The sequence below is a fragment of the Pleurodeles waltl genome, chromosome 2_1 (assembly GCF_031143425.1).
Source record: "Pleurodeles waltl isolate 20211129_DDA chromosome 2_1, aPleWal1.hap1.20221129, whole genome shotgun sequence".
In the NCBI taxonomy this organism is placed as follows: domain Eukaryota; kingdom Metazoa; phylum Chordata; class Amphibia; order Caudata; family Salamandridae; genus Pleurodeles; species Pleurodeles waltl.
In genome coordinates, this window is record NC_090438.1 from 202,344,017 (window position 1) to 202,920,732 (window position 576,716).

Consider the following 576,716-nt stretch of genomic DNA (forward strand, 5'->3'; position numbering starts at 1 on the left):
AAGATTATCACGGAGACCTACTGTAGCATTGGTCGAGATAGTCTGGGGGCAGGACCTACAAAACCACAATTCCAGGGTAAATCTAATAAAGATTCTACCAAGGAAGCTCCTGAGGGTACTAAGAAACGCTGGGATAAAAAACAACAAACACCTAAGAAAGGGAGAATCTCAACATACGGAGACCCCACAGAATAGATATAATCTCAGAAATAGAGATAATATAAAAACGCCTGACAGATATCAATATACTGATACATGCCAATCTCGTACCTTTCAGGACTCACTGGAAAAATGCAGTGAGGGAGGGGGGTGGTCAGAGCAAAGAACTGAGTACGTGAAACTGAGACTGGAATCACAATGCTCAACAGAAGTTTCTGTTAAAAAAGAAGAGAAACTTCCCCAACAAAAACCCCAATTAAAAAAAAAAAAGGTGGCAGCAGTTGCAGTCCGACATGTCACTCAAGAAGAGGGCTCTATGAAGAACAAGAAGTGGGCATTAGCGCTATTAGACTGCACGACAGAGGTCACAATAGTTTGCCGTAATCTTCTAGAGCATCTGGAGGTAAAAGCAACTGATGACCTTCTACAAGTAGAAACTGCAGACATGCGTATCTCCATGCCTGATATGGTGTATAAAGTAACATTACAGTTAGAAGGATACATTGATCGCACAATCAACGCAATCTTTTGGGACTGGGTCGTAAACATATATGATATTCTACTGGCTGAAAGGGATTAGCCACCTGAATTTGTTGGTACTTGCCCATATGGGGAAGATGTTATCAAACCTTTTTTCTCGCCCCTTGTTCGTGAGGAGCTCACATAATTCTACGCCATCGATTGGGCATTGACGCAGGGACTCACGTTATATCGCAACCACATAGGATGGGATAAAGACTCCCCCTATTATGTAATTCCTATTAAACATCAACCCCAACCACAACCCCAATATTCAATAAAACATGATGCAAAAGCACCCATGAGGGAAATCCTCACACAACTGGAGTAAAAGGGTGTATTTGAACCCTGTGTCTCACCAATGAATAATCACTTATTTCCAGTAGCTAAACCGGACCATTTGTACAGAATAGTGTTAGACTACAGACATTTGAACAGTCATACATGCACATACGCTATACCAAACTCACATAGCTCAGCTCGCATGAACAACATAGTGCGCAAAAAATACAAAACAACACTGGACATTTCCAATGGTTTCTCCTGCCAAAATATAGCGCCTGAAAGTAGAGACTTAACAAGTTTCAGCGCACTAGGCTCCCTGAAAAAAATCTGTTGTTTACCCCACGGGTACAAGAACAGTGCAGGACTATTCACGGCTCGTGTGACTTCAATATTGCACGACATCGACCCTGAAGCATTGTCCTATGTAGATAATATCTATCTCACGGATGATGAATTACTGCAACATCTAAGACTGGTATCCCGCATTGTTGTAGGATTTGCCGAATTTGGCTATAAATAAAAAAATTTTAAAACAAAAATTGGCCTTCCTTAGCGTCCTGTTTTTGGGATATGAGCTATCGAGTGAAGGAAAGAGCCTAGCGCCTCAATTCTTAGAAAAATGCGTGCAGTTACAACCTCCAAATACATTTAAAAAACTCCAATACTCATTGGGTTTCCTATATTTTGGCAGAACTTACATTCCTGATTACGCATCACGCATAAAACCTTTATATGATTTAATATGTCCTGACTTTTCAAGTAAATTTTGGACAGTCGAACACACACGCATTCTCAGAACTTTGCAAACAGACATGCTTGCAGCACAACACTTACACACAATGGACAACAAAAAACATTTGGTCATCAGAGTAATTGCTGGTGCCATTGGTTTCACCTATGTAACTTTCAATGAGGGTGAGACAGTCCCGATTGCATAGAAATCACATTTGTATTCAGCAGCAGAACAACGCTTTGCTCCCAGTGAGAAAATTCTTGCTGCTGTTCAGATGGCTGTCATTAAAGAAAGACCGCTAGCCCAGGGGAAACGTATTATTGTTGTATCTCCAATCCTAGCCCTTGAGGCTGTTACCAAAGCCAGTGTCCCAAACGCTAACGCATTACGTCCACATTGGATTCAATGGGCAACATCTTTGACAGCCACTGATGTTGACTACATTTTAGACCCAAAATTACAAACTCAAGAATTTTTGCAATGTGAACTAGAATACCCAGTTCCAGCAAATACACTGCCTATTGATCAATATTAAAGAGTCATGTACACCGATGGCTCAGCACAAACCGCGATTGGCACAAAACATCAATACTCCACTGCTTGCGCAGTCGTAAGCGACTATATGGAGGATAATACATTTTGTCCCCAACATACATTCACGCAAACCCTAGGGGATTGCAAAGCACAACTAGCAGAGCTAAAGGCTCTGGTGATGGCACTGGAACATACGGATCCTGCACAGCTAACACTGATTGTTTGTGATTCCTATTATTGTGTCCAGTCCTTCAATGAATACCTGCATCACTGGCGCCAGAATGGGTTCGGAGATTCTAAAGGCAACACCATTAAACACAGACTCCTGTGGGGAAAGTAGCAGATCTAAAGGAAACGCTACCAAATGTCCACGTTGTACATACACTTGGACACCAGCGCGTTGGAATACACGTTGCTGGAAATATACTGGCTGATGAAGCCACAAAATCAGCAGTAGCTACGGCTGCTGTTGCTGCAGTAACCCGTTCTGGAACAAAACCAAAAAATGACATATGGGCTGCCGTGAAAGCCACAACTGAAGGCACGCCCTATCCAAAAGCATTTCCTTCTAAATATTCCTGACGATTGGGAGGCTGCCTAGACGCCGAAGTAAAAATACCAGGCGTGGGGGTTCGAGTAATTCCCCACAAAGACATGAGATCAGAGTTGATTGACGCAGCACATGAGAGGGTTGCATCTGCCCATGCTGGGGTGGGAGCTACAATAGCATTAGTGCAAGCACGTTATTGGGGGCCAGGTCTATACAATCAGGCCAAGCAGTATGTTCTTTGTTGTGAATTCTGCCAAGAAATGATGGGTTCCACCGTCAAACGCCTTCCGCAGACACCCCTTCTTATTTCCAGCAAACCTTTACAATGTGTGTACTTGGACCATTGTGGTCCCCTAACACCAGACAGTGCATACAAATACATTTTAGTCGCTGTTGACTCTTGCTTCAAATTTCTATGGATGTGGCCACAATGCTCAGCTGACGCTCGGACTGTTATTAAAGATTTGCACGTCTTTATAAGCACATATGCAGTTGCAGCTTTCCACTTGGACCAGGGCCCTGCTTTCGCCTCAAGGGCATTCAGGGACACCCTGGCTATATTAGGGGTCCAACTTTATTACTCTTCTCCATTATCCCGAGGAAAACAGTGTCGTGGCGCGACGAAACCATGATTTAAAGCAGTCCTTAACAGCCAGAGTCTTAGGTACGGGTCATACTTGGCTTAATCACCTGTATGGAGTCCAGAGAGCACTTAACAATCTGCCAAGAAGGTCCCTGGGAGGTCGTTCTTCATATGAGTGCCTGTTTGGAACTCAAATGTATGTTCCTAATCTTGATGGTCCTGGTGTGGAGGAGGCAGAAACACCTTTTGACATAAATGAACGTGTCACTGTCTTGCAGGATTTACAACAGTTTGGTGATGACGACGCTTCTGCCAGTGCTGCCTCCACAGGAATTAAGGATGTACCAATAACACCTACTGGCTGAATTCCAAACGTTGGGGATCTAGTACCTGAAACGGTTGCTGTGAAGAAGAAGTTTGGTCCTTCTTATCATGCACAGATCCCAGTCTTGGGAATACACAGTACTAGAACTGCCATTCTACCGCCGTTGGCTGGTGCTAAAGAAAATCGCTTTGTATCTATAGACAATGTCAAGTTACACCATGTGGCCAATCCTGCACTGCAGACCAAGAGGAGCAGTCAGTAGTTCCCAAATTCCTCTCATTACTGGTCAAGAAGTCCCTCTACAAGTTTTGAGCAGCAAAACTGACACCTCTCCAAACTTGGGGAAGGTGGAAAATGATCTTGCATTAGATCCACTAACATCTGTTACAACAAACAATACAGAAATTACTGATCAATTTGACACAACTTCAACACAGACGGATGGCATAATTTACTATGAACCACTGTGGGAGACCCCTATCAGTTCTTCTCCCACCAATACCGCTCCATCTTTTGTACGAACTGCTTCTGGATACTTTGCCGACATCAACAACACTTTCTTGGACTCATTTGCCTCTTCTACATCATAACTGCCAAAAACACGTAAGCTGATAAACTGGCTTAAAACAAGTTACTTTATTTTCCCATGGAACTATCTGTGGCTTTCCTTGACTGTATTAGCTTTCCTCATTTGGATTGGCTTTGTAATAACATTCTTTCTATTAATACATGGTCATTTTCTTCCTGAAATATCATCATTTGAACTGGTGGATGAGATCCTAAAACCCCATTTTTCTTATCATAAGGTCTGCAGAGACTTGTCTTTTGTGGACATTTCCGCTATACCAATTCCTGATGGGATTGTTTGGGGTAAAGTCCCACTTACCACCACGCTGACGGCCGCCAACATACCGCGGCGGCGGCGGATATCTGTTCACCATATTATGACACACACACATGAATCCGACAGAATTCAGCCACACACACAAATCCCCCAGACCAAAGGTCAGTGATAAAGTGGCGGTTCCAAAACCCACACCATTACACCAACAGAATGACGCCCATCACATTATGACCCGCGAATCACCACGATGGACATTCAACGGCGGTAAACCATTGGCGGGACATACCGCTGCGCTCACAATTGACACCCACATACAAAACAACACTGCATTGGACTATTCAAACAACACACACCTGACACCCATACACACACCAAACCCACACCACTATAAAACACCCACCCACATTACCCACAACCCTTTACGACTACAAAGCATTGCCACCAGAATGACACCAAGACTACTGACACAACTAGAGCCACACACTACTCACACCTATACACCACTCACGCACTCCACATCCCACACCCCAACACATTACCCAACGCACCTCACATAACACACATGGCACCACAAAGACAACCCCGTTTCACAGCAGAGGAGGAGCTAAGAGTCATGGTGGAGGAAATTGTCAAGGTAGAACCACAGCTATTTGGAGCACAGGTGCAGCAGATTTCTATAGCTAGGAAGATTGAGCTATGGCAGTGAATCGTGGACAGGGTCAATGCCGTGGGACAGCACCCCAGAACTAGGGATGACATCAGGAAGAGGTGGAAAGACCTACGGGGGAAGGTACGTTCCATAGCAGCACAACACCAGCTCGCTATCCAGAGGACTGGTGGTGGACCCCCACCTCCTCCCCACAACTCACAGCATGGGAGGAGCAAGTCTTGGCAACACTGCATCCTGAGGGCCTGGCCGGAGTTGGAGGGGGACTGGACTCTGGTAAGTCAACTCTCTACTATTATCACCCACCTACCTGCATGCCATCACACACCCTCACCCTCCCTCCCTTCATTCCATTACATCCCACACACTCCACCATCACATCTCACTCATCCCAATGCCAAGCTCTGCATGCTGTACCAATGCATGGACTCCCCTCACAGCTCTGCATGGACACTCATCACTTAAGCATGCACACCATAGGGAACTAACAATCCCACCATTCACTAACATACACAAGTGAAAGCTGGAAGGGCAACTCCAACCATAAAGAGGAAGCCACAGATGTACAATATGTCAGACACATAAACCATAAAACATCATTTACATCCCCACAGGTACCCCAGCCAATGTCAGTGGAGAGAAGGTGCCAGCAATATCCAGTCCTCCGAAAGAAGAGGCCCACAGTGATGACAGTAACTCTGGTCCTCAGGATCTGGATGACCTACCTGGCCCATCAGGGACCACTGGACAGCCGGTTACCCAAGCCCTGTCACACACCACCACAGAGCCTCCCCCATCAGGATCCAACACCACAGCACCCACCCAGCGTACCCACACCTCTGTCCTCAGCACACGTCAATCAGCAGTGTGTCGACCTCTAAAAGGGACCCCAGGCCACAACTCACACACAAGACAATCAGGGACCTGGGGTCAGTGGCAGTGGCCACACGGTTCAAGGGACAGAGGCACAGGCCAACAGGGAAACTGGGAGGAGTGTTGTGCGCCAGGAGGAGGACAGGCCCAGGGAACCGACTCTCCTGGAGGCACTCTCTGAGATCCTGGGAGCCTACCAACATTCCCAGGACAGTATGGGCCAGATCCTGGACAACGTGACGGAGAACAGGAGGCTGCAGGAGGGACAGTACCAGGGGATCAGGGAGGACTTGCAGGCCATTAACAGCAACCTGATCTCTGTAGCAGGGGTGCTTACAGACATGGCCAACATTATGAGGTAGGCAGTCTCACAACAGCAGGCCCCTGTCACTAGCCAGACATCTGAACAGCCCTCTACTTCCGCTGCCGCTTGTGGCCAAGAGGCCTTGCCACAGGACTCACAGGCCACCAGCACCCCTCCCCCTACAGAAGGTGAACCGCCCCGCAGATGTTCCCTGTGGTCCAGACAGAAGCCTGAGACACTTGCCAAGACCCCTGCCAGGAAATGAGACTCTCCTGATTGTCCCCCTTGTGTCCCACTCAGTCACCCTGTCCACCCTGAACTGCCATTGCTCCCCTTCCTATGTCCCCTTGGACAATGCACCTGTGCTACAAACAGACTGGAACAATACCCTGGACTTTCCTCCATCATCACCCCATCCCTTTCCCCCATATGTTAGCACTTCAATAAACACCCTTTAAAAAAAAAAAATTTGGAGTATGTCATGTATATCAAATATGTATTATTTGAAAAAGGTACAAACATTACAAATTAACTGCACACAGAATGAACATAGGTTAATGACCTGTAGCTGGCTGTAGTGATCACACCAGGAGTATATGTCAAGTCACCAACATCTGCAAAATGAATTGCCAAAAGGAACAGTAAGTGGGCATAGAAGTGGGAAATACCAGCATGCCATTGCCACACAAATTCCAACCAAAGTCATTGAAATGTAAAGTTACACTGTCCTACTTGTGTGTCATTGGAAGTATTGTTGTATAACTGATGTTCCGTTGTCCTCATTCTCATCCTCTGCCTCCTCATCCTCACTGTCCACAGGGTCTACTGCTGCCACAAGGGCATCTCCAGTCTCCTCCTCCTGCAGAAAAGGGATATGACGTCTGAGGGCCAGGTTGTGCAACATGCAGCATGCCACTACTAACTGGCAGACCTTCTTGGGTGAGTAGCACAGGGATCCACCTGTTAGATCGAGGCACCGGAACCTGGCCTTCAGCAGGCCAAAGGTCCTTTCAATTATCCTTCTGGTTTGCCCACGTGCCTCATTATAACGTTCTTCTGCCCTTGTCCTGTCATTCCTCACAGGGATCAGCAGCCATGATAGGTTTGGATAACCATAGTCACCTGCAAATATTGAGGGACCACATTTAGCCACACACTATCCTATATGGCCCACCCATACACCAACATATGCTGGATGGGAACCAGGGCTCACCTGTTAGCCACACCCTGTGCCTCTGTAGGTGGCCCATCACATTTGGAATGCTGCTATTCCTCAGGACAAAGGCATCATGCACTGACCCAGGATACTCAGTATGGACATGGGAGATGTAGTGGTCCACGAAGCACACCATCTGAACATTCATGGAGTGGAAACTCTTACGATTCCTGAACACCTGTTCATTCTGCTGGGGGGGGACAAATGCAATACGTGTACCATCAATCGCCCAATTATGTTGGGGATATGTCCCAGTGTAAAATTCGGCCTTCACAGTGGCCAAATCCTCAACCTAGGGGAAAACAATGTAGCTGCACATGTTTTTTATCAGGGCAGACAACACTCTTTTCAGCACTATTGAAAACATTGGCTGTGAATTCCTTCTGCCAAGCCCATTGTCACTTGGAAAGAACCAGTTGCCAGGAAATGGAGTACAGATAGCACTTGCACAAGAGGGGGGGGTCCCAGTGGGGTGGCGGATAGCAGATATCAGGTCAGGCTCCAATTGGGCACACAGCTCTGTGATTGTAGCCCTGTCAAGTCTATAGGTGAGGATAATGTGCCTGGAGCGGGATTTGTACACGGGGGTATGTCTCTATTTCCTATTCATCCGCAGCGGTGGGTATTTAAGGGACACAATAGTGAGAAGACTGTCACAAACTGAACATTGGAGCCACAACAGGAGTTTGCAATCTGTAAACTTGTAATAGGTCAGTGTGCTTGTCCAGTATGTGCCTATTTCTCCTGTGACGCAGCATTAATCCATAGGGCTGCCCCCCCCAAAATGACGTCCGTCTGTCCTATGTGGAGGGACAGGTGGAAGTGAGGTACTTGCGCTGTCGTGCGCCGTGGTGGGAGGCAGTCGGGAACCGCCGTGAAACTCTTCATTGGTTAATATTGGGCCCTACGGGGTACAGTGGCCAATGGTGATCTACGCCAGTGGTGATGGTATGCACCGCGTCGGACGTGACCGCCATTTCCTATCATATTCCTCACTTGCTACCTGACCTTCCATAGGAGAGGACCTACACTGCATGTTCTGCTGTGACCTGTGTCTGTAACCTACCATGGCCCGTGTGACCGGGGAAAGGGCCCCAGCCTTCACTTCGGAGGAATTGGAGAGACTGCTGGATAAGGTCCTGCAGTACGGACCACTGTATGGGCCTCCAGACCAACAGGTGAGTACACTGTGGGCACGATGCATGTGGCATGAATGCATGGAGTTGTGTGTGTGAAGGCCACGTGTAAGCGGGCGTGGATGTCTTCTTTGCGGGATACACGCTGTGTGCTGGGCTATGTGTGTGCCAGTGGTGATGGAAACAGGTATGGTGGGCCATATGTGTAAAAGGCTTGACTGTTGCAGATCAGTGCCCATCAAAAGAAGAGATTATGGCGTGCCATCGCCAAGGAGGTAAAGACCCTGGGGGTCTATGGCAGGCGGAGCACCCACTGTCGCAAATGGTGGGAGGACCTGAGACGCTGGGCATGGAAGACGACAGAGGCCCAGCTGGGGATGGCCTCCCAACGAGGAAGAGGTGCCCATCGAACCCTGACCCACCTGATGGCCCGCATACTGGCGGTGGCCTATCCAGAGCTGGATGGGTGCTTGAGGGCATCACAGAAGCCACAAGTGGGTGAGTACAGTGGCTATCATTACAACTTACGGCTGATGGGGTGGTATCCGGGTGGTGGATGTGTGTCAGTGGGTGCCCCTAGGCCAGGCCTGACATAGCAGCATAGGTCCTCTGGTGGCTAGGGTTCTGAAGGGATAATCCTGCCTACCTAGCTTGTAAGCATCCACTACTGGTCAGGGCTGCATGGGTCCCAGGTGTGCTTCAGTTGGCGGTGTGTGCCGCTCCTCATGCCTTGGTGGCTAGCGATATCAGTGGTGTTGCAATGCATAGTGCGTAGGCCTGTTCCCTGTGTGTGAGGGTGCTGTGTACGCCAAAGGTGGTGTTGGTGCAGCCATTGACCCAGTGTATCCTTTGTCTCTCTCCCCCCTTTCTTGTTTTGTCATCCTGTCCTTATCTGCATTAGCATCATCTGGAGAAGGAGGAGCAGAGGCACCAGCGACGAAGGGAGCTGCATCCCACAGGACCCAGGAGGCAGAGTCCACCGATGCTGAGGGCACCAGTGGGACGGAGGACGAAGGGAGCACCACTGCAGAGACTGGAGGAGCCAATTCAAACACACCCCAGCTACAGGTACAGTTGCCACCCCCATACCAGCACCGCCCTCTCAGCAGCCCCTCATCAAGTTGCACGTGCCCGCTCACCCAGGAGGGTGGGCATCTCCTTCGCCCCAGGCACCTCAGGCCCTGCACCAGTTAGCCCTGCTGCCCTGAGTAAGGAAGCTATTGACCTCCTGAGATCCATCTCTATAGGGCAGTCAACGATTGTGAATGCCATCCAGGGGCTGAAACCCAGAGGCAACAATCTAATGTATTCTTGGAGGGCTTTTACAATGGATTGGCGGCCCAACAGAGGTTGATCCAGGCTCTAGCCTCCTCTCTGATGGCAGCCATTGTCCCTGTTTCTACCGTCCCCCCTCCAGCCTCCTCTTCCCAGTCCCATTCTCCTCTACCCCAACCCATCCCAAGCACAGAGCCAGACGATCATGTACACAGGACAACACCCAAGAGTGTCACAGGCAAACACAAGCACCACACTTTATCCCACAAGCACTCACGCAAACACCATACAGTTGCAGACACTACAAAATCCACTGTCTCCACTGTCTCCCCCTCGCCCCCCTTGTCCCCCTCACCACCTCCCTCCCAGTCACGTCCACACTCACACCTGCATGCACTACATCAGCATCCACTACCAGCATCTTCACCATACCAAGCAGAACACACACCTCACTGGCAGACACCTCCACAACATCCATGCACACGTCCCCTGTGTCCTCCCCCACTGTGTCTGTCCCCCTTCCTAAAGTACACAAGCGCAAGCACTCAGACACCCAACAGCCATCCACCTCACAACAGCATACAACCCTTGCACCTGCACCCAAATCCAACAGACAGACACCTCCAACAACCACTCCCTCATTCTCCACTCCCATTTCTTGTCCCTCTTCCCACCCCAATGTCCCTAAGAAACTTTTCCTATCCACCATTGACCTATTCCCTACCCCTTCCCCCCGTCCTGCACGTATGGCCAGGCTATCACGAACCCAGCAAAGCATCTCAGCCACACAGTCCACGGGCCCAGTTCCATCCGCACCTACTCGTGGTAGAAAGGATTCCCGGCCACATATACTGAAGGGGAAGGAGCCTGCACCAGCAAGCAAGAAGGGCAATGAGCCTGCCCCAGCAGGCTAGAAGGGGAAGGAGCCTGCACCTGCCACCCGAAAGTGTAAGAAGCCTAGACCAGCAGGCAAGAAGGACCAGGCGCCTGCACCAGCAGCTGTCACGGAGCCCCCACCATCAAGCATGGTTGTGCATCCATCCAAGGGTGCTGGGCCTGGGCAGGAGCCTCCCACCACCACCTGCACCACCACAATGCATCCATCCGAAGGTGCAGGGAATGTGCAGGAGCCTCCCACTACCAGCACCACCAGCACCACCACAGTGCAGCCGTCAACTACGGTAGACGCAATGTGATCCTGCCTCCATGGGCTGCTGTGCGGCCTGTCTACTTCTGAACCAGTGGGCAAGACACCTACTCGAGAGACTGTGGCCCACCACTCCCCAGGACAAAACACAGGGCATGTTGCCCCCTCCAGAACCAGTGGGGAAGACACCCACTCGAGAGACTGTGGCCCATTACTCCCCAGGACAAAGCACATGGAATGTTGCCCCCTCCAGAACCTGTGGGCAAGACACCCACTCAAGAGATTGTGGCCCATCACTCCCCAGGACCAAGCACAGGGCATGTTGCCCCCCCCAGAACAGTGGGCAAAACACCCACTCGAGAGAGTGTGGCCCATCACTCCCCAGGACCAAGCACAGGGCATGTTGCCCCCTCCAGAACTAGTAGTCTTGTTTCCGCATCCGACTGAGGTGCCCCACCCCTCACCCTGAGGTGCCTGCCTATTTGCCAACTGATGCCCCTGCAGTGTTCTCTCCGTATTGATGCAGGTGACAAGTAGGGCCTTGGACCTTGCCCTGTGGCCATGTGGCCCACGCAAAATGAGGTCTGAGCAGTGTCCCTTTTTCTGTACATTTGTAGATATCTGTAACATTGGCTAAGTTATTTTTATACTTTGTTGATATTATTACACTCACTTTAGTAAATTTACTTTGTCCATGCATTGTTCAGCCGATTTAGGGGGATTAACTTGCTTTCTTGTGCATCTGGTTGTGTGAATGGGGTGTGTGTATGGTGTGTGTGTGTTGGGTGTGTGTGTCACTCTCGTCCCCCCGTGTGCTAGGTGGCTGTACTCACTGTTGTCGTCTTCGCCAGTGTTGGTGTTCGTGGTGGAGCAGAATGTAGAATATCATCAGAAATAAATGCAGTTCGGGTTCCATGGCGGCGTGGTTGTTCCCTGTGTCTCCAGTGGTGAGTCCTTTCACTTCTGAGCTGTGTTTCCACCGGGCTTTTGATGTCGCTGGTACCGCCCTGGAAAAGGTGGCAGTTTGCAGGGTCTTAATATGGTGTGTGGAACTTTGACTTCCTCCTGGCTGTAGGCGGCTACCGTCGTGGTGGCTGTTGTTTCCGCCCTGGTGGTTGGTGTGGTACATTGGCTGTCTTTCGGTGATCTTTCCACCATGGTCATAATTTGGGGGTAATTACCCGCCAGCCTGTTGGCGGTATTACCGCCACTTTATCACCGACCGTCAGGGTCATATTGAGGGCCAAAGTCACATTTGATACAAACGGCCCCACGGAGGTCATTCAAATACTATGGGCCTCATTATGACCCTGGCGGGCGGCGGAGGCCGCCCGCCAGGATCCCGCCCTCCAAATTACCGCGCCGCGGTCAAAAGACCGCGGCGGGTATTACGAGTTTTCCCCTGGGCTGGCGGGCGGTTCCAGTTAAACCGCCCGCCAGCCCAGGGGAAAACGACCTTCCCACGAGGATGCCGGCTCGTAATCGAGCCGGCGGAGTGGGAAGGTGCGACGGGTGCTACTGCACCCGTCGCGTATTTCACTGTCTGCAAGGCAGACAGTGAAATACATTTTGGGGCCCTCTTACGGGGGCCCCTGCCGTGCCCATGCCATTGGCATGGGCACGGCAGGGGCCCCCAGGGGCCCCGCGACCCCCCCTACCGCCATCCTGTTCATGGCGGCTTTCCCGCCATGAACTGGATGGCGGTAGGGGGGGTCAGAATCCTCATGGCTGCGGAGCGCGCTCCGCAGCCATGGAGGATTCCAATGAGCAGCGGAAAGTCAGCGGGAGACCGCTGACTTTCCGCTTCTGACCGCGGCTGAACCGCCGCGGTCAGAATGCTCATTGGAGCACCGCCAGCCTGTCGGCGGTGCTCCCGTGGTCGGTGGCCCTGGCGGCCACCGGCCGCCAGGGTCAGAATGACCCTCTATATGTGTTTAAACTTTCAATGAACGATGTAGTAATTACTGGAGTTGTTTCTGATGACTGGGATGTGAGATGACTGAATTGCAGTATTTTACTGTATTTGAAAGTGAAGAAGTTTATCAGTCTAAAGAGAATTATGGTGATATGTTTTGCTATAATTATTATGGACACCATTTCATTCACAGAGCAAGCACCCCAAAGACTATTTTTAATTACACGCAATGGGAACATTGTCCAACTCCACCACAAGGGAGTTCTAAAACATATTCGGAAAAATGTGCATGTTTTTCTGGGCACAATGTTAAAAATGCTGAGTCATATTATTTTAAATTGCCATCAATGGAAAATGTACATATATTATTGACAGATACGAAATTCATTTATTTGGATTCCTTTGTTTCCCGGCTAGCTATGGAAGGCTATGAATATTGGCTGAAGTCGATTGACTTAAAAAGTGTGTGGGGAACAAGAAATTGGCAAATAAGGGGGAAAGAAGCTTTATTTAGAGCATGTTTGATACCTGTTGAAATGATATTTTTAAATGAAACTGTACAACAAATAATTTGTTTAGGCTTAGCGGAAACTAAGGATTTGAATGCGCCCTGTATTCCTGCCCCTGCAAAATTTTACAAATGGCAAAAGTATATAAATGTAACTGAAGATCTGCTTGATGAATGGGTCCAGAATGGCATGTTTAATGCTTCACTGTCATGTCCTGGTGGGTGGTTATTGTGGTCAATAGATTACCAATGGGTGTCATAAATGTTTTATAAATTCCACTGGGGGTTTTAGAACAAGTAGGCCGGACCCTCGCTATGTGTTATACGAACATGCAGGTATAGTAACAACATACAGTGTAGGGAAACTATGCCAGCAATGGTTGAAGAGTTCCTCACTAGATGCTGTTAGAGAACACCTCAGTCTCCGGTTTAATAACATCGATTTACAGGACTTCCTGTTAGGCCCCAGAAAACAACATAGAAAGTGCTTCTTATAAGCAGTATACAATGAAATTTGGAAGCTTTCTCAAGCTGCTGCCTGGTTAAGGCAAATAGATCAGGAAAACTTACAGAAGGCATTAGCTGTTGTAGATAATGAAATATAATACTCTGTCCGACCGGATATACACCTTAAACAACATTGTTTCCTCTGCAATAGACATAATACAAAGTGATATGTGTTCGTTACACCATGGACAGAGTCAGCTAAGATCCATTATGCAGTTGGGTTGGACACTTCAAACACTGATGGCAGGTCGTGTTCCCTGGCAACACATTAGCGCAAGGGTTGTATTTTCCACATTTAATTTAACTCAACAACAACAACTAATGGCTAAGAAAGAAGCAACTTACATCATGTTAAATATCGAAAAGTTAGAAAAATTGCCTTTTACTGTGGCCGAAATACCATCTGCTGAATGGTTTATACACGGGGTCATTAATCTGCCTATTTCAGCGCTTCAATGCACGTCCTGCTTAAAACACATTCCAGTAGGCAGATATGAAAGGCTAGGAGATAGTTACATCCATGAGGTGTGAGAGCTGGCCTTCTCGTACAAATATCTCAGTGGCATGAAAGAGGTTTTTCTTAACGGCAGTAAATGCAAGACTTCTGTCAGCCATTTGATGGTTTGTAAACAGCTATCCTTGCTCGGGAGTGTAACGCTTCGGCAGCGAACTTGGTTTGTTATCTGAAGGGACGTCCAGTCCCCTTGATTAGACATGCGTTCCAGGTGCTCTCAAATGACAGCTATGTTCTTGTTGATAGTGAAAACTGTTGTGGCATGCGAGCCGGAATAGTTTATGTTGTTTCAGTCTCTAAGATTGTTACATGCTGCGGGAACATACTTTTTCCTCCCACAAGACAGAGAGAACTAGCTGAGATTTGGCCCCATATCGCTACTTCTAATGTGAACTTTGACAAGTTGAGCAGACTCAAGGCTTTATTGTTCCAAAAACATGTGGCGCTTACATCTGCACGCAAGACCTACACTCTTCAGGTTGCAAGGTTATCAACAGAGATACATTCCCTTTTAAGTACTAACTTTCCGAGACACTTTGGTGAGCTCATGGGACGGATATTTAATGCATCCAGTACTACTGGAATTGCAACTTTCTTTAAGGCTCTTGGTTCTGGTTTTGTTCACCCCTTCTCCTCTATATTCAGTTTAATACCATCAGCCATCCACTCAATATTCTCCAGTATTTTCAGCGGATTTCCGATAACTTTGGCTATAATAGGTGGCATTTTGCTATTGCTTATTTTTCTGTGCAATTGCTGTCCCGCCACAACACGGAGGACAGAAAGCGATTTCACCAGCGCAGCAGTGGCGTGAACGAATGACGCAGTACTTTGGAGCATCACTCCTGGAGCAATTGGAGTGTGACTGGTCTTTGTCATTTAGACCAGTTTTGCATTTTGTGCAGCCCGTGATTCAGTGCCTCTTGTGCTCGTTGGAACATGCACTGAAAGTTTGTCTTTCTAAGCAGCGCTTGCTTTCATTGGACGCTGATCTGTTGATGTTCTCGCTGAGGGCTCATTACCAGACATGCGCGTTGAGGGTGCTTTTGCTACAGGAAGCTGCTTATGAGTTGCCCTTCATGGAGGATGCAGCTCTAAACTCATTGTTGGGCACATCATGGAATGCTGCTGCCTTGGCTGGAGCTCAGGCTTTGGAACACGAATGCTCTTTGGTTTTCCTTGGCGATGAACTTCCTGCTTTACCACCTGCCGAAGTGGAAGATTTCCTTTCTTCAATTAACCTGGATTCAATTGGCAACTTCCAAAATGACCCTGACTCTTGAAATTCGGCCTTTTTTATGCCACGATTACCATTTTAAATTGTCCTTTTATACATGCTCAAGTGTCTTTCAACTTGTCATTATTGAAATTTTTATACATACGCCTTAGGTTGAATTTTAGTAGCTTTTATACATAACTAGGCTTTAAACCACTTTTGAACTGGCAAAGGGAGAGTGTTGTGTAGCCATTTTAGTTATAGCTTCATATATGTTATTTTAGCAAACCAGGCCTGCTGCTGTGCACTTTTCCGTAGATATATTTTATTCAGCTTCGTCTATTATTTTAACAATAGCCACATTTGCGGTCTTGTTTTATTTCTCTCTATCTAGCTGTTCTTTTTCCAAGTCAGCACTGCGTTCTTAAACAAGACACTTCTTTCACTCTGTGCTTTTCTCAAAGCTGCAGTAAGATAGGTTGCTGGTAAACGTGGTAACGCTTTGTCTCTGGTGTTCATAGAAACATGCACATCTTCACGTAGGGACATTTTCTTAGAACTACAGATTTTTTTTGTAAAAACACTTCTCTGTCCCATACACGTTAGAGGGAGATTCCAGCCAGATGACCACAAATGTATGCTGATTGCTGAATGCTTTGCTACAGCTGCTTCTGTAGACTCTTGCTCAGTATGAGGGATGATGTCTTCCCGGGGGAACCTGAAGGGCAGAACTAGAGCTTAACATGCTGTGCTCTAATATAGCCTAGGTAGGAATTATTTTAATGACTCTAGTGACAACATGGTAGCGTTATTTTTATGCTTTACTCTCCTTGTCACAATTTTATTCCTGTCATGTTTTATTGTCCTGGTTATTGCAGTACATGCTTTATTATCTAAGATGCAGTTGCTTTATTAAAATCTTATTGAAACATATGCTGCCTCTGATTGTTCCTGTATATGTGAGACTAATGTAACTGAGAGAAACGGATGCGAACTGAGAGACCACGATTTCCCTGAGGAGCCAGTTGTGTCATGCGCTCAGCTGCCCAATTATCCCTGCTCATGGGTGAAGATGAGGCACTGCTAGTTAGCCGGAGAAAAACCCAGATTAAGCCAACAGGTGTCACCTGTAGCAGTTGAGACTCATCCCCTACGCCGCAGGTGATTCTGCCGCTCAAATCCAGTAGAGTCGTTAGAATAATGAGAGCCTACGTGACAAAATAGGATCCTCCTAGGTGAGTGAACTTTATTTGAGAGTTCACAAAAAGGAGCATTTGGGCAAGTGAACACTGGGCCTGTGGTTGGCATAACTGAAACGGGCCCTGCTGGGAGTTGCAGTCAGGTCACTCCCTCTACTTCACACACTATACAAATAGTATCCTCCCAGGTGAGTAAACTTCAATTGAGAGTTGACAAACAGGGGTATTTGGGCTAGTGCAGACTGGGGTGATGTTTGGAGTTACAGACCAAAGGCCTGCTTGGACCAGTAGTCAGGTCACTCTCTCTACTACGCACACTATACAAATGTTATCCCTCAAGGTGAGTACACTTCATTTGATGAACAGGGCTATTTGGACCAGTGCAGACTGAGCTGGTGTTTGGAGTTAGAGAAACAGGGCCTGCTAGGAGTTGCAGTCAGGTCAATCCCTCTACTACACACACTATACACATATTATCCCCCCAGTTGAGTACACTTCATGTGGGAGTTGGCAAATAGGGGTATATGGAGAAGTGTACACTGAGCTGGTGGTTGGAGTTAGAGAAACAAGTACTGTGGGCTTTGCAGTCATGTCACTCCCTCTACTTCCCAACACTTGACAAATGGGATCCTCCCAGGCGAGTGAACTTCATTTGAGAGTTACCAAATAGGAGTATTTGGGCAAGTGAACACTGGGCTTGTGGTTGGAGTAACAGAAACAGGCTGTGCTGGGATTTGCAGTCGGGTCACTCCCTCTACTTCACACACTATACAATTAGTATCCTCCCAGGTGAGTAAGCCTCATTTGGGAGTTACCATATAGATGTATTTGGGCAAGTACAGACTGGACTGGTGTTTGAAATTATAGACCCAAGGCCTGCAAGGAGTTGCAGTCAGGTCACTCTCTCTACTACACAGATAATACAAATGTAATCCCCCCAAGTGAGTACACTTCATTTGGGGGATGACTACCTGGGATATTTGGACAAGTGGACACTGTGATGGTATTTAGAGTTGTAGAAACAGTGCCCCCTTGGAGTTGCAGTCAGGCAACTCTCTCTACTACATACACTATGGCCCATATTTATACTTTTTGACGCTAAACTGCGCTAACGCAGTTTAGCGTCAAAAAGTTTTGCGCCGTCTAACGCCATTCTGAAGCGCCATGCGGGCGCCGTATTTATGGAATGGCGTTAGACGGCGCAATCAGACCGGCGCTGCCTGGTTTGCGTGGGAAAAAACCACGTAGACCAGACAGCGCCGGCGTAGGGGGAAAATGGCGCATGGGCGTCTTAAAATGGGGCAAGTCAGGTTACGTCGAAAAAATCGTCTTAACCCGACTTGCGCCATTTTTTAACGACGCCCATCCCCCATCAACATGACTCCTATCATTGTAAAGATAGGAGTCATGCCCCCTTGCCCAATGGCCATGCCCAGGGGACTTATGTCCCCTGGGCATGGTCATTGGGCATAGTGGCATGTAGGGGGGCACAAATAAGGCCCCCCTATGCCACCAAAACAAAATATAAAAAAATAAAAAATTATACTTACCTGAACTTACCTGAATGTCCCTGGGGTGGGTCCCTCCATCCTTGGGGGTCCTCCTGGGGTGGGCAAGGGTGGCAGGGGGGGTCCCTGGGGGCATGGGAGGGCACCTGTGGGCTCATTTTGAGCCCACAGGCCCCTTAACGCCTGCCCTGAGCAGGCGTTAAAAAGTGGCGCAAATGCGCCGTTTTTAGCCACGCCAACTCCCGGGCGTCTCTTTTGCCCGGGAGTATAAATACCACGTAAAGGCCTGGGAGTCATTTTTTAGACGGGAACGCCTCCCTTGCATATCATTAACGCAAGGAAGGGGTTCACGCTAAAAAATGACGCACATTCCGGGAACTTTGGCGCTATTCGCCTCTAACGCCATAGTATAAATATGGCGTTAGTTGGCGTTAGTTTTGCGTCGAAATTGCGTAAAAAAAAACGACGCAATTTCGGCGCAAACGGAGTATAAATATGGCCCTATGTGTATAAATCGGGTATTACATATCTGTATGCAGACTGCATTTAGGTTTGTTCATAAATTTACATGTTGAGACTAACTAGGACTCCTGGGATGATATTTTGAAATGGAAAGACTTAAAAGCACCATTTGGACATATGGCATGTGATGGGCCTTGGTAGCTGTGATGTTGGGTCCGACAATACACATTGACAGTGTTTAAACTCAGATACTCTGGGTATTGAATGTTGGTGGGGTACATGAACAAGACAATAGGTAAAGGTGAGCTGTGAGCATTCATGACATTCCATTTTGGTGACATTATTTGTGTAGTGACTTACCAGACTCCACTCCCCCAGGTATTCCTTTCAAGCTCTCAGGATACAGGATGGCCATGACCTTATCCTCCCAAGGAAAGAGTACTAATGGCATACTGGGAGGGTCACCACCAGTCTTCTTGGCCTGCAGCTGGTGCCTGGAGATGAATGAACAGACCTTGCCCCTGAGGTCGTTCTACCTCTTCCTAATGTCCTCCTTTGGCGCAGGGGTGGTGCCTTTACATTCACTCTGTCGACGATCCTGTCCCACATTTCCATTTTCCTACTGAGAGGAGTATGCTCGACTTGTGCTCCAAACAATTGTGGCTCTACTATATGATTTCATCCATTACTCTTAACTCATCTTTGGAAAAACTGGCATTTTTTAACGTGATGTGGTGGGACAAAACTGTGGGTGACAGGGACTTACTTAACCGGGGAAGTACAATAGGGTGAATGGACAAAAGTGTGTGCAGGGCGTTCAACTGGATGGTGAAAAAAAGGGGTGCCTAATTTATGAAGTCTATGGAAATCAGGTGTGTCTTGCAGTGGAAATGCAAAGGATTGTGGTCTATGAAGGGGTGTGTTTTATAGTGTCCTTTGCAGGTGTGTCCACTTGGCCAGTGTGTGTCAGCTGTGTTGTTTTTAAATCCATCCAATGTGCACTTGTATGTCACTTTGCTGACCGTGAACTGCCATGGTCTGGACCGCCACTGGCTGACCCCCACAGCAACTGGGTGATTGTAATGAGCTTGGTGGTTGGCCGCGGTGCTGGTGGGGCTGGAGGTCAGACTGTCCATTTCCAGGCTGCCACACTGCTGGTGGTCTTTCATTTTTGCTTGGCAGACGGTGGTCCTGCCTGTATAACTTGTAATAGGGTGGTCTGGAAGACCGCCGGCAAGATCACCAACATGACAATATTTGGTCCAACCGCCAAACTCGTAATGAGGCCAACTGTCTGTGGACTACCAACACATTCTGGAGCCTTATGGGTGCCCTGGCATCAGATTCTGTTTTTTTAGGGTCTTTCGTAGTGACCCCCTAATTACTCTGCACCTACAGTCTTATATAGGGATATGTGGTTCAGATTTGCCTACCAACAAGTATTGAGCTGTGTTTATAATCCGCTGAACTGTAGCAGAGCCCCCAGACTTTTTGAAATTTTAGAGTATTCAGAGCTCCTCATTGACTAAATATTTAGGTAACCTTGCAACACATCTAAATGCATTTTCCTTTGGAATGGGGGCATATCCACCATTTTGTGAAAAGCAGCAGAGCTGAACAGGTGCAACTATTTTTCAATCATACATTTTGTATGCTACAATGGTAAACAAACATTAATGTGAGGTTCCTGGACTTCCTTCTGCAGCTTCCATGAGGAAGGTATCTTATGCTGTGGGGATATTGGGGAGTTAAAAAACCACACCTTAAAACAATTGGTAGTTCTTCACACATGCACCCATGGAGAAGAAGCTGAAGCTGAAGCCTAGGATGGTCACTTGTAACTTTTGTGTTCAAAAACGTAGCAGGGTGTCAACAGGCCTCTACTCCTTTGGATAATCTACAATGAGCAGACATCTCAATTTGAAGCATCACAAGGAGAACAAGAAGTTTCAGCAGAAGTGGAAGAAAGAAATGGCATCAAGATGGCAAGAGCCAGAGAGAATTATGAATGTTTCACAAGCTGTGCTGCAGGAAGTGAGGCAAAACAATCCCCCCTCAAGCCTTGCACTCTACTGCATTAAGAGCAAATCCAACATCTGATGTGCGGAAAAGAATCTCATGATTGAGAATGAGAAATTGTAGGAAAATTATCTCAAATTCCACAAAAGATTTTAAAAAAAAGAGTAGTTAACATGTTTATAAGTGGCCGTTTGCCATCAAACCTGTAAAACACAAAAAACACAAATTCCACCCCCAAACCATCCAAAAAAGCCCAAAAGGCTTGTCTCATTATACAAGTATTCCCTGTAATGCCTCCTGAAGTGGGATGACTTCAGGGGCTAGGCCTCGCAGTCAACCCCCACAACACTCTGCTAAGTTCCAGACCCTCTTTCCAAACCTGCTGTTCATGGTCAAAGAGCTTAAATCAAGCCCCTGCAAGGCCACCAGGAGTGGGTTGGCTAAAGAGCCTGGGCTCGCCTCTTCATCTTTCCCCATTTCCCCCTGCTGCATGCTGAAATATAAGCTGGAGAGCATTAGAGTCATTTTGAAAGTCCAGTGGCGTACCAGGGTCTATATTGCGCTTCAATAGCTCCAGCCCTAGAAAAATGTCTAATAAGTTAAATTGGCGTGAGAAGTGCTCTAGTTAACCCAGACTTCATTAGGAGCACCTCATCCAGCAACAGAAGCTACATCTCCTAAAGCACAAGGGAAAGAGAAAAACAGGAAGAAATTCAAAGGGCCTGTTTGAACATTTTTGCCAGGACTGCTTCTAGTTCCCAGACTGGCCCTGAGTGCTATCTGTCCATCCTTGGGAACAGAGCCAAATGACATGCAAACTACCTAAAAATAGAAGCGTTCAAACAAACTTTTGACTCAGTTGTATTCTGGGATGTGTACCAGCAAGACAGGAACCAGAGAGGTCTCCTCACCTCCTTGCCATTTACTAGCTACATCTGCCCATATCATAGAGACTACAGCCTTACTGATTTAAAATCGAGTTTTTTTATATATATATATATATTTCACAAGCCACAACCCTCCAACACAAATCCTCACACCAGTCCTTAGTTCTTGCCAAGATGTGCTTATTCACAGGCTTCCCTCATAATATATATGTGAATGCAAAAACTGAGCAGAGAACAGCTCCTGTATAGAGCACACTAAAAAAATAGCGACACCTGAATCTGCTCACCTCAAATGTCTGTTTTTCTAGCAAAGTGTTTAAGCATAGGATTAGCACAGTACCATCTACAATGAGCTATAAGTGGACAAAGGGCTTGATTACGAGTTTGGCGGTCCGGGGATTGCCATGGCGGAGGCCCGACCGCCGTATTACGATACATGCGGTTACACAGGCGAAAGACCACCACAGTCGCACCCACACCGCCAGTAAATCTAGACTGGCACGTTGGCAAGATAGGCCAATACATCTATCAGAGGGCAGGTCGCCAGTTCAACCACCGCCTCAATCACAACGTTGCTTTCCGCTGACGTGGCTGTAGTGGTCCAACCACCACACTTGAGCATGCAGAAACGGAGTGATATAAGGCTGAAACTCACCTGTAGGCAGTGTCACACATCCTGTGCCACCGGGGAGCCAATCCGACATGCCCTGCTGCTACTTGTGCTACTCAATGGGTAATAAAATTGATGTTGTTGTAGATGCAACTGATGGTAAGCCAAGCACCTACCCGGTTCCTCCTACTCCTGAGCAAATTGACAGGCCATCATTGACCTGGTATGTGACCTGGTATGTGGCTCAAATATATGTCATGTTCCCCAGTCCGGAGTTGTACACAACGAATGTTCCTATCACAGCCCCAAGGCGCTCCCTTTGGCCAGGTCACTGACGCCTCACCACCACACTCTACAAAACTTGATATGTGTGCACATCTCAGTTTCAGGGATAGTGATGTGTTCATAACAGTGTGGCACACAACAGCAAATCCTCATCAATATCACACCTACAAATTGAAGTGACACCCTCAAATTGTTCACATGCCATGGCCTGTTGTGACAGAAGATATACATCTGCATGGATATGTCATTGAACCAAAACACACCTTCCATGCAAAATCCTTGTAAGAGACTCACTCATATCAACCACCTTGCAAGAGAATGTCAAGTAAAAGGGGTGCAGAATCATTTGTGTGACAAGCGTCCAAAGGACACAATGTAAACAATCCCTGCAGAATAGGTTTGGTGGCATCAGAGGTACCCCAGGAAGGCTGCCCTAGGACACATTTCACTTTTCACATGCCTCAAAAACACTATTTGCACAGGAAATGTGGCCTGATGAAAATCAGTGACAACTAATAGTATACGCAAAGTGTCATGCCCATGTGGCAAATGTATAAGTGCAAATCTAGAAAGCAAATACACTAGTAACAGCATTGGTCATATATTTAGATAAATTAGGTGTAAGGTAAACACATTAAAATGGACACATGTCCATTCAAATGTCTAGGAAGGTTGCACAATTGAACACCCTCCATGTGTGGACAAACAAACCTCTAGCTTGTAAACATTAAACAAATGCCCAATCTACATCAGGGGGAGAAATGTAACCCAATATATGTTGACATTGGCCAAGCCAATAAGAAATGCTTACCATATAAAACAACACCCAATGCAGTGGCACCCCAATTGGATTGCATCCTACACATCCTTCCATCAAACATTTCCCCTTGTCCTGGGTGACTCAGCACTGGTTTCAAAGTCAGATCTTACCAACCACATCAAATGGATCATCGGTCAGGGTGAAACAGACACAGTTGTACACATACATCACAAATTATTCATGAACATCAGAAAGGTAGAAAAGTAACGGCAGGACCAATGTGTAGCAAAGCAAACAACTGAACTTTATTTACAACACGCCAGTCCTTGGTAAAACGTGTGCTGAGCACACTGCGGTGCCCCACAACTTGCCTCACAAATCACTGCTACAGGAACCTCCACAGGAAGGAGCATCTAGTGGACAATCCAGGTACCTCAATGATCAAACTTGGGTGGCTGGGGTTGGGTTCTGGATGGGTGGATTTGGTCTTGGGAGGGGTAGGCTTCTCTTTGGGATGGGCCAGTTTCTTTTGGGTTTGGGTGGGGTATGGCTGGGTCCAGGGGTGGGCCTGTGTCACAGGGGAGGACGGGGAAGGGATAGGTTGGGGTATGGGCGAGGTCCTGCTTGCTTGAGGGTGGTCACAGGGGTAAGGGCAAGGCCAAACAAAAAAATGGGGAGGGTGTACAGGAGGGATTATGGGCTGGGAGGTTGAGGAAGTGCTTATGTCAGCCGTGGATTTGGGTGTTATTGGTGCTGTTGTGTGTGTGTCGTATGTCTGCTTTGTTGGTATCTGTTGCATGTGTGAGTGTGGGCATTTGCGTCTCTTGGTAGAGTGTGATGTGGATATGATGGGTAAGGTTTGGTGGATGTGTTTTTGTGAGTAGGGTGGTGTCTGGAGGTATGGTGTGAGTGGTAGCTGTGTCTGTGGGTGTTGGGGTGATGTCTGGGGGTATTGTGGATGTGGTGTCTGTTGTCTGTGGGTGTTGGGGTGGTATCTGGGGGTATGGTGGATGTGGTGGCTGTGTCTGTGGGTGTTGGGGTGGTATCTGGGGATATGGTCGATATGTCTGTGGGCGTTGGGGTGGTGTCTGGGGGTATGGTGGATATGGTAGCTGTGTCTGTGGGTGTTGGGATGGTGTCTGGTGTATGGTGGATGTGGTGGCAGTGTCTGTGGGTGTTATGGTGGTGTCTGGGGGTATAGTGGATGTGGCGGTGGTTGTGAGTGGCATGAGTGACTATTGAGTGCTTGCATGCTTATGTGTCTTGTCTGTGTTGACGTGTGCTGCTAGTGGCTGTTGAGGTCTGTACATGCGTACGTGTGAGTGTGCTTTGGACAGGTATGGGAATAGGGAAATTGGATGGGTAAGAGGAAGGTGGTGGGGGGAGGATTGTAGGGGTGGAAGAATGTCGTGAAGGAGGAGGCCAGAGCCCGAAAAGATCTCTGTATGATAGACATAGCATTGTGAATGCCTTCCACTTATTCAACTATCTGTTGGAGCTGGGTGCCCTGCACCTTTATGGCATTCAGAATGGCATTCTGACCCACAGAGATGGTCCTCAGGAGGTCAATAGCCTCCTCACTCAGGGGAGCAAGGGTAACAGGGGCAGAGGGTGAGGTGCCTGGCGTGAAGGAGACGGCTACCCTCTTGTGGGAAGGGGCCCGTCCTACTGGGTGGGCAGCAAAAGGGAGGGTGGAGATGGAACTGGGGGTGGTGGACAAGGATGGAGCAGATGTAGGTCCTACTTGTTCCGCCACCACTAGGGAGTGTCCACTGGAGGTCGACTCAGAAGAAGATGATGTGGAGCCGGTCTCTGTGGCACTCCCATCATGCTCTGGGCCACTGGGTCCCTCCGTGTCTGATGTTTTGTGAACGGAAGTACCATGGCCAGCTACTTCCCCTCTGATGTCACCCCGTCTCCTCCACTTGCCTGTGATGATGCTGAAATGACAAATACTAATAGGATCTGTCCATGTGCCTGAACACACTCGAACAACAGGTTTGATGACAAACATTACCACGATATACAGTAGCCCCCAGCCACAAGGTCCTCCAAAGTGCCTCCAACATTTGCAACACCACATGCATGGATGCTACATGAACTGTAAACATTTGCACGCAGGAAAACCAGAATTACAGACAACTTAAATTGTATGAGTGAAGATGTCCAATCACAATACCCATGGATCAAGTAGGAGACCTTGGCACCTTGTATGGTTTAGCTCTTGAGGCACCCCTCACTAACCTGTTGGTATCAAATCTAATGGCAATGCCAAGGACATTCTGACAGAATCCGCACAAGGTCCTGCAATAAGCAAATGTTCATATACAAAATACCACATCATGTTGAAATGATGAGCAAATAATCCAGCAATGTTGCATTAGGAAGTACAGTAGCCCGAAGAAGGCGCCATGGAAACACCCTTGTCACACTGTAAAACTGTAAAACTCACCAATGGTAACTTCACAATATTTACATTGTCTAAATAGTCCAAAACACTACCCCACTTAAGTGCCTACACCTAGTGCCTGCGTCAGGAATGGATCACCCCAGGGTCAACAGCTGCCTCATGTAAGGACCAACATTGACCGTTGTGTGATCTTTTCCTGTCGCGGGCACCAGGCCTACCCACACAAGTGAGGTACCATTTTTATCGGGAGACTTGGGGAAACGCTGGGTGGAAGGAAATTTGTGGCTCCTCTCAGATTCCAGAACTTTCTGTCACTAAAATGTGAGGAAAATGTGTTTTTTTAGCCACATTTTGAGGTTTGCAAAGGATTCTGGGTAACAGAACCTGGTCAGAGCCCCACAAGTCCCCCCATCTTGGATTCCCCTAGGTCTCTAGTTTTCAAAAATGCACAGGTTTGGTAGGTTTCCCTAGGTGCCGGCTGAGCTAGAGGCCAAAATCTACAGGTAGGCACTCTGCAAAAAACACCTCTGTTTTCTGTCAAAAAATGGGATGTGTCCACGTTGCGCTTTGGGGTGTTTCCTGTCGCGGGCGCTAGGCCTACCCACACAAGTGAGGGATCAGTTTTATCGGGAGACTTGGGGGAACGCTGGGTGGAAGGAAATTTGGGGCTCCTCTCAGATTCCAGAACTTTCTGTCACCGAAATGTGAGGAAAATGTGTTTTTTTTGCCAAATATTGAGGTTTGCAAATGATTCTGGGTAACAGAACCTGGTCAGAACACCACAAGTCACCTCATCTTGGATTCCCCTAGGTGTCTAGTTTTCAAAAATGCCAAGGTTTGCTAGGTTTCCCTAGGTGCCGGCTGAGCTAGAGGCCAAAATCTACAGCTAGGCACTTTGCAAAAAACACGTCAGATTTCAATGTAAAAATGTGATGTGTCCATGTTGCGTTTCCTGTCGCGAGCATTAGGCCTACCCACGCAAGTGAGGTACCATTTGTATCGGGAGACTTGGGGGAACACAGAATAACAAAACAAGTGTTATTGCCCCTTGTCTTTCTCTACATTTTTTCCTTCCAATTGTAAGACAGTGTGTAAAAAAGACGTCTATTTGAGAAATGGCCTATAATTCACATGCTAGTATGGGCACCCCGGAAGTCAGAGATGTGCAAATAACCACTGCTTCTCAACACCTTATCTTATGCCCATTTTGAAAATACAAAGGTTTGCTTGATACCTATTTTTCACTCTTTATATTTCAGCAAATGAATTGCTGTATACCCGGTATAGAATGAAAACCCATTGCAAGGTGCAGCTCATTTATTGGCTCTGGGTACCTAGGGATCTTAATGAACATACAAGCCCTATATATCCTCGCAACCGGAAGAGTCCAGCACACGTAACGGTATATTGCTTTAAAAAATCTGACATTGCAGGAAAAAGTTACAGAGTAAAACGTGGAGAGAAATGGCTGTTTTTTTCAGCTCACTTTCAATATTTTTTTCATTTCAGCTGTTATTTTCTGTAGGAAAACCTTGTAGGTTCTACACAAATGACCCCTTTCTGAATTCAGAATTTTGTCTACTTTTCAGAAATGTTTAGCTTTCCGGTATCCAGCATTGGTTTTACACCCATTCCTGTCACTAACTGGAAGGAGGCTGAAAGCACCAAAAATAGTAAAAATGGGGTATGTCCCAGTAAAATGCCAAAATTGTGTTGAAAAATGTGGTTTTCTGATCCAAGTCTGCCCGTTCCTGAAAGGTGGGAAGATGGTGATTTTAGCACCAGAAACCCTTTGTTGATGCCATTTTCAGGGAAAAAAACCACAAGCCTTCTTCGGTAGCCCTTTTATCCCATTTTTTTTAAAAAAACGAAATTTTCACTGTATTTTGGCTAATTTCTTGGTCTCCTCCAGGGGAAACCACAAACTCTGGGTACCATTAGAATCCCTAGGATGTTGGAAAAAAAAGGACGCAAATTTGGCGTGGATAGTTTATTTTATGTGGACCAAAAGTTATGAAGGCGTAAGCGCGAACTACCCCAAATAGCCAAAAAAGGGCTCAGCACTGGGGGGGACCCAGCAGCTAAGAGGTTAAGCATAGGATTAGCACAGTGCCATCCACACCGAGCTCTAAAAGAGCAACAGCCTTTTACCACTTCAGGCACAGTATTACAGCTTTAGATTGGTAAAATACCATCTAAACTAACCTGGAAAGTATAAAAGCAACCCCTGACATGTGTTTCACTATCATTATAGTTCTTCAGAGTGGCTTAGCTTTGTCCAGACACAAGGGAGCACCCACTATCGGTCAACACCATACTATTTCAGGTTGAGAGTGCTGCCTAAATTATGCAAAAAGAAGCAGAGAACTCTGAGTATTTGCCAATTTTAGGTGGAAAGCATCTTCTCTATAGGGCACCTTACAACATCAATGACACTCTAATTTGGGAACTACCCACAGTTCTCTGCTTCTTTTTGCATAATGTATTTACTTTTGGCAGGACATTCTGGATACCTTTTGTTTTGTGTACAAAACGGAGCAATTGAAGTATTGATCCACCTCCTACTGGGACTACTAAAATAATATTTAATAAGAGAGGAATCAATTTACTTACAGAATGTGAAGTCCTACTACAGGTGTGATACTTCACTTACTGCAAACGTGCAAAAAGTGCACAGTCCTTTAAACGTATGCAAATTGTTTATGAACATTCCCTGAATATTTCCTTTTTTGGAGAAAAAAACTTTACTAAGGTTTTACAAGTGATATGGCCCATACAGTTATATACAAAGAGAAAAAGAAAACCCTAAGAATATCCTCCTGAAGGGAACAAGAAAGGTTAACAATGACAAACTTGAGGCCCAGTGTAGACTCACATCCCCTTAAATGAGGAAAACATGGGTGGGAGAAAGATGTCGTCTGCCACCCGTGTCCTCCCCCACCCACCTGCAGGCAGGCACAGCAGCCGGGCGGAGAAGGAAAAGGAGGGTGAGCCTGATCCACCCCGGGAGGGGGGAGGATTAGGAGAGGGCCACGAGTGCGAGGGACAGGAGAGAATCATCCTCACACTTACCTGTGATCCCTTGTGCATCCGTGTTAGACAGACTGTCTTTTGCACGTGTCTTTGAGGAGGACGGGAGGAGGGAGAGGATCGAGACGGCGTAGCTGCCTGAATATTCCCAATCTATTTACATGTTAGATGCTTTGGGACTAATTCACAAAGACATTTCAGAACATATGAAGTAGTACAACGGGAGAAGTAATTCTCCTGCTCATAAATGTGTTTGTGAATTGGTCCAAGCGTGTTTGTGGAATGTATTATTTATTCAACCAGGAGCACAACATATTTGTAAAAGATTACATTAAACGAAACAGAGCATACACCTGAAGGCATACTCCTTTTAACATCAGAAATAGTACCTAAACAGTTAGTGCTTTAAAGATTAAAAAAAAAACTTATCCCAATGACTGTCAACATCTATTGAGTGTGTAAATAGGTACTTTAAAGGAGAGGAGCGGAGACAGGGGCATATTTATACTCCGTTTGCGCCGAATTTGCGTCGTTTTTTTCGACGCAAATTCGGCGCAAAACTAACGCCATATTTATACTTTGGCGTTAGACGCGTCTAGCGCCAAAGTATGAGTAAAGAGCGTCATTTTTTGGCGTGAACGCCTTCCTTGCGTTAATGAGATGCAAGGAAGGCGTTCCCGTCTAAAAAAATGACGGCGACGCAAATGCGTCGTATTTATACTCCCGGGCAAAAATCACGCCCGGGAGTGGTTGAGTCAAAAAACCCCGCATTTGCGCCACTTTTTAACGCCTGGGTCAGGGTAGGCGTTAAGGGGCCTGTGGGCTCAAAATGAGCCCACAGGTGCCCTCCCATGCCCCCAGGTACCCCCCCTGCCACCCTTGCCCACCCCAGGAGGACACCCAAGGATGGAGGGACCCACCCCAGGGACATTCAGGTAAGTTCAGGTAAGTATAAAAAAAAAATTATATATATTTTTTTTTTGGCATAGGGGGGCCTGATTTGTGCCCCCCTACATGCCACAATGCCCAATGACCATGCCCAGGGGACATAAGCCATTGGGCAAGAGGGCATGACTCCTGTCTTTACTGAGACAGGAGTCATGTAAATGGCGTCTGGGCGTCGTTTTAAATGGCGCAAATCGGGTTAAGACGATTTTTTAGCGTCAACCTGACTTGCGCCATTTTAAGACGCCCTAACGCCATTTTTCCCAACGCCGGCGCTGCCTGGTGTACGTGGTTTTTTTCCACGCACACCAGGCAGCGCCGGTCTGCTTGCGCCGGCTAACGCCATTCAATAAATACGGCGCCCGCATGGCGCTTCAGAATGGCGTTAGCCGGCGCAAAAATTTGTGACGCTAAACTGCGTTAGCGCAGTTTAGCGTCAAAAAGTATAAATACGAGGCTTTTGTTCGGTAGATATATTTCTACATTTGATAACGTATTATGCATTAAATATTTATTACATTCAGTGAGTATGTTTAGCTAAAACTTATTTTCGTGCACGATGTGAGTCTCTGACATAAATGTCAAGTGTGCCAGAGACAGATGGAAAAAAATGATTTTGTACAGAAATATTAGCAGAGGCAGGTTGAACAGTGCTAACATGAGCTAAGAACAGAGCGCCATGTTCACGTCCAGACCTCAGACTCATTTCTTGCCAGCCTGGTTTCAATTTAATTTTTGAATTGGATAATTCTTCAGCTCACCTTTATCCCCTCTTTAATTTATTTTCCAGCACTTAAGCAATCAATGAGGAATCTTGTCTCAGACTATTTTTGTGTACTTGCTGTTCCCGGTGGCGGCTGGTGACGTTTGAAAATGGAGGGGCGTAAAAGTTGGGGCTGAGTTTTACGTAGCAAACATAATTTGGATGGGATAGTACCAGCACTTCTCAGCAGTGCCCCCGTGCTTTCAATGGGAGAGTACTGGTGCTCTGGGACAAGGAGTGGTTTATTAAAATAAAGTGAAGTGTGGGAATTAGGCGCTCATACTCAGGAACAATACTTCGCAGTTCGTTAATGAACTATAAACTGTTGGGACAGTGTTAACCTGTGTGCTGAGGGATGGCCATGCTGTTGCTGAACACTTATATTTACAGTGTTTGTGCACAAAATGGTGACTGGTTTATGGATTTCTATTCCGTGGGTCCAATTTTTTTAAATTAAACTACTAGTAACATTAAAACCGAGATGCCAGAGGTGTATATGTGCTGCCCGAAAGGGAAATACTTCTGCCTCGCTAATGCAAAACCGCAGAGCTCAGTACCTACCACTGCTTTTGTAATCTGAAGTTTTCAAGCTCTTCAACTTAAATACTGAAAAATACCTGGTTTACATGTAAAGCGCTCTATTGCCCTGGGCCTATAGTTTGCACTATATAGAAATGCAAGAACAATTAAAATGTAGGACAAAGCACCCCCACCTTCTCGGATGCGCATTCGAAATAGAATTTAAAGTGAAAAACTACATATTTGGACTTCTGGACCCGCCCATCAGTGACTTGCCGATGGCCAGTTAGTGTGAGCAGCAACAACAGTGAATGACCAGTCGCTACCTGTAGGAAGTTGGCTCTGTATGTGCTATTTCAAAGTAAGGAATAGCATGCACAGAGTCCAAGGGTTCCCCTTAGAGGTAAAATAGTGGTAAAAATAGATAATACTAATGCTCTATTTTGTGGTAGTGTGGTCGAGCAGTAGGCTTATCCAAGGAGTAGTGTTAAGCATTTGTTGTACATACACATAGACAATAAATGAGGTACACACACTCAGAGACAAATCCAGCCAATAGGTTTTTATATAGAAAAATATCTTTTCTTAGTTTATTTTAAGAACCACAGGTTCAAATTCTACATGTAATAGCTCATTCGAAAGGTATTGCAGGTAAGTACTTTAGGAACTTCAAATCATCAAAATTGCATGTATACTTTTCAAGTTATTCACAAATAGCTGTTTTAAAAGTGGACACTTAGTGCAATTTTCACAGTTCCTAGGGGAGGTAAGTATTTGTTAGTTTTACCAGGTAAGTAAGACACTTACAGGGTTCAGTTCTTGGTCCAAGGTAGCCCACCGTTGGGGGTTCAGAGCAACCCCAAAGTCACCACACCAGCAGCTCAGGGCCGGTCAGGTGCAGAGTTCAAAGTGGTGCCCAAAACACATAGGCTAGAATGGAGAGAAGGGGGTGCCCCGGTTCCGGTCTGCTTGCAGGTAAGTACCCGCGTCTTCGGAGGGCAGACCAGGGGGGTTTTGTAGGGCACCGGGGGGGACACAAGTCCACACAGAAATTTCACCCTCAGCGGCGCGGGGGCGGCCGGGTGCAGTGTAGAAACAAGCGTCGGGTTCGCAATGTTAGTCTATGAGAGATCTCGGGATCTCTTCAGCGCTGCAGGCAGGCAAGGGGGGGGTTCCTCGGGGAAACCTCCACTTGGGCAAGGGAGAGGGACTCCTGGGGGTCACTTCTCCAGTGAAAGTCCGGTCCTTCAGGTCCTGGGGGCTGCGGGTGCAGGGTCTCTCCCAGGCGTCGGGACTTTAGGTTCAAAGAGTCGCGGTCAGGGGAAGCCTCGGGATTCCCTCTGCAGGCGGCGCTGTGGGGGCTCAGGGGGGACAGGTTTTGGTACTCACAGTATCAGAGTAGTCCTGGGGTCCCTCCTGAGGTGTCGGATCTCCACCAGCCGAGTCGGGGTCGCCGGGTGCAGTGTTGCAAGTCTCACGCTTCTTGCGGGGAGCTTGCAGGGTTCTTTAAAGCTGCTGGAAACAAAGTTGCAGCTTTTCTTGGAGCAGGTCCGCTGTCCTCGGGAGTTTCTTGTCTTTTCGAAGCAGGGGCAGTCCTCAGAGGATGTCGAGGTCGCTGGTCCCTTTGGAAGGCGTCGCTGGAGCAGGATCTTTGGAAGGCAGGAGACAGGCCGGTGAGTTTCTGGAGCCAAGGCAGTTGTCGTCTTCTGGTCTTCCGCTGCAGGGGTTTTCAGCTAGGCAGTCCTTCTTCTTGTAGTTGCAGGAATCTAATTTTCTAGGGTTCAGGGTAGCCCTTAAATACTAAATTTAAGGGCGTGTTTAGGTCTGGGGGGTTAGTAGCCAATGGCTACTAGCCCTGAGGGTGGGTACACCCTCTTTGTGCCTCCTCCCAAGGGGAGGGGGTCACAATCCTAACCCTATTGGGGGAATCCTCCATCTGCAAGATGGAGGATTTCTAAAAGTTAGAGTCACTTCAGCTCAGGACACCTTAGGGGCTGTCCTGACTGGCCAGTGACTCCTCCTTGTTTTTCTCATTATTTTCCCCGGCCTTGCCGCCAAAAGTGGGGCCTGGCCGGAGGGGGCGGGCAACTCCACTAGCTGGAGTGTCCTGCTGGGTTGGCACAAAGGAGGTGAGCCTTTGAGGCTCACCGCCAGGTGTGACAATTCCTGCCTGGGGGAGGTGTTAGCATCTCCACCCAGTGCAGGCTTTGTTACTGGCCTCAGAGTGACAAAGGCACTCTCCCCATGGGGCCAGCAACATGTCTCGGTTTGTGGCAGGCTGCTAAAACTAGTCAGCCTACACAGATAGTCGGTTAAGTTTCAGGGGGCACCTCTAAGGTGCCCTCTCTGTATTTTACAATAAAATGTACACTGGCATCAGTGTGCATTTATTGTGCTGAGAAGTTTGATACCAAACTTCCCAGTTTTCAGTGTAGCCATTATGGTGCTGTGGAGTTCGTGTAAAACAGACTCCCAGACCATATACTCTTATGGCTACCCTGCACTTACAATGTCTAAGGTTTTGTTTAGACACTGTAGGGGCACAGTGCTCATGCACTGGTACCCTCACCTATGGTATAGTGCACCCTGCCTTAGGGCTGTAAGGCCTGCTAGAGGGGTGTCTTACCTATACTGCATAGGCAGTGAGAGGCTGGCATGGCACCCTGAGGGGAGTGCCATGTCGACTTACTCATTTTGTTCTCACTAGCACACACAGGCTTGTAAGCAGTGTGTCTGTGCTGAGTGAGGGGTCTCTAGGGTGGCATAAGACATGCTGCAGCCCTTAGAGACCTTCCTTGGCATCAGGGCCCTTGGTACTAGAAGTACCAGTTACAAGGGACTTATCTGAATGCCAGGGTGTGCCAATTGTGGATACAATGGTACATTTTAGGTGAAGGAACACTGGTGCTGGGGCCTGGTTAGCAGGGTCCCAGCACTCTTCTCAGTCAAGTCAGCATCAGTATCAGGCAAAAAGTGGGGGGTAACTGCAACAGGGAGCCATTTCTTTACACAAGCCCCCCCCAGCCCACAGGCCAGGAGACTCAGCCCAAGCTGGGAGAGTCTTCCTAGTCTGTCAGGCGAGGAAGAGTAGGAGAAATAGGCTGGTTAGTTGCAGGGCCTACTCTGCCTTACATCCTTCTGTTCAGGTCATTCCCTTTGGGGAACTGACCTACTTCCACAGTGATAGGACCTAGTCTGAATTGCCTCTTGTCTGCCTCTTCAATGTCTCCACCCATTCTTTCTATTTTGGTCTTAGAGGTATCCACCTCTGCTAACCTTATCTTGGCCAGGGTTACCCCTAGCTTACCCAGAGAGGTTACCCAGAGCTGGAGTAACCCCACCATGACCAATAGGGTCAGGGGGCCTAACTTGCTATTTGGCATGGGGTCAGACCACCATGCTAAGGATAGTGCAGCCATAAAGGCTAACACCCAGCAGAGGCCACTGACAGCTGTCAGTGCCCAGAACCACACCTTTAGCTCTTCACCTAAAAGGGAAGGGGCTAAGTTACAGGCTTCTTTGGGTTCAGGTTGCCTGTCTGCTGTATTAGAGTGGGGGGTTACCACATCTTGTAGTAAACACCCTTCTTCCACTCTTTCTTCTGTTAGCTGAGGAGCCACCCACTCAGGTTTAACAGTTGCCTGACTAGCCAGGACTTCTTGTGGGTCAGGTTGGACTTTATCAGGGCCATTTTTGGAGTTCTCCCCTACTGGAGCAAAATCTCCTTGGCTTGCTGTAACCTTGGCTAAAGGTTGTCCACCCTTCCTACTCTGTTTTCTTTTCTTCTTCTTCTGGGGCCTGCTTGTATTTACTGCAGAGGCAGGACTTCCAGAATCCTTGGGAGAGGACTGGCACTGGACCAGTTTCTCTCTTGGGCTCTGACTAACCTCTGGGTAGTCATTTCCAAGGAGACAATCAAGGGGGAGGTCTGTACTGACTACTACCCTTCTCCAGCTAAGAGTGCCACCCACTTCTATGGGCACTAAAGCCACAGGCCTCTTAGTGACCCTGTCTAGGCTAACTCTTACCCTGGCAGTCTCACCTGGGATGTACTGGTTTGAGAGCACCAGCCTGTCATGCACAATAGTGTGACTGGCACAAGTGTCTCTCAGGGCAGTGGTTGGGATTCCATTCACCAGTAGGTGGTGGAAGTGTCTACTTCCCTCTGGAATCTCCAACTCACCTGTTGGGCCCTGTTTCCAGTTGAAGGCTAGGAAGACCTCCTCATCTGAGGAGTCATCTCCCATGGCTACACTGGTTACCCCTGGAATTTTGTTCTGGGGTTTGTTTTTGGGACAAGAAGTGTCCTTGGTGTGGTGCCCAGACTGTTTACAGTTGTGGCACCATGCCTTAGTGGCATCCCAGTTCTTACCCTGGTACCCACCTTTGTTTTGGGTTGTGTCTTGGGGCCCACCCACCTGTTCTGGTTTTTGGGGGCCTACAGAGGACTCTTTTTCTTTGTTTCTAGTGTCACCCACTTTCTCCTGGGGAGTTTTTGTAACCCCTTTCTTTTGGTCACCCCCAGTGGAAGTTTTGGTTACCCTAGTCTTGACCCAGTGGTCTGCCTTCTTTCCCAATTCTTGGGGAGAAATTGGACCTAGGTCTACCAGATACTGATGCAACTTTTCATTGAAGCAGTTACTTAAAATGTGTTCTTTCATAAACAAATTATAAAGCCCAACATAGTCACACACTTCATTTCCAGTTAACCAACCATCTAGTGTTTTTACTGAGTAGTCTACAAAATCAACCCAGGTCTGGCTCGAGGATTTTTGAGCCCCCCTGAATCTAATTCTATACTCCTCAGTGGAGAATCCAAAGCCCTCAATCAGGGTACCCTTCATGAGGTCATAAGATTCTGCATCTTTTCCAGAGAGTGTGAGGAGTCTATCCCTACACTTTCCAGTGAACATTTCCCAAAGGAGAGCACCCCAGTGAGATCTGTTTACTTTTCTGGTTACACAAGCCCTCTCAAAAGCTGTGAACCATTTGGTGATGTCATCACCATCTTCATATTTTGTTACAATCCCTTTGGGGATTTTTAGGATGTCAGGAGAATCTCTGACCCTATTTAAGTTGCTGCCACCATCGATGGGACCTAGGCCCATCTCTTTTCTTTCCCTCTCTATGGCTAGGATCTGTCTTTCCAAAGCCAATCTTTTGGCCATCCTGGCTAACTGGATGTCCTCTTCACTGGGGCTATCCTCAGTGATTTCAGAGGTGTTGGTCTCTCCTGTGAGGGAACCAGCATCTCTGACTATTATTTTTGGAGTCAGGGTTTGAGGGACCCTGTTCTCCTTAGATAGGACTGGTAGGGGGGAATTGTCCTCCAAGTCACTATCCTCTTCCTCTGAGTTGCCACCCTCAGAGGGGTTGGCCTTTTCAAACTCTGCCAAAAGCTCCTGGAGCTGTATTTTGGTAGGTTTGGGGCCCATTGTTATTTTCTTTATTTTACAGAGTGACCTTAGCTCCCTCATCTTAAGATGGAGGTAAGGTGTGGTGTCGAGTTCCACCACAGTCACATCTGTGCTAGACATTTTGCTTCTAAAAGTTGGAATACTTTTTAAGAATCTACAACTGGTTCTAGAATCTAATTCAAACTTTTACAAACTTTTAAACTCTAAAAGAAATGCTAAACAGGGACTTAACACACAAGGCCCTAGCAGGACTTTTAAGAATTTAGAAAACTTTTCAAATTGCAAAAATCAATTTCTAATGACAATTTTGGAATTTGTCGTGTGATCAGGTATTGGCTGAGTAGTCCAGCAAATGCAAAGTCTTGTACCCCACCGCTGATCCACCAATGTAGGAAGTTGGCTCTGTATGTGCTATTTCAAAGTAAGGAATAGCATGCACAGAGTCCAAGGGTTCCCCTTAGAGGTAAAATAGTGGTAAAAATAGATAATACTAATGCTCTATTTTGTGGTAGTGTGGTCGAGCAGTAGGCTTATCCAAGGAGTAGTGTTAAGCATTTGTTGTACATACACATAGACAATAAATGAGGTACACACACTCAGAGACAAATCCAGCCAATAGGTTTTTATATAGAAAAATATCTTTTCTTAGTTTATTTTAAGAACCACAGGTTCAAATTCTACATGTAATAGCTCATTCGAAAGGTATTGCAGGTAAGTACTTTAGGAACTTCAAATCATCAAAATTGCATGTATACTTTTCAAGTTATTCACAAATAGCTGTTTTAAAAGTGGACACTTAGTGCAATTTTCACAGTTCCTAGGGGAGGTAAGTATTTGTTAGTTTTACCAGGTAAGTAAGACACTTACAGGGTTCAGTTCTTGGTCCAAGGTAGCCCACCGTTGGGGGTTCAGAGCAACCCCAAAGTCACCACACCAGCAGCTCAGGGCCGGTCAGGTGCAGAGTTCAAAGTGGTGCCCAAAACACATAGGCTAGAATGGAGAGAAGGGGGTGCCCCGGTTCCGGTCTGCTTGCAGGTAAGTACCCGCGTCTTCGGAGGGCAGACCAGGGGGGTTTTGTAGGGCACCGGGGGGGACACAAGTCCACACAGAAATTTCACCCTCAGCGGCGCGGGGGCGGCCGGGTGCAGTGTAGAAACAAGCGTCGGGTTCGCAATGTTAGTCTATGAGAGATCTCGGGATCTCTTCAGCGCTGCAGGCAGGCAAGGGGGGGGTTCCTCGGGGAAACCTCCACTTGGGCAAGGGAGAGGGACTCCTGGGGGTCACTTCTCCAGTGAAAGTCCGGTCCTTCAGGTCCTGGGGGCTGCGGGTGCAGGGTCTCTCCCAGGCGTCGGGACTTTAGGTTCAAAGAGTCGCGGTCAGGGGAAGCCTCGGGATTCCCTCTGCAGGCGGCGCTGTGGGGGCTCAGGGGGGACAGGTTTTGGTACTCACAGTATCAGAGTAGTCCTGGGGTCCCTCCTGAGGTGTCGGATCTCCACCAGCCGAGTCGGGGTCGCCGGGTGCAGTGTTGCAAGTCTCACGCTTCTTGCGGGGAGCTTGCAGGGTTCTTTAAAGCTGCTGGAAACAAAGTTGCAGCTTTTCTTGGAGCAGGTCCGCTGTCCTCGGGAGTTTCTTGTCTTTTCGAAGCAGGGGCAGTCCTCAGAGGATGTCGAGGTCGCTGGTCCCTTTGGAAGGCGTCGCTGGAGCAGGATCTTTGGAAGGCAGGAGACAGGCCGGTGAGTTTCTGGAGCCAAGGCAGTTGTCGTCTTCTGGTCTTCCGCTGCAGGGGTTTTCAGCTAGGCAGTCCTTCTTCTTGTAGTTGCAGGAATCTAATTTTCTAGGGTTCAGGGTAGCCCTTAAATACTAAATTTAAGGGCGTGTTTAGGTCTGGGGGGTTAGTAGCCAATGGCTACTAGCCCTGAGGGTGGGTACACCCTCTTTGTGCCTCCTCCCAAGGGGAGGGGGTCACAATCCTAACCCTATTGGGGGAATCCTCCATCTGCAAGATGGAGGATTTCTAAAAGTTAGAGTCACTTCAGCTCAGGACACCTTAGGGGCTGTCCTGACTGGCCAGTGACTCCTCCTTGTTTTTCTCATTATTTTCCCCGGCCTTGCCGCCAAAAGTGGGGCCTGGCCGGAGGGGGCGGGCAACTCCACTAGCTGGAGTGTCCTGCTGGGTTGGCACAAAGGAGGTGAGCCTTTGAGGCTCACCGCCAGGTGTGACAATTCCTGCCTGGGGGAGGTGTTAGCATCTCCACCCAGTGCAGGCTTTGTTACTGGCCTCAGAGTGACAAAGGCACTCTCCCCATGGGGCCAGCAACATGTCTCGGTTTGTGGCAGGCTGCTAAAACTAGTCAGCCTACACAGATAGTCGGTTAAGTTTCAGGGGGCACCTCTAAGGTGCCCTCTCTGTATTTTACAATAAAATGTACACTGGCATCAGTGTGCATTTATTGTGCTGAGAAGTTTGATACCAAACTTCCCAGTTTTCAGTGTAGCCATTATGGTGCTGTGGAGTTCGTGTAAAACAGACTCCCAGACCATATACTCTTATGGCTACCCTGCACTTACAATGTCTAAGGTTTTGTTTAGACACTGTAGGGGCACAGTGCTCATGCACTGGTACCCTCACCTATGGTATAGTGCACCCTGCCTTAGGGCTGTAAGGCCTGCTAGAGGGGTGTCTTACCTATACTGCATAGGCAGTGAGAGGCTGGCATGGCACCCTGAGGGGAGTGCCATGTCGACTTACTCATTTTGTTCTCACTAGCACACACAGGCTTGTAAGCAGTGTGTCTGTGCTGAGTGAGGGGTTTCTAGGGTGGCATAAGACATGCTGCAGCCCTTAGAGACCTTCCTTGGCATCAGGGCCCTTGGTACTAGAAGTACCAGTTACAAGGGACTTATCTGAATGCCAGGGTGTGCCAATTGTGGATACAATGGTACATTTTAGGTGAAGGAACACTGGTGCTGGGGCCTGGTTAGCAGGGTCCCAGCACTCTTCTCAGTCAAGTCAGCATCAGTATCAGGCAAAAAGTGGGGGGTAACTGCAACAGGGAGCCATTTCTTTACACTACCGATGGCAACTTACTTAAGATACCTCTTGGTTCAGTAATTGCTTTGTCATCAGGGCAACGGCAGGAATGTTTCTCAGTTCACTGTTAAACATTCACTTTTTTTTGCAAAGAAATCAACAGTAAGTACCGCCCACCTGCAATGAAACAGGCCCACAAATTACTGAAAGAAAACATCCCTCAAACTGATCTGTCGAACCAGCCCATCCGGCACTGGTTGATTGCGCTGTAGGCCAGCCCAATCATACCAAATAATCTGATGCAGTAAGTTGAAATTCTTCTGTGTGTTAAAAATATGTTTTTGAATTCTGAAAACACATATTATACTCCAAAATAATGTTTGTTTCATTCTTTGCTCGACAACCATTCTCAAGACTTGGGCCGTGCACTGTCCAGTGTCGACCCTTGGCTTTCCAATGCTAGTTTGATGGCTCACCCACCTCAATACTGCACTTCTTTTCACACTCCTTTGCCATTGCCTGGGAGGGGTCATGGGAGCGGCTCAAAGCTGAAAGACTCTGTAGAGTTTGTACAGGTTGATTCTGTCTAAGCCCTTGGTATGGCAGCGTGGGAAGCTGTGAAATGATTTCTGTGCAATGGGCCACTGAAACTCGAGTGAATACACCACGCAGAGTCCAGTGCTCAGCTTCCTAGCTGCAGCCTCCAAACCCCCCCTCCCCTTGGTTGCCACAGAGTGAGGCGGGGTCCGTAATGCTCCCTGACCACACCCTGTGACGAGTTAGTGAAGGGTAGAGTGTGGCATGGCTTCACTTCTTGAGTGAGTGAAGCCCCTAGCACTGCAGGGCTTCAGCCTGATGCACCCGGGGACTAACTTTAACAAGGGGAGGAATTAAACATTTTCTAGCTGACGCGTCAAGAATGATAGATTCTATTAAGGACACAGAGGTGAGGATTATGCTTTCTCTTATCTTTACTGACAAACAGCAGCCAATCAAATACAAAAAAACTTTGAATTACTTATCCCATAACCATACTATGTCCAATCACTGTTAGCCTCCTGACTCTATATAAAGTTCCAACAGTAATGTCCGTCATCTTTCTTTGCAAAAGCAGTAATAACATAAAGTCAATGTAAAAAACTTGCAGTCAACCGATCCAGCCATCAAATCCAGAACACTGATGGACTTGCTTAGCCCAGTAACTTCTTCGAACCTCATCGACATCCAGGCTCGCTGAATTCCCACATACGATCCATCCAGATCCTTAAGAAGTAGAAGTGTTCACTCCTTATGAGAATAAGAAAACAGAGACTAATATCCAACTCCTATAGGGATGTGCAATTCAATAATACAATTGCATTGTACAACATGAATACATTTTATATGTAACATCAATATCTAGGGTGGGATAATCCTCGCCTCCATATCCTTAATAGAATCTAAAATTCTTGACGCGTCAGCTAGAACATTTGTAATTCTGTGTCAGGACCGGAGGCTTTGGATTATGCTAGTTTAAAGTTTATTCACCACCTCTGACACCACATCTACAATTGGTTTGTGATAAAACACTTTAAAACTAGAACCACTCAACCAATCAGCTGCGGTCATGATATCTTCCAATCTCACCCCAGGTGAATAGGCCTTAGAAGCCATGGCTTCTCTAACAGAATGAGCACCAAATATAGAGGTATCTATACCCGCTTCACTTAATAGGCAGCGGACCCAGCAAGCCAGTGTTGCTGCTGAAACTGGTCAAAAAAGCTTCTGTAAAGAAATAAGTAATTGACCAGAAACCTCACATCTAAATTCTCTTGCACAATCTTCATAAGCTTTTATGCATTGTACCACACACAACTTCTTGTCATGGGGTAAAGATGGGTATGTAATACATCATGGCAATGTTTTTGTACTAAATCTAACATCTTTGTTATCAGCCTAGAGACATCAAGGAGTTTATATTGACAGCCGCGCCAGGCGCGGTCTCGCTCTTTCTTGGGTCCTTGGCAATTTTTTTAAGGAATGTCACCATGCTGGGATCTAGTCCCGGGGTATCTGTCACATTACCAGTCAAGGACGGCCTGGGACATTCTGGGGGCAGAGAGCTGTGGACATCCTTCTTGAAACTTCTTTGTAACCTATCCTGAACATAATGAGCCACCTCAGCACTACGCCCACCTGGAACCAGTGTTTCTGATGAAACATTGTAGGACTTACGCATTTTCTTTTGTAGAGGGGAAGCTTTTTGTGATGCGTCCGACTCCGAGTTAGAAGACAAACATTCCTATGCCTCCTCCTGAGGCTGATTTAGCACCGGAAAGAGGGTTATGGATTCATGAGGGTTGAACCCTCCATACTGAAGCTGCCATTTGCGGCAAGATATCTGATGAAGACGCTTCACCTGAGCGTTGCAATGGCAGTCCTGATATTTCCCTGGTATCAAAAGATTGTGAGCGAGTCTGCTGACTGCCTTTGACTTAAAATTCTCTCCTGCTAAAATTTGTCAACGATTGTGTGAAAGGCATCAAGGCTTTCATTAAGGCCCAATTCATGGAGTCTTACACATGGTGACCAAGTGCCTCCACTAATCTCTCCTCCATCTGGTGTTCCATGGGCACCTCTAGCAATTCCTGAAATTGCTCCTCCTCCTCGGCGTAGTATGACATTATCACCACTAGGAGGTATGGAAGAGTTCAAAAAGGGTGGGAACACCCTGTGGCCGTTATGCAGATATATACACTAAGGCAGTAATACAACTGCCTGGCCAGCACTGAGGATTGTACAGGGGAAGGAGCACCTGCACACAAAAAAGTAATCAAGATGTTAAATGTTAAATTCCCCGAGGGCAGTGCCCTAAAATGTTTATTTGAGCCCCGTCAGGCGTTCTCTGAGGCCACACTGACTGTGCTGTGAGATGTGCGCGAAGAGCGGATTGGAACGTAGGATTGCCAAAAACGTCTCTCCGCACGTGTGCATGCAGCACAATAGAAAGAGGACTGCATCCTCTACTGAAACACTGAAATGCGGAGAGCTCCGCTGGCCTTGCTCCTGCTCCCCGCTGGCCTAGAGCTCACTACGCGCTGCCGCCACACAACATTAATTGCCAAAAACACAGGCGTGCTTTGAAAAACATAGGCAAATCACAATAACAACATGAACCACTTATCTGGCTGCTGCAGCAGCAAAGAAAGAGGACGGACATTACTGTTATAGCTCTATATAGAGTCAGGAGACGGACAGTGATTGGACAACAGATGGTTATGGGATATGTAGTTCAAAGTTTTATTGTATTTGATTGGCTGCTGTTTGTCAGTAAAGATAAGGATCCTGACATAGAATTCATTCCAGGAGGCTATTGCTTTGTCTGGCTGATGACCTCACAGATCTCAGGGATGTGAGATTGGCAGCCCATCAACTTAATTTAATTGATTGCAGCCAGGCTGTGCAAAATGCGCCTGCGTTAATCCACTGACTAACTGTAACAGGTGAGTGCTGCTGTGTGTGTGTGTTAGAATGACAGAGGTTCAGTGCCGCATTACACCCTGTGGAGGCCACTATACAGTCGAAATTTCGGGCCCCTCCTCACAAATAATCTCCTAATATAACTTTACTAACCAACAATTTTAATGAACTAATTTTATTACACAAAACTAAACATTACACAGGCGTGGTTTGCACCAAAATTCTTTTACAAGCTGACAGAAGATTTCCTTGTAAGAGACAAACTGTTATGTGAATCTGATGTCGAAGTTTATGTACATTAAATTGTTAAAGGGTACATTACATTAATACAGTATTTTCTTAATAGAGTCTTTCATGTAAAGTTTTTGTTTCTTTGAGTTGTTTCATTTTTTTCTATCTTTTGGAAACAATTTAAGAAAGCTTGATTGAAATTTTCTTTCAAGATCAAATCAATATTATTTTGATCCGTTGTCGCGGGGCCCCTAAAAGGAGTGGGGCACATAGGCTGGTGCCTACTTTGCCTATTTGGTAATCCAGCACCGCTCAGGCTACAAGTGAGTGCTACTGCAAATTTGTGTGTGTGTTATCTGTATTATGTTTTTATAATTTAAGGCAGAAAAGGATAGCAAATAAAGATGGGGATGGAGCTCCAGTGCCCACCAGTGGGAGCCACTCCTGGTTGTTCCTTCACAATCATCTTATACAGTCTCTAGGTAAAATTACTTCTCATGGCTTGCACCAAAGTATTGGATCTCTCTCAATGTTTATATGTTTGTGACCATCTTTTTCATTGTTTAAAACATGCTTGAAAAATATTATTCTTATTTGGGCTGATTTGTCAGGAGCTCAGTAGTTTTATTGCACCATATATTCTTAGTTTTTTTTAAATGTACTGTAAGATATTTTTCTGTAATGAATTATGAATCAAAGGGCTAAAATAAATCTAAATGAACTCAGTACACCTATTATTTTGTGTAAGCAATGTGCTCTGAAGTAGCTCCTATATTATATATTTAGCAATATAAAACATAAATACCAAGATCATTTATCATTAGTCCCTCTCCACCAAGGTCTAGTCCTTCATCCTGAGTTAGTGTCAACTCTTTCCCTAATGTCTGATGTATTCTGAGAAGAGACAATAAATGGGTAACACTCAACTCAGATCCTAGACAGGCAGAGCACAGCAAATTCAGCCTACGTGGCCCACATGACTGCCATTACATGTTTGAAGGATCCTTAGGCTGGTTGGATCAGTGACATGAAGTTTGGTTGGGCACTCAAAGTTGACTTTTGGTTTCAGGGATATAGCCAAATTCTCAAATCAAGGACTGTCTCTTTTCTGCAAATGCAAAATCAATTGAATTAATCAACAGGGATCTTTCCCTTCAGAGACCACATAACCAAGAAAACTAAGACAGCTTGCTACCAGCTTTAAAGTTTGGAGACAATGCAGTCATAATTTCATGAATTACCACTGTGCAAGACCCAGTCCTCCTCACCGGCATTACTGACTTTCACTGGCATCTTTTTAATCCTGTAGGAAGTGTGCTTATATCACTTTCACCTTGTAAGAAATCAGATCATTGGTTGAGGGGGGTGGAGGTCCCACTCAAGCAGCAACCACAGTCCTAATCCTTGTAAGGTGGAGTCACAAAAGTCACTAAATTAACCTGTGCTTAACCCTCTTTTGGCTTGAAACAGAGCAGACAGGATTATCTTAAAGGCAATGGGCAAAGTATTTATACAGCACACAAACAGTAATAAAATAAAAACACAACGGAAGAAAAATGTAGAAAAACAGAGAAAATTTAAATAAATAAAATTTTACCACAAAGGGCCACTTGCGGTTATCTGGTTGTGCTAGACCAGGGTAAAGTTACAAGTTCAGGCTGACCATGATGGAGCACAGACCGAATACAACGACTAGCTTAGACCTGATGAAAAAGTTACCTCCTCAAAAAAATACGAAGTCAAGAGTCCATTTTGCAGTGGAGGGGGCCACGAGGTACAGGGAGAGTGGTAGCTGTAGCGTGAAGAGAAGACCGGGTGGCATGAACTGTCATCCCTGTAGCGCTTATAGACAGTCATTGCTAGAGCTTCACATTTGCGTGGACTGTCATCCCTGTAGCGCTTATGGACGGTCATTACTGGAGCTTCACATTGGCAGTTACAGGGCTGTTGCTGTAGCACAAAGTGCAGATCTCTCATTGTTGGTGACGGCTGACAGTCACTTTAGAGCCAAAATTTGGGTTCATTGGAACTTCATGATGGAGGTCCTCTTGGGCATCAGAGTCTTGTTACCAATGGGCCGCTGTGTCCTTTCTTCACAGAGAGGTGCACTTTGATGCCAACAATAGTCCATGACCAAGGGAGGACCTTCTTGGGGATAAGGGACTCACTCTAGCAGAGCCAATAGTGCTCAGGCAGGTCAGTTGCAGGTCTAGTTGCAGCAGGTCAGCTGGGAAGTTGCTGGAACAGGGAGGCCTCAGAAGCTTGTTGCGTCCCTGTCGCTCAGAACAAGAGGTCAGCCAACTGACCCTTGAAGTCATTCAGGTTAGCCTGGGAAGACGGTAGCAGGTCGAGTCTTCCTTCACAGAGAGTAGGGCAGGCCTCAAGCAGCAAGGCAGTCATCTGGTAGCAGCAGGGCAGTCCTCTGACGAATAAGGTAGGGCACCTAGCTCTTCTGGGGAACATGGCAGTCCTTCTTCAGTAGTCCATAGGTCCAGGAGTATGCTAAAGTGGTGGTTCAGATATGTCCAATATTTATACCTAAAGTGGGGGTGACATTGAGTCAATCCTCATATCTGGTTCTGGAAAGTTTCTTCCTTCTCCTGCCAAGGCTTCAAGTAGTCTGGGGTGAAAGAAGACTGGTGTCAGTTTCCTTTGTGTCTGTGCTGGAGGCAGCCCTTTGAAATGTAAGTTGGGGCAGGGAACAGCTCCACTCACCCATCCTGGCAGGATGACCCACTCTGCCAACACCGAGTGGCATATTTATGAGAACTGAGGCAATGCTGCTTACCGCAGCATTGCATTAGAAAAGGCTGGGCTGTGTTACGATATTTTCTTGCCTTATGGATGTGTCATATTTATGGCACAGTGCACTTTGGTGCAAGGGCCCAAGATGTGTTAGAAATTAAGATGCATCAGTATCAGGAATGGCGCAAGGTGCTGCAATGCAAGTGCTCCCTATGTCACGCAATGCTGATTTGTGGGTCATAAAGCACTTTTACATGCTGCAAGGCAGTACTGAGTGACACAGGTGTGCTTTGCATCATGGAATCGCTTAAAGAAGTGACACATCCAACCAAGCAATACTTCAAAATACTGACAACCATGGAAGGAGCCTCAGGGGGGCCAGCAGGGTGACAACCCCAACCTAGAAGACTTCACACCATCCCTGGGGAAGAGGAAGAGGAAATCAAACTTCAGTGAGGAGGAGAACCAGAAATTAGTAAGTGGGGTGACTAAAAATGAAAATATCTTTTTTGTCACCTCAAAATTGCCATTAGGGAGGAAGGAGGCCATTTGGCAATCCGTAGCCGACAAAATCAAGTGTGTTGCACAAGCAACGAGGACTATTCTGGAGTGTAAGAAGAGGTCACTGGGGTAACAATAGTCCCTGCAGCCCCCACGGTTCAGGGATGCCCTAGCTCCAGGGGACCCCCTCAGCACAGCATAATGTGCTGGGGTGGCAGACCCCTGGCCTGAGAGCTCCTAACTGGTTGGAGGAAGGGCCCCTTCCATGTACTTTGCAGGGGGCCCTCTCAAGTGTGGTTACACCACTGGAAGAGGTGGCATGATTATAAATGTCAGACAAAAGTAAAACAGGCCAAGAACCTTAAGGTAGCCATGAGTAGCGGAGGAAGACCTGACATACAGGAGAAGATCCATTGGAAGTACTGGTGAGATGCCACATTGCTGTGCTGCAATGCATGGAAGGGAAAGGGCATGAATGCCGCACATGTCAAATCATCCTCCACATCACTGTCATTTTCATGGGCATTAGCTATTAGCCCAGTCCAGACCTGCCAAGTTTCACAAGTCCACGTGTGATGTGCTGTCCCAGACAAGGGATTACCTCTCAATACAGGGACTTGTACTGTCATTTAATCCTTCATAAAACAGGAGCACTAGTTACAGAATACAAAGTAGAAAACTTGGACTTCAGTAGCACGTCATGCATGGACTTGGGAAACTTGGCAGATATGCCAGTGCCAACGTAGGCCCCCTTGCATTAGCACACAATTGTGCTTGTGTTGGGCCCAGGTAGCCCACAGTGTACTGTCATGTAAAAGGAGTCATTGTGTTTATGTAGAGGGTCAATGGTCAATGTGTCACCCAAGATGCTCTCCAGGGGCTGAGGAGGTATATTCAATGCAAGTAGTATCACTCAAATAGCCATGTGTACAGTAGTTAGTATAAATCTATATTTGACGCAACAGACCTGATGTCCCAGTTGGTGCCTGCCATGTACGAAAATATCCTACCTCCTGGCATGGTCATATGGATATTGGGGGGGTGTTTGAGTGGAGGTAATGCACAGTAGAGGGTCATGATTGCTTGGTGGAAGTATAGATGGTGTCTGAACTTGGTAGGTACTTTTGTAGTGTAGTGCCTTGTAGGTGTGTGGTTGAACATCTTGAGCAGACAGTGGGGGTCATTCCGACCCTGGTGGTAAAATCCGCCAGGGCCGGGGACCGCGGATGCACCGCCAACAGGCTGGCGGTGCATCCCTGGGCATTCTGACCGCGGCGGTACAGCCGCGGTCAGAAACGGGAAACCGGCGGTGTACCACCGGTTTCCCGCTGCCCTGGGGAATCCTCCACGGCGGCGCAGCTTGCTGCGCCGCCATGGGGATTCCGACCCCGTTACCGCCATCCTGTTCCTGGCGGTTTTGGCTGCCAGGAACAGGATGGCGGTAAGGGGTGTCGTGGGGCCCCTGGGGGCCCCTGCAGTGCCCATGCCAATGGCATGGGCACTGCAGGGGCTCCAGGTAACAGGGCCCCACCAAGATTTTCAGTGTCTGCCATGCAGACACTGAAAATCGCGACAGGTGCAACTGCACCCGTCGCACCCTTTCCACTCTGCCGGCTCCATTCGGAGCCGGCATCCTCGTGGAAGGGGGTTTCCCGCTGGGCGGGCGGGCGGCCTTCTGGCGGTCGCCCGCCCGCCCAGCGGGAAACTCAGAATAACCGTGGCGGTCTTCTGACCGCGCAGCGGTATTCTGGCGGCTCCCGGCGGGAGTCAGAATGACCCCCAGTGTGTCTAAAGGGTCAGCCAATGTAAATGTCTGAGGTGACGTGTGATGTGTGTGCCGCAAGGTAGTCTGAATAATAGTCTGGCAGTGGTGTTTTGGATACTTTGCCTCATGCGTGGCATGTGTGCAGAGATGCTGAAGTAGAGGTCATTGGTGTATTTCAGTCAACATGTGTTGAAGGCCTAGTTGATGGTTGTATAGTTGAAACGAGGGAGCCATATATAGAAATGTCTGACAATGCAAATAAAGTGAAACGAGGTGGAGGTGATTGTGCCAATTTGAAGTGCCATCATGAGGTAGGTGTCCAGAATGATGGACAGGTGTCTGTGGTGGTAGGAGGTTGATGGCTTTGGGCCTAGTGATGAGGGCAACCACGGTGAGTACATGCTGCACAGTGTCAATACTGCTGTCTTGTCATGTTGAGTATGAGCAACTCATCTCACATACAGGTTGCCACGTTGATCAATGGCATATTGTAACTACTGTTGGTGGTGGTGTTGTCACATGAGTGTAGGTGTCTGATATGGGTGTCATAAGTGCAACAGTTGAGGTACAGTCCCTGGGTCTGAATAATGATTGTCAGAAGGCTCATCTACATTTCCAAGAGAGTGGGGCAGAGTGAAGCAATGTGTTGGACTCTGAAGAGGAATCCCTTTTGGTTCTGAGGGAAAAGATTGAACATGAGCTGTTGCATACTACCAAATATGAAGGAGGCTATCCACTTCAGAGATGTTCCTTAGTGTTGTGGAATCTGGAGTTGACTGTGTGTGTTGTAAAACTACAGAATTCTCCAGTCAAATTTGGAATAAGGCCTTCTACAGTACCTCCCCCTTACATGCAGTGCAGCAAGGTGGCTTGATGTGTAGTTTTGTATGGATGTATCTGAAAGAATGACCCTAGGTTCTAATACTGCATAAATTGCACGCAAGACAGAACAGCAAGATAGCTTGGTGTCAAGTGCTGTATGAATGGCAGAGAGCAGGATAGTGTGAGTTGGAAGAACAATTGACATGTGTTGGTCAGTGCTGCCTTGCAAACAGATGGCTAGAGCAAATGCAGACACACTTGCTACACTGTGGAAAGGTCCCTGCAATGGTGCCAAGAAGCCAATTTTGAAACAGTGCAGGCTGACGGTACAAACATGTAAAATGTGCTCCATACTTGCACTCACTCATTTAGGCAGGGTAGGCCAACAAGCTGGTCAGCTGTGTTGGGTTGTGTGAAAGTTACAAAAATAGACCCCCTAGTGAATACTGAGGTTCAGAGAAGAACTTACATGCCTTGGCATGTGAAAACCAGCTTTAGTACATGATAGTAATATACACTTGTAGAAACATATGTTCCACATATCCCTGTGCACTTGAAAGTGAAGACAAACACTGTCTGACTGCTATAGAAATAACTCATGTCACAATTATTCATGAAATCCTCTAACCATATGCCTTTTTTCCTCAGAAGGAGTGCCACCACCTCTTAGGAATCAGCCTGTCTGTGATGGCCAACCTGTTGAGGACACCACCATGCCTCCTATGGATGATGACACCTTCCAACAGCTCCTGGACTCTTTTTACAATTATCCTCCAGAAATGGCAATGGTAGACAACATTGTTGTGTCTCCAGATGAACCGATATACACAGAACATAGGCCATCGACTGATGACATTACTGCTGAAGACACTGAGGACCCCAAGTTGTTTTTCAATGATGAGTGGTAGAAGTCCAGCAATGCATGGCTGATGAGGTCTGGGCAGGGATGGAGACCATAGTGGGTACTCTTGAAGGGAGTCCTTAGGTGTCTTAGCCATCACAGACACTCACACTTGGCTCCATGGGACTGATGAGTCCCTAGCTGACATTGCTGGTGTTATGATGCAGAAGGAACAACCACAGAAGTCTGGTGTTGTTCCTTCTGTGGATGGGATGCTCCAATAAAGGACCAGATTTCATACCTTCTGATCTAAGTTTCATCATTAAAACAACTTCTATATCTGGTTCCAGTGAAGTTGTGGGTCAGCTGGGTGGGGCATTAATACCTCCATACAGTCCTTGAAAGCCAAATTAGGCTCCTTCATAGTAACAACAAATACCTTCAACAGCAGTGCATTGTTGGCAAACCAGCAAACCCTTGCCAGGTACTACCATGCTGCCTTACTGACACTCATAAATGTCATTGGGAACGTGGGAGTTGCACACAGTTGATGTGTGTGCCTCCCATTCACGGCCCACAACATCCAGCAGAGGTTGATCATGCATTAGAGGAGGAAGATGTTGATTTCCCCAGTTTTCAAAGAACATTCCAATAAACATTTGTGACTGCCCCCTGGCTAATTTTCAAAACTCTCCTGTGTTGGATCTCATACCACCCTTGTGTGAACACAGGGCAGTACTCTTTGTTTGTTCAGCAGTGTTTTTGTCCATTTGGGCCGTCCCTAAATTTAAAGCAACACTTACTCATGGCAATGTTCTCCTCCTCATTGAAATCATGACCTACATGTAGTGCTACAATTCCATGGGAAAAATGTATTGTAACTAGACAAACTAATTGTCTTTTTAACAATATGTATATGCTACACTATGAGGCCAAACCTACTCACATGATGTAATGTGACTTTAGGAACTTCTACAAGAAAATAAATCTGTTTGTTTATTAGAACCATATTGAGTTTTGTATGGTTGTACCCCAAAAGTCTACAAACAGATTAGAAATATAAACGTTGATGTGACGTTTGTGAATGTAAGAAGATTGAGCGAAACGTATTTAGACATGGCGCACCTTCACCAATTGCAATGTCCTGATTAGCAATGTGTACTTTAGCAATGTCATGCCAGAATGTATCAACAAGATTGAGTTTCATGATTGGCACACAGTAAGAATCTACTGACAAAGTACACACAATGAGCCAGATGTATAAAAAAAGCCTTTTACGATTCGGTAATAGCGATTTTTAAGAAATCGCTATTTCTGAGTCGCAAAATGCTATGTATCATATTTGTGATTCGGTAATAGCGATTTCTTAAAAATCGCAAATGCTATTACCAAATCGCAAATTACGATATCAGCCCCATTCGCACCTTTGGGCCTGTAGGCCCATATTTGCGAATTTTTTGCATTTCCCAAATTGTGAATTCCTAACTGGAATTCGCAAATTTGGGAAATCCAAACCCTAGGGTGCTGGGGGCCTAAGGCCCCCTCTGCTGCACCCCAAGATTTATTTTAAGGACATGTAAGGCACACACACATGCCAAAGGGGCATGTGTGCGTTACATGTAAATTTTCAAAATGCATTTTTAATGCATTTTTTAAATTTGCACATGGTTACCACCAAGTTTAACTTGGTGGTAACAACGATTCCTTAATGTCCAATTCGCATTAAGGAATTGCTTGTTACATGTGGTTTAGAAATCGCAAATAAGGATTCCTTATTTGCGATTTCTTATTTAGAGAATATGTACTATATACCTTCAGTCAATGACATCTCCTAATACAATGTGTCAGACTGACCCAAGTGAGGTAGTTGTGCAATACATCTATGTAGTCAGAGTTAGATTACATGCATATCACTCATACTAGTGATTCATCCTCATTCAAATGTGTCAATGGCAAAATCTAGACATGGTCCACATATGGTCACTTTTGGTGTTGCTCTTGCATCATTCAAGAGGGGCAAGTCTCAAAAACTACGTGAAAGTTTTAAGGTAAGCTAGTTCAGCTTCTGTAATGCATACTGAATACTGGTGTACCAAGACCAGGCAAACCTTTAGATTTATATAGTTTCTGTACACTTAATCTCTCAGTCGTGCAGTCATCAGCGCACCAGGAAAATGACAAACATATTTCAGGAGTATGTGTATGCAGGTAGGAGTACTCACCTTGTCAAGGACTATGTTGCCTACAACACAGGGCCACCTGCACCATGATTCAAGGTGGCCTGCATTGGTGCTAGTCAAGCAAAAGTACACCTCCAGTAGGAAAGCAAAGTAATGAACTGTATCCTGGCACCACTGTGCATTCCTGCATTTTAACTTTTACACAGTATAGCAATTTTGCTTCACACCTTGCATTGTATGAATGCATTACAGAAATGCCACATAGCGGATATACTGGCCACGAGGCTAGCACTGATATGCCAATCCATTTGAAAAAAAATTGTGGTTTAAATGTGCAGTTTTATGTGCCAGATGAGGGTTAATGCTGTAAATGTGTCTAATCTACGAATATGCAAAAATCCGCACAATTGCATTACTCCATTAACCCTGCCCAAATGGACACTACATTCACATGCCTCCTCAATTCCAAAGGTTTTCATGGACACAGGCTGTTGTGTTGGCATGCTGATTGGCATTAATTGCCAGGCGATAGATACCTCCTGTTATCTCCTGTTAACCTTTAGTAAAGTTGATTTTAAGATTGGGTGTTTGAAAATGCCACTTTTAGAAAGTGAATATTTTCTTGCTTATACCATTTCTGTGACTCTGCCTGTTTGTGGATTCCCTGTCTGGGTCAGTTTGACAGTTGTGCTGGTTGCACCTCACACTAGACAGTGACACAAAGAGAGCTGAGTGTAATCTGCATTTCCTGATGAGCCATCTGTGCTAGGAAGGAGGGGAGGAGTGGTCACTCACACCTGAAAGGGCTGTGCCTGCCCTCACACAATGCAGTCTCCAACCCCCTGGTGAGTGTCTGGGGCCTTGCCTGGGCAAGGCAGAATTTCACATTTAGGAGAGACTTTGCTTTGAAGTAGGCCTACTTCAAAGGAGAAATTGGGTATAAGAAGGGCACCCAAACCCACAGACTTTAGAACACTTCTGGAAACCAAGAGGAACCTCTGCCTGGAGAAGAGCTGAAGAGCCGAGGAAGAAGAGCTGCCCTGCCTGTGACTTTGCTTTGTGGAGCTGTCCTGCAGTTGCTGCTTCTGCCTGTGCTAAGAGGACAAAGACTGGACTTTGTGTTGCCTTCCTTCTTGTGAAGATCTCCAAGGGCTTGATTTAGAGCTTGCCTCCTGTTGTTTGAAGTCTCAGGGACAGCAAAGACTTCTCTCTGCCAGCACCTAGAGTCTCTGGAGAGACTCCTACTCTGCCCTGTGGTGTCCATCCAGTTCCTGAGACCCTGAAAGGAGAAGCTGGCAGCCTAAGAGGAAGAAATCCACGCACAGAATGCCATGCAGGGAAAAGATCGACGCAACTCCGATCTGAGGCTGGGAAATCGACTCGCCGCCGGCTTTGCGGCTGAAAACCGGCACTCGCCTGTAACACGACTGAAGAATCGATGCACGGAACTGGAGAAACGACGAGCAGCATCGCTGACGAAGGCTGGTGAGATCGCAACCCACGCTGCGTGGTTTTCGGGTCATCGCGCGGCTGGATTTCTGATGCAAGCACCACTGGGCGTCTAAAAACAACAGAAGGCCTGCCCGGACCAGAGAGTGCTTCCCAGATCGACACATCGGTCTCCTGTGGAGAGAAGAAACGACGTGCCCCGACGAAAGGAGAAACAACGCAAGTTCTCACTTGTGAGTGAAATCGATGCATCTCAAGCCCTTTTTGACGCACACTTGCCCGTGCAGTTTTTTTTTTGACGCACCCAAGGTACATTTTCATGCTAACAGTGTTAGTGTGTGTTTAAAATTACATGAAGACTTTTTTTGCATTTTTAGTGATAACTTGACTTGTGTATTGTGGATTTTTGTCATTTTGGTCTTGTTTTGTTTAGATAAACATTCTCTATTTTTCTAAACCTGTGTTGTGTCATTTTGTAATGTTTTCATTAAGTTACATGTGTGTGTTGTTACAAATACTTTACACCTAGCACTCTGAAGTTAAGCCTACTGCTCGTGCCAAGCTACCAAGGGAGTAAGCAGGGGTTAGCTGAGGGTGATTCTCTTTTACCCTGACTAGAGTGAGGGTCCTTGCTTGGACAGGGGGTAACCTGACTGGCAACCAAAGTCCCCATTCCTAACACCTCCCCATACACATCACACTGTTACAACCATCATGGATCACACACAGATGTAACAGAGCAACTGCCATGTTCTAATTACATGTACCTGTCACATTAGGGTCACAGAAGCTGTGTAGCTCGCCTGGGTGAAAGGCACATGTCTACCTGCAAAACATTAATTTACAAATTGCATTGTAAATGGTGCTAATAGACAAAGTTCAAAAGCAAAACTGAGCACAATGATATCCCAGTGTAATGGCACATTTCATCGGCCTTACACAGAACATGGAATCCAGCTAGATACCTTGCAGGGCAGACCTGGCTGTTGGTACGAAGTCAGAGTGATGTCACATCACATGGCAGAATCATGCTTCAGTCATGTTTTGTATAAGTACTGCTGGCCAGCATCATCAGTGGCCCCCTTGCACCATGACACAAGGTTGCAACCATTGGCACCAGGAACTGGGAAAGGACAGGAATGGATCATAAAAGTAGAATATGATGCATTCTTGCCCTTTCACTTTTGTGCAGCACAGAAAGGAGAGTGGATGTGCCATGCATTATAATGATAAACCTGGAGCTTGGCATATACATTCTATCCTTGCCACACACACCTTTTATTGTGTGCTGTGAGGATGATGATATGTAAATTGAATCTAGATATAGGGACAGTTTGCTTGACATAGTGTACAGTTACAGCGTTAGCTAAATGTGCCAAAACAGCATTACCTCGTATACCATTTCATTGACATGCCAATACATTCATCAGGGCAGGTTATTGGTCAATTTTGACCCCCAATTGGTAAAAGTGCCACTTGCCATTACTCGGCCCATGACTGGTTGTTTCATCTATTGCAAGCAAGATACTATGCCAGGTGTGCTGCTCAGGGTAACCCTTTGATACTTCTGCCATTTGATGCATCTCTCTCTAATGGCTTATGTGTCACAAGGCATCCACACATAGCAGCTACATATTGCATATACATTTTGGCATAACCAGTATAGCAACATTATTAAATGCTGATGCTACATAAACATTTACTACTGGTCCTCCAAACCTACAAGGTCCACGACATCCGCCTCACAAGCTATCACATCCACCCACTTCTGGTGCTTGATCTGACTGACTATCTGCATCTCGTAAAATACCTGCCTATATGCCACTGCACCCTCTCCCATCTGTCCTTCTGACCCTTTGGGGGGTAGTCCTGGCTCCCCCTAAGCCCAGCTGCAACCATCTGTGGGAGGTAGTGCCTGATGAGCCATATGAGTCCTCTGACCTCTCCCTCACCGAAATTCTTCCCTCTACCCTTCCCAGACATGACCCTATCCTTCCTGAATAGCCTAAAAGTATAAACCAACACCCCTTAAACTACTACCTACCCCGAATATACAAAACTCCCAAAAAGACAAACACTCGGCAATACAAAGACAAATGCTATTACAAACTTACACAATGCAGAGAAGACAGGGACACACTAGACGCCGACTAGACCACAAACTGCAAAAACCCCAGAGACTCTCCAAACACCACCAACAAGCAGCTCACTCTAGCAGACTGTAACTAACTTTTACACTTCCTAGTATACAGCGTGCCACACTAATTGCGTAATTTCCTGGTTTTAACATGCACATTTTCATTTGTGCCGATTTTTCTGATGCATTACTATGTACATGGACATTGCGTAATGGATGCACTGCATAGTTGCACTTCTGCAGCTACAGTAAGTTTTACAAAATGTCAGTGATGCCGGGGATCCAACCCGTGCAACTTCTGCAAAGTCTGGGTTCCGCCCCCACACCACAGGGGTGATGCACAGATTCTGGCCCATGAAACAGGGGCAATGCACAAAATCTACAGTAAAAGTGTGGCTTCTGCTGGAGCAAACACCTTAGGCCCCCTTCCATTCGTCCAGGACAAGGGTGGCATCACTTGACAGATCAGAGTGACAGATGGCAGTGTCCAGTTGCTGAAGCCGGGTGGTCGAAAGTCTTTCATGTCCCTGAGACTTCATTAGAGGAGGCCAGGCAGATTGCCCATGGAGTCACTCTGGGCCTAGGCCTTATCACCCACCCAGAAAAAAAGCAGGCAGCATGGCAGCACAGCAAAACAGGAATCTAGAGCTGGATGCTCACACATACATTTTCAAATACCTTTCCTTGTGATGTATCACTAAAACACACACTTAAGGAAGCACAGAGACAGGCTGGGTCTCCCATAATCCAGTGTATGTGCCACCCAGCATGTAGTTTGGTCAAACTCCAAATGGTGTGATTCCTATAATCTTCATATTTTGACTAGGTCTTACCCACAAAGTAAGCCAAGGTCCTCCATGTAATGTAGCTCAGCAGCCGCTTCTGCAGTCAGTGTGCAGTCACAGGACATTCATTAACCAATACTTTAATCCATATATATCATGCTACCACCACCATACTGACATGCAGTCCACACACTCAGTCCGCACACACTGTTTAGTTCTACAGTCCCTTTGTAATGAACAAGAGTGTTTCACATTGAACACACACACTACCAGCACACACACATTAATCATGTGCACATTGTTCCACATTTCAAACTATGTATTCTGTGTGTCTTGCACAGGGACATGCATTCTGCACATGGTTATATCATGCACACATTTCCAGATTAACCTGACGTTGGGCAGGGGTGAGTGTAACACACAGCAACAGAACTTTAGAAGAGGTGAATGAGCCATTAGGCCTCACTGCAGAGAACCAGTGTTGAATGATCAGGTTCACTACTACTGTTCACTCATAGTATGCACTCACCCCCACCTTCTCTCTGTCTTACTCCTGGCAAAGGCAGTAGCATACATCAACTATGAGGGTAGGTCTTTGTGTGGCCCTCCTATTCCAACCAGACTCAATCCATGACACAGGCCTATATCATGGCACACATGCATATTCCATGTTCCCCTTTGGGAATAGTCCATAATGAGTGAGCAACACAACTATGCAGTTGGGCACTCAGGTCAGGGGTACACTACTCTTACCATGCATGGGAAATTTCCTACCCAACACCTCCATTGCACCATGTTCAAGGACATTTGTATGTACACGCATTTTTGCTAGAAATTTGACATTGACTCTTCACACATTAATCATCTCTGTCTTCCTGATGTGATGTGATTGTTGGCAAACATCTTCCGTGTCTTACTTCTCTGATTAATGCCAGGCATTTCTACTTCAGCAGTTTATTATGTTTTGTGCCATTTGAAACACACTATGATGCTGCTGAACACAGCAAGACAGCTTGCTGTGCTGCACTGTCCTGCTTAAGTGCATGAGGACAGGAATTGCTCATATCTATCTAGATATGTGTCAATCCTGCCCTGTCCCTTTCATGCAGTGCACTGCATTACATTGGCTTGCTGCATTTGTTTTTTATTTTTTGGAGTGGTCCAGTGGCAGCAGCGATGGAAGGCCATGTCCAGTCAAAAACTGAAGTGGATTGGGGGAAAATGTAGGTTTGTATCCCATTCTCCCTCCAATCCGCCAACTCAGGTGTGGAGGGTACTGCCAAGCCAACTGTGTGCAGTCGCCACAGTTGGCTTGGCAGTAAGGCACATCCAAATCTGCACATCGGTAAAGGTTGCTGGAGTCCCGCCGTCAGCCCCTCTTTCCAATGCCGCCATCAAGAGGGCTGGAGATTTTTGGCAGAGTGGGTGGGACTCAGCACTTTTTCACCTATGGGATCTCCAGCATCTAAATCGGGCAGGTGGACTGCCAAGGCGGGTTTTCCATCAAAAAATCTAGGGTGGGACCGTTACCACCAAGATCTAAATCAGGCCCTAGTGACAGATGACCATGTCCGCTATGTATGCTGGCAAACTCACATTTCATTCACTTTTAACAGACGTGTTGGGAACTGTTGACCATTGCTTTGCACATGTATCTTCAAGTTCTAGATGTAATTGCACATACTGTCAATGTCCTGAGACATAGGACACTTCTACATGGTGACCTTCATGTTTAGACAGTAGATTACTATGAAAAGTATTTTTGAATGTTCTTAACAGCTCTATGTCGTTTGCACTCACTAGCCTAGTATGCTAAAATAACGTGTATAGAGCTATAGTTAAAATGGCTACACAACAGGGTTATGGGGTTGACTTTGTAGGAAACTGGACCAGGAAGTAACAACAGTGGAGTGGAGGTTGCTGCAAATTGACAGCGATGCAGAGGGGGACCCCATTAAACAGTGGGCATTTACTGAGGTTGTGGTATATAGCTTGTGTGGGTTCAGCACAGGGGTGGAATGTTCTCATAGTTCTGCCTCTGCCTGATGTCACATATTACATCATATAGAATGTGGAGTGTTCATCTTGGTTTGAGGAGAGCAGAGAGGAGGGCAGTTGTGTTGCGCTGCAGTGGATCGGATGCTCCAATAAAGGACCTACAATACTTACTTGGATATTCTGTGCTTCTTTTCTACACTGGCGACGAGGAGGCTTTGGAGCATCTTAACACTATTTTGGACTGCTTCTTTCAACCTTTCTTGATTCTTTAGGAGGTCGTGCTGTGCTAATCGGATCTTGTCTCGACTTATACTGCATTTTGGATCTGGTCTACTGCTCTTTGGACTTCATACTTTCTTTTAAGGTATTTTTTTTTCCTTATTTTCATCTCATTTGATAAATTTAAACATCAGGCTCTTCTGGCCAACAGTTGGTTTGGACACGTTCTTTTCGATTTCCAGGCTCGTGCTATTCTCGCGCTGCAGCCGTTTCTTCTATCGCGCTTAGGAGGGCGTGAGTACATTCACCGGTGTGCTATCGCGCTCAGGAGGGCGCGAGTACATTCACCGGTGTGATTAACCAGTGCGAGTCAGCTTACTTCTACACTCGCGCTCAGGAGGGCGCGAGTGCAGCTCACGGCTGGTGCTTTGCTCGCGCTCCAGCCGACTTTAACACTTGCACTGAAGAGGGCGCGAGTGCAGCTCACGGCTGGGCGCTTTGCTCGCGCTCCAGCCGCCTTGAACACTCGCGCTCAGGAGGGCGTGAGTGAAGCTCACTACTGGGTGCTTTGCTCGCGCTCCTGCTGACTTATACACTCACGCTCAGGAGAGCGCGAGTGCTTTAAGGCTCTCACATCTTTTATTCATACACTCGCGCAGTAGAGCGTATGTAACTTTTATTGGATATCTGTCTTAATATAAGGAAAGGCAATATATTGTACTTACTAAGACAGTCCCACGGACGCAGCCTCGATTCCTACTCACTCTGTGAACTTCAAGCCTTAAAAGAAAAAAGAAAAGGAAAAAAAGAAAGGATCAAGGCCTATTTCCTGCAGAAAAAGATCTGATGGAGACAATATTATAAACAACATTGATTGGTCTACAAGCGATCTGTGTTTTGTGAACTTACTTAACTGTGTTTTTCTTCTTCTTCTAAGTATTTTTTATTTATTTATACAGAAATACAGAACTTTAATCCAGTTTTACTCTTAATAAAGAAGCATTGTCTAACCTAACAACATGCAGAGTATTACACCACCTCCTTTCTTCTTAACAACACCTGGTGAACCACTAATAAAATGGTCCAAGTGGAAGAAAACATTTCTTCATTATTCCAGAGTTTGTGGAACAAATTTAACAAATGAAAGGAAGACAGCACTCCTTATGCACTGTCTTGGTTGTGAGGGTCAGGAAATATCCGAAAGTCTTCCTGATCTGGGTGAAGAGGCTATGGACCTCAATGAATTCGAGCTGTGTCTGAAGGAACTTGATTTGCATTATTTGCCTAAAGTCAGTACAATCTTAGAACTTTATCATTTTTGGGATGAGAGAGCAGAGAGTGGGCGAAAGCATTGAGGAGTACATCACAGCTCTTAGGAAACTCGCTTCTACATGCAAATTCGGTATCACGATTGAAGAAAGAATTTGTGATCAGTTCATGTTGAGATGTGCGAGTGACAAGATCAGGCAGGAGTTATGGAGCAAGGATGATCCTACATTGCAAGAAGTCATTGTTCTAGCCAAGAGTGTGGAACACACCATGGCTTGTGTGGAGGAACTAGAAAAGCAAAAGACAATTGAAGTGAACAAAATTACCACGAAAAGGGAATCTTGTAGTACTAAAAGCAACAACGCTGAGTGAGAAGAAGACAGGATTGACCAAAATGTAGAGAACCGTTATAAGAATGCTAGGTGTTTCCGTTGTGGGAACATAGGACATTTTGCAAGCTACAAAAAATGTCCAGCCTTGAATTCAACCTGTAAGTTATGCAACAAGAAAGGGCATTTCAGTAAATGTTGCAAGTCACAAAAGAGTCAAGCAACAGTGACATTAGTTGAGGATTGCATCCTGTCAGTTTCTTTGAGTACGGAAAAAAAGAAACATCCTAAAGATACTGTACCCATTCTTGGTGTATCGAGCGATATGTTGTTTGACTCTGGAGCATGGTTAACATTAATCTCAAACAAAGTTTTTGATGAATGTCTGAGTCATAAAGTAAAGCTGAAAGATCCTGATCTTGTTCCTGGTGGCTATGGAGGTCAAATCATTGATCTGAGAGGATATTTTGAGGCGGAGATTACTTTCAAGTCAAGCACTATTTACGGGAATGTTTATGTTCCTGTTAAAGGAGACAGTGTTCTAAGTTGGCCTCATCAGGAGGGTTTGAGGGTCATTTTGGATCCTAACTCACCTTCTCCGGTTATGATCAAAGAAGACTATGCTAAAACTTTACATCACATATGTGAGGTAGAGACGAGGGAACAAGAGTCTTTGCGTGAATTTGTTGATGAGTTTAAAGAAGTTTTCAGTGGGAAATTAGGCTGTTTGAAGAAATACACCCATCAGATAAGATTAAGAAAAGGCTCTGTACCTGTGGCAGCTAAGGTGCGTCCAGTTCCTATCTCTCTAAAAGATGATGTGGAGAGAGAGATTAGAAGATTATGCGAAGAGGGTATCATTGAGTCGGTGGAATAATCAGAATGGATTTCGCCCATCGTTGTAGCGAGGAAACAGCCTGGAGAACTGAGGCTGTGTGTAGACTTGAGGAACCTCAATAGATGTGTTGTCAGTGACCAGTTTCCTTTGCTTAACATCACAGAAATGGTTACTATGCTATCCAGTTCCAAGTGCTTTACAAAATTTGATCTGACCTCAGCGTATCATCAGATTGAACTACATCCTGATTCGCGTGATTACACCACGTTCATTACTCCGTTTGGTACTTTCAGATTCATTAGGATGCCTTTTGGGTTGGTTTCAGCAGCTGCTGTGTTTCAAAGACTTATGTACAAACTGTTTGGTTCTGAACCTGGAGTCAAGTGCTTCCAGGATGATATTTTAATACATGGAAGCACCATGGAGGAACATGATTTGAGAGTCAGAAGGGTTCTAACCATCCTCAGAGACCATGGGTTAACTCTTAAGTTGAAGAAATGTTTTTTTAGAAAAACAGAAGTGGAATATCTTGGCCATAAGGTCACAGCAGGAGGGTTACGTCCAAAGGAAGAACTGGTAGAAAACATTTTGCACCTATGTGTTCCAGAAAAAAAAGAATTGTTGTCTTTCCTTGGTATGATTGAATTCCATTCAAAATTCTTACCTGATCTAGCTTCTAAAACAGTTTGCATGCGTCAGCTTTTTAAAAAAAATGCTGAATTCATATGGGACGAGAGGTGTCTGAAAGAGTTTGAGAATACCAAAGCAGAATTATCTTCTATTGGGTCTTTGGAATCCTTTGATCCAGAGAAGAAATGCGTGATTTTGACTGATGCGAGTGAGAGAGGATTGGGATCTGTGCTACTGCAAGAAATGGACAATCATGATCATAAACCAATAGCATTTTGTTCTAGGACGTTGCGAGGACCAGAATTCAACTACTCCACGATAGAAAAGGAGGCTTTAAGTGTGTATTGGGCAATTAATAAGCTCAGAAATTTTGTGTGGGGTAGAGAGTTTGAGATTTTTATGGATCACAAACCGTTGGTGGAGGTATTTATGAAGAAGGGCCTGGACTTAATTTCTGAGAGAGTTAGTAAGTGGGTTATCAGTTTACAAGATTACAACTATACTGTACATTATGTTCCAGGTTCCTACAATAGAGTTGCGGATTGTCTATCCAGATTAAGCTCAGAAGTAGAAGAGTCTACTGATAAGAAGGGATTAAAGGACATATCCGTGTACAGTGTAACTGGCAGTGTAGTAGAACAAGAAGAGTGGGTAAAGGCTGTAGCATAAGACAAAGTCTTACAAAAGGTGTGTGAGAAAATCAGATTTGGTTGGGGTCATAATGCTAAGCAGGACAAGGATTTCTGTGGTTTCTGGAAAGTGAGAGATGAATTATCAGGGGAAGATGGTTTTCTGTTACGGGGTTTGAGACTGGTGGTTCCAGTAGAGTTGAGAGAAAAAATTGTTGGACTTGGGCATGAAGGGCATCAAGGTATGAGCAGGACTAAGGCAAGGATTTGTCTGGATTACTGGTGGCCGGGTATGGATTTGATGGTGGAGAGAGTAGTAAGGGAGTGTGCAGATTGTTGCAACAGCGACAAGGTTTACAAGACGAGGGTTCCTCCTATGTGTGTAAGAGACATGCCACAAAAACCATGGAAAGTAGTAGCAGTTGACATTGTAGGACCGGTGCATGGTAGGGGTGGCTCCAACTATCTAATAGTATTGATTGATCAGTTTTCCAGATGGGCAGAAATTGGAATTTGTGGCACCACGGAGACAAAAAGGATAATTGAATTTTTTAAGGATAGTTTTGGGCGAGAAGGTTTTCCCAACACGATAGTTATAGATAATGGTCCACAGTTTGTTTCAAGGGAGATAAAGGATTTTTGGGGAAAATTTGGTATCAAGCTCAAGAGGTGTTCACCATATCATCCTGAAGGGAATGGGACAGTGGAGAGGTTCAACAGGTGTGTGAAGGAATGTATACAGCTGGAAGTTGTGTCTAATAGGGACTGGAGAGATGGTCTGAAGAGATTTCTTTATGCTTACAGGGTAACTCCTCATTCCACTACGGGTAAGGTTCCTTTTGATCTTTTCAGAGGTCGAAAAGCCAACACTTCGCTTGCACCTGCATGGGTGAGTTGGAGGAAAAACAATATGGAAGAAGAGAGTGCTGTAAATGTGGAGAATGAGTATGAGAGAGTAAGTGTACAGAAGAGGAAGGTGTACTATGATAACAAGAAAGGCACGCATGATTGTGATGTAAAGATTGGAGATTAAATTTTAGTTAAGAAACCGACTTTATGTAAAGACAGAAGTAAATTTCTTTTACTTCATTAAGCTTTTTAGGAATGCTGTGAAGATTAAGGATGGAAGAGTGTGGAATCTTAATAGAGTTGTTAAATCTATAGGTAGATGTTAAGGATGTTACTAGTTTCCTATTATAGTGAAGTTTTTTTTTTTTTATCTCCTTTGTAGATCTTTGTATATAGTTTCCTTGGGGCTTCTTTGTAAAGAGGGAAGGTGTGTGGTAAATAGCTTGTGTGGGTTCAGCACAGGGGTGGATCTGCCTCTGCCTGATGTCACATATTACATCATATAGAATGTGGAGTGTTCATCTTGGTTTGAGGAGAGCAGAGAGGAGAGCGGTTGTGTTGCGCTGTAGTGGATGGGATGCTCCAATAAAGGACCTACAGTACTTATTTGGATATTCTGCGCTTCTTTTTTACAGAGGTTCATAAAGATCACGCAGAACTCCTAGAGAGGGTGCGGTGTCTAAACTACGCTGCTCGTTCGGCTAAAACACATGCCCCAGTTGACAGGGCAGGCTCCCTCCTAGCTTGGCTGATAAGGCAGGGCAGACCCCCACCACTCACTGGAGGCACTGAGGAACAGGCCAGGAGCACAACTATACACACAAAGGGAAATATATGAAGAATTTCACTAAAACTATACTGCATTATACAGATCTGATAGCGCAATTTCTTTAGACAAAGTTGATTCCTTCCTGTCTTCACTGCCTCTACCACACGCCATGCTGGAGCAGCGCTTGGAGCTCAATGAACCCCTTGTTGTATAGCTATTTTAGCCATGTCTTAGACATGTTATTTTAGTAAACCAGGCCTGCGGTTGTGCACTTTACCCCAGTTATATTTTATTCAGCATTGCTTTATTTTTCTAGCATTAGCCACATTAGCTGTGTTATTTTATTTTCTCTATCTAGTTGTTCTTTTGCCTAGGAAAGCATTATGTTCTTAATCCTACATTCATTTCACTTTGTGTTTTCCTCAAGGCTTCAGTCAGATAGGGATTTTGGCAAACGTGGCACGCTGTGTCTCCAGCATTCACAAAAACATACACATCCTTACATGGGAACATTTTCTTGGAATATCAATTGTTTTATTATAAAAAACACTTCTCTGTCCAATACACGTTACAGGGAGATTCCAGCCAAATGACCACAACTGCATGCTGGTTGCTGATTGTCTTCTTTTTGACAACAGGCTTTCTTGCTCAGGTATGAGGGATGATGTCTTCTCAGGGGGGAAACGTGAAGGGCGATTAGGGCTCATCATGCTATGTCATAACATAGGTTAGGTTGGAAACAAATATATTATTCCTAGTGACAGTATGGGGGACTGTTTTTGTGTTTCACTCTCCTTGTCACAATTTTGCTTCTAGTGCGTTTCATCATCCTAGTTATCGCAATACATGCCACATTATCTAAGATGCAGTTACTCCAATAAACCTTATTTAACTATACTCTGCTTCTGTTTGTCTTTGCCTGTGTGAGACTAATGTAACTGTGAGAAAGCGATCAGATCTGATCGACCCTGGTTCCCCTGAGGAGCCCTCTCTGTCATGCGCCCGGTTGCCACAATCATTCACACTCTTGGGTGGAGATGAGGCACTGCTAATTGGCCCAAAAAACCTAGATTGGGCTGAAAGGGGTCACATGGTGTGGGATTGTACTTAGTACCTCACAATTCAGGTGATTCTGCCTCCCAAATCCAGTAGTTTTATTAGGACAATGCAACACCCTCACTTTACAAGAGATTTGAAACTCCATTAAAGCCCTTGCCCCTGTAGAACTCCTGGTCCAGATGGATTACCCTCTTAATTATATAAAGCATACACCCCAGTATTGGTGCCCCACTTGCCCAACATGTATGAGGAAGAATGGGTCACTGGGAGACTTCTTGACTCACTGTGTGATGCCTTTTTAATCTCCCTACCCAAACCACACAAAGACCAGACACATTTCAACTCCTATAGGCCACTAGCACTATTGAGTTTTGATTATAAACTCCTGGCTAAGGTCCTTGCAGGTCAGTTGGCCCCATTGGTCCCTTCTCTGGAACATGAGGACCAAAATGGCTTTGTCCCGAATTGCACCACATTACATAATATCCAACGCTTCTTCCAGATTCAAAGTCACGCCCCTGCGAGATGGTCCCAAGCGGGCTCCTTAGCACTAGACTTAGCTAAGGTGTTCTACTCATTAGAATGGCCTTTCTTGCTCCACGTTCAGACAAAAATTGGACTGGGTAATAATTTTACAAATATGGTTCATTTGCTGTACACCACACTACCGGCCAGAGTGCGCATGGGATCTCTGATATCCACCCTGATAAATATTAAGAGAGGCACGAGACGGCGTTCCCCCTGTTGCCTCTTCTTTTTACCCTTGCTGTGGAGCCCCTGGCCATTGTTCCCTGACCTCAGGGTCAGGAGTGGGGTATTCCAATGAGTGACTGCACACACACACGGTTTCACTTTACGCTGGCAAACTTCTCATTTACATGCACAACATCACTTCTCTTCCCCTGTCTATTGCTGACACCCTTAATAAATGTGAAATCTTATCAGGGCTACAAGTATATTGGGCTAAATCATGCATATACCCATTCTGGATGAATATATCTGACTGTCTGACCTGGGTCCGACTTCCACTCTCAACCAAACATCTCCCGTTACCTGGGACTCCAGATCTACCATTCAGATAAGGACTTGATGGATGGGAACATAACACGAACTGTGGCCTCATTATAGTCCCAGATGACGTTTTGGAAGACATTACCGCTGCCGGTGACAGGACGCGTAGCCCTCTTAAAAGTGGTGGCTGTGCCTCGCCTACTCTATTGCTTTGCAAACGTGCCTTTATACATCCTGACTTCCTTCTTCCAATCGCTAGAAAGCCTCCTGGAGGCTTCTTGCTACACCGTTCCCTTACCTGTGCGCTGAGTTAGAAGTGGGGAAAAATGTCTACCGAACTCCCCACACATCTCACAATGCAAAATCTGCACGTTTGATACTGGCAGACACCTAGAAAGTTATTTAGCAGTATCCCTCGGGCAGCACACCACACCACCACTCACACTCCTATGTAATCGTTGGGAATCTGATAGAGGCACACTGTATACCGACAAACAATGGGCCTGCCTCCTAGAAAGTCCAGCACGGGTGCCATGGAACACTAGGTATGGTCTCATTCAATATTACATCATACAACGTGCCTACCTAATGCCTGCCAAAATAAATCAATACTTTCACCACACTGAGCAGACTGCCTCCGTTGTCAATTAATAAATACAGACCTAATACACATGATGTGGTTGTGTCCTGTGTAGGAATTTGGCTCTGTAAATACTATCTCAAAGTGAGAGATAGTGTGCACAGAGTCCAAAGGTTCCCCTTAGAGGTTGATAGTGGCAAAATTAGATAATTCTAATGCTCTATTTTGTGGTAATGTGGTTGAGCAGTAGGCTTATCAGAGGGTAGTGTTAAGCATTTGTTGTACACACATAGGCAATAAATGAGGAACACACACTCAAAGACTTAACTCCAGGACAATAGTTTAATATAGAAAAATATGTTTTCTTAATTTATTTTAGAACCACAAGATTTAAGATTTGACGTAAGTACATAAAATGCAAGGTAATTCACACAGGTAAGTATGGAACTTCAAATTAAAGCAGTAGTACACACAGTATAGGTTAAAATGGCAATAAGCTATTTTAAAAGTGGACACAGTGCAAAAATCAACAGATTCTGGGGGAGGTAAGTATGGTTAAGTTTCGCAGGTAAGTAAAGCACTTTCACAGTCAGTCTCCTGGGCATAGGCAACCCACCGTTGGGGGTTCAAGGCAACCCCAAAGTCACCGCACCAGCAACACAGGGCCGGTCAGGTGCATAGGTCAAAGGAGGGCCCAAAACACATAGGCGCCGATGGAGAACAGGGGTGCTCCGGTTCCGGTCTGCTGGCAAGTAAGTACCTGCGTCCTTGGAGAGCAGACCAAGGGGGTTTTGTAGATCACTGAGGGTGACACAAACAGGCACACAAAACACACCCTCAGTGGCACAGGGGTGGCCGGGAGCAGTGTGCAAAGTAGGCATCGGGTTTGCTATAGGAAGCAACGGAGGAGCCTGGGGGTCACTTAGGCGATGCAGGCAGGGCACAGGGGGGCTTCTTGGGCCAGCCACTGACTGGGCTAGGAAGAGGGCTGCCTGCTGGTCACTCCTGCACTGGAGGTTGGTTCCTCTCGGTCCTGGGGGCTGAGGGTGCAGTGCTTGGTCCAGGCATCGGGTTCCTTGTTACCAGGCAGTCGCGGTCAGGGGGAGCCTCTGGAACCTCTCTGCAGGCGTCTCTGTGTGGGTGCAGTGGGGTCGACTCAGGTTACTCACGTCGTCGCATTCACCTGGGAGACCTCTCTGCAGTGTTTGTTCTCTGGAGCTCGAGCCGGGGCCGTCAGGTGCAGAGAGAGAAGTCTCACACTTCCGGCGGGAAGGGCGAGTTCTTTCCAAAGTTGCAAAAACGTTGCAGGTTGTGAACAGTGCTGCTGCTCTTGGGAATTTCTTGGTCCTTCGGGTTCAGGCAGTCCTCTGAGTCCTCAGAGGTTGCTGGTCCCTGTCGGATATGTCACTGTGCAGGTTCTTTGAGTCTGGAGACAGGCCGGTATGGCTGGGGCCAAGTCAGTTGTCGCCTCTGTCGTCTCTGCGGGGCTTTCAGGTCAGCAGTCTTTCTTCTTTCTTCATGTTGCAGGAATCTGATTTCCTGGGTTCAGGGTCGCCTCTAAATACTAAATTTAGGGGTGTGTTTAGGTCTGGGGGCAGTAGCCAATGTTAGACACCCTACAGCCTGAACCGTTGAACGGAATTACACCAAATTTGGCAGGAAGCTAGAACTTGGTGTAAATCCGTTCAGTAATTTCTGCGATATTAAAGGTTAAAAAATATAGCATCCAGGGATCCGGATCCCCCATGGATCCAACTGTCCCCGTGCTGATATCTGATTGGCTGCCAACACTTCAACAAGGAATTGTTGGCTGCCATTTTGGGACTTGGCTTCAGCCGAGTCCAAGAAAAAAGCATTACAAAAAATAAAAGGGGCCGGGCTAGGGTTATCCTGAGCCCTTAGCCTTGGTCAAGGCATCTGCCAGGGCTAAAAAGCATTTTTATTTGTAAAAAGTCTCAGATAAATCTGTGGATGTATCCGTGGATTTTTCCGAAGTTTAAAAAAAAAAGTGCGGTCTCCTGCACTCTTCATTTATTTTGTCCCCAGGGTGGGCCAGGTCCCAGGGCACAGGGCCCCCCTTCTAAGACTTTTAGTAGCCTCAGGGACCACCACCTCCCAGGAGCTATGATTGCAAAATATGCAGGGCCGTGCAGCCCGCGGGCCCCGGGGACCACCACCTCCCCTGGGCAAGATATTATTATTATGGTATTGGGGATTCTGTGGACTCCCTCAGCACTGGGGACTGCCACCTCCCAGGGGCAGTGACTAATGAATGCATGGGGGTGCAAGGGACCCCCGTGCTCCTGGGACCGCCACCTCCCCGGGGCAATTAATAAATATTGCTGGGGGTGCCACACGGTCCCCCACATCCCAGAGATCAACACCTTCCTTGGGCAAAATTGTTTTAGATTCATGGGGGTTACTGTGGACCCCTTTTGGCCCTGGGGACCACCACCTCCCTGTACTAACTTCTGATTGCTTACGGGAGACTGTGTGACCCCCCATGCCCTGCGAACCACCACCTCCCTGGGACAAAAATGCTATTAGAATAAATGGGGGGTCCTGTGGTCCCCCCAGGCCCTGGGGACCGCCACCTCCCCAGGACACAAATAACTTTAAAGGTGGGGGTCTATCGCAGACCCCCAGTCCTGGGGACTAGCACCTCCCTGGGACAAAATTCAAATGAAGGAGGGAGGCCACATGGCCCCCCTCGTGGACCCACATATGGCCCTGGGGACCGCCACCCTCCAGGGCTGGCTCCTGTTACCTCCCGAGATACCCACCCTTCGGAAGTAGCTGTTTGCTTTTGCTTGGCATGTGCTGATAGCTCCCACCAAGCAAAAGCAAACATAATTCTGCTTTCAGGAGCTGTAAAACCGCTCCCGCTTGCTGAAAGCGGAGTTTTTATCTCTTTCCTTGCTCACAAACATGCATGCAGGGAAAGAGATGAAAACATTACTCCTCCTATTATTTAAAGCTGCTCCCTGCTTGCGGGAGCAATGTCGGCTCCTGTAGGAGCCGGAAGCCAGCTGGGACCCTGAGGCTCCCCCGCCGTCCTGTCACTTTCTCTCTCTCTCTCTTTCTCTCTCTCTCTCTCTATCTCTTTCTCTCTCTCTTTCTCTCTCCCTCCCATGGTATGGAGAGAGAGATAGAGAGAGATATTGTTATTGCAATGGTCTCTCCATACAATGACTTCAAAGCATCATACAAGTACAATGTTTGATTCTATTGTTATTGTTACCTTTTGATGCACAGCAGGACAGAGTCACCTCTTGCCTATTGGTAAAGCTCAGTAGGTTGAAGGTTCAAATCCTGGTATCTAATGGCAGTGTGTCTGTTTATTTACTCGTGTTTTGAATGTTAAACATTCCTAGGGATGGAACATTTACGTCTTTTGCCCATCAACATCTCTGGATTGAATATCATATAGATGTCTGAACAGTGTATAGTAAGGGATCACCTGTGGCCTAGTGGTTAAGTTCTCCGACCCTTACACAGACGGTTGAGGGTTCCAGTCCAGGTGTGTCAGTTGTCATTTCTCAACTTTAAATTGTTTTCAACTTCCAATATTTAAGGTACATACAGAAAGGTGATCTTACTATTTGTAGCTCTGAAATACATTTTTTTCAATTTGTCAGAACATTTCTCATTCTAAGTGGTGAGCAGTTGAGTGGTTATAGGGTGTTGGCTGCAGGGCATGGCCAAAAGTGAGGCTCTGCGACCAGCCCCGCCACACACAGTCAAAGGCCATGCATGGTGCAGGGTTGGGTGGTTACAGGGGTTTGGCCGCATTTCAAGTAACTGTAACTCGCGCCTTAAGATAACTATAACTCCCCCCTCACCATGCACTGCTAATTACCCCAGATATTACAGCACTCTTGACAACATTTACAACATCATTAAAAATATCAATGAAACATTAGCAGTCAAATTATTGAAGAGAAAACTGTGCATGGTGGGGGCGCGAGTTCTAGTTACCTTAGGGTGCGAGTTATAGTTACTTGAAATAACTCCTGGGGGCGCAAGTTCTAGTTACCTTAGGGTGCAAGTTATAGGTACTTGAAATAACTCCAACTATAAATGCTGAATTTCTAAGGTTTTGTGCGAATATAACAATATTAGGAAAAGTCAAACAATAATGGATATACTACTCCCACTCCACCCTATGCAACATTAAGGAAAGCACTGACTTCGAAGGAGTAAAATTTACTACTCCCACTCCAGTCTGTACAACAGTAGGGAAAGTGTTGGACTTCAAAGGGTTAAATTTACTACTCCCACTCCAGTCTGTACAACTGAAGGAAAAGAGTTGGACTTTGGAGGGGTAAAATTTACTACTCCCACTATAGTCGCTACAACAGTAGGGAAAGTGTTGGACTTTAGAGGGGTAAAATGTACTTCTCCCACCCCAGTCTGTGCAACAGTAGGGAAAGCATTGGATTTCAGAGGGGTACAATTTACTATAACCACTCCAGTCTGTGCAACAGTAGAGAAAGTGTTGGCCTTCGGATGGGTGAAATTTACTATTCCCACTCCAGTTTGTGTAACAGTAGGGAAAATGTTGGACTGCAGAGGGGTTACATTTATGATGTCCACTCCTGTTAAATGTACTATTCCTACTCCAATCTGTGTAGGGAAAGATATGTGCTTTGGAGGGATAAAATTTGCTATCCTCACTCCAGTCTGTGCAACAGTATGGAAACTGTCAGAATTTGGAGTAGTAATATTTACTATTCCTACTCCAGTCTGTACAACATTAGAGAAAGCTTTGGACTTCTGAGGGGCTAAATTTACTATTCTCATTCTAGCCTGTGCAACAGTAAGGCAATGTTGTACTTCAGAGGAGTAACATGTACTATTCCCATCCTAGTCCGGGCAATGGTGAGGAAATATTTGGACTTCAGAGGGGTTCAATTTACTATTCCACTCCAGTTTGTGCAACAGTAGGGAAAGTGTTGGACTTTGGAGGAGTAAAATTTACTATTCCCACTCCAGTCTGTGCAACAGTTGAAAAAGTGTTGGACTTCGGAGGGGTAAAATTTACTATTCCCACTCCAGTCTATGCAACATTAGGGAACACACTTTAATAACCCTATTCATTTACAACATATATAAAACTCTTAATTGGAAAATTATTAATTAACAAAAAATGAATTATATAAAAAAATAAAAAAACAATGAAACAATTTACATGAGTATGAAACAATTTAGGCCCTCATTACAACCCTGGCAGATGGTGCAATGTTGGCGGTAGGACCGCAAACAGGCTGGCGGTAATTACCGACCCATTATGACATTGGCGGTTTGGCACATGCCAAAACACCAATGTCCCACACCGTCCGCCACGGCGGAAACGACCGCGAGGCTGGAGACAACGGTCTCCAGCCTGGCGGCCGTCACTAGTCCGCCTGCGGGATCATGACCCCGCATACCGCCATGAATTTAGTGGATTTTGAACCGCCACGAAATCCATGGCAGTAGGCACTATCAGTGCCAGGGAATTCATTCCCTGGCACTGATTGGGTTCTCCCCCTCCCCCACCCCTCCCCTGAGTCCTCCCCAACACCCATGACCCCCCTACCACCCTCCAAAGGTTGTATGGTCCCCTCCCCACCCACTCCCCCGACCTCCATAGGCCACCCTAAACACACCCCCACTCACGCACGCACACACCACTCACACACATACGCGCACATACAAGCACATATGCACACATACATACACGTTACATCCCCACTACACACATCACACCCTCCCGCAAACATACCCGCACCCACACGCCCCATCTAAACACTCACACCCACATTCACGCACACACCACACAACACCCCCACCCCCCTCCCCTGTCGGACGATCACCTTACCTGCTTCAGTGGTCCTCCAGGAGGGAACGGGATCCATGAGGGCTGCTCCGCCGCCAGCACCCCATCACCAGAACCCGGCAGGACCTCAGCAGTCTTTCAAAAAGACCGCTGAGGTCGAAATGAGGGCCTTAATAATTAATTGTTAAAAAAAATGTATTATTGAGTTACCTTCCCACATTATACCTCTACAAACCTAGCAGCCCCCACTTCAAATATAATTGAAATAAGTATAACACAATTAACATAATAAACAATTAAATAATTGTTAGTAAATTAATAATTATTTATTATTACTGTAATAACTTCCCACCCTGTCGCCTTAAAAACCGAGCAGCCCATGGGATGAGGGGTCCTTCATATATATTCTCTGGGAATACCAAACACAAGAGCATACTGTGCTGGCATGCCTCAGAGGTCTCCTGAAAGAGGAACTGCCACTTTCAATGAAGAGATGTCTTTAATATATGGTAACCCGCGGACCTGGGGGGTCAGAGAGAATCTTGGCAAAGCTTGGCATGATGGTCGCAAAAAGAAACATTGCCAGACTGTGGGGGTTCACCAGGAGCACCAGACCTGAAAGACTGAAAAGAGATATGTACTTCTGCATGCTGGCAGACAAGGTCACCTATATGAGCCAGGGATTTTGGCGAAATGGGGGAAGGTGTGGGGGAAATGGAATGATTACTGAGAAGGGCAGTGTACCCTGCCCCATACACGACAATACAACATGCCCTCCTGGGATGGACCGCGTGCCCCAGAGGATAACCTCTAAAGACTGGGCTGCAGACTCCTGGGGAAAGAAAGGGTGAAGGGTGCTATAAACAGGTTCTGGTTATTTCGTTCTCTGCCGAGAACAACTTGTGATGTACAAAGTATGCTTGGCAATTTTTCAATGAAAATTAATTTGAGAAAAAACAACCAGCTCCTAATAAGTAACTTAAAATATACCATTGCTACATAACTTACATAATTAATAATCAATTACATAATACTAATACATTATTCATTAATTAATTTACACTCTATACCACTACAAACCCAGCAACCTGCACCTAATGTAGAATTGAAAAAATATAATCATTACACAGTTTACATCATTCACAATCAATTCAATAATTTAATAATTAATTAATTATTACTTAATTTTCTTCCCATCCTATAATGCTACAAACCCTGCAACCTGCACCTAATATTTACCTAAGACTATAATTATTACAAAAGATACATCATTAATAATCAATTCAATAACTAAAAGTAAATTAATAATTGTTAATTAATTACTACTCAATTAACTTCCTACCCCTACACCCCTACAAACCCAGCAACCTGCAACCTAATATATCAGTTACAAAAATAATAATCATTACACAATTGGCATCATTAATAATCAGTTGAGTAATTAATAATACATTAAAAATGAATTGTTAATTAATCATACTTAATTTCACACCTCTACTACTGTCTACCTCTACAAACCTAGCAACCCACTATGACACTATAAATTACTATTAGCAATGAAAATTATAAATCACTTAACATTGCAAACTATACTTAAACATATTATTAACAAGTATACAAAACATTAAAACATAAAATTATTATATAAACTAAAACACATAAAGATAATTACAAATGATAAATAACTATATTATCAAAAACTATATTAACAAAGATATTCTTGAAAATGATATTACTTTCTTAAAAAATCAAAATTCTTTGCAATGATATTTCTGCATCACAATATTTTTGTATCGCAATCTTTTTACAATATTTCTTCAACTCAATATTTAAAACACAATCTTTTGTCTAAATACCATGTCAAAGACCCATTTAAAAAAATCCACTGAGTCTCTGACATAAGCCGGTAGGCTATCTCTGAGGGTCACAGAAAACAAATGATGTATATCAAAATATTATCAAATAGACTTTCATTCATTGAAATATTTAGCCCGCTTGGTGTTTTCATAGGATGGCTGCGAACCTTAGGCAAGATGTGTAGGTTGGGTTTATATGGATGATCATTTTTGTGAAAAAAATATTGTTCCCTCTTCAGTAGACCTATCTCCTGCCATGATTTCACTTAATTGTAAAACTCTTCCTCAATTCTGTTATATTCTGCTTTTGAGATGTTTTTCATAACATTAATTGTTGTTCAAATGATTCATAATCTCTTCCAAGTAAAGGTGTTTGGACCATTAAAGAGTATTCCCACCTCTATCTGCTGGTTCACAATGGTGTAGCAATCTTTTTGAAGACTTTTCATATCAGAGAAATATGGCTTTCTTTTATTACAGTCAGACCTGTCTATATTTGATTCCCTATTTCAATTAAGATTTGTAAGGACCTTAATCACTAAGTTATTTAATGTGTCAATGCTATTTTGTGGCATCTGGGGTCTATAGATAGATTTGGGTTTGAAATGTCTGTTGCCTTGTTCGATGTATACAAGCGTATTCCTTTAATGAAATTTCCCTTCTAATATTTTTCTCAGTGAGTGATGTCTGTAGTGCCAGATGCTCCCCTCTCTTAGCATATTGAGATCAGAGAATGTTCCTTCTATTTTATTCATATATTGGCTGGTCACAATCATACATGCATTCTCTAGAGTTATAGGATCTGCCAATGCATCCATAGCCTCCGTTCTCAATTAATTACTGCCATCACTTACTGAGGGCCCAGGTTATGACTTTAATTTTGATATACAAATATGTTTCAAAAGTGTTGATTCCCTAATTAATTCATATACACGAGTATGTGAATTCCCAAACTTTTATTCATGACAATAAGATACACCTACATTTAAACTTTGTGTTTCAGCCACAGAGAGTTCATGACTAATCAGCTTCATCACCTAGTTTCTGTGTTTAATTTTTCTTGCAAATTTCTTCGGTTATCATTTCCTCATCTTCCCTTGCCTCCTCAATGTTCTTTCCTATTCCTTTTCTTCTTTTTGGCCATTGTTTTTGTTTTCCGAATTCTTTCCCAACCTTAACAGTTTGAATTTCTTCAAAACAGTAGTAAGCTTTTTATCTTGTCAGAGACTGAACTTCCTTCATCTGGATCTGTAGTAGTTCTAGAACGTGTCCCATAACTCAGCTCAGAATTAATAGATTCCTGTCATTGTCGATTTGTCTCCATATTGTGTTCATTTCTTCGAGGGATTAAGCATCTCGCAAAAGTATACACTTGTCCCAGCTCATAATCCATTTTATCTCTCTGGAAAGTGAAGGATGTTTTTGTTTAATAATTTCCTCTTAACCTCATGTCTTTCTCAATCATTTTTTGATCCTTGACATTTTTAAAATCTTCTCCTAAGGTGGCTATTTCCTTCAAGATCTCCTCTCTATGAATGTTAGCATATTTGTCAGTATTTGTAACATCTGTTTCAAGGCTGCAGGATTGTTGTACACCTATTCACTCAACATCATTGAATTTGGCTTCTCATTCGTGGGCACTAGTAAGATCTGCAGTCCTCTTAGTATGCACCCTATTCTTACATATTTCTGTAATGAGAAGCTTTACCACCATGAAACCATCTCTGATTTCAAAAGATGTTCTAATTTATACAGTTTAGTTTTAATATCAGTAGTTTGTTGTTTCAATTCCATGTTTTTATCTGCGCCCTATTTCCTCCCACTACAATGTCTGAGAATAATTCATTTGCCACTTTTTCATGTTCTCTTTTCACTTCCATTGCGATACACCTTTCTTCTTTTGTTTACATAAGAATCTCTAACCTATCAACTTGGCCCCCACTGTTTTCACATATATACAGACAATATTGATTTACCATTAAATGTCCCCACCTCCAGGGACCCACACGTAAATTATTAAATTTCCCATGTAATATTCACATATTTGATGTAGCTAAGGGAGCTTGTCAGCTATTCATCAGTTCCATGGCTCTTCCTTATCTTATTCAATTCATTTGTGAGTTACACCAGGGCCTTGCCAATTTAATCATACTAGTCTCTGTACTGGAAGGACTTCCTGTTAATTGAAAAATAATTTAGAACATCCATGCATACATGTAGCGATGACTAAATTTACAAATAGATATAAGGTATAATAAGCTTATTCCATATCAAAGAAATTCTCGGCCTCTCCATAGGTTAAGCATAAACAGCTGTTTGATGAGAAGCAGTCAAAGATCGTAACACAAATGGAGAGTCAGGGAGATTGGAACTAAACAATTTACGACAAATTTGAAGGAATCGGCCCATACTAACTCTCTACATATAAAGCCAAAAAACACAAAAAGGGTATGGGGTCCACTTGTAATGAGGAGCTGTACCCAAAGGAGATTATCCTGGGGCTCCTTGACCTCAATGGGTGTGTGAAAGAAGTGTAAGTGCTGTGGAGTGGTGATGGGTAGGGGGGGTGTTTCCTTTACGGACTAGGTGGTCTCACACACTATATAGTGTCATGCTTCATCATTTGACCACCTAACCCCACCCAGGTAGGACAATGCCACCTGGGCGGACTCAACCTCACTGTTAAAAGAACGGGAGGGAGTACGCACATTTTTATTATCTGGAATTAGAGAGATCCAGCTAAGCTAGGGAAAGATATGAAAACACCTAAGCAATTTGTGTTGGTTTGGGTCACTTTTGTGACGCAAACATGGCGTAAAATCTTAGTAAATATAACCCATAGTGGCAAAGTAATTTGTAATCAAACAGGTTCATTTTCACTACTATTATGCCCCAGTGGGCAAACAATATACACTTGAATCCAGTAACAAGAATAATTTCTCAAAATATACTTCAATACATTCCAATTAGTGTGTATTCTATGATTTGTTTCTAAACAGCTTCTGGCTTCAGTGGGCAAGCTTCCCTCCTGTGATATTTCACCTCGATATGTACACAATATTCACTGAAAATACAACCAATAATTATAAAAAAATGTACTTCAATGAAAACAATCTTTCCCTGTCCCTCCCTCTCACTGTCTTGAGTATACAATCTATTATACTGTATGTGAGCTTATTGGGATCTCCATTATGGACATTTTTAAAGTGGCTTGCTGTGGGATAATTTTCATCATAGTTCTTAATCGTCCTTAGGAGTTGTAAAAGGTGCTTGTGCAGTGGGAATATAGTGCTGCCAATGTACATTTTTGGACAAGGGCTAAAAAGAGGTTAAACTGCAAAGTCTGTCTTGCAGTTTAATGCACGTTTGATCTTTATCTTCTTTTTAGAGTCTGTGGTCAACTAATATCATGTTCGCAGGTTTTGCATTTACTTCAACCAGTGCTCTTTCTTTAATTGGACCCAATTGCTGACTAGTATATCTTTCATTAATGCCGCCTTTCTGAAAGGAATCTGCGTTTTTCTTCCAGCTTCCCTACCTATGATGAGATCATTGTGAAGTGAATGCCAGTGCTTTTGTAAGACTCTTCTTAGTTGATCATGTTGGTTATTATATGTGGTTATAAACTTACACACTCGTTCAGCACTTCTCTGGGAAGCTTTGCTATGGAATAATGCTTATTCCCTTGTACGTTTAGATATTTGTTTTGTGGCTAATGTTAGTGTATTTTCAGAGCACCGTATTGCTCTCAAAACACTCCTTTCCTCATTGTTTCATTTCCTCCTGAGTTTTATCAAAAACTTATTTTATACTACATATGTGCTTGGCATGCATGAGTTGTCCATATGGTATGCTTTTGTTTAAGGGCATGGTGTAGAAACTGCTAGCATGGAGTGCAGTATTCCCTGCAGTGTTCTTTCTGCATAGTGTTGTACTTAGTTTGGAATCTTTAATTTCTAATCTTACACCAAGGACGTCTGAGGTGCTATCTTTTATGTGGCTGTCAGATTTAACTCATTGACATGAATCATATTGACAAATTTGTTTGCGGAGTGCATACTGCCTTTCCATAACATGAATAAATCATCAATATACCTGACCCGCATAATTATTTGATCAGATGATCTCCCTTGAGCACCTCCTCCTAACCCGACTAGCCCATATGCAAACTCACACACCTGGGGGTGAAACAGGGGCCTATCACTGTTCCTTGCAGCTGCTGGAACAGCTTATTATTGAATAGATAAATGTTGCATGCCAGACACCAATCAATCATGTTTAACAGCATCTCATTATGTGCACAAAACTAGATAGGCCTGGCTTTCAAAAAATGCTTCACTGCGTTCATACTATTCTTATGGCCTCTGCTAGTGTATAGTGAGGTTACATCTGAACACATCATAAGCATATTGTCTTCCCACTGTACATCAAATATTGTCTTCAGAAACCTGAAGTGTCTTTTATGTATGATGGAAGGTTTCCAACCAGGTGTTGCAAAAAATGGTCAACATATTTCAAAACATTTTCATAAAGAGTGCCAATGGCTGCTATGACTGGCCTGCCTGGTTGTGAATATTTGGGATTAAATAGAGCATATGTAACTTGGAGCAGTCTATCTTCACAGAATTATACTCTTCAGTGCTTCACGCCATTCAATCAATTCCTTGAAGAATCTCTCCTTAATTCCTACATATTCTGCTTTTGTAAATCTCTTATAACATGTGGCATCATTTAACTGGAAGTAGGCTTCTTCTAAATATGTATTCATGGGCCACCACACCATGGTATCTCCTTTATCTTAGCCCTCGATCATATACTTGTTCTTCAAACTCCATTTATCCATGACACACTTAAATTTTTCTGCTTGTGGGGTTGGTCTCAATTTCTTATGGCTGGCATTCACTCTCATTCTTTTTAATCCATTTGTTATCTCTGAAAATTGGTGTATGTTGTCATGTGGAGTGGGTGGTATAAACTTATATTTAGGTTTAAAAGTGGTCTCTCGTCCTTCATCACCACTCACTCCTAACTCTCTCAACAATTCAAGATCAGTCAGACAATGCCTCTGCTTCATTCCCACCCTCCAACTGCAACAGATCTCTCCTAACATTTACATCTGAAACCTTTAGATTACTATAGGGGTGTCTGACAGTCTTGCTTCCATTTGGGCAAAAGGAAAGTCCAAGGGACAACATTTCTACATCATTCTGAGATAATTGTTCAGTAGTAAGATTGATTACTATATTATTGTCCATTTGTTTTTCGCGACACTGGGTGTTGTCTTCCCTTGAAGACTCTCTTTTTCTTCTTTTTCCCTGGCCCCCTCTCCTTTGTTTCCTGTGCCTTTTTGTTGTTGTCTTGGCTTGTGGTTTGTTCTCCTGCCCAACCGTAAAAAACAAAATTCATCTTGGATTGTTGTTGGTTCCCCTCCTGTTGCATTACCTTCTCTGTCAGATGTGGATCCTGTTTCAGAGCTCAAATCACTCAATGAAACACCCTGTTGTACTTTGTTAACTTCTCCTATGCTTTGACTGCAAATGTCAATAGTCTTGCAAATGTATATATATGGCCTCTTTCTTAATCCATTTTGTTACGTTGAAACTTTTGTTTTTCTCAGATTTAATTGTTCCTTCATATTCCTCCATTCGTGCCTTCATTTCATCTCTAAATTGTTTTTCCAACTTCTTATCATCTTATTTTTAAAGTTGTTCATTAATCTGCAATTACTGCATATTTAACAAGCAATTGCATCATGCTCATAAAGCTTGCCACTTTAATGTCTGACCACTCCTTAATTAGCTCTGGTTGAGGGTTTTCGTATGTAGGTATTATCATAATTCGGAATCCTCTATTTTTTTAAAGATTGTATCTCCCACCACTTAGACAGTTCTGATTCGGTTAGTTTATCCAGTCTATAAAATAAATTCTGAACTGTATTGGGTTCACTCCTGTTCCCCTCTCTTGCCCACCCATATTACTGTTCACAGCTGGAAACCCTGTTCCTGCAAATAGATCTTCTGGTGCCTTCAACCTCGCAGCAATCTCCTCTTCCGCCATATTACAATGATTGTTTTCACACTGCCTGTAAGGGAGACGCCATCCCGCAACTCAAACTCACACCAGCTCCCGCCCTAAACAGATGCTCCTCTGTTCCCTCTGTGGTAAACCCAGTTACAGGAGTGCCTTCTGACCCTTGCATTGCCAGTCTCACCTGGGGAATGGATCTGCTCGATGCTTTATGTGGGGGTCTGTGCCGACCTTGATATCCCTTGCTTACGCCAGCCAGCTTCCAAAACGCTAGAAGGCTCATTGTGACTCTTGTGCCCGAGCGTTAATGTATATTAGAACATTGGAATGCTGGGGGCTCCATTGAAAACAATGGAGTGCTGCGGGATTTTACTGGCTGGTAAAAGCCTGCAGCGCCAACATTCCAATGTTCGCTTTGTTCACAGCAACAGCTGTGAACAAAGCCTCACGGAGCCCGAGGGGATTTTAATCCCCTCGGGCTCCGTGAACATTTTTTTTTTAATAGAACATTCTGCCCTGAGTGGCAGAATGTTCTAATAGCCTTAGAACCCGACGTAGCGGGCTCTACCGGCTATTAAAGTCCCTCTCCCTTGTTAAATGCCCTCGCCTTCGGCTTGGGCATTTAACGCGGGGAGCGGGCCTTTAATAGCCGGTAGAGCCCGCTACGGCGGGTTCTAAGGCTATAATCAACTCCTGTTGCCTTGGTTAGAAAAGAACCAGGACTGCACTCCAAACAGTGTGAATTATTTTATTCACAATCCAATGCGCAGAAAAACAAATAAAGCATCAACACATTCCGGCTTCATTAGCCATTATCACAACACTGACTGCATTACTTTGTTCTATATTTAACACACAATGTTATGTCAAACACAGAAAGAGGACTCAAAGCAGCTAGAAAATTAAGCACCATCTTAGAGTGATATCCTACTTGCAACATTGCAATGATTTATCATTTATATTGGTAAAGTGATTTGAAACAAGACAAGTTCATTTGTACTGCTCTTCTGTGGAGAGTCCACTCCCTCCACATACTCCAGCCTCCATACATAGCAAAGGACATACTATGTACAGTTAGATTCATTAATAGTATTTTATTTTATGTTAAATAATCCTAGAGATTCACTGAAATCAGCAAAGGTTGAAATGACATAGTTAGGGGTAGTGGTAATGTGTTACTTTACATGAAAAAAACATAGAAGTTCACTGAAAAAACAAAGGTTAAAGTGACACTATAGTTAGGTCTGTTAATAATAATTTGCTGTACGTAAAAACAACTTAGTAATTCACTGAGAAAAGCAATAGTTGAATTGAGTTTATAGTTAGGTGGAAATGTCAGTTAAAATATACAATTTCAAACTAAAACAAATCTGAAATTAACAAGTTATAGTTTACTGAGCTAACCATAACTTGCACCCCCACCATGCATCTCTTATGACCTCACATATTACATCACTCATGACATGTTCAATGACATCATTGATGATATATCTGATGACTTCTCAAATGCCATTATTGACGACACCTCTGATTTTAAGGCCTTTGTTTCTAGTAATGGTAGTAAAAGTACTGCAGATTTGTGAATGTCTGTCAAAATGCAGCACACTTAGAAGAGAAAACCACAACAAGAAATAAGGATTTTTCTCCCTGTTGTGCCTCCCCTGTGAAGGAATAGCATTGACACATTTCCAAGTTTACCAGTTTTGGTAAACCTGGGAATACACCAAAATCCGTAGATGGATGCGTGGGAACACCTACGCTCCACCCATAGAACGCCCTCCCAGGACAGAGTAGTGAAAGGTAGCAACGTGAGCTGCATCGTGGTTCTCCAGATTTACCAAGCAGTGCAGGGCCACACAAGGTGGCCTTGCATTGCTTGGTAAATCTGCCTTTAATATTGTATTGCCCTAGCTACACAATGCGTGATTCAAGGACAACGCAATACATTGATAAATCTGGCCCATTGTTATCATTTTAATATGTTAGCAGTGATAAATACCAATGCACGGTTTTTAATATAGCCTTAGAACCTGCCGTAGCGGGCTCTACCGGCTATTAAAGGCCCGCTCCCCGCGTTAAATGCCCGAGCCGAAGGCGAGGGCATTTAACAAGGGAGAGGGACTTTAATAGCCGGTAGAGCCCGCTACGGCGGGTTCTAAGGCTATTAGAACATTCTGCCACTCAGGGCGGAATGTTCTATTAAAAAAAAAATGTTCACGGAGCCCGAGGGGATTAAAATCCCCTCGGGCTCCGTGAGGCTTTGTTCACAGCTCTTGCTGTGAACAAAGCGAACATTGGAATGTTGGCGCTGCGGGCTTTTACCGGCCTGTAAAAGCCCGCAGCACTCCATTGTCTTCAATGGACATGCCAACATTCGAATGTTCTAATATGGTATAAGATTAATTTCTTATATTTCCCCTATGGATAGAAACGATGTAGGACTCACTGGTTGAGGTTGCCTGAGATTTTAGGTGTCCTATTAGGACCAGACGTTTATAGGCTGACTTGGAGAGACATTAGTTTCTTGTATATGAAGTTGGGAAGAATTGACATGCTTATAAATTAGTAAAACAGGGAATAATATGGGATGTCACTGCAGGGTGGAAACGTGAAAGTAATTGTCATCTGAAAGTAACCTCCACGGAAGCTACATGCCATTGCGAGATGAGGGCTTGCAAGGAAGGTGAATTTGATGCAAATTACAGTAATCAGTTATGGGCAGGGATACCAAAGCCATATATCTAGAACATGTGGATGGGATGAAGTAAAATGTACTAGCACTAATTATTGTAGAGGACGTAGTTCATGTTTTTATCAGGAGATGGGAAGTATTACCAGGGTCAAAGAACAAGGCTTGATGATTCCACATTTCAGATTGCTAGATGATTATTAGATTACATCTAGGCGAGGGCAGTGAGAAGCAGAGCGCGAAACTGTACATTTCTGGGTTTAACAGTCTGCTGGCATAGAGGTCCCTTTGAGGTGTGTGCGGGTAGGAGCTTGCTGTTATGTGCAGAACCTGGGAAGAATTGGTTAGATAGCCACTTATATATAAAATACTTCATTTAATTAATCGAAAACAGCCTGAATCGTTTTTTGGCAGGTAATAAATTACACCCAGTCAAGTCTCCGTTGTGTCTAGAGTAAACAGATGATAGATTCATTCGGGATTAAATTAGCACAAACTACTTGAGATTCATTCTTTGCTATTTAGGGACAAAGTAGTCACTTTAAAAATCCAAAGCCCACGTGCCTTTCCTGTTATTCATAAGTCCTAAAGAAGGCGTCGGGACCATTCTTCAGAACTAGTTCAGTTTGTCCTCATGAGTTTTCTCCCCATACTTGCCTAGCGTTGTTCTAAGATGTTTAAGGCACGTTTTCGTTCTTTGGCACATCTCCATGTAAAAGTAATTGTGCATTTTGATAGCAAACTAGGTTTTACTCAGTCTGAAATGAGTGTAGTCTTTCTTATCTCACGTAATAACGCTCCCTGTCGGCTTTGTGTCATTTTACACATCCGTGTTTTAATGTAGATTAGCTGAAGTTGAAATTTACAGCTGTCACCAATGCGCATATTGTGTCTAGAAGTTGCTTTGTACCACTGTAAGCTTTTAACATATTTTGGATGATCATTACTACTTATTTTGTTGGAAAAAAGATATGTAGTTTAGAGGAAGAATGGATGCTTATTCTAATTAATTTCTGCTAACTACAATGTTACAAATACTTCATAAAGAAAGAGACATTAACAGAGTAAGTGGGAGCATAAATGATCAATTGAATTTCAAGACCATAAGAGTTTATTTTGCTGGTGTTTGTATTTCCAAGAGTTGTGTGAGGTCGGAGTTCTCATAAAGGGCAAAGTTTGAGTGATTAAAAGTTTATTAGGTGAACAAAGTCTGTCAATTTCTAGTTGTAAGAAAATTCCCTTTTTGCGTTTAGCAGGATATTATTGCTGGCTTTTAAACTGTGCATTGGGCCACGCTGCCCAGCGCTCAGTCTTTGTGCTCTGATCCCTAAAACATGTTGACATTGCCTAATCCCTGAAAGGAGTATGTAACACTCCTATAAAGTCATATTATAAGGTGTGGAGAAACCACATCCATGGCACGGAAAGCCCAAGTTTATATGTGGCCAAATGCTTTTGCAAATGCCCGAACATATACTGTTTGGACCTGTTGACAATACAGCAAACGAAAACTATTGTAAAAGTAAGGCCTGGGAACTTTTACTCCATTAGTCAGAGAGGACCTAGGAGTGTACAAAGCTGGACCCTCACCCAGCCTTCCTCAGAACACTGCGAGACATTGATACCAGAAAAACTGAACCTGCTGCACTTGGCATCTACAAACTGTGAGACAGACCTGAGAGGTAGGATCCTCTTCCACTTGATATTCAGGACAGAAAGATCTCTAAGGATCATAAGGCTGATACCCTAGTGTCTCCAGGAACATTAAAAGGCTGAAGAAGACATTCCTGTGAAGCATCTCAGGTGACCAGTGTCAAGCTGAACTGGACTTTGCTGTAGCCCTCTGCCTGACACTATGAGAGTCTCTAATTGTTCCCCTAATGTCATTGGAGCCTTGGCAGTGTACTTATGTGGTTGTTTGGGCAACAAAGGAAGTATGGGAACTTTTACAAAACTTTTGCTTCTGAGCTTCAAGAACAGAAAAAGTATCCAACTGGCAGTTTCACAGCATCAGTCCGAATTCCATGTTTGTCCTGCACATAGAAGAGGGTTTCCATAGAAAAATAACAAAGTCCCTTTTCAAATTTGGACTTGCAAACTTTTTTTAACTTCCCTACTACTAGGCCCTAGGAGGGTCAATCTCCTTAGCGTATCTGACCCCGCGCTCCATCGTGGTCAGCGTCAAACTTACGTTCCAGTGTACAACAGCCATTGACTACTATTGGCCCTTTTTGCTGCTATTTTCACGTATTTATTTTTAAAATTCATATATTCAGTTCTCCTCCTTAAATGTCTGCCACTCCTGTGTCATCATGTTTATTACATTTTAATCTGCTTCCTAAATTGGAGTGAGATTTTTATTGTGTTGTGTTTTTGACATTCTAACTGTTTTGGTACTTCTAAATACTTTACACATTTTCTCTATTTTAAGCTTGTCTGTTTTGAGCCACAACTACCAGTGTTTGAAGTCAGGTTTAAAGTACCAAAATCTTTGACTGGACCTAGCAAAATAGTGACTTTATTACTTGTAGTGGACACCAATCTACCACAACTAATAAACCACGTTCTCACACTCGTGATTTTGAGAAAGTAACTGAAGCACAAACATGTATACATTTAGCAGTCTTGTAAGGTTAGTTAGCCTGCAACATTGGGTCCATCAATCCTATTAGACATAACTTGTCCTGCCATCACAGGCCTGGTAGCAAACTGCCTGCCATACTCTGAATGCTTCGCCACTATGGCGGAGAAATGTTTATCCTTGTTTGTTTGAATGTTTCTTATTTTGCCATTTTGCCTGCTCCTGTTTATGGTCTCCTATGTTTTTACATCCAGAGAATCAGCACTGGTATTCCTGTTAATGTCTTGTCTCATAAATACTTCCTCCTGGATCAGTGTAAGCCCCGCGTCCTCACTGTGAGTAAAGCCTCACTGCACAAATTATTACCTTGCACTTCATAGCTTTTGACTTTTAGTGTATTTATCTAGATCTCACTCCAAATACTGCCTAAGAACCATTCATCCCACCAGTCTGTTAACAAATACCAGTCTAATCCGTTTATTCCTGAAGACTCATCACCACATCAGGGTCTTCTTTGTCTTCTGCTCCCCTTCTCTATTTTCTCAGATTTTTCTTGTGAGGTAGTTGAGTTCTTGATGCCCTCAGAGATTGGGGATGACTGGGATTCCAAGTGAGTCTACGACCTTGGCTGCAGCTTGACAGCCTGCCACTGAAATATCACGTTACATTTTCAGAGATGGAATGTATTCAAATTCAGGACATCTTCTCTTAAGCAATCCATTATATGTGCCACAACCACCCTCTGCAACTCCATTTTCCTTGGCCTCAGGAAAAAGCCCACCATTGTCATCTTGAGAAAACTTCTCAAGACCCACCTCTTCCACCAGTTGCTTAACTAATTCCCTTACTAATATCAATTGACACATTTCAGGACAGATTTATTTGCTGTTCTTGTTATCAACTCCTTGTTTTTTCCTGGCTATGGGTACATTTTCTGATTATTATTATTATTAAGTAAAGGTGAGATTTTTAAGTGCTGTGATAACTTAACCTGTAGGTGCCCTATGAATCAAAACTTACTTAGTCTATATGAGATTTAAACAGAACTCCTTCTACCATCTCTAGATAACCATATGAACATAAAACACTGTAACAAAATATTTCTGTGGTCAACTTTTTCATTCAAGCTGCAGAGAAAGGAAGGCAATAACGGAGTCATTTTACATTGTAATATGTCAGTGAATAGGCAAGTGAACTTGGGTGTTGCAGCCTATAAATGCTAAATTAGGCATCTGGAAAGTGAAGGTTATTATAAGTTTGAAAATCATGACTGCAACTCCCTACTGACTGATATATCTAAAACGAATAATCAGATTTTGCAAATACTGCAAAAAATTGCAGCATGAGCATTCACCAGTACCTCTACAGGAGACATATGACACCAGAGGTTCAAATATTTTGGTGGTTGGCTATACATGTTGGAATTTATTTCAAAGCTGGTTCACTCACCCTTGGAAATTGGGCAGCGAGTAGGCTGTGTACGCTAGAATCCTGTAAATTATGCCACTCTGTCCCTATGTTGACACAAGAGATTAAAACATTCCCCCATTCAGAAATTGATCAAAACATTCTTATTTTATGGTTGTACGACGGAACACCGACTTCCAAAACAACTAGTGCCTTAACAACGAGGTCGGAACACCGACCTCGTTGTTACTACTAATGATTTTACCATGAATGCCTTAACAACGATTTTCGTTGTAAAGGCATTCCTGATAAAAGCATTACTAATAGGCACCATTGACCCTACAGCCCTCACCCCACCCCCCCAACCCCACCCCAAAACCTAAAACCTCCTGACCCCCCACCCCCTCCCCAAAACCAAAAACGCCCCACCCCCCCAACCCCGCCCCAAAACCTAAAACCCCCGGACCCCCACCCCCTCCCCAAAACCAAAAACGCCCCACCCCCCAACCCCACCCCAAAACCTAAAACCCCCTGACCCCCAACCCCTCCACAAAACCAAAAACGCCCCAACCCCACCCCAAAACCTAAAACCCCCTGACCGCCCACCCCCTCCCCCTCCCCAAAAACAAAAACGCCCCACCCCCCAACCCCACCCCAAAACCTAAAACCCCCTGACCCCTCACCCCCTCCCCAAAACCTAAAACCCTCCACTTACATTAGTCGACCCCTTTTTACCTGCGTCGTCCTCCTTCGCCAACTCCTTTCTTTGTACCTTAACCACGCATGTTCGTTGTTCAGAACATACGTAGTTAAGGCACAAAATAACGGAGTCGTGGTTAAAAAAAGCGTTGTTGCGCTTTCGTTAACCACGACTTCGTTAATAAAACATCGTAATAAAGGATGTTTCCCTTATTTTATAGATCCTATCAACTTGTCTTGTTTGTCGGTGTTAAAAACCATTCCTCTCAACTTCGGGGTAGGAGTGACGCTCGCTGTCTTCAGATGCCTCAAGGCCTACTGCACAGGCAGGCATTCTTCTCCCGGGTCGCGTTGCTGTTCCCACTGACTTCAGCATATATGCCGATATTTTTATACTGGGAAGTGGGAGATTTTGAAAAAAATCAGGGAAATGTGTTTTCCCACTGGGTTTAAATTGTGGTAGAGGCAATTTTAGGCAGCAGACAAATAAAATAAAGCCATTTGTGGCCTAAAAATTTGTGAGTCTCCCATCTGAATTGTGTTTATTGGCATGTATGCTTCAGCCAGCACTGGCTTAACAGGAGTACTATACTTACACGTTCTCTCAGGTAATGGAAGCTTTTTCTCTGGGGTTGTGCTAAAAGAGGAAATTATTTACCTGTCCTTGATCTCAGTCTTGGGTGGGACTTTCCTCTCAGGATTTTGGTGTATGGGGTCTGGCAGCCTGCACAAGTGGTAACAGAAAAAAAGGAACCTAAGTAAGAAAGAGGAAAAACCTATTGTCAGTTTGCAATGCTTTAAAATTCTGATTCATCTGTATCAATGACCTAGATGTAGAACTTATACTCTTCAGTTTAGGATCTTTCACAGCAGGTACGGTCCTTAACTGATGAAAATACTTCTGTATGCCAAATTATGGTGTCCCGCAGCACTGGTAACCTTAATGGACTTGACTAGCCTCTCTAGGTGAATCAAAGTTTGGAGATCCCAAACAATTAAAGGATTTCTTCAATGCATTCACCATTCGGTTTACCTTCTGACCTCATTAATTTAAATATGATGTCAAAGGTGGGTTTTTGTTATGTCTGCTTCCTTTCCTTTGGCTCCATTACTGTTGTTTTAGAATCTGCTGTTGCCATTGAAAAGTGGGATCTTTCAATTACTCAGGCAGTTGACAGCCAGCCTGCCTGGGTGACACCAGCACTTTGGTGGTGCTCTTATGTACAGCAATAAATTACACTTCTTTGAACTCTCTGACTGAGAAGATTTTGTTGTCAGACTAATTTCAACAGTGGCGACAAATGGTCTGGGGTATATATGTATGTATATATATATATATAATACCCCAGAAGTATATATATTTACTTCTGAATTGCTGCTGAGCTGGGTCTAAGCATATCCTATGGAAATTAGTTATTTTGCAATTATTACCTTTGCTGTATGAGCGACATGGCTGCAGGAGTGTCAGGCACTCAAGATGTAATCTCAGGTCACAAATCTCACAATCAACAGGACATCAATGGCATCACATGGTGAAGACGCACCACCCGGTGAGGTACACAAAAGGCACTAGAAGAAAGTGAATTATTAGCTGGGGTGGATGGTAGCCCACTACAAGTAATAAAGTCACTAACATATTAGGTCCAGGCAAAGGTTTCCTTAACTTAAAAATGAGCTCAAGCTCTGCTACTTATGGCACTGAGCAGACAGGCTTAATGTAGAGAAAATGTGTAAAACATTTAGAAGCACCAAAAAGTCAAAGACACAACACAACAAAAATCGCACTCCAATTTATTAGGATAGAGGAAAAGTTAATAAGCAAAATGTCACCAAAACAACAAAGATACAATAAAGGGGACTAGAGATATGAATTTTTAAATATTTAAGAGAAAATGTGCCAAGAAAACATAAAACACCAATCAGTAGTCACTGTTTGTGGATGGCCAGGACCTAGGCACGATTTCAGACCAATTACAATGGAGCATGGGCTGGATATGCCAAGCAGGTTTGTCCTGGTCAAAGATTTTACTTAAGGACTTAGGGCCTATTTACGAGCATGAGTACGGTGGTCCTAAGACCGCTGGACTTGTGGTGGCGGTCCGACTGCAGCAAACTTGGCGGTCTGAGCACCAGATTACTGTGCTGACAGAATTTTTCTAAGTTCCACAGCTTCTCAGAGATTGCAGGAGAAGTCCAGTTAGACACAGCAAGGGTCCAGGATGTCACAGATAGCTCTTAGATGTCAGGACACATTCCAGCAGAGGCCCCCCAGCTGGAACCAGTCCAGATTCATTTACAACTGGTCATATGGCCACTTCAGGAAATAAGGCCTCTTACATCTTTCTGTGTCCCTATAGCCAGACAGGAGGTCAGGCAACTGACTGTTGGACCCCACTTCTTTGTCTTGAGTACAAATGAGAGAAGGCCAATACCTTCAGAGCTCATCAAAGGTCTCCAACAGTAGATGAAGTCCTTCTGTTTCTCCACAGGTCCAGAAAGTGTTCTGGGCAGAGTGCCTTTGATTGACACATTTAAGATTGGCACTGTGGATGGGAGTGACCTCTGGCTGTTGTTCTTTAATGGCACTACTTTATCACTAGAACCCAGGAAAAAAGGGGGGAAGTGCCTAAGAAACGTAGCACACACATGTGACGATGGGCAGCTCACTGACTCTTTAGTAAAGGATCAGTTTGTGATATGGACGAAAACCCAAGGCTGCAAGGCAAATTCTTGCAAAAAATCCCTCACTCTAGGATGCTATACACATTGTTGTGGGAATGGAACACCATGTAGTTTGATTGATAGAGATGAGAGGGCAATTCTTAAATAGTCCATAGAATGTTTATGAGGTTGTGCCTATGGGAACCTCACCTGAAAGTGAAGATGGTGTAGTGTCTAAGGTGAATGTAAAGACTACTAAATTGGGAGCAATTAAAGATGGAAATGAAATATGATGGAAATGTGAGAGCCGTGGACATTTGACTAATAGCATGAATTTATACAAAAGGAATGTCACAAGAGTAGATGGATACAAACTATTAAAGTAGTGACTACTGGAGTACCAAATTTGATGCTACAAGTGAGCAATGTGACCGATGGAGAGTACAATGGCAAAATGACAATGATGACTTGATTATACCAGAATGTAATATTATGATGAGAGGAAGAACTGGGAGAATACATTTTTTGGGAAAATCTCTCTGATTTTAACCCTGGCGATTATGGAGAAATGAAAATTGAGCTACGGCGATATGGTTTAAGGATAGAGAGATAGCAAAATAGCAAAATATATGTGGCCAAACGTGGTGACAGTTTACTAGGCTGGAGGCACCAAAGGGATCTGAGGATACCTTTGAATCCGAGCTCAGCTGATCAGATTATTTAATTGATAGCCCTAATTGATGATGATGACATTATTAAATAATGTAGGGAGGTTTTTTTCCGAGAATATTAGGCTTCTCGCACATTTTAAACATAAGATCATCTTAAAAGATAGGGCACTATCAGTGTTACACAAAGTAAGGAAAGTGCCTGGCTCCATTAGGAGAGGAACTGAAAAGGGCTGTTGAAATTGGGTGTCGTAGAGAAGATTGAGGCCTCTGAATGGCTTGCATCAGTTGTGTTGGTGGCAAAGGATGCTGGAAATAAAGTAGGATGTGCTTTGATCTACGTTACCTAAATAAAAAATATTTGGATCAACCATTTCAGAACCTCTCTCTTTATTAGGGGATGCCAAATTGTTGTTGAGATTTTACATGACAAAAAGTCCAGGGCATCAACTTCATTTGCACTCCTTTGGTTGCTTAGAGATTTATCTGATTATCTTTTGCACTGGCATCTGTAGCTGCCTGTTTTGTGAAAGCAATGAAGCTATTAATAAATTGTACTGTCATGTTTTCCAAGGTGACATTTTGGTTGACAAAAAGGAACAGTAACGTTTTGAAGCTTGTCCCGAACAGATTGAAAGCGAGTGACATAAACCTGAAGCAGGAGACATGCAAGGTAAGAGTGGAAGAAGTGTTTTTCCTTGGGCATGCTGTGTCTTGTGAAGGTGTAATTCCCAAGTAAATTCTGTTAAAAAAGCATGCACTCTGCATAATAAGGACCAAATGTGCTCCTTCCTGGGGGCATCAGAGTATTATTCAAAGTTCATTTGGGATTGTGCTACTGTGGCACAATCCTTGAGATTATTACTTAGGAAAGGCAGTTCTAAAGAGTGTGTTCTAAGGCGCGTAAGGAAGCATTCTAGGTACCACTCAAATCCGAAACAGGGAAATTGCCCACGTTTGGAACACTTTGATATACACAACAAAACTCTGCACAGCAGGTGCAAGTTTGAAAGAATTAGGAGTGGTACTCACCCAGAAAATTGATAGGGAGGATAAAGTAATTGCCTTTACTTCTTGCTCTTTGAAGGCAGCAGAGGAGTGTTATTCAGTGAGTAAAACAGGAGGCTTTAACATGTGTGGGCCAATCACCAAGTTGTTTTCTATGGGGCATCCTGCTCATTGTTAGATATTATCATACACCACTGGTACAGGCTCTTATGTGTTTAGAGCTACACCTATGATTAAAAGGTGTATCAAAGGCTTGATGGGGTTTAATTACGTTTTAGAGTCTCTTCCTTATGTGTTAAATACAGCAGTTGATTGCTCCTTTGGAAACCCATGGGTGGAAGACTGTGATGAGCCCATTTTGTGTGTGAGAGAGCCAGCATTAGAACTTGAAGAATGGAAGAGGGAGTCTAAGTTGGACAAAGTGTTTCAACAACTTTTCAAATCTGTGGTGGAAGCTGGACCTGGACTGATTTAACTGCAGGAACCTTTGAGGCAGTACTAGAACATGAGGAAGGAGATATATGTTTTTAAAGTAATTGTTTGATACCACTGGTGACTTTGAGAGGGAAGATTAAAAACCTTGCACATGACAAGTATCTTGGAAGGAGGTTCACAAAAGTGAGAGTATGTGTTACTGTGGCCCAAGTTGGACAAAGGTGAGGGAAGCACTGCTTTTGCGATTTTTAAGATTCCAGAGAAGCCTTGGTCCGAATTGAGCCTTGACATTGTAGGTATCCTAGAATTACAGTCTCCTTCATTTAGTCTTAGTGGATTATATCTCACCCTGGGTTACTGCAAGTTGTGTGAGTTCAATCATCTCAAAGATTGTGATAGAATTTTTAAGAGGGTGTTTCCTTAACGCTATCATTAAGACCATTATTACAGATAATGGTTTCCTATTTGTGTCACGTGAAATTCAGAATGTTTTTTAAGTTTTTATTGCACACCACAGAATAGCATTACATGCTCCACAGGTCAATAGTTTAGTGGAGACAATGAACAGAGTAATAAAACTGTGTGTGCAGAAAGATTTCAATCATAGAGTGGCTATGAGAGAGTATGAGGGATATGGGATGGGCAAACTAGCATACCTCCAACACTGTCACCAGTGTGTCACCTTTTGAGTGCTTGAAAAGATGAGCAGCGGGGTCAAAGTTGAGTCCATTATAATTGAGTGGGAGTCTGGGAAGTGGGTTGCGAGGAATTGAAGAAGAGCTATCTTAAGAAGTAGGAGAGCCACAAAAGAAGCACAAAGAGCAGTATGATAAAAAGCATAGTGTGAAAAAGAGGCTGTAGAGAGTTGGTAAAGAAATTTAAAAGGTCTTGTGTATGACACGAATAATAACGAAACCGAGAGTAGTTATACCAAAGTCTGTTAGCCTCAAATATTATTCCTTCTGTCTTAAGACCCACATGAGAATAGACAGTGGTTTGCCTCGTTCGCGATGGTGCAAGAGCTCTTCCATGTCGCCATAGAAAGTGTTATCAAGGAAGACTAACTAAGGCATGTATTTTGTATCCCCCTTTCATTGCAAGGCTCACATATTGCATCTTTTCTCTGAGCCAATGACCATTGCATGACACTACCTTGTTTCTTCCCATGTCTGTTTTGCTGATTTTGATACCTGTTGACTGTATTTTTCTTCAGAATGTTTTTTTCTGTTTATGCTTTTTCCTCTCTTCAGAGGTCATTAGTTGTTCCTCCCTGGACTTCCATTCTTCTTCTTCTTTTGGTACTTTGCTCTTCATCCTCTTGTTGTTCCCTTGTTACTTAAAGACAAATAGGTGACAGCAGGAATATACCACTCTTATCATCCTTCTATGAAGAAAGGAAACCTAAGACAAATGAGGTAGTATCTGCTGTTGGTACATAGAGACAATAATGTTAACAATGCATTTGTTTTTTTGGTATTTCTTTTTATTTTGCAACACATGTTTTTCCTCCATATTACCCCATACCCAGTCCAGCGTATATGATCAAATTGCTTATTATGCCATATTTATTACCGTGGTGCTCTCATTTATTATATGTCATTTTTATAAATTAGTAATGAATTGTTTTGAATTGGACAAATGTTGTTTTAGTTTAGTTCTGTCATCTGGAATTCATGTAGTCTTGCAAATCATCAAAGTGGGTTTGATTAGTCCTGCCTAAAAAAAAAAACCCACAAAGAAATGATGATGATGATGATAGCTAGTGTTCGTAAAAGTGAAGACAAGAACACCAAACCCCTGTAACGTATGTAATGGCACAAGTATGCAGCAGGACGACATAGAGGCAGTGTCGGTGTTTAGTTCGTGCAGGGGACACTTAGAGGCCCGCCACCAGCACTGCCAAATGCTGGTGCTGCTGAACACCACGGCTTCTCCGTCTTGATTCTACCGCACGTCTCGTTTTTTCATTACCCTGCATTTCTGATTTCTTTATCTCACGCTTACTGGTTCTTTTTATCCCACCGTTCTTCTTTTGAAGCTGTTTAACTATCTTTCTCTTCCCATTTTTTCTGTCTAGGTCGCTCTTGGTCAGAAGTGATAGCTGGTAAGACCAGTACAAGTTCAGCACCGAAGTAGCTCGACCAAAACACGTGCATAATACACCCCATCAATCAGTGTACAATTAACCATTCTACAGTGTATAGATTTGTTATGCTTGAGTTGAGCCTTACCCATTTTATATACTAATTATTGTTGGGTTTAAAATTTGATTTACATGCCATAGGAAAGAAAATGTTAAAAAAATGTATTTTGTAGCTGGCGGAGACATTTAGTTTCCGATGCTACGGTGTCAAGTGATAAAACAGTATTGTCTTGATTTTAAAATTGTGCTTCTAGACACGTCCGTTTCTCAATCCCATCTCTGTGCTCCTTTGCCGGGGCTGTCACCACGGGGGCTTCCAGCGCTGATTCTCATGCAGATTCCCCGTTCTGTATTCTTGTTTCTGCTCTTTTATACATTAATGAGCTGCCGAAGCCACAGGAGGTTTTCTTTTAACATACAATCACACTTAGACCAGCTTCTGTTCTGCAGATGTTTCTTATTTTTGTCTTTTATCGCATCTTTGTACTTTATCATTTACATGTTTATTGTTTTTTCCTGTGTCAAGTAAATCGCTAAACAAAAGCGTAAATCAGAAATAAATGGCATTACCATTATTACTGCTATCTGCTTGAGTTTTGCTCAGGAGGGACTTTTGTTAGCACCTCCCCCTTTATAAAGCCTTTATAGGCCTCTGAAATTATTTAATGGTGGAATCCCATTCATTTCAGCTACAGCGTGACACTGCAAAGACAATAACAATAAAAATAATAACAATACAATTTGCAAATTCAATTAGCGATAAAAAAATATAAATAGCGGTTTCTAGCCCACCGTGGTCGAACTGCAGCTTCTATTTAAGAGATTAAACTGCGTCTTTCTGCGAATTAGTTATTTACCTTCCATTTTTTTCCTGTAAGAAAACTGACCCTGGTGTGCTTTAGTTGCACTGTGAGCCCTTGCATTATTGGACTTGATGTGAATAAAGACGCGTTTAACTCTTTCTAGTGATTGTGTGTTATCAAAAAATGGAGGGGCGTCCCAATCCCTTGGAGGGCTGTCATCTTTTGTAAGAAATCCATAAACAGTTGAGATAAAATACTTCCGGAAATAATCCACACATAGTTAACATCTTTCATGACTTATAACACATCAGTGTAAAACCAAACTGATTGCGCCAATGCCTACAAACATGGCCTCTCCCGAATTTCTTGATGGAGATGGAGGAAAGGTTCTCAACGGCATGTGGGGCATGAAGATGATAACCGTCCCGTTTTAGGTAATTTGCTTAATCTGGGACTCGTTTTAGGCCAATGAATCTTTTGACCCTGATTGGAGACACCTTAAGACAAGATAACTAATCAGCATATCAATCAATGGATCAATAACCTCATCGATATTTACAATAGCAAATCAATCAAATTGGTTAGGTACATTAATGAAAACGAAACACCCCATGACCGTTCAGTCATGAATAACCACACAAAATTTTAGTAAGATTTATGATATTTATTCCCTATTGATTACACTCTACTAGCAAATTTATTAGTCTCAATACCAGAAAACACAATATGGCAACTCGAATAAGATTTAATCAAAGCAAAGATCATAAACATAAGATCAAAGCACAACATCAACATGGATTTAATCTTAGCAGAGTATAATTTGCGCATTATTCAACAAAGCATAGATTCAGTCATTTGTCTATTTGTGTTCGTCTTGTTGAACCCCTCATCTAACCTCGAATTAGCATTGGCATGTTGGGCTTCATGCAAAACAATTTAGCAACACAAATTTAGAAAACATCTGACTATAGTCTCTGTCAAAAGAAGCAGTTGATACTTAGAAAGGAAAGGCAAACAGACAATTACAATTTCATTATCATATAGTTACCCTCCGTTATGGGTCAGCATACAGAGTCAGTCTTCGTCCTCAGGACATCAGTTGATTTGCCATCAGCCAGGAAATGCAGCAAAGTTCCGCAAGACCGGACAATAAGGAACACTTCCCCCATAAGGAGGAAAAGTATAAAACGGGCAAGGCAAGGGTAAGGATGGTTTGAAGAGTCAAACAGCAAAGTCTTTAAGACGGAGTGACAAAGTGGCTAGGTACTAGCAAAGAATGGCTCGTAATGGCTGATTTCTCTGATTTGTGACACAGGGTTATATTACTCTTGCTGTACAGTCTTTTAATTTCCAATTGGGTAAATTTTGGTGCATCATTATCTCCAACCAATAATTGACCTCACTAGGATTTTCACTTTAGGACAGTTCTCACATAGTTCATTGGCCCCAACCAATAATTGACTTGTCACCTCACTAGGATTTTCACTTTAGGACAGTTCTCACGTAGTTCATTGGCTCCTGTAATTGACGTCCCCAACGGATAGAATGTCAGGTACAAACTTTTATTCTCGCAGGCTTAGTCAGTAGTCTCATTGTCTTTACCAGTTCAGGCGACCTTTTACATGTTGCAAGTTTATACTGTTGCATTCAGCAAGAATGTCTCCTTGAGCAAGTCGAGTCTCATGAGAAAGAATTTACTACGGTTGCACACATCTTCTAGCTTCTGGAAAAGTATGGCTACATGTCCTTTAGCAAGTCAGCACATTGCACGTTAGAAAATCACATTTAATATGAGACGGCAGCTAGGCCCCGACTCATGCTAACTAAGGCCTAGTAATTAATTTTAGCAAAATCTTAGCATATAACTCTTAATGCTAATACAAAACCACACATTAGTACATCAATAATTAATTATTAGTCAACTTCATTTATCATCGTATATATTGGTGGCCACTCTCCGTGGGCACATTTCAAGCGAATATGTCAAAAGCACATTAATAAATTTTTTATGTGACATCATTATACATTAATTTGCAAACATTTCCTGTTAATTTTTGATTATAAAACCTGCACGCCAACAATCCCTCCTCTGATGACACTTGTCATCACACAAATCCATTCTTTAACAACCCTTTCACTTTTTCATCTCCTTCATCTCAATTTCTTCTTTTTGTTTTGCCCTTTCATATTTTGCTCTGAACATTTTTTCCCTTTTCTTTTCTTCCCTCCTCGCTTTATGTTTTGCCAATTTTCCCTTAACCCTTCCGCAAATTTTGCTCAATAACCATTATCCAAATAAACAAGCCAAAACAATTACTATTCCCTGTATTAATTTTCCCAAAAACCCATGCCAAAGACTACTAAACCAACTTCCCACACGGACAAATCCCTCTCCAACCTTTTCACAGACTCCTGGTTCTTTCAGTTCCTTCAAATCTGCACTATCTCTTGTTAGGTTAGTAAGCATACTTCTAATCTCATTACTATTGTCAGGTATATAGGCACAACAGTGACGCTCATTAAGCATCTTACGGACTCCACCACTTTTCGCTAAAAGAATGTCTAAAGCAAGCCTGTTTTGAAGAGTCATAGCCCTCTCCGCAGCAAGTTCAGTATCCATCAGGAGTATAGCCCCTGTGAAGTTTGTCAGCATGTTATCCACAATAGTAGACAATTTTCGAATCTTTATGGAGTTCAAAACAACTCCCACTGAAGGAATTATTGCTCCAAATATATCTCCTACTACACCAGCACCAGTTTCTCTCTTTTGTCTAGTACAAAGTAATTCTGTCACTTTAGGAAATTTCTTTAAATCATCTAGTTGATAGATCTTTGGGAAAACTATTCCCAAATAACATGTCCCATACCATCCCTTTGGAAGACAGTAATAAGCACTAAGTCCACAAATATAATAAACCCCTGGGATCGCTTGATCCATTCCATTTATCATGAAAGTCCATTTATTCTGAAACAAAAACACATGCTTACACTCACTCGTTCCCACAAACACATTGTCATAGTATGACTTTGGTCGCATAATGCAAAGCCTAACTACATGTTTCACATCTAAAGCTAGCTTCCCTTGTTCCCTAATCCCATTATTGCTATTACTAAGAAATTATCGTTGCTGCAAGCCCTTTTCTAATTTACCTTTTAAAACCCTCCTTCTATCTTCAGTGTGATCTAGAAAGCTCTTTTCTACCGATGTAAGCAAGCATGTCAAATTAGTGCGGTGCGCATATGAAGTACTAATTGTCATTCTAGGCTCGAAGAATCCCTTAATCAGCTTTATAGCATAATACTTAGCTACACTATTCAAATCTTCTATGATAGGCACATAAGAGAACACTAAATCGTAATTTGAGTAAAAATATTGCACTTCTTCTTGATTATAGAAACGTGTTAGTAGCAAACTACAACATATCCCGTAGGTTAGTGGCAAACTGTGATATGTAATCCCCTCTTGGACTGAAAGAGGAATTTGTGTACACACATAACAAGCCTTCGCATCCGTAGTGTCAACATACTCACTCAGCAAGCGATAGAAAACGTTAGTAGACAGCTCCCCTTTTGTATTAGTTATGTCATGCAAATACTTTGTATCTTGCTCAAACCTCTCCCATGGTGATAGTGTAGCAGTGTCTGAAACTGTAGCATTGTTAGCTTCACTCTCATCCACCAAACACATTTCCACAAACAAAGCTATAATGAATGTCACACACACAACACACAAAGCAATACCCAAGTATTTACAGCGCTTATTCCCCTCAACGTCATCTCCTGACCTAGGCATGATCTGTAAAGAATCAGAAGGTAAAGTACTATAAGTGTAAACAACTAATATTAAGATGGTTAATAACTTTCTCCTTTTTTTTCTCAATAAAGCTAAGCAAAAAGTATTTCTTCAGCAAGTATTTACAGCTTTCTCATTCACTCCCAGGGTCTTTTTGTCAATCCAGTTAGCAGCTTGTCACAATCGATTTTTCAAAATTCAATTCAGGTTAACAGTGTCACATCCGGTAATTTATCAGTCTCTTTTCTCAGGTTTCCCTTTATTCAATTTCAGCTTAACACAGTCTCTTTTATTTGTAGCCAACTTTAAGTACCATGATATTGACCTGGAACTTCACGATCAAAACAGAAAGCCAAGAACTCTTGTTGCCACTCGGCTGACGTTGCATAAGCCCATTCAGGACCTGCGTATCTTCTGTTTGTTATTCTCTTTCTTTTCAACTTGCGGTCACCCTGCAATTCTCCTTCACTCAGATCTTCTTTCCTTGTGGTATCGACCTCTTCCTCTATTGTTTCATTGATGACCACTTTCCCTTTTTCAGCTTGTGACTACGGCCACTTATCTCCCCTCAGTGTCCTTTTTCCGTTCGGCTTTTCAGGTTGCTGTTCAATGCCCTCCTCTTGTGCTATGGTGTTTTCTCTTGCTGGACCTGCAAGTGGCTCAGGAGGAGTCTGAACAGTTTGACTGCCTTCTGCCTCAACTCCTTCACCTTCTGGGTCTGTAAGGGGTTCAACCTCAAACCCGTATCCGTCTGCTTCTGGGAGAACCTCTCTTTGGGTTGGTCCTCCTGGTGCCTCAGTTGAGATAGGCTCACCGTCACCCTTCTGGACCTTGTTTGCTGTTTGAGTGACCAAACCGTCCTCAACGGGCTCTCCTTCAGTCTCACTTCCCCTTTGATTACTCTCCGGCCCTGAGACTTCCTTCTCTGTAGCTGTTATTTTCGACAACTCAATTTCCTCATCAGTTGGAGATGTCACCTTCTTTGTGTGACTAGTATGGATCCAGTTTGGAATTCCCGCACATTTCACAGCCGTAGTAGTTGTCAGTATCACTTGATACGGCCCCTTCCAACGTGGCTCCAAACATGACTTCCTCACGTGTTTCTTGACAACAACCCAGTCACCAGCTTTCAGATTGTGACCTGGATCATTTATCGGTGGCAGTGTGGTTGCTTCCACCTGGTGAGAGAAAGAGCGGACCACGTCAGCGAGACCCTTGCAGTAGTCCAACATCATATCATCCATGATATTTACTAGAGCATTTGCAGACACTGCGGGCAATCTCATAGCTCAGCCCATGAGAATTTCATGAGGAGACAGTCCTGCTTTCTTGTTAGGTGTATTTCTCATTGACATTAGCACTAAGGGCAATGCATCTGGCCATTTCAAATTTGTAGCTGCGCACATTTTCGCCAATCTCGACTTCAAGGTACCATTGATCTGCTCCACTAGTCCTGAGGCTTCAGGACGGTAGCTACAATGCAGCTTCTGTTCAATGTTCAATGCTGCACACAAGAGCTTTACCACCTCATTGTTGAAGTGACTTCCTCTATCTGATTCTAAAGAGATCGGGAACCCGCAACGTGGTATTAATTCCCTAAGCAGCAACTTCGCTACTGTGAGACTGTCATTCCCATGTGTAGGGCAAGCTTCAATCCAATGACTAAAGATACTCACAATCACCAACACGTATCTCAGACCTCCACATAAAGGCATCTCAATGAAATCCAATTGCATTCTGCTAAATGGACCTCCTGCTCTCCCAATGTGGCTCAAATTCATGTGGCGCATGTCTCATTTTCAGTTTCAGGTAACAATTCCCACTGATTCTTGAACAATATACAGTTCAATGGACAAAACCTTGCGACTTAATCTGCATATCCGTTTCCCATTGACACAAAGGGGGTCATTTTGACCCTGGCGGTAAGAGACCGCCAGGGCTAAAATGACGGAAGCACTGCCAACAGGCTGGCGGTGCTTCCTGGCCTATTACGACCACGGCGGAACCGCCGCGGTCGCGCCGCTGGGGCCGGCGGTATTCCGCCACTTTAGCCACGGCGGTGATAATCCACCTGGGCAGCGCTGCTTGCATCGCTGCCCAGGGGATTACGAGTCCCCGACCGCCAGCCTTTTTCTGGCGGTTTGCACTGCCAGGAAAAGGCTGGCAGAACAGGGAGTCGTGGGGCCCCTGGGGGCCCCTGCACTGCCCATGCCATTGGCATGGGCAGTGCAGGGGCCCCCTGACAGTGCCCCTTGGAGCTTTTCACTTTCTGCATAGCAGACAGTGAAAAGCGCGACGGGTGCAACTGCACCTGTCGCACGGCCACAACACCGCCAGCTCCATTTGGAGCTGGATCCTATGTTGCGGCCGTGATCCCCGCTGGGCCGGCGGGTGGAAACCAGGTTTCCACCCGCCGGCCCAGCAGGGATCTCCAAATGGCCACGGCAGGGGTGCGGCCGCATTGGCGGGCACACGGCGGTCAGATCTTGGCGGGCGGCTGATGCCGCCCGCCAAGGTCGTAATGACCCCCAAAGTCTTGTGATCTCACATGAGCGCTGAATTTCACCACGGCAATTTCAAGAGGTATCTGAATCGCGTGCAACAACTCCTTAATTCTTTCACCATTTTTCACTGGAGAACCAGAAGAGGTCATGAAACCCCTCTGTGACCACAGCTGGCCAAAATCATGGACAATTCCAAATCCGTATCTGCTGTCTGTATAGATAGTGACTTTCAGCCACTTGAGCAGAGTACACTCTTTTGAGACAAGCTGCTTCCAGGATACCAGTTATTGTACATACAGCATATCCAGCTCTTAGCACTCCTACTGAGTCTCTCAGGCATGAACCGTCAAGAGAAATAATGTAATCATTTTCCTCCAATTGAGTATCTTTAATGTCAGGTCTCGGTTTGGTGCACAGTCCTGTTACCTCAAGACAATCATGTTCTACTTCCTCAGCATACTCAACATCAGTATTTTCATTAGGAAGCAAAGTTGCCAGGTTTAACACACTACAACGTTTTAATGACACATTAGGTGACTACAATATAATCGTTTCATATTTGGTCAGACGGGCATTTGTCATGTGCTGCGTCTTGGTTCGGGTCAGTAGTATTGCGACTGAGTGTGGGACCATTACTGTTAAAGGATGTCCCATCACTATACCTTCACATTGAGTGAGGCTTTGACCAACTGCTGCAACTGCACGCAGACAACCCAGTAAGGCTGCTGCAACTGGGTCCAAAGTAGCTGAAAAATATGCTACTGGGTGGTTTGCACCTCCATGGACCTGTGTCAGGACAGACAAAGAACAAGCATCACGTTCATGACAAAACAGGACAAAAGACTTTGTGTAGTCAGGCATACCTAAAGCTGGAGCCCTGCACATACATTCTCTCAGTTCAATGAATGCCATCATCTCTTTCTCGGACATAGTTAGGGTATCTGGGCCATCTTTAACCTCCTTAACGGTCAACCTCACCAAAGGCTTAGAGATAATTGAGAAGTTGGGAATCCACTGGCGACAGTAGCCCACCATTCCCAAAAACATCCGAACGTCTCTCTTGGATGTCAAGTGACTCATCTGTAATAGGGCTGTCACTCTTTCTTTGGATATTTTCCTTGACCCCTTCTCAATCAGGTGGTCTAAGTACTTCACCTCTTTCTGGCAGTACTGCAGCTTCTTTGGGGACACTTTATGTCCGTTCTTTCCCAAATGATTTAGTAAGGCAATAGTATCATACCTGCAGTCATCTTTTGTTTTGGCCGCAATCAACAAATCATCAATGTACTGTACTAGAGTTGAATTAAAAGGCAATTCCAATGATTCCAAATCCTTCTTCAATATCTGATTGAAGATGGAAGGCAATTCTGAAAACCCTTGAGGAATTCAACACCAACTGTAAACCTTGTCCAAGAATTTAAAACTGAAAAGAAATTGGCTATCCTCATGAAGAGGCACAGAAAAGAACGCTTGGGACAAGTCCACGACTGTGAACCACTCTGCATCACATGGACCCTGGAACATGATCACGGCTGGATTTGGCACTATTGGGCAACATTTTACCACTATCTCATTGATTTTTCTCAAATCTTGGACAATTCGAACTTTCCCACAAGGCTTTCTCAGTCCCATTATTGGTGAATTACACGGGGTGCTCATCACTTCTTTCAGGACCCCTTGCTTTACAAATTCCACAATTATCTGCGTCACCTGTATAAGGACATCTTGTGCCATGTGGTACTGCGGCACCTGGGGAAACACGGCATTTGGCTTCACGTCTACTTTGACTGGTTCTACTCCTTTTATCAGTCCCACTTCCTTTCCTGTCAAATCCCACACTTTCTCAGTGACTGTCCCCTGCAATTCGTTTGGCAAATCGGTCACTGTGAACATCGGGGAAAAAGCTCATCAAAGGGTACTCCTCATCTGTGGTCTCCGTCTCTGGTCCTGAGATCTGACCATCATCCCCTTCATCGTCACTGTTGGTCTGCACCTCAATTCCTTCACTGGAACAGGTGATTGAACACCTCATCTTACACAGCAAGTCTCTTCCCAGTAGGGACACGGGACTCGAATCACAGACTAAAAACCTGTGTAATCCCTGGAAGGTACCAATCTCGACTTTTTTGGAACCTCTGCACTTCTGACTGTAGAGCGTGTAGCTCCTGTGTCAACCAGGAATGAAACCTTGTGACCCATCACCTTTCCTTGCGCATAAGGGCCCCTTATAGGGATGCTGCAAGCCTGCACTCCTCACTATCTGAACAGTCATCCGACCATTCATCGTTTATTCCATTTTCACCACACAATGGGAACTGTTGTACTGCATTATTTTGACTCATTGTTTGATCTGTGACCTGTTGAGGAAGCATCACCTGTTGCTGTCCCATCGGAGCTAAAGGCAAATGCATTTGCTGTCTAGGTACCATGGGAATCTGCTGTTGTACTTGCTGCACCTGCACTGGTTGTACTCGTGGCATTTGCATTTGTTGCATGGGCTGGAGGCCTTGCATCTGAACCATATTATTCTGAAAATTCAGATTTGGACCCCTCATTCTTGGACCCCTCACATTTTGAAATGCACCAATATCATTGCTTTGTTGAACAACACCATCCTGCACCATCATCGGACATTCCTGCTTCCAGTGTCCCACGCCCCCGCACGCCTGGCATGATGACATCTTTTTCATCCCTTGCACATCGTTTTGAACCACAACAGTATTCAAATCTGGACCACGGTTCAAAAAACCTCCTTGCCCTCTGCCTCTCGCTTGCGTTTGAAATATTCCATTTCCTTGCGGTTGATGCACCATCTGCTGTACTCCTTTTCCCTGCATTCCTACTTGTGCTGCCTTAATTTGCATCACCATCACCTTCTCTTTCAGCTTTCTCTGCTCCAACTCAATCTCATCACTACAGTATTTTGCATACTGCAACACCTCATCAATCGGCTTTGCTTGCCAACAGATCAAATGATTCTTAATCATCTGGCTAATCTCTGGCCTCAGTCCTTCAACGAACCTGAACACAAGGTGATTCATATCTTTCGGTTCTATGACCTCTGTGCCACTGTAGTGTTTGAACGCCTTTAATAATCTCTCATAGTAAGCATATGTTGACTCATTGCCTTCTTGTGCCGTTCGATCAATCTTTTGCCAATCAGTAACTTTCGGCGACACCTTCTGCTTCAAAAACTCAATCACCTTATAGTTGTACTTCATCACGTCAGGAGACGGTGCTCCTGTAGCCCTGTCCCTTGGCGGTTCCGCTGTTGGCCAATCCACACTCCTCTTGCACTCAAGCCACAAATTGGCCGGAACTATAATATCAAACAGCGTATTCAGGTCTTCCCAAAGACATTTTGCAAGCTTCACAAACCTGTCCGTATGCTGGTACCATTCTATTGGCTTCTCCCTCAACCGGGGATAATCATTTGTGAATGACAAAATGTCACCTCTAGACCACGGTACATGAACTAGAACCCTCCAGCTGTTTCTCTCATCGGTAACATCTTTATTGTTCCTGTGTCTGGCACAGCTTTCGCCTGCTGCTGTTCCAGGCAGTCACTTTTCCTCTTATCTCTCTTCTTCGCCCATCTGCATTCCCACTTCTCTAATGCTCCCCAAACTTGAGCACTCTGTAGTATCTCTTTAAGGTGTGCCTTCATCCCAGTAGACCTCATGTGATCAAAATTTTTAGGTTCGAAGTCTAACTTATAACTCCTCTTCAGATGCTTAGTATTGTCTAAGTCTATGCCATATTTGTCTGCTAGGTTTGCCAACGTCTGGTGCACTTTACTCACTTCTTTGGTTATTTTCGGGCACAGATATCTTAATTCTGCTTCAGTGTATGATTCTAATCTGTTCACTCCCATGCTTCCTTCTACTAGCTCAGCTGCTTCCACACGCAACCTGACAAAATGTAGGTATTCCTCTCTCTCTGACCGTTCTGCTGTCGCCGAAGTAGTCTGTGAAGTCTTAAGCTTGTCTAACCATTCATTCAACTGTTGTGCAGTTAAACCTTACAACAAGATATTTCCAGCCTGCGCCATCGGCGTTTGTGACGTATTTGCACCCAGTACCTGTGGAGTCAGTAGGCCCAAGCCTGCTTGTCTCATTGTTTCTAAGGGAACCCCAATCGGGCTGAAGTCCAACAAGGATCTAGACCTCTCCACTGTCTGTTCTCCTGGTGTCATCCCTTGAGAGCTTCCTGTGAACCCTCCTCTTATCACCTCTTAAATCATTACTCCTTGGTTACACACACTAGGCTTCGCCTGCACATGCAGCGGTACTGGCGGACCAACGGTAATTGGCAAAGATATAGCAGCTGGTATCTGTCCGTTTCCCAATCCCGGTGGAGCATTGACTCCCATAGCTTGATTCATTACTGACTGCAGTCCTGTGACCGAAGTGTAATTCGGAACCACCGGTTGCTGCGGCTGGGGCAGCAAATGTGGAGTTGGCTCAATCTGCACTAACTTTGATCTTGTGTATGCTGGATCCGGTGGCACCATCAAATTTGTGGTCGTCTCTAATACCGGGACATCAGGGTAGAGCCTCTGAATTGGTGGTGGCTGCAACTGTATTTGCGTCTCGGGTGCAGTGGATACACTAGCACCATTCTGTATCGGAGCTGATGTGATAACATTATTTGTCTGTGCTGTATTTGTGGTCCCCTGATTCTGTGTCGAATTTATAGGACCTGCACTAGTACTCGGTCTATTGTCATTTATGGCATATTGTGGCGGGCGATCATGTGACAACTGATTGAGAAACTCATCATCATCTGAATCATCTGCACCTACCCAAGACTTCTGAGTCTCCTGTTGCTTACTAGAGCCCTTGTCTGTTTTACAAGTGGCCTTTCTTCCCTGTGTTTCGGCCTCCTGAGTTATTGCCGGAAACATCCTAACTCCGTCTATTATTTCCCTTCTCCACATCCTAGTCTCTCTATCTCATCTAGCCTCCGCAAGAGTCTTCTCCGCTTTCCTCATTCTCCTTTCGAAATTCTGGTGCCTCTGTCTTATGGCCATTAATTCCCAAATCGCTAACGCCTCAAACTGAGCTGGTCTCGGAGGTAACGCTTTCCGCAAATTCTCTATAACCCCTCTGTTAACGGTTCCATTCTCTGGAAATGCCAAACACCCATCTTTCTCTGTTAATTTGGGGAAACGTCCTCTACGCCGACTCTTTAATAACGAAGTCCTGGTTAACGAAAGCGGAACAACGCTTTCTTTAACCACGACTTAGTTATTTTGTGCCTAAACCACTCATGTCCTGAACAACGAACATGCTGAGTCGGCTGAGGAGGACGACCCGGATGACGAGGTGACGACTCAGGTAAGTGGGGGGGCGGGGGTTTTAGGTTTTTGGGCAGGGTGGAGGGTCGGGGGTTTTAGGTTTTGGGGTGGGGTGGGGTTGGGGGGTTTTAGGTTTTGGTGCGGGGGTGGGGGGTCGGGGGTTTTAGGTTTTGGGGTGGGGGTGGGGGTGGGGTCGGTGCGTTTTAGGTTTTGGGGCGGGGGTCGGGGGTTTTAGGTTTTGGGGCGGGGGTGGGGGGTCAGGGGGTTTTAGGTTTAGGGATGGGGTTGGGGGGGCGGGGTGTTTTAGGTTTTGGGGCGGGGTGGGGGTCAGGGGGTTTTAGGTTTTGGGGTGGGGTGGGGGGTGGGGCATTTTAGGTTTTGGGGCGGGGTGGGGGGTCGGGGTTTTAGGTTTTGGGGTGGGGTTGGGGGGCATGCGTTTTTTGGTTTTGGGGCGGGGGTTTTAGGTTTTGGGGCGGGGTGGGGGGTCGGGGTGTTTTAGGTTTTGTGGTGGGGGTCGGGGGATTTTAGGTTTTGGGGTGGGGTTGGGGGGCGGGGCGTTTTAGGTTTTGGGGCGGGGTGGGGGGTCAGGGGTTTTAGGTTTTGGGGTGGGGTTGGGGGGCGGGGCGTTTTAGGTTTTGGGGTGGGGTGGGGTTCGGGGGGTTTTAGGTTTTGGGGCATGGGTGGGGGGGTCGGGGTGACGCATGCAGGATCAATGGGTGCCTATAACTAATGCCTTTACCAGGAATGCCTTTACAACGAAATATCGTTGTTAAGGCATTCGTGGTAAAGGCATTAGTGGTAACAACGAGGTTGGTGTTCCGACCTCGTTGTTCAGGCACTCGTTGTTTCGGCAGGCGGCGTTCCGACATACAACTGTTAATTTGCACCATTGCTTTAGCCAAAGACATGGCGCGACTCCCTTCTCCTCCATTACGGCATAAGCCGGAGTATCCTCTGGCGGTGTAGGCTCCCCCACACTCGCTGTAATGTACACATCTCCCCTCAAAGCACTCTTTAAAGCCTTGAAAAACTTCATTTTTGTGTCTTTTATTTCGTTTATGATCTGATCAGGAAGTGACTTTCGTTCCCAGAACACTCTTCGCCTACCTTCTCAACCAATTGCCTCTCACTGACGGCTGCCAATCCGTGAGCGACCCTTCTTACTAACTGACCTATCCCAGCGCGGCTCCAATGATGTCACACTCACACACACACTGCGGCTGACAAAGCCCTGCGGCTTGTCTTCCTCACTCTTTATTCACACAAAACTAACGCAATATATTGCGAGCACTTCAACAACAAAAACTCAAATTTGCCGGTTTACTACAGGAAGTGTAACACAATCGCTTCAGAACTTTACAGAGATTTCACATGAAGCCTTGGCCGCTACTCTCCCTTTCTCAGATCCCGCACTTGCAAGCAAAATTTGACCCGCAAATTTCACTCTCGACTTGTCAATGATTCGTCCTAGTGCACTTTAGAACTTACCAAATCTCCATCGTAGGTTTCACTCACACAGTTTGACTCAAACTTGACTCGTCAACCACGCCCAAATGACCTATTAAACCGCGCAAATTACAACATAAACCAAGTGTCTCATACACTTATCAATATACTCCGGAGTCTTAGACTACGCCGGGTCCGTACATCACCAACAACCAAGTGGATTTTTTTTTAGCACAATTCACCACACTCACATGAAGTTCGCCAACTTCCCTACTCTCATACTGCGGAGTCCGCCCACTCCTACTAAAACATTACCTGACCAAGATACTCACAAACCTTCACAATTCACCTGCGATATGCATAAGCTGAGCAAGCGCAAATTCTATGTCACGCATACCTATCACTAAAACGCCGAGAACATACCCAACTCACTTCGGCAAGCTCAGAGATTCTGGGAAAGTCATTTGGGACTTAGGGGTACATCATCTCTCCAATTTGCATTATTTCGAAAATACTTTTAAAACAATGGTCCCTCGTCCTAGGGCCTCAAAGGGCCTAAACCGTCCTCTGCTACCAGAACTGATAACACGTCCCGTTTTAGGTAATTTGCAAAATCTGGGACCCATTTTAGGCCAATGAATCTTTTGATCCTGATTGGAGACACCTTAAGACGAGATAACTAATCAGCATATCAATCAATGGATCAATAACCTCATCGATATTTACAATAGTAAATCAATCAAATTGGTTAGGGACATTAATGAAAACGAAACACCCCATGACCTTTCAGTCATGAATAACCACACAAAATTTTAGTAAGATTTATGATATTTATTCCCTATTGATTACACTCTACTAGCAAGTTTATTAGTCTCAATACCAGAAAACACATCAACAATGTCACAATATGGCAACTCGAATAAGATTTCATCAAAGCAAAGATAATAAACATTAGAGCAAAGCACGATGTCAACATGGATATAATCTTAGCAGAGTATCATTTGCGCATTATTCAACAAAGCATAGATTCAGTCATTTGTCTATTTGCGTTCGTCTTGGTGAACCCCTCATCTAACCTCGAATTAGCATTGGCATGTTGGGCTTCATGCAAAACAATTTAGCAACACAAATTTAGAAAACATCTGACTATGGTCTCTGTCAAAAGAAGCAGTTGGTACCTAGAAAGGAAAGGCAAACAGACAATTACAATTTCATTATCATATAATTACCCTCCGTTATGGGTCAGCATACAGAGTCAGTCTTCGTGATCAGGACATCAGTTGATTCGCCATCAGCCAGGAAACTCAGCAAAGTTCCGCAAGACCGGACAATAAGGAACACTTCCCCAAGAAGGAGGAAAAGTAAGACAGAGTGACAAAGTGGCTAGGTACTAGCAAAGAATGGCACGCAATGGCTGATTTCTCCTTGTGACACGGTGTTATATTACTCTTGCTGTACAGTCTCTTAATTTCCAATTGGGTAAATTTTGGTGCATCATTATCTCCAACCAATAATTGACTTGTCACCTCACTAAGATTTTCACTTTAGGACAGTTCTCACGTAGTTCATTGGCTCCTGTAATTGACGTCCCCAACGGGTAGAATGTCAGGTACAAACTTTTATTCTTGCGGGCTCAGTCAGTAGTCCCATTGTCTTTACCAGTTCAGGCGACCTTGTACCTGTTGCAAATTTATACCGTTGCATTCAGCAAGAATGTCTCCATGAGTCTCATGAGAAAGAATTTACTATGGTTACACACATCTTCTAGCTTCTGGAAAAGTAGGGCTACATGTCCTTCAGCAAGTCAGCACATTGCAGGTTAGAAAATCACATTTAATATGAGACCGGCAGCTAGGCCCCGACTCATGCTAACTAAGGCCTAGTAATTAATTTTAGCAAAATCTTAACATATAACTCTTAATGCTAATATAAAACCACACATTAGTACATCAATAATTCATTATTAGTCAACTTCATTTATCATCGTATACATTGGTGGCCACTCCCCGTGGGTACATTTCAAGCGCATATGTCAAAAGCACATTAATAAATTTTCTATGTGACACCATTATACATTAATTTGCAAACATTTCATGTTCATTTTTGATTATAATAACTACACTCCAACAAAGATAAGCGGGTTCTTCGAAGCTAAGCTCTGTGCTCTGCCGGGTCTCTAAACATTTGAGACAACCTAGTAAGAAGCAAGACCTGGAGCACCACTTTTGGCTGCTTTCTCCTCAAATCACCTCGTTCCTCCCGTTGATGTGCAGAAACCGAGAAGAGCTGGGATTGTGGCTGTGTGATGTGTCTCTGTCTCACAGACCCACTGTGGAGTGTGGTGGTTTTTGCTGATCTCACAGAATGGAAAGGATGGAGCTGAGGTGGAGCTCAGGAGGGTGGCAGGAAGGAAGGTATATTTTAATATATTACACAGTATGGGTGAATGTAATGCGTACACTGAAGCAGAGAGTGTTTGGATGTTGAGTGTACTTTTTCCATGTAGTGATGGGCTCAGGAACTTGGGGTTTGGGAGCAAGTGGACTTATGTAGAAGGGTGCGGCCGGAGGCCAGTTATAGTGGGCACGCTGAAAGAGGTGGAAGGGGGTGTTTCGCTGTCAGGTTTACTTTTTATATGTGGAACTGGGTCCTGTGAACTCTGAATACACATAGTAGGGGGCAGCAGAATGCCGATATACCTTTATATCATTAACTTTATGGGCAGGGAAGTAAGCGTGATGAGTGAGGGGGAGAAGGTGATTGAGTTTCAAGAATTCCTTTTATATCAGGGAGTGGCAACTTTGAAGGTGGGGTAAGTGGAGGTAGATGGGAGCGTGTGGTAGCAGGCCTGGTATCTACTTTTTGTAGGTCACAGGTTTTAGTATACAGAGATATACCTAGAGGACACAGTATTTATGAATTTCCCATGGCACCTTTCTACACCTCTGATTTTGATTTTCTACGTGGACAGCATGGGCGAGGGAAGGGCGTTTCAGTGTATAAATTATACTTGACTAAGTATCAACAAAGTCATGTTGTTCAAATATAATTTGAACTTCATCTCCTGTTCTATAAGATTTGATTCAGAATCCTGTGGATGAAAACTTCGTTCTCGATGTTTATCTTTGTAAAATTCTATATATTTGTGTCAAGAACACCCTTACAAATAATGTAGGTTGATGTTCGAAAGGACTTTCCTTTTATGAAGGCAAAGACCTCCTTAGGAACTGTACCTCTTTCATAAGTGTGTGGCTTGAAATCATTACAGGTGTTTAAAAATCTCAAAAAGTTAGCCCCTCTGAGTTATTTCCTTATTCTACTCTTTAGCTTGTAACTTAGCGCTGTTCAGTACAGGGCCATTTACTGTGCCCTACCCAAGAGAGTTGTTGCCTCCAATATAAATCAGCATTTACAATTCACATTTTACCCAATCTAACTCACTTAATGTACCCTCAGTGTAACTTAATGTGAACTTGTTAATGTAGGGAGGCACCCAAGACTAAATTAACTCTTCCAAGTTCAATGTATTTTTAATTCTCCAACAACTTTTTAAACCAAACCATTTTTTTAACAAATGTGAATTATGTATCATTGGCACTGTCGATCTTGGACTAACGTTGCTGTTTTTCCTACAAAATAAACGTCTGTATGTTGTTCTCCTGTCCATCTCTTCGATGTGTCTGTCTACATCGTTGGCTCACTGCTCTGGTCCTAATTAATTAACCACTTTTCAGCAGTACTTCGCTATGGAAAGCTAGCTCCTTGTTTTTTTAGCACAGAAAGCTAAGGCCCATATTTCTACTTTTTAGCGCCGCATTTGCGCTGCTTTTTAATGCAAAAACGGCACAAACTTGCAAAATACGATTGTATTTTGTAAGTTTGCGCAGCTTTTGCGTCTAAAAATGACGCAAATGCGGCACTAAAAAAGTATAAATATGGGCCTAAGTATTTAAAGGTTGGCCTCCCTGCTCCCTTGTGTTCTTGCATTTAACCAGACTTGCATCAACATCTCTACCCCCCTAGCACTCCTGCCCTGCACACATCTAGAACCCAAATCCCTCACCATCTCACACACACCAGTATCTCACGTTGCTCCTTGTGTATTGACTTCACATTGCCCTACCTATTTCAGCTGCCACTGAGATAATCTTAATACAGCAGGACAGGAAAGATCTGGAACAACGCATCCGGAACCACAACTGCGGAACGACGCTTGCCTGAAAAACACAGCCTTTTTCTGTGCCTTAACCACGCATGTGCTGAACAATGCACTTGCGTGGTTAAGGCAGAGAAAAAGGAAGATCCATCGGGAGAGGACGCCGTCAGGTAAGTGGGGCTGGAGGTAGTTTTTAGGGGGGGAGGCGGAGGTGAAAGGGTTGGGGTGGTTAGGTTATTATATATTTTTTAAGGGATTTTAGCCCGCGGTGGGGGTTTGGGGTTATTTTGTTTTTAGGGGCATGGGTCGGGGGTGGTGGTAATTTTGTATTTAGGGGTTGGGTATTTAGGGGCACGGGTTGGGGTAATTTTGTATTTAGGGTGTGTGTGGGGGTCAAGTTTTTAGAGGCGGGGTGGGGGTCAGAGTAATTTTATATTTGGGGGTTGGGGTAATTATGTTTTTAGGGCGTGTGGAGGTGCGGGTTTTTAGTAGTAGGGTTAGGTGTAATTTTGTATTTAGGGTGGGTGGGGGGCAGGTTATTAGGGGTGGGGGTGGGGGGTTGGGGTCATTTTATATTTAGGGTGGGGGGCAGGTTTTTAGGGGTGGGGGCCGGGTTAATTTTGTATTTAGGGCGGATATTGTGACCAAAATATCAACCACCTTAATTTATCCACGTATCTTGAAGATATACTTATAGTTTTGAACTACAAATAAGTATAGTAAATTTAAACCTGTCTGTGGCAAGACATAACAAGCATTGGCAAAGCCAATAGGTGTCTCCTATGAGAGCTATTTGCAATGTTTTTTAGCCATGCGGGATTAGCCTGACAGCTGTGTAGCATGGCTAAAACTAATTTAAAAAATAGCTTTGTTACATGGCAAGTGCTAATGATTTTTTGTAAAAAGTGCATTGCTGCTGGTCGCATGATAGGACTTTTTGTTTTTGCAGCCATGTGCTCCCCCAAGGCAAGACGAGGTGAGGACAACAGGGGAGAATGAGGGTGGGGGAAGAGGACAGGTGAGAGGGGTTATGATGTTCTGTATATTATTCTATACGTTTCTTATCTTTATACTTATGGGTGATATTTCACTGAAATTAACATGTAATCATGAATACCCTCTATTAATTATGACATATATAGATCAGCAAGATAATTAACCTTAGTTAGTTTGTAAACAATAGGGCTCCCCCCCTTTTTTTTTCTTTTTTTTTTCTTTATGAAACGTATGTTTGGTGACTTGAACTACACATAGATTTCACAATGGTGTTTCAATGATTTGCGATAGGGTGATTTTGGTATTGATTATTTAAATATGGTTTTACTGATTTAGGTTTTTTGATGAGCCCTCGACTTAGTCACTTTAACAATACATGGTAGTTTGGAATTGACATTTTGTTTTCAAAATGGCTGCTGCAATGTGGACTGACGGTCTTGGCCTTCCGCGATTTCTGTGAACTAGGTTTGAAGTATAGTGTTGTTAAAATCTTGGTCTTTACACGTTTGCTAAGTGCTTATCCTTCGAATTAGGAGTAAAGGCATAGCATATTATCAGCGCTTATGAAAGAGTTTATTTTTGGAAGATGTTCCGGTCATCAAATTAGCTCTGCGGTTCAAGTCGTTGTCAGCTTTTTAGTCCGCTTTCTATGACTACGGTTTTGTTTATAAACAACACTGATATCGGTTAGTGTACTCGCGACCGATACACAGTCAGAATACACTATTTCTTCACTTGATATTATCTGGTCATCTTCATACAGGTAAGTCGTTTGGACCTAGGTCACTGCATTTGATATAATTATTTATTAGATCTGCTCTTTCAATATATTAAGGTTTACGGACATGCTGTGATTAGTCTTCAATGTTACGCTCGGAACGGCGGTACAAACAATTGAGATGCTTTTACTTCATTTCACGAGTAGATATAACTTCTTTGCTCTGAATGGTGATACTTAGGATTATGATGCTCTTATTTTAATTGTTTTGATTAGACATAATTTTAACCTTTAGAATGGCAGTACAAATGGTTAAGATGCTTTCATTTCGATTTTGTCTGGCAGTCTCACGCATCTTGGATTGAGATTTCGGTGTACTAATATTGAGCTGTTTGACAAGCAATTTCACAACGTAAGGATTGTACTGGTGATCGACGTATCTGTCATTATAATTAAGAATCTTTACGATACTTTGAGTTTCAGGTAATATTGTTAACTAACTATTGATAATTATTAATCTTTCACTGTCCTCTGGAGTAGTGCCAGAACATTGGAAACATGCGATTGCCAAACCACTCCTAAAGAAACCTAATCTTGATCCGGTACTGCTTAGCAACTATTGGCCAATTTCACTATTGCCTGTTCTGTCCAAGATGTTGAAAAACACATCAACTTACAACTGTCCAGTTTCTCGGAGGACAATAATATCCTACACAACACTCAAATGGGCTTCAGACCATTACATGGTACTGAGACTGAACTGATTGCGGTTACGGAAGAGGCCATATGGCGCCTAGACCAGGGTTTGGAGACAGCTATTATCCTCCTGGATCTGAGCGCCGCCTTTGACAAAGTGTGTCTTGACATTTTAATTGATAGGCTACAAAAAATTGGAATATCTGGGCTGTCTTTAGACTGGATCATCTCCTTTATCAAGAATAGAACATTTCAAGTTCTAGACAGATCTTATTTTTCAGAGTGCATTAATAATAGCTATGGAGTCCCACAGGGGTTCTCCCTTAGCCCCACTCTCTTTAATATTTACATGCGACCCCTGGCAGAAATAGTCAAACCTTTTGGACTGGCCTTAGTGTCGTATGCAGATGACACACAGCTCGTTGTATCTCTATCTAATGACTCTCGTAGTAAGGGAACATCACTTGTCCCCTGCCTCCATGCTGTGGCGGCATGGATGACTAGAAGTAAGCTAAAACTTAACGATGATAAGACGGAGGTGATGATACTCGAACAACACACAAAGCCCATTCCCAATAAATCAATTATGGAGGGTCTGGGAACCTTACCTTGCCCCAAAGGACTTATCAAAAGTCTGGGTGTATGGCTTGATCCTCAACTATCGATGGCTCATCAAGCCAACAAAATAGCAGCTACTTCCTTTGGCATCCACAGGCTTATAAGGAGGGTCTTCACAATCCTTCCTTTCATAGCGAAAATAATTATTTTACAAGCACTGATTAGTTCACAATTGGACTATGGAAATGCACCAGGATATTAAAAGATTGCAGATAGTTCAGAACGCTTCTGCGCGTCTGCTGCTGAACATCCCCAAACGTGAATCTACAAGAGCAGGAATCTCCTTGCTTCACTGGCTTCCTGTGGCCAAGAGCATACAATTCAAGACACTGTGCCATATACATAGAGCACTACAAAACAGAGGTATAGTAATGCTGAGGACCCTAGCCTCCTTCTATTCACCTAACAGACCTCTTAGATCCTCATCCACCTACCTGGCAGTGACCCCAAAAGTGAGGAAAGCTAGATGGGGTGGAAGATCCTTAGCATACCAGGGGGAAAGCTGTGGAATTCCTTACCTCTTGGCCTACGAGTAATCAGCCATGAACTGAATTTTCGCAAGGCTTTAAAGACTTGGCTATTTAAAACGTAACTCCCTCTTCTCTCATTCTTGCTACTGCCTTAGCTACAAGCGCTGGGCGGCCTTTGGGTGGCCATGTGCTATATAAATTCATATAACATAACATAACATAATTGATTCAGCACGTTCAACACGGCTGTGGATCAGGCTCTTTCTTCAATACTATTGTGTCCTATTTTTATTTTTCATTTTGTATTTTTTCTGTTCACGTATTTTTTCTCCATTTTTCTTCAGTTCTACTAAGGGCAACTGTGCTTCGTCTGGTGCATGACTAGATATATCACTGTGTTATTTGGCAGTTTTTTACTAACTTCAATGAGTAATTCTTTTGTGGTTGCTAAGGGTTATGACTGATCAGTACTTTGTGAGCTTTACACCTTGATTTGTTCTAATCAAAGTTGTTAGTGTTTTAATATATTCTTTTTAGTACTCCTTTCCCACTGGGCTTTGGTGGAGGTTTTACACAGATTATGTTCTAGCATTATTATGTTTACATGGTGTCATTTTGATGAAATTTCAGCCCTGAGGAAGTCGGTAGGGTCATCCCCAAGACGAAACACGTGTTGGCTGTTCGGCTGTTTTGTAAGGATATTATGAACATGTTGGCTGGCTGTGGCTGAATGATACTGTCATACATTGGAGAACGGAATGTGCAATTAATTGAAATAAATCACGAAGACTGAAGAACTATACTGGAGATCTAATACGTTTCTTCTCTTTTCTTCATGGATGGACTCTATTTGGAAATCATGATATGTGGCAAAGCCAATGATTATCTTATTTTGTCTTACATGTTCCAAAGAATTAGTTAGTTCTAAGACTCAATACTAATCAATTTACTTTAGCGAGTGCCTCATATGTCAATGTTTGTTTTGTCTGTTTTACTTGGTAATTCTGTTTAGGGATTTGGGGTGTTTTCCTATGAGTGCACCGCTTTACTAATCGGTTGGCTATTGTACATATGCCTAACGTGGTCTTTGAGCGCCATTTCTCCAATTTCAACACCCTTTCTCTTTTGTATACGAACCAGGTGAGAGGAGTGGGTTACAACACGGACAACGGAGAGTGGACAGATGGAGCTGGGGTTAAACAAACAGACAATAGAGGGTAGACTAGAGGGGCTCGGTAAAGCAAAAGGATAACGAAGCATGGGCGGCAAGTAAACAAACAATAAAAAGTGGGCAGGAGGGTCTGAGTCTGGGTCAAGCACACATCCAATGGAAAGTGGTCAGGAGGTGTGGGTGCAGCTACATAGACAATGGAGGGTGAGCGGGAGGGGCTGAGGACAAGCCGATGGACAACGGACGGTGGGCAGGAAGGGGAGGGGCTAGGATCAAGCACACAGACAATAGAGGGTGGTTGGCAGGGTCTTGGGCAACCACATGGACAATGCATAGTTGAACGAGAGGGACTGGGTGCAAGCACGTGGACAATGGAGCATTAGCTGGGGGTGGCTGTAGGAGGCATACAGAGGGGGGACAGAAATATAAGAGGGAAACAACTGAACAATGCAGAATCCCATAGAATACTTAAACAAAAAGAAAAAAGTAGCTACTGAATAAAGGAGCAGTGGAAGGACATGAGTAATGCATCCAGGCTCAAGGAGAGGGGCAAGCAGAGAGAAAGAAAGCTTACAGAAGTTGATGAATATGAAGCAAGCAAATGAGAGTGACAGTGAAGGCAACCACTGGTACGCAATGGTCTCGAAACCCCCTGTAAGAAAAACAAAAGGTCCTGCAAGGGACAGCACATGTGCTGTCTTAGGCGAGACCTAAAAAAGACTCCCTGAACCACACTCCTTGTGTAAAAAACATTTTGGGAAGTGCTGCAAAGTATGTTGTGGGACAAATTTTATTATTTGATTGGGTCATTAACACTACGTTTTTCAAGAATAATAATGCCAGTCTTTATATTAATGTTATGTTGTTATATTATGAACATTTATTGAGCGCATGTACATCAGACAGCATCTTGGCATGAAAAAGCCGTGTTTTTTAAAAGCTGTCTAAATCTGATGTAACAAGCGGTCATCCTAATTTCTAGCGGCAGAGAGTTCCATATATGGGGTGAGTATGGAGAACTTAGAGCCACCTGGTCTCTTCTTTTTAATGGAGGGAACGGCAATAAGATTCAGGTGAGAGGATCTTAACTTGCAGGAGGGTGAATATTTTTGGAAATGAGCCAAGATGAACGCAGGACTGTTGTCATGTAACGATTGAAAAATGAAGCAGCCAGTCTTGAATATCACATTCTGTTTCACCGGTAGCCAGTGCAGTTCCCTCATCAAGGGGGTGAGGTGACATTTCCTAGGTTTATGGAAATTCAACTTGGCTGCCTGATTTTGTGCCTGATGTAGCCTGCGGTTGAGATCCTCAGGGAGGACTTGGTAAAAAGAGTTTTGTTTAATCTTGCCTAGAGATCACCAGTGTGATGATTACCTGAATGAAGGCTTCAAGAGTGAGAAATATACCTATTTTTCTTATTTTATACAATTGCAGGAAGCAGGATGATATTATGGCCCCTATTTGGGGATTCATGGACAAGTTATCGTCAATTAATAACCCAAGGTTCTTCTTGGGTGGGGGAAGGGGTGCCCATTGTTGCTGGCCAGAAAGTAGGATTCCACAAGTCAGGCATGGTGCTGGTAATGAGAATTTCAGTTGTGTCGGAATAGTTTGAGCTAATTACTGTTCATCCAGTCCCAGAAGAATAGTAATGTATTTTGAAATGCAGCTTTAGATTTCGGCGAGTTGTTGATAGCAAAGAGCAATTCCATGTTGTCTGCATAGTTGATGATGATAACCTTCATCTTTACCAGAGAGTATACAAGATGGCGTATATAAAGTTTGAGGAGGTGGTGAGAGAGAGAGGACCCCTGGGACACTCTGCAGGAGAGATGGACCTTGGGGGAGCTGAAGGGCGGGAGGCGCACCAACTGATGACGGTCTTTCAGAAGAGAAACTGTTGTGTAGCCATTTTAAGTATAGCTCCATGCACGTTCGTTTAATATACTAGGCCGCTGTGCACCTTGACCTAGATATATTTTATTCAGCTTCGCACTGTTATTTTACAATAACCAGTTTTACGGTCTTGTTTTAATTTCTTCTATCAAACTGTTTAGTTTAGTTCAGCACTGTGTTCTCAAACAATGCATTCTTGATCACCCTGTGCTTCAGTCAAGGCTACAGTCTGGTACATTGCCGGTAAACGTGGTAGAAGTTTAGTCTCCAACATTCGTAGAAAATACACATCCTTACGTAGGGACATTTTCTTAGAACATCTGCTGTGTTAGTTATATAAACACATTTTTAGTCCTAGTACACGTCAAGAGGGAGATTCCAGCCAGGGAACCACAACTGTATGCTGAATGCCCAGTTGCAGATGCTGACGCAGATTACAGGCCTTTGCTCCGGTATGAGGGTTGATGTCCTCACGGGGGAACCTGAAAGGCAGGCTTAGAGCTTAACATGCTGTGCTCGAAATATAATTTAGAGAGGGAATAATCATCTGATTCTAGCGGCACTATGATAGCCTTATTCTTGTGTTTCACTCTCATCATTACTATTTTAACATTACTGTGTTGTGTAGTTCTGGTTATTGCAGCTCACGCTTTGCTATAAAAAATGCAGTTGTTTTATTAAATCAATCTTTAAAACTTATACTGCCTTTATTGTCATTTATATATGAGACCGCACTGTGTATGAGAGAACCGGTTGTGACCTGAGTGACCACGACTTCCCTGAGAAGTACCGATATGTCATGCGCTCGGCTGCCCAATTGTCTCTACCATTCGGGAGAGATGAGGGACTGCTAGTTAGCCGGAGCAAAACCCGGATTTGGAGCAACAAGCGTCATCCAAAGTGGGTCAGACTCAGTCCCCCACACTGTGGACGATCTTGCTGCTCAAAATCCAGTAGTCTCATTAGGATAATGAGAGCCTACGTAACAAAACAATCCAGTCTAGTGCTGAGCCCTGTAGGCCTACAGCTCTGGCACGGTTGATCAGAAGTTCATAGTTAACTGTGTCGAAAGCTGCTGAGAGATTGAGGAGTACCAATGTCTGAGGATTGCCCATGTCCTCGTCTTTACTCATGTCATCCACCACTGAAATGATAACTGCTCCAGTAGAGGGAGCTGGTTGGAATCGTACTTGGTGTGGGTCGAGGAAATGAGTGTCCTCTTCAAAGGAACATAGGCAACTGGCCACATGTTCCTTCAGAACCTTACCTAGGTCAGGTAGCAAGGATATTGGACCATAGTTTTTCAGCATGTGTGGGTCATCCCCAACTTTCTTTAATAGCGGGACCACTATTGCACCTTGAAGAAATTAGGGACCACCCCTTGAGAGTTATTGAGGAGGGATAAGGCTGAGTCTGGAAAGAAGGAGAACACTTCCTTCATGACCTTCGTAGGACATATATCATTAGGGAAGCCCGACTTCACTTTAGTTAGCAGGTGCAAGAAGATCCCTGTCCTGATGGCAGGCCACCCAGACAGAATGGAAGAGTTTCTGTCATTGATTGGGGTTATTGCACTAGGAGGGCGGAGAGGAATACTATATTTGATTATTTTGATCTTATCACTAAAGTAAGAGTTGAGAGCGCAGCAGAGTCTGGGTTGGCGGGGTCACTGTGGTCACTCTGTCAAGATTAGATAATTCAGCGACGATTCTGATGATTTCTTTTGATGTTAGTTGAATTTATATTTTTTTTTTAGAAAAAGACTGATTTAGCTTGGATGATGGATGTTTTATATTTTTTTAGATGAACCAGACGGGTGTCCTTTTTCTGGGTGAATAATCCCTCACCAACTGCGTTCAGCCCAACAGAGTTTAAGTTTAGCTGCTCTTAACTCTTCAGAAAACCATTTAAACGTGTTGTCTAGTTGATCTGGTCTTCCGGAAAGTGGCATGACCATTGCTAGCTTCTGTTAACAAAGCAGTCATTCCTTCCTTCTGCTGGTTAATATTGGTCTTTAGGTTGGGAGGAGACGTTTTCACGGAGTGCAGAATGATGCAGAGTTAACTCTGGCCCAATTTCTAGAGGGAATTCCAGTGTTAGTGGAGGGTTTAGGAAGGACCAGATCAGTAAGTAAAAAATTTAACTAAATAATGATAGGACTATGCACATGGTGTAACCCCAAGGTTAGGTACTCACAAGATAGTTGACCACACGTGGTCTAAGATATGGCTTTTATTGTGGGTGGGCAAAAACATATGGTGTTCAAATTCAGACTATTTTCCATGTTGGTGAAATCTGTAGAGGAGTGCCCACTTATATTCTCATTAGCCCAGTAGTTAAAATCTCTGATCTCTGAGGGGAAAGAAGTCCTGCTAAAGTATGTGGAAAATGGGGCATATGGCCCAGAGGTCTGTATATTAGAACCCAGTTGAGAGAAGAAGTTGTAGTCGAGTTTGATTATGAGACTGTTGACAGGTGGTTTGTTGAATGACTCAAGACTGGTGGATATAAGATTTTTCACAATTATTGCTGCCACATGTTCGCCTGTTTTGCCCAATGATATATTAGCCTGGAGTAAATAGTGAGTTACTGGGAGAGCAGCTAGTGTATCGGGAGAGGATTCATCTGTTGGCCAATGATTTTTGTTAGGCATGGAAAGTTTTGGTGTGAGCCGTCAAGCTGGGGCAGAAAATAAGGGGGGGAGGGGTCAAAAAAGTTGCGTTTCCCATGTTAATTCCCCGTAGACTGTTTAGACACGCCTGCAGCCCAAAGCGCTGGGCGGAATGACATCAAATATCGCAGAAAGTTAGCTTTTGGATCTCAGAAGGCTTTATTTTGCTATTTGGTTAAGTCTGTTCAGTAGTTTAAGGGAAAATAAGGGAAAACCAAAATTGTATGTCTGAGGTCACAACACATTTGCGATGATCGCATGTATTCAAGGTGCGCACCACCAGGAATGCTGTGATTGGCTAACCACAACCTGTCTAGAAAGTTGCAGCTGCCATTTTATGGTCCCCGGACATGGTCTTTTGTACAATAAGGGGTGAGGCTAGATGTGCTCTGACTCCATGGCTGGAATGTAGGGGTGCTTAAGGGACCAGTTAGATGTTTAAAACATTAAAAAAAAAAAAAAATGTATCTCCTTGAACAATATTTGCAAATATGTCGCAACTGCCAATGCGACCCCCATGTAACATCACAACGAATTTGCGAGTATCACAAAAAAAAATCACACCCAGTCAGACACTCATACACCCTCTCACAGACCCACTCATATACTCATGGAGCTACTCACAGACCCACTCAGACACTGACACACCCACTCACAGATCCACTCAGACGCTGCAGGGCAAGGGGTAAGACATTGCAAAGTTGAAAACATCTGGCCTATGCCCGTGTTTAGGGGCGGCTGCTTCTCTGTTCTCTTCAATGGAGCGCTCAACATTCCAAAGTTCTAATATGCTTTCTTTGCAATTCCTGCTGAATGTCCAAAGATCTGACACTGAATGTTACATAATGTTTAAGTTAATTTGCACTTTGCCCTCGTTCTTCAGTGCAAGGGGTAATTGGACTGCATTTTCTTCACCGCAGTTGTAACTCTGCCATAAATATCACAAATGTAATACAATAAATATTTTACAGCACACAAAATTCACTATCCAGAAGTGAACTGAGGTTTCCACTCACAGTAAAACATTGGGTTTAGCTTGCCAAGAGCTTTAGTCCAGGGCCAAGTAAATGTTCCAGTGCCAAGTTAACTGGCACTGATGGCTAAATACTGCAGGAGCATAGTACATCAAAGTGAGAAGAGCTACAGGTCTAACTAGTCTCCAAAGTCAAAACAACAAACAGCGGTGACAACTGTTGATTGAAAAGAAAGAAGGACCAACACTAGGTAACTCAGGACAAGAAATATTAGGGGCTAGTGGTGGAAGCACCCATGGTACCTGGATCATCAATTGGATCCAATGGTTTCCACCTCTAAATGCAGAACTGAAGCTGTATTACACAAAGTGCCCTGGGTACGCAACAGGCACGTGTGCCCAATTTCTGCTATGGTATTACAGAAGGGGGCGCAAACACATGTGTAGGTGCAGGTGCACTCACTTCTTGCACCTGCCTGCTAGGGGAGTTCTCTCCCCTCTGTTAAACATGGAGCTGCTTCTAAACAGCTGCTCTGTATTTCAATGAATGGGCTGTCCTCAGTGCAGTACAAGTTTGGGGCTGTGTGAGGAAGCCCCCTCCCGACCTGTCTCTGTACCTGGGACAGGGGTGCAAAGTCTATCTCTACCGAAACAACAGGAAGGACAGTGGGAGCTAGAAAGAGAAGTCAGACAGTTACAAAGAGAGCAGTTGGCGCCAACAGTAACAAAGGCCTTCTTTTCAGCAGGAAAGAAGGGACAAGAACATCATCCAGGGAGAGCCAGCCAATCAGAGAGAGAAGGAAGCCAGCTGACAGTGACATAACGGAGGAACTAGGAGAGGAACTGGAAGCTGATGCAGGGAGCGCAAAGCAGGAGAAGGCAATGGAGAAGAACGCAAACCTGGAGAGCGCAGTGCAACAGAAGGAAGAGAGGAGAAACACTGACAAGCTGAGGGAAGACGTGGAAAGTTCAGCAGACACCACAAAGCAAGAGGACGCAGCCGAGGAGTGGTTCGAGACAGAGTGGTGGACGCCGCCCGAGACACCGCTACCACCTGTCACAACTCAGGCGATCTGAGGCTAGTGCAGTGAGTGGGTGGAATGGGGATACAAAGGAAAGTGGGGGGAAGTCTCATACAAGGGAGAAGAAGTTCTCAATAAGAAGGGGCATATGTGGGCTGCATGTAAGCACAAAAAGGAATGAAAGCATATGAAATGTGAATGATGGTGAAGAAAAGCGGTCATTTCTGAGAGCACATTGGAACCCCTTCTCATTCCCATAATTGTTAGTGCTTCTAAACCTGCCTCGGAATTTTCCATTTATTTAACAATCATTATATTTTTATTTTTACTTACCTTTAGCCACATGGTATCAGCGGGGCACCTTTTCCTTGTGTTCTCAACAATCCAATGAAGGAAAAGACAACAGAGAGAATATAAAAATAAGCACTTTGGCAGCTACATCCTCTTGGAGGACCCTGTAGGGAAGAACAAAGCAAAGAAGCAATCAGTCAATGCAGGTTATGACGAGGGCAATCAACACTCATGTTGGAAAGTGGACTATTGGTAAGGGCAGGTAAGTACCTACACTTAGCAATAGGCCACCTACCTCCACTTAGGCCCAGGTAGGTCTCAATAAATTAAACCCAGCTCAACCCTTGGTAGCCTGGCAATGAGCAACGAGGCTTAACTTAGGAGACAGGTATGTAAAGCATTAAAAAAATCACAAAACAGTAAATAAGTAAAACACAAAACACAATAAAAATCCAACACCAATTTATTGAAATAGAGTATATTTTCATCTTTAAAATGACACTTAAATGACAAAAATAAATTGTAGAGAACCAGAGATGTGAATTTTTAAAGATTAAAAGTAATACTAGTGCTTCGAAGCACATATCGCTCAAAAGGTTAAAACAGGTCACACTGGACAGGAACAAAGTCTAGAGTTCAGGCCACCCATGATGTAACACTGTTACACTTACTTTCAGACGTGTTTCTTGATTCAGGAAAGTGGTCCACAGCACCAGCCAAGGGTTCAAAGGCTCTGGTTTGCCTCTAGCGTTCTCCCACAGTGCACCTCTTCAACTTATTGAGTTGTTCCAAACGTCTCCAAACTTCTGGATCTTCTTCCAGAGGTCCTTTTTGGGTCGTTGAAGAGTCCACAACTTGATCAAAGGTTCCAGAAGCTCTGAGTTGCTCCTTGGGAGTTGGGACTACAATTCCCAGAATGCACCTGGTCAGAATCCTCAAATGGCCACTGGACATTGGTCATCTGGGCTCTTCTTGCAGGACTTGATGCAGGAGATTCTGGGCAGCTCCTTTAAACCTAAAACAAACAGGGAGTCCCTTCTTGAAGCAGTAGAAAACAAAGTCCTTTAAGTGGTGAAGCGCAAGTGTGCAGCTGGTGCAGTCCTTCAGAGTGCAGTGTCCAGGTGCAGGTCAGGGGTCCAACAAGGCAGTCCTTTTTCTTTTTTGTCTTGTTCCTTGTAGGGATCTGAGGTGTGGGTGCAGCTCTGCCTTATTTATCCTTGCTCCTGGTGTGGAAAGCACAGGGGCTTGATTGTCCAATCACAGGCAGGCTCCTTCATCCTTTGATTACCACTTCCTGGGAAGTGTGGCAAAAATCAATCCCAGGGAGCAACATTCTTTAAAAATCCATCATGGCTGAAACTGATTTCTGTAGGTTAGATCTGGCTGAGCCCATCCATTGGTGTGGCTAAAAATCCTAAACACACCCCTCTCCTGCCCTCTCCTAATCTAATCAAGAGGGCACCTAGTTGTCTGGGGTTGCAGGAAATGGAAGGGGTTCTGAGTTGCTCCAAATGTCCTTCCCTGCCTTTGAAAACCAGTTTGGCTGCTCTCCCCCATCCTGTTTTACTATCTGCTAAGGCAGATCTCCCCCCCCCCCACGGCACATCCTTTATAGTCAGCCCAGGCCACTTCACACCCCATCAAGGCAGCCTAGCCAGTCTGCCAGAGGCTGGCCAATCAGAGAAGAGCACTACAGAGCCAAAGTTGACAACTTTCAGGTAGAGTTTTTAGAACTTTTTACCTGAACTAGTTATATTAAATCCAACAATGGCAAGTTGTGGGATTTATTATAACAATTAATTTGATACCAAACTCAAAGTATCTGTCTCTTATGGGGACTTTGTTAATTAAAATAAAGGCTTCTCATTTTAGCATATGGAGGCCATTCACTACAGTGAGGGAAAAATTAATTTGGCTATTTTACCTCACCAGGGCTTATAAAACAATTTGTATAAGGCCCCTGCTAGGGTCCCTAAACCTGCATGCCCTACCATATACTAGGGACTTATTGGTAGGTTGACATAGCCAATTATAATTAGCCTCATTTGCATACTCATTTTACACAGAGCACAGGCCCTGGGACAGGTTAGCAGTACCCAGGGCACCATCAGAGTCAGGCAAAAACAGTAAAAAAGTGAAAAATGGGAGCAAAAAGTTAGGGGGCCTCTGCAATCAGCCCTGTTTTCTCACAACTCACCTTTCCCACCCGGAACAGTGTTTCTTTACATGCTATATATAAATATGTATTCTTTTGTTTGAAATCTATATATATATATATATTTCCTGATCCTATCCAATAAAAGGACAAAATTCACGACCACCCAAGTCTCGAAGCCATATTTCCATCCAGGTCTCTCACAGGCTGCTCTGGACACACTCTTCCAATTTGCACCCAGTGCACCTGTTTAAAGGTGCAAACAAAGACAGTGTGCCCTATCTCTAATACTGTCCCTGGTCTTTACGTTTTATAGTCCCACTACGTCTTTGAACTGTGATATCTCTAGACCTGCACGAGGTAGAGAGATATTGCAGTTGGTTATAGAATCTAGCAACTAGCCTTGCGAAGGTAAGAGCTCCATAAAAATGATTCTGAAAATGAAAAATCTTTCTATTTTTCTTGATCGGGAAACAGAATGGGATGGCCTCACACAGACTTAAGTTTGTTACAGTGTGAGTCAAGAGAAAGCAGGCTCAGCACATTTGCATCCCTGCTATGACTCCTGCAGGTTACTAAAGCAGATGTTTTAGATTCATTTGGGAAGCACTGGGGTGAATGGTCTTCATGGCTCCTGGTTAGCTCCCTTCCTTGACCGCATCCTTGCAGGTTTCAATCCACTGCACCATTGTTATTTTCCTTCTGGTCTCAAGCTAGCTTCATTTTACACAAGCCAGGACAGCTTTCTCTTCATCCAGACCAGGCCAGGACAGGCAGCAGTAGCAATGCTCCCTTCAGAGCCCAGTATTGAGCCCAGCATTAGGAAAAACATAAACTTCACAAATCCCGTTTCTATTCAGAAGTCTGTCTTGGTTGGTGCAGTTGAGCTTTCTAAGAAGTTTGCACAAATACAAATCACTGGTATAAGTTGACCAATATTTAAATGAAAGTGGGGCAAGAGCAGGAAGATATGACCAGCAAGTTATAATATAAGTTCACAGCATTTTAATCTTAGGTCCACAATATTTTAACCACAGTCAACCAAAGTAGAGAGTGCCGTATAAGAGTTCTTTATGCTTTCAAAATGGAGGGAAACAGTAACTCCTAGCTGGTAAAGAAAATTTAAATCGTAAAAGGAATATAGCATAGAATTCCTTATTGAGCCACTATGATTCCCAAAATATCCCTACATGAGAACAAAATGGGTACACAATGGACTTTGGGCCTCACACAAATCAAACATATTAAGTACAGTTTGCTATCTCTCGAAAGATCAGAAAGCTGACTTGCCCAGGTGGTCCTACCTTTTTAGTTAAGACACCACATGAAAAACCAAACAATAGTGAAACTCTGACGAGATCTCTGCGGTACAGATTTAGTGGGTGTTCCAAAGACAGGAAAACATAGAACAAATATGCCCTCTTATGGCAGACTCCTCTCTCCTGGGAAGAGAAAAATAGGCCAGTGTCTCTAAGGAGATTTCAAATGCCAGAATCAGTTTTCCCATTCCTTGGTGACAGAGAGAGAAGTACCAGCTCTGTACAATAGAAGGGGTAGGGCGGTGGGGGCATGACCTAATTTGTGTTATATTGTGTACTGTCATTTTTGTTGTGTTATGTTATCTACCCCAAACTATCATTTGTTGTTTATACAGTCAGGTCATAATGGTGTTATGGAAATGAAGGTGTTAGACAATATGCAGGTGGCTGGTGGGAGTTAATTTTAAAGTTTAGCCATCTAGACACCCTGGCCTACCATGCAGAGCAGAAAGATCCTTTAGAAAAAAATGAAAAGAGGAGGACAACGTTCTTGTAGTAGTGAATAGACTGAATTTGCTCTAATAATAAAAACTGAGTTGTGCCATTCCTGCTTTATGAACAACAGTGAGTGCTTTGGAGTTGGACGGTTTTCTGACAGGTAGCTGATATAAGTGATCTGGAGCAGGGACATGTGAATAGTTTTCCAAAACCTGATCAGTAATCTTACCTCCACCTTTTTTGCCCCTTCACTCCCAGCAAATCAGTACTCTGTGAATCCCTAAAATGTTGTTTCCAAAATTAAGATGACAGTGTTTACCATAATGACATGGTGTGAGAAAGAAGGAAAAGTAGAATGCAGCATAGATGCCTCAAGTGAAAACAATTGTGTTTGCAAACTGATGAAGCATGGTTGTCTAAAGTGAGCCAAGAATGAATTAAAATCAATAGCTTGAAAGGCTATGGACGTTTCATATTTTTTAGCTACAACTTTAAAGACCACAAATGGGTTTAACCTCTAGCATTTCAGATTTGGACACATTCAATTTTAAAAGGTTATATGGCATCCAGTGTTTAAGAGGATTACACCATGTGATGGGACTTACCGAACTCACATCCGGTCCATTAAGGTAGTATAACCTCCTCAGGATCTTTGTATGGTTCACATGCATTAGAAATCCTATTCCACAGGATGCCAAAAGGGATGTGAAAGGTTTCATTTAGAGATTGAAAGGAAGCACAGATACATCTAAGAAATGTAGCCCTTCCCATGATGCCCCCTTTGTCCCTAATTCAAAGGGAGATGTGTTGTAGGTTTGATAATGATATGAAAGAAATGAGCACAGAGGTTAGCTCTGTGCTTCCCAATCCCACTTCAGTGAGTCTCCTGATTAAGAGTGGAGGGCTTACAGTGTTGGATGCCACTAACAGATCTACAGGGTCACGGTGCCAGCACCATCAACATCCAGCTCTTTCCTAAGGTCATTCAAGAGAGAGAACATTGCCAACTCAGTGCTGTGTCTAGGGTGAGGCGCGCTTGCATAGGATGAAGAAGGTTAGAATCAGCATTTATTTAAGTGTTGGCACATGCTCGCTCAAAAAGTGTGGCTAGAAGGGGAGCAGTTTAATGGGACAGAAGCCAACATGATGCACTGTATTGAACATAAGAAGTTTTAGCAAGTGGTAACTACTGCAAACTTTAAAGCTTCAAAGTGCTTACTCTGATAATAGTTACCAAAGATTGAAATAAAAGGTTAAATAATAGTTGATACCTGCTAGCTAATGAGCACAAAGTATCAGATACTACCAGCCCACAGAGCAAGCTTAGCTGCTTTGGCGACCACACATCTGAAATGTCTGAGAGTTGAAATAATTCCTGTGATAAAGACAGCACTAACTTTAAGTCACAGTCATAACATTAGATTGTTAGGGTTAGCCGAAGCCATGGAAGGGAGTAATCCTGTATTGCTTGTGGAAAAATAATTGCAGAATTTGATTATTGGAAATAAGCATGAGGGATTTAGAAATTGTTGTGGGCCAGACAGCCCTTAGGAAACTATTTTCACCAGGTCCTAAGACAAGAGGACAAATTGCTAAAACATGGGTACTCGCAATCATTTTCCCATGGGCCACAAAGTTTGGTCTGTGGTGTGACCAAGGGCCGCATTGATGCTACCAGGGTGGCGGTCAAAGGGAGGAAGGGGCGAGGAGGGATTGTGGCGGTATGGTGGGTTTAGAGGGCAGCAAAGCATATATATCTAGTGGCTGAATTGCACAATGTAAAACCTGAAAACATAGCATTAATCCCAGCTTCCCCACTTGACCAAATTGTGTGACCCTAGGCAATTGTTTTGTTTCACATTCCCTTCATTATTCCATGTAAGAGGACCTCACAATGCATGGCGTCAGGATGAGTGCTGTGCAAACTCTTCTCCAGTGCTCGATTTAATAAACTATGAAATTGTTCATGTACAATAGAAAATCAGGACAACCATAGAGTGCATATAACAACTGACTTACCTCTTAGTTCACTATTGGCATTGTTATCAAGATGGGAGAAGAATAAATGTTTCTGAATTTATGTTTGAAATCTATCCCTTTTAAAAAATACTTCTCCATGCACTGACATAATCTGATGTACTAAGATGAAATGGTTCTTTGTGTTAATGAAATACACTTGAATTTTTAAGAACCCTTATCATGAATGTAGACATTTGCTGCAAGATCTCTTAAATAATGAAAGTGTTCCTGCAGCTAAGCAGTGCAGGACAACTTCCTTACTTCCTTTCTTTATCTTCAATTAATGTTTAAATAAAGGATTGCCTGTTAATTTAACATCTTTTCAATATTAGTGCGGATTTGAGTAAACAGCAGCCTAGTGCTACTGCTGCCCCAGGGGGCCAAATGTAAAGGTCAAGAGGGCTGCATGCGGCGCCATACTTTGAGTATCACCATGCTAAACTGTGTGGAAGGTAGGTAAAAGAACAGATGTTAGCTATTTATAGGTACATGAACGTTAGAATTCGGGGAAATGTAAGTATATATTTATTTAGCCTTCAAGTGTGAGGAACAAAAATGTGTTTAGGTTTTTAGTTAGTGTAATAACTTGGCTTATTGGTTGAAGGGTGGTGGAAGCCAATAACTCGATCCTTGTCAGGCTGAACTAAAAATGCCACCAAATTAACCTCTGTTTAACCCTCTGGTGGCTTGACACAAAGCAGTCAGGCTCAACTTAGAGGCAATGTGTAAAGTATGTATGCAGCACACAAACATTAATAAAGTGTAAACAGAACACAAGAAAAATCTCAAAACAATTCTGAAAAATAGTGTATTTTTCATAAATGAAATAATACCAGAACAACAAAAATCCAATCAGCAGAACCAGAGATATGCACTTTCAAAGTTTTAGGTAAACATACACCCTAAAAGCACAAAGCGCCATTCATGTTCATCTGGTCATGTTGGATCGAGGGGGAAGGCACAAGTCCAGGCCGACTACAACGGAACATGGGCCAGATACAGGGTCCAGGTTAGTCCAGCTGAAAAAGTTACCTTCTCAAAGCCCAGCGCAAAGAGTTACGTTCGCAGTGAAGGAGGCCTTGAGGAGCAGCTAGAGGGTGTAGGTTGAGCAAGAACAAGTAGCATTTGTGTTGTGCTCGATACTTTTGAGAAGCAAAATATGTCTTTTGTTGTAACTGCTGAATGTTGTAATTGTTTAGGTAATTTGTTTTAAATGTTTTAGGCTTTTTAGGTACACATTGCTTTATTTTGAATGTGATTCGTTATACACTTAATTTGATTTTTGACTTGTGTATTGCTTGTTTTAGAGAAATGTTTGTTTGAAAGTTATTTTTAATGTGATATTGTCTTGGCTATTTCGTGTTTTTATGTAGTATATTCCTATACTTTTGTATGCATTTTCTGATAAATAATATATCTATTATCAAGGTTATTGTTATTTGCAGTGTTAATTTCAAAAGACATTAAGGGGGTCATTACGACCCTGGCAGTCTTGAGACGGCCAGGGTTGCAGTGGCGGTCGGACCCCTGCCAATGTGGCGGTCTGACAGTCACATTACGACTGTGGCAGTTGCTCCACGGTCAGGGACTGGCGGTGCTTACGGTCCTAATCCACCAGGGCAACGCTGCATGCAGTGCTGCCTCGGGGATTCCGAGTTCCTTCTCTGCTGGCAGTTCTACTGCCATGTAACTGCCAGCGGAGACAGGGTGTAGGGGACTCCAGGGGGGGCTCTGCACTGCCCAGGCACTTGGCATGGGCAGTGCAGGCCCCCCCCTCCCGGCCAGCCCCTTGGCAGTGAACATTGCAACAGGAGCTGGTGCACCGTACGCACTACAGCATTGCTGCCGACTCTATTATGAGCCGGCGTCCATGTTGTAGGCCATTTCCTATTGGGCCAGCTGACCCAGCGGGAAACTCTTAATGGGGCCCATGGGAAGGCGGCCGCACTGGTGGCACTGACCTTTGGGACTTCGGCAGACAGCCGTTTCTGTTCGCCGAAGTCATAATCAACCCCTCTGTTTGTTACCCATATTTTGTTATTGTATTTAACATTTGTTTTATTGATATTTATGTTGGTTACTTTGAACATTTACATTATGTGCATAGAAAGTGGATATTTTGTGCACAGTATTAAAGCTATGCTATCCTTGTGCTACGTTATTTCTGTTATTGATGTTCTGACATACAAGTGAGCAAATATGCCCAAGCTATCCACGTGCCATATGGATGGAGTGAAGGGCCAATTGAAAGAAAATTGAGGACCTTTTAAAACTATAGAGGCTGGTAGGCAAGTCTCCCAATGAAGGCAACACGTAAAATGCCTCAGCAGTCTCCTATAATTTTTGCTGTAACCACTTCCAATTCATCTCAGAAAAGATGGATGCACTCATTGTTTCCCTCATGACAGCAAGAGCCTCACTCTGAGTCTCATGGTATATTACAAAAGGCCCTCATTGAACACGTGATTGTTGTATTTGAGTGCTGAGGTGAAAAATCAAAACCATTGAGAAACATGTTTCAAAGGGAACTCAGGGCATGGTTGCATGCTCAACTGATCCATGCAGCAGAAAATATTGGTCTCAACACCCACTTATAGCAATCCCCAATTAATTTGTTAGATATAGCTGTTGTGATTTCACCAAACAGCACCATTTATATTTGCTTTGTATATTGATGCATTAGCTTCTATTTGCAGCAAAAAGGATATAGCGGTTATTGATATTGAACATTGCTACAAATTATTTTAGGGATGGCAGTTGTTTACTGTTAACCTGGTAAACCATCTATATTTTTTAAATGTCTTTGCTCAGGCCTCCACTTTAAGCATGAATAATGAGAAAACCACACATCACATTTATCTTCTGGAATTACAGGAACTCATAGGGCCCAGTACACAAAGCTGTCATCGCTGAGCAGGTGTGACTTTTGCCTGAAAATTCAAATGTAAGTCTTGAGTAAGCCACACTTACTCACAGAATATATCCATGTGAATTGGACCATTAGTACTGAAACATTAATATCTTGAATGTTAACAGCATTCTATGAGGAATTATTTATGCTAGGTCTACCAATATTTTGGAAGGTTCTCTGTAATTAAAAAGATAAATATGGGCAAAATAATTTTTTTACAAAAGTTATTCATTTTATTTCTTGTTTCAAAGTGTGTTTGTATTATGAAAACAAATTGGTTTAACAAGTTAAAGATGGAAGTTTCATTTAAGCCTTTCACAATGTTTATTTGAATTGTATGCACTAATAAATATAACTGGTAGGACTTTACCAAATTTGGAAAAGTATTGTGTTGCACTGGGTTCTGCCCCAGCAGTACACATGGTATTTTGCTTTTTTGATCACCCGTTTGTTGGACTTTTTACTGTGGGCGAGCCTCCCTACCCACGGTAATTACACGGTAAGCAGACTGTGGCATTGGCTGTTTACATGTGTGCACATGTGTGCAGGCTGTGCGTGGGAGACTTCTGTCTTCCGCAGCACAGTAACAGTGTAGAAATAGCTTGGCACAATAGGGACTCTGCAGTTCTCATGAGGGTAGTGTACACAATTAGGAAAAGCCAGTGTGCTCTCCTACTTTACCTATAGTGACACCCCGTTATAGACATAGGGAGTGGACTGAGTGTAGTTTCCCTTCTCCTTGGTCTACAGAGGATATTGATGTCTTGAATTAGAGTGTAACCTGTGTGAGAAAATCAAATATGTAACTTCCAAATTGATATCTGTACATCTTGTGGGTCATTCAGATTTTGCATGTTTTCCTGAACAGGAAAGGGGTGGGGCAGAATGACCTGTATCAATCATCCAGCTGTCACAATGCACCAGGGATGGGCCTGCCCAGGCCCCCTGATTAAAGGAAAGTGCCCAGATAACTTGAGCCAAACCACTGGGGGTGAGAGGGTGCCTTTGAAATTCTAGTATGCAAGTTTCTGGCAGTGATGTCAGTGAGGGGTGGAGCTGAGACCCCAGGAGATGATGTAACCAGTGGCTCCTTAATGATGCCATTTTGATTGTCCCAACATGCTTTGCAGGAGGGTTGGGACAGGGGTGAAGAGCTGAAGTGGCACCCCAGGATTGGTTAGGGATACCTGTCTTCTGCAACCTTACTCTCTTCTTTATAAACTCTTGCAGAATGGGAATGCCTGCGGATTTTCCAACTACGCACTGCTGGATCCTGGGACCGCCATGGAGAACTGAACGGGGGAACCCCGGAACCCCAATCAGGACTAGGACTCTGCCTAGTTGACCCCAGGACCAGTGGGTCTCCCCAATGGCTAGTGAGGCTGGCTCCTTTACTCCCACTGAGTATCAGTTGGGGGAAGCCTTGGACCTTTCCGTAGGAGAGCAGATACTATGATATTCACTGCACTCTGGAAACTTGCTTCATAATGCTTTGCGGGGCATTCCTTTTAAAAAACATTTTTGACCAGAACTCAGCCTGTGGTAGTCCTAGGACAATAGGACCACTAGCGTAACATTCAGAATGATGTGCTCTTTCTCCATGGATCATCGTCTGGTTCCTAAGTTGAGAGGAACTCTAAAATCATCACCTCCCTTGCTTTTACTTTTATTTTCAAGCTCTCCCATGGCTGGAGCTTTTGTTCTATAGCCGGGAGTAGTTTGCCCTTTAAGGGAATTGTGTATGATAAAATTTAAAAAGGCCCGGGGGACCTAAAAGTGTGTAATGCTTTGTTCATTTGGCTTGCTCTCTAGGGGCTGAATATATAGTTACATTGCAATCCTTTTTCATGTGGTTATGCCCTCTAGGAGCTGAATGTATGGTTATGCTGCAGTGCTTTTCACTATGCTGTTATCATGTGGCTGTGCCCTCTAGGGGCTGCTTGTATGGTTGCACTACAATGTTCTTTCCCCATGCCATTTTTATTGTGATGACCTCTGGGATTTGTGCTGACCATTACAGTCTAATGCCACATATCTAAAGGAATGCACAAACACAAAGTTTATTTATGATAAATATGTTATTTTATTTTCATGATGATTGCCTAGGTTTTATATGTACATTGTTGTCACCATTATGACAATCATTTAGGCCCAAGTAATATCTTGTGATTACATAATGACTGTTGAAACCCACTTGGTATGTTTGGATGACCCCTCTAGAGGGTCACCAATGATTACACAATGTCATCTATGGTATTTTCCCTCTGCCAATGTATATTTGTAAATTACTGCATAATATTTAGTAGTGTGTGCATGATAAATGTACTTCTTTTACTTAAGAAAAAATATTGACTGGACAGTCATTTATTGAGCGTTATTATTATGTGCTAGCGATTTGGTGATCACTAGCTCACACTACCTTCCTTGAGTAGGCCGTAGAATGCTCCGCCTCGCTATCCTGTGAGAGTTAAGCACTACAAAGTGATGCTTGGTTCCCACTGAGGACAGTTGGGAAACTATTAATTGTGGTGGCCACACAACTAATAGACTAATTTCCACCAGGTCGGTTATATTCTCAATATACCTCAGTATTAAACCTGGGCAAGTACCTTAACTTCCAAATGAATGATGTAGTAGTCTACTTGTATTGGATATACATCTGTAAGATATCTGTAGAAGATAAGTAGGCTTTAGCAATAGGATTAGAAACTATGGAGGTCATTTTGACTCTGGCGCTCTTTTGACTTCCAGGGTAAATGTGGCGGTCCCACCACCCCCAGGATGGTGAAGATCGCCACATTATGAGTGTGGTGGGTTGGCCTCTGTGTGAACTCGGGGTAATGTACAATTGTTCATGGTATTGGGTGAAGGCCTTGGCAATCTCAGGAAGAGAGCGCAAGTGCACACCATCATCAGTTATCTCTAGTATAATCGAGAGATCTCCTCCCAAGAGTCAGAAGTGAGATTTCTCTCCAGTTAGGGGCCCACACCTCTAGTTGGGAGATATGTTTGGATTTCTCATGCTCCTGGGCCTGGGTCCGTCACCTAGTGTATACTCGGATGGTTGCTTTACTTGCAGCCGCTTGCAGGGTTTGGACAAATAAGTTGTCTTGAAGATACCAGCCATTGAGACACCACATTGGCCGCTGGCCCGGGGAGCCCACACGAGCCAGAAGAGGGGAGTGACCTGATCCATTTTTCCACAAATTCTGCTGACTTCCCTGGATCATCACTCTCGACCCCTTCTGGAAGGCCCACCATGCTCAAGTTGTTGCGCCTGGAGGGATTCTCAGCGCCTTCAGCCCACCTATGAAGTTCAGCAGTGCGGGTGAGTAGCGAGGATTCCTGAGAATTAAGAGTTGAGACATCATCTTCCATAGTAGAAATTCAGGATTTTGTTTCAGCGATGCGTGCAGTAGTGTTTCGGAGATCTTGGTGCAACAATGCCACATCCATGCACACTTTGTTTCCACCACAGCCTGTGATGACTGAATGGCTTGGAGTATGACTGTAAGGTCACTGGACTGGGGGGGCAATGTGTCCCTTGCGGTAGGAGCAGGCAGACCGGCGGTAGAGCCGGAGGTGTATTGATCAATTCATGTTTGGGACATGGTAGAACAGGTATGGCTGTCCTTGCCTATTGCGGCGATGGTCCAGTGCTCGCAGGGCGACCCCCAGAGTGGAGAGGGACCACTGGCAAACCCCGGGATATGACCACACTGACCAGGAACCTCTCTATGGTCACCCAACCACTTCGGAGACTCGGGCACTAGGCCACACTCGGATAGCCCAAGTCCCTTGTAGCGCTCAACTCAGTGGCCGATGAGCGATGAGCCCTGTCCGCAGGGGCAGAGCATTAACTGACAGGAAGTGATTTCACTCCTCCCTCACATCACATCACAGGGAAAAAGGAAGGGGGCCTGGTTGCAGGAACTCAGAGGTCTTATCAAAAGTAATGTAGGACCCCTGTGATTCATATGTGGTGGGTACACGGGCCCCTGCGACCCTTTATCAATGCTTGTTGTCAGAACAAGGTGCAGATACACCAGTCACTCTTGATCAGGGCCCCCCATCCTCAGCTCAATAACAGCCAGAGTCAAGCACCCTCTCAGGTGATCGGGAGGTCCACCGAGAGCACTAGCACCCAGTGTAGGACCCCGCCGCCACCTCAGCACTACCAGGCACCAGAGGAAGTGGGCCCGAGAGGTCGACCCACTGCTTGGCCTCTCACGCCATAGGCCGCCACTCAAAGAGTGCACCTCAGGGCCCTTGCAGCGATTGCCGGTATGTTGAAATACGAAGATGTCTGTGGGGCCTGCGGTAGGTAGAACGGGGCAGCCCACTGCGAAGCACTCACCAAGCCTCACATTGAGGGCTGTAGGGCATGTCCCGGCCCGGGCAGAATGGCACTCATTGTCTCGGCCCAACGGGGGAGAGAAAGATCTGCATGTCTGCCTCCCCTCATGCTGCTCTAGTGCTATAGTAGTTGGATCCCGCCCATCACTCCTGGCGTGAGCCCTGGACTTCCAGCCTCCTCTGAGGCAGGCCGCAGTTTGGGAGCAAGGACGCTCCCGGTCTCTTGGATGCAACTGTGGCCTGCTGTCGCCACACGCCTCAGGCCCCCTTGATGCGGTCCTGGGCATTGCTCCTCGGTGTTCTGCACTGAAGTCTTCTTGGGGAGGTCTGAAGACTCATTCTGGGCCTCATTGTAAACTCACATCCTGGATTTATGTAGGATTACAGGGATTCCAAGTGGAGCTCTAACAGACTACATCTGCCATGTTGGCCTCGCAGGCCACACCCCCTGAATCTATTTAATACAGTCATGGGGTATGTTATAGACCTGCAAAACTGTGAACATATAGGGGGTGATTCTAACCCTGACGGGCGGCGGAGGCCGCCCGCCAGAGTTCCCCCCTCCAGAACACCGCTCCGCGGTCATAAGACCGCTGCAGTGATTCTGGCTTTTGCACTGGGCTGGCGGGCGGCCGCCAAAAGGCCGCCCGCCAGCCCAGTGCAAAAGTCCCTTCCCACGAGGACGCCGGCTCAGAATTGAGCCGGCGGAGTGGGAAGGTGCGACGGGTGCAGTGGCACCCGTCGCGTATTTCAGTGTCTGCAAAGCAGACACTGAAATACAATGTGGGGCCCTCTTACGGGGGCCCCTGCAGTGCCCATGCCATTGGCATGGGCACTGCAGGGGCCCCCAGGGGCCCCACGACAACCCATACCGCCATCCTGTTCCTGGCGGGAGAACCGCCAGGAACAGGATGGCGGTATGGGCTGTCAGAATCCCCATGGCGGCGCAGCGAGCTGCGCCGCCAAGGAGGATTCTAAAGGGCAGCGGAAAACCGGCGGGAGACCGCCGGTTTTCCGCATCTGACCGCAGCCAAACCGCCGCGGTCAGAATGCCCTGCGGGGCACCGCCAGCCTGTTGGCGGTGCTCCCGCCAACCCTGGCCCGCCGGGGTCAGAATGACCCCCATAGTCCCAATTTAGGGAATCGAAGGCCTGATGAAGGTCCAGTGATATGCAGCCGGCATCTGGGAAGTCCTAGAGGGCAGACTCCAGCACCTGATATAGGTGTCTAATGTTAAGTGATGTGCTCCGACGCGGTACAAATCCACATTCAATGACATGGATCAGACATGGGAGCAGGGGAAGCAGTCAGTGAGCTTATACCTTACTAAGAGTTTTGTATTCGGTAGTCAAGAGAGAAAGTTTGCCTATTTGACAATAGCTCCTCTGGGGAGTGGTCAGGCTAAAGCACGGACGTGACCAGGGCCTGTTTAGTGTTCGGGGGTAATGCTCCTTCTTCTAAGGATGCATTGTATAATTTCTCTAGTCTTGGGATTGAACGAGAGTCAAAGGTGGAATAATATTCAACCGGGAGACCGTCTATGCCAGGCGTTGTATTGCGTGCCATCTCCATTATGGCAGCACGTATTTCCCCTGCAGACAGGAGGTCTCCCAATGATTCACATGCAGTTAAAGTAATCTGTGGGTGTCTCAGGTTGCTCAGGAAAACATCTCTATCCCTGGCCAATGGAGCGGGTCAGGCTTTACACAGTTCAGTTTATTAACTGTGGTAAGCCTTGTTAATATCTACTTGGGTGGTGCATGGAACCCCATCGTGCGATGTAACATTCAGTATTGGTGTGAGTGATAGTGTAGAAGTATCAAATTTGCTGATAGTGTACCTGCTCTTTCACCCTCAGAGTGCATCCTCTGTAAGTATGATTTATGGTCTATGGTTGTCAACCTTTCCAGCAATTCTGGATGGTCTAGCCTGGCATTCTGAAGGTCTCCCTGTTGCCTGGAGTCCTGTACTGTTTCATGTTCTAGGCGCCCCAATTGTGCTTCTGTATTTTGTCATTCTTGGAGGACCAGGTGTCGTGCACACAATTGTAGTAGCTATGGACACTCCACTTATCACTACTTTAAAAGCTTCCCACTCAACAACTAGTGTAGAAGCTGTCCCTCATTCTCTGCAAAGTATGAATCAATGGCGTTACCTAGGATATCACGGCTGCTGCATCTTTGAGCAGAGCGGGCTGCATCCTCAATGTTGGTATAGATGTTGGAATTTTACCCCGCATCAACACTACCTCCAGTGGATTATGGTCTGAAAAGGTCTCACTAAGATATGTTGATTCTGTGAATTTCCCAATTATTGATGAAGTGCATAAGATGCGGTCTAATCGTGTATGTAGGCCGTTGGGGGTAAGGTGGGATGAATATTCTTGCATCCCTGATTTGTGTTCTTTCCAGACATCAAGTGAGGCCGAGTTGGATACCCGATCACCTAGTGCTTTGGCTTGTTTGATGGCACCTGTGCAAGCAGTGGGGGGTGTGATTGGTCAAGGTTGTAATTAAGGACGGCATTAAAATCTCTGCCTATTATCCATGGGAGATGTGTCCAATCCACCAGAATGGAAGATATGCGGTGGAGGAAAGGATCCTGCTCAGCGTTCGGTGCATATACACTACCCAGGACTAACATGTCACCATTTAAAGTACTTCTGACGAAGACGTAGCATCCATGCAAATCAGACTTCAGTTAATGTGCCTCAAATGGAGCCCCTGGTTGCAACCACACAGCTGTCCCTTGGGCGCATCTGGAATATGTAGTAGTGAATATTTGGCCCTTCCATTTGGTATGCAATTTTGTGACTTCAGGGGCAGTGCAGTGAGTTTCTTGCAAGTAAACTATATTCACTTTTCGGCGATGTAGTTGTGCTCGGATTCTATGTCGTTTATGTATTGATTCTAACCCTCATACATTCCAGGTGAGTATTTTGTAGCATTGCAGTATAGTCGACATGCGAATACAATAATACTAGTCTAGTTAGTGTAGACCCCTCCATTGAGATTACTTACGTGCGTGGTAGGCAGAGAAACTAGGACAACTCTGATAACACCCCTAATACCGGGTCCAACGGAACTTCACGTTCGACCAAGGAACAATAAAGGAAACAACTAGTCCTGTGAAAGTAAGCTATTTGGCAATTGCTTTTAAAGGGGGGAATGAACCCTTAGCTAGGAGTCTAATATGATGTCAAGCTCCCTTTCACTAATTAGTCACTAAATAAGTGACTAATTAAACTTATTAAACTAATAAAACTAATACAAAATATAAATGTTAAGATTAATTATCAAATTATATTTATTTGTTTCTAATAAATTATTACATGATACAGGTTTGGCATCAAGATTAGACTAAGGTTCATTTCAATCTATATTAATTGCAATCAAAGGAGTAGCAGGGAAATAAATAGGCTCAGTATTACAAAAGGGTTATTAGCTGGGGAAATGTGAGACCAAAAACTGCCTTAATTTAAGAACCAAACACTCCTTTGTAGCACTTCACTCTGTCAGAGTAGTGAGGTGGAGCTGTCCAAAACGTACTCACAGGAGATCAGTGATGTAATCCTCAGGCACACAATCAACAACACTTAATAAATCAATGTTCACTCAGTGTCTTTCCGTAAAAAAGGAAAAGCATTTTATTGGGCACATACTATCCGGCACTATGCATTACTTTGCAACCATAGCCAAGATGACAGGTGGAAATACTTATAGTGATACTTTCTAACAGTCTACACTTCTGCAAGCCCTGAACGTGAAAACACAATAGCCCTAAATAAGCAGAGAACACAAAATAATCTGGTACAGTCATTAAAATCAGGCCTGCTTTGGAATGGTGTCACCACAACCAATAAATGTAGCAATCTATGATAAAAAAATCGATGCAACAGAATTTAAAGAGTTCAAGATGCTGCCACCTTTCAGTGAAACTCAGTGTAATGTTCAGTGATTCACTGTTAACATGTATGTTGTCAATAACATATTCTACATTATTATACAATATTATGCAGTATGACCCATTACACTGCTGTAAAACAGGATGTATGAACTACAAGCAAAGGTCTTGTACCCCAGATCTCAGATCCAGAAGTTCTTCCTAAATAAGGAAATCCTCCTCAGGTCAATCTTCCATTCATCTGGGAGATCCCTTGTGAATTCAGTTATTCCACATCAAGCTCCTAGTGAGTTTAAAGGTGGCCCACAGCTGCTGTTTTGAGGGCAACCAACTGTAACTAACATGTACCATGATGGCTCTGCCCTTCTGTGCAATACATGCCAGAAATGTAAATTAATGCTGCTAGGCACAATGGAATGCAGCTTTACCCCGAGGCTATTTTTTGAGGTGGCATGCAACTTTGCCAATTTCTCTTACCTTTCTTCTTTGTGTAAAGCACTGTTGGGTGGATGCTGCCTTTTTATGTCCTCAGTTTGTATATTCTGGGTCCCCTGGTCCCATGCGTAAACAACAAGGTGATGGATTGAACGCTTGAATTAATCAAAGCCACTGGCAAACTCTTGGGTCGCTTCCCAAACGAACATTTTACCCTCACGTGCCACCTCACTTTGGACAGAGCCATGTGCAAATCAGTCTTGACCCTCATGGGAACAGTCCAGCCTGAACTTCCAGGCCAGGTCCTCCCTGAATGGGAACCCAAGCAATCTAGGACTGGTTTTACCCTAGTTAGGGCTCTTTAGCCAGGTATAGCTTAGTTCCAGTGACACAGTGAGCCAGAGACCCACGTCTGGGCATACCTGGCTGAATCAGGCCATCAAATGCAAAAACAACAAGGTGATGCTAAACTAATCTCAGCCCCTGGCTATCATTTGGGGCTACATTCCAATCCATCATCTTTCACCCACCATACTACCTCAGTTTGGACCCATCCACATCGGTCTTGACCTTTTTCATCATAGGAACAGTCCAGCCTGAACTGCCAAGCCAGGTCATCCCTGAACTGGAACACACGCAACCTTGGACTAGTTTCACCCTAGTTAGGGCTCTTCAGCCACGTATAGCTTGGTTCCAGTGGCATAGTGAGACCAGGACCCATGCTTGGTCATACCTCATGCACTTAGGGCATCAAATGCAAAAACAACAAGGTAATGGATGGAATGCTCGACTTAATCTCAGCCACTGGCAAATGCTCAGGCCGCATCCCAATCTACCATTTTTCACCCACCATGCCACCTCAGTTTGGACCCAGGCATATACAAATCAGTCTTGGTCCTGCTCGTCATGGAGATAGTCAAGCCCGAACTGCATGCCAGGTCCTCCCTGAACCAGAATTGAAGCAAACTAGGTCCAGTTTTACCCCAATTAGGGCTCTTCAGTCAGGTATGAATTGCTTCCATTGACACAGTGAGCCGGAGAAACGCACCTGGGCATACCCTGTGCACTTAGAGCATCAAATGCAAAAACAACAAGGTGATGGATGGAATGCTTGAATTAATCTCAGCCACTGGCAATCACTTGGGATGCATCCCATCCCATCATTTTTCGCCCACCATGCCCCCTCACTTTGGACAGAGCCATATGCAAATCAGTCTTCACCCTGCTCTCATGGTATAGCTTGGTTCCAGGTGCACAATATGCCCTAGACCCACGTTTGTGTCTACCTGGACTGATGGATAGAATTCTTGAATTAGTCTCAGCCACTGCCAATCACTTGGGGATGCATCCCAATCCATAGTTTTTCACCTACCATGCCACCTGTATTTGGACTCAGCCATGTGTAAATCAGTCTTGACCCCTTTCCTCATGGGAACAGTCCAGGTCAAAGTGCCGGGCCAGGCCCTTCCTGAACCAGAACACAAGCAGCCTAGGACTAGTTTTGCCCTAGTTATGGCTGATCAGCCAGGTATAGCTTGGTTCTGGTCGCACAGTGAGCCCAGGTCTCTCATTTGGAAATACCCAGCGCACTTAGACCGGCAAATGCAAAAACAACACAGTGATGGATGGAATGCTTGAACTAATCTCAGCCACTGGCAATCATGTGGGACCACAGCTCAATTCATCATTTTTTTGCCCACCATGCCACTTCAGTTTGTACCCAACCATATGCAAATCAGCCTTGACCTTGCTCCTCATGGGAGCAGTCCTGCTCGAACTGCCAGGCCAGGTCCTCCCTGAACTAGAACACAAGCAGCCTAGGACTGGTTTCACCCTAGTTAGGGCTCCCTTCAGCCAGGTATAGCTTGGTTCCCATGGCACAGTGAGTCTGAGACCCATGTCTGGGCACACCTGGCTAATCAGAGCATTAAATGTAGAAACAACAAGGTGATGGATGGAATGCTTGAATTAATCTCAACAAATGGCTATCACTTGTGGATCATCCCAATCCACCATTTCTCACCCACAATGCTACCTCAGTTTGGAGCTAGCCATATGCAAATCATTCTCGGACTTTTTTCTCATGGGAACAGTCCAGCCTGAACTAGCAGGCCAGGTCCTACTTGAACAAAAACACAAGCAGCATAGGACTGGTTTCACACTATTTAGGGCTCTTTAACCAAGTAAAACTTGGGTGCAGTGCCACAGCGAGCCCAAGATCCACATCTAGGAATACCCAGTGCACTTAGGGCGGCAAATGCAAAAACAGCACATTGGTGGATGGAGTGCTTCAACTAATGTCAGCCACAGGCAATCATTTGGGGCTGAATCCCAATCCATCATTTTTTGTTCACCATTCAACTTCAGTTTGTATCCAGCCGTATACAAATTACTCTTGACTGTGCTCCTCATGGGAACAGTCTAGCTTGAACTGGCAGGCCAAGTCCCCCCTGAACTGGAACACAATCAATCTAGGAGTAGTTTTGTCCTAGTTAGGGCTCTTTAGCCAGGTATAGCTTGGTTGCAGTGCCACAGTGAGCCCAAGACCACATCTGGGCATACCTGGGGCACTTAGGGTAGCAAATGCAAAAACAAAAAGGTGATTGAAAAAATGTTTAAATAATCTTAGCCAATGGTAATCGCTTGGGACCACATCCCTAACCATCAGTTTTTTGCCCATCAAGCCACCTCAGTTTGGACCAAGCCATATGCAAATCGGTCTTGACCGTGTTCCTCATGGGAACAGTCCAGCTCGAACTGCCAGTTCCAGGTCCTCCGTGAACTGGAACACAAGGAACTTAGGACCAGTTTCTCCCTAGTTAAGGCTCATCAGCCAGGTACAGCTTGGTTCCAGTGACAAAGTGAGCCAGGGACCCACATTCGGTCATACCCGGTGCACTTCAATCGATCATTTTTTTTGCCCACCTTGCTACCTCAGTTTGGTCCCAGCCATGTGCAAATCAGTCTTGACCCTGCTACTCATGGGGACAGTCCACCCCGAACTGCCAGGTCCCATGCAAAGCACACAAAACCTTCTTGGGGTTGGGGTATAAGGAAGCCCCAGCATCCCATGTGGTCTCTCTGGCTCCCTGCTCCTAGAACAGTTGATTGGAAGCTGGCATGGGAGCCGACCTCCTCGATCCTCTCTCCCATCTGCATTTGTGGTGGTGGGGATACTGGCATGGTATGCTCCCCTGCTTCCCCTAGACCTGAGCACAGGGAGCACACTGGCTACTTCTGGGGCTTTGGTCCTCCCTGAGAACCTCTGTGAAGGTGTGTGGAGACATCCAATCCAATTGGTCCCTAGGGCATGGGAGGCTAGTGGAATAAAAGACTAAAGAGATCATAACAGCGCTCATTTAATTTTTTCTTCTGTATCCATCACTGGGGCAGTGAGGATACCCAGAAACTAATAAACCAATGTTCCTCTATCCCTGGCTCTCTGGCTCTCCCTAGGTACTAATAGTAAATGGTGTTAGAGGATGGCACATGCCTTTGCTCAGATCAGTCCTCTGGGGAGACCAACAATCATGGCTTCCTTTGGCTGCTCTTTCCTTGGCTTAGCAGCTTAGGGGACCATCCGGGCAGCCCAAAATGAAGGGCTACAAAAATACATTTTTTCCAGTCTTTCAGTCCAGTTTTGATTCAAGTTGGCTTGTTTTGCATCTGATGGCAGGCTCTAGCCAGGAGTGCTTATTTCAGGCCTCCTGGTCTCTAAATTTGTTTACTCTTTTTAAATATGTTTCTTCACTGCTTTCCCTGATCAGAGAAGGCTCAGTGCCTGCCTTTCTGCTCTGTAACTCCTCACCAGAGTCCTGTCCTTTGTCTGGCTATGGTTGTCTCTTTAACATAGATTTTGTCTAGCAGCACCCTGCAGCCCTCAAGCAAAGCATCCTCCCTGCCTGCACCCTCCTTGGCCACTTCTCGGTGACCAGTGTATCAGCAGAAGTCAGAGGCTCCCCTCCGATTGGATGTCACCCACCTGCAGGACCAGGCCACAAGGGTTTTAAATTAACCCTCTCCTCTGTGACCTTCCTGCAGGTCCACCCCTGCACTGTTCCCAAAGGGTGAGTGAAGGTTAGTGCCTCTGGCCCTAGTGGGACAGTTTCATGGAATCCCAGTCAGTACAGGTCCTGCCATCAGAGGAACAGCCTTCCTTGGGATCATGCAATAACTATGCTTCTCTCTCCCTCTGTTCATCCCTTATACAGAGTTTGATAAGTAGGATGGAAAGTTCCAGAAGGTAGTTACATCTGCCCAGTACTAAGGTGACACATCATTGCTCCACTGCTCTCCCAAACCTTCTACAAACCATTTTGGTATTTCCCAATGAGGCAATATCACTTGGTCTTTTGAAAGTGCTCTAAGAGTGCCTTGAAGCACTGGCCCCAACTGGCCCTGGTGCCTTCCCTCAAAAACTACAATGGAAAGCCTGTCCTCTAATTGCCTAAAGAGGTTTGGTTACTTTTCTTTTGTTGAAGTTTAACGCTTGCTCTAGGCAAGACTGCTGGTTTAGGGATGACACCTCTTTTGTTTGTAGGCGACTAGTCCAATCCTATTACAAGTCACAACTGTCGGCCCAACCCTCCCGGCTCAAAAGCAGTACCTCACCAAAAACCCAGACAGTAAAGGGTGATTTCTGGTCAAGGAGCAGCTGCTCATGCAACAATTGTATGTAGGACGTACTGCTGAAGTCACCTGTACACAGTAGAATATTTCAAAATGATATGTGGCATCTTTATTAACAACAAACATTACTTCACCCTGTGTTAATCTTGAACTCTTGGAATAGGAAAACACCCCATTTTCAACAACAGATTAAAAAATATAAGATTAAAAAAACTGAAATCAAAGAAAGCAAGAACATACATGTACTCTCATGGAAAGCTAAAAAGAAAAGAATAAAAAGTTTCTTGATGTGAGCTGTAAAAAGATACAAGTCACTTAATCAAAAAAGATGGTAAAAAAGGTCTGCTCCAGTAAAGGTACAAACACAAGAAGAGAAAGGAAAGCCACTGAAAAAAGAAGCAGGTTACCGTGATTGACAAGAAAGCCAAAAACTGGTATGCAATGGGTTAACCTGAAGCCAACTGTAAGTATAATGTATTGTAAGCAATTGGTCTTCAATAACAGACAGTTCAACCTGTCTCTAGAGGAGACCTAAAAAGCAATGGTGATCAAAGTTCTTATACTTAGAATTGGAAAGGAGTCCCACTCTACTTGAAGGAATTATTTTTGCGAATCAAAGGGTAGTCAGTAGTACAGTTCTGATACCTTTGCACTCTGAAATGTCTGTTTCCTGTCAAAATATTTTATTGGCAACCAGAGTTTCAAAAAAGAGAACGTGAAAGACATTTCTATTACCATGCTGAGCTTAAGTCCCCTGAAGAACATACCAGTGCCCTCAATGAAGGGAGATCACATTACGTCCCATAGTTCATGATGGTCAGTGACTCACCCTCCCGGAAGACCTGGAGTGAATGAACAACTAACACAGTGGTAAATTTCAGTAATGACTGCACAATATATGTTATGATACTGAAAGTGCCACATTCCGTTTTCAAAAGAACAGACTTAGCTGGCCCACTTTAGGACCTAAAATGTTGCACCTACCCAGGCAAGATCATGAAAAGGAGATGAGGCAGTAGCTGGAGAAGTTATGAGGCAGCAACAGAAAGAAAGATAGGCTGATGGTATATCACAGCTGGACCTGTTACAGCTCAAGATCAGTACTCCACAGACTTGGAGCAAGGAGTTCCCACAGTGGTGGACTAGTAGGGGTACCCATATCAAAAGATGTGATTCTCGGACAAGTCTACATTTTCCAGCTGGAAGTAAATCAGAGGAAAACAGCTGCACTCAGTGTTTGGCAGGTGAGTTTGAGGAGACACAAGATGGGAACAGTGAGGTGGTGGAAAAATGGGGACAGCTACCGGAAAAGATTGTCGCAGTAAGTGGCTGTGGGAGGTTGTTGTAGGTTCTTCTTAGTGCCTGGGTTATACATCCTTATTTTAACATTAGGCCTGTAGCCTGTGCCATTTACATGTAGATATGTTTTTATTCAGTTCATATTTTTTAGCACAGCCAGCCTTTAGCTCGTTGTTTTCATTTTTTAGTCAGCTGCTTCATTCTGAGAAGACATAGTTGTTTGTGCTGCACAGTTTATCAGCCTTTTGTACACATTTCACTTTGTGCTCTGTTCAAGTCTGTCATGTTTGTTACATGATATTCTAACTCGGATTGCCATTCAGGATCTCAGGATTCAGTTCCAAAATCCTAGACACATTAGTGTGTCACACCTGTTCTTAGAACACAGTAGGATTTATTTTATAAGCATCACATAGGCCTAAGAGGGACAGAGTGCATTCCAGTCATCACCGTCCTCTCATGCATATCAATCCATTGACAGCTTCACTGATCTTGGTGCCGACTCTTCAGCTACCTGAGAGGATTGCCATCCAGGCAACAGGTAGACACTTGCCAACCTCTTCCGACATGGGGTCGGGATCACTCCCTTAGATTGTGACAGGCAGAAGGGTTACCACCGCTATACCCACAAATTTTAGACATAGGGTGTAGGTAGGAATCTTTAGGCTTTTAGGATCATACAAAAATGGTGGGGTTGTTTATCTTCTTCACACTAACTGTAATGATGATCACTGTTTCATCTGCCTGATTATCGCAGCCCTTGATTTTTTTTATAATAGAATGCAATTGCTTCAATAAATGCAGTGAAATCCATTTAACTTTTTTGTTCTGCTTTGGTATATGTGTCTATGAGTAACTTAGTGTTGACCACAACTGTTCACCACAACGTCCCGTAGGAATCAGAGTGTCAGGTTTAGGTTGCCACAAATCACCTTTCCTTCCTATGGGTAGGCGAGGCACTGCAGGCTAGCCAGGAGTTAGGCCATCAGCTTCCAGACGGCGTGGGACCGACTCAGTCACCCACACACTGCCAAAAACATGCAGTCTTATTACCAGAATAGGAAAGGCATGACAAAATTGGGTTGTTGGTTGAACAGGGAGTGGGCCTTGTCCAAGCAACAGCCTCAGTCATTGTCAGGGTGAACCACAAAAGTTACTAAACTAACCTGTGCTTAACCCTCTGGTAGCTTGGCACAAAACCAGTCATTCTTAACTTAAAGACAATTGTAAAGTATTTATGTAGCACACAAACAGTGATTTATTTATATATTTATAGCCTTGTAGAGGGCACAGCTACCCAAAAGGGTTTCCTGGCACTAAGTAATGAAGTGAAAGCATAACACCAGTTTAGAAAAAAAGAGTAAACTGTAAAACATTATTTGACAAAGAAGGCAACAAAAATCCAGTCAGTAGAACTGAAGTTATGAATTTTTAAAGTTTGAGGTAAAAACTAGCATCTAAAAGATCAAAGCGCACATCTAATGCGCAACTGGGTCAAAGTCAAGAAATATGACTAACTATGATGGAGCGCAGGTCAGATGCAAAAAGTGAATTGTGGCCGATTGGTGCTTACCTTTGGACTTAGAAGAAATGTTGATGAAAATGCTCTGAGAAGGTACAGTTCCATGGGCAAGACTGCAGGCAGTGTCCGAGGAGGTATCATCATCGTCAGGGAGTTGCTGGACAAAGTTGTGGTGAAGATTTCTACGCTTAGACTTAGTTTCTTTTTTGGAATCAAAAATCTCCAGCGGGTAAGGCTGTAGGCTGTAGCTGATGAGACCAGATACCCATTTGGGTGAAGGACCGCTGAACAGGATTTGCTGCCTGGGAAAGAAGGGTAGCGGGAGCTGCAGCGAAGCTAGGCTGAATGGCGATGCACCTTTGGTGGGTAAACTAGCTGGTTGGTCTTGGCCTTCTCTCAGTTCTCAGAGACGTTTTTCGCTAAAAAAGTGTCTACCTCCCAAGTTTTGGATTTTGGCTATCTAGGCACCTTTAGCACTACCACCATGGGTCCAAGTGTGGGTTCAAGATAGCTGGAACCATATCTGTCCATGAGGCTCTGAGGGAAGACCAGCCCACTAGGCTTTGGAGACAATCTGGTAGTCCTCAGTTGAAGTGATAAAAAAGGGCTGAAGCATCAGTGTAAACCCATGCTTCAAGCAGTCCTCCCAGGTCCTGCGAAGCCTTCTTGTGGACTACACAGCAGGCCACAGAAGCAGAGAGTCCATCCTCTGAGAGTATCAGCAGGTCCAGAAAGCGAACAGATGAGTGGACCTGAGGATCCTATTTTTGTACCTGTTACCTTTTTTGAAGTATACATTTCTAGAATATTCCCTTTTAAGTGCTTGAAGTTTCTTGTTCCCCTGCCCTGGTTCCTGGCTGTCTGCATGCACAATGCAGGGGAGACAAGTCCTTTGTGTGAAGGCAGAGTACAGCCCATTCAGATGCAAGTGGGGCCATGCTCAACTTGAACCCCCCAACTTGCCATTTGATGGCCCATCCAGGCACACCTAAACTCACTATTGTGTAGCTATCTGGGGTCCTTCTGCCAATTATACACAGTCATGTGACCCAGGGGCAGGCTGTAGTCACCAAGCTGTTAGGGCAGGGAAATGCCAACTTTCTAAAAGTGGCATTTTGAAAATTGTACCTGAAAATTCAACTTTACCATTACATTTTTAATTACAATTTATCAGACACCAAACATGAAATGTTCACCTGTTTCCAATCAAAGGTTAGCACTTATGTGTATTTGGGCAACCCAATTGTATCCTATGGGAGAGTTAGGCCTCACAGTAGTGAAAAATCAATTTAGGGGGTTTTCTCTATCAGGACATGTAAAACTTAAATGTACAGGTCCAACCTTTTAATTACAATGCACACTGATCCATGGGCTACCTAGGATCTACAATAGGGGTGACTCATACACAATGAAAGGGGAGGTTAAGACTTGGCAAGGGGGTAAATTGCCAAGTTGAAAAAAAGAATTGATGAATTGACCAAAATGGGTAAACAATATGATACATAGAACAAAGAGCAACAGAGCATACCACAGGGCATCTATGCAGCAAAACAATAAAACTATTATGAACTCAGGGGCAGAGGAAAGGATCTACTGTGATGGGATTATGAGTGAGATCACAGCAGAGCTAGCATATGCTTCTATTTCGGCAAATATCAAAGTATATGTGGAAAGTAGCACAAACTTGTTTATCTCAAAAGAAGAAGCATGGTAGTGGTTGGAATAAGAAGAATGGACAGGCATTGGCATGATAGAACAGATGGTATCCTGCAACAATAAAGAAAAGAGACATTGGGACAATGGTAACAAAGGAAATTGGAACAAAACAAAGGAGCCATGTAGAGTGGAAAGATAGGAGACATAAAAAGGAGTTGCAGTGATAGCAAGGAGTGTACAGAAGACAACAACCTGGTGCATGCTCCATAAGATCTTCAAATGGCTTCCCGTCAACACCAGACAAACCATCACTCATGCCATAGCCGCCAGCCGGCTGGACTAGGAATCTCCATGCACCTCCTGAAGAGACTACAGACCATACAGAACATGCAGAAGAGGCGTCAATTTAAGATGCTGATCCACACCTACAAAGCCCTCCACAATCAAGGACCAGGATACATCGACCACCACCTGAACTTCCACCTACCCTCCAGACAACAGTGCTCTGCTTCCTTCTCCCTTACAACCCCCCTCATATCCACTGAAGCAGCTGTGGAGGACGCTCCTTCCCCTACGTCACAGCAAAATCCTGAAATGACCTCCCCCTTCACCTACAACCTCATCCTCTCTTCTGGAATTCAGGAAAAGACTTAAGAACTGGCTATTCAACTGAGCCCCCATCGCAGCATTGTTTTCAGCACCTGGATACCCTCACAGGTGATTAGCCACATAATTCCTGTTTGATTGATTGATTGATTGACAGACACGGGACAATGGCAAAATACAATAAATTATTTTTTTTGAGGAATAATTTAACACATGGGTATAAGAAAAGGGGATACACATGGACAACATTTAGAGTTTTCTAGACACAGAGTGGAGGGGAGGGAACGAAGTGCACACCTTTTAGTCTGAGCAGAAGAAGTATGGGAGTACCTAGAATAAGAAGGAGGCAAAATCATTGGTGTTAAATAAGAAATGCTATCCTGAAATATCAGAGTGCCAGGAGGACAAAAGTACAAAGCAAAACGGACATAAATGGATAGAGTTTGTGCATACTCGAAAGAGGGTTTGGAGAGGAGAGAATTAAGGAAGCAGTTGGATTGGGTCTTAAAGCTGTGACTTGAGTGGGCAGGGGAATAGATGTGAATTAAGAGCTGGGGTAACATTGCTTGGAAGACATCTTAATAAAGTTGTAGCACACGGTTATCAAACTCAATAAATTCCCCGTGATGTGCTGCTCTTAAGGTTTTGTCTTTGATTTCAGAGTTCACAATCTTGGTGATGATATCCCTTTGCACAGTCCTGGTTCTGTTTTGGACAGGCCCATCTTGTATGCATGTACAATGTTTATTTCTGGTAGTGCCCCCCAGTATATGATTGAATAAGTCAGTCCAGAAAGTGATCCTATTTGTCCCTTCCAAATTCTCCCGAGCATTGCAGATTCTAATATTATCCCTCCAAGATCTGTCTTTGAGGTCCTTGCACTTCCTTTTTAGTTCTTCCACTTCTGCAGTTGTCCTTATCATGGCTTGGGCTTCTTTTCTGTTAGTTTGTAGCTGTGTGATGGACTCTTTGTCTTTTGTACACTCTCTTATCCACTGATCCAACATCTTTTGTGATATCTGCCAATGGGGTTTGTATCTCAGATTTATAGGTCTGTATTTGTTCTGACAAAAGTTATGTTTATGTTTCCTCTAAGTCCGACAAACATGTAAACAGGTTCTGTTTCATCAGGACCTGTTGGTCTCCCTCTTTTGTGGCTGCCAGTGCAGTAACCTTCAATTGGTTCTCGTGGAGGCCTTGGGGCATTGATGCATTGTATCTGTAGATCAGAGGCCAGAAGGATTGTGCTGTGCTTTAGAGATTTCTAAGCGTTTAATCAGTTAGATGAAGTATGCCTGCTCCTTATGTCAAAATGGGCATGTCCAGGAATCTGCCACTTGTCTGTCTTGTGCAGTTGACAGAGGTGAGGCGGGGGAAGGGGGGAAGGGTCCAACCCAGACAACAGTATTGTTTCAAAAGGGTATATAGCAGTAAAACAAATTCAAAATACAAAGTCTCACACAAAACGCATTGAAGAAGAGGCTGTCCTCAGCAAACTGCACGAAAAATATATTATATAACAACCTTGGTGCAGCAGGTGCCTGGCATGTGTCATGTGGATTGGGTGAGGGTATATACATTTATAGAACAGGCTTTCTCCTGTGCAAACACAGAAGAAAACACTTGTTTTAGTGGCCCAAATCTTTAAATCTGACATATATTTGTTATATTGGCCCTTCAAGTAGGCAAAATAGACCAGGATATAAGTGCAATGCTTATTTTCCATCTTTAAGGTGATTGACACTTCCTTGATCTGTGGGGCCTGGTGGCAGATACTGGTATGTTCTCTACACAAGGGCCATGTCTGGAAGGACTCAGGATCCTCTTACCAGCCTCCAAGATGGCTGCCACCCTCATTGCTAATCACAGCCGCCTCAGTTTAATGGACCTTTGAGATGCAATCCTGTAGTCTCAATATATGCCACTGTCTCTCTGGCCTGAAATCCCTGCCTTTCATTCCTGGATCAGCAGGGGAACAAGTTTTGACAGCATTTAGACAGATCAGGCTGGGAGATCTCCAGCCAGCAGGTCTCTATTGCATTGCGCTGGCCACACGCCCCACCTTTTTTCAAGTTTTAAACAGTCCTTCAGTCATGATGGAGTGCCTTTCCCAGGTGTTTCCCCATTATATCGAAGGCTGTTCTGGAAGGCAGACAAAGATGAGTTCCAGTTAGTCTCTACTAAATCAGGATTGCACCCACACATTAAACAAAGGACATGCAGTTTGTCACGTGTCAAAATGGATAAAGGCAACTTTAAGGAAAAACCCTTGCTTTATGCAGACACACAATAAGTGAATTCTCCATCGCCACCATTGCTACTACCTCTCTCCCTGACACACAAAAACACACACTATCTCTATTTCTCTCTCTCAGTTCTACATCTTAGGTGTATTGGTGTATTTGACTGCAATAAAGCTATTGTCTGTAAAGTACTGATGTAATCCTCCTGGAGATAGGTCCGTCCTATATCAAATAAGGAATTAATAAGGCCAGGGTAATCCATGGCATTTTTCAGTTTGTTTATTCGAAAAAAATATGATCTATGAAAAATACATATGCGTGTAAAATGTTATACATATTGTACAAAAAACAGATACATTTCAATACTCATGCTTTCATTATGAGAAATATTCAATAACAAAGTGTAAATAAATATAGCCTTTGGTTGTGTTTTGGAAACTAGTTTGGGCCTGTACTGTAGAAAAAAAGGTGCTATAATATCTACCGACCAAGTAGCTAAACGTCACTAGTTGCATTTAAGCAGGTGCTGTAACAATAACAACACAACAACAAATACACAATAAAACATAAAGCAAAAAATAGCAATTAACCACAATACAGCACACCACAACATAAGAACATACCTGTAGAACACCACAACTGCATAGAACACAGCAAAAGTAGAACATAGCACAGCAAAACATGCAAACATAACAAACTAACAAATTAACTCAATGATACAGTTGTATTTTGTTGTGATTGTTTGTCTTCTGTTTTGTGTTATTTTGTTGCTTTGTTGTTTAGTGTTGACATTGTGATATGTTGTTAGGCTTTTGCACTTTATGGTATTGTGTAGTTTTGAAGTTCATTGTTGTGCTGTAGCCTCGTTTTTGTGCTGTTGTATATTGTTTTGCATTTTGTTTGTTTAGGTATGTTGCTATGTTATGCTCTGTTGTGATTGTTTTGTTATGTCACATTCTTTTGTTCTCTTGAATTTATGTTGTCTTATTATGCTATGTTGCTTTATGTTGTGCTGCAATGTTGTTTGGTCTTCCAATGCATTTTTTGTGCTGTGTTGTCATGTTATGTTTTGCCTTTCTGTGTTTTTTACTCTAATTGTTTGACGTTTTGGGCTTTGGTTGTGTTGATCTATAATTTGTTAGTGATGTTTTTGCTCTATATTGTTTTATGTTGCATCATCATGTTGTTGAGCTTTGTTGAACTGTGGTTGTGTTGCTATGCTACTGTGCTGCATTCTGTCCTGTCATGCTTTTGTTTTTGTTGCGCTCTTGTATTCTGTTAGGACACTTCGTTGTTTATGTAGTTCCTTTGCCGGCTTCTGCAAATGCTTCTAGGTTTCCAGCAAATAGTACCCCATCCCATTAAGGTTTCATAGAAATACAACTACTTCAGTGGAAGCTGGTAATTTTAGCATGGAGGGGGGCAGGGGCCACACACACACACACACATACATACTCGCTCACACTGAAGCGTTCACACACGGGTGTGCACACACACACACACACACACACACACTTACTACACTCACTCACTCAACTCCACATACATACATATGTACATACTTTCACTCATACATGCACATCTGCATGCTCCAAATATCCAAAAACAAACTTACCTTCCCTGAAACTTTCCAAGAGGGAAGCCTCAGAGGTCCCTGGAGGGCTGGGACTGTTGCCTTCTCATAGGGAAGTCAGCAGCCCCTCACTTGTCACAGAGTGGGATGGGGTCAGTGAGACTGCTCACCCTACTCTATGCCAAGTCATCACTGATTGACACTCAGCCCCAAGGCCGGCTTTAGGACTGGTGGCGCCCTGTGCGACAGTTTATTGTGGCGCCTCCCACCCCATGACCTCATCCTCGGTTTCACTCACTACCACCAGCAAATGTGCCCCTCATCTTTCCATCGCTCCCCTTTTACATACATTGATGTGTTTTAAAGCACTTGTAAAGAATGGCTTTACTAATCCATTCAGCTAGCCACATAAAATATACAGGCATATTTAAGAGCCCCTAGCATCATTCTGATGCTACATAAGTGTAATATTTTTACGCTAATGTGATGTTATAAGGCCAAAAGCACGGTGCCATATTTACAAAGTAGCGCAACGCATGCATTGCGCCACTTTGTAGCCCTTTGCGCTATATTATTCCTGTGCCAGGCATAATGTATGCAAAGGTGGCATTTCCCCGTTGAGGGAGGGTGGGGGGCAAAAAAATGGCGCAAAGAAATCTAACAGATTTCTTTGTGTCATTTTTTTCTGCCATTTTTAACCCCTGCTCAGAGCAGGCGTTAAAAGGAGGCGTCTGTTGGTTACAATGGGCCCCTGAGTGCTTTGCAGGATTAGCATTAAAAAAATGTACGCTAATCCTGCATTGCGCCACTTTGTAACCCTTTGCCCTACATTATGCCTGTGACAGGCATCCCCCTGTTAGAGGGGCCAAAAAAATGGTGCAAATGAAATATGACAGATTTCTTTGCATCATTTTTTTCCGGCACTTTTAACGACTGCTCAGAGAAGGCATTAAAAGGAAGCTTCCATTGGTTACAATAGGACTCTGGGTGCTTTGCAAGATTAGCGTGAACATTTTTGATGCTAATCTTGCAAAGCGCCAGACTAGCTTATAAAATTCTGAAGCTAGTCTCTAGCTACCGCCATGGTATTTTAAATATGAAGCACACATGATGGTGTCATTTTGTTACACTAATGTGACATTAGAAGGCCAAAAACGCTGTGCCACATTTACAAAGAGACACAATGCATGCATTGTGCCACTTTGTAACCCTTTACGCTATATTTTGCCTGCGCCAGGTATAATGTATGCAAAGGGGGCATCCCCCATTGGGGGGGGGGTGGCAAAAAAATTACGCAAAGAAATCTGCTCAGAGCAGGCATTAAAAGGAGGCTCCTGGGTGCTTTGCAAGATTAGCGTGAACATTTTTGACGCTAATCCTGCAAAGCGCCGGACTAGCGTAACAAATTCTGACGCTAGTCCCCTAACTACCTACATGATGTGCCGTATTTTAAAGATGATGTGCACATGATGGCGTTAGGGGGCGGTAAGGGGTGCAAGAAAAGTGGCGCTGTACTGTATGCAGTGCCACTTTTCTTAAATATGCCCCATAGTTCTGTTTTTTGCAGCAGGCATATTAACCCTCTATGCTACTTTATGATGCGTCTCTTCAGCAGGAACGTTAATCACAAGAGGTATCTTGACATTTTAATTGTTTCTTGAAGGCTAAACGCAAAAGGAACTTTTCAGCAGGTGCTTTTAAATCACAAGTTTCGTAAGTAATTGTTAAACACAGCACCCCCCTGAGGTCACCGCCCGGTGCAGTCGCACCGCTCGCACCGCCCAAAAGCCAGCCCTGCTCAGCCCTAGGCACTTTGGGCTTAAAACTGAAGCGTCCTGGTCCGAGGCAGTCAGTGGTGCTCCTCTTCATCATGGAGGGGGAGGGAGTCAAAGCACTTTTGCCAGGCTGAGGGGGGTCACACTCACAGAGCTGTGAAATCCTCAATCTGCCAAAGTACAGTTCAGGCAGCCAGGAGTCTGTGCATTTAGCACATGTCTAGCTCCTCGTTGCCTGACTTGAACAAGAAGAGTGTCTGTCAGACTGATCTTTGTTCAGCCTGACAGACACTCTCCTTGTCAGGATTAAGGTGAGGGGCGTGACCCCTCCACTGTTCGGACAGGCCACGGCTGATTTAATGTTGCAAAAGGCAGTATCACAACTAATGCTCTACCGCATTCTTACAGAGTATACCAAGAAATAGCATTCCCTAAGGTCACGGTACGGAATTAAATTAAAAAGGTACGAACATTAGTAAGACATTTTAGGCCCATATCTAGGCAATGTTTCTCAATCAATGCCTGTTTGTCCGGGACGACCGCTTTACTTGGCTTTACAAAATGACACTATTCCAGTTGCTTAGATCATCATTTCTGTATTCAAATGTTTCCTCACATTGTTATTAAATGTTTTTTTCCTGGCAACGCTTTTTTCCACTGAAAAATAAGCTAATTAGTAAGTTTCTGGGCACAATAAATCTCTGATTGTTCTGGCACACACGTTCTGTGTTATTTTTGAAGTAGGCAGCATTCACATAAAGATTTTCTCATCGAAACATTTGTTGTGCCAGATGCCAAAAATGTGTTTACCAGTGAAATCTGTAGACAAACAGTGGGCTCATGCCCTCTTGCAAGTAGGCAGTATTTTTATTATATAAAGTTTAAAAACTCAGATATCAGATTTTATTTTTAGTTCCATTTAATTAATTTGTAAAGAGACACGAGGAAGTGACAAGTCAAATTACTAGAGATACTGTAAGAAACTGTAGGCACAGTTAATTTATTAAACAATTTCGCATAGAGACAGGTTCTGATTACCTTGTATGAACTACCTTTTCTTAGGAGCTGGATCAATTATCAAAATAGGAGTGCTGGCCAGTAACATCAGCTAACTAAAACTTTTGTGGTTTTAACCAAGCATTATCAAGCCAACAGGTCTTGCATTTGGGACCTACTGGTATTGGCAATGCCTTTTGCCAATGCTGAACAGCCTTGGTAAAAAGTGTTTGTTGCTAATGCTGTGCAGTATCTGTAAAGAAAGAAAAAAAGGCATAATGACTTGGCTGCAGCTGTCATTTTGTAGGCGTGCATGTGTGATGACGTATGAGCACGCATGCGTCATCACACATGTGCGCATCAATGAAATGACTTGTGCTATTTTTATTTATCAACCTGAGATAGATAATGAAATGCATTTGGAAAAGCAGAAAGAAACCTTTTTTTAAGGCAAGGGGACAGCATTAATTAGCTACATAGCCCTCCCTCAAAAAATAAAATTTTAAAAAACTTGACAAGCGCTCTGGGGTGGCAAGGAAGGGTGTTTCTAAAATAAAAATAAAGCCAGATGAGGGGAGGAGGAGAAAAGCAGCATACAAGGGAGTGTGCAACTCAGGGGGGCAGGGTGCGAAGCACATGAGGGAGAGAGCAAAGAGCTAGGTAGGGATGTTTGGCAGGGGAGAAGCACAAAAAGAGAGAGCAACACAAAAGTATGAGAGCAGCGCAGTGCACTGGGAAAGCACACAGCGGAGAGGGCTGGGGAAACTTATGCAGTCTCATGGAATGCTTCACCACCAAGAACAAAGTAGTTCTCCAAAACTGAGCAGTGTGAGGATACAGGTCAGTCAATCAAAAATATGGCTTTGCTCCAGGGGAGGGACAAACACAAGAAGAGAAAAGCAAGCTAGCACAAGCCAGCAAATAAAAGCAAGCAAATGAGAGTAACACTAAAGTCAATCAATAGTAAGCAATGGGCGGACTGGAAGCGACTGTAAGTTCAGGTATTCATCAGCAAAAAGGAATAGGTTCATCATTTTATAAAGTGTCAACTAACAACTAATGGGTGCATCTTCCTATCGAGAGCTACCTGAGCAGTAAAGGGTTCATCATCTAACAGGAAGTATCCTTCTACATTAAAGGTATCATTCAGTTCTGGAAGCACCTGCAAAGTTACTCCCCCAAAAAGTTGGAGTACTGTTGTTTACAGTGTGGAAATGGGAAGAAAACACCCACAGGTTTCATGTAAAGCAGGAGAAGCAGTTTATCCACACAGGGATATACTTTTGTATGGCTGAAAACAAGATATAAAACAAGTACACATTTCCATCATAGTTAATCGAGTCTGTTGTGAACTTAGGGGGTCATTTTGACCTCGGCGGTCTTTTTTCAAGACTGCCGAGGGCCCGCTGTGCGGAAGACCACCAGTGCAGGCGGTTTGCCGCTCGGCCTATTATGACCGTTGGCAGCTCTCCTTCCCTTTACGGACAGAGAGCCACCAACAGCCATACTGGCGGGAGGCGGGGAAGTGGAGGTTGCTCCACCTCCACCGCCAGGCCAACAGAACACCGCCCAGCGAATCACGTCCTGTGATTCGGCGTGGCGGTGTTCTGTTGGCGGTGTGGTGTCGGCGGAGCTGCCCCCATGGCTCCCGTCCCCTCCCAGAGGATCGACGGACCAGGTAAGTCAATCGTCCGTTAGGGGAGGGGGGTGGTGGGGCGTTGTGTGTTGTGTGCATGCATGGGGGTGTGCGTCTGAGTATGTAGAGGAGGTGTGTGAGTGCGTGTATGCTTGTGGGAGTGATGCGTGTTTGGGAATGAGTGCGTGTATGTCTGTGGGTATGTCTATATGGATGTGTGCATGTATGTTTGAATGTGGGTGTGCGTGTCTGACTGTGTGTGTGGATGTTGGCATGTATGTCGGGTTGTGTGTGTTGGTGGTGCCTGCATGCGTGTCGGGTGTGTGAGTTATGTGATGTTGGGGGTCGGGGTGGGGAGGGGGGCCGTGCCAACTTTGGGGGGTGGCTGGGGTGGCGGGGGGTGTAGGGGAGGAAGTCGGGGTGGGGGAGACCCCTATCAGTGCCAGGGAAGGAATTCCCTGGCACTGATAGTGCTTACCGCCATGGATTTCATGGCGGTTCGAACCGCTGGAAATCCACGGCGGTAAGCCGGGTCCAAATACTGCCAGCGGTATAGTGACGGCCGCCGGGCTGGAGACCCAGGTCTCCAGCCCGGCGGTCGTCTCTGCACTGGCGGGCAGAACGGAGAACCGGCGGATGACCATGGCGGTAACCGCCATGGTCATAATTCCACAAGGTAAGACCGCCAGCCTGTTGGTGGTCTTACCGCCGGTTCTCCGCCTTCTGCCAGGGTCGTAATGACCCCCTTAGTGGTTAATTCTCTTAACTAAGTATAGTCCAGGGCATCAATTAGTGGTCATTAGGGGTTGCATTTACTTCTAGTTGCTTGCACTTTGGTATTCCTGGCACTGCGACTCAATAGTCATGAAGACTGTGGGAGAAAGAGAAAGTAAGTGGTTAGATTTTCCTTGTTTTAACCCCTTTCCCTTCCCAGCATCTCTTAGCAGTAGATTGTTAAGGAAATAAAAGGTAAACAAAGCAAATGTGAAATGGTGTGTGACATTACCTTTGCTAATTATAGAATTGGCTTTGTGGTGACTCTACCCAATGTGAATAGAGGAGGAGTGGTGCTCCTGTAAATATACAGCTTCCATTGAATTCAAGAAGCACGCTTAAGGATTTTTGTGAGTTCCTTGGACATTACAGATATACTCCAAATTTAGTAGAAAATCTATTGGTGTAGATTGCTTCCTTGTTTAAATGACTTTGGGGGTCATTCTGACCCTGGCGGTAATTACCGCCATGGCGGAGGTCGGCGGTAGCACCGCCAACAGGCTGGTGGTGCACCGCTGGGCATTCTGACCGCGCGGTTCAGCCGCGGCCAGAAACGGAAAGTCGGCGGTGTACTGCCGACTTCCCGCTGCCCTTGAGAATCCTCCATGGCGGCGGAGCGCGCTCTGCCGCCATGGGGATTCTGACACCCCCTACCGCCATCCGGTTCCTGGCGGTTCTCCCGCCAGGAACAGGATGGCGGTAGGGGGTGCCGCGGGGCCCCTGGGGGCCCCTGCAGTGCCCATGCCAATGGCATGGGCACTGCAGGGGCCCCCGTAAGAGGGCCCCACGAAGAATTTCAGTGTCTGCTTTGCAGACACTGAAATTCGCGACGGGTGCAACTGCACCCGTCGCACTTTCCCACTCCGCCGGCTCCATTCTGAGCCGGCTTCCTCGTGGGAAGGGTGTTTCCCGCTGGGCTGGCGGGCGGACTTTCGGCGGTCGCCCGCCGGGCCAGTGGGAAAGCCAGAATGACTTTCGGCGGGAACCGCTTGGCGGGCGGCGACCGCCGTCCGCCGCTGTCAGAATCACCCCCTTTGTGACTTAGGGCCTGATTTAGAACTCGGCAGACAGGTCATGCTGTAATAACGGTGACAGATATATCGGCCACAGAAATTTAAATCCCATTATGTCCTATGGGAGTTAGATTTCAGTGGATGGGATATCAGGCCCTTAATCTCAATTGAATACAATATTAAGAAAAAGCAGATTGAGTTACATCGCAGCCGAGCAAGAAAGGGTATGGTAAAAGTGTATGTCTTTCTTTTTTATCTTGTTAAAATAAATTGCTGTAAGCACTGGAACATTTAGTTATACTACTCATTAGCTTGTGGATGCTTTATATTAGTTTGCAGAGGTTGAACCTCTAAAAACATGAATGCTTACGGTCAGGTTTTCAATGACTGTTGCATGTCTACAAGGCAGTCTATGAGGCAGTCTCATAGACTAGTGTGACTTTATTGAGCTTTTCTTAGCATCCATTCCATCAATATACCCGTCATTGTGCTTGTTTCACCATAATGTTAATTTTGTGTGCCTGTATATAGCATTGATAGCCAAATTAAAGCCTGATTCTCAAAACAGGCTCCTCAGAGAGCAAATTTTGCTTTGTGTTGCAACCTTTCTTTTCGGTGGCAGGAATACTAAAAGACCTCTCACCGCAGAGGGTGTTTCTCCAAGACTGTCAAACCGCTTTTCCCATGAACGTAAGTGAGGCAGGTGAGCCTGGCAACTCCTAGCATGGGACAGCATGCCTCCATCCTAGCATTTAAAATCAAATGTGTAGGCATTGTGACTCATGGACCTTAAAGGTACAGGGCTAACAATCCCATATGTGGTGGACTGTTATTCAGATATCAGACTATAATGCAACACTCTGTGGGACCCCCTACTTGCTTCTCATGATCCATGGGGAATACAGATTCATGTTCCAGAGGTATGTTGAGCACAATCATGTGGTAGCGGGAATGGCATTTAAACATGGATTGTGATGCTAGTGAAAGAGTTTATGAATTAATGTCAAGCAGTCATTGGAAGCTATGTCAAGCTGAAAGTAGTTACAGAGACCACATTTTATAGTTGAATTGCATAATAAGGATTAACCTGAAGGGTTCGCACATAAAAGTGTCCTTATAAGGGTAAACAATGGTCCTGAAAAGGAAGGTTCCATTGGTGTAAAAGATAGGTATTATGAATAGATTAATTCCATTAGATAGATGCCCAAACAGCAAGAACAACATTGAGAAGTAATTATAGGCAAGGAAATTGTTCCATGTATTAACCACATTAAACTAGGGTCATCAGCTGGTTAAGATGGATGTTGTGCCTATGTGGTGTACATAAAGCAGCTGATAAATTGTGCCTCTTCTAGATCAATATTTCTGTTATTCAGTAAGATTGCACAAACAAAAAGAGCAGTTCAATTCAAGTAGGGCACCCTAAATGACTTAAGGGTTTGCAAACATGTTCATAGCAAACAGAAGATGAGCTTTCTTTGAATGTTTTAAGGGATGATCGTGTAATTGAAGCAACAGAATACATTTATTTAGACAGCATTGCAAATTGTTGTCTACAAGGGAAAATATGTGTGTAATAAATTGGGTTGTTGGTTGGCTGGCGTATGAGTCCTGATCAAGCAGCAACCACAATCCTTGTCACAGTAAGACAAAAGAAAACCACAAATTAGCCTGTGCTCACCCCCTGGTAGCTTGGCACGGAGCAGTCAGGCTCAACTTAGAGGCGATGTGTAAAGTATTTGTGCAACAGTTCAAACAGGAAAACAGTGAAAACGCCACCAAAAAAAGACCACACAAAAGGGTAGAGAAGCAGATCTTAATTTAATAAATAAAACAAGACCTAAACAAACATAAATCCAATTAGTATACCCAGAGATATTGAATTTAAATGTATTCAAATAAAATAGTGCCAACCAGTGTAAAGTAGCAACTGTGGATATCTGGTTGCGCCTGGACCATGGGAACTTCAGGGGCTGGTTTCATGTGCCCCTTGCCCCTCTCCTTCTTGGCAGATGTCTGAGCCATTGTCATTGTTCCAGGCTCCAGATGTGACTCCCTTCATGGCTGTGTGGTCATACAGCCCTACCTAGTCAGGGAATCTCAATATCTCCAAGTGTGACCTGAGCTTTACCTCCCTCCACATAGTGTGCTCTAAGTCGTTGCACAACACACAATCTGCAGGCATTGCAGGTCTCACAGCTACTAACAGAGAACCTGAGATTCCCCTCATTCAAAGGAAACCAGAGCCACTGGTAGATGGCTCTCACAATAGTCAGCGACTATGCCTTGGTGAAATATGTTAGGTAGGACCTTCTCTGAGGACACCAACTGACACTTCACACTAGTCATTCTGACTCCTCTGTCTGTCAGAGCCTCCACTCTTTGCCTATTGAAGGTGACCCATTTCATGTACTTAGAGGTATTGGCAGGCATATGGGTGTTTGACACCAACTCCTTATCCCCCAGGAAAAACTAGGGTAACATATGTCTGTTCCCCTAAGCCTCCTCAGCAGGCTTCCTGGGATCAGTCAGCTTGCTGTCAATCAGGTGCTGGTGCAGCTCTGGAAACAAACTCCGAGCATGCGCGCTTTCATGATTAGGTTGTACAACCAATTGTAAGAATTAATTTTGCTGTCCCACGCCCAACCATTCAGTGCCTTGCTAAAGTAGGCTACTAAATGTACCCAAGACTGATTTGGGAACCTTTGGCTGTACTTTTCAGGGCTCAGCCCAAATTTAGCTAATAAGAGGGCCCTCAACATCCAAAGGAAAGAGTGTGTCCCGCCACATTGTAGACATATGCTTCCACAGCTCACCCCTGTGCTACTCTGGAATCTTTCAAACCTTCAGGGCTACCTCATAGGCAGAAAAACACTTTTCAGTATCATCTCTCATCACATAGCTGAGCACTGGATCCTTGGAGGTGGTGACCTTTCTGTCCCCTTCAGACACTGCAGATATGCTGCCACCAATGCTGTTGTAACCCTCCTGCTTTGCATTTAGTTCTAGCTTTTTAAGGTTACTTTTATGAGCCAAATGTTCCAAGATTCATTTCTCCTTTATGGCCAGTTTCTTCTCTTCCATCCTGAGCTTGGCCATTTCCAGCCTGAACTTGCTCTCCTCCCTCCTATCAGCCAGCTTGTCTGGGGTCAGGCCATAGGAAGAGACACTGCTCCCTGCCCTGACAGTTAAGTTATCCCCTTCTGTAGGGTGCTGGTGCTCAAAACTGTGTTCCTAATCCTCTTCTTAGCTGTCCATCTCCTCACCTGCTTCAGTTGCTGTAGCAAATCACTGGTGGGCCTCCGCCCAGGCCCTCAGCACCTTTTGCGATTCTACCCTCCTGGTGGTGCTTTTGGTTGCAAGTTCCCTCTTTTTACAGAACTCTTTGAACTGAGTTACAGTGTAGGACTCCATGTTCGCCAGCTCAAACTCCATGTTTGAAGAAGTGGATTCAGGCACAACAGACAGAGAGAAATGTTGGAAAATCAAATAAAAGGCCATTCAGGGAGATTTTGAACTCAAATTGGTCTTAGATATGGGATGGTAGTGTACAACAAATCACTGTATGGCACTACACAAACACAAGTCTAATATTTACCAGTGAGCACCAATGTAAGAAATTGGGCTGTTGGTTGACTGCGGTATGAGCCCCGGTCAAGTAGCAACCACAATCCTTGTCAGGGTAAGGCATAAGCAACCCCCAAAGTAACCTGAGTGCACTCGCTGGTAGCTTGCCACATTGTAGTCAGGCGTAACTTAAAAGCAATGTGTAAAGTATTTGTGCAACACTTCAAACGCATTAATGGCAGGATTGGAAATAGGGGATGCCAGCGGAACTCCAGCCACCCTTCCTGCAGAGGAGATTACGATATGTGTTCCCTCCACGCCTAAATTGGCAGATTGGCAGTGAAAGTGGCACAAAACGTACCTTTTTTTTTTACTTTTCCACGTCCGTTTTGGACTGGACTTGACTGGACATCACCTGCCATTTCTGCTGCCACTTGACCATGGAGGACACACGACTCCGCCATCGCCGGTCTTGAAGGTAGAGAATCTTGCATGAACTGTGTGCATTGTGTGGGCAATGCACATGAGCTCGGGACCTCTGCAGAAATATACATGCCACAGGTATTTGTTTTTAAATACCTCTGACATGCGTATGTCCGGAACACATATGTGTCAGAGATTGATGGGAACACACTGGTACAAGGCACTTATCACACACATGCACAATTGATATTTCATTCCCAAATGAAGGCTGGTTTCACAATAATGATGGCATTACACTGGTCACCATGTCTATGTGTGCACATTGCAAGTGAACCCGTACCTGTGACATTTAGGTGTGTGTTGTGTGGTGGTCGTTGTTGTAAGGTGTGCAATTGTGCTTTTGTGTGCATGTGTTTGTGTAGATGGGTGTGTCACTATGTTGGTTGTTGTGGTTATGTTGCATGTGTGTATGTGTGTGTAGTATCCATAGTATGTGTATGCTGTGTCATGGATGTGTGGCAATGTGTGATTTCTGTATGTAGATGTTGTGTTGTGGTGGAATGGCAATGGATGATAGTGTGTATGTTGTGGGATGTGTTGTGTAGGTGGACACATATGGCTAAGGTACAGTGTGTGTGTGTCACTTACCTCTATGCGATAATCACTGCCATTGTACAATGCCCCATAGCTCCCAGGATGGTAACCCCCATCAGCAATCCGCCACCGGCACACCGCCTGCAGAACTGTAACATCTAAATATGGTTAGCAGAGCCTGTAGACCATGACAACTAGGAAGAGCACTCTGACTTAGAGGTCAATGGTTCAGCAGCAATATTTCTAAATACGGCAGGTGGGACACCGTTAGCTTGACGGAATACTTGGGACCGCTGCCACTGTGGGATATTGGCATTACCGTCAAGATCTAAATCCGGCCATTAATTCTGCAATCATGAATGTAAAACCCATTTTCAAAAAGTGACAAAGTATCACCTCTGGAAAAGCCAGTACTTGCCCACAAAAGATTTACTGATATCAAAGATAGACTATGCAGAACAGACAGTTCAGTCAGAATCAAAACTCTAGCTCAGGTATGACACACATCTCCGGGCACCACAGATGTGGTTTAAAATTGATTTGTAATTTTACCACATCCTAAACATATTTTTATTACAAGAAACTGCAACACAAAATTGTAATTTATGTGGTACAATGCCAATGCGATCTGTTTTATGTGTCCAATCACACTGGAAGTAAAGAAATAGATCATACAGCAGGTATCCGAAATAAGATGTAGGATTAAAAACACAGAAGTGGTTGACCATTATTTATAAAAGAATCATCAATGAGAGTGTGAAATGAAATGGACAGTTGTTCAATTCATGCCCCAAGATAAGACAGAAGGCATTAAAAAGCAGAAAATATTTTGAAGCTTCTAGCTGCACAGTGTGGTCTCGGTGTATTATATGAATTATCAAATGCCCTGCTTTGCAACAAAACCGAGCACAATATATGCACACCCATTACAAATAGCACTGGCCAGAGTCATCTTCAATATACATAACTAAAAAAGCAAAACAACTGCATACCAATTTGGAATGGACAGTAATACAAGCACAATATAAATTCTGAACCATGACAAAGGGCTAGATTCTGCTTCAAAAAAATCCTGCGTGATATTTCAAAAGCTATTCATGATGGACATGGAAGTAGAAAGATGTCCAGATGGAAAATGTTCTTTCGGCATCCAAGGGTAACCAAAGCAACACCAGAAGGTAATGTACACATGGATTGCCCGAAATCACGAAAAGACCGTAAAGAGCACAATGCATGGAGGAGATACACAACGGCACCAGTTCCACAAACTTCTAAAGTCCCAAAGAACCAACAGACTTGTATTACAGAAAATATGATAGCACATATCTTAACCAGATTGCGGCCATACATCAGTCCTGTCCCGCCAAATGCAGAAAGCTAAATGGAAATCTGAAAATAAAACTAGGAATTATCAATGGACCTGCCTTTTATTTTGGTATTGGTTATTTACCCAGCTGTAAGGTAAATAGTGTTTTTTTTTCTGCTACTTACTCTGACGCTGACTAAATAGCAGAAGGTATTTCCTATTTGATGGATGGTTGTGAAGATAATAGATAAACTTCACTTTTTACCAGGCCGCTGACTAAGTAGTAGGGATTCTGGACTGATCAGCTGGCATCTATACATAGAGCAGGAAGACTTCGGCCCATATTTATACTTTTTATCTGCCGCATTTGCATCATTGTTTTACGCAAAAGTGGGTCAGACTTACAAAATATAATTGTATTTTGTAAGTTTGCCCCTCTTTGGCCTAAAAAAATGACACAAATGCAGTACAAAACAAGTTTAAATATGGGCCTTCATTTTTTACCTGGCTGCTGGCTAAAAGAAGAGATTCTGCACTGTTCGGCTGGTAGCGGTGCAAACAGCAGAAAACTGTCACTATTTACGAAGCTGCTGTCTAAATAGCAGAGATTCTACACTGTTTGGCCGGTGGCCATGCAAATAGCAGAAAATGTTCCATATTTGCCCCGGCCACTGGGTAAACAGCAGAGACTCTGAACTATTCAGCTGGCAGCCGGCCACTGGTTAATTATTAGAGATTCTGCACTGTCCGCCTGAAAGCTGTAAAAATAACAGAAAAGTCAAGTCAAGATAGCAGGCAAAGGTCACTAGCTGGCCACTGGCTAAACAGTAGAGATTGTACACTGAGGCTGGTGGCTGTGAAAATAGCAGGGAAACTACACTTTTTAACTGCCCCCTGGTTAAATAGTAGAGATTCTGCACTGTTCCTGTGCCAGCTGTGCAAATAGCAGGAAAACTTCACTTTTTACCCAGTCACTGCCTAAATAGTAGAGATTCTGTATTGTTTGGGCAGTAGTTTTTGGAGAGCTTCCTCCCTTCTCCACCCAGTGGGGTCTTAAGGGAGCCCCCTCTCCCCTTTGTGAATTAGTTACCATCCCAACTCTGTGTCCGTTAGCTCACTAATGGTATGCAACAGCAATTAAAGTCACAATAAATTCCTTTCCAAATTGGAAAGGGGACAGAGGAAACCCCTTTCATGAACCCTCCTATTTTCAGTTCAGAACAAAAGTCCTCTTACTAGTCTAAAGATATTTCCAACTCACAAAAAAGACTTTGTACATAATGATAAGAACTTTTGTGGTCACAAAACTGATTCTGTGACATGAGGCCCTTAGTGCTAAAACTGGCATAGATGCAGGCACTAACTTATGGGTCTAAATGTCCCAAATGTTTGAATGTTTCCAAGGTATTTTGACAGACATGGCACAGAATTTCACTCCATTACATAGTGGGCCAAGACATAGCACGTTCGGAGGCACTTTATGGAACTGTCTCATGCTCCCCAAATGCTCCTTCTTCTTTACATTTACTTGCAGATGTGACTAATGATCAAGATGATTAGAATCTTTGCAAGGTTAGTTAAAGCTGTTTACTCTTATAATGTTATATACTCGCTCTTACTCACAAAGGCATGAAATGTACAAGGGCCAGATATAGGCTAACCAAAAGACCCCAGGTTATGAGAACACCTCTTTTTCTGCAGCAAATCAGTGCATCCTGGAATTATTATTTCTGGTTAAGATCAATTAAACAAATCAGACTAAAACAGCTGAACATAATGATTTGTAAAAGCAAAAAACTGAAACAGAAAAGTTGTATCCTAATAATATTGAACCATCTATTATTTAGGTTGATTTTATCGAAATAGAAACAATTGCATAAGGCCTCGTATGAAGTGACCAAAACAGTATACTTGAAAGGTTTTTTTCCAATCTGATGACAGAAGTAAGAAAAACGATGGGCCTGGTTAAGAGTTTCCTGGACTGAGTTAATGCCGTCAGGATGGCAGAGGACAATACCTTCTACATCGTGAGGTACCTCTGCCCACCAAATTTAGACTTGTCCACTGGCCCCGTGAAAAACTCTCTACATTGACAGGAACTGCTATCATGGCCTTTCCTGTCTATGCAAAAAACATTTGACAGACAGAAGAATCAGACGTGAGGACCAACTTTTTAAAAATGTTTGCTTTTCAAAAACAAGCTTCCATGGCAGGAGTTTGTTTTTGAAAAACAAAAATATTAATGGTCCCACATGCTGGGAGTTTTCTGCCAGTGTGATGGGGTCATAATTTGTTTTCTATCCCTTGCAGCCAGATTTTACTCTAAGTAGGTTAGATGGTATAAAGCGATTCCTTCTACTGCCTGAATTTTGCCAGGCCATTAGAGGAAGTATTCTGTTGAGAAACGCAAGCAAAGGAATTGGACTCTAATTAATTTAACTGAATGTCATTGGATAATTGTGGAGAACCTTCTCCCCGAACGTACCAGGTGAAAACAATGTGGATCCCTCCTCTCAGCTCCCGAAATGACGTCATAGCCTGGAAGAGAAACAAAAGAAGAACACTTAATTAGGAAAGGGGCTGGATCGGACATAGTGCCATCAACAGTAAGAAAGGGCTTTGCCTTTCAGATCCTAAGGAGCAGGGCGATCCTGTCAAAAGCACGGATGCACCAGGAGACCACCGCATAGCAGTATTCTGAGATGGGCCTCTGCAAGAAGCAGGATGCCACAGGAAGCTGAGTGTAGGAAGTAGAAGGAGCCCAGCAGTAGGACGCTGAAGAGAGAAGTAACCGCCTGGCAGGAGAAACTGGAGCTGGTGCAGAGCAGCCCGACAATATCAAAGAGTCTCCAGATGTGTGGATGGAGGATTGGTGGGCCCGCCAGAGGTGGTCTGCATGCTAGCCACAACTCAGGAGAGCAGTGGCAGTGCAGTGAGCGGCCGTTCTGAGGAGGGAGGGACATGATGGTGTATGGGTTGTGCTTGGTGTTTAACCCACTGATATTTATGTGGTTGAGACACTCATTTGAACGGGATTAAGATAAACATTCCTTTAAAGTACATGGAGCAAAAAAGTTTTTTTGTATATTGTTTGAAAGTGCCTCCTCTCTATCAGAATGGGCTTTGAAGGGAGCGAATGTGTTACCCTGGTGACAGAAGGGTATACATCACCAAAAACCAATCTAGGGGTGCACTCTCCCTCATTACCAACTGCAACATGTGTCACAGGGATGGCTTTTAAAAGTTAATTGTTCCCTGTCAGAACCTCACAAGGGAATTAAACAGCGGTGTAGGGAGGTGGGAGTCATACCACATGGGGACCAGACCTTCATTTTACACGGCTATTATATTGATGGAAATACACAGGCGTTTAGTGAGGATATTTTACTTTCACATTTTTTCCAATTTCATTGAGGGAGCTAATGGCAGCCAACCTGACAAAGACTTGTAAAGGAGACAGAAGAAAGAAAACCCCAGTTACCACTTGTTACCCGGAAGACAAGACCGCATCAGTTCATCAGTTTAGCTGTGTATTATAAAGCTGCTAATAAACCTACATGATTACTAAATCAAACTTTCCTCTGAAATTATATATCTGCCCAGTTCTCTTACAGGTGGTGTCAGAAGCAGATTCTGGGTATATGGAGGCATGGCTGAGAGCCAGCAGAGACTAGAGAAATTCATGGAGAAGTTCATAACTACTGCTTCTGAAGCAAGGGAAACCTTCCAGAAAGCTATCACCAATATGGCTGAAAATATCAAGAAGACGGCACAGACTCAGGATCCAACAATTGGAAGACTGGCCAACATGTTGGGCCAACAACAGGGGCATACCCCTTTGCCTTCAGTGGTGCTAAAGAAATATATGGGAGAAGACGTAGACTTCTTCAGTAACTTTGAAGAACTGGCACAGGCTGCTGCTGGGCTCACAGACCGATGGGGACAATAGTTAGGACCCGTGCTTACCAGGGGTTCACAGATTGCATGCCATGTAGCTAATTCGCAGGGTATGACCCCCAATGAGGATATTAAAAAGAGCATAATGGAGAAACTCGGGTAGATGATGAAACATACCAACTCCGACAAATTAATACAGGGGTGCACGAAACTCATAGGGCCCTGTAATACCAGGTGAAATATATGCCTGATCGATGGCTTCAACCTGTAATAGCTACGTAGGAGGAAATCATTGAGAAGATCTATTTTGAACAGTTTCTGGCACCCCTACATCCTTCTGTGCAGAAATGGGTGAGGCAGCACAGCCCAGTGACCTCGGAGAATGCAGTTGAAATTGCCTGCACCTATAACCGTGCCCAAGAGCACCAACGGGGTAGAGAAGATTGTGGTTGGGGACATGTGATTCCTGGTCCTGTGAGGCCCCACAAACCCACCCCTGTAATACAGAAACCGGAGGTGGTACCTCTCTTATCTGGACCTGGTCCCAATCCCCTGTCTTCTGGCCCTCAATGCTTCCTCTGTGGGGGTATGGAACACATGGCAAGGTATTGTCCCCGAAAGGTGGAGTTGATGGATGTAGGTGTGGTTCGACCATCCTACTATGTGGCTTCTGGAGCATGACGCACCTATCGCTGCTTAACAAAATTGAACAGGGAGCCCGTCCCTGCTTTGCTGGACACAGGGTGGCACCAGAGTGTCATATGACCTTAACTTATCTCAGGAGAACCCCCTCAGCTAATCAGAATAGTGAACATATAGTGTGTTTCCGGGGACAAGAAACAGTACCCTGGAGAAGAGATCATTCTTCATCACAAAAGTGATCCCTAGGTACCCCTCCAAGTAGGACTAATTCCCCAACTGCTAGAACCCTTTATCATAGAAAGAGATTATCTGAATTTGGATACCTTAGTCAAGGAGACGTGGAGAGAGGGGGATTCCTGGTGGGAGACTGCCCTTACGGAAAAGCAAAAGACAGAAGAGAAGCAAGAAACAGGAGATGCACATGATCTAGCCATCTTACACCAAAGACTTTGGGGGAAATTCATAAACATTTTGCGCTGGGTTAGCATCACAAAAGTGATGCTAACCCAGCACAAAATGTTTTTTTCCCAATTTACTTTCCAGTGCAAAACTTGTTTTGCGCTGGAAAGTAACCTAAATTAACACAAAGCAGTGCGGCACTACTTTGCGTTACTTAACACCATGTGGGCTTCACATGGGTGGTACAGGGGTGTTCCAATGCAACCACCCATGCTTTTTTATGTAAAACCCTATCTACTAACATTAAAAGACAGAGTTTGTGCCAAAAATGAACACCTTTTGAAAGCAGACATTAAACAAAGAAATGTTTTCATTTCCCTGTGCTTTTCCGATTTTGCATGTGTGCTGCACTGTACAACACACATACAAAGTAGGAACAGCTTTTAAACTTATCTAGACACAATATTTTTCACAGGAGGAGTGCCCTTCCTGTACAAAACCTATGCTAGATTCACACACACATCCTGACACTGTGGCACTGAGGTATGTGCGTGGCGCTTGGGAGAGGGAAGGAGAGTGCCATGTCTCTGTGAATATGGTGCTCTCCTGCTCTCTCCCTGTCATGCAGTGCAATGCAACAGCTTCGGGTGCTGTGCTGCCTGACAGCTTTGAGAATCTTGGGCTTTGTTTGGATCCCTGACAGACACCACAGGGCAGCCCAGAGAAACAAACCCATATTCAGAGAAGCCTGGAAGGAGGCTGCTGAAGAGGAAGATCCCCCGCCCAGGTAGTAGGTCCCCAGTTCTTTCGCTGGAGAAGGATGTTATATAGCAAAGGGGTGAATACACAGTCCAAACCAGTCGCTTATACCCACACCCTTCACTGATAAGGTTTTGTTTTTGGATCATAGCCACTTGTAGGTGGGCCAATTCGGTCCTTAAAAGACATAGCAGGCAATACTAGACAGGTTATATTGGCCAGGCATTTATAGTCAGGTGAGGGAGGAGATACTGCTGCGAATGTCAGGTGTGTCAGAAACGCAGCTGGTACAAAGGCCCCCTTACTTCTTTTACCTATGATCGATGAACCTTTCTCAAGGATGGGGATGGACATAATTGGGCTTCTACTCCCTTCCCGCAGTAGGTGCTGCGTGCTGCTATGTCTTAGTAATGGTTGACTACGCTAAATGATACCCCGAGGCTGTTACCCTTCACCAACCCAATACAACTCAGATTGCAAGAGCTATGCTTGAACTGTTCACTAGGGTAGGCTTTCCAAAAGAAATATTAACCAACCAGGGTACCCCATTCCCCTTTAGGCTCATGAACCAAGTGTGTCACTAGTTGGATACTAAACAAATATGCACAGCAGTCTATCACCCACAAATGGACAGCCTTATAGAATGATACAATGCCAACCTGAAGATCACCTTAAAGAAGTTGTTAGACCTGGAAACATGTGAATGTGAATGGGAACACTTCTTGCCACTATTTGCTATATGATGCAAGGTACAGAACAGTTCCAGTTTTCCACCTTTTGAGTTTTTCTTTGGCAGAAAACCCTGCACTCTCTTAGATATGGCTCAGGATGAGGGGGAACAAGACACAGATGGTACAAAACTTCTTCTGAAGTATGTTGCAAATCTAATGACCAAGCTAAATCAAATCGGAGATGGTGAAGATGAGTTTGGAGCAGGCCCATCAAACCCAAAAAGCCCAATATGACAAGGTGAAATTATGAGTCTTTGCTGTAGGGGATTTGGTACTCTTGTTGCTGTCTTCCTCTGGACACAAGCCAGTGTCAGTGGCAGGGTCCATACACAGTACTTTCCAGTGGAAACTAACAAGGAAAGGAAAGAGACGAAACTCTACCCTGTAAATCTGCTGGGACCAGAGTGGAAGTAGCAGATGTAGGCCTCCAGTCTATTGATTCTGAGCGTAAGGAGATATTAAGGGAGGAATTGAAGAGACATTTCAGGCCCCTCCGGGGAGTGTTTTCCACCGTTCTGGGGAAAAACAATCTAATCCACCACTCTTTTACAACTGAATAGGGAGAAAAAGTATGCTTTAGACCACATAGGATCCCTAAGGCCTGTAGAGCAGCTATTGAGGTAGAGGTGGTGAACATGATGCAGATGGGGGTTATAGAACCCTCTGTAAGTGAAGGGAACTCCCCTATCATTCTAGTGCCTAAACCTAATGGGTGAATCTGTTTCTGTATTGATGTTTGCAAAGTGAATACAATTTCCAAAGTCGACACATACCCCATCAGCATATCAACGCGATGATCTAGAGGCTAGGGGATGCCCGATACATAAGCACCCTAGATCTCTGCAAAGAGTATTGGCAGGTTACTTTAACCCCTGTGACAAAGGAAAGCAGCATTTGCCGACACTGGGAGGGCTATATTAGTTTACTGCATTACCCTTTGGTTTACATGGAGGTCCGGCAACCTTGCACAGAATGATGAATACTCTCCTAAAGCCCCACAGCTCTTACGCAGCTGCCTATATAGAAAACATAGTCAGATATAGTCCTACCTGGGAAGCAGACTTGAGACACTTACAGAATATACTGAAAGCCTTTTCAGCAGTAGGATGGAATGTGAACCCAACTAAAATCCACTTGGCAGCCAAAGAAGTGAAGTACTTGGGGTTTTTATGGGGGAAGGCCACTGGCAACCCCAGTCCGTGAAAGTTTTGGATATTGAACATGTGCCTTTTCCGAAAACCAAAGGAGATCTCTGAACGTTCCTGGGTCTATTCGATTATTGCTAGCGGTTCATCCCAAGATTCTTCCAGATAGCAGCCCTGTTGACAGTCTTACTGAAGAACACCTCGGAAACAGACCAAGGTCTTAAACAACCCTCACAGCAGATGATTTTCAAGTATTACAAACCAACCTCACATCCGAACAAGTTTTTTGTAATCCTGATTTCTTATCAACCGTTTACCTAGAAACAGAATCTTCAGGCGTGCAGCTAGAAGCAGTTCTGTCACAAAAAGACAAAATGGGAATTAAATGCTCATTATCAATGTCAGTGGAAAAACCCTTTCCAAGTGGGAAAAACTATACTTTTGTTGTGAAAGAAGCCCTCACCATTAAGTGGGCCATAGAATCCCTCTGGTATTATCTGGAAGGCCGGGGGTTTCTCCTTTACACTGACCACGCACCCCTAGAATGGATGTCCCGCAACAAAGATAATAACGATTGCATACTGCAATGGTTTCTGGCCTTACAGCTCTTTCAGTTCAGAACATGTCATTGAAAAGGGACTGACCATGCAAATGCAGACTTCCTGTCAAGGTATCCTCAGGATACGTTTCTTCCAGGAAAAAAAGTAAGGGAGGAGAAACACTGGGAACCCCTTCCCAAATCAAGGCACTTACCTGGTGAAAACGCAGTGGATCCCTCCTCGCTACCCCTGAAATGCCATTGGAGCCTGGAAAGGAAACAAAAGAAGGACACCAGACTGGAAAAGGGTCTGGATCAGGCCATGGAGCCATCAAAACAGAGAAAAGACTTTGCCTTTCTGATCCCAGGGGGAAGGGTGATCCTGTCAAAAGCCTGGACGGACCATGAGACCTACATGCAGCAGTATCCCGGGACAGACATCGGGAAGAAGCAGGACACAGCAGTATGCCGACAGCAGGAAGCAGAAAGAGCCCAGCAGGAGGATGCTGAAAAAAGAGGTAACCGCCTTGCAGGAGAAACAGGAAATGGTGTAGAGGAACCCAACAATATCCAAGATTCCCCAGAGACGGGGATGGAGGATTAGTGTACATCGCCAGAGGAGGTCTGCATGCTGGCCACAACTCAGGAGATTTGTGGCAGTGTGGTGAATAACTGTTGAGGATAGGGAAGGCCATGACGGTGAATGGGTTGTGGTAAGTGTTTACCCCAATGATATTTACTCAGTTAAGGCACTCATTTGGACAGGCATAAGATGAACATTTCTTTAAACTAACATAGAGCAATGTAGTTTTTTGTGTATTGTTTGAAAGTGTCTCCTCTGTATTATGATAGGGTTTGAAGGGAGGGATTGTGTTACTTTGGTGGCAGAAGGATATACATTGCCTAAAAACCATAAAGGGGTCCACACCACCTTATTACGCACTGCAACACGGGTCACGGAGATGGCTTTCAAATGGTAATTGTTCCCTACAGGACCTCACAAAGGGATTAATTCCCAAACACAGGTGTAGGGAGGTAGGAGTCATACCGCCTTGGGACCATACCTTTGTTTTATATGGGTGTCATGGTGTAGGAAACACACAAGTACATAGTGAGGACATTTTACTTAATGCATTGTTTTCAGATTTCCTTGAGGGAGCTGGCAGAGGCCACTCTGATGAAAGACCTGTATAGGGGACAGAAGAAAGAAAACCCTGATAACCAATTATCACCTGGACAGACAGGACTGCATCAGTTCATCAGTCTTCCTGTGTATTAGAAAGCTGCTAATAAACTTTTACGATTAGTAAATCAAACTTGCCTCCGAAACCATATATCTCCCCATCCCTCTTACAATTATGTACTAGTTTTGCCATTAAATCTGAGAAATCAATCAGTCAATCAATCAGGAATTTGTAAAGCGCACTACTCACCTGTGAGGGTCTTTAGCGCTGAGAAAGGGGAGGAGGTGCTGGTACTGGTCGAACAGCCAGGTCTTGAGAAGTTTCCTGAAGGTAAGGAGGTCTTTGGTCTGGCGCAGGTGGGTGGGAAGATTGTTCCACGTTTTGGCGGCGAGGTACGGACTCGTAGGACGGTTGCGATGGCGAGGTCAGCGGAGCAGAGATGCCGGGTCAGGGTGTAGAAGGAGAGCCATCTGTTGAGGTTTTCTGGTCCAGTGTTGTGCAGTGCTTTGTGAGCGTGGGTGAGGACAAACATTGGCTTTAAAGACAATGAACAAAAGAAACTCACAGAGATTTTTATGTATTGACTTTATTGCAAATATTTTAAAAAATAAGACAATGAATAAACAGATAAATTTTGTTACCTCCATTCCTGTGACCTATTAATCGATCCTTTCACAGTTCCACTTTAAGACTCAGACAGGGGATATTGAGGTTTCAGATCTGATTTGGGTTGTTTCTTTTTCACATAGAATTGTATGGCTGTCACTCAGACACAGCCTTTGTGCTAGGTGATGGCTCTCATAGCAGTACCAATAGCGCTGGCTCCAAGCAGAATTATCCACAACAAGGACACAGTGAAGCATAAGATATCAGCACCTGGCCGTCATCAGCCTTTCTGAGTAGTCATCTGGCACAGAGAAATGGGCAGCCCTGCTTAGAAACGTTGACACTTTTAACTGTGCTGAAAAGCACCTCATAGAAATTTTGGGGTGGCCTTTTTTTCTATTCTCTCTCACTTCAGTTTTGTGTTTCCACCCTCTATCCACAAGGATGCAGACAATACACTCCCACTGTGTAGGGAATCTGTAGCTACTCTTCATCATGTCATGCAAAATACATCTCACTGGTCCATGCAATAAAACTTTAGTCCACAAGAAGTCTTACTAGTATGCACTTAGGGGTAGATTTATTAAAGGCGTGTGTCCCCTGTGCATCAGACAACACAAAGCAATGCAACCCCTTAAATGTCATTAACTTAGACATGCGAAGTCACCTTGTGTGGCCCAGCATGGCTTTGTAAATCCAGAGTAACAGAAGGCAGAGAAAATTATGAAATTATATATCTGCCCATTTCTCTTACAGGTGGTGTCAGAAGCAGATTCTGGGTATATGGAGGCATGGCTGAGAGCCAGCAGAGACTAGAGAAATTCTTGGAGAAGTTCATAACTACTGCTTCTGAAGCAAGGGAAACCTTCCAGAAAGCTATCACCAATATGGCTGAAAATATCAAGAAGACGGCACAGACTCAGGATCCAACAATTGGAAGACTGGCCAACATGTTGGGCCAACAACAGGGGCATACCCCTTTGCCTTCAGTGGTGCTAAAGAAATATATGGGAGAAGACGTAGACTTCTTCTTCAGTAACTTTGAAGAACTGGCACAGGCTGCTGCTGGGCTCACAGACCGATGGGGACAATAGTTAGGACCCGTGCTTACCAGGGGTTCACAGATTGCATGCCATGTTGCTAATCCGCAGGGTATGACTCCCAATGAGGATATTATAAAGAGCATAATGGAGAAACTCGGGTAGATTATGAAACATACCAACTCCGACAAATTAAGAAAGGGGTGCACAAAACTCATAGGGCCCTGTAATACCGGGTGAAATATATGCCTGATCGATGGCTTCAACCTGTAATAGCTACGTAGGAGGAAATCATTGAGAAGATCTATTTTGAACAGTTTCTGGCGCCCCTACATCCTTCTGTGCAGAAATGGGTGAGGCAGCACAGCCCAGTGATCTCGGAGAATGCAGTTGAAATGTAGATTTTCCTAGTAATTTATGACGGAAAGTCTTAACTTTATTAAAGACACGGAGGCGAGTATTATGCTTCTCTAACTTGCTTTATTTTAAATAGCAGCAGTCAAGAAAACTACAACTCCCATGAGGCTTAACAGTCCAAAGCCAATGGGAGAAGAACAGGAATAACAGATGCACCAATCACCATACAAGGTGCTACGTAACCACCAAGCTTGACTGCGACCAGCCCTCTTTCTTGATGCGAGGGTTTAGTCTATGCGTGAAAACAACGGAAAAATAGTCAAAATGATTGCAACTGCCAGAACCAAAGAACAAAGTTCCTGAAGTAAGTGCAGGCAAAAGAAGAGACGAGGAGAAAGTCGGGAGATGTTCGGTGAATTCTGCTGAAATGAAGCCTGGAGATCAAAAGGAACAGTCGAGTTCGGCATAACCAGGGCCCGATCAGGTAGCTGGTTGCGCTGTTGTAGATGTTGCTGTAAGGGAGGGAAAGGACAAAAATTAGGAAAGTTTGTCCCACTCGAGGCGGGATAATACTCGCCTCCGTGTCTTTAATAAAATTAAGACTTTCCGTCATAAATTACTAGGAAAATCTACATTTTATGTCGAGAACGGAGGCTCCTATTATGCTTTTTTAAAGCATATTAATCACTACAGAAGTTGCAGTATGTACCGGTTTACAATAAAATGTTCTGAAAACATTATGGTTAGACCAATCGGCTGACCTCAGAATGTCCTCCAAGCTAGAACCAACCCAAAAGGCCTTGGAGGCCATCGCACCCCCAGTGGAATGAGCCCCAAAAACAGAGGTATCTATACCTGCTAGAGACATAACCCAGCGAACCCATCTGGCAAGTGTAGCTGAAGCAACAGGTTTGTGGGGTTTGCGAAAGGAAATGAGCAACTGGGAAGAGGAAGACGTCCTGAGGTCAGCTGTGCGTTCTTCATAACATTTAAGACATTGACCAACACATAACTTTGGTTGATTGGGAAAATATGGGTAAAATACCGTATGTAGATTAGATTTTGTGCGTTTATGAACTGAAAATAATACACCTGAAGGGGCAAATTGTCGAGAAGAAACATCCAACGCTCGAACATCAGATAAACGTTTGATAGAAACTAGGCAGAGTAACATGGTTAGTTTGGCAGAAAGTGATTTTAAAGACAACTCATAATTATCTTGCCAAGATAAAAACAGATTCAGTACTACATTCACATCCCACAACTTTGAGTACTTGGGTAACGGAGGAAAAGAAAATTTTACTCCCTTTAACAGGCGACAAAGGAGAGGATGTTCTCCGACGGGTTTGCCATTGATCTGATCATGGTGCATGGAAATTGCTGATCGGTATAGATTAATCGTCCTGTATGACTTACCTAAACCAGCTTGCGCTGCTAAGAAATTAATGACATAATTTATATCTGCTGAAACTGGATCGAGGTCCCTTCCCACACACCAGCTAGACCAAAGCGACCAGGCAGAGCTATATGCCTTTCTGGTGCCTGGTGCCTGGTGCCTGGGGCCCAGGCTTTGCTGATGAGGTCCGCAGCTTCATCCGAAATCGGGACGGAAGGTCGGGAATTCCCGACACTTTCCATGCCGAGAGCTGAAGCGTGTTGTTGATGACAAGGGGATGAGGATTCCCGCGTGGATCTTGAAGAAGAGAAGGGAATGACTGGAGAAGAAGAGGGGAATCGATTGCTAACTCCAAAAAAGGTGGGAACCACATTTGCGACTGCCAGAAAGGGACTACCAGTACTGATGTGGCTTTCTGGCGTCTGATCTGGGCCAATACCCTGGTGATCATTAAGAAAGGAGGAAACGCATAATTGATTGCTTGGGACCAGTCCTGTAGAAAAGCGTTGGAGGCCAAAGCTACAGGGTCCGGGCGCCAACTGAAAAAGAGGGGTAACTGGGAGTTGAGACGGGAAGCGAAAAGGTCTATGGCAAAAGGGCCCCATTTGCAACATATAGAACGAAAAATTGAGGGATGAAGTTTCCAATCGCTGTAGTCCCTGAGGAAGCGAGAGTGCCAGTCCGCCGCCTGGTTGAGGGAACCTGGGAGATATTCTGCTGAGAGGGGAATCTCGTTGAGGAGGCAATACTCCCAAAGACTTTTTGCGAGGTCTGCTAGGGGTTTCGATCTGGTCCCTCCGAGATGGTTTATGTAACGGACAGCCGAAACATTGTCCATGCGGAGGAGGATGGTACACTGCACCCTGTCCTTTGCTAGGCTTTTGATTGCAAAGGAGCCCGCAAGCATCTCGAAATAATTGATGTGCAACCTGGACTCCTCGAGTGACCATGTACCCCCAGTCGAGATTGAGCGACAACGGGCGTCCCAACCCGTCAGGCTTGCATCGGATTCTAACACAAGATCGGGGGCTGATGGAAAAATAGCCCTGCCGTTCCAGGCATCTAAATGGTCTATCCACCATTGGAGTTCTAAATGAGACTCATGATCGAGAGTTATCATCTCTGAATAAGCAAGACCTCTCCTGAGATGACAGATTTTTAGTTTCTGGAGAGCACGGTAGTGGAGAGGGTCTGGAAAAATGGCCTGAATGGAAGCCGATGGAAGGCCCACAATCCTGGCCAGAGTTCTGAGGGAGATCAGTGATCTGCTGAGTGTTTTCCGAATTTCCGATTTTATGGTATGTACTTTTTGTGATGGGAGATGGAGAGTAGCGGACGAAGAGTTTATCTCGAACCCTAAGAAGTCTATTCTTTGAGAAGGGAGAACATTGGACTTTGCTTTGTTGAGAAGAAAACCGAGTTGGGAGAGAAGGGAACAAGTTATTTGTAACTGAGATAAGAGAGTAGCACGATTCTGATGTAGAATGAGGATATCGTCCAGATAAATTAGAAGTCTGAAGCCTAATGACCTGAGGTGAGCCGTGACCGGCTTCATTAACTTGGTGAAGCACCACGGTGCGGAAGAAAGGCCGAATGGAAGGGAGGAAAATTGATACGTCTGGCCTAGCCATTGAAACTGAAGGTATTTCCTGTGATTTGGATGAATGGGAACTGAAAGGTATGCGTCCTGAAGGTCTAGACGTACCATGAAATCGCAGGGAAGGAGAATGTCCCTGAGATGGATAATGGTCTCCATCTTGAAGTGTCGATAAACGACAAACTGATTGAAATCCCTGAGATTTATCACGGGCCTGAACTTTTAGTTTTTCTTTTGCACCAGAAAGAGAGAGCTGAGGAAACCAGAGGAATCTAGAGAGGCTTTTTGGATGGCTCGCTTTGAAAGCAACAAAGCTATTTCTTCTGAAATCAGGGAAGACATCTCTGTGGAAAAACGAGGGGAGGGGGAAAGTACCTTTGGAAGGGAGTGGCATAGAACTCTATTTGGTAACCCATAATGGTATTGAGAACCCAAGGATCTGAAGTCAGCGTGCGCCATTTTTGGGTGAAATGACGAAGTCGTCCCCCTATTGGAGTAAGGCCAGAAACGGGGCTTACCTTGGTTGTTGTGGGATCGGAATCCACGCTGCCCACGACCTCTGTAGCCTCTGCCACGTTGAGGGTAGAACTGGGGCTTGTAGGCTTGAGATGGATAGGTGGACTGAGAGGAGTAATAGGAGCCTCTGTTTCCCTGGAAGGAACGGCCGGTAGAGCGGCTCCTGCCTGTACCAGCCCTGGCAAAAGCCCGATGATTGAACACTTTTTTGATGTTTTGTTGAGCCTTGTCAATTGAGGAAAAAGTAGAAACGAATTTTCCCAATTCTTTAACGAAGGTATCCCCAAAAAGATGACCACCAGCTTTAACGCCGGGATCCATGTTGGCCAGATTTGACAACTTGGGGTCCAATTTTAGGAGTAAACCTTTCTTTCTCTCATGAATTATGGAGGCGTTAGCGTTGCCAAGGAGACAAAAGGCTCTCTGTGTCCATAAGGATAGCTCAGCCGGATCAATGTCCGCCTCATCCATTCTTGCTGATTCAGCGAGATCTAAAATACGAGCCAAAGGACCCACTACATCCAGCAGTTTGTCCTGGCAACTTCACCAGGCTTTATCTACCCCCTTACGGGGGTCCTTTCCGAATTTGGAGAAAAAGGTAAGGATAGAATCGTCAATTGTAGGGGTCGCTGTAATCTGGGAAAAAAGTGATGGTCTGGGGCATTCAGATCTCAATTTAGACCTTGTCTGCTTATCAAGAGGAACTCTCAACCTGGAAGCAATGTATTTACCCACGTGAGAAGACGGAGACCACTCTGTGGAGTTAGGGTGATGTAGGAGTGATGGGTCGAACATGGGGTTACCATCCGCGTCTAAAATGGTTTTGGCAAAGAACGGGTCCGAAACATTTAGTTTAGGCTTTTTAGCAGGGGAAGCCTGAGACTGTGAACCCCATATGTTAGAGGCGTCATCTGCCTCATCTGCATCACCGACGTCGTCATCGGTATCTGAAATGTGGGAGATAACAATTTGTTTTGGCGCTGTAACAGAATGTTTAACCTTAGATTTGCATTTAATGAAAACATTACTATTCCCCTCCTGAGAAGGAGGCCTGGGAGGAAACTCGTCCTCATCCATGGGTGAAGAAGCTTCACCAGTCAACACAGCGCTAGCGGATGGTTTTTGGATAGACAAATCCTTGTATTTTCGTTTTCTGCTATCCCCCGCAGAATGGGCCAGGAAGGATTTGTGAACCATGTTTTGAACAGTGGTCTCAAATGTTTTTGACATTTTTAACATAGAAGCTGAAACAGCTTTTACCACAGCCTCATTAATGAGGGTTCCAAAATCTTCCATATTGGCTGATGAAGAATCCTGAGGATCCATTATAAAGGGAATGGTACAGGCAAAACCAATACAATTGTATCAGAGAGAAAGAAAAAGAGACCTTGCAGAAAGGGTTAAAAAACAACCAGGAAGTAATGGGAGGATAAAGGTAAATACACGCCCCTAAGGCGTGTCCAGGTCAAGAAAAGGATAATGCGACAGCTAGGAAGAGGAAGCGAGGCTCCCGGACTCCAAACAGCGTGTGGGAAGAAAAAACCAGCACACGGCGGTAAGGAGCGTTCGTTTTAGAACGTTCGTATAATGGAAGCAAAATGCCTCAAGACGTGCGCGAGTGCCGCTCACAAAGCCTCAGGGCTGATAGAAACGCTGCGAGGAGCGGAAACGCATGCAGTGAAGACTGTATGAGCGCGGAGCTAAGTAAGCGCTCGTGTATAACAAATAATTAAAATATATCAACAATAAACACTGAAAGTACGTAAGAGAGAATAAAAACACCACTTATCTTGACTGCGAGCAGCAAGAAAGAGGGCTGGTCGCAGTCAAGCTTGGTGGTTACGTAGCACCGTGTATGGTGATTGGTGCATCTGTTATTCCTGTTCTTCTCCCATTGGCTTTGGACTGTTAAGCCTCATGGGAGTTGTAGTTTTCTTGACTGCTGCTATTTAAAATAAAGCAAGTTAGAGAAGCATAATAGGAGCCTCCGTTCTTGACATAAAATTGCCAGCACCTATAACCGTGCCCAAGAGCACCAACGGGGTAGAGAAGATTGTGGTTGGGAACATGTGATTCCTGGTCCTGTGAGGCCCCACAAACCCACCCCTGTAATACAGAAACCGCAGGTGGTACCTCTCTTATCTGGACCTGGTCCCCATCCCCTGTCTTCTGGCCCTCAATGCTTCCTCTGTGGGGGTATGGAACACATGGCAAGGTATTGTCCCTGAAAGGTGGAGTTGATGAATGTAGGTGTGGTTCGACCATCCTACTATGTGACTTCTGGAGCATGACGCACCTATCGCTGCTTAACAAAATTGAACAGGGAGCCCGTCCCTGCTTTGCTGGACACAGGGTGGCACCAGAGTATCATATGACCTTAACTTATCTCAGGAGAACCCCCTCAGCTAATCAGAATAGTGAACATATAGTGTGTTTCCGGGGACAAGAAACAGTACCCTGGAGAAGAGATCATTCTTCATCACAAAAGTGATCCCTAGGTACCCCTCCAAGTAGGACTAATTCCCCAACTGCTAGAACCCTTTATCATAGAAAGAGATTATCTGAATTTGGATACCTTAGTCAAGGAGACGTGGAGAGAGGGGGATTCCTGGTGGGAGACTGCCCTTACGGAAAAGCAAAAGACAGAAGAGAAGCAAGAAACAGGAGATGCACATGATCTAGCCATCTTACACCAAAGACTTTGGGGGAAATTCATAAACATTTTGCGCTGGGTTAGCATCACAAAAGTGATGCTAACCCAGCACAAAATGTTTTTTTCCCAATTTACTTTCCAGTGCAAAACTTGTTTTGCGCTGGAAAGTAACCTAAAGTAACACAAAGCAGTGCGGCACTACTTTGCGTTACTTAACACCATGTGGGCTTCACATGGGTGGTACAGGGGTGTTCCAATGCAACCACCCATGCTTTTTTATGTAAAACCCTATCTACTAACATTAATAGACAGAGTTTGTGCCAAAAATGAACACCTTTTGAAAGCAGACATTAAACAAAGAAATGTTTTCATTTCCCTGTGCTTTTCCGATTTTGCATGTGTGCTGCACTGTACAACACACATACAAAGTAGGAACAGCTTTTAAACTTATCTAGACACAATATTTTTCACAGGAGGAGTGCCCTTCCTGTACAAAACCTATGCTAGATTCACGCACACATCCTGACACTGTGGCACTGAGGTATGTGCGTGGCGCTTGGGAGAGGGAAGGAGAGTGCCATGTCTCTGTGAATATGGTGCTCTCCTGCTCTCTCCCTGTCATGCAGTGCAATGCAGCAGCTTCGGGTGCTGTGCTGCCTGACAGCTTTGAGAATCTTGGGCTTTGTTTGGATCCCTGCCAGACACCACAGGGCAGCCCAGAGAAACAAACCCATATTCAGAGAAGCCTGGAAGGAGGCTGCTGAAGAGGAAGATCCCCCGCCCAGGTAGTAGGTCCCCAGTTCCTTCGCTGGAGAAGGATGTTATATAGCAAAGGGGTGAATACACAGTCCAAACCAGTCGCTTATACCCACACCCTTCACTGATAAGGTTTTGTTTTTGGCTCATAGCCACTTGTAGGTGGGCCAATTCGGTCCTTAAAAGACATAGCAGGCAATACTAGACAGGTTATATTGGCCAGGCATTTATAGTCAGGTGAGGGAGGAGATACTGCTGCGAATGTCAGGTGTGTCAGAAACGCAGCTGGTACAAAGGCCCCCTTACTTCTTTTACCTATGATCGATGAACCTTTCTCAAGGATGGGGAAGGACATAATTGGGCTTCTACTCCCTTCCCGCAGTGGGTGCTGCGTGCTGCAATGTCTTAGTAATGGTTGACTACGCTAAATGATACCCCGAGGCTGTTACCCTTCACCAACCCAATACAACTCAGATTGCAAGAGCTATGCTTGAACTGTTCACTAGGGTAGGCTTTCCAAAAGAAATATTAACCAACCAGGGTACCCCATTCACCTCCAGGCTCATGAACCAAGTGTGTCACTAGTTGGATACTAAACAAATATGCACAGCAGTCTATCACCCACAAATGGACAGCCTTATAGAATGATACAATGCCAACCTGAAGATCACCTTAAAGAAGTTGTTAGACCTGGAAACATGTGAATGTGAATGGGAACACTTCTTGCCACTATTTGCTATATGATGCAAGGTACAGAACAGTTCCAGTTTTCCACCTTTTGAGTTTTTCTTTGGCAGAAAACCCTGCACTCTCTTAGATATGGCTCAGGATGAGGGGGAACAAGACACAGATGGTACAAAACTTCTTCTGAAGTATGTTGCAAATCTAATGACCAAGCTAAATCAAATCGGAGATGGTGAAGATGAGTTTGGAGCAGGCCCATCAAACCCAAAAAGCCCAATATGACAAGGTGAAATTATGAGTCTTTGCTGTAGGGGATTTGGTACTCTTGTTGCTGTCTTCCTCTGGACACAAGCCAGTGTCAGTGGCAGGGTCCATACACAGTACTTTCCAGTGGAAACTAACAAGGAAAGGAAAGAGACGAAACTCTACCCTGTAAATCTGCTGGGACCAGAGTGGAAGTAGCAGATGTAGGCCTCCAGTCTATTGATTCTGAGCGTAAGGAGATATTAAGGGAGGAATTGAAGAGACATTTCAGGCCCCTCCGGGGAGTGTTTTCCACCGTTCTGGGGAAAAACAATCTAATCCACCACTCTTTTACAACTGAATAGGGAGAAAAAGTATGCTTTAGACCACATAGGATCCCTAAGGCCTGTAGAGCAGCTATTGAGGTAGAGGTGGTGAACATGATGCAGATGGGGGTTATAGAACCCTCTGTAAGTGAAGGGAACTCCCCTATCATTCTAGTGCCTAAACCTAATGGGTGAATCTGTTTCTGTATTGATGTTTGCAAAGTGAATACAATTTCCAAAGTCAACACATACCCCATCAGCATATCAACGCGATGATCTAGAGGCTAGGGGATGCCCGATACATAAGCACCCTAGATCTCTGCAAAGAGTATTGGCAGGTTACTTTAACCCCTGTGACAAAGGAAAGCAGCATTTGCCGACACTGGGAGGGCTATATTAGTTTACTGCATTACCCTTTGGTTTACATGGAGGTCCGGCAACCTTGCACAGATTGATGAATACTCTCCTAAAGCCCCACAGCTCTTACGCAGCTGCCTATATAGAAAACATAGTCAGATATAGTCCTACCTGGGAAGCAGACTTGAGACACTTACAGAACATACTGAAAGCCTTTTCAGCAGTAGGATGGAATGTGAACCCAACTAAAATCCACTTGGCAGCCAAAGAAGTGAAGTACTTGGGGTTTTTATGGGGGAAGGCCACTGGCAACCCCAGTCCGTGAAAGTTTTGGATATTGAACATGTGCCTTTTCCGAAAACCAAAGGAGATCTCTGAACGTTCCTGGGTCTATTCGATTATTGCTAGCGGTTCATCCCAAGATTCTTCCAGATAGCAGCCCTGTTGACAGTCTTACTGAAGAACACCTCGGAAACAGACCAAGGTCTTAAACAACCCTCACAGCAGATGATTTTCAAGTATTACAAACCAACCTCACATCCGAACAAGTTTTTTGTAATCCTGATTTCTTATCAACCGTTTACCTAGAAACAGAATCTTCAGGCGTGCAGCTAGAAGCAGTTCTGTCACAAAAAGACAAAATGGGAATTAAATGCTCATTATCAATGTCAGTGGAAAAACCCTTTCCAAGTGGGAAAAACTATACTTTTGTTGTGAAAGAAGCTCTCACCATTAAGTGGGCCATAGAATCCCTCTGGTATTATCTGGAAGGCCGGGGGTTTCTCCTTTACACTGACCACGCACCCCTAGAATGGATGTCCCGCAACAAAGATAATAACGATTGCATACTGCAATGGTTTCTGGCCTTACAGCTCTTTCAGTTCAGAACATGTCATTGAAAAGGGACTGACCATGCAAATGCAGACTTCCTGTCAAGGTATCCTCAGGATACGTTTCTTCCAGGAAAAAAAGTAAGGGAGGAGAAACACTGGGAACCCCTTCCCAAATCAAGGCACTTACCTGGTGAAAACGCAGTGGATCCCTCCTCGCTACCCCTGAAATGCCATTGGAGCCTGGAAAGGAAACAAAAGAAGGACACCAGACTGGAAAAGGGTCTGGATCAGGCCATGGAGCCATCAAAACAGAGAAAAGACTTTGCCTTTCTGATCCCAGGGGGAAGGGTGATCCTGTCAAAAGCCTGGACGGACCATGAGACCTACATGCAGCAGTATCCCGGGACAGACATCGGGAAGAAGCAGGACACAGCAGTATGCCGACAGCAGGAAGCAGAAAGAGCCCAGCAGGAGGATGCTGAAAAAAGAGGTAACCGCCTTGCAGGAGAAACAGGAAATGGTGTAGAGGAACCCAACAATATCCAAGATTCCCCAGAGACGGGGATGGAGGATTAGTGTACATCGCCAGAGGAGGTCTGCATGCTGGCCACAACTCAGGAGATTTGTGGCAGTGTGGTGAATAACTGTTGAGGATAGGGAAGGCCATGACAGTGAATGGGTTGTGGTAAGTGTTTACCCCAATGATATTTACTCAGTTAAGGCACTCATTTGGACAGGCATAAGATGAAAATTTCTTTAAACTAACATGGAGCAATATAGTTTTTTGTGTATTGTTTGAAAGTGTCTCCTCTGTATTATGATAGGGTTTGAAGGGAGGGATTGTGCTACTTTGGTGGCAGAAGGATATACATTGCCTAAAAACCATAAAGGGGTCCAGTCCACCTTATTACGCACTGCAACACGGGTCACGGAGATGGCTTTCAAATGGTAATTGTTCCCTACAGGACCTCACAAAGGGATTAATTTCCAAACACAGGTGTAGGGAGGTAGGAGTCATACCGCCTTGGGACCATACCTTTGTTTTATATGGGTGTCATGGTGTAGGAAACACACAAGCACATAGTGAGGACATTTTACTTAATGCATTGTTTTCAGATTTCCTTGAGGGAGCTGGCAGAGGCCACTCTGATGAAAGACCTGTATAGGGGACAGAAGAAAGAAAACCCTGATAACCAACTCTCACCTGGACAGACAGGACTGCATCAGTTCATCAGTCTTCCTGTGTATTAGAAAGCTGCTAATAAACCTTCACGATTAGTAAATCAAACTTGCCTCCGAAACCATATATCTCCCCATCCCTCTTACAATTATGTACTAGTTTTGCCATTAAATCTGAGAAATCAATCAGTCAATCAATCAGGAATTTGTAAAGCGCACTACTCACCTGTGAGGGTCTTTAGCGCTGAGAAAGGGGAGGAGGTGCTGGTACTGGTCGAACAGCCAGGTCTTGAGAAGTTTCCTGAAGGTAAGGAGGTCTTTGGTCTGGCGCAGGTGGGTGGGAAGATTGTTCCACGTTTTGGCGGTGAGGTACGGACTCGTAGCACGGTTGCGATGGCGAGGTCAGCGGAGCAGAGATGCCGGGTCGGGGTGTAGAAGGAGAGCCATCTGTTGAGGTATTCTGGTCCAGTGTTGTGCAGTGCTTTGTGAGCGTGGGTGAGGACAAACATTGGCTTTAAAGACAATGAACAAAAGAAACTCACAGAGATTTTTATGTATTGACTTTATGCAAATATTTTAAAAAATAAGACAATGAATAAACAGATACATTTTGTTACCTCCATTCCTGTGACCTATTAATCGATCCTTTCACAGTTCCACTTTAAGACTCAGACAGGGGATGTAGATCCACTATTGAGGTTTCAGATCTGATTTGGGTTGTTTCTTTTTCATATAGAATTGTATGGCTGTCACTCAGACACAGCCTTTTTGCTAGGTGATGGCTCTCATAGCAGTACCAATAGCGCTGGCTCCAAGCAGAATTATCCACAACAAGGACACAGTGAAGCATAAGATATCAGCACCTGGCCATCATCAGCCTTTCTGAGTAGTCATCTGGCACAGAGAAATGGGCAGCCCTGCTTAGAAACTTTGACACCATTAACTGTGCTGAAAAGGACCTCATAGAAATTTTGGGGTGGCCTTTTTGTCTATTCTCCCTCACTTCAGTTTTGTGTTTCCACCCTCTATCCACAAGGATGCAGACAATACACTCCCACTGTGTAGGGAACCTGTAGCTACTCTTCATCATGTCATGCAAAATACATCTCACAGGTCCATGCACTAAAACTTTAGTCCACAAGAAGTCTTACTAGTATGCACTTAGGGGTAGATTTATTAAAGGCGTGTGTCCCCTGTGCATCAGACAACACAAAGCAATGCAACCCCTTAAATGTCATTAACTTAGTCATGTGAAGTCACCTTGTGTGGCCCAGCATGGCTTTGTAAATCCAGAGTAACAGAAGGCAGAGCAGATCACTGCCTTGTATTACCCTATGTTGAGAAGTCTTTCCATGGGGGGGGAGCATAGGCAGTTTCATACATCCATGCATGGATTCAGATGCAATCCCAGATTTACTAAGATGAATAAACCTGGGATTGTGTCAAAATGGTATACATTCCCAAGTAAGGAGTAACTAGGAGGGGTATCTTTATTGTTCCTCGTTACTTCCTCATTCTAAGCTTGCTGCTTTCTGCAGCATCCATACAATGAGGAAAATGCCTGAAAGGATTGTGTCTGTGCAGGAAGGTGCCCCTTACAGCACAAAAACAATCCTCCATGTCATGCAAGCACCCTTGCACCTGTGAATTACCCTGATGCATTACTTAACTGTCTCCTGCTTTCACTTTCCTATTCCACAGAAGTCCCATCACAGTGTTTCACTCAATTTACCTGCTGCCAGTGCCCCAAAGCACAGTGCCCCCAAACATCAGTTATCTACTCGACATGTCCCTCCATTGGGAACTAAAATACCTCCTATTTGTCTGCATTCTCTGTTTGCTGCTGCTTATTGACTGCAGTTGTGTTGCCAGATTTGAAATACCCATCAAGCACAGTGCCCTTAAACAGAACCCTAGAGTTAGAACAATGCCTTTCATAAGAAACCCAGAGCCCAGTCCTCAAAAATCAAAAAAGCACCATTAACATATAAATACAATGTATTCTTATGGGTGAACAAAACAGTTAAGTAGCATGCTTTTAAACTACAGTCAATGTTCTTTGCTGACAGCCAAATCATCCCTGAGTGAAGTGAAAAATATCTGTGTGCCATATCCTGAAGCTTCTGTTTGATTTCTACATGCCGTATTTGAATATTAAAATAACATGAATGTTTTTATTCAACATTTATTTTATTTATTTTTTTCATCTGTAAACAGATTATCTTAACTCATGCACTTAATTTTGTACAAACCATTGTACATTTGTATATGCACTTACTTTTATGTTGCATCCCCATTACAAAATGGCCACCACACTACCATTAGCTGGAGTCCCTTCTTTCTTTATGATCGGCTAAATAAAGACCTCCTTCACACTATTTATCCCACTGCTGGCCAAATTGTATGTCATTTCTACTATTTAGTCTATGGCCGGCTAAACAGCAGAGATTATGTTCAATTTTGCCGGCCACTGGGTAAATAGCAGAGATTTTGTACTGTTTGGCTGGCGGCTGGGTAAATAGACACTTGTATTATTTTCAGGGATAAGCAAAACTTACTGGTTTTACCAAAGATGTCACACATGCTGATTTTTATTTTTTTAGTAGCAGCCCTGTGTCAGGAGCAGTGGAGTTGAGATGTGCTGCAGGGTTTTAGTTACCTAACCGCTAAGTGTGATTGCTAGAGACACCAATGTGTCATTCCCTTTTCTGGAAATTATTAGTGGAATGATCCTTTGGCATACCTAGCAACTTATTTGTTTTGCATAACCAATGTGTCCTGTGATCAAAACGATAAATTATAGCAATTTCTTTTTGTATACAGTGCATAAGGAGTTGGAATGATACACCTGACACACAGCATGAGATGAGTCACTGTTCTTCTCTGAGTTGCTCCAAGACCGAAGTGGCACTGTCTCAAGGCAATGGCTGAAGGCTTCTGACCCAAAGCCTCCTCTATGTATTTTCTAAACAAAAGGCCCCAGACAGTTCAGCTGTCTAAATACATTATGATGCTCTTCCTAAATAACTTCTGAACTGCCAGGTCTACGTTGTACACAACAATAGTGCAAAATATACATTTAGAAGTTAAAGGTTTAAAACGTTGATTATTATTTTTTCAGAAACCTTAGCGCTGGAGTAAATTTAAGCTGTCCACTGGTGACATGGAAGTTCTAAAATATCTAAAGGTGACGTGTGCATGATTTTATGATGAATGGAAATTCTGGTGTTTTTTCAGATATTGATAATATGTCTTCAATTTTCTTTAGCTATCTATCCTGACAAATAGCAATTTCTATTTCAAGCACCTTTGCTTATATGCTTCTTTATGTTCTATTCTATTGATTGTCCTCCTTCCTTGTGCCCCACCCCCTAAATACCTCTCAAAATACAAAACAAGAAGAGTTTGGTGACTTGTACTGGGAATAATGTTTGAGTCTCAAAATGAGAAGGAACACCTTTCTTTTGACAATGTGAGTAAAGATCATTTTATCTAAATAAAGCTATCCCTACACCTTTTGAAACCCAAAATGTGGGTCCCGATAGGGTTCGCTAGACTTGTCTTGTTTTGTGTTATATCTAAGGGGGATGTCATAGTGGACTACTCTGTTTCCTCTTAGTCCCTAGCATGTGTGAAATACCTCTCAAAATATCAAAACTTTGAATGTTGTTTTCAATGCCACTGTTAGAACTGTCAGCCTTAAGGTGGTCTTTCCCCAAACCTTTTTCCCTCACCTGCCCATTTTGGCTGATGTCTTTTTTGGTGGCCTTGAGACTCTATACATTTAGCCACTGCTGACTGGTGCTAAAGTGCTTGTGCTCTCTCACTTAAACCATGTCAAATTGGCTCACATCCTATTGGCAAATTAGTTTGTTGTAAGTCCCTAGTAAAGTGGCACTACATGTACCCAGGGCCTGTAAATTAAATGCTATTGGTGGACTGTAGCAGCCCTTGTACCATCTGTTTAAGTGGCCTTTTAAACATGTCTCATGCCTGCCATTGCAGCCTGGGTGTTTAGCTTTAAACTGCTATCTACCTGGCAAAAAAAACATTTTTCTAGGCCTATAAATCACCCCTAAGGGAAGCCTTAAACAGCCCATAGGGAAGGGTGCATTGTAGTTAAAAATTTCAGTCATGTACTTTTCTGTTTTACATGTCCTGGTAGTGAAAAACGCACACATTTGTTTTTCACTACTGTGATGCCTACCTCTCCAATAGGATAATATTGAGTTACTTTATTACATTTAGTAGATGCTAACGTTTGGGTGGAAGCCAGTAGAAGAATAAAATTTTGTCTCTGAGGAATTGTGATTTAAAATCCTCTTCAATGGTAGGGGCTAATTTTAAGTCACAATTCTGAAAATGCAATTTTTAATAAGTTGGCATTTTCTTGTCCCACCATTTGGTGCCTGCAGCCTGTTCCTTGGTCACATGACTAGGTGAAGTTGGCAGTTGGTTGCTCTGTTTTCCTCCCAGACAGCATCACAATAGAGGGTCTGAGTGGTGGCAGAATCTCTGACTTCATAGGAGGCGGAGCTGTCACCTACCACACTTATACTTCAAAGGCACTGGCTTAGCACTGGCTTAGCTCACACACAAAGGACTTCACACTAGCCTATTGTGCAAAGGGTAAAGATATTGGACCCACAGACCTAATCTTCAGATCACTTCTGGATCTGTGGAAGACTCAGAAAAATGACTGATCTGCTGCTCTGCTGCAAGATGGACTGCCCTGCTACCCAACTGCTATGCTGCCCTGCTCCTTTGCTGCCTTGCTTCCTGGGTGGGAAGGACTGGACCTTCACATTGAACCCCACACCACCAATGTAACTCCAAGAGTTAGTTGACTGGACTCCTGATCAGAGCCTCAGATTGAGAAAAGGCTACTACCATCCTGAACCCTGCTCCTGGACTCTGCCTGCCGTGAGTCCTTAACTCCCAGGTGGTGCCCTTCGACCTTTGGTCCCTTGGAAGTAGGACTAAAGGTGCTCGGCCACCCTAGCTGTGGACTTCACCAGATTGATGCAGTGCTACGCAACACAGATGCAGCTTTGAAGTTCCTTAAAGGAACAGGCGCAGTGTGATGCAGCCTCGCCTCAAGCAGTGTTCTCAGGTCCTCAGCTCCTCAGCTCCTCATCAGAAATGACGCAGAACAATGTAACTTAGACACAAGTTCTCATCACAGCCCTCACATTTCACCAGAACAGCTGCTGCGTGACGCATCCTTGACGCATCCTTGGAATGGCCCCTGCGTGGCACAACAGTCTGCATCCTGGACTTAAGGTGCAGTCATCAGCTTTCCTAACTCGCTCCTTGTATTTGGCCTGTGCTCCACTGCAGTCAGCCTGGAGATATGACTTTGTCCAGGTCCGGCATGACCAGATCACCACGATTGGCGCATTTTGCTTTTAAGAACAATTTTTTGCCTAGGCATTTAAAGTTGCATATCTCTGGTTCTACTAATTGGATTTTGTGTTGTTTTGGTGTCAAATAATATATTAAACTTTACTCTTTTTCTCTAAGTTGGTTTGGGATTTTTTTCTCTTTCGTTGTGTTTTCACTTTATTACCGTTTGTGTGCAGCATAAACACTTTACACGCTTCCTCTAAGTTAAGCCTGACTGCTGTTGTGTCAAGCTACCAGTGGATTAACCGCAAGTTAATTTAGTGACTTTTTGTGGTTTACTCTGACAAGGATTGTGGCTGTTGCTTGAGCAGGGTTACCACCCCCAAAACCAACAACCCAATTTCTCACAGCCACTGTGTCAATGATTCCACTGATGAATAATGCCACAATAAACACTTTCTAACTCCTATGTCTTCTTTGACCCATCCTACACAATATGCCTCAAAGGATTCTGCTGTTGATTGTTGTGATGTACTCCTGAATTGATTATGGCCATGGAATGTGTGTTGACCTTCCTGAAAAAACTATGAGTAAACCTCGGAATCCAAAATCACACAGCTCAGATCATCCTTAGGCAGACAGGTCTCATGACCTGTGCTCTGATCTCTCTTCATTGGCATCTGATCAAACATAGAACATAATTTAAGATTGAAAACCTTATGTCTTATGGACAAGGGGCCATATGTGCTAATCATTTTTATATTTTAATGGTCACAAATATTCTACTTTGGTGCTTGCTACCATAAAATGCTTTTTCAGGAGTACTAATCACATTTTAGGAGTCAGAAAGATTTTCTGACTCCTAAATTAGGATTATGATTTTTCACTTAAATCAGGTTGCAAAACATCGAAGAGTTACTGAAAAGAGGTGATTATTCATTTGTAAATGTGAAGAAACTCCTCTGAGAAAACTTCCCATTTGATTTATAAAATTAGACCACTGCCAACTCTCAAACTTAAAAAGCTTTTCTTTTTCAACACAGTCTCATTTCATGTACGGAAAATGAGCTGCATTTGTTTAGAAAGAAGTTTGCTTTATTTTAAAGTGATTACAGACATGATGGTCTGCTGAACTCTTGATTCCAAATGTTACAATCCGATCTATTAGTACATAGGCTGGTTTGTAAGATTCTTTACTGGTCGCAAATATATTGGTCACAATTTGTGACCAATATTTTGTGACAAGTTATTAGTACAACTGGCTCCAGGTCCCTTATGGTCAGCCTCCATCCTGCTGCAGATATATTAAATGCTCAGACGCTTAACGCTGGCTGTATATTCATACAACCTGTGAGCTGCAAACAGTGGCAAATCATTTAGGGCCTGATTCTAACTTTGGAGGACGGTGTTAAACCGTCCCAAAAGTGGCGGATATACCACCTACCGTATTACGAGTTCCATAGGATATAATGGACTCGTAATACGGTAGGTGGTATATCCGCCACTTTTGGGACGGTTTAACACCGTCCTCCAAAGTTAGAATCAGGCCCTTAATGTTCAAACATTTCGTTTTGGGCTTATTTCCTCCGTTCTTGGAAGCCGTAGGCCATTTCCAAGAGTACAAGGAGTCTCACAGCACTTACCACCTCTGCGAGGCTTTAGTTTTTCTTTAGGATGGTGGTAGTATTAAAGGACTATGAAACAATCCCCAGGCTGACCCAATGCAACAGAAACAATTAAAATACATAAATGGTCTGTCATGGTCTGTCCTCTTTGTGTTGGTTGCATGTGTATTTCATGGGGTATGTATGCTGGATAATATGCAGCTTACCCTCCTTCTCTGCACTGATCAACTCTTCCTGCCTGAAACCAGTGTTTTAGTGCAATAGGTTACCTTGATACCACAACGAAGAGCATTTCCTTTCTAATGAAGGCCAATCCTGAAGAAATCTTTACAAAAAAGTCTAAATAGCAATTCAATAATGACATTCATTAGTTGGTTTTATAACACTAAAATAAACAGTAACACTTCATATTCATAAAACAATACCATTACATATTATTATAATAAACTGAAATCTATGAAGTATTAAAACTAAACAAAGTATTAAAATCCACTTGAAGCATATTATTGTTCCACTTAACTTGAATAAGTCTTTGAAATAAGAATATGCTAGCACATTCATCATTTGAAAATCCGTAATGCAATAATAAAATGTATCCTCCATTACTCAAGGCACATTTAAGAAATACTGATCCAATATTTATTGAACGGTAGAAGGCCACCTCTCCCTAAACACTTCACACAGAGTATTTACAATTGTGGGACCAATGTTTCTTAAATGCCGCACAATATCCAGTTATCACGCTATCAGAGCCAAGGGTCTCCCATTTACTGAACCATCTATAGCTGAGTGTATTGTAGAGAAATGCATGTGTTCATTTATTGTTTGTTAATACTCCCCTTGAACCTATGCCAATGTCACACTTCCAGGTAATGGGCGATAGTTGCAGAGGATAGCGAGGATTATTGGGCACACAGGCTCTTATAGTACGGTGAGAACAACTCCAATATTTGGTTACTATGGTATTGAATATCACCCCAGTGATCTTTTATTGATGTGATGTTCTGGTCCGCAGTTCGAGGTCTTAAAAGCCATACTAATATCGCTGGTCAATCTCCTTCCCCAAATTTCCTAGCTAGGGCTAGTTTCCCCCCAAAAACTATTTTCAGACGCGGCTATCTCTCTGAACTCAACCATAGTCTCTTTCAACTCAGCTATTTTTACCCCCTTGCCTTTTTTTAGCATCTTCGTTCTTCAAACCTCCAAGTTTAAACTCTAGCCAATCTAGTCTATCTCAGACAGACATGAGTACCCTGGTACATCTAGAGATGCACATTCCTCTGATGACAGCCTTGAGTGTCTCTCAAGCAGTGGCTATGCTGAAGCATTTCCCTTATGCTCTAAACTAGGTCAAAGGATCTCTTCACCCTAGCTAAGGAGTAAGAGAAAATCAATAACACAAATGAATCAAAATTTCAGTTTACAGCATGACCAATTTGGCCACACAAGGAAAACCCAAGTCAGGAATAAGGTAAAGGGTTTTATTACAACCTCAGACTCAAGTTAATGTAAACAGTTTTCAAGACAAGAGTATAAAGGTATAGAATTACCATTGGGTGTCCAAGACATTGGAACAGCAGTAAGTTGATTAACATCGAACACGCTAAGCATTCAATTAATGCGATACAGAACATAAGCACCAGAACCTGATGTTCTGAGAATAAACATTGACCAGTTTTTGTAAGCATGAAGACAATTTAAAACAATCCAATTTAGTTGATTAAGCAAAGAACTCCATAAAAGTAACAAGTCACTAACTGACGTGCTGGGCTACAAAATATGTGGACACAAAGTAAAAAGGAAATAAAGGACAAAAAGAATTTGGAAAATGATGGCTGGAGCAGGATGAAACGACTAAAGCTGGCAAAAGTAAGTAAAAAAGGGAAGGTGTCAGCATTTCAAAAGCTCGGTCAAGAGTCTCCTCGCCAGTTAAGAAAAATTCCAAGTGTTCCCAACTCATCTTTAAGGAAGGTGCGGGCAAGGTCAAAGTCCAAGGGAAGAGTCCAAATGAGGTCTGCTGAAATCCAAGTGGGGAACGGTAAATTAAAGTCCAAAGTGAAACACGGTTTGTCCATTGAGCACACCACTTGAATCTGAAGGTTTAGATGTCCAATCATAGTCCGTCAGATGACATGCATCTGGAACATCAAGGAAGATTCCCAGTACCGTCATGGGAAGGCATCCATCTTTGCTCTCCTGTACGACTTTGCAACTGTTTTGAAATATTAATGTTTTCAGTTACTGTATGTTCCAATTTCAAGGTTACTTTCTCAGGCTCTCTTGGTGTAAAACAATAGGACACCTATTTCCAAACTAACATTCTATGGGAACATCTGTAAAGAAATGACATGTTAGCAAAAGAAGACATGTTTCTCATGTTCTGAAAGTCTGACTCACTCACAACTGGAGAAAGAAAGTTCGGCTGTGGTATGGACATTTTCATGTATTTCTGTGTAGAAAGCCTTTTTATGCTGATAACTGATCATCGAGCTTTGCTGGCCATATTTGGTAATCCAAAAGCCAAGATTCTTCCTTGCATTGAACAATGGCGACTACGTATACAAGAGTACGATTAAATAACTGTGCATCATCTTGGAAAGAATCAGAATCCTGCTGACTACTTTTCGAGAGTGCCTATACAAAGTCACGGTACTCCATCCAAGACAGCTGAGGACCACATTCATTTTTTGCTGTATCGTTAGCCCGGATTGTCACTGCCATGAGTCTTGATAGTGACCTGCTGAAGTTAAAAGATATAATTACACACCAGTCATGGATCAAACACACTCAACCTCTCAATAATGATGGGGAATATCAAAAGTACAAAAATGTCAAAGATGAATTTTCTATAACTCAAGAAGGAATTATATTATGAGAATCAAGAATCCTGATTCTGTAGAGTGCGACTGAAAGTGATTGAAGTAGCTCAAGAAGGACATTGTGGTATAGTTGCTACACAGGCAGCTCTCCGAGACCAAGTTTGGTTTCCATACCTATATGAAATAGTTAAAAAGGAACTCAAAGCCTGTCACATATGCAATTGCCTGTCATCCAATGTTTCTCAACATACTCTGAACATGTCAGACCTCCCTAAACATGCCTGGGAGAGAAAAGCCATTGATTTATTTGGTCTACTTGATAATGGACATCATCTAATTGCAATTGTAGAGTAATACTCACATTTTCCTTTGGTTGAAGATCTCCTCCATGACTCATGAATGAGTAATTGAAAAACGTAATGGCATCTTTGCGACATGGGGCATACTAGTCATTGTAGAGACTGACAATGGCCCACCCTTCAAAAGTAAAGAATGTAAAGATTTTCTGTAGCATCTGAACATAAAGCATCAAAACATAAAAAGATGACGCCTTTATGACTAGAGGCCAATGGACTTGTTGAGTGTTTTATAAGTACACTAAAGAAAGTAGTGCAGCATGCAACTCTTGAGAAGCTCAATTTGAAACAGTAGTGAATTCTACTCTACACGCTTATTGTTTGAACCCCCACTCGCCCACAGGTGAAAGTCCTGCGACTTTGAAGTTCAGCACAGCAATGACAATCAAGTTACCTCAATGGATCACCAAGAGAGGTGAAAGTGAAAGCATGATTCGTACAAGGGACTTAGGTAACAAACAGAAAATGAAAGTATATGTAGACAAGAGGGGACATGCAAAAGAGATCTCATTTAGAAAAGGAGATTTGGTGATCTCCCAACAGATGCGCAAAAGAAAATCTCATGTTCCCTATGATGCTGAACCTTTCTAAGTGGTGTCCACCAAGGGACACATGGTGACTGCCCAGTGCCCTGGGAAGTCTAGTACCAGAGACTCTTCTCACTGTAGGCATGTGTTTCATCGGTCTTCAACTTGAAAAGGTGAAAGAAAGACTGACTCTTAAAACGCAGTGACTGATACTGGCTCTCTACCATCCCCAGCAATATCTGACAATAACAACAGCTTACAGTAACGAGATCGGGTCCCATGATCAAAATGTTCATTTAACAGCAGGGGAGATGTAGGCCCATATTTATACTTGGTTAGTGCTGAACTAGCGTCATTTTTTTTACACTAATTCAGCGCAAACCTAACTCCATATTTAAACTTTGACGCTAGACACGTCTAGCGCCAAAGTTATGGAGTTTACACCATTTTCTGGACGTGGAAACCTAGCTTGTGTCAATGAGATGCAAGGTATGTATTCCCGTGCAGAAAACGACTCTATGGCCTTAGTGCCATATTTATCCCCCTGTGCTAAAATCTAGCATGGCGGATGGGGGCCTTAAATAATGGCGCTAAGCTTGCGTAGCACCATTATTTAAAGCCTGGGTCAGAGCAGGCATTAGGGGACCTGTGGGCCTTTTTCCATGATCAGAGACCATGGAAAGAGCCCACAGGTGCCCTTCCCTGGCCCCAGGGACACCCTTACCCACCCCACCCACACCAGGAAGACACCTAAGGGTGGGGGACTCCATCCCAGGTAAGCAGAGGTAGGTATGGGTAAGTATTTTATTTTATTACACTGAGTGCAATAGGGGGGCCTAACTTGCCCCCCCTACATGGCACTGGGCCCAATGGCCATGCTCAGGCCCAGGGGACATAAGTCCCCTGGGCATGGCCTTTGGGCCGGGGCAGCATGACTCCTGTCTTAACTGAGACTGGAGTCATGTCCATGAGGTTCTAATGTCAGAAAATGAAGCTAGTCTGGGCAGAGGCATTTTTTTGCCTCAGCCAGTACTAGCATCATCCTCTGCCGCTAAACGCCCTGTTCCCCCTACGCCTCCCCCACCGGGCTAGCATCCTATTATAAGACGCTAGCCGGGCCTTAACGTCGGCTAGCGTCAAACCATAAATATGATGCCCTGCCGGTGTCTTGGTATAGCGTTAGCCAGCGGTTTACTTTTTGATGCTGAACTGCATTAGCGCAGTTCAGCGTCGAAAAGTTTAAATATGGGCGTAGTGTCTTGCATAATTTAGAATGCAACTTTTCTGGGTCTCAACGGGCTCCACATCAGTGTGGCTAGTCGCTAGAATAGAATTTAATAAAAGCTTAGATTATAATGTTGGGAAGTTCACAGATGCACACAGAAGAATAAAGATGTGTGATTTATAGTGTGGCATAGTAATTGGTGGGTACCCAGGCTGGGAAAGACGCTAAGCTAAGTAAACATATTAGGTTAAAGTTTGATAATGTATGTGTAATGGACAAAGTTGCTGAAAACTAGACAAAAGACAGAAAAGTTTAAAAAAATTTGCGGCTGAATCATGGTACAATTCTTTAACATAAAACTTGATAATTTACATTTGAAGGACCCGGGCTGGGGAAGAAGCTACATGCATCACTTTACAACAACACAATGACTGCACTAGCATTGCATGGGAGCGAGACACAGGCGTTACTATCACGCAGGCTCAGTGGCGTTTCTTTTGCACACAGACCAAACTGGTCTCCCTGAACCATTGCCATAAATTACTACACGTCATATTCATCCACTGCACTTATTTTACACCTGCTCAAAGGGCTAGAATTGACACAGCTGTCCAAGGCATGGCCAGGATTATGCACATTTCATGCACCGAGTTCTTTGTACCGCGGCATACACATTTTGGATGTCAGTGGTTGATCTATTGTTGTATATATACTAGACTATCACATTGAACTACGACCACTGACTGTCCTATTGAACTCTGTCAAGGACACCCATTCCTGCCAGGGGTGCGTAGACTGGCAGCGCTGGCCGTCCCACTAGCGAGGAGAATCGGAGTGTGCTGGGAAAGTACCATTTCACCTCGCACACAAGACTAGTTGAAGGATCCGACTTTCTGTAATGCCAAATGTGAAGTATATGTTGAGTTGCAGACCCCGCTGTTCCGACCTAGGGTTTTCTGGGACCCACTACGTACATATTTGGGTGGGGCAGCAGCAGTCCCTACAATGAGGAATTAAACTCCCCGGCGGCAAATGGCCCATCAGGCCGCATTGAGCAGCCCCTGACAGACTCCGTATTAACCTCATAGGTGAACTGATAGCATTAAGGAGATACCACTACCCCACCCAGATTGAAGCTGCAAACCCTGTAGTACATATTTAATATTCAACCCCACCAATGCACTGATTATGTGATATGCTTATGACATGCTGCGTCTGTACAGACATCTCTCTCTGACTTTACTGAACTTAAATACTGCACCTGTTACATCTAACATTTTTGTCACCAATGTACGATGGCATGTGACAGTCTAAATTGGGATTATAGTATTCTGTAAATTATATATATTGCTGTATATCAAGAAGCTTATAAAAACCATAAAACAAAGCAACTATGCCAGAGCAATTAGAAAGACAAGCCATCCAGCCCCCAAGAAAACCATCTTTGAAATAGATTTGGTTTGAAAACCAATCACTGAAACTCGTTTCACCAAATGGTGACCAAATTTCAGTTGCAGCACTTCCGTAGATTAGCTTTTAATTCCAATATTAATTGTTCTTAGTCTTTCACCGTCCTGCTTTTACGAAGTTTGTTATAAGGTTGTGTCTTATTTGTATTTTTTTATTCGTATTGTTAGAAAGGGGGTCCCTAGTTGGCAGTGGTTGTATCCTGTCTAAGTAGGGACCCTCACTCTAGTCAGGGTAAGATAGTCATACAGCTAAGATAACCTCTGCTCATCCCCTTGGTAGCTTGGCACGAGCAGTCCTGCTTATCCCAGAGGCAATGTGTAAAGTATTTGTACACGCACACACACACACAGTAACACAGTGAAAACACTTCAAAATGACTCCGATCCGTTTTAGAAAAATAGCCAATATTTATCTGAGTAAAACAAGACCAAACAAGAAAAATCCAACATACACAAGTCAAAATATCTCTGTTTAAAAGTTTAAGCATCTCTTAATCCATAGGCATCAATGGCTACATCTCTTTAGTACAAAGTAAATGAGATGCGTCAAAAACAAAGGTGCTGTGGGCCACAGGGGAGGTGAGGAGCCGGAAAAGCAAACTGAAGCATCCGGTCCCGACTGCGCAGGGGAGGTGATGCATCTATTCTTTCCTCACAGGAAAAGGCAATGCATCTATTTCCGGACTCGCAGCCTCGGTTCTTTACTGAGGTACAGGTCGAAAATCCAGATGTGGTGTGTTGATGGGACCATGGGGAAACAGGTGCTGTGCCGATTCTGCAGCCACGAGACAGGCGCTGCAGCGATCCTTTCAGCATGGCACGTTGATTTGTGGATTTTTTACTTCAGATCATCAGCTTGCATTTCCAAGGGCCCAGGGACTGGAGTCGGCAACACTTGGCAAGTTAGGGCTCTCAGCAGAAGAGCCCAGGCACCGGCAGATAAAGTCTTTGATGTCCCTGAGACTTAACAGGAGGCAAGCTCAGTCCAAGCTCTTGAAGGACCTTGGAAGCAGGGTGTAGAAAGCCAAGTCCAGTCCTTTCACTCCCAGGAAAGAAGCAGCAAGCAACAGGTCAGCACAAAAAAGCAACAGGCAGAGTGGCAGTTCCTCCTACATCATCCAGTTCGCTTCCTGGCAGAATTTCCTCAGTCCAGAAGGATTCTATTTTGGGTCAGAGGTCGAGCACTGATACCCATTTCTGTCTTTGAAGTAGGCAAACATCAAAGAGAAGTCTTTGTAGTGCACAAAACTCTGCCTTTTCCTGCCCTGGCCCCAGACACACTCTAATGGGTTGGAGCCTGCTTTGTATGAGGACAGGAACAGCCCTATTCAGGTGCAAGTGTCAGCTCCTCCCACCCCTCTAGCTCAAGCAGACCCATCAGCCTGTTGATGGGCCTTCAGGATATACAGGGAACACCTTAGCTCCCTTTCTGTGACTGCATAGAGTGAATGCACAATCAGCCCAACTGTCGTTCTGACCCAGACGTGTATTCAACAGACAGGCTGAGGCACAGAATGGTTAAGCAAGAAAATACCCACTTTCTAAAAGTGGCATTTTCAAACTCACAGTTCAAAAAGCAACTTCACCCAAAGATGTATTTTTACATTTTGAGTTCAAAGGCCCATATCTCATTCTGCTCCCAATGGGAAATTACACTTTAAAGATACTTCATGGCAATCCCCATGTTAACCTGTGTGTGAGATATGCCTTGCAATAGAGAAACACACATGTAGCAGTATTTCACTATTAGGACAAGTAGAACAAACCAGTATATGTCCTACCTTTTAAATACACTGCCCCCTGCCCATGTGGCTGCTACAGGCCTACTTTAGAGGTGACTCACATGTAGTAAAAGGGAAGGTGTGAGCCTGGCAAGTGGATGCAATTGCCAGGTCGAAATTACAGTTTAAAACTGCCCACACAGACTCTGCAGTGGCAGGTCTGAGATATGTATACAGGGCTACTCATGTGGGTGGCACAATCAGTGCTGCAGGCCCAATAGTGGCATCTGATTTACAGGCCCTCGACACACATAGTTGCACTTTACTGGGGACTTACTAGTAAATCAAATATGGCAATCATGGATAAACCAATCACCAATGCAATTTAGACAGGGAGCACTTGCACTTTAGCACTGGTCAGAAGTGGTAAAGTGCCCAGAGTCCTAAAGCCAGAAAAAACGAAATGTAGAACACAGTCAAAAACAAAAACAGAGGCAAAATGTTTGAAGATAACACTGCATTTTCAACATGTATATTTGTTTTATTTGTTTACATTATGAAGCTTGACTGCTATCTGGAAATGTACCTTTCATACTGTAACACAAATGATTGCATTTTTTTAATTATTCACAATTGTATGAGAAAACCATTAGCTGCGAGGAAGATCTTAATGTAAACAATAAGACTTTGACAGGTTGAAACTGTGGTAACGAAAAATGAACTAAGACTACAAAAAATACACACTAACTGTGATAAAACTACTGCAGCTAGGTTCCGGGGTGTTTTTCTCCTGCCCCCAATATAGTTTATAATCATTGAGTTTTGGTGGTAATGAGAACAATTTAAAAGATAATGCCTTGCAAAAATCTAAACTTACAGGCATTTGCTCTGACCTAAATTGGTATCTGGTACTAAAAAGTTCAGCCGACATGGTTGAACACAAGCAGACACAGGGAAGGTTTGGACTAATTAATTTTAACGTGTCAGTAAACACTGGAATGTGGGCCTCTAAAAATGCATGCTTCTGTCACACTGCTTTAAAAGTAGTAAACACTGAGTTAGAAACACCTAGGTAGAAGTAAAGAAGTATGTATATGAAGAAAGGCTTTTGATATATATAGGGTCGGATTTAGAACTCAGCAGGCGGGTTACTCCGTCACAACCGTGATGTATGGCCCCTCCACCGAAATCTAAATCCCATTGAATATAATGGGATTTAGATTTTGGCAGACGGGACATCCATCACCATTGTGACAGAGTAACCCATCCGCCAAGTTTTGAATCAGGCCCATAATTAAGAATGGCCAAATATGGTGTACTATCCAGTAGGAATGAGGGCCTCCATAATGCTGGTCTAGGAAATCTGATGTGGGGAAACCTCTTTATCCATTGAATTCATGATACACCGTGTGAGATGGAAGGGGGCATGGTATTACACTCCAAGGTTTGTATTGCCACAAGTTGCCCACTGTCATTAGTGACATTTGTAGGGGTATCTGGAATAGGGTTTAGGCAATTGGATAGGGAATCAGTGTGGGTGGGCATGGGCTTCTTATGAAGGTTTGTCATTAATTTGTGGTGTAAACAGCAGGGAACCATGGCAGGGCGACCTATCTGATCATCTTATGTAAGCATATCTATAGTTGCATTTGCATGATGCCACATAAACAATTTAAGAAGCTGTACCTTATGTCCTGGAAAAAATTGCACGGTCCTAAAATTTAGGAAGGTGAGACTAGTCTTGTCATATGTTGAGAGACATGCTACTGAAGTAATTCTTAAACAGGAAATGTATTTGGATTTCACAAGGCGTATTCAGTTTGCAAACAATGCCTCCTATATCTAGAGGGACTTGCAAAACTGAAACGAAAGAAAGTGGACTTGCAATAAAGTTCTTTCTTACCCAGAAAGCACATATGCTGTGCTCCAGAGGGGGATCTGTGACACTCCATTTACCAATATAAATGTGTAAAGGCACGGTGTAGACAAATTTATAATTTTTCAATGAGATATTCAATCTATGCAGACAGGTTAAGGGGAACAACATTATCTGGGGAGGCAATTTCAACTTGGTGCTACATGCCGTCCCGACAGATCTCGATTGGTGGAGAGGCGAGTCTCGACAGCCTTCAAGGCACTGATGGGGAGTATGGACATTCTAAACAGATGTCTGGAGGGAATGTAGCAATCAGGACATGCCCTATTCCTACTATTTTGCAGATCATGACTCTATGCCACTGATTGTCAGCTGATGTTCAGAATCTTGTTGCTTTGGGTAGAAAATGCATACTAATAACGGCTCAAATTATCTGATTATTCCTCGATGCAGATGGTTATGGTATTCCCTCTTCACTGAACTGTGGGATGACTCTGGAAATTCCCCTGGGACGCTCTCAGAGTCTCAGCATATAAACACAAGAGAATGGGGAACATAAAGGGATATTTCAAGACAACATAGTGTTGATGTGTAAATAATTGTGATATTGCTACCTTGGATGTCCAGTGAACATCTAAATGTGACCATATTTGCATTATATTTTTTGAAGTTCTAACAAGTAAACTGTAAAGGGGTGCACTGTATAGCCATATTGAAGTGCATTCACTGTTGACTAGTGATCTACTGCGATGCAGTGGAGTTATTTTAATCTGAGTATATTCATTTAATTCAATTCAATGTGTTTCCTAATGCTGTTAAGAAATAGTTTTCACTGAAACGATAATGGATTTCTAAAAGCAAATGTCTAAATATCATATGCAAGTTTCAGAATTGGAGTACCCCATTATAGTTGCTGAAATGTATTAACAAGTTGTTTCACTTCTCAAATCTACTCTGACAATGAATATTTATAAAGTTTATTAATGCTAAATGTGTAATTTCAATGTTCATATGTGGTTTAATTTAAGAATAATATGTGTGCCATTTTAATTCTATTCTGCTTTAGTGAGCACTGCGCAAATGCGGCGCTAAAAAAGTATAAATATGGGCCTTAGTGTCCACTATGCTGTGCAAGGATATCGCCTAACCGGACCGGGCTAGCATTGACCACAACCTCTGTATGAAGCTTTGGATTAAAGTATGCCATTTCTGTAACATTTTCAAAGGCATGTTTGATTCTCTTGAAAAAAAAATCACATTCTTGTGACCATTGAAAAGAAACATTTTTCTTCATCAACTCTTGTAATGGAGCACTAACATTGGCAATGTCATATATATCTCTTAGTAATTGGCCATGACAATTGAAACATCTACTGGGGGGGGTCAGCATTTGACAAATCTTGTACTTTTGCAGTGTCAGGTGTCATACCCCATCAGAGAAGATATGGCCAAAGAATTTCAGTTTTGTCTTGTTGAACTCAAACTTGTCCACATTCAAAGTCAAACCTGCATCACTGAGTAAATTACATACTTGTGTGAGAGCTGTATCGTGCTGCTTCTGTGCAGCTCTGAAAACTAATATGTCATCAATATAACTGAGTTCATTCACAACTAGCTGTATGATACGTCAAATTATATCTTGCAAATGCTCTGTAGTCGATAACTCACCAGAACTAAGGGCCTAATTTGCAAGACCTTCGCGCCACCACTGTGTCAGGTTTTTTTGATGCAGCGGTGTTGCTAGCAGTGCACGGCACTGCTCCATATTTACAAACGAAGGCATTGGGCCCAATGCACCAGTTTGTAAAGCCCTGTGTTTGGTTATACCTGCAGCAGGTATAATGTTTGCAGGGTGGGCGTTACCAGGCAAAAAGCCACACAGAACTGACGCAGTGAAATTTACAACAATTCACTTCTTCATTCTGTGACTTCATTGCGTCAGAGTTTTACCGCCTGCTCAGAGCAGGCATAAAATTGACCCAGGGCTTTTGTCAATGGGAGCCTCCTCGCATTGTGGGGTAGTGTAATTTTTATGACACTACTCCAGCAATGTGTGAGTTTAGCGCCAACAGATGCATCATAATTTCTGATGGCTATGTGAAAACATGCACCTTGGAGCTCTGTATTGTAAATATAGTGCATCCATGGCATCTTTGGGGGATCTTAGAAATCTGATGCATCGAAGTGTCAATTCTTGTATGTGAGGCCCTAACTCTCTTGTATCTAAACAAACTAACATGGGTAGAAAAGGTTGCAATGTATCTGCAGCTTTCTTCAGTTCCAACTGATGATAACCTTTATTTAAACCAAGTCGAGAAAAAACCTTGGCACCATTCATTGTGTTATCATGTCAGCAATGTTTGGCCCTGAATGTCATTCTCATTCAATCGCTTTGTTTGCTAGACGCATGTCAATACATATTCCTACAGCTACTTCACTGTCCTTTTTGGGCACTACTACTAAAACGCATGATATTTGCTCAGTGGAATGCTCAATAATGTAAGGAATTCAAGTTTTTTTTCAACAGCTTCTTGTAAATGAAAACCAATTTGTCCATGTCTCTGAGCAACAGAACCAACATCATTTTTAATAGTCAGCTTTACTTTCATAGTCTTTCACTTTAATAAACCATGAAACAATGAAGGGAATCAACTTACTATTTTGTGATGAGCATTCATATTGTAATTGACAGAAATCATTCCCTTGTCAGCAGCCGTGTTGAAACTGAACAAACTGAGCAAACAGGCACTTGCCGCTGTAACTTTAAGCACATGGATCACTGCTTGGACCTTCATTTTCTTATGCTTCACCGTTGCTCTCAAAATGAACCTTGACTCTTCATGGGCGTCGATGCAGCCCATATATACACTTTGGTCTTCGACGGCAGAAGCGTCAGTAATGGAGACAGTTTGTTGTATTTCTCTTCAGTCATTATATAGTCGATAATGAAGGTTATTGAACATCCATTTATTTTCAACGTAATAATTGGACAATGTTTGTATGACTTTGCTGCTTTGACATGTCAACTTTTCTTTGACTGACATTTTTTTTCCCATGCAACCAGTCAGACATGTGCATGCTTTTCTGAGGTAAACATCTACATGGCACAATCACTTTCTTCTCTTTCACTTTTTATTGAGGCGGAAGAATTGTTTGAAAATAATTTAAATGACCATGACGATTGACTTCGTTTAGTATCTATTTGCCTCAACTGATGCCACTGATTGGCCTGTGTGCGTACGTCAAAAGTTGCTTCTGGAACATTTTGGTGGCCATTTTGTCTTTGCACTGTGATGCACTTACTTTTTCCTTCGCTTTATACATCATCACAAAATGTTTCTCTTTCCCAGAGCGTTGGCATATCTGTCCAATGGAGGAACACTTTCCTTCATGTGGAAACAAAAATCCACATCTGAAACACAACTTCTTTTTACATGTAGACATCACTTTGAGTCCTTCAGTCTTTTGTTTCAGATTACTTTTCACACTCATGATTGACTCGCTCTGGCACCTCCGGCCTCCATGCCAGCAGCTTGTCTCTCAGCACGTTCCATGACTCTGGCAGCCATGAACACTAGCTCCAGACTAAGAGCTTCTCTCAGTATTCGTCTTCTGAATGAATCGGACAAGCATCCATCAATGACTCTATGCCACATGGCTTCTTCATCATTATATTAATTGAACTAAGAGTGTTTGATGAGTGTGTTGAGTCTTTCCTGAAATTCAGTCATTGTTTCACCAACTCTTTGGCATTCTTGACTGAAAATGTATTGTTCATAATCTTCAATGTCTCTGTCCAGGCAGTCCATCTACAGCCAATCGTCCACGTTTTGGTGGTATCAAAAGATGGTGGTGGATTCAGGAAGGCAGAAGCATTGTAACTGTTCAGGAGAGAGGCTGACACTGAGGGTGGAGGTCTGTCAGATGCTGTCAGCTGTCCCTGGGAATCCACATCATCACTGAGGCCTGATGATGGTTCTGCTTCTAGGCCATCCAGAACATTCTTTGGAGTTTTGACCTTCTTAGTCTCCATCGAAGCCTTGTCACTCATGACGACCTTTGGAGTTGTTCTGAGCCGCCACCTGCTAAACATTGGGTCTCTAGTTGGCATAGGTATGCACCCTGTCCAAGTAGGGACCACAATCCAAGTCAGGGTAAATCAGATACACACCTTAACCCCTTCGCTGTCGGGCCTTTTCTCCCCTCCTGTGGCAAGCCTTTTTTTGGCTATTTGGGGCAGTTCGCGCTTAGACCCTCATAACTTTTTGTTCACATAAGCTACCCACACCAAATTTGCGTCCTTTTTTTCCAACATCCTAGGGATTCTAGAGGTACCCAGACTTTGTGGGTTCCCCAGAAGGAGGCCAAAAAATTAGCCAAAATACAGTGAAAATGTAGTTTTTAAAAAAAAAAATTTGAAAAAGAGGCTGCAGAAGTAGGCTTGTGGTTTTTTCCCTGAACATGGCATCAACAAAGGGTTTGCGGTGCTAAAATCACCAGCTTTAAGGAACAGGCAGACTTGAATCAGAAAACCCAATTTCTCAACACAATTTTGGCATTTTACTGGGACATACCCCATTTTTACGTTTTTTTTTATGCTTTCAGCCTCCTTCCAGTCAGTGACAGAAATGGGCGTGAAACCAATGCTGGATCTCAGAAACCGAACCATTTCTTAAAAGTAGACAAAATTCTGAATTCAGCAAAGGGTAATTTGTGTAGATCCTACAAGGGTTTCCTACCGAAAATAACAACTGAAAAAGAAAATATTGAAATTGAGGTGACAAAAACTGTAATTTTTCTCTACGTTTTACTCTGTAACTTTTTCCTGCAATATCAGATTTTTGAAAGCAATATACCGTTACGTCTGCTGGACTATCCTGGTTGCGGGGATATATAGGACTTGTAGGTTCATCAAGAACTCTAGGTACCCAGAGCCAATAAATGAGCTGTACCCTGCAGTGGGTTTTCATTCTATACCGGGTATACAGCAATTCATTTGCTGAAATATAAAGAGTAAAAAATAGCTCTCAAGAAAACCTTTGTATTTCCAAAATGGGCACAAGATAAGGTGTTGAGGAGCAGTGGTTATTTGCACATCTCTGAATTCCGGGGTGCCCATACTAGCATGTGAATTACAGGACATTTCTCAAATGGATGTCTTTTTTACACACTCTCTTATATTTGGAAGGAAAAAATGTAGAGAAAGACAAGGGGCAATAACACTTGTTTTGCTATTCTATGTTCCCCCAAGTCTCCCGATAAAAATGGTACCTCACTTGTGTGGGTAGGTCTAGCACCCGCAACAGGAAATGCCCCAAAACACAACGTGGACACATCCCATTTTTTGACAGAAAACAGAGGTGTTTTTTGCAAAGTGTCTACCTGTAGATTTTGGCCTCTATCTCAGCCGGCACCTAGGGAAACCTACCAAACCTGTGCATTTTTTTAAAATAGAGACCTAGGGGAATCCAAGGTGGGGTGACTTGTGGGGCTCTGACCAGGTTCTGTTACCCAGAGTCCTTTGCAAACCTCAAAATTTGGCTAAAAAAACAGATTTTCCTCACATTTCGGTGACAGAAAGTTCTGGAATCTGAGAGGAGCCACAAATTTCCTTCCACCCAGCGTTCCCCCAAGTCTCCCGATAACAATGATACCTCACTTGTGTGGGTAGGCCTAGCGCCCGCGACAGGAATTGCCCCAAAACACAACGTGGACACATCCAGTTTTTTCACAGAAAACAGAGGTGTTTTTTGCAAAGTGCCTACCTGTAGATTTTGGCCTCTAGCTCAGTCGGCACCTAGGGAAACCTATCAAACCAGTGCATTTCTGAAAACTAGAGACCTAGGGGAATCCAAGATGGGGTGACTTGTGGGGCTCTGACCAGGTTCTGTAACCCAGAATCCTTTGCAAACCTCAAAATTTGGCTAAAAAAACACATTTTCCTCACATTTCGGTGACAGAAAGTTCTGGAATCTGAGAGGAGCCACAAATTTCCTTCTACCCAGCGTTCCACGACGTCTCCCGATAAAAATGATACCTCAGTTGTGTGGGTAGGCCTAGCGCCTGCGACAGGGAATGCCCCAAAACACAACGTGAACGCATCCCATTTTTTCACAGAAAACAGAGGTGTTTTTTGCAAAGTGCCTACCTGTAGATTTTGGCCTCTAGCTCAGCCAGCACCTAGGGAAACCTACCAAACCTGTGCATTTTTGAAAACTAGAAACCTAGGGGAAACCAAGATGGGGTGACTTGTGGGGCTCTGACCAGGTTCTGTTACCCAGAATCCTTTGCAAACCTCAAAATTTGGCTAAAAAAACACATGTCCCTCACATTTCGGTGACAGAAAGTTCTGGATTCTGAGAGGAGCCACAAATGTCCTTCCACCCAGCGTTCCCCCAAGTCTCCCGGTAAAAACTATACCTCACTTGTGTGGGTGGGCCAGGTGCCTGCAACAGAATAAGGCCCAAAACTTGTAGAGATAGAGGGGATAGCACAGCGAGTTGATAAGGACATATTCTTCTTTTATACATCTTTAGGCTGACTCTGCTTTGGGGACCCACACAAGTGAGGTGTCATTTTACTTGGGAGACTGAGGGGAACGCTGGGGAGTAGGAATTTTGTGCTGGAGCGGTGATCGTACAAACGAAAGTCAGGAAAATATGCTTTTTTAAGCAAATTTTGAGGTTTGCAGAGGAGTCTGGGTAAGAACATGTTGGGGGATCCACGCAAGCCACACCTCCGTGGACTCCTTGGGGTGTCTAGTTTAAAAAAATGTCTGGGTTTGGTAGGTTTCCCTAGATGAAGGCCGCATCCAGGACCAAAAACATAGGTTCCCCACTCCCCCCCAAACACAGGTAGTTTTGTAATGTATCATTTTGATGTGTCCACATACGTCTGTGATGTGCCAAACACTAAAATTGTGAAAAGAAACGCACTTAGGTTAGGAGAAAAAGACCCCTCACCCACCAACCAAGTTGGCGGCATGCTTCATCATCGGGGTCCTACCCAAGGCACCTAGCGTGTCACAGGTGTGCTTCGACGCCTGATTACAGCGGAGCAGGTTTTGTCACTTTTACAACACATACTGGTTGGATTTAGCACGAAAGTGAGTGATGGTTCAGTGGATCAAATTTTATGAGCAAGAGATTTCACAAAAATGAAATGCACTGTTAATAACTGAAAGGCAAAAAACGGAACCAATGACTCACAGCTCGTGAGCTGTAAAGCCGTGACAGGGCACCAACCGCTTTACAGTCCATTCACACACCTTTCATACATGACACGCGCAAGACCATTCACACCGCCAGCCATGGGCCCAGCACATTACAACACTCACATCGACAGACAGCGGCACTTGAGGGCCCATCACTTACATACGCCCACATGCCTGATACAACAATCACACCAGCTGATGGGAGTGTGTGGACTGGTGTTTGGCTGGCAGTGCGTTGCAGTAGCCAACAGCAAGTCAAGGGGGGCAGAAATGGCCAACAGTTCAATGCCCCCCTTAGGGGGGTGCCCCTTGCCGAAGGGGACACCCCCCCCCCACATAAATAAACATATTTAAAAAAATCCCTGGACTTCTAGTGGTTTCTGCCACCCTTGGGGGCAGATGAGCCTTAAAATAATAGGCCGATCTGTCCCCAAGGGGGGCAGAAATGGCCTTGGTACACGTGCCCCCAAAGGGGGGCGACCCTTGCCCAAGGGGTTGCCCCCCCTCCACTAACACACACACACACACTATCCCTGGTGTCTAAGTGGCTTCTGCCCCCCCTTGGGGGCAGATCAGCCTAAAAATAATAGGCCGATCTGCCTCCAAGGGGGGCAGAAATGGCCACAAGAAACATGTCCCCAAATGGGAGCGACCCTTGCCCAAGGGGCCGCTCCCCAACGCAAAACATTTCAAAGTAAATTAAAAAAAGAAATCCCTGGCGTCTAGTGGATTCTGCCCCCCTTGGGGGCAGATCGGCCTAAAAATAATAGGCCGATCCAAATAATAGGCCGATCTGCCCCCAAAGGGGGCAGAAATGGCCAACATAAACATGCCCCCAAAAGGGAGCGACCCTTGCCCAAGGGGCCGCTCCCAAATACAAACAATTTCAAAATAGTAAAAAAAAAAAAATCCCTGGTGTCTAGTGGATTCTGCCTCCCTTGGGGGCAGATCGGCCTAAAAATAATAGGCCGATCTGCCCCCAAAGGGGGCAGAAATGGCCAATAAAAAACATGCCCCCAAAAGGGAGCGGCCCTTGCCCAAGGGGCCACTCCCATACACAAACATTGCAATCAGAATAAAAAAAAATCCTTGGCGTCTAGTGGGCATTCCTGCTGCCCGATCGCAAAGCGATCGGGCAGCAGGAATGCTCAAAGAGACACCGGGGAAAAGGAAAAGCCTTTCCTTTCCCCCGGTGCCTCTTTGGCCCAAACCCCTTACCCGCCGGAGGAGAAACTCACCTGTTTCTCCGTGATCGCACTCCGTGACCTCGCAGTGGGTAATGAGGTCAGCGCGCAATCACGCGCTGACGTCATTACGGGGGGTGGGGGTGGAAGGGGAAGGTCTTCCCCTTCCATCCCCGCCTTGAGGGGGGGGAGAAACCCCACGGAGTGAGCGCTAGCGCTCCCTCCGGGCTCCATGCCAAGGACGTAATGGTTACGTCCTCGGCACAGGAGCACTGTGCCGCGGGACGTAACTGTTACGTCCACGGCACAGAAGGGATTAAATTAACCCGTGCTCACCCTCTGGTAGCTTGGCACAGAGCAGGCAGGCTTAACTTAAGAGGCAATGTGTAAAGTATTTGCGCAACACAGACACACACACACGCACAGTAACACAATGAAAACACCACAAAAAGGACTTCACACAATTTAGAAAAATAGAGAGTATTTATCTGAGTACAACAAGACCAAAACAATGAAAATCCAATAAGTCGAGATATTAATTTTTAAATATTAAATCAAAAGTAAGTAGTGCTTAGAAGTCACTAGTGGTCACTAGGTTACTTGAGGTCATCAGGAACCAGCGCAAATCCAAAGTTCAGGCCGACTGTGATAGAGGGTAAGCTGGCTACAGAACTCACACAGGGTCCACTGTAACAGTACCTTTGATGGAGCAAAGCATCGATGTTGAGGGTATGATGTGTTGATTCAGATCCTTGCAGTCAGATCCCATGTCGGTGTCAAAATCCGTTGAAGTGAATGGGATGCATCGTCATCGAGCCGCGCAGAGCATCATAGGTAAGCCGTGCAGGATGCGGATCCATGTTGTCAAGAAGCCTCTGCTTCGGCATCGAAGGAGTGTTGAGACAAAATTTTACACACTCTTGAGGCAATGCATCGGTTTTTGCAGCATTCAGCTGCAGAACCCACTTCTAAGGTCCGGGACTGGAGAGAGGCACCTCAGACAAGGGAAGGACTCACAGATGGCTGAGTCCAGTAGCACCAGAAAAGTTGTAAGCAGTCTTTGATGTCCCTGAGTCTTCGGAAGAACAAGGGACAAGCCAGCAAGCCCTTGGAGACACGCTTGGTCAGCAAGATAGACCCAGTCCTTGTCCTCAGCAGGGTAGAGATCATGAGCAGCAGGGCAACTCAGCAATGCAGGGCAGCTCCTCAGCAATGCAGAGAAGCAGTTCTTCAGAGCAATCAGTCCAGGCAGAGTGACAATCCTTACCACACAGCAGTCTTTATACTTCAGAAGGGTTTGCCCCAAGTCTAAAGCCCTTGGAGACACGCTTGGTCAGCAAGATAGACCCAGTCCTTGTCCTCAACAGGGTAGAGATCAGCAGCAGCAGGGCAGCTCAGCAATGCAGAGAAGCAGTTCCTTAGAGTAATCAGTCCAGACAGAGTGACAATCCTTCCAGCACAGCAGTCTTGTAAATTGTAAGCAGTCTTTGATGTCCCTGAGACGTCAGAAGAACAAGGGACAAGCCAGCAAGCCCTTGGAGACACTCTTGGTCAGCAAGATAGACCCAGTCCTTGTCCTTAGCAGGGTAGAGATCAGAAGCAGCAGGGCAGCTCAGCAATGCAGAGAAGCAGTTTCTTGGAGCAATCAGTCCAGGCAGAGTGACAATCTTTCCAGCACAGCAGTCTTTACTTCAGCAGGGTTCGTCCCAAGTCTAAAGGTGATCTGATTTCAGGGGGTCAGAAAAAGTGCCTTTGAAGTGGGGGTGACTTCAAAGCAGCTCATTGAAGGTCCCCATTTCATTCCAGCCCTGTCTCTAGACTAACAGTTGTGGGTAATCAGCCCTTTGTGTGGGGCTCAGGCCACTACCCTTCGAAGTGTAAGTGTGAGACCTTTGCATCCTCTCTGCCAAGGGAAACCTATTAGTATGTTGATTAATGCAGATGCAGTTAAATGTTCTATGTTGTGGCTGTCTGGAGGGAATGCACAAATGTAGCTGTCACCTAGCCCAGTCCAAATGTGCATTGGGGACAGGCTGTCAAGCACACAGTGCAGTAAAAGCAGAGAAATGCCCACTTTATAAAACTGTCATTTCTAAAATACCAATAATAAATCAGACTTCATCAGTAAAGATGATTTATCATTACCATTCCAAAGATATGAAACATAATGTTGCTACCCCTTTCTCATTAGGAATTACAGTTTAAAGGTATATTCAGAAATTCCCAATGCTGGCCTATGAGAGGAGTAGGCCTCACTGTAATGAAAATAACTTTGTGAGTTTTTCATTACCAGGACTTGCAAAAACTTACAAGTACGTGTCCTGCATTTTACTTAAATAGCACTCTACCCTATGGCCCACCTAGGCCCTACCTTAGAGAAAAAGGGGAGTTTAAAGCTTGGCAAGAGGTTTTAAATGCCAGGTCGAAGTGGCAGTGAAACTGAGCACATCGGCTCAGCAGTGGCATGCCTGAGACATGTTCACAGGACTACTTAAGTGAGTGGCACAATCAGTGCTGCAGGCCCACTAGTAGCATTCAATTTAGAGGCCCTAGGTATATGGTATACCACTTTACAAGGGACTTACAAGTAAAGAAAGTATGGCAGTTGTGGATACACCGAGGCATGGCTAGACCATCCATGGTGTTGCACGTAGCTTTCAGAGCTCCAGAGACTCCCGGAGCCCCTCAGGCCTCAGAATTCTGATTTAAAGTGGACCCCGGACCAACAATGTAAGGGACCTGCTTGCTAAGGCATTATCATTTCAAAGGAGGTAAGACATAGGAGGGAAAGACGCACTTAGATGGCCAAACTAGAAGACAAATTAATGCACCCAGAAGGGGAATATGTGGTAACACCGACTCCATCCAGTCAAAGGGCATTGGATCTGAAGCGGGCTGCATATAAAGCTGTGGCTAAACATGAGGCTAAGACATCCTATTTGGCTAAGCCAAATAGGATCCATGAAGGTGGGAAAAAAACAGAGAAACTGCTGGCAGGGGTGGGGAGCAAAGAGAGAGAGATACGATGACAGTCAGGGATGTAAAGACAGATACTGGGGGTGCATTCATGGAAAGCGCAGAAATAGCGGAAGTCTTTGCTAGACACTTAGAACACTTTTATGACTCACATATGAACACCCCCTAATAAACGCTCAATGGGATGACTTGGGGGAGACCAAATGACTTGGACACAGATATAATGGAGAATGAGGTTTTATTAGCAATGGGTCAAATGCAGTCTGGGAAAGCCCCGGGACTGATTTAGCCATATAAAAGACATTGGAAGCAAATGCTGGCTCTTCTTCTTATGACATTTATGAGTGTAGACCAAGAGAAGAAACTGCCAGAAGACAAGTGCAATTCTGAAAGCAGGTAAACTCTGGATAGTTGTGATTTCTACAGACCCATTTTCCTGATTAACCCAGATAAAAAAATTCTAGCAAAGGTAATAGTCATCAGACTGAAGACAGTAGTGATGGATTTAGTACACCAGAACAGATTCATGCGGGCCGTTTGACCAGGCTGAATCTAAGGCAGCTGCACAATAACTTAACGTTGGCCCGAGAGTCATCAGCCGGGAAAGTGGTTGCATCTCTGGATGAGAATAACGCCTTTGATTAAGTGGAGTGGGTATATCTGTTTGAGTTTTAAGACAGATGGGGTTTGGGCCCAAATATATTAAGTGGGTCAGACTAATATATAACTGTCCCAAGGCACAAGTGAAGGTAAATGGCCCTAACTTGCAGTCGCTTTGGGAATATGGAAGGCCGTGGACCACTCATGTTACCATAAATATACTTGTCAACATGGACTGTATGATAGCTAAGCGTGATATTGCTCAAAAATGGGGATCAGGTTCTCTCCCTACACATCAAACCTGGGAAATGGGGATGGAATACTGCAGTATCATTGAAAAGGAAGTATACAAAGATAGAGGGCGCATGAAGAAATATGAAAAAATATGGGGAGGCTGGGAAATGGAAATGATTCAAGAGGAGACACCATGATGGGCACCTTCATCGAAAATGACTTAAAGGAAGGCTGAATGATGGGGAAAACTGAGGAAAAAGTGACTTCATGCCATAAAAATTCATGCATGCTTCTGGGATGATACTCTACTATTGGGAGCGCATCGTGAGGTGGTGAAGGTGTGAATGGGATATTTACAGTATTGGTTTTGCATATTTAAAAAAATGTGGATACACCAATGTTACAATGTTTATAGTACAGAGCAAATGCATGTTAGCACTGGTTAGCAGTAACAAAGAGTCCTAAAGCCAATAAAACAAGGTCAGAAAAAGAGGAGGAAGGCAAAAGGTTTGGGAAAGACCCTGCGGGAAGGGTGAGGTCCAACTCCGCTTCAGGCATTGGACAGCTCAGTAAGACCAATCCCAGTGTTTTTTTCCTGGGTCTCCTCACTTGGTGCTGAGATCATAAGGCTCCACTTATCAAGACTCTAGTAAGTGTAATAATAATTTGCTTCCTTTTTACTTGTTCTGTCAGCCAGCAGTATTATTCACAATCGGATCTAGTGAGTTGTGAATCCCCTTGACTGCACTTTGTAAATCTGGTTGTATTCTCCTTCAGTGTTAATGTTCCATACAATATTTAACTTTTTTTGTGTGGGAGCTCGGTACCTTATTGTATGATCTTGGTCGTACCTTCTTGACCAACAATGCTTGGACTTTTTAGTGGAGCTTTCTTTTCGTTCACATGCTTGACACATTGGAGATGCACTTTAACTCAATAAATGCCAACCGTAGATTCAGCACTTTGACAAAGGCACACGTACCACACACAAGCAGTTTGCTTGGACCACGGCACACTCTCCAGGAGAGTACTTTCTTCATTGGGTTACTTATACTCAATCTCATCACGAGTTGTAGCATCTTCCCCAGCCTGGGTACCCACCAATGACTACACCACACACAGAGCTGTAAATCACACGTCCCTATTTCTCTGCGTGTACCTGTGAACTCCCCAACTTACTAAACCAAGCGTTTATTACATTCTATACTAGTGATTATGTTACACTGATATGGAGTTTGTTGTGAACCAGAAAGGTTCTGTTCAAAATCATGCAAGACACTACAATGTACAGGTCAAGAATTGCCTGGAAACCCAGCTGGTTCTATGTGTGGCTCATACAAGGGAGGTCAATGGGATAGAAGTCTTCTGGGTCCTCCGAGACCCACCATAAGCCACACGACCACCCTAAAAACAAACACCACCACCACCTTATCCTAACCACTTCTACCCTACGCTAATCACCAGCACCCTACCTACCACCCTAAACACAACCACCCTAAACAGCCTGCCACCTATCCACCACCCTAACTGCCATCATTATCATAACCACCACTACTCTAACCACCACCACCCTGACCACCACCATTGCCTAACCTTAACCACCATCACCCTACCCTAGCCATCACCCTATCTGAGCCACAACCAACAAGAAAAGGTGAATGGTTGTCTGACGACCCTATGGAGTGTGATGTCCAGCTACTACACTAAGTCAGTTATCCACCAGTTGGGCAATCCCAGATCTGCTTGTGCGGTGGACTCCATTAGAGGAAACACCCTAACCACACCCACCATCCTTACCACCACCCTAAACATCACTATGACCTTCACCACTACCACCACTACCACCACCAAACCTTAACCATCACCACCCTAACCACCAAAACATCACACTACTCTCCACCTTACTCTGACTGCTTCTACCCTACCCTAATCACCACCACCCTAAACACAACCACCCTAAACAGCCTGCCACTACCCCGCCACCAACCTATCCACCACCCTAACCACATCACTATCCTAACCACTACTACCCTAACTACCACCATCCTAACCACCCCCATCACCTTACCTTAACCATCATCACCCTACCCTAGCCATCACCCTATCTGAGCCACAGCCAACCTCCTCAAACCACAACCCTAACCACCATTATAACCACCCTACCCTAGCACCTCCCTAACCTAACCATCACCACCGCCCTCACCACCCCTACTACCCTAACCACCACCACCAGCCTAACCACCACCCGCAAAACACTAGCCTAACCACAACCTTAAACACCACCACCCTCACCACAACCACCATCACTCTTCCACCAATCTACCCATCACCACACTAACTACCATCAACCTGAACACTACCACCCTAAAAAGTCTACCACTACCCTATCACTATCCCCCACCACAATCTTACCCCTACCACCATCACCCTGTCACTACCAGCCCCTGACACTACCACTGTTAACCACCACTCTACCCCCAACCAAACCACCACAACCATACCATAGTCACTAACCTAACTGTCACCACCGTATCCTTACATCCACCACTCTACCCTAATTACCAACAGCATCTTCCCACCACCACCCTACTCATCACTGTCACCACTATGTGACCCTAACAACCGGAGCTGTAAACCACACATCCCTATTCCTCTGCGTGTACCTGTACACTCCCCAACTTACTAAACCAAGTTTTTATTACATTCTGTACTAGTGATTATGTTACACTGATACGGAGTTTGTTGTGAACCAGAAAGGTTCTGTTCAAAATCATGCAAGACACTACAATGTACAGGTCAAGAACTGCTTGGAAACCCAGCTGGTTCTATGTACGGCTCATACAAGGGAGGTCAATGGGATAGAAGTCTTCTGGGTCTTCCGAGACCCACCATAAGCAACACGAGCACCCTAAAAACAAACACTACCACCACCCTAACAACCACCACCTTATCCTAACCACTTCGACCCTACGCTAATCACCACCACCCTACCTACCACCCTAAACACAACCATCCTAAACAGCCTGCCACCTATCCACCACTCTAACCGCCATCATTATCATAACCACCACTACTCTAACCACCACCACCCTAACCACCACCATTGCCTAACCTTAACCGCCATCACCCTACCCTAACCATCACCCTATCTGAACCACAACCAACCAGAAAAGGTGAATGGTTGTCTGTCTAGCCCTATGGAGTGTGATGTCCAGCTACTACACCAAGGGCCAGATGTATCAAGCGATTTTGTATTCGCAAATGGTGTGAATTGCAAAATTCGGCCGTTTGCGAATGCAAAAATGCCTTTCAGAATGTATGAAAGGCATTCGCAGTGCAATTTTAAGGAATTGCTAAAATTGCGATTTCTTAAAATTGCAACCCCATTTAGAGAATTGCAAATTGCGATTCTCTAAATAGGAAATCGCAAATAAGGAATCCTTATTTGCGATTTCTTAAGCACATGTATCAAGCATTTCCTAAATGCGAATTGGGCATTTAGGAAATGCATTTACCACCAACAAAAGTTTGGTGGTAACCATGTGCAAATTTTAAAAATGCATTTTAAATGCATTTTTAAAATTGACATGTACCGCACACATGCCCCTAAGGCATGTGTGGGCTTCACATGTCCGTAAAAATATTTTTGGGGTGCAGCAGAGGGGGCCTTAGGCCCCCAGCACCCTGGGATTTGCATTTCCTAAATTGCGAATTCCTAACTAGAATTCGCAATTTAGGAAATGCAAAAACATTTGCAACAAGCCCATAGGTGCAAAAGAGGTCGGATTCTCTATTTGGGATTCGGTAATTGCATTTGCGAATTTTAAGAAATCGCTATTACCGAATCGCTAAATTCATACATACCATTTTGCATTTCTTAAATAGCGATTTCTTAAATAGCGATTTCTTAAAATTCGCTATTTAAGAAATGCAATTTCGTTTTTTGATACATCTGGCCCCAAATCAGTTATCCACCAGATGGGCAATCCCAGATCTGCTTGTGCGGTGGACTCCATTAGAGGAAACACCCTAACCACACCCACCATCCTTACCACCACCCTAAACATCACTATGACCTTCACCACTGCCACCACCACCAAACCCTAACCATCACCACCCTGACCACCAAAACCATCACACTAACCATCACCATAACCAGCACCACCACCTAACAACAACCACACCACTCTAACCACTACCACCTTACTCTAACTGCTTCTGCCCTACCCTAATCACCACCACCTTAAACACAACCACCCTAAACAGCCTGCCACTACCCCACCACCAACCTATCCACCAATCTAACCACATCACTATCCTAACCACCACTATCCTAACTACCACCACCCTAACCACCACCATCACCTTACCTTAACCATCATCACCCTACCCTAGCCATCACCCTATCTAAGCCACAGCCAACCTCCTCTAACCACAACCCTAACCACCATTATAACCACCCTACGGTAAGCACCTCCCTAACCATCACCACCGCCCTCACCACCCCTACTACCCTAACCACCACCTCCAGCCTAACCAACACCCGCAAAACACTAGCCTAACCACAACCTTAAACACCACCACCCTCACCACAACCCCATCACCCTTCCACCAACCTACCCATCACCACACTAACTACCATCACCCTGAACACTACCACCCTAAAAAGTCTACCACTACCCTACCACTATCCCCCACCACAATCTTACCCCTACCACCATCACCATGTCACTACCAACCCCCTGACACTACCACTACTAACCATCACTCTACCCCCAACCAAACCACCACAACCATACCATAGCCACTAACCTAACTGTCACCGCCATATCCTTACATCCACCACTCTACCCTAGTTACCAACACCATCTTCCCACCACTACCCTACTCATCGCTGTCACCACTATGTGACCCTAACACCCACCACCCAATCAACCCCTAACCACTTCCACTTTGATCACCACTTTCACCACCATTCCCTAACTACCACCACCACTGTAACCACCAAAACCATCCTAACCACCCCAACCACACTACAACTACAACCATCCTAATCACCACCCTAAACATCACCATGACCTTTACCACTACCAAAACACCCTAACCACCACCATCAAACCCTAACCACCACCCTGACCACATAAAATACCACCCTAACCACCAAACTCACCACCCTAACCACCAACATAACCAACACCACCACCCTAACCACAACCACCATCATTCTACCTACCACCACTGTACTCTAACCACTTCCACCCTACCTTAATCACCACCACCTTACCCACCACCCTAAGCACTACCATCCTAACCAGCTCACCACCGCCACCCTAAACACAACCACTGACACCCTAATGGCCACTGCTACCCTACCTTAACCACCATCATCGAACTCTAGCCACCATCCTTGCTGTCACCATATCTGAACCACCACCGTCTTAACCACGACCCTATCCATCACTCTAACTACCTATCCCAACTACCACCCTACCTTAACCATCACCACCCTAATCAACACCACCCATACTAACTGTCATGACCAGCCTAAACAACAGCTCCCAAAACACCAGCCTAACCACCCCTTAAACATTACCACCCTCCCAACAACCACCACCAGACCTGCCGTTGTTCTTTCACCATCCTAACCATCACCACCATCACCTTAACTACAACCACACTACCACCACCCTGACCATTACCACCCAATCTAGCCTACCACTACCCTGCCACCATCACATCTTACCTCTACCACTACTACCCTGCTAGTACAACCCCTTCTCCCACCAACCCAACCACCACCCTACCACTACCCTAATCACCAACACCACATCACCCTACCCACAACCATCACCATCTTAACCACCACCTTACCCTAAACACCATTCTAACCACAACCACTGTAAACAACACTACCACCTTAAACACCACCTTCACCGCCTTCTTCACTACCACCATCTTCACCAACTTATCACTAGCACCGCTACCCTACCACCTGACCTAACTACCACCCCACCCTACCACCAGCCTAACCACCAACACCATCATTCTAACCACCATTGCCACACTAACCACAACCAGCACCACCCTAATCACCATCACCATCACCTTAAACTAAACACTAGCCTAACCATCCACCACCCTAACCATTATCCCCTTCACCACCATATTGACCACCGGCATCTTGACCATCTTCCCCCTACCAACATCACAGCTGTCTACTACAACCACCCTATCAGTACCACCACCACCCTAACTACTACCACCTTCACTGCCAACCTCACCACCACCTCCATCATCACCACATTCCCCCTCACCACCACCACGCTCACCACCACTACCCTTACCATCCTCATAACAAACACCCTCATCATCACCACCCCATTCACCCTCCTCTCCTTCTATTGCTACCACCAGCTTTTCATGAAGTTCCTAATTTTTTAACAACCAATTTCAGTTCATTAATTGATTACTCTTGAGTAACTCGTTCTCACCTGAAAGTATGCATTTAGGTATCTAGTAAAGCTAAGTCATATCAAAAATTGAAACACATTTACATGTTTCCATAGCTATCAATCAACCTATCGGCCTTATCCAGGGGCATCAATGTGTGAACTTTGAGAAGGAATTCTATGGTAGGATGTATCTTTGAACCCTAGTCCGAATACTGGTTTGGCAAATTCACACTTGCATAAACTTCATATTTGATTGCCTTGTGCATTTTAATGCAGTAGGAACAAGAAAACATAGGCCCTCATAACAACATTGGCAGGCGGCCGCACTCCTGCGGTGGCCATTACGAGATCCCCGATGGGTCGGCGGGCGGAAACCAGCGGGGATGTCGGCCGCAACACGGGAAGCGGCTCCAAATGGAGCTGGCGGTGTTGCGGCAGTGCAACGGCTGCAGTTGCACCCGTCGTGCTTTTCACTGTCTGCTATGCAGACAGTGAAAAGCTCCATGGGGCCGTGGCAGGGGGCCCAGTGACTCTCCTTTCCGCCAGCCTTTTCAGGCTGGTGGGAGGGGGACTCGTAATCCCCTGGGCAGCAGCGCTGTGGATTACAACCGCCGGGACCAATGTGGCGGTAAACCGCCGGTCCCGGAGGTGCAACCGCGGTGCTTCCGCCGCAGTCGTAATCCTATGGATTGCACCGCCAGCCTGTTGGTGGTGCATCCGTCAAAACAGCCGCCAGGGTTGTAATGAGAGCCATAGTGTTCATTGCATCATGTGGCATGCTTTCAATAGAGCAACCTACAAAAGCAATCCTCTAATGACTAATTGTCTGGGCTTTCTTTCCTCTTCTTGCAAGTGTCCCTCTCTGGAGCATAACCTCATTATTTGTGTCCTTCCACTGCTTATTTATTTCTTTTTGGTTAAGTACTCCATGAGAGTGCATGTGTTTTCCAGCTGTCTCCATCATGTACTTCTCTTCACCCCTCCACTACACTCCATGTTGCACTTGCACATGTGCTTCTCCCCCATGTATCCTGTGTTTTGCTTGCACTTGGGTGCTTCTTCTCCCATATTGCTTTCTCACACTGTGTGCTTCTCTCTGCAGTGCTGTCTCTCACCTGTGTGATTCTGTCTCTCCTTACTCCACGCTGCTCTCTCTCTCATATTTTGTTCTTCTCCCTCTGCCCTCCATGATGCTTCTGACCAAGTCCTCCATAATCCCTCCTCCCAACACCACTGCTGAGCTCAATTGAGATTTTGGTGTCCCCCAACCACAATTTTCTAGTATGGGCAGTCACTGGCAGTCACGGTCAGAGGGTTGCTTTTCGAGTATTTGCTGCTGCTTGAGTAGATTTTCAGTTGGGCGGCAGTGAAATCAACTCGAATAGCCGCAGGCTTTTGTAAAGCACATGGCACCGTTCGCACTGATTTTTCAGCACTGCTCACACTACTGGTGCTAAATTGCATCGCGAGCAGGGCAACGTGCACATTTTCCCAGAACCCACGGAATCTTAGCTTAGAGTTTTTATGTAACTCTGTGGAATCTAATTATGTGAGATCCACCCACTCCTGAAAAATGACACTGCTGCAGCTCAGCCATAGCACCTTTTTGTTTCCTCTTCACCCATGCTGCACAGCATAGCTACAAGCTACTGCTGAAAACCTATTGGTTTTGCCAATGTTTGCTTAATATATGAGCTCATTGCTCTCAAATCACTATCTCTCTGATTTGATTCTTGCATTAATCTTTTTGAGAGTCTGTCTACGTCATTTACATGTAAATAACTCAGCTCTCTTTAACTTGAGCTGTGAATTTATATGATGTTTGTATGTTATTCCAATTACTTCCTAGTTCTAACTGAAGTTTTCCTGCCCTGACTTTACAACAACTTATCAATCCATCTGTAAATAGGTATATTTTGTAAGGATACATCTTATTTTATAGGTACATTTCATTAAACCTATAATTCCCTAAGTAATATTGTAGAGTATGTCAGAGGGATCTGAAAGCAGAAAAGACTGTGCTTACTTGAAGTTTATTTACATAAAACTAACTATAATTCTGTCCTTTATAGAAAATGAACGCTGCCCACCTTGGTGAACTGTATGTTTATCGGTTGTGCGGCAACAGGTCTCCAACATTATTTCTCTTAATCCAAATAGTGGTAGTCTACGGACTGCCAGGTGGTATGTCTCTGTTGGCCTGGAAGGTCTCAGAGTGTTCCTTCAAGGGAAAGTGCCCTCATGGGCCTCTTACATGCCAACAGGAATAAGAGAAACTCTCTGTTGCCCTCTGCATGTACTAGTTTAGATATGAACAGCAAAAGCAGGGTCTTGTTTTGAGCCAGAAATGCCCTGTCACCATTGACAATATAGCCCGAATCTGGTATTTATTGCCGATGTTGAGACTGCAAATGCATTGTGATGCCCCATGGAACTTAGTTGCTGTTTGTCTGGGGAGTGGAACGTCCTGCTGGCGGCAGATTTGCACAAGTGTGAGGCATATCCGCCATGTGGAAGCAACTATCCTTTTAAAAGGGCAATTGTTTCCCCATGGCATTAGCCCCATCTTCTGCTGAGCCTAATGTATAACCCATTACAGAGTAGGGCCCTAGGTGCTTAAGCAAGTAATATTCTGCTATTTAAGATGGAAACTGAAGCCCTTCCCTTTCCAAACATCCCTGTTCAGTAAAGCAGATGTTTTCACTGAGAATAGTAAACAAGCATTGGCAAAGCCAATGGGTCTCGCCTCTGCAGGAGCTAATGGCTTTACCAGAGTGTTTTAGCCATGTTGTCTACTGGCGTGGCTGCTGTTCAGCATGGCTAAAAGTTAGTGGCATAGAGGACATTAGCGTGTAGTGTCACAGATTGGAGAGGTTAGAGTGGTGCACAGTAGAGTTCAGTGGTGCACAGTGGAGTGGCTCAGGATAGAGTGGAACAGAGTATAGTGGTGTAGAGTTGACTGGCACAGAGTGCAGTGGTGTAGAGTGGTGTAGAGTGTAGGGCACAATTGAGCGGCATAGAGTGCAGTGGCATAGAGTGGTGCAGAGAAAAGTATAGTGCCATAGAGTGGCATAGCATAGATTGGAGTAGTTCAGAGTAGAGTGGAGTACAATTCAGTGGTGGAGAGTGCAGTGTTGCGGAGTAGAGTGTCAGAGTGCAGTGGAGTAGAGTGGCATAGAGAGCAGTGACTTAGAGTAAAGTGATGCAGTGTAGAGTGCAGTGGCATAGAGTGCAGTGATTAAGAGTAGAGTGGCATATAATGGAGTGGCACAGAATGGAGTAGAGTGGCCTAGATTGCAGTGGCATAGAGTAGATTATTTCAGAGTTGATTAAAGTGGCTTAGAGTGGAGTGGTGCAGGGTGAAGTGTAGTTGCATAGAGTGGCATAGAGTGTAATGTCATAGAGTAAAGTGGTGCAGAGTAGATTAGAGTGATGTACAGTGGATTGGGGTAGAGTGCAGGGGCATAGAGTGCAATGTTGTAAGAGTTGCATAGAGTACAGTGGTGAAGAGTGGAGCTGTGCAGAATACATTGGTGTGGCCTAGACTGGAGTGGTGTAAAGTGCGGTGGCCAAGAGTCCAGTGGTGTAGAGTGGAGTGATGCAGAGTGCAGTGGTGTGGAGTGTTGTAAAGTGGAGGGGTGCAGAGTAGAGTGCAGTGGTCTGGAGTGGTGCAGAGTAGAGTGGAGTGGTGTAAACTGGAGTATTCATGGTGTGGTAGTACATTGCCATTATAGACAACACATTTGCAGTTGAAATGACCATTACATTTGAACAGATACACAGTTTTACTAATAAAACTATACAGTGCACAGAGGAACATGTGTGGAAATAGCATCAATTAGTTCAATGATTTGTTTTGATCATATTAAAGTACTTGTTTCCGACACACTTCAGAAATAACAAACAAAATTTGCTTTATTTGTGCATTCATTTCTGATATATTCTAAAATACTTACACAGTTCATTTAAAAGTTGTCATGTGCTAGAAAAAACACTCTTTCCATCCCCAGTATCCAGCAAGATTGTCACATAAATCCTCTCACTTTGAAGTCAGAGAAAGATAAGTAACCAAGCGCCCTTGGAAGACAGCGCCTGACATATGACCTTGGTCTTTGCATGCACGGCAAATGTGACGATATAAGAACAAGATTTAAAGGTCTGTTAACAAAGAGTGAGTTTGTGGAAGGGCAACAGGAGGGACGAACTGAACCTGGAGAGCCTACAGCGAATAAAGACAGCAAATGGAAAGCCGGAAAGTGTGAATTACAAACCAGAAAGCTAATGGTAATCAACTAGCGGAATGCATTCCTAGGCAACTTTCTGACAGTCCCCAAGATGTCTTTAGCAAACCAGACAGCTGCGCTGCCAGGTAGGGTGCGACCTAAAAAAAAAGTGCTATGTGCTAATTGTGGTTGTAACTGCAGTGCTCTTGCCTAAATGACCATTATTTATTGTGGGTTTCATTTCTAACTTGAATTTTGAAATATAGGACAATTTAATTCAAAGGCAGAGCTACACAGCTTGTGTATGTGTACGTGATCAAAAAGCATGAAGAATACACATCTTTCCCCTTTCTACTTAAATCTAGCCCATATGTGTCCATGAATTCTGATGCTGAGCACATTTAATTTCTGTATTTATGGTATGTAGGAGTGGCCTTGGATGTCCTCATTTACAAAACTATTTCTTTCTCCTGTCTGTATAGGGCATGTGAAAACTACACATGTGCAATCCACATCCTATGACATAGAATAAAATGCAGAAATCTCTTTTGTAGTAGGTTCTTGGCTAAGCACGTGTGAATTTCAAACTTTTTACTAATCAGGCCAGTGACCATTATCCTGTTGTAAAACCTTCTCTGGCGAACTAAAGCCCATATTTATACTTCTTTTGCATCAAATTTGCGTGATTTGTTTTATGCAAATTTGGCGCAAACTTAACTCTTTGTTTATATTTTGAAGTTATACACATCTAATGTCAAAATGTAGGAGTTTGCACCATTTTTTGGATGAGTGAACCTACCTTGCATAAATGAGATGCAAGGTAGGCGTTCCCATCCAAAAAACGGTGCTATCCCCAAAGCCCCATATTTGTCCCCCTGTGCTAAAATGATGCACGGGTGGGAGGAGGGGCTAAATAATGGTGCTAAGCTTGGCTTGGGTCAGGCCAGGTGTTGGGGACCTGTGGACCCAATTCCATGGTTAAACACCATGGAATCTGTCTATCGGGCTCCTCCCACCAGAGGGACACCGAAGGATGGGGGACCCTCTCCTAGGTAAGTCCAGGTAAGTATTTTTATTTATTTTTGCCATTGGGGGCCCTAACTTGGGGGCCCCCTGCATGGCAGAGGGTGCAATGGCCATGCTATTGAGGTGGTGGGCATGACTCCTGTCTTTCCTAAAACAGGAGTCATGTTTTCGGTGGTTGTGCGCCAGAAATTAGCGCTAGTCTGGTTAGAGGCATTCTTTTTCCTCTAACCAGGCTAGTGTCATTTTTTGACACACAACCTCCTCCTTCCCTACCGCCACCACCACCCGCCTAGCGTCTTTTTTTAGGATGCTAGCCCAAGTTTATCGCCGGCTTGCACAATTCCTTTAATATGGCGCTCGGCTGGCGATGTGGAATGGTGCAAGCCGGTGCTATACTTTTTGCTGCAAAACTGCGTTTGTGCAGTTTTGTGGCAAAAAGTATAAATCGGGGCCTAAGTGGCCTGAGCACAGCTCCAGCAAGTCCATTCAGGCGATAGGTAAAACATGGAGTCAGTTTGCAGCTGTAACTACCCTGAGATTGGTTTTACACATTGAAAAACCTAACAATTAATTAAAATCTTGATATACTGGTGACTATGAGATTTTTGCATATTTGGGAGTAGATCAATTTTCGAGGAACAAATAACCTCTTGAAATAGATTCTTTCATTGTTTTGTCATCGGTAGCTCTTTCTTTTTGGAAGAATGGCCACTAATGAGGCACATTCGGTGTGCCAATATGCTAACAGAACACGCCGAAGCCCAACACATCCTGCTTTTTGAAGCCGCAAGAAATGGCTCCCTTTGTAGGTATTTATTTGTTTAAAATGATAACCAAGTATTACACAGGGAATCTAGCGCCGTAGAAACTACCCTTAGAAAATATTTATTTTTTTACATCAACGTGCATTAATGCAGATTACATAAACCTTTCATTAATAGTTAACGTTTGAAGTAACAATTCACACTCCTTTGTGAGTTATTCATGTTGGGAGTCAACCAGCAAACAGTACATAATCTCTGCTATTTATCCAGCAAGTGATTAAATAGCAGAAACGCCAATTTATTTATCTACCTGTCGGCTAAATTACAGAGGCTTTACCAAATAAACCTTATTCCGTGCTATTTAGCTAACCAAACAGCAGAAACATTTCACTATTTATCCGTGGGCTGCTAAATACTACACATTATGAACTATCTGAATAGTGTGGAGGAGGGCATCACTTAACTGAAAGAAGAGGACAAAAACACTACCATAACAAAAAGGGGTTTCTCAGCAATGGCAAGACGGTGGCCATCTTTTAATATGAGAGTTTCCTTTCAATGTAGAGGATACCATATCTAGAAAGTATATGAAAATGAGCATAGCCAAATAAAGCATGTCGTTTGTAACACATACTTTAATACACAAGCAATTAAATTCTCAGTTATTACAAAAGTGCAAAGGTAACTTGTCATATTAATTTTATACTCCAACATAAGTAACTTGATAAATCGATAATGCCCATTGAGGGTGATTCACAAGCTTAAATGTGAACGTAAACATACATTTGTAACCACATTTACCTCAGTTATGTCTTCTAGGAAATGTGACGTTGTGTACTCTTTGTAAGGGACAGGCCAGGATTGTCACTTCTCTATGGTGGAAAGGGTCTCAAAATCCAGGCCTGCGTACTGCAAAGGACAACAGGTAACTACACACATAAGGTAGGTAAAACATGTATTGCCACTTCACATTCCATCATGTACTTGTATTTACGTACATTACACTGTCAATCAGACAGTCAGGTTTCTACACAGGAATAAGTAGACTATGCCCACTATAATGTGACACGTAGCCATACTGTGAACATTACCTCTTACATCCAGGACTAATGTAAAAGTGTTGAAGGTGATATTCCACCATTTTACCTTCCATTGGTCCTCACACATTAGGCTCATTCCATCAATCTATACAGAAGCATCGCCTTCGATTTTGGTGCATTGCTGAAGTTGTATCACTTCTAACACCAACTTTAGCAATGTGTTACTTTTTGAGTGGATGCTTTGCGGCATCCTTCCCTTGGATGCATCAAAATTTCTGACGCATCCTGGGACCCTATGCCATGGTGTGCCGTATTATAAATATGACGCATCTATGGCATAGGATTCTGTCATACCAAAGAGCAAATTATTTTGATGCATCACTGTGTCAAGGTATCAACAATGCGTGCTCACCTGAGAGCTTGCACTGTTTGATGTGCAGGGAAATATGGACCCACCTCCTCGTTCCCTACCTTACTGCCTTTGTTTTGGCATACTTCCACAAGATAGTTGGGGTAGGGGCAAGGGAAGAGGGCCTGGTTGTTGGACGTCATTGATGCCCTGGCACAACTGTTGACCTTTAAAGGAAGGAGACGTAGAAGACACAGGTTACCTCACTGAAACCCTACGAGAGTAGTTCCTCCCTGACTGATGCTTCCCCTTAGTGTCTGAATTCATCCATCCTAAATGTGATCAGCTGCCATGGTCATGACATCCTGGCATCATAGTTCGTTATGTATGCGCAGTCGTTCAAGTCTTGTTTTGGAGATGCTAGGGTGCTGGATCTGGACGCATGAGATAATACTGTTTTTTGACCAACTTTACACTATGGACACTCTTTTGTGTTTTAAATGCTCATATATAAGTCTACTGCATCTCACACCCTGTTAGTTGCACAAGGTAAGTTGTTGTTAGAACACAGCATCGGATCACATACTTTACTCAGGTTGAGTTAGGATTTGTTAGTCTCACATGGTAATTATAAGGCCGTTCTCTTAATTGTGCAAGACAGGGTTAGTATACCATCGCAACTGTGTTACTCCAATAGGTAAAGTCAATAAATGTGCAATATCAAGAAGATCCCCACAACTGTAGGATTAAGAAAGTCTCTGTGCTCACATGCGTTGGGTACCTTAAAAAACATTGCTAAACTTGTGTCACCTTCCGTCTCTTCAGGTTTTTACTTACAGTTTTTTATGTTCGTTTTTTCTGGAGGCCCAGTGTTGAACAAAACCTTGCTGCAGCGTCAGGGAAGTCTTCCGGAGGAGAGCCATGCTGTCCACAGGAGAGAAGCTGCACCTGCATGACCCAAGGAGACTAAGGTGTCTCAGGAAGAGCTCAGGAGATGCATTGTTTCTTGAGGTGAAGTTCCTTCCAGAAGCAGGGCATGGCCTTAAATACCAGCACCACACCCAGCCAGGCCTAGACATGCCTATTGTAGGCCTTCATGGTACGCTGATGGTTCACAAGGTGTGGGCAAAGAGGGTGTTCGGCACATAAGTCAGAAATAGTGGACAGGTGCCCGGGTGAGATGATTGTCACAATTGTCACAAATACAGTTCAAACATAGGCATTATGTACACTATGAGATTACCACAAGAAGCATGGTTATAATAGTAAGTGTGTTGTAAACTAAACACATATCAAACTGACATGTGGTGATACAAATTAAACCATTAATACACATAATCAAACTGACTGATATGGTAGTGCTTGTGCACTGGTTAGTGGTGGGGTTTTACTGAGCCTAAGGCCCTATGAAGCCTCATGAACCTGGACTGCAGGAACTATGCCACACTGACGCAATGCAGCAATGCATAATTTCTTGTAAATATGCCCCTAAATTGTGACTCCATCTCTTTTCACAGGGGTCACTTCAGATCTTCACAATGTCCCTTCTCTACTAATGTGTGACTCACTTGGGGTGAACCCTATTACAATGAGTCAAGTCTTCTTTGTTTCCTTCCTGACAAAATGGGGCATGTTGCCCCTTTGACAGACTTATTGAAGCCCCCAGACTTTTTTGAAGGACTTTATTTCTTCTTTTTCTCTCCTTATTGATAGCTCTGCACCTGTGATGTCCCTTAACATCTGGGGCATGCAGATCACCCTCAGTTTTTTGTCTGTTCTCGGACAGGATGGAATATAAAGTCTTTTGGAAATCACCCTTTGGGGGACTGGGCACCAGTTCTGACCATTACCAGTCTCCCACTGTATTGGACATCTGGAAGGTGGAGATTCACTATGGCTGGTTTTGCATGTATTACCAGTGTTTTGCTCCCCACAATGTTAAGCCAAGTTGAGGTGACGCTGTTGTCTTTAGGACCAGACTGTATTTGGGCAGACTCAGATGATGAGTACCTGAACATGGTGCTTTCACAGTTCATGGGGCTTCTGCTGTGGCATATATCTGAAGCTATGTTCACCCACAGACTTGCAAAATGCATACATGCATAGTAATCATGAACATTAAATGACACATTTATCCAAAATTGAGAATTAGGCACTCACAACCATACCTATGCTAAGTTTATTTTATAAACCTAGACATACCATACACACAGAATGTTGCTTTTTAGAATAATCATAGACTGAAAAGGTTCTGACCACACTTTCATTAGCTGCAAGACATGAAAATGTGTAGCAAATTGTGTTTTAACTTGTGCATTCGTTTTCAGATCATTACTGAGTTCAAGCTTTGGAGAACACACTAACCACCTATTTAGGGTGGTAGATTGAAGTTTGGCTTCTAAAACACGGTACAGGAGGGTGTTCATGAGTGACTCATGGCAGAGGGGACAGTAGGCGGTGTACTAATCTTGAATTCTAATGCACAGTGTGTAAAACCAACTGTGTGCATACAGCCACGAAATGGGTCACCAGATAATTGAATATAGTCATTTTTGGAACCAATGGATGGCACAGAACAGAAACCTAATGGAAACACTTAGTACAGCGTAGTTGTGACATGAGGTAAAGGTAGCAGCTTAGCTTGAATGTTTCAAAACATTTTAGTTTGTATGTGTCGGAAATGGCCCTTTTTGCAGGGTCATCCCTAAGCTTTTTGTCTCCTTCCTCCTATTTTTTCTGACCTGTTTTTGTTTGCTTTAGGACTGTGGGCACTTTACCACTGATAACCAGTGCCAAAGTTCATATGCTCCCTGTGTAAGTTGTATTGGTGATTGGTTTATCCATGATTGGCATATTTGATTTACTAGTAAGTCCCTAGTAAAGTGCACTCGAGGTGCCTGGGGCCTGTACATCAAATGCTACTAGTGGGCCTGCAGCACTGATTGTGCCACCCACATGAGTAGACCTGTCAACACGGCTCAGACCTGTCACTGCAGTGTCTGTGTGTGCAGTTTTAAACTGCCAATTCAACCTGGCAAGTATACCCACTTGCCAGGCCTAAACCTTCCCTTTTTGTACATGTACGGTACCCCTAAGGTAGGCCCTAGGGAGCCCCATGGGCAGGGTACAGTGTATGTTAAAGGTGGGACATGTATTGAAGTGTGTTACACGTCCTAACAGTGAAATACTGATAAATCCAGTCCTCACTCATGCAAGGCCTATCAGTCTCATAGCTCAACATGAGGTCTGCCTTTAAATATTATTAAAGTGAAGATTTCCTTTGAGAGTAGATAGCAATAGGGAGTTTGGGGTCTCTGAAAAATACATATTTTAGTGAAGTTAGTCTTTAGATTGTTAGTTTGAAAATATCACTTTTAGAAATAAGGCATTTTCTTGCTTAAACCATTCTGTGACTCTGCCTGTTTGTGGATTGCCTGTCTGGGTCAGTTTGACAGTAGGGCTTTTTGTGAATAACCCCTAGACAGTAAGACAGTAAGACAAAGGGAGCAGGGGTGTAGCCTGCATATCCTGATGAGTCATCTGTGCTAGAGTGAAGGGAGGAGTGGTGACTTACACCTGAATGGGCTGTGCCTGCCCACACACAATGCAGTCTCCAGCACCCTGGCATGTGTCTGGGGCCCGGCTTCGGCAAGGCAGGATCTTGTGAACAACAGGGACTTTCCTTTTAAGTAGGTCTACTTCACAGGCAGAAAGGGGTTTAAGTATTGAACCCAAAACCCCTGAAAATTAGATCACTTCTGGAACCAATAGGAACCTCTGCCAAGGAGAAGAGCTGAAGAGCTGAGAAGGAGTGCTGCCCCTACCTGTGCCTGTGCTTTTTTTAGATATCCTGCAGTTGCTGCTTCTGCCTGTAAAAGGGGACATAGACTGTACTTTGTGGTTTATTCCTGCTTGTGAAGAATCTCTAAGGGTTTGAGTTGAGCTTGCCTCCTGTTTCGAAGTCTCAGGACCATCAAAGAATTCCTATGCTAACATCTGGACTCTCTGCTGAGACTCCTGCCCTGCTAAGTGGTGTCCTATCCCGTCTCTGGGCCCTTGAAAAGTGATATTAGCAGACAAGAGCTGAAAATCCATGAACGCACCATCTGCAACGGGGGTGATAAACGATGTGCCGCCGGCTTCGTGGCTAAAATCAATGCTCCACCTGCATCGCGGCTGGGAGATTGATGCATCGTGGCTGGAGAAATTACACACAACACCCGCTTGCGCCTGCTGATAACGACAGAATCCCCACACAGTGCAGTTTTCTAAAACAGTGCAACAGGATTTTCCACGCATTGTCCTTGGGCGTCAAAGTCAACCCAACTCTGCGCGGGTCCGAGGTGGCCCATCCGGAAATCGATGCATCGCTCTCCTGCAAGGGATAATAATTACGTGTCACCGACCCCAACAGAGAAGAAACAACACATGGCCTCCCTTGCGAGGAAGGAATCAGCGCATCGCTGTCTTTTCCGATGCACGCTCACCAGGGACTTTGTGCAAAATCATCGTTTCCATTGTTTTCTATGGAGTAGGACTCATCCTTTTGAAAATTCTGATTTTAACTTGTGTATGTTGGATTTTTGTTGTTTTGGTCTTGTTTGATTTAGATAAATATTTCCTATTTTTCTAAACTGGTGTGGTGTCCATTTTGTAGTGTTTTCAATGTATTACTGTGTGTGTTGGTACTTTTCACATTGCTTCTGAGATAAGCCTGATTGTCTTGTGCCAAGCTACCAAGGGGGTAAGCAGGGATTATCTAAGTGTGTTTCTCCATTACCCTGACTAGAGTGAGGGTCCTTGCTTGGACAGGGGGTAACCAGACTGCCAACCAAAGACCCCATTTCTAAAAGTATGCTAAAACCACTATTAACATATAGTCAACATTAGTACCCTTTTCAAATTTAGATTTTGTATTTTGATTTCGATCTCTTTCTACCTTCTCCTTGAAGAGTTAGTTCTTATGTATGTATTGTGACAATAAGTAGGACTGAACCCAGAATTGGAGTCTTTGGATTCTCTCCACTATATTGTGCATGACAGATGTTGGCTGGCTGGATGTATATTGGTGGGTGTGCCTCTCCTTTCCTGCAGGCCCTCTGTATGCCCTCTGTATGCTGCCCTATCCCTGTAGATCCTACATTTGCCCCCACAGCTGTTGCAGCCCCTCTGTGTATCTCACACTTCCTCTTCAGATCTTCTATGTGTTAATCCACCACACTGCAGCTTGATGTGTGCTTCTCTTACTGACCCATGCAGCTGCTTTGTGGGCCACCCTCTGCTGCTTCTGCAGCCCCTCAGTGCCCACCTCTGTATATGCCCTACTGTCTCACTGCAGCCTCTCTTTGTGACTCCCTCCACGGCCTACCCTCATTGTGCCACCTTACCTGGCTTCTGCATCCCTTCTGTGTGACTTGTCCTCACCACTCATCTGTGTGCTTCTTCCAGGGTGCAGTCCATCTGTGTGATGATGCCGTGGTAGTGTGCTAACCTGCCCACTCCCTCCAGCCTCTCTGTGTGAGCCTCTGTCCCCTCACAACCACTTTATGTGTCACCGTGCTATACTTCTTTCTGCTCTATAATGACTACAAACATTTCAGATTGGTCAACCATCTAGGACGCAGGTATTTTGCAGTGCATTTCCATGAGGAAATAATTCATTGATTTTTTGTGACGAAATTCTGATTCTGTGTCACAACACAAAGCTCTTAATGTACTTCTCTCAACTTTATTGCTTATCAGCAGCAAAGAACTAACTACAGTAACATTTTGTAACAAATGACAGCTCCCAGGAATGCTGTAGTAAACATGAACAAAATACTGCAATGAAAGGGGAACCTCCTCTAAGCTGTACAGTCCATCAATGCAGGGCCCTTTCCTCTTTTTTTGCTGTTTCTCATCAGTAAGATAAGTGCTCTGTCCATCTTTTTTAGGATTTGCATCTTTGGCATAAAGAGAGCTTTGTGTGGTGTTGATTTGCCCTTACTATGTTGGGGAGAAGCGCACTGCAAACATCCTTACTTTGGGTTTACGAAGGCAACCTTGGAGTATGATAATCTGCAGGTACTTGGGTGTAACTTAATTGGAAGCTGATTCAGGCCACTTTGTAATGAAATGCTGAAGCAGTGACTTGTGTTATTTTCACTAGTTAACAGAAGCATGGTCTTTCAGGAAAGCATGACACGCAGAGAGCTAAGGCAGGGCGGGTGTCAGCTCCTATAAACCCTGCAGCCTACAGGGGCTGTTTCCATATAAAAGTAGATGTGCACCACATAGACAACCTCTAAAGGGTGTGAGCTAAGGAAGCCTTGCCTGCTGGGTTAGATACAATACGTTACCAGAGTACCAGGCATCAGAGAACAGACGTCATGCGAGAAGGCATAGAGTTGACAACAAATCGGCCTGACCCTCTAATTCTATTCGTTCAATGATACTTAGGGGGTGATTCCAACTCTGGCGGGCGGCGGTGGCCGCCTGCCAGGCGGGAACCGGCATTTGGCCGCCATGCGGCCAAAATACCGCTGCCCCCATTCCAACATTCCCGCTGGGCCGGCGGGAATGAGGCCGCAACACAGGAGCCGCCTCCGAATGGAGCCGGCGGTGTTGCGGCGGTGTGACAGGTGCAGTTGCACCCGTCGCGCTTTTCACTGTCTGCTAGGCAGACAGTGAAAAGCGGGCCGGGGCCCCAGGACACCCCTTACCGCCAGCCTCTTCCTGGCGGTGAAAACCGCCAGAAACAGGCTGGCGGTACGGGGGTCAGAATCCCCAGGGCAGCGCTGCTTTCAGCGCTGCCCTGACAGATTCTCCCAGCCGGGGCAAAAACGGCGGAATACCGCCGGCCCCGGCAGGGCGACCGCGGCTTTACCGCCGCGGTCAGAATGGCATGGGAAGCACCGCCAGCCTGTTGGCGGTGCTTCCGTCATTCGTGACCCTGGCGGTCCAAGACCGCCAGGGTCAGAATGACCCCCTTAGTCTTTATAACTGGGATGACATTTGTTATCACTGTTGTTTTTAGTTAACAGACTTGTTGGTGGCTTGTGATCTCACTTATAGGGAGTCAGTTAAGCTGAATTACGGTGCGTATAGCAGTATCACAGAGCATCCCACATGGTGCAGAGAGCTGAAGTGCACCCTGATGAGAGATACTACCCTTACGATTCCCCACTGACCCAAAACGTCCTTTGGGTGATGGCTGCTTCCATAGACAATACTATGCATCAGGTGAATTAGAAGCCTTAGACGATAAATAAAGAAATAAGGACGTTACCCTAAAACGCATAACTTTTCTTCACGGATTTAGGTAGAGTCATGGAGAGACCATATTTCCTGATTGGCTGCAAATAATGAAGATTCTTCATTTTTGGAAGGGCTATGTGCTTTGTGTCCCATGGTCAGAGGAGTACAAGTAGGAAATGGAAGGGAGGTTAGTGGACATGGAAACCTAGAATAGTTAGGTGAGACCAGATATGGTAGTAGATGGTGGCCTGGGGCACCTACTATGGCAGCATATCAACAGAAGATCTCAGGTCAAAGAAGAAATTGGAACTTCATATCAAATGCATGTATTTACTGGTGGGCTCTTTTACGGTGAAGACATTTTACAGAGACAGGTTGCAATGCTGTATCTTGTTGACAATGGACAAAGTGTCAGCAGTAAGCTATCTGTCAGGAACAAGGTTGAGAGTGCTGGGCAAACTTCCAAAAGGGTTTTAGCATTGTTGCCTGGATTGCCAAATATTTGTGATCATAGAAAATTTATCAGACCTTTTCTACAGAGAGGTTAGTTGGGAATCAGGCTAGTTTGGGGATCCCAGCAATTATAATCTGGGTGCTTCAGTGATACAAATGATAAAGGATCCACGAGGCCCTTGTCAATGGACTCTTTTCCCATCCAGGCTGAATTTTCAGATACATCACTATTTCAGGTGGAGACGCAACTAAGGACCTTTGGCAATAGATGCATTTCTTTAGGTCTGAGGTAATCAGTTAAGCTATGAATTTCCTCCATTTGAATGATTGTGAGAACTGTGGTACAGGTCAGAAGCCATGCAGCAGACCTGATCCTGGTTGCACCACAGTGGTTGCCTCGAGCATGATACCTGGACCTTTCTGAGTTGTTGCTGCAACCACTGGCAACTACTGGTGGACATTCATCCCCTTGTAGCAGGTGGCCTTCTGAAGCTGATGGCCTGGAGAATATCAGGAAGAGAAGGAGCATTAGCAGACTTTCAGAGCGAACTCAGCAAATCTTTTAGGAGTTCTGAGCACCAGGTGCCTTCAAGGGGTACAAGTTAGCTTGGGATAGACATGAATGCTGATATATGAAATTAGGTTTAAAGCCTGTTTCAGCATCTCTAGTTCATATCCTAAATCATTTGTCAGAATGGATACAACAAGGACAACAAGGAAAGGAACACAGGACAGTGAAATCCTATAGGTCCACCATCTCTGCTGGCCATGCCTTTATAGATAGTGCACCAGTGATTGAGCAGCATCTATTGTGTAGGCTGTTGAAGAGAGTGAAGATCAGGTTCCTTCTTATATATTTGAATGTCTGTGGAATGGCATCAAGGTGTCTGAATTGTTTCTGTCCCAGCGTGCATAAATATTTGTTGAATTCCACACTTTGTCCAGTCAAGCACCTGAAAGAGTAGGAGAAGAGAAATAAAGATTTAGGGCCTAATTATGAGCTTGGTGGCCGGATGAGCTGACCGCCAAACTTATACGGAAGTTGCCACCATGATACCGGTGGTGTCCCTCCTGAACGTATTACAATGTTCCAGCCAGACTGACCGGCTGGAACATTGTATGTTTCCGCCGGTTAGCCACGGCAGGGTCCCCGCCATGGAAAGACTGGCAAAAAGCTGAGTTGTAATCAGTTCCTGGTGGGGACAGCGGCTCCAGGGCCGTCCCGCCCTTTACTGTTGTAATGTGGCTGTCTGACCACCACAGTTGCGGTGGTCCGACGGTCACTGAGGACTGCCAGCCTCGTAATGAGGCCCTTAATATTCAATGGGATTAGACAATTGTTGATTACTTTGAAACCCCCTCATCAGGAATTAGATTCACCCACTCTGGTGAGATGGGTCAGATGGGTGATGCAGCAGGTAGGAGTGGGTGTTTCAACATTTGGGGAACATTCAGTTAGAATTGTTCCAGGTGGTTATATGTTTAGAAGATATCAGAGCAGACTGGTCAGGCGATTCAGTCTTCAAAGAATTTTGTTATAAGCCCATTGATGCTATTGTGCTGGGTAAGCTTTGAAATAGCACTTTAGGAGCCTCTGTGTCTTGGGACAGAATTGAGATATTCTAGACAACATTAAAGAAGGTGTGAATTCTAATAAAGACAAAGTCAAAAACTGTCCCTCCCACTGGGGAAAAAAGGGACGATAGGAAAGGGTATATTATGGTGTATTTGTGGAATATGCAGATTATCAGATGATATTACATATACAATTGTGTTTGATTATATGATGTTTATGGTTCATGCATGAATGGAAGAATGGTGTTCTTTTTTCTGGTCCTGCCTAATTATAACATTTGTATGTTTCTCAGGTGATGTTCAGAAGATGGAGTGATTGAAGTGACTGATGACGAAAGGGGCATCGGGTGAGACTTTGTTAGGCCAATTGGGTCTTCAATTCAGAGAAGCCTGGGGACTCTTCAAAAAAAGAAAATAGGAAGATGAACTTCCTTTGAAGGATGTTATAGACAGGCGGAGGTTCACTTTCAGTTTTAATATTTTGCTCATGCTTATTACAGCACTCATGAGAGCTCTAGATTGTTTACAAAAATGTTACTGTAGTTATAGCTTAGCAGCTGATGTGTAGTAAAGTTGAGGGAACCATAATACTCATCTCTGGCCATTTAATAGAAGTCAGCCTTTTTAATGTTGTCTAGAAAATCCCCATTTGGATAGCTGCCCAATTCCTGGAAGACATCTGGTGGATTCTTCAAAAATATACCTAATATAAACAGTTGTCTACAGCTGAACAGGGAACTTTTCAGGAGAAGAGGGCAATTTGAACCTTTTTTCCCTCACCCGTTATTGTTATTTCTGCAAGTTTTAAATAAGAATTTTGTATTATTCTAATAGTTTTATGCATGAAAGTACTCAGTGCCAAAAAGAGTTTAGGAAAAGTTTAAAACATTGCCCCATCTTGGACTAACTCATGTGCAGCCTGTTGCACGGCCACACCCCCGCAAGCTATCTTTTGCAAGGTGTGTTCTCTAAGATCTCTTGATTAATAAACAAGGCTTGTCCTTCAGGTTTTACTCCACTACACAGTCTCTGCCAGGAAAATTGCAGTTACTAATTGTGTTAGACCACAATAAAACATTTTCATACTCAATCAAGCAATAGATAATTTTGTGACTAATCTGTGTTATGTCAAAGTGAAAATGATAGTGACAGCAAGGGCAGATATATTTCCAGCACTAAGTGATCTGTTGTAATTTACTTTCGATGTTGGATGAATATAAACTGGATGCTTTCTTTATCCATTTATGTTTGCATGCCTCAGAAAAGCCATGAATTTCTAGTGCACTGTTAAACCTATCGAATTAAATTTGCTTTATCCTCTTACATGAAACAGCAAGGCACTGACACCAACAGAGGTTGCTACTTAGCAAGGATGCCCACTTAGCCAACCTTTTCCCCTCTGGCCTATGGTATATGCATATTCAGGTTTGCTGGGCTCTTCTGATTCTCACCACTTCTTACCAGTCATGGCTTGCGACAAACAGAAAGGTCTGGGTGGCACGCGGGGAGAGTGATAAATAACAATGAAACAATACATTTGAAAAAAAAAAACACTTACCACCTCCGCCGCGCGCCACTCCACTCCTCCGTCTCCTCGTTGCAGGCACAGGCTACAAGCCTGCCATTCGACCAATCTTGATGCTGCTCAAAGCTCCCAGGGTGCTCCCACGAGGTCCAATATTCCAGTTATGAAATGTATTTGCTATCTCTGTGGAATCTTGAAAAATAAACCATATACAAAAACTGGCTAAACTCTGTAGGTCTGTCATTTTGAATATGTGGTGAATCAGAAAAGTCTACATGGGGCTGAGTTTGAATGTAGCACTATAAATAGCTTTACCTTCAGTGATAACTGAATTAGGTAGCCACTATCGTGGATCATCGACTGGGCTCTCTAGGGTGGTGCCTAACATTCTGTGATAAACATGAGGATGGTCTCCATTTTCAACAGACAACATATTTTTATTACAATATGAAATGGAAGTATAAAACCTTTATTACAAAGATATCACTTTTTTCTATTGATCGATCTCCCAGCGACAGATCCTCCGTTAGGGCGAAGAAGCGTCGCTCCCCACACCCCCACCAGCAGCAGAAGCTGCAAACCTTTTACAACTAAAGGATAATAAACTGTATTTATTATCCTTTTGTTGTGAAAGGGGCGGAGCTTGTGGGGTGACCTGGACGAGGGGAGTGCACTGTGCACTCCCCTCAGTGCGCATGTGTGTTTGGCTGGTCATTTTGGGCCGGCCAAACACACATGCGCAGTGTGCTCTCTCCAGTCCGGCACTGTGTTGCCGGACTGGAGAAAGCAGGCACAGGCTCCCAGTCTGCCTGGGAGCACCCTGGCTGTGCGCCCCAGGCAATCCTAATGCTGCACCGAGCAGCGTCAGGATTAGCCGCAGGGCAGGCTAGGAGCCTGTGCCTGCCTGTAGTGACGAGGGAAGAGGAGCGGCGAGGTACGGCGGCAGAACAGGTAAGTTTTTATTTTTATTTAAATGTGTCCCCCTGCCATCCCCACCCCCCCCCACTCCTCCCCCGGGTGCCGCACCCACCCCTTGTGACAGCAGCGAGCCGGGACTGCCATCTTCCAGGCAGTTCTTCATCATCATTTCTGTCCTCTATTCTGTCAGTATCTCATCCCAGGAATGGGCCATTGCAGCTCTTTTCACTCCTTTCTTTTCTTTCAGGTTTAACAACGTACTTGCAAGTTCAGCCCACTTAAATGGGTCAGACAGCAGCCATGTTGACGTAGAAGGGGCTTCTATTGACTACAGACAATAGCAATCTGTCTGTTTGCTTTTAGGGGGAATAGGTCAATTTATCCGCTACTAATTGTTTTCTTTTTGTGTCAAAGAAACTAGTAAGCATGTGTGAGAGTATGGATTATTAGTTGGGGTGGATGATAGTCCAACTTAAACAGTAATGTAATTATTCTTGTTAGGTACAGTAAACTTTACAGTAATTTGAACCAGATCTAAAACCCTGGTAGTTACGGCACAGAGCAGGCAAGCTTAACTTAATAAATGTTTAAAGCATTTAGAAGTACCAAAACAGTTAAACGTCAGAAACACAATACAATAAAAATCCAACTTATATAATTAGAGGACATTTTAGTGAAGAAAATGACACCAATATGACACACATTCAATAAGGGCAGCCAGAGATATATTTTTTTACATTTTGGATAAAATTAAAGGCAAAAGTACAAAGCACCAACTGCAGGCAACTGGTCACCCTAGACGGGGACAAGTTTAAGGTACAGAGCCAACTGCAATGGAGTGCAGGTCAGATACAGACACCAGCAGAGCAAGACTGCAATCTGTAGCTGAACAGAGATTCACAAAAACGGAGAACCTTCTCTGTGATATCCCACTGAAACAGAGTTGCTGCTGTGGAAAAGATCTGAGCGAGAGCAAACTATCTTTGGCCCAGCTGCAATGCACTTTCATCAGATTGACTTGGCAGGTTGGTCCCGGTCTTCTGTCTGTTCTCAAGGCAAAAATGCTTGACAAATATTCTAAGTCACAGCTTTTATGACAGGAGGAGTGCACTATGACACTTATCTAAGGGCTGCAGAACCTTATGGACACCACGTAGGGGGCCAGGACTCACACCAGTAGAAGCTACAAGTGGGCATCCTGCAGCTTTTGTGCTCCTGGAGCTTAGCAGGAGGTCAGCCAATAGTCCCATGGAGTCCATTCCTTTTTCCTCAGGACAAGTGGGATAAGATCAAGACATTGGTCACAATACCAGGTGCAGCCCTTCTTTAGTCTTCCACAGGTCTAGAGGTGTTCTAAATAGAGTACTAGACATGCCACATTTTTGCCCAGTGCCAGCATTTGGGTGGGGAAAACTCCTGGCCACTTCCTAAACAATGGGGTAAATGTTCCCTGGGCGACGCTACCCCCTTTTGCAGCACGTCCTGTGTGTTTTACTGTAAACTATCCCACATTGGCCCTCTCTGCCTAAAACCAACCTTGCAGAATCTTTTGAGTTAACCATTATAATGAGCCATTGAATTATTTTTCTTGTTATTCATAAAACTGGCGCCATGCATTAAAAGCTGTTCTAATATAACATAGTGCTTTTCTATGAGAGAGCGATCTCTACTATAGTAAAAAATGACTTTGGGGTTTTTTCACTACCAGAGCATGTAAAACATAAGTGCACATGCCCTACTTTGTAAATACCATGCACCCTTCCCAATGGGCATGTAGGCCCTACATTAGGGTTACTTATAAATATTAAATTGGAAGGTTTAGGCCTAATTGACAGTTCTAAAGCTACCTACTCAGGCTGCAGTGGCAGGCCTGGTAACATGTTTTGCATTGTGGTTGCCCAACATGTGCTGCAGTACACTAGTGACTTTCGAATTAAAGGTCCTGGGAACACTTTGTACCATATGCTAGGGAGTTATAGGTAAATTAAATATGTCACTTAGTGGTGTAAAAAATTTAAATATGTTTTAGGGGTCAGAGCACATTCACTGTGGCCTAGTTGGCAGTGGCCCAGTGTGGAGAGTCAAAAAATAGTAGCATGAGTCCAGAAAAATGGGGATTGTGAGAAAAGTGTTTCTTATGGTGTGGCTGTGAGACCTCACAGTGAGATAATGGCACTAGCTGTACTGCGTCTAATCAGATTAATTTAAAAAACAAACCTTAGTTCGACTCAGAGATCTGTGGCTCTGAGCAGTCAGGCTTTGTCAAATGAACAAGTGCAAAGCACTGAGAAGTACAGCTGAATAAGATAGAAACCAGACTCAATAAAAATCCAACACCAATTTATAAAAATGGGGTGTATTTTTATCTTTAAAATGACACCTAAATGACAAAAATTCATAGGAGGATTCCAGAGGTATAAGTCATTAACTAAACAATAAACACTGCTTTTCATTCGAACTGAAGACAAATATTGGCAACTATTATGGTTAGCGGTTCACTTTGGAAACTTTTGAAAACTTTTGTAGAGCTGTAAACTACTATTCCTTCCCACTGTGGGTGACTAATTCCGTTAAGGAGCAGTTAACCGAAGCCAATGAGGCTTGTTTGTACAATTACCTTGCAGTGACAGAGTACAAGGCTGAATTGCCATAGACCTTAATGGAATAGTCCTGATGGAAGGGACACAGAATGCTGAAGATGCTCAAGGATGCTGGGCATGGTGATTCCTGGGGCTAATCCTCAGTCACAGTGGGATGACTTTGGCCACAGGGAGACATAGCTGTCAAAGTCTGGTTAAAGTCCAGCCGAAAAACAGTTGCCACTGGTTTTCTGGTCTCCTGTAACAGCAAAACCAACTATTCCCTTTAACTGGTGATACCTGCTGTCTTGGGTGACCAAAACTCACTCCTTCGACTCTCCTGAGTCCAGCAGACTTGTGTGCAACTTTTGAGGGTCAGGTCTCGGTCTCCCAAGATACACGTTGGTGGTCAGCCATTCATGGCTACCAACTTGCTAAAGTAAGTTTCTTCAGCTTTTGTGTCCCTGTAGCTGTAACAAGAATTTAACCAACTGACTCTTGGAGTCACCTCTTCTGTCCCAGGCTCAGGGATGACTTTTCCTGGAGCAGTCCACCACAGGCACAGTCCTCTCTTTGCTACCCCAGGGACAAGCAAGTCAGTAAAGTCTTGGCGCAGCCTCTCTTTGCTGGTCCATAAAACAGCAGGGAAGACAATGATCATTCTACTCTTCGGTACAGACGTAATTTGAGGTCTGGGTACTACGGGTACAGCGTTTATGCCCAATTGGTGCCACCAGAGATGTGGTCAATGAGTTATCGTGTCCCCTCCCATCTAGTAATGACTTCCTGTGAAGCGTGGCATCTAGCTATCCCAGAATGCACGATTCTGCCCATTTCCAAAATGGCATAACCCTTCTCTTGTGGTGTGATGCTCTTTAGCCCACTTCAGAGGTATGGCTACCTGAGGATGACACGCTCACACACAAAAAAAATTGACAATGGCTTCCCCCTCTCTGACCTTGACACCAACCTGTCTGTAAGAACAAAATAGCAGTCCCTCTTGTGTATGTCCACCACTTGCCCTTCACAGGCAGCTTCCCCTTTGAAGCTCACCTTTTAGGCTCACACACTGTCAGGCCTTCATGCCAATGAGAAGTCACACTTCTACCAATGGCAGGCCCTTTGTGTTCCTCCCTGAGATGTTCACACCTTTCCCCACAGGGTTAGAAGTCAGTCTTGTGGCCAGCAACCATAAACGGTCATTGGAAAAGTTGGGCAACAAAGTGGCTCCTTACTAAAGTTGTCACTTGTGCAAAAGTTACATTAAATTGGACATGGGCATCATGTTGGGCTAAATGCAATGATTCTTAATGTATCATATTTAGTAGCTCCATTTAGAAGTTAGCACTGCTGAGTTGTCACCAATAGGCCTACTAGCCTTTCCACAGTAAAAACAACATTGCTTTTACTGTCAGGACATGTAAACTTAAAAGTACATGTCCAACTTTTTAATATAATGCACCCAGCATTTAGGGCTTAGTAGGCCTTCCTAAGCAGTGACCTATAAATATTAGAAAGGAAGGTTTGGGTTTTGCCATAACTCGAGTTAGCAGTTCAAAACTGCTCTGCCAGCCAGCAATGGTGGACTTGGAGTCACACTTTGCTTTGTCACACTTGAGGTGGCACAATAAGTGCTGCATTGCATGAACGACTTTAACTTACAGGCCCTGGCTGCCCCGGTACCATATAGTAGGCACTTATAATTAAGTGAATATATCAATTGTAGGTGAACCAATCTGACATGTACTTTTTAAGGGTTACAGCAGTGGCACTGATGTATGTTCAACAAGCCTCATTGCATCTTCAGGGTTGAAAAACCAGCAGCATCCGTTCAAAAACTTGGGGGTGATCATGTACAGAGAGACATTTCCTTATATTGTCCCCCTCTAGAGGAAAGGTGATAAGCAATGAAGCAGGTGTATCACTGGTTGGCCTGACTTTTCTGTAGCTCCCGCTAGATTCTTCTCCAGAGCAGCAAATTCTGTTCAGTAGTCCCTCGCGGAGGGGTATCCGCCTCCTGGAGCTCTCGTCACCTACAGCTTCCAGCTTTGTCCTACTGAAGATTTTTGACTTCCAAGAAAGTGACCAAGTCTGAATGTAGAAATCTTCGCTGCAACTTCATCCAGTGGCTCCCTAAAAATGACGCTCCATCCTCTGACACCGCCTGCAGCCTTGCCATGCTGAACTTTACTTTCTCAGAACATTTTCTTCAACATATCTTGTAAGTTCAAAGGTAAGCGCCGCTTCTGCCATATTTTTTCAACTCCGACCCTGTTTCATGCGACTGTATGTCCGCAGTTGCCGCTTTGATCTTTTATGCACTTGTTTTTACTAAAAACTTAAAAAATTCACGACTTGTTCTACTCATTGGAGTTTTGTGGTTTTGGGGTTAAATAATTGTATTAAAATGTACTCTATTTTTCTTAATTGGTGTGGTATTTTTCTTGTGTTTTGTTTTAACGTTATAACTCCATGTGCACTGCACAAGTACATATTGCCTCAAAGTTAAGCCTGACTGCTTTTGTGTCAAACTACCAGAGGTTTAAGCACAGGTTAATTTAGTGACTTTTGTGGGTCAGCCTGACATGGATTGTGGCTATTGCATGACCAGGGCTAACCCCCCCAGTCAACCAACAACCCAATTTTCCACATACACCAAGGAGGACTTCGTGTCATACCAATAGTTGACAAGCTTGCGGCTGGCCTCCGATTTCTTATTTGTCCTCCTCATTTACTCTGCCATCCTGGAGTGAAGGCCTAGTCCACAATTTTTTGGCTTGGTTCTTTGATGAGCTTCTCCCATCCCTCTCTCACGAAATTCAGTGAACCACTTACAGGGTGACCAAGTAGGAGTTCAAAGGCGTTGAAGCCCATTGCTTTTTGGGGATACCTCCCCTGTAGGCAAATAGTAGGCATGGAGGAGTGCACCCCATCTCCTTCTGAGTTTCTCTGGTAAACCCATTATCATATTTTTCATGATCTTGTTGAATCTCTCAACTAGATCATTACCTTGGGGATAGTGGTGGGCAATGAACTTACAGATAATACCACACTCATCCCACATTTGTTTTGGAAACACATACATACATTTGGTGCCACTGTCCGAGATGACTTCCTTAGGAAAACCTACCATACTTTGGTGAAGATATCAGGTAAAACCCTTACTACTGCAGGACCAGTAACTGTCTTGAGTGGAATTTCCTCTGGGTACCTGATGGTACAGCCCACTACCACCAGGATTAACTTTTCCCAGATTCAGGTTGAGGGTCAAGGGGACCAACAATGTCTATTTCCACCCTCTCAAAGGGTGTCCCAACCAGAGGTAGTGGTATTAGGGGAGCCCTTGTCTTGGCCCAAGTCTTGCAACTTACTTCACAGGTGACACAGGCACAAAATAACTCTTTAATTTCTCTGATACCTGGGGACAATAAAAGTGACTGATCAACCTCTGGCCAGCTAAGGTCATTTCATGGGCTAGGTTAAGGAGGAATTCTCTGTACTGTTGGGGAACCACACTCTTCTGGTTGCCCCTGGTTTGGGGTCCCTTGCTTCATTGTACAGGACTCCCTCCTTTCAGTATGCCATATGGGTACTACTGTCAACCCTTTTTTTTGCTTTTAGCTAATTGCATCGGACTTTCAAGAGTGGAATACATCCTTTGCCCCTGGCACACATGCTCTCTAGAGGGAACTCCTGCCCTCTGAAGTTCTGCCACCTCTGGCAGGTCTTGAGGGGAAATCCTTCTCTTCACAAACCAGGCCTTTTCCCTCAGTGTTAGGCTCCTTCTGGGCCTCAGGAATCTCGGAAGCTAGCTGACCAGACTTCTTGTCCTTTTTCTTGTTGCTAGGGACCTGGACCATTCTTCCAGACTCCAAAACCCCTTGACTTCCCTGTGTCTGCTCATGCTCTATTTGTCACACACACCTAATCAGGGAGATCCAGGTAATTTCCCAGCAGATACTCACTGGGAAAGCAGGGGACACAGAGGCCTTCTTCAGGTCAGTAACCCCTCCCAACGCAAAGTCCACTATAGCCATGGCATGGAACTATGTCTCATTGTCAGATTTCACTTTCTGGTGCACCACACTGGGAATGATTTACTCTGAGGAAACCAGACTTCCACAGAGCTTTTACCTCAACCCCATTGATTTTTGGCCAAGGCCTATACCTTTTCATGTTTGAAGGCTAGGTAGCCAAGGGATCAATTTCCACCCTGCCCAGTGATACTAGAGTGACATCACTATACCCTCTGTAATCCCCAGGGACATCTTCCACCCCATCCTTACATTGGTAATGCCCTTGGGAGAACAACCCAAGTTCCCTGGTGCACACAGACTCTTACCTCTTGTGTTTGGATGCCGACAGTCATAAAACACCCTAGGCCTTAAAAGGGTCCTGATTCTTTCCCAAGTACCTCTTCTCCTTGGACTGGGATGAGCCTCATGACTTCCTCCGCCTTGGGCATTTGTCTGGGGCTTTTAATCATTTTCTCTCTTTCTATCATTGCCCAATTCATTCACCTGAAGGGAGGCCTGACTCACTTTCTTAGGATCACCTCCATGGAACATCTTGAGTACCCTAGTGTGCATCCACTCACCTGTCATCTTGCTCTCTCTCTGATTAGCTAAATTAGAATCTACCTGTTGCTGGTGTAACTTCTCTGATAAATAATTTGGGCTATGCTCTTCAACCATCAGATTATAGAGCCTGTCACAAGTATCCATTTTTTTTACCTTTAATAGAGCCATCCAATACCTGTACTGAAGCATCCACAAAGTCCATCCTTGTCTGTGATTCCCCCTTACGTGTGTTCCTAAACTTCTGTCAATGCTCCTCTGGGGTAAGATCAAATAATGCTATAAGTGCTGCCATCATGTGAGTGTAAGACTCTGCAATCTCGTCATCTAGTGTAAGAACTTTGGGCCAGATGTAGCAAAACAATATTTTGCGACTTGCAATTTGCGAGTCACAGCGACTCGCAAATTGCAACTCGCAAACTATTATGCAGAAAGGTGTCTCAGACACCTTCTGCGACTCGCTATGGGGTCGCAAAGACCCACCTCATGAATATTAATGAGGTGGGTCGCAGTTTGCGACCCCATAGCGTTTCCCTGCACTCACAGGGATGGTGGCCTGCTGGAGACAGCAGACCACCATGTCTGTGACTGCTTTTTTAATAAAGCAGTTTTTTTTTCTTCTTTTTGCAGCCCGTTTTCCTTAAAGGAAAATGAGCTACAAAAGAAAAACATCCGAAAAAATCCATAGGACCACTGCCTGCTCTGAAAAAATATTTTTTGGGGCATTCACAAAGGGGAAGGGGTCCCATGGTGACCCCTTCCCTTTTGCGAATGTGTTACCATCCACTTCAAGTGAATGGTAACTGCGAGTTGGTTTTGCGACCGCATTCGCGGTCACAAACCAACTCAGCATGGCGATGCGGTCGCAAATAGGAAGGGAACACCCCTTCCTATTTGCGAGTCGCAGCCTCAAATTGCGAGTCGGTACCGACTCACAATTTGAGGTTGTGCATCGCGTTAAGCCTTTTGCGCGTCGCAAATTGCGTTTTTCGCAGTTTGCGACGCGCAAAAGGCTTCCTACATCTGGCCCTTTATCTCTCCCCACCACTGAAACCAGTTCCCAGACAAGTCCCCTAGTGCTGGGCATCCACCCTTCTCATCCTGAGAGCTGTCTCATATGATGCAAGTCACTTATTTATGTCATTTCCTGTACATATTTAGGTACAATATCTTTGGTAAATCTAGGTTCTCAGCCACCCCCTACAGATACCTCAGATTATTTGTTGCTGCCACCATCGTCTTAGGACTTCAAGCCCAACATAACACTTCTCCCCTCAAGGGCCGAACTCCTTTCTTCCAAGGGCAATCTCTTCTCCTCCAGTTCTAGGAAGCTGACTTGGGCTTGGAGGTATCTTAGCCCCCTTCTCTTACGTAGTGCTTAGATACAGAGAGGAGCATCTGGCAGATGCTGGAGGTTAGGGTGTCACCACCCCTTCATCTTAGTCGCAGATGAAACCCACTGTCATTGTCATCTTTCCCAATGTCTGAGTAATCTTTCTCTCCAAAAGGGCTTGGGCTCTGGAAGTCTCCTCCCAGTCACTGAGGGCTTACTCTTGAGATCCTCTGTCTTTGATGGGGCACTCATGCTGATCTTCCTGTCCTTACAGAGGACTATCAGATTGTTGATTTTAGGGGTGGACAGGGTGGCCAAGTTGAATTTCATGTTTCCTAGCCCTTTTGGGGACTTCCAAAAACTTTGACAAAGTTTCACAAACTTTTCAAAACATTTTCAAAGCTTTTTAAAAGATTGCAAAGTCTCAGAAACCATGATTAGGAGATTCCAGAACTTTGCAACTTGATTAGAAATCACAAGAACTTCCTTCTTGATGTAGACCTGGTGGGTTGTTAATATTTCAGATGTATCAACCAATGGTACTGCAAAACACAAGTTCTGGATCCCATCACTACACATTAATGTGAATAAAGTGGTTCATTATATATGGTTGTGAGACCTCACCATGTAATAATCTCACTACCTGTACTGAGTCAAGTCAGATTTGTTTGAAAAACCTCAGTTCAACTATGGGTAACTGTGGCTCTGACCAGTCAGGTTTTATCCAAGGAACAAGTGCAACGCATTAAGAAGTACTAAGCTAGCTGAACAAGAAAGAAACCAGACTCAATAACAATACAACACCAATTTATAAAAATAGGTGTTTTTGTTATCTTTAAAATAACATCTCAATAACAAAAATCGACCAGAGGGTCCTGGGATGTAAATCATTAACCAAATAATAAACCTCTGCTTTTCAGTTGAACCACAAACAAGCATTGGCAAATACTTAAAAGTACGCTTTGGTAACTTTGGAAAACGTTAGTAAAGTTGTAAACTACTACACCAGCCTGCTGTGGGTGACCACCTCCAGCAGAGAGCAGGTAACAGAAACCAATGAGACTTGTTGGCCATTTATCTCGTAATCAAAGCAGTCTCCATTTCATTTCCAGGCTCTATGGCTGAACTGCCATAGACTTTAATCGAGTGGTCCTGATGTAGGCTATGCAGAATGCTAAAGATGCTGAGGGTTTCAGCCAGTCTTCGAACGACATTGACCACTGTGACCAAAGTCATTCCACCATGTCTGTGGACTAAGGAGTAGTTTGAAGAAGACCCCATCACTGGATCAACATCCTCAGCATCTTCACCATCTTACCGTATTACTGGACCCACTTAGACTGGAAATGTGGGTTAGCATTGATGAAACACTGTTAACCATTATGGTCTTTAGAAAACCAATAGACAGAAACAGTGTATTTAATCCTGATTCATTAAAAAGGTCTTTACTTGTACCTTTACCTTACTCTCAGCTCCTTTGGTTGAAACAGATTTCCTCTAACATCAAACAGTATATTTACATAACAAGAAGTGTTGGACCTGGTCCTTTTTGTAGGATTATCCCTTATCCTTTTGCCTTCCTCCTCCTGTTTTTCTGTCCCTCTTTTTGTTGGCTTTAGGACTCTGGGCACTTTATAACTGCTGATCAGTGCTAAAGTGCAGATACTGTCGCGCCACGACACGAGCCGAACATTCGGCTCGGTGGGTGGCCATGAGCTGCGGCAGCAGGACGTGCTGCACCCCTGCCATTTCTTATTTTTATCGAGGCCCCAAATTTCTTCCTGAATGTATGCCTTTCTTTCCTTTCCATGATCCTTTCTCTTTCCCAGCATGCCTTCCTTCTCCTTGCATGCCCTTGGACCCTTATTTAACATGGTGACTTTTTCTAGAGGTTTCTATGCTATGTTCCCAATGCAATATGGTGTCTTTTACTTCCTGACGGTCACTTCCTGTTCTTTGGGTATCTAAGGTGTGTGATTCCTGTTCTTTTTGTGCAGCAACACTTCCTTTGGGTGGTGATCTTCCCTCCCGTTCTTCTGCGTCAGTTATATGTTTTCTGAGCCTGTTCCAGCTTTTTTGCATTGTCATTTTTTGTCTTTTGTTCAGATTTACTTTTACTTTTTTTGTTTTTGTTCCAGGTGTTCCAGCTTGAGGTTTTTTCCCTTTTTGTTTTTTTTCCCTCGGGGACTCCTTCTGGAGGGCACGGACTGCCTTTGGCGTTCCCTCCGTCAGCAGCACCGTGGTGTCAGGACTTGGGATCAGCGCGCTCATACACCATGGCGCGGTCTCAGCAACACACCTCTCAAAGGTCACCACGATCTCCCGGATGTGATGCGCGTCTGCTCCGCCCTTCTATGCAGCAGATCGCGCCTTTCGCATACTCTTTGTGGCAAGTTCCACCTGCTAGATGGTGGTTACATTGCTCCCCATCCTAGAACTACAACTCCCAGCAATCCTCAATAGCAGCCATCTTTAGGGTGGGGCTAGGCTATGTAAGCCAGCCCCACCCATGTTCCAGTGCTTGCTATTTTGTGAACCTCCTTCGGTAAAAGCTTTCTGTTTTTTCCTTCCTGCCGTCTGGAGAAAGGAATTCCTTTCAGCGAGTGGACGGACTCGCTCTGGTGAGTTCGTTCCGACGGGGCTTCCCCCGCCGGCCTTGTGTAAACTTTGCTACTTTGCATCCGCTTCTTCTGGGTTCTCGGAGACTAGCAGAGTTCTTGTTGCCATCGCGACTGGATTTCTTCAGCCAGCAATTTTCTCTGACCTATGTCCTTGGTTGCGCTTAATGCTCCAGGAAAAAAAACAATTATCTCTTGCAAAGTTCTGATGTATATTACATTTTATCTGATGTTATAATGTTATGTGCGAGCTAATTTCATGTTAACTGATTATCTTTCTGTTTGCTTGCGTGTTTATTAAGAACGTTTATATTGCTGGTTGATTATGAGAAATATTCTTTACAATTGCGTGTGGTGATTACGATATATCGACACTGTTGGTTTCATGGCTATTATTATTCTTTGATCATACAGGAAGTGCAGAATTATTAGGCAAGTTGTATTTTTGAGGATTAATTTTATTATTGAACAACAACCATGTTCTCAATGAACCCAAAAAACTCATTAATATCAAAGCTGAATATTTTTGGAAGTAGTTTTTAGTTTGTTTTTAGTTTTAGCTATGTTAGGGGGATATCTGTGTGTGCAGGTGACTATTACTGTGCATAATTATTAGGCAACTTAACAAAAAACAAATATATACCCATTTCAATTATTTATTATTACCAGTGAAACCAATATAACATCTCAACATTCACAAATATACATTTCTGACATTCAAAAACAAAACAAAAACAAATCAGTGACCAATATAGCCACCTTTCTTTGCAAGGACACTCAAAAGCCTGCCATCCATGGATTCTGTCAGTGTTTTGATCTGTTCACCATCAACATTGCGTGCAGCAGCAACCACAGCCTCCCAGACACTGTTCAGAGAGGTGTACTGTTTTCCCTCCTTGTAAATCTCACATTTGATGATGGACCACAGGTTCTCAATGGGGTTCAGATCAGGTGAACAAGGAGGCCATGTCATTAGATTTCCTTCTTTTATACCCTTTCTTGCCAGCCACGCTGTGGAGTACTTGGACGCGTGTGATGGAGCATTGCCCTGCATGAAAATCATGTTTTTCTTGAAGGATGCAGACTTCTTCCTGTACCACTGTTTGAAGAAGGTGTCTTCCAGGAACTGGCAGTAGGACTGGGAGTTGAGCTTGACTCCATCCTCAACCCGAAAAGGCCCCACAAGCTCATCTTTGATGATACCAGCCCAAACCAGTACTCCACCTCCACCTTGCTGGCGTCTGAGTCGGACTGGAGCTCTCTGCCCTTTACCAATCCAGCCACGGGCCCATCCATCTGGCCCATCAAGACTCACTCTCATTTCATCAGTCCATAAAACCTTTGAAAAATCAGTCTTGAGATATTTCTTGGCCCAGTCTTGACGTTTCAGCTTGTGTGTCTTGTTCAGTGGTGGTCGTCTTTCAGCCTTTCTTACCTTGGCCATGTCTCTGAGTATTGCACACCTTGTGCTTTTGGGCACTCCAGTGATGTTGCAGCTCTGAAATATGGCCAAACTGGTGGCAAGTGACATCGTGGCAGCTGCACGCTTGACTTTTCTCAGTTCATGGGCAGTTATTTTGCGCCTTGGTTTTTCCACACGCTTCTTGCGACCCTGTTGACTATTTTGAGTGAAACGCTTGATTGTTCGATGATCACGCTTCAGAAGCTTTGCAATTTTAAGAGTGCTGCATCCCTCTGCAAGATATCTCACTATTTTTGACTTTTCTGAGCCTGTCAAGTCCTTCTTTTGACCCATTTTGCCAAAGGAAAGGAAGTTGCCTAATAATTATGCACACCTGATATAGGGTGTTGATGTCATTAGACCACACCCCTTCTCATTACAGAGATGCACATCACCTAATATGCTTAATTGGTAGTAGGCTTTCGAGCCTATACAGCTTGGAGTAAGACAACATGCATAAAGAGGATGATGTGGTCAAAATACTCATTTGCCTAATAATTCTGCACTCCCTGTATAGCGGTGTTCCTTTTTGAGCTCCTGGCATATGCTCTTGATAGATATTTGGTGATTGTAGTTTAGCCTTGTGGTTTGGCCTGGAGTGTCATCCTTAAACTCTTAAGTCGCCTTTTTGGGACCTCTGTTTCTATAGAATTACTTTTGAGCACATGGTTATATAGTGTATATTTGGTAACTAACAAATTATTTTTCAGATATCCCTCCTGGCTGTTCCTTTCCTTCCCTTCCCCCGCCTGGCCTCTCTAACCCTCAGCACCATTAAGGCAACTGAGTTGGTGCTGCCTGGAGGAGGGCCCCTTGATTAGCAACGCACAGATCCTGAGGAATTGGGCCTTGACAGAATAGAAAGCCCACAAGATTACATTCCTCTCGATCTGTGTGAGTGCTGGTCAGGATGGCCACCTTGGACTCTGTGATGCAAGTTCTTACACAATTACAAAAAGAATTGCAGGAATAAAAAAACGCCACGGCAGCCTTAGTCACGAAAGTTACGCAATTACAAGCTAAAGTAGACGGTACAGGAACCACGCCTTCACCGCCTCGTTTACCCTCGCTTCCCAGTAACATTTCTGTGAATGTCCCTACACAAATTCCTCTTGCAGCTCCGGAGAGGTTTTCAGGAGACCTCTCTAGGGTGCAGATTACTCAGGTAGAATTGCACTTCACATGTCGTCCGGCCGCTTTTCCGGATCTACAATCCAGGATTGCTTTCCTTATTTCATATCCGTCTGGTGATGCTGCTACGTGGGCAGTCCCTTTGGTGCGACAGGACAGCCAGTTGTTGAATAATTGGTGTCTTTTTGTTGAAGAGTTCGAAAAAGTCTTCAATCGACGTGCAGTCACCAAGTCTGCGGACAAGGAACTCTTAGAGCTATGACAAGGCAATAAGGACCTCATCTCTTATCTGTCTCATTTTAACCGATTGGTGGTAGAAACATCTTGGTCAGAGGAAAAAAGATCTGCACTCTTTTATCAGGGGCTCAAAGAAGAACTAAAAGACATTCTAGCGCAAATTGACCCCCAACGAAGAACCATTACAGATTTGATAAATCTCACGCTGCGACTAGATCACAGACTCACTGAAAGAAAAGGAGACAGGAAACGCCCAGAACGTAGTAATTGGCGACCAGACAGATACCGCAACCCTCTCCCCTCTGTTCCTTCAGACACCATCGGTGAGCCTATGGAAATAGAAACTCTTCGTCAACCCCTGACCAAAGAAGAAAAGGACTTGCGACGTCGTAAAGGTCAATGTTTATACTGCGGAAAGAAAGGACATTTTGTGAGGGATTGCTTAGCTAAACCAAAAAACAAAATGGAATCAACCACCACCCCTAAGAAACAAATAGCTATGCTTGAAAACCCTGAGGAAAACTAGACGGCCCAAGAAAGAAGGAAGGGAATTTCTTGGGTTCATTGATGATCCCTTCAGCACACCTGAATCCAAGCCCACATTGTAGGCACCTTCGACTTTCCATGCAACTTATGGTCTTAGGAAAATGTCAGAAGATCCAGGCTTTAATAGATTCTGGTGCAACTGGAAACTTTGTAGACTCACAAACTGCCAAAACTTTACAACTCACGTGGATTAAAAAAAAGTCACCAGAAATTGTATAAGCAGTGGATGGTAGTGAGTTATCAGGAGGCCCAGTCACCATGTGTACCTCGCCAACACACATCAAGTGCCAAGATGTCGACGGTTTTGAACACCGGGAGAGACTATCCTTTGATATCATTCAGGAACCCCAGTTGGCTTCATATTAGGCATGCCCTGGTTAATGCTGCATAATCCACATATCGACTGGCAAAAACAGACTTTAAGTTTCTCTTCTGCATTTTGTCAGAAGAATTGTTTGAATTTTGGTAAGGAAAAACCTTGTCAACATATAGCTACTGCAGCAGAAAAAGCAACTATCTTGCCTGACATGTATGCAGAGTATGCCGACGTCTTTAGTGAACAAGCAGCAAGTACCTTACCCCCCCATAGGCCATACGACTGTCAGATAGACCTTCTACCTGGGGCCAATATACCGAACTGCAGAATTTACGCCCTCTCCGAAAAAAAGAGAATCTACATTTGCGTGAGTATCTTGACCAATGTCTAGCAAACAACTTGATTCGTCCCTCATGTTCTCCAGCTGCCTGTCCGTTGTTCTTCGTACCTAAGACAAATGGAGGATTAAGACCTTGTATAGATTATAGGGCAATGAACAAAATCACGGTGAAAAACAAGTACCCATTGCCATTAATCCCAGTACTGTTAGACCAAGTCAAAAACGCTGTTCTATATACTAAGCTTGATCTGCGTGGAGCCCATCACTTGGAGCGTATACGTGAAGGAGATGAATGGAAGACAGCATTTAAAACCCGTTATGGCCTATTTGAATACCAGGTAATGCCTTCTGTACTATGCAACGCCCCTGCGTCCTTCCAGTACTTTCTTAACGATGTACTAAGAGAATATCTCAATATCTTTGTAATTGTTTACATCAATGATATTCTGATTTATTCCAATTCAGAGGAACTCCACGAAGAACATGTAACAAGGGTACTACATACTTTGCGAACGCATCGTTTATACTGTAAACTAAAGAAATGCAAATTCCACATTAGAACAGTGGAGTTTCTAGGGGTCACTTTGACTCCGAAAGGAATGCAGATGACCCAACAAAAAATACAAGCAGTGAATGAGTGGCCCACACCTAAATCCGTCCGAGACGTGCAATGCTTCTTAGGCTTCTCAAATTTCTATCGACGATTTATCGAACATTTCTCTCAGAAAGTGGTACCAATCACCCGACTATTGCGCAAGAACACTGCTTTCTGTTGGTCGGCAGAAGCCGACAAGGCTTTTACCACGCTAAAAAAGGCTTTCACTACTGCACCCGTTCTAGCCCATCCGAGAGTCACAAAACCTTTCATAGGGGAGGCAGATGCCTCAGATGTAGTGTTAGGAGCCATATTGTCTCAACGTCACCCTCACACTGGACAACTACATCCGGTCGCCTATCTGTCTAGAAAGCTGAATACTGCAGAACAGAATTATACCATCGCAGAGGAAGAACTCTTGGCTATCCGAGATGCTTTCAAGGAGTGGAGACACTACCTATCTGGAACAGAGCACAAGATCACTGTATATTCTGATCATCGAAACCTACAGTTCATGAGCTCAGCTAGGGTGTTAACCCCAGACAACTGAGGTGGATGCTCTTCTTTGCCGAATTTGACTTTATTGTGACTTTCAGACCCGGCACAGAAAACAGGAAAGCTGATGCTTTAACAAGACAAGACGCTTCCCTCTCACACGAAGAAATAAAACCACAGTCAATTATAGACCCTTCCAAGGTTTTATGCCATATAGCCACTGATATTTTCCTTGACCTTATCCGCACTCACTTTCACATCACAGAGTGGCAAAACTAGTTAAAACAAAATACCAAACATTCTATCCAGCAAGGTTTGCCGTTCTACGAATCTCGAGTCTATCTGCCAACCACAGACTTGAGACAAACTGCCTTTAATTGGTTACACGCACACCCCATACCAGGACATCCAGGTCCCCAAAAAACTATAGAACTAATGAAAATATATTTCTGGTGGCCCACTTTCTCCAAGGACATTAAACATTTAGTACAATTGTGCGAAACCTGTGCTCGATGTAAAAATTCACATAACAAACCAAAGGGGTTATTAATTCCTCTACCAACACCTACTTGCCCTTGGGAACTATGGATTTCATTACCGGACTCCCCGAAGTAAATCACTTGAATGCAATCCTGGTAGTTATAGACAGACTCACAAAGTACTCTCACTTCATAGCCTGTAAGGGACTCCCAACATCTAGTACTCTAGCCACTCTAATCCTTCACAACATCGTCCACCTTCATGGGCTCCCAAAAACCATTTTATCCGACGGAGGAACACAATTTTCTGCCTGCTTCTGGCAAACATGGTGCCGAGCCTTACACATAGACTCTGCCTTGCCCACCAGTTACCACACGTAAACAGACGGTCAAACCGAAAGACTAAACCAGACACTAAAGCAATACCTAAGGTGCTACGCCTCTGACATCCCTACAACATGGCCTGACCTTCTCTGGCTCGCTGAACTGGCATACAATAATTCTTATCACTCATCAACAAAGCAAACTCCTTTTTATGGATTGTACGGCCGACATCCACATGTCCTATCAGTTACTTTACCAATCGCAACCCAAGCCATGCCTGCAGTCCAAGATGTACTTTCCCATATGCAGAAAATACACTCACAGTTACAAAACAATTTACGGCAGGCAAAGACCAAATATAAAATACAATACGATAAGAAACATCAACCTGGCCCTTTGTATAAAGAAAAAGACTGGGTCTGGCTATCTATGAAGCATTTCACGTTTAAAGACAAAAACATGTTCCACCCTAAGTTCATTGGACCTTACGAAATCCTCTGTCAAATCAATCCAGTGACGTGTAAGTTGAAATTACCTCCTGCATTAAAAATACACCCAGTGTTCCATACATCTTTACTAAAACCTGCTGCCCCATCCAGCGCACCTCGACCAGCTCCAATACTTGTGCAAGGACAATGGGAATATGAGGTGCGGACCATCCTAGACTCCCGGCTCCGCGGTTCCTCCTTGTGGTACTTGGTGGCCTGGAAAGGCTATGGACCTGAGGAAAATTCCTGGCAGCCCGCGTCGCACATCCATGCTCCCCGTTTGGTGAGACGTTTCCACCTTCTTCACCCCTCTCGGCCCGGCCCACGACCGTGCTTGGGGAGGGGGTGTACTGTCAGGACTTGGGATCAGCGCGCTCATACACCATGGCGCAGTCTCAGCAACACACCTCTCAATGGTCACCATGATCTCCCTGATGCGATGCGCGTCTGCTCCACCCTTCTATGCAGCAGATCGCGCCGTTCGCATCCTCTTTGTGGCAAGTTCCACCTGACTAGAGGCAATGCTAGATGGTGGCTACATTGCCCCCCAACCTAGAACTACAACTCCCAGCAATCCTCAATAGCGGCCATCTTTAGGGTGGGGCCAGGCTATATAAGTCAGCCCCACCCACGTTCCAGTGCTTACTATTTTGTGAACCTCCTTGGGTAAGAGCTTTCCGTTTTTTCCTTCTTGTCGTCTGGAGAAAGGAATTCCTTTCAGCGAGTGGACGGACTCGCTCTGGTGAGTTCGTTCCGACGGGGATTCCCCCGCCGTCCTTGTGTAAACTTTGCTACTTTGTATCTGCTTCTCCTGGGTTCTCGGAGACTAGCAGAGTTCTTGTTGCCATCGCGACTGGATTTCTTCAGCCGGCAATTTTCTCCAACCTTTGTCCTTGGTTGCGCTTAATGCTCCGGGAAAATGGGCGAGCTCATTTCATGTTAACTGATTATCTTTCTGTTTGCTTGCGTGTTTATTAAGAACCTTTATATTGCTGGTTGATTATGAGAAATATTCTTTACAACTGTGTGTGGTGAATATGATATATCGACACTGTTGGTTTCATGGCTATTATTATTCCTTGATCAGATAGCGTGTTCCTTTTTGAGCTCCAGGCATATGCTCTTGATAGACATTTGGTGATTGTAGTTTAGCCTTGTGGTTTGGCCTGGATAGTCATCCTTAAACTCTTGAGTCGCCTTTTTGGGACCTCTGTTTCTATAGAATTATTTTTCAGCATATGGTTATATAGTGTATATTTTGTACCTAACAATTTCTTTTTCAGATCTCCCTCCTGGCTGTTCCTTTCCTTCCCTTCCCCCCGCCTGGCCTCTCCAACCCTCAGTGCCATTAAGGCAACTGAGTTGGTGCTGCCTGGAGGAGGGCCCCTTGATTAGCAACGCACAGATCCTGAGAAATTGGGCCTTGACACGTGGCTACCAGAAAGGGTCGCCCCTACTTGGGTCAAGGCAGAACCTATTGGAACCAAGAGCTCGCCACATTTCCAGTGGGTCACAGACATAGACAACGAGTAGGTCATGACAGATACTTAGGGTCAGATGTAGCAACCGTTTTGCATGGAGCAAACTGCGAAATTCCCAGTTTGCGCCATGCAAAACGGGCATCGCGATGCACATTCCCATTTTGCGAGTTGGTACCGACTCACAAAATGGGAATGCGACTCGCAAATAGGAAGGGGTGTTCCTTTCCTATTTGCGATTCGCACTGCAATGCAGAATTGCTTTGTGACCGCGAACGCGGTCGCAAAGCAATTCGCAGTTAGCACCCATGTCAAGTGGGTGCTAACTCATTCGCAAAAGGGAAGGGGTCCCTAGGGGACCCCTTCCCCTTTGTGAATGTCGACAAAACTATTTTTTTAGAGTAGGCAGTGGTCCAATGGACCACTGCCTACTCTGAAAAAATGAAACCAAATGGTTTCATTTTTTCTTTTGTATTGCAACTCGTTTTCCTTTAAGGAAAACGGGCTACAATACAAAAAAACAAACTGCTTTATTAAAAAAGCAGTCACAGACATGGAGGTCTGCTGTCTCCAGCAGGCCATTATCCCTGTGAGTTCAGGGAATCGCAAGGGAGTCGCAAATTGTGACCCACCTCATTAATATTAATGAGGTGGGTCTTTGCGACCCCCTTGCGATTCGCAGATAATGTCATGGACACCATTCTGCATATGATTTTGCGACTCTCAACTGAGTCGCAAAATCATAACTACCTACATCTGGCCCTTTGTCCTTTAAACTTGGGATGATTGGCTTACATTTATGTGGCACATTATTAAATTATATATAAGTCCTTTCTACACTGGAATCCCATATACCTAGGGCCTGTAAATTAAATGCTACTAGTGGGCCTGCAGCATAGTTTGCGCCACCCACAGAAGTAGGCTTTCAAACATGTTTCAGGCCTGCCACTGCAGGACCTGCGTGTGCAGTTTACTGTCACATTGACTTGCCATTTAAAGTCACTTGTCAAGCCTGGAACTCCCCTTTTACTACATATAGGTCACCCTTAAGGTAGACCCTAGATAGCCCCATGGGCAGGGTGCTGTGTACGTAAAAGGTAGGACATGTGCCTTCATTGTATGGCATGTCTTACTAGTGACAAACATCCTATTTGGTTTCTCACTGCTGTGAGGTCTACTCCTCTCATAAGCTAGCATTGGGAATTCCCTTAAAGACACTTAAGTGGTAATTTCTGATCTGTGAGAAGTAGTATAGGAAAGTACCCTCCTTCTTGGCATGTTTACCCCCATTTTCTGCCTGTTGTCAGTGTGTTTGACTGTGTTCACTGGGATCCTGCTAACCAGGACCCCAGTGAATATGTTCTCTCCCTTTGAACTTGGTTACTTGAACCATTTACACCCCACATTTGGCATACTGTGCCCCCATGTAAGTCTCTAGTATATGGTACCCAGGCACCCAGGGCATTGGGCATTGGGGTACAAGGAGGTCCCCATGGGCTCCAGCACGTATTATGCTACCCATGGGGAGCCCATGCAAAGTGTATCTGCAGGCCTGCCATTGCAGCCTGCGTGAAAGAGTGCATGCACCCATTTCACTACATGTCACTGCACCAGGTCACTGTAAGTAACCCCTATGGCAGGCCCTCCTAGCCCAGGAAGGCAGAACAAAGGATTTCCTTTGGGAGAGGATCTCTTTGGAAATAGGTGTTACATGGCTTGGGAGGTGTAACCTCCCCAAGTCACTGGTATGTTTTGAACTGCACATTTGGTGCCTTTGTGCATAAACCAGTCTACACTGGTTCAGGGAGCCCCAGTCCCTGCTCTGGACAATGGAAAGGGGAGTGACCATTCCCCTTCCATCACCATTGCAGCGGTGGTGCCCAGAGCTCCTCCACGGGGTCCCTGGGTTCTGCCATCTTGAATCCAAGGTTGGCAGGGACCTCTGGGAGCAACTGAGTGGTCAGGTCAGGAAGTTGACGTCAGAGCCCCCTGCTGATAGGTGGTCACCTGGCTAGGTGACCAATCTCCCTTTCAGGGATATTTGGGATCTCTCTCTTGGGTGGGTCCTAAGATTCAGCTTGCAAGATTCCAGCAGGTCTCCTCTGCATCCTCTACTTTGACTTCTAGCCACTGGAACTGCAAATGGACCCTCCAGAAACTGACAATCTTCAGCCACGATGAAGACTCTGCTTGCAACATTGTTTCCATGGCTCCTTCCAGCTTCTGCAGCATTTCCCCGGCTGTGCATCCTCTGAGGATGGCAAGTCTTCAGTCTGCATGAGAAGGAAGAAGGACTCTCCCTTGGAGTGAAGGAGTCACTTCCCCGCATCTGCAGGCACCAACTGCAACGACGAACGGCTGCGTGGATCTCCTCTCATCCTGAGCAGCGTGGATCCTGCATGTCCTCTTGGTCCTTTCTGCCAGCTGTCCAAACTTTGGTGGAGGTAAACCCTTGCTTTCCCACGCAGGACAGTACCCTTGTGCACCAAATCTCTTGGAGCGACCAAGGCTTGTTGGCATCTCCACTAAGGGATCTTCAGGCTCCGTGTAGCCCCAGCCCTCAGCGTTCCTTCCTGTGATGCACAGCCCTATGTGTGCTTCTTCTGCGGCATGAGACCCTTCTCCAGTTGTGCTGTGTGGTCTCCTCTGTGACTTCTGGTTCCTCATCCAGTGAGTCTCCTGTGGGGGCTGCCTCTTCTTCTGTGGACCTTGACAAGGGTACCCATAGGTCTCCCCCCATGTGTTGAGTTCTCCTGGGCCTTGCTGATCCACTGCAGCTGCACTTTTGCTCCACCGCGACTTCTGCCTTTGCCAAAGCTTGTTGTTGGCTCTTCCATGCCACTGACTGACTGCAATCATCCATCCGGCATGGAATGTTGACTGCATCCTCAGGGAACTCTTCACCTGCTCCAGGGCTGCATTTCTGACCGTCTTCGTCCTACTGTCGACCAACTCCTGCAACCACAGTTGGGTGGGTAGTGGCTCCTGTCCCCACTGGACTCTTCTGTGACTTCTGGACTTGGTCCCCTTCTTCCACAAGTCTTCCTCTTCGGGAATCCACTGCTGGTTTCTTGCAGTCTTGTCTGGGTGTTGCATTTTCTTCTTTTTCTTCCTTTTGGGTGGTTTGGGGAAAATCAAGTAACTTACTTTTTTCTTCCTGGTCGCTGGGGGGCACTGTGGTATATACCTTGGGGTTACCTAGTTCCCCAAGCTCTCCTCTACAAATTCCACTTACCTAGGTGGGGGTCCTGCATTCGCATTCCTAGGGTCACTATTGTTTATTTGCCATTGCACTGTTTTCACTTGTTATGCCTATTACTGATTGCTTGTGTACATAATTGGTGTGTTTACTTACTTCCTATTGGAGTAGTGCCTATACAGTGTTTTGGTAATTGTGTCACTAAAACAAAATACCTTTATTTTTGTTACAATGAGCATTTTCTTTCATGTGTGTAAGTGCTGTGTGACTACGGTGGTATTGCATGAGCTTTGCATGTCTCCTAGATAAGCCTTGGCTACTCATCCACAGCTACCTCTAGAGAGCCTGGCTTCTAGACACTGCCTACACTACACTAAAAGGGGATACCTGGACTTGGTATAAGGTGTAAGTACCTTAGGTACCCACCACACACAAGGCCAGCTTCCTACAAGTTGCGTGGACATGTTTGGTATGTTTAGAAAGGTAGTGAGAAATCCTCCTTATTGGCTAGGTGAAGTTTTCATTGCTATTGTAGAAATGCCACTTTTAAAAAGTGAGCATTTCACTTTGCTTATGACTCTTGTGCTTTGCAGACTGACCCCTCCACAAATGGGCTTTCTGTATATTTTCCAGACAGCCATCACACAGAGAGGGTGGAGTTGTAACAGGATTACAGTTGCATACTGAATGGTCTTCCTGAGCTGGGAGAGAGGGAGGCAGGGCGCACTTACATTCATATAGCGTGTTTCCTGCCTTTCACACAAAGGGCTTGTTTACCCCTAACTGATGCTGGAGCCAGGGCTGGGGTTAAAAGAGGGTGTTGTGCACTTCTGAGTTTCTTTTGAAGTTCCCCCTAGTTTAAAAACATTTTGAGTATAAGTACAGGGGCTGTGACTCTATGATTTTAGATACTGTGTGGACTCGTAACCAGATGCTGTTGGGTCTACAGACTGCACACTCCCAGAAGGAACTGTTATGCTGCCAGGAGGAACCACCATTGCCATGACTTGTTTGTTGTGCTGGCCTATGGCCTACTGGGCTACAAGAAGGACTGCCACTTTGCTTCAAGGACCTTGATGTGCTGGCCTGCTGCTGGTTCCCTGCTTTTGTGCTCCGCAGGTGTTCTCCAGGGACTGGGTGGTATGTCCCCCTCCCTGTTTTGCCATACGTTCTACTTCCAGCATGTGGAGAACTGGACTGGAGTGCTCCTTTGCCCCCTGATCAGCGCATGAGGAGTGCTTTGTACTCTCCATGCAGACAGCACATGGGAAGTGCTTCTGGAGAGAGAGGACGTGTGGAACCGTGATCAGAGGCTGCTGCCTTGAAAAGCCATTAACCCTTCCTGCATTCCCTCATCGTTGTGCTCCCTTCTGTGATGACACCCGAAGTGTTGTGTTGTTCTCCCCTTCGAGGAGTGGAAAGTACAGCGGTGACTGCCGGTGGTATCCGGCAAGTGCGGAGGAAGTGCACACTGCTAGTGCCCCCAGGGTACAAGCAGGCATCCTCTTTGGTAGCTGAGGTTCTGACTGACGTGGCGCTCCTTTCGGCTGTTTCTTACTGCCACGACCTGGGTAGACCCACCCAGGGGCACTGAGGGGCTGGCATCACTACACTAAGGGCACAAAGGGTCTTTTGTCACCCTGGCTGTCCCATGCATTTGCGGGCAGATGGCTTTGGGGAATGGGAGATCTTTCACTGACCCATAGACGAGGCCCCTCCCCCCCCACGAGTTTCTGTGTGCCCCTACAGCACTTACTTGGTGGGCTGGGCTTGGGGGCATCTGTCCTGCATTCTTGGGGGCAAAACCTCTTGAGAGGACCTAAGGAGCAAAACAGGGCTGTGTTCATAGCCAATGTGCATCAGATATTACCGTACTAAACGTCGTAGGTGCACAGGAGTTCCTGTGCCCAACATTTAGGGTTACTTTACTGTATAAAATGTAAAAGGAGTGCAGAAGCACTGTGGCCTTCGTGTTTAGGGTGAAAGTGGTGATTTCTGTGCTTTACCCATTTCATGCTGCATTTCATGCCCTGATAGGGATGTATGTCATTTTTATGCCTTATACTGGTCAAGATAATGGTACTATTTCAGGGGCTGTATAATATATGCAGTAATGTTTTCTTTCATGATGTTTTGCAACATACCAGTCATTTATATTGCACTTGTGATGTTTGACAATGCTTAGTGGACAGGGTAATTTATGATTTATTATGTTGTGGTCTATGGTTTATGTATAATACACTATATATTTTCATAGAACTTTGTGTGGGTCTCTTTTGGAGTGTATTTAATGTGTCACTGGAGTGTGTGTGTTGTGCAAATGCCTTATACATTGCCTCCGGGATAAGCCTGTCTGATCTGACCAAACTACCAAGGGTGTAAGCAGGGGTTATCCTGGGTGTGTAACTCCTATACCCTGACTAGAGTGGTGGGTTCTGCCTGGCCTACGTGCAAACCTTAGCCAGCCAGAAACCGCATCTCTAACAAGAAAAATATAAAAATAGGTTCAGAGCTTGTGGATACCCAGAAAGCCTCATACCAGAATCAGTGGAACAGGCCCAAATTATATTGAGAGATGATCTTCTGAAGCAATCAGAATGTCAGGCCAAGAAAAGATTCATGTTTGCACCTAGGTTTTTAACTGTAATTCCAACATCAAGAGACAAACGTTGGGAAAGACTGCAATTTGAAAAGGAAATGTCAGTGACCAATGTTTGCTTATCAGAGATCTAAAAACATCAAAGAAATGTTATCAAATATAGTGAAACAATCAACTTCTATTGAACATCGTGGAACTGTGAGATGTAATTATTGCATACATTGCAATAATATTGTTACAGGAAATACTGTCACTCATCCTCATAAAGGTTTCAACGTTCCATTAAAATTCATCGACTTGTGAGCATAACAATTGTATATATTCCTTTAAGTGTCCGTGATACAGGTTTGCACCGGTTTCCCTTTTATCATTTTAGTTTGTTTTGTTAATATTTTAGACCACCAAGTGTCTTTGTATGAAAGGTGGGCTCATGCCGCCTCTGTGATCGAACAGAGAGAATGCGTTCCAATGTTCTAGTTGAGATACTCTGCAAAAGCATCAACAGGTTGCCAAAATGTAGTAATTGTAGCTGTATCTCAGTGTTTGATAGAGCTATTCTGTCCATTTGAGAAACTGGGAGTGCTAGATCTGCCATCCTTGGTGTGGTTTCCCCCCTAACTTTTTGCCTTTTGCTGACTTTTTTTTTGCTGGCCTCAGGACTCTGTGCACTTTACTACTACCAACCAGTGCTTGTACTCTCTCCTTAAAACATGGCATGATTGGCTTATACCCAAATGGCACATTTTGTTCACTTGTGAGTGCCTAGTAAAAATGGCACTACCTGTGTTCAGTGCTTGTAAATTAGATGCTACTAGTGGGCCTGTAGCATTGATTGTGCCAACCACTTAAGTAGCACTTTAAACATGTCTCAGGCCTGCCATTGCAGCCTGTGTGTGTGCAGTTTTTAAACTGACATTTTGACGTGGCAGAATAAACCTTTTTGCTAGGCTCAAACCTTCCTTTTTAAAATATAGAAGTTTTAATACATATAAGTCACCCCTTGTGTAGGCCCTGAATAGGCCTGAGGGAAGAGTGCAATGTGTTTAAAAAGTAGACATGAGCTTTTAAGTTTTATATGTCCTAGTAGTGAAAAACACCTTACATTTGTTTTTCACTACTGCAAGGACTAGCTGTCCCATAGGATAACATTGGAGTTACCTTACTACATTTAATAAGTTGCAATTTCCAAATGGGGACAGGTAACCAGCTCATGTTTGGTGTCTTTGTAAAGGAAAATCCTAACTTATGGTGAAGTTCGATTTTAAATTACAATTTAAAAGGCCACTTTTAGAGCTTTGGCATTTTCCTGTCTTAGTCATTTGGTGCCTGCAGCCTGTCTCTGGGTCACATGACTGTGTATAGTTGACAGTTGGGCTTTGTGTATTCCTCTTAGACAGCCACACACAATAGGAAACTTAGGTGTCCCTGGATGGGCCATCACTGACAGAATGGGAGGGAGGAGCTGGGCATAGACCCACTTATACTTGAATAGGATATGCCCTGCCACCACATAAAGGGCTGCATATACCCTGTAAATAATCTGGAGCCAGGGCAAGGAAGACAGGGCACCTGTGCACTTCACAGGCATGCCTCTAGAAGCTTCTTCCCACTTCAAAGGCACATCTGGGTATAAATACTGAACTTCAGACACCAACTCTTCAGTACCCTTCTGGACCTGTGGATACTCTGCCAGGAAAAAGAACTGCTGTGCTGCAGAAAGGAGTGTCACTCTGCTGGACTGCTGCTCTGAAGGGCTGCTGGCCTGCTGTGCTGACCTGCTGCCCTCTTGCAGAACTCCAGAATTACTTCAGGGCTAGTTGCCTTGCCTCCTGATCTGAAGCCTCAGGGACACAATAGGCTTCCAACAACCTTGCGCCTGCACCTCAACTCCGACATCTGTGAGTCTACCCTGCCACGTGGTACCACCCCAGTCCTGGACCCATGGAAGTGGGCTTAAGGTGCTCTGTCAGCCTCTGCGGATCCAACGGAACAGACGCATCTCCTCTGCTGTTTGGTGCAACTTTGAGCGGAACAGACGCAAGGCTGCTGCACTGTGGATCTCTGTGTGCTCTGTTGCAATGATCTGCATCCCCTCTGCAGCTCTTTGGAACCAGTGCTGTGTGATGCATCCCCAGCAGCCAGCAGAGGCATTTCCATCCTTCATCGACAGCAGGCTCGCCGACAATGCCAGACTACGCATCGCAGCCTCTTAGCTCCTCTGAACTGAAGCATTGCCTTGACTGTGCGATGCATCCTCAATGCCGGACTTCGCATTGCAGGCTCTCGTCGATAGGATCCTTCACGATGAGGCAGGACCTTAGATCACAGTCTTGCCGCACCTTGGCACCAATGCATTGCTTTGGCTGCGCAAAACATCTTCAATGCGGATCTTCAAAAAACTCTGCAAACTAAGATTAAATCTACTTTGTTCAGCTGGCCTAATTATGTCCATGTAGTGTCCCGCATTCCATTGCAGTCAGCCTGACCTTGTAACTTTGTCCCAGTCCAGTCAACCAGATATCCACAGTGGGTGCTTTGTGCTTTTCGGCACTATGTTCACTGAAATCTTTAAACTTGAATAACTCCGGGTCCACTGCGTGGAGTTTTGTTGTTTTGGTCTTGTTTTATTTATTACAAATCACTCTATGTTTCTTACTTGGTGTGGGATTCTTTTTGTGTGGTGTTTTTCTCTTTATTGTTGCTTGAAGTGTTGCACAAATACTTTACACATTGGCTCTAAGCGATCCCTGACTGCTCTGTGCCATTCTACCAGATGGTTGAGCACACGTTAATTGGGTTTGTGCTTCACCCCCACTAGGATTGTTGGATTCCCACCCCATTCATCCAACACCCTTGTATCTTACAGGGAGATTCCTGCGGAATGTGTGCATGATAGAGTTGCTCCCTTATATGATGAAATATGTGATTCCCCCCAAATGGTTTACAATGTTACCAGGCACCATCGTAGGACATTAGGAACAAGTAGGATAGATTATCCCAGTTGACAATGAATCCTAATATTGTTTCAAATTCTTCCAGTGCACCATTGATGAGGCAGGTTCACATGAAATATCTTGCAAAAACAGCAACATGCCATCTGTGTGTAACAAATGAATGTGCTCTTTGTCAACTATTAGTATTTTCCAGTGTCTGTTCTTGCAATGTAGTATGTTTGCAAATGGCTTCATAGCAAATGACTTCACACCCACTACAAAGATCGCAGCAGACAGGAGACACACCTGCTGGGTTTCTTGCCCAATTCTGTATGGTTGCAAAGTCACTTGCCTCCTGCAAACTCTTGCTGTTGATTCAGTGTACAACAGAGATCCACAAATAAAGGACACTTAAACTCTTCTGTGCCCAGGATAGAAAATAATGGATTTCACATCAAAATTATAATCATAAATCTAATTTCACCAGACTTACTTATATCATTCAGTCACAAACTACCAAAAGGTATATTATCTAATAGTAGTACAAAAAGTAATTGTAATCCATGAAATTCATTCTGAAAACAACATTTTATCAAAAACGTATATGTTCCGAAAAAGGCCCCAGACCACAGTTCTGGTTATGGCTATCCAGTTCAGTCCAAAACATTAAAAACAAGGTCCGAGTTGTATTACAAGACCAAGTGATAAGGAAGAGGTCAATCAAATTTTCAGTTCATATTGGTGGATCTTTTCTGATCTGTATTACACCTTCATCAGGACCAATGGCTATATAAATGATAAAATAATCATAAATCCTACATCAGACACAGGCGTCTGTAACTATGTGATGTCTATCATTCAGTGAAATGGTGTCATAGATTCACAGACACAAGAGCATAGAGAATCTCAGGAAAATAACAGGACTCAAAATCTAATGAATGGAATTTAAAACCAAAATCTGGCAATATATTTGCCAAGAGCAAAGAGAATCAGCCATTTATGATCAACGAATGATGATAGCATTTTACCTGAAGTATTTAAGGTCATGCTGAAGCACTGACTGGAGTTTCAAAAAATTAACTTTTACTGTTAGAGCTCCATACATAGCCACAAACATTTCTCCCGACAAATGGTCCAGTTGTATGGCAAGCTTGTAGTCCTAAAATCATGAAGAGATCTGCTTCAGTATAACCTCAGTGCATCTATCTCAGGAGGGAAGAGAGAACCATCCAGCTAATCACGTCAAACCCCTTTTTTAAGTTTAATGTCATCACTAATGGTTGAGTTAACACATCTGGAGCCTACGCTAATACTTGATAAAGCCTTGTTATATGCACAGTGTTACACACTAGAAAAAAAAACATTTTGGTCCAGGTGGGCAAACTGGAAGAGTAGCGGAAGCAGCCGTCCTGCCAGAACTTTGTCTGGCATCTTATAATCCGATCTATCTAATACATCACAACTGGTTTTCAGGACCAATATAAAAAGGGTCTCACTGACTTTATGAGATTAAAAAACCCTTTCTTAAAGCGACAGAATACATGTCTGCCAGGTTGCATGCCAATATATCTACATAAGTGAGGTAGAATTCAGATGGTAGTTAGTCTGAGCTGGGTGGTTTCCCATTCACCACCACTGATATTTATTTATTTCTAGAATACTTATGAGACATTTCAGGGCTACTCACAATGGCATCAGGTATTCAAAGTAGTCCCAATAAGATAACTGATTAGGCCTTGTTCAGACTCTTGATCTCACTCCCTATAAAATTCAGAATAATATTAATTACAGAATTGATTGAATTCATCTTAAATGTACACAATAGTCCCCTGATTGATAGGGATATTTGATATTGGGACACATGGGTCTCATGGTTAATCAACCATGACACAACTCTGCCTGCCCTACTACCTTTCATATGTGATCTTAATATATGATCCTTGTAGTTCAAGTGTCTTAATGTTTCTATAAGTCAGGCAAAGGATTCCCTTTGCCTTATCAGGTCATTTGGGATTACTGAGTTTATCTCCTTCCAGTTCTCCCAGAAACCTGGCAAATCAGTCATTTCATTCAACCCCTTGCCCTGTTTTTATACAATTAACTTGAATTACTACCTTGAAGTCCTCCCACTTTACCAGGGACAGTTAGCCATCCATGCTCACAGAAAGCGGGCCACAGGGGTCCACCTGTGGACCAGGCAGAAGTGGGTCTGTCTGTCTAAGTCAGCATCTAAAACACTGTTAAACCCTTCCACCCCAGAATCAAGATAGACGAGCGCAGAGCACAAGGTGCAACACCATTTCTTAAAATGCTCCCCTACTTTTAAGATATGCTTGTATCTAATATCTGTTCCTGGCACTGGTCAGCCCCCTAACATTCCACCTGATGAATGCTTATTTACTATGAAAGACCACACAGTTGCGGCTGGTGACTAGGAAAGTGGCGGGGTGGGAGGAATGAAACAAACAAAAACAAAAATAAAATTCAGCTTACCTGAACCTTGCTGCCACTGCACTCTCCCCACTGCTTGTCACCCGCATGGCCGGCCCCTTTAAAAATAAAATGATAGTAAACGTGCTTTATTATCATTTTATTTTTAAAAGATTTGCAGACCCTGCTGCTGGGGGGCGTGGGGGTGATACGCTCCTCCGCCACTGAGACCACATATGCATGTTTGGCTATTTGTGCAATCAGGCCAAAGGTAATAATGCAGGTGATCCATCAATTTTTCTGTTTTGTTCTGCATCAACAGATCTTCTATTCTTCATTCGACTGAGTAGAAGGTCTCCTGTGTTAGTGTCTCTCCTGTGGGAAGTGATGTAACTGTAATTTGTTGCTGGGCCCAGCATTGTGGTTGTCCTCTCAATGCCAGGCCTTACTAGGTGTCAAAAGGTTTAGTGAAAGAGACCATTATTTCCAGCTTAGCCAGGAGAGGCTTGTGTAATTTATTATTAGGTCTCTCAATTTGTGTTTTACAGCAACATATGATTGCTGTTGATGTTACATCACCTTTATGCCGTTTTCTGATCTCTATATAAAATGTTCAGCCTTTTGTGTTTTTTTAAAGTTCAGTTCATGGTCACAATGAATAAAAGGTCTTACCACCATTTGTCTTAGGAATAGGTTAGGTAAAATTCCTTCAGTGAAGGGCTGGTTCACATTCGGTGTGCTATTTTTGTTGCATACAATTTGTGAGACCCTTTGTGGCTACACTTAGAGAAATTCAGAATTCAAAAAATGTAACCATATGTGGCACTTTGACATTCTCTGGCAGAATAATTATACAGATTGTTTTTAGAACAAGAACACCCTACATAGTCTTCTGCTCTATATTCCAAAATATACCTGTTCCATGAGATCCTTGTCATGCCCTTGTAGCACATCTGTGTTCAACTGTAGTTCCTTGTTGGGGCAGTGGAGTAACACAGGCCCTTTCAGCCCCTATGGAGCAGAGGTCCCATCCTTTCAAGGGGCTCCTTTCTCTTCAGGACAGCCCCATTTAGCCCACGGACAATGAATATCTGTAAGACAGGGCAGAATAAGAACCCCTTCATATTCTGCTGAGTGGTCGATCCTTTTGGGCCTGATTCACAAAGGTAAATGTACATGTTTGTGTAAGTTTACTCTTATTTGATATTCACACAACTGCAGTTTAATAGTAAGTTTACAACTGCGGAGAACACCACACATAACAAGATAGGTTTTGGCTAATGCATCTGGTTGTGCCTGCATGATTGCCACCACATTCTCCTGTAGTGTTGCTCTGAGAGTCCTGGACAGAAGACCGGACCCTCCAGTTTTCTCCCCAAGGCATCACCCCAACTTAAGCTCGCTGGATGATCTCCTCCAGGTAGAGGCAGGAGGTAGAGCTAGAGATGTCAACAGCCTTCAACCTTCAGGCTGTCGGTTCGGTGCTGTCCCACCTCGTCTGTTGGTGCCCTTCAGTAGACCTGTCTGAGACAACGTTGTAACTGTTGACAGGTTTAAGGGAAAGTTCTCCCTACCCCTTGCAACTTCTGCAAGAAGTCATGGAATGCTTCCAAACGAGGAATGTTTCCTCCTGGGTCAGAGCGATACAAAGACTGCCCTACAAACCCAAGACACCATTACTCAATTGTGCATTCCAGGCTACCCTCTCAATGAGCTAGCCCAGACAGCTTCTCTCTCAGGTTCTCAATGTAGCTGGCAATTACAAACGGGAGGGGCACGAAAACTCAGGTCCTTAGTACATCCTTCTCCCGGAGCACCGTCATGACTGCCCCAGCACATAAGAAGCTGATACTTAGATCCCCAGAATGCTCACACCTTCAGCAGAACTGGTTCTAGATAGTGAGCCCCATTAGTGCCTCGGAGTCACCTCCTCTGTGCTGCAGTGGTAGTGAAGTGCTCGCTCCCTCCAGGGTTAGCTCCCAACAGTTCGGCTCCCTTCAGCACAGGGTCTTTGGTCCCTCGGCAGCTGCGTGGGCCATTTCACTCTGTTGCGAGCCCAGATTCCATAGGAAGTTTGCTGATCAGCTGTGCATGTTTGTCACAGGCGCCATTATAGGTCTTACCGGAGTTTCTCTTTAATTACACTTGTTCATTCGTTGGCGTGCCTCACCACCAAAATGTATCCTGATGTTATTTAAACTGGCATAGACCAATGAAAGCAAGAAAACTATAAACTTAAAGTCAGGATCTTCTATTTATGAGGCAGCTGGAGGGAGAGGGGAGAGGCGGAGCTGAAGTATTACTCCATGACCTTTTTGCATCCCCATCTCACCTCCCGCCTTGCACGGAAAATCCTTTCTTCCGGGTGTATCTTGCTACTTTTTTTTTAATCTCCAAAGCCATTCAAAACATCATGCGTTTTTGCTTGTTTTCACATCTGATTGGCGTCTTTTCTCAAATACCCCAAATGTAGATGGTTCTTCCTCATATTGAGTTTCTGTTATATTTTCTGCGAAATCGCATTTGTAACTGGAAGGAGAGGCCACGTCAGGCATCGCCCCTACCACAACGCTCGTCCAGCCCGCACTTTCCTTTAACAGATGCAGAGAGAACTGTTAAAGGAGAAGCGATTTGCAACTTCTGTGAGTTGAAAAAACAGAGCAGAAATTTTAAATGCGTAGAGGAATAAAGAGAACCCTTTTTACACTCATTAATCACCCCTGCAGTTGAATAACCGATTTAATGAGCCTGCCAGAGAGACAAACTTTGAAACTACTCTGTATAAACAAGAACAACTTGTCTAGCGCTGCAAGTAATTCATGCTTTCCTCTTTTTCTAATTGAAACAAGATAGCCCTGCCCGTTGAGCAATGCATTCAGGAACTAGTTTAAAAATAAATATAAGGTTCGCCGACTGCTGTTCACGAAATGAGTAAACACTATCTTGGCTCCACAAAGACATGCTGTAGATAAAGTAGTAATGAAAATACGCAGATCCCTTAAAATATGTAAAATAATCATGTTTGCAAAACAAAGCTCTGTGCAGAAAGTGAAAGTAGAATGTCTACTAGAAATTGTGAATTTGCACTTTTGTTTTAGTTTTTCATGCACAGTTTTGAGATTTAGGATACTATTTGTAGTATTTAATTAACAGTAACTGCATGTGTGTTGTGTTTAAGCTTTTTGCTAGGACACTGTGTGCATCTCAATTTCTCATGTCAGAGCAAGGGTCACCGTAGGGGCGTTGGCATGGAAACGGACCAGTGTCTATAGTTGGGCCTCTGTCAGGTTTGTGATGTGCTGACCTTGTTTGCAAAGCGTGCTTCGATTTTAGAGAGGTACTACATTACTTTTTTTCTGTCCAGTTTGACTGATTAAACCGATCTCTTAAAAAATAAGACTGGCTGCTTTCAGGGCACGAAGCCTGAACGCCGACTTAGTCCTGCTTTCGGTTGTGTCCGGGAAAAATAGCTTGTGATCGACAGGAAAAGCTTGAGGGTGCCAGAACCATTCTGGTTCCGGCTAATGTCTCGTAATGTATTACTGGTCAGTGCAAACCTGCGTGATTATTAGTTTAATAATTCTTTTCAGACAAAAAGTGACATCCATCATTTTTAGTGTCAAAATTGCATAGCTTGGCATCGCCGAGCGTGGCAGCAGAAATGTAATGAGCTTTTATCCTACTAAAACTAGTAAAGGAGAGCAGTTAAGGCAGTGATGTGAAAGGTTGTTGCGTTAAAAATACACGTTCAAAACATTGATGACATAATATAATGTCAAAATGCCATAAAAGTACTACCAATAGAAAGGCACGGGTAAGGGTTCTACTAGTAGTATGGTACTGAATGGAGAAATGACGTGATCACCTGTGCTTCGCCCACCTAGACTCACGGTTCCCTTGCTGCGATTTAGCGTTGAGGTAAGTGTTAGGTTGTCAGAATCTCTGACCTGACGGCCTGTCCACCATGGGGCTCTCAGGTCAAAGTGACCGTTGTCCCTCCCTGTTTAGCATGGAGTGACAGTCACTACAGTTCCCTGCCTCAGACGGGAATACAGGCATGGCAACTCTGGCAATGAAAGCTCTGTGACCCAGACGAACAGGGAAAACCCTCGCCGACGTCAGTTCACCAAAATGCTAGGGGGAGCGGAAGTGACCATATATCCCTTGACCTTAATGATGTCACAGGAAGTGACATCTTCTGACCTTTGACTTTAAATCTTCCTAGGCAGTGATGTCACATGACCTTAAGCCTGATGACATAACAATCACTGACACTGATGAAGTTCATAATAATTGCATCATTAATAGAACAAAAACGTCTATTTGGATATCATCTATGTAAAGGTGTAGATATATTATAAGGGAAGAGTTACCTGCATTGTAGTAAGAAAGAATAGTGAGACTGATGTCTTCTAGTAGAGATTGGAGGGCAGGGGTTTCTCTCACCTGGTGAAATGTTGAAAAAATGGGCTCTAATACTGCATTTCAAGTTTTTTCATGGTGTGCCAAACTATTGAAATCTAACAGGCCGAATGAGTTGAACCAATTGTGTTTTTAAATATCCTATGAGTACCCTTATGTCAACAATCACCTCCAAAGATAGGGCCAACACTTTGCCATGGGCACCCGTTTTGCTGAAGCAGGACATACAATATGTCAGTGTCAGATTTTTGCTAATACTGATGCCCATGTACTATGGAGGGGCCCTTGTGTAAAAGTTATGTATAGTATATTGAGGGCCAGATTTTGTCATGGTTGGCCCCCTGACATATGCCACGCTCCCCTCCCATATTCCAAGAATTTCCTCCAGTGTGCCAGCGTCAGCAATTTGACACAGGTGTCAACTATGCTGAGATTTTTCTCCAGTAAGCCAGTGCTGAAATTTTCTGCGGGTGCCCTATGCCAACATTGACCTATAGTGTGGCCAGCGCTAGCATTTTACTGAGGGTATCCCATGTGCAAGTATTCACTCCAGTATACCAGTGATAGCATTTTAACAATGGTGTTTCTATAAGCCAAGAAGCCTGCCAGGTCCAACATCAGACTTGAAAGCATAATACATTCTCACTTAAGCTTAGTTGTATTCACTTACACTCAGACTTGCACAGTGCTCACTTGTGTTAGTGTGTCGGACCTTAATAAGTAAACTTACAAGGGGATGCGAATAGGTCAGTGAACCTCTTGACTTGCAATTAAGATGATCCCACCATAATTCCAGTATGCGAGGATCAATAATCAATAACCAATACACAAAATCAATAATCAACAATCATCAATAAAATTAATGATCAATGGAGTGGGTAATTGTCACGCACCATGACCTTTAAGTCATGAATAAGCTCACCTTTTAGTAAAATATTTATTTCCCTATATTAACAATGCTAGGGTCATGTAAATTAACCTCAAAATCAAATGATACACATACAGAAACAACACTGGCTGTCCAAAGTGACGGAAAAACGTAATCTAATCAAAGCTTGAACTATTACACATTCTAAGGTTACAGTGCAAATTAATAACAAGAACAATTTTGTTACAAGATCACATACAAGTAGATTCAGCAAAGAAACTTATCAAGCATCACTTCTTATTAGCGGATTTTCATTAGTGAGGATCCTTAACTAGCACCAGATTAGCATCAGCATGTTGGGCTTCATGCAAAACAATTTAGTAACACAAATTTGGAAAAACATCTAACTATGGCTCTCGCAAAACAGTTTGGTTGGTACCTAGAAAGAAAAAGCAAATATGCATACTATCTCTCCTCAATTGGATCGGCAAGACAAGATACTCTTCGTCATCAGGACATCAGTCGATCAGCAGGGCATCAGGATTCAGCATCAAAGTTCAGAAAATGCAAAGTCTTTCAGCAACTTGAAAGAGTAAAGGTAAACCCTCAAGAAGAACAGAAAGAATGGTGTCTGGCAAAAGCGCAATGGCTCAAAAGCTGATTTCTACTCCGTGCAGTCCCGTTAAGTTAAAATCATTAAAACTACAACCCCAACCCCTATTGGTCAGGGGATCGGATGTTCCCACTTTGTCCAATAAAACTAAAACTCCAAATCTATGAATTCTACCATTACTCTGTTCACATGTCGCTGATTGTTTTTTTCCTGCAATGATCTCATAATCCGGCTTGTCAGGTAACAATATTGTTGCAGCTTCTACTCCAGTCAGTGTCTCCATTGTTCTCCTCCTGAGAAAGTCAGTCTTACACACATTACATCCATATTGTTACATTTAGCAAGAACAGCACCTTCTACCAGTCGGTTCTCATGAGAAAAGATTCTCAGCTGTGAGCACATCTACACAATACAATGGAAAACCACAGTTTTACTCTCTAGGACAGCCATTTATTAAACATTAAGAAATACAGCTTAACATGAGGCCTGGCAACTAGGTCAAGACCTTCGCTAAGTTAAGGCCTACAACTACTAATGCTCTTACATATTAGAACATTGGAATGTTGGTAGCTCCATTGAAAACAATGGAGTGCTGCGGGCTTTTACAGGCCGGTAAAAGCCCGCACCGCCAACATTCCAATGTTCGCTTTGTTCACAGCAACAGCTGTGAACAAAGCCTCACGGAGCCCGAGGGGATTTTAATCCCCTCGGGCTCCGTGAACATTTTTTTTTTTAATAGAACATTCTGCCCTGAGTGGCAGAATGTTCTAATAGCCTTAGAACCCGCCGTAGCGGGCTCTACCGGCTGTTAAAGTCCCTCTCCCTTGTTAAATGCCCTCGTCTTCGGCTCGGGCATTTAACGCGGGGAGCGGGCCTTTAATAGCCGGTAGAGCCCGCTACGGCGGGTTCTAAGGCTATAATAATGCATAACCTTTAAAATGACATATTACTACATTAGTCAAACATATGCTCAACATTTCATAGTATTACACTATTAATAAGTGCACTTTGTGAACATTGGCGGCCACTCGTAATACATTTTCAAATGTGTGCATTATTTTTTTTTTTACGTTATTATATTTTCTACATAAATCCATTACTCAGAATACATGAACTTCTCATTAATAATTTTTATTAAAACACCTGTGCTAGCACTTGCACGCTTTCATTTTCACTCTGTCTCTTCCACTCACTCCTACCCTGACTCACTCATTCACATTCTCTCCTTCACTCTTACTCACTTATATTTACTCACTCACACACACACGGACACACAATCCCACATACAGACATAAATGCTCACACATATACAGTCTCTCAGACAAATTCACTCCCACCCACATGCACACACACAATATACATTTAAAGCCATTTTTAATGCCTCAAACACCAGTGAAGGTCCATTCTCGATTCTGCTGCTCCTCTTTTTACTGCACAAATAGATTAATATTCACTATTAGTGTCATAAAAATGAGCAGAAAACAATTTTGGAGTCAGAGGCTGAAAATGCCAGATACTCCTGTGCTCTTGGCACTGATTTTACCATCTCTGAGGCCAGGGGTTTCAAAAGGCTGTGCCAGGGGTCACACTGGCAAGCTACGGGTTGCAGCTGCGACCCCTAAATGACATCCTTGAAAACCCTCAATATATGGCATCAATAATTTTTTTGTTTTTCAAAAATAAACACCAACTTTACAAGTTCACTTTTTGAAAAAAACAAAAAAAAATTACAGAGTGGACAAATCAAAATGGTTGCTACTTAGAAAAGCTTTGTTGCCTTCAATGGAGTTGCATAGAAACAGCTTCACTGAGAGTCGACATTCTGCCCAATATTCTTTAAATCATCCCTTCAGTGCAGAAATTTAGGCCAGATTATTCCATAAAATCTGATTGCAGTTTTGCATTTTTTGAAGACTGTGATGTCACAATTGAGTCGATTCACAAAGAGTTGATTCAAAAGGAAGTTTTGTTGTGATGGGTTGCAAAAGGCTGTTCAGTAATGCCAGCAAGTTTCGTTATCAGTGGGGTTTCTTTTTGATCGAGTTTGTAAAAAAATAGATTATTTGGGGTGGGTGTTCACCCACTTTTAGGAATAATAACACTCATTTGTGAGGGTGAACCCCAAAAGTCAGAAAATGTACCTAAGCTCAACCCCCTGATAACAATGGCAGACAGCAGAAAGGCTTAGGATGGGGGCAAAATGTATTTATGCAGTACCAGAAAAGGAAACAACATCAAACAGCACTAATTACAATGATAGTATCTAGAACTAGTAGACCTGTACTTGGGAGTGATTTCAGACCGACCATGATGGAGTGCAGGTCAAATATACCAGGTGGGTTTGTCCCAGTGAAACATTTTACTTTCTGGCTTAGTCTTTTTCATGGAGCTCAACATCCTCCACACGAGAAATCCTGAAGCTCTAGCCAACAAAGTTGCATTGAAAATAGACAGCTTTGCTTTGAGGTCCTGAAGCTCTGGAGTTCTAAAAGAATGTCATCTTCCCATCTTTTCAGTGCTTCTGAGGCATCTCTCCTAAGGCTCCCAGGACCTCACAGTGACAAAAAGGTCTCTTGCAGCTTTTTGTATCCATATAGCCACACAGACTCTAAGCCAACTAACCCTTGAAGGCCATGACTTTGCCCTGGGTACTGAACGAAACAGGTCCAGTCCTTCAGGGCTTCTCTCACATCAAGGCACCAAGGTCCAGCCCTCTTTTAATCTTCTGCAGGTCCAGAAAGTGTTCTGAAACTGATTTATTGGGATACTACATTTATGGTTTCCACTAACCGATGGTTGGGGATAACTCTTGGCCCTTGTCTAGCAAATGGAGTAATACCCACTTTATCAGCAATTCCTGTTTTCCCTTCCATAAACAATCTCACAGTGCACTATATTTTTCAAATCCAAAATGGGGTAAGCCTCCCTTTCTTGTGCAGAGCCCTTGCGGACACCCAGAGGTGTGTCTAGGGAAATATGCAGTACCCTCCCACGTTTTTACTCTGAACTGGATCTGATGTTAGCTTCCCTTCTACAGGGTTCAGAGCCAGTGTGACTAGTGTGTGCCTAGGGAACAAAGTATTTTCGCCTCCCAGGTCACTCCTTACATGGAACGGATGTGTTTCACTTCAACCCTTTTAAAGTTAATGAAGTGCTTTGAACTTGCCCACCTGCCCTTCCAAAGTTGGTAGGGATCACACAACCCACACCCAGCCAATCCTGTCACAAGGGCTAAGCCACTGTCCTGCCCTGTGAGCAGTTTTCAGAACTCATTAAGGTCAATCACTTGTTGAGCAGCTGCGGGCAGGCTAATGCAGTCAGGGAAAAGATAATTTTGTTAAAGTTACTTTTGCCTAAATATGTATTAAAATCCAACTTTACCAATTAATTGTATTTAATAAGCATGAAAAATAGTCTTTCAAGGACTATTCCAACTATTTCCTATCAAGATCTATAGATTAAAGTTTACAATCTGCACTTTGACATTTGCTAGGATCCAGATACCAACCTGCCAGTGAAAATAGCTTTTGGGAACTAGTCACTGGAGGAACATGCCAATTTGTAATTTTGCACATGTTCCACTTTTAAATATCTGAACCTCGTTGTTCTGGGCAACAAGGTGCACTTAGAGATTGTTTATTATAGCCTTATAGCACGTCATAGCTGGCTCTACTGACCATTAAAGGCCCGCTCTAGTGTTCAGCGATGGTCTTTAGCGAGGGAGCGGGCCTTTAATGGTATACGGCGGGCTAGAAGACTATTAGAACATTCTGTCCCTTGAGGGCAGAATATTCTAACTAATAAAACAAATGCCGCACATGGTCAGTGGGGGTTGAAATCCCCTCAAGTTCTATGAGGCCTTTTTTCACAACAACAGTGTGATAGGCAAACATTGGAATGTTGATGCTCTGGGCGTCTACCAGCTATTAGATGCCCGGAGCACTCCATTGTCTTCAATGAAGCGCTCAGCATTCCAGTTTTTTCATTAATATTTAAAAACAGGGTTTCCCACTTGTCAGACAGGGTTAGAGTTCGACAGCAGGTTTTTAGGTTGCTGCAGTCAGGCTACACATAGTTCACAGGCCGACTCTATAGGTGCTGTAGTCTACAGGCAGCATTTAACTTCAAGGCCACCTACCATATTTACGGCATGGAAATTCTTTGCTGCCTTGTTCCACCATGCAAGGCATGGTAGTCGCAGGCAGGGAACTAAACAATGCCCATCATTCAGAGGGGAAAAAACTCCCTGCGTACCAGGGTCATTTTGTTTTGTTTTACTCAAGCAAAGCGTTGGTAATTTGTCTCATTAAAACAAAAAATAAATGTTGAGTGGCAAAACAAACATCGCATCTACTTTGCATTCAGCTCTGCCTTTAGTAGAAACGGTCCTCCAGCAGATGCACAGAAGGCATAGATAACACTGCCACATATGAGTTGATCTTTAAATGTTGCAGCTAGACCTCTGCTTGGGGGATGGATGATGGAGTCTCCGTTAACCTGGATGCCTGGGGAGCAACCCACCTCACTTTAAATGAACCCTTAAGTACCTAATCTCTCATACATTCTCCAATATTCACTTCTTCAGTTTCAAGGGGTGGTTGATTACTCCTTACTCTACTACAGGTATCTGTTTACTGACCTGAGTAGGTATGCAGATTGCCTCGAGTGTGTCAACAAGGACCTCTGCCTTGGCTGTACTTGTGTTGCATGTGAGTTGAATATTTTCTTGTAGTGGTATGCTTGGCTTTGTTTTGCCAAACAACTAATAGGTCATTTTTAAGTAGAATTGAGAGTCCTTTATGTTATCTGTGGTAGCTGCACATTTTCCCCTCCCTGCTTCCTTGCTTGTTCTTTAAAGAACTCTATGAGCAGGTTGTACATCTGCCGAAAGTCAGACTTGTGATACCCTTGCCACTGCCTCTAGCTCTATTCTTATCAGCTATTGATGAGATTTTGGTAGGTAGTACATGGAACTACATTTGGTCTTCTGTTTAGGGGCACCATATTCAATGTTGTGGTAGACTGCTGCTATGTAATGTCATAAGACTTGGCAGTGCCTTGGGTGGAACTTAAAGAAAGAGACTCACATTGTTGCTCAAGTTGTTCCTTTTGAGAGTCCACAATTTTTGTGCTTTTTTGACGACCTTCCATTTCATTACCAGTTCTGACCATTACAGATTTCTTAGGTGCTCAGCACAGGTAGAGGTTCTATAGACTGTGAAAGGCTTTTTTGAAGTACAGAATCCAGAACAACCAGTTAATGACTTACTGAACTTGAATAGTGTGTTGGCTGAGACAAGTCTCGACTACTGAGTCAATTTTCTCAGATGGGTGACAAAAGTATTGCCCATTGCTCTCTGTTTTCTATGAGTTTCAGCACTGGTGTTGCATTACGGTTGCAAACAATCAGGGTTGGAATTCTGAGGTTCTGAGGCAGCATCTCCCCCCTCCTTCTCCCCCCTCCCCTCCTCAGCGCCTTGAGACCCTCACGGGTGAGTGGTGCACTTTACAAATCCCTAATTGATTGATTGAGGTTCAATAAAGCATCAATATCCTTCCTGCATAGCTTTACATTAGGGGAGTAGTAGACAGCAATAGTTTGCAAGGTTAAGCTTGTCGGCTGCTTGAAGATAGGTGTCTGAGACAATGGTGCAATTACATCTTTAAATGCCATCAGGTTAAAGGATATTTTCTATTAGCAGTCCACATCAAGAAATAGGAGTTGCATTTAGTCATGAATGTCATTTCAATTTATTTTATCACATAAAAAAGATTGGCAATAAACTTCTCATTTGCAGTCTTCCAAGTGCAGTCCTGTTAGTTTACAACACTTGTAAACTGGCAATACATTACAATAGAAATATGTGTGGTGGTGATAAGGGATTGTTTGTGATGGTCTTGGGGCATGTTCATGTATTCATTACCAGTGTTTACTCTTCTGGTTCCTTGCTGATATTTGGCATCAGGCACAGTGCTCTGATCTGACCCCCTGGTAGGTAGGTGATTTATGAGATGTAATATCCTGTTGCTCAATAGCTTCAATAGCAAAAAACTAAATATAATATTTAAAAGCACAGTTCAGACATATTGCTGGTTCAGTCATTTGTTGCTAAAGTATTGTTTAGATGTTTGAACATCCCTACTTTGCAGAGTGCTGTTTCTGGTGAAAGGAGGTATGAGAGCTGTTTTTCTTTCTGTAAAAATTGAGTTTAAGCAAACCAAGGTTGTATTTACACTTTCCTCCATTGTACCCTGATGTCACAATATCTCTTGTGATGACTATTGTTATTCTTCCTATTCTAAATAAAGATATTGCAAGATTCACAATAATAAACAGAAAGTGTTTCCAAAGACTTTCTCTCACTGTACCTAGCCAAGAGTATTTTATCTGTCCTAGGCTATTGTTATACAGTGTATAAATTGAACGCTCACATGAACTGTGAGAAGGTCTGCAAGCTTCATGTTCTGCTATCATGAGAGAAACGTCTAATGTATTTCATAACAAAATGTTTACTCTTACCTGTTCCCCGTTGGTGCATATCCTGAGAACCATGTATTCATATACAAATGTACAAATGTCTTTTTCTTAAACCCTATAAAAGGCCGTTGTCATTTCTATGTTGAGGAGACCTTTTTTCCCACCTTTAGAATGCAAAGCTGTGCCGGATTTCACTTAGAATTGTACTGAGTTCTCTGTGCTTATGATTTGTATGTCTTGCTGCTGATTTTACTTATGGCATATTTCATGCAACTGCTTATTAATTATTTTCATAAAGCCTTAAAATGACAACCCTAGTCTGCCATTCTTACAAGAATGTTTACCACCTGCTATTTAGCCTAACCGAAGTGGTGGCTCCAGTTGGAGACTACACTGCTCCAGGTCTCAGCCATTGGTGCGCCCCATGAGTTGGATTTTAGGATAAGTTTATGCGCTGACAGATCTGGTAGCAGAGGTGATGGTTCCAATCAGAGCTGACCCATAACTGACAAAGTAATTGGCTGTAGAACCAAGTACTGCACCTTGATGTTCCAGATGGTTTACCCTGAGATCTAAATTGACCCAGTCCCAATCCGATTCCAGTGCGGGAGAGATGAGGTGGCTGGAGTAGAGGCAACAGTGTGAGCATGACTAGGGATTGCATGCAAAATGCAGAAATATTAAGTAGTTGTGGTGCAGTGCATGTTGGGAGTTGTAGTAGATGTATTGAGGTGGAATGGAGTGGCTTTGATCGTCGGATTTACAGAGCAATAGTTATTTTTGATGATGTTTTTGGACTTAACAAAGGGACAAATGTTGGAGTTGTTTTATACGTACTGTATAGAGTTAAGGAGACGTGCCTCAAGTTAGAACATTGTACACTGGGTGCCATGTTTGTTTTGCCCACTCATCATTCAATTTTTGTTTTAATGATACAAATTACCAAAGCTTTGTTTTAGTAAAACAAAAAAAGCAGTAGCTGTGGTGAGCAGGGAGGTTTCTTCCTCTGAATGAGGGGCATTGTTTGTTTTCCCTACCTGTAACCACCATGCCTTGCATTGTTGACCCAGGCAGTAAACTGTTGCCACACCTTAAATATGGCAGGTGGCCACCACTGTGACCAAGACTGTTGATTCAATGGTTTCCAATGGATTTCAATGGCAGCGCCAGATGATGCTCCGCCATCACATATTGTGTAATTCCCACAAATCTAAATGAGACAGAAGAACCACAGGTTTGACAGGGCAGGAGCACTGCCAGTTATGATGGTTCTCCTGTCCCACCAAGCTAAGTGAGGTGTCCTGTGATGTGCTATTGGTTACATCAAGATAGAGATATAACTTTCTTGTGCGAGTGTACTAACAAGCTTGGTGGTGGTTCGTTCTTTAGTGCACTAGAGTGGACATACTGAGTATAGTAACTTTTCACAAGTGGGGGGTTCACTGTTGCATGAAAGTAGGTGTTATTCTTGATGCTATAGAAACCGTTTTGTAGTCAAAGCAGGCAAATTGCAAAAACGTTGTAAATTTGTTCAGAAGCAATCTGGTGGTATTGGGGCATTGTGTCATCAAGGTGCCATGCAGGGATTGGCTGGCATGCGCTGTAGTCATGCTGTGTTAAGGTGACCTTTGACAGATGCACTGGTATTGGCGGACAGATTGTGAGCTTTTATGTGCGGAATAAGTGAGAGATAGAAACATGGCGGGACAGAGATTTTGCAAGAATGGGGAACTCCTTGTCCAAAAAAGAGAGGGACATAAATAAGTAAGAGAAGTTTCCTCCTGTACTCCTGTACTTTGCTGCCATTTTCCAGCTAGGGAAATGGCAGCAAAGTAAGAGTTACACACATGCATATGACTTAGCTAGTGGCACAAATATAATCCAAAGATGGGGAACTTCGATTTCCATTGAGTGGGACTTTCCATATCCCTCGAATAGAAAACCTGAGGAGAAAAATGTACGATTTAAAACTACAGCCTAGGCCCACACAACTTGAAGCCCTAAACCTTTGGGAACAGATGGCAAGTGAAAAGAAAAGAAAGAAGTTTGAACTAAAAATCTGTTGTAGGGCTCATTCATGGAGGAACGTGCAGAATGATGAAAAGGTGAGAAAGTGAACATCATTGAGACTGTTGGGGTCTATAACCTGCTAGAACGTGAAGAAAAGAAAAAACCAAAGAGGGAGACAGAGACAAAGAGCGAGAGGAAGATGCCTTCATAGACAAGCCCCTTAGCACAAGACCACCTCCATATAATGCGGGAGCTGCTGCACCTAGTCCTACTGCCTCAATCTTGACAAAAATTGGAACGATTGCAGAACCCTCCACAGGAATTCAAGCACCCCTGAGTTATAAAGAAACTACCGTCCCATCTTCTGTTCAGACCCCCATGCCCATTGCACTAAGCACCCAGCCTTTGTTAAGTGTCCCTGTCATTTCCCCAGCCAAGACATCTGTTAGTACCATTCCAAGTATACCCCAGGACACAACACGAGCCATGGAAGGATGGCATTAGTTCCTCTACAAGGAGGGAACTCAGTCAGTGAGGGGATAAGAGGTCAAACAGCAGCACAGAATTATGCGTTAGCTCACCAAGCACAGGACAAATTTCACAACAAATCAATCTTGCACAGCTAAAGACCGAACTTGACAAAATTGTCAAAGGAAATGTGGGAATGGATTATTTGGGCAATAGAGGTGCATGCAAAGAAGAAGGTGGTGAATGAATGTGGAATTGATATAATACAGTGAAAGAAGTTGCAAAAGAATGCTACAAGGACATCAAATGAGAAGGAGCTACCTATATTGAGGTTGCGATGACTAAGGGCACATAAGAGAGTAAATTGATAAAAAATGTTAAAGAATCGAATGATACTGAAAGGTTTAGAGAATTGTGGTCCAGGAATGAGAAGGTCAAAGTGAAGCAAAAGAAAGAGGGATCAAGGGAAGGTGAGGAAGAAGCTGTTGGAGAAGTGGCAAAGGAATATCCTCTACGGGAGGTGAAAGGGGGAGCATATGTACATGCCCTGTGTTCTCGATCACACCCTTTAATGTCGCAAACACCCTTCCACAATTTAGAGAAAATCCACAGATGGAACAGATTGTGACCGGTTTTGTGGGAAGATCTAGATGTATTTTTCAAAGTGACTGCCCCAAAAGACCTGTGGTCAGAGTATAAATTGGTAGTCAATTGGCCAACACAAGAACCGACTTGGGTGGCAGGGACAAATTCCCCTTCACGCCTTGTTAAAAACAAATATGATCAGGTCATCAAATCCCTAAAGACAAAGGTTCCCCAATGAATTGGTCCAATATTTTTAGAACCTAGCAAGGGCAATTACTTTGAGAGATTGATGCAGGTGTAGAGAGTGCACAGTAGGAGGAATGACCTGCTAGGGGATAACATGGGAGGGGTCCTTACATCCTTTATATATAGACTAAGGCCAGAGATTAGAAACTAAGTTACTTAAGGTGTCCTTTGTTGACAGAGCAAGCCAGTTGACTAGATCTTATAATATACAAAATATTGCAGTGACACAATGGAAGCAAAATGAAAGGGGCTTAAAGAAACGTTCATGATAGCTCAAACTCAGCTGGCTCAGAATGGAGGGGCAAAGGCACTTAAGGTTTAACTCCAAGGACTCGATTTAGACCGGTAATGGTAATGTAGGGAGTCTCCCCAAATTACAGTTGAACTGTCCCAGGAGAAGGGGGAGGTAGATTCAATATGTCAGGAACCAAGATAAAAACCCTAAAGAAAGTTACCCAATGTCACATCTGTAACAGGGTGGGGCATTGGAGGTGGGAATGCTGATACAATCCAGACTGAATTGTGACTGAAGTTCAAGGGGTGAGTCCAGCAGGTCAGGGAGATCTTCCCTTAGTACCTATGCCCCCTATGTCCACATCACAAGTTCCTAAATCCTATGATGTCCCAAGGAGGTCCAGTCCCATGATGTTTGAGACTTCCTAAGACATCAACCAGGGCCAATGATGTTGTCCGAAGGGGAGGAGGACTGCGTATTTGACACAGTCCCAGAAGTGGATCAGAATGGACCCTTTGTGGATGGAGAGGTGGACATACATGTTGTATCTTTCCTAATCAACACCTGTGCCACTCGTTCAATGGTTAGAGCAGTTGAAGTCCCTACCCTACCCCTCTCAGGAAAAGAAGTCCAAGTTGTAGGCATTACAAATCAATAGCGTACCAATCACATTACTGACCCTGTAACAGTAAAAAAAGGAGATATCAGAAAGCAACACCAGTTTATGATTTATGATTGTAGCCCTGTAAACTTGCTAGGCAGAGATTTTCTCTGCAAACTCAACTGCATCATCTATTGCAGGTAGGATGGGTTCGGAATTGAAATGCAGGCAGGCAGTGCAAGATTAAATTACAATCCCCAGAGCCTGTTGTTAGGTTTTACCCAGCCATTACCACTGAGGATTTGCCAGTGGATTTGCGGGAAATAGTTAAAGAGGAGGTCTGGGATTTTACAGGAAGAGAGATTAGGTTGATTTAAAGGTGCCAAGTCCCTAAAGATCACCTTCAACCAGATGTTGTGTTTTTACAGGCTCACCCCTTCTTACTTTCCTATCCTGACCCTGCAGAAAGTGGAGGACCATACAAGATCTCCAAAAGATTAACCAAATTGTTGTTCCATGCTGTCCTATGGTACTGAACACTTTCGTGATTTCGCTCTAAATTCCCCTAGAGGCTGAGTGGTTCACGGCCATTGATCTTTGTCAAGCCTTCTTCTTGATCCCATTACACAAATAGAGCCAGTTCATCTTCATGTTCCACTTCCAAGAGAAGATGCTTGTGTGGTGTTGTGCTCCACGTGGCTGTATGGAAAGTCCATCTTACTTCAATCAGATATTCAGAAAGAACCTATGGGCTTTTCAGCTACCATATAGTTCAATACAATATATTGACAATCTCCTGATAGTCCCAATGACTAAGGAAGCTTGCGAACAAGCCATTTGGTTGAGAATGGACATAAGGTTTTACCCAAGAAATTACAATACTGTCAGAGGGAAGTCATGTACTTGGGGCATCAGATAGAGAAGTCAGTGAGGCAAGTGTCTTAAGAACACATAGAGACAGTACTTAAGATGAAGTTCCCAACCACTCAGGGAGAAGTGGTAATGTTTTTGGGGATGGATGGCTACTGATGACAATGGATCCAGAACTTGTCCTTCGTGGCAAAGCCTTTGATCAAGCTGATACATACTGATGTCACTGACCCGGTGCCAAGGGATGATGAAAGTGTAGAAACCTTCCAGGAGCTCAGAAATCTGCTTTGTAGTGCACCTGTTCTTGGAATGCCAAACTTTACAAAATAATTTGTGCCGTTTTGTCATGAAAGAGACAGGCATGCTCTGTCTATACTAACACAAGCCCATGGGAATACTAAGCGCCACAGTGGATATTTCTCAGCTACTCTTGATACAGTGGCAGCAGCGTTGCCTGGTTGCCTCAAAGTGGATTCAGTGGTAAGCCTTAGTATTCAGTAAACTAAAGGGATAGTGATGGGTTACTTCTTCATTGTAATTGTGCCCCATTCCATTGAGATCCACATGACCCAAACCAGGATTCTGTATCTGACAAATAGCTGGCTAACCTGCTATGAGAGAATCATTTTGCCAGTGGAAAATGTTTCCATTTGGAGACGTAACAGACTAAACCATGCCTCTCTGTTGTGAACTCCAGAGGGAGGCGATGAGAGCGAATCTGACCTTGATTGTGTTAGCGATACCGAGTTGTGCACAAAACCAAGACCTGACATACTGGATGTACCCCTTCTTGAGTCTGAACATAGCCTTTTTGTTGATGGGTCTTGTCTGAGGGACTGATGCAGCATTTTAAGGCCAGCTTATGCTGTATGTATGCTAAGCGGAGTTGTAGAGGCATCTTATTTGTGCCATGTGACATCTGCACAAGTGGCTGAACTAACATCTGTTATCAGAGCCTGTTACACTTCAGAAGCCTTGTGAATCACTGTTTACACTGACAGCCAGTAAGGGTATGGAGTTGTGGACAATCTTAACCAATTGTGGTCACAGCTAGGATTTTTGACATTAGCCGTCAACCCTATCCGGAATAGGCTGTAAGTTTCAAATTTGTTAGATGCTTTGCAAATGCCAAAGGAGATTGCTGTGGTGAGTGTGCTGTGCATAAGAGTGGTAATGATGTTGTCAGCAGGGCAACCGACATGCAGACTAGATTGCTCGATATTGCACCCTTGAGTACAGCACATTCCACTTAGTTGAAGCCTGTAATGCAGAAGGAGAGACTGTGTCCAACATGCTACTGAATACTGCACATTCCTTCAATGAGTTGAGATAACTACAACATACTGCCCTAGCATTAGAAAAGGCCAAATGGGAAAGAATGGGATGTGTGGTTAATGCCAGTGACATATGGGTATCCAGTGAAGGGAAACCTGTTCTTCCTGATTCCCTCCTGCCAGCAATGGTGTGACACATTCATGGTCCAACCCATGTGGGGAGGGATAGATTGGCGTTGACCTTCTGATTGTACTGGGATAATCCTCATTTCAGATCACTTACAATTTTTTTAAAATCAACATTGAGGCCCTCATTACGACCCTGGCTGTGGGTGATAAAGTGGCGGTAATACCGCCAACAGGCCAGTGGTAAGTACCGCCAAATTATGACCATGTCGGTGATAACTCCCATAGACAGCCAGTGTACCACACCAACTGCCATGGCAGAAACAACAGCCACCACTGCGTTAGCCACCAATAGCCAGACGGAAGACAAAGTACAGCCCACCATTTTTTGACCCTGCAATCCACCATCTTTTCCGGGGCGGTACCAACAAAAGCCTGACAGAAACAGAGCCCAGAAGTGAAAGGACTCACCATTGGAGACACAGGGAAGAACCACGTCGCCATGTAACCCAGACTGCATGTTTTCCCGATGATCTTCTACATTATGCTCCACCTGGAACACCAACGCCGATGAAGACGACGACGGTGAGTACAGCCGCCTTGCACACAACGGAGGGTGGAAGGAAAACAAGAGTGACACACACACACACACAACACACACCAGGCACACACATACCATACACACAACCAGCTGCACTAAGAAAACAATTTGTCCCTGAAAAATGGCAGAATTATGCAAGGACAACAGAAATTGACTAAAGTGATTGTAATCAGATCGACATCAAAATTAATAATTCGATTTGTCAATGAAACAGATATGTACACATATACACAAAGGGACACTGCCCAGTCCAATGTTCAAAGGGCCCACATGGCCACAGGGCACAGCCTAAGGCCCAAATCGAATCCTGACCACATCCGGATAGTACACTGCAGGGGCATCAGTTTGCAAATAGACAGGCACCTCAGGGGGAGGCACCTCAGCTGGATGCGGGAACAAGCCCAGTGGTTCTGGAGGGGGCAACATGCCCATTGCTTTGCCCTGGGGAGTTCAAGGCCACAGTCCCTGGAGTGGGTGTCTTTCCCATTGGTTCTGGAGGGGGCAACATGCCCATCGCTTTGTCCTGGGGAGTGCAGGTCTACAGTCTCTGGAGTGGGTGTCTTGCCCACTGGTTCTGGAGGGGGCAACATGTCCATTGCTTTGTCCTGGGGAGTGCAAGGCCACAGTCTCTGGAGTGGATGTCTTGCCCACAGGTTCTGGAGGGGGCAGCCTGCACAGTAGCCCCTGGGGGGTGGACTACATGGCGTCCGCCGGCGGTGATGGCTGCAATGTGGTGGTGGTTGGAGGAGGCTCCTGGGCAGTCCCTGCACTCACTGATGGCTGCATTGTGGTGGTTGTTGGAGGAGGCTCCTGGGCAGCCCCTGCACACACTGATGGCTGCATGGTGGTGGTTGTTGGAGGAGGCTCCTGGTCAGCCCCTGCACTCCCTGATGGCTGAACATCCACAGCTGGTGGTGGGAGCCCCGTGACAGCTGGAGGTGGTGGCTTTGTTAGACTGACAGCTTCCACTAGCGCCGAGTGCCTCTTCTCCTCCTGTTCATGGGTCGGGGATCCCTTACCCTTCCTGGCGGGGTGGATGGGCTCTTCCCCTCTCTACTTTATGGTGCAGGCTCCTTCCCCTTCTTCACAGCTGGTGCAGGCTCCTTCCCCTTCCTCACAGCTGGTGCAGGCCCCTCTCCCTTCCTCACAGCTGGTGCAGGACTCTTCTCTTTCATCCCTGGTGGTTCTGGCTCCTTCCCCTTTCGTGTCCTTGGTCTGGTATCCTTACCAGCACAAGTAGGTGGTGCTAGCACTGTCCCCATGGACTGTTTGGCTGAGGTGCTGGGCTGTGTTCTTGATACCCTGCCCATATGTGCAGGACGGGGGGAGGGGTAGGGAAGAGGTCAACTTGAAAAAGGAAAAGCTTTTTAGGGATGTTGGGGTGGGAGGAGGGAGGAGTAATGGGAGTGGAGGATGAGGGAGTGGTTCTTGGAGGTGTATGCCTGCTGGATTTGGGTGCAGGTGCATGGGCTGTATGCTGATGTGAGGTGGATGGCTGTTGGGTGTCTAAGTGCTTGTGTTTGTGTCCTGTAGGGGCTGGATGTTGTGGAGGTGTCTGCCAGTGTAGTGTGTTTTCTGCTTGGTGTGGTGATGCTGATAGTGGATGTAGATGTAGTGCATGCAGGTGTGAGTGTGGACATAACTGAGATGGAGGTGGAGGAGGAGGAGGGGGAGACAGTGATGGCTGTGGATGTTGTAGTGTCTGCAACAGTATGGTGTTTGTTTGAGTGCCTGTGGAATGAAGAGTGGTGCTTGTGTTTGCCTGTGCCACTCTTGTGTGTTGCCTTGTGTGCATGCTCGTCTGTCTGTGTGCTTGGTATGGGTTGGGGTTGAGGAGAATGGGACTGGGAAGTGGAAGTTGGAGGAGGGATGGTGGAAACAGGGACAATGGCTGCCATCAGAGAGGAGGCCAGAGCCTGAATCGATCTCTGTTGGGCTGCCAAACCACCATGAATGCCCTCCAGGAATGCATTGCATTGCTGCATCTGGGATGCCAGCCCGTTGATGGCATTCACAATGGTTGATTGCCCTAAAGAGATGGATCTCAGGAAGTCAATAGCCTCCTCACTCAGGAAAGAAGGGCTCACTGGGGTAGGGCCTGAGGTGACTGGGGCAAAGGAGATGCCCACCCTCCTGGGTGAGCGGGCACGGGCAACTCGCTGAGGGGCTACTGGGAGGGCGGTGCTGATACGAGGGTGGCGGTTGTACCTGCAGCTGGGGTAGTCACAGAGGTGTCCGCCACCACCAGGGAGCTCCCACAGGAGGAGGTATCAGAGTCTGTGTTGTCCCCTCCAGTCTCTGCTGTGGTGCTCCCCTCGCCGTCCATCCCACTTGTTCCCTCGGCGTCGGTGGACTCTGCCTCCAGGGTCCTGTGGGATGCAGCTCCCTCTGTCACCGGTGCTTCTGCTCCTCTGCCAGATGATGCTAATGCACACAAGGACAGGATGACAAAACAAGAAAAGGGGGAGAGAGACAAAGGATACACTGGGTCAATTACTGCACCAACACCACATCACCCTCACACACAGGGAACAGGCCTACGCACTATGCATTGCACTACCAGTGAAATGGCTAGTCACCAAGCCATGAGGAGGACCACAGACCGCCAACTGCAGCACAACTGGGACCCACGCAACCCTGCCTAGAAGTGAATACTAACAAGCTAGGTTATCTGTATTTTCCATGCAACCATCACCCTTCAGAGGACCTAGGCTGCTATGTCTGGCCTGGCGTTAGGGGCACCCACTAACACACAACCACCACCCGGATACCACCCACCAGCCATAAGTTGTAATGATACCCACTGTACTCAACCCCTTGTGGCTGCTGTGATTCCCTCAAGCGCCCATCCAGCTCTGGGTATGCCACTGCCAGTATGCGGCCATCAGGGGGGTCAGGGTCCGACGGGCACCCCTTCCTCATTCGGAGGCCATCCCCAGTTGGGCCTCTGCAGTCTTCCGTGCCCAGCGTCTCAGGTCCTCCCACCGTTTCTGACAGTGGGTTCTCCGCCTTCCATGGACCCCCAGGGTCCTCACGTCCTTGGCGATGGCACGCCATAATCCCTTCTTTTTATGGCAACTGACCTGCAGAGGTAATACATACAGGAGAACACCATTAACCAAACTGTCCAGCCTGTCACACACATGGGCCACAATACCCGATCCCATCACCATTGCAACACACATAGGCCAGCTCACAACATGTACACCGCCAACAGACAATCCACCGCCCCCACCCATCCTTACACGATGCCTTCACACACATCTCCATGCATTCATGCCACATGATCGTGCCCACAGTGTACTCATCTGTTGGTCTGAAGGCCCATACAGCAGTCCCTACTGGGGTAGGACCCCATCCACCAGTCGCTCCAACTCCTCAGAAGTGAAAGCTGGGGCCCTTGCCCAGTCACATGGGCCATGGTAGGTTCCAGACACAGGTCACAGCAGCAGCAGCAGAGATAGAAAATGACGGTCACGTCCGCGGGGGTGTACACCGTCACCACTGGCGTAGATCCCCATTGACCACTGTGCCCCATAGGGCCCAATATTATTCAATGAGTAATTGCACGGTGGTTCACAACTGCCTTCCACCACGTCATACAACATCGGCGGAATTACCTCACTTCCACCTGTCCCTCCACACAGGACAGGCGGTTGCCATTTCAGGGGGGGTGAACATGCCTATGGATAATTGCTGTGTCACAGGATAGATAGGCACATACTTTTAAATCATACTGTCCCAAAACATGATTGCACGATGTGGACTGCTGTTGTGGCATAGTTGTTCAAATTGTGACAGCCTACTCACTCTTGTGTCCCTTAGATACCTACCACTGCAGATCAATAGGAAATGGAGACATACCCCTGTGTACAGACCCCTGGTGGACTTAGTTACACTGGAGGACAGGCACATTATACTCACCTATAGAATGGACAGGGCCACAATCACAGAGCTGTGTGCCCAGTTGGAGCCTGACCTGATCTCAGCTATCCACTATCTCACTGGGATCCCCCCTCTTGTGCAGGTTCTATAAGTGCTCCATTTCCTGGCAACAGGTTCTTTTCAAGTGATAGTGGGCTTGGCAGCAGGAATGTCACAGCCAATGTCCTCAATCGTGCTGGCAAGAGTCTTGTCTGCCCTGGTAAAACACATGTGCAGCTACATTTCTTTCCCCCATGTGGAAGATTTGGCCACTGTGAAGGCTGGATTTTATGCAATGGGACATGTCCCCAATATTTTTGGGGCGATTGACAGTACACATTTTGCGTTTGTCCCCCCGCCAGAATGAACAGGTGTACAGGAATCGTAAGAGTTTCCACTCCATGAATGTGCAGATGGTATGCCTGGCAGACCAGTACATCTCCCACATCAATGCTAAATATCCAGGGTCGGTGCATGATGCCTTTGTCCTGAGGAATAGCAACATCCCAAATGTGTTGGCCTAACAACAGAGGCACAGGGTGTGGCTTATAGGTGAGCCTTGGTCCCTACCCAGTGTATGTTGGTGTATGTCTCTGCTGTTAGCCAAATAGGATAGTGGGTGGCTAAATGTTGTCCCTCAATACTTGCAGGTGACTCTGGCTACCCAAACCTATCGTGTCTGCTGACCCCTGTGAGGAATGCCAGGACAAGGGCTGAAGAACGTTATAATGAGGCACATGGGCGAACCAGAAGGATAATTGAGAGGACCTTCGGCCTCCTGAAGGCAAGGTTCAGGTGCCTCCATCTGACAGGTGGATCCCTGTGCTACTTACCCAAGAAGGTCTGCCAGATAGTAGTGGCATGCTGCATGTTGCACAACCTGGCCTTCAGACGCCATATACCTTTTCTGCAGGAGGAGGAGACTGGAGATGCCCCTGTGGCAGCAGTGGACACTGAGGACAGTGAGGATGAGGAGGCAGAGGATGTGGATAACAGAACATTAGTGATCCCTCAGTACTTCCAATGACACACAGGTGAGACAGTGCAACTTCACATTTCTATGAGTATTGTTGTATTCTGTGTGGCATTGGCATGCTAGCATTACCCACTTGTTTCCTCTACTTACTGTCACCTATGGATTATCATTTGACAGATGTTGGTGACTTGACAACAAAGTCAACAACAGGTCATTCATTCAATGCTCTCACTATGTACAGTTCATTTGCAATGGATGTAGCTGTTTCAATCAATACTAATTTGCAATACATGAAATACTGGTAGTAGAGTTTTATACAAGGGTGTTTATTGTAGTGCTCATATATTGAGGGGAATGTGCAATGGAATGCGGTGATGATGGAGGAAAGTCCAGGGTACTGTTCCAGTCTGTTTGTAACACAGGTGGAGTGTCCAAGGGGCCATAGGAAGGGGAGCCATGGCATTTCAAGGTGGACAAGGTGACAGAGTGGGACATAAGCGGGACAATCAGGAGAGTCTCATTTCCTGGCTGTGGTCTTGGCAAGTGTCTCTTGCTTCTGTCTGGGTCACAGGGAACGTTTGTGGAGTGGTTCACCTTCTGCAGGGGTAGGGATGCTGGTGGCCTGTGGGTCCTGTGGCGGGGCTTCCTGGCCACTAGCAGCAGCGGATGTGGAGGGCTGTTCAGTTGACTGGACAGTGGTAGGGGCCCACTGGTGTGACATTGCCTCCCTCATGATGTTGGCCATGTCTGCCAGCACCCTTGCAAAGGAGATCAGGGTGGTGTTAATGGCCTGCAAGTCCTCCCTGATCCCCTGATACTGTCCCTTCTGCAGCCGCCTGTTTTCCTGCACATTGTCAAGGATCTGGCCCATTGTGTCCTGGGAATGTTGGTAGGCTCCCAGGATCTCTGAGAGTGCCTCCTGGAGAGTCGGTCCCCTGCTCTTGTCCTCCCCCTGGCTCACAGCAGTCCTCCCAGTGTCTCTGTTGGCCTCTGCCCCTGTCCCCTGAACGGTGTACCCACCGACCCCAGGTCTCTGATTGTCTTGGGGGTGAGGTGTCGCCTTGGGTCGCTGTACAGGTGGGCACACTGCTGATTGACGTGTCCTGGGGAAAGAGGTGTGGGTACGCTGGGTGGGTGCTGTGGTGTTGGTTCCTGATGGGAGAGGCTCTGTGGTGGTCTGTGAGTGGGCTTGGGTGACCGGCTGTCCAGTGGTCCCCGATGGGCCAGGTCGGTCCTCCAGATCCAGAAGTCCAGAGTTACTGGGAGCCTCTTCTATTGGGGGACTGGATAGTGGTGGCACCTCCTCTCCACTGACATTGGCTGGGGTACCTGTGGGGATGTAAATGATGTATTATGCTTCATGGTGTATGACATTTGTACTTCCGTAGCTTCCCTTCTATGGTTTGTGTTGCACTGCCAGCTTTTTCTTGTGTATGGTGATGTATTGTGGGATTGTTAGTTTCCCTATGCTGTGCATCCTTTAGTGATGGGTGTCTATGCAGTGCTGTGAGGGCTGTCCATGCATTGGTATAGCATGCAGGGCTTGGCATTGTTGTTAGTCATATGTGTAGGTGCAGTGTGTGGGATAGTGTGGAGTGATGGGAGTGAGGGAGAGGGGGTGTGATGGCATGCAGATATGGGGGGTGATAAGTAGTAAATGTTGACTTATCAGTGTCCAGTCCTCCGGCAACTCCAGTGCATCCCTCAGGATGCAGTATTGCCAGTACCTGCTCATCCCATGCTGTGAGCTGTGGGGGAGGAGTTGGGGGTCCACCGCCAGTCCTCTGGGTGGCAAGCTGGTGCCTTGCTGCTATGGAACGTACCTTCCCCGTAGGTCGTTCCACCTCTTCCTGATGTCGTCCCTTGTTCTTGGGTGCTGTCCCATGACGTTGACCCTGTCCACTATTCTCTGCCATAGCTCCATCTTCCTTGCTATAGAAATCTGCTGTATCTGTGCTTTAAAGAGCTGTAGCTCTACCCTGACAATTTCCTCCTCCATGACTCTTAACTCCTCAGTGAAACGGGGTGCCTTTGTGGTGCCATGGGTGTTGTGTGATGTGTGTTGGTGAGGGTGTGTTGGGTGATGTGGTGGGGTGTGTGATGTGGAGTGCATGAGAGATGTATGCGTGAGGGGTGTATGGGTGTGTGTGGTGTGTGTGCCTAGTTGTCTCTGTGCTCTTCTTCTCAGTGTCCTGGCAGTAATTGTTGTTTTGTAAAGGATTGTGGGTATTGTGGGTGTGTGTTTTATAGTGCTGTGGGCAAGTGGGTGTTGTGTGTGCATGGTTGTCAGGTGTGTGTCTTTAGTATTGGCCAATGTAGTGTTGTTTTGTGTATGGGTGTTCATTCTGAGCCCGGCGGTATGTACCGCCAATGGTTTACCGCTGTTCAATGTCCGCCATGGTGATTCGTGGGTCATAATGTGGTGGGCGTTGTTTTGTTGGCGTAACGGTATGGGTTTTAGGACCGCCACTTTATCACTGACCTTTGGACTGGGGGATTTGTGTATGTGGCTGAATTCTGTCGGATTGGTGTGTGTGTGTGTGATAATATGGTGAACGGATATCCACCTCCGCAGCGGTAAGTTTGCGGCCGTCAGCGTGGCAGTAAGCGGGATTTACTGCCAGTGTCATAATGAGGGCCTGAGTTACTTGCCAAAAACAGAATGTGAGCAAAAGAGCTGCTCTGATCATGAGCCATATTGGAAAATCTGATGGTCCCTTCAACCTTCTTCAAATCAACTTTGTGGAGATGTCCTGATGTTAGCAATTGAAGTATATCCTCATCATCGTGTGTCTGTTTCACAGTGGGTTGAGGCATATCCCACCCAAAGATGTGACAGCTTAACAGTCATCAAACTATAGCTGCTGGAGTTGATATCACAATTCAGGATGTCAGTTCATCTTTTATCGGATCAAGAAACCCATTTCAAGAGTGAAGTAATGCAGTTACTGTACACAACCTTATGGACTGACCAGAGATTCCACTGTAGCTTCAGGCCTAAGACATCAGGGGGTGTACAGAGATTAAACGGGACAGTCCAAGCTAGGCTGGCTAAAGCCTGTGCCTTCATGTTGCTCAAATGGCCTTATGCGCTCTCCTTGGTACTGGTGAGTATTTGAGGTACCCCCTGTAAAAGAACTGGACTATGTTCTCATGAGGTGCTAATAAAAAGAGCCTTGTGAATACCCTCTGTCCTGGCACCTGCCCTTATCAATATCACATATTACCTGGTCCTCGAGTACTGCAAGGGATTGTATGATGTGGTGCGTTCTATATCTCAACAGGTTGATGCCACTACTCCTGCTGTCCGATGGTCCCTAGGGCATGACTTGAACCCTGGTGACTGGATCCACATCAAGAAACACGTTTGCAAGTCCTGTCTGGAGGAATGCTGGAACGGGCCCTATCAGGTCATCCTGGTCACCAACACAGCAGTCAAGCATGCTGGTCTGCCAAACTGGATATATGCCTCCCATACCAACAGGGGGAGGCACAAAAAGGAAGAAGCGGAGCCAACATCCACTGATTCCCCGAGTTTCCTCAGGTTTGAGGTGTCTGAGATTTTGGAAGGAGAGGAAGACCAGGCTGATGGTCCATAGTCTCCATTGGATGAGCATCATTTAGAGCAAGAGGATTATGAGAGTGGTGTTGTCCTAGGGACCACTGTGTTACTGACCACTGGGTTCAGAATTTGCATTCAGAGCCAGAAATTCTAAGCACATCCAAGGGTCGAGGTCCAGCTGAAGATGGTCGGCCAAAACCTACAACCACCCAAAAAAGACTGTGGTTACCTAAGGAGAGACCAGGGATGATTAGGAAAGATAGTGAGCTTGAGGAACAGGAACAAGTGGATGAGAGTGACATTGTGGGTGAAAGCCTGGACTTGATCAGTACCAAAAGAGAGAGAAAAGTCAACCACAGGTATTCAGGCTCTGTTTGGACATATTTTGCGAAAATCAAGTTTGAATCTGATGATGATCTGACTGACATTTACGAGCCCCTTAGAGACTGAGGCATGCCCCAACAAGAGCACATTTTCATTGACTACCGATGAACATTGACCAAAGGGCCAGGAACTATTTACTTAAGGGACTGTTTAATTAAGGGGAAAACCTTTTTTCGAACCTAGGTGTGAGTATAAAAGGGATCTGTTATTTACGTGGTAAGTCAGCGTATTTTCAGTTACCACAAAACTGGACAGGGATTTTTTTATGCAGCATTAATTTTCCCCAGAATCTATCATACTAATGAGTTAGAGTCTCCTTCGGACCAATACATAAGGAAAAGTAAACATATGTTTAAACCGATCCTTAGTGATATTTGTGGAGCACTAACACCCTATATAGAATAGGCACTAAGGGGGTGATTCTAACCCTGGCGGTCGGTGATAAAGCGGCGGCCAACCCGCCAACAGGCCGGCGGTCAAAAAAATGCAATTCTGACCCTGGCGGGAACCGCCAACACAGCCCGCCGCATTAACACTCCGACCGCCACGGCGGAACAAACAAACAGCGCGGCGGTCACCGCCAACAGCCAGGCGGCAGACAATGTACCGCCCACCCTATCACGACCCACCAATCCGCCACCTTTTCCGGGGCGGGAGCCCCGCCGATAAAAACACGGCGGAAACAGACATTTCCAATGGAAAACGCTCACCTCGAGACACTCCACGCGGAATCCGGACAGCATGGAACCCGAATTGAACATCATACCTGCTCTCGTCTACCCGCTCATCTACCACGAGTACGAACTCCGGCGCAGACGTCAACGGTGAGTACTGCACCTACGACACACGGGAGGGGGGAGGAAGAAAGGTTATGGGCATACACATATGCGATCCCCCCACCCCCCCAATATGTACACACCAATGCAGAGCAGGAAGCCACAGTGACACCACACAAAGACCCTTTAAAAATACAATGACACAACCAAATTTGGAATAAATTTTCATGTACAAAAAAAGCACCTGGAAATAATTGAGCAACCGTGAAAAATATTTACAAAAACCAAAAAGATATACACATCAGTGTATCACTGAAGTAACAAGTCCTGCACATCCTACGAATCTAACATGTCCGTGGGCCAAGGTTCTGCGAAACAAGGGCAAAGCCCACACACGAGACCTGAGTCCTTTGGAGAGAACACTGCAGGGGCATCTGATGTCAAAACTACAGGCACCTCAGGGGGAAGGGAAGGGGGGGCCACCACAGCCACATGAGTCCACGACGCCAGATCCACGAGGAGCCACCATGCCCACTGTACCATCCTGGGGAGTGCAAAGCCACAGTCTCTCAAGTCTCTGCAGTGGGTGGGTTGCCCACTGGACCATCCTGGGGAGTGCAAAGCCACAGTCTCTCAATGTCTCTACAGTGGGTGAGTTGCCCACTGTACCATCCTGGGGAGTGCAAAGCCACAGTCTCTCAATGTCTCTACAGTGGGTGGGTTGCCCACTGTACCATCCTGGGGAGTGCAAAGCCACAGTCTCTCAATGTCTCTACAGTGGGTGGATTGCCCACTGGACCATCCTGGGGAGTGCAAAGCCACAGTCTCTCAAGTCTCTACAGTGGGTGGATTGCCCACTGTGCCATCCTGGGGAGTGCAAAGCCACAGTCTCTCAGGTGGATTACAGAGTCCACTGGTCAAGGAGGCATGGTGGGCACAGTGAACCATAAACAGTGCCTGAGACGGCGGGACCCAGCGCAGCGGTGCATGACATGGCGATGTCCAACAGAGCGGTGCTTGACAGGAAGGGCCCAGCGGAGCGGTGCTTGACAGGAAGGGCCCAGCGGAGCGGTGCTTGACAGGAAGGGCCCAGCGGAGCGGTGCTTGAGACGGCGGGGCCCTGTTCAGCGGTACCTGTCTTCACGGCGGGACCCTGTTCAGCGGTGCTCTTCTGCACGGCGGGGCCCTGTTCAGCGGTACCTGTCTTCACGGCGGGGCCCTGTTCAGCGGTACCTGTCTTCACGGCGGGGCCCTGTTCAGCGGTACCTGTCTTCACGGCGGGGCCCTGTTCAGCGGTACCTGTCTTCACGGCGGGGCCCTGTTCAGCGGTGCTCTTCTGCACGGCGGGGCCCTGTTCAGCGGTACCTGTCTTCACGGCGGGGCCCTGTTCAGCGGTACCTGTCTTCACGGCGGGACCCTGTTCAGCGGTACCTGTCTTCACGGCAGGGCCCTGTTCAGCGGTACCTGTCTTCACGGCGGGGCCCTGTTCAGCGGTGCTCTTGCAGTATGTCAAGGGAGTCATACCTGGCCTGGACACCCTGCTCACTCGCCCTCCGACCGTGCTGTGTCAGGCCCCTCCGGGGAGTGAGTCCTGGGCCCTTTGGTGTCGTCCCTTGCAGCCGGGATGGGGCTTGTGGGGCCCTCCTGCTCCGCGCTCCTGGTGGTTGTCCTCTCCGCCCTGCTGTCCTTCCGCTCCTTAGATGGGGCTCTCGGGCCCTTGCCTCCCCTGGCTGCTGTGGCCGGTGAAGTGGCCGGAGTCCTCCTCCTTGGGGGCAGCCGTCTCTGTCCGCTCACGGCAGCCCTTCAATTTCCGGGTCCTCTTGCCTGGGGGGGGGCTGGCTGTCCCCTTGCTGCTCACCGAAGTGTTACTGCCGCCAAAGGGTGAACTCCACATGCCATGCACCACTTGCACTGTAGAAGTTGGGCTGGTGGTGGCTGAGGTGCCCTTGGGACTTTTCCCAGTTGGAGGGGGTGGGTCGGGGGAGGGAAAGAGGTCAAAACTGGAGAGGTAATTTTTCTTGGGACCAAGGTAAGGGGTAGGAGTAGTGGTGAGAGAAGTGGAGGAAGAGGATGTGGTTGTATGAGAGCCAGGTGTGCTGTCCTTGGGTGCAGGTGACTGGGACGTAGGCTGTGGTGAGGTGGTTGGCTGTTGTTTGGGTGTCTGCCTGCGTTTATGTGTCTTGGAAGAGGGGGTGACAGACACAGTGGGAGAGGACACAGGGGACGTGTAAATGCCAGTGGGGGTGGTGACTGCAGGTGTGCGGACTGTAGTGGAGGGTTTGCTGGTGGTGGAAGAACTGGCTGATGTTGGGGTGCATGCAGGTGTGAGTGTAGACGTCACAGGGAGGGAGGAGGGAGACGAGGAGGACGGGGACACAGAGGTGGTAGTGACTGTTGATATGTCTGCATCTGTGTGTTGCTTGGGTGAATGCTTGTGTTTTCTGTGGTGCTTATGTTTGGATGAGCTGGCCTTGGGTGTTGAGGTGTGTGCAGGCTGGTCTGATGGTGTGGATGGGATAGGTTGAGGTACAGGAGACAGAGAAAGGGTGGAGGCAGATAGAAGAGGGAGACTGGAGACATGGACAATGGCTGCCGTCAGTGCTGAGGCCAGAGCAGTGAACGCTCGTTGATGGGCAGCCGAATGAATGCCCTCCAGGTAGGCATTGCTCCGATGCACCTCCCTTTCCACCCCCTGGATGGCATTCAGAAGGGTAGTCTGCCCAACAATGACCGTCCTCACCAGGTCAATGAGCTCCGCACTGAGGGCAGCAGGGGTAACAGAGGCAGGGGCTGAGGTGCCTGGGGCGAAGGAGACGCGCGCCTTCCTGGCCGAGCGGCCACGGAGCGAAGACTGAGGGGCTGCTGGGAGGGCGGTGCTGGTGCGCTGGGTGGCGGCTGTACCTGTTGTTGCGGGGGGCACAGATGGTGCTGCCACCGCTAGGGAGCTCCCAAACGAGGACGTGTCCGTGTCGCTGGTGTCTCCACCGGCCCCCGTTGTGGTGCTCCCCTCGCCCTCCGGATCACTGGTGCCCTCGGTGTCTGTGTCAGTGCCCACCGGGGCCTGGTGACCTGCAGCTCCCTCCTGCTCCGACGCCAAATCTCCTCCGCCTGATGATGCTAAAACACAAGAAGACAAAGATTTAGGGTGGGGGGAGAAATGAAACAAAGTTGAGTGCATGCCTTAGCAATACCCTTTGCGGAGAGGACAGACACAGGTGCCTCGTGCACTAAGTCGCGAACTTGGGGTACACTACTCAGTACTTCTGACTAGGCAAACAGGTCTAGGGACAACACACGCGCACATGTGTGATGCTGGAGCATGGGTAGCTGCACTTGGCACCCTACAGAGGTGGGGGGCGGGGGCACAGGGCCATGCCTAAGGGAGCGGACTACACTACAGAGAGCGCCCTGGCCTAATGTCACCCACAGCCCTCCTCCCCCACCCAGACGCCTCCAATGCGCATACAGATAGGAGAATGTGCGGACACTCACCCCCTTGTGTCTGCTGTGCTGTCCTCAAGCGCCCATCCAAATTAGGGTAGGCCACCGCCAGGATCCGGGACATCAGGGGGGTCATGGTGCGACTGGCACCCCTCCTAGGTCGGGAGGCCATCCCCAGCAGTGTTTCTGCGGTCTTCCTCGTTCCGCGGCGGATGTCCTCCCACCTCTTGCGGCAGTGGGTGCCCCGTCTGTTGTGGACCCCCAAGTTCCGGACTTCCTTGGCGATGGCACGCCAAATATCGATTTTCTGGTGGGCGCTCACCTGTTTGACATGTACAGGGTGGGAAAGAGAAACCGTCACATATCTGCATGTTTGGAGTACATGCCCCCCCTCCCCAACCTTGTCATGGTTCCCATTCTCTCATCTGTCGTGCGTTGCACTCCTCATTCCCTCCACACCCCACCAACTTACATCCCCCCCCTCCACACAGGCATAACCCATTCAATGTGCACTGAGTGTACTCACCTGTTGGTCTGGAAGACCGTAGAGTAGCGCATACTGGGGGAGGACCCCATCCACGAGCTTCTCCAACTCTTCTGAACTGAAGGCGGGGGCCCTTTCACCAGTAGAAGCAGCCATTGTCACTTCCAGACCGAGTTCACAGCAGCACTTGCAGTATAGGTCCTCTCCTGTGGATGATCAGGTCTCGAATGATTGAGCAGATAGAAAATGGCGGTCACGCCCGCGGCGGTGCGTACCGCGGCGGTGCGTCCCGCGACCGCCGGCGCACATCGTCATTGGCTCCTGAAACCCATAGGCTTCAATGTTAACCAATGCGTCTTCGCACAGCGGTCTTCGACCGCCTACCGCCACGGTGTGCCCCGCCAGCGCAGTGACCTCACATCCCATTGTCCCACTTCACAGGTCAGGCATCGGCCATTTCAAGGGCCCACATGGCTTAATTTCTAATGCGTCACACAGGCCTAGGCCTTGCAATGGCACACATACAAACATATCAAACCATACATTTACCTGTACTGTGCAAGCTGTGTTGTACGTACCTGTGAGTGGATTTACTCTGTACTCCATATTCTCCTTCCTAGGCACCGTCCGCTGGGACTAGCGATGAGAAGGAGGAATCCTCGCGTGTACCGGCCGCTGGTGGACCTGTCCACAATGGAAGAACGCAACATAATACTACGATACCGACTTGACCGAGCCTCCATCCATGAACTGTGTGCCCAGCTGGAGCCAGCCCTGATGTCCCCCATCCGCCAACCCACAGGAATTCCCCCTCTAGTGCAGGTTCTGTCTGTCCTCCATTTCTTTGCAACTGGCTCATTCCAGACAACAGTGGCCATGTCATCTGGGATGTCTCAGCCTATGTTTTCCAAGATCTTATCCAGAGTGTTGTCTGCCCTGATGAAACTCATGCGGAGCTACATCATTTTCCCAGAGGAGGGTGATTTGCCTACAGTGAAAGCTGATTTCTATGCCCTTGGACACATCCCCAACATCATTGGTGCAATTGATGGGACCCATGTGGCTTTAGTCCCCCCAAATGACGATGAACAGGTGTACAGGAACAGGAAGAATTACCATTCAATGAATATCCAGGTGGTCTGTTTGGCTGACCAGTACATCTCCCATGTAAATGCCAAGTTCCCAGGGTCAGTGCATGACGCGTATGTTATGCGAAATAGCAGCATTCCCTTTGTGATGGAACAGCTACAGAGACAGCGTGTGTGGCTAATAGGTGACTCTGGTTACCCCAACCTGCCGTGGCTATTGACCCCAGTGAGGAATCCCAGGACCAGGGCAGAGGAACGGTACAATGAGGCCCATGGGCGTACTAGGAGGGTGATTGAGCGAACCTTTGGGCTCCTGAAGGCCAGGTTTAGGTGCCTGCATATGACAGGTGGATCCCTAATGTACTCACCAAAGAAGGTGTGCCATATCATCGTGGCGTGCTGTATGCTCCACAACCTGGCTTTGCGACGCCAGGTGCCTTTCCTGCAGGAGGATGGTCCAGATGGTGGTGTTGTAGAAGCCGTGGAGCCTGTGGAGAGTGAAGAGGAGGAAGACTCTGAGGACGACACAGACAATAGGGACAGAGTGATACAACAGTATTTCCAGTAACACACAGGTAAGAATAACCCACGCCATTTCACAATTGCTTATAGCCTCCTGCATCTGTACTTTCTGTAGTTCCCCACAGATGTTTTTCATTAATTTTTGCCTTTCCCTTCCCTTCTCAGTGCTGTCTGACTCAGTACCTGACTTCTGCTTGGTTCGCCCATGAAATACAGCGTATTGACATTGGTATGTTGTCATGACTAATTGACAGAACAGAAATTGAACAGTAATATGTAATACATTTGTTAATAATACAGCATGACTCAAAACAGATTTGTGTGCAAAATGTGATTTATTTACAGTGCTAGATATCGGTACATGTGATTCTAAGGGTGATGGGTGGGGGTGGAGGAATATCCATGGCAGAGTCCAGTTCTCAGTCTCACAGGTGCATTGTCCTTTTGCCTGTGGAAGGATGGAGCATAGGCAGTTCATGGTTGGACAGGGTGGCAATGTGGGACAGTGGGAAGACTTGAGGGGGTATGTCCTGCTGGCGGGGGTCTTGACATCCTACTCTGTCTTTTTTTTTGGTCTCAGGCTCCTCTTACGGGGTGGTTGTTCTTCAGCAGGAGGTGGGGTTCTGGGGGGCTGTCGAGGTGTTGGGACCTCCTGTCCACTAGCGCCGGCGGAGGTGGTAGGCTGTTCCTGGTCCGGGCTAGTGACAGGGGCCCTGTGTGGTGCACCATGGTCCCGCAACGCGTCCTCTATCCTGTGGAGGGCCAGGACGATGGTCCCCATTGCGGTCCCGATGATTCTCAGCTCCTCCCTGAACCCCATGTAGCGTTCCTCCTGCTGTGCCTGGATCTCAGTGAACCTGGCCAGTACCGTCGCCATCGTTTCTTGGGAGTGGTGGTATGCCCCCATGAGGGTGGTGAGGGCCTCTTGGAGAGTGGGTTCCCTGGGCCTCTCCTCCCCCCCCTGTCGCACAGCAGCCCTCCGAGCTGCCCGGTTTCCCCCGGCCTCTGTCCCCTGGACGGTGTGCCCGCTACCACTGCCCCCAGGTCCCTGTTGTTGTTGGGGTGTTGGGTTAGCCTGGGTGCCCTGTAGTGGCAGACACACCGCTGATTGAGCTGTCCTAGAGACAGAGGCATGGGCCCGCTGGGTGGGAGCTGTGCTGGTGTTGGCAGAGGGGGTCGGGTCTGGTGTGGCCTGTGGCTGCCTGAGGGGAACCGACTGCCCAGAGGTCCCCGATGGTCCGGGCTGGTCATCAGGTTCACTGTCGACAGAGCTGCTATCCTCAGTGTGGGCCTGTTCCGGTGGTGGGATGGACACTTCTGGACCCTCCTGGCTGGTGTGTTGTCGTTCGGGTCCTGCATGGGGTAAGAGAGTTTGGTTATTGTTTCTGTGTGTGCAATAGCGTGCGTGTTATGGTTGCCCTTGTCCCCCAGTGCAGGCATTCCCTTGAGGGAGGTGTTGTGAGGGTAGTTAGTGGGGGGTGGGGTTAGTGCAGTGGTCATGCTTAGGTGATGGGTGCCCATGATTTGTGTTGGCATGCAGGAGTTGGTGTTGGGATGGGTGGGTTGTGCTGGTGAGACATTGTCAGGGAGGATGTGTGCTGGGAGGTTGGGGGTGAGGGTGGGGGTGTGGGTTGGCATGCTGGTGGGGTGGGGGGGATATAGTAGTTGAGATTGGACTTACCAGAGTCCATTCCTCCGGCTACTCCTGCGAGGCCCTGAGGAAGCAGGATGTTCAAGACCTCTTGCTCCCACGATGTGAATTCGGGAGGGGTGGGTGGGGGTCCGCCGCCAGTCTTCTGGACCGCCATGTTGTGCCTGGAGACCATCGATCGGACCTTCCCCCGTAGGTCGTTCCATCTTTTGCGGATGTCCTCCCTATTCCTGGGATGCTGTCCCACCGCGTTGACCCTGTCCACGATCCGCTGCCATAGCTCCGCCTTCCTAGCTATACTGGTGTGCTGCACCTGCGAGCCGAAGAGCTGGGGTTCCACTCTTAGGATTTCCTCCACCATGACCCGGAGTTCTTGGTCCGAAAAGCGTGCCATGGGGTGGTGTGGGTGAGGTGTGGGGTGGTGTATGTGATGATAAGTATGTTGGTGAGTGGTGCTTTGTGCCACTATGTGGTGTGTGTGATGGTGTAGTGTGCCTCAGTGTGTCTTGCTATGGATTGTCTGCTGTGTCTCTCTCTCCTTCTCTCAGTAATTATGGTCGCAGGGGTTTGTGGGTGATGTGGGTGTGTGTTTTATAGTTGGTTGATTGTGTGGGAGTGGTGTGTGTATGTGTATCAGGTGTGTGTATTTCAAATTGTCCAATGTGGCTGTGTTTTGGTGCTGTGTGTGTATTCTGACCGCGGCGGTGTGTAGCGCCAATGGAATACCGCGTTTGAATGACCGCCGTGTGGATTCGTGGGTCGTAATGGCATGGGCGTATTTCTGTTGGCGTGACGGTGGAGGTTTGGTCATCTCCAGTTTCTCGCTGCCCGCTGATGTGGCGGCCTGCAGTGGAGGACGGATTTTTGGAGGTTTGGCCGTTGTGGGTCAGAATGACCGTGGCGGTTAACCGCGGCCGCGGCGGTGTTATGGCGGTCTTCTGACCGGCGGTAAGGGCCTTTTACCGCCGAGGTCAGAATGACCCCCTAAATGATGTAAAGATTAGAAAGTTGTTCACCTTAGTTGATCAGCTTGTTACTTATCCTGCAGGTGCTTTAACAGTGACAAATAAAGAATTGCTTGAAATGAGGGATAGGATCATGCAAAATCGCCTTGAGTGGGATTTACTCCTCATGAAGGAAGGTGAAGTTAGAAGGGCTATTGACCCTTGGGAATGCTGCGCTTATATTGCTCATGTAGATAAGCAGCTTGACAGCTATTTTATTAACATTACCAACATTACACATAAATTAACTGAATTGGACGAGTCAGACACCCGGGAAGGATTTGGATCTATGTTTGGATCCATTGGAAAGGGATTTGTGAAGGTGGTAGAATGGATTGGTATTGTATGCAGAGGAATCCAAAAATTGCTTCTAATTTTTTCTAATATTAATTGGCATTGCATGTGTGCTTATTTCCTTGACGTTTAAAAAAAAAAATTCATCACAAAATGGCACAGATTGTGGGTACAAGAAGCTGTCAGAAACGAGAGGAAGAAAAGAAAGAGGCTTAATGTTAAGGTGGAAGAAATACAAAGTGAACTTTACAACATGAAGGACCTGGGGGAATCCAAAAAGAAGAGCCCGAAGTAAATGAATGATCTGTAAAGAATTTAAATGATGATTTAGAATCATGGGGGGGGTGAATGTGAGAGCTGTGTTTCTTTCTGCATAAATTAGGCTTACGCTAACCTAGGTTGTGTTTACACTGTCCTTCATTTTACCCCAACGTCACAATATCTCACGTGATGAATACTACTGTTCTTCCCATTCTAAATAAAGATTTTGCGAGCACCACAATAATAAACAGAGGGGGTCATTCTGACACTGGCGGTCTTCGACCGCCAGGGCAAGAATGACGGAAGCACCGCCAACAGGATGGCGGTGCTTCAAACCCCATTCCGACCGCGGCGGTAAAGCCGCGGTCGCACCACCGGGGACGGCGGTGTCCCGCCGATTTTCCCCCGGCGGTGATAATCCGCCAGGGCAGTGTTGCAAGCAGCGCTGCCCTGGGGATTATGACCCCCTTACCGCCAGCCTGTTTCTGGCGGTGTACACCGCCAGGAAGAGGCTGGCGGTAACGGGTGTCCAGGGGCCCCCTAACAGGGCCCCGGCCTGCTTTTCACTGTCTGCATGGCAGACAGTGAAAAGCGCGACAGGTGCAACTGCACCCGTCGCACAGCCGCAACACCGCCGGCTCCATTAGGAGCCGGCTCCTGTGTTGCGGCCTCATTCCCGCTGGGCCGGCGGGAATGTCGGAATGTGGGCCGCGGTAAAGTGGCCGCATGGCGGCCACTTGGCAGTTCCCGCCTGGCGGGCGGCGGTAGTCACCCGCCAAGGTCGGAATGAGGGCCAGAGTGTTCACAGACACTTTCTCTCGCTGTACCTAACCAAGGACATTTGTACTCTCCAATGCCATTGACATACAATGTATCAATTAAACAGCTCGAATAAATTGACATCTTCAAACTTCATGCCGTGCTACCCTGAGAGAAACTTCAAATGTATTCCATAGTAAAGTGTTTCCTTTTACCTGTTCCCATTGGTACAGATTCTAAGAACCATGCACTCGTATAGAAATGCATGAATGAATGTCTTTGTCTAAAACGTTATAAAAGGACGTGCAGATTTCTATGTAGAGGAGACCCTTTCCCCCCACCATCTAGGAGGCGAATCTTTGTTGGATTTCATTCAGTCCTTATGATTTCTATACTTTGCTGCTGAATTTCGTTATGGCATATTCTATACAAACTGCTTTTTAATTCTTTACATAAAGCCTGGAAAGAACAGCCCTTGTCTGTCATTCTTACAAGAACGTTTATTATCTGCTGTTGAAACTAACTAATTAAACAGAAGTAACGCTCCAGTCGTGATACAGCAAAGTACATATTGACAGTGAGACTACATCTCCCCATGAGCTGGATTTTAGGATAAGTTTACGCCCTGGCAGAGGCTTAGGTGTGTCCTAGGTTTTGTCAGTTGTAGCCAATGCTAGGTCTTCCTCTTCCTTTAAATACTTTTGTAGTGACGGATCAGTTGCATAGTCTTGCAACTACTGAACGACCTACAGGCATTCTTTCTTGGTTTGGTGACTGGGTTGCTATGAACAATGCTCCCTTTTGTCATTTTCAGCTGTGGAAGCAAGCTTTACAACATAGTTCACAGGTCATCCTAGCTTCCAAGACGTCCCACCTTTGCCCTGGGGACGCATTTGCTGGGAGTCCACTGAAGCCTAAATATTGCACTTTCATGGGAATTATTGGAAAATGACAATACTCAAGTTTCTGCTCAGCAAGCACAATGGTCATGCTTCTGTAGTTGTCCGGTATTTTTAAAGCGATTTTAGTGTAGTGCAGTTACAATGTGGTGAAACTGGACCTATATTTTTTTTTACAGTAATGAGTCCTCTTGTTGCGCAAGATTACAAGTGGTATGCAGTTAGAATGTAGAGCAGGTTCATCCCTAATTACTTTAATATCTCCAGTGTTTTCAGCACAATCTGTGGGAGTTCATAGAACTTTAAAGCAATCCCTGTTGCTGCACATGCTTGCTTTGCAACTTTTTTGGGTGATTCTGGGGATTTGCTGGGGTTTATATTTTTCGTCGCCTCTATTTTTTCTTAGTTTACTTCTATTTACTGCATTTGTAGGGGATTTGCAGGCTTTGTCGTTCATCCCTGTAGTAAAGTCAGATGCAAGGAAGTATAAAAAACGACAGTTCTATGCCACCAGGTGGCAGTAACAAGCTACAACTGCATTCAGAGGCGAACCTCTGTAGCTTAACAGGAAGCTTCAAGCAAGAAAAAGTGCAGGTCCAAGAAACAAGACCTTTCACCTCTCCTTCATTGCAGCTGAAATGAGTCTCATAATATCAATGCTCAATCAATTTCGAGTCCTGCCTGTGCACAGGAAACCCCCTGTTCTTCCTCCCTGGTGCCATGCCTGATATTCCAGTGCCAGTGGCGGCTCGTGATCTTTGAAAGTGGTTGGCGTATTACCAGCCAGGAGTTCACTCCATTTCTTTTTCGAAGTTTGCTTCACTAATACTCATTCCCTCTCACATTTGCTCTCTTTCCCCTCACTCTAACTCACATAATACCACTTGCACATTCTCACTCATATTCACTCCGACTCACTGTTACAGACAACCGTCCTCAAACTCACTGGTCCGCATTCTCACTTACACACTCACTGACTTTGAGCCATGGTGTAACTGCTCCTGCTGCACCATTGATAGTTACGCCCATGACTCCCACTCCCTCTCACAACGTCCAATCACTCGTTTTAACACACTCATACTCCTTCACTCACTCCCTCATACTCACTTGCACTTATTCACACACACTTTCACTCAGATTCTCACTTATTTTCTCTCTCTTTGACATTCAGAAACACACACACACAAAGACACACACTTTCATTCAATCCCATTCACTCACAAACATACAAACACATATACAGAAACTCCATGGGAGCAGCAGAGCAGAAATCCGGGGCTGAGCATTAGAACCATCATGCCATAAATCCCAGAAAGAAAACAAACAGAGCAGCAAGGGCAGGATTATAACAACTTCAAAATATTTAAATGCTGCGTAGGCGCCTCCAGGATACACATTTGTGACCTGCAAGTCACATGTAGACATCAGCCATAAGTGATCAACTAAATGAGACGAAAGGGCAGCTTCATTCATAGTCTAGACTTGTCACAATGAGGGTCTATCATGGAAACTGATGTCATATATTCAATTTAAATACACATATAATTATGTACATATATAATAAAATATAGTGCCTAATACCACGGTTTTTTATGTTTGTGGTCACTGTGAATATCCACTGGAACTATTAACCAGTTCAAACATAGTCATGAACTGAACTATCTCTTGGCCTCTAGAATGTATAACTTGTGTTAGAAGTGCAGCTTCACTTGGGATGAACAGACTTTAGCCCCAGGCCAAAATCAGCCCACTAGTCCATATATATTGTGGCAGACACATTAAATATGGTTGTAAGAAATTGGATTGTTGGTTGAAGGGGGTGAAAACCCCACTCAGGCAACAACCACAACCCTTGTCAGGATGAACTACAAAGAGTCACTAAAATATCCTGTGTTTAACCTTCTGGTAGCTTGGCTCAAGCAGTCAGACTTAATTTAGAGGCAATGTATAAAATATCTATGCAGTACAGAAACAGTAATAAAGTGATAGCAGAACTTCAAACCTCCAATCTGTAGAACTGGAGATATTCAGTTTTGAAGATTAAATTAAACGTAGTACCTAAAAGCACATAATGCCACTCATGGTCACATGGTCGTGCTTGACCAGTGAAAGTCACAAGCTCAGCACAACCGTGGTAGAGCGAGGGCCGGATACATGGACCAGGTTAGTCTAAAAAAGTGCTAAAAATTTTACCTTCTCAAAGTTTGGTATGAAGAGTTCGATTCACAGTGGAAGAGGCCACTAGGAGCACCACGGATGGTCATCAATATAGGAAGAGCAGGCTGGGTGGCATGGACTGTCATCCTTCTGGAATGAAGAGCTGTTCAGGCATCACGGACAGTCATTGCTGGAGCTTTGTGTTGTTGGCGACAGTGGGCTATTTTTTAAACACATTTTATTGGTTTACAAAGAAACAACAGGGAAACCACATTCCCACAAAAGAGTCAGCAATAGTTTATCTGACTAGATAATTCAAGGCTTGGTAAAGTGCGGTCCACATAGCAATCCCAGCAGTGCCTTCCCCTCACGTCCCTCCCGAGCCCCCCCTCCTGCGCACAATGTATTAACACAATATGCCTCCATTTTCCAATTACAATGAGATGATGAACAAAAAAGTCTAAAGGTTGACATTCCCAGGACTTCAGCAACCTGTCACTGTCCGCCCTTCCAAGGTTCCTTTGAGGAGTGTGTAGGGGAATTTGCTTGAGGTGTGATTGCTTGTTAAGTTCCCCCACCAGCCCCAGCCATGCCCTCCATCCCTACGGGCCTCCATCTCGGAATAGGACCCCTACAATATTAACCCCTGCTTCTCAGAGTTGCAGCAGTCCCTGCCATTTATTGCTGTGTGGAAGGACCATTAAACAATCTAGTGGCAACTTTGGTGTATATGGTCGATTGATCTTAGTTTTTTGTAAATATCTGTGCCAACATGCTACTACCTCATATTCAGTTGTGGTGTTTTGCTGTGGTCTTTTCAGTCCCAAAAGCAGTCAAAGCAGCAATGGATCACCTGTCATGGGCGGGGCGTTGGCGGCCTCTTATCCACTGCGTAAAGTACTGCAATTGTGCAGTGAGGAAATACGTTTCAAAATCTGGTGCTGCTAAGCCTTCCAGTGTCATAGGCCTTTGCACTGTGGAGAGCTCCACTCGTCTGCAACCCGAACCCCACAGGAAGACGGTGGACAGTGAGTCTAGCACCAAGAGAGAAAGGGAGCTTCAGAAGTCCATGATCCGTTTTAAGGAACTCATCGCTCGACGAACATTGCCCTCCAAGACATCAAAAGGGGCATGATAAATTCTCATCCCCAAATATGTTATACAGTTGGGTTCCCAAATCAGGGTGCCCAGTGCTGGGGGAGAGGGTGTTCCCAGGTGAATCAGGAACAAATTGGATTTTAGCCAATTACCCTTGGGGCCAGGTAGGTTACCAAACTCTTCCAATAGGTTCTGAGCCCCCCTCAGGTCCTCACGGCTATCCTGGAGAAATAGTAGAAGGTCATCAGCATAAAGGGCAATGTATTGAAGTTCACTCAGCACCAGTGGGCCTTGATAGTCTTCACCCTGTTGGGCTCTCAGCGTAATGGACTCCATTGGCAAAGCAAATAATGTTTTGCTTCTACTTCAGACTGAGACGAAACACAAATAAAAGGAATTCCACCAATACAGAGCTCTTAGTCTGAGCAATAAATTATTATATAGCAATTGAACCCAGTGTAAGAAACCTTCTCCCCAGAGGAAATGCCTAATAACCTCAGTGAGATAATTCCATTCAAGACTGTCGAAAACTTTTTTGACATCTACTGAGAAAATCGTGGAATGGGGCACAGTGACGGGAGTTTTCTCCCAGAGCAGCAACAAGCCCTGGACATTCAGCGCCGTGCTGCGGCCCACAATAAATCCTGACTGGTCTTTATGAATCAGTTTAGCCATGAATGGTAGGAGTGTGGAGGCTAGCACTCTTCTTAGAATTTTATAATCAACATTCAGGATTGACACCGGATGATACGCCTTTATGTTATATGGTTGTTTTCCTGGATTCAACAGTGGGACTATCAGAGCTTCCCTAGTAGTGGGCAGGAGTACTTTCAATGACCTTGCTTCGTTGAACATCTCCACCAACATAGGCGACAGCTGATTAACATAAATGGCATATAACTCTATGGGGAACCTATCGGTGCCCGGGGTTTTTCCCTCGTGCCATTAGCTTGATGGCTGCTCTCACTTCAGGTGAGGTAATGTGGCTGCCCAGTTGTTCAGACTCCTCCAAGGTTAGCACGGGAATGTAAGTGGTGTAAGGAAGGCTGCAATTTGACCAGTGGTGACCTGGGAATTTGTACAGGGATACGTTATTTTTGTTGAATTTCCTATTGATGTCTGTCTGCCTATGCAACAAGTGTCCTGACTCTGTTTGTATCTCTCCTATGGGGGAGCCTCTGCTGGCAGGATTTGCCAGTCAGGCAAATAATCAACCTGCCTTGTCTCGAGTTGTGTGTGCCTTGATCATATCATTTCAGTAGTCAAAGCAACGGAGACGCTCCATTTGCTCAGCTGTTTCTCTTTGGTTTCTAGGAGAGTCTGTTGGTCCACCAAGGCCTCCGACCTATCTTGTTCAAGATGTTGCAGTGCTCTTTAAGCTGACAACACATCTTGGAGTAGTGTTCTCTTAATCCCGATCATCTCAGCTATACAACGGCCGCAGGACTGTTTAAAAAGCGGCCCACTCTGAGCTTCTAGAATTAATGGTCTCCCTATTATCAGTGAAGTATTATTGGATATACAGACCCATCTGTTCGTTAAAAGGAGGATCTGCTAAGGTTTCTGGTTTAAGCTTCCAAGTGGGTATAGGGGCCGGATCATCCCCCCAATTCATGCAGAGCAGGACTGGGTTATGAATGGAAATAGTTCTGGCAAGGTATTTTATGCCATGTATTTTTTGGTGTATTGAAGGAATGCAAAGAAAAATGTCTAGGCGGACATCAAGATTATAGGTCGGTGACTAAGAGGAGTGGTCCCTACTCTGTGGATGGAAGGCAAGCCAGGAAGCTACTAAATTCCAATTTTCCGACCAAGTCATGTATGAAGGGGTCAATTTGTGAATCGGGGAGTCAATCAATGGAGGGTGTGATAAATCCAGTACTGGATCCCCTATACAGTTAAAATCCCCGCTGATGAGCACCTCTCCTGTCAGATAAGGGGTGAGTTGTCAGGAAAACTCCACAAGGAAACTTGTCTGATTGAAGTTTGGGGCATAGATGTTTATAACTGTAATGTCTTTCTCATCTAGCCGGCCCATTACTGCAACAAACCCACCTTCTGGATCAACCCTATGGGCAGTATATTGAAAGGGGACCACAGGCCCAATCCAAATCAATATCCCCCCTAGCAAGGCGGAATAAGTTGTGTAATACACCTGCCCCCTCATCCTGTGCTGTAAGGCGATTCCCTCTTTTTGTATAATATGAGTTTCTTGGAAGAGGGCCAGGTGTACATAACAGCATGAAAGGTAGGAAGTGACCTTATAATGCTTCACCGTGGAATGTATCCCCCTCATGTCCCAGAAGATTATATTATAGCTTGTGGAGATGGTCATTGAGTTTGCGTAAATGATGAGAAGCCTTGCTGGGCTTTCATAGCCTGTGCAGCATTGAAAAGGGGGGGCTAACTGTAGTCCGTTGTCTAAGAAAATAATGTTCCCCACTGCATGGAAACCAATACCCAAATAAACCATAAAACAGTATAACAGTAAAACAAGCCAACTCCCATTCTCCAGGATCGGTTGGAGAGCCCTCCCTGTCCAAACTAAGTAAACTAGCACCATCCTAGTGGTGTTGCCCACTCACTCACTAAGCGGTAAGGGGCAGCAGGCCATTGCAGCTCTCCGCATCAACAAAGGAGCCAGGTAGTGCTCTCTGTGGGGGCCAGCCAACCCCAGAATATTATCAACAGGAACAGTAGCAAGGATGGCCAGTGTAGAAAGATGCAACAGAGAACCATATTGAAGGATGGAGGTGACAGAGTTCTTGCCAGTTGCTGTTTAGAGATGAAGCAGATATATAACAATAACCACTGCAGTGCCCAAAGAGGTGGTTCTTAAAGTAGGTTATCTGCAGATCTGGGTGTGATAACAGGGAATTTGAGGTCTGAAACAGAGTGGTCCGATGTGACTGTCTTGTTGCTCAAAGTAGAACCCTCATTCCCTCCAAGCGCCAGGATCCATCAGCGACACTGTGGGACTGGAGGGTGCCCCCTCCTGCCGTGCAGCAATATCCTGAAGTGCCCACCATTGGGCTCACTGGGCCTCCTCAGCCGAAGGGAAGTCTCCAGGGACTGGTCTTATTCTCTTCCTCACTCATCTCAATTTTGGCTTCTGGGTGTCCTGGTCTCCCCAGGGGTCCTGGCATGGTTGTGTTTCAATCCATGACCACATCTCTTGGGGTGTATTGAAGAAGAGGGTGGTACCCTGAGCCAGAGGGTTGGACATCCATCAGAGGGAGAGTGATAGCCGCTGGCTGCAACCCCGGGCAATCTCCTCCAGGGTCCCTTTATTTGCTCATCTTTACCATGATTGTATATTGTAGATTTAGGCCATCAGATAGGGTTAGGCTCACGCAGATGAGAGCCAGGATCCCAGTGGAAAGTCTGATTCCGCTTGCAGATCAATCTGGTAGGTGCCACCGAGCGGAGGGGAGTGCTCCTATTCTCACCCCCTCACCCGTCAGCGAGCCCTCACCAAATGACTACCCCATCTGCCATATGATTTCTGACTCACTGTTGGTGCAGGAGTACCAGTGACCCGTCTCAGGGTCAGCTGGCCTGATGACAGGGAACACTGCCAATGCCTCAGTACCCTGGGGCCACCCCACAGTCCAGAAGACAACTGCGCAAGTAAGTGGAGGTCCCCAGGGGCTTGACTGGAGGCCACCATCCAGTCACCTTCAAGTAAAATGCAGGGCAGCCATGGTAAGTGGCCACAGGGCAAACTGCCTGGTTTAAGAGCCCTCAACTGCTTTCTCCAGGATGAGAATGTTCTGGTTGCGGGCCCGGGCCCTCCAAGGACCCAAAGACAGTCACTCGGGCCCGATCTATCCCTAGCGTCACTTTGACTGTTCAGGCCTCAAATGGTGCTGGACTTCATCACGACTCAGTGAACCCAGCAGTCAAGATGTCTTCCGCCCCTTCCCCAGAGCACCGTCATGCAACGGAGCCCCTGCTCCCGCCTCCATCACAGGAGCCCGCTTCTCCGGCAGCGCAGTGGGACAACACAGCCGAGAGCCACCACAGGCCGAGGCCACCCACCACCCTTCGTTGTCTTTCGCCCGACCTCGGCTCCCAGGTCTCCCCTTTTTCAGCTTTGGGCCCCTTGGGATGAAGACGGGGCAAAGGAAATGCCATGAGGCCAGGCGCTTAGGGTCGCCGCCTGTCCCTCGCTGCTCTTCAGACAGTTCCCCACTCTGTGTGCAGATGTTTGCCAGCCGTCCCTCTCAGGCTGCCCTCAGGCCATGGCAGTCTCTGCAGCCTCTCCTCCAGCCTTTATTCAAGGCCCTCACTGCTCAATGTTCAGACACTTCAACCTGGTGCGAAGTCCATCCCCGATCGTGGAGCTGAGGCAAGGCCCAGCTGAAAGCTTTTTGTGAACCATTAAGTAGCACCTCTAAAGTGGAGGTGCCCAGGATGAATGCTGTTTATGGATGGACTGTGCCGGAGCAGGGAATTACACATCTGCTTGCTCTGTCATCTTGGCCACACACCACTTCGTCACAGTGGGCTGTTGTTGCTGTAACGCAAAGTGCTGATTCGTACATTGCCAGTTGTTGCTGTTGGTCACTGTAGTGCGGAGAGGAGGTGTTCTCTGGAGCTTCGCATTGGCGGTCACTCAGTGTGATGGGTCCCTTTACAATTGCAAGGACCTCAAACTTCAGGATTTCACCTTTTCTTCTTGGGAAAAGCTCACACTGATGCCAACCAAAGGTCCAGGATCTGTGGGGGCACCTCTTGGCGATCAGGAACTTGTTTCAGCAGAGGCCAGAAGGGCTCAGGCAGGTCCATTTACCACTCCAGGCATGTCCAGACAGGTCCAGTTGCAACAGGTCTGCTGGGTGGTGGCAGGAAGGCCTCTGGGGCATGTTCTGTGCCTGTAGTTCAAACAGGGGGTCAGCCTATTGACCCTTAGAGTCACTCAAGTTAGCCTAGGGTAAAAGTAAGCAGGTCCAGTCATCCTTCCGAGACAGCATTTTAGCCATCAAGCATCATGGCAGTCCTCTAGCAGCAGGGCAGCCCTTATTCTGTAATGTCCATAGGTCCAGGAGTGGTCTGAGGAGTGGCTCTTGAGGTCCAATATTTATACCTGGTACCAGCCTTGGTATGTGAGAGCACCCCCTGTCCTACTGCACATATGGTTCTGGAAAGTTCTTCCTTTCCTGTACCAAGGCTTCAAACTGTCTGTTGTGACAAAGACAGGGTAGAGCAGTTGTCAAATTCCTTGGTCTGTGCAGGAGGCAAAGCCTTTTTAAAATGTGTATTGAGCTGGGGACAGCCCCTCCTAGTCTTCCCACTAGAATGGCAAATCCTGTCCACACATAAGCCCCCTCTGTGTTACTGTCTGTAAGCAATACACAAACTCCAACAGCAGAGTCATTCACAGTTGTGTGACTGGCTGAAGGCACAAATGGTTAGGAGAAAAAATATAAACTTTCTAAAAGTGGCATTTTCAGAATTGTGATTTAAAATTCAATGTCACCATAAATGAGCATCATCAATTATTATTCATTTGAGTCTATCTGTTCCCAATTTATAGTTAGGACATATTAAATGTAATATGATAACTAAGTGTTAATCAATGGGCGAGACAGGCTTTACAGCAATAAAAACATAACTTTAGGATTTCTTCACTGCTAGGACACGTAAAACGTTAGCCCATGTGTCCTACTTTTTAAATACAATACACCCTGTCATATGAGCCTTTATGGCCTACTTTAGGGGTGACGTGTGCATTGAAAAGGAAGTTTTAGGCTAGGCAAAAAGTTTAGTTTACCAGGTTGAAAAAGCTGGTTAATACTGCACTAAAGGCTGCTGTGGCTGGCTGGAGACATGTTTTAATAGGCTACTTAAGTGGGTGGTACAATAAGTGCTGCAGGTCCACCAGTAGCAATTATTTTACAGGCCTGCTTACATGTAGTACCATTTACTAGGGATTTACAAGTAAATTAAATGTACCAATCAGGTGTAAGTTAGTTTTACCATGTTATAGAGAGAGAGCAAAATCACTTTACCACTGGTTAGCAGGGAAATGTTCACAGAGCCCTTCTGCCTATACAAATGGGTCCAGCAAAAGAAGGCAAAAATCTGGGGGAGACCTTGCAAAATGGCCAGGCACAACCAAATACTCAGCTGCCTAATTTGCTAGAAACAGAGTTTTTTTTATATAGGACTTTAGTTTTGTTGCACTAAAACAACATTTCATCATGAAAATGTAACAAAAAACAGATGTTAGTGGAAGGTGAAAGCTGCAGAGACCTGCCTCATGTTTAGTCACCCATAGATATGATCATGCAGGGGGGTCTTTAAAGTAGTTGATGCAGTACCTTGGAACAAGGTACCTTTTTCCCTTACGGCCTGATTACGAGTTCCCACTTATGTCATGTAGATGTCCAAATAACCCCCAGTTACTCAGAATGTGGATCATTTTACATGTTAAAAAATACCAGCCTCACTTACAGGTATTGACAATTGTGTATTTCATTGTATTTTTGACTAATCATAACTGCAATGCTTAAATTGTTAAGTATATTGAGAAATGCTGGTTTTATAGAAAACAATGTGGGAAAATATGTTTGTGATATTTATTTTTCCCAATATCTCTTCCATCTCAAGTTATTTTCTTAGTACTGCTCTTCTGTTCTTCAAATCATCGATACATGCATTAAATGTATTTTCATTTGTGTTCATCAAACAAGCCTATAGGCATGGGCAGTGTCTAGTTTCTCTCTGGACCTAAATGAATGCCACACAATGTCTAACTCCTTTCAGTTGGGATGGGGATTCAAATGTTGGTACATGGACTCTTCTGAAAGGACTAGATCATAATTTGAAAAGTAATACTCAAAATGCTCTTGGTGACATAGCAAGCTAAGAATTATATTGCACCAGATACCATATGTATGCCCTCTTCCACCAATATGGGTAAAAGAGTGCAGACATAATAGTCTTTAGCCTGAAACAAATTCATGCAAAAGTTTGAAATACACATTGGAAGAGAAATCTTCCTCTGAAGCATCTACATACAGACCCTTAAAGTCAAATTCATACCATGCTACAAGACGTAATGTAATGGCAGTAAGGGTTGCCTTTACTGTTGGATAATTCAGAAGTATCAGAAAGGAAACCATGGAAAAGAGAATGATAATCAATACTTTGGCTAGGAATACTATATGCCGGTTCTGTGAAAGGATATCATTGTTTCTCTAGAATCAGACCTTAAAGGGGAACATCTGAAAGCAAAATGGTAATAATGGCTTGTTAGATTACTTGTGCAAACTGCAAATCTCTGTCTTTCTCAAACAAGAAATGATTATACCGTCATCTTCATGAATCATTCCTAGCCCTACTCCATTGTCTTCTAAAATGACAACCCTATTCTTCTACAGGAACCTTGGCTCTAGGAAATCCTCAGTATTAAACATAGTTCAGAATTCATTTCACAACTACAGTCTGGTATCACTCAGTTATTGCAGTTGAAATCAGCCACTTGAAGAAGAGTCCAATCCTTCACCTGGGTGGCCCTTATTCAAGTTGTTTCTGTAGGCACTATTCTCTGTTCACCCAGATCATAAAAGAATGGATTAAGTTCACTGCCTGTGTGATATATCCACTCTGTTGCTGAACATCTTCGACTCTGTACTCTGCCTTTCTTGGATCTCCAGACTACTGGCTGTTCATCTTTACTGGCCCTCAGACCACTTGACCCAGTCTCCTCTATGACAGTTTGTGGAATGTATTCTATAGATAAGCTTGATCTCAGTCTTTCACACCTTCTGATCCACCCTTCTATTCTGTGGCTAACCCTGGTCACATTGCTCAGTCCTTCTCCAGGATCAAAGTTGTAATTTAGCGGTGCATTAGGCTGGTTCAATGTGGTTACTCTTGTCTCATTCACCGCAGGCTCAAGATTTGTCATAATTTGACTCTGTGTGATCTCTTGATTTTGGATCTCTAGTTGACTCTCGGGAGAAGGGATACTCTCTTCACACCCCTCTGTTACTTTCAAGCACTCAGGGGTATGACTCAATGAATCAGTGGTTGATGTCACTACTTCTTCCTCCAAGCAGTTCACTTGTTGGATATTGGGGGCGTGTACCCACTTAGGCAGTCCACCATATTTGACAGGCTATGTAGGTGACCAGGATCACCTGAAAAGGCCCACGACCACGGGACTTCAAGCACAACTTCCTGACGTGCTTCTTCATCAGGACCCAATCACCAGGACCCACATATCAACAACAGTGGACATCAAGTTAAATTGATCTCATTTTCAGATTCATTTGAACATTTACTGTTAAATGCACAGGACACATAAGCACAATACTGATCTACTTCGTCAGCATACCAATTTCCAGCTGTAATATAATCGTTGCCACTCTTGTGTGCTGCACATTTAACCACAGCACCTTAATTTGGTCTGAAGCAAAATAGGCTTGAAAGAGCTACCAATTCAGCCACTTGAGTAGAAGCTACATCACAGCACCAAGAGGCTCGCGCTACACCAGCTGCAATGCAAATCACATATGCAGCTATCAAGCAGGAGCCATCCACAAACAGAACATAATCAGGCTCTGCAAGGGGTTCATCTTTATTTTCATTTCTTGGCAGGAAGCATGATCCAGTGACATAGATACAATCATGCTCAGCCTCTTCCTCTTCAGCTTTCATCCCAGGCAGTGCTAACAATGTGGTAGAATTTAGGGAATAGCAATGCTACAAAGTGATATGAGCCACCAATATACATTACTCATAAAAGCCTTCTGCTGGTCAGATGTTGGTGTTTAGTGCGAGTGAGAAGTATTTTGAGAGAGAGAGAGGAACCATCACTATAAGAGGATAGCCCATGACTGTATTCTCACTCTACTTGATGCTGACATCAACTGCTGCAAGGGCTTTAAGACAGCTGGCCTGTATTGTGGCTACAGGATCAAGTGTGGCTGGAATATATGTGACAGGTTTTTGAGAATCAATATGTGTTTGGGTAAGCACTGAGAGAGAGCAGCCCTCAAACTAATTACAGTAATATGGCATTCCTAGAGTTGGTGCTTGCAGAGACTTTCTCTCAACTCTTGGAAAACATTCATACTTTTGGTATTGGATGGTATCGGATCTGGTGTTTCAAACTTTGCCTGGCCTTCGACACTAGAAACAAACTGGAGACACTCTGTCAGCAGTAGCCCACCATTCCCAGAAATAGCCTGAATTCTCTCTATGTAGTGAGAGGGTTAATTTTCAAAATGTCAGAAATTCTCTCTTGCTACACTTTCCTTGCTCCTTTCTCAGTGTGATGACCCAGATACAGGACGTCTTTCTGGCAGAACTGCAGTTTACTTGGGGATACTATGGTCCTGATTAGGAGTTTGACGGTCGGAAAACCCAATGGCCAGACCATTGGTGAAGCAATTGCCACAAAGCTGGTAGTCTTACCACCTGCCCTATTAAGAGTTTTCCACTGGGCTGACCAGCGGGAACCAAGGTTGCTTCCTGGTCACCCCAGTAGAAAATGTGCGGAGGCATTGTACTCGGCTCCACATGGAGCTGAGTCCAATGCCGTCACGCAGGGGGCCTTACACAGGGATGCCTCTCTAGCACCCTCGGAATGCACACTGTCTGCCCAGCAGACAGTGCGCATTCCGACCGTTCTGGGGAGGAAGGCCCCTACACTGCCCACAACAATGTTGTGGGCAGTGCAGGGGCCCCCCTGTGGCTGCCAGCACTTGTTCTAATCCAGCCTTTTCATGGCAGTTGCTCATCAACGTACTGGACCAGAATTCAATAACACTGTAGTTTTAAGGTCTCAAGGTTCTTCTTTAAAATCTGGTTCAAAATTGAGAGGCTTTCTGTATACACTTGCAGAGCTCTGCACCATGCCAAGATTATATTTTTAAATTAGAATGCAAAGAGAAATTGACTTCTTCATGCAGTTGAATAGAAAAGAATACTTGGCGCAAATCAACTTCTCTTAACCACTCAGCTTAGCAGAGAATCTGAAACAATATCAGAGCAGAAGTGGGTACCACTGGACAACACGTGCCAACAATGTTATTGCTCTTTCTAAGGTCCTGCACTATGTGGTACATGCCAGTAGGCTTCTGCAGACACATAATAGGGGAATTGCATGGACTCTCCATAATTTCTTTCACAATCCCTTGCTGTATTATGGACTCAACATTGGGCAATTGCATGGACCTCCCCATAATGTTTTTCAAGATCCCTTGCTGTATCATCAATTCAATCGCTGATGTGAGATTATATTGTGGCCTGCAGGGATAGTCAGCATTAGGTTCAACAGTGATTTGAACAGAACCTATACCTTTAATAAATCTGATATCTTTACCTGAAAAAATCCCAGACTTGGGTTTTTATAGTGTCTTGCAAATCCAGGGACAAATCATTCACAGTCATTAGGGGGAACAGCCCAACAGGCGGCCCTTGTTTAGCTAGTTCAAAATCCACATCTTCATGCACCTGAAATTCAACACCCTCTAGTGTACAGTAAATCATGCAATTTTACTTCTAGAATAGGTCTCAGTCTAACAGGTTTACAGGACTGGAATCACAACCTACGAGCTGATGGTCTTCTTCAAATGAACCTCTCTTAACTGTGATCTTCTCTGACACGGGGTTTACAATCTATTTATTTGCAACACCTACATCTTGGATCTGTTTTCCTGAAAGTGGTAGGTTTGGGACATCTATGGTTATGACAGTGTGACGGGTAACACCAGTGTTAATCAAAAAGAACCCTTGGGGGTCATTTACCTCTCCTTCCATGATTGGACACTATTGGTCTACCTCCGAGACTACTCCACCTTCAGGCACCTTCATTGTGATTCATCTGACCCATCACCCCCAAAAGCATCAAAGTCCGGGAACTGTTGAAAACTAGCTTGATTCGTAAAAGGATTTTGATTAGCTCTGGTTTGCATTGAACCTTGGGTTTCTCATATTCTGCGAAGCAATTGGACACTAAAGAAGTGACATTTACTCTTTGCACTTCAGTGTAAAAGATTTTATGCAAGGCGCTACACACTAAACGTTGAATATACACAATCATTACTCCATACTCACACATACTTATTTAACTATAAAATAAATCGAAAATTACTTCAAAAACACACTAATCCAAAATACAAACCTATATATTCATAATTAAACATTTATATACACGGATTATTCTTATCACTATGAATAATTAATATATTTACTAACATTTCTAATGTTGTAACTTCATAAAATAATAGCATACTCCAAATTTTTAAAACGTAAATAAAAAAATAAATGTTAAACAAAATAAAACTGAAATGTAATACATTACATTTAAAATATATATTCCCAAAAGTAAAATGTATTCAAATATTACCCAAATCTGATAATTGATTTACAAAATGTTCAGCCAAAACATGTAAATATACAACAAAATACAAATTTATACTTCATGATTAATACATATTTTATTATTGTCATAATATATTTAAACATTCCAAAAATATTTCAAATGAATGTAAATATATAATTTATAAATATAACGTGTCCAAAAAGCTTTTACGTTTACATTATAATTATCAAAATAAAAAAATAAAATGTTTGTTTCGATAAAAGTATGTATTTTTTCTCCAATGTTTAAATTAAAATTTTATTTGAAAAATTAAAATATTTCACACCATTGATTTAATTGTTTATGTATTTTTATTTTTCCTAAATGTTAGAATTTTAATATTTATTACAACATTTACAATTAAATTATAGGTTTTTTAGATTTAACATATTTAATATTTATATTCAAAATCAATATAAACTATTAATTATTAAAATTATTGATGTGACAAAACAAATGTAAAAAATGCGCTTTGCTAATTTGCATATCATTAAAATAATGGAATTTAAATGCAATTTAATTATCCACTTTTCAATAATCTGACCACCCTTCTCCCCTATAAACCTAGTATCCCACTGCTAAAATAAAAATATAAATCCATTATTTTTAGGCATAAAAACAACTAAAAATACAAATTTCAGCATCTTATAATTAATAACATCTTTCCAAAAACACATATAAAAAAAATATATTTTTTTACGAGATTAAAAACAACACTTAAAAAGATATTCTTACTTACGATATTCCTTTTATGTTGACGGTCGGATCACCACACTCCAGGCGGTCCAACCGGCCAATTACAATCCTGGTAGGTGGACCCGCTGGGGACCTCTGTCTCCGCTGGGAATATGAACTCAGTGCCACCTGGCTGATAACAACTCCTCTTATTGCCAGCCTTTCCTTTGTGGTCTGACTGGCACTGAAAGGCTGGCGGTAAGGGTGTGCAGGGGCCCCCCTGCCCTGCACCGTTGGAATGCTCAGTATCTGCACTGGTGCTGGTCGGCCCCCTCTGTGTTGCAATCTGTGCTACAATATAGGACTCGGCTCCCTTAGGGAAACGGACTGGCAGAAATGCTCTATTACAATGTTCCCACCAGTCAGTCCAACAGGAACATTGCATTAGAGTGGGGGGGGCACCACCGGCATGGCGGTAGTGCCCTCCCTTTTGGCATTGCTAGTCCTGTGGTAGGACCGCCAATGTCTTAATGGGGGCCATAGTGTCAAAGACAGGAATATGTGCCCAGCCAAATAATAGGGGTGAAGGGTAAGAGTAGTTTCAGGGCATTCAGCTAGTACAGGCCAAGGGCCTGTGGTGGGAACTGCATCATGAAACTCGTTGTGTGATCACCCTTCTGACCACTAGTAGCCCAAAATTTAGAAGTTGCCTTGCAGCCTCACAATGCTTTGGTGGCTTAGATAGGCCTAGGGTGGCTTGGACAGGCCTATGGTGCAGGCCTCTCAGGTGTCAGGGACTGGCAAGCCTTGTTAGTGACTCTAAGACACCAGACCAGAATGCTGAGAGAGATAGGCAGCCCCATAGCATGTGGTGTATGTCTGCAAAGGAGGTAGTGCAGCGTGGGCAGGCAGCATGGGCAGTGGGTAAAAAATACACCCTGTCCAAAATAAAGAGTTGTATCAGTTTAAACTTAGCAATTTGGGAGACTGTTTGACCATCCAGTGCTACTCTATATTGTGAAACACCTGTCCACATTCTTCTTGCCATTCTTTCCACAGATGCCACAATGAAAAGCATGTGTTTTTGTAGGGCTTTATACAGCCAAGTATTGTGCCACCTCCCAGTCCCAACTGTACGTAATGTGTGTATATGCGAGTGCGTCTCTGTTGCTGTCATAGTTATTCCCCACTAGTATCTGAGAATATAAAGGGACTAACCGTGCATGGGGTATTGCCCCATTTGTATAGTAAGTTATTTAGTGACAAATGAAAAGGCATCACTTGGCCCTCCTGCAATATGTTTCCTATCGTCTTTATGTGGGCCCTTTCCTGCTGTAGCAGGTTGTTCCCTCGAAAAAACTGTATGCTTAGGAAGGATGAGCAAGCATGATGATATGCTAGGGGCATATGAGACAACATGATTAGTAATTGCTAGGCTATGGGCCGGTCTAGGGGATCCCTGGCCAGATCTAACACTTGGGAGTGTTAGATTGCATACTGCTTCTTGAGTCGGGTGGTGTGGTGGGGGAGAGCATCTGCACTAGTTTCTTTGAGCAACAGCCCTGACAGAAATTGGGCAGCCAGACAGTAGCTCTTGAAGTTGAGAGCTCCTAACCCTCCTTGGTCAACTGGAAGGTGTAGCTCAGCCAATGCAAAGCAACCCTGCAGTGCCCATAAAACCAAAGAAGTTTGCCTAAAAGGGTATTCAGAAAACCTATTATTGAGGAAACAATTTATATTTGCAAAATAGTATAATAAATTAGGTATCATTTCTATTTTACAGATAGTGATGCACCCCATGAGTGAAAAGGCAGTGTCAGCCAATACACCACCTGGGATCTAGGGGAATTCACTGCTCTGGTGAGATTGCTGTCCAGTAAGGCACGCTCTAAGTGATTTATTTGTAATATGAAGTATCTAAAGGAGAGGCTATCCCAATGAACCAGGCCTCCTCCCAGATTCTTGACAGGCGAAGATTTGAATGCAGTGAGAATAAACACAACAGTGAGAATAAACACAACAGTCCAATTAACAAAGAGGCTGCCCAAATTCCCCGAGAACCCAGCCGCTTCCTGACTGGTCACACCTAATATCTTTCAGAAAGAACAATAATTGTCTGCATAAAGTGAAACTGCATGTATTTTACCAAGTATATGAACTCCCCAAGCCTGCTCACTTCTCATCCTTATAGCCAATAAAAACAAATGGGGGAGAGGTGGAAACTAGTTTCCTTTACCAAATTTAAAGGGGCCGGGATGAGTTTAGAAAGCCAAACTCTTGCCAACGGCTTGGCGCAGAGCAGTTTTATTAGCATGTGAAATGCATCTTGAGGCAGAAGTTAGCTAATATTGGAAAGAGGTATTCCCATTCAGGGTATCAAAAGTTTTCTTCAGGGCCAATACTAGAGAAGGAGCTTAGGGCCAGGTTGACCTGGATGTTTATATAACACAGCATAGCCTTCAGATGTTAAAGGGTGTACTATGCCCTAGGACGAAGTCATTTTGATTGGGATGGATCAGATGGTAAAGAACACACCACAACCGGTTTGCTTACATCTTACAGAGAAGTTTGTATTTAATAAAGAAATTAACCTTCATGAGGTGGGATCAATGGATGCGACTTTAGAGTTGACACCTTTGAGGCTTCTCACATTCTAGAGGGAAGGCTGCCCTTTGCTAGTGCCTCTCCATGTAGCTGGGCCACACACATATGTCTCATAAAATTAAACCAGGATGCTGCCCATTCCAGGGTCATTCCAGATGGTAAATCGCTGATTTCCTGGATTCTGTTGATCAGATATGTTTCTGCCTAGATAACCAGAGGAAGGATACTTGATAAGCAAGTACAATTAAGTATGATATTTTTTCCAACCATACATACAAGTCGTGCATGGAGGAAAAAACAAGTAGAGCCTTAGAATTATGCAGACACCACACACACATGAGTGTCTATTGCAGGTGCAAGTGTGACAGTGTGTTTGCATTAAGAACTGCATTAAGAGTGTGTGGGAGAGGTGGGAGGGACCTATATTGAGTCCATCCTAAGACACTATTGAAGACGTCTGCCAGTGTAGTGAATCCTAGTTTGTTTTAATGGGATAGCAGGAGTTAGCTTAGCCATTGGCTTGCGGACTCATGCCCCTGTCACCTAGTGACTTTTAACCTAATTAGCTTGCTCTGTCTTAGCCCATTTAATTTTTAAATTCTTCTAAGATGGCTGCCTTGTTTATTGTTAGGCCACTTGTTATGATTTGCATTATCAGTGCCACCGTGTTAAGGCGTCAAAATCAAGTGACAAAGACAAACAAACTGTAGGTGTTCACATTTAGGGACTTTCCCTCTTCATGCTTTTGAGGGAATTGTTTATATTAATTGTCGCCCCAAGCATGCCGTTATCTATTGTTTGGGAACACTCCTACGTCAGGGCCCAAGTAGATCTGTATAAATAAATCACACATTAGACAGATAATCAAAGGGATTCCGACCAGAGGGCATCGCCACCATTGCTGACATCGATGCTGCATGTCGTCTTGACGTGACTCACTCTTCGTGTTCCTGCTGAGTCTGAGATAGAGACCTCATTCCAAGGTAACGAGGGTTGGGAGCTCCTCTCATGGACATGGCATTGGCAGATTAGGTTTAACATACCCAGCTCTCCTTTAGGTAGGAGGTTAGGCCTATCATGATAGGGTTTTAGGACATATTACATACTTTATGTCTTTTCATGTTATTGTAAGATGGTGGGGGTCTTTGTAACAATGACTCTTGTCTTTACAATTCTGTTTCTTGCACTGTTCATTATCCTAATCATTGCAGCCCATGCAACTTACAAACATAAGTACTGTCATCCTTAAACCAGCAGTCTTGCCAAGAGCAAGAGTCCAACTACGACATGGCACCACCAACGATGGTGTTTAGGCACTAATTTCCGGATACCCTGACTATCACTGTCTCACAGACAACAGTTACCCTAAGTACCATTAAACGGAGACGTCCGTGGTCTTTGGGAAGATCCTCCTCAGCTGAAAAGGTAACACCTGATTAGACTGTAGGTTGTTCGAGCTTGAACTCATAAATGGACTTTACTCCCCATTTGGTGTTCCCTCTCTCTGACCAATTTTACAAATATGGCTAACGCCATAGAAATTCCTGAGAATGCTAGACAAGCATTAACACGACACCTACTAGCGCATGGCCTTACAGAAGAGGGGGCGGGATGTTACTCTTATAATAGAAGCTAATGAAGCATACCAAACAGAAACATTTTACTGTTGGGTCACCTTTCCTGAGGTGAACCAAAGCACACATATATTCCATACACACGAAATTGCAAACGTACATCAACGGTACCAAGCATACCAGTATCATGAAATATCGCTCACATAACAAGAGCATCAGAACTGGTTTGAAGGCGCCCTACCACATGTATTACAAAGAGTGAGACTAGGGGCCAGATGTATGAAAAAGGCCTTTTGCAAATCGGAAATAGCGATTTTTAAGAAATCGCTATTTCTGATTTGCAAAATGCAATGTATCATATTTGCGAATCGGTAATAGCGATTTCTTAAAAATCGCAAATGCTATTACCGAATCGCAAATTGCGATACAGCCCCCATTCGCATCTATGGGCCTGTCGGCCCATATTTGCGAATATTTTGCATGTCCCAAATTGCGAATTCCTAACTGGAATTCGCAATTTTGGGAAATGCAAAGTCCAGGGTGCTGGGGGCCTAAGGCCCCCTCTGCTGCACCACAAAACATTTTTTAACAACATGTAAGATGCACACATGCCAAAAGGGCATGTGTACTTTACATGTAAATTTTAAAAATGCATTTTAAAAGCATTTTTAAAATTTGCACATGTTTACCACCAAGTTCAACTTGGTGGTAATAGCGATTCCTTAATGCCCAATTCGCATTAAGGAATTGCTTCATACATGTGCTTTAGAAATCGCAAATAAGGATCCCTTATTTGCGATTTCTTATTTTGAGAGTCGCAATTTGTGACTCTCTAAACAGGGTCGCAATTTTAAGGAATCGCTATTTTAGCGATTCCTTAAAATTGCATTCAGAATGCCTTTGATACATTCTGAAATGGCTTTTTGCATTCTCAAACGGGCATTCGCACCTTTTGCGAATGCAAAAAGCTTTGATACATCTGGCCCTAGGTCCTTTAAGTAATGATGGACCAACGTGGCCTATGTTTGCCACATACACACCTCACCCAGTCATACAAAATATGCCAATAGCAGATCTACAAAATTTATATAATGAGTGAGTAACAATTTATAGACAATTAGTCCAGTTTGTAATGCAAATTTTTAACACAACACCAGCGCGTCCAGCTCCACCAGCACCTGGTGGATACCAATTGGCTACTGGGATTAATCCACAAATAGTGCATACTATCATGGGTAAAATACCCACAGAACGAGAGAAAATACCGTTCTGGGTAGCCCAGAAAGCAAACCAGCTGGAAGCTGTGTTTCCCCATACGGGACCACCGGAAAAACATAGACTTCTCACAATGTGCTTGCCCCTTCGGGATGGTTCCCTCAGTGGATGACTGCACCACATGGGGTACAGTCTTTGCTGCTATATATACAACCACACATGGTACCCCGACACTTGCCAATTTACCGGAAGTGTTAAAACAAATACAGAATGAGCACGGGGCTGCACCAGCCTTAGATTTTGGGATGAAATTAATGCGTAACTTTGACGCAGTTTCCTCAGTAATACTCAGTAATATTAAAGGGGAAGCGGTAGCACTGGCTATATGCCAGCGTCTCTGAGAAACTCCACAATTGGAACAGGAGAGACAGCTACCAAAAATAATTTCCGACACCTATACTAGTATAGGGCGGGATAGTTTGGGAGCCAAACCAAAGAAGTTGGAATTACAAAGTACCACCCTTAAGGAAGGTACGAAGCAGGCACAAGAGGGCTCTAAAAAGCGCTGGGAAAAACAAAAAGAATTTAAGGATAGACGAAATAAGAGCGCTGATTCTCCACACCCGGAGAACTCCGAAAGGAGATACAATCTCAGAAATAAGAAAATATAAAAACTCCTGATATATATACAGATTCACGTCCCTCTCATTCCTTTCAGGACACACCGGATAGACGTAGCGAGAGAGGGGGCCGTCATGATCGATGTCCTGAATAAGTGAAACAAAAGAAAGACTTAACGCAGTCTACAGTCAAAAAAGAAGAAAAGACTCCTCAGCAGAAGCCACAGTTTAAAAAGAAAAAGGTGGCAGCACTGCCAGTTAAAAATGCCAGTACACTTGAGAACATTGTTGAAGAACAAGACGTGGGCAGTGACACTGTTAGACAATGCAGCAGAGGTCACAATATGTCGCCAGAGTCTGAAAGATCATTTGGATGCGACAGCAACTAGCCATTTTATTGCAGTTGAGACTGCAGACGGCCACGTTCTCCCACCCGACAGGGTTTATGATTTAAAAATTCAAATAGAGGGAGACGTAGAGCGCACCATTGATGTGATATTCTGGGATGAACTTACTAGTGATATCCTGTTGGCCGAAAGAGACTGGCCACCTGAGCACGTCCGTAAGCTCCCACATGGGGACAATATCATTTTGCCTTCTTTCTCCAAACTTGTTCCAGAAGCAGAAAAACAAGCCTATGCTGTTGAATGGGCTTTAGCGCAGGCACCTGCGTTAGACCGCAATCATGTAGGGTGGGACAAGAACTCTCCTTGTCATGTAATTCCGATTAGGTCTACACCCCAACCTCAGCCACAATGTCCAGTTAAATATGAAGCAAAAGCTCCTGTGAGGGAGGTCCTCACTCAGCTCTAGTACCAGGGAGTAATTGAGCCCTGTACATCTGCAATGAATAACCCGTCATTCCCCGTTGCAAAGCCAGACCATTCCTACAGAATAGTCATAGATTACAGACATTTAAATAGTCATACACGTACATATGCTATACAAAACTCACATAGCACGACACTTATAAACAATATAGGGCCATATGTACGAACACTTTTTCCCATAGACACCGAATGGGTAAAAACCTTTGCTACATCTGGCCCATAGCACGTAAAAAATATAAAACAACGTTAGATATTTCTAATGGGCTTTTCTGCCAGAACTTAGCACATGAAAGTCAGGACCTGAGTGCATTCTCATTTGGCTCACAAAAATGCTTTTGCCGTTCACCCCAAGGCTATAAGAACAGCCCAGGGCTATTCTCAGCCCGTGTAACATCAATATTACATGATATTGATCCCGAGGCATTATCCTACGTGGATGACATATATCTCACGGACGACGACCTCAACATTCAGCTTGTAAGGGTCGATCGGATCATTTTGGGATTTGCAGACCTCGGATATAAATTCAACTTTAAGAAAAGTAATATTGCCTTTCTCAGTGTATTGTTCCTGGGATACGAGCTATCGAACAAGTGTAAGAGCCTGGCCCCACACTTTCTAGAGAAATGTGCACAATTGCACCCTCCTAACACTCTCAAGAAACTACAGTCATTACTAGGTTTCTTCAACTTTGGAAGAACATACAATTCCAGACTATGCACAGCGCATCAAGCCACTTTATGACTTGATACTACCAAACTTTTCTAGCAGACACTGGACAGTTGAACACACACGCATCCTTAGGGAATTGCAACAGGACATGCTAGAAGCTAAACACTTGCACACACGTGACAATAAAACGAATTTGGTCATCAGAATAATTGCTGGTGCCATTGGATTTACTTATGTCACCTTCAATGAAGGCGACACAGTACCCATAGCATATAAATCACATTTATACTCAAATACAGAACAACGTTTTGCACCTATAGAAAAGATTCTGACTGCAGTTCAAATGGCTGTCATAAAGGAGAGGCCACTAGCCCAAGGGAAACGCATTATTGTTGTTACCCCGGTACCGGCCTTAGAGGCTGTCACCAAAGCAAGCGTTACCAACGCCAAAGCATTACATCCACGTTGGATTCGGTGGGCAACGTCTCTGACCCCCACTGATGTTGATTACATCTTTGATCCAAAACTTCAGACACAAGAGTTTCTCCAGTATGAACAGGAGTACCCCGCTCCTCTAAATATCTTGCCACTTGACAGATATCCTACTGTCATCTACATTGATGGTTCAGCACAACCAGCTGTAGGTACCAAACATCAATACTCAGCCGCTTGCACAGCTGTGAGTGGTGTGATGGAAGATGGAGTCTTCCACCCTCACAACACCTACACGCAGACCCTAGGGGACTGCACAGCTCAGTTGGCTGAACTTAAAGCTCTTATATTAGCACTAGAACACACAGAGACAGGATGCCTGACTTTAATAGTCTGCGACTCGTACTACTGCGTCCAGTCATACAATGATAATCTTAATCATTGAAAGCTGAACGGGTTTAGAGATTCCAAAGGGAACACCATAAAACACAAAACATTGTGGGGGAGGGTGGCTGATCTTAAGGATAAGCTACCGTGTGTCCATGTAGTACATACATTGGGCCATCAACGTGTAGGAGTACACGTTATTGGCAACACTTTGGCTGATGAAGCAGCCAAATCTGCAGTAGCAACGGCTTCTGTGGCTGCAGTGACTCGTTCACAGACAAGATTGGATAATGAAATACTGACTGCTGTGAAAGCTTCGGCTGAAAGCAAGTCCCTCCCGAAAGGATACCCTACAAATTATTCTTATCATATCAGTGCACAGAATGTTGCCTACGCAACAATTCCTGGGGTTGGAGATCGAGTGATCCCCAACGAAGACCAGAGATTAGATCTAGTAAAAGCAGCGCATGAGGATGTCGCTTCTGCACATGCTGGTATTTCGGCCACAATACACTCTTACAGAAACGCTTCTGGTGGCCTGGTCTATACAGACGGACAAAAAAGTACGTCCTTTGTTGTGACATTTGCCAGCAAATAAAAGGCTCCAATATCAAATGCCCACCACAGACATCCCTCTTAGCGTCCAGCAGGCCATTACAATGTGTGTACCTGGACCTGATGGTGCATACAAATACATCTTAGTCACTGTAGATTCTTGTTCTAGATTCCTGTGGGTATGGCCGCAGCGGTTGGCGAATGCTCGAACTGTTATAAAAGACTTGCTGATCTTCATTGGTACATATGCGGTTGCAGCATTCCATTCAGACCAGGGCCCTGCATCTGCCTCTCAGGCATTCAGGGACACCATGGGGACAATGGGTGTTGAACTCCATTACTCCTCACCATACCATCCCGAGGGAAATTTGGTTGTGGAGAGGCGGAACCGTGATCTAAAGAAGTCCTTAACAGCTTGAGTATTAGGTTCAGGCCGCAGTTGGCTTCATCACCTATATGTGGTCCAGAGAGCACTGAATAATCTGCCAAGACGGTCCTTGGGGGGACGCACTCCTTATGAGGTTCTCTTTGGGATACCTATGCATGTCCCAGATCTTGATGGCTCTTGTTTGCTGGCAGCAGAAACACAATTTGACATAAATGAACGTCTCACTGTCTTACAGGAGCTTCAGCAATTTCGTGATGATAAATCATCTACCAGTGCTGCCACCTTAGGAATAAGGGATTTAGCAAAAACTTCGACTGGCTGGATTCCTAAAGTTAGGGATCTAGTTTGTGAGAAGATCGATGTGAAGAAGGAATTCGGTCCATCATACAGAGCACCTGTCCCGGTCTTGGGAATTCAAGGCACCAAAAGTGTCATCTTGCCACCACTGCCTGGTTCCAGAACAAACAGATTCATTTCCATCGATGACATCAAAGTTCACCATGTGGCCGATCGTTCACAGTAGACCAAGAGGTCCCTTGGGTAGTTCCCGATCTCCTCTCACTACCCAACAGGACATACCTCTACATAGTAGAATGAACAACACTACTACGGACTATGCAACAATGTCCAATGCTGTCACAGAGACCTCCTCGGCCATGGGGAGAGCGGATAACGAACTCTTGCTAGCTCCAGTTACCACTTCAATGACAACACCTGTCCAAGATTTGGCTGTTTTTTAGACTAACACTACACAGACTGATGACGCGGTCTACCATGAGCCGCCACGTGAAGTGGACCAATCTACGAGTAATGCACCGGCTCTAGCATTTGCAGAGACTGCCTCTGGCTATTTCGTAGACATTGATGATTTTTCTTCAGACTCATCCACTATTATGATTGACAATATTTTGAAAACACATAAGCTGTATCAATGGCTTGAAAATAACTATTTAATTTACCCATGGAACTATTTATGGTCCTGTTTAACAGTTACTGCATTATTTTTTTGGGTTGGTTTTGTGACTGTTTTGTTCTTGCTTATAAATGGTCATTACATTCCTGAACGCTCCTCTGTCGAGCCTGTGGATGAAGTCTTAACTCCATATCATTCCTCACATAGGGTCCGAAGAGACTTGTCCCTTGTGAACATTTAAGCAATACCGATTTCTGATGGTATTGTGTGGAACAATGTTCCCTTTGATATATATGGGCCTACTGAGGTCATTCAAATTCCATATGTGTTCAAAATATCTATGACAGATGTGGTTACACCTGATGTTGTATCTGATGATTGGGATGTCCAAACAGTTGATTCCATGCTAACTGAAATGAAAGACTATTCCATATTTGAAAGTAATGATGTATATGGACATACAATGAATTATGGGGAAATGTTTTGTTACACCAATTGGGGACATTACTACCTACACTGTGCCACTAGACACAGGCCAGTATTGAACTATACACAGTGGGAACACTGTTCAACACCACCAGTGGGGAGCCCCAAACATTATACAGATAAATTTGCATATTTCCCTGGGTATGACACAAAAAATGTGAGTCATATTATTTCAAGTTACCTCTGTCACAAATTAGGAACATTTTGCTAACAAACACAAAACTGATTTATTCAGATCCCTTTGTTTCCCGGCTCGCAGTTGAATGTACGAATACTGGAAGAGCACTATTGACTTAAAGAGTGTATGGGGAACACAAGATTGGCAAATACAGGGTAGGGAAGCTTTGTTTAGAGCATGCCTAATTTCTGTGCAAATGTGTTTTTAAATGACACCATTCAACAGACATCCTGTCTGGGGTTAGCAAAAATTAAAGACATGAACATGCCTAGTATCCCCACACTGGCGAAGCTTAATGATTGGCAATATTTCCTTAATATCACTGAGGAAACGCTAGCTGCAATGGTTAAGGCTGGCACCTATAATCCTTCACTTTCCAGTCCCGGCAGGTGGTTAATATGGTTTTTTGAACGCTACTGTTTCAAAAACAGGTCACGTTGACATCCGCTAGGGAGACTTATGCTCTCCAGATAGCAAGATCATCAGCCAAGATACAATCTCTATTAAATACCAACTTCCCCAAGCACTTTGGAGAACTGGTATCCAGAATATTCAATGCTTCAAGCACTGCTGGGATTGTGCATTTCTTTAAGGCTGTCGGGTCTGGATTCGTGTCCATCTTCCAGACTGTTTTCGGAGTCATCCCATCAGCCATCCATTCACTCTTTTGAAGCGTGTTTGGCGGTTTTCCGATTATTTTGGCATTGATTGGCGGACTACTACTGCTATTTCTTCTGATTTGGAGTGGTTGGTTCTTTCCAGTTACGCAGAGGAATGGAGCCACTCCCACCAACTCAACTGTGCCGTGAACGCATGGTTCGGATCTTCGATGCCTCCTTGCTGGTTGAATTGGAGCGTGATTGGTCATTGTCATTTCGGCCGCTTCTCTGGTGCGTACAACCAGTTTTCCGCTGCGTGTGGTGCCTCTTTGAACACCTGCCTATCGTGTGTCATGCTGTTGCACCTGCATCTCCTGTGGACCAAGAACTGCTGATGTCCCCGATGAGGGTTCATTCACGGTCGTGCCCCTTGAGACTAAGGCTGCTCCGCGAGGCCACTTATGAGCCTTCAGTTCTAATATCTACTATGGAAAATGGCACTGCTGCAGATGGACCTGCACAAGAGACTGACACGCACTACTGCTCTGTGGATCCGTTTGCCCGCCCGGTGATCGATCTAACATCTGACGATGTGGACACATTCTTGAGGTCCTTGATTGGTGACTTCGATAACACTCTTCGAGATCATGGCTACAGCAAATAATTTTAATGAATTGGCTTGCCATTCCCGATTCAAAGTTTGCATTCAAATTGCCTTTACTTTGGCCTGCTGTACTTGTCATGGTTGACATTAAATTTCTCTGTATGTATTTTAACTAATATTTTTAATTACTACCTTTTAACAATTTTTTTAAATGTTTTTAGCTAGTTTTTATGCTTTTAGCTTTTCAGTCCAGAGCAATTTTAGCGTTTGGATTCATTCACCTTCGGTGGCGTCCAGTTATGGCGTCCTACTTGTTACGGCAATGGGGAGGGTGTAGTGAATCCTAGTTTGTTTTAATGGGATAACAGGAGTAAGCTTAGCCATTGGCTTGCGGACTCGTGCCCCCATCACCTAGTGACTTTTAACCTACTTAGCTTGCTCTGTCTTAGCCCATTTAATTATTTAATTCTTCTAAGATGGCTGCCTTGTTTATAGTTAGACCACTTGTTATGATGTGCATTATCACTTCCACCGCGTTAAGGCGCCAAAATCAAGTGACAAAGACAAACAAACTGTAGGTGTTCACATTTAGTGACTTTCCCTCTTCATGCTTTCGAGGGAATTGTTTATATTAATTGCCGCCCCAAGCATGCCGTTATCTATTGTAGATCTGTATAAATACATCACACTTTAGACAGATAATCAGAGGGATTCCGACCAGAGGGCATCGCTACCATCGCTGATATCGATGCTGCACGTCGTCTTGACGCTGACTCAGTCTTCGTGTTCTTGCGGATTCTGAGACAGAGACCTCATTCCAAGGTAACAAGGGTTGGGGGCTTCTCTCATGGACATGGCATTGGCAGATTAGGTTTAACGTACCCAGCTCTCCTTTAGGTAGGACGTTAGGCCTATCATGATAGGGTATTAGGACAAATTACATACTTTATGTCTTTTCATGTTATTATAAGATGGTGGGGGTCTTTGTAACAATGACTCTTGTCTTTACAATTCTGTTTCTTGCACTGTTCATTATCCTAATCATTGCAGCCAATGCAACTTATCACAGATGACAGTTGTGTTAAATAAATACTATTAAAACTTTACTGCATCTTCGTTATTGCCTGTGTTTGGATGAGACATGATATATCTGTGAGCAAGGGGTAATCTCCGTTTAACCACAACACTCGCTGAGATGTCATACTCTCAAGTCCATGCGTAAAGACTGCCACAAATCACCTTTTACTGTTTGGGTTTTTGGTGAGGTGCTGCTAGTGAGCCGGAAGGGTTGGGACGAAAGTTGCGACTTGTTGTAGGATAGGCATAGTAACCTACAAACATAAGTTCTGTCATCCTTAAACCAGCAGTCTTGCTTAGAGCAAGAGTCCAACTATGACACCAGTATCAATGGGGTGTGTATCTAGTGTGCTAAGTGAATAGACCGTTGGTCTAAGAAATACTGCTATTCAGTGTGTGGGACATAAATGCTTCCAATAACTATTGGGCCACCACCTAATCTACCCTCAAGCAAGATAAATCTACCACTGTCCATTATCACTGGGCTCACTAAAATTGGAGTACCCGCTTTTATCCATATTAAATCAGCCCCCCCTTGTGTAAGTGGAGAAATTAGTGGTAAGTCTTGATTTCTCATTTGAAGCTGTGTGGGTGGGATTCTTGCAGTAATGCTACTGGAAAGCCTCTGCGCTGTAAGAGAGAATGAACCCAATAACTCTTCACTGGGCGCTGCATTCCCCTAATGTTCGAAGGTATTAACTTATAACCTTGTATTTATGCAATGTGGGCTGCTAGAATTCGGGTAGTGGCCCCTGTACACGGATGTCCCGATCTATCCCCTCACACAGCGAGACGCTTTAGTAGTTAGAAAAGGGCTTGGAGCCCCGTCCATGTCATGTCAGTGTCTTTCATTGGTTCGTTTGCTTGCCTGTTAAAATCTTCTTGCTTTCATTAGTGGAAGGCACGCATACGTCATGCCTTTTCCAGTGGTTAGTCCTCCTCCAGTGCACCGACCAAGTACTGAAAACATACGAGGCTCGCTGTTTTCCGTCCAGTTTGTGGACTACTTTTTAACTTTTTTCACAGCACGATCTCGCTTGGCAGAAGTCGAGCGCTTTGCATGACATCAACCCTGTTCCATAGTTAATTGCACTTTTGCCGGTTACATAGATAATTGCACTTTTGCCGATATGTTTCACTACGAGTGAACTGTAGCAGTGCGATTGTGCTCTTTTTTCCATTTAATGAGGCAAGAAAAGTCCGGTTGGGAGTTTACAACTGCTAATAGCTCTAACTCGGAGAAATGCGAGACCCGTTGCATTGCAAATGCTTGTGTTATGTAGCCTTTTTGTCATTAGGAAGCTGCATTACCGTAGAAAACTAAAAACGACTACGAAAAGACGTGCACCAAAGCCCCTTATTTAAAGATTCTCTGTAAATTTGCAAGATAATATGTGCACCTTCTAGGAGTGTCATTACTGCACATTTATCGTTAAATAGTAGTAACCTGTGGAAACAGCAATTTTTTCTGTATCTATTGGTGTGGACTTTGCTACGTGCTCCGGTTTCCGTGTTGACATTGCTTTAAGCGGGCTGGCCATTATTGCTCTCTGTTCCAGGATATTCTCATTTTGCCTCACCTGAGTCCAGAATTTCTCGTTTCGAATGCCGTGCACCTGTGCTTGCTGAACAGAAGCGCAGAGAGGCGGCTCGTGACTGATGCTATCCTTCCACCCAGCCAGCTGCTGCTGTGCTTTGGCCAGCCCAAGTTAGCCACATGCAACAAAGGTGTGAGCCTCCATGGGCTTTTGAGGAGTTTGTCGTTCAGTGATCGAAGCCCACCCTGGAATGTCATGCATATGTATCCTAGCTGGGGCACAGTGACAAAACACCATAAGAGCACAACTCTGGTCCTTATGTATGGCATAAGACATTACTCATGTGTGTCACAAGACAGACACTCTCCCTTACATTCATAACTTTCCCAGAGAGTAGATTGATACCCGCCTTATCAGGTTATAAAGCGCTATTTTAATGCAATTACAATACAATCTGCTGCACTCTTGGAGGTTATCCTGACCTAGCATACACACTGGAAGACTAAAGCGTTCTACACACATTACATTTATTGCCTTACTGATGGCAGGTGGCCAGCTATTGTGGAGAACCATTTCAACTGCTCTATTTGTTGTCTTTTCTGAGAACATTTTTTTGTTTCTTTTGTGATACTGAGTATCACTCACAAATCTGTTATTTAATGGTTTGTCGTCAGGTAAAGAGGTGTTACGTCTGGGGGAAGTCCGGATGTGCCCAGATATCTTCGTGAATCTCGTTATACTCACCTTCCCCTCTTTAAGAAGAGACTCCAAAGTTCAGACCAGTGCTTGGGAAATTTGTATCCGCCCTGACTGAGTTATAATTCACAATTTAAGTAACCACTACCAGTGTTCCCATATATAAATCTATTCACTTTATGGACCTCAAAAGAGTGAAAAGCAAAGTTGGTCCTACAGGAATACAAATCACTGATATTCATGTTCTACTCTTACGCATACATCTGGTATGTCTTTGAGCGTCCATCTTGGAAGTTACAAGTTGACCTGTGCCGTAGCAGCATTAACCCAAACTTAAAGGTAAACTACAGTTTGATGTTGGCACATTAATAGCTTGAGCTATCTCACAGTTATTGGAAAATATAACCTGCATATTTTACACAAACACACCCACCACTCTACCACTGGCAAGTTAACCCCTGAGGTACCTTAATAGCATTGGAACTACCCCCCGTCACCTGTACAAAAAGCTACCAATTTAGTTTCAATCATTTTTAGGGGCGGGCCCAAAGAGCTCCGTCCCCTGTAGTAATCTCTCTTTGGGCTTCCAACCATGCCGTCATCTCAGTCACTTTCATTGGTTCGTAGGCATGCCTTTTAAAATCCGCTTGCTTTCATTTGTGAAAGACATGCATACGTCATGTCTTTTCCAGTGTTTTGACTACCTACACAGCACCGGTAAACTACTGAAAACACACCAGGCTTGATGTTTTCAGCATGGTTTCTGGACTACTTTATCTGTTTATTTTCCATGCAGCGCTATCGTGCTGGAGTTTACATAACGCAATCGTGCTCAGTTTTTCCGTTTTCAATTTCAGCACGATTGCTCTGCATTTAACATAGTGCGATCGTGCTGCGTTTTTTTTCCTTTTAATTTGTGTGGCAAGAAAAGTCTGGTTAAAAGTTCACAATGCTAATAGCTCTAACTCAAGCAAATGCGAGACCTGTTGCATTAAAAATGCTTGTTTGTCTTGTGAACTGCCCTTCACTCAAAATCCCAGCCCATCCAGCCCACAGCCCACAGCTCATAGCGTTGCACAACTGAGTAAAACATATACAAACAGTAATGAAAATAATACTAGTTCCAAATAGAAAACCTCTGTCTGCCCAACAACCACACAAAAGGTGTCAAAAGTTCACTGGGGTGTGAGTGGCCAGGTCCAAATTGCCATCAGGGGATCCATGACGGGCACTCCAATTTTAAAGCTGTGGGAGCCAATGAGTCATGCAAAGGCAAGCCCTCCAAACACACAGATTTTGATATGTAAATTTGTCAATGGTTTCTCCTACCACATCAGAATATTCGGGCTGCAGCAGGAGTCATCTGCAGTCTGAGGACAGACACGCAGTAGGTTTCCAGGGCTTGGCAGGAAGAAAATGGTACAGAAGAGGTGTCTTCATTGGAGTGTCCTGAGGTGGAGGCAGTAGCCTCTCTGGTTGGGCCTTGGATGGGGACACCCATCATCAGTGTGGATTTTTGTCATCCTCTGCCTCTTCCTGCGAGGAGGCTGCAACCCTGCCCTCCTGTTTTCAGTGCTCCAGTGATGACCAGTTGCCTCAGGGTGCGGGTGCCGCTCCAGATCCAAGACCAGGGTGGAGACCCCTGATTTTTGTCCATGTCTAGGCTTGGTAAAGATCTACATTTTCTGCAGGGATAATTATTAGCCTGGCTGGGAATGGCCATTGTTGTTGAACGTTTCAGGGTAAAATCTGGGAAGACCAAGAGTCAGTTATTGTCTTTCATTAGAGCCTCCACTTGACGTGCTGCTGTCAGGATTGTGTCTCTGTCACGTAATGAATGATCCTTGTAACTATGGGCTTTGGCATGGCACTAAGAGGAGGGCAAGGACTCAGTGACCCCTCTCCATTAAGAAAAAATGATGAAAGCGAGTGATGTGGAACAAAGTCTCTGCTCCAGGTCTGTGAGAAATCTATCATGTCCTGCCTTTAGGCTCCATTTGGCATAACTCCCATCTAGTGTTTCTATGCTTGGAGCATCCTGCATCCTCTGGTCTGTCCTTAAAACATCTAACTTGTTCTGTTAAATTCTGGAGATGCTCCCCAACCTCAGTAGTTTGGGGTTGCAGTTCAACAAACGTCTGTTCTGACTGTGTGACTCTGCCCGCTAGGTTTCTGTGCTCATCGCACAGTAAGTTTACAATGATGGCCATAACGTTGACTTTAGCCTCCAGAGAGGACCTAGAAGTTTCAATGGCCACCAGCATTTTATCTAGATTGCTCAGTGCAGTTTCTGTAGAATCTGCCTCTGCTAGGATAGTTGTCTCCTGTAGCGTTCAAGTCTCCTCTTTGTTCAGCTTCAACATGTCCATTTCAATCCAGACACTTTGGTAACTCAGTATGATCAGAAGGTGGATTGGGCCAACAAAGACAGCACAAAAGTCTGTGGAGGCTTTGGGAAGGTTAGTTTCTCTCACTTTGGTAGCTTTATGCCTGTAAGAGCTCTGGCTATGCTTTCAGGGGCCCTCAACTGCAGCAAAGGGGACACAATTGCAGGGGAGGCCCCTGTCCTATGTCCTCTGCACCCCTGTGGCCACCGGAATTCATTCTGTGTCAGCAGGCAGGCCGCAGGGAAGTCAGGTGCTCATGTGGAGGCTCTCCTCAACTCCTATCTTACCTCTCTGTTCGCACCACCCCTCAAGCTGATGCCCTGCAGCCGTAAGCTGCAACAGAAGGAGAGTAGCAAGGGGGAATCAGGCCGGGATGCGCCACATTACCCTCCATGGATGCCGTCTGTTCAGTGCTTGGCAAATAATGTCCCTCACAGGACCCAGCAGTCCCCTGTGTCTATTGACATCCCTGGCCTTTCATATTATGAGGATACAGATGGAAGGATAAAGAATTACAGATTTGGTGTGCTCAGGCCAGGAACTCATTTGCTTAGGACCCAGTAGCTGCCGGTGTCTACAGGGAGTGCAGAATTATTAGGCAAGTTGTATTTTTGAGGATTAATTTTATTATTGAACAACAACCATGTTCTCAATGAACTCAAAAAACTCATTAATATCAAAGCTGAATATTTTTGGAAGTAGTTTTTAGTTTGTTTTTAGTTTTAGCTATGTTAGGGGGATATCTGTGTGTGCAGGTGACTATTACTGTGCATAATTATTAGGCAACTTAACATAAAAAAATATATACCCATTTCAATTATTTATTATTACCAGTGAAACCAATATAACATCTCAACATTCACAAATATACATTTCTGACATTCAAAAACAAAACAAAAACAAATCAGTGACCAATATAGCCACCTTTCTTTGCAAGGACACTCAAAAGCCTGCCATCCATGGATTCTGTCAGTGTTTTGATCTGTTCACCATCAACATTGCGTGCAGCAGCAACCACAGCCTCCCAGACACTGTTCAGAGAGGTGTACTGTTTTCCCTCCTTGTAAATCTCACATTTGATGATGGACCACAGGTTCTCAATGAGGTTCAGATCAGGTGAACAAGGAGGCCATGTCATTAGATTTCCTTCTTTTATACCCTTTCTTGCCAGCCACGCTGTGGAGTACTTGGACGCGTGTGATGGAGCATTGTCCTGCATGAAAATCATGTTTTTCTTGAAGGATGCAGACTTCTTCCTGTACCACTGCTTGAAGAAGGTGTCTTCCAGGAACTGGCAGTAGGACTGGGAGTTGAGCTTGACTCCATCCTCAACCCGAAAAGGCCCCACAAGCTCATCTTTGATGATACCAGCCCAAACCAGTACTCCACCTCCACCTTGCTGGCGTCTGAGTCGGACTGGAGCTCTCTGCCCTTTACCAATCCAGCCACGGGCCCATCCATCTGGCCCATCAAGACTCACTCTCATTTCATCAGTCCATAAAACCTTAGAAAAATCAGTCTTGAGATATTTCTTGGCCCAGTCTTGACGTTTCAGCTTGTGTGTCTTGTTCAGTGGTGGTCGTCTTTCAGCCTTTCTTACCTTGGCCATGTCTCTGAGTATTGCACACCTTGTGCTTTTGGGCACTCCAGTGATGTTGCAGCTCTGAAATATGGCCAAACTGGTGGCAAGTGGCATCGTGGCAGCTGCATGCTTGACTTTTCTCAGTTCATGGGCAGTTATTTTGCGCCTTGGTTTTTCCACACGCTTCTTGCGACCCTGTTGACTATTTTGAATAAAACGCTTGATTGTTCGATGATCACGCTTCAGAAGCTTTGCAATTTTAAGAGTGCTGCATCCCTCTGCAAGATATCTCACTATTTTGGACTTTTCTGAGCCTGCCAAGTCCTTCTTTTGACCCATTTTGCCAAAGGAAAGGAAGTTGCCTAATAATTATGCACACCTGATATAGGGTGTTGATGCCATTAGACCACACCCCTTCTCATTACAGAGATGCACATCACCTAATATGCTTAATTGGTAGTAGGCTTTCGAGCCTGTACAGCTTGGAGTAAGACAACATGCATAAAGAGGATGATGTGGTCAAAATACTCATTTGCCTAATAATTCTGCACTCCCTGTATTGACATCCCTGACCTCTCATAATATGATGATACAGCTGGATGGGTAAAGAGTTACAGATTTGGGGCGCCCATGCTAGGAGCTCAATTGCTCACATTCGTGTGTTGGCCACGTTGACCACCCTTCTCAATATGAGAAACTATGAAGATATGCTTCTAAAGATCTCTGGTTAGCTGGATATTTCCCATTGTTGTGCGATATAGGAGAGGCCTGAAAGTGTATGACTCTAAATGCTAGGCGGGCAGTTTTGAAGTGGAGAAAGTTTCACATGGTAACTATCTCGGGATGTTAAGAGCAGTGATTATTAATGTGACGGGAATGAGGACATTCTGAGGGTGGGAGCCAGTAAATGAACCAGTCTTCACTGACTATTGTACAGTTTGATGTATACATTGTGTATGTGTACAATAACCCAGGTTTCATACAGCCAAAATAATACAGTTTTTGGTGGTAAAGAAGGGGGGGTCTAGTGACAAAACTGGGGTTAGAACTCAGGTTCCAATGGAAGAAGATCAACCGCTAGCCAACATCTCCTAACATACATAGTGTGCAATATGCTGCTTATATACCTTTTTATCATGAAGATACATGCATTATTATAAATAATGGAATTTTATTGTTAGCTGGTTCAACTATTTAATACATGAGTCAAGCTTAAAACATTTAATATTGTTACTATACATTTTGCATTTTTTGACTTTCTAAAAAGTGCCTTCGTACTCACACCTGTCATGAGATAACTTTAGAACACAGTGTGCAGGTGAAAATGAATGCTTAATGGTAAGTATAATATTTTGCGAATAGAAGCAATTTCTTTACAAATAGGGGTTGGTATGAATACAAAGATACTGTTGCCATGTCTGTTACTACAGAAGCTGTCCTATGTAATATACAGTTACATGTCAGAATATCGATTAGAAGAATATTGTGCTACAAAATTATTGTTGATAAAATAACAAAGTAAGCGTATATATGTAAGTATACATTTCTATTGATAACTACAAATCTACGTACTATGAAAATATATATTTATATCATCAAGGTACAGTATATGTGGAGGTAAATATTGTAAGTCTATACCAACCTATATATACTGACCTTGATGACAGTTTGTTGATATTTTCGCTATTGTTACATAATATTTAGTACTCAACACTAGATAACAATTCAGCCAAATTAATTACCATTAGAATACATTTAGTTTTTTACTCTCTCTAACGTAAGGGAGGAGCAAAGGAATTTTGATAACACTGGTGTCCACAGAAACAAATACTGCTTTGTCTCACTTCTCAATTTAGTTAGTGTTAGAGGGAGCAGTATTTGATTGTGTGGTTATATTGTCAGTAATATAAATGCTGTAGGTCCAGTTGTTTTATTGCAATATATCAAAAGGAGCCCAATTTGGAGTTTGACGGACAGGACACTCCAGCACAAACGTGGTGTAGTGTCCTGTCTGCCAAACTCTCAGTCTGCTGGCTCTATTTAGAGTTGGGCAGATTGTCATCTTTTGTACTGCAGTGGCCCCAGTGGCAGTGCCCTAAGAAGTGTTACTCCAATGGACCTACATGCTTCAGTTCATCCTCGTGCCTATGGGCTGAGGCCATTTTCGCTCTTCCAGTTGTGGATTTGTGGTATATCTAAGAGCTCCCAGACACAGTTGAGACCTCCCTAAAAACACTGTCCTACTAAGGTGAGAAGAGATGCCGATGATGAAGCATGCCAACTTTTGATGGATGAGACGTTTTATCTTAATATTTTTTATATTCCTTTAGGAGACAGTACACAAAATTATCAGAGTGTGATTTGGAGCTTTTCACACTTGATGGTGTAAATAATTCAAATTATGGATCCCATACAAACTGCCTCCTCCATGTCTCTGAATCCTCAGGCTCAAATAGTTTCCTCCAACGTGAGGCACAATATGACTTATAGTTGGGAAAAGTGGGGCTAATAATCTTTCGTTGGAATTTATTGCTATCTTTGACCAAGAAATCTTCTTGTACAGAGCATTCTTATTGGGCTACTTTGCTGATACAGATGACTTGTGTATGGTTCAAAGTAGTGATATTTCCCTTGTACAAATTAAGAACTCAGGGGCAAATAGTAGGACCAGAGAAACTTTTAATTAAAAAATGATATCAAATGTAATCCTACTAAATGGTGGCAAGGTATGCAGTGAGGACATTGATGTAATCCCCCTTCAGGAGGAGAAGGATAGTAGAGTCTTCTCTCCAACAACCATGGGTGATGGCATTTTCCCCTATGGTTTTTCTGTCCCCACAACCTATGTCAAATGAGAATGTTTCAAACCTCTGTGTATCCTTTGTAAAGGTGGGGGTAGGGTGGCATCTCTGCCTGGTGAAGAAGGGAGGGGGGCATTCCTTATCTAGATGATGAGACCGGGAGTTGGAGCTCAGTAGCATGAGTTCTTAATTACAAAGGTGCTGTTTGGTTCAATAGAAATATAAGTACCTACTAATGGCCTCAAAGTGGTCTCCTGGTATGCAGCTAGGCTATTGACTGATAATAATACAATTATGTTTCTGAACAGTCTGGCTGCCAGGAAACTTGGTTAACTAACGATTTTGTGTTAGGAGGGTACTTTGTTTTAAGTTGCACTGTAATCCCCTCTCTGATGGGGCATGTAAAAGGAGGAGTTCTGAGTATTCTAAGTAGCACTTACAGCTGGACTTATAGTATGTTTGCTCATGATTCAAAATGAATACTTGCTATAAAAATATTTTTGAAGGGAGATCATGATATTAATGAATCACTTCCGGTGGTGGATGCATATATCCCCCAACTTTCTCTATGGGAAGTCGATAACTGAAACTTTCTCTTTCATCAGCTGATGAAGGGTGATACCATGAAACCTGTTCCAGGATGCTTGTTTCTGGTCCAGGGAGGACCTGGCTTGGAAGTTCGGGCTGGACTGTTTCCATGGGGAACAGGGTCGAGGCTGATTTGCATATGGCCGGGTACAAACTGGGGTAGCGTGGTGAGCAAAATAATGATGGATTAAACCCAGATCTTTTTGACTGGGGATGAATGTTTGCATTGTTCAGCATCCTGTCCATCATCTGTTTTTGTTTTTTACATTTGTCACCCTAAGTGGGAAGGTATGCCCAGACATGGGTCCTGTGCTCACTGCATCACTGGACTCAAACTAGTCTGACTGTTGAAGGGTGAAACCCTGAAACCGGTCCTAGGATGCTTCCTTCCAATCCAGGGAGGACTTGGCAGTTTGGGCTGGACTGTTCCCATGGGGAACAGGGTCAAGATCAAGTTGCATATGGCTGGGTCCAAACTCGGGTGGTGTGATGAGAAAAAAAACAATGGATTAAACCCAGATCTTTTTTGCATGGGGGTGAATGTTTGCATTGTTCAGCATTCTGTCCATCATTTGTTCTTCTTGCCATTCATCTTTTCAACAACTCCAGATGGTTGTGGACAATGGCTACAGGGGAATCTTTGTTCAATTTGGAGAGTAGTGCACAACAATCCTAGGATCTCATTCTTAAAATAAATTCTATGTTCTATCTTAATAGATGTTGACAAGCCAAATTGTGTTATTAATTCTCTCAAAAAGAGTTTGGCCACTGTCATACTCTCACTTCTTCTGGTAAGATACGCATCCACCCATTTAGAAAACAAGCAAACTATCACAGGAGCATATTTAAGCCTATTACAAACAAGCATCTCAGTGAAGTCTGCTTGAAGTGCTGTAAATTGGCCATGCAATTTGCTGATATGCTTCATGACTACTTATGTGTTCTTTCCCTGATTGTTTCTCTGACATGTAATACATCTCTGGCATAGATCTCCTGCTACATTTCTGAAGTTTGTTTTATACCAATACTTTTTAAATATCCTGGTCATAGCATCCCTCCCTACATGCATGTGGCCATGCAGATAACAGGCCATTGGATGAAATAATATCACCATTTATAATTGTAAGGGTGTATACTGATGTTCAGGAGTAACACGCAGATCGTTATGATTCCTTTTACAACCAGCCAATTCCCATTTCTTTCTTTCATCTTCTTGCAGTTCACCAATTCCTGTTTCTTTCTTTCGTCTTCTGGCAGTTCCTCCTGAAGGTCCTTGAATTCACTCAATGTGGTCTGTATTTGATTTAACAAGAACACATTTACATTATTTGCATTTTCAGTAAATAACGTACATTGGTTTCATAGTGTTCTGCATATGGCTCTGGTGTTTGGTCATTTGATCTCACTGTTGCATTTTGTCAGGGTGCAACTAAACTGAAGACCTAACAGTGTGGCAGCACTTTGATGTCTCTATTCAGAAAAATGTAGGCCATAATTATAAGTGCTTAATTTGTTAACAAAAAAATAGTGCTGATGCCCAGCATCTTTCTTAGAAGGCTGAAGCCTACTCCTACCACTAGGAGGACCGGTGGGGATAGGCTTCAGCCCCATTTACTCCAATGCCAGGCATGCAGATTAAACACCATATACATCTAAACTGCTAAAAGAGCTTCTGTGTACACTTTTAATGGCACTGTTCTTATGGTAGAATGAAAAACGTGTGTAGAACTAAAGGAGCAAGCTCCTTACTATACACAATACAGAACCTTGACCATCAAACTATATAAAGTGGGTGGCCATAAACAAGGCAGTATTATGGTTTAATGGTCCTTTTCTATCACTGCAATGATTCATTTTAAAAAATGGCCAGCTTCACAAAATAAACTTTTTAATTTAGTGTCAGTGGGAGCTATGCCTTGTGGGCATCGATTTGGACTGAAGTTGTAGTATAAGTTGTCAGTCAAAATGGGAATTCAGAATGTGATGATATTTGGGTGTGAGAATTTAATAGTTTCATTGTGATGTGTAGTGGGTATGTGCGGAATTCAGGAAGGTCATTTTCTCAGTAGACACTTTAGGTAGGTGTGATTGGCTTTGTGATGTGAGAAAGGCCTTCTAATGAAGGTGTACATGGAGGTGGGGGTATTATGGATGGACTTTTCGTATTGCTTGAAAAGCCCTTAGGTTAGAGGTGTTGAAATGGGTGTGGTAAGTTGAGAATAGTTATATTATTCGTAGTGTGACTTTTTATGCTGAGGTGCTGTGTGATGAGCTGTTGTGTTGAGTGACTGGGTTCAAGGTTATCCTGTGTAACTAGCTGTGATATTGGGTGGTGTTATAAGCTGCCCATATATGATGTGCTTTTTCCTTGTAACTGTGTGAGGTAATTATAGGCTTGTATAATGATGTAGAAGGGAAGTTTGAGGTGGATGTATGTAGCGAGTTCAGTTTGGATGTGGTGTTGTGCCTCATATTAGTCAGGTATTCCTACCACTATTGCAGTTTGGTGGTGGTGGTGGTGGTAGATGGGGCCATGATATGGAGAAAATGGCTCTATTTTTTGGGTATTGTAGGTTGCATTTTCAGAGGTGTAGTGTGGTGTTGTCCCTTGAGGAGCAGCATACTGGTGAGGCCTGGAGGAGCGGAGTGTGATACAGGGAGCATCTTGAGTGAACTGGTGCAATTTTAGATGTTGTACCTTGTATTGTTATATGGCATAGTGTAGCATTAGCATACAGTGAGGTTCTGTGACAATGGACTATTTGTAGGTGGTTGGTGGAAGGGTTAAAATGTTCAGAACAAAAAGGAGTGGAGAGTTTAAGAAGAGCAAAAGAGAGCAGAAGAACAGAGAGTGGTTCTATGAAACAGTAAAAGGGGAGAGAAACAGAGAGAGATGGCATGAAGAAAGATGTAGAGAAGAGGAGTGTATGACAAAGGAAAATGAATGCCAAGAAAGAGGGGAAAGGGAGCAGAGAAGAGTTTAGGGGAAAACAGTGGGAGGATATGGCTTAGCAAATGATGGGGTAAATAAGAGATCAAGCAAGAGAAGACTTCCAGCAGAAAGAAGGGGTTACAGTGAGAGTTACAAGAAAGAGTGAGGGGGAAAAGTGCATGAGAGAGGAGAGAAGGGTCCAAGAAAGGGTCAGAAGAGGAATGCAGGAAACAAGGCATGAGATTATGGTAATCAGGCAAGCCATTCCTTATTGCATCACCATGTTTGAACCATCCATAACCCAGATATCTCTTCGATTACTCATAGACTGTATGCTTGACTTTGATTCTGAATAGTGCTCTACTGTCTTTTGTCTAGGTTTGCACTATGAAAACCATATACATATAATCATACATTGTGACAAACAAGAAACTGAGCTAGGTGTGTAACTAAAGAGTAGAGGTGGGAAAGCATGAGAATTCTTGGGAGGAGCTGAACCATATCCGAGCAAGCAGTCATGCTAGGTTCTGTTGACGCAGATATGCTAATTAGAAATTATTAATAAATGCGTATGTTATTATTTATAAAAATTAATAGAGAAATTAATCGTAGAGAAAACTAATGTGCATGTTTTTGAAAATGTGCCCACGGGGTTTGTCAGCCACATATACGAACTTGTACTAAAAGAACTAAAAATGCGTGAAATAACGAAAACGTGTAATAATGATGTAGTAATGTGCCATAATGAGATGTATAACCTATGTTTTGCATTATATCGTAGAAGCTAACTCAGCCGAAGTCGTGGCCTACTTTCCAGGTCTCATGCAGAAGCAGAATTAATAAACGCACGATGTAGAAGTTGCGAGTGCCTATGAACCGACCATGAACTGTGTGCTTAGCTAGAATTTTCTGCAATGTACCGATGGACAAGAGATGATGAAGTCAATTTGATACAATTATGTGTAGAGTAGGCTGAAAGTACTTTCCCTGAACAATAGAGGCACTGACTGAAGAGGAACATGCAACATTTTTGATACCTGGAGAGCTGGATGATGAAGACATCGTACAGTGGACCAATCCATGAACTGAGAAAGACGAAATACTAGAACTCATAGATATGTAGAATAAAATGTATTGGGTAATGTCACATATGGAGGACTCATTGACCAATTTGGAATTAGGGGGAAAAACTCTAATAAAAAGTCATGACAAGTGGCTAAAACTTCAGATGCGGCGGCAAATTCAGATGCGAGGGGTGAATGCTGATGACGTCAAGAGACGCGGTTCGAGATTCTGTCATTGGGCTCATGCTCTTGAGAGCCTGGTGCACTGCTGATCGACTGATGGCCTGAAGACGAAGACTGACTTTGTTGGTGATCCATTTCGTGGAATGTTTGCTATGACAATGTGACTGATTAACTTTTATGCCTTTCTTTCTAGGTACCAACTGCGCTGTTTTATAGTTTTTCTTTTAGCTAGATGTTTTCCAAATTCACGTTTTCAAAGTTGTTTTTGCATGAAGTCCCACATGCTGATGCTAATCTGGGTTAGGCAAGGGTCCTTTGGGTGACGTTGACAGTGACAAATGATTGACGGACTGATTGCTGAGCTCTGTTATTAATGCTGTTATATTCATCTTTGTTGACCTGTGCTGAAGCATTCGAGCATATGTTTTCTCAAGTTCTGGTTAGATTATGTTATTGGTGGTCATTAATGAATTAATACTTAGTTGATTGAATAAAGTATGATCTAACCTGATGAATTAGTATTGTAACTAATAGGGAAATAAAATTCATAAAACGTATTATTGAGTTGTGGTTATTCATGAAATGTTGATTTAATGTCTCATGCTTAATGATTCTCTTAGTGGTTGTTGATTGATTACATTGATAATTGATGTTCATCAATTACTACATAGCTAGGATACTTAATGCGATCCAAAAGGTTCATCCGTCTATATACGTCCCCTTGTAAGTTTACTTACTAAGGGCCAGGCATGCCAAGTTTTTAGTAGCAGCTTGATTGTTAGTTTCTTTGGAGAACTAGTTATGTGGTGACCGATGGTTATGGTGGTAGTTTAAGATAGGGTTAGTTGTTAAATTTTATGAGGTTTGAATTTAGTTTTTCTGAAATGGGAATTGTAGCAAAGATGATTTGCCCAGAAATGACTTTCCCAGATCCTGGATCCCGCTAGTAAAGATGGGTATGTTCTTGGTGTATTTGTGATAGTGTGAAAGTTGTAGTTAAACCCTGAGGTACCTTAATATCATTGGAATTACCCCCCGTCACCTGCACAAAAAGCTACCAATTTAGTTTCAATCATTTTTAGGGGCGAGCCCAAAGAGCAAAGACTTACGCAAATCGCAGGTGAATTGTGACATATGTGAGGGAAGTAGAGAGTTTGTGTACTCCAGTTGAGGTATAGTAGGAATGTGCGTACTCCGCAGTATGAGAGTAGGGAAGTCATTGAACTTCACATATGTGTGGCGCTTTGGGCTAAAAAATTGTCCACATGGTTGTTTGTGATGTACGGACCCTGCGTGGTCTAAGACTTTGGAGTATATTGACAAGTGTAGGAGACACTTGGTTAAATGTTGTAATCTGTCTGGTTTAGTAGGTTGATCAGGCGTGGTCAACAAGTGGGTGCGTGAGTTAAGTGAGTAAGAGAAATTTTCTACTGAGATTTGATGAGTCCTATGTGCACCAGGACAGACCCATTAATCAGTTGAGAGTAAATATCGCGGGTCGAATTTTGCGTGCGAATGTGGGAGACTGAGAAACAGGAATAGCTACATGAGCGAAAAGGGCCATTAGTGAAAATCTGTAAGGTCTCTGAAGCAATTGTGTACCTTCCCTGTAGTAAACCAGCAGGTTTGTTTTGGTTATTGGTTTTTGGTTAGTGCTTGCAATATTTTGCATTAGTTCCGTGTGAGTTGAAGATTAGGAGGACAAGCCGCCAGACTTTATCAGCCACAGTGTGTGAGTGTGATGTCAGAGTGAGCTGTTGGTTAATGAGAAGAGCCACGAGTGGATTGGCAGCCGTCCGTAAGAGACAATTGGTTGAGTAAGCAGGTGGAAGGAATCTTGGGAGTAAAAGTCATTTCCTTATTGAATCAAATACACAAATGATAGCAAGATGAAGTTTTTCAAAGCGTTCAGAAGTGCCATGAAGGGACATTCTTACATTAAGGTGACAGTTGGGGAGCCGACCCCACCGGAAAATTCTCCGGCATTTATTGTGATGGAGGATCGAGGTGTCGCACCATGTCTTTGGTTAAAGCAGTGGTGCAAATTGACAGAGAAACAGGGAGCTTTAGCGTTTCCAGAGCATGGAACGTTTAATTGGAGAATTTTGGATCAGTTGGGAAAAACATTATATGAGACAAAGCCACTTCAGAGACCAGCACAGTTTGAGGCTTTAGCGGTTTGGGAACTCGTAGCCAGACAGCAGCAAGAGATGAAGTTCCAGAGGAGAATACGGAAGGTAGAAAAGTCATTGGCAGAAGCAAGGTGGGATTGGGAACAGAAGAAGTGGAGAATGACAACGTTACAGGGTGTTAGATTGTTTCCTGCTATTGCAGAGGAAGATGAGACAGATGAAAACGAGGATGATGACAAGAGTGATAAGGGATCAAGAGATAAAAAGAAGAAAAAGACTTATGTGGGCGAAGAAGATTCAGATGTTGAGGATCTTATTACACAAATGTTGAGGGACCAACCTCCGATATATGCGTTGCATGAAAGGGGTCCAAATACTAATTCTGCTCCAACTGCTCCAGCTTAAGTGACGGAAACAGTGGGACCAGTGCAGACAGATAGTGGACAGATACAAGGGGCAGTGCAGAGTACTCTTAATACAGTGACTACTTCGGTGGTCCAAGCGCAGATGCACCCACCATTGATACAGAGGATTTATCCAGATGTACCAGTTCTTAAGACAACCTCGAACTTAGTAGTGCCATCAGAGCAAGTGGTTCTGAGGTCAATGCTAGTTCAGACTGAGCCGACTCCAATGTTGTTGCCTCAGGCACAGACACAGGGTCTGCCGAAGTTCACACCAATGACAGGCACACCGTCAGATGTGACACCAGTAATGAATCAGAACATGGGAGCAATTCTTCCACAAAATGCAAGTGTCAGAGCAGCACCACTACCGATTACTGTTGGTCCAGCGGTACCATTGTTTGTGCAAAAGAAAACAATTGCAGGAGAACAGAGTAAATGTCACAGAGCCTCGTGAGGAGGGGAGTGAGTGATCATATCCAGGTGGTATCGTCTATGGGTCAAACCCTTGATGGATCTAGACCATTAATGGATCTTAGTCCACTTGTTGCGCTTCCAGATGCAATAAAAGGTCTGAGTGCAAGTCAGAGCCTGAAGCTTTTGACACCGCAGACTCCAGGTGCAGTAGGACAGCAGGTACCATTGCCGAATGTGAGTAATATCTCATTACAGAGATTGACAGCACAACAATTGAATGAGTGGTTGGATAGTCTGAATACTCCTCAGATTGGCTACAGAAATAACCAAGCTTGTTGAAGGGACGATGGGAGTGAGTAGGTTAGGATCCCATACAGAAGAAGAGCTGAGGTACTTGTGTCCGAGGATCACAAGAGAAGTGGGCAAGATACACCAGAAATTGGCAGACCTGGCAGATAAGCATGACATAGAAATTGAGAAAACAAAGCATTTGAAACAAAGCTACAGGTTAGACTTCGAGGCAAAGGATTTTGATCATATGAGGTCAGTAGGAATGAAGGCGCACCTTAAGAATTATTGCAGAGTGCTCAGATTTGGGGAGCATTAGAAAAGTGGGAAGGAAGATGGGCAAAGAAGAAGGATAAGCGAAAATGGGATTCACAAAAAGGGTCTGAAAGTGCTCAGAAAGAAAAAGATCCAGTAAAAACTTTACCGATGAGGGAAATTCCAGGAGGGCAGTTTGTTCATGTTCCATGGCACAGGAGTGATATTCTGTCATTCACAAATGATTATCCAAAGCTGAGAGAGAAACCGGTTGAGTAGTACCAGGAGACAGACAGATTTGTGAAGCTTTCTAAATGTCTGTGGGAAGACTTGAACACTTTGTTGGAAACAGTGGTTCCAGCTGAATTATGGGTTGAGTGCAAAAGAGCAGTGGATTGGCCGACGAGTGAACCGGAAAGGGATAGAGTTACAGGTGCACCATCAACTGAAGTGATGAAACATTATTGTAAGGTGATTGAGTTCCTGAAGACGAGAATCTCACCTAAAAATATTGACTGGCAGAGGATTGACAGGACAGTGCACGAGGCGAAAGAGTCAATACATACCTATTATGAGAGATTGTTGAAAACGTTTAAAGAATACAGTGGTAAAGAAGCAATTGAGCCGAAAGACATGTTTCACTTTGTATTTAGGTTCGTTGAAGGACTGATACCTGAAATAGGGCAGATTATTAAAAGTCATTTGATTTGCTGGCAACCAAAGCCGATTGATGAAGTGTTGCAGTACGCGAAATACTGTAGTGATGAGATTGAGTTGAAACAGAAAAAGCTGAAGGAGAAAGCGATCGTGATGCAAATTAAGGCAGCTCAGACAGGAGTGCAGGGAGCTTTAGTGCAACAGATACCGCAGCAGCAGGGAACTGTCATGTTCCAACCTCAGATGAGAGGTAGGGGTCGTGGAGTCAACATGAATCGTCATACGGATTTGAGTACTGTAGTGGTTCAAAATGATGTTCAAGGAAAGAAAAAAGATCTTACCATGTCATCTGTGCGGAAACGTGGGACACTGGAAGCGGGAGTGTCCATTGATGGTGCAGGATGGTGTCGTTCAGCAAGGTGGTGATGTCAATACATTTCAAACCGTGAAAGTCCCTAGAATGAGAGGACTTAATCCGAATGTTCAGAACCAGGTGCAGAATTTTCAACCCATGGAGCAGGTGCAAGTGCCGCGTGCACAACTGACACAGTTACAGCCAATGCAGCAGCAGGTTCCTATGGTACCTAGACAGCAAATGCAGATACCTCAAGCCACGATGGAACAGCAACAGATGATGCTTACTCTGCAGGTCACAGGTCAGAGACAAGACAGAAGTAATGACACAGTGCACCAATTCCCATTGCATAGTGAGAATGAAATACACGAGGACTGGATGAGTATTAGTTCGGATGAAGAGCCATGTATGCTTGCAGCATCCTTACAGGTAGATCAGAGAGGACCTTTTGTGAAGGGAAAGGTGATGGGGCACAGAGTCTCATTCTTAGTGGACACAGGAGGTACACGTTCTACACTGAGAAGTGCAGAAGTTCCGAACTTACCTCTTTCAGGCAGAACAGTTCAAGTTGTGGGGGTAGCAAACAAACAATTGACAAATCCAATCACAGATCCAGTACAGGTTGAGATTGGAAACTTCCAGGGACTGCATAAGTTTGTAGTCTGTGACTCGAGTCCAGTATCCCTACTGGGGAGGTACTTACTGTGTAAGACTAAATGTTCAATTAGTTGTTCAACTGCTGGAATAGAGATTCAGACAAATAGTGATGATGAGGAAGAACAGGCACCAGAAACTGAGACTGAAATCGTTAACAAGGAGTACCCATTGATTGAGTTTTTCCTGATGTTTACTGTGAAATAATTACATGCAGACTTGCAGGGAACAGTACAGAAAAAGGTGTGGGACCTGACAGGTAAAGAAGTGGGCTTAATCAAGGGAGTGGAGCCGATTAAGATTACTTTGAAGCCAAATGTAGTGTTTCCGCAGCTTCCACAGTATAACATGGCACAAGATGTTCTGATGAAAGTGGCACAGATAATTGGAGATTTTATGAAACAAGGAGTTTTGAAAGAAGTGTTGAGCAGTCCATGTAATTCACCGATAACAGGCTTAAAGAAGCCGTGTGGGAAAGTGCGCACTGTGCAGGACTTGCAAAAAGTAAATGACATGGTAGTTAAGTGTTGTCCTGTAGTGCCAAACCCAGGAGTGATACTGTTTCAGATTCCTTGCGATGCTGAGTGGTTCACAGTGGTTGACTTGTCACAAGCTTTCTTTTCTGTGCCTCTTTATGAGGATATTCAGTTTCTTTTTAGTTTCAAATTCCTAGACAGAGTCTACAGCTGGTGCAGGCTTCCACAAGGGTACACAGAGTCACTGTCTCTGTTCAATCAGATCATGAAAAAGAATTTGGAGTCATTGGAACTACCGTACCAATCGACTCTAGTGCAGTACATTGATGACTTGCTGATTGCGTCCAGGACAAGGGACGAGTATAAGTATGACTCGATTGCTCTGTTAAATCAGTTGGGAACATTTCGGACATAAGGTGCCACCTTTGAAATTGCAGTACTGTCAGAAGTCAGTGAAATACTTGGGACACAAGATTGAGAAAGGATCAAGGAGAATCTCTAGTGAGAGGATTACAATGATACTGCATAGAAGTCCTCCGACTTCACAGAGAGATGTCAGAATGTTTCTGGGAATGGTAGGCTATTGTCGACAGTGGATTCCAAATTTTGCTGAGATTGCCAAACCAGCTGACACACAAAGATGTTAGAGATCCCATAACTCTAGATGAGGATCAGATGAAAGCATTTACTGAGTTGAGAGAGAGTTTGTGCAGAGCTCCAGCATTGGGAATGCCTGATTACACAAAACCATTTAATGTGTTGCTTGTTCTTTGTCTGTTTTGACACAGGTCCATAGAGGTGCTTATCGCACAGTAGCCTATTTTTCAGCTACCTTGGACACAGTCGCAGCAGCTTTACCAGGCTGTTTGCGGGCAGTTGCCGCAGTTGGTCAAAGCCTTTCTCAATGTGAGGGAGTAGTGATGGGATACCCTTTGACAGTAATGGTTCCTCACTCTGTTGAGATTTTAATGACAAGGACGAAAACACAGTACTTGACTGGTGCAAGATTGACAAGGTATGAGACGAGCATACTAGGTGCTCCCAATGTAACATTGAAAAGATGCACAGTGTTAAACCCGGCAACATTACTTCTGAGTGATACTTCTGAGTGATACTTCTGAGTGATACTGTTGACATTGAAAAGGAGGAAGACATCGAGCACAATGCACAATCACAGGTACATTAGAAGCTTCCTGGATTCGAGGTGTATATTCTGCACAAGTGGCAGAATTGGTAGCTCTTACTAGAGCATGCCATGTTTCTGCGAGGCTGAGAGTCACAATCTATACTGACAGCCAAAATGGGTTTGGAATTGTTCATGATTTTGGTCAATTGTGGTCACAAAGAGGGTTCATGACCTCTACTGGTACACCAGTAAGAAATGGCGACAAGATAAAGGAGTTGTTGTAAGAGATACAATTACCTGAATAAATTGCAGTGGTAAAATGCAATGCACATCAAAAAGCACAGGATTACATCTCACTGGGAAATGGATATGCAGATCAAGTCGCAAGATTTTGCACATTGAATTGTATATCGTTCAAAGACAAGTGGGAACTGATGTCAGAAGAAGACAGTACATTTACAAGTTTTGCATTGAAAGTGATCGATAATCTGGAGGAGTTAAAAACATTGCAGAGTAATGTTGAGAAGGAAGAGAAACGCCTTTGGGTTAAATGGAAATGTGTGCAACAACCTGAGTAAATTTGGGTTTCTGAGGAGGGTCAGATGGTCCTGCCAAATAGTTTATTGTCCCAAATGGCCAGGTATTATCACGGACAGGCACATATTGGGAGGGATGCCATGTTTAGATTGTTCAAGATTGACTAGTTTAACCCTAAATTCAGGCAGGCAGCAGAGGCAGTATGTCATCGCTGTATAATTTGTCAGCAGCTAAATGTGGGAAAAGGGACAGTGGTGAAGTTGAGCCACATTGGAAGAGCAGGAGGTCCATTCAGCAGAATGCAATTAGATTTCATTGAGATGCCTGCGTGTGGAGAGTTGAAATACGCTTTGGTGATTGTGTGTGTTTTTAGTCACTGGATTGAAGCATACCCTACAAGAAGAAATAACAGTCTCACAGTAGCAAAGTTGTTACTTAGGGAGTTGATACCACGTTTCGGGTTTCCGATCTCTTTAGAATCAGATAGGGGAGCTCACTTCAATAATGAGGTGATTAAACTCTTATGTGAAGCACTAAACATCAAACAAAAGTTGCATTGTACCTATCGCCCTGAGGCATCAGGACTGGTGGAACAGATGAATGGTACATTGAAATCAAGAATTGCAAAGATGTGTGCAGCTACGAATCTGAAATGGCCGGATGCATTGCCCTTGTTGTTGATGTCAATGAGAAATACACCTGACAGGAAGACAGGGCTGTCGCCCCATGAAATCCTCATGGGCAGAGCAATGAGATTACCAGCAGTTCCAGCCAATGCACTTGTAAACATTAAAGATGATATGGTGTTGGACTACTGCAAGGGTCTGGCTGATGTGGTTCGCTCTTTCTCTCAGCAGGTGCATTCCACCACCCTGCCACCCATCCACGATCCAGGGCACAACCTGAGAGCCGGTGACTGGGTTGTTGTCAGAAAGCATGTTCGTAAGACCTGTTTGGAACCACGTTGGAGAGGTCTTACCAGGTGGTGTTAACAACTATGACGGCTGTGAAGTGTGCAGGACTCCCAAACCTGATACACGCGAGCCATACCAAGAGAGTGGTATGTCCACCAGATCATGAAGAAGCGTTGTTGAATGCAACAACAACAGTGAAACAGGTCGCCGCACCTGAGCCAGAAAAGGAGCCAATAGAGCCTGAAGCAGACAGAGCAAGGGCCAGACCAAGAGGGTGAAAGAGTTGAGACGGATCAAAGTCAAAGTGATCTGACTCCTCCGGAACCCGTTGCAGGTCCATCAAGAGAAAACACCATAGAAGAAGAGAAGGAGAAAAGTCCAATCTTAAGAAGAATATTTACAGAAGGAACAAGAAAAATAGATAATTGGCCTGAATCTCAAATAGGGAAGAAAATGGTACTGGTCATAAATGAAACAATAGAGGAAGTAGTGGACCCTACGAGAAAGCAAAAATTGAGTGAAGGAGAACGAAGTGGTGATCGAAGGTTGACAAGAAAGAGAATAGCAAGTCGACGGTACGCAGGTCCTGAATGGGCGCATGCAACTACCAAAGAATGGCAACACAAGTTTATGTCTTTTTGATTCGAAAGAGAAGTTTTGAGTCAGTACTTTAATGTAACCTGAAGGTGATCAAGGAAGCTGAATTGTTGAGCTAATCTGAAAAATCCTAAAAGGGACTGTTTGAAAATAATACTGGGAGAGACATTGTTAAGCTGATTTGACTGAAAACCAGATGTGACAAGCTGCTAATCGATTTTGACAAAGGAAGAGGGTTCCTGGATGTGAAACTGAACTGTGAGAGAAGATTTTTTTATTTTTACTGCACTTTATATAAGAGTTACATCTGCTTTCTGATTCTTTACAGATCATTGCTGAGCTAAATAATCAAGATAGAGTTAGTTGCTGGGAGCTGTATATACATGAGTGTTGGATTGGTAGTTATGTGTGGAATAATGTTTATAATGATGATTCTGGGAATGTCTGTTCATGATATGAAAAGAGCTATATTACTTCTGCTCCTGAAACTACAACACTAACAGCTTTGGAAAGGTTTAAGTTAGATGAGAAGTGCTTGCATGACTATACTAATGCACAAGGAGAGCTTTCTTCTAATGTTTTCTATCGCTTGTTGAGTATGTTGAGACAATGGATGGGAGGAATTGTCTTGTGTGTACGCAGATTCCTTCATCAGTAGAAGAAGGGGTTACGTACCATAGTCTTACGCTGTCATATGGAATAAGCTGTAGCTTGCTACCAACAAGATTCTATAACCAAGAGTATATACAGTATTTTTACTCTAACTATGACATGGTGTTTACGTTTGTTCCTATTATTAGATATCTGAGTAGAGTAGCTAAAGAGCATGATATAGTACTAGTTAGAGCATTCTTTGAGCCAACACTAACATTTGGGACTGCTTATGTGCATCGCAATAACTTCACATGCTTGCTTACACTTTTAGAAAAGAGCTTCATAGGGCATACTGATGATAGGAGAAAAGCATTAAAAGAAACATTAGAAAAAGGTTTAGAGAAAAGGGCTTATAAAAATGATTATGCTTACACTGCTATTGAAACGCAAGGGAAATTAGCATTAGATGCACTACATGTAGGGACCCTTTGTATATATAGGCCAAAATCACACACTGACACTTTATTTGTGGGAATGAGTGAACGTAGGCATGTGTTTCTGAATAAGTGGACAGTTATGCTGAATGGTCAGGACCCTGCTATTTCTGGAATCTACTATAATTGTGCACTTAATGCTTATTACCGTCTTCCAACAGGATGGTTTGGGACATGTTATTTGGGGATAGTTTTCCCTAAAATTTACCAGATAGATGACTTAAAGGAAGTTTCCTAAATTGACTGAATTACATCATAAGCGACAGAGGAGGGAAACCTCTTCTGCAATTGTGGGAGATATCTTTGGTGCAGTGATTCCTTCAGTGGGAGTCATTCTGAATTCGATCAAGATACGAGAGTTGTCTACTATTGTGGATAACATGCTGATGACTTTTACAGGGGCAATACTCCTGATAGATACTGTATTAGCCGCGGATAGAGCTATGATGCTTCTAAATAGGCTTGCTTTAGACATTCTTTTAGCAAAAGACGGTGGAGTCTGTAAGATGATTAATGCTAGGCATTGTTGTTCGTATATTCCGAACAACGATAGGGAGATAAGAGACTTACTCACTAATCTGACTAACTCAATTAAGGAATTGAAAGAATTCAAGGAACCAGGAGTTTGGGAAAAGGTTGGAAAAGGATCCTTCAGTGGGAAATTGGCTTAGTCAAATTTGGAATTGGCTATTATTAAAAATTATACAAGGAATATTAATTGTGATTGCTTGCATATTAGGATTATGGGGTGCATGTAAATTATGCCAAAAGATAAAATAGAAAGGATCTGAAAATAATCAGAGGAGGGATGAACGAAACAGGGAAAGAACTTAAAGGAAAGATTTCAGAAGGAGACAAAATACAGCTGAAACGAAACTGTGAAATGATGGGGAAAGAAAGGTGGGATGACATATTTAGTCATCAGAGGAGGGAATTTTGATGCAGATATGTTAATTAGAAATTATTAATAAATGCATATATGTTATGATTTATAAAAATTAATAGAGAAATTAAGCATAGAGAAAACTAATGTGCATGTTTTTGAAAATGTGCCCACGGGGTGTGTCAGCCAGGTATACGAACCTGTACTAAAAGAACTAAAAATGCGTGAAATAATGGAAATGTGAAACAATGATATAGTAATGTGCCATAATGAGATTTATAACCTACGTTTTGCATTATATTGTAGAAGCTAACTTAGCCGAAGTCGTGGCCTACTTGCCAGGCCTCATGCAGAAGCAGTATTAATAAACGCTCAATGTAGAAGTTGCTAGTGCCTATGAACTGACCATGAACTGTGTGCTTAGCTAGAATTGTCTGCAATGTACCGACGGACAGGAGATGATGAAGTCAATTTGATACAATTATGTGCAGAGTAGGCTGAATGTACTTTCCCAGGACTTGAACAAAAGAGGCACTGACTGAAGAGGAACACGCAACATTTTTGATACCTTGAGAGCCGGATGATGAAGGCATCGTTCAGTGGACCAATCCATGAACTGAGAAAGACGAAATACAGGAACTCATAGATATGTAGAATAAAATGTATTGGGTAACGTCACATATGGAGGACTGATTGACCAATTGGGAATTAGGGGGATGGACTGAAAAACTCTTATAAAAAGTCATGACAAGGTGCTAAAACTTCTGATGCGAGGGCAAATTCAGATGCGAGGGGTGAATGCTGATGACGTCAAGAGACGCGGTTCGAGATTCTGTCATTGGGCTCATGCTCTTGAGAGCCTGATGCGTTGCTGATCGACTGATGACCTGAAGATGAAGACTGACTTTGTTGCTGATCCATTTTGTGGATTGGTAGCTATGACAATGTGACTGATTAACTTTTATGCCTTTCTTTCTAGGTAACAACTGCGCTGTTTTATAGTTTTTCTTTTAGCTTGATGTTTTCCAAATTCATGTTTTCAAAATTGTTTTTGCATGAAGTCCCACATGCTGATGCTAATCTGGGTTAGGCAAGGGTCCTTTGGGTGACGTTGACAGTGACAAATGATTGTCAGACTGATTGCTAAATTCTGCTATTAATGCTGTTATATTCATCTTTGTTGACTTATGCTGAAGCATTCAAGCAAATGTTTTCTCAAGTTCTGATTAGATTATGGTATTGGTGGTCATTAATGAATTAATTCTGAGTTGATTGAATAAAGTTTGATCTAACCTGATGACTTAGTATTGTAACTAATAGGGAAATAAAATTTGTAAAACATATAATTGAGTTGTGGTTATTCATGAAATGTTGATTTATTGTCTCATGCTTAATGATTCTCCTAGTGGTTGTTGATTGATTACATTGATAATTGATGTTCATCGATTACTACATAGCTAGGATACTTAATGCGATCCAAAAGGTTCATCGGCCTATACGCGTCCCCTTGTAAGTTTACTTACTAAGGGAAAGGTGTGCTAGCAGTTCTAAGAGCCAAAGGATGAGCCACGCCCGTAAAAAGTATGTGCAAGTTTTATTTGGAATTCAATAAAATTAGAAATAAAGTATGCATGCTGGAATTTTGAATCCTATACTCACAATGCTAAAAGCCAAACTACAAGTCCCAGAATTCAAAGTACAGCTGGTTAAAACCCACGTCAAGCCTAGATGAAGGTGTCACACATGACAGCCGTCTGCTTGATTACTATGAGCATTATCCTTGATTTTCATTTCTTGCTCTGATCTTTTAACAGGTTCCATTTCACTGATGTGCTTGGATGGAGATATATCAGCAGCTCATTAGTGTTTGAGTACAGTATCAAAAGGTAATGTTATGCAGATCTACTACACCAAGATACACATGTAAATGTTCATAATTTTTTTAACATTGAGGTACTGTCAGCTATCGTCTATAGAATCCGGCTGTGCCAGAGGGTGAAGCACTACAACCCACCACGTATTTGGCTACACCACACTGCACAAAAGCACTCCATGGGCCGGTAGAGGATCAGTAGTGGTCATGATTTGACATCCCAGCTGTCAAAACATAGGGACATAATTACTAATCTTTCACATAACGCAGGCCAGCAAGCATAATTACTGCACTCATGTTGCATAAAAGGGAGAGACCAGAAATACATACAACGATATGGAGCATATCTGCTTTCTCCTTGCGCTGGCATGCTTTGTGCAGCCTAGCGTCAATGCATGCATCCTTTCACAAAAGTAAAAGGATGCCTGCTTTACAGCCAGGATTATTTTTCTGCAGGAAAGAACACCTTCCTGCATTATTACAATCCTTAAAGGCATTTTCTTCTTTCTATGTGTGATGCAGAACGACGCACACATGTAAAGAGGAAATAGCGAGAAGAAATAAAGATATTTCACCTCATTAATACTCACTGGGGAAAGCATAACGTTTTGATGCTTTTCAAGGTAAACTACCTTTAGTAAATCTGGGAATGCGCCAAAATCCCTGGGTGGATGCATGGAAACACCTATGCTCTTCTCATGGAATGCTTCCCAGCTTGAAATGTAACAACCCAGCGCAAGCAGTTGCTTTGCATTTCATTTCTTTACAAGGCAGTGCAAATCAATCTTTGCATTGCTTTGTAAATATTACTGGAGTCTTTGCATTGTCCTTGCGTTACCTTGTGGAATGAAGAACTACAGAAAGGTTTCATAAATCTGAGCTTCAATTTTCTTTTGTTCTGGGGAGGTCGAGTACCAAAAATTGGGTACTAGTGACATGTTAATTTTAGTGATTTGAATACCTATAAGAGCATTATTTAGGGCTACAACGCATTGTTTTAATAATACCCAAAGGATATAATGTCCATCATTCCTCAAAAACAGATGCTCACAATTTTAACTCAAAATAAGTAACAAGCATTTTACTATGACACTTTCAATCACTGTGCAATAGAGTAATTGTATAAATTATTTTATGCAGAAAACATGACCTCATATTGGAAAGGAATCAGTCACATACATTCATGCCAGTTATTGTATGTATGTTTATGCATTAACATTAGTCAAAGAACATGCTGACATGTGATTCAGGTCCTACTGATGATTTGGATGTCTTCTCAGGATAGCACATTTTGGGCGTAATTACGAGGCTGGCGGTCTTCAGACTTCCAGCCTCACGGTGGTGGTCAGGATGGCTGCATTGCAGACAGTGAACATTGCGAGGGTGCTGGTGCACCCTGCAGGCTACAGCACTTCTGCCAGCTCGATTACAAGCCAGAGACAATGATATAGCCTTTTTCCGCTAGGACAGCAGGTGGGAATTGAGGTTTCCGCCCGCCGGCCTAGTGGGAAACTCCTAATAGGTCCGGTGGGCTACTCGCCACAAAGGCGGCACCCACCCTGTCGAGAGTTTGGTGGACAAAACTCAAAATGAGGCCCTTTGTCTTTTGTAGTGCTTGGTGCAAAATAGATGATAAACAGCTTCTTACAAAATCATAGTGACGTTCGTCTAAATATGTATTTTAGTAGCATTTATATAGCACGTTGTACCAGTGATGGGGTATTGAATGCATATTGAATATGTTTTAAAGACACAACCATAGAATCATAATGTGCCATCAATCTTACATTTTTAGTTGCATTATTGAACATTTTTATGTAATTGGAGGTGAGGGCATCTAGATCTGAGCTGACTTATTATCAGTGGTGTATGCATGCTTCCCACAAGACTCTACTTCTTGTGCTCTCAACTATGTGGTGTATGGAAGCTGTCAGTGAAGGTTTTCAGGTTAAGCCTACCAGACATAGCAAGCTTTTAACTTACCAAGAATTTAAAGGAGGCTTAAAGCCCATCAATTGCTTACAATTGGATGGCTTTATTGTCACTTTTATTTCCTTGCTTATTATTTGATAGCTTAACATAAACAACAATTGAACAACTGTAGTATATTCAACCACACTACCCAACTGGTTCTCTTTCTTTTTTATACATATATTGCTCACCTTCAGGATCAGTTGCCCAGGACCCGAAAATAACAAACTGATAATCTCAAAAGTGGAGAGGCCAGAAAAAGAACAATTATCAACATATTAATCACCCATAAGTTAACTCAGTCCAATGATTCCAGAAAATACTCCAAATACTTTGAATTTGCACCAAAACAAGTTTGTTTTTTGCACGTCAGAAGGTTGACATAAAAATGCAATGCATTTCATTCACACATCAAAGAGCCTTTTCAGGGCTACTTAATGTACTGTTTCTATAGATTCTTCACTGATACAATTAACCACAAGTTTCCCATTGACTTTCTAATATGCAAATCATGAACAATATCTAATGTTTGTTCTCCTTGCCAAAAATGATCTGCGTCCTGCAAGCACATAGATAGGCTATCCTGTTTTAGGCTTAAACCTATCATAAATGATAAAACCCCATTGAAAGGGAAATAACCCTCTTCAGTGTAGACATGTAAGCACCGATAAACACCTGCACAACCTCAAACTAAAATGCCATTCAAAGAAAGGAAAGTGAGAGAGAATGAGCCATTTTTAGGTCGAGCGTAGCGTTCGACGTGTTGTATACTTTTAAGTATACTTATAATATGGGGTCAAGCGAATTCAAGCGATTTCATTTGTTGGTTCCAGTGTCCTTCGAAACTCCTTGTTTGCTAGTGGTCAGTTCTGCTTCTTTGTCCTGCCATTTTCTCTTTGGGAGCAGCACCAAGTACTGTATAATTACGTTATGTCCTGTTTATCTCTTCTGCAGGTGACTTTTGTTCTTTAGAATTTGCCGGTTGGTCTTACACTGTGGGTGCATGTTCAGTCCCTCCTCCCCACCAGCTCATTCTGCAAACAAAACCAACAGCAGAGAGGGTTTTTTCCAGTCCCCCTCCTTTATCTTGTCTCCCACATTTGGCTTGGAATGGAGAGCTTTACTTTCCTCCTTGCCTATGACATAGCCGTAAAAGACCAGCTGATTTGCTCCGATCATAGCTGCTTTGAGGGAGTGCCCTGCTGATTAGTAACTAAAAGTGCGATGTTTGTATGAGTATGATCCCACAAGCCTGCATTTAAATACAGCAAAAATGCAACTTGCAATTTATTTACAGAAACTAAATACACTGTAAAAAATGAGAAGCAGGCAAAAAACTTACAGAAAACACTGCGAGGGCAGCTCTGGGCCCCAAGGGGCTATCACAGGCATTGCCTCTTTAAGGGGTCCCTTGAAGCCGCCCTCGCTCTTGTTTTCCTTCCGACACACAGCTCCGTCCCCTCCAAAGCCTCGCCCCTGCCTCACACGGTGAGTATTTGGTTTGAGGTGACAGGTATGCCACCCTCCTACACACCTCCTGTAGTTTTGTTTCAGCTGGAATAAAGGTTCATATCCTGGTGCAGGGCCTCGAGAGATTTCGCTGCAATATTATGTCCATGTGTAAATTTGTGCCCCTTTGTAGTCTGCATCTTTACTCCTCCACAGTCTTCATCATCATCACACACAAGCTTTATTCGATCACAGTCTTTATAAATGGAGTGTGCAAGACTACTGAATTTGTCTGCATCCATTCCCGTTCTGTCTCTATGACATGGAACCGTGAATGGTTAGTTGGCTAACTACGATAATGTTCAAACGAGATAATGTGTTCAGCTTTGTTTCACTCTTTTTGCTAATCTCACAAATGACCGTGTCACGTTTCCCCACTCATTGCCGCCTGCTAAGGTGGCGAGAGTGGCACCAAGATTTTAGTGTTTAAATACAATACACACTATTAATACATTCTTTGCTAATAGAAGAATTAAAAAAAATTTTTAGGCCAGCTGGGAGCTCCGTCAAAGCAAACAAAATTATTCCAATACACTTGCCCCCCCCACCCTGACCCCACACACACACACACACACACAAAACTTATTTCCCTCTGACTTGCCCTGTTAGTGTGGGAGAGGAATGGGGTTAAGGCATGGAGGTTTATGTGGCAAGAAAAGTCCAGTTAGGAATTTACAACGCCAATAGCTTTAACTCGAGCAAATGCGAAACCCATTGCATTGCAAATGCTTGTATAGTATTGTACTCTTCACGGAGGCGAAGGGGAGCGCAAGATAGATTTGGGTTGCCAAGAAGGCAATATATAAATAACCATTACTTTATGTGGGACTTGGTTTTTATAAGGTGCTCTGTTTTAGTTTTCAGCCCTAGAAATCCCAGACAGAGCAGAAACCTGAAAGAGCTCATTACTCTGCTCTCTGTCAGCCACATAAAAAATATAATCGGAGCTTAAAACATTGTTCTCCCCTGCTTGGAGTAAATATTAAGAAATAGAAGATAACCTATGCATCATGCATGGCATTCCTTCCTTTAGCTTCTCGACAATGACTCTTTCGCTGTGCTCCCTCCCACCTTTCACAGAGCCTCACAGGTTCCTAGACTATCATGGCCTGTAGGAGATGCGAGCAGCACAGTGCGCCCAAGGCTGGTTTCGTGTTTTATTCAGAGGTGCCAACTCATGTGCCCCGCTGGCAGACACAGAGCATGAGGCATCCTTTCTGTGAAAATATGTCTTGTACTAAGAGTCGCATGTAGAAGTCTGTGGCTCTGTGTTTGTTACCTTTCCCACAGGCTGTCTGGATTTAATTCAAAGACAGCTTGACTAAAGATTAGAAAAACAATGTAAACAATCTTTAAAATGTTCAGATAATGGTAATCATCACAGTCTTCATTCGTTCCAGGCACCACCACTGGAATTATGTGGCAGGAAAGACAGAAATATGCTGCAGGATTGACTAATGTATGTGGCAAGAAAAATCCAGTTATTAATTTACAGTTCCAATAGCTCTAACTCGAGCAAATGCGAGACCTGTTGCATTGCAAATGCTTGTTATGTTTTCCTTAGGGAGGCTACACAATGTAACTTTGATATACAAGGTAGTAACAAGAAACATTGGCCTGATTATTCTGCTCAAGTTTTGCTGTAATATATGTCACTAAAATATTATTTCTTCTTTCTTTTGTTTCCTTTAGTTTTGTGCGCTTGGACTAAATGTGCAGAGTTTAGAAGCATGTTTTTGGTCTGATCTAATTATTTTATTCAAATACTGTAGAGAACCTGGAAATATTAAAATCATATTTGATCTCTGTAATTTTTTAGGGTTTTTCACTGATTGATGAACTGGTTGTCTTTTGAAAATCTTGGCTGATGTACTGTCACATATACCCACAGACACAGAATGGGTAAAACTCTTCGATACATCTGGTCTTTTCTTACAAGTCAGTATTGATAGCAGGTTAACTATAACACACCCCAGGCTTTAAACACTCAATGCAAGGTAGTAACAGGTGCCTGTGGAAATAGTAATGCCTCCATCCACATGGTATAGTGGTTGTGAGAATTTTGGTTGTTGGTTGAAGGGGGGTGACTCCTGTTGAAGCAACAGCCACAATCCCTGCCAGGGTGAACCACAAAATTCACCTTATTATCCTTTGCTTAATCCTCCGTTAGCTTGGCACAAAAACAGTCAGACTTATCTTGGAAGCAATGTGTAAAGCATTTCTGCAGCACACATACAGCAACAAAGTAAAAAAACAACACAAGAAAAACTCCACACAACGTTAGAAACATAGAGTAAATTTTAATACATTAATTGACACCAAAACAATAAAAATCCAATCAGTAGAATCATAGTTATGAATTCATAAAATGTAAATAACATCTAGCTCCTAAAAGATCAAAGCACCAACTGTGGCCATCTTGTCATGCAAGACCAGGTCAAAGTAAAAAAATATGGCCGACCTCAATGGAACACAGGTCGGATACAAGAAGTGGATTGGGCACGGTCAGCTCTTACCTTCATACATAGAAGAGAAGACATTTTTAAATAAATTTTTGTGAGAAGGTAATGTTCAGTGGGGCAAGGCTGCAGGAGGTATCAAAAGAGGGAGTATCATAGTAGAGGTTCCGCTGGATGAAGTCATAGTAAAGATATCTGTGTTTGAACGTAGTCATGTTTATGGAAGTTGGAAATCGCCAGCAGAATGAGGCATGATGCTGTAGCCAACAAGAATTCCAGTAGGCCGGATATTCCTTTGGCGGAGGACCGCTGAACAGGATTTCCTGCTGCGGAGAAAAATGGAGCTGGAGCTGCCACAAAGTCAGTCCAAAAGGCAATTCAACCTGGGTAGATAGACAAGTTGTTTGGTTCCCGTCTTTCCTTAGTTCTCAGAACAGTTTATAGTTTCGGATATTGTCTATCTGGGTAACTTTAGCACCACCACCAACAGTCCAGGACTGGAGGGATACTACTTCGGGGGTTGGGACTCTTTCAGGTTGGGTGCAGAAGTGGATTCACAATTGTGGGAGTCTTTATTGTCTATGGGGTTCTGAACAGGAGGGTATCAAGCTAGCCCTTGGAGTCACTCAGGTAGTCCTGGGTTCAACTAGTGAAGTAGTGCTCAAGCAGCAGGGCAGGCCTCTGAGGGCTCAAAGCTGGCTTCAGGCAGCAGAGCAGTCCTTCCAAGTGCAGTAAAGCAGGCTTGTGAAGTACACAGGAGGTGACATCTGTTGGCTGCCCTCTGAGAGTCTATCCACAGGTCCAGAAAGTAAACTGAAGAGAGGGTCTGAGGGTCTTTTTTTGATACATGGTGCCTTCTTTGAAGTAGGAGAATTTTCTAGAGAATTACTTTTGAAGTGCTGGTTCAAAGCTGGCTGCATGAACACAGTAGAGATAGAGATATATATGTGTGAAAGATAATAAAGACAGGAGAAACCCGTAATTACAGGAGCGAGAACCCTCAAGCATCCTAGTGGATGACTAGCATCATCATCGGGATTTGCTCCTCACTAGGCTGGCACTGCAATGCCTAGTGGGCACCCCAGGGCGGGGGCTCTCAGCCAATTTTTTAAACAGTGACTCAAAAAAGTTCAACTATAGTAAGGGTGCTATAAGTCACCATCAAAAAATGAAAAGAGGAGGTTTAAAATTGTTTATTCATCCATTAAACTCCATTATTTAATCAGTCTACTGATACAAGGATGAAGACCAAGGTTAAAAAAGTGGTTTGAAAGTGCAGGAGAGGATTATGCTCAAAACACCTTTCAAAAAGTAATAGAATATGGTAAAGTGTTCCTAATATTAAAAAGAACATCTATAATACGGTCGACATGTTTCGCGTCTGTTGGTCCACCCGGATCCATTGACGCTTCATCAGGACCTAAGTAACTAAATAACTGACCTCTTTTAAGTAAGTATCATCAATGAAGATACAATGAGACCGGTCACTTACTTAAGATGACTGGTAATACAGGTACCCACCCCCTAATCGAGAGCAGGTTCCATGGGTAAAGCGTCTCTAGGACTCAGGATGACAAGTTTCTGTCACAGGTCCTTGTACGGGACCTACCCTCGGAGACCGTCACCCGGAAGTGTACTTCTATACAGTTACTAATGTTGGAAGACTGTACACTGGACCACTAATACTCCAGGTCCCTCTCTCTTTTTTGTTGTTAGAACAGTAGAGATAGCACTTCCTTTATGTGAAGGCAGAGCCCACATATTTATTTGCAAGTGGGGCTATGCCCAGCTCTTCCCCTCACCGGTTGATGGCCCATCAAGGCACACCTAACCCTCTATTGGGTGGCTGTCTGGGAAAAATACACAAAGCCCAGCTACACCCAGTCATGTGACCCAGGAGCAGGCCGCAAGCACCAAATGCTTAGGGCAGGAAGATGTAACTTTGTAAAAGTGGCATTTTCAAAATTGTAACTTAAAATCCAACTTTACCATTAAAAAGGCTTTTTCATTACAGTTTCTCAGACACCAAACAAGAAAGGTCTACCTGATCCCAATCAAACCTTAGCACTTATTAAATATAATAAGGCTACACAATGTTATCCTATGGGAGAGGTAGGCATTGAGTAGTTAAAATATATGTGGGTGTGTTTCACTATAAGGACATGCAAAACCTAAAAGTATATGCCCAAACTTTCAATTACAAGGCACCCTGCCATATGGGCTAGCTAGGGCCTACCTTAAGGTGTAATTTAAGGCTTGACAAGGGGGTTATACTGCCAAGTCGAATTGGCAATTTAAAACTGCATTTAGGCTGCAATAGCAGGCCTTGGACATTTTTTAAGGGCTACTTAAGTAGGTGGCACCATGAGTGCTGCAAGCCCACTGGTAGCATTCGATTTATAGGCCTTGAGTATATGGTATACCACTTTACTAGGGACTCATAAAGAAATCAGGTATGCCAATAAGGCCTAAGCCAATTTTACCAAGTATTAGGGAGAGCACTAACACTTTAGCACTGGTTAGTGGTTATAAAGTGCACAGAGCCCTAAGGCCTACAAAAACAATTTCAGCAGAAATAGGAGGGGTGAAGGCAAAGGTTTGGAGGTGACCCTGCAGAAGGGCCAAGTACAACAGTGGTGAAACCATGACATACCACTTTCCACATATCAACAAAATTAACAGCTGCAAGGTGTCTCATTGTTATGCGCGATACCTTCTGCTAATCATGGCTTTTTACTCAACTGCATTTAACTGTTGGGCTTTTTGAGTCCTAATTACAGTGTTTATAGTGAAATGTCTAGTCCCAGAATACAATGTATTGTCTGCTAAATTGTCATGACTGACTTAAAGTGAAACCTTAATGTAGTCAGCAAAAAGTGTAGCTATATAGTGGGAAGAATGGTTAAAGCCTCACATTTCATGAACCTTAAAATGCAGACTTCTAAATTAATCTAGTATAATTGGTGTAATTAAAAATATTAAAGGTTTCCCAAGGTGCTATGCTGTTGGCATGGTTGATCACCCCTACTATGTCATAATAAGGAGCACATGAATGACCGTCAACTGTGTCCAGGAAATTGTTTATGAAAACATTTGAATCTGGCACTCTTACTTTTTTAATCCATTCATAATCCTGAATTGTGACAGAGTGAATGGGAGAAATAATGAGATGTGCGAGAGGGTAATGAAATGGGAATGTGAGTGAGAGTGCAATACAAAGACGTTCCATGCTTAAAACAGTCTAACAGTCTAAAATACATTCATTGGACACCAATGGGAAGACACTACATTTCCTGCATTTCTTCATCTTTTAATTACGTATGTGCTTTAAAATAACCACTGCATATTATATACTGGGAAACAACAGTTTTTGACTATTTTGGGGATTACACAGCTGAATAAACATTGATTAGCACTGATTTCAAAACGTTAAGAAAGAACTGCTAAACCACCACTAAAAGGCACAAAAATAAAACCTGAAAATAGGACAGCCTACTCATAGGGCACAGAAGTGGACATAGTTATAATCAAATTATTATGTTCCTCTGGTCAAGCTGTAAATGTTAGTTCTATTGGTCAAAACAGTTATTTCCTGGAATCAATGGACTCAACTAACATACGGTTGATTAATATATTGAAAACTGTTCTTTTTGTTGCCTTTCTCCTTTTTGAATGTATTTGATAGCTTGACTTGTCAAGCTTCTGTTTGTCCCTCCCCTGGACCATAGCCTCTTTACTTGTATACTTCCACTACTCACTATTAGGAAACTACTTTTTTATTTTTGCCTAAGCACTCCATGACACTGCATGTGCTTTCCAACTGAATCTCCTGTATGCCTCTCTCCCCCCACGCTGCATGCTGCTCTCTCGCACACTTGTGTTTTTCTCTCCCTGTGCTCAGTGTTGCTTTCACTTGTGTACTTTTCCCTTTACCCCATTGTAGTTCTCAGCTTTGTGTGCATCTCCCCCATCCATTTTGTCACTCCTTCACTTCTATGCTTCTTTTCCCTTCCTTCTGCACCCACAAATCTGTCAACCATTGCCCCTTCTCAACTCCTCCTCACTGTCCTATTTGTTTAAACATTTAAACTTTGTTTTTGGAGGGCCAGGCAGCACATTCCTGACAACCCTTCTGCAAATGAATAAAAGCCTTTTTGCGCATCTTGGTTTATATATATATTTATATATATTTATTTTTTAATTTACGGGGGCATCTCAGAGCAGTAAATAAACAAATGGCACCTGCAGCTTCATCATGCCTACAAAGCACCTTTCTTGATTTTGTTCATGATGTGTATTATCAGCATTTTTGTTGATATTACACAGTGTCAATCAATCAATTAATCAATCAATATTTGTAAAGCGCTGCTACTCACCCGTGAGGGTCTCACGGCGCTGGGGGCAGGGGCCTCATCTGAAGAGACATATTGTTGCATAGGTTCTCCTTATCCTAATGAGACTACTGGATTTGGGCGGCAGAATCACCTGTACTGCGGGGGACTGAGTCTGATCCCGCACCATATGACACCTGTCAGCCTAATCCAGGTTTTTTCCAGCTAACTAGCAGTGCCTCATCTCCACCCAAGAGCAGGGATGATTGGGGCAACTGGGCGCATGACATATATGACTCCTCAGGGGAATCGTGGCCAGTCAGATCTCATCCGTTTCTCTCAGGTACATTAGTCTGTCATATGCAAGGACAATCAGAGGCAGAGTAGAGTTCAATAAGTTTTTTTTTAAGTAAGTGCACCTTAGATAATAAAGTTTATTGCTTATTGTTATTGCAATAACTAGGACGATGAAGCATAATAAGATTAAAATTGTGACAAGGAGAGTAAAACACAAGAATAACGCTACCATACTGTCACTAAGGTTTGTAGGGATAGTTTCTACCTAAGCTATGTTAGAGCACAGCATGTTAAGCTCTAATTCTGCCTTTCAGGTTCCCCCTGGGAAGACATCATCCCTCATACTTGAGCAAGAGGCCTGTAGTCTACATTAGCAGCTGTAATGAGGCGATCAACAATCAACACTCAGTCATGGTCATCTGTCTACCGTACATGGGTCAAAGTAGTGTTTTTTTAATAAAACATCTAATGTTCCAAGAAAGGATCCCCAAATAAGAGTATGTATGTTTCTGTGAACATTAAAGACATAGCGTACCACTTTTGCCGGCAATCTATCTTACTGCAGCTTTGAGAAAAGCACAGAGTGAAAGAAATGCCTTGTTTAAGAACGCAGTGCTGACCAAGGCTAAGAACAGCTAGATAGAGAAAATAAAATAAGACCTCATATGTGGCTAATGTTAAAATAATATATAAAGAAGCTAAATAAAATATATCTAGGTTAAAGTGCACAGCTAAAATCGCTACACAACACACTCCCCTTGCTGGTTCAAAGGGGGTTCAAAGCTTAACCTAATATCTATAAGCCACTAAAATGCATCTTAAAACATATTGTCAATGATGACAAGTCAAAAGACACTTGAGCATATATTAAAAGGACGATTTAAAATATTAATTGTGGCATCAAGAAAAGCCAAATTTCTAAAGTCATTTGTAAAGTCGCCAATTGAATCCGGGATAATTGAAGATAAGAAATCTTCCACTTCAGCTGGTGGTAAAGTAGGAAGTTCCTCACCAAGGAAAACCAAGGAGCATCCGTGTACCAAAGCCTGGGCTCAAGGCAAGGCAGCAGCATTCCGTGGTGTGCCCAACAGTGAGTTTAGAGCTGCATGATCCACAAAGGGCAACTCAAAAACAGCTTCCCGTAGCAAACACACCCTCAACGTGCATGCTTGGTAATGAGCCCTCAGCGAGGACATCAACAGATCAGCGTCCAATGAAAGCAAGCGCTGCGAAGAAAGACAGTCTTAGTGCACATTCAAAAGGGCACCAAAGGCACAGAAACACGGGCTGCACACAATGCAAAACCGGTCTGAATGACAGAGACCACTCACATTCCAATCGCTCCAGGAGTGGTGCTCCAAAGTACTGCATCATGCGTTCACGACACAGCTGTGCTGGTGGAAGCGCTTTCAGTCCTCCTTGTTGTAAAGGGACAGCTATTGTGCAGAAAAAGAAGTAACAGCAAAATGCCACTTATTATAGCCAAAGTTATCAGAAATCCCCCGAAAATACAGGAAAATATTGAATGTATTGTTGACGATATTAAGCCAACTATAAAGGAGAAGGTGTGAACGAAACCAGAACCAACAGCCCTAAAGAAATGTGCGATTCCAGTAGTACTGGACGCATTAAATATCTGACCCACGAGTTCACCAAAGTGTCTTGGAAAGTTAGTACTTAAAAGGGACTGTATCTCTGCAGATGACCTTGCAACATGAAGCGCATAGGCCTCGCATGCAGAAGTAAGCGCCACATGTATTTTGAACAATGAAGCATTGAGTCTGCTCATCTTGTCAAAGTTCACATTTGAAGTAGCGATATGAGGCTAAATCCCAGCTTCTTCCCTCTGTCGTGTAGGAGGAAAAAGTAAATTCCCGCAGCATGTAACAATTTTGGAGACCGAAACAACAGAAACAATTTTGGCTCACACCCCACAACAGCTCTCACTATTAAGGAGCACTAGCTGCCATTCAAAAGCACATGGAATGTCGGTCTAATCAAGGGGACTGGGACCCCCTTCAGATAACAAGCCAATTTCGCTGCGGGAGCGCTATACGCCCTATACAAGGACAGGTGTTTACAAACCACTGAATAGCTGACAGAAGTATCGCATTCACTAACGCTAAGAAAGACCTCTTTCATGCCACTGAGACATTTGTATGAGAAGGGCAGCTCCCACACCTCGTGTATGTAACTATCTCGTAGCCTTTCATATCTGCCCACTGGAATATGTTTTAAAAAGGATGTGAATTGAAGTGTTGAAATAGGCAGATTGATGACCCTGTGTATTAACCACTCAGCAGATGGTAGTTTAATCACAGTGAAAGGCAACTTTTCTAATTTTTCAATATTTAACATGACATAAATCACTTCCTTTTTAGCCATTAGTTGTTGTTGTCAAGTTAAATTAAATGTAGAAAATATGTCCCTCGCGCTAACGTGTTGCCGGGGAACGCGACCGGCTTTCAGTGTTTGTAGTGTCCAACCTAACTGCATAATGGATCTTAGTTGACTCTGTCAATGGTGTAAAGAAGACATGTCGCTCTGTACTATGTTTATTGCAGAGGAAACAATATTGTTTAAGGTGTATATTCGGTCGGACAGGGCATTAATCCCAATATCTACAACAGCTAATGCCTTCCGTAAATTTTTCTGATCTATTTGCCTTAACCGGGCAGCAGCTTCTTGTTGAGAAAGCTTCCAAATTTCATTATAGACTGCATATAAGAAGTGCTTTCTGCATTGTTTTCTGGGGCCTAACAGAAAATCCTGTAAATCAGTATTATTAGACAGGAGACTGAGGTGATCTTCAACAGTATCTAGTGAGGAACTCTTCAACCATTGCTGGCATAGTTTCCCTACATTGTATGTCGTCACTATACCCGCGTGTTCAGATGACACACCGCAAGAGTCAGGCCTACTTGTTTTAAACCCCCCCCCGGAGTTTACAAAACATTTATGACATCCATTGGTATCTATTGGCCACAATAACCACCCACCAGGACATGAAAGTGAAGCACTAAATGTGCCATTTGGACCCATACATTGAGCTGATCTTCTGTTGCATTGATACATTTTTGCCAATTGTAAACTTTTTCAGGGGCAGGAATACTGGGAGCATTCAAATCCTTAATTTGTGATAAGCCTAAACAACTTGTCTCTTGTACAGTTTCATTTAAAACTATCATTTGAACAGGTATCAGGCATGCTCTAAATAAAGCTTCCTTTCCCCTTATTTGCCAATTTGTTGTTCCCCACACACTTTTTAAGTCAATTGACTTCAACCAGTATTCACAGCCTTCTATTGCCAACCAGGAAACAAAGGAACACAAATAAATTAATTTTGTATCTGTCAATAATTAATGTACCTTTTCCATAAATGGCAATTTGAAATAATATGACTCAGCATTTTTAACATTGTGTCCTCAAAAATATGTACATTTTTCACAATATGTTTTAGAACTTCCTTGTGGAGGAGTTGGACAATGTTCCCATTGTGTGCAATTAAAAATAGTCTTCTGGATACTTGCTCTGTGAATGAAATGGTGTCCATAATAATTATAACAGAACATGTCTCAATACTTCTCTTTGGATTTATAAAAATCCTCAATTTCAAATACAGTAAAATACTGCAACTCAGTCACCATAGAATCAACTGTTTTCACATCCCAGTCATCAGAAACAACTCCGGGCATTATTACATAATTCATAGAAAGTTTAAACACATATGGGGGGTGATTCTAACCCTGGCGGTCGGTGTTAAAGCGGTGGCCAACCCGCCAACAGGCTGGCGGTAAAAAATATGGAATTCTGACCCTGGCGGGAACCGCCAACACAGACAGCCACTTTAACACTCCGACCGCCACGGCGGTACAACCAAACAGCGCGGCGGTCACCGCCAACAGCCAGGCGGCACACAATGTACCGCCCACACTATCACAACTCACCAATCCGCCACCTTTTCCGGGGCGGGAGCACCGCGATAAAAACACGGCGGAAACAGACTACGAACGGGAAAACGCTCACCACTACGCACTCCAGGAGGAAGGAGGACAGCATGGAACCCGAATTAAACATCCTACCTGCTCTCGTCTACCTTCTCATCTACCACGAGTACGAAGTCCGGCGCAGACGACAACGGTGAGTACTGCACCTACGACACACGGGAGGGGGGAGGACGAAAGGTTACGGGCACACACATATGCGACCCCCCCCCAACTATGTACACACCAATGCAGAGCAACAAGTCACAGTGACACCACCCAAACACCCCAGAAAAATGCTAGGACATAATCAAATTTGGAATAAATATTTATGTACCAAAAAGCTCCTGAAAATTATCGTACAACCATGAAAGATATTCACAAGAAAACAAATGACATACACATCAGTGTATAACTGAAGTAACAAGTCCTGCACATCCTACAAATTCATCATGTCCGTGGGCCAAAGTTTTGAGAAACAAGGGCAAAGCCCACACAGGAGACCTGAGTCCTTTGGAGAGAACACTGCAGGGGCATCAGATGTAAAAACTACAGGCACCTCAGGGGGAAGGGAAGGGGGGGCACCACAGCCACATGAGTCCACGACGCCAGATCCACGAGGAGCCACCATGCCCACTGTACCATCCTGGGGAGTGCAAAGCCACAGTCTCTCAATGTCTCTACAGTGGGTGGGCTGCCCACTGTACCATCCTGGTGAGTGCAAAGCCACAGTCTCTCAATGTCTCTACAGTGGGTGGGCTGCCCACTGTACCATCCTGGGGAGTGCAAAGCCACAGTCTCTCAATGTCTCTACAGTGGGTGGGCTGCCCACTGTACCATCCTGGGGAGTCAAAGCCACAGTCTCTCAATGTCACTACAGTGGGTGGGCTGCCCACTGTACCATCCTGGGGAGTGCAAAGCCACAGTCTCTCAATGTCTCTACAGTGGGTGGGCTGCCCACTGTACCATCCTGGGGAGTGCAAAGCCACAGTCTCTCAATGTCTCTACAGTGGGTGGGCTGCCCACTGTACCATCCTGGGGAGTGCAAAGCCACAGTCTCTCAATGTCTCTACAGTGGGTGGGCTGCCCACTGTACCATCCTGGGGAGTGCAAAGCCACAGTCCATCAGGTGGATGACAGTCTCCACTGGTCAAGGAGGAGGCATGGTGGGCACAGTGAACCATAAACAGTGATTGAGACAGCGGTGCCCAGCGGAGCGGTGCTTGAGAGGAAGGGCCCAGCGGAGCGGTGCTTGAGACGGCGGGGCCCAGCGGAGCGGTGCTTGAGAAGAAGGGCCCAGCGGAGCGGTGCTTGACAGGAAGGGCCCAGCGGAGCGGTGCTTGAGACGGCGGGGCCCAGCGGAGCGGTGCTTGAGATGAAGGGCCCAGCGGAGCGGTGCTTGAGAGGAAGGGCCCAGCGGAGAGGTGGAGAGACAGCGGGGCCCAGCGGAGCGGTGCTTGAGAGGAAGGGCCCAGCGGAGCGGTGCTTGAGAAGAAGGGCCCAGCGGAGCGGTGCTTGAGACGGCGGGGCCCAGCGGAGCGGTGCTTGAGATGAAGGGCCCAGCGGAGCGGTGCTTGAGAGGAAGGGCCCAGCGGAGCGGTGCTTGAGAAGAAGGGCCCAGCGGAGCGGTGCTTGAGACGGCGGGGCCCAGCGGAGCGGTGCTTGACAGGAAGGGCCCAGCGGAGCAGTGCTTGACAGGAAGGGCCCAGCGGAGCGGTGCTTGAGACGGCGGGGCCCAGCGGAGCGGTGCTTGAGAAGAAGGGCCCAGCGGAGCGGTACTTGACAGGAAGGGCCCAGCGGAGCGGTGCTTGAGATGAAGGGCCCAGCGGAGCAGTGCTTGAGAGGAAGGGCCCAGCGGAGAGGTGGAGAGACAGCGGGGCCCAGCGGAGCGGTGCTTGACAGGAAGGGCCCAGCGGAGCAGTGCTTGAGAGGAAGGGCCCAGCGGAGCGGTGCTTGAGACGGCGGGGCCCAGCGGAGCGGTGCTTGAGAAGAAGGGCCCAGCGGAGCGGTGCTTGAGACGGCGGGGCCCAGCGGAGCGGTGCTTGAGATGAAGGGCCCAGCGGAGCGGTGCTTGAGAGGAAGGGCCCAGCGGAGCGGTGCTTGAGAAGAAGGGCCCAGCGGAGAGGTGGAGAGACAGCGGGGCCCAGCGGAGCGGTGCTTGAGAGGAAGGGCCCAGCGGAGCGGTCCTTGAGACGGCGGGGCCCAGCGGAGCGGTGCTTGAGAAGAAGGGCCCAGCAGAGCGGTGCTTGAGACGGCGGGGCCCTGTTCAGCGGTGCTCTTCTGCACCGCGGGCCCTGTTCAGCGGTGCTCTTCTGCACTGCGGGCCCTGTTCAGCGGTGCTCTTCTCCACGGCGGGCCCTGTTCAGCGGTGCCTATCTTCACGGCGGGGCCCTGTTCAGCGGTGCTCTTCTCCACGGCGGGCCCTGTTCAGCGGTGCTCTTCTGCACCGCGGGCCCTGTTCAGCGGTGCTCTTCTCCACGGCGGGCCCTGTTCAGCGGTGCCTATCTTCACGGCGGGGCCCTGTTCAGCGGTGCTCTTCTCCACGGCGGGCCCTGTTCAGCGGTGCCTATCTTCACGGCGGGGCCCTGTTCAGCGGTGCTCTTCTGCACCGCGGGCCCTGTTCAGCGGTGCTCTTCTGCACCGCGGGCCCTGTTCAGCGGTGCTCTTCTCCACGGCGGGCCCTGTTCAGCGGTGCTCTTCTGCCCCGCGGGCCCTGTTCAGCAGTGCTCATCCAGCAGGTCAAGGGAGCCAGACCTGGCCTGGACTCCCTGCTCAGTCGCCCTCGGACCGTGACGTTTCTGGACCCTTCGGGGACGGACTCCTGGCCTCCTTAGTGTCCTCCTTCCCAGCTGGGATGTGACATGTGGGGTCCACCTTCTCCCCGCTCCTGCTGCCCTTCCGCTCCTTTGATGGGTCTCTCGGGCCCTTGCCTCCCCTAGATGGTGTGGGTGGTGAAGTGGCCGCACATTGCTCCTTGGGGGCAGCCCTGTCGGTCCTCGCACGGCGGCCCTTGTTTTTCCGGGTCCTCTTGCCGGGGGGGGGGGGCTGGACGTGTCCTTGCTGCTGATCGATGTGTCACTGCTGGCAAAGGGTGGGCTCCAGAACCCATGCACAACAGTGACACCCGAAGCTGGGCTGGTGGTGGCTGCGGTGCTCTTGGGACTCTTTGAAGATGGAGGGGGGAGCTCATCGGGGGGAAAGAGGTCAAGGTTAGCCATGAAAAGTTTTTTAGGGCCAAGGTAAAGGGTAGGAGAAGTGGAGATGGAAGTGGAGGTAGGGGAGGTGGTTGTAGGAGAGTCAGGTGTGCTGTCATTGGGTGAAGGTGCTGGTGCTGTAGGCTGTCGTGAGGTGGTTGGCTGTTGGGTGGGTGGCTGCCTGCGTTTGTGTGTCTTGGAAGAGGGGGTGACAGACACAGTGGGAGAGGACACAGGGGACGTGTAAATGGCAGTGGGGGTGGTGACTGCACGAGTGTGGACTGTACTGGAGGGTGAGGTGGTGATGGAAGCACTGGCTGATGTTGGGGTGCATGCAGGTGTGAGTGTAGACGTCACAGGGAGGGAGGAGGGAGACGAGGAGGAGGGGGACACAGGGGTGGCAGTGGCTGTTGGCATGTCTGCATCTGGGTGTTGCTTGGGTGAGTGTTTGTGGGATCTGTGGTGCTTGTGTTTGGATGAGCTGCTCTTGGGTGTTGAGGTGTGTGCAGGCTGGTCTGATGGTGTGGATGGGATAGGCTGAGGAACAGGAGACAGAGAAAGGCTGGAGGCAGTAAGAAGAGGGAGGCTGGAAACAGGGACAATGGCTGCCGTCAGTGCTGAGGCCAGAGCAGTGAACGCTCGTTGATGGGCAGCCTGACCCGAATGAATGCCCTCCAGGTACGCATTGCTCTGTTGCACCTCCCTTTGCACACCCTGGATGGCATTCAAAAGGGTCGTCTGCCCAACAATGAGCGTCCTTACCAGGTCAATGAGCTCCGCACTGAGGGCAGCAGGGGCAACAGGGGCAGGGGCTGAGGTGCCTGGGGCGAAGGAGACGCGCGCCTTCCTGGGCGAACGGGCACGGAGCGAAGACTGAGGGGCTGCTGGGAGGGCGGGGCTGGTGCGCTGGGTGGCGGCTGTACCTGTAGAGGCGGGGGGCACGGATGTTGCCGCCACCGCTAGGGAGCTCCCATCCGAGGACGTGCCGCTGTCGCTGCTCTCACCAGCGGTCCCCGTCGTGGTGCTCCCCTCGCCCTCCGGATCACTGGTGCCCTCGGTGTCTGTTCCTGGGCCCACCGGGGCCTTGTGTCCTGCAGCTCCCTCGTGCTCCGATGCCAAATCTCCTCCGCCTGATGATGCTAATGCACACATGCACAAGAAGATGAAGAGAAAGGGTGGGGGGAGAAAAAAGAAGACCAGGTTGAGTGCATGCAATGTCAACACCGTTGGCGGAGAGGACAGACACAGGAGCCTAATGCACTAAGCCGCGCATTCGGGGTACACTACTCAGTACTACTGACTAGGACAACAGGCCAAGAGACGTCAAACCCGCACATGGGAGATGTTGGACCTTCAATGGCTGTACTTGTCACCCTACAGAGGTGGGGGCCGGGGGCACAGGGCCATGCCTAAGGGAGAGGACTACACTACAGAAAGCGCCCTGGCCTAATGTCACCCACAGCCCTCCTCCCCCACCCAGACGCCTCCACTGCGCAGAAAGATAGGAGAATGTGCTGATACTCACCCCCTTGTGTCTGCTGTGATGTCTTAAAGCGCCCATCCAATTCTGGGTAGGCCACCGCCAGGATCCGGGACATCAGGGGGGTCATGGTGCGACTGGCACCCCTCCTAGGTTGGGAGGCCATCCCCAGCAGTGTTTCTGCGGTCTTCCTTGTTCCGCGGCGGATGTCCTCCCACCTCTTGCGGCAGTGGTTGCCCCGTCTGTTGTGGACCCCCAAGTTCCGGACTTCCTTGGCGATGGCACGCCAAATCTCGATCTTCTGATGGGCGCTGACCTATTTGACATGTACAGGGTGGAAAGGAGGAAATCATCAATGACCTGCATGTTAGATGTGATTGGCCCCCCCCACCAACTTTGCCATATGGCACATGCTCTCATCTGTCGGGCGTTGCACTCCTCATTCGCCCCCCACCCCACCAACTTACATCCACCCCAATCCACACAGGCATAGCCCATTCCATGTGCACCCGGTGTACTCACTTGTTGGTCTGGAGGACCGTAGAGTAGCGCATACTGGGGGAGGACCCCATCCACGAGCTTCTCCAACTCTTCAGACGTGAAGGCAGGGGCCCTTTCCCCAGTCGCAGCAGCCATTGTATCTTCCAGACCGAGGTCACAGCAGCACTTGCAGTATAGGTCCTCTCCTGTGGATGATCAGGTCTCGAGTGATTAATCAGATAGAAAATGGTGGTCACGCCCGCGGCGGTGCGTACCGCGGCGGTGCGTACCGCGACCGCCGGCGCACATCGTCATTGGCTCCTGAAACCCATAGGCTTCAATGTTAACCAATGCGGCTTTGCGCCGCGGTCTTCGACCGCCTACCGCCACGGTGTGCCCCGCCAGCGCATTGACCTCACATCCCATTGTCCCACTTCACAGGTCAGGCAGCCGCCATTTCAAGGGCCTACATGGCTTAATTTTGACTGCGACACACAGGCCTAGGCCTTGCATTGCCACACATACACGCCTTTCAACCCATTGCCATTCTTTAACTGTGCAAGCTGTCTGTACGTACCTGTGGTTTGGCTGACTCTGTGCTCCATGTTGTCCTTCCTAGGCACCGTCCGCTGGGACTTGCGATGAGAAGGAGGAATCCTCGCGTGTACCGACCGCTGGTGGACCTGTCGACAATGGAAGAACGCCATATAATACTTCGATACAGACTTGACCGTGCCACTATCCATGAACTGTGTGCCCAGCTGGAGCCAGCCCTGATGTCCCCCATCCGCCAACCCACAGGGATTCCCCCTCTGGTGCAGGTTTTGTCAGTCCTCCATTTTTTGGCAACTGGGTCATTCCAGACCACAGTGGCCATGTCATCTGGAATGTCTCAGCCTATGTTTTCAAAGATTTTGAGCAGAGTGTTGTCTGCCCTGATGAAACTCATGCGGAGCTACATCATTTTCCCAGAGGACGGTGACTTGCCTACAGTGAAGGGTGATTTCTATGCCCTTGGACATATCCCCAACATCATTGGTGCCATTGATGGGACCCATGTGGCTTTGGTACCCCCAAAAGACGATGAGCAGGTGTACCGAAACAGAAAAAGTTATCATTCGATGAATGTCCGGGTGGTCTGTTTGGCTGACCAGTACATCTCCCATGTAAATGCCAAGTTCCCAGGGTCAGTGCATGACGCGTATGTGATGCGAAATAGCAGCATCCCCTATGTGATGGAGCAGCTACAGAGACAACGTGTGTGGCTAATAGGTGACTCTGGTTACCCCAACCTGCCTTGGCTACTGACCCCAGTAAGGAATCCCCGGACCAGGGCAGAGGAACGGTACAATGAGGCCCATGGGCGAACTAGGAGGATCATCGAAAGGACCTTTGGCCTCCTGAAGGCCAGGTTTAGGTGCCTGCATATGACTGGGGGATCCCTGATGTACTCACCAAAGAAGGTGTGCCACATCATCGTGGCCTGCTGTATGCTTCACAATCTGGCATTGCGACGTCAGGTTCCTTTCCTGCAGGAGGATGGTGCAGATGGTGGTGTTGAAGCAGCTGTGGAGCCTGCGGAGAGTGAAGAGGAGGAAGACTCAGAGGACGACACAGACAACAGGGACAGAGTAATAGAACAGTATTTCCAGTAGCACACAGGTAATAATCACCCATGCCATTTTACATTTCCTGAAAGCCTCCTGCATCTCAACTTTGTCGGTTTCCCCCCAGACCTATGAACATGATGTTTGATTTTCCCTTCCCTTTTCTGTGCTGTATGAGCCACTGCGTGACCTCGGCTTGGTTGGCCCATGGACTAATGCTAAGTTACCTCGGTATGTGTAATTCACAATGTTAACAATACGTAATTGATATGTAATGTGTCATACATTTGTAAATAAGACAGGCTGAGTCCTGATTGATTTCAGTGCAATGTGTGATTTATTATTAGTGCATAGATATTGGTACATGATAGTGAAACAGTGATGGGTGGGGGTGGAGTAATGTCCATGGCGGAGCCCAGTTCTCAGTCTCACAGGTGCATTGTCCATATGCCTGTGGCAGGATGGAGCAGGGGCAGTTCAAGGTTTGACAGGGTGGCAATGTGGAACAGTGGGAGGACTTCAGGGGGTATGTGATGCTGGCGGGGGACTTGACATCCTACTCTGTCGTTTTTTTTTATCTCAGGCTCCTTTTGCGGGCGGTTGTTGTTCAGCAGGAGGTGGGGTTCTGGTGGGCTGTCGTTGTGGTGGGGCCTCCTGTCCACTAGCGCCGGCGGAGGTGGTAGGCTGTTCCTGTTCCTGGCTAGTGACAGGGGCCCTGTGTGATGCCACATGGTCCCGAAACGTGTCCTCTATGCGGTTCAGGGCCTGGACTATGCTCCCCATAGCGGTTGAGATGTTGCTGAGTTGGTCGCTGAACCCCATGTAGCGTTGCTCCTGCTGTGCCTGGATCTCCTGGAACCTGGCCAGTACCGTCGCCATCGTCTCTTGTGAGTGGTGGTAGGCAGCCATGATGGTGGTGAGGGCCTCTTGGAGAGTGGGTTCCCTGGGCCTCTCCTCCCCCCCCTGTCGCACAGCAGCCCTCCGAGTTGCCCTGTTTCCCTGGGCCTCTGTCCCCTGGACGGTGTGCCCACTCCCACTGCCCCCAGGTCCCTGTTGTTGTTGGGTTGGTGGGTTACCCTGGGGGCCCTGTAGTGGTAGACACACCGCTGCTTGACCTGTCCTAGAGACAGAGGCATGGGCCCGCTGGGTGGGAGCTGTGCTGTTGTTCCCAGAGGGGGTTGGGTCTGCAGTGGCCTGTGTCTGGGTGAGGGGAACCGACTGCCCAGAGGTCCCCGATGGTCCGGGCTGGTCGTCAGGTTCCAGGTCGACAGAGCTGCTGTCATCACTAGGGGCCTGTTCCGGGGGTGGGATGGACATTTCTGGTCCCTCCTGACCGGTGTGTTGTCGTTCGGGTCCTGCATGGGGTAAGAGGGTATGGTCATTGTTTCTGTGTGTGCATTAGCTTGCGTTTTATGGGTGCCCTTGTCCCCCAGTGCTGGCATTCCCTTGGGGGAGGTGTTGTGAGGGTGTTTTGTGGGGGGGGGGTGATGGGTATGTGCAGTGGTCATGCTTAGGTGATGGGTGTCCATAGTTTGGGGGTGGCATGCAGGGGTTGGTGTTGGGTGGGTTGTGCTGGGGAGACATTCTCAGGGAGGATGTGTGCTGGGGGGTTGGGGGTGAGGGTGGGGGTTAGCATGCTGGGGGGGGTGAAGTGGTTGGCCTTGTACTTACCAGAGTCCATTCCTCCGTGTACTCCAGCGAGGCCATCAGGATGCAGGATGTTGAGTACCTCTTGCTCCCATGTTGTGAATTCGGGTGGAGTGGGTGGGGGTCCCCCGCCAGTCTTCTGCACTGCGATGTTGTGTCGCGAGACCATCGAGCGCACCTTCCCCCGTAGGTCGTTCCATCGTTTGCGGATGTCCTCTCGATTTCTGAGATGCTGTCCCACCGCGTTGACCCTGTCCACGATCCGCTGCCAGAGCTCCGCCTTCCTTGCTATGGTGGTGTGCTGGACCTGTGAGCCGAAGAGCTGGGGTTCCACTCTTATGATCTCCTCCACCATGACCCGGAGTTCTTGGTCCGAAAAGCGTGGGTGCCTTTGTGGTGCCATGGGGTGGTGTGTATGAGGTGTGGGGTGGTGTATGTGATGATGTGTGTGTTGGTGTGTGGTGCTTTGTGCTTCTATGTGGTGTGTGTGATGTTGCGGTGTGCCTCTGTGTGTCTGGCTCTCTATTCTCTGATGTGTCTCTCTCTCTCCTTCGTCTCTGGTTTTTGTTGGTAGGGGTTTGTGGGTGATGTGGGTGGGTGTTTTATATGGTATTGGATGTGTGGGAGTGGTGTGTGTATGTGTTTCAGGTGTGTGCCTTTCAAATTGTCCAATGTGGTAGGGGTTTGTAAAGGTGTGTGTATTTTGAGCGCGGCGGTGTGTACCGCCAATGGAATACCGCGGTTGAATGACCGCTGCGTGGATTTGCGGGTCATAATGGGATGGGCGTATTTCTGTTGGCGTGGCGGTGGAGGTTTGGTCTTCTCCAGTTTACCGCTGGCCGCTGATGTGGCGGACTGCAGTGGAGGGCAGATTTTCGGAGGTTTTGCAGTTGTGGGTCAGAATGTCCGTGGCGGCTGACCGCGGCCGCGGCGGTATTGTGGCGGCCTTCTGACCGGCGGTAAGCGGCTTTTACCGCCGAGGTCAGAATGACCCCCATGGTATTTGAATGACCTCCGTTGGGCCAAATGTGACTTTATCCCAAACAATTCCATCAGGAATTGGTATCGCAGAAATGTTCACGAAAGACAAGTCTCTGCGGACCTTGTGAGAAGAGAAATGGGGTTTCAGGACTTCATCCACCAGTTCAACTGTTGATCGTTCAGGAGAGTAATGACCATGTATCAGCAGAAAGAAAATAATAACAAAGCCAATCCAAAGGAGGAAAGCTAATACAGTCAAGGAAAGCTACAGATAGTTAAATGGGAAAATAAAGTAATTTGTTTTGAGCCAAATTATCAGCTTATGTGTTTTTGACAGTTCATATTCAAAAGAGGCAGATGAGTCTGAGAAAGTGTCAGTGATGTCGACAAAGTATCCAGAAGCAGTTCATGCAAAAACTGGAGCCGTATTCTGAAGAGGTGAACTGGCAGAAGTCTCCCGTGGCGGTTCCTAATCGACAATACAATCCGTTTCTGTAGAATTTGAGAATGATCAATCAGCATTTTCTGTGTTGCTTGTTGTAAAGGATGCTAGTGGAACTAATGAAAGATCATTTTCCACCCTCCCCAAGCTCGGAGAGCGTTGCTGTTTAAACTTGAAGAGGGACATCTTGACCAGTAGTGAGAGGGATTTGGGTACTACTGGTTGTTCCTCTTGGTCTGCTGTGCAGGATCGGCTACAGGGTGTAACTTGACATTGTTGATGGAGACAAAGTGGTTTTCTTTAGAACCAGGCAGAGGTGGTAGAATAACAGTTCTGGTACCGTGTATCCCCAGGACAGTGACACGTTCATTTATGTCAAAGGTTGTTTCTGCTGCCTCCACGCCAGGACCATCAAGATCTGGAACATACGTTCAAGTTCGAAACAGGCACTCGTATGAAGCACGATCCCCCAGGGACCTTCTAGGCAGATTATTGAGTGCTCTCTGGACTCCATACAGGTGATTAAGCCAACTACGACCCGTACCTAATACTCTGGCTGTTAAGGATTGCATTAAATCTCGGTTTCGTCACTCCATGACACTATTTCCCTCTGAATTAAATGGAGACGAGTAAAGAAGTTGGACCCCTAGCAAAGCCATGGCATCCATGAATGCCCTTGAGGCAAAAACAGGGCCCTGGTCCGAGTGGAAAGTCGCAACTGCATATGTGGCGATAAAGCCTAAATTTGTTTGGAAAATCCTAGTGAGATGGATGTGCTTGTTTTTCTTTACAAAGCTCCTCAAATCTTGGTGTTATTTTTGAGATCGCAACACGCATTTCTTTTTCAAGGTGAATTTTTCCCTATATTTTGACTTTATCACCGCAACTGCTGAGAAAACCAGCTTCACAAAGGTAGGAAGTAGCAAATGGGATCAAAACGCGCAGGGCAATCTTGTTAATGATTGGGTATTCATTTTGAGTTTGGCACCAAAACTCAAGCATTGACAGAGACTGGAATTGTACTCTCAATGTTGAGTCACTTGAAATGTCAATGAGCTGTTCTGCTTCCTCGTTATTGAAATGCTGAGGTATCTCAGCATTGAAGGGGTCTCTCACCCATTTTTTTGTTTCCACTTCATCCTCTGGGAAATATTTCTGAAGGTAAAAATTAAGTTGTGACAAATACAGAACAAAACCTGTCCTCGGTTCCTCCTTTAATGCCATCTCATTGTCTTGCAGAAACGTGTCCAATGAAGGAAAATATTTATCCTTTACACTGCCTTTCCAAAGGATGACTTTTTTCTTAAACCCTGAAACTTTGTCTGAGAGCTGCAAGATATTAGTGTTATTACCTTGCAAGGACTTGTTCAGTGCGTTCAGTTTTTCAAAACGATCCAAAAAAAAATCCATTTGTATTAGAAAGTCTGCATCAATAAATTTGTCGGCAAAATAATGTTCATCATCGTGTAGATTTGAGAATATTTCATTCCTAAGCTCATACACTCTAAGCAGGGAGTTACCAAGAGACAGCCATTGAGAACTGCTGTAGAACAAGAGGCATGAGTGTTCGGCACCCATGTCTTCACACAGCTTAGCAAAAAATCTTGCATTCATTGGTTTTAATAAAATGTCTCACTTTGGTGACTATTTTCAGATTATTATGCAGTTCTTCACTGAGGTTTCCTGCTGCTAGTGCTTCTCTGTGTATCATACAGTGTGTCCAAACAGCATTAGGTGCTTTAGACCGTATGCAAGCTTGAAGTCCTTGGTAGCATCCTGCCATTGAACGACCCCCGTCTGTACAAACTCCAACACATCTCTCCCAGTCAATCTGATTCTGTACCATAAAATGATCCACAACCGCAAACAATTCTTGATCGGTAGTTCCACCTTTAATTTCCTTACAGAACAACAAATCCTCAACTAGTTTTTTTTTCGTTAACAAACCTGACATAGCAAATAAGATGTGTGTCTTTTTGGTTGTCTGTTGCCTCGTCCAATTGGAGTGCAAAGTCTTTGCCTTTTAAGTTACAGATGAGCTGATCGTTAATATCATCAGCCATATCATTTATCCTCCGGCTGATAGTATTATTAGTAAGAGGCACTTTGAGCAGCTGTTTACCAGCATCTTCGCCGAGCATGATGGTTACCATATCAACAGGAGCAGGCAAAATCAACTCTTCTGCAATTGTGTGTGGTTTTTTACACTGTGAAACACGATAGGCCACTTTGTAAGAAGACAAGAGGGCGTTACTATTAGCTTTGGCTTGTTTTGAGAAAGTGGTCTTTTGTAATTTGGTTTCTGTTAGTTTTCTTTGGAAAAATTCCCTTGGCTTTCCAACCATATTTGCGTGAAGATTTTCAAGATGATGCTTTAGTTTACTTGGAAGCATGGATTCTAAAGCCAAAACTTTTAAACAGATTACACATTGAGGACGCTCCTCGTTATTAACCTGTACACATGTGAAACCATAATCTAGATACCTGTCATCATACTTTCTGTACTTGGTTTTTCGCTTCCCGTCCTCTTTTTTCTCTGAAGAACCTGAGACTTCACTTTGCTCAGATGAACTTGAACTCTGTATTTTTAAAAATCTCTTAATTGTCAATCATAAAGATGGCAATCAGTTCAGATGTAGAAGAGAAGAAAGAGAGGAAATGAATCAACAAAACAAAACTATATAATAAAGGTCCTGTCTTCTTTTCTCTTCCTTAGCTCAGACTGGTATCTTCAGGCTTCTTCTGGGTTCCATCCACACTCCCCTCTGAATAATAAGCCTTAAGTTAAGGATAAAGCATCCAGGTAAGTATTATTCTCTTTCTATTCTACTGTTATTTTAGTAGCACTTGATGATGGCGACCACTGTGACTTAATTGATATCAAAGACAAAAAGAACATTCTTTTCTTTAATGAAATTGGAGATCAGCAAATTTGTTTGAAGGATGAAGGAAGACAATTTGCAGCTGCTAATGCATACATCAGACTGTCATTTGAAATGGAAAATATCACACTTCAACCATTCCAGGTCCCATCCAATGAAATATCAACTTTTTTCATCACCCTCAACATGGATTGCATTTTTGCTATCTGTCCAATTCTCTGAAATAATCAACCAATATCTTTTGTGCTTTTTTAGCCAAGATTAAGGAAAAATGTAGGATGTCATGACATTTGCTGCTTAGAATAGTTTTTGTCATTTTTCTGGAATAATCGTGACAGCAATCAACAGTAGTGCAAGAGATACAGAAAAAGGAGAGTTCACAGGACTAAGAATAGAAATAATAGAAATACAGATGAATAAAATGGCACAGGGAAACTTTGCTATTTTTCAGAGCTATGGTTGCAACCAACAACACAGGAAACATAAGCGACTCTAACTCAGTTAATAAATTAAAAGATGGGTAGGAACCACTTCGCATACCTGCTCATACTTCAATGAATTAATCTGCAGGTACCAATGTGTTCTTTGGAAGATGGATCCAGCTTTGGCAACTGCAAGTGATACACCACAGATTGCTGGACTGCCTGGAATACCTGGTTCACTGGGTTCGGCTGATGCAATGGATCGGCTTTTCCACATCAGTGTGCTTCTTCCACACACAGATTTAAAAGCGAGAAGACAATTTATTACTGTTTTTTCTTTTATCAACCTTACCAAAGGCATCAATTTTTGTTCATTCAGTGTGCCATCCAGATAATGATCTGTATATGTTTCAAATAGCAAATATAACTTAAAATGATTTTTAATGTATGTTACAGCTGCATTAATGCTATGTACTGTTATGTGACTATAATTGAAGTGAAAACAACAAGGTGATGGATGAAATGCTTGAAATAATCGCTTGGGGCTCACCTTTGGAGCACACATTCTGCTTTCATTCTGCACCAGCACTTAATTTTGAGGGCCGGCACTTACTTTTCTGCCTTAAGAATTTACTGCGAGCAAAAGACACATATAGGAAAGACTGAGGAAGAGAAAAACGAAATAGTGTCACAATGGGAGAAAACAGAAAGCTGCAAGAGTGAGCTAAAGGGGAAGGAAGTGGTTTTAAAATGATTGAAGAGGTCTGAGATGGCTTCAGTATTACACTGCCTCACTATTCCGTTTTCCCACATTTAATTGCAGCAGCCACATGTTTAAGGGGAGGGCTTCGGTCACCAGCTCGTTTTTATTTACAAATTAAGCACTGTTGTTCACACTCTCACTCTGCAGTTACTCTTTGTGCATCTTCCAGGTACTATATATGAAGAGGTAAATTTCCAGACTGGCCTATGCCACTACACCTCAGATTTCAGTAGTTTGTAAGTCTGGCTGATGGAAGGTTAATTGCTCTTGTGGCATCATAGCTACAGCAACATCCAGACAGTTGTGCTGCAGTATGTGCAACTTTGCTACTATTTCAGGGCAACATGGCTTCTCTTTCCTCGTTCACACCAACCCCCATTAATGGATGGGATTTGCAGGAGGATGCAGAAGTATGATCTGTCATATGCATACAGGTGTTATTCATGTAAAACGGCTGTGCTCGAGTTATGCCAGCCTCTGGTCCGGTGCGTCAGTGATACCCAGTGGAACAGTGTCTGCATCTTTACCATGGTGTCATTCATTTGTGATTCAGACTTCTACATAATAAAGTCACCCTGTTGGTGTCTTGTTGCCGTCCAAAGATCTGTAAGAATATCAAAATGTGCTCAAAAGCTATTTTAGTAAATGCAGAATTAATTATTTCTTTCTATGTATTGTTTATGTTTTTGTTTTGTTCTCTCTTTCTCTCACTTCCTTCTTATGCTCATTTATCTAATTCTCACGCTAATCCTCTGCCTTTCTAGCCCTTATCCACTTCTATTCCCCCCCTCATTTCAATCTCTGTACCACACATCCACTCACAAAGACACATTCAGCATTCAAAAGACCATTGTTTCTAAACGAAAGTAAAATAACATATTCATGCAGAAGCTTTGTATAATGAGAAATATATAATTAGGCTGTTAGCATGTTAGATTGAGCCACCACAATTGAGCCACCAGTAGCATTTTAAGGAGTCCAACCTGGAGGAATAGAAGCCCAACCCCTGGATGAGTTATTAGTCCACCAGAAGAACATGTCTCATTGACACCGGTGGAATGGGAGACCAAGATTTTTCCCACCTTAGTGCTCTTTGAGAGGTGAAACCTAGTGAAGCTGTTGTCTGGGTTTATACGGGTTATATGCAGTAGTAGAGATGGTGCACCTATTACGACTCACATGCATCGCAGAGGGAATTCCACACAATCCACCCAGAGGTGTGGTAAGGGCAACCAAGAACACCCCAGAGACCATGTTAGTAGGTCTCTGTGCCCACCCGAAAGGCTTGTGAGGGGATGTTTAAATGTGAGCCAGATTACTGTTGAAGGAAAAGAAGGAAGGAGAAATTCAAGATATTTAGATAAGCGAGAAATGAGGGGCACACAGGGCAGGCTTTCTGGGCCTTCCAGACCCTAACAGGCCCAAACAGAGAAAATGCCCTTATCTTTCCACCCTTCACCAAGACATCTGGCAGCGAAAAAGGAAATCCCGAATGGGAGAGACGGGAGGAATTACAATGATCACAAGGCTAAGCAGTGGCCAGCTCCACTTGGCAAGCAATAACACTCCCAGCACCTGTAGGGGAAAACCTGACAATACAGACTAAACAAAAGCAAATTAAAAACTACACAACAAGAATGCACCAATGTGAACAGTGTTACTTGAAAGCATTTAAAAATACACTATCCAATCTGAAAGCTTGGATTCCATCAGAACATGATAATTACCTGATTATTCAACAAAACCGAAATTCGACAATGAGGGTAGCAATAACACCCCAGTGCTCTCTTCTGAACTGCCACATGGCTGGCAACAGCGAAAGTTCTAAAAACGACATAATCACTCTGCTGGGTGAAACCATGCTGCAGACGGCAAGACGTTGACAGGTGGGGCTCAAGTAACTCCCCCACATGAAATGCTATAATGAGTTACTCTGCCAGAAAATAATTTTTACTGCGCCGCGTAACATAAGCTGGTATAAACTGCGCGCATTATTCTTTTTTTAAATTGTGTCATGTCATGCTTTCAAAAATGCGCGTGGCGCCCCTGGCAACTTCTAACGGTGCACCGGGGTGCCGTGGCGCACAGTTTGGGAACCACTGCTTTAATGTTTGGAATGCTGGCTTTGGTAACAGCTTCAAGGGCTGGGATTGGAGATACGACAAAAATGCATTTCCCCTGGGCTAGTGGTCTCTCTTTAATGGCAGCCATCTGAACAGCAGTGAGAATTTTCTCAATGGGAGCAAAACATTGTTCTGCTGTTGAGTACAAATGTGATTTGTATGCAATCGGGACTGTCTCACCCTCATTGAATGTTACATAGGTGAAACCAATGGCACCAGCAATTACTCTGATGACCAGATATTTTTTATTGTCCCTTGTGTGTAAGTGTTGTGCTGCAAGCATGTCTTGTTGCAATGCTCTGAGGATGCGTGTGTGTTTGACTGTCCACAATTTACTTGAAAAGTCAGGACATATCAAGTCATGTAAGAGTTTGAGGCGTGATGCATAATCTGGAATGTATGTTCTGCCAAAATTTAGAAAACCCAATAGTGACTGGAGTTTTTTAATGGTATTTGGAGGTTATAACTGTGCGCATTTTTCTAAGAATTGTGGCACTAGGCTCTTTCCTTCACTTGATAATTCGTATCCCAGAAACAGGACACTAAGGAAGGCTATTTTTGTTTTTTAAAAGTTTAATTTATAGCTGAATTCGGCAAATCCTACAACAATGTGGGCTATCCATCTTAGATGTTGCAGTAATTCATGTCTGTAAGGTAGATACATCTACATAGGACAATGCTTAAGGGCCAATGTCGTGCAATATTGAAGTTACATGAGCCGCAAACAGTCCTGGACTGTTCTTGTACCCCTGTGGTAAACGACAGAATTTTTCCAGAAGCCTAGTGCACTGAAACCTGTTAGGTATCTACTCTCAGGTGCCATATTTTGGCAGAAGAAGCCAATGGAAGTATCCAATGTTGTTTTGTATTTTTTGCACACTATGTTGTTCATAAGTGCTGTGCTATGAGAGTTTTGTATAACATATGTGCATGTATGACTATTTAAGTGGCTGTAGCCTAAGACTATTCTGTATGAATGGTCCGGTTTAGTTACAGAGAATAAAGGATTATTCCTTGGTGAGACACTGGGTTCGATCAAGCCCTGGTGCTCTAGTTGTGTGAGGATTTCCCTCACAGGTACTTTAGCATCATGTTTTTTGGGGTATTGGGGTTGGGATTGCGGTTGATTCTTAATTGGAATTACATGATGGGGGGAATCTTTATCCCACCCTATGTGGTTGTGGTATAATGCTGGTGTCTGCGCCAATGCCCAATCAATGGTGTAGGATTCTACGAGCTCGTCGGGAACAAGATGCGAGAAAGAAGGTTTGATAACCTTTTCTCCATGTGGGCAAGTATGGACAAATTCAGTTGGCCAATCCTTTTCGGCCAGTAAAATGTCATAAATATTGACGACGCGGTCCCAAAAGATTGTGTAAATTTTGCGTTCAATATCTCCTTCTAACTGTATTGTTACTTTGTAAACCCTGTCAAGCGTGGAGACACACATGTCTGCAGTTTCAACTTGTAAGAAGTCATCACCTCCAGATGCTCTTGAAAATTCCAGTTTGTTCTTCAATAGAGCCCTCTTCCTGAGTGGCATGACGAATCACAACTGCTGCCACTTTTTTCTTTATAAATTGGGGTTTTTGTTGGGTAAGTTTCTCTACTTTTTTTAACAGAAACTTCTGTAGAGCTTTGTGATTCCTGTCTCAGTTTCACATACTCAGTTCTCCTCTCTGACAGCCCACCTCTCTCACTGTGTTTTTCCGGTGAGTCCTGAAAGGAACAAGATTGTCGGGTATCAGTATATTAATATCTGACAGGTGTTTTTATATTATCTCTATTTCTGAGATTATATCTATTCTGAGGGCTCTCCGAATGCAAAGAATCTCCCCTTTCTTTTTTAGGTGCTTATTGTTTTTTTATCCCAGCATTTTCTAGAACCTTCAGGTGCTTGCCTGGTAGAATCTTTATTAGGTCTACCCTGAAACTGTGGTTTTATGGGTCTGGCCCCCAAACTATCTTGACCAATACTAGACTAGGTCTCCGCAATAATCTTTGGCAGCTCACGTTCTTGATCCTGTGTAGGAACGTCCTGGAGCCGCATACGCACTGCTAGTGCTATTGCTTCCCCTTTGAGGTTACTTAATATGATGGAAGATACAGTGGCAAAATTGCCCATAAGTTGCATCCCCAAGTCCAGGGCCGGGGCAACCCCATATTCATCTTGAATTTGCTTTTAACACTTCCAGAAGATTTGCAAGTGTTGGTGTACCGTGTGTGGTAGAATAGAGCGTGGCAAATACCATGCCCCAATTATTGCAGTTACCTACTGTGGGAACCATTCCAAATGGCAAGCACATAGTTAATATTCTATGCTTATCCTGTGGTCCTGTATGGGGAAAAACTGCTTCCAGTGCTTTTATTTTTTGAGCTAACCAAAATGGAATCTCTTCCCCTTTGGTGGGTAAATTACCCATGATCGAATGTACAGTTTCAGGATTGATGCCTGGTATTGCTGCATGTGATTGCACTGAGGCAGCACGTGGTGGGTTTGTATTTAATGTTTACAAAACTGTACTAATAGTCTGTATATTGCTGTAAGCTCAGTATATAAGTGGCGAACCTCAGCTACCGCCAAGGTTGCTGCATCAGGGTGTGGTGTATATTTGGCCAATAAAGGCCAGGTAGGACCATCATTACTAAGAGGACCTAACCTAACATGTAGGATTGCATGAGGTACGGCGCCACATACAATCCTACATGCCAATTATTAGGGTCTTGATAAGATGGAGGTATTTCTAAGTATGCATAAGCTCTATGTTGTGCCAGTATGTTTGCAGGTGTATAGTGGTGCAACGTATTTGTGTTCCCATCAACTGCTGGAAATGTGACCCAAGAATCGGTAATTTCTGTTCTGTAGGCTGCATGAACTTCAACAACAAATGTAACTGGACCCCCCTGGGCTGTTAGGCCATGTGCCAATAAATATGCAGTAAGGGGCGGTTGCATATTGACTGCAATTGCTAACCATTGGGGGTTCGCCATAATAAATGGTAAATTTTGTTCAGAGATAAGCACACCACATGGGGATTATCCTATTAGGGTTCAAGCTTGAACAACCTACAGCATTAGTTAAGTACTCCCCACATAGCTGAGGAGGAAAAATCCTCAATACCACAGATGTCTCCGTATATAGTACTGAGGTGTCCTTTGCATAAAGTGAGACAGAGATTCTCAGGAGGACCCAAAAATTAGTGCCTGACGAAACGTTGGCAGCGTCATGTCGCGTAGGTTCTCATTATCCTAATGAGACTACTGGATTTGGGCTGCAGAATCACCTGTACTGCGGGGGACTGAGTCTGATCCTGCACCATGTGACACTTGTCGGCCTAATCCGGGTTTGTTCGAGCTAACTAGCAGTGCTTCATATCCACCCAAGTGCAGGGATGATTGGGGCAACCGGGCACATGACATACATGACTCATCAGGGGAATCGTGGTCACTCAGGTTTCATGTTTCTCTCAGGTACATTAGTCTCACACATGCAAGGGCAATCAGAGGCAGAGTAAAGTTCAATAAGGTTTTATTGAAGTAAGTGCATCTTAGATAATAAAGCATGTATTGCAATAACTAGGATGATCAAGCACAATAAGATTAAAACTGTAACAAGAAGAGTAAAACACAAGAATAATTCTACCATACTATCACTAAGGTTTGTAGGGATAGTTCCTACCTAAGCTATGTTAAAGGACAGCATGTCAAGCTCTAATTTTGCCTTTCAGGTTCCCCCTGGGGGGACATCATCCCTCATACCTGAGCAAGAGGACTGTAATCTACATAAACAGCTGTAGCAAGGTGATAAGCGATCAGCACTCAGTCATGGTCGTCTGGCTGGAACCCCCCGCTACCGTACATGGGTTAAAGTAGTGTTTTTAAAATAAAACATATGATGTTCCAAGAAAGGATCCCCACATAAGAGTATGTAAGTTTATATGAACATTGGAGACAAAGAGTACCACTTTTGCCGGCAACCTATCTTACTGCAGCCTTGAGAAAAGCATAGAATGAAAGAAATGTCTTGTTTAAGAACGCAGTGCTGACCTCGGCAAAGAATAGCTAGAGTAAATAAAACAAGACCGCAAATGTAGCTAATGTTAAAATAATATAACAAAGCTAAATAAAATATGTCTAGGTTAAAGTGCACAGGGCAGGCCTAGTTTGCTAAAATAATGTGAATAAAACTATACCTAAAATGGCCACACAGCAACGTCTTGAGGTTCTTCCTGACAAAGGGTGAGCGTCACGCTTTGTCTGGGGTGCAGGAGGAGGTTGTTCCAGCACTTTGCTGCAGTGTAGGTGAAAGAACATCCTCCAGCAGTGGTTTTGCAGATGCAAGAGACGGTGGCCAGGGCCATCTGGGTAGAGCAGAGGGAACTTTCTAGGGTGTGGGAGGAGACACCTTGGTTCAGGTAGGCTGGTCCTGCATTGTGTATGGCCTTGTACGTGTGGGTGAGAAGCTTGAAGGTGATTCGCTTCTTGACCGGTAGCCACTGGACTGGTAGTCCTCAGGTGTTGGGAGATGTGTTCTTGGCAAGGGAATGAGTCTGGCCACAGCGTTCTGGATGAGTTGAAGTTTTTTGATGTTCCTAGTTGAGGTGCCAGTGTAGAGGGCGTTGCTGTAGTCGACCTTGCTAGTGACTAAGGCTTGGATGACTGTCCTGCGACAGTCTGCTGGGATCCATCTGAAGATCTTCTGAAGTTTGCGGAGTGCATGCCAGCAGGAGGAGGTGACAGAGTTTACTTGGTGGGTCATGGATAGGGAGGAGTCGAGGGTGATTCCTAAGTTGTGGCCGTGCTCAGTTGGTGCAGGGGGGACGCTGAGGGATGTGGGCCACCAGGAGTCAACCCAAGCTGAGGTGGTATTTCTGAAGATGATGAGCTCAGTCTTGTCGTAGTTGAACTTGAGGCAGCTTTCTCTCATCCAAGTGGTGACAGCTTCCATTCCTGAGTGGAAGCTCCTTTTGGCTGTGTCCCGGTCTTCGGTGAGGGTAATGATGAGTTGTGTGTCATCAGCATATGACACGATGTTCATACCATGGCTTCTGACTATGGCAGCAATAGGGGCCATGTATATGTTGAATAGTGTAGGACTCAGTGAGGATCCTTGGAGGACTCCTCAGTTGACTCCTGTGGGACTGGAAGTGTAGGGTGGGAGTCTGACCCTCTGTGTTCTCTCAGAAAGGAAGGAGTGGATCCATTCCAGGGCTCTTCTGCGGATTCCTATGTTGTGGAATCTGGTGTTCAGAGTGTTATGGGAGACCGTGTTGAATGCTGGTGAGAGGTCGAGGAGTATGAGTGCTGCGGTTTGGCCATGGTCTAGGAGTAATCAGATGTCGTTGGTGGCTGCCAGGAGGGTCTCTCTGCTGTGTTGCTGCGGAAGCTGGACTGGGAGCTGTCCAGGGAGTTCTTGGCCTCGATGGAATTCTGTATTTGTGCATTGATTGCTTTCTTCAGTACTTTGGAAGGGTAGGGTAGCAGTGAGATAGGCCGGAAATTCTTTAGTTCTGATGGGTCGGCGGAAGGTTTCTTCAGGAGAGGGAGTATTTTGACGTGTTTCCAGTCCTCAGGGAAGGTGCCCATGTTGATGGAGCAGTTGATTATGTTACGGAGCTCGGGGTGATGAATGCGCTGGCTCTGATGTATATGTGGTGCAGGCAGGGGTCTGAGGGGGCTCCGTATTGGGTGCTGTTTATAATGTTGACTGTTTCCTCTGTGGTGAGAAGGAAGAGGGATTCTTGTCATTTGAATAATACATAAAATCCCTATCACTCTCTGTTAGAAATGGTGTCTCTAGTTGGCAGAGGTATACACCCTTGTCCAAGTAGGGACCACAGTCCCATTCAGGGTACGTCACACACAGTTCAAATGATCCTGTACCCAACCTCTGGTATCTTGGCACCGAGCATTTAGGCTTAACTTAGAAGGCAATGTGTAAAGTATTTGTGCAATAAATCATACAGTAACACAGTGAAAACACCACAAAGGGACACCACACAGAATTAGAAAAATAGAGAATATTTATCTCAATACAATACTGTTGAAGTGATGAGAATCCAATGTACACAAGCAAAGTTATGAATTTTTAAATATTGAATCCAACTAAAGTGCCTAGAAAACACAATAGCTCCAACTGGGGCTATCATGGCATCATTGACGGAGTCGTTCCCAACAATCCGACACCGCCGGTCACAGAGTCTCACGGACCCCCAGGGTACAGTACCTTTTTAAAACAAAGAACAAGGGCGTTGCATGGAGTCGGAAAGAGGCGTTGCTGGAGTCTGTGCGGCATCAGTTCCTTACAGCATCCGAGGAGAGAGGTGTCGGTTCCGCGCTGCGAAGCAGGTGGATGTGGGGCATAGGTTCCGTCCGGATGTAGGGGGAGATGATGCGTCGTCATCCGCGATGTGTTGATTACTTGTGACCAGGCGGGGTTGCTGGCTCCGGTCCGTCAGGACATGATGTGTTGACTGTGCAGTGTCGGGATGACCCTGAGTGACATCAGTGGAGTCGTGGCAATGTCGGACTTGCATTGCAGGCCGCGGTTGTTGCGTGCAGCGAGGTCCACGAAACAGGAGTAGGCTGCAGCATCGCTGGAGTTGTTCCTGGGTTGTTGGAGTCGGGTACTAGCAAAAAGCTAGTAGTTGAAGTCAATGCTGTCCCTTAGACTTCAGAACAGGAGGCAGGCTCAATCAAAGCCCTTGGAGAGTACTTTGGGGGAAGGCAGAGTCCTTCCAGCACAGTCAGAGGCAAGCAGGGCAGCAGGGCAACAGCAAGGCAGCAGTCCTTTGCAGCAAAACAGTCTAGAGAGTCCCTTGGGCAGCCAGGCAGGTCTTCTGACATGGTTCAGGTGCAGGTGCAGAAGTGTCTGAGTTGGTAGGGTCAGGAACCCAGTTTATATACCCAAAAGTGCCTTTGAAGTGGGGAGACTTCAAAGAGTGGTTTTGAAGTGCACAAGTTCCCCTTTCAGTGCAGTCCTGTCTGCCAGGGTCCCATTAGGGGGTTTGGCAGTTCATTGTGTCAGGCAGGCCACTAGCCTTTGAAATGTACATGTCAGGCCCTCCACCCTTCCAGCCCTGGAAGACCCATTCAATATGCAGATGAGTGCAGGTGTGACTGAGTGTCCTGTGTTTGTGGTTGTCTGGGTGAAATGCACAAGGGAGCAGTCAATCAGCCCAGCCAAGACGTTGATTGGAGGCAGGCTGTAAGGCACTGTGGGTTTATAAGTGCAGAGAAATGCTCACTTTCTAAAAGTGTTATTTCTAAAATAGTAATATAAAATCCAATAAGCAGAATTTACCATTCTGGCCATACTAAATATGACCTGGTTACCCCTTTCAGATCAGAATCTACCACTCAAACAGCACATGAGCGCAGTCCTAATGCTAGCCTATGAAAGGAGCAGGCCTCACAGTAGTGGAAAACAAATTTCGGAGTTTTCCACTACCAGGACATCAATCAATCAATCAGTTTGAGCAAAAGGCATTGGCAGACCGAGTAGGTCTGAAAGGCGAGAACAGTATGAGCAAAAGGCATTGGGAGGCCCAGTAGGTCTCAAAGGCGAGACCTATTGGCTCTGCCAATGCTTGTGATATATGCTTTCTCTCCATCTACACCGTGCTTGCTGGGAACACATCTGTTTGAAGTGTACAGATGACAAGGTGCACGTATCATGACCTTTTGTTGTCAACTTCCCTCATTTGGCATCATGTTTCCCTGTCAGACACTGCTCACCGGATCAGTACCAGCACTGCTGATGACAGGTGCCTGCTCTTGCTTCAGACTTTTTTAGCCCATTCATTTATAAAGAACCTGTATGACTTAGGGCCACACACTCTCTTGCCTCATACCGCTATACTAATACAATGCACTACACATACAGACAAAGGATCTAGCATCAAACCATCAGAAATAGCCACACAACATGGCACAGAAGCCTTCTGCGGTGCACACTGTCTCTCACTTAGGGCCTCATTATGAGTTTGGCGGTCATGAGACCACCAAACTCGGGTGGCAGTAAGACTGCAGTGGCTGTGGCAGTCCGACCACCAAATTATGAGTTTGGCGGGTGGACCCGCCTGAAGACCGCCGTCCCCACCATGATCATAGATCCCAAAGGGGTTACGGTAGTCTGGCTTGTAATCAGCCATGACAGCCCTGAACTCAGCACCGCCTGGCTGATTACAACCCCACTATCTGCCAACCTTTTCATGCTGGGGAGCCCACCATGAAAAGGTTGGTGGAAACTCAGTGCTATGGCCAGTGCCCAGCATGATGGGAATGCGGACTGCAAATAGCACTGGAGTTTTAGGATATTGGCCTCGGCTTCCATAAGGAAGCCGAGGCCAATATCCTAACACTCTTCCTGCCAGACAGCCCTGCAGGAACCCGTATTGCACGCTCGGGGGGGGCGTCACTGCCATGGTGGTGGTGTCCTCCCCCGGAGTTTGGCAGTCCAGTAGTGGGACCACCAAACTCATAATGAGGCCCTTAATTTTCTTTACCATGACACCTGAAGGACACTTTCCCACTGCCTAGGAAATCAGGCCTAGCTAAGTTCAAGACATCAGGCCTTGCTAAGTGCAAGACATTATATGATGGCAAATCTCCTATTGCTACGTCTCTCCATGTTAGCTGCAAATTCTGAAGCCTAGGACAAAGCCATACGTGTAATAAAGTACATAGTGAAAGAGCCAAGGAGCATGATACACGTATGGACATAGACAAATGTAAAATCAATATAGCCATAGCAACAAAAAGGCAACACATTTTTAAAACATCACAACATAACTAATATTTTGCAAGCTCCTACACATTTGTCCCTTAACAGTAGAAGCAAATTATAAAATCTAGGACAAAAACAGACAGAATAGGAGGCAGTATTCTCATGATCGTCTCCTAGTAGCCTTTCAATCAGGGGCCTACTGTGCCTGGCTTTTCCTGGCTGGTTATGCCCTTTCTGAATAGGAAAATGGAGGGGCCCTAGTTGGTGTGGACCTGCACCCTGCTCTAATCCTCAAAGGTGGCAAAGAATATAAAAGGGCCCTAGTTGGTTTGGGCCTGCACCCTGATCTAATTCTTAAAGATGGCAAGGAATTGCATAAATCAAATATTCAACAAGATTTCATGGGTTTAAGGCCTCCTCGGCCGCTGACCTGGAGGTTTTTATTCCCAATGCTAAATGTTCTTTAAGTAGCAGGGCCCTCCAGTGCATTATTAAACTAGGGCAGAGGCAGAGAACATGCAGGAAAGTTTATTGTACCCGATGACACAAACAACACCTCTTGTCCTCTGAGCGACCATCCTCCTGCCATTTTGGGATAAAGTCCAGGGAAAGAAGAAAACCAAATTGCATTGCAATGAATTATCTCTTGACAATCACTGAATATGTTGCATCAAAATAGGATTGTTCCTTCTGGGCATCGTAGGAATTTAACACCAGGCACCCATGTGCTCGCTTCACTAAAGTCATTTTGTCCTCTGTTAGAAATGGGGTCTTTGGTTGGCAGTCAGGTTACCTCCTGTCCAAGCAAGGACCCTCACTCTAGTCAGGGTAAGTCACACACAATCCAAATTATCCTGTGCCCACACTCTGGTAGCTTGGCACTGAGCAGTCAGGCTTAACTTAGAAGGCAATGCGTAAAGTATTTGTGCAATAAATCATACAATACCATCATATAGCACCACAAAAATACACTACACAGTGTTTAGAAAAATATATAATAGTTATCTGGATAAATGCAGGTCAAAACGATCAAAGATGCAATATGTAAATGTAGAGATATCACTGAAAAGTTATATAAAGTGTCTAAAGTCTTTTTAAAGCAAACAAAGGCCCTCATAATGAACACGGTGGTCTTTACCGCCGTGTTCAGGCTGGCGTTGATTTAACTATCTGCCAGCCCCCCTGGGACCCTGCCGGCCGCATAAAGAACATTCTGCTGGGCCTGTTGGCGGAAACATTGTTTCCAGCCGCAGGCCCAGCAGAATGGCTGGCGGGGACATTGCAGGCGGTTCCACATGGAGCCGCCGTCAATGCCTCTGTGCGGCAGGTGCAGCTGCACCCTTCGTGCAGATCACTGCCCGTAAATCAGACAGTGACCTGCGAGATGGGGCACTGCACACGGGCCCCTGCACCGCCCATGCTAAGTGAATGGGCAGTGCAGGGGCCCCCAAGGGGGTCCCGGAGCACCCCTTCCGCCAGCCTTCCCCCGCCAGGGAAAGGCTGGTGGCTGTAGGGATCATTTTCCAAGGGGCAGCAGCGCTGTCCTGTCAGATGATGATTCCTTCCATCGTCAGGCTGCCTGTCGGAGGGCCTCCATAGGCGGCCCTCCATGTGTACATTATATGGCGCTTCAGCCCGCCATGCCGGTGGCAGTCTTTTTACCCACCACTGGTGTGGCGGGCTGAACCGCTGGGGATCATAATAACCCCCAAAGTCTCTTTTAAGCACAAAGTAACTGGTTTGCGTGAAAACTCTCCATCCTTTAGTTTTCACGCAGGGACGGCTGTGCGTCGATTTCTGGCACTTGGTCATGGATCCTCTTCAGGTTGTGGAGTTTTCAGATGCCCCGGGGATGATGCGTGGGTTTACTGAGCTGGCAGGACGAAGTCACAGGAGCTGCGTCAATCCGGTGGGCGTTGCGTCGAATTTTCTATCACACAACAGGCGCTGCAACGATTCCTCTCTGGAAGATGGGCTGCGTCGTTCTGGGTTGGCTGTGTGTTGATCCAGTGGACCGTGCGTCAAATTTCTGGTCGCTATGCTGGCTATGCATCGATCTTCTCTCGTTGCAAAGTCATGCTGCGTCATTCCAGTTAGGCGTGCAGTGAAATTTTCACTGCGGTGCAGGCTGTGCGTAGTTTCTGGCAGAATGTGCGTCGAATTTCACCGCACAAGGAGTCCTTCTTGTAGAGATGAAGTCTTTTTGAGACTTCAGGGAACAGGAGGCAAGCTCCATCCAAGCCCTTGGAGAGCACTTCTTCACCACAGCCAGAGAGAAGCAAGGCAGCAGGGAACAGCAAGGCAGCAGTCCTTCACAGAAAGCAGTCAGGTGAGTCCTTTGGGCCGCCAGGCAGTACTTCTTGGCTGGATGCAGGTTCTGGTTACAAGTTTCTTCTCTAGGAAGTGTCTGAGTTGGTAGGGGCAGAGGCCCTGTTTATATACCCAAATGTGCCTTTGAAGTGAGGGAGACTTCAAAGAGTGGCTTAGAAGTGCACCAGGTCCCCTTTCAGTTAAATCCTGTCTGCTAGGGTCCCAGTAGGGTGTGTGGCAGTCCTTTGTGTGAGATCAGGTCCTCCACCCTCCTAGCCCAGGAAGACCCATTCAAAATGCAGATGTATGCAAGTGAGGCTGAGTATCCTGTGTTTTGTGTGTGTCTGAGTGCACAAGGGAGCTGTCAACTTAACCCAGCCCGACGTGGAGTGTAAGGCACAGAAGGATTTAAGTGCAGGGAAATGCTCACTTTCTAAAAGTGGCATTTCTAAAATAGTAATATTAAATCCAACTTCACCAGTAAGCAGGATTTTGTATCACAATTCTGGCCATACTAAATATGACCTTCCTACTCCTTTCAGATCAGCAGCTACCACTCAAACAATGTATGAGGGTAGCCCCAATGTTAGCCTATGAAGGGAGCAGGCTTGTAAAAACAAATTTAGGAATTTTACACTACCAGAACATGTAAAGTACATAGGTACATGTCCTACCTTTTGCCTACACAGCACCCTGCCTTAGGGGTTACCCCGGGCACACCTTAGGGGTGACTTATATGTAGAAAAAGGGAAGTTTTAGGCTTGGCAAGTACTTTTAAATGCCAAGTCGAATTGGCAGTGAAACTGCACACACAGCAATGGCAGGCCTGCGACAAGGTTAAGAAGCTACTTAAGTGGGTGGCACAACCAGTGCTGCAGGCCCACTAGTAGCATTTAATCTACAGGCCCTGGGCACATATAGTGCACTCTACCAGGGACTTTTAAGTAAATTAAATAGTCCAATTGAGTATGATCCAATGTTACCATGTTTTAAGGAGAGAGCATATGCACTTTAGCACTGATTAGCAGTGGGAAAGTGGCCAGAGTCCTAAAGCCAGCAAAAATGATGTCAGAAAAAGAGAAGAAGGAAGGCAAAAAAGTCTGGGGATGACCCTGCAGAAAGGCCATTTCCAACATCCTCCAAACGACTTTTCACTTAGCTGAACGTGTTTACTGCTTTCTTGAAAAATTGCTAGTTTGTATCCAGTTGTCATAATTCACTAATGCCAAGGTTCTCAATGCTATTCTGCAAATCTTTATTGAAACATCCTTTCACCCTTTGTAGATCAATTTCCGTCCAAACATGGTGTGCCATTGAATCACTGGGGGCATTCCTCAGTTTGTGGCAATATCCTTGTTTGGCTAAAGATTGCTTCACCATAGAATATTCAGGTCTGCTTGCACTGGGGAGGTAGACCTTGGGAATTGAAACAGTCAGTGCAATGCCTATATTATAAGCTTTTCTAAGAGGTTTACATCTTCACTAAGCATTATCTCACCCCATAGGATAAAGTCGGTATCACTTTTGATTTTAACACTATAATGAGAGCTTTTCAATAGAGTGGAAAAGGCAAGGTTTACTGCATTTGCTTTCCCTCTAATGGCTTATTTTTTACTGCATGGGAGGCCCTTGAATCCCATTTGAGACCTAGGTATGTATATGTCACTGCTTCTTCTATCATGGGCCCATTAAGATGCAATTTCCCAGGCTTGGCAATTTGCTGATTTAAAGGGATCCATTTTGTTTTTTGATGTTAATCTCTAATTGGATGTCATCTGAATACTTTGCTTGCTGGTTGATCAATCTACTCTTATTTTGCTTAGTAGAAACAAATAATCTGCGTATAGGATGTTGGACAGAGGTAGACCACTAAGGCTTGGGCGTGGGACACCAACTCATCGAGGGACAGTGAAAGATCCAAAATAACCAAGTTAAACAGAGTGGCAGGCATTCCCTGTTTCAGACCTAGTGATGTACCCACTTCTCTGGACAGGTGATTCCCATCCTGACCTTAATCTTGACCCATGTCTTTGTGTAGAGTAACCTTATTGCCCTTAGATGTTTTTGTGGGATCCCATAATGTTGTATCTTTTCCCAGAGCTTGTCACCTGGGACAGGGTCAAAGGCCACATTAAGTCCACAAAGAACATGAACAACCATGTGTGGGTATCCCTTACCCTCTTTATGATCAGACCCACGGCCATCAGGTTCGATAGGGACCCTGGATACTTTGTAAACCTAGTCTGATTCATAGGAGGCCTTCTAGCCTCCGATGCCCACTCTGCTAGGTCTTGTAACAGCAGAGTTAAGAAATATTTAAGGTCCATGCCTAACAATGCTATCAAACGATAGTTGCTTGGAGAGGAGGTTATCCCACCTTTGAAAATAGGGTGGATGACTGAACATCATCAACTTTTTCGAATGCTCTGAGTGGCCAATATGGTGCTAAAACATCGGAACCAGGAAAGTTGCCCACGTTCACATGTTTTCTTTCAGGAGAGCCTTGTATAAGATGGATAGATTTGAGCGGGCATGGCACCATCCACTTTATCACCATTCTTGTTTACATGTTGGAAAATGTTTAGGTTGAATTCACCGGTGAGTACCCTACAAGTTCCTTTTACCTCCAGTAGCAGGTTAGTCAGTTTATACAATACTATCCATCTTTCTCTGGGATTAATATAGATGTTAACTAAAAACAACAGGATTGCCTACTGCCCAGCCCAGTCATCTAAGGGTAGAGCCAATAGCCATAGCTCATGTAAGTCCTTCACTGTAACCTTTTTAGTTAAATTAGAATTCACATAAGTGGCTAAGCTGCCTTTTGCTCTCCCATAGATGCTACTTTTACATTCTAACCTGCTGTATTCAATTAAACAATTACTGGATTGTGGCCAGGTCTCTTGACTGTAATTATGTCAAAATGTTAAAGATATTTCAACGAATCCTCCCAAATTCCAAGAACATATACTTAGGTTACCCTGTTCTGTTATATGTAGCCTTGGGTACATCTCATTTCAATCCTTGTGGTGTTCTGCTGATAGGGAGGGAGGCCAACTCCAGCTATCCAATTCAGTTTGCTTGGTTACAAATCTTCATCTTGGAGTGCTTCCGTTTGGTTCACAGATGTCAGCTCAATAGGCCTTGGCAGGGCGTGGTGGGGGGCAGCTCAGTGCGCCTTTCAGCATTGATGATGAAGATTTTTTGGTGTTAAAGATGTTGAAGTAGATGTTCCTTTCCACTTTGTAGATTGATCTAATGCTTAGAGAAGGGTGGATGATGGCCTTCCTGGGGTGTTACTATTTTTAAACCCTAGCTCTTCAGCCATTCCTTGTTTGCTAACATTTTTGCTTGAATAAACAGGGAATTAAATGCAGCCAGGGTAGATTCAGATATCTGTTTACCTTGAGTGGATAGGAATTTGATAGATAAAGTATCCTGAGACTCCAGCTTTGCCAGACCCGGCAAGAGACACAGCAGTTTTGCCAGAGGGCTTTTACTGGCCCCCACCTCCTTGTGAGGATGTGCTTCGTTCCATAGTCATGTCAGTCTGTTTCTGGTGGTTTGAAATTCCTATTCTCCCACCATAAATCTTTCTGCGACCCTGCCCAATGATGGATCTCAGTCAGTGGGCCTGGATTCTGCCCTTCGTGGCACGCTTTCTTTTCTGCTATGGCATGTAGAGGAATGCCTGGAAATTAGTGAGTTTGTCTTGACAGCGTTGAGGCCAATGTCGAACTCCTGATTGCTATACACTCCGGACCGTGTGTCTCTTTGTGGGTGTACCCCCCCCCCAATTAATCTGTACAAGTTAGGGGTGCCTCTTCTATATTGCCTGGTGCTGCTGCATTATCCAAGACATTGTTTTTCACTGTCTTGGAAAGTTGTCCATTACGTATATTGGATGGGTTTCTTATTTCCTCAGCATTTCTTCTAATACTACAGGCAGTTGCAAGCAATTTGCAAATCATTTCCTTACATGAGCACATGGTGAAATTAATGTTGTTCTTTGATTGAACTCTTGTTATCAGAGTATTTAGATTCTCAAGCGTTTCATCAGTACCTGACACAAAAAGAGCCAGTGTGTTAAGAAAGTCTACTTGAACATCTATTTTTTTGGCATGATGGTTAAGTGCATCCACTGTGGCTTGCATTGTGTTTAAAATGGCCCCCAGAGCTTGTTAAGGGCTGCTGAAGTATGCTTTATGCCCTTAAGATCCTCAATTCCTAACTCGCCCAGCAAGTTTGAGTCCCTGGCTCTGTTACACACAATCTCATTAGCATGAGGGAGTTCATTCTGGTTCCCTGCTATTGATGTTGCAGATTCTTTAGCTTCTACGGGGAAGTAGTACAGCAGGTAGATGTCTTTCTGTATGCTGGAAATGAATGGAAAATTAATTGACAGTCTGCCATATTGTCTATATCCAACCCACAGCCAGAGATGCAGGAGGCATCCAGTTCTAGTTGCTGCATAGCTGGGGGGCCTGTGGAATTGAGGTGCATCTTGAACTGGTGGAGTGGAGGTGATCCCTTTTATAACCAAAAACAACAGGGATAATGGTAGCATGTTATCATGATTTGAGAGCTGGATTGTTGCACAAGAACTGGCGTCGGGCTCAAAACTGTGATTGTGATCTGTGTGTCATGTATCATTGCCATTTAGGGGTATAAATCAGTCTGAGATCTTTGAAGTTTTGAAGCACTTCCCTGGCCATATGTGTCCTGTGCACAGTAGGGAGTCTTCTCCCATAGTGTTTCCATCACTTTTGCAAATTTCTTCCATGAATAAGAGGTTGTTATGGCTAGTAGTATTTTTTGCCATTTTGCTCTTTGTATTTCTGTTTAAGTGAGCCATCTCAGAATGGGGAGTCTCCCGCTTTCTTTTCTTAGGGGCAACATGTGTGCTGATCTTTCCTGACCTCATTGTGCACTCGATCCTGTTCAGTCCTAAGGATACATTAAACAGATGGGTGGAGTGGGGCCCAGTTATCAGTGTTATATTTTCCTTAGATGACAGTTGGTCTGTGCTTAGCTTGCAATCAATTGTAATCACTTGCGGCGGTGCAGGGTGGAGGTGGAATGGGAGCAAGGTGGGGTGGGAGCTCACCCAAAACCGCAAGCTGCACCAGAACCTCGTCAGACCGCAGTACACAGGGTTTTACCTACTGCCATGGAACTATCCACAGTTCTTGCCTCACCCTGCTCACCCCTGTCACAGCACGCTATCGCCAGCACCAGCAACAACATTCACCCAAACACCCAGTCCGCTGTGCGCACCTTGAAACTCAAGGTACTTTGTTGCTTCAGGCTTTTTCCCTTTCTAGTTTTTTGGCCGGTTCCTTGGCACAGGTCCCAGGCTGAGGGCTGAAGCCAAAGGCTGGCTATAAAGCAATGAGGGGCTGGCAATGGATAACTGTGGTGGGTCAATAGACAATGACACTAACGGAAGCACACAGCACTTCTCTACCCCTCTTTCTCAGCCTCTCACATACACCTCTCGCAGCTTGCAGCGTTTTTTCTGTTGCTGGAACAGTGATGAGGGTGCTGTAACCTTGCTCATCGCACCTCAAGCCCAATTACAGCAGGCTGTCGACTGGGCTCTCCGGGTATGAGGACTGGGGCTGGTCAACAATACTAGTGAGACAGTGGACCGTGTGCCGGCTCCTTGTGGTAGCTACTTCGTGTTCCCTTCCACACCCCTCTCTCAGCATTCAATTTCAATGCTCTGCATCTGTGTCTTGAAAAGATTGGAGATGGAATAATAAGGCTTACCCGTTTAGTATCAAACACCTTCCCCAAAATGGTTTACATTGGAGCAGGAATGGTAAATCTTAACCTTTAATGTCAAACACCTTCCGTAAATGTTTGTATTTTTCTATAGTGTGTACATTGTACACTTATAATAATCAATATATGCCAATGTTTTTACATATTTTTTATTCATGTATAATATTTATTTTATGTACATATCAGTTTAATGTACAGTTTTAGTTTTTATTTTTGCAAAGAAAAAACATGCATAATTTTCACATGTTATAGTGGTACAATATTTGCATACAGTTTCTGTTGGTATGGTCTCATATGTATTGTATTTTTTTGACACTTTTAAGACATGTATGCTTTTAAACATTTATACACAACTTATACATAATTATTTTTCATAAATGTATTTGTATACATAGTACATTTTATTTTTATATTTTCATAATGCATTTTTAGTATATATTTGTACTATTTAATATGGAGTTCTAGTTTTATAGTACTATTTTGTTTTACTTTATATATACATTCCTATATGATCAATATATTGTTTAACATTGTTTTTACAAAGTGTAACAATTGTATAAAACTTTTTAATAACTTCTGACATTTCTATTGATTTCTCTATGAAAATAGTTTTTTTAATTTTCATTTAGTAGCCATGTTTTTTTTACTTCCACTCAATTAGTGTGATTTGTAGGTGGATTTCATTTGTGTCAGTTGTGGCTCCCTGTTGCTGTTCCACAGCAAGGTGAGAGCTTTATTTTAGTTTTTATTTAGGGTTTTAGAGGTGGGGGATGTAAAGAGGTCACATCAGTGTAGGTTTATTTGGTAAGGTTGTTTAGTGGTAGCTTGTGTTGCGTTGTTATGTAGTGTAATGTGGTAGCCCTAATCATACTTTGGCAGTAGTGATATGTTATTGTGCATATAGTCGTATGTTGTACTATATTTGTAGAGTTGTGATGTTATGTTTGTATTGTATTTGAGATGTATGTATGGGGTGGGTATGTAATATCTATTTTAGGGACTAGGAAGTTGGAATGCAACATTTGCAATAATGTTTAATACATATTTGTTTCTTTGACAAAGGACATTGATGTGTTTTAATTTAAACCAACATTATTGTTTAATTGTTGATTTTGTTGAATTTCCTGGAGTGGAGTTTGCTTTACAGTTGTTTGATTTTTTTTATGAAGCCCACTTTGTAGGATTTAATTTAACATTTCCTTTTTGCATTTTTTTTGGGGGTGTCTTAGACCTGATTACGAATTGGGTGGTTAAACCGCCACAACTCCAATACGGTGATGGTGAGGTGGCCGTTAGAAGACCTCACCACAGTCGTATTATAATGTTTCCCCTGGGATGACCAGCGGAAACATGGTATTATGACACTTCTGCCAGTCAGTCCAGTGGAAACAGTGCAGAGGCATTGGCATGTGCTCCTTTAGGGAGTCAAGGCTAATGCTGTCGCACACAGCACCCTCAGAATGCGAACTGTCTGCCCTATCTGAGGGTGCTGACAGGGGAAGCCCTAAAGTTCCCATAACACAGTCATGGGCAGTTCAGTTCTGCTGTGGCTTACCATGAGTTTGACCTCCACCAACCAGCTCCACGATCCTGGAGGAGGCGGTGGTCTCCTAGCTGATCACCCACCAGGATCATAATCTAGCAGTTGGACCACCAGGATTGTGGAGAAACTGACAATTAATTTGGCGGTTTTGAGGACTGCCAAATTTATAATGAGACTCTTAATTTTAATTTTAAATTTTTTTGTGGATTTGAGTTTTGGGAGGTGGAGGGGAATATCAGCTACACAAGTGTAACTATATTTTTCTTTATTTATTAAAAGGAAATGCTATAATTAGTACGTATATGTATTTTGCTTTTACTGCAATTGAATAGTTTTATTTTGTATGTGTCTGATTTAATTTGTGAGCAGCCTTGAGTATTTTAATATTGTTTTTTTTTGGTTTTCCCTATGAATATTTTGATTAAATATATTTAATTTGTATTTATCGGTCTTATTTTGTACTTTAATAATATATTTTTGTTATAGATTGATTATTCTACTATAGTCTTCTATATAATTCTTGCCTCGCCATGCACAGTATTTGTCATCAATGATGTCATTTCAGATGCTGCAAAGATAGTATCAATGATGTCATAGAACATTTTATGAGTGATGTAATATGTGAGATAATTAGCAGTGCATGGCGATGGTGCAAGTTATAGTTACTTTAGGGCACAAGTTACAGTTACTTGAGATAACTATAATTGGTGAATTTCAGTGATTTTGTTAGTTTAAAATAATAAGTTTTAGCTGCCATTTTATTTTCAGCTAACTATAATGTCCCTTTTACCTTTGTTTTTTCTAGGGTTTTCTAATGTAAAGTAATATTTTATTACCATACATAACCTCAACCCCATGCCCTGTAGAGCCAGCCTACAGCCAGGCAATGAGTCCAACTCCCCTGAACGCTGTGCACAGCATGGGGGTGGCTGCCTGTTGTAGGCTAGACCCTGAAACCAACTCTACACTGAGCATGGTCAAAGGCAGTGCGTGGTTCAAAGTTGGTTGCCCACCGGAGCCTGAACGCAGTGCCTGGAGGTGGAAAAAGCATGCATGGTAGGGAGTTCATGTTACATATGGTTAGAAAATATTACCTAACATTAAACCTGGCATATTTACTAACTTTTCATGGAAGGCAGTGCTGTGAGTGTTGCGTAAAAAGCAGAGAACAAAATAGTGCCATATCTCCTAAAATATGACACTGTTTTCCTCCCTCTCACCATGCGCTTACACATTTTAGGTTGCCATGCGCCAGCACATACCCTTGTATCATAATGCAAGTGTGAGCACGGGTTTTGTACCGGAAGGGTAGCCTTTCAGCTAAAATGCTATTCTTAGACATAGTTTCAACTTTTCCCACATTGAATGTGTGATATAAAATACAGAGCACATGCAATGTTGGAAAGTTAAGAGAAATTAAATAATTTCTCTTTTTAACACATACATTGAAAAGACATTATTTTTTTGCTACAAGGCCCTGACTACATTTTTAAAACACAAAGCTTTGCATCAAACCCCATGGATAACATGCATGCTCAAGGGATGCCCCCTTGACACACAGTCCTGCAACACATTACTATCTGTACTTTGTTTTAATTTAGGGCTACTTTCCAGTACAAATAATTATATGAGTTGGAACATAAATCCCAAATCAACAGTTTGTGCCAGTTTGCATCACTTTTGCATCTCAAACCCAGAGCAAATTGTTAGTAAATCTGCTCAAATAAATATAAGTTTACGGTTCAAACAGTATGTAGCATTTCATAAATATAAGCATGTTTTTATTTTTAGTGACATGAGAAACATCTTTAAGGCAGTCTTATGAAATAAATCACATTCTTGCAGATGATCCAGTTGTCAGCAGTTATAAAAATGACTTTATTAGTTGCAACATAACAAATATCTTTACAGGTAGAATCTAAATAATGCCCATTTCGCATTTAGGAAATGCTTTGTAAATGTGCTTAGGAAATCGCAAATAGGAAATCCGTATTTGTGATTTCCTATTTTGGTAATCGCAAAAGGCAATTTCTATGGGATAGAAATAACAATTTGCAAGGCCACAAAGGCATTTGAACATATAGAAAGCCTGTTTAGCATTTCTTAATGGGCCAAAATAGAGATTCGGTCGATTAAGAAATGCTAAATTGCTTTGTACATATTGGCCCATGTTATTTTATTGGTAGTTTCTTTTCATCTGCAGAATGTCCACACGTAAAATTATAGGGCAGTCCTATCTTTATACATGCAAAGACTCCATAGTCATAAAGATACTACTAGTAAAATATCTTTGTGTATAGTAAACAGTCGTTAACATACACAAAAGTGTACCTTTACCTTTGTGAGTCAGGATCTTAACTGTGTGCATTTGCTGCTGAGAATGCAATGCGTGACCGATTAACCTTACTAAACACAGATATTCAGGAAGATAAATTAAAACCAACTATTTTGATTTTCTATTTCTAACAATTTGTGTTGATTAAAGTAACAAATTAAAACACAGGACAACTATATTATGTTAGCAACTTTAACTGCACCTGATAAAAACACAATGAAGGGAGATTACACTATACTCTTTCAATCACAATATCAATCAATCAACACTAAATAAAAGTTAACTTATGATTCTGGGGTCTCTGTCTTTCTTTAGATCAGTGGCGTGCATAAACTATCTTTTCATCTGCTGTGGTGTCACCAAGATTCTATTGCTTTTTGTTAAAATCTGGAACATTCTGATTAAATTATACTATATCGCAGTTTGTTGTGTTTCCCTACAAACATGAAGTAACTGTGAAGCTTTAAACTTTAGACTCCTAAATAATTGAATCAATCTTTATTCATTGGAATGAACTGACTTAATACGGTATATGAATTTATGACCTCTTATCTGATTGATGTAAAAAGGGGGGCTGTTAAATCAAAGTCTCCCAGATCAACACAGGGAGGTCACAGGAATGGTTTAAATAATGGACAATCTTTCATAAAGCGCTGTTGAAGCACTCAGGGCCTGATTCACAAAGATAACTTACATCTTTGAATAATTTACAGGTTTGAGTATGTGTACAATGTTTTGCCTAATTCAAAATCCAAGTGTGAGTTACTATAAAAAAAACACAGTAGTAAGCCCAGCAGCACACATACACTCTGGTACTGCAACACCCTCCCATAAAAAATAATGGAGGTAGGAAATCCCCTTCAAAATAATATTAAATTATTGAAACTAGTTAAAATATATAAATACATATATATATATATATATATATATATATATATATATATATATATATTTTTTTTTTTTAAATATATTCAATAGTACAAATTTATTAGTTCATTATAAAATATTTGCAAACACTATTTTGCATTTAAAAATGAATGTGGTTGTTTAACTATAACTAACTTGATTTTAAATAATTCTATACATCACTTTTTCTTTATTTTTTTATTTAAACTTCAGAAAAAAAGTTTGATTTCATTTCATATATTTCCATTGATTGAAGTGTTAAGTGCTGTAGCATTTTTTTATTCTCCAATTAAAATAAATATAGACACATAATTCACTTAAATATTTAACATAAATATATTTTTAAAACTTATTTTGGAGTTAAATAAACATTCATATTTTTCCCTATACTTTACCATGTGGAGATTTCCACCCCAAAGTCTTGCTATGGTATAGGGAACACTTCCTATACCCCCTCCTTGAAATTTCCTTTCCCCAATGGACCTGTGTTAAACCAAGAGTAGGTTTAAAATCCTCAGGTTCTGCCACATTTTATGCAGATTCATTAGACAGTGTCAAAGTTATTAGTAAATCAAAAATGTTTCGCCCCCATTCCTTTAATTTCCCCACCTTGGATCCTTATAAAACCTGAAGTGTCCGCACTCGGTGTAGCTTGTGAACTGCTTACTACATTTGGTGCAGATTTCTCAACTGATGCCAAAGTGATAAGCAATTGAAAATTGTACAAACCAATCAAAAAAGAAAACATACATGTCAAACATACACATGTCCATCACACAACACACACCCTAGCAGTACGATACGAAAGCACTGCACACAACCTCACATACTGGCTGCACAAGCACCACACACACACACAAACAAATACAGACACGCAACTAATGTCAGCCAGGAACAACTCCATACTAGGAAAAGAAAAGCATGATAAAGTTTTAAACACTAAACCAACAACAAGTTGGCTTAAATATATAAAACGTTAGTGGAAATGCGCAAGTCAAAGGCAATAGGCCAGTCAGATAAAAAAGTGTGTATAAACACAGTACACATATGCGTGCCCTGAATTTTACTCCTGACTGCCATGCAACCTCCACAGGTAGGGGCATCAAGGGGGCAGGCAGGCAACTCAGGGGTTACCTGAGGGGAGAGGTGGTAGGGGGTTGGGCTTAGGTTTTGGAGGGGGGCCTTTGGAAGCTGGCTTAGGAGGGTGGGGGTTTAGGCTTAGCCTTAGGGGGAGGGACATGGGAAGTTGTAGGGGGACAGGGGAGGGCTTGGAGGTGGAAGGGATGGAAACAAAATATTTAGGGGCATCACAGAGAGGAGAAGAGTAGGGAATAGGGCAAACTCTGTAAGAAAATACTTTTTACACACGTGGGGATGGTCATAGACAAAGGGTTTGGGTGTGGAGGGAAAGGGAGTGGTTGTCTGAGGTGTTGGTGAGGATGTCCTGGGTGCATGTTTGTGAGAGGTGTGCTTGTGTGTGATGGGTGTCTGTTGGGTGGGTGAGTGAGAGTGTTTATGTGTCTTGGGATGAGGGGTGGTGGAGGTGCTGGGGGATGCCGTGGAGGGTGGGTGGGTGAGTGTCTGTTGGGGTGGTGACTGCAGGTATGGTGGCTGTGCTGCATGTAGGTGTAACAGTGGTTGTGGTGTCTGTGGGTGTGATGACTGGGGTGGACGTCTTAGGGTCTGCTGGGGTATTGTCTATGAGTAGGATTGGGCTAGTGGCTGGATCTGTGAGTGTTGGTGTAGTGTCTGCAGGTGTGTCAGGTATGCTGTCTGTGATGCTGGGGGTGCCAGGGCAGGTTGTGACCATTGCTGTGTTTGCAGGTGAATGTTTCTTGTGTGCATGCCGGTGGTGTGTCTTGTGGTGCTTATGTATGTCTGAGCTACCCTTGGATGTTGAGGTGGATGTATGCCTGTCTGTTTGTGTGCTTTGGCTGGGAAGAGGGGTTTGGGATTGGGAAGGGGAAGGTGGAGGGGGTACAGGAGACAAAGGGTGACTGGCTGCTGTCAGTGTGGTGGCCAGAACCTGAAAGGATCTCTGTAGGCCAGCTAGTGCACCAGGAACGCATTACTCTGTTGGATCTGAGTTTCCAGTCCCTGGATGTCATTCACGATGGCCACCTGACCCACAGAGATGGACCTCAGGAGGTCAATAGGCTCCTCACTGAGGGCAGCAGGGCTAACAGGGGCTGGGGTAGAGATGCCTGTGGCAAAGGAGATGCCCACCCTCTTGAGTGAGTGGGCACAGCTAATTGGGTTGGGAGCTACAGGCAGGGCATTGGTAGTAAGGGGGGTGGCGGACAGAGATGGTGCTGGGGTGGTCCCAGATGGGTCCGCTACCACCATGGAGTGTCCACTGGAGGAGGATTCCGAAGAGGAAAACATGGATCCTGTCTCTCCCATGGCACTTCCCTCACCCTTTGGGCCATTGGGTCTCTTGGTGTTGGTGGTATCATGACTTCGGGTCCTGTGGCCAGCAGCTTCCCCACTCAACTGTGCCCCATCTCCTTCACCTGCCGATGCTGATGCTGAGAAACAGGGAGAGAGGTAGAGTCATCAGATTATTTTCATACACTTACATCACACTATACACTACACTAACATCACATACATGTGTGATATACCCCAGGTAGAAACTGTTTTGAGCCAACATCATGCCACAACCCTATATGACAACAATGTCACCCACCACATAAGCCACCTATCTGACAACATCACCATTCCATCAGTACAGCTATGACACAAACAATTCCTGCACAAGATGAACCGACGACATGAAAATGGGTCCATGTACACAGCATCACTGTCAAACAACAAACCAGCAATGCGAATGAATGTTAACATTGATTTCCACATTAAACATGCTCAAAATCTTCACATGCTCTGTGCATTACCAGATATCATGTTCCATGAAAGTTAGCTCATCAGATGCCAATAACAAGACTGCATGTTGCTTAGACATCACATGTCACTGTGTTGATAACCTTCACAATGGAAAATAGCTCAGATGCACCTACTCCATTTGGCATATCCAAATTTGGAGTATAGACCCATTTCAGCAAGACATGTATCAATTGTGTTGTTGCAAAGGTTGATACAGACTTTGTGGACCAACTCATCTTAGTCATTCTCACATAGAAAATAAAGTCTTGTACACTAATATGGGCCTATGTAGCACACAGGATTTAGCCACAGACAACCCCAGGAAGCATACCCACACCTTAAATACAATGGACACCAGTCATGTGCATGAAGGCGGCATATAGTTCAACTTACCTTGATGAGTGGCAACATCAAAATAACATTATCTAAGTATCAACATCACTATCTACACTTCAGAAATTAGTAACCTTACATCTTTAGAATAAAGCTACACTGACATAAACCACTTCTAAGGTAATCATGATTGAGACATACACCTAAAGCCAAACCAATTGTCTGACAACATATAACATTCCACCAACATGTGATTGTCAAGTACAACACCTGCAACACAATTAAGTCAGTGCAAATTTAGGTTTGCCATACTTAAATCTTTTAAAACAGGATCAGAATACCAAATGTAAGTATGCCAAAGTTGAATCACAAAGCTGAAAACTGGCAGGAATTACCAATGTACACATGATGTTGGCTAAACACAGTGTACATTGTACCTATTTGGAGGATGATCTGCCCTATGTAGCATGCCATGCCCATAAGACATTGGCTAAGGGAATAGCAGGGTAGCCACTTGCCTTCACAATAGCATGTAGAAGGTACAAATAGTCTGAACTCCCATGACAATGATATATCTTGCACTGGGAATGTAGTAATACCACTATGCTTTTCAGCATGTAGGATGTCCATCCTAATTAAACATCACAGGTGGCAATGTACAGTCTACACTTAACAATGGGGACACCTCCTCACACCTCTGAGTAAATGTAGCAAGTATGCCATGTGAAATTGCAGATAAAGATCACACCCTCACATGAACTTGACATTTCTTTTACAACACAGGAAGATTCTGACTGTTTCTCACCTGTCAGACCCTATGTTGCACTTACAGCTAGATCCAGGGGCATTGGAATGGACAGAGGCCAAAGACCTGGAAAACTTACCAACAGGATATTTGGAGTATGGATCAGTATGTGGGAAGTATGAAACAGCAGGGTTTGTTTAGAGCAGTATAGTGGTACACCTATGACACTGTCACATGTGCATTACCACATGCTTTTATACAATAGGGTTAACATATGTGACTATTATATCCCTATACCCAACAGAATGTCCACACCTGTGTATCAATGTTATAAACTGTACATCTAGGAGTTCTCTTGAGACCCCTTACCTTTAGCACTTACCACATTGTCACATCTTAAATACTTACACATCATACACTGAACTGGAAGAGGGATGTACATGTGTCTAGTCAGTAATTACCCCCTTGTGGCTGCTGTGCTGCCCTCAAATAACCATCCAACTCGGGGTAGGCGACTGATAAAATGCAGACCATTTGGGGGGGTCAAGTTCTGACGGGCACCCCTCCCTCCTTAGGAGGACATTCCTAGCTGGGCTCCTGGGGACTTCAGGCCCAGCGTCTTAGGTCCTCCCACAGCTTCCTACAGTTGGTGCTCTGCCGGCTGTGGACCCTCAAGACCCACACCAGATTCCCTTTGTTTGATGGGCATTGACCTGCATGGATGACAAAGGCAAGATGAGAAAGTTATGTCCACATGCACCATGCCAACACAAGTGGCGAAAAAACTTCAGTCACAGCAACTAAGCAAACATACCCTTCCTCACAGTTCAAACTCCTTACCAAATTACCATCAGAAACCAGGCCATGTGTGAAGTGGAGTGAGCCATACAACATGCGTGATCAATACCAGGTATTGACTAGAAACATATGACCAGGTACAAGATTGTCCAGGACATCGTATGGCTCTATTATTATTTCTCACACCATGATTGATATACATGCTGCAATATATGTTGTGGATCAAGGAAGATAGATCACACACCATCTACTAGGTATCAGTATGCACATGTACATATGCCCATACCCCCACACATGATAACTCAATCCTTCAGTCCTGCACATTTTATGTACACCATCATACACGCCACCTTTCACACATTGGTATACCATTTGACTCACCTTCTCCTCTGGTGCACCATATAGCTGTTTATATAAGGGTAGGACCTCATCCACAAGCTTGTCCAGCTCTTCTGGAGTGAAGGCTGGGGCCCTATCACCTGCATGGCGAGGCATGATTGCTCCCAGAGGCAGTACACAGCAGCTCAGGTGATGAAGGTCTTTCTGGCAGCAGTGCAGAGGGTGGCTGTCACTTCCACCACGTACAGGACTGACAGCCGGCAGACGTTGCCATTGGCCCAAGTCCACCAAAGGTAGCTATGTATTCCAATGGCAATGTCCACCGTGGTTCTAACTGCCTACTGCCATGACGACATATGCCAGTGGAGTTAGGTCACTTCCTCATGTCCAGTACAGTAGGTCAGGCATCTGCCATTTTGAGGCAATTATATGTAGGGAAAAGTAATGGAAGGTAGGTCATTTACTTTTAACTAGTCTGCCTTCATGTTTATTAGTCTCAATGTTCATGTGAGTTGTAAAGGCTTTGTAAAAGCGGAATGGCTGATTATGGACATGAAATGTATTGTCACCATCCTATTTTCAACGTAAATAGAGTATAGGTGCATCAAATATGTCTCACATGTAAACTAGATAGATCTGTCAATTACTGCCTATCACATATTTATGCATCTAAAGTATATCTGAGGGTTTAGGGGATCTGAATTGAGGAAACAGTCATAGAAAGCATAGCTATGTGCTGTAAATCAAATTTCATATGTATCGAGATATGTGTGATGTGTATGTGAATATAGTCATGATGTATAGCAATGAATCATTAAGCTAGAATCTGTTTTTGTCCCACATAGTTACCCTGGCATGAGGAGAGGAAGACAGCCTCCCGTGTATCGCCCACTAGTAGACCTGCACACCATGGAGGAGGACACATAATACAAATCTATCGCCTGAACATGCATACAGTCTTGGATCTATTTTGTCAGTCGGAGCCAGATCTGATGCCTGCTATTCACAATCCCAATAGCATACCTCACAACATTCAAGTCATGTCAGTGCTACACTTACTGGCCACTGGGTCCTTTCGAATGCCGGGGCCCTAACCGCAGGGATATCTCAGCCCATGTTCAGTCTGGTTTTGAAGGCTGTACTGTCTGCATTGTTGAAACACCTGGGTAGCTACATCAGATTTCCCCAACGTGAGGATTTAGCCTATGTGAAGGCAGAGTATTTTGCTTTGGGACACATTCCACACGTGGTTGGAACCCTAGATGGCACCCATGTAGCCTTGGTTCCCCCCAGTGCCAATGAACAGTTATGTAGCAACAGAAAAAACTACCACTCCATCAACATCCAAGTGGTCTGTTTGGCTGACCTGTACATTTCACAAGTATTTGCAAAGTGTCCTGGAACAGTCTATAATTCCTTCATCATTAGGAACAGCAATATTCCACTGCTGATGACACAACTGTACACAAAGAGGGCCTGGCTGGGTGGTGAGTCATAGATGTCATGTGTGTCAGTAAAGTTTTTCTCCTGGTATCACAAATGTGTATGTCCAAGATATATGCTTGTGTTGTTGTACCTATTTCTTACAGGTGACTCTGGCTATCCAAACCATTTTGGTTGTTGACAGCAGTGAGGTACCCAACCATGCCAGGGGAAGTCCACTTCATTGAGGCCCACAGAAGAACAAGGCGTGTCGTGGAGCAAACGTTTGTGCTCCTGAAAGCATGATTTCACAGTCTCAACAAATCTGTAGGAGCCCCCCTCTACTCACCCAACAAGGTATATCAAATTATTGTTGTCTGCTGCATACGCCACAACCTTGCCCTGAGATGTCAGATACCATTCATACCAGATGAGGGTGAGCCAGCAGATCCTGTGGGTGGAAATGCAGATTTGCCAAGTGACGATGAGCATGATGATGATGAAGCTGGAGACATAAGGGCAGATCTCATCAATCAGTACTTCAACTGACAAAGGTATGTGATATGTTTTTACAAATGGGAGTCCATGGGGTATTGCATAATTTATGCCTGGCATGTCATCTCCTATTTACCACCATCTGTGAGGTATTAGGTTGCTCCAATGCCAATGACTCAGATATGTATGCAGATTGTTGCTTGGTAATATGTACAGAATAGTTAGGTATACAGTGTCATGATTTGTAAATGCACAAGCAAAGTCACACTTGTACTAATGAATTGCCAAAGTGATAAATGTTTACAAATCTTTCCTATCTCTTATCTTTGTCAACCACAGATTACCTGAGTTTCTGTTTGGCTCATCCTCATTTGGACAGTCTTACAGGCAGATGGGATTTTCAGGCAGACATGAGAAGCGGACATGGATGAAACAGGTACTGTTTATCATCAGTTTATGGATTGTGATTTATATGGCCAGACTATCGGGACAGTGGAATGGTAGTGTGCTTTTCTACCAAGAGTATGGTACTGTAGGTGGACAAATGGTGCCATGTGTGAGTCCACTTGTATCTGACACATGTCATAATGTGGAATCGAGAGCCTCTACCATCACATTGGTTTCTCTTGTATGTGACCTACCTTGTACACAGCTGTCACTGTGTTACAACTTTGCAGACCAATGTGCATGTCTCTGAGGACTGACATAGGTGAGTAGCAAGCCTACAGCTGCTTGACTATGGCACGTAAAAGGTTCCAGGACTGGGGACATCAGTACTGATCTCTGTCTGTATCATGGGTATGGTTATTAGGAAGAAAAGGTATGGTTATATAAGGCTTTACCTGGTTATATGTAGAACCAATCTGTTTACCTCTTGGGTTGTAGAAAAACTAACATGTCCGTAACTTCAGTATCCTATGGGTTAGTAGTGTATGATTCCCCGAGCTGACATTTGAAGTCACCAGCAGTGCTCCTCTATCTACTGATTGAAAAGCTACAAATAAATATGTGGAGATGCACAATACAGCTGAATTTTGTCATGTCTATGTAACAATCCCAATGTTAGATGTATCCTGGTTATAAAGTACACGTGTGATGACCCTAACAAGGGTTATACATTAGAGAAGGACATTTTGGTACAAGAGATGTCATACATGACAGTTGTATATGGTTGGTACATCACACTTACACAGGACCAGCGTTTAAGTGGTATTTATTCGAGACTGCACAGCTATATGAGTGATTAAAAAACAAATTAACACAATGAAAACAGTGAAGGGGTCAGTAAGGGTGGATGAAATCATATGTGTAACTGCTACACCTTTTGGAGGGATACACAATTCTGGTGTCCTTGAACCATTGGAAAATGGAGTTAGGTTTCAGAACAGTCAACAGGGTGTATCTGTTGCACACAAGAGAAATCAATAAGGAGAGGTTCACTTCCTGGCAGTGCATTTGGCCTTGGCATCTGCTCCTCCTGGATGTCTGGGTGAATGTCTATGTTTGAGGGGGGTTCTTCAGCTACAGAGTATGGGGTGACTGAGGCATGCCCTTCCCTTGGCAGGGGCTACATTCCACTAGCAGCCACAGATGTTGAATGGCCTGATCAATCATTAGTAGTGGAAGAGGCCTGATGTTCGGTGCCCAACCTACTCAGGGTAGTGTTGATGCCCCTCAGCACCCCAGCAATGGAAGTCAGAATGGTCTTTTGGACCTGCCACTGCTGCCTGGCTCCCTGGTGGTTGTACCTCTGCAGCTGTTGGATTTCCCTCATCAAGGTGAGTACCTGGCCCGTCATGCCTTGGGAATGTTGGTGGGCTCCCAAAACCTTTTTCAGTAGTGTCCCTTTGAGACCCCATCATCTGGCCCACACCATCCCTCCCACGCACCCTACTCTGATGTGCCTGTGCCCCTGGCACAGTGTGCCCACTCCCACTGGTGGCAGGACCATCATTGTCAGGTGTGACAAGAGGTGACTCAGATACCTGCACTGGGGTGACACACAATGGAAGAGACTGTCCTTGGGACACAGGTTTGGGGGTGAATGGTTGCCTGTGATGTAGCTTCCACAGGGCTGGGAGGAGTCAATGTGGGCAGGGTGAGGCTGACAGTTGTAGACTGACCAGGTGTCCCTGCTGGACCAACTTCGTTGTCAGTGTCCAAACATCCAGGGACATTGTCCTTACTGGGGCCTTCATCCACAGGGTTGTGGCAGTCTCTGGTGTCCTCTCCATGATGACAATGACAAGGTTATCTGTGGGAAAAGTGGAACACACAGTTGGTGTAAGTGATGCTTAAGTTTGAGTACTAGTGATTCTGTGTGAAATGCACACACTGCCTTTACATGATCCCCTGAAATGACAATGACAGCCGCCACCAATTCTTAGTAAGAACAAAGTGGGACTCAAAATTTTCAATTCCATGCTCCATGCTGTTTGACTATGTTCGTAGTTAGATGACTGCTGATACCCTCTTATGTTGTCTGACTAATGACATGAGTGACTACATTTTTTGCCTAATACAGTGTATGACATCATAGATCCAACTAAAAACTAAACAATGCATAATGGTGCCAGAGTTGGCACACAGTATAGGAGTTAGCAGTTGACATTGGCTTCTATCTGGATGTACTGCAAGTGCATACGGTTTGGCATCTAGTTTTCCACCACAGGTGAGTCCTGTCAATCTTAGGAAACATTTTCTAAGGGCAGTTTGATAGGGCACTCAGCAGTAACTGTGGCTTGCTATAATGGTAGTGGGCCACTCAATTGCTGTCATTGCCGTAAACTGTTTCATAGTGGAACATTCATGATGGGTTGCATTGCTTGTTAGCAAATTTAGTGCACTGTTCTAGTTTATGGTAGAATAGTGCCTTTTGGGAACTGTAGTGTCGTCAGTTCCCCGTACTTCACATGCCATTTCAAAGGACTGTGGACCAAGGTGAGTTTAGTAAAAATGTGGCATGCAGGCAAGGGTATTTGTATATTTGGCACAGAGGAGTGGTTTGGTAATTGAGTTTGGGAAAGGTAGTGAGTGAGCATGCAAGGCAAAACTTTTTGGTGACATGAAAGTTTTGGGGACTTACCAGACTACTCTCCCAGGTATTCCTGTCACGCCCTCAGGATGTCCAAAAGCTTCTCCTCCCAAGATGTGAAAGTAGGGGTATTAGGTGAGGGACCACCACCAGTCTTGAGTACCGCCAGCTGGTGCCTGGATGCCATGGAACATACCTTCCCCCTAAGGATGTTCCACCTCTTTCTGATGTCCTCCCTTGTGCTTGGATAGCTGCCTACAGAATTCACCCTGTCAACTATTCTTTGCTGGAACTCCATTTTCCTGGCTATTGATGTTTGCTGGACCAGTGTTATGAAACGGTGTGGCTCTACCCTTACAATTTCATCCACCATGACCCTCAACTCATCATCAGTGAAACGTGGGTGTTTTGTGGGGACATGGTAGTCATGGTAAAGATGGTGAGGTAGTGTAAAAAAAGGTGGAATTAAATGTTAGTGATGAGGTGTAGGTGCTGTGAGTGGATCACAGTTATTGTGTATTGTGTGTGATAGTACATTTTGTGTTGTGTATGTTGTGCATATATGGGACGTGTGTGTGGTGAAAGGTATGTGGGTGCCTAATCTTGCTTTTTGTTTCACTTTCAAATATTGCTTCTCTGTGGCTTTGTGTGGTGTTTTGGTTGCAAAGGATTGTGGGTTGTGTAGGGGTTATATAGTGCTGTGTGTAGGTGTGCTGGGTGTGTGGATGTGTCAGGTGTGGGGTATTCAAACTATCCACTATGGTGTGGTGTTCTGTGTGATATGAGTTCATATCACTGTGGTTCGCACCGCCAATGGCTTTTCACCATGGAAGAACTGCTGTTGTGATTTGTGGATTGTAATCTGATGGGAGGATTTTTGTCAGGCTAGCGGTGCTGGTGGTGGGACAGCCTCTTTTCCGTCCTCCTGTGTCCTGGTGATTTACAAATTTTGGCTGACTTCACAGTGTGACTTTTAATACGGTGGTCAGATTACTGCCAACATGGCGGCCGCCACTGCAGCGGTCTTCCCAAAATACTGCTAAACTCGTAATGACCCCCTAAATGCAGATTTCCCAACTGATGCTAAAGTGATAAGCAATTGAAAATTGTACAAACAAATAAAAAAACAAATCTTTCTTGCTTTTGCTAAATATTTTGAAGATTCATCATGCAGTGGCAATGTTATTACCAAATGTATCCCCCACCCCCCTTTTGAACGCTGCTCTCCCCTTGGATATGCACGAACTATAAAACACCAAAGAATTTTAACATGCCAAGTCCCTGAAAAATGTGTGCACATCCATCAAGCGGTGCCAAACGTTGTCCAATTTATTAGTAAATCAAAAACACTATTGACCCCACTCTTTTAACTTTGCCCCGCTTTGGATCTTCATGAAACCTAACATACTTGCACTGGATAGCATAGCTGCTTGTCACACTTGACACAGATTGATTAATCAGTACCACTGTGAGAGCAAATTAACACTTTTTTGCCTTTAAATGCACTTACTCCTCTTCATGGATATGCACAAATTCAAAACTATTAATAATAAACTGAATATCTGTATCTACCAAATTTCAAGTCTATTTGTCAAACGGTGCCAATGTTATAAGCAAATTAATAAATGGCTTTTCAACTGACCCACACATCACTTTTTGCAAATACTTATATCTCGAAAACTAAACACCAGATTTACACCAAATCAAAAATAGGATGTGAGTCAATTCAATCTTTTTTAATCTTCTTTTCAGCAGAATTTCTGATGGGAGCTAAAATGGGAAATTATACTTTTTCACCCCTTAACTTTTTCTCCATAGAAGGATTATTACAAAACGTGGCATGTCAAAACTTGAATTGAACTGTTAGTAGATTACCAAGTTTAATGCAAATCTGTCTGTGAGGTTAAAAGGTATAGAGGAAAATCCCAAAATGCCACACTCCGTTGGGTCTGGGACTCAATCAAACCTCTGCCAAATTCAATGCACAGTATTAAATTTCCTTTATGTCAAGATCACTCAATTCATGAGATCTATAGTGAATGTTATTGTTAATGGACTATTAAAATATTAGGTGTGTAGCGGGCACCATTCAAGAGATATTTAAAGATTTTTATTTCTCGGCCCAATAATGCTGCTGAATTGTCTACAACACTTTCCTTAATTATAGATGATCCCCCTTCTAATCCTTTCACTTCACATCACTGCCATACCTTCAAAATTTAAATGTCTTAGATTATGCTTCAAGCTGCTGAGTCACATGCCTCCTCTCATATTTAATGAAGGTTACAATGTTGCAACTTCAGAATAATAGCAGTTCTTCCTAGTGATATTTCCATGAGAAGAGATATGGTTGCCAGCATTCAAAAGCATGAAAATATATTTACCACTGCCTGGCTCATGAATATGTTTTGGACTTCACTGTCCACATCTTTCTATATCAGATAGGAAGGAAAGAAGGCAATCGTTGTATCATCTATTAATCATCCCAAAACTTCAGGTTTATTATTTGCTTAGCTTCATTTGCAGAATGTATTGAAAGAACCCACACCTACCTGGAATCCTCTGTATTTCTTAGGTCTGTGGAAGTTTATAGAACATACATATATCACTATTCTCTGACTAAATTTATATACAAGAGTTCTTCTAAAATAGTTCCATCAAGACTAAAAATTACTATGTTGAAAAGCATTGTGTTATAATCAAAGAAGGATTGCCCACCAAAAAGAAAAAACAGTTGTCCGTCTTATAGCAAAAGACACTTTTAGTACTGTGGCACAGGAGGATCAAATAACTCTCAGAGAAACATTGAGGAATGACTATTAAACAACTGCAAAGTTTCGAGCAAGTCTAACAAAACTGATTACATTAATTTCCAATGTGATTGTTGGCTACTGCACTTAAGTCTGTACATCACCATCTAAAGACTGAGGGGCCAATTATGAGGCTGGTGATTTTAACACCACCAGCCTCGTGGTGGCGGTCAGGACCACCGCTGCTGTGGCAGTCCTACTCCCACATAAAGATCCTGGAGGTCAGACTGCCAGGATTGTGCTGTCTCTGCCGGGATTGGTGATCCTGATGGGTTGACAGCGGGTGGAGATCGTAATCTGCCAGGGCAGCGCTGCATGCAGCATTGCCCTATGGATTACGACCTTGTTCTCTGCTAGCCTTTTCATGGTGGTTTCACTGCCATGAAAAGGCTGGTGGAGAACAGGTGCTGGAGGCCACAGGAGGGCCCCTGCACTTCCCATGCACTTGACCTGGGCATCAATGTTCACTGTCAGCTAGCTGGAAACACCTAATAGGTCCTGCATGGCGGTCACCACTAAGGAAGTGGCCACCCTGTTGGGAGTTTGACGACCAGGCATTCCTGTCCGTCAAACTCATAATCGGACCCTGATTCTGCCACTCTGTCACGATAATATAAAACTATTTGACGATCATCATTGATTTGCAGATGTGATACAGGGTGGCCTCTTCAAAGTTTTTGAAGACGATCATTTGAATTTCAACTAGCTACCACACAAAGTTGGTGTTCTATACACCTACATCATTGCTTCAAATTTCAGCTGAACTAGCTTACCAAATGTAGTGCTTGTGACCTCCCCCTTGATGTGACAGATGCAATTACAAATGTTGCAAATGATCTCAGAAGTTATATTTTATGTTATACTGATTTGTATAGCACACTAATCACCCAAGAGGGTATTCAGGTACATATCACATTATTATAAATACAATCAAGGAGGTGAGTATGAATATATATTACTATTGATTTCAGTATGTATTTTTCAGGCACAGCTCCTTCGCTATGGCGGAAGAGCAGCGCCCCCCCACCAGCAGCAGGAGCTTCAAAATAAAACCAATAAGAAACATTGTTTATTATTGTTTTTGTTTTTCTTTGGGGTGGGGCCATGGGCGATGACAGGGACAGAAGGGGAGTGTACAGCACTCCCCTCAGTACGCACGTATGTTTGGCCGCAGTCTTGGGCCTGCCAAACACACATGCGCACTGGGCTCTCTCCAACCCTTCACTGTGTTACCGGTTGGAGAGAGCAGGCAGAGGATTCCACTCTGCCTCAGAGCACCAATCCTAACGCTGCTCTCATGCGAGAACAGCGCTAGGATTGGTCGCAGGCCAGGCTGGGAGCCTGTGCCTGCAGCGAGTCGAGCGGGATCCAGAAGAGCGACAAGGCAGCAGCCGCGGAGGTAAGTTTCTTTTTTATATATTTCTTTATGTTGTTATGCCCTGCCCAGCCACTTTCCCCTACAGGAGCTACCCCTGGTATTTTTTATCTAATGACATGTTTAGGTGTTGTTACTTATCGGCTTAAATATTGAGAGGTCACAAGAATTGTGTTTTTTGTCTGAGTTGTAGGTTGTATCGCCATTGTGATAATTATGAGTTTCAAAGCTAATGAATGCCACTGAATTTAGTTATAAACTATGTAACAATAATTTCACTTTAACTGTGGTTTATGAGTGAATTTTAAAGGTTTTTTAAAAAAACATACATTATGATGGTATGACCAGTATTAATCATAGCTTCACTTTAGCTGTAGTTTTATTTCAATGAATGTCTGTTTTTTTGTGATATACTATATCCAGCTGCTATTAAAGCATTCCCTACCAGCTGCGCACAATCTTCGGTCATACAAAGTGGAGTTGACCACAGACCTTTCCTACGGTGAGGCCCTACATGCAACCGGAAGCAGGCAGTGACCCCGAGCTGTGCACGGCCTAAGGTTAGCCATTGACTGAATGTTCAACTACTGCTAACCTTTTAATTCTTGGAAGCCCACTTGACACATTTTTATAACTCTGATTTTTAACAACTAATTTAAATGAAAGTAAGCAAAAGCAGTTCCTAAAGTCAAGTTCAAGTTTCATGACAAGTTTGGAGTAATTCAATTTAGTATGTTTTCTCTGTAGTGGAGTGAACATTTTCCTACAGGAGAATGGGATTTTCCCTACAGGAGAATGGGAAATATTTCATTTTGTTGCCCCGTTCCTTTATTCTCCCTCCTCCACTTGATGGACCAATGTGCCTGCCGAACCCAGGTCACAAGAACTTCTCTTTTGAACGATATCTTGAGGATTTCCAAACAGCTCTGAAGACGCGTGCAAAATATGGATGTACTATATAATTAAAGAAACCCAAAAAGTCACTGAAAAAAAACAAGAGTTAAGTTTTGGTTATGTTTGGTTATAACAACTTAATGCATACTAAAACAGACTGAGAGTACAGGTATGGTTGTGAATTAAATTAAAAAAACACTAAAATGTATGCATTATCAGTAGGACCACAATTCATAACTTTCACAACAGACATGCAACTATTACTCTCGTACAATATACAATGCTTATTACCTCTCAGGATTGACAGCAATCAGTAACAGCACCTAAAAGAACTACATAATTAACTAACAACAGACATCTAAACCAATAAACAATCATAAATTAATAGTATGACTCTGTAAGACCTTTTACAGTATTTGTAACTCCACGTCTCACAATTATCTCATTTAACATTGCTGAGTGATGTACTATGGGAGGTTATAAGCAGAGCATGACTAGGAAGCAAGCTATAGTTAGCTCACTAAACTATAACGGGAAAATTACAGTGGTGTTTCAGTTTTTAAACATTAGTTCTTATGCCATTTCAACACAAAAACTATAACATCACGTTAACATTTGGTTTTTCAGTGAATTTTGGCGTATTTTATACTGTAAGCTAATATATATTTTTATATTTTTTATCATACCAAACTGTAACATGAATTTCAACTTAGCTTTTTTTCAGCAAAATTGAGCATATGACCAACCTCCTCAGACAACGTGCAGCCAGCCACCTGCAGACAGCCAACCGTCCCACTTTGCATAGCCTTTGACCATGTGTAGCAGTGGGTTGGCTGCAGGGCCTCCACCAGACCCACCTACCTGCTGCCAATCCCTCACCATGAATGGCCTCTGATTGTGCTCTGTGGGTATTCACCTGCACCCATTCGCTTGAAGACGGGCAACCCTTGGCTGCACATAACCTTCAGTCATGTTCAATTGGGCGTGGCCACATGACCTGAGACCCAACCCCTTACATTGGTCCAACCTCTATGGGAGGCCAACCACTCCAGTGCCCACAGTAAAAGGCCATGTGCAGGGAGTTTTTGACAGCAGAGCCTATGCCCATCCCCACTGAGGTGAAAACCCTTGGCTGGACAAGGCCTTCAACCGTGCACAGCTTGATTTGACCAAACGGTCTGGCCTATAGCCAAGCCCTGGTTCCAACCCTCCCATGGACCAAAACCCCTGTGGGTGGCCAACTGCCTCTCTGTACATTGCTGTCGGCTGTGTGCAGCAGGGCTGGCTACAGGGCCTGGTCTCCAGACAGCCCTACACCCATCCCTCGTGGGTGGAAACCCTCCTGCACTAGGCCTTCAACCATGCACAGCAGTTAGCTGTAACTACTGTCCTCTGGTCAAGCCCTGTGCCCAACTTCCCACAGGCTGTCACCCACTGCTGCACACAGCCATTCACATCAGGGTGGGGTGGTTGGCAGCAGCGCCTGGCATCTAGCCAGGTTTTGTGCCTATCCCAGCGGTTTGCCAAGTGCCCTCCCTGCAGATTGACAATCCCTGGTTTGAGAACGACCTACACCCATGTCCATCACTGTGAAGACACTACTGTAAGGCAACTCTTACTGCTCACAGCCTACTGCCTGCATAGTGGCGGTTGTCAGCAGGTTTTGGTCTATGACCAGGCTGTAATTGTTTGTAAATGATTAAGTGGTACCTCAGTACTGTTTGTTCTACAGTACAACACAGGAGACCTTGTTGGATACAATGGTTGCAGCTACTGGAACAATGGTTCCCAGGACAGAAAACATCCTTTTTACATTTAACCTTAGGGACTGGGAGTTAGGGTGTGCTCACCCTGCCCCAATACACACCCTTTCCTATTCTTATTGTATTGTTTTATCTTATTTTATTACTGAGACTGTGGTTCTGAAATAACCAATGTGGAGAAAAAGCTGCTGTGGCCAATCAGAAGTAGCTATTTGCATTTTTTTCGAACTGCAGACGGACCTGCATTACCATCCATCCAGATAGCTCAAATGTTTTCTGAGACCTAACCCCTTCATGCCCACCCTGAGCCCCTCTCTGAAGCCCCTGACCTTCCCACCTGCTGTGCCCCCAATTCTCCATTTGCATGCCTCTGGCCCTCCCTCCCTCCTGCTCTGCTTGTGTTAAAGTTTATTTTCATAAATAGAAAACAGTGCTTGATTTTGCAATAATAGAGCAAATGTGGCTTTTACAATTACATAAATGAGTTTCATAAATGCATGTTTTTCTTTTTCATAAAATAAATGAAACAGAATTCATTTTGTGGTGCAGTTTATTAGCTGAGGTGAAATGTGTTAATATGTGTTCCTTGAGAAAGAAGCCAAGACTTGAATGTTCCTGTAGTTGCAACATATTCAAGGCCTTTGCCTGGAACTGCTCAGAGCAGTTGTACTGTGTATTCCACTTGTTGTATAAATATCACATAATTCTTTCATTTACTTAATTCAATTATGGATGGAAATAGCTACTCCTAAATGTTTCTTATTTGATGTATCATATTTCTTGTTTTAGTACTGTTGTATGCGAATTAAACCTTATTAGTACATCCCTATATTGTAAAATCTCACAATGTTGCGAGAGCACCTTTTACTGCCTGAAACCTGTAAAATGTGCCCATTTTAGGAGATGTGCCAGACTTTTTTTTTCTAATCTGTGGAGACTACTTTAGTCTGTCAATTTGATTTATATTTAAACTTTTTCTTGCCTTAAAAGCTGAGCATTCTCTATGTCATTCTGCTAATTATTTACACTTAGACTTTCATTGACTTTTGAATTGAGAAGATTTAAGCTAGGCTTCTGGGTGAACTATATTGTTGTTTTGACCACTAACTTGCTTTGAAAGTTAAGCTTATGTTGACGCAATTTGTATTATTTGATGCATTATTGAAGCTGATTTGAATATGACTAACTGGCTACTTTTTGCCTTCTGTAATGACTCCTAAATTTGAATAAACCTTTATGGTTTTGGCTTCAAATTTTGCCCTGTCAATGTTATATTTAATGGCAAAGGGCCACCATCTATTGAGAGTCACACGGCCTGATGATGCTTCTTCTCAACCTTTTTATTTATTAGTTAAAAGTGCAGCTGTCATCTCATAGTTAACATGTTGCTGCTGCCTCCCACTCGCCTGCCCTCTAGTCACCATTTGTGTGCCCTTGCCCCTCCCACCTGCCCTTAGTGGTGAACCTGCTGCCTCTGCCCTCCTTCTCTCTGCCCTCTCATACATGTGCATGCCACTGTTTCTGCAATGCTAATTTCCTCACATAATACATCACTCATGGCATGCACCTACCTGTCTGTGTGCCACTCCCCGCTGCTGCTCCCCTTCTGTAAATTGTCCTTTTGATGTTTATGCTTATTGTGCTTCCTCTACTGCTGCTTTCTTTATTTTTACAAGCCCCTCAATATTTTACACTGCTGCCGTTTTCCTGCTCCTTTTCCCCCTGCTTCCTGCAGGCCCCTCCCACCTCCCAGGACTACTTATGAAAGTCACAGCTTGGATGCGCTGCTGGTGCATCTAAGGTGCTCCAAAGACAAGCTGGTCTGCATCTGTCTGCACCTAGACTGCACCCAGCATGTGCAATGACTGAAGCTGCACCTCACCCGATCCATGATAAGTCCTTTCACCTGCTGGCAATGCCTCTTCTTCTGCAACATTGAAGCCCCTGCATGCACTGCAACCCCCACCACACCCACCACAACAACAAATTACAGTTTCCACTGTCTTCTACTCAATGCATGATCCCTCTGCAAGCACGCCACTGAGATTTGACACACTGTTACCTCGCCAACACCTGGCTCAGCCCCACACCTGCACTCGACATAGCCACAGCTATGCCGGATTTCTACAAGATTACATACCCAGACCACATCAACAAACACAGAGGTGGTATCACCAACATCTTCAAGGAAACCATCCACTTCACCACCACAGTCACCTTGTTCATGGAACACATCAATTTCCAACTTCAAACTGACAGCAAAACCTCCACCAGAGGCACCAAACCCCCAACGCTCCCACCCCAGTTTTTGCAATGACATTTCCGATTTTATTGCCCTGCTCGCCATCAATTTCGAAAGCTACATCTTGCTTGAGTACCTCAATTTCTACCTTGACTGCCCCAACAATGCCAACACCGCCAACCTCCTCGAAAGCATGAGTAACATTGGCCTCACACAACTTGTCACCAGCCCCACCTACATCACAGGACACACCCTAGACCCTACTTTTATGGCCAGGAACAGACTGAACTACAGTCATGTCACCAAACTCACCTAGACGGACCACATCATTGTCCACTTCAGCACCACAAGATCACCTGCCAGCGCCTCCAAGCTACCCAGCACCTCACACCACGGCTGGATTAAGGTCTCAGAGAACCAATGGCCCAATGCCCTCAACACCTCCTGCCCTCACACCACCACCAACCTCAAGCAAGCAGTCAAGAACTTCTCTGCTTGGATCACAGAGTCACCCCCAGTAAACCCGGCAAGCTTATGATGTCCTCCAAGCAAGCCAGCTTATACACTATGGAGCAAAGAACCATGAAACACACCTACAAATGACTTGAAAGAAATGGCACACCAGCAGGGAGCCCACGGACCAAACAACTTTCAAAACTGCCCTCAATTAATGCCACCGACTCGTGAAAAAAAAATGCCCTGGTCAACCTTATTGAAGCAAGCTCCAACCACAGCAAGGAAATCTTCAACATCGTCCGAGAGTTCTCCTGTCACTCAGCCACCAAAAGCATTATCACAGGAACTCTGCAACACCCTGGCAGACTTCTTCCACAGTAAGATCTCCGTGATCTACAGGAACTTCAACCCACGACCTTCTCAGCCATCTCATCCTCATGAATGAGGAACATGACTGTTTCCTCCCCACCTGGAACCTGCACACCACGCAAGACACCTCAGACATCCTGAATTCCATCCACTTAAGAGCACCCACGGACCCCTGCCCCATCCCATCACATCTTCATCCTTGGTAGGTAGAGGATCAGCAGGGATCTCACCACAAACTTCAACACATCCATCACCACAACCACATGAATGACAATATGCAGAAATCAAGCCCCTTCTCAAGAAATCTTCCACTGATCCCAACAAACTCATGAACTACCACCCCCATCTCTCTGCTCCCATTTCCTGCCAAAGTCCTCAAGAAAGCAGTAACTGACAGCTCACAGAACACCTGGAAATAACAACCTTCTAGATACCTCCTAAGCAGGTTTCTGCATCAACCGCAACACTAAAACGGCCCTGCTTGCAGCCGCAGATGTCATCGGATCCCTCCTAAACCAAGGAAAAACAGCAGCCCTGATCCTCTTTGACCTATCAGCAGCATTTGACACAGAATCTCACAACACCCTCATCAAAAGGCTTCACAACATTAGTATCCAAGGAGACACTCGAGTTGATTGCCTCCTTCCTCACCGGAAGAACCCAAAGAATGTGCCTTCTTCCCTTCACCTTGGAACCCAAGAACACCATTTGCCCCATCCCTCAAGAGTCATTCCTCAGCCCTACCCTGTTCAGTACCTACATGAACCTCCTGGCCAACGTCGTTCGATCTCATGGACTGAAAATCACATGCTATGCCGATGATACCCAGCTCATCCTCTCTCTGTCAGACGGCCCCTCCACCACAACTAGGACCCTCACCCACACTGACCGACCACATCTACAACTGTGGCATCATCCTGGAAAGTAAGTTCACCATGAAAAGACAGATCAACACATTCCCATCTGCCTATATATGTATGTATATATATATATATATATATATATATATGTATATATATATATATATATATACTCACTTAAAAAAACAAAGGTTACAGGAACGTTATAGTTAGGAAATAGAATTTAAAAACAACATAGAAATTCACCTAAAAGACAAAGGTTACAGGGACGTTATAGTTAGGATTTGAAATTACTCGTACAAAACCATAGAAATTTAGCAGTTATAGTTATGTTTAGCTCAAGTAACCATACCTCGTGCCCTAAGGTAACTATAACTCGCGCCCTCGCCATGCACTGCTAATTACCACACATATTACATCACTCATGGCATCTTTGATAACCTCATTGATAATATCAATGCAACATTTGCAGTAAAACTATTGAGAATGAAACTGTGCATGGCAGGGGCACAAGTACTACTTACAGTTAAAAAGTGCTTTTTTGCCCTGGGATGGTCCCTCTGGAACCCCAGCACCACAGCTAAAGGGCCATATTGTCCCTACTCAGGCCCCTTTTCTTTTTTTTTTTTTAATCTTTTTTTTCTGAGACTCAGCTGAATCTGAGTCCTAAGATGGCGGCCAACACACCCTGGTTGAAGTGTTGGCAGCCAATCAGAACTCTGCAGGAGCTCATTATTCACAAATCCTTCGGGCCTCTTGATATACATATTGATTTTTCTTTTAATGTCTCAAAAACTAATGAAAAGGTTTACACCAAATAACAAAAAACACTCTTTCTGGACCAAGAGTTACCTTCCTGCCAAATTTAGTATAATTCAGTCCAGCGGTTTGGGCTGTAGTCGTGTCTAAAATCCCTATGTGAATTGAAATGGGAAACACACTTTTATGACTCCCCCCCTTTATCTCGGCCCCCACTTGACGGATCACCCCAAAGCTTCTCATGCACAACAAGATTCTCAGGAACACTTTATTTGGGAAATTTTGTGTAATTCATCAAATGGTGCCAAAGATATAGGCAAGTCAATGGAAACATGGTCCTAACTATAACTACCTCATGAAGATTCATCAACAGAGGCCAAAAATATAGGCAAGGAAAAAAAGCTTTTTCCATAGAAACTAGGTCCTAACTGTAACTACCTAGCGGCACTCACCACTAAGTAGTCATAGTTATGACCTATTTTCTGTAGAAAAAGCGTTGTTTCCTTGTGATAGTGGTGAATTGCTATGGTTTTGTACGTTTACAATGTAAACTTAACTATAACGTTCCTGTAACCTTTGTTTTTTTAAGCGAATATATATATATATATATATATATATATACTTATATATATATATATCAGCATCAACTTTTCTCCGTATGAAAAGCCTGATAGCCTGATCCAAACAGGGCGGTCACGGCACAGAGGGACGAAGAACCCTCTCAAATATTCCAACAATTTTCTCTTCCATGAAGAAAAGGGCCGAACTCCGGGTAAAAGTGATATGAGGCATTATTTATTCACAGAAGCAAAAGTTCTTGCATTTCCCTGGCGCGTTTCGGCATCTCAGTTTCAGCCTTAATCATAGGTGCTTCAGTTTAAAAATAGCCACGTGATGTAACCCCTCTTTTATATCGTGGCATTAAAGACACAGAGTCACTTTTAGTTATTCAGTCTTACATGTGAGGCAAAGTTTAAAAGTTCCACTTCTAAAGTGTCAATATTTATTTCTATTGGTCCGAGTACACTGTGTATCCATATTTATCATCAAATTATTGCTCATATTATTTTTCGCTTCCCATTTAATCATTGCCACGTTTCCATCGCAATGTTTCTTTCATTTTTAGAGTGCTTGGCAATAAACATCTTCAGTTTACTTGGAAAGTGTCTCGATGGTTTCTATGTTTTTTTAATGTAAAGTAATGTTAATTACTATACGTTAGTCCAATCACCACCTTTGGCCGTGCGCTGCAGGGTTTGCCCACAGGGCCTGGCCTGTGACCAAGCCCTGCAGCAAAGCCCTTATAACCACCCACCCTGTGCTACGCACAGCCTTTGGCCATGTGCAGCAGGATTTGGCCACAGGGCCTGTCTCTGTCAGTGGATCTGTGAGTGGGTGTCTGAGTGGGTGCATGAGTGCCTGAGTGGGTGTGTGTGTGGGACGCATGAGTCTATGAGTGCATGTATAAGTGAATGAATTAGTGTATGAATGAGTTTGTGAATTTGTTTTTGCAGTTACTTGAATATCCTCAAATATCCTTGAAAATTCTTGAATATCTTCAAATATTAAAATAATTTTCAACCCATAAGTTGACCCCAAAACAGACCTATATCACACCCCTGTGGTCAGGGTGCCTCCACCCTGACCCCTTATAGCACTATCATTTCTATTTTCAGCCCCAGGGACCTTCTTTAATAACATAAAATGGGTGCCGCAACTTTCTACTCAGGTTGTGGCCATCCAAATTCAGCGCTTCTATTCATGCATGCATTCACATAAATTCATGAAAATTTGTGATTTGTTCATGGCCAGAGATATAAAAAAAATATTTTTCCTTTAATATCTCCAAGACTACTAGATGGATTTACACCAAATAACCAAAAGCACAATCTGTGTACCGAGAGCTAGCTTTCTGCAAAATTTAGTGTGCAACACTAAATGCGCTACAAGAATCACCTGCAGACCTTTGTTGGGAAAGGTTTGTGAAGATTCGTCAAAAGGTGCCAAAGATATAGGTAAGACTATGGAAACATGGTCCTAACTATAACTACCTACTCGCAACCACCAATAGGTAAAATACACTCCTGTCTCTCCAAACTGAAATGACCCGGCACATACATCAATTGCTTTTCTCCTTGTTTATTGCAATATACCCTCCATAACTCGTTTCGGCCAAGCCTGGCCTTGTTCACATACGCTCAATGTTACTGACATTCATTTGAATGGTAGTCACCTGATCTACGGTCATAGAAGACAGACTTTCACACTTTATCAGTCAATTGCTGGAAAATTGCCTTACAATATTTCCGCAATAAATACATATTTGTATGAAAATGTCATAATTTACATTGCAAGCATGTCAATAAAACTGCAATTAATAATTCACCGATCACGTTGGTAAAACCAGATACACTCTAAATTCATATACAATTCTAGTTAAAAAGCTGCTATAAAAAATGTGCGAAGTGTGCTGTGGAAACATCCATTAAATATGTTTTTCTCTTCTCCTTTTATGGCATGTGAATACATTTAATTATCATCTTAGCTGGGGTCCTAATTGACCTAATCTAATACCTACATGCAACAAATGGAAACTCATACCTATTATTATGTATTCACTGACCCATGTGACCTCATTTTGAGAGCATATACGCACATAGTGGGCTAACTCTACTATGCAGCACCAGCCAAATTTCACAAAGCAGCATATCGACAGTTGCATATCCCTGAATATATTACTGATTACTTATTGCACTATCCTATGCCAAATTAACATAATCATAACCTATTTTGAATCATGTATAGACCATCTGATGTCAAATGTGAAAGTTCCTGTCCCTTTCTCGAATGCTACCATAAAATCTCAAAATGTGCAAAAGGGAAGGACATGGTTGCGCTACTTGAAAACACCCTCAGTGAATTATCTATACAAACTTCCTTTATTTGTATAATTACCAACAAAATAATTGTCCTATATAAAAATGTATGCAATTTGTCTCCCAAATTCAACCCATTTGGAGTTTTGAAATCTAAATCTAAAATATATTGTGTCTCCAATTGCATAAGTAACCGATCCTGGTTACCTCCCTATGTCCACTTGTGGACTGCATCAATTACATAATTACTTAAGGCAATTGGGATTATTGTCATGATATTCATTAAAATGCCTTCCTTCTGAGTATGTGGTATCCATGTTGGTAATGGCTCTTAAATGCTGAAGTATTCTTTTGTGAACCTGTAATTTAGTACTACCAACACACCTTAAAGTGCAATTGCATTCCAATGCATATACTGCATATTCAGTTTTACAATTGAAAAAAACTGTTATATTTCGCAGCCTTTCATGAAATGGCTTAATGTATTCAGTGATATTAATTCCAAATTTACAGGCTTTCCAGGAAATGCATTTGTAAAAACTTCTTCTTGGAGTGAGCCAACTTTGTTTTTCAACCAGTTCAGGAATACTCTTAACCAAGGCATCCCTCGTTGAGGGGAATTTTCTATATGTGATAGGTGGTGACTGGGAAACGGTAGCGCCCAATACCAGGTCCCTTGAACCAAAGGCCAATGTTTTCTGATAATCGACCTAAGCTGTTTCTCTTGTTTGCTAAATGTTAAAATCAATCTGACGTTTGTATCTTAGGCCTTCGATCTCTTCCCAAATAAAACAGCTTCCCTGTTTTTCAAATTAGCCTTAGCTATTGCCCGGTCAAGAGTTTCCCTAGTATATCCTCGTGCTAAGAATCTATTTCTTGCCTCCTCTTGATGTTTTTCTAAATCATCCATATGACTACAGTTTCTTCTGAGTTGAATCATTTCAGAATATGAAATTCTGGCCTTAAGATGCTTATGATGATATATCACACAGTTACAGTCCTCACTGTGTACTTGCATTTAGAACCTAGTTACAATACCATATTTTTTTGTTTGCTAATAACTTTGCTAATAACTTTGGTGCTGTTTGACAGATCTTCATGAAACTTCTAAAAAAAAGTTCATCCACCTCAGCTGCTTTCTTGAAAGTTTGTTGGGTGATCCGTCAAGCAAGAGCTGAGAAAAAAGGGGTGTTGCAAAACACAAAGTCCCCATTCAGTTTCTTGTAGGGAGTGCTAGGCAATGCTACAGCCAAAAGGGCTGAACAGAATTACACAAAATTTAGCTGAAAGTTAGATCTTTACTCAGAAAGTGAGCTTTTTGTGATTTGTAACTTGTTGTAAATATGGTCAGTAGTTTTTGAGAAACTTGAGGATCACATTTTCCAGATATCTGGGCAGCTGAGTATGCAGGAGTCCCGCAGGCACACAATTTCAAATATTAGAGTGATTCGATTAGCCAACAGGTCTTTTTTCCCCATCCACTACCTCACTCTGGCCGGGACAAGAAGCTGCCTTAAGTGAAGCAGGAACTCATACTCTGATTGGCTGTTCACAATATAAGTAGAAATGTTGAAGATGCTACTAAAGGACACAGGGACCTGGTCCCGTGACCTGAAAACGATACACCAACCCCCTAGGACCAAATGAAAAAAATATGTTGGGTTGTGGCCATCCCGCAGGACTCTTGTACATTCTCCTTACTCTTGCTAGAGTCCTGTGGGATCAAAAAAACTGTTTAAAAAAACATAAGTGAGAAGGGTGTCCCTTGGGGTAGGCAATGCCCTGTGACCAATTCTATGCCAGACATAGTAGCAGGACGTACGCAGTGGGGGATGGCCACCCACAGGGAGGTGGGTGCATGGCCTGGCTGCAGGCCAGGACATGTGGCCAACAGCATGCAGCTGTGCGCTGTGGGGATGTTGACTACCCTTGCGGGTTGGGCACAGGTTCTGCCCATCCCATATGGGGGGTTGGTAAGGTTAGGTATGGTAATAAAACCTTACTTTACATTAAAAAGACTCTAGTTACTCACTGAATTGTTATATTTCGGTAAAACATTCAGTTAAAATGTAACATTTTAAACTATAAAAACACTGAAATTCATCAGTAAATGTTAACTCACTCTACTCCGTACCACTCCACTGTACACCACTCCACGCTACTGCACTCTGCACCACTCCACGCTACTGCACTCTGCACCACTCCACTCTACACCACTGCACTCTACACCACCTCTTGTTATGCCTCTTTACTCACCCTTGTACTATATGCCAATGCAGTCTTCGCCATCCTACTCTACACCACTGCACTCTTTACCATTGCACTCTACACCACTCTATTCTAAGCCAAACTATTCTACTCTGCACAACTTCATATGTGGCACTGTACTCCACATCATTCTGCAACACTGCATTCAATGCCAATATACTCTACACCAATGCACCGTACTCTGTAGCACTCAACTCTATGCCCCTGTACTCTACACAATTCCACTGCATGCCACTGTAATCTACTTTGCACCACTGCCTTCTGTGCCACTGCACTTTACACCACTGCACTTTACACCACTTTACTATATGCCATTACTCTCTATGCCTCTCTATGCAACTGCACCACTCCCCCACGCCATTTCACTTTACTCTGAAACAATCCTTTCTATGCCACTGCACTCTATGCCACTCGAATCTACTCTGCAGCACTCCACTCAATGTCACTGCACTCTCTGCCACCCTACTTTTAACCACTGCACTCTACACCAATGCATTCTACAAAACTGCACTCTATGCTACTGCACACTACTCTGCATCACTGTACTTGGCACCACTGCTCTCTCAGCCTCTGTACTCCACTCTACACCACTGCACTCAGTCACTCTACTCTGTAACACTACACTCTCTGTCACCAAGCTCAATGCCACTCTCCTGTGCACTACTGCACTGCACTCTATGCCACTGCACTCTATGGCACAATACTCTTTTCAGCACTACTCTATTTTACTCTACTCTGCACCACTTAATGCCACTGCACTTTATGCTGCTTGACTCTACTCTGCACTCTAGGCTACTGCACTCAATGCCACATGACCCTAGTCTGCACCCCTGCCCTCTGCATCACTCAACTCTACACCACTCCACTCTGCCCCACTCTACACCACTCTACTCTATGCCACTGTACTCTATGCCCCTGCTCTTTACTCTGTGCCCCACTCTGCACAACTCTACTCTGCACCATTATATTCTTCACCACTCTAGTCTGCACCACTTTACTCTACACCACTCCACTCTGACCACTCTAAACTGTGCCATTCCTCTCTTCAATGCTCTTACCTATGCCACTGCACTCTGGCATTGTATTGTACACTGCTGAATGCAATGCCACTGCACTCTACACCACTATACTCTGCAACACTCTAGGCCAATGCACTCTACACCAGTACATTTTACTCAATGCCACTCCTGTGTAGAGCAGTCTGTGCGACTCTACACTTCTATTGCCTTTGCTAACGCTTGTTATTTCAAAGGCAATGTGTTTCGGTCAAGTTTACAAGTGCCCTTTTCACCTTAAAAGCATTTGAAAACCATGTACGTAGAAAACATACTACCATATTAATTATGTCATTATGATAGAAAGCAGGCTCAAACAACAAGCTCTGCATGTTTCTGTATAATACATCCCTTACAATTACAAAATCTTAACTTTAGTCACAGATGTTATTTTCATAATTCTAAAGTTACATCAGAAAATTAAGGGTATAGTATAATTTCTTGAGAAGCACACATTATTCTAGCTTCTCCACTTGATATGTTATTGAACATTTTAATTTAACCATTTGATGTACATGTATCGACCCCGTGGTTAAAATAAAAGAGAAATGGTAGAAATGGGTTTCAAATCCAATTAGGGACTACAATCCTAGACAGGGTATGTCACAACACAATTTAAATTATCCTTTGCTCACACTCCGGTAGCTTGGCACAGAGCAGGCAGGCTTAACTTAGAAGGCAATGTGTAAAGTAGTAGTGCAATAACTCATACAATAAAACAGTGAAAACATCACAAAAAGTACTCCACACCAGTTCAGAAAAATGGATAGTATTTATCTGAATAAAACAAGACCAAAATGACAAGAATCCAATATGCACAAGTCAAGGTATCACTTTTTAGAGGTTTAAGTTAGTCTTAGTCCATAGGAATCAATGGATGTAATAAATATAATAGAAAATTGAATAAAGCATAAGGGTAATTGTTGCCACAGGTCAACCTATCCAACAGGTCTGCAATGTAACATGTGCAGTCAAATTATTGAGAAGAAAACTGTGCATGGCGAGGGCACGAGTTATAGTCACCTTAGGTCATGAGTTGTAGTTACTTGAGCTAACCATAACTATAACTGCTTAATTTCTATCATTTTGAGCAAGTAAATTCAGATCCTACCTATAACCTCACTGTAGCCTTTGTTTTTTTAAGAGAATGTCTATGTTTTTTTTCTATTTCTTAACTATAACGTCCCTGTAACCTTTTGTTCCTTCAGTGAATATATATACATATATATACATATATATATGTATATATATATACAGTATATATGTAAATATATATATATATATCTAGCCACTGAAATTCACCAGTTTTAGTTTCTCAAATAACTATAATTCGTCCACTAAATAAAACATAACTCGCGCCACAACATGCACAGTCTTGTTATAAATACCTAACTATAACTGTCACTTTAACCTTTTTTCAGTGAATTTCTATGTTTTTTCAAGTGTAAAGTAAGATGTCCATCAAGTCTTGTTAACAAATCACAGTATTCCTCTATCTATAGTCTAAACATTTAGACTAGGAGGTCCTTATGCTGAGGTTCCAATTATTCAAAGTCATCTCACCTATTAATAAACACATAAGAGGCCCATTGAACAAGTTAAACCAAACTATTTCATCTAAGCATTATGATCTCATCAACTCAAGTTCTCATCCCCAAAACATTGGCTTCTTGTGTGTACAGTAATATTCAATGTTGTACATTCATCTGAAAAATTTATAATATGGAATGCTAAGGTCAATTGCACTTGAGCACACTAATTTCACGAGGGACAAACTACTAGCAGATTGAGACATGAGAGATTTTTGATATGCTTAGATAGACACTTCCAGATGGTGGTTGCCTTAGGAAGTTAATGGTGTAGTGCCTCAAGACATGTAGCTATCTATGAGGCAGCTTCCCACTTGTCCTCAATCTAAGATATGAAGTGGGAGAGACAGGAAGGTCGGTCAGACCTCTGTGTGGAAGTAAGTGATTTGCCACGAAATTACAATAAGTGGTATTAGATCCTAGATATTCTGTGATTAAGTTTGTTGATTCTCGGTCACAGATAAATAGCGCTTGAATGGATTCACTCCACAAGACATTGATCATATATTAATGGATTGGGGAGAATTACTGCTTATGATATGGCAATTGTGTTTGCGTGGTTTATCCCACACACAGGACGGGAATTAATGATGTCCTTGTAGAGTGGCTAGCTGGATGAAATAATGGTTAGACAATGTATAATGTACTGGATATTTTCCCACACATGTGGTAAGACTGTATGAGATTCCCATATGGGGCACGTTGGCACATCTTGATCAGAAGATGATATGGTTTCCGAACTAGGTGCATGTTTTTGACAAACACAATGAAAATGGCTGGTCTATGGGTGATCTAGTAGATATTTTCTGTGTGACACAGTTGGTTCACTTAGGCACAAAGGTGCACAAAGGTGATGTTCACACGAGCTTACCCTAGTAACCAGACACACTTGTGATTGGTTGGCTACACTTGTGAAGTACATATGTAGCCACTTACATGACTTTCTATAATAGTTCTTATAAGACATGGCATCCTTGATGTGATTTTCCCCTGACTTTTTGCCTTCTGACCTGTTTTGCTGATTTCATTTTCACGAGCTTTAGGATTCTGGGCACTTTACCACTGCTGACTGGTGCTAAAGTGCATGAGCTCTTTCCCTAAAACATAGTAACATTGGCCTGTCCACAATTGGCATATTTAATTTAATTGTAAGTCCCTGGTAAAGGGCTTGTAAATTAAATGCTACTAGGGGGCCTGCAGCACTGAATGTGCCACCCATTTGTTGTAGCCCTTTAAACATGTCTCAGGCCTGCCATTGCAGAGTCTGTGTGTGCTGTTTGAAACTGCCATTTTAAATGGACAAGGTAACCCCCTTGCCTGGCACAAACCTTCTTTTTAATCCATATAAGTCACCCCTGTGGTAGGCCCTGGACAGCCCCAATGGCAGGGTGCAGTGTGTTTAAAACGTTAGACAAGCCCAGTAAATGAAAAATTCTTAAATTTGTTTTTTACTACTGCAAGGCCTATCTCTCCCATAGGTTACCAATGTGATTTAAGTGTAATTTGCAGTTGGATAAAGATGGGAGCCCAACATTCGGTGTTTATGGAATCACAATTTAAAATCACAACTTATGGTGAAGTTGAATTCTAAATTCCAAATTGTAGCTCTGAAAATGCCACATCTAGAAAGTTGGCATTTTCCTACTTTAAACCAAAGTGCCTTCTGCCTATCTCTGAATGCACATCTAGATGGGTGAAAGCTGGGCTTTGTGCATTCTTTCTAGACAGCCACACACAAAGGAAGCTTGGGTGTGCCCGATGAGCCATCCACATCCAGATGGCCCACTAATATATTGATAGGTCATCCTGGGCAGGATGGGAGGGAGGAGCTGACGCTTGCAGCTGAAAGGGCTATGCCTGTCCCCATACAAAGAGCTGCATAACCCCCTGTAGTGTGTCTGGAGCCAGGACAGGAAGGACAGGGACAATTTGCACTTCAAAGGCTTTTCTTCAAAGGCTCCTCCACTTCAAAGGCACCACTGGGTATAAGAACTGGACTTCTGACCCTACCAAATCAGTACACTTTTGGACCCCAGGACATTCTCCCAGAAGGCCTGCTGTGCTGCTAAAGGGACTGTCACTCTGCTGGACTTTGCTCATCTCCTGCTTTGCTGTGCCTGCTCTTATGCCTGCTGCTCTCCTTTCCTGGGAGTGAGAAGTACTGGACCTGCACATCTACATCCCCAGAACCAAAGTGACTCCAGGGGCTTGCTGGCTTGCCTCTTGTTCTGAAGTCTCAGGGACATCAAAGACTTTATTCAACTTCATTACAGCTGCTGGACCCTGAGCCCTTGGAAGTGGGTTTCCCTGTGCTGATGCAGAAAAATTCATGCATCGCTATCACTGTGCCAATCAGAACCACCACATCTTGCCTCGACACCAAGACATCCCAAGACATCACTGCTGAGGACAAGGACATCTGTTCACCAGTTGTGCAGCTCAGGATTGATGCATCGCCGTCAGCCGTGACTCGTCACCCTTGCATCACCGGCTGCACAGCTTGAGGACAATGCATCACCTTTATCGCAAAGAGTTTGACGCCGAACCACTGATCATGGATAAAAAAACGCGCAGCTCGATGAGGATGCATCCCTGACTGCACAGATTGGAACCGAAGCATTACCTTCGTATCGTCCCCTCTGCCCCTTCATTGTATTTTCTACATTGATGCAACCCTCCACACAAGGTGCTGTTTCAGTGGGACAAGGTTGGTCTCTGTAGCCAGCCTGTATTCCATTGCGGTCGGCCTGAACTTTGGATTTAACCCTGTCTAGTGTGACTAGATAGCCCCATTTGCCGCTTTAAACTTTTAAGCACTACAATGGTAGATAGTCTTTTTTTGTAATTTAGTCTTGTTTTGTTCATTATTTTTCTAACTTGGTGTTGATCTTTTTTGTGTGGTGTTTTCACTTTTTTACTGTTTTAAGGGTGTTATACTTTTCATCCTCGGTGTGATCTCCCTTGACTTTTTGCCTCTGTTTTCCAGGTTCTTGATGTGTGCTGGACTCTATGTTTGCTTTTTTTGTTACTCTGGGCACTTTACCACTGCTAACCAGTGCTAAAGTGCAAGTGCTCCTATACAAAATGTGTATGTAATTGGTTCATCCATGATTGGCATATTTTATTTACTAGTAAGTCCCTAGTAAAGTGCACTAGAGGTGCCCAGGGCCTGTAAAGCAAATGCTACTAGTGGGCCTGCAGCACTGGTTGTGCCACTCACCCAAGTAGCTCTTTAATCATGTCTCAGACCTGCCACTGCAGCGTCTGTGTGTGAAGTTTCTAACTGTAAATTCAACTTAGCAAGTGTACCCACTTGCCAGGCCTAAACCTTCCCTTTTCTTACATGTACAACACCCCTAAGGTAGGCCTGTGGTAGCCCCAAGGGCAGGGTGCAGTGTATGGTTAAGGTAGGACATGTAGTAATGTGTTTTATATGTCGTAACAGTGAAATACTTCTAAATTAGTTTTTCACTGTTGCAAGGTCTGTCCCTCTCATAGGTTAACATGGGGGCTACCTTTAAATATGATTAAAGTTTAGATTCCCTTTGGGAGCAGATAAACATGTGGAGTTTGTGGTCTCTGAGCTCACAATTTAAAAATACTTATTTTAGTAAAGTTGGTTTTAAGATTGTGTGTTTGAAAATGCCACTTTTAGAAAGTGAGCATTCTCTTGCTTAAACCATTTCTGTGATTCTGCCTGTTTGTGGATTCCCTGTCTGGGTCAGTTTGACAGTTGGGCTGGTTGCAGTTCTCACTAGACAGTGACACAAAGGGAGCTGCGGTGTAGTATGTATTTACTGATGAGCCATCTGTGCTAGCAGGAGGGGAGGAGTGGTCACTCACTCCTGAAAAGGCTGTGCTGCCCTCACACAATGCGGTCTCCAATCCCCTGGTGTGTGCCTGGAGGCTGGCCAGGGCAAGGCAGGATTTTACAAACAAGAGAGACTTTGCTTTGAAGTAGGCCTACTTCAAAGGGCAAAATGGGTATAAGAAGGGCACCCAAAACCACAGACTTTAGAACACTTCTGGAAACCAAGAGAAACCTCTGCCTGGGGAAGGCTTCTGCCAGTGCTAGAGGACAAAGACTGGACTTTGTGTTGCCTTCCTTCTTGTGAAGAACTCTCCAAGGGCTTGATTTAGAGCTTGCCTCCTGTTGTTTGAAGTCTCATGGACAGCAAAGACTTCTCCCTGCCAGCACCTGGAGTCTCTGGAGAGACTCCTACTCTGACATGTGGTGCCCATCCAGTTCCTGGGACCCTGAAAGGAGAAACTGGCAGCCCAAGAGTGAGAAATCCAGGCACTGACCGCCGTGCAGGGAAAAGATCGACGCAACTCCGATCTGCGGCTGAAAAATCGACGCCCTGCCGGCTTAGCGACTGAAAATCAACACTTGCCTATAACACGACCGGAAGAAACAACGTGCAGCATCGCTGATGGAGGCTGGTGAGATCGCAATCTGCGCTGCGTGGTTTTCGGATCATCGTGCTGCTGAATTTCTAACGCAAACACCGCTGGGTGTGTAAAAACAATGCAAGGCCTGCCCAGACCTGAGAGTGCTGACCGGATTGACGCATCACTCTCCTGCGGAGAGAAGAATAGACGCACGCCGACCGGACTAAAGGAGAAACGACGCAAGGTCTTGCTCGTGAGTGATATCAACGCATCGCAAGCCCATTTGACGCACACTTGCCCGTGCGGGGTTATTTTTGACGCACCCAAGGTACATTTTCACGCTAACAGTGTGTGTTTAAAATTACATGAAGACTCTTTTTGCATTGTTAGTGATAACTTGACTTGTGCATTGTGGATTTTTGTCATTTTGGTCTTGTTTTGTTTAGATAAATATTTTCTATTTTTGTAAACCTGTGTTGTGTCATTTTGTAGTGTTTTCATTGAGTTACTGTGTATGTTGGTACAACTACTTTACACCTAGGACTCTGAAGTTAAGCCTACTGCTCATGCCAAGCTACCAAGGGGGTAAGCAGGGGTTAGCTGAGGGTGATTCTCTTTTATCCTGACTAGAGTGAGGGTCCTTGCTTGGACAGGGGGTAACCTGACTGCCAACCAAAGACCCCATTTCTAACAAAGGGTTACACAAATACTTGATGCTTTTCCTCTTACGTTAAGCCTGCCTGCTCTGGGCTAATCTTACCCTGACTAGGATGCTGGTCCCTACTTGGACAGGGTACATACCTCTGCCAACTAGAGACCCAATTTCTAACAGTTCTTGACACAATCACTTGTTAAACTCTGGATGAAAAACACTCCTATAGAGAATACATGACTCTTATTTGGCTCAAACGATCTTAGCATTCCATATTATTCATTTTTCAGATTAATGTACAACATTTAATATTACTGTACACACCAGAGACCTGTTTTGGGGGGTTAGTACCAGACTTGATTAAATAATGACACAGAGACATATTAATTTGGTTTGAATTGTTAAATGTGCCTCGTGAATGTTTATTTGTAGATGCTCCATTAGTGAGATGACTTATCCTGATAAGATCCTATGAGTAATTGGAGGGATCAAAACATTGATATAAGGACCCCCAGGCCTACATGTTTAGACTATATGTAGGAAAATAATGTGCTCCGTTAAGAAGCTTTGATATAAATAGTTTAAGACTTAAGACCAGGGGTGCTATCAAAAGAGTTGTTTTTTTTATCCTGTACATAGTTACATTATTCACCTTGTTCACGCACTGAACCTTCACTAGTGTCACAAACTAAATTATATGTGTTGCCCCTATTTTATAATTAATTATGGAATGAGTGAATACAAACAATTGCCATTGCATAAAGAAGGTCTTCTCTTTGTAGTGATTACAATGACTGAACAACTGTGAGTGATTATAGGATATTGTTGATGCATACACAAATGGTTTTCCTGGAAAACAGCCCCGAGGGAGCAATGTTTTAGGGAAATATACATACCTAGGTCCGGGAGGCATGCCAGGTCGGTCTTTGAGTGTATATATATTCAGCACTGTAAAACATGAGACGAATTTTAACCCTACATAGAATAACGCCTGTTTCTCTTTGAACAGACGGACATTTTCATTGCAGATCTCCAGGAGCACGATCGTGGTCACAGATGCATGTTGCAGGTTCTCTTTGGCAGGAAATCTAAGAAATGAAATGGGATGTCAGGATGGGTTGAAATTTCATTGAAGTTCAGGGAAACTGGGAATGTGAGGCAGGTGAAATGGGATTACAAACCTACAGAGGCGAAAGGTGCCTTTAGGACAAGATGTTTATACCGAGTGTAATTCTAAGGCATGACGAGGTACATGTTAACACATGCAATTCATTTCTACAAATATGGGATGATGTTGAATGGGTAGGTGAAAAGTGTTTTGTATGTGATTTTTAGGGGTTTCAATGCAATGAAAATGTGTATTTGTTAATAGTGAAGAGGTCATGTTGTTCTCGTGTGTTTTTTGAGTTTTAGGTCATTAGTGTGTTTTAGTCATGTAATGTGTCATCATGGTCCTTCTTTGGGTGCTGTTTCGTAATGGATATTACATAAATCCAGTGTCCATTAACATTTTAAGATAATGTAAATGTTTAATTTGCTTACATTTTGGTGCATGTTTTAATCAATTTTGTGAATGTGAGCTGTGTGGTGTCTGCATTGTGTAAAATTATTTAATGGATTTTTGTGGATTGTTTTTATGCCAGTTCAGTTATTTTCTGCCTAGATTTATTTTTGACTGATTTTCTTGTGGTTACTTTGAGTGGCCAAGTTTAGTTTGTGAATTATTTAAAGGCTGGCCAAAGCAGATTTAAGCATGTTTGTGCTGTAGTACTTCTTGAGTCGATGTGAGTGTAACTCTTGTGAATGGCAACCGACTTAGCCTTTGGTGGCAGTAATTTTGTATTTCTCTTCTCCATAGCGCTTTGATACCTCTTTCGTCTCAGGTGCTTTAGAAATGATACAAATATAAATACAAATTTGCATTGCCATCTCTGTGCTTCTCCTTTATTTTCCCTTCTCCCTTCCATAGCAAAGTAGATAGTCTCCATTTTTTAGCCACTCCCCCCTTTCCACTTACATATCTACACCTAGATAATAGATCTGTGCATGCAGATATTGCCGCACGTGTGGCAGAGGACACTGCACATAGAGTAGGTATAGACCTCATTCTATACCTTTGTGGGTTTCACTTATTTGTACGTGAAATAGTGTTACTGCAGCAAGTCATTGTAAGTACCCTTGAAAATTGGGCCTGTTCGCCTAGATTTATCCATGTGTATAGTACACATATTACGGCCTTATATAGTTGGTGTGTCACTGCCTGTTATGGTAAAATAAACAATGAATACATAAATAGATACATACATGCATGCGTGCATACATACATATATACGTACATGCATATTATCTCAGCACTTACATTTCGGATTGTGCCCCCTGCAGGTCTCGGTTTAAGATGCAAGTTCTCTGCAGTTCAGATAGAGTATGAATATTCATTGAGCATCTAACCCATGTCCCTGCTGCGTTGTTTTGCTTAACATCTAACACTTTAAAAAACTAGAAAGAATTCCGCTGGAATACATTGTCCTATTTCCTCAAACACCTGAGCCTTAGGATTCAAATTAATCTTCACCTGTGAACATAAGGAGCCCTCGGAGGTGACATACGCGTAATAATATGAGAACAGACATTTTAAGTCATGCTTTATGAATAATCAATTTCCCAGCCTCTTCCATTACCTCTGTTGTTTTAATACACATCCTTAAAAAATCCTAATAAAATGAAGCTAATCTTTATTATAAAAACAATACAGTTACTGCTGCCTAGAGGGGACTGGTCTAACACCAACACAGTCAACCACATATGAAAAAGCTATTATACAGATTAAATATATGCTGTTGCCGTCTTTCAGCTGCGGAAGTTGTAATGCTCGCCATTAGGTGGGGGTGGAAAGGGGAGGGAGCGCGAGGGAGGAAGGATGAAAGGAAGAATGTCAGCTCGGTTTGTCTCGAGGGTGATTTGCACAGCCAGCGAGAGGGGGAGGAAAGCAAAAAAAAAAGAGATCATGTCCTAATAGTTATTGTGTGTGAGAGATTTACTCTATCATAACAAACGCGAGCAGAATGAGGGCTCGGAGAAAGGGAGTCTTGAAATGAGCGGGAAACGTCTTATGGAGGCAGAAAACACACTGCATATTAGCTCGTCAAAAATAAATAATTCCTGGAAACTCGGGCTTTCAGACAGAGTGTAATAAAATATCACGGGCATTCCTGCAGCATAAAACAGTCCTACGAACAGCAGAGGAGGTGTTTTAGCTCGAACAAAAACACACTCGTCTGCCTCGCTCTCTAATTTTGCATTTGTCAGCGCATGCAGCCTCGCAAATATTGTTTTTATCTTTATAAACTGAAGCCAGTATTAATTCCAGATGGCCAGAGCAGGGTTCATTCTCAGCTTTAGGTGAGACTGGCATCCTGGAGCCACTTAGTTTTGGGCTTAAGCGTTACAGAATAATGCTTAAAACGTGTCATTCGTTGCTTGCTGCTGTATCTCTTATGGTATCTATTTATTACTGATTAGGGGATTTCCAGCCCTCCACTCAGCCTGACCTGAAGGTAGAGGAAGGCGAAAACCTGTGGAAAAATGTGAAAATCATTTAACTTTTTTAAAAGAACAATACCAAGAGTAAAGGCCAAAGTACATAGGTCTGAACTGAACTATCTGTATGTTCTTAACAGTGCTGAATGTTTGGAAACAAGTAAACTGAAATATTTTGGATCCCTTGTCCCACCCACCCTTTGCGGGCAGAGAGGCACCCTTTACATATTTGTAGCATAACAGTGTACCTGCGCTTGCTGCATTGATAAGGAGGGCATGCATAATGGGTGGTGTTCCTATGGCGACGTAGGCCAAGATTTACTAAGGGGCCTGAGTTGCCCTCGCGTCATGCAAGGTGACACAAGGCAACACAAAAACAAACTCTTAAATCAGATTTACTAAGCCATGCAAATCCACCTTGCATGGCTCTGTGTGGTTTAGTAAATCTAGAGTAATGCCAGGCGGTGCAAGTCGCTGCATTGCATTATTCTGCGTTGGGAAGGCGTTCCATGGGTGGACTGTGGCCGATCCTACGCATCCACCCATGGATTCTGGCGCATTACCAAATTTACTAAGAATAGTAAAGATGGGAATGCATCAAAATGGTATGGTTTCCGAACAGAGGCGTAACAAGGAGATATATATTTTCTGCCCTTTTAAATTCCTCTTTCCACATGTAGTGCATTCTGCAGCATACAAAGAGGAGGATGCCTCTGATATTTATGTGCAGGAAGGTGTCCCTTCTTGCTCGCTCCATTTGACGCAGCACACCAAATTGTACTGGCTGTGTGGTGTTGCACCAAATGTTAGTAAATCTGGGCCTTAATGCACAGGTGCTCAGTTCTCATCCCAGCCAGCAACTCATCTGAGATGCTGTTATTATTAATGATTTCCTTCGTCATTGCCTGTGGTGGTGCTAGCCTACCAGCTGCCACTGGGGCTCGGCTTTGGACTTTTTAGCTATTCTCCCTCCTTTATGATGTTTCTACACACAATCTCTGCATGTAAACTGAGGCCAGGAAAGAGAATCTGTGGTTAACCATGCCAAATGTTAGAAATTTGCAGAACATTTGCAAACGACTTAAAATATGTATATACTAATAAATCTTGGAGGAACTAATAACTCTATGAGAAAATGAGAATCTTATGTTTTCCACTGAAAAATCTGTGCCTTTGTTTTGGACCGCACCTCATTATAGCCAGACACTCAAGGAGACCTTCAGATTAGGTTTATAGTCACTCCTTACTATGTTTGATAAAATGGAAATATAAAACTGACCACAATTTATTTGAGATGATTCAGCTCAGAGGCACGCATTATTTTTTTTAAATAAGAAAAGGACTTTTGCCTTTCTTAATGTGTTATCCATCAATGCATAAATGTAGAAATGAGCTGACCTCGCATGCATCTAACAGGTGCCAAGTGGCCTCATGTGAAGGGTAACAACCTTATCTATTCCAGACTTTTTAGTTAGCAGGTACTTCTTTCCGCAAATCTGCAGTCTGGTATGTACCGGCTTGAAAGGGCAAGTATGTGGCCTGTTTTGTTTCGTCCATTAACTGCCTTTGGTATCCAAAAAACAAGCACTGAGAAAGCTAATATACGCACTATGATGCAACAGCGCTGGGCATGTAATAGGTTTTTTTTCCGGAGCGGCAGGTAGAGGGACAGTGCAAGCAACACAACACAGCACAGGAGGGGGCGAAAGGGAGTCTTGGAGCAAGCAACACAATGCTAGAGGGAAGGAAGAAGCATGTAACATAATTTGGGAGGAGGCAGAGATAGGCAAGCAACGCAATGAGAGAAGGGGCGGAGCGGGGCAAGTAACACAATGCAGGAGGGGTGAGTGAACATGCAAGCAACACAACACAGGAGGTGTGGGGGAAGGGAAAAGCAGCATAACACGGGATGGGACAGGAAGGACTAGGCAAGCAACACAATGCGAGAGGCAGGAGTGACGTTGCACACACCACAATGCAGGAAAGGGGCTGGAGGGACAAGGCAAGCAACACAGTGTTGAGGGGGTCGAGAGGGACACGGCAAGCAATGACGACAGGGCATCAGCAACAATGCAGGAGGGGGTAGGTGCAAGTAACAATGCACAACATGGGGTGGTAGCAGCGGGCTTGCAAACACATGCACTCTTATGATGCGCTGCATCTAAAAACAAAAGTAGCTCTGTAAGTGGGAGGAATGGAAGGACAATGGAAGGAAGAGAGGCGTGGGCCATGCTACAGAGGAGGCACAAACCATGCTTAATTTATAATAGAATGAGTGCTCATGCCCAAAGCTCTGCTTAAAAACCTGCAGTTGTCAGTGCACCGAATATCAAGGCTTTGTACTCTTGAGTCATCCTCATGTCTTCCATGCACTACCAGCACTCTCTGCCTCCATATTTCACACATGTAGGTTCCTGCTTTCTCCTTGTGTAACATGTTTTCTGTCTTTCCCTTCCTACTTTTTCCCCCTTGTGTGTTTTCCCTCTGTTGCTCATGCTCAATGTATGATGAGGAAAAGTAAGTGCCGGTTCCCAAAAATGAGTGCCATAGACCCCATCAGTAACCCCTGGTTCAAACTAAGCACTGGGAAGAGGAAGTGAAGCCGGCACGTGCTGACCAAAGAGAATCAAGGAAATGAGAGTGATGCTAAAGCCAAACAATAGTAAGCAATGGGTGGGCTCTAAGCCACCTATAAGTAAACAAATGTTTTGCAAGCAACAGCGCATGCACTAGCTCACACAACACCTAAAAGGGCCCCCTCACTAGTCCTTTCAAGCTGAGCCATCTGGCAGTGCCAGACTGCCTGACACTCCTGTCCAACATTTCTACTGTTGACCAAAGCACCAGATGAACTTGTTTTAACATAAACTGTTTCTCTGCTGTTTCAATCACGTTGTCAAAAAATAAAAACTTACAAGTTCACTTCAGGAGAGCAGAGAATAAGAACTTATATTTAGTACAATTAAAATACATGTAACTAGTACATTCACTTGAAAAAACAAAAATACACGGAACAGAGAGAAATATATATTTGCGAAGGGGAAAATGTACAAAGAAAATCTGCAGTGTTCAGTCGTTTTTAAGATTCTAATCTCTAGGATGAGAGAAACCTGGGGCCTGATTTAGACGTTTGGTGCAACAATTCTTCCTCCATTGAAAGTGCAACCTACACCCTCACTGGAGTGGTAGATTAAAATTATCTGCTTCAGAATTTTTTTCACCTCCGTGTCTAAATAACTTATGAAGTCTTGGTTGGCAATAACTGCACTGTCAGTTAAAGTGACGATCTGGCGAATTATGAATGGTGGTCCACTGATACTACCTGCTTCTAAGAGAGGAATCGGAAAACAGGGTCTTCTATCGCTGTTGGAATTACAAGAATGACAACCCGAATAAAGAGGCACGAACACAATCTTCACCCTAAGCATCCCTTCAGCTGCCTTTGAAAACGTGATGCCCCCAGGCCGTTGCTATCATCAAAAGCATGGCAAGAGCTATTTTTTCAGACATGAAACTTCAGATAATGGTGGAAGATATAACTGAAATAATACCACAACTTCATAAAAGGTGGGATACAATTTCCTTGAGGGTCAATCCTTCATATAATATGCCACAGACCAAAGATGGTCTCAAAGAAATATAGGATGCTCTGTAGTGTAGGATTAGGACCCATGTCTCCGAGCTAGACGCCATGCCAAGTGCCTCAGACACAACAATACAGCTCATAGCAATTTCATCTGCTCCCGTGGGAGAAAAAGGCACTCACAGGCACAAAAAAGCTTTACCTTAAGACTTCATCTGGCAGTTAGCTAACGGAAGAGTTAATATAAAATGCAGGAAGGAAAATCTTGTTAGCTAAAAAGTCCGCACTTTATAAGGGTGTTGCCCTTAGTGTGAGAAAGTACCCCCTATGTGTGGTCATACATGCAGTGTGGTCATATATGCAGGAAAAGAGTAAATCCAAATTATTATTGGTCCCACCCAGAAAAGAGAAAGTATAAGATGCAGAAAGAACAATCCTGCTTGTCAAAAGTCTGGACTGGATAAGGATGTTACTCTTAGGGCCATATTTATACTTTTTGACGCAAAACTGCGCTAACGCAGTTTTGCGTCAAAAAAATTAGCGCCGGCTAACGCCATTCTGAAGTGCCATGCGGGCGCCGTATTTATTCAATGACGTTAGCCGCCGGCGCTGCCTGGTGTGCGTGAAAAAAATCGACGTACACCAGGCAGCGCCGGCGTAGAGGAATATGGAGCTTGGGCGCCAAAAAATGGGGCAAGTCAGGCTGAGGCAAATTTTTCGCCTCAACCCGATTTGCGCCATTTTGTTTCGACTCCCAACCCCCATAGAAATGACTCCTGTCTTAGCAAAGACAGGAGTCATGCCCCCTTGCCCAATGGCCTTGCCCAGGGGACTTCTGTCCCCTGGGCATGGTCATTGGGCATAGTGGCATATAGGGGGGCACAAATCAGGCCCCCCTATGCCACAAAAAAATAAAAAACAAAAACACTTACCTGAACTTACCTTAAAGTCCCTGGGATGGGTCCCTCCATCCTTAGGCATCCTCCTGGGGTGGGCAAGGGTGACGGGGGGGTCCCTGGGGGCATGGGAGGGCACCTCTGGGCTCCTTCCGAGCCCACAGGTCCCTTAACGCCTGCCCTGACCAGGCGCTAAAAAACGGAGCAAAAGCGGCCGTACGTCATTTTTTTTGACCCACCCACTCCCGGGCGTGAATTTTGCCCGGGAGTGTAAATACGGCGCACATGCTTCGGAGTCGATTTTTTAGATGGGAACGCCTACCTTGCATATCATTAACGCAAAGTAGGTGTCCATGCTAAAAAATGACGCAAACTCCCTGGACTTTGGCGCTAGACGCGTCTAACGCCAAAGTATAAATATGGAGTTAGTTTTGCGTCGGAATTGCGTAAAAAAAAACGACGCAATTCCGGCGCAAACAGAGTATAAATATGCCCCTTAGTGTGAGGAAAAAAAAACATTTTTGTGTGGGCATACATGCTGTGTGGTCAGTGTGTGGTCATAAATGCAGTGGAAAATAACATTATATTCCATTGCCTTTTTGTTCACTCTGTGCCACTGATATGGACCAACCAAAGGAAAATCAGTATTTACACCCCCACCCCAAAGTTCTGGCACGAACTGCTCGGCCACATCCTATCTCAATGAAATCACAACCAATCACAGGTGTGTTATTGCCTGTGTTCCTTCGTTGACGTCCTCGGTGAAGTGCATCTTCAATCCTATGGAACAGCAAAGTCTGTGGTACTCATCTGAGTATTCTAATTCCACTTAGGATAGCTTAGTAAACAGAGCTAAAAGTGATGGATGGATTATTTCAGCTAATCTCAGCTATTAGTCATCACCTTGGGATGCATTCCAGGTAAAAGTTGCTTGGAGTGTCCTGTTTTCCCTGAAGCAGCACTGTGGCTTCACGGCTTGGGCTGGAATTGGCCTTTTGTAGGTAGGCCAAGACTTAAATACATATGGTTGGCCCTTTTCTGTAACTGTAGCAGCCAGTAAAAACGATTAATTGAATTGCATTAATTACTGTTTGCCATCATGGTTTTGTTCTACTTACCAATTAGCCATGCTCTCATATGGCACTTCATCAGTTGTTGATGGATGCTGTAATTCCATGGAGTCATTGGTGGAGCCCTGGAAGTCGACTGTTATCTATGAGGAGGATGGCTTTACCCATGACTTGTTTATCGATGCTGTGAAATCGGTTCCTGATTGCATTAAACCTGTTCCCTGCACCTAGAAGGTATGATGGACGCTTGGGGGCAGGATACGTCATCCATCTTGTGGCTGCCTTGCTGTGTAAATCACAATGTGCTGAGGCTAGCTATATTATTAGGACTCTGTATGTGACAATTCTCAGACTGTAACATGGCTATCAACATTTTCAGGATGATACTGTGTTATAAGCATAACCGACGAAATGCAGGAACAAAAGGAAAAGGATTTATTCGGTAAATAACAACCCAACAAGGACACGGCTGCTACTCGGCTGCCAAACAATCTAACTGAAACAGAATCCAACATCGTCAGTGCCTGGAACATCGGCATCAACCAGGCTCCAGAATGTGAGTCTTGATGTCACCGAGGTTCCAGGCCTAGCGTATGCATGCTAGGAATTGAAGTAAGAAACATTTAACATCGCAACACATCCCCCTCCCTCACAATAATCCATATAACAAAACTATGTAACAATAGAGTCAAGTAATATAGTCCTTCATCCAGAGTGGTTTTGAACGTAACCTGGATGAAAACTTTGAGCGTGGTGATGACTCCTTGGATGTTTCCATGCGTGGTGATGACTCCTTGGATGTTTCCATGAAATCTCTACTTTGATCTTGCAAAGTGGGAAAATTGGAGTCTTTCACCAGACCTTTTCACCTCGCGATTCTAGACATGCTCCAAGCATCTCCATTATCAAGAATCACAATGTTACCCTTTATTTCTTTAATACAAAATGGGCCCTTGAAGATAGATTTTCCCTTGGTTGTAAAACAGGGATTCTTCACTAACACCAAATCACCAACCTTCCACCTAACACCAGAAGCACCATGTTTAGTATCAAATCGCCGTTTGTAGTTACACTGATATTTTTCCCTGAGACTGGGTGCCATATCAAATTTCTCGCGATTGAGGTTGGTCTGTGCTACCTTGTTATTAAACCATGCTGGAAATAATTTAGTGCAACCCAACCTTCCCCTCATGTATTCAAAAGGAGCTATGTTGGTGACACTGTTTGGGGTGTTACGATAAGCCCACCACAGATCCCTTAGGAGATTAGCCAAAGGAGTTCTAGTCTCAATAGCTTCCTGCACACAAGCCTTGACCATCCTGTTCATGCGCTCAGCTAGACCATTGGCCTGTGGTAGATATAAGGCCGTCTTCAAATGCACAATAGCCAGGGAATCTAAGAAATGTTTCATGTCCTGCGAAGTCAATTGTACACCATTGTCAGTGACTAAATGGCTAGGTATACCCTCCTTAGAGAACTCCTCTTCAAGAAACTCAATTACTGTACGAGTATCGATTGAATTCACACATTTGGTCACCACCCACTTGGACGTATAATCCACCAAAAGCATGACATACTGTTCATTCGCTGGTAAAAGATGGAAGGGACCTATAAAATCAAAACCTAATTTCATCCAAGTTTTCTCTGGCACTTGTACAGGATACAATGGTGCTTTCGCCACAACCTTACTTTTGTCATTGCTCGCACAACTCAAACAATCCTTCACAACCGCCTCAGCCTCACGGTCTAACCCTGGCCACCAGTAAATAGCCCTAAGTCTAGATTTGGTCAAGCTCCTTCCCAAATGCCCTTCATGAGCCAGATTGAGAATTTTGTTTCTCACACCCACTGGTGGTATGGATTTACTTCCTCTAAACAATTCTCCTCCACTAAGAGAGAGTTCATTCTTCACATTCCAAAAACCTATCAAAGAATTAGGAACATCTTTATACTCCGGCCAACCTCTAACAATGAACTTTTCAACTTCATATCTATCCTCATCGCTTTCCACAGCCGACCTCCATTCTTCTTCACTAATGGCCATTTCTCTCACCCAGTTGATAGTAAATTCATCTACTATTTCTTCACCACTGTCAATTGAAGAACGGGACAAAAAATCTGCCACAATATTCCTTGGTCCCGGCACATATTCTACAGTAAAATTGTACTCCAACAAACCCTCCGCCCACCTTCGTATTCTGGGAGTCAACACTTCATTCTTTTTAGGAGTGAAGATTTGAACGAGAGGCCTATGGTCAGTCCTAACCACGAAGGGTAACCCCCAAAGATAAAATTTAAAGTGTTTGACTGCCCACATACACGCAAGTGCTTCTCTTTCAATGACTGAATAATGTTGTTCTGTCTCTTTGAGGGAGCGGGAAGCAAAAGCAATCACCTTATGTTCACGATCTACTTTCTGGGTAAGGACCGCCCCCAACCCTTTAAAACTCACATCAGTGAACAAATAGGTTTTGGCACGCACGTCAAAATGCCCTAAGGTGGGCATCTTTCCAATAGAGTTTTTTACCAAGGAAACAGCAGTTACACAATCCTCATCCCACACAAATTCAGAACCCTTCTTTAAAAGTGCTCTCAACGGTTGGGTCACACTAGAAAAATTGGGAATAAATTTAGAGTAATATTCCGCTAACCCTAGAAATGACCTCACATCATCTTTGTCCTTGGGCTCAGGAGCACGAACTATGGAATCAACCAGCTCCAACTTGGGTTTGATTCCCTCGCCAGAGATAGTATGTCCCAAGTACGTCACAGAGGAGACTTTGAATTTACACTTTTCTTTTTTAACAATAAGGCTGGCCTCTGCTAATTTGCACAACACCTCTCTTAAGATTTTATCATGTTCGCTCACTGTTCCCCCATGAATCAATATATCATCTTGGAAACACAATGTGCCAGGAGTTCCCCCCAAGACTTTCTTCATAACACGTTGAAAACATGCAGGCGCAGAAGCCAGCCCAAAAAGCATCCTCAAAAACTGATAAGCCCCTAAAGGTGTTAAAAAAGAGGTGAGGTGCCTGGATTCAGGGTGCAACACAATCTGATGATAGGCCGAGGATAAATCCAGTACACTGAACACTTTAGAACCCCCTAAAGAAGAAAATTCTTCAGAAATATTAGGTAGAGGTTGGCGATCTATCCAGATAAACTTATTGAGGTCTCTAAGATCAACAAACATGCGGATCCGTTTCCCATTATCCTTCGGTGCCAAAACAACAGGGGCCAGCCACTCAGAGGACTCTATCTCTTCAATGACCCCTGCTTTCAATAATCTATCAAGTTCTACTTTGAGAGGTTCTAGCAATTAACTTAGGCACTCTTCTGACTTTATACAACTGGGGTTACATTTTTCTTAAGGATGATCCTGTGTTCAAAATTTACTAAACAACCTAGTTTTTCACTGAATACACTAGGAAACTCCTGGCAAATTTCCAACGAGTTATTCTCTTCTGACACCACCATAACCTGGTCTTTAGAATTGGGATCTAGTTTAATGCCCATGTCTCGTTGATGGCGCCATCCTAACAAATTATTGCCACGTTTGGCCACATAAACCTTTCCTACAGTAAACTTGTCCCGAAACTGAATTTTCATGATCTTGTACCCAACCATGCCTATTTTGGCACCTCCATAACTGACTGGGTTGATGTCAGGTTTAGATAGAAAATCTAAACTCTCATCAAAAATCTCCTTCCAGTTTTTATCACCAACCATGGTGTATGGGGAACCGGAGTCCGTTAGAACTGTAAAGACCTTATTGTCAAGTTTAATAGTACACTCAGGCATGACTACCGGTCCCTCGTCAACCATGCTAGTGTTGTGTCCTACAAGATCGATCTCTTGCCCTACATATAAAACAACCTTACTAATATTCCCAGAGACAGAATCTATGTTGCTTTTGTCATTGTTACACACCCTGGCATAATTGCCTTTCCTTCCACACTTCCTACACAAAGAATTTCGTGCAAAACAATTAGGACTGTTAGCTGCATGACCCATGTTACCACAGCGGTAACAACGTAATAATTTACTGTCTCTTTTCTTATCCTGGATAAGTGTTTGAGTCTTGTTGTCCATGCCAACTCTTAAAACTTCTTCCTGGATCCTTGATTCTTTTACAGTGGAGAGACCACCTCTATCGGAATGGTTCATTTCCTTGATCCAATTACTGGTACTTTCCATGCCTTCGACAATTGCAATTGCTTCTCTCAAATCAGGATTTCTAGTTAAAAGTTTCTCCTGCACTCTTTTGTTATTGGTGCAACGCACAAGTTGATCTCGTATAAGAGAGTCTGTAATGTCATCAAAATCACAAGTGCAAGCTAATGTCCGTAAGGCAGTGATAAAATTACCTACACTCTCAGTGCTACCTTGAGATCTGGCGAAAAATGTATGCCTTTCAAGAACAACATTTAATTTAGACTCAAAATGGGATGCCAACATTGCCAACGACATTTCATATACATCTCTGGGTTCACCATCAGCTCCACCGATAGCCAAAGGTTCCAAACTGTCATAGATATTTCTGCCTTCAATTCCTAAATTGTGTAGGAGGACTGCTTGTTTTCTTGCTGGGGAGAATTTTTCTCCCCCTATGGCTACCAGGTATGAGTCAAAAAGATTTTTCCACCTCTTCCAAGGAAGAATAGGATCACCTTTGTCTAATAAAAAAGGAGGTGGTTGAGACATGGTGGGTGTAGCCATGGCAATTTTCAAAGAAATTTATTATTCACTGTAAAAATGCATTCACCATTGTTCACACAAGGAAAAGAAGTTCATAATCTCCAATGAAAAGAACGTAAGAAACAGTCTAGTTTATTTGTTGACGTCCAAGGATCTTCATGGCAACCACTGAGCCAAGGTAACGTGACGTAGAGCCAGTTGCATAGAGCCAGTTGCATCCACCCGGAACCACTAAATTAAACAGAAATACGGCAGCCGACAGGAACTCCGAGGAAAGGCTTCCTTAAGGGCAGAGATTGCAGACGCAACGCGCTTCGGAAAGCCGCACGCAGAACGCCCTCACTTTAACAAAGTGAGGAGTTGCGACCTCCGATGAGGTTAGCCGAGAGCCGCGCACAGAACGTTCTTACTTTAACTAAGTGAGGAGTGCGGCCTTCGATGAAAACAGTCGTGTACACGGAGCATACACACATTTGAACGCGGTGAGCAGCAGCGGTTAAAGAGGCTGACCGTACCTTCAGAAATAGTCTCTTCAGAGCAATCTCTTCAAAGTGGATACGGACGAGAGTAGGAGAAACGAAAATCCAACTGAACGCAGTGCAGCTCGACGTTGAAAAGGTGAGTCCGTGGGTTATGGGTTGTTAATATCCTCGTCGCCAGTGTTATAAGCATAACCGACGAAATGCAGGAACAAAAGGAAAAGGATTTATTCGGTAAATAACAACCCAACAAGGACACCGCTGCTACTCGGCTGCCAAACAATCTAACTGAAACAGAATCCAACATCGTCAGTGCCTGGAACATCGGCATCAACCAGGCTCCAGAATGTGAGTCTTGATGTCACCGAGGTTCCAGGCCTAGCGTATGCATGCTAGGAATTGAAGTAAGAAACATTTAACATCGCAACATACTGCTTAACAAGTGCTGTGAAATGCCACGTGAAAGTCACAAGAGACTCATTCGCAGAGATGCGTAGCACTGGCAACATCGTCACAAGTGAAGTACAGCCATTCCGAAGTCAGTCTGGGACTCAGGCATCGTGTAATGTGCAGTATAATGTCTGTGTCTGATCTGTACAAGTCCAATACCTGCACATCATAGACACCCATGAAAAAGACACATTCTGCAGATTTGTTGCCTTCGGCTGGATCTGCACACTGGTGTGTCACGTACTATGGAACCTTGCTATCAATTGTGATGACATAAGAGAGAGACATCAGCACAAGTGCGCCATTCAGTTGGTGTCTGGATGAAGTTCTTGTACCTACAGGCCCCTGCATTGCTGGTGCAGTTGTGATTTTTCATGTGTGCTGGTTATAGCGCGTCTGACCTTATATGGTTTCTTATCTTTAATTTATAAGGTGACACGTTAGCGGTTCGATGGACCTTTTGACTGCCCTTAGAGTAAGTCCCACTTTAGGACTCAGGACCAATACAAATCATTAGCAATATCAATCTACAATATCAATAATCTTTGGAGTCAGTAATTTCCACGCAACATGACCCCTTTGGCCATGAATAACCACACCTTTATGTAAAAGTTAAAACGTTTATTTCCCTATATTAAAAATGCTAATGTCACGTAAGTTAATCTCAAAATCAAATGATAAACAAACAGAAACAACATGGGTTCACCAAATCTTCTAAAGAATCTCAGTTTAATCAAAGAATGTATGGTTACGGATTCTAAGGTTACGGTACAACTCAATAGCAAGAATAACTGCGCAATAGAAATAGCCTACATTTAGATTCAGCAAAGAAACTTCATTAACTGTTGTTAATAATTATCAAACATCTTCTATAAGTCTCCTTGCTAACCTTCTGATCAGAATAACATGTTTGGGCTTCATGCAAAACAATTTAGTCAACACAAATTTGGAAAAACATCTACCTATGGCTCTATCAAAATTAGCTGTTGGTACCTAGAAACAAAAGACAAATTACTATGAATATCATTTTGCGTTTACATTTAGTCCAATGAAAGTAGAACTTCAAATGTAAGATATAACTAAACTATCTTTCACATGTAGAAGATTGGCTCCTCTTCTCCTGTTCCCATCGTCAGACTTGTGAGGTAACAATTTTGTATCTCTCTGTCCTCCAGTCAGTGCATCCATTGTTACCTCCTGGGAACTTCGCTTTCCCACACACTCTACAATGTATCGATAGCTAGCATAGCGTATTCTAGCAAGCCCTTCTCATGAGAAAAGAAAATCATTTACTAGTGTTTGGTCAATGCAGTGGAATGATACAAATATTCATTTTTCTAAACAGCCATTTAAGGTGAATAATTTAAACAGTGCAATTCAACATGAGGCTGTGCAACTAGGCCCAAGACCTCACTAACATAAGTCCTACAATTAATAAAGCAAATACTTAATATGTAATCATTAATATAGCATACTGCTTTCCTGGTATGGCTTGCGTGGATCCAGTTCAGAACTCCAGCACACTTCACAGCTGTGGTAGTGATCAGCACTACCTGGTAAGTGCCTTTCCATCGAGGCTTCAAGCATGTCTTCCTCACGTGCTTTCTGATCACAACCTAGTCAGCTGCTCTCAGGTTTTGTCCTTGATCTTGAGACGGTTGCAGTGTGTTAGTTTCCACCTAATGAGAGAAAGAGTGAACCACATCAGCCAGACCTTTGCAGTAGTCCAACACCATATCATCCGGTATGTTCACAAGAGCATTTGCAGGAACCGCTGGCAACCTCATTGCTCTGCCCATAAGGATCTCATGAGGTGACAGTCCTGTCTTCCTGTAGAGTGTGTTTCTCATTGTCATCAGAGCTAACGGTAGTGCATCGGGCCATTTCAGATTTGTGGACACACACATTTTCGCCCTTCTTCATTTCAAAGTACCATTCATCTGTTCCACAAGTCCTGATGCTTCAGAGCGGTAACTACAATCCAACTTCTGCTCAATGTTTAAAGCTGAACATAGTAATTTAATTACATCATTGTTGAAGTGACTTTCTCTATCTGATTCTAAAGAGACCGGAAACCCAAAACATGGTATCAGTTCCCTAAGCAGTAACTTTGCTAGTGTAAGGCTGTCATTTCTTCGTGTAGGGTATCTTCAATCCAATGGCTAAAGATGCAAACAATCACCAACACATATGTCAATCCACCACATACAGGCATCTCAATGAAATCCATCTGCATCCTGGTGAATGGACCTCCTGCTCTTCCAATGTGGCTCAAATTGCCCACTGTCCCTTTGTCGACGTCCATCTGTTGGCAAATGATGCAATAATGGCAAACTGCTTGGCAACCTGTCTAAACTTTGGATTGAACCAATTTTGTTTAAACACTCGAATCATAGCATCCCTCCCAACATGTGCTTGACCATGATAATATCCAGCCATTTGAGTCAGCAAACTGTTTGGTAAAACCAATTGACCCTCTTCTGAAACCCATGGTTCATCTTCACGCTGGACACATTTCAATTTGACCACAGACTTTTTCTCTTCCCTTTCAACATTATCCTGCAATGCTTTCAATTCTTCTAAGGGATCTATGACATGTAATACATCATTTGGGCACATCTCGTCTTCTTCAGATAGCAATTCCCATTTATCCTTGAACGATATACAGTTCAATGCGCAAAACCTTGTGACTTGATCTGCGTATCCATTTCCCATTGACACAAAATCTTGTGATTTCAGGTGTGCACAGCATTTCACCATGACAATCTTCTCAGGCCTTTGAAAAGCTTGTAACAATTCATGAATTCTCTCACCATTTGTGACTGGTGAACCAGAAGAGGCCAGGAAACGTTTCTGTGACCACAAGTGGCCAAAATCATGCACTATTCCAAATCCATACTGGCTGTCCGTATAGATGGTAACTTTAAACTGTGCAGAAACATGTCATGCTCTAGTAAGGACTACCAGTTCAGCCACTTGCGCAGAATATACTCCTTGAAGCCAAGGCACTTCAACTATTCCAAAAATTGTACCCACAGCATATTTTGCTCTCAGTGTTCCCGTGCTATCTCTTAAACAGGAACCATCAACAAACATAGGCCCTCATTACAACCCTGGCGGTCGGTGATAAAGCGGCGGTAATACCCCCAACAGGCCAGCGGTAACAAAAATGGAATTATGACCACAGCACACCCGCTGCATTATAACCAGCCTACCCGCCACCTTTTCCGGGGCGGTACCAACGACATTAAAAGCACGGCGGAAACAGAACATAGAAGTCAAAGGACTCACCTCTGGAGACACAGGGAACAATCACAACGCCATGGAGCCCGAGTTGCACATATTTCCCATGCTCGCCTACCTCTTCCTGCATTACGAACACCAACGCCGACGAAGACGACCACAGTGAGTACTGCCGCCTAGCACACAAGGGAGGGGAGAGGAAAAAGAGAGTGACACACACACGCAACATGCAACACCCCCACCCCCACCCCTAACACCTTACACACAAACAGATGCAGTAACATTACATATTCTCCCCGTACCCCTTAGGAATAATGCAAGGACAAAATGATTTGAAGAAAGTGAGTGTAATATGAAAATATACTAGGAATAAGTGCATCAAAATCCAAACGTATATACATATTTACAAATGTAGGGACACTGCCCAGTCCTCAATGTCCGTGGGCCACAGGGCCACAACACATAGACCAAGGCCTCACCTCACTCCTGCAACAACCCGGAGAGAACACTGCAGGGGCATCAGGTCAAAAATACAGAGGCACCTCAGGGGGATGGGGAATGGGGGGGCACCTCAGCCGGAAGATGGTACAACACCACTGGTCCTGGAGGGGCAACATGCCCTGTCCGATGTCCTGGGGAGTGCAAAGCCATAGTCTCTCAAGTGGGTGGTTTGTCCACTGCTTGGTTCAGGGGAGTGCAAAGCCACAGTATCTCTAGTGGGTGGTTTGCCCAATGCGTGGTCCTGGGGAGTGCAAAGCCACAGTCTCTCAAGTGGGTGGTTTGCCCACTGCTTGGTCCTGGGGAGTGCAAGGCCACATTCCCTCTAGTGGATGGCTTCTCCGCTGCTTGGTCCTGGGGAGTGCAAAGCCACAGTCTCTCTAGTAGATAGCATCTCCGATGGTTCTGGATGGGGCATTGTGCCCAGTGTGCTTCCTCCTGGGAAGGATGGGGTGAGTGGATGGCTTCTTTCACTGGTTCTGGAGGGGGCATTGTGGCCAGTATGCTCCATCCTGGGAACGATGGGTTGAGTGGATGGCTTCTTTCACTGGTTCTGGAGGGGCCATTGTGTCCAGTGATGCAGATCTTGGGGAGTGCAAGGTCACAGTCTCTCACCTGGGTGTCAGACCCACTAGATTTGCAGTGGCCAGGACGCACAACAGCCCATGGAGGCAGGACTACACACTGTCCGCCGGTGGTGATGGCTGCTCAGTGTTGGCAGTGGCGGTGCTGGTGTCAGTGCTGGCAGTGGTGGGGGGAGGGTCCAGCCCATCCCCTGCAGCCTCAGACGGCTGCCCACTGGGGCTGCTGCCGCTGGCAGTGGTGCTGGTGGCGGTGCTGGTGTCAGTGCTGGCAGTGGTGGGGGGAGGCTCCAGCCCATCCCCTGCAGCCTTGGACGGCTGCCCACTGGGGCTGCTGCTGCTGGCAGTGGTGCTGGTGGCGGTGCTGGTGGCAGTGCTGGTGGCGGTGCTGCCAGTGGTGGGGGGAGGCTCCAGCCCATCCCCTGCAGCCTCGCTCTGACGGCTGCCCACTGGGGCTGCTGCTGCTGGCAGTGGTGCTGGTGGCAGTGCAAGTGGCGGTGCTGCCAGTAGTTGGGGGAGGCTCCAGCCCATCCCCTGCAGTCTCGGTTGTGGTGGGCTCCGAATGAGTCCCAACACCAGGCCTCCTGTCCTTCCTGCCTGCTGGTGCAGGCCCCTTGCCCTTCCTGTCAGCAGCCGGGGATTGCCCCTTGCCCTTCACGCCTGCAGCTGGTGGTGCCTCCTTGCCCTTCCTAGTCGCAGAAGGTGGTGCCTCCTTGCCCTTCCTAGTCGCAGCTGGTGGTGACTCTTTGCCCTTCCTTGATGCACCTGGTGTAGGCACCCTTTCAGTGTTGCTGCCTGTTGTCCGGGATCCTCTCCCACCTGCAGTAGCTGTCGACACCACTCTACCCCTGGACTGGGTGGCTGAGGTGCTTGCCTGGGTTTTCTTCACCCTGGCCTGACGTGAAGGACGGGGGGAGTAGGGGTAGGGAAGAGGTCAATGGTGGAGAGGAAAAGCTTCTTAGGGACATTGGGGCAGGAAGAAGGTGAAGGTTTGGGAGTGGAGGAAGAGGAAGTGGTTGAAGGAGGTGTTTGCTGTGTTTCGGTGGAGGTGCATGGGCTGGATGCTGTTGTGAGGTGGATGGCTGTTGGGTGTCTGAGTGCTTGCGTTTGTGTACCTTAGGAGGAGGGGGCACAGACACAGTGTGAGAGGACACAGGGGACGTGTGCATGGAAGTGGGAGTGGTGACTGCCAGTGACGGGCGTGTAGTGATAGGCGTGATGGCGGTAGTGGATGAGGATGTAGTGCATGCAGGTGTGAGTGTAGACGCTACTGGGAGGGAAGTGGATGAGGAGGAGGAGGGGCACACAGTAGAGGCAGTGGATATTGCTATATCTGCATCTGGATGGTGTTTGTGTGAGTGCCTGTGTGATGATGTGTGGTGTTTGTGTTTGCCAGAACCACTCCTGTGTGTTGTCCTGGTTGCATGCTAGTCTGCCTGTGTGCTTGGGCTAAGTTGGGGTTGAGGGGAATGGGATTGGACAGAGGAGGTTGTAGGGGGGAGGCTAGAAACAGGGATAATGGCTGCCATCAGGGAGGAGGCCAGAGCCTGGATTGATCTCTGTTGGGCCGCCATGCCAGAGTGAATGCCCTCCAGGAATGCATTTGTTTGTTGCAAATTGGCTGCCAGCCCCTGGATGGCATTCACAATGGTTGACTGCCCAGCAGAGATGGATCGCAGGAGGTCAATAGCCTCCTCGCTCAGGGCAGCAGGGCTAACTGGGGTGGGTTCTGAGGTGCCTGGGGCGAAGGAGATGCCCACCCTCCTGGGTGAGCGGGCACGGGAAACACGCTGAGGGGCTGCTGGGAGGGCGGTGCTGGTACTGGGGTGGCGGCTGTACCTGTAGTTGGGGGTGGGCACAGAGGTGTTCGCCACCACCAGGGAGCTTCCATCGGAGGAGGTATCGCTGTCAGAACTGTCCCCTCCAGTCTCCGCCGTGGTCCTCCCCTCACTCTCCGTCCCACTGGTGCCCTCAGCATCGGTGGATTCAGCCTCCTGGGCCCTGTGGGATGCAGCTCTCCCCGTCGACGGTGCCTCTACTCCTCCGCCAGATGATGCTAATGCACATAAGGACAGGGTGACAAAACAAAAAGGGGGGGATGAGACAAAGGATACCCTTGGTCAATGGCGGCAACAACACCACTGTTGGAGTACACAACACACTCACCCACAGGGAACAGCCCTACACACTAGGCAATGCACTACCAGTCACAATGCTAGTCACCAGCCCATGGACAGGGATACCTAACACCAATTGCAGCATACCTGAGACCCACAGGCCCAGTCCCGGTAGTGGAGGCCTGCTAGCTTGTTTGGAGGAGGTTGACATCAGACCCAGGCCAACATGGGTTCTACCCTGCACTGGCTGGCCTGGCCTAGGGGCACCCAAAGGCCCACAACCTCCATTCGGATGCCACCCCACCAGGCGCAAGTAGTATATTGGGGCACTGTACTCACCCCCTTGTGGCTTCTGTGATGCCCCCAAACACCCGTTCAGCTCCGGATAGGCCACCACTAGTATGCGGGCCATCAGGGGGGTCAGGGTTCGACGGGCAACCCTTCCTCGTTGGGGAGCCATCCCCAGCTGGGCTCCGCGGTCTCCCATGCCCAGCGTCGCAGGTCCTCACACCGTTTGCGACAGTGGGTGCTCCACCTGCCGTAGACCCCCAGGGTCCACACGTCCTTGGCGATGGCACACCATATACCCTTATTCTGATGGGCGCTGACCTGCAAACAAATAAACATAGAAAAAGGTATCAGCCATACCGTCCGGACTGTTACACTTATGTCCCGCCATAGCCCTCCCATCCCCTTATGCACAGACATTGCTCACCATACAAGCAGCACGCTGCCCAGAACCCTTCCACCAACCCTCCCCTTTACACAAGGCCCTCACACACAACACTGCATTCATTCATGCCCCATGCATTGTGCTCATTGTGTGCTCATCTGTTGGTCTGGAGGCCCATTCAGCATTCAGTACTGGGGTAGGACCCCATCCACCGTCTCTCCAACTCCGCAGCGGTAAAGGCAGAGGCCCTTTCCCCAGTGACAGGAGCCATGGTATTCCAGACACAGGTCACAGCAGCACTTGCAGTGTAGGTCCTCTCATATTGAAGGTCAGGTAGCAAGTGGGTGAACAGATAGAAAATGGCAGTCACGGCCGCTGCAGTGCGTACCGTCATCGCCGGCGTACATCTCCATTGGCCACTGTGACCGATAGGGCCCATTGGGATCCAATGAGGATTTGCCCAGCGGTTTTCGACCGCCTCCCGCAATGGCGCACAACGTCAGCGTAATTACCTAATTCCCACCTGTCCCTCCATACAGGACAGGCGGACGCCACTTCAGGGGGGAGCAGGCCATGGCACCTAACTGCGTCACAGTACACAAAGGCACCATTTGGGCCTATACAACAATATTGTGTTACAGTCACAACATGCAATGCAGTGCAGTGTATGGAAATATGGAATATTGACCAGCTACTCACCGTTTGCCCCCTAGATTGCAACCACTGCGGATGAATAGGAGATGGAGACATCCCCCCATGTACAGGCCCCTGGCGGACTTGGCAACAATGGAGGACATGCACATTATCCTCACCTATAGACTGGACAGGGCCACAATCACAGAGCTGTGTGCCCAATTGGAACCTGACCTGATATCTGCTATCCGTCAGCCCACCGGGATTCCCCCTCTTGTGCAAGTCCTATCTGTGCTCCATTTCCTGGCAAGTGGCTCCTTCCAAGTGACAGTGGGCTTGGCAGCAGGAATGTCTCAGCCAATGTTCTCAATAGTGCTGGCCAGAGTATTGTCTGCCCTGATTAAACACATGCACAGCTACATCGTTTTCCCCCAGGTGGAGGATTTGGCCACAGTGAAAACTGATTTCTATGCAATGGGACATATCCCCAACAATATTGGGGCTATTGATGGTACACATATAGCATTTGTCCCCCCCACCGGAGAAATGAACAGGTGTTCAGAAATCGAAAGAGCTTTCACTCCATGAATGTCCAGATAGTGTTCCTGGCGGACCAGCACATTTCCCATGTCAATGCAAAGTATCCTGGGTATTTGCGTGATGCCTTTATCCTGAGGAATAGCAGCATCTCATATGTGATGGCTCAACTCCAGAGGCACCGGGTGTGGCTAATAGGTGAGCCCTGGTTCCCACCCAGGGGTTGTTGGTGTATGGGTATGGTGTGGGCCCTAAGGGTTAGTGTGTGTCTAACAGTTGTCCCTCGCTATTTTCTGGTGACTCTGGTTACCTCAACCTATCATGGCTACTGACTCCTGTGAGGAATCCCAGGACAAGGGCTGAGGAACATTACAATGAGGCACATGGGCGAATAAGAAGAATAATCGAAAGGACATTCAGCTTCCTGAAGGCCAGGTTTCGTTGCCTCCATCTAACAGGTGGATCCCTGTACTATTCACCCAAGAAGGTGTGCCAGATCATCGTGGCATGCTGTGTGTTGCACAACCTTGCCTTACGTCGCCAGGTGCCTTTTCTGCATGAGGATGAGGCTGGAGATGGGCATGTGGCAGCAGTGGACCCTGTGGACAGTGAAGATGAGGAGGCAGAGGACGAGGACAACAGAAGTGCAATAATATGACAGTACTTCCAATGACACACAGGTGAGACACTGTAATTACACTTTACATTGACAGTTTTGTGTTTGACATTGTCACTGGCAGGCTGATTTTCCAACTTCTATGGCCACTTTCTGTACCCTTTGGCATCTCTATTTTCAGATATTTGTGCCCCACTATCGCTCCTGGTGTGTTGACTGCAGCCAACTACAGGTCCTTCCTATGTATACATTACTGTACAGTTACATTGCAGTGTTTAAAGCTTGTTAAACAAATACATGGTTAAATGATTTGACAGACTCCATACTTGTATTTATTCAAATGGTGTTTATTTAAGTGCTAATGATTAGAGGGGATGTGCAGTGGGCTGGGGTGATGATGAAGGAAAGTCCAGAATAGAGTCTAGTCTATTTGTATCACAGGTGCATTGTCCAAGGAGGCATAGGAAGGGGAGCAATGGCAGTTCAAGGTGGACAGGGTGATTGAGTGGGACACAGGTGACATTCAGGAGAGTCTTATTTCCTGGTGGGGGTCTTGGCAATGTTCTCTGGCTTCTGCCCGGATCAGAGGGACCGTTTGCGGGGTGGTTCTCCTTCTGCAGGGGGTGGGGTGCTGGTGGTCTTTTGTTCCTGTGGCGGGGCCTCCCGTCCACTAGCGGCAGCGGAGGTGGAAGGATGTTCATCAGTTTAGCTGGTGTCAGGGGCCCTGTGGTGTGCCACTGCCTTCCTCATGGTGTTGGCCATGTCTGCCAGTACCCCTGCAATGGAGACCAGGGTGGTGTTAATGGACTTTCAGTCCTCCCTGATCCCCAGGTACTGTCTCTCCTGCAGCCGCTGGGTCTCCTGCAACTTGTCCAGTATCTGGCCCATCGTCTCCTGGGAATGGTGGTATGCTCCCAGGATGTTGGTGATTGCCTCCTGGAGAGTCGGTTCCCTGGGCCTGTCCTACCCCTGTCGCACAGCAGTCCTCCCAACTTCCCTGTTATCCTGTGCCTCTGTCCCCTGAACCGTGTGCCCACTGCCACTGACCCCAGGTCCCTGATCGTCCTGTGTTTGTTGAGTGGTCTGGGGTCCCTGTAGTGGTGGACACACTGCTGATTGACGTGTCCTGGGGACAGGGGTATGGGCCCGATGGGTGGGCACTGTGAAGGTGTTTCCTGAGGGGGGAGACTCTGTGGTGGTATCGGACTGTCCCTGGGTTACTTACTGTCCAGAGATCCCTGATGGGCCAGGTTGGTCATCCAGATTCAGGCATCCAGAGCTGCTGTCATCACTGTGGGCTTCTTCTGGGGGTGGACTGGAAGTTGCTGGCACCTCCTCTCCGGTGACGTTGGGTGGGGGACCTGTGGGGATGTAAATGCAATGTTATTGTTTCTGTGTGTGTCATCTTGTGCATGGGTGTGTTGCCCTGTATGGTTGTTATTGCCCTGGCAGTTTTGCCTTGTGTGGGTAGTGATTTTGTGGGCTAGGTGATTCACTCTAATGTGCATGCTTTAGTGATGGGTATCCATGCAGGTCTGTGAGGGGTGTCCATGCATTGGTGTTGCATACAGGGCTTGGTATTGGGATGGGTGGGTTGTGATGGTGGGGTACGTGGGAGGTGGTGAAGTGATGGGAGTGAGGGCAAGGGTGGGTGTATTTGATGGCATGGAGGTGGGGGGCTTATAGTAATAGAGATTTGACTTACCAGAGTCCAGTCCTCCTCCTTCTCCTGTCAGGCTCTCAGGATGCATGATTGCCGAGACTTGCTCCTCCCATGTTGTTAGTTGTGGGGGAGGAGGTGGGGGTCCACTGCCAGTCCTCTGTACAGCTATTTGATGTCTTGCTGCTATGGAACGTACCTTCCATCGTAGGTCGTTCCACCTCTTCCTGATGCCATTCCTTGTCCTTGGGTGTTGTCCCACGCCGTTGACCCTGTCCATGATGATCCGCCATAGCTCCATCTTCCTAGCAATGGACGTCTGCTGCACCTGTGATCCGAATAGCTGTGGCTCTACCCGGATGATTTCCTCCACCATGACCCTTAGCTCCTCCTCAGAGAACCTGGGGTGTCGTTGTGGTGGCATGGGTGTATTGTGAGTGGTGTGGGTGAGGGTGTGTGGGGTGCTGTGTTGGGGTGTGTGATGTAGGGTGCGTAGATGGTGTATAGGTGATGGTGGTGTGTATCTGTGGTCTTGTATGTGGTCTTGCTATCTCTCTGGTGGCACTTGTTTATATTGGTAAAGGGTTGTGGGTAATGTGGGTGTGTGTTTTATAGTGGTGTGGGTGTGGTGTGTGTATGTGTAGTTTGAATTGTCCAATGTGGTGTAGTTTTGTTAGGTTGTGTGTATTTTGAGCACAGCGGTATGTAGCGCAAATGGTTTACTGCGATTGAATGTCCGCCACGGTGATTCGTGGGTCATAATGATGTGGGCGTTGTTTTGTTGGTGTAACGGTGTGGGTTTTGCTACTGCCAGTTTATCACTGACCTTTGGTCTGGCGGATTTGTGTGTGTGGCTGTATAGTGACGGATTGCTGTGTGTGGGTCTTAATATGGGTGGCGGTAATCCGCTGCAGCAGCGGTATGTCGGTACTTACTGCCAATGTCATAATGAGGGCCATAATTTGGTCATTTTCTTGCAATCGGGTATCTCTAATGTCAGGCCTCAGTTTTGTACATAAATCAATTAGTTGGAAACAATCATGTTCAACGTCTTCCAACTTGTCAATTTCAACATTCTCTTTCGGGAGTAAGGTTGCTGGGTTAAGCACTGTACACTTTTTCAATGACACATTTGGGGACCCCAGGAAGCTCGTTTCATAGCCAGTAAGCCTGGCACCTGTAAGGTACTGCGTTTTGGTTTGTGTAAGTAAAACTTCAATGGAGTGAGGGACCATTACTGTCAGGGGGTGTCCCATCACAATGCCCTCATTCTAAGTGAGGCTCAGTCCAACCGCTGCAACTGAACACAGACAGCCTGGTCAAGCTGCTGCAACTGGGTCCAAAGTAGCTTAAAAATATGATACTGGGCGGTTTACACCACCAAGGACTTGAGTTAAGACAGACAATGAACATGCATCACGTTCATGACAAAACAACGTGAAGGGTTTTGTATAATCAGGCATTCCCAAAGGCAGGGCTTTGCACAGACTTTGGGGGTCATTCCTACTTTGGCGGGCGGCGGAGGCCGCCCGCCAAAGTACCCCCGCCAGAAGACCGCACCGCGGTCAAAAGACCGCGGCGGTCATTCTGGCTTTCCCGCTGGGCTGGCGGGCGACCGCCAAAAGGCCGCCCGCCCGCCCAGCGAGAAAGCACCAGCAACAAGGATGCCGGCTCCGAATGGAGCCGGCGGAGTTGCTGGTGTGCGACGGGTGCAGTTGCACCCGTCACGATTTTCAGTGTCTGCCAAGCAGACACTGAAAATCAATGTGGGGCCCTGTTAGGGGGCCCCTGCAGTGCCCATGCCAGTGGCATGGGCACTGCAGGGGCCCCCAGGGCCCCACGACACCCGTTCCCGCCAGCCAGGTTCACCGCCAGAACCAGGCTGGCGGGAAGGGGGTCAGAATCCCCATGGCGGCGCTGCTTGCAGCGCCGCCGTGGAGGATTCCCTGGGGCAGCGGGAAGCCGGCGGGAAACCGCCGGCTTCCCTTTTCTGACCACGGCTTTACCGCCACGGTCAGAATAGCCCCAGAAGCACCGCCAGCCTGTTGGCGGTGCTTCCTCCGGCCCCTACCCTGGTGGTCTCGGACCGCCAGAGTAGGAATGACCCCCTTTATCTCAGCTCAGAAAGTCCTTTCATACAGGCTTGATCTAACACTATGGGATCAGTAACTTCTTTGTGAGTCAGCTTCTGCAATGGTTTCGAAATGACTGAAAAGTTGGGAATCCACTGGCAACAATAGCCTACCATTCCCCAAAACAACCTAACATCTCATTGGGTTGCTGGGGGATTCATCTGCATTATGGCTGTAACCCTTTCTCTAGATATTTTCCTAATTCCGTTCTCAATTAGGTGACCCAAATATTTTGCTTCTTTCTGACATTACTGTAATTTCGCTGGGGACACTTTATGACCATTATTCCCTAAATGATTCAGCAATGCAATCATATCATACTTGCATTCTTCCTTTGTCTTGGATGCAATCAACAAATCATTAACGTACTGTAATGTTCCAATTGTTCCAATTGTACCAATGTCAATTGGAAAGGCATTTCCAATGACTCCAGGTTCTTTTTCAAGGTCTGTTTGAAAATGGAAGGTGATTCTGAAAACCCTTGAGGGATTCTACACCAACAGTAGACTGGATCCAAAAATTTGAAACAGAAGATAAATTGACTATCCTTATGAAGAGGCACATAAAAGAATGCTTGTGACACTCTATTACGGTGAACCATTCAGCACTGCATGGGATCTGAAATAAAATCACTGCTGGATTTGGCACTGCAGAGCAACATTTAATCACAATGTGCTTTACTTTTCTCAAATCCTGAAGAATTCAAAATTTCCTACAGGCCTTTTGCAATCCCATTATCGGTGAGTTACATGGACTGCTTAATACTTTTTTTAAAACGCCTTGGTTCAGAAATTCTGCAATTATGGGTGCAATTCCTTCAATGGTGACCTGTGTCATGTGGTATTGAGGAATCTGGGGAAAAATGGTGTTTGACTTGACTGGGACCTTAACTGGTTCAACTCCTTTTATTAGACCAATGTCTTTTCCTGTAAAATCCCCTACTTTCATCTTAACTGTTTCCTGTAAATTGGAAGGAAGATCTCTCACTGTAAAAACTGGAAAGAAGTTAATCAAAGGGTACTCCTCATTTACTGTGTCACAATATGTCTCTGGAGTTGGGTCATCTTCATCATCACTGTTTGTCTGAATTTAAATTCCATAATTTGAGCAAGTAATTGAACATCTGGTTTTACACAACAAGTCCCTTCCTAATAAGGATACCGACTCAGTCACAAATGATGAATTTGTGTAATCCTTTAAAGTTGACAATTTTAACCTGAACTGGTTCTGTAATCGGGTTGGTCAAATACTGATTCGCGACTCCTACAATCTGGACTTTTTTCCCTGAAAGGGGCAGATTTGGAACTTCTGCAGTTCTTACTGTAGAGCGGGAGCTCCAGTGTCAACCAAGAATGAAAGTTTGACGCCATTACTTTTCCCTTTACATATGGACCTTTCTGATCTACTTTTAGGGAAGCTGCTAACACACATTCCTCTTCATCCGAACTCACACTCACCCAATCATTGTCTATTCCATCCTTATAGTGTAACGGGAATTGGTGCACTGTGTTATTACTTTGATTAAACCTTAGACCTGTGACCTGCTGAGGAAGCATCATATGCTGCTGCTCCATTGGGGCTTGAGGTATTTGAATTTGCTGTCTAGGCACTATTTGAACTTGCTGTTTCATTGTCTGTGACTGGGGCATCTGCAAACGCAGCAATTGCATCTGTTGCATGGGATGTAAACCTTGCATCTGATTCACATTGCTTTGAAAATTTGGGTTATGACCTCTCATTCTCAGTCCTCTCATGTTATGAAAAGAAATGATGTTGCTTGTTTGCTGAACAACACCTTCCTGTACTAACCTCAGACATTCCCGTTTCCAATGTCTGAGCCCTCTGCAAGCGTGACATGGGAACAATCTCTTCATTCCCTGCACATCATTCTGAACCACTAAAGTATTCAGATCAGGACTACGATTTCCATTTCCAGTTCCTCCATGGCCCCTACCTGCTGCTTCATTCTGAAACACCACATTTCCCTGCTGCTGTTGCTGTGGAATATTTCCTTGCATTCCAGTTTGTGCTGCTTTAATCTGCATCACCATTGCCTTTTCTTTCAACTTTCTCTGCCTCAACTCAATCTTGTCACTACAGTACTTTGCATATTGCAATACCTCATCAGTCGGCTTTGCTTACCAGCAAATCAATGACTCTTAATCATCTGGCCAATTTCAGGTCTCAATCATCCAACAAATCTGAACACAAAATGAATCATGTCTTTCCGTTCAATTGTTTTGGTATCCCTTTAATGTTTGAACGCCTGCAACAATCTCTCGTAATAGACATGTACTGACTCTTTTGCTTCCCGGGCTGTCCTGTCTATTCTCTGCCTGTCAATGTTCTTGGGCAAGATTCTTGTTTTAAAAAATTGAATCACCTTATAATAATATTTCATTACGTCAGGTCAGGGTGCACCTGTTGCTGGATCTCTCTGAGGTTCTGTTGACGGCCAACCTACGCTCCTCTTGCATTCAACCCATAAGTCTGCTGGAACTACTATCTCTAAAAGGGTGTTCAAATCCTCTCACAGGCATTTTGTGAGTTTCACAAACCTGTCTGTCCGTTGGTACCATTCTACTGGCTTCTCTCTCACCTGGGATAATCATTTGTAAACAACAGAATGTCACTTCTGCTCCAAGGGACATGGACAACATTTTCTCCTGGAATTTCTCTCATTGGTTACATTTTTACTGGGTCCTCAACCTGCTGCACATTTGCAGTAAGATTTGCGGATTCCCTTTTCTTCTTGTCTCTTTTCTTCACCCATCTGTCTTCCCATTTGTCTAATGCTCCACATGTTTGAATGCTCTGAATTAATTCCCTAAGGTGAATTTTCATTCATGGCATTCTCATGTTCTGAAAATCTTTTGAATCAAAATCTAATCTGTAACTCCTCCTCAAGTGCTTTGTTTTCTCTACCTCTATGTCATATGTCTCTGCTAGGTCTGCTAATTTCTGATGCACCATTCCTGCTTTATTGGAAATCAGCGTGCATATGTATCGCAACTTGTCTTCCTTGAATGTGTCAATCCTGTCTACCCCATTGTTCCTTCAATTAGCTCTTCTGCCTCTAGTCTACGTCTGGTCAAATTCAGGGCACTTCCTCCACTAGAATCTCCTTGAGTACTACTCAGTTTCTCTAACCATTCAGTTAACTGCTGAGCTGTCAAGCCTTGTAACGTAACATTGTTGTGACTTACACCTGGCACTTGCTGTACTGTTAAATTTCTGGTTTCTGGTATCACCATTGCTTGGATTTGGACGTGTCTAAGATCTCACCTCATTGTTTGGGTGAGTCCTGAAAGGACTTAAATCAATTAACTGACCTGTTTCGTCAAATGTCGGCCTCATGGGAGTTATCATTCATGCATTCTCAGTGAATCTTTCCCTCTCTACGCTTGGATTCAGGATTTTCAGTTCACTGCTCCTATTATTTCCGTTTGCAGATAAGGGTATGTCTGGACCAATTGTAACAGGTACTGACACAGCATCTGGGCTTTGTCTAACATTTGGATCTCTCAGGTACATTACTCCTGTATTCTGACTTGTCAATGCAGACATCTTTGTTTGTGATCCTGTTATGGAAGTATATCTCAGAATGGTATGGGTTTGCATCGGGGACATCAAGTTTGGTGTAGATTCCAATTGAATCAATAGTCGGATTCTGGTAAACCTGTCTCAATTGGGACACTTGTCCTGTTGGTATTATGAAACTTGATGTTGAGTTCACAATAGGGACCTCTGGATAAATTCTAGGTATGTCAACCTGCGTTGTAGGATTCTGAAATGTCGAAGTGCTGGGGACAATTTGGCTAACCTGTCCTTACCTTCGTGTAATCTCAATCTCATCATCTGATTCTTCGTCGTAACTCAAAGGTTTTCTAGACTCTGTCGATTTCTGCCCTCTGTCATCTGAAGGATGTGAATCTCTCTTCCTCGTACTCTTTCTAGCCTTGCTCTCATTTACTTGGGTAAATGCACAAAACATCCCAATTCCCTGTAAATTTTTTGCTCTCTATATTTTCTGCTCTCTATCCCATCTCGCTTCAGCTAAAGTATTCTCTGCTTTCCTCCTATATGCGGGTGTACCTTCTGGCGGTGTAATTTCTCCTTTACTCGCTGAAATACACGTATCTCTTCTTAGGGCACCCTTTAAAGCTTTGAAAAATGTCATCTTTGTAATTCTTATGCTTCTTTCAATCAAATCAGGAAGTGACTTTCAATCCCAAAATACTTTTTGCTGACCTTCTCAACCAATGACGCTTCACAGTTGTCCATCAATCCATCCATGACCCTTCCCACTAACTGACCTATCCCAGTGCAGCTCTAATGACTTCACACTCACGCTTATAGCGGCTGTCAAAGTCTTTCGGCTTGCCCTCCTCAAGTCAGACTCACGCAAAACAAATGCAAATTTATTGCGAGCACTACTTACTGATTTTTCACTGACGGCCTTTCTCTCTAGCAGCTACTCTTTCTATCTCAGTTTCCCTGATTCACAAGCAAATTCGACCTGCAAATTTTACTCTCAACTGCTCAGTGGGTCTGTCCTGTTGCACATAGGACTCGCAAGATCTCAGTCGAAAAACCGTTTGCTCACTTTAGCATGCACTCTCAAGTTTGTCAACCATGCCCAATTGACCTATTAAACCAGACAAATTACAACATAAACCCAAGTATCTCATACACTTTTCAATATTCTCCAGAGTCCTGGACCACGCAGGGTCCGTATACCAACAAACATGTGGACAATTTTTGAGCACAAAGCGCCACACCCATGTGAAGTTCGACGACTTCCCTACTCTCACCCTTCGGAATAGGCAAACTCCTTCAACAACTTCATTTGGAGTAGGCAAAGTCCTTCAACATCTTCATTTGGAGTACGCAGACACGAAGTATCATCGAATCCAAAAATTCGAACTCTCACCAATTTTTCTTATCCGATCTGTGAATTACTTTGCTCTTTTTAGGAGACTAACCATTACCCTACTACAATCTCTGGGTACCAGCTATTTTCCAAGGGGAAACTTTATGGTTGCCTCTTAAGGAGACGTAACCATGCTACTCTCTTACCTTCTCTAGATGCAAATGATTTACGATGGGCTCTATAGGAGACAAGCCACGTACTGGGCCTTTATGATGGGCTCTTAAAGAGACAAACCATGTACTGGGTCTTTATGATGGGCTCTTAAGGAGACAACCCATGTACCGGGCACTTATGATGAGCTCTTAAGGAGACAAACCATCATACTTTGCTACCATCTCTGTTAGCACATCTGACCTTATTTGGTTTCTTACCTTTAATTTATAAGGGGTCGCGTTAGAGGTTAAATCGACCGTTTGACTGATCTTAGAGTAGATCCCACCATAGGACTCAATTTCAGTACAAATCATTAGCAATATCAATCTACAATATCAATCATCATTGAAGTCAGTAATTTCCACGCACCATGACCCCTTTGGCCATGAATAACCACACCTTTATGTAAAAGTTAAAATGTTTATTTCCCTATCTCGCGAAATCAAATGATAAACATATAGAAACAACATTGGTTGACCACATCTTCAAAAGAATCTCAGTTTAATCAAAGCATGTATGGTTACGCATTCTAAGATTACAGTACAACTCAATAGCAAGAATAACGGTGCTATAGAAATAGCATACATTTAGATTCAGCAAAGAAACTGTTGTTAATAATTAGCAAACATTTTCTGTGAGTCTCCTAGCTAACCTTCTGATTAGAATAGCATGTTTAGGCTTCATGCAAAACAATTGAGTCAATTCAAATTTGGAAAAACATCTAGCTATGGCTCTATCAAAATTAGTGGTTGGTACCTAGAAACAAAAGATAAATTACATAAATTAATATCATTTGGCTAGTATCTCTCCTCGGTATGGATCAGCAAGCTGCAACAGTCTTTGTCAATTGGTCATCTGTTCGGTCAGCATCACCATCATAATTTAGCAATAAAGTTCAAGATAGAATCCTCTAAGTAAAGGATCAAGGCAAGTGTACCTCATCGGTGACGAAGGAAACGAGAAAGTATCTAGGATGGGAATAATCGGAATGGCGCTTCTCAGCAAAGGATTAAGACAATGAGCTCTCCTCTCTCTGTGCAGTCAGGCTAAGTCAAAATTCCCTAGAACTCTTCCCACATTGCAATTGGTCAAAGAATCATACGTTTACATTTAGTCCAATGAAAGTAGAATTTCAAATCTAAGATATAACTAAAGTATCTTTCACATGTAGATGATCGGCTACTCTTCTCCTGTTCCCATCGTCAGACTTGTAAGGTAAACATTTTTGTATCTCTCTGTCCTCCAGACAGTCCATCCATTGCTAGCTCCTGGAAACCTCGCTTTCACGCACACTAAACTCTACAATGTATCAATAGCAAGTACAGTGTATTCGAGCGAGCAGTTCTCATGGGAAAACAAAATCATTTACTTGTGTTTGGTCAACACAGTGGAATAATACAAATATTAATTTCTCTAAACAGCCATTTTAGGTGATTATTTAAACAGTGCAATTCAACATGAGACTGTGCAACTAGGCCCAAGACCTCGCTAACTTAAGGCCTACAATTAATAAAGCAAATACATAATACGTAATCATTAATATAACATACTGCTACATTTGTTTAAACATGAGCACATCATCTTATATTAATGAACAATTAATAAGGACACTTCATAATTACTGACAGCCACTCAAGTAGGCACATTTTATAAGTTGGGCATTATTTTCTATATTAGTTCAAATTCTATGCAGATTCATAATTCGGAATACATGAATATTTATTAGTAAGAATTCAGTGTTCACACTGGCATCAGGGATTCTGGATGCCTTACTACTGCTACTATTTGTGAGTGTTGACACACATTGGTGGTTGATCAGCAGAAGTTTCTCTGTGGATTCTAAGCCCAGTTTTTCCACTCCACAATCCATGTATACTATGCTTCTTGCACAATGTATGTTATTGCTGCTTTCCCACTTCTAGGTGTGACGCGTGGTGTCCTTTAATTCAGGAGTTTCACAAGCGAGGAGAAAGCCAATGGCTAATGTCCAATTAGTACTTTCCCCCTATTTGATGAAATATCTATATCTGTATTAACAACCTAAGACGCAGTGAAAACTCAAAACCGTTTTTCACGCAAACGCCAAATGTTTGGTATGTCATGTTGTTGACTTGAACACCCTCAGGAGCGTGTTACTGTAAGACTGCTGGCTCCTAGGAACCGGATGCAAACTGAAGCTATTTTTTATCTCTAGCCCAGTTGTTGCTGTTGTGCTGTAACAGGTGAGCACACAGGGATAACAAATTTAGGAACCCTTTATTTTTTGCAGTTCCGAAATCCTCTACAGGTTGCATGAGAAATATATGAAATCTCTGTTTCCATTTTTTATATTGCTTGATAAATTGTTTTGGTGCTCAAATAAATTGTTTTTCCTTATAAGATATACTTCTAGAAATTCAAATTTCTGTGCAAAGGACTTGGTGTTTGGTAATTAAATAATGTGTTCTGTAAACTTATATAATCTTTATTCGTATATTTCTATATTATTTTTTTATAATTTATTATTTATTTTCAGTTTTTCATATGGCTTCCAATGCAAAATAAACTCCACAAAAAAGAGAGAGTCGCCCTCTAAGTGACAATGAAACAAATCCCCTCTTGTGCAGCCTGCCCCCCTCCCAATATTTTATTCTTAAATACAAATAGAATGCACTAAACATTCTCCACTCACTTTCAAATCGAAACTTATCTTGGATTCAAACACCCTGCCATCACAAACCACTCTGTTTCCTCCATATGCAGGAGACAAAACTGGGGCCAAATGACAACAATTTTCAGTTCTGATGACCCCAAATTCATCCTGCAACCGTTAGGTTGATATGTCAATAGATTAGAGGAATACATTCACTCCTGAGCACTGAAGAGTGCAAGCTGTGAGGTGGCAATATACTGGGGGAAAGATCCCCAAAAGGGAGAAAGTGCTAATGCAATTTCAATGCAGTCTTCCAACCTTTATTATAAGGAACTAGGGTGCAATGAGCTATATATTCGATAAGAGTACAGGCCAATTAAAGATTATTTAATTTTTTCATTAGTACTAGTCTAATCAGCATCCACCACAATAGGTGCCCCAGGCAGGGCTTCGTCTGCTCTGAAACTGGACTTTTGAATGTGCAAACTTTTTAAAACATCTGACATGTCAGCAGCTTAGGTGGGGTGAGACCTAAAAACGTTTTCAGGGCCTATTGGATTCCCAATGAATATTGCTGTGCTGAAGCGTTTTAAAATTTCGAGAAAAATAATGCAGTTTTATAAAAATGTTCAGAATTAACTTTTAGGCTTTAATGAAAATAAATACGTTTAACCCCTTTCGTGCGTCGGACAGCTCCTGGCCTTCCTGGCACCCACACGGGGGAAGAACTGGCGCCCCCATCGTGGGCTGCCCTTTTGCACCCCCCACCACGGATGGCAGCAGAAGTGCTTCTGCTGCCACCCCTTCCCCTCCTTCATGGCATCTGGTGACATCAGCGCACACCGCATGCCAACGTCACTAGAAGTTGCTGGGGATGCGCTGGAAGCCATTTGCTTTCAGCACGTCCAGAAGAAAGGTGAGTTTCTCTTCGGGGAGTGGTGTTTTTTTAAAACAAAGAGGCATCAGGGAAAAAGAAAGGGTTTTCCTTTCCTCCGATGTCACTTTGAGCATTCCTGCTGCACAATCACACATGGGACCTCAATCATGCAGCAGGAATTCCCACTAGACACTAGGGATTTTGTTGTGGCATAGTTGTGTGTGATCCCTGTGGCAAGGGTTGTTCCCCTTTGGGGAGCACATATTTTAGCCATTTCTATCCCCCTTGGGGGCAGATCAGCCTCCTATTTTTTAGGCCCATCTGCCCCCCAACGGGGGCAGAAACCACTAGACACCAAGGATTTCAATAGAAGCATTATTTTTGTGTTTGGGAGTGACCCCTTGAGAAAAGGTCATTCCCCTATGGGGAGGAAGTATTCTGGTCATTTCGGCCCCCCCGGGGGCAGATTGGCCTCTTTATTATAGGCCTATCTTCACCCAAGGGGGAGCAGACACCACTAGACACCAGCCAGGGATAGCAATAGGAGCATTATTTTTGTGTTTGGGGAGCAGCCCCTTGAGAAAGGGTTGCTCCCTTTTGGGGAGCATGCATTTTGGCATTTCTTCCCCCTTGGGTTTTATTTTAGGCCCACCTGCCCCCAAGGGGTGCAGAAAACCACTAGGCACCAGGGAAAGTTTCTGAATGTTTGGTGGTGGGGTGCGTGTGGACTGGCACATAATTTGCATTTCTGACCATAATGTTTTATTTTTCCTTTTTATTCTAGTGTAAAGCTTTTGATGTCTTTGCTGTGATGTTGCTTTCGGTTCCAGCTTTGGTAGATCTACAGTTTGCGTAGTTGCATGTGTTTGGTAAGAAAAACGATCTTGTACTGTTTACTCTAAATGGGTGTCATTGCCAAGCATGAATGAGTTTTTTGTAAATGGTGTAAAAATAGCAGAATATTTCGCTTATGTTTTATTTTGTGTGAAGTTCTCCTTGGATTGGTGCACGATGTGTATTGTGTTGTCGTATGTGTAATTTTATTTTTCTTTTCCCTTTCAGTGGGATAGTATTGGTGTTTGCTGTATCCGTGTGCAGAGTAAGTGCTGGTGAGTCTTCGGCACATGAGTGGCATTGTTTTTGAGTATATAGGTCTTTGAAATAAAACCACACTTTGTTTATTACTTATTTTGCACAGTTTTGGTTGTTGACTTATTTGTCAAGTTACTTTTATTAAAAAGGATTATGTCTAGCTGCAGGACTACCACTCAGCAGGTTGTTGTTATGCTTTTTGAATCTTCCTCTGACCATGATTCTGAGACTGACTCTGCATCTGAAGTGCGAGATTCTGACAGTGAATTTCCTGTCCGAGAGGAATCATCTGAAGTGCCTGTTTTAGAGGAGGACACTGATGTGCCGATAGTGAAGCAGGAGGCCTCTGAATTGCAGCCTGGGGCTGAAAGGCTTTCCTTTGGAAGAGCTGAACTCTAGATTGCCTCAAACATAGTGCAGCCGAGGTTGCCTGCCTTTACTGGCGTCACAGGATGTAGAGTGAATACTGAAAACATTTTGCCTATAAACTTCTTTCAATTGTTTCTGGACGATGTATTTTTGGATATGATTGTTGACAGACTAATTTATATGCTGAACAGTTTTTGAGGGACAACAGTTCCAGATTTAAGCCCCACTCTAGAGATACCTGGTGGATTCCCACAAATCTGGATGAGATGAAGAAGTTCTTGGGTTTAACTTTTTTGATGGGCTTGAAAAGGAAGCTGTTACTGTCTTCATATTGGTCTTCCAGTCCCTTGATGGCAACAGCCATATTTCCTGCAATCATGGGTCATGATCTGTATTTGCTTCTGCTTTGGATGCTGCATTTTGTTGATAAAGCTTCAGTGTTGCCACACGATCACACTGATTGTGACCATCTTTTTAAGATTCAGTCTGCCCTTGATCACTTTGTAGATCAATTTTCAGAGGTCTATGTTCCAGGGAAAGATATAGCTGTTGATGAGTCTTTGGTCCTATTCAAGAGCTGTTTGTTTTTTTGGCAGATACAGTCCTAGCAAGAGGGCACATTATGGGATTAAGATGTATATGCTATCTGAGAGCAGTACAGAATATGTCTATAATTTCTGGGTGTCCACTGGTAGGGATTCCACTATTGACAACCGCCACTTGTTGTCTCTCCACTTTTGGAATTAATGAGAAAATTGTGTGCAAACTTGGTGGAGTACTTTTTAACAAAGGTCACCATTTATACTTAGATAACTTCTACCTTATGTGCAGCTGTTCAGGGAATTGTTCATACTGGACACCTATTCTTGTGGCACAGTCCGCTCTAACTGGAAAGGTTATCCAGAGGAACTTGTTTGTAAAAAACTTAAGCGGGGACAGTGGAGTACTTTGCACAGTGATGAACTGCTAGCTGTGAAATTTGCAGACAGGAGGGATGTCTACATGCTGACTACCATCCATGATGAAAGTACTTCACCTGTGACAGTTTGGGGTCAGGTTGCTGAAGTTTGCAAACCTGTGTGCATTTCATACTACAATAAGTGTTTGGGTAGTATAGGTAGAGTAGATCAGAGGTTGGATCCTTACACTGAGGTTTGTAAGGCTTGTATTTTGTATAAGAAGATGGCTATCTATCTCTTTCATTTAGCAACCTTTAATGCTTTTGTTGTGTTCAAGGATTGATCTTCAGGGTCAAAGATGACTTTTGTTCAGTTTCAGGAGTCTGTGATAGGCAGCCTTGTTGTAGTGGAACAGGCAAGTGTCCTAGAGTAGGAATGGTGGAGGATGTGGTTAGATTGAAAGATCGCCACTTTGCTGATCACATTCCTCTCACGCCCAAAAAAACAATCCCTGTAAGAGATGTAGAGTCTGTATGCAAAAAGGCATGTGGAAGGAGAATCGTATACACTGCCCTGATTTTCCTTCTAAGCCTGGGCTGTGCGTGCCCGCATGTTTTAGATTGTACCACAAGCAAAAGAGTTTGTGGGAGGAACCATGAACTAAAAGTGAACTGCCTGGTCTATATTGTTTTATATTTTTTGTTCAGCTTTACAGCTGACATTAGTGTGATGTATTTAGTTACAGCTGTAGTGTTTGTTGTCACTACACACATTGCTGGCCAAACGCCAGTCCACACTCCGTCAGCTGATGTGATTGCTGTGTGCTTATGAAAGTAATTGGCCCTTGAATGGCGGTGTCTGTTGATGTGAGTGTTATAATGGCTATGGCTAGCGGTGTGAACGGTCTTGTGTGTATCACGTATGAAATGTGTAGGAATGGACTATAAAGCGGTTGGTGCCTTGACTGGGCTTTTTTTTAGCTCATGAGCTGTGAGTCATTGGTTCCGTTTTTTGACCTATCAGTTATTAACAGTACATTTCATTTTTGTGAAATCTATTGTTATTAAAAATGTATATATTGAACCATCACTTACCCTCGTGCCAAATCCAACCAGCATGCACGTGTACCATTAAGAGAGAGAGAAAAGAGAGAGCTCACTCACCTTCCCAAATTACTATCAACAACCACAAGAAGCGAGCACACTGCCAAGTCTCTTACTTCTGTGATGTCCCGAACATTCAAATCATAAAAATCACTGTTTTTAACCTTTGTCCAAGGTTACCGCGATTTAAAAAACACCATATTGATGGATAATGACAAGACAATTTTATCGCACTTCTCCTCTTAGTTGGGAAATCGACAAAAAAAGAAAACCAGCTCCGCTGTAATCAGGCATTGAAGGACACCACTGACACGCTAGGTGTCTTTGGGGGGACTCCAATGATGATACATACTACCAACTAGGTTTGTGGGTGAGGGCCTTTTTAACAGAACCTAGGGATGTTTTTTCACAACTTAAGTGTTTGGGACATCACAGAAGTAAGAGATTTGGTAGCGTGCTTGCTTCTTCTCAAGGGAAAATCTACCAACTCTAGATATGTTCAAAAACTAGACACCCAGGGGAGTGCAGGGTGTTGTGCCTCTCTTGGATCCCAATAAGTTTTCTTACCCACAATGTCCTGCAAACCTTAAAATGTGACTAAAATCACACATTATCCTTGCATTTCTGTGACATATTCTCCCAGAAACAGAAATAAACCACAAATTTCCTACCACTTAGTGTTCCCCTTTGTCACCCGATAAAAATGGTACCTCACTTGTGTGGATGCTCAAAGCAGAGTCAGTCTAAAATGGTATTTAAAAAACTGCCCTTTTGGATCCACTTTGGTTCCCCCTCAAACTCTACATGTTTTTGCCCTTTCCTGTTGCAGGCTCTGGGCCCACCCACACAAGTGAGGTATCATTTTTATTGGGAGACTGAAGGAAATGCTGAGTGATGTGAAATGTGTGGCCCTCCTTCGGACTGCAGAACTTTCTATCACAGAAATGTGCTTGAACTTTTCAAGAGATTCTGGGTGACAAAACCTGGTGAGAGTCACACAAGTCACCCCATCCTGGACTCCCCCAAGTGTCTAGTTTTAAAAAAATGTACAGGTTTGCTGGTGTAAGAAATTGGGTTACTGGTTGAAGAATGTTGCAGAGACCTGCTCTGAGGATTCGTCACACAGCTGAGGCTATTCTTTTGTTCCGAGGTGCTGCAAGACTGTGGTGTGAGGTCCTGAATCATCAAGGATCCTCTTGCTGAGAGGCTTGCCTGTGTTGGCGATGCATCGCACAGTGGCAGAGTTGGTGGAGCTGCGGGGCTGCGATGTGAAGTCCTTGCATCTGGAAAGTCCACTCAAAAGAGTTTCTGCTTGGGGTTGTGCTGTGCAGAAGAAGAGATGCGTTATTTCTGCTGGATCCACAGGTGGCAGACACAGCACCTTCAGGCCCACTTCCAAGGTTCCATGACTTGGGTAGTACTACTTGGCAGGGGAGGACTCATTGATGGCAGAGCTCATGTGCTGGGTTCAGGGTTGCAGGAGCCTTCTCTCCCTGAGGCTCTACCCAGGAGGCCAACTAACTAGCCCTTGAAGTCACTCTGGGGTCCTGGGTTCAACAAATGCAGGCCCAGTCCTTCTTACCCAGGCAAGAGGTCAGCAGGTCATCACAGCAGGGCAGCAGTCCTTTAGAGGAGCAGTGCAGCACAGTGGCAGTCCTTTCAGCAGCACAGAAGTCCTTCTTCCCGGCAAAGTCCACAGGTGCAAAAGTGTACTGAAGAGGTGGTGTCTGAGGCCCAATATTTATGCCTGATGCCTTCTTTGAAGTGGGAGAAGCTTCTAGAGATTTCCTTTTAAAGTGCATCAGTGTCGTGCCTTCCCCTGCCCTGGCTCCAGACTAACTAAAGGGGGTATGCAGCACTTTACATGGACGGAGGACACAGCCTATTGAAGTGTAAGTATGCTGTGCCTAGCTCCACCCTCCCATCCTGCCAGTGATAGCCCACCCAAGCACACTTAAGCCCTCTATTCTATGTGCCTCTCTAGGAGGAATACACAAAGCCCTCCTGTCAGCTACACCCAGTCATGTGACCCAGAGACAGGCAGCAGGCACCAAATGGCTAAGACAGGGAGTGCCATCTTTCTAAAAATAATAAAGTAAAGCACTGGTCCATTTGGGGAGGGGGGAGTTAGCCTCAATTACCTTGGTGGATTAAAAAAACTAACAGATTTGTTTATTATGGAGTAGAATAACAATTATTTGCTAGAAAAACACCTAAAAGCTATACATGAGGATAGATTGCATCACAAAAAAGGTGTTCCAACAAAAGTGACGCAGTGAAAGTGAATGAGTGAACTAAAGTGCACAGGTGCTATATGCAAAGCATATGTACAAAACTAGGGACTGATAAGAATACAAGTATCAATAACACCACTCTGAATCAGAGTATGGTGTACTACATCATAAGTAAAATCAGTCCTCTAGTACATATGTCTAGTTTTGACTATTAACCCTTTTGAACTTATTATGTCAGAGTCATCGTTAGCACCAAAAATCAAAGTAGCACTAACAAGAAGCGATAAATTAGATGTGTGGGTTTCTCAACCGCTTAACGCTTTTGCATAGTTCTTCTGTGATGAACTAAATAGTTTACATTGTTAGTTTCTTTCCAACCCAAGGCAAAACAAAGTGTTTTATGAAAATATTCATCAGCACCTTCAAGTGTTTGGAAATAGGTGGCTCACAAAGATAAACCAAGAGCAAATCAGAGATTGTGCTTTGGCACTGTTAAAGGATTGGTATTAAATCAATCACAAGGATGCTGAGCTTCCAGCTGGACATAGTGTGTTCCAAAGGTTGTCCGCCTATTACTGATTTGCCCTGGTTCTCAGGGTTATAGAGGTGACCCTTTTATTAAGCAAAAACTTTCTAAAAGTGCCATTTTAAAACTGTAATTTACAACCTGACTTACCATAACAGTGGGGTTTTCATTACAATTCCAAAGACACCAAACATGAACTGGTTACCTGTTCCCATTTGGAAGCTATAGCTTATTAAATGTAATAAGGTAACTTCAATGTTATCTATAGGAGAGGCAGGCCTTGCAATAGTGAAAAATGAATTTAAGAGTTTTTCACTACCAGGACATTTATAAGCTAAAAGTACATGTCCAATTTTTCAAATACACTGCACCCTGCCTTCTGAGATCTCTAGGGCCTACCATGGGGTGACTTATATGTATTGAAAAAGAAGGTTTGGATGTGGCAAAAGCTTTCTTTTGCCAGGTTGAAATGGCAGTTTAAAACTACAAACACATAGCCTGCAATGGCAGGCCTAAAATATCTTTAAGGGGCTACTTAAGTGGGTGGCATAATCAGTGCTGTAGGCCCACTAGTAGCATTTAATTTGTAGGCTCCGGGAGTGCAACTTTACTAGGGACTTACAAGTACATTACATTTGACAATTGGGTGTAAGTCAATTCTACCATGTTTTAGGGAGAGAGCATAAGCACTTTAGTACTGGTTATCATCGGTAAAGTGTGCAGAGTCCTAAGGCTAGCAAGAAAAATGTCAGAAGAAATAACAGGGGTGAATGCAAAAGGTTTGGGGGAAGACCACCCTAAGGCTGACTGGTGTAACAACCGGTCACCACATAGCAGGGATTAGCTATCTGGGAATGGACAGGAATAGTTGACAGAACAGAGAACAGCTTTAACACTACCTTTTTTGACTTTGAGATTCCAGGGAGGGATTCTCCTAATCATCCCCTGGACTACTCTAGACAGTCTGGCTTTAGTCACAGTAGGAGGAACAAACTGTTTGACCCTATCAAGTAAGGTAATGCCTAAAAAGCTGAAGTCAGGCCTGCCTGTGGCAGCTGGCTCCCGCCACCTTAAAACACTAGCTCTTGGGTAATTTGATAGTAAGGCAAAGAGGAACCGCTGCAAAAGGAGCTGGGGCATTGCAAGAGAATTGTTAGGATTGGACAGCAGCATTTCACAAATCATTGGATAGTTTACAGGGAAAACCTAGCACCTCCACCCCTACCGACTCAGAACATTCATGAACCTGAAAAGACTTCATCTAAAGAAGGACCTGCTGGAAAACAAATCCAGACTCTGACTTCTGTCTCCCCCTGTAAGAAGAAGACTCAGATGGGCTCAAGGACTCCTGAATACTGCTGGAGCCGAAAGATTGGAACAGCTTTCCAATGGTCAAGTGGTTGACCTATCCATGACTCTAAGAATGCCCAGCTGGCTAAAATGGGCAATGCTGGACAACCACCTAGTGCTCAGGTGCCTGTCCTGAGGAGCTGGACTGACCAGAAGAAGCTTTCCCAGCAGTTTGAGACTAATGCTGGAGGTAAAACCTTTCACCGGGGCAACCTGCTTGGCGTATCCAAACCTGCTGCATTGCAATTGGCCTGAAATTGTACCCTGTGCTCCTCGTGAATTAATTTATTTCAACAGAGCTTGACTTTTTCTAGGTACTTTTTTACTTAAAAATCCATATCTCCAGTTCCCCTTAACCTGCCCTGTTGCTCTTGATATTGTTTTACCCCTTACATATTTCTCTGTTTTTCTTTTATATTCTTTACTTTGAAATTGCTGGCACTGTTTGCATTTATCATGCACTTCTCTGTGGATTACCTGCTGCTTGAGCCAAAGATACCAGGAAGATACCAGGGATCATAAATTCTCTGAGAACTGCGTTTTGACCTAACCAGAATAGTCGTTTTTAGCTGGTAGGGATGCACGATCTCCGAAATTAATAATCACATTTATGGCAGTAGGGAAAAGGAACCCATAGTATTTGCTACCTATTAAAGCACAGCTAGCCTCTGTTGGACATTTTCATATTTTTGGTGTGTTCATGACATGTTAATGCCTTATGTATGACAATATAACACTTTCTCACAAGACAAAGAAAACAGTTATATTAACATATTGTTTTGATCACTGTAATAGCCGTGAACGCCCCATCTCCGTAAACGCACAGTAGGATGTTCACATTTTGTAATTTGTTCTGTTTAAAATGGTGTTACAAAATCTCGGAGATATAAACATTAATGCATTATCAGCACCAGAATTATGGTTCTTTATTCCAACTGAAGTGAACCAAGGTGGCAAACACTTAATTTAGTTAAATTATTGTACAGGATGCGGCCATCCATTTGTCCACTAAATAATCTGGCAATTCATTAACAAATGTGTTTATATTCTTGGCCTGAAATATATGAAAGGTGAATGGTCTTTACTAGGGTTCTAACTTGTGACCTCCCAATTCTAAACTGCTTCCGCAGCAGTGAACCAAACTGCTGAGATGCCTTACCAGAAATAGAAAATGTATTTTTAACTCCAAATTTCTCTCAAGTAGCTAGCATCAGGAAAAAATATAATCCTGGGTCTGTATGTATTGAGAAGATGGAACGCACGCACGGTAACAATACTGCTGTCAATGTAGCCACCGCTGAAATCGGTTTGCCTTCATTAAAGCTACTGCAAAATCACCATACTTTCTTTGGCCTAATATCAACGCATAGATCCATGACCTCGTACCATGTGTGACACCCGTCAGTCGTCCCTTTTTTCAACAACAATTAGCATTCTGGGACGTGTAGTTTTGCTTTCCCTGTTAATGGTCGGACTTCCTGTTCCCATTAGGCAAGTAGTGTTGGCTCAGAAGGAAGATTTGCCTTCGGTTTCATACATATAACTTATGAAATTGTGCAAATGCAATTAGATTTTTATGAGAAAAAAATGTGATTGTGTGTTTAAAGTAGAGTTCTATGTGAACACCCTACCCACTGATAATTACACCCAACATTTATGTGGCACCTCTGACAATAAGCTACTGCTGGAGTGTGAAACTGAGCTGTTTTCTTTATCAAAAACAATTTTGCATATTTTTTCACAGATATTACTCAGTTGGAGATGCTGGTTATTCAATTAATCAATCAATCAGAGAATTTGTAAAGTGCACTACTCACCTGGTCTCAAGGTGCTTTTGGTGGGGGGTGGAGGAGCGAGCTGCTACTGCTCGAACAGCCATGTCTTAAGATGTCTCCTGAAGGTAAGTAGGTCCTTAGTCTGACGCAGGTGGGTGGGAAGAGTGTTCCACGTCTTGCTGGGGAAGTGGGAGAACGATCTGCAGGGCACAAATGTTCAAATTAGAATTCTGCCTCGTGGAGCAGGATGGACGATGTACTACAAACAACCTATACAAGGCTCCCATTAATTTTGATGGAAGCTTTGCAATTATCGCTCTGCTTGCCCAAAAATCAGAGGCCTGAAATAATGTGATACATTTTACAGGCCTCGCGCACTATTCGTAAACCCTTCAACTATTCTTCAAAACGGGACTCACATAGAGACTTTATAAAAAGTATGGCTAAAGCAGAAAAGTAAGGTTGTTTATCTAGGGCAACTTTCATCCAAAGGTGTCCTGTGGCCTAAACCAGGATGGGAGAATTGAGGTAGAAAACACCTGCCTGGCATCGGGGTGTGACCCTAAGAGCAGAGCAGAAAGTGGATGCTCAGAACCTAGTAAGATGACTGTAAATTAGCAGAGGTTGCCACACTTGAACCCATTGAGCTTTGCTGCTCACTACTTCAATAGAAATGACCCAGCATCGTGCTCGCATGCATATGGAGCTTTCTATATCCGAGTCCCCATTACCATGCCAGTCAATTCCCCTCCATTTAGCGAGCGTCACCCTCGGTTTTCTACTCCTAACACGCCTGAAAAACAAAATGCCTCCAATTTATGGGTCATGTGCTTTTTTAAAAACTATATCACCTGCTAGAAAAGTATTCATGCACACTTCACCTTAACGGGTTCTTCTTCTTAAACACTTGAGTTTGCTGAGGCAGATGTCTTAATTAGAAATTATTTATGAGTGTTTATGTATATTGAATAATTAATTCTTTAAAAAATGAATAACGTAGAAAAATAATGCACACGTTTGAAATTGTGACCTCAAAGAATGGCCACCAGTGTACACGAAATGTACTAATTGATGTTTAACACTTACAAAATATTGAAAATGTATTAGATTAATGTAGTAATATGTCAAATTAAAGGTTATGAAGTATGCTTTAGCTTATTACTTGTAGGCCTTAATTTAATGAGTGTCTTGGCCTAGTTTGCCAGGCCTCATGCAGAAGCGGTATTTCTCAGCGCTTAATAGAAAATGCTGACAGAGTGAACTAATTGTGAAATGTTCATTGTTTAATAAAATGCTTAGCAGAAGCTTTCCATGAGAACCGACTAACAGGAGACAGTGTCCTTAAAATGTATCGGACAGTATGTAATGTGTGCTAGAGATTCTTTCCCAGGATGCGAACAATGAAGACACTGACTGGAGACGAAGATGCAACAAATTCGATACCTGACGAGCCGGATGATGAGAACATCGTAAAGTCCCAATCAACGTTGTGTGAAAGGTGAAATATTAGAATTCATAGACTTGGTATAGAATCACTATTGGGAAGAGCAATAACATACGATTAATTGACCAATTGGAAATTAGGGGATTGTTTGGGTAACTTTGATATAGCAACGTGACAGAGGGAAAGGAGATTAGATTTTTAGGCAGACCACTGTCGAGAAGAAGAGATTTGAGATTATGTCATTGGGCTCATACTCTCTGGCTGAGAACTGATATGTTGCTGATCAATCGATGACCTGAGGACGAAGACTGATTCTGTTTGCTGACCCATACCGTGGATAGGTAGACATGATAATATGACTGAATTGTATTTTTATGCCTTTTCTTTCTAGGTACCAACTGCGCTGTTTTATTAGTTTTCCTTAGCTAGATGTTTCCTAAATTTGAATTCTAAATTTGTTTTGCATGAAGCCCCACATGATGCTAATCTGGATTAGTTGAGGGTACCTACATGACGACTGACAAATTGAAGAGACCAATGATTGACAAACTACTTTGGTGAACTCTACGGATTATGTAGCATTATTGAAGCTAACTTTGCTGATGATTTGCACTGATGCTTTAGAGTGTATTGTGATTCAAACTTTAATTAGATTGTGTTTCTTGCATCTTTTTGGTTAATCAATGTTATTCTTATATGCATTTTGACTTGATTTTGAGGTAATCTACATGATTTTAGCAGTGTTAATATAAGGGAAATAAAGTTACTAAACTTTTACGAAAGGTGTTTGTATTCATGGCTGGAAAGTCATGGTGTGTGACAATTACTGACTCCATTGATTAATTGATTTGACTAATGATTATTGATTATTGTGTATTGATTATTGATTCTGTTCTGGAGCTATGGTAAGAACATTTTAGACGAGTCAAAAGGTTCATCGACCTACATGCGTCCCCTTGTAAGTTTACTTATTAAGGACCAACGCATTAACAACTTCACCGGCATTTTTGGAGTCAATAGACTCACAGACATGCAACGCCCACCTTAAAGTTTCTCTGCTGCTTGTTTTTCTTTCTCGGGATCCATTTTTTTCCCTGTTGGGAAGCCATAACTCTTCCCTCTTTTAATTCCACTGCAGGGCCGGAATCCTCTAACTAGCAATCCCATAACCAGGAGTTATGTGCAATTAAAAGGCAGGGAGTCCTTCAGGTAGGAGAAGGAATGCATTTTGCGGTGATGCAGACACAAAGCTGCAGTGAACGTACCCGGAGGGATTGCTCCAGAATCAAACTCCCAACAATGTACACCATGTCACAGCTATCCCTGTCCCCACTTTGTGCTGAACTCTCTTCTGGGACAAGCCCTTTCTTTGACCTCATACTGCTGTACCACCACAGCACATCATGATAGGCCACAGGGGCTGCTCGGTGACTGTTGACACAGCCAGTGCAGCGACTTGTGTGATGTTAAGGTCCTTGGCACCCACCTCTCCTCGACCTCAGTGGTTGTTGCCAGCAGCAGCTAAATGCTGACTGTCAGTATCTGCTCAGCACTCTATCTCTTCAATAAATTACATTTGTGATAAATAATGAGGAACTATGTCACCAGGCTTATGAGGCTTTATTTGCTTCATTATTAATGTCCGTGTGGTAATTCGGAGAGAATGAATGATTTGTGTTAGTATAACCCTCCATGGGTGACAGTTGACAGGGATGCTTTTGCATTAGGTCTATCATGAAGGAAAGGATCAGGCTAATTTTGTTTAAACTCTGTAAACTTTAAAATTTCCAAAGATATACCAAGAATTGAAAACAAGCATGGACAAACTAATTCTGAATGTGTTTGTAACGTCAAAGCTTTTTAGTAAACCTCACTGACACACAGAACAGGTACAGCATGGTAGCAGCCTGCAGGAAGGCAAGTGGGTGGGCAGGGGAACAGAACACAGACTAAAAGGAGGTAAATGGTAAGAAGTACCTATTCTCAAACATTACATCCTACCATGATGGTACTTGCTGGACCTGGCCTTTTTTTGTAGAATGACCCAAAACCTTTTTCCCTTCCTCTAAATTTCTTTCTTGAAGCCTGTGAGAAACTGGGGCTGATTGCAGAGGCCCCCTAACTTTTTGCCCCCATTTTCCACTTTATGCTGGTGTTTTCCTGACTCTGATGGTGCCCTGGGTACTGCAAACCAGTCCCAGGGCCTGTGCTCTGTGTAAAATGGATATGCAAATTAGGCTAATTATAATTGGCTAAGTTAACCTACCTATAAGTCCCTAGTATATGGTAGGGCATGTAGGTTTAGGGACCACAGCATAGGTGGTGCACACCTAGGTGCATTGCTGAGGTGCCCAGTGTCATTTTAAAAGCAAGCCTGCCTTGCTGGCTGCTTTTAAATTAAAGTTATATGCAAATTCGACTTTGGAATTAAAGGTACTTCCAAAGTCTTAAACTACCTTATTTTTACATATAAGTCACCCCTAAGGTGTGCCCTATGTGCCCCTAGGGCTGGGTGCCATGTAACTATAAGCAGGGACTTTATAAAAATAGATTTATAAGCCCTGGTGAGGTAAAAACAGCCAAATTCGTTTTTCCCTCGTTGAAGTAAATGGCCTTCATAGGCTAGAATGGGCAGACTTTATTTTAAATTTTAAAGTCTCCTTAAATATTACATACCAAGAATTTGGTATCAAATTGATTGTTATAATAAATCCCACAACTTCCAGTTGTTGGATTTAATATAACCAGTTCAGGTAAAAAGTTTAGACTTTACCTAAAAAGTTGCCAATTTCAGCTCTGCATTGTTTTTGCTGCTGTGCTCTGATTGGCCAGCCTGCAGCAGCTTCTGCCAGGCTACTTTAATGAGGTGTGAAGTGGCCTGGCTTCACACAAAGGAATGTGCTTGGGGGAGAGAATCTCCCCTCAGCAGATGGTGAGGCAGGAAGGGGGAGGGTTGCCAAACTGGTCTTCAAAGGCAGAGAAGGACATTTGGAGCACCCAGCAACACCCCCACATCCGGCAACCCCAGACAGCTAGGTGCCCCCTTGATTAGATTAGGAGAGGGCAGGAGAGGGGTGTGTTTATGATTTTTAGCCACACCAGTGGGTGGGCTCAGCCAGATCTCTCCTCCAAAAATCAGATTCATCCATTTTGGATTTTTAGAGACTGTTGCCTTCTGGGATGGATTTTTGCCACACTTCCCAGGAAGTGGTCATCACAGGGGGACGACCCTGTCCCTGATTGGAGAACCAGGGCCCCCCTGCTTTTCACCCAGGAGCAAGGATAAAACTGGCAGACCTGCACCCACGCCTCAGATCCCCACCAAATTTCAAGAAGAAAGAACTTAAGGAGAAGAAGGACTGCCCTGCTGGACCCCTGGCCTGCACCTGGAACCTGCACTCAGAAGGACTGCACCAGCTGCACACTTGGGCTTCACCACAAGAAGGACTTTGCCTGGCTTCAACTGGTTCAAGGAGGGACTCCCTGTTTGCTACAGGTGAAAAATTGCTAAACCAGAGTCCCCTGCACCAACTCCTGAAGAAAGCGACCAGCTGACCACTGTCCAGTGGCCAAAAAGGAGTTTGCGCCAGGTGCATTCTGGGAGTTGAAGTCCGCACCCCCCAAGGACCATCACAGAACTTCTGGACCCTTGGGGTGAGCTGTGGACCCCAAAAGAACCTTAAAAGAACATCTGGGTGAAGCCCCAGAAGTTTGGAAAAGATTTGAGAATTTTTGAAAAAAAGCTCCAGAGAGGGACCGACCCGCCGCGGAAATTCTAGCCGGCTTGCCTCAACCGCGACCCGGCCTGACTTCATGGTTCGTCCCGGTAAAGAAAAACTTCCAAAAAAGAGACTAAGTCCGAACGTAAAAAGTTGACCGGACCTCCCAGCCATCGTATCCGAGAAGGGCTCCATGGACGTCGGATCAAGATCCAGGTTTACCCCGGTCGAAGGATTTTCATCTCGAAAAAACGACTAAGTCCGAAGGTAAAAGTCTCCACCGAGGAAACCCACATCGCGTATCCGGACAAGGGCTTCAGGAGGTCGGATTCAACTGGCAGGTTCGTCCCGGTGAAGAAAAACTTCAAAATAAAGACTAAGTCAGAAGGTAACTTTTTAACCGAGGCCTCCCGCGACCTGTAGCCGAGCAGGGCTCCATCGCGGTCGGCCTGAAAGTTTGACTTTGCCCCGGTCGAGGTGCAACCAGATGACCCGATTGGCGCTTTTTGTTTCTAAGCGCTAGAAAAGTAATAATTCTTTAAAAATTCATATCTCCGGTTCCCCTGAACCGATTTTAATTGTTTTTGTGTCATTTTAAAGATAAAAATATAAACTATTTTTATAAATTGGTTTTGGATTTTTAAACTGTTTCCTGTGTTTTATTTAATTACTGTTTTGTGATATTTGAATGCTTTACACTTTGTCTCCTAAGTTAAGCCTTGACGCTCGTTGCCAAGCTACCAAGGGTTGAGCTGGGATTAATTTACTGAGACCTAACTGTACCTATGTGGAGGTTAGGGGCTTGTTGCTAGGTGTAGGTACCTACCTGCCCTACCAATAACCCATTTTCCAACATAATTGGAAGCAGCAACGGGATCCTGTACTTGTGTTCAATATCACGTTACAGTTTTAGGTAAAACAAATTAAAAATCCTTTAAATTGTCCTAGTGCAAAAATTGTTTTTAATTTTTAATTTGGATTAATTTCAATTATTGAATTTTTGTAATTTTTCTAAATTCTTGATTCCAATTTTTGCAAAAAGTTTTTGTTGACACAAAACTAGGGAACCATGGAGCTTGATCTGGCTAGCCTACCCACACTGACAGTAGTCCAGCTTAGGGGGTTGTGTATTGAAAGAGGGTTGCCTGCAACCACTGATCTCAGGAAGCAAATCCTGATCACATCCCTGACAGCATGGGCTGAGGCCCAAGAGGTAGAGTCAGAAGAAGCTCCAGAGGAGGGAGAAAGAAGGGAGGATGCAAGCTCTAACCACTCAGGGGAGGGAAGGCATCTGACCCTAAGTGAGGACGAGGAAGAACAGTCCTCAGTAAATACGGTCACTAGGGGCATATCCAAAGCTAGTGGTGGGAAGGGGGTCCTTTCAGGAGGAGAGAACCCATCCATCAGAGAAAGAGAGCTGGAGGCCCAGCTAGCATACATAGCTTTGGAAGCAGAGAAGCTGGCCCTAGAAAAGAAAAAGTGGGCATACAAAGAGAAAAGAGATGGAAGCAGCGATAAAGAAGCTGAGGTGTCCATGGGTGGGGGAGTTTGCCCCAGATTACCCAAGGGGGTAGTTCCTGCTTATGTAGAGGGGGATGACATAGATAAGTGGCTGGAGGCCTTTGAGAGGGCACTCCAAATGAGAAGGGTTAGGCCTCAATACTGGGGTTCCCTTTTGTGGGAGTTGGTCCCCAACTCAGGGAGGGATAGGCTTCTGACCTTAAGGGGGGAGGAGGCAGATTCATACCCTAGTATGAAAAGGTGCTTAGCCAAGAAGTTTGGTCTGACCCCAGAGCAATATAGAATGAAGTTCAGGGACACCCAGAAGGTCAGTACCCAGTCTTGGGTTGACTTTGTAGACACCTCACTAAAGGCACTAGAGGGCTGGATTATTGGCAACAAAGTAAATACTTATGAGGGGTTATACAATCTGATCATGAGAGAGCACATCTTGACCAATTGTATCCAAGAAAGGTTACGCCAGCATCTAGTGGACTCTAAGCAGACCAACCCTAGAGAGCTAGGGGAGGCAGCTGATGAGTGGTTGAGAACCAGGGTGGTTGTCAAGTCCCAGGGGGGAGACTCCAAGAAGGGGGGGTCAGGTCCCCAAAAACCTAAGGAGGGAGGTGGTAAGCCCACCACAGAGACTCCCTCTGTACCCCAGAACCCTAAGAAGGAGGAGAGTAAATCCCACTCCCACTCTGACAATCAGAGACAGGGAGACCCAGGGTTAAAAAAGCTCTTGGACAGTAGGGCTTGCTTTGACTGTCAGCAGACAGGTCACTTCAGAGGAGATGCAGCCTGTCCAAGGAAGGTGGTTAGCACTGGGCTGTCCAGTGTAGCCATAGAGGAGGATTCCTCAGATGATGAAGTCCTCCTAGCATTGTGCTGGGAGACAGGACCAGATGGTAAGCTGGTGATCCCTGAGGGTGGGAGTAGACACTTCCACCACATTCAAGTGAATGGGATCCCTACCACTGGCCTGAGAGACACCTGTGCCAGTCACACTATAGTGAGTGACCGGTTAGTGACCCCAGACATGTATGTCCCAGGAAAGACAAAGAAAGTCAGGATAGCCACAGGGGAGGTCACTTCTAAACCTGTAGCCATAGTGCCCCTAGAGAGGGAGGGTATCCTTGACTGGATTAGGGTGGTAGTCAGTGCTGACCTCCCCCTAGATTGTATCCTGGGCAATGACCTCCCAGAGGTGAGTCTGGTCACAGATGGGGTGGTTGCCCAAGGCGCCCCCCCAACCCAAAGTCCTGGGGAGTCAGTCCCTACAGTTAGGAGACAGGGGTCCCCAAGAAAAGGAAAGAAGAAAAGGAAGGGTAGGCCACTCTTAAAGAGAGTTCCAGGGAGCCAAAGGCCTTCTGCCCCAGTAGGGGGGGAGCCCAGAGTTGGTACTGGTGAGGCCTCACCTGACCCCAAGGAAGTCCTGAGTAGTCAGGCAGCTGTCCAGATGCAAGGTGTTGCCCCTGCACTGACAGAAGGGAGAGTGGAAGGAGGGTGTCTGCCACAGGAGGTGGTAGCCCCCCACTCTAGACAGCAAGAGGGGTGCCAGGACCCCAAAGATGCCCCTAAAGCAGCTTAGCCACCTGTCAGTGGAGAGCTTAGGGTGTGGTTCTGGGTACTGACAGCTGTCAGTAGCCTCTGCTGGGTGCTAGCCTTCCTGGCAGCACTGTACTTGGCCTGGGAGGCAGACCCCAAGGCCAATAGCAAAGTAGGACCCCTGACCCTGTTGGTCATGGTGGGGTTGCTCAAGTGTTGGGTGACCTCTTTGGGTAAGCTAGGTGTTGCCCTAGCAAAGTTAGGAGTAGGGGAGGTGGGCACCTCACTACCCAAGTTGACAGAGAGAGAGGAGGAAGACCCCCCTAGAGGGTAGTTTCAGTTTGAGTTGGGTCCTTTTACTGTTGGGATGGCTTCACTACCCAGAGGGAGTGACCCTGACAGGAGGATATAAGGCAGAGTAGGCCCTGCAAAGGGACAGCCAGTTTTCTTCACTGTCTTCCTCGCCTAACAAGCCAGGAAGACTCTCCCAGGGTTGGGCTGAGTCTCCTGGGCGTGTGGGCTGGGGGGGGGTTGTGTGAGAAACTGGGGCTGATTGCAGAGGCCCCCTAACTTTTTGCCCCCATTTTCCACTTTATGCTGGTGTTTTCCTGACTCTGATGGTGCCCTGGGTACTGCTAACCAGTCCCAGGGCCTGTGCTCTGTGTAAAATGGATATGCAAATTAGGCTAATTATAATTGGCTAAGTTAACCTACCTATAAGTCCCTAGTATATGGTAGGGCATGTAGGTTTAGGGACCACAGCATAGGTGGTGCACACCTAGGTGCATTGCTGAGGTGCCCAGTGTCATTTTAAAAGCAAGCCTGCCTTGCTGGCTGCTTTTAAATTGAAGTTATATGCAAATTCGACTTTGGAATTAAAGGTACTTCCAAAGTCTTAAACTACCTTATTTTTACATATAAGTCACCCCTAAGGTGTGCCCTATGTGCCCCTAGGGCTGGGTGCCATGTAACTATAAGCAGGGACTTTATAAAAATAGATTTATAAGCCCTGGTGAGGTAAAAACAGCCAAATTCGTTTTTCCCTCATTGAAGTAAATGGCCTTCATAGGCTAGAATGGGCAGACTTTATTTTAAATTTTAAAGTCTCCTTAAATGTTACATACCAAGAATTTGGTATCAAATTGATTGTTATAATAAATCCCACAACTTCCAGTTGTTGGATTTAATATAACCAGTTCAGGTAAAAAGTTTAGACTTTACCTAAAAAGTTGCCAATTTCAGCTCTGCATTGTTTTTGCTGCTGTGCTCTGATTGGCCAGCCTGCAGCAGCTTCTGCCAGGCTACTTTAATGAGGTGTGAAGTGGCCTGGCTTCACACAAAGGAATGTGCTTGGGGGAGAGAATCTCCCCTCAGCAGATGGTGAGGCAGGAAGGGGGAGGGCTGCCAAACTGGTCTTCAAAGGCAGAGAAGGACATTTGGAGCACCCAGCAACACCCCCACATCCTGCAACCCCAGACAGCTAGGTGCCCCCTTGATTAGATTAGGAGAGGGCAGGAGAGGGGTGTGTTTATGATTTTTAGCCACACCAGTGGGTGGGCTCAGCCAGATCTCTCCTCCAAAAATCAGATTCATCCATTTTGGATTTTTAGAGACTGTTGCCTTCTGGGATGGATTTTTGCCACACTTCCCAGGAAGTGGTCATCACAGGGGGACGACTGCGGAATCTCTGCAGTTGTAAATTTACGATTAACTCATAGTTTGTGAATAGCAAAAAATAGTAAACTTAAACAATGGTGTAAGTTTAACTCTGTAGTGTTTACACTCTAATTAATTGTAATTTGTCAGACTTTAAATCACAGTTCCTAAAATGCCTCTTTTAGAAAGTTTATAAAAACTGATGGATGAAAAGCTTGAATTAATTTCAGCCTCTGGTAATGACTCAGGGTGCATCCTAGTCCATTGTTATTTTGCACACTATGCTATCTCAGTTTGGACCCAGCTATATGCAAATCAGTCTTGACCCTTCTCCAATGGGATCAGTCCAGCCTGAACTGCCAAGCCAGGCCCTTTCTAAACCACAATACAAGCAACCTTGGACTGGTTTCAACCTAGTTAGAGCTTGAGAGAGCGTAGCTTATGTAATCTATATTAACATGAAATGCTTATGAATTAATGTGTGATAATGCTGCATAGAAACTGTTGTAATGAATTTTTGCTTAAACGTGCATCTGAAATGTGACCACGGGGAGTGGCCGCTAATGTAGTCCTGGACTAATAAAAATGACTAATGTTATGAAATATTATAAATTGAATAAGTTTTAAACTAATTATTAATGATTGTATCATTGAAATTGTGCTAAAATCATTGTAGGCCTTAAGTTAGCATGAGCCGAAGCTTAACTGCCTGGCTCTCATATTAAATGTATTTTTCCTAACATGCAGTGTGCTGACTCACAAAAGGACATGACCTCTTGTTTTTTTCCTTCAAACTAGAAGCTGAATGTAACCATAGTAGATCCGTTCTCATGAAAATTCACATTACTTGTAGAAAATATTAGACAAAATGAAACAATGTAGATTAATGTAATGTACAAGGTCGTTCAAACTGGTGAAGACAATGGAGCTACTGACCAAAAGATGTGCAAAGAATTACAGAAGGATGAAATCATACCGGACATGCTACCTGTGAAGACGACAATCATATGGACCAATAAAAAGTCTGTAAACTAATATGGGTCGAAAGATTAATGACATAATCTGTTTTCTGACTGGGTAAAGATAGTGGGGTATATCCACGAACCAATGAAATTTTAGGGGAATGTACAACGAAAAAGGGATAAAAACCCATGATACAGAGAACCAAGTGGTGGGCTAGGGAATGCTATTGATTTTATCCAGAAACTGTGTCACTCTGTTTGGTGACTTACTTTGGTTCTATTTGAACCATCCTTTTCTTAGATTGCCCAATTACACTTTACCTCCTTATGAGGGAAGTGCCCCTTTTTGCCCCGGAGCTGAATTCTGACTGATGGCGATTTGACTGATGTCCTGAAGACGAAGACTGAACCTGTGCGCTGACCTAAACCTTGGTGGGTAACTATGACAATGAAATTGTAATTTGTCTGTTTGCTTTTCCTTTCTAGGTACCAACTGCTTACTTTTGCCAGAGACCATAGCTAGATGTTTTCCAAATTGGTGTTTCTAAATCGTTTTGCATGAAGCCCAACGTGCCAATGCTAATCAGTGGTTAGGACAAGTGTTCACTAAACTGACGCAAATAGACAAACGACTGAATCTATGCTTTGTTGAACTGACGCATAAATGACACTCTGCTAAAATTGACTCATGTTGACGCTGTGTTATGTTCTATTAATTGCATTACTTGCGTTGTTTAAGTCTTATTCGAGTTGCCAAATTATGACAATGTTACTGAGTGTATTGGTTTTGAGTTTAACACATTTGCTTTTAGAATTGTAACTAATAGGGAATAAAACTTATAAAATTCTACTAAACTGGTGTGGTTATTCATGACTGCCCGGTCATGGTGGTGTCTTGAATTGATTAATGTCTTTGACCAAAGTGAAATGCATTGTTTTAATAAATATTGATGACATTATTGCCGTATTGACTGACATATTGATTAGCTATCTCGTCCTAAGGTGTCTCTCAACTGGGTCAAAAGATTCATTGGCCTAAAACAAGTCCTGATGTGTAATAAATTATCATAAAGGGACGCGTTAACAAGCTCATCAGCCAGGTATAGCTTGGTTCCAGTGACACAGTATGCACGGGACCCATGTCTAGGTCTACTCGTCCCACTTAGGTTGACACTCTAAAGTATACAATAAAAGTGATGGATAGGTTACTTGAATTCATCTTGGCCACTGGTGTTTACCTAGGGTCACATCCCAGTCCATTGTTGTTTTGCACACCATGCCACCTCAGTTTGGAGCCACCTTTATGCAAATCAGTCTTGAATCTTCTCCAGTGGAAACAGTCCAGTCCAAATTGCCAAGTCCAGGCAAAACCGGTCCTAGATTTCATGTGTTCCGGTTCAGGGACGACTAAGCCTGGCAGTTTGGGCTGGACTGTTCAGATTGGAGCAGGGCCAAGACTGATTTACATATGGCTGGGTCCCAACTGAGGTGGACTCACGATGGACTGGAATGCAGCCTGAGCAATTGCCAGGGGCTGAGATTGATTGAAGCTTTCCATCCATCACTTTATTGTTGTTGCAATTAACTGTCAAACAGTTGGCATTTTCTTGTCACAACCATTTGCAACTGCCCAGCCGACCTGCTGCAACTAGGTCTGCCTAGTCCTGCCCGAGCCCTGCTGTCCTCTTCTGGAGTGAGTCCCTGATCTCCAAGTGCGGCCTCCCCAGGGCCTGAACCCCTGGCTGGCATCAGAGAGTACTCCTCTTAAAGAAAAGTTGAAAATCCTGAAGTTTGAGCTCCTTGCTACTGCAAACTGGCTTATTCACACCAAGACTCTGTTGCCCATGACGACTAGCAATGTGAAGCTCCAGTGAGACCTACTCTTTGCACCTACAGTGTTCACCAGCAACCTCCAGCAGAGTGTGACCTGCACTTTGAGCCACAGCAACGATAGCCCATTATGACAGCTAATGTGAAACTACAGCCAGGACTACCCATGATGCCGACTAGCTCTTCGCACTACACAGATGACCATCCGCGACATCCGGCCTGCTCTTCACGCTACAGCAATGACCATCAATGAAGCTCAGCCTCCTCCTTGCAGACTCTTCCACCATGAATGGAAATCTTCATGCTGGATGTTGAAAGTCACTTTTCAGAAGGAATAACCTGGTCCTCGTATCTGACAAGTGCTCCATAGCACTGAACTTGTGATTTTCCCCCGGTTTAGTGTCACCAGATGGCTGTGATTAGCATTTTGTGCTTTTTGGCACTATGTTCATTTACAAAACAAATTAAATTTAATATCTCCGGTTCTACTGATTTGGTTTTTGTTGGTCTAGTATCTGTTTGCTTATTGAAATGTGCTCTATTTGAAATTGGTCTGGGATTTTTCAGGAATTGTGTTTGTGTGCTGTATAAATACTTTATACATTGCCTCTAGGTTAAGCCTGATTGTTTTATGCAAACCTCCCAGAGGGTTAAGCACAGGGTAATTTAGTGACCTTTGTGGTTCACCCTGATGAGGAGTGCGGTTGTTGCCTGATTGGGGCTTCCACCCCCTTGAAGCAAAAACCCAATTCTAGTAGTACTAATTTAATTAACTTATAAAGCAATGTATCTAAACCTTTCAACTTCTGTGGACCCCCACTTTATCATTACTGGAACCCAGGCACTCCCACTGAATCATTATTGGAATCCAGGGATCTCCCACTGAGCCACTACTGGAAGGCAGGAACCCTGGCCTAAACCATGTTGATGACTTGAACCGCAGAACACTACAAAAAATACAGAAACAAGCATTTATCAAACACATACACAAATGATAACACATTTGCAATCAAATATGAATAAAAAAATAAAAAAATAATTTTTATGGGAAGGTTGGACTTTTTATAAATTCAATTGCAGCCACATATTGTACATATTATATTCTGTGTGATGCCCTGCACTTCTCCCACAAATCAATCTGAGGATACAAATTTATTTTTATCTCCCAATTTTAAATTCCTTGACATTTACAGTACGCTTCAACATTTCTAACTGTACACTTAGCTACTTTATTTATATACACTTTTTAAATCTGTTAATATTGTTTCATTTTCTAAGCAGTCACAGACCCCCTCAGGAGACTTCGGGGACCCCCAGGTGTTGTGAACCACTGTGATAGTCTGAGACTGCTTTGCCAATATTATTACTGACCTACAGCTTGCATACACAACTGTGCATCAGGTGCCAAATACACTTCAGCTATCTCATAGGTTGGACAGTACTTGAGTGTGAGAAAGTAGATTACTAGTTGGGGTGGATGGTAGTCCACCACAAATAATGATGACACCATTTTTGTTAGGTCCAAAAAGGGTGCCAGTAATGTAATCCTGAGCTCAACCCCTGGTAGGTATGGCTCAGAGCAGACATGCCTAACATAAGAAAATATGTGAAGATTTTAAAAGGACCAAAAACTAAATCAGTTTAAAAGTCAAAAACACACCACAATAAAAATCTAGCTCCAGTTTATTAAAATAGGGACAATTTGAATGAAGAAGATGACAAAAAAAACTACATAAATCCAATAGAGGGAACCGGAGATCTGATTTTTAAAGTTTGAATTAAGTTTGAATGCCAAAAACCACAAAGCGCAACTGCAGGCAGCCGGTTTAAGGCTGACTGTGATGGAGCAGGTTAGTCCAGGTTAGTTACCTTCTGACTTACAAATTTCTGAGAAGGGAGAGTCCTCGATGGGTCAAGGCAGTAGGTTGCATCCAAAGATGGGCTTTTTGACAGTGGGTTGATAGAGGATGGGGTCTCTGTGAAGTCATTGATGAAGGTGGAAAGGCATAAAGTGGGACAAGTCCAGGGTTTGTGCCTGGGAAGCCATCAACATTGGATGCTGCTTGGTATCTGGTCCGGTGAAGATTTCTATTTTTGGACTTAAGGCTTGATTTAGATTTCAACAGATGGGTTACTCCGTCACAGCAGTGGTGGACATCTTGGTCCTCTAAATGTAAATCCCATAGGAAATAATGAGATTCATATTTCAGTGGAGGGGATATATGTCACTGCTGCGATGGAGGAACCCACCTTCTGAAATCTAAATCAGACCGTTAGTCTCTTTTTTAGAAGTCGGATTCCTTCAGCAAGGCAAGGCTGCAGGCTGTAGCTGGAGCTGGTGCGGCATCATCGGATGCGATCGGTGTCAGGCCTATTGAATTACATTTTCTGTTGCAAAGAAGAATTTAGTGGGAGCTGCGGCTAAGTCAAGCTGACTGGCAATTAACCTTCCTGGATCAGCTGGGCAGGTTGGTTCCTGCCTCGCGTTGGTTCTCCAGTCAAAAAATCCTTGAAAATGTTTCTAAGTTCCAGCTTTTAGGGTTAGTTAGGATGAGAACTGTGTGACACTTATCTAAAGGCCCCAGGAGGTCAGGGACAACACTTACTGTTCTGGACTCACTCCAGTAGAAGTCACCAGTAGGCACCAGTCTTGTCCAGGTCAGGTCCAGTTGTAACGAGTCAGCTGGGCCCACACAGAAAGTGGGCATCTTGTAGCTTTGTGTCCCTGAAGTTTAACAGGAGGTCAGCCAATTGACTCATAGAATCCACTTCTAGGTTCTGGGTATAAGTGGGAGCAGGTCCCGCCCCTGGGGTTTTTCAGGCAGATCACAATAGCAAGTGCAGTCCTTCTTCTGTCTTCCACAGACCCAAAGGTGTCTTGAAGACAGTACTGGGATGCCACAGTTACGCCCAATGCCAGCCTGTGGGTGGGGGAAACTCCTGGCCACTCCCTAACCAAAGAGGTAAAAGTACTTAGGGGTGACCCCCACCTTTGTTTGCAGAATTTCCTTTCTGTTTTACTGTAAAACTATCAAAATCCCATGGTGCCCCTGTCTATCTAAAACCAACACAGCAGAAAATGTCTCCCATTCAGAGCTCCCCATGCCCACCCATAGGTTTGGCTATGATAATGAGCAAACCCTCCCTTGTGGTCACTCTAAACGAGTTCTGAGTTAGCTTACCTTCCACTGAGTTTGAAGACAAACTGGCTATAAAGACAAAATGGGGGCAGGTCTTCTAAAACTGTAATTTTCTAAATAGTGATATTGAATCCGATTTGGCCATTATGTTGGATTTTTAATTACTATTAAAAGGAATCCTTGAGTCTTTTTTCCTAACTACTCCCAAACTGAAGTCAACAATTATGAGGTGTTAGATGCAACCCAATGCTTTCCTTAGAGAGAGCCAGCCTTGCCACAGTAAAAAAACAGCATAGGAGGTTTTTCACTGCCAGGACATGTAAAACATATAATATACATGTTCCACTTTTTAAATTCCAATCACCCTGCTCTATGAATACTTGGGGCCTACATTAGGGGTGACATATAGGTATTATAAATGTGGATTTAGACCTGGCAAAAGGTTTATTTGACCCGGTAGACTTAACATATTTAAAAATGGACAACCAGGCTGCAGAGTGCTGGCCTGGAGACATGTTTTGCATTATTACTTTGTGTGCTACATCCCCCTACTGATATTTAACTAACAGGCCCTGGGTACACTTTTTACTACATATGAGGGACGTATAGGTGAGTTAAACATGCCAGATAGGAGCATACCCATTTTAACTTGTTTGAGGGCTCAGAGTATATGCAGGGGACCTCATTAGCTGTGTTTCAGTGTACAGAGTCAAAAAACCACCAGCATCAGTCCATTAAAATGGGGGTGAATATGCCAAAAAGGGGTATTTTCCTAAATTGATCTCTGTATGGTCTATACTTGAATGGCTGTAGTTCTATTCATTACATTTCTGTATCTTTTGATTTTTAAGGCTAGATTCAGCTTCTCTGTATTTAACTTTCCTGCTGGGGTAATCATTGGTGGTGAGCTGCTAAACACAGTTAATGTGCCATGCAGACCACTATGCCACACTCACCAGATTCCTAGCGCAAAACAAGTTATAGAAGTGAAGTAGGAATGCCAGAATTCTAAGAAATAGTTCTGTCAACAATTGAGTATACTCTTCTTTCATGTAATGTTGGCATCTACAGTCTTGCTGTTGCTTTGTGCTGTGACTAATATATGTTACTATCAATCAACCAATACTCATTTTATCCACCACAGTAATATAGAAATATATCAAACCTGTAGCTCACTGTTTACAGACACACACACCCACATCTCTGCCACATGTACATTCGCCCACTAAGGGGGTCATTATCTGACCGCCGTGCGCCCGCCAATGCAGCTGCACCCCTGACGCGGCCATTTGGAGATCCCCGCTGGGCCGGCGGGCGGAAACCTGGTGAAAGCGCACTCCCAACAGGTTATATAAACGGGAAGAAAAATCAAAGCCAGCAACTCACAGTGAATTCTTTAAGCAGTTTCATTATTCCAGGCCTTAAGTTATAAAATCATCTCTGGACACGTGTTTCAAGGTCAATCCTTTCTTCAGCAGAGAAAAATATAAAAGTGTTTCACACTCGTAGGTGCAGCCAGTGCTGGAGGTGTTCCAGGCAGCTCTTTCTTACTGAAAAGACCGGCATGGCTTCAGCTTTTCTAATTACAGGCACCTGATTAGTCTCTTTAAATACTAGTCCGCCCCAGTGGGCCTCTCAGGTGAGCAGTGCATGCTGGTTGTGGTGGTCCTGCAATTTTTGTATATCTAATGTATATATATATAATGTCCTGCATCCTATCCCCACCACCTGATGGCCATCTTTACTCTTCCCCTCACCCCAATGAAAAAAAGAACTAGCATTTTACAACCAACCACCACCACACTGAACATTTTCCCCATCCCACATAATCACAAATAAAATACTTTCCTTTTACTCATCTACATCAACTGGGGCATAAACCTTCCCCCTAAATCCTAACTATAATAAACAAAAACCTGATGTTCTGCAACACACCCCACCATACTCTTTACATTGCTGGTCCATACCCAATTTCCAGTCATGCTAACAGTAGCTTCCTGACAGCCACGTCAACAAGACCTGAAATTCCCCTGTCAGATGCGGATATCCGCAGACCTAGGCTGCAGGGCAGCTAGCAGTTACTGAACCAAAACACCACCCGTGTTTCCAGCATCTTCCTTTTTCATGTCATTACTTTAGAGAGATGGGGGAAGGCAGGTGAGATGGCAGTCTTTCTGTTGTCATTCTTCCTCTTCACTCAAAGGTATGTGGACAGAGTATTGCGTTTTAAATGTAGTAGTACATAAAAATATCATTAATATAAAACCTTTGTGGTACAGAAGATCATTGGGAAGAATACCCTTTTTTTGGTAAATAATATTGTTGTCAAGAATACAGATGTTTTAATAGCGTTTTCTTCAATATAGCTGTAAAAATATTGTTTTCCAATTGAATGTGTTTTTGTTAATATATTAATTTTAGGTGATAGTATTGTTAGTATAATTGTTATTAATTGTACTTGTAAAGTGTTATAATAATTTATGTTTAAGTTTATTTACTTATAGTTTAGTGGCTGTTCATTGGATCTGTAGAGGAATAGGTTGGGAAGTTAATTAAAATGTAAATAATTTATATATAATAGTAACTCCTTTTATTTTTTTATTTAATATAGTTTTAAAGTAATTGTTTATTTTGTGTAATTTTGGGTGGAATTATTTTCTAGTATTAATTTAATATAAATAATCTGGTATTAATAAAAAAAATGTGTAATTCGTAGTTAGGTAAATGAATGTTATTGTAAGCTTTATTTACTTTCTGTTTTACACATTTTTCATGTTTTTAATATAAAATATAGTGTTTATTTTTAAATGCCTTATAACTTTCTAATTTAGATGTTGTTAGTTAATTATTAGGATTTGTTTGATTATTTGTAAACCTTCTGAAGACCAACATTTTCATTACTGTTGCTTAGACTGGAGTGGGAATAGTAAATATAACCCTTCTGTAGTCCAGCGCTTTCCCTACTATTGTTTATGCTGAAATGAGAAAAGTTACTCTAACCCCTCTGAAGTCCAATGCTTTCCTGCTGTTAATTAGACTGGAGTGAGTAGCATAAAATCTACCGCTCTGAAGTCCAACGATTCCCTACTGTTGCCAGTGTTTTCTCCACTGTTGCTTAGATTGGAATGGGACTAGTAAATCTAACACCTCCGAAGTCTGATGCTTCCCCTACTGTTGCTTAGACTGGAGTGGGAATAGTACATTTAACCCCTCTGAACACTTTCCCTACTGTTGCTTATTTTTATTATACTATATAGTGTTTATTTTTATATGTCCTATAATTTTTATTGCCATGTTTTTAGCTAATTGTTAGGGCTTGTTTTTATTACTTGTAACCTTTCTGAACACTTTCCCTACTGTTGTTTAGAATGGAGTATGGGTAATAAGTCTAATCCCTCTGAAGTCCAACACTTCCCCCACTGCTGCTTAGACTGGAGTGGAAATAGTAAAGGTAAGCACTCAGAAGTCCAACGCTTTTTAGACATTTCTAAATGTATCAAAATATCATTAATATATTTTAGGAATTATTCCAAGATGTAGTTTATAACATAATGAAAGTAATTCTAATATGTATATTTGAATATTTGAATAAGGATTAAACATTTATTGCTTCTATATATGTTTGCTAAGTTTTAATGTATTTTACTGTTAATATTCAAATATAAAATATCTTTAAAATTGTTTGTTTACTGTCAAGATTTTTTTAAATATATTTATATTATATACATGTATACGTATACTATATGGAACACCGGGGAATTGAGTGCTTTCCTATGTAAAATAACAGCAGTGGTAAAACACTCACAGCAGTGGTAAACCACTCATTGGTTTTCCACTGACGTGATGTAGTAGCAGTAAATAACAGGATATAGAATACAAAACTCAGGCTTTTAGCTGTCAATAGAAGGCGTCCATAACAACAGGTGTTTTAACTTGGCTTGGAAAATGATACCAGGCAAAGGCCGAAAAGGTCGTTCAGTGTTCAATTCTTAGGGGCTGATGGCACACAAGTGCAGCAATTATTCACTTGTTTAAGGGATTTTATAAAAATACCATCATGTTCCCTTTAGGTTATTTTGCAGCACTTAACAAATCAGATGGTGTAGGTGGAGGCAAATAATTGAGGTGATGAATCAGTTAGGCCGGATTATGAGTTTGGTGTTTGGACCGCCAGACTGCCATGGTGGCCGTCTCGAGAAGACTGCTGTGCAGGCAGTCTCCTGGTCGCCGTATTACGATGTGTGCAAGTTGAACCACCTACCACTTAGACATTTTGCTGCCCGCCAGCTGCGTGGAGGGCTGCAATGTTAGTAGTGTGTACTCTGTCGCCGTCATGGCCACGGCCAACTACCGAGCCTATTACAAAAACACAGCTGTCGGCCTTTGCGGTATGCTCACAACAAAACACCAGAAGAGAGGCCATTGGATGGATTTAGAAACAGCACAGCTGACATCCACTGGCCCAGTGGACACACCTGCAAATCACACTATTTAAAAAAAAAATCCTAGCCATGATCCCTTGCCTCTCCACTGCAGCACAGCAAGACAGAGACCACACTACTTTTTGTAATTTTTGTTACATAAGGCAGCCCTCTTTTTACTATCCCATTTTACACCTTTCAGACACTTCTAATTTTTATTTTTTTTGTCCCAACTATCACTTGTCTTGTTTAGTTTGCCACTGTCACCCACTTTAATTCCGGTCATGTCATGCCCCAAAAATCCACGTTTTTCAGAGGATGAGTTGAGAGTCATGGTGGATAAAATAATAAGAGTAGAGCCACAATTGTTTGGAGCACAAGTCCAACATGCTCCTCTCTGTAGGAAAATGGAAATGTGGCAAAGAAAAGTCGATAGAGTGAATGCTGTAGGCACCACCTTGCGCACAAAGGGGGATATTTGGAAGAGGCAGAATGACCTCAGGTGGAAGGTGTGTTCCCTGGCTTCCAGGTAACATTTGGAGTCCCTGACGACTGTTGGTGGTCTTCCCAGTGCCCCATTACAGCTCTTTCCCTGGGGTCAGAAGGTCTTGGCTATCCTGCATCCTGAGTGCTTAACTGGAATAGCTGGGGGAGAGGAGTCTGGTAAGTAACAGCACAAAAACTGTCAAACAAATTCAATGTCGTGTATATTCAAATCGCATGCTTTTGCCATTGTGTTGTTCAACCACTGTCATAGCCTGCAATACCCAAAGTATCAGAGATGGTAGATTGACAATGTGTATTGTCATATATAATATCACACGTATCAATCTCCATCACATGCCATATGTTAGAATGGGGTCTGTAGGTGGTTTAATATCAAAAGATCATCCCGGGACCCATGGTAAGTGTCAATATATAAATGTATGATCCAACCTAACTGAAGTGTGGCAACAGGTATGCCAGACTAAACATTTGTCAAGTGTTGGGAAGTAGAGAGATTGACATGTCTACAACTTCCATGAGGCCCTCTTCCGTATCTCAAAACAAGAGGCCATTGTGCACTTACCCAAAGACAGTTGTTAGCCATGTCAAAACTGATGTTCACTCATCATGGAGTTCACCATTTGTCTAGTGCCAGGAGTCTAAAAGTGACATGACTACAACTACCATGAGGCCTTTTCCTGTAACTCAAAGCAGGAGGCCATTTTTGCACTTGCCCAAAGACACTTGTTAGCCATGTCACAACTGATGTTAACTCATCATAGAGTTCACCATTTGTTTAGTGTTGGGAGTCTGAAAGTGACATGCCTACAACTATCATGAGGCTTCTTTCTGTAACTCAAAATAAGAGGCCATTGTGCACTTGCCCAAAGATACTTATTAGCCATGTCACAACTGATGTTCACTCATCATGGACTGAGCAATCTACATTATCATGCTTAACTCTGAGACGTGTATTCCTACCTAGCTTGATGTTGTCCTGGTAACCCCAAATGACACTATTGATCCCATGAATGACACCTTGCCAATTGTGTACCTCAAGTAGTTGCAAGGCATTAAGCTGCTTCAGCCGATTGGAAGTAGTAGGTAACTTATCGACTCTGCACTGCTCACATGATGTCTACAGCTACATATAGGACCAATTTGTATATTCTCTTGTATCTTACACAACTAGGCCTTGGAATGGCCAAATACACATGTGACGTCTCCACTATGTTGCCTTGAATGTTTGTTAGCTATCATGTTCATTCCTCAATACGAAATGAAAGTTATCAGCCCATCTAATGAGCTGCTCAATCCAAATAGTTTTTGCAAACTCCACAAATGTCTTGTTAAAAACGTCAATACCATGGAAATATATCACAATAGAAAACCCTACCTAGTAACATTTTCCTTGGTCTCTACTTACTGTGAGAATAAACATTTTTATGTAGATTCCCAACATATCCACCAATAACAATGTACTCTGTTTCTCCACAGGTTTAACTGGCACTGCACCCAGGCAGACATTGCCCAACGAACAGACTCCCAACTCACCCCTCAGGGATGACAACACTCCTGGACATGTAGACATGTATGATGGACCTGGCACATCTGGTCAGCCTGGTGGCAACAGTGAGTCTCACTGTGTCCATATCAACACCTCCCACCCCAGCTGCTACAACTCAGTCAGCAAAATACCCCCCAACCTGTGTACCTCTCATACTCAGTACCATCTTATGCCCCCCAGTCCTGGATCCTAAAGTGCAAATCACCACCCCTGACACAGAGGGACCAGGACCCAGTTGGGGAGGGCACCCTAGGCCAAAGGCACAGGCTTGTGGGTGGCAGGGACTGTGGGAGAGATGCTGTGGGCCGTCAGAGTGAGGCCACTGGGGCCACTCTCAACAAGGACACTATCAGCCAAGTCTTGAGGCTCTGTCAGGAGTTCCGAGGTGTGATGGGTGAGGTAGTACCCGAACTCCGGGAAATCAAGCAGCTTCCAACGGACATGTACCAACAGATGGAGGCACTCTAACAGGGGTGCTCATGGACATCCATACAACCCTGAGCAGGATTTTTTCACCACCACCTACCCCTTCCTCTGGTGCAGGTACATCAAGGCCATCTACATCTGCGGAAGACACAGGAGGGGTGGCACTGCCAGAGGAACAAACACTGTTAGCCACCCCTGCCTCTGCAGCAGCCGAACTCCCCCACCCTCGCAAGTGGGGATGTCCATGCAAATATCCAGGAGGTACGGATGATAAGATGCCCACCACTGCCGGCAAGAAACATTAACCTTTATGTCCTCCTTTGTGTGTAACACATTCACTCTGTGGACTAATTCTGGACACTTTTCCATTCCTGATGTGAGGAGCTATTTGGATTTTGGAACTTGGATGATTTGGCTTCCACATCTATGGTTTCAATTCACCATAACTGACTCCTTCACTTTTTATGTTTGTTTTTGCAACAAGTATGTCTTCACCTTTAACACGTTAATAAATTCACAAGTCATAAACTCATTGTCTGGTGTAGTAAACTTCACAATTAACAATGTATATATTTAAGACCATGTGAAATATACAATGACAAAACAAGCTACTTATGATGCATTATTCAGACAGATGGCAGTACAACAGTTCCTGATCACAGGGTCATTGCAATTCAGTACTTCTGCATCTGGTAGTATGACACAATCAATTGTCAGTGATGTGCCACCGGCACTTGGGCCTACAATGATGAAACACATCAACAGCTACATACAAATCGAACAAAAACAGTAAAGTAAAACTAACATGGCCCACAGCTACATAAGTGCTGACCACATGATGACATACATAATGCATCATGGCCACCCCATGACAAGGAACTAGTCCAATGGAGTCTCCTTAACTTCCATCGTATCACTATGCAAGCTGTCTGGGCACAGTTCTTGTATACCCAAAGTCTGTGAAATATATTCCCAGAAACTATCCATGTCTACTCTGTATGTCCCAACAGCATCAAATACCTGCCAATGTCACAACTCAGAAATGTCCAACTGAAGATGCCATGGTGAAGGTATCTAAACAAACACAAAACCGAAGAGTATAGTTATGAAACCATCCATTTGACACACTTCACATAGTAAACGTCTGGAGAATGCAGTCCATGACAAAATCTGACATAAACAAAGCAACATTTACTAAATGTGAATGTGTCAAAAGCTTCATCACCAAACACCCTTTGCCAGATTTTTCCAGAGCTTAAGCTTTCTAATACTTTAAAAAAAAATACTCCTCACATCATCACAACAAGAGTTCACTGTACAATAAAAGTCATGATATCTCATGACATACTTACACTCATGAGACAAAGCTGTTGATGAGGTCTTGTCACAAGTCAGCTCCTTCCTCTTTACCACTATCACCATCATTTGGCATTTCAAGAGCCTCACTTGGTGGCACCTCAGGCTCTTCCTCCTCTGCGACATAAGGTATAATCCTTCACAGGGCGATGTTATGAAGCATGCAGCAGGCCTCGCTGATCTGATACACCATCCTGGGTGAGTAGAGGAGGGCTCCCCCAGTCTTGTCCAGACAGCACAATCTGGCCTTCAGGATCCCAAAAGGCAACTATATTCTTCCACGGGCCTTATTGAAGCGGGCTTCCTCTGGCATAGTTGGATTCCTCAGTGTTTTTTACAACCAAGGACGGTTGGGATATGCTGAGTCTCTTGTTTTGTAATGAGACGTAGGAGTTACAATGAATAACTCACTTCATGATCAAGAGCACCTGACATTGCACACACAAAGATAAGACAGATGTTACTTACTAACAAGCCAAGCCCTCTCCGGTTGCAGTTGTGACATCAGCTGGGGTATGGTGCTGTTCCGCATTACAAATGAATCATGTGCTGAACCTGGGAACCGAGCACAGATGCTTGAAATGTACAGATCTGGCAAGCAGACAACTTGCACGTTGATAGAATGAAAGTGCTTCCAGTTTTGATAGACTAGCTCACTTGCATACAGTGGCACTAATGCTATATGGGTGCCATCAATGGCTCCCACCACATGTGGGAGGCAACCAAATCTATAGAAGCCAACCTTTACATTGGCTTAATCCTCATGTCTGGGGAACCTGATGAATGGTGAATATGGTTTATCATTGCTGATAGTACATCTTTTAAAACACCACTAAATATAGGTTGTGACATACCACCAGCTATGAGCACTATATACTAAAAGGACCCTGTGGCCAGAAAGTGTAATACTGCCATGAGTCTCGCAATTGGTGGTATACATTTTTGATTAGTGTTTTGAGGCATGAGATCTGGCTCCAACTGACAACATAAATCTTGTATGGTTTGCCTATTCAGACAAAACTGTTTTATTACAGCCCTTTCATCAATGGTCTGAAGGTCTGGAAATGGAAGGTACATTGGAGGTTGTCATCTCCTCCCTCTCCCAGGGTACCCATGTATGGAATCAGATAAATAGGTGCATCAGTCACAGTGTCCACAGCTACACTGCTGTTGACATGCATCAGGGAGTGACAGGCAGAAATGTGTGAATCATATGTGAGTGTGTATGCTCAGTAATACATTGAAATTTGTGTTTGCATGAAAATAAAGTACAGTGATGTGCCATCCCGTTATGAAACAGATTAAACCACCTCTTCAGGTAATAGAGTTTCCCTGAGCCTCAACAACATTCAGTGGACTATTGGCTTTTAGCTATGCAATGTTAGAATGGAGTTCTCACCAGTACCAATCGCAACTGATGATTTGACTAGGTTTAGCTGATTCATTGAGTTGTGGATAGTTGTAGGCACATTTCCCACACATTTTGAGCAGGTTGTCGTAGGGCATTTTTCAGTGCAACATGTGTTATGTTGCCAAGCTACATTAGTACTTCATTCATGACACTATTTTGACAATGGACGCATATGGTAGTTACAATTGGGATGGGAAGTTTCTACAGTATGACACACGTTTTCCCATGTCACCTTCTTCCAGCTACTGTAGATCTCGCTGCAACATAGCTGTATTAGCCAATCATTATTTCATCCTGATGTGGTATGAGGTATATGAATATTTGCAGATTGCAGGGCCTTGTGTGGAATCAGTAGGAATATATTTTGCATTGCCATACTATTTGATGACAAGAGGTTACTGAGGTATGCTACATGAGACAAACCATTTAAAGTGACAAGGTTTCATACTTGATTCAATGGGATTGTGACTGCACTACTTCCCTAATGCAATTAGAGTTGTCTGTGATTCCGACTTTGCAGTTAGCAACTGTTTGCAGTTAATGTAGCCTTGCAAATGTTGAAGCCAATGTGGTGGTCCTTTTAGCTGCTGTAGGAAGTTGGCTCTGTATATACTATTTCAAAGTAAGAAATAGTGTGCACAGAGTCCAAGGGTTCCCCTTAGAGGTAAGATAGTAGCAAAATTAGATAATTCCGATGCTCTATTTTGTGGTAGTGTGGTCGAACAGTAGGCTTATCAGAGGCATTTGTTGTACACACACATGCAATAAATGAGGAACACACACTCAAAGACTCACTCCAGGCCAAGAGGTTTTTATATAGAAAAATATATTTTCTTAGTTTATTTTATGAACCACAGGTTCAAGATTTGAAGTAAACACATAATAAAATGCAAGGTACTTCACACAGGTAAGTTAGGAACTTTGAATAAAAGCAATATAATATACAGTCTTTGTTAAAATGGCAATAAGCTATTTTAAAAGTGGACACAGTGCAAAAACCAACCGTTCCTGGGGGAGGTAAGTAAAGGTTAGTTTGTGAGGTAAGTAAGACACTTACATGTCTCAGTTCCTGGGCATAGACCGTCCACCGTTGGGGGTTCAAGGCAACTCCAAAGTTACCACACCAGCAGCTCAGGGCCGGTCAGGTGCAGAGGTCAAAGAGGTGCGCAAAACACATAGGCGCCTATGGAGAACAGTGGTGCTCCTGTTCCAGTCTGCCAGCAGGTAAGTACCCGCGTACTCGGGGGCAGACCAGGGGGGTTTTGTAGAGCACTGGGGGGACACAAGAAGGCACACAAAACACACCCTCAGCTGCACAGGGGCGGCCGGGTGCAGTGTGCATAGCAGGCGCCGGGTTTTCGATAGGAATCAATGGAGGGACCCAGGGGTCACTCTAGCGGTGCAAGTAGGCACAGGGGGGGCTTCTCGGGACAGCCACCACCTGGACTAGGCAGATGGTTGCCTGGGGGTCACTCCTGCGCTGAGGTTCGGTTCCTTCTGGTCCTGGGGGCTGCGGGTGCAGTGCTGGTTCCAGGCGTTGGGTCCCTTGTTACAAGCAGCCGCGGTCAGGGGAGCCCCTGGATTCTCTCTGCAGGCGTCGCTGTGAGGGAACAGGGGGGGTTGTCTCAGGCTACTCACGGGCTCGCAGTCACTGGGGAGTCCTCCCTGTGGTGTTTGTTCTCTGGATCTCAAGCAGGGGGCGTCGGCTGCAGAGTGTGAAGTCTCACGCTTCCGGCGGGAAACGTGAAGTCTTTGAAAGTTGCTTCTTTGTTGCAAAGAAGTTTCTGGTTTTGAGCAGGGCTACCGCTCAAAGGATTTTCTTGGTCCTTTAGTCTAGGGCAGTCCTCTGAGGCTTTAGAGGTCGCTGGTCCCTGTCGGATGCGTCGCTGGTTGCAGGTTTTTGAGTCAGGAGACAGGCCGGTAGGGCTGGGGCGAAAGCAGTTGTCGTCTTCCATCTTCTCTGCAGGCTTGTAGGTCAGCAGTTTCTTCAGTTTGCAGGAATCTAGTTTCCTGGGTTCTGGGGTGCCCCTAAATACTCAATTTAGGGGTGTGTTTAGGTCTGGGAGGGCAGTAGCCAATGGCTACTGTCCTTGAGGGTGGCTACACCCTCTTTGTGCCTCCTCCCTGAGGGGAGGGTGGCACATCTCTAATCCTATTGGGGGAATCCTCCAAACTCAAGATGGAGGATTTCTAAGCAGGGGTCACCTCCGCTCAGGACACCTTAGGGGCTGTCCTGACTGGTGGGTGACTCCTCCTTGTTTTTCTCATTATTTCCTCCAGCCTTGCCGCCAAAAGTGGGGGAGGTGGCCGGAGGGGCAGGCATCTCCACTAGCTGGGATGCCCTGGGGCGCTGTAACAAAAGGGATGAGCCTTTGAGGCTCACCGCCAGGTGTTACAGTTCCTGCAGGGGGAGGTGAGAAGCACCTCCACCTGGTACAAGCTTTGTTCCTGGCCACAGAGTGACAAAGGCACTCTCCCCATGTGGCCAGCAACATGTCTGGTGTGTGGCAGGCTGGCAGAAACTGGTCAGCCTACACTAGAAGTCGGGTTGGTATTCAGGGGGCATCTCTAAGATGCTCTCTGGGTGCATGTTACAATAAAGTGCACACTGGCATCAGTGTGCATTTATTGTGCTGAGAAGTTTGATACCAAACTTCCCAGTTTTCAGTGAAGCCATTATGGAACTGTGGAGTTCGTGTTTGACAAACTCCCAGGCCATATACTCTTATGGCTACCCTGCACTTGCAATGTCTAAGGTTTTGCTTAGACACTGTAGGAGCATAGTGTTCATGCACATATGCCCCCACCTGTGGTATAGTGCACTCTGCCTTAGGGGTATAAGGCCTGCTAGAGGGGTGACTTACCTATGCCACAGGCAGTGTGATGTTGGCATGGCACTCTGAGGGAAGTGCCATGTCGACTTAGTCTTTTTCTCCCCACCAGCACACACAAGCTGTGAGGCAGTGTGCATGTGCTGAGTGAGGGGTCCCCAGGGTGGCATAAAATATGCTGCAGCCCTTAGAGACCTTCTCTGGCATTAGGGCCCTTGGTACCTGGGGCACCAGTTACAAGGGACTTATCTGAGTGCCAGGGCTGTGCCAATTGTGGAAGCAAAGGTACAGTTTAGGGAAAGAACACTGGTGCTGGGGCCTGGTTAGCAGGGTCCCAGCACACTTTCAATCAAAAGTTAGCATCAGCAAAGGCAAAAAGTTAGGGAGTAACCATGCCAAGGAAGCATTTCCTTACAGCTGGGGTCTACTGTACATTATAGTAATGTTCTGTGTTCCATGTTGTTGGTCAAGTGTATTCCGACAAATGCAGTGACCCTACTTGTATTTGTCATTTCAGCATCAACCCAGGCAAGCGGAGGAGACACAGCCAACATCTGTGGGGAAGCAGCTGGCCATAGTACCTCCGGTCGGGACACCACAGGCACACAAGGACCCAGTAGTCCAGAAGGTTAGGGGAGCGTCACAGAGGAGACTGACTCAACATTGTCATTGTTGGACTCCAGCTCCAGTGGACACTCCCTAGTGGTGGTGGGACATGCAGGACCAATTCCTACACCATCCTTGTCTGCTACCTCCACTACTATCTCCATCCTGTTTGTTGCTCCCCACCCAGTCGGTTGGGCCCACTCACCCAAGAGGGAAGCCGTCTTCTTCATTCCAGGCACCTCACCCCCTGCCCTGAGTGAGGAGGCTATTGACCTCCTGAGAAACATCATTGTGGGTCAGATGGCACTACTGAATACCATCCAGGTGCAGGGCAGCAATCTCCAACAGTTCCATGTCTGCCCTAAAGAGATCTTTTCAGGCTCTGGCCTCTCATGGCAACCTTCCACCCATCCCATACTTCCACCCCACCACCTGCCTCTTCCCCACCTAATTTCCCAATTCCCATACTTGTCTGAAGCACACTCACACATGTGCATGCACACACCTTGACAGCCTAACGCAGCATACATAAACAAAAACACCACAAAACGCAGAAGCATGCAATCACTCACCAGACACTTATCCCACACACAACCACCCCACCATACCCCCAGAACCCACAGACACTACAACAAACCCTCCCACTACCCCCACCATTCCCCCAGACACAACATCTACACCAACAGACACATCCAATACTCCTACCATACCCCCAGACAACGTGCCCACACCATCAGACCCAGGCACCACTTCCACCATACTCTGAGACACCAGACCCACACCAACACTTACCACACTCTCAGCATACCCAGCACATCCACATCACATACCACAAAGATAAGCAAACACCCACACAACAGACACCTACAAAATACACACATCATACATCAGACACATAGACATCAGCATCAATAACACACACACACACAACTAACACTTCAATTTACTTAACCTCCCAGCCCCTGATACCTCCTGTACACCGTATTCATTTCCCTAAAGAAAGTCTACTGTTTGCCCTTGACCCTGCCCCTGTCAAAACCACCCTTCCCAGCGCAAAAAGGGACCATATCCATACCCCAACTCATCCCTTCCACATACAAGTCCTCCCCTGTGACACCTGATCCCCCAACTGAACACAGCCAAACCCTTAAGAAAACCAAAAAAGGACCCTCCTCCTAAACCCAGACCTACCCCTCTCAAACCCACTCCCACCCATCCCAAAACCACCACCCCCACAGGACATAATTGAGGTGCCTGTACTGACCACTGTATACCCCTTCCTGGTGAGATTCCCATGGCAGTGTTTAGAGAGGCAAGTTAAGTGGCACAGCAGTCTGCCAGACCACCTATATCACTGTTGAACTGACAATTGACCTTACAAACATGTGTTTATTTGTTTAAAATAAACAAAAGAGGTTGCTAGTTTTCTTATACATTAGTCCTGCCATTTCCTTTCTACTATTTGGATGCTCATAGATACTTTGGGATATATGACTACAGTTGTGTTTGTTTCAGCCTGATTGATGATTCATTTGATATGGTTGGTATGATCTGATCTTTGAACCCATGCTGGAGTCTCCAAGAACAAGGGGAAATGTAAATTGGATGGATATGTGAGATGCAATCTTATTGGGGCTAAAATTGCATTTGGTGGTATTTCATATGTTAAGTATTTCATCTTGGCTTGGCCAATGTCAACATCAATTGGGTTCTCTTTCTCCTTCTGATGTAGGTTGGACATTTGTTTAAAGTGTGCATGCTGGAGATTTGTTTGCCCACAAATAGAGGGTGTCATACCTTTGTATATATTTTAATGGACATGAGTACATTTTCATGTGTGTTCCTTACACCTACTTTAACTAAATGTGTGACCAATGCTGTTACTGCTGTATTTGCTTTCATGACTTGCACTCATATTTGTCATATATGGATGGCACTTGGTTATACTATTGGTTGTCCATGATATACATCAAGCCACAGTTCCTCTGCAGATAGTGGTTTTGAGGAATATGCAAAGTGCAAGGGGCCCAGGGCACCAGTCCTCTAGGGGTCCCCCTGCTAGAGGTATTCCTTATTCCTTATTCCCTTATTGTGACCTTCAAATGTTTCTCACACTGATTATTTTGCATCCCATTTACCTTGCATTATTTAGAAATGTGGGTGGTATGTGGAAGTCCATAACAGAGGTTTAGCAGAAAAGATGGGATTCCGTTTCATGACACATCCATACAAATGTATCTTTTATATCACAACAGGCCATAGCATGTGAACAATATGAGGGTGTCAGTTAGATTTGTAGGTGAGATATTGATGTTGAGTTGCCGTTGTGTGACACAATGTTATGGACGCATCACTTTCACAGAATATTGGCTGTGCACACACTTCAATTCAAGAAAGTGTGCCTGTGAAGTGTCAGTGGCCTGTCCAAAGTGGGCATCATAGGGATGTGATTGGGTTATACATTGAGTACAACTCCGAACAGGGGCACACAAATTACGTTTGGCCAATGACCACGTATCCCATGCCAGGTCCATGGTGGGGCATCGATTTGCTGTGCAGTTGTTGGTAATGGGTAAGTGCTCAGCTTCGTCCACGACGACATCATTTTTGGGCATCATCTAACAGCACAAGCAGCGGACGTGAGTGTACAATTGGCTCCATGGCGGCACTGGATGTATGAAGCTGAGTACAGATGAGTTTCAGCCACATATGCCTCCCTTTCTGCCTGCTCATATGTGGCAGTTGGACCGCTGCAGTCATGCCAGCGGAACATCACATCATAATTGGACTGGTGGTTGCACTGGCAGTCTGCCCTCTGACAGACGCATTGGCCTGCCTTGCCAACGCTGCGGTCTAGATTTGCTGGTGGTGTTGGTGAGACCCCGGTGGTCTTTCATCTATGTAACTGCATGCATCGTAATACGGCGGTTTGACCGCTAACACTGTGGCGGGGTGACCATCGCCACTATGGTGGTCCCAGGACCTCCAAAGCTGTAATCAGGCCCTTAGTCTAAACAGATGTCTCAAGGATCTATGTCTACTGGAGCAAATTGGACAACAGATCTTTGATTACTGTCCTTGGTTATTGTTGATGCAGCCTCATTCCTTCCAGTAAGTAGGGGTGGTCTCATTTATGTTTTCCCTGGTGCCAAATGCTTCCCTGAATAAGTATGTAATTGTCTATATTTCATGGCTGTTAGACCTGGCATCCTTGGCATGGTTTCTGCTGGCATTCTTGCTTTCTGACCTCCTATTTGCTGACTTTGGTTTTGCTGGTGTTAGGAGTCTGGGCCGTTTACTGCTGCTGACTAGTGCTCAAGTGCATATGCTCTTTCCCTAAAACATGTTACCATTGGCTTATCCATGATTGGCATGTTTAATTTATTTATAAGTCCCTAGTAAAGTGCACTACATGTGCCCAGGGCCTGTAAAATAAATACAACCAGTGGGCCTGCAGCACTGGTTGTGCCATCTACTTAAGTAGCCCTTCAAACATGACTCAGGCCTGACATTGCAGAGTCTGTGTGTGCAGCCTTAAACTGCAGTGTCGACTTGGCAAATTAACCCTCTTGCCAGGCCCAAACCTTCCTTTTAATATGTTTAAGCCACCTGAAACACTTACATTTGTTTTTCTCTACTGCAAAGCTTGCCTCTCCCATGTATTAACATGCCTTATTACATTTTTTTAAGTGTAATCCCAATTGGGAAGAGATGGGACCCCCAAGATTGGTGTCTCTGGATCGCAATTTAAAATCACAACTTATGGTGAAGTTGGATTTTAAATTGTAACGCTGAAAATGCCACTTTTAGAAGGTTGACTTGTTCATACTTTAAATCATCTGGCGCCTTCTGTCTGTCTCTAAATACCTGTCTGGGTAGGTGACAGCAGGGCTCCTGTGCATTCCCTCCAAACAACTACACACAAAGGGAGCTGAGGTGTGACTGAGTGGCCATCTGCATGTTGATGGGTAGGTTGGGGGGGCAGCTGACACACATGAGTGGGCTGGGTCCTCAACCCTCATAAAGGGCTGTATAATCCTGTGTAGTGTGTCTGAAGCCAGAGCAGGAAGGCCAGGGACTTTGTGCACTTCAAAGGCCGCTCTGTGATGTCTTCCCCACTTCAAAGGCACCACTGGGAATAAAAACTGTCCTTCTAACCCTACCAAATCACTACACTTCTTGATCTGAAGACATTCTGCCAGGAACGAGGACTGCTGTGCTGCTGAAGGGGCTGTCACTCTGCTGGAACTCTGCTGGATTTTGCTGGACTCCTGCTTTGCTGTGCCTGCCTGCTGTCCACCCTGCTTGGGAGAAGGACCTGACCTGCTTCTCTACATCCCCAGAAAAGTGACTCCAAGGGATTGCTGGCTTGCCTCATTTTCCCAGTCTCAGTGACATCAAAGACTTCACTCAACTCTGCTACAACTTCTAAACTCTGCCAACTATGAGTCCTACCGTGCCACTGCCAAGTGGTGCCAATCCAGTGCTGGGTCCTTGGAATTGGGTTTTGCAACTGTTGCTACAAAGATATATGCATTGTCATCGCTACGTCAATTGGAACCGCCACATCTCTCCTCAATGCCAGTGCAGCTCCGCTGAGGACAAAAGCATAGCAGCACCAACTGCAGGTTTCGGACGTAGCGCATCACCTTCAGTCCAGATGCATTGTTTTCACATCAATGGCTTCGCAGCTCAATGATGATACTGCACCATGGACATCCTTGACTGCGTTATGTCGTCTCTGCTTCTCGCATCGGATCTCCAACATCAAAGAATCCCTTAACACAAGGTACTTTTTTTCAGCAGAGCAATGTTGGTCCCTGTAGCTGGCCCACATTCCATCATTGTCAGCCTGTACTTTTGGATTTATCCCGTTCTAGCGCAACCAGATAGACCCGGTTGGCGCTTTCAGTTAATGAGCACTATTTTTGCAGATAATCTTTATAAATCCATATCTCAACTTCTATTGATTAGTTTTTTGTCGTTTTGGTCTTGTTTTGTTAATTAAATTAAGCTCTATTTTTCTGACTGGGGGGGTATTTTTGTGTGGCATTTTCACTGCTTTACTGTTTTAAGTGTGCCGCAAATACTTTATGCATTGCCCCCTAAGTTAAGCCTAACTGCTCTGTGCCAAGTGACAAGAGAATGAGCACAGGTTAATTTGTGGTGTGTATCCGATTTACCTTGACTAGGATTGTGGTTCCTGCTTGGACAGGGTGTATAACGCTGCCAATAAGAAACCCAATTTCTAACAATGGCAAAAACTGAATTTAGTGAGAATTCCAGGCAAGAGCTGTTTTCACAAGAAACACTGGTAATGAATGTCATGTTAGAGGGATACCTGCAACATATGTAGGAGACTGCAACCACTCTGATTGGTCAGTGGGTTAATGTATCTGCTCTGGAAAACTAGAATAATTCCTGGTGAAGTCAGCAAGACTTTTCACCATTCACCCATTGGTAAAATAGTTACCATTGCGATGGGTTAGCCAAGGCCCTGTAAAACCTTTCTAGTATTGAGGTCCTAAATTAAATGTGGTGATACCAAAAGAAAAAGAACAGTTGTGGAATGGCCAGGGAGATGCAGGTGGAGAAGGTAAAAGTGTAGGCAGTGGTATAAATGGAGAGGCAGAACTATAACACTCATTTTTCTAGGTGATATTCCGAGGTGTTATATAAGGGAATATTAGACATGTTTAATCTGCTCCATAAACCACTTCAGGGCAAATCCACTTAACCAGGCCATGAGGCCTCACCGTACAAATGAGGGAAAAGGGCCACAGATAAGATCACCTGGTGGCAGTCAGGTAATAGTACCCCTCTTGTGAACCATGAGAAATGTGCCCTAGATAGCAAACATGTCTTCAGCGGAGGAGAGACTGATGACTCTATGGAGGGCCAAATGCACCTTTCTCTTGTCTCACCAAAGCGGCATCATTATCCGGCTGCCACTAGAAGAGTCTATCCTTGGCCCTTTTACAGCATTTGTATGGTGACTTTGCCTTGCCCCTAGGATCCCAGAGAAACTATACGACCACAGCCCCCCAGTGCTTTAATATGGCTGCTTCCTGGCACCCACTGTGGTGAAGTTTGTTAGAACCCACGCAGAGTCTCCATTTTAGATTGCACATTTTAGCTTGGCATCTTTTTTTGATGGCGACTTTTTCCATGGTTTCACACGTATGCAATAATTTACTGAGAAGACACTGTACATACAGCCTATTCCCTGTAAGCGTTGCTGCCGTGCATACACTCCATCCAAGGATTGGTACACAGAACACAATGCCTTTCCATCATGATTATCCGTTGGAGACAGCACTGTAGTTACAGACAAATCATTGCATCAGCTCTGCACCTCTGACACAGTGCAATATGAATAGTGCTTTCATTATATAAACTATCTCTATGCTACTTTCAGCAGAGGGGCACTTCTGCTGGGATGATACTGGAACACAATGCACTGTGACTGAGATGCAGTCCAGCTGACTCTAACCTCCATCCTGCAAAGGCCTATAGCCTGGACTACATTAGACCAGATGCCTGGCTGCCCAGTGCATCTTACTCAGGTTAGGCTATCCCAATTGAGCTGGCAGAGCTCCCACTATGCTCCCACTATGCTCTTGATAATATAGGAAGTAACTTGTAGGAGTGTAATGGCATACTAACATTTTCTTGGTGGAATTTGTTTATCTTTTTTTTATAATTCTTATAATGCTGACTACCATGCTTTGTTTCATCTGCTTAATAATTACAGGTCATGCTTTTCTTAGAAGAAAACTATTGTTTCAATAAATGTTTGAAAAGCCATTTTTTGTATTTTTCTTTCTTGTGTTCTATCTTGGGCATGCAAAGTAACAACAAAAGGGTAGCTTTGTTTCCATGATTTTCTGGGGAATCTGAGTAGTCATTTTTGAGGTTGCAGATACCATCTTGTACCCTCCCTGGTAGGTGTAGGAGTTCAGATGGAGCACTGTGAACTAGCTAGGAATTGTGTCAATATTTCCTAATGGTATAGATGGACTAAGTCCCTATATCCTGAAGTTTATGTTGACCGGATACACAGTCCTACTTAATTCATCAGAACCATTTTCCACGGCACCACCAAAGGTCTAGATCAGGTACTTATTTAATGGGTCTCAGGAGTAGTTCTTACGTGTGCCCAAGGTCCCTTTTTCACCTTTATATGGAGACATCCATGGTGTTAGGGATTCAGCTTCAGCTTAATAGGAAACCCCTATTTTTGTTCAACCATGAACCCTTAAAAGGATCACCCAACTATAGTATTTCCTCTCTGAATCCTATTGATTAAAAAGGTGAACACAATTAATCTTCCTGTTAATTGTAGAAATGCTGTTACAGCACATTTGTTGGCACAGGGACTCCCTCTTGCACGTAAAGATGTTACATTTGTGGTAGAGCCATACGTGGCAAATAAATGCAAAGTTTTTTATTGTTCGGTCAATTTTCCTGCAGCAGATGCCACTACATACATTTCATACAGACACTGAGGCTACAATACCTAATCAATATGAGACCTATCATCAATGAAAAATAGCATTAACTTTTCAGAACCAACACAGTTGGTTCCAAGGCACCCTCCCACATCCTCTTCAAAATGTATGACTAGGACCCCTCAGCAATGATTGTGCAACCTGGCCAGTTCTATCCGGATACACACCATACCCAACTATAGCACCATTAACTGTTGACAACCTGCGTACCCTGCACACCGTTCTGGTTAGTCTATGTAGAAATTTAACTAAACTTGTTTTGTGAACAATAACAGCTACCCCAGCAATGACTTTTCATATTGTGCAGCCACAGTTAGCTGTACCTGCAGTTAGTCCTGCCACTATAAATTCAATTACGGGTAATGTTCCCACCGGGGGGGGGGAGGTAATTCTGTTTTGGATTACACAAAAAACAAACCTGCATGAAGCAGTGTTTTCTCATATAGGACCCCAAGACAAGCATAGAATGTTCACAATGTGTCTACACTTCGTATGGTTTCCCCTGTAGAAGTCTGTGCCACCTGGGGTACTGTCTTTGCTGCCATATATACCATAACACATAGCATATAGTCTAGTGCTGTTTTGCCTGAAGTGCTAAGGCATTTTCAAAATAGATATGGGCAGCCCCTGTCCTGGATTTGGGAATATAATTAATTGGTAACTTTTCCACAGTTTCCTCAATTTTTCTAAGTATTAGTAGAAGGGAGGCAGCATTGCTAGCAGTATGGCAACACCTCGCACAGGTTCCTGCTGTGGACCAAGAATGTGAACTACCAAAAATGATTGCAGATGTCTTTACATCTATTGGTCAAAATAATTTGGGAGCCAGGCCTCAAAAACTGCATCTAAGGCAAATCTAAAACAGATAATACTAAGCAGGCACCTGAGTCTTCTAAAAAACGTTGAAACAAACAAAATAATATAGATAAAACAAAAACACAGGGTGGATCTCTACCACCGGAACCCACTGAAAAACGCTAAACAGTGATACAATTAAACAGCCTGATAGGTGTGAGTGAATTGATACACATTCTTCTTGTTCCTTTCAGGACTGACCCAACAAATGCTTGGAGTGAGGGGGTGACCGAAAGCAGGCACGAAGAGTATGTGAAACAGAAAACAGACTCACAACGCTCGTCTGACATCATCATAAAAAAGAAAGAGAAACTTCCACAATAAAAACCCTAGATTAAAAAGAAGAAGGTGGCAGATATTTCAGCTAAATATGCCACACATATTGAGAAGACTCCTTCAGAACAAGACGTGGACATGACAGTGCTAAACAGTGCAGCAGAGGTCACAATAGTTTGCTGGAATCTTCAAGAGTTTCTGGTTTTGAGAGCAACCAGCAAATTTGTTCAAGTTGAAAGACCAGATTTGCGGGTGAGCCCTCCTGACAGACTTTATGATTTGGACATCCAAATTGAGGATGACACACTGTTTACTACTAAGGTAATTTTCAGGGAACATTTACCAACCACATTCTCTTGGCTGAGGTAGAATGGCCACCTGAGTTTGTTATAAAAGTCCAACATGTAAAAGATGTAATTATACCTTCCTTCTCTGTTCTTGTCCTTGAGTCCTTTAAGCAAGCCTATGCCGAAGACTGGGCTCTTGCACAAGCCCTGGCTTTATACTGCAATCATGTAGGTTTGGAGAAGGGTTCCCTTTACCTTGTAATACCTATTTTCTCTAGCCCACAAATGCAACTACAATACCCAATTAAACATGAAACAAAAGCCCCTGTGTTAGAAATTCTCTCAAATTAGAGTACCAAGGCATAATTGAGCCCTGTGCATCTCCAATCAATAATCCCCTTTTTCCTGTAATGAAACCAGATAATTCCTATTGTATAAGGCTAGAGACATTTGAACAGTCATATACGCACCTTTGCAATTCAAAATTCATTTAGTACGGCTTTAGTTAACAATACAGTCAGCAAAAAATATAAAACAACATTGGACATTCCAATGGGTTTTTCTGCCAAAATATAGCATCTGAAAGCAGAGATCTAACTGCATTCAGTGCCGTAGGAAGTCAGTAAAAATTATTTTTATTCCAACAAGGGTATAAGAACTGTCCAGGATGTTTTTCTGCCTGAGTTACGTAAATTTTACAAGAAATTGTTTTGGATGCATTGTCTTACATTGATGAAATATATCTCAGGAATGATGACTTGAACATATACTTAGCCAGAGTAGATCGCATAGTTTTGAGATTTGCTGAATGTGGCTAAAAATTCAATTTTCAAAAATTGCCTTTCTCAGTGTCCTTTTTTTGGGATATGAGCTGTCTAATGAAAGCAAAAGCCTTGCCCACCATTTCTTGGAGTAATGTGCTCTTTTCCAACCACCAAACACCGTAAAAAAGCTGCAATCTCTCTTGGGATTTCTGAACTTTAGCAGAACATACATACCAGATAATGCACAACAGGTTAAACTATTGTGCGATTTTATTTCACCCTGATTAAAAAAAAAAAACATTTCACAATCCTTAGGTGATTATGCCACTCAGATGGCTGAATTGAACGCTGTAATTCTGGCATGGAAAATAAGGATCTTGAATTACTCACCCTTATAGTATGTGGTTCATAATACTGTGGCCAGTCTCGTAATGAAAATCTACATTATTGGGTTCAGAGACTCTAAAGGGAATGCTATCAAGCATAAATTTAATTGGGGAAAAGTGAGGCATCTTAAGGATTGCTTGCTACAGGCAGACGTAATTCATACATTGAGTCACAACACGTGTTGGGATACATGTTGCAGAGAATTCACTTGCTGATGAATCTGCCAAACCAGCAACCAAGACTGCTGTAGTGGCTGTGATTACTTGCTCAAACATGAGGGAGGATGAGAACATCATGGCTGCTGTCACTGCTTTGCACAGTGGCACTCCTTTACTTAAAATATTCAGCAAGATATTCCTATCTGTTGAGTGACCAAAGATTCCTTTTGCTCACATTCCCAGGGTGGGAGGTTGAATGATACCCAACCATTACTGCAGGCTAGAATTAGTTAGTGCTGCACATGAGGGATTGGCATCTACCCATGCTGGTGTGGCGGCTACAGTTTCCTTACTACGGAAAAGCTAATGGTGCCATGGTCTGTATAAATAGATAATATGTCCAGAGTTGGGACATTTGTCAGCAAATTAAAGGTTTCACCTCAGCTCGCCCACCACAGACACCCCTCTTAGTTTCCAAACAATCTCTCCTATGAGTTCCATTTAGATAATTGCAGACTTCTGAATTCAAATTGTGCTTTCAAATGTATTCTACTAGCTGTAGATTAATGCTCTAGATTCCTGTGGGTGTGGCCACAGCAATCGGCTGATGCACAAACTGTTATTAAAGATTTGCAAGTCTTTATCTGGACATATGCAGTAGCACCACTCCCCTCAGACTAGGGACTAGCATTTGCCTTTAAGGCTTACTGAGATACCATGGGAACCCTGGGCATTGCTGTGCATTAGTCTTCTCCTTATCATCCTGAGGGAAATTGAATAGTGGAAAGGAAGAACCATGACTAAAAGCAGTCCTTAAAAATATTGGGCTCAGGTCATAGTTGGAATCATTATCTGTATGGAGTCCAAAGAGCTTTAAGTAATCTGCGTAGAAGATCTTGGGGTGGCTGGTCGCCTTATGAAGTCCTGTTTGGGGTACAGATGTATGTTTCAGACCTCGGTAATCCTGGCACAGTGGCAGAAGATCAATGAGCGATTTGCTGTCTTACAGAAATTGAAAGACTTCTGAGATGAGCGCTCAGATGAGATTTCCAAAGGTTCTGCTACTGACGAAGTGAAGGAGCAACCAGAATCTTCTGTCTGGATTCATCAAGTTGGGGTTCTAGTTCAAGAGAAGATTACAGATTGGAAGGAGTTTGGCCAGTCATACCAAGCACCGGTGCTAGTCCTTGTCATTCAAGGTACCAAAACTGTGATTTTGCCTCTGCTTGCTGGTTGTAGAAGCAACTGATTTGTTTTAATTGATCTGATTAAGCTACACCATGTGGCCAGTCACTGTCTTTCCTCCTCATTTGATTTGTTACAGTTTTGTTCTTCATTTTGACTGTACAAAACCTTCCAGAATGCTCTGCTCCTGACCTGGTAGCTGAGGTGATAAAAACTCATTCTTCTTCACATAGGGTGAAAACGTCTGCATTTCCAGTCTCTGATAGAATTGCTTAGGATAAGGTCCCATTTGATATTTTTGGTTCTACAGAAACATTACAAATACCTTATGTAGTAAAAAGTGCTATCGGAGATATAATTACCCATTATGCCATTTCCAATGAATGGGAATTGTAAGAAGCATGCTTTATACATTAGAAAGCTATACTTTATTTGAAACTGGAGGTATGTATTTCATTTTTGCTAGTTATGGTGAAATTATTTGCTATCATGACTATGCTCATCACTATTTACACAAAGCTCATTCTCCACATGCAGTTTGTTATTGCACACGATGGGAACATTGTCAGATACCAACAATGGGTAGTTCAAAAACATACTTGAGAAAGTTTGGATATTTTTCATGACACAACCCCTTAGATCCATGTTGTTATTATTATAGGCTTACCCCTTCGCCAGTGAAGAAAAACATGCTGACCCAAACTAAATTGATTTATTCCGACTCATTCATGCCCCAGTTAACTCTACAGAGGTATGATTATTGGAAAAAATATTGATTTTAAATCAATTTGGAGAACACACCACTGGCAAGTTCAGAGCAGTGATGCGTTATTTAGAGCCTGTCTCATCCCTAGACAAATGATTTTTTCTGATCAAAACAGTCTAACAAACAATTTGTATGGATCTGGCTAAAGTTAATAAAATTAACACACCCAGCATTCCTTCCATTGCACATTTTGACAACTAGCAACATTTTGCACATTTTACAGAAAAACTAAAAAACAACACGCTTCAGAGTGGTACCTATACTCTTAAATTTCAGGTCCAGATGGGTGGTTACTTTGGCCAACCAACTCTAATGTTTTGTTCTCATGTTTTTTTAACTCCTCCATGGGTTTTGAAGCAAGCAGACCAGACCTATGGTATTTGCAGTCACATATTCAGAGGCAGTTTCCATGTATAACGTGTGGAATTTATGCCAGCAATGTTTACAACATTCTATGTTAGCTCCAGTTAAGAAACACTTATCTCTCATTTCTGATGATATGGATTTATATATTTTCTTGTTAGGTCCTAGAGCACCATGTTCAAAACATTTCTTATACTCCACCTACAATGAGATTTGGAATATGTCTCAAAAGGATGCTGCTGAACGTTTAAGGTAAACGTACAGGGAAAATTTGGAAAAGCCATTGGCGGTGCTGGATAATGGTATGACTCAATTGTCTACTTACATTTATTCTTCAAATAATATTGTATCATCTGAATTCAATATCATACAGCATGACAGAATTACATGTCTATCCTACTGCTAGATACTGGAGGCCGGTCGGAGTAGCATACTCGCACGACGACGTTAATACACGAAATAGCGAGGACCGTATTATATTAAATAGATGACAAGGGATACATCATCAATCCTACGAGTGGAACAATTAGTTAAAGGAGGTCCTGAAGAAATCCATGGGCACTCCCAGGATGAAACACGTGTTGACAACGGGACGATGGGATGGACACTTACTCATGGATAATCTTTGAATTGGATTACACTTATTTTGGAATTTGATGAACTTTTGGGATTTAATTTGTGCAACTGTTAAGCAAGAACATTTCATTGTGGAAGCAATAATATTTCAACGTGGAAATCAGGATAATGAGATGAAAATAATTTTATGAACTTTACATGTGTAATATCGGTTTGATGAAATTTCCTTGAGTGTGTTAAGTTTTGCTATACTAAATTTCTTTTGGAGTGTGTATAATTTTATGCAACTAATTAGCATGATAATTTACTGATCATTATACAATTTCTTTATATCATTGCATGTGTGCTAATACCGTTTATCTGACTATAGGTAACACTGGGTTACTTCTTTTGGGGAGGTTGGAGGGTGCAACCCCAGTACTTGGCACCGTGCACCACAATATAATTGTTGCTATATTTAAAGAGGCAGGAGCGCCATATCACTCATATTTCACCCCCACATTTAGAATGTCTATCCTACAGCATGGGCAGAGTCAGTTGAGATGGATTATGCAATTGAGTTGAACACTGCAGGTTTTAAATCAAACCACTTGCCATGGAAATATCTATATACAACAGAGTTGTTTTTGCCATACAATTTAACATGCATACAAAGACTGATGGTGAAAAAATGTGCACATTATAAAAGGTTGAACATTGAGCTTTTAGAAAAATTTCCCTTTTTGGTAGATGAAACACCATCTGATCTGCTGTGTGGCTGTTTTACAGATTTATATGATTACCAATTTCAACATTTCAGTTTACATCTTGTCTGAAACATTTCCAAGTAGGCAGATGTGAAGCTATGGGAGAGAGTTTTGTTCATGAGTCCTGGGTTTTACCTTTTGATTACAAATGCGTGAGTGGGGAGACTGAAGCCTTCCTTGGTTAAAACAAATTAGAAACTTCGTTCTGCCATTCTTTAATTTGTAAAGAGGTGACAATACAGGTGATAATACATGCCAAATTCAGCGTATTAACTGAATAGCATCCTAGTCTCCTTGATTCAGCCAGTATTCTGATTAATCTTAAATGGGAGTTGTTTGGCTCTGAATGACCAAGGTTGTTGTGGGATGAAATCTGGCATCCCATATGTGGTGACAGTTTCCGGGGGTGAGACCTGTTGTAATAACATGTTATTTCCACTGACACACATGGTTAGGGAAATTACCTTATGGCCTTCCATCCTTATTTTTAATGTTAATTTTGATAAGCTGAGCTGACTGAAAGCCTTATGGGAAGATGAGACACAGTGGTCACCAGTCAGAGGAAGATTGAAGATATATCTATTCCACTACAAAATAAGTTTAGAACATAGACCTCATCTTGCCAGTCAGCCCAACTTCCTTTCTTCTTCTCTCCACTAACATCCCAGAAGCCCTACAACACTTTATAGTTCCCCATGCCATCACTGACATTACCTAGATGCCACACACCTTCCCCCCAACAACAAGCTATAATGAAACACAAAATACACCAATTTTGGTACGTTGGAATCCTGAAATGTAGCCAACAGTTAGATATAACAGTCATATTTACAAAAGAAAACTTAAAATACAAGGGATAGGTGCATAAAGAATATTGTGAATGTGATCAAAAATACTCTTTCAAATTAAAAGTCTTCTTCATAATGCAGGGACTATTTCTTCCTTTGGACTGAGGACCAAGAATGTCTCTTCCCTGGTGTGACATTGAGGAATCGAGCTCAGTACGATAAGCCTTATCAACAACCACACGTGGGCAAGAACATTTCACAACTCTGTTTACATTTCATATCCTGTTGTCCTCTGTTTTGTTTGCATTCTTGAACAACTTCACCACCTTCAAAGTTTTACTGAACTTGGAATGTCCTGTTCTTGCCATTGGAGGTCTAAACCTGACCTAATCCCCCACATTCACCACAGATTTCACAACGTTTTTCAGATCATCAAATTCACATTTTCTTTTCATCATTTTGCATTTTTCATTGTACACCACCACCTCTCCCAAAATCTGCTTTCCAGTGTAATTGTTCCTCTTGTTAACCTAACTCGGACACATCGAACAACTAGGTTCTCCCTTTGAAAAGCGTAAAAGACAATCTCCCAGTTGTGGAGTTTGCTGTTAACCTACACATTGTTGCTTTCGCCTTCAGTTGTTCCACCAAGCACTTACTGCAGGCAACTGCTCTCTGAATGGTCTTTTTTAAAACCTTGCTGAATCGCTCAATCATCCTGTTTGCCTCATGCTAATAAAACGGAATCTTTCTGTGAGTAATACCTTTGAGGAATGACAATTCTTCCATTTGCTTAGGGGACAACTGGACCCCATAATCAACCAATAAAGAGGTAGGATAACCTCTTTCTCCCAAATAACTCGTCTAGAAAACAGATAGCATCTCTTGTTTCTATGAAGTTCACTATCATTACCTCCAGACACCTAGAATATGAATCAGTGCAGCTCAGAATGTAGTGATCTACATTCAACATTCTTATGGGCCTCACAATACTGCTATTTCTTCCTAGGGACCTGAAGGCAACCTACCAAGAATCAAGGCCTGGATGCAACATTTCAGAACCTTTTCACTGCTCAAACCCTCACAGCAACCCCTCACCATATTTTTCTAGCATTGAATCCATTCCCAGCTACCAATAGTCTTCACAAATTCTTTCTTAGTCTTTGAAATTCCTAGATGACTTTCATGAACTTTCACAAATATCGTCTCTCTCAAACATTTAAGGGACACCAACCTACGTCCCCTTAACAAGAATGCATCCTTGTAACAAAGCTCATCCTTTATACTGTAAAATGGCTTCAATTTCAACCTCAAACACATTATTTGTACTCCATTGCCCTTCCTTTTAGCATACGTAACACCTTCTGGAAAACCGGATCAGTTTGTACTCCATTTAATCACTCTTTCTTTTGAACAATGCTGTTGGTGAAATCAGAAACTTTATAATCATTCCCATCAAAATCCTCCTCTACAGAATTACCTTCAACTGAACCTCCCTCCTCACTATCATGACACAGCCTTGGAAAGCAATCTGCTATGGAACTGTTAATACCAGGAGCATACAAAATGCCAAAATCAAATTCCTAGAGGAAAAACTGTTGATACACTTGTTAGCAAAAATATATTTATATTTTTTGTGGTCAGTCTTTATTTCAAAATGATTTTCCTATATAGATGTGTTCAATCTCTTCACTGCCTAATATATGGCCAGGGTCACCTTCTCAATTATAATGTGATTTAACTCTGCTCCTTTCAAGGCTCTGGAAATAAATACACAGGTTCTTAGAGCTGGAATCAGTAATTGAAATAGTGCTTTGATCAGGCCCAAAACTATTAAGACATGGATCATCCTTCAAAACAAGATTTCAAGCACAAATACTCTTCCTTACATCTTTTGCTTCACACAAACTCCTTACCTACCCTTTTCTAATAGTTCTCCCATACTTTTGCTCCTTTCAGCAAAGTTCAAAATAAACTTACTATATTATTTTGCCATGCCCCGACCTTTCATGAGTTCCTCCTTGTTAGAAGAAAAGGGCATGTCATTAATAGCATTCACAAGATCTTTCTTAGGTTGTATACCTTTGCCGGAAATGAAATGACCCAAATATTTGAAAATGGGAATGTTAAACCTACACTTTTGTAGCTTGAGGAATAACCCACTAGATTCAATACTCCGCAAGACTGCTTGCACTCTCTGATCATGCTCCTCAGGTGTCTTTCCATATACAAGCAGATCATCTAGACACATTTGATACCTTATAACCCTTTTAATACCCCCTCTAATGCCATCTCGAATACTGACGAAGCAGAGATCAAGCCAATGGGCATTCTGACATCCTGAAAGATTCCAATAGATGTTAAAAATGATGTTGAATCGTGGGCTAAGGGACTCAGATGCTTCAACCTCTTTAATAATTCCATTACTTTTCAACTTCTCTAATTTTTTTGGCAGGTCATCCTTCGCCATCAGTGGTACATTTCTGACTTTGTATGTTTTGGGCATGGGGTTCGGCTTAAGTTTTATTAGATTAATGTAATTCTTTAAACATCCCAGCTCCTTCTGGAAGACACCTGTTAAATCTTTGGCATACCTTTTGTTAGTTGAACAACATTCAGTCACACTTGTGGTATTATGTACTTCACTGACATCTCTTTGAGCCTCACAGAAGGAGATTCATTGGGATCTAAATGGACCATTAAATCCATCTGAGGGTAACAGCTAATAATAAAATCCCCTTTGATCGAGATGTAATTTTTTCCAGCAACAAATCAGCAGCCATTAAAATATCCTAGTAATTTTATAAGGTTCCCCTATGTACCTGTTTGGTTTGATATGAGGTTTGAAAACCTTTACTTTCTGTCTCAAATTGGTGTCAAAGAAGCTTTTGAGTACAGCATAATTTTAGCCCCTAAGTCAAACAGCATTTTCACAGTGGTTCCTTCTACTAAGACCTCCTCAAATGAACCTTCAGACTCACAAGTATCAACTTGCAAAATTATTTCTCCATACTCACCCTCGGAGCCAAAATCAATCTGACTTAATGTTTGTTTAACCTCGCTTGATCTGCAACAATTAGTGAAATGACCTTTCTTTCCCCATTTTTTTGCACCTCAACTTCCATCCAGGGCAGTCCTTGAAAGTGATTGATATTACCACACCTAAAGCACTTCATAGTGCCTTTTTAGACACCTTGGGATTGTCTTTCTCTACACAAGTTTTGATAAGGTGAACCTTGCCTCCTTCACCCCTCTCCTCAACAAATTTGTCTTTTTTGATAGTTTCCATGCAGGCTATCAAATGTTCACATGCTTTGGCAATAGTTAAGGCACCCTTTAAGAAGGATTGTCCATTTGCCATATGGATTCTTTAGCTTCTATAATTGAGCAACCAAGCATAAATTGATCACGGAGAAGGTCTTTGGATGAAGTTCCAAAATTACATGTGGAAGCTAGCTTTAGCATAGAAGTAGTATACTCTGCTACTGATTCACCTTCTCTTTGCATCCTCTTCCCAAAATGATAATTTCCAAAATGGTGATAACCTTGGGAAGATAATGAATGTCCGATTTCTTTACACAAATTTCAAATTCATTCAAGCCTGTTTCTTCCTCATCAAATAGCTCTGCTAAATTCTCAGATATCTTCTGACCTTCCGGTCCTAAACAATGCATCAATATAGAGTTTTTCTCTCAGCACTCAATGACGTGCCACACACTCTAGAATAATGCGTAAATAGCTTTTTCCATCTAGTTCATTGCAAAATAAGTTCACCTTAGGAAGACAGAAATAAGGGAGGAGCACTGACATTTTGCATTTTTGCATAAAGATAAAAGTATCAAACCTACAATCCTTATAGAAAAGGATAGAGCACTAATAAAATCTTTGCTGCACTATTAAGATGTTTCATTATATTATATTCCCGCCTTGTTTATTGAAGCTTTAAAGTAAGGGTGGTCAGAACTCATGGAGTTTCACTCCACAGAATTCTGTGGCGTTATCTAAAAACTCAGTGAGATTCCGTCGAGTTCTGCAAGCAGCGGAACTCAGAATGTTGCGCTGCTAGCACTGATTTTCAGTGCTGGGAGCTTGCCCGCTCTGTACAATCAGCACGAAATGCACCACGTGGTGCGTCAGAGGGTGCGACTTCTTTGTGCAGCTGAAGTAGATTTCTACTTGAGCAGCAGCTTTCTCAACAGGAGCAGCAGCTTTCTCAATGCGAGTGGTAGTGACCTGCTGCGATCACACACGTTGAGAAATCTCACTGGGAAGAAATCTAGCTCTCAATTTTCTTGCTTGCACTCAGCAACTTAATGTTGGCGAGCCGCATGTGAGAAAAACTCTGTCATGTGGCAGTTGGCAGAGATTCTCCAGAACTGCGCGGAGTGCAGGGTGAGTAAAACTCTGCAAACTCACTGGTGGAGGAGATTTACTGCCCACCCCTAGTTTAAAGTCTTAGGGGGTTATTACAACTTTGGAGGTGGTGTTAATCCATCCCAAAAGTGACGGTAAAGTGACGGATATACCACCAGCCGTATTACGAGTCCATTATATCCTATGGAACTCGTAATACGGCTGGTGGTATATCCGTCACTTTACCGTCACTTTTGGGACGGATTAACACCTCCTCCAAAGTTGTAATACCCCCTTAGTCTCCTTTTTCTTCTGAACAGAAAGAAAACAAATGTAAAATTGAAAAAGCACACTCCATTCCTCACCAATATTTGAAATAATAAACAAGGATCATTCCGTAGCACTGTGCTCTTCTGAAGTGCCAAGTCTTTGAGATGCAATCTGTGATACAGTATGGGAAGTGATGCGTTCCCAATCCAAAATAGCTGTGGTTGTATGCGATCCAGTCAGAAGTGGCAGCATGATGACGTGGAGGCCTTTGTGTTGGACATTTGGTTTTGTTATTTTGGATGCATGTGGCAGAACAAGAAGTTCGAGCAACTACCCGCTCTCGTGTGACTGAAAGTTCCATCTGTGCGGTGTGACAGGTAAATTTAAAATGTGTGCAGCTGCAAAAGAAGCTCGAGTGACTCCCCTGCTCTCGTAGGACTCAGAGCTCCACCTAGGTGGTGTGACAGGTAAGCTTGAGATATGCACACACGGCCTTCTGTTTTGTGCGGCATGGAAACTAATGTCATATGTGGAGGGACGACTGTTTCATCCATGTAGAGTAGCTTGCTAACAGGCTGGCGCTCTTTATCTGGCTCATAATAAATTCAGTAAATAAGAGAAGTACTGACTGAATGGTATCCTGTTGAAGACTTTTAGAGTCAGAAATGAGTATTACAGTTGACAGCAGGTAGCAATCTCGGGCTGTTGAGGTCCGGGTTGTCTTCCACTTGTCACCAATATGAAGACAAGGCACAGCAGACACAAGTCGAAGGAAGACTGAAGATATATTTATTCCAATATAAAATATGCTCAGAGCATAAACTTCATCCAGCCAGTCCGCCCAGTTGCCTTTCTCCTTCTCTCCATTAACATTCCAGAAGGCCCACTTCATTTTACATTTCCACATTCCATCACTGAAATCAGCTAGATGGCACACCTTATTGTTTCAGAAGTATGTTGCATCAACATCTGCTTGAGAAACTTTTGATCTTCAAGTTACAAGGTCTACCTCTGAACTTCAATCGCTATAGCACACAAACTTGCCACAGTATTTTGGTTAACTTGTTCATGGAATATTTAATGATTCAAATACCGCTGGAGTGGTACGCTGTTTAAAAGCAATTGGGTCTGGCTTTATGAGCACGTTCTAGACTGTATTCAGAGTGATATTTTTCTGCACTCTTTGGTTTCCAGTGTTTTTGGAAGCCTATTGTTTGTGTTGTTCCGGGTTGTTCCTATTTTGGGCCTATTTTTGTTGCTTCACAATGGATGTCCCACCTCGAAGCCAAATGGTGATGAACCTACCACACGTCCTGCTGTGTCGTGAATGCATGCTACAGTATTTCAGAGTGTCTTTGCTCCAGAAACTAAACATGAACTAGTCTTTGTCCTTTAGACTGTGTAGTTACAATGTGTACAGCCTGTGTTCCTCTATCTTTTGTGCCCTTTCGAGTGTCCACTGGACTTGTATATGACTGTGCAATTGGTTCAATCTATGGATATGGATCTGCATGTGTGTCTGTTGAGGTCCACCTTCAGTGCTGTCCTATGACGCTGCCATTGCTGCTGGATGTGTACTATGAGCCATTGTCATTGGTCGATGTGGACACTTTGGCTCCTCGATTCCTGCGGTCTTCTCTAACATTGTGGCTGCACTACTGGCTGTCATGCCTTCAGCATCTGCTGACTGGCCTGGATTTGATCATGTTTGTTCATTGGAACTTGTTTCTCAGGCCATGTGGAACTGACATCTGCAGATGCAGGCTCCTCTCTGATCCCCACTGACTCTGGACAGAGAGACAACTCAGGAGCCACCTAAACGTTTGATTCAACCCCTTGTTTTTAAGCGACATATTTTTAGTAGATTTTAACGGCTGCATGCTTTTTTAATTGCCATGTTTTTAATGTGGCTTTCATTTGCTTTTATTATTTAAGTACATTTGCATTTAACTTTTTACATTTAACATTTACATTTGTTTAGCCCTTATATTTTGAGCTAGCTTTTATTCTAATTTGAGTTAAATCTCTAATGGACAAGGGGAGGGTGTGGTGAAGCACGTTAGGGCCCACGTTTAGTCTCCATTTTAGATTACACATTGTAGCTTGGCATCTTTTTCTGATGGTGACTTTTTCAATGGTTTTACACTTATGTGATAATGTACTGAGAAGACACTGTACCTGCTGCCTATTCCTTGTAAGTGTTGCTGCCGTGCAGTTTATACACACCATCCTAGGCTAGAGACAGCTCCGAAGCTACAGGCAAATCATCACATCAACCCTGCACCTCTGACACAGTGCAATATGAACAGTTCTTTCATTATATAAGCTACCTCTGTGCTACTTTTGGCAGAAGAGAATGTCTGCGGGCATTCTCCTGGAATACGGTGCACAGTGACTGAGATGCAGCCCTACTGACTCTGACCACCGTTCTGCAAAGGACAATTGCTTGTATTATATCAGATTGGCTTCCTGGTACATCATACCCAGGAATGGGGGCAGTTAGGCTATCCCAACTAATCTGTCAGAGGCTACTCCTACTATGCTCTTGAGAGTATATGTAGTAACAGATGAAGTGTAATGGCACAGTGGCATTTTAATGGTTGAATTGTTTATCTTTTTTACCATGCTTATAATGCTGGTTACCATGCCTGGTCTGATCTGCCTAATAATCACAGCTCATGCTTTCTATAGAAGAATACTATTCTTTCAATGAATGTTAATTAAACAATTTTCATATTTTAATGGTGTCTTACCTTGGGCATGCAAAGTAACAATGAAAGGGTAGCTCTGTTTCCCCAATTTCCCTGGGAATGCATGTAGTCATATTTGAGGTTGCCGATACCATATGGTACCCTGGTAGGTTAAGAGGTTCAGATGAGTCACTGTGAGCTAGCTAGGAATTGTGTCAACATTTCCTGATGGTATAGATGGACTTAGTCCCTACATTCTGAAGTGTATGTTGATCTGATATGTAGTCCTACCAATTCGTACGAACGTATAACACCAGCCAAAGGAGATGTTTGTCTCCAATTGGCCTTTTCCAGCTTCCCTTCGGCTCTTTACTTTAAGAGTCCTGATGATGATGATTCCATATATCATAAAGAGATCAAAATGTCATTGGCCTAAAACACGGAACCACTTGTATTGTTTCATTTGAGCTAAACAGGCCATAGTCTTATTTTTTCTGATACACAAACTAGTCACCTTGTTTACATGGCTGTATCACACACAGGACAGCACTGAGAACATTTTTGTTTCTGGAACCCATCTTTTAGTATTGTTTAGATTTTTTTTCATCAAATAAGAAATTAATCATTGTTAACATTGGTTGTATATAATTAGGACCATTGTTTTGTTTTAATAATCCATGAAACCAATGAAACACAACGCTACACAGGATAATACATCGCCCAGAGAAGACCTCAACAACATTCAGGAAAATAAAACAAAGAATGATTATTGTCTGTCACATACTATCTAAATATGAACACCCATGCAGTCAATCCAGTATTAGCCATGGCACAACCAGACTACATGTCAGAACCTCACACATCTCAGCCAACTCCCCCCTCATAGGTAATACTACAACCGGACACTTCTACAACCAACCATTAAGGTCTGCTTTTAATGGCTCTGGAGATTTGACTGCCACAATGCCACACTAGTGTCAGTTTCATGATATATAAGTGCCAGGTTAGAAAACAGCATAAGGGCTGTGAATTAGTTGCATGGGAAAATACAAGGCCTGTGGTTAATTATGGTCTGTGTATAAAGGCATGGCACATTTGCCTAAGGAAAGGTGACTGCTTTCTGAGTTTGTTCATGGAGATGCCTAAGGTCTGAAAATACTATACCATATAATCTAAGCAGAGATATATGATGTTCCCTATAGAGTAGGCTTAAACATAGATTGTCATTTTTTGTACTCAAGCTGAAAAGCACTACAATACAGACTTTTCACATGCAAATAAATAATAGGATTCAGCTGGGAGTGGAGAAGGCAGCCGGTGCATAAAGGAGGGACTCTAACATGGTGCTCTTCAAGCATGTACAGACAGGATGGTCCTAGGAGGCAGCCTGCTTTGCCTTTTCGTAGTCCTGAAGCAAAAAATAGGAAGCTGTGAAAGAGAATAGTGGTGGGATCAGGAAGGTATTCCAGTGATGGATTTGGGATCAAAGGGTGCGTAATGTCACTTCTTCTCCCCCTATTAGCAGGTAGGAGAAAGATTCATGACTCCAACAGTAGAGTCAACGAGACAAGAAGACCACCATTTTTGCTCCCTGGCACTAAGGTCGTAAGAGAAAAACGCAAATATATCATAAAGCGTTCTATGTAGCGACACCCTCTGATACATTGAATGCATGTGTAATAACTAATTAATGGCTTGAGTGCGCCCTCAACATTGCATCATATGTGCATGAACAAATCCTGTCAAATTTAAGTATGCAGAAATACAAGCTTCTGTATGCTATGTAACACTGTATCGATTTTAGAAAATCCACATACTCGTTATGAAACCAAATAGGCAGGCATTTTTGACAAATGTATTACCTTCATATAAGTAGCGTGTTTTGTTGTATGCCTACATCTATTCACATTCATCGTATGCACACTTCTTGGGTATTTTGCCAAATGCACAACTGCAAGCTGATGTGTGCAATGTAAACTTTCTGGTTGTTTTGCTTTTTAATGAACTAATAAAGTAGAATCCAGCATAAGCAGATGCCTTGGCTAATTCATTGCACTTACAGGTCCCTTATTGATTGTGAATACAGAACAGTCACGTGATTTATGGTATGTGGAACTGATAGTTATTTAATAAAATACAAAAATGCTTTATACCATAAGGTATGCAGGTAGTTTGGTTTATTTCGTTGTATTCGTGGATCCCTGGCTGTCGTTGTATTCTCACACACACATTCTTCGTCCTCCTATGCACGAGACATATTCAATTAATGAATTTCAGCCCAAGGGAAATTGCTAGTTCTGATACCAAGAGAGGAGCTTTTGCCATAGCACGGAACTATATCGTATGGCAACACGTGTGAGGCTATGGATTTAGGAGAGTAGGTAGCACTCATACTGAGTAGAAGAGCCGCAGTCACAGTTCTGAATAGGGCCAGGAGAGATGGAATCTAGAGGAGAGAAAGAGAGAGAGAAAACAGGAGAACCTGAATGAGATAGGAGCCTGGAGAATCAAACGATCTTCCAAAATATGTGCTTATCTCACATGACAGAGCTGTAATGTATGGTGGGTCGCTGGCCTAGGAGTCTGGTCAGGTGCTAGAAAGTTCCCTAGGAGCTGCCATAAGGGAAGTGCCTACAGTGCTAAATGGCAAGCTTTTCTAAAAGGCAATTACACTCCTATAGAACTCCCTGACAGGCAAAACTTCTGAGGTGGTCATGAATCGGAGATGGGGATGTGTGTGAACTTTGCTCGGCGAGCTTTTGGATTCATTCTGATCGGCATCATCACTTGAATCAATTGGGAACCACGGGTTCTACGCAAACTGCTTACTTCTGGGCTTTTTCTTCCACAATTGTCTCAAGATATATATTTATAACTAGATAAATTAATGTGGCTAAAGGTATGTGGTAAGGGGAATATTGTGCAATAAGGACAAAGCAGGGTGGCAAGGGGAATACTGTGCAGTCTTACCTGTGGCAGCCCCACCTCCCTTGAATTTTTCATCCATGTCCTTGGCCGCAAATTCACGCTTTGTCGTCCCTGCTTTCTCCCTTTCTCGATGTTTTTTCGTCTTTCTCTACCCCGTTCCTTTCCCCTTGTGTGTTTTTCTCTCTGTCATTCTGGTTCAAAGCCTGATGAGGAAAAATGGGTGCCGGTTCCTTTCCAATTCCGAGATGATTAATATCAGCGAAATTAGTAAATTAAATAATAACAAATACTAGACACGTTTCAGTTTGTGCGATTTGACCTTCATCTTCCTCTGACTCGTCGTTTTATTATTATGGTTTTAATTGCAGTTATTAGCAGTTATTATTACTTGTATTGTTGTAATGATTGTTATTTTTTAGCAGTTAGTATAGTTTCTGTTATTGTTGTATTTGCTTCTTATTTTTAAAAATTATTACCAGCATAACTAACATTGTCATCATCATTAACAACATGTCTTTTCTTGACAATATTTAATTGCATCTTTCGGGTTTCTTAGTATTTTATTGGCTGGCGTATTTTGTAGTTTCATATCAGACCCTATTACAAATGCAAGACTAAAACAAAAGTGGAATAGAGTCATTATTTCTCTATTCACTTTTTTATTTCGCTAAAGAAAGTATTTTTGTACACTGGGTCGCGTTATTAAATACTCAAATTAATGTCTTCTTGTTATCAGCTCAGAGATAGGAGGGCGGCCTTGTCGTGCAAGAGTCTATCGTGCACCTGCACTCCTAGCTGGCGTTGTAAGCAAGGATTCCTAGCATTCTAGGATAAATAAGTTACAAGGTCTCAACCATGGAGGATGAAAGGACATCTGGTGGGATGTCTGAAATGCCTGTCAAAGCGAGGTCGTATTGAGGCCCAGTACCGAATATGGCTGACAAGCAATTCATCTCGGTCACCTCTGCAGTTTCTGACACTACAGAGCAGAAAATGTAATTCCTTGAATTTAATCTCATCTCAGTCATTGACTCTAAGAAATTGACAGGCCTATGACAGTGTAAATTGGTAATGTTAACCTTTGAACAGTACTCATACATACAACAAACATTAACAAACCCAGTAGGTTTGACAATTTGAAACCGCATGAACACATAGTCATGCAACATACAAGCACACGTTCATCCACAAAAGTACACATGCAAACATACAGACCAACATACCCCACGTCACCTACGAACAATCAACAACTATACAGACATCTGTACTACACACATCAATAGACATGAGGGCACAGATTATCAAGTACAAATGCACTGATGCAAAGATGGCAACACACACAATCACCCTTGTACAGAAACAGACATACAGGCACTTACCAAAACAGGCAGCAAACATGCTGGTACTAATGCACCTAAACCAATAGACATACAGACAGACACCTACGCAATCAGGCCAAATACATCCAGGCACCCATGACCGTAAAACACCAAGACATATACACTGACTGGTGGGTATTGCGGCAAAAATGCATACAGACACTGTAGGGTGATAACGCGTCCAGTCCTTATAAATGTACCTGTATCTGGACACGTTGGAGGTCGGTGAATCTTTTAACCGAGTCGGGTTCTCCCCATCCTCAATAGTCGAGTCACTCAGATCAATAATCAATGACTATTGTAATCGGTAATCAATACTCAATTAATAGGTCAATATAGCACATCAGAAATCAATAACAGTTGGTATTTCGGCGCACCATGACCTTTCAGTCATGAATAACCACACCAGTTTATTAAAAGTTAGTGAATTCATTTTCCTATATTAACAAAGCTAGCACAATATATATGTGTCTCAAAACCAATTGATATATGTATATGAACATTACTAGCTGTCCATAACGGCGGAAGAAACGCAATCTACGCAAAATCTGAATAATGATACACTCTGTTATAGCAATGCAAATTACCAATGTGACTAACTGTATTTGACTAATTGCATACATTCGGTCAGCATAACAAGATTTCAATTCTTCATGATACATTGAATGAATACCTCAACTAACCTCTAATTAGCATTGGCATGTGGGACTTCATGCAAAACGAATTTAGTCAACACAAATTTGGAAAAGTTCTAGCTAGGATCCTATCAAAATAGCAGTTGGTACCTAAAAGGAAAAAAACACAATGCATAATACATTTATCCTTTCATATTTACCAAATACAATCTGCATTCAAGAAAAGTCTTTGTCCTTCAGGTACCGGTTGATCAGCATGGGGCAAATTTCAAAGGGGCAAAGTTAAGGGCAAGTTTCCTTGCAACGGCAAGGAGAATAGGGCAAAGTTACTGCATGGGCAAGACGGGGGCAAATCAAAGTTAAAGTCTCTAGGGTGAGAATTGTCAAAGTCTCTTTCTCTCGGATAGGGAAAAGGGCATCAGGGTGTCGTCCCAAAATGGAGTCTGGCATCAGGCTTCAAACTGGCATCGAGGAAAATGGCTGACTTCTCTTTGTCCGGTGGGTTTAAGTAAGAAACATTCCAAATTCTGTAGGGTCTTCCATTGGAGGGTTCATAGGTTGGCTTCAAATTGTCCAATCAAAAATTGTCTTTTACTAGCGCTCATTTATGCATACACTGTCCTTGGCGCCTTGGAACACAAATTGTATCATGGTTTGCCAATTATTTTACTATCTGTACCTTCATTGTCCGCACCTGCAGAGACTGACCTTGTATCAAAGGGGATGTAACCGGCCTAGCACGAAACCTTGGAGATAAGTGTACCAGCCAGTTTCTACTGAAAAAATACAACTTCAAGCAAGAATATATTTCATTAATTCAAGGAAAAAAAGAATCACACAGTTAGAATTTGAAGCCAGGCAACTAGGCCAAAGCCTGTACTAAATTTAAGCTAAGCAAAACAGTTTTCAAACAAGAAATCATGGCATACATTTGCGATTATGACGGATTAGTACATTTTTAATACTTCATGATTAATAAAGCTTGTTTATACTGATGGCAAACTACCCCGAGGGCACAATTTCCCTCGTACATTATTTCGTTAATTTAAAATCACACTTCAATATATATGTCGGTTACACGGTGTACATGAATATATGTCGAACCTTCTTTTCTACGTCATCAATCCCTCCTCTGATGACTAATTATGTCATCACATCAAATCTACCCACAAATTTTATTCCATTAAAATTCTGTATAGTAATTTGGCACTTCAGTCAATTCCCTTTTTCTTTTAGTCCCTTTTGACTTCTCCCTATATATTTCCACCATTTTGTTCTCTATTTTCTCTTCTCTTTTTCTTTTGTTCCTTGCTTTTAACATTTTGAAAGCTTTCCATATTCCCCAAGAGCCTAATAAACAAATTAATATTATCAATATTCCCTTTACTATTTTTAGTAACAATCCGTTCCAAACGTTGCTGAGCCAATTTCCCACAGAAGCAAATCCTTTTCCAACTTTCTCCCAAACTCCGGGTTCTTTCAATTCCTTTAAATCTACACTTTCTCTAGTTAAATTTGTAAGCATCGTTCTAATTTTTCCACTGTTGTCGGGTATATATGTACAACAGTGACGCGTGCCAAGCATTTTGCAAACGCCACCATCCTTTGCTAAAAGAATGTCTAAGGCAAGCCGATTTTGAAGAGTCATAGCTCTTTCTGCAGCGAGTTCAGCATCCATCAGGATTATAGCTTCCGAAAACTTTGTCAACATGTTATCCACAATAGTAGACAACTTTCGTATTTTGATTGAATTCAATATGACTCCTACTGAAGGAATCATAGCTCCAAATATATCTCCTACCACACCAGCAGCTGTCTCCCTTTTCTGAACACGATGTGATTAGGACAGCCTTGGAAATTTCTTTAAGTCATCTAGTTGGTAAATCTTTGGGAACAATATTCCCAAATAAAACCTCCCATACCATCCTTTAGGAAGACGATAATAGGCGTTGAGTCCACAAATATAATATACTCCAGGAATAACTGGGTCTTGTCCATTCAGCATGAACGTCCACTTTTGTTGAAATGCGTATGTGTGTTTACATTCACTCGTTCCCACAAAAACTGTGTCATAATATGATGGAAATCTATGTATACAAAATCTTCCCACATGCAATGTATCTAAAGCTATTTTCCCTTGTGTCTTTATTGCGGCAAAAGCATAATTATCTACAGACGTCCTTTCGTGCAATTCCTTCTCTAATTTCTCCTTCATTTAGTTCTTTCTGTCGTCAGTGCGGTCTAAAAATTCTATTTCTACTGGTGAAAGCAAGCATGTAAGGTTCTCCCTATGTGCGTGAGCTGTGTGGAAAGGGGACATTGGTTCGAAAAATTCCCTCATTAATTTGGCAGACCAATCTCTAGCTATCTTACTTAGGTGCCCTATTATGGGGACATATGCAAATGTAACATTGTAATTAGTATAGAAATAATGAATGTCTTTTTGAGCATAAAATCTGGAAGCTACTATACTACATGTAATTCGATACGTAAGAGGCATGCTGTGATACGTTACCCCCTCCACTACTGAGGTAGGTATTTGTGTACACACATAACAATCTTTCGCATCCATGGTCTCAACATACTCACTCAGTAAGCGATAGAAAACGTTAGATGAAAGTTCCTTCTTATCATGCAAGTGTCTCTCGTCTTGCTCGAGTCTCTTGAGAGCTGTTAGTTCAGTAACGATAATAGGTTTAGAAGTAGAAGCATCATTCGTCTCACTCTCACTTTTACCATGCATTCCAAGAACTATTGCTACAATTATTAGTACGCATGCGGTCAGTAAGCCTATACACATGTATTTACAATACTTCATTTTACGCCCCTGTGTAGTGAAGCTAGTCATGATCTGTATAGAATCAGAAAGCTAAAGACACTTTATCAAAGCGTTTTTTTTTTTTTTTTTTTTCTTAGTTGCAGGTATTTACAAAGCTGAACGAGTTCAATGTTCACACAGTTTTCTTTAGCAGCTTAGTCTCTTATCGGTTAGCAGCGTTGTCTCAAAATCGGTTTCAAAGTCAATCAAGTTCGCAATGTCTTAGCCGGTTGAAAAGTCAATCAGGTTATCAATGTTTTCAATCAACAGAGTCCATAGAACTTTTATTTCCAAAGTGTAGCTCTGCTTCTTCGTTCTCGAGACTGAGGGATACAAATTCGTCTGACCAGTCGTTATTGACTATGTATGCCCACTCCGGACCGGAATACCTTCTGCTTGGTATCCTTTTTCTTTTCAATTTTGCATCTCTCTTTGATTCTTTCTCACTCGTACTTTCCTCTTTGGCCAAATCTTTTTCTTCACTTGGTGTTGGTACTACGACAGACACTTCCTTTCTTTTCTCTTTCACTCTTGGCCCTTCACTGTCATTCAACGTTTCTCTAGTTCTCAGTTTTACTGGTGATATGCTTTGTCTACGTTTTGCACTGGGTCCACTTGACGGACCTGCAACCTCTTCCGAAGGAGTTTGAACAGTTTCACTCTGTCTGGTTTCGTCTTCTCCCTCTGGGAAATCAATCAGGTTCTCCTGTTCCCTTCCCGTATCGTCTGCTTCGGGGAAAGCCCTCCTCTGATCAGACTTTCCTGCTTCTTCACCTGTCTCGAGCCCTTTGTCACCATTACTTTCTTCAGGCTCTTTGTCACTCTCAGCTGCTTCAGGCTCTTTGTTACCTTCAGCTGCTTCGTCGCTGTCTGAGGCTTCTCCTTGGTCTTCCCCAAGTGAGTCAGTTGCTTCGTCCTCAGAGAATATTTCTCCCTCCTCTATTTCTGCCTGTTCGCTTCTAGTCCTTGTTCGCTCTGTCTCAGCGCTTGGCACTTTGTTATCAGGTACTGGTAATTTCAGCGCTTCAACTTCCTCATCTGTGGGACACAACACCCTCTTTGTGTGACTGGCGTGAATCCAGTTGGGAACTCCTGCACACTTCACAGCGGTGGTAGTCGTCAGAATCACTTGGAAAGGTCCTTTCCAACGGGGTTCCAAACACGACTTCCTCACGTGCTTCTTTATCACGACCCAGTCACCTGCTTTCAGGGAGTGTCCTGGACCTTGGATCGGTGGCAAGGTGGTTGCCTCCACCTGGTGAGAGAAAGAGCGAACTCATCAGCTAGACCTTTGCAGTAGTCTAACACCATATCATCTGTAATATTCAAAAGTGCATTTGCAGGACCTGCTGGAAGTCTCATAGCTCTGCCCATGAGAATTTCGTGTGGAGACAGTCCAGTTTTTCGGTCAGGGGTGTTTCTCATTGACATTAACACCAAAGGCAATGCGTCGGGCCATTTCAAGTTTGTTGATGCACATATTTTCGCCATTCTCGATTTCAATGTGCCATTCATTTGCTCCACTAGACCTGATGCTTCAGGGCGGTAGCTACAATGCAGCTTTTGCTCAATATTCAGTGCTGCACAAAGCAATTTTATTACTTCATTATTGAAGTGACTTCCCCTATCTGATTCTAAAGAGATCGGGAATCCGAAACGTGGTATTAACTCTCTCAAGAGTAGTTTTGCAACTGTGAGACTGTCGTTTCTGCATGTAGGGTATGCTTCAATCCAGTGACTAAAAATGCACACAATCACCAACACATACTTCAAGCCTCCATGCACAGGCATCTCAATGAAGTCCATTTGCATCCTGCTGAATGGACCCCCTGCTCTTCCAATGTGGCTCAAATTTACTACTGTTCCCTTCCCTGCGTTCATCTGTTGGCAAATGACGCAGCGGTGGCAAACTGCTTCAGCAACTTGACGGAATTTGGGGTTAAACCAATCAGTTTTAAATAACCTAATCATGGCATCCCTCCCAAGATGAGCTTGTCCATGGTAAAATCTGGCTATCTGTGTCAAAAGGCTATTTGGAAGAACGAATTTCCCTTCACTTGAAACCCATAATTCATCTAGTCTCTTTACACATTGTGATTTAGTCCACGAGAGTTTTTCATCCTCACTGACACCATTCTGTAGGGATTTCAATTCGTCCATTGTATCTATAACTTTTAGAGCAAATATTTCGCTTTGTTCAAGTTCTGGTTCACTTATCAAATTCCATTCATCCCTGAGCAATATACAGTTCAATGCGCAAAACCTTGCGACTTGATCCGCATATCCATTTCCTAGGGAAATATAGTCTTGTCCCTTCGAGTGTGCACTGCACTTCACCACTGCTACTTCCCCTGGTAACTGAATGGCATGTAACAATTCTCTTATTCTTTCACCATTTTTCACTGGTGATCCTGAAGAGGTCATGAAGCCTCTCTGTGACCACAATTGTCCAAAATCATGCACTATTCCAAACCCGTATTGGCTGTCAGTGTAAATGGTAACTTTCATTAGTGCAGAAAGTTGGCATGCTCTAGTAAGAGCTACCAATTCTGCTACTTGTGCAGAGTAAACCCCTTGAAGCCAAGAGGCTTCCAGAACACCTGTTACAGTACATACAGCATACCCTGCTTTCAATACACCCAGTGCATCTCTTAAACATGAACCATCAACAAAAATGATTTGATCATTTTCTTCTAATTTGGTATCTTTGATATCAGGCCTTGGTTTGGTGCAAAATTCAGTCACCTGAAGACAGTCGTGCTCGATGTCTTCAGCGTTCTCAATTTCAGCATTTTCACTGGGAAACAAGGTTGCTGGATTCAACGTAGTGCACCTTTTCAGCTGCACATTAGGTGATCCCAGAATTATTGTTTCGTACCTTGTGAGTCTAGCACCAGTCATGTGCTGTGTTCGGGAACGTGTCAAAAGTATCTCGACTGAGTGAGGGACCATGACTGTTAATGGGTGTCCCATCACTATTCCTTCACTCTGAGTGAGGCTGATACCAACTGCTGCTACGGCGCGCAAACACCCTGGCAGTGCTGCTGCGACCGGATCCAAAGTAGCTGAAAAATACGCTACTGGTCTGTTTATGCCACCATGGGCTTGGGTCAAGACAGACAAGGAACATGCATCACGTTCATGACAAAACAATGTGAAAGGCTTTGTGTAATCAGGCATACCTAAAGCTGGAGCCCTGCACATGCATTCTTTCAATTCAATAAAAGCATCCATCTCATCTCCTTTCAGCTCAATTTCATCCAATGCATCCTTCTGGGTCAGTTTCAGTAAAGGTTTTGCTAGAGTTGAGAAGTTGGGAATCCATTGGCGACAGTAGCTCACCATCCCCAAAAACTTCCTCACCTCCCTCCTCGTCTTTGGTGGACTCATTTGAAGTACACTTGTTATTCTTTCCTTCATTATTCTCCGTGACCCTTTCTCTATTTGATGACCCAAATATTTCACTTTCTTCTGACAGAACTGCAATTTTGAAGGAGACACCTTGTGTCCATTCCTTCCCAAATGGTTCAATAGGGCAATGGTGTCGTCTGTGCAGTCACTTTCTGTCTTGGATGCAATCAGTAAGTCATCAATGTACTGTACTAGGGTTGACTCGAATGGCAATTCTAACGCTTCCAAGTCTTTCTTTAGAATCTGATTGAAAATTGACGGTGACTCCGAAAACCCTTGAGGAATTCGACACCAACTGTAAACTCTGTCTAAGAATTTGAAACAAAAGAGAAATTGGCTGTCCTCATGGAGAGGCACCGAAAAGAATGCTTGGGACAAGTCGATGACTGAGAACCATTCGGCATCGCAAGGGACTTGAAACATTATCACAGCTGGATTTGGTACTACAGGGCAGCATTTAATTATTATGTCATTTATTTTCCTCAAGTCCTGCACAATTCGTACCTTTCCACTTGGCTTTATTAGTCCCATAATTGGTGAATTACATGGACTGCTTAACACTTCTTTCAGTACTCCCTGTTTTACAAACTCGTCAATGAGTTGGGCGACTTTCATGAGGGTGTCTTGTGCCATATGGTACTGTGGGGTCTGGGGAAAGGTTACATTGGGTTTTACGGTCACTTTCACTGGTTCCACTCCTTTCACCAATCCCACCTCTTTTCCTGTCATATCCCACACTTCTTTTCCGACTGTTTCCTGTAATTCAGCTGGAATGTCTGCTTCAGTGATCATCGGAAAAAGGGTAATCAGAGGATACTCTTCATCGACAGTTTCCATCTCATCCCCTTCTACACTGTCCTCTTCTTCCCCATCACTGCTCGTCTGAATTCTAATTCCGTCGTTCGAACACATAATCGAACATCCCAATTTGCACAATAGGTCTCTCCCTAACAGTGATATCGGGCTTGAGTCACATACCACAAAATTATGTGACACTTGATAATTACCAATTCTGACTTGTACTGGGTCTGTGATTGGGTTCGTCAGGTACCTGTTTGCTACTCCCACTACTTGAACTGTTCTCCCTGAGAGTGGCAAATTTGGTACTTCAATGCTCCTAACAGTTGAACGTGTGGCTCCTGTGTCAACCAAGAATGAAACACGATGACCCATAACTCTTCCCTCCACATACGGACCCTTTTGATCAACTTCCAAGGATGCTGCAAGCACACAATTTCCCTCCTCATCTGAACTTCCACTCTCCCATACATCGTTTATTCCATTCTCGCTGTGTAGTGGGAATTGGTGTACTGTGTCATTTTGACTCATTCCCTGACCCGTGACCTGTTGAGGAAGCATTGCTTGCTGCTGATTCATTGGTGCTAAGGGTATTTGCATTTGCTGATTAGGTACCATGGGAAACTGCTGTTGCATTGGCTGCAATTGTGTCATTTGCACACGGGGCATTTGCACCTGTTGCGGTTGCATGGGTTGTAGACCCTGCATCTGATTCATATTGTTTTGAAAATTTGGGTTCGGACCTCTCAGTTTCGGTCCTCTCATAGTTTGAAATGCATTGACATCATTGTTTTGCTGACCTACACCTTCCAGCACCATCATCGGGCACTCCCGTTTCCAATGCCCGACAATTCCGCACGTGTGACATGGCATCACCTTCTTCATTGCCTGTATACCATTTGGAATCATAACGGTATTCAAATCAGGACCATTATTCACAAGACCTCCTCGGCCTCTGCCTCTCATCTGCGGCTGAAACATAGCATTTCCCTGTTGCTGCTGCTGCGGCATCTGTTGTTGAAACCCTTGCAAACCTTGTAAACCTGTCTGAGCTGCTCTGAGCTGCATCACCATCACCTTTTCCTTCAATCTTTTCTGCTTTGTCTCAATCTCATCACTGCAGTATTTTGCATAGTTCAACACTTCATCGATCGACTTTGACTGCCAACAAATCAAATGCGATTTAATCATCTGGCTAATTTCAGGTCTCAGCCCTTCCACAAACCTGAACACAAAATGAAGCATGTCCTTTGGCTCAATCGTTTCCGTGCCACTGTAATTTTTAAACGCCTTCAACAATCTCTCGTAGTACGCATGTATAGACTCTTTAACCTCTTGGGCTGTTCTGTCAATTCTCTGCCAATCCACATTTTTCGACGCAACCTTGGTTTTCAAGTGCTCGATCACCTTGTGGTACAAACTCATTACCCTAGGTGATGGTGCACCTGTGTCCCTATCTCTCTCTGGTTCACTCGTCGGCCAACCTACAGCCCTTTTACAATCTTCCCACAAATCAGCCGGAACCACAATCTCAAATAAGGTATTCAGGTCTTCCCAGAGACACTTCGCGAGTTTCACAAATCTATCTGTTTGTTGATACCACTCGATCGTTTTTTCTCTCAATTTGGGAAAGTCGTCCGTAAAGGATTGAATATCGCACCTGTGCCATGGTACATGCACAAGTTTTCCCCCTGCTGTCTCTCTCATTGGTAACATGGTTATCAGATCGTCATTCTGTTGTTTTTTCTCACTTCGTTCTGAAGTATTTTCCTTCTTTTGATCCTTTTTCTTGACCCACCTGCTTTCCCACTTGTCTAAACATCTCCAGACCTGTGCACTCTGCAGTATCTCTTTAAGGTGTGTTTTCATCCCTGCGGATCTCATGTGTTCGAAGTCTTTCGTGTCGAAATCTAACCTGTAACTTCTACTCAGGTGTTTAGTCTTACCTATATCAATCTCGTGTCTGTCTGCGATTTCTTGTAATTTCTTATGTATGCTGCTCACTTCTCTTGTAATCCTAGGGCACATGTATCTTAGTTCTTCCTCCGTGTATGATTCTAATCTGTTCAAACCCATTGTTCCCTTAACCAGTTCATCTGCCTCCATACCCAACCTTATTTTATTCAGGTATTCTTCTCCCTTTCCGCTAGATACACTCTGTGGGGAGTTCAGGCTGTTGAACCATTGTGTTAGCTGTTGCGCGTTCAGTCCCATCAATGTAGCAGTTACGTCAACTGCCATTGACGGTTTCTGTAATGTTTCAGTCTGTGATGTTAACGGTACTAATAGTGGTGGATGTGACCTTACCACGGTTGACGGAGCACAAATTGGAATTGGACTAAATCCCGACAAGGACCCAGATCCATTTGGTAGTGCCGCTATCGGAATTGTCTCTGGAGTGGTTTCTATGCATCTTTTCCCTGTCCCATTCTGTATCATTAACCCTTGGTCGCTGGTGTTTGAATTTGCCTGTATGTACAGTGGTACTGGTGGACCTACAGTGATAGGTAGAGATATTGCATCTGGATTCTGTCTGTTCCCCGAATTCTGTGGCATATTAATCCCCACATTGTGGTTCATCATTGCTGGCATACCTAACTGGCTTTCTACTACTCGCACTTCTTGTGTCTGCTGTGGGGGCATCGAGAACTGTGTTGATTCAGCTTGAATCAATGTCGGTCTTTGATAGTTTTGTCCTCCCTGTGCCATTGAATCGGAAGTCATTCCCACATTATGCTCATCACAACAATGTCTTTGAACCTGTGGCTGATAGTTATCAGCAGGTTTCAATGTTGGCACGTCTGGGTACATCCTCTGAACCCGTGGTATTCGTGGTGAGAAAGGCATGTCAGAACTGCTCGGCCTCTGAGATCTTCTCAAATTTGGCGTCACATTACCCTGTATTGGTTCTGGAGGGGCAGTACTAATGCTTGAGCCTTTTTCACTTTCCACATATGGTGGTGGGCGATCATTCAGTAATTGTATAATGAACTCCTCATCATCTGACTCGTCTCCCCTTTTCGAGTTTCTATTGCTCTCTCCCTCCCTGGACTGGCTCCTGTTTGTCTTACAGGTGGCTTTCCTTCCTTCCGTCTCCTCTTCCTCGGCAATCGCTGGAAACAATTTAATTCCCTGCAATACGTCTGATCTCCAAACCTTTTGTGTGCTGTCCCATCTAGCATCCGCTAGGGTCTTTTCTACTTTCCTTATTCTTGTCTCAAATTTCTTTTGTTGTTGATTTCTAGCTATTAGCTCCCAAATTGCCAATGCCTCAAACTGTGCTGGCCTTGGGGGTACTTTCATGTCGTATAGCGCAAACCTCAGATTTTCTAAAACCCTTCGGTTAAACGACCCGTGGATAGGGAACGCTACACTTCCATGTTTTTCTGTTAATTTGCACCATTGCTTTAGCCAAAGACACAGCGCTACACCCTTTTCTTCAATGACGATGTAAGCTGGTGTACCCTCAGGCGGTGTTTCTTCTCCTACATTTGCTTTAATATAAACATCTCCCCTCATGGCACTCTGAAATGCTTTGAAAAATTTCATCCTTCCGTCTTTTGTTTTTCTAACAATATGTAATCAATAAGTGACTTTAATTCCCGGAATACTCTTCGCTTGCCTTTCCTCTCCCAATTGCGCTTCACGGACTGCGTCCAATCCGTGCGCGACCCTTCTTACCAACCGACCTATCCCAGCGCGGCTCCTAGTGACGTCACACTCACACACTGCGGCTGACAAAGTCCTGCGGCTTGTCCTCTTTTCATTCGGCTTCACTCATAAACTAATTTCTGCAATATAACGCAAGCACTTAACCAAAAGAATAAAACAGATCTGTCGGTTTACTACAGGAAAGGTAATACAATCGCTTCAGAAACCTTAGGGATTTTTCACTAGCCTCGGCAGTTATTCCATCTTTCTCGGTTTCCCACTTTCGCAAGCAAAATTTGACCCGCAAACTTTACTCTCAACTGATCAATGAACTATTCTAGTGCACTTAAGAATTTGTCAAATCTCAAAGTCAAAGTTTTCTTTCACTCTGCAACATTCATACCGACTTGTTGACCACGCCTGATCAACCTATTAAACCTGACCAGATCACAACATCAAACAAGTGTCACGTACACTTTTCAACATACTCCGGAGTCTCTTGACCTCGCAGGGCCCATCTCAACATCAACAACCACGTGGACAATTTTTCTGCTCAAAGCGCTACACACACGTGAAGTTCGACGACTTCCCTACTCTCACACCTTTGGAGGAACACTCCTCTAATATCTTTCAACTCCTTAAATCCTCACAAACTTCTCAATTAATCTGCGGCGATAAGCTGTGCAAGCGCGAAACCCTAACTTCACTCATACCGTCACTAGAAATGCTGAGACCATTCTCATACCTTCATGTTCCTCATTCGCAAGCTCCGAGATCCCGGGAAAGTCATTGGGGACTTAGGGCATCATCATCTCTCCGACTTGTTTTATCAAAGAAAATTCTAACCTGACTCTGTCTATTGTCCGGATGGGGTCCCAAAGGGCTAAACCATCAATCTCTGCTACCATCTACTGATAACGCGTCCAGTCCTTATAAATTTACCTGTATCTGGACATGTTGGAGGTCGGTGAATCTTTTAACCGAGTCGGGTTCTCCCCATCCTCAATAGTCGAGTCACTCAGATCAATAATCAATGACTATTGTAATCGGAAATCAATACTCAATTAATAGGTCAATATAGCACATCAGAAATCAATAACAGTTGGTATTTCGGCGCACCATGACCTTTCAGTCATGAATAACCACACCAGTTTATTAAAAGTTAGTGAATTTATTTTCCTATATTAACAAAGCTAGCACAATATATATGTGTCTCAAAACCAATTGATATATGTATATGAACATTACTAGCTGTCCATAACGGCGGAAGAAACGCAATCTACGCAAAATCTGAATAATGATACACTCTGTTATAGCAATGCAAATTACCAATGTGACTAACTGTATTTGACTAATTGCATACATTCGGTCAGCATAACAAGATTTCAATTCTTCATGATACATTGAATGAATACCTCAACTAACCTCTAATTAGCATTGGCATGTGGGACTTCATGCAAAACGAATTTAGTCAACACAAATTTGGAAAAGTTCTAGCTAGGATCCTATCAAAATAGCAGTTGGTACCTAAAAGGAAAAAAAACACGATGCATAATACATTTATCCTTTCATATTTACCAAATACAATCAGCATTCAAGAAAAGTCTTCGTCCTTCAGGTACCGGTTGATCAGCATGGGGCAAATTTCAAAGGGGCAAAGTTAAGGGCAAGCTTCCTTGCAACGGCAAGGAGAATAGGGCAAAGTTACTGCATGGGCAAGACGGGGGCAAATCAAAGTTAAAGTCTCTAGGGTGAGAATTGTCAAAGTCTCTTTCTCTCGGATAGGGAAAAGGGCATCAGGGTGTCGTCCCAAAATGGAGTCTGGCATCAGGCTTCAAACTGGCATCGAGGAAAATGGCTGACTTCTCTTTGTCCGGTGGGTTTAAGTAAGAAACATTCCAAATTCTGTAGGGTCTTCCATTGGAGGGTTCATAGGTTGGCTTCAAATTGCCCAATCAAAAATTGTCTTTTACTAGCGCTCATTTATGCATACACTGTCCTTGGCACCTTGGAACACAAATTGTATCATGGTTTGCCAATTATTTTACTATCTGTACCTTCATTGTCCGCACCTGCAGAGACTGACCTTGTATCAAAGGGGATGTAACCGGCCTAGCACGAAACCTTGGAGATAAGTGTACCAGCCAGTTTCTACTGGAAAAATACAACTTCAAGCAAGAATATATTTCATTAATTCAAGGAAAAAAAGAATCACGCAGTTAGAATTTGAAGCCAGGCAACTAGGCCAAAGCCTGTACTAAATTTAAGCTAAGCAAAACAGTTTTCAAACAAGAAATCATGGCATACATTTGCGATTATGACGGATTAGTACATTTTTAATACTTCATGATTAATAAAGCTCGTTTATACTGATGGCAAACTACCCCGAGGGCACAATTTCCCTCGTACATTATTTCGTTAATTTAAAATCACACTTCAATATATATGTCGGTTACACGGTGTACATGAATATATGTCGAACCTTCTTTTCTGCGTCATCAAGGGTCAAAGTTCCAAGCAGAGTGGCCCTATGCTACTGCCCTCCTTACTTAACAAATTCTGTCAGAATTAGTTTGTTTTCTTATCCAGGCAAATGGTTTCACGAGTCTCCTCAGAGGTGGTCAACAGTGATTTGAAATCTGAGCTTCAGTTCAGTGGTAGAGTCTCGGAGAATTGGGGGCTCCACACAATGTTGCAACACAGGTGATTACCGTCCCTACATCCAGGCTATGACGTGACAGTGGTTAGTAAAAGCAGGTTGTAGTTTTGCTGTACACAACATTATTCTGTATACTGGCCCTTCCTTGTAAGGTAAGCCCAACCTCTCACGTCTGCAAGGTTCAGATTTATGGAGTAGGCACATGTGGGTATATAAGGGGTTGTGGCATCCCCGCCTTTGAGTTCCCATCAGTTATCACTGAAGATGCTAGTAGAACTTACTGTTAACTATTTCCCTTGTTCGCCTTCATGTCTCTAGGCTGCTAATTACTCCCAACCCTCTCTGCACAGGCCAGTGTAGCTTAGGTTGCTATGGGTCGTCTAGTTTGGATCAAGAAATGCCACAACAAAGCAGAGAGGATGTTTGTGTTTATTCCACCAGTTTGATCAGGCTCCAGAAGGCCAGCCGGTAGCTAGTAAGGAGCCACACTTGGACAAATGAAGAGTTCAAGGACATGGTCACTTGCTCGCAATTGAGACAAATCGCTGTGCTCTGTAATCCCCTCCCCCCACAGGTGTTCCGCTCTGGAAGATCGCTACAGCACAATCTAGGCTGGATTTTGTCTTAAGTGAATTCGCATCCCTTACATGTATTAGGGGATGTGGACCGTCACCATGGATTTTGAGACACTAAATTTCAATAGCCTACCTTGTCACGATGGGACTAGACTTTGCACTTGCATTTAGTTGTCTCTCCTCCCATTCAAATGCAGCACAATATCTGAGCCACTACTGTCTTAAAGCTAGTCGACATACATTGACATACATTTTGGGCCTCATTCTGAGGCAGGCGGGCGGCGGTCCCCGCCCGCCTGGCGGGAACCGCCATATGGCCGCTCCGCGGTCGAAAGACCTCGGAGGCCATTCTGGCTTTCCCGCTGGGCTGGCGGGCGACCGCCAGAAGGCCGCCCGCCAGCCCAGCGGGAAACCCCTTCCCACGAGGAAGCCGGCTCCGAATGGAGCCGGCGGAGTGGGAAGGGTGCGACGGGTGCAGTTGCACCCGTCGCGAATTTCAGTGTCTGCTAAGCAGACACTGAAATTCTTTGTGGGGCCCTCTTACGGGGGCCCCTGCAGTGCCCATGCCAGGAACAGGATGGCGGTATGGGGTGTCGGAATCCCCATGGAGGATTCTTTAGGGCAGCGGAAAACCGGCGGGAGACCGCCGGTTTTCCCTTTCTGACCGCGGCCAAACCGCCGCAGTCAGAATGCCCTTGAGAGCACTGCCAGCCTGTTGGCGGTGCTCTCGCGGTCGTTGACCCTGGCGGTCAATGACCGCCAGGGTCAGAATGACCCCCTTTGTGTATGAGACAGCTCCTTCGGGCAGAAAATCAGGGAAAGAGTGGTTCAGGCAGAGAGGTCAATGCTGCTAGCGTCAAGGAAAATCATTGAAGCTGAGCCTGGCTAAAACACATTGCATCAAGACAGAGACAGAGACTGCTCACCCCGAAATCTCCCCTTCATTTACTAGGGTGGGCATGTTTATGGTTACCACTTCATTTACAATGAACTAGCCATGGATGGTTACACATTGTGCATTTGTTTAAATGGCTTAGATTTACTGTAGCTAACACAACAATCTGCTTTGCTAAATGAAAGACCAGAAATAAAAATATGGGGAGCAATTTACATAGTTTTCAAACTTTCCTCCTGGAACACATGTTTGCCTGCACTTGCTGTGAATTCCATCTAGTAGTCCTTATTGACAAATAGGGTCAGGATCCAAGTCCAAGACATGCAAATCTACAACTGTTGTAAATTTTTAGGAGCACCCAACCTGGCATGAAATATTATACCAGATGAATTGTTGCAAGTTAGCTATTTCTGGTTAGAATTGCAGTGCATTTTACACTTTTTAACTCATTTTTCTGCATTGGGATTTTGTTCCTTGTGGTATAAACCCTTCTCATACAGCCACAACAAATTTACGTTTGTTCCATCCCTCACGCCACCACGAAAGCACGCACTGTCCTCTTTACAAAAATGGTTTTGCATGACAATTTAGAGAAGGAACAAACATTGAAGATGTCCATTTTGTTAGTATTCCAAACATTTCCACAAACCGTCGTGACACAGACCATGTTTTTCTTTTCTCATCGCTAAACCCAATACTTTATTTTTCACAATGGAATTCTGATTCTGTTATTGGATATTCCTGTATTCCTGATTTACGTGCGTGCATAAATAATGTAATTTAGACCCTTGTGATACTACAAGCATGTGTAACTTGGAGATTCAGCGGTTTGTTTCTACTTAACCACCTGGCTTCCCTTATATACACTGTTGTCAGCATGCATCAATTTTACCCTTTTTCATTTTCCACATAAAGCAAGTGCTTTGTGTTTATGATTAAGAATTGCACTTAGTTTACTTTTTGTGATGAAAATAATTAGTTGTGGGAGTCTGACTAAAGCCACCTTCTTTATTTGAACTCTTGACATGTTTGACAGGATCTGTTGCATTGCTTTGAAAAGATGATGCTCGTGATATGTCCTTGCTTTTTTAGCTATCCTGTACCAATGCAATGCCTTTCTGGCAGGTAGCATTGCTTCGCCTCTGCTTCTCCCAGTTGTGGCCATCATTTGATCTATAAGGTGCACTACGATTTTTAGCTTTCATAGCTCTATTGTTTTAAGAGGCTATCATGTTTTACTCACTTCACATAACTCTGATGCCTTTTCTCTATTAGCATTCATGATGACATTTTCACAAACAAATAATGCTCTAAAATACCCTCAAATCATATCTTGATCTACCATCTACATTATATTACAGCTAACGGGTCTTGTATATCAATATTGGCTATACATTGGCCAGTCTCATAATTATTATAAGACATCTAGTACTGTGTCACAAGCCTTTAACCTTTTATGGTAAGATTTAAAAAGATAAAACTTAGAAACAAAAGTGAGCATATTCTAAGCTTACATCATCATGTTCTGGTGACTTAGGTGTATCTACAAGGAACAATATGAACAAAACAAATGCTTCAAAATACAATGCTACTTAATCTGCTACTCAAACAACCACTATTACTTCAAATCCTCTAATTATGCCAGTTCCACTAATAAGAGACCTAAGAAAGATCCCCTTTTCCGGAGAAGTCACCATCTGTTTTGCCAGTGGAGGAAGTTCTCTTGAAGGAGATTAGGGGCCAGATGTACAAAGCCTTTTACTGGTCGTAAATGGCCCATCGTGCCATTTGCGACCAGTAAAATGCCTTTTGGCATGTATCATCACTATTTTCCAAGTCAGTAACCTATTACCAACTCGCAAAATGGGTTTGAGACTCGCTAGAAGGAAGGGGCATGCCAAGAGCGTCCCTTCCTAATAACGAGTTGCAGGTGGATGTAAAAATGTTTCGCATCCAGGAATGCGGTCGCAAAACATTCGCAGTTACCATCAACTTCAAGTTGGTGGTAACCCATTTGCAAATGGAAAGGGTCTCCAAGAGGCCCCTTCTCCTTCGTGAATGGGAGTGCAAACACTTTTTAAGAGCATGCAGTGGTCCCACGGACCACTGTCTACTGTTAAAAAATGAAAAAATGCATTAAGGAAAATGTGCTGCTTTACTCAAAAAAATTGCTTTATTTAAAAAGCAATCAGAGACATGGTGGTCTGCTGACCCCAGCAGGCCACCATCCCTGTGATTGTAGCCATTCACAGTGGGTTGCAAATTGTGAACTGCTTCATGAATATTGATGAGCCGGTCCCTTTGCAACCCACTGTGAATCACTAACAGTGTTGAAGACACTGTTGAACATTTGATCTTGCGACTCGCAAAAATTCGCAAATTGCGAGTCGCAGTACCAAATGGTCGTACATCTGGCCCCAAGTCTCTTAAACCAATAAACTTTAAAGTATTGATGATACATGATTAGTAATAGAAAAGGGTCTCTGAGGTGGAACGGAGAAGCATGTATATGCAAGATTAATCTAGCAATGGTAGTCAATTATTAGCAGATGTTGCTCATAAAACATCATGCAGACGACTTAGAAAACTGCAAAAGCAGAAACAATATAAGCATCTATGGTTTGCCACAGGATTCTGAAGGAGCAGAGTCAATTGTAGTTTCCAAGTCTTCTATTCTTAATGTCTTGGGCTTGCTGGATTTTACTAATTTAAATTTCAAGAGAGCTCATTGTATCAGCCAACGGCAGAGATTTCACGGTTCCTCCTTTAGACCTAGAGAAATTATAATACTATTAATTGAATACGCAAATAAGGTATCATTTATAATGACATCTTAAAATAAAATATATATCTCTCAGTCTGTTAATTTTAATCGGATGCTCCTAAAACCACTCCATCAAGAAAAATAATCCCTAGACATGAGACAGTCACTGATAGCAACAGAAGCGAGATTTGGCCTTGTGTGCCTCCCTGTCTTCAAAGAGGATAAAACCTCTACATGTGAAGATCCCTCTGAACTATGAACATTTCTTTCTGTGTGTAACGGAGAAGAAATGGGCATTTCTAGATCTTCTGTTAACTAATCGGTCTTTTTGACTACCTAATTTACTTTTCATGGCTTTCTTTGTACACATTTCATTCAATTTCATGTTTCTTGTTAATGAAGAATATGTATTTTATATAATATTCTGTGTTATGTAGGTTGCTTTCAGATTCATGTCGTATAAAAATCTCATTGTCATCTAAACAAAAAAAAAAAAAATTCTACTTATGGTTCTACCATCCCAATCTTGTGTCTCCTTTGCAGGTATATTCTATAGTTGTTGACGAGTAAGCCTGTACTATCTTCTTTTTACTTTTTTTATTTCTCTTTGACTTCTTACTTTCCCCTTCTTTTTTACTACAAGACTTATTTTCTTTCAATTCCATCTTCAGTTTTCTTTTTCTGTTGCCTCATATGCTGTAACCTTTTGTTACCACATTATGGGGGTGATTCCAACCCTGGCGGTCCGAGACCGCCAGGGTTGGGGACCGCGGGAGCACCGCCAACAGGCTGGCGGTGCTCCCAAGGGCATTCTGACCGCAGCGGTATGGCCGCGGTCAGAAACGGAAAACCGGCGGTTCCCCGCCGGTTTTCCGCTGCCCTGAGGAATCCTCCATGGCAGCGCAGCTTGCTGCGCAGCTTGCTGCGCCGCCATGGGGATTCCGACCCCCTCACCGCCATCCTGTTCCTGGCGGTTTTGACCGCCAGAAACAGGATGGCGGTGAGGGGTGTCGTGGGGCCCCTGGGGGCCCCTGCAGTGCCCATGCCAATGGCATGGGCACTGCAGGGGCCCCCGTAAGAGGGCCCCTAAAAGATTTTCAGTGTCTGCCATGCAGACACTGAAAATCGCGATGGGTGCTACTGCACCCGTCGCACCCTTCCCACTCCGCCGGCTCCATTCGGAGCCGGCTTCCTCGTGGGAAGGTGGTTTCCCGCTGGGTTGGCGGGCGGCCTTCTGGCGGTCGCCCGCCAGCCCAGCGGGAAACACAGAATAACCGCGGCGGTCTTCTGACCGCGTAGCGGTATTCTGTTGGGGGAACTTTGGCGGGCGGCCTCCGCCTCCCGCCAAAGTTGGAATCACCCCCTATATTTCCTTTTCATGTGGATTTTTTGTTTTGTTATTTACCTTGTCATTAACAAGTTACTTCATGGAATGTTAAGGTGTCTGGAAACCCAATTCAAAGACAAAGGGCCTCATTACAAGTTTGGTGGTCTTTTCGGAAGACTGCTGTGGTGGCGGACGCCAAAAGACCACCATGTTGGCGGTCATTTGACTGCCGTATTGAGAGTCACACAGTGATGTCTGCCATAATACAGCCAAAAATCCAAGACCGCCAGGACACTGGAGGGCGGGAAAGAGGCGGCTCCACCATCACCACCAGCCCAACAACTTTCCACCCACCATGTTACGAGCCACAAATCACCAAAGCGGTCCTTCCTTGGTGGAACACCACTGGTGGAGCGAACCGCTGCGTTCAAAAACTCACTTCAGACAGAACACAACACCACATTGGACAGTTTGAATACTCCACACCTGACACACATACACACACCAGACCCACCTACTCACTGCACTATATAACACACCCTCACACAACCCACAACCCTTTGCAACTAAAACAACATTCACTGACACTGAGGAGCCAAAACCTAATGATGTTGCACTTGTACACCATAGGCCCATATACACTTCACACTCAGCACACACCACACAACTGCATGAACAACACAATACACACATCATGGCTACACACAAACAGCACAACCAACCATCACACACTACCAAACACACCCACCCAACCAAGCACCCTGCACTGCACACTTACACACACAACACCCACCCACAACACAACCACCACCATGTCCCGTCAGAAGGACCCACGCTTCACAGACGATGAGTTGAGGGTCATGGTCGATGAAATTGTCAGGGTAGAGCCATAACTGTTTGGAGCACAGGTCCAGCAAACATCCATTGTCAGGAAAATTGAATTATGGCAGAGAATTGTCAATGGGGTCAACTCAGTAGGCAACCATCCATGCACAAGGGAGGACATGAGGAAGAGGTGGAACAACCTCAGAGGGAAGGTGCGTTCCATGACATCGAGACATCAAATTGCCATGCAGGAGACTGGTGGTGGCCCCTAGCACCTCCTCCCCCAGAGTTTACATCTTGGGAGGAGAAGGTCTTGGACATACTGCATAAAGAAGGCCTGGCTGGAATTCCCAGAGTACTGGGCTCTAGTAAGTAACTACCACTACCCTGGCACAAATTACTCCTGTCCAGCATGCTTCCTCACCACCCAAACACTCTCCAATTCACTCTATCTCCCATTACACCTCCCACCTAATCACCTAATGCCCCTCTCCTACATGCCACATCACCACCCAGCCCCAATGTCCACATACTCCCTGGCAAGTGCACGGATAGCAGTGCCAAAAACAATCACTATGACTCCCAAAATGCACCAGCTGCTATGTCGACTTCACAGCACAACTCTTGCATGTATGACTATTGCACTAGCTACACCAACTGAATGCTTAGACTGAGGACCACTACATGGCAATGACAGCAATGCAATGGAACTACACAATGGCAAACAAGGCCAAACACAGCCACAGCACTGCACGAAACCAAATGGCCACTTATCCACATCTACAACCCTGGAA